At 37.6% G+C, this 502,390-nt stretch overlaps 7 protein-coding genes across 13 annotated transcripts; 3 read left to right on the forward strand and 4 right to left on the reverse strand.

Moving 5' to 3' along the window:
* Window positions 1–9,205: 9,205 nt before the first annotated feature.
* Window positions 9,206–13,262, reverse strand: LSM5 (LSM5 homolog, U6 small nuclear RNA and mRNA degradation associated). The gene is made up of 5 exons (XM_084283145.1): window positions 13,188–13,262; window positions 12,167–12,262; window positions 11,913–11,940; window positions 11,200–11,272; window positions 9,206–9,455 (listed from the first exon to the last, which is right to left on the reverse strand). Exons 1-5 carry the CDS (start codon window positions 13,231–13,233, stop codon window positions 9,423–9,425), a joined length of 276 nt encoding a protein of 91 aa, XP_084139271.1. The 5' UTR covers window positions 13,234–13,262; the 3' UTR covers window positions 9,206–9,422.
* A 2,332-nt stretch (window positions 13,263–15,594) lies between these two features.
* On the forward strand, window positions 15,595–59,006 carry AVL9 (AVL9 cell migration associated). Of its 2 annotated transcripts, XR_014618259.1 has the most exons (17): window positions 15,595–15,851; window positions 33,087–33,207; window positions 35,488–35,573; window positions 36,895–36,966; window positions 37,733–37,822; window positions 38,171–38,237; window positions 38,865–38,905; window positions 39,982–40,020; window positions 43,177–43,246; window positions 43,802–44,334; window positions 47,111–47,245; window positions 47,973–48,192; window positions 49,598–49,715; window positions 50,707–50,760; window positions 52,635–52,723; window positions 53,811–56,970; window positions 58,836–59,006. XR_014618259.1 is itself a non-coding variant. In XM_084283208.1 (16 exons), the coding sequence occupies exons 1-16, from the start codon at window positions 15,768–15,770 to the stop codon at window positions 53,903–53,905; spliced, it is 1,914 nt and encodes a 637-aa protein (XP_084139334.1). In that variant the 5' UTR covers window positions 15,595–15,767; the 3' UTR covers window positions 53,906–58,142. The 2 variants fall into 2 exon arrangements, 1 of the variants encoding a protein (XP_084139334.1); XM_084283208.1 differs by lacking the exon at window positions 58,836–59,006 and having other exon boundaries at window positions 53,811–58,142.
* A 2,354-nt stretch (window positions 59,007–61,360) lies between these two features.
* KBTBD2 (kelch repeat and BTB domain containing 2) lies at window positions 61,361–73,966 on the reverse strand. Of its 2 annotated transcripts, XM_084281524.1 has the most exons (5): window positions 73,734–73,966; window positions 68,053–68,175; window positions 67,628–67,929; window positions 64,592–64,757; window positions 61,361–64,144 (listed from the first exon to the last, which is right to left on the reverse strand). In XM_084281524.1, the coding sequence occupies exons 3-5, from the start codon at window positions 67,795–67,797 to the stop codon at window positions 62,609–62,611; spliced, it is 1,872 nt and encodes a 623-aa protein (XP_084137650.1). In that variant the 5' UTR covers window positions 67,798–67,929; window positions 68,053–68,175; window positions 73,734–73,966; the 3' UTR covers window positions 61,361–62,608. The 2 variants fall into 2 exon arrangements, with proteins under 2 accessions (XP_084137650.1, XP_084137649.1); XM_084281523.1 differs by having other exon boundaries at window positions 67,628–68,175.
* Window positions 73,967–88,029: 14,063 nt separating this feature from the next.
* RP9 (RP9 pre-mRNA splicing factor) lies at window positions 88,030–95,174 on the reverse strand. Its single transcript, XM_084282963.1, has 6 exons — window positions 94,967–95,174; window positions 93,182–93,212; window positions 92,254–92,383; window positions 91,838–91,929; window positions 90,346–90,407; window positions 88,030–89,247 (listed from the first exon to the last, which is right to left on the reverse strand). The coding sequence occupies exons 1-6, from the start codon at window positions 95,158–95,160 to the stop codon at window positions 89,019–89,021; spliced, it is 738 nt and encodes a 245-aa protein (XP_084139089.1). The 5' UTR covers window positions 95,161–95,174; the 3' UTR covers window positions 88,030–89,018.
* A 14,664-nt stretch (window positions 95,175–109,838) lies between these two features.
* On the forward strand, window positions 109,839–125,736 carry FKBP9 (FKBP prolyl isomerase 9). The gene is made up of 10 exons (XM_084282697.1): window positions 109,839–110,162; window positions 113,618–113,763; window positions 113,955–114,144; window positions 114,840–114,985; window positions 116,124–116,313; window positions 118,510–118,655; window positions 119,941–120,127; window positions 121,996–122,141; window positions 123,718–123,881; window positions 124,112–125,736. The coding sequence occupies exons 1-10, from the start codon at window positions 109,906–109,908 to the stop codon at window positions 124,292–124,294; spliced, it is 1,755 nt and encodes a 584-aa protein (XP_084138823.1). The 5' UTR covers window positions 109,839–109,905; the 3' UTR covers window positions 124,295–125,736.
* A 6,971-nt stretch (window positions 125,737–132,707) lies between these two features.
* NT5C3A (5'-nucleotidase, cytosolic IIIA) lies at window positions 132,708–161,072 on the reverse strand (the record flags this gene model as incomplete). 5 transcript variants are annotated; one of them, XM_084282167.1, is made up of 10 exons in its annotated part: window positions 132,708–133,069; window positions 133,697–133,897; window positions 134,346–134,508; window positions 135,708–135,797; window positions 136,075–136,160; window positions 136,570–136,616; window positions 137,329–137,398; window positions 137,837–137,935; window positions 144,841–144,947; window positions 160,915–161,072. In XM_084282167.1, the coding sequence occupies 10 exons, from the start codon at window positions 161,024–161,026 to the stop codon at window positions 132,968–132,970; spliced, it is 1,077 nt and encodes a 358-aa protein (XP_084138293.1). In that variant the 3' UTR covers window positions 132,708–132,967. The 5 variants fall into 5 exon arrangements, with proteins under 5 accessions (XP_084138293.1, XP_084138291.1, XP_084138289.1 ...); XM_084282165.1 differs by having other exon boundaries at window positions 160,889–161,021; XM_084282163.1 differs by lacking the exon at window positions 160,915–161,072 and adding an exon at window positions 145,305–145,455.
* Window positions 161,073–161,373: 301 nt separating this feature from the next.
* On the forward strand, window positions 161,374–485,866 carry BBS9 (Bardet-Biedl syndrome 9). Its single transcript, XM_084282162.1, has 23 exons — window positions 161,374–161,476; window positions 162,305–162,419; window positions 165,296–165,446; window positions 166,585–166,649; window positions 169,347–169,460; window positions 192,063–192,237; window positions 197,998–198,082; window positions 199,666–199,849; window positions 200,919–201,048; window positions 218,602–218,783; window positions 222,412–222,488; window positions 225,658–225,711; window positions 229,805–229,907; window positions 230,881–230,985; window positions 233,154–233,168; window positions 242,258–242,398; window positions 244,545–244,640; window positions 249,531–249,703; window positions 252,000–252,152; window positions 309,089–309,271; window positions 328,282–328,504; window positions 359,916–360,026; window positions 485,389–485,866. Exons 2-23 carry the CDS (start codon window positions 162,314–162,316, stop codon window positions 485,427–485,429), a joined length of 2,667 nt encoding a protein of 888 aa, XP_084138288.1. The 5' UTR covers window positions 161,374–161,476; window positions 162,305–162,313; the 3' UTR covers window positions 485,430–485,866.
* The last annotated feature ends 16,524 nt before the right edge of the window (window positions 485,867–502,390 follow it).

Raw genomic sequence — 502,390 nt, forward strand, 5'->3', positions numbered from 1 at the left:
TTAATAATTTTAGTGTGTGGACTAGGTGATCTTGGACGTCTCTTCCAACCTAGATTCTGTGATTCTGTAAGACATTAAAATGTTTAGAAGATTTTGGGGAACTGACAGTAGAGAGGTAAACAGCCAAAGAGGTTCAAACATACCATATATGCACATACGTTTTGTCATTGTATGCACATATGTTTTGCCATTGTATGTTTTCCTCCAGCCATGTATATTTTAGAATAAAGTTTTTTATATTTTTATCTTCCTGAGCTTCTAGGTCTTCGTGGAATATCTATGAAAACCATGAAGTGTCATCTTAATCTTACACTATAACATTAAAAGAAAATGACATAAGACAACATTCTGATTAGACGGCACTGGTAATATTAGTGGATTTGAAAATGGAAAAGCAGTATTTCAAGATGGTAGGCCTTTTCTGCAAGTTCAGAATGTCAGCACTAATCATTTCTCCAAACATTTACAGCATCCAGCATCATGTCATCTGAAGTTCTGCACAAGCAGGCTCAAACAATACTAATAACTAGCTAAGTGAGTGGATAATGATATACACATATATGAATATGTATCCAGTATGAGTAGAACATAGAAACTCAGCTACTTTTCTGTACTTTTACAGCCAAAACATACTTTTGTTCATCTCTAATAATGTCCAGAATAAATAACAATGGTACTAAGCTTGACTTAACAATTACTTGGAAAAAAAAAAAAAATTATCTTGCCTTAAAGCCCACTAACATGTCGATTTCATGATTGCCCGATTACTTGATTTTTTTCCTATGTAAGTTTGATGAGGGCTGGGACGAGGAAAGTAGCAATACAAGAGAGGCTTAATTAAACCAGCAGACCTATCCACTTTGTCATTTGGGACTATTGCCATAGCAAAAGGCTTTTTATAGGCACCAGAAGCCTAACAAACACATGCCAATTATTTGAATTAATGTGGATACAGTGTGCCTGAGTGCTCGTGATACCATCCCATCCTTTGGGAGGCTCCAGCATGTCAGAAAAGTAAATAGACAAATGGAGAAAAGAAACATTATAAAATCAGTAGCAAGAAGTGTGTCATCTCATTTGTTAAGCAGAAACACAGATTAAAACTTTTTTTTTTTTTTTTTTTTTTAGCCAAGCAGCCATTATAAAGAGGTTGGAATTAATTTTCCAAGATCTTCTAAGCTTCTAAGTGAAATAATTACTCTCAGTGTAGCTTACAGATCTGGAAGAGAAATATTTTGGTATCATAACCAAAACAGTCCTTTCCTCTGTGAGCCAGAACAGAATCCATACTTCCAAACCCATTCTCTTATCTCATTCAACATTTCCTTGTAGGTATTTCAAGAAATTCTTTCATAGTCTATCTCATACAATGAGAAATAAATTATTACAGAAGAGCTCCTAACATAAAAAAATAATGGATTAGACTGGCCTCAATAAAAATAAGTAAATAATGATACATCTATATTGAGATTACGACTAATTGTTTAGTTGTTTACAATTATTAGGATTTCCCTGACTATTAAAGCATTGGCTATCTGCAGCAATATAGGAAACTAACCACAGGGCACATTCACCCTTTATGAAGTTAAACAGACTTCTCAAATCACAGAAGGATTTGTCTGTTTGTATGTTTAAATTGTACATAACAGTAACCAAAAAATCATGAGATCATGTCTCTCATACTTGGGTTTTGCTTCATATCAGAACAATCTCAGCTTGCAAAGCAGATCATTTTTTTTCTATAACGTATTCAACTTGGGCTGATGCAGTCAGACTTCTCCCTTGGAAGGCCATGGAAAGAATCATGGAGGGATCAAGTGAATATCTTCTGCTTAAACATGTACTCGCAGACAGCTATTTTACCTCACTTTAAAGTGCTGAGAAAATTACTTCTTCTGTAAAGCTGCGTTCCATTTATTATTTTAAAATGTTTTCTGAAAACAACATAATTTCATAGCCTAATCCTTAAAGCATTTCTTTTATGGTATGATTTTTTTTCCAAGTATCAACACAGGAAGATTCTAAATTGCTTTAGCAATGTGTTTGCTACAGTTGCATATGACCAACATGCCTTGTTTATTTATTTTTATTTTTTTTTCCCTTGAAACAAGTAAACAATGCAACTAGTACTTTCTTTCAAATGCTATACAGAAGGAAAAAGTACAGACTCTGCTCTGTTAATATGCTAATAAATAAGTGAAGGAGGCTGCTACAGATGTGGAAACTATATAGGCTTTGCTATGCTAATTTTAAAATGGAAAAAAAATAAAAAAAAGCTCTTATTGTTTCAACACTTAGCTCCACTTTTTCCTCATTTGCAAAGCAGATCCTTAGCTCTGAGAGACTGACTAGAATTACCTAGAACAAGCATCATTTTAGCATATGACCTGTTTGTTAGATGGTAAAAAGGTCGCTATATCTTGATTAATGTTATATAGCACTACACGATAGGATTCATAAACACATTTCTGTCCCAAGGGGCTCAGTTCTATTTTATTTTCCAGTGACACATTCCTAACAGCAGCTTTTACTTAGAGATGAGCAGCCTACAACTTCTTCAGTGGGTACTTATCCTAGGAAGTCAATAAATCTCTTTTCCATAGTCACAAGCAGTTTTCAAAGATGTGACATTTTGGTCCAGTTATTAACTGACCCTAAGCAAGGATGAAAATGCAGGACGATCAATAAATGTGAGAAAGACCTTTGGTGTTAAGGAACCCAGACAAACTAGTGCAGCTTTCTTTCCTACTGACTTCAAAAAAACACTGCTGATCATACTGATAATCCCTCCAGTATTTACAGTTTACAGGAAGTGCTCAATCTACAAGAGCCTGACCTCAAAGTATAACTTGAAAAATAGCTGCTTAACCTAGAAAGGGCAAGACTGAAGAGAAATAACAATGTTTAAATATCTACTAAGCAGCTATAAAAACAAGCTTTAGTGTACATCCACTACACATGGAATAATGACCTTAAATTATCTTGCACTTTACAAACTGAAAAAGCAATACAGGAAAATTTTTAAGAATTATACAACCATTTGTCAAGAATGATACAGAAAGTCAATTGTTCACCTTTAGACTATGAAACACTAGATTATCTTTAAATGTTCTCACCCTATTGCCATCGCTTTGTGTATTTCTATGATCATCACACAAAAGCATCATCCCCAGCTGTGTGCTTATAACTATGTATGCATATGCACATGTGCACATGCAAATTCATTTCTTTATTATGCACAGTTGAAGATTACTCATAGGTAAGCCAATTAACATAAACAGCATTCAAATTAAACCTTAGTTACTTGAAAAACATTAGCCCAATGGATCACTGTAATCAGTATGTAAATTCTTTTTTCAAAATTCTGTTCTCATAAATCACAATAAAACCATTTCTTTTACAGAGCCTAGGCCATCTACTTTCCAATATTCACCTTCTCTGTCATCAGGTATTTAATAGTAAAACAACTGACAGAGGCCAAGCACTGTAACTAGCATAACAGCTTACCTCCACACCAGCTGCATTTTAATCTAAATAAGTATTATGGTTTAGAAAGTATACATGCAAATACACTTTTGCAATTACACAAGATTTAGAAGGAGTAATGTGCAACTGGATAGACCAAGGACTCCACAGTAGCATGCTACCTCAGATCAACATACCGTCTAGAAGGAAGGGAAGTACAGAAACATTCATCCAGATAATACATGTAATAATAATAATAATAATAATAATAATATAATGCAGTAGTAGGAAAAGGTGGTTTGTTTGTTTTTTTTTTTTTTTTTTAAATAGACCGCATGTTAGTTGCAATCCATTGAAACAATATATGCAACAACAGTTAAAACACTGGCACAGTGTCCTGAAATGAGCATTCACTGTCTGTTGCCAGATGCTGCCAGCAAACAAAGGCAGTAGGATCAGCAGAAGAGTGTAATACACTGGAACTGAAATTTTAAAATACATCACAAACATAGATAGCCATTCTCAGCACGGTCTACAGAGTTGTATAGTTATTTTGTAACTTGCAAGAATGAGACTCCAGAATTTGCCTCGGGTTATGTTAGATTTTAAATTACATTTTTTAAATTGTTTCAGAAATATAAGAACCTTGGTACAGTGACTCTCATAGACTGCATAAACACAACTGGTCTTTCTCCCATTGTGAGAGGAATAGAAAAATATTCCTATCCTCATGTTAGCGTAACTGAGGTCACAGGAGGATCTGTACTTTTCCACTGACTGAAAGGAACAGACCAGGTTCTTGTGCCTCCTGCATAGCTGAAGCGTTCAGTTGCCTGGTAACTTGTTCTAAGCTATTGCGTATGAATGACACATACATGTAGGAACACAAAGCTGCCCGTTAGGTTTATGAGCCAAAATAGTTTACAGCAACACAATGGTTTACAGCAATTCAGAAAGTTTAACCTAAATTCCACAGAATTCGGTGTATGTGCTTACATGGTTTGATGAACAAAACTTTGTGTCCTTTTCTTTTTATATAAAAGTTATTTGTAAGTTAATTTGGAACATAGACAAGGCATAGTATTAAAAACCAAATGTATCAATTAATAGAAAAAAATACCTTTTCATATTGTTTCATATTGTTTTCACTTAAACATATTTTAATTCTAATAAAAACAAACAAAAAAACACATTTCTAAATTTTCTCTTGTAAAACTGGAATGTCTCCAATTGTACCGTTCAATTTGTATATAAGATAGAAAGTTGGGCAAATAAGAAGCAACTTTAATCAGTCCTCACACTCAGTTACAAACCAGTCCTCGTATTACTTCTTAGAACGGATCAGGTTGGAAGGGACCTTAAGGATGATGTAACTCCATACCCCCTGCCATAGGCAGGGATGCCACCCACTAGATCAGGTTGGCCAAGGCCCCATCGAGCCTGCTCTTGAAACCGGACTCATTCTCACAGGTCCACATTTTTCTTGTGCTGGGGGCTCCAGACCTGGACACAGTACTCCAGGTCCAGGTGGGGCCTCACAAGGACAGAGCAGAAGTGAACAATCACCCACCTCCCTCGACCTGCTGGTCACACCTCTGTTGATGTAGCCCAAGACGCAGTTGGCCTTCTGGGCTGCTTCACACACCGCTGGCTAATGTTGAGCCTTTCATCCACCAGAACCCCCAAACTCTCCATGGGGCTCTTCTCAGTAATTTCTTTTCCCAGTCTGTCCTCATGTCTGGGACTGTCCCGACCCAGCTGCAGCACCCTGCACTTGTTGAACCTCATGCAGTTCACATGGGCCCACTTCTCCAGCTTGTCCAGGTCCCTCTGAATGCACCTCTACCTTCTGTTGTATGTACTGCACCACTCAGCTCTGTGTCATCTGCGAACTTGCTGAGGGTGCACTCAATCCCATCGTCTATGTCACTGATGAAGATATTGAAAAACAACAGTCCCAAGACAGACTCCTGAGAAACACCACTTGTCGTCACCGGCCTCCACCTGAACATTGACTCCCACTCTCTGGGTGCAGCCATCAAGCCAATTCCTTATCCACTGGATGGTCCACCCTTCAAATCCATATCTGTCCAATCTAGAGATTAACGTGTCATGTTGGACATGTCAAAAGCCTTACAGCAGTCCAAATACATGACATAAGTCTGTCTTCCCTTGTCAACTGAGGCAGTCACTCCATCATAGGAGGCCACCAGACTGGTCATGCACAATTTGTCCTTGGTGAAGCCATGCTGGCTGTCTCCGATCACCTCGTCTTGGATGTGCCTTAACATTGCCTCCAGGAGGATCTGTTCCATAATCTTTCCAGGCACAGAGGGGAGGGTCACCGGTCGTTAGTAATGATCTGTCAATTTATGCTTGCTGAGTCTGAGAGATCATGTGATGTCTTATGAAAAGGTATTTTCTTCTATTAATTGATACATTTGGTTTTTAATACTATGCCTTGCCTATGTTCCAAATTGACTTACAAATAACTTTTATATAAAAAGAAAAGGACACAAAGTTTTGTTCATCAAACCATGTAAGCACATACACCGAATTCTGTGGAATTTAGGTTAAACTTTCTGAATTGCTGTAAACCATTGTGTTGCTGTAAACTATTTTGGCTCATAAACCTAACGGGCAGCTTTGTGTTCCTACATGTATGTGTCATCCATACGCAATATGAGGTTGGTCATACCAAATCTTCCTTCAGATTAATCTTTCAGTTTTAGATTTCATGCAAGAGCAGACATCAAGTCTCCTTAACCACTGAAACCAGTGCCAATTTGTCAATGAACAGCATCAGAAATTGTCCTTGAGCATCTTTCTTCAAAATTTTTCTTTTTAGAATGTTAATATTGCTGCACCACAGACTTTCACTCGTAGTCACACATTCTTCTTTAGACTCTAAGGCAACTTAATACTTTAAAACCACAACATCAGTGTACTTGATACAGCTTTTCCACTCTAAATTTTGATGACTGTGAAAAGCTGCAAGTATTTTAAAAAATAACTTGCTTGTTCTTGCTAAAGAAATAAAAAGATGAAGCGTTATTAAGGACTAGTGCAAACCTGTAAGTATCCATAAAGCTATGAATAGGAAATGTATAATTTGTTAACATCACTATTTGAACACAGGCATGCAAAACATTCATCAGTTGAATTCTGAAGCCTATAGCTGAAGTGATGGGCAGTTCCCCCAAGGATAAAACATACACCAAAAGCCACCAGTAAGCTAGGAATCTCTTTAACTTTCATGTAGTTAAAAAAAAAAAAAAAAAAATCTTTTAAATAAATAAATAAATAAATAAATAAATGGGGAAATCCCAAATAGTCATAGGGAAAATAGTAAACATTTAGGGCTTTAATTTCTTTTTACATTTCTTTTTATGTTTATTGTTTAATCAGGACAGAGAAACATAGAACATTCGCAACAGCAATATTCAGGTCAGTTTGAGATCTTGGTATCACTGAAATATATGTCAGCGAAATCTAAAGATGTGGGGATGGCACTTTAGGACTAATTTATGTTCATACATACATATATACCCACTTCCCAACTCCCCATTGCTATCTTAACTATGTCTGCAACTAAACTAAAATAGAAGGCAAAAACCAAGACAACCATGCAGCAAAACTGAAGATCACTGCAACCAGTGCTGTCTTAAAGATGGGAAAAAAAGTGCTGAAAGGTACCATAGCTATACTCGTTGTAAGCATAAACTTATTTTAACCAAATGATCCCTCCTTAATTTAATCTTTAAGCATTATTAAGGTTTACGTATTCTTAAAGCCTAAGATATTATTTTTGAACAACCTACTTGCAGTGACAAACTAATTGGCATTCTGGAGAATGCGAGTGTCCAAAAACTTCTACAGGACAATAGAGTATCAACACATTAAAAAACTCTAGATGAGCGAAGAAAAAACACTCATTTATTCACACTGAAAAATCTTACTTGCTCTTTCTAAACAACAGGCTACAGGAATATTGAATGCAAAGTAAAGCAGACTAGTCTGGAATACTTTGAATTTTCTGCTCGACATTACAAATCTTTCTTTTCATATTATAAATCATTAAGAGCATGTGAGCAGTAAAGAAATTGTCACTAGAGTGGTCTGCAGACATCAAAAGTCACGATGAAGATGTCTACCTAGGAGATAAGTCTTACCACTTCCTCTGAAGTGAGTGAACAAACAACCAAGGGAGGAATCGAGGCAATAGAAAATTATTCCAAAGATAAAACCCTGAGAACGTAAAATATTTGTGCTGTCTGAATAAAACCCCCAAAAGAAACAAAATAGTTTATCTTTCCCTTTGAAAAGTTGCTTTTTCTCTCTCAAGCATGAAGATACCCTTCAGTTCAGGAATGTCTGCAAAATAGTGAGCGAAGTACATACACTGGAATATGTAGAACTTACTTCAAAAAGTACTGCACCTCCTAGAAATCTTTTAGGTGCACCAAAGAAAAGATTTAATTTATCTCTAGGAAATAACAAAACTAACAGATGATACTCCAATCAAATTAAGGGGATTTTGTTTTTTAAAAGATGTTTTATTTATATATTTTAAAAAGGCTGGAGGAAGTGGGAACGGAAATGAAAAACCAGGGAGTCACTAGTATAGATTGCAATGTCCAGATTCACTGGTGACAACAGCTGAACCCATGTTCAGAGCAAGTGGGTCTGAATGTAGCATGTTCCCTAGGGGAAGGGAGAGCCTCTTTCCCCCTTAAAAGGAAAATGCAAAAAGTTATCAATGTATTTCAAGCTAAGTTTCAGCTTTCAGAAGGCAGTTCTACAGTTATATAAAGCAAAAGGAAGCAAAAGGATTTTGCAGTCTCCTGGTCCTGAACCCCTTCCTTCAACTCTTCTTTCCTCTTCTTGTGATTGGAAAGCAATGTGCTTCCTGCCTCTGGGAGTTCATACTTTACCCTACGTATGTTATACCCTACTACTTCAACAGCAGACAGGCACCAGCAATTCTCCTCCAAAGAGATTTAAACATAGGAATCAGTTGAATAGTGTATTATGAAAGTATAAGCTGCACTGAACAGTATTTAGAGTCAGGTTCCCCACCCTAGTGATAAAACAAATATATCATTGCCTTACTTTATAGAAATTCTTATGAAGTTGTAGTTACCCCTGTATATATATCTATGTTTAGATCACAGGTGAGCAGAATCAACCAGGACTGTGTTTACTCTAAAATGAGTACTCTGAACTATGCAAGCACGCATGGGCAGCTCCTAGTTTAATTAAGCATACACAGCACCACTTAGTGGTGAAGATGAAGTCTCCACTGCCACAAATAAAAAAGTTTTGGCAGTCTTTTTTTCCCTAAACATTAAATCTGGCCTGTGTGTTCTTATTTGCCAAAGGCCATTACAGTGCCTTTAAGGAAGAGTATCTACCAAGCCAAGGAGGTCCAAAACTGCTGAACCTCAAAACCAGCAAAACCAAAGTCTGCAGAGTATCAAATAGATGCATCCACTTCACAAAAGTTTCCAGAGTTGTCCAGCATTCTGCCAGTTTCTGGTGACACAAGTGATTTTTTGGCCTGTATGTCAATGAAGAGCAACACCTGTGTTTTACATAGGCTTGTGTCACAAATGAATGCAACAGATACAGAAAAAATTAGGCTGACAGCAACTGACACAATTTTGAAAAATAATTCTCAGTCATGCACTTAGGTAACAAAATACAATACTTAACCAAAAAAAAAAAAAAAAGCCTTTTATTCAGAACAAATTAGTACGTCTTTACAAGAAAGTCATGATTTCAACTTACAAAGTCAGCATTAGCAACACACCTTTCCTGAAGAGGAAATATTTGTCTTTTATCAAATGTCAAGTGATGCAAATAAAAAAAAAAAAAAAAAAAAAACACCCATACCCCCAAAAAGCTCTATTTAGATTATATATAACATGTCTTCATAGATGACAACCGTATTAAATTTATACTTCAGGTCCTTCTCCTCCAGGAACCAGCTATAAAAGAATAAGAATTTTGTGTTAGTGCCATGGATCCAAGTTTTACAAACCTGTATGTGACAGTTCTTCCTTTAAAAGATTCTAGCAAATAGAGTCTTCATGGTAGACCACAAAAGTGGTTTTTAGATTCATTATTGTCTTCCCCTCTCAGAAGAGGAAACCAGTTACTGCCAGAAAGGGACATGTCAAAAAGAAAGTCCAAAATACAAAGAATATTTGACACTCAACACAAAAGGAGTTCCTAGATAATGCATAGTATGTTTTTTTCTTTATTATTTAGTTCAAGAAAATGATTCTGTCTTGAAATGCTACAGTTCATTTTTAAAATAACAAAGAATATGCTTCCTTTCAAGAAGTATTTCTCCGATTGCCGATTCTCCTCCACACTTTTGCTATACTGGGAAGTTGGTTTTCCTCTTCCCAGCTTTCATGGCTAATCAAAGCTTGAAAAACTTGTAAAGAGTCTAAACCCTTCTACAGACAGCGTGAAATAAGTCAGCATAGCAATTTCCCATGAATACAGTAAAGAACTCAATAGAAGAGTAAATTCATATGGAAAAATATGAATAAGGGTAGAGGGGGAAAAAATCTAACATTCATTTTACTTTGATTTTCTTAATAACCAGCTGAGCCCTTCTAAAATACAAAGACCTTTGGTGTTTTGTGGACAGAAGTAAGAAGCTTAAAGCACCGGTTTTCTTGACAGAAGACGTGCCCTTAAAAGAGGCACAAGAGCCCTCATACAGAAATATGTTTGGACCTTGCTGAATATGTGCACACTAAGAATCACAAGCTTCTGCTTCAAGGGCAATATACCACCAGATCAACTGGTTGGTAATTATTCCTCCCCATACAAGAGGTCAGAATATGCACAGCACTCTAAGGATGCAGAACAACAACAATTTCTAAGTCTTTTTTTTTTACTTTGAAATTAAGATAGCATTTGCTCAGACACACTAAGAAGGTGTGAGGCAGGTAGGACAACAATATGGATATTATTCCCCACTCATACAGAGCAGACAGACTCAAGTCTGTCTTTCTCTACCCTCAAAATTAGGAATGCCCTCATGTAAGAAGTCCAGATTTGATAAGTTATCAATGCATGTAAGCAAAAAAACACCATGGGTTTGCTTTTGTTGTAAAGTATCTATGAAGCTGCAGAATTCAGTTAGTAATGCATAATCACAATATTCCTATTTTAGTACTGATTTACACACATCAGCAAGTGATGAACAAAAAACAGCACTTCTGATTTGGTATAGTCCAGCAAACCTGCAGATTACTTTTTTTTTTCCCGGAGCGTATTAAGGTACAGTTCTCTGGGCATCACAACGGCCAACTGACTTAGCAAGCTTTTAAGTATCTGAACTGCTGCAAAGACGTTACCTTACAGACAAAATAATGGATGAGATGTAGATGTATCCCATCCCACATACTTATGGAGGTAGACACTCATGGTTTAGAAGTCACTGTGGCAACCAGCTTATTCCAAAGCCAAAGTGATCCCACACCAAAAGACCAGAAAAGAATTGACCAAAATAAAATTACGGTCACGCTCCTCCTTCCATCCATTTTAAACTGTAAAATGTACAAAGTATGACAACGCGATCACTTCTCCATCATCATTCACATACATAAATGCTCTGGAAGCTACCTGAAGTAGCTCAAGTAGTTGACTTCAATCACTGATGAACAGGAACAGAAAAGAGACACACGCAGCGCTTTTACAACGAAAACTTACCATTGTTATGTTATTTCCATTTAGCAAAATCTGGTCTAGTTTTGTGATTCTTCTGCCCTCAGGTGTAATCTCACTGAAATAACAACAGAAGCAGTAAACAAGAGAATATTATTAAGAGTGACAACAGTTTTGATTAGAGTAATGGCACAAATCTACACATTAAGGTGGCATTTACTGGAAGCAACAAATAAGCTATTTGTTCCTCAGTGTTATCTTGATAAACTGACCACCTAGACAGAGAAAGCTACCAGACAACTAAATAGATCTGTTGAACTTCTCTGCTCAGCACAAAAACCATACAGTTTTACCCTCTAAACCTTGGCAAATTCTTCAATACCACTGATACTCAAAATAGGTTTCAAACAGCAACACTGCGTGACATCTGCTAACTTTTAAAATCTTTAGACATTAAGGAAATGCAAAAACAAACAAGCAAATAAACTGCTAGAGAGATCAACATAGAACCTATGCTAAATTAATGCTACAAATTACGAACTTGATTAGAAGCATCCACTGCGATAAATCATGTAAAAACTGCTCTATGACATAGCTGTCCTGAAAAGGTCACCCTCTACAGTTCAAGTCTGAGATATAAACTTCTCAGTTTGCAAATCTTCATGAAATATGAATACTCAGTTCACAGATCTTATACCATATTTTTTCCTCATGAAACCAAAGTTTTAATAGCAACAAGACATAAAAATAATACTTACAATTCTGTAACATCTTCTAACACCATATCTGAAGGTCCAGTTTCAAGGAAAATAAGGCACAAAATTTTTAAGTCAACATACTTAATTATTTTCATTTTACAGTAAACTATAAATTTTAATCCGGAAAATAGAATATCAGAATACACTTAATCCATACAAAAGGGTTCTACTCAACAAACTCAATACTTCCAAAGACAATAAATGAATTGAGCTTAAGCATATAGTTGATGGTTTTAAACATATCCAAAGGATACTGACAAAATCATCAAATCCTAGAAGCGTTCCAACGATTTCTTTATCACTCTTCATCACGATGTGAATGCGAGAGCCTATACATTTATCCACAAGTTCTGTAAATTAAAAAAGAAGAAATGCAGAGAGCTTAAGCAAACTTTTAAGACAAAAATCCTACCATCATGATGGCCAAAAGCTAGTTCACAGGGACGCTAATAAAATATATTCACACAGAAAAATATGCATATAAAGTGGAAAAACAAAAAAAAAAAAAGCTATTTCCTTGCACACATTACTACTATTGCATAAATAAATTTTTAAGTTGATAGACTGGAATAATGCACATACATTCACATTAGTGAAGACACTTTATTGTTACTGGTGTATATTTAACTAGGTCCTAGAATCATGACTCTATCATTAGGGTTGGTAAAGACCCCCAAGACCATCTGGTCCAACCATACCCCTACTACTAGTGTCACCCACCAAACCACGCCCCCAAGCACCACGTCCAGCCTTTCCTTGAACACCCCCAGGGACGGTGACGCCACCACCTCCCTGGGCAACCCGTCCCAGTGCCTGACTGCTCTTTCTGAGAAGAAATGTCCCCTCATTTCCAACCTGAACTTCCCCTGGCACAACTTGAGGCCATTCCCTCTAGTCCTATTGCTGGTGAGAAGAGGCCGACCCTCAGCTCCCCACACCTTCCCTTCAGATAGCTGCAGAGAGCAATGAGATCTCCCCTGAGCCTCCTCTTCTCCAGACGCAATAACCCCAGCCGCCCCTCGCAGTGCCCCAGCCCCTTCCCTGGGCCCGCTCCAGGTCCCCGCCGCCCTTCTGGCCCCGAGGCGCCCTCCCGCCAACCGCCCCCGCCGCATTCAAACCTCCCGCCCAGCAGCGCAACAGCGGCCCCCGCCTCCCCGCGGAGGGCACAAGAGCCGCCGCCGCCGCCCCCGCCCCGCCGGCATCAGGGGCACGGAGCAGCAGCCCGAGAGCAGCCCGGGGGCGGCACAGCAGCGCCGTGCCGGCGGCCGGGCTCACCGAGCGGCAGGAGCTGCGACGGGTTGGTGGTGGCGTTGGCCGCCATCTTGCCGCCAGGCCCGCCCAATCGCTGCCGGCCTCCCGCGCGGAAGTGCAGGGTTCACCCAGGGCGGGCCGCTCGCTCGGGGCCAGCCGCCAGGCGAGAGCAGCCGCTGGCGGAGCCGTCGTTCGCGGCCCCAAAGCTCGTCGCTCTGCTAATTGGCGTTTGTCTCAATTAGCGCCGTGGTCACGCGCTGCTGTGCGTAAGGAAGGCGGATGGCGCGTCACGCTGAGGTGTTTTTTTTTTTCGTCACGCGTTTCACAAAGTGGAAAAGATCGCTTCGGCTTTCATTCTCTTGTTGTTTAATCACAGAATCACAATTAATGGGTATTTCCCCCTATTTTTGCATTCCTAAGGCTTCTACTTTTGTAAATACCACCTAGATTCTTAAATTTTGAGACAGTCATCGTATCTCTGTCCAATTGTTACTTCCCTGTTTCTCCCTGTTTATTTTGCAGAAGTTTCCAAGCAGGAAATCCTGATCCCACCCAGTGCCATGATCACTGCCTTCTCCAACTCCATTTTCCTAACATAAAAAAAAAAAATCTTCCAAACAGGAAGTGAGATTGCAATCTGCAAGAAATCAGTTACAAGCCTCAATCCCAAATCAATGATTCATTTATGCTTTTCTCACACAGAAATTTGAAAATATTTATTATTTTTTTACTCACAAGCTCATCTCCACAAATTCACAATTTCTTTCTTCAGGAAGCTGGGCTATAGCTAAAAAGCACAGTGGATCTCCCAGCTGCCACAGGCACTGCTCAGGCCTGATGCTGCTTCTGGACATAAAACACACCGCCCGTGTGAACCTTGTTCACTTCAAGAAGCTGACGACTCCTTGTTACTGTTATGAAATTCAGAAATTCATATTTCATTCAAATTCTGATTATTGTACTAATGTTGGTTAAAGCTGGTGGTTGTAAAGTAAATATTACCGAGTGAAAAGAACAATGTGTATGGTTGAGTTTCTATTGATGTTTGTTGGAAATGCATTTCTAAGAGCGTCTGTGTCACCGCAGTTCTCTCTTCCTTTCTTTATCATAAATACACGCTGTGAGCTGTGAAAAAGACATCAGTCTTCCTGAAACAAGCCGATGTTTTCAGTCCAATGTTTAACATTTTTATGGCCTTGGTGAGAAAGAAAATTTCAAGCAGTGGGAAAAAAAAAAAAAATCTAATAATATATTCAGAGAAGCAATAAGCCATGATTACTCAGCAGTATCATTGAGATGCCTCTAGAATGAAAAATCCATAGCTGTGAGAGTGATGCCAGACTGCCCTTTCTTTCTTCAATGAACCAAGTAGGAGCTATAGTACCCCCATGCATCTTTTTTGGTACATCTCATTACTGCAGGAGATAATGGCTAGTATTTAATACTTTTTTTTTTTTTTTTTTTTTTTTAAGTATACTAAACATCATGAAAATAAGTTACAGAATAAAACCCAGTAAGAAATCATTTGCTTGCCAGTGCTGGATTGTTCCTTGTAGTTTATCCTTTGTTCCTTAAAGTATGTTTTATATAATGGAACTGCTACCAAACCTGAGGAACAATACGTAATTACATGCTTTATTGTTATAATTTGAGCCTCTGGGTATTGTGTTAGCGATGAGATATTCTTTGAGCACTCTTCTTTTATACTTCCTTCAAAAAGGATATCTTCCTCTGATTTCCACGGAGAATCTTAATTACTAAGGGCACCATCTCTACCGAACGGTTTGAATAAACAGAGCTGAATCATAAGAAAGGTTAATGAGGGAGTGCGGCCTGGGTGCAGTGAGATAAAGATTTTTCATTTTTCTCTCACACTGCATTTGCATGTGCTCCTGGACAAGTCTTTGAAGCATCTCCCTCGGGATCCAGCAATAAATGTTTAGGGGCAGCACAGCTCTAACAGCAGAAATGTCCCTTTTGCTCATTTCCAACCTTCAGCAGCCGAGCTGACCTAGGCGGATTAAACCCTGCTCAGCCACCATTTCGCCCTGCCCTTAATCTGCACGGCTTCAACTTGAAGCGATGGAGGCCGAGGATACACCGCGCTCTGCACTTTCAAGGGGGTTTTAAGGAAAAAAAAAATAAATAAATGAGAGGAGCTGGACCCTGCTGGCGGGGGAGCTGGGGGCTCCTCAGGGGGCTGACTGAGAGGAGAGGGGAGCCAGAGAGAGGTATTGGGGGCCAGAGAAGGGCTGGGAGAAATGCTTAACTTTCAATAAGCTGAAATAAAATTTTAATGAAGTGGTATTTTAACGGAATTAAGCTGTTTCTCCTCCGCGTCTTCGAGGGAGCCGGCGGGCTCCGTGGGGCCGCCTCCTGAAGTGTGGCGGTGCCCGCCCCCTCCCGCCGCCCGGGGGCGGCCATGGCGCGGGGGGCCGAGGGCGGCGCCGCTCCGCCTTCCCCGGCCGGGCGCTGCGGAAGCGAAGGCGGCCGGGGCCGGGTCCCGGTCCCCGTCCCCGTCCCTGCCGGTCCCCGGGAGCCGGGAGGCGGAGCGGAGAGCCCGGCCTGGGCGGCAGCCTGCGGGGCGGCCATCTCCGGGGCTCCATGGAGAAGCGGGGCGCCCTGCCGCCGCGGGGCCCGGTGCTGCACATCGTGGTGGTGGGCTTCCACCACAAGAAGGGCTGCCAGGTGAGGGGGGGGGGGGGGGGCGCCGCTGCCTTCAGCCATGCTTTGGGGTCGGGTTTTGGGGTGGTTCTTCAGCCTCTGCCTCGGGGCCGTTGGCGCTGGGGGAGCCGCCTGCGTGACTCTGCTTAATGCCCGAGCCAGGCGTGGGGCAGGGTGAGGGCCGGCAAGGGGAAGTCCTACAACTCTCCCCACACACACCCTACATAGCCCCATACACACCCTACATCGCCGCATACACACCCCACACCGCCCCAGGAGGCCCAGAGGACCGGGCCGGGCAGGGGGCTGCAGGGCCACCCGGCCCCTCAGCCGGCAGGTTGGGGCTTCCACCTGCTTTCTTCAATTATTTTTATTGTTTTTCATGCTAAATAGTTGCGCTAATTTCATGTGAAGGCTCGGAGGGGGTTGGAATTGTGATACCTACTGCAAATCATACCCGTTTAATGCATTGTCAAGTGTCTAAAACGTTAAAAAAAAAAAAGTTCCCTCCCTCCTTTTGCTGGCAGTCCAGGCTTGTGGTACCGTTTTGAGCTGGTAGAGTAAAACAATTCTATATAAACTTCTATGTAAGCCTGATGTGCCCGGGTTACAGATCCGTACTTAATTTAAATAAGTTTTTTTTGCCTGTCTCATCACCATTTTTCTTAAATATTTGACTGCTTCATCTGGAAAGTAAGGTAGCAAAAAATTAAGTCAGGTAGAAGAATGCCCTATATTTCATAGCTGTTTTATGCTCTTGATTTTTTTTTTTTTTTAATTATTTGTTCTCTGAAAGAAAAATCTTAGCAGGAAGGTTTTTTTTTTTGGGGGGGGGGGTCATGTATATAGAATTGTATTTCAGACTAAATAACAGGTATTCAAACACTTGTAAAATGTTATATGAAGAAATCTGGTGTTTAAGCTTCTAGAGTCATTACATATTTTATGATGGGACAGTCAGTGTTTTATGACTCTGGAAGCCTGAATAAATCCTGCACTCTGCTTAGGGAAATAGTGGTATGTTAAGAAATTCACATAGCTTTAAAATGATGAATAACTGTTCTGGTCATGTGGCTGCTGGTTTGTTTCTTAAATGTGGTTAAGTTCCAAGGTAACTTTGAACACTTGGACTTTCCGTTTCTTAAGTGACAAATAACCCTTGAAATCGGGTTTGTTACCAGCTAGGTCTCCAAACATAGCTGCTTTGTTATTAGCATAGCAGATAGAGAGGATGGTGGACTTGCCTTGCTGAGAGTTGGCGAGCCTAGCAGCCTTTCTCCTAAGCAGATAGCATATGAAGTGGCAGCCAGCATTGTTGGAGTGACCGAAAATGAATTTTGTATTTTGAGTTTCTGACTTACATTAGGAAATGTTAATCTGAATCTGTTTAACATATATAAATATATTATTTCCCCTTGTATTTCCATCCCCTTTCTTTTTTCTCATTAGCTAAGCCTTAAAGATTGTGTTTCAGTGGGGATGGCTCCCCACTAGGATTTTTCTTGTGGCTTTCTTGAATGGTGGTTTTTGAAATGGTTTGATACATTTCAGCTGTTGGAGAACCAAATGAACTGGTTTAGATAGCACTGCTACAGCAGCAACATATTTCAGCATTCCTCAAAGCTCTTTTGAAAGTGGGAGAGGGCAGACCAGTCTTTTTCTTGGAGCATTCTGTCTTTACAAAACTTGCAAAAATTATTGCACGTTGTTCTATCTGCTGGTTGTTGTCTGAGAACTTGGCTTGACCTGAAGTCATTTTGTACAAGGTACCAAAGGGTTAAAGTAGTGTTTGTTAATGCGTTAGTAAATTAAACAAGCTCAGGATAGTAACATGTAAAACAAATGATCATACCACAGAGCCTGAAGCTTAAGTGCAATAAATCTGGTTTTCTGAGAGTCTGCATGGTTTTGTAATGCATCCATTTTTCTCAGGGCACCCAGAGGTTGTTTGCATGTGGATGTTTGCAGGATCACTTTCTAGATATAATTAGATCGTCTTAGTTGCAAGGTTTACAATATTTATCAAGTCACTTTCTTGTCAGAGACTGTTAGGAATTGAACATTAGTTGGGGGTCTGTAGGAGGAAGCACGTTTATGCCCACATCTTGTTGGCCGGTTAAAAAAAAAAAACAACATAGGTTGGAGAAAAAAGTACATGTGGCTTTTGTTGCTTCTGTTTTTCTTCTGGAGTCTGTATTTCTTTTCTTGTAATATTATGCGGGGTTGATACAACAGCAAACCCATAAATTGATAACACTGAATTTTACCATGATGCCAGTAAAAAGGTTTTAGAAGTAAGTTTTCAGGTGTTGTCAGAAATTGGATGGGAAGATCTTTGAGCCAAAGTCGTTTTTTAAAACTATCTCAAGAAAGCAATTGGGGAATTTGCAGAGGAGGATCGCTGTGGGGAGGGGAAAGGGGAAGCTGGCACAGGGGTAAGAACCACAGCAATGTAGAGAAAATTGTTAGGACCACAAACAGCCAAACTGTGTGAAGGAAATCCAACTGCAGCAGTCTTCAGTCACCTAACCATAAAAAGAAGTGGGTGAGGGAGGTCAGTATGCAGAAGGAAGATTTATTTTTTTGAATCATGTGGATTACCTTCAAATAAATCCTTTGTCTCCATTTCCAGTAGTAGTAATGATACCAAGCATGAAAGTGAAGATGGGATGAGGAAGCAAAGACTTAAATTCTGTTGGGTTGAGTGAAGGAATCAGATCACTTGTTCCAGAATTTAGGAAGAACTGATCCAAGAAACTGGAGCCCTAAGAGCAAGACTTAAATATCTGCTACCTCTGACTTGGCAGATTTGTTACTGAAATAAAGAAAACATGTCCTAAAAGAACAGGAGGCAGGGAGCTGCGCAGCTATACCCTGATGAGCTTCATCAGTAGTATGCAAGACTCTGGAGAATTTGCAGAGGAAAGAATTTAATTAACAGTATGAAAATAAGTGGAATTAGCCCTGTGTGGATTCACTAAAGATAGATCATGGCTAGCTGACCCGCATCTTTTATAAGAATTAATGATCGAATTACTTTTCTCTGTAAAAAAAATAAATTAAAAATAAATAAATAAATATATATGGTTTAATCTGCCTGGAATTTGATAGCATATCGCACAAAATAAATCATTTTTTTAAGGTGGAGATGCTGGAGAACTAGTACAAGAGCTAGAACTTGTGTAAGGATCAGTATGAAGAAGAGGAAGCAGCAACAGATTTGTCAGAAGAGGAACTGCTGATGTGAAAGGTGCTTGCAAGTGGTGTTTCTCAAGACCAACTTTGGGGCATCATGAGTGGCTGTGGCAGCACATACACAGTAAAATCTAACAGTGATGACCAAATTTGAAGAATCGTGCAAGAACTGGATGATGTTGGATGCTGGTGTGGCAGAAATGGGGTGACATGAAAGCATGCAGTAGGAATGAATAATGACCATGTATGCTTGGGAATCAGCATTAGGAGACCTCTGGAAGAGGAAAGAAAACTGCGTATGATCAAGGATAAGCCCCAAAAGTGAGATGATTTGGAAGAAAGGGTACGATGAAAGTAGTTCTGTAATGTATTAATTATTATACGTCAATAAATGCATTCTGATTCATCTTTCAGAAGAATGGATTCTGATTCTGTCACTTCAGGAATGGGTGCAATAGTCCTTGGGTGATCTGTTTCAGAGAAGGGTGATTTGGAGGAGCCTGGCTGGGTAGGCTGATGGAAAGTGTTTTTGAGACTGCAGTCTGATGGACGGTATCAGCCGCCTCTCACCTGCCAGCCTGTTCTCCCCTTTCCACCACTCCCAGCTGCAAAGGAGAGGCAGTTCTGCGGTGAACTGAAACGGGGAACTGCCGTGACAAAAAAAAAAAAAAAAAAAAAAAAGTAAGCTTTGTTTCGGTAGCTCGTTTGTGTTCTGGTTGGTTCACTGATCTGTTTAGAGTTTGCATCTGCAGAAGACAGCTACGCTGGCACAAGAGAAGACAACATGGGGAAGTATTCATTGAACCACCGCGTTACATGCTGCGATATTCCAAGAGCATGTCAGAAAGCGGAAAAAAATCTGAAAAAAAAAAAAAGCGTTGGCACAAGAGCAATTGGATGAAAGCTGTCTGAGGACACAATATAGATTGGATATGAGAGCAAAAAAAAGAGCAAAGTTAGAAAGCAACTTTCAAATGAGAGTAATTCAGACTGTGTTTCTATCTGTGTTCTCTCAACAGTTTTACCAATAAATGCCTGTAGAGTTAGGTGTTCTGGCAGGTTTCTTGATCACAGTTGTTTTCATCAGCTGACTCCCCCTCTGACAGTGTCTTTGGGAATGAGGGCGATAAAAATACAAATGTGGTGTAAAGCTGGTGTGCATCTAGGTGTATAGCTTAAAAATGAGTATTTTAACTTTGGCATTTTAGATTCTCTGCATGCGATTGCCTATAATAATGAAAGTAATTATGATTCTGATGCATTCTTAGACAAGTGCTGTTCTGGTTAGACTTTGATCGTCTGAAGTGTATAAATGTACCTGTTGTTCAATTTAAAGCTAAGTATAAGAAATGATTAAGCTATACAGCAAATCATTTTATGTGCACTTTGGAAATATATAGGGACATCCTTTTTCTTGTACGGACTTGAAAAAAATCCAGATGCATTCGTTTACAAAAAGCGAAATTCAAGGGATCAGTCCATTTCTGTGTGCCTTTTGATTCATAGCGTGAGTGTGATGATGGTTGTTGTGTGCACTTTCCCGTTAGGCTGTGGGTCCTTTTTCCATGTGAAGTAGCATTTTGTAAGGAAAAAGTTAAGACTTGCTGTGCTTGTGTGGTTCAGTCTGAGGACAGTTTCCCCTGTAGCTGGTATGAACTTAGAGATGCTGCTCACTGTGAAGATGGCTTTATGCTGTGTGAAAGTAATGTGCTGCTTTTTCAAAGTAAATGTATGTTTTTTTTTTTTTAAGGAGTTTTCTCTAGCAAAGTACTGAGTAAGCTTTCAGGGAAGTTGTATTCTTTTGTCTGTTTATGCTAGCAGGTCCCTAACCTGCTTATTTGCTTTTATTAGCTATTGAATTATGTTGTGATAGCAATGAAGTACTCAAAAAATTGATCTCTGTTTGATCATTGGAACAGGCTGCCCAGGGAAGTGGTGGAGTCACCATCCCTGGAAGTCTTCAAAAGACGTTTAGATGTAGAGCTTAGGGATATGGTTTAGTGGAGGGCTGTTAGCGTTAGGTTGGAGGTTGGACTCGATGACCTTGAGGTCTCTTCCAACCTAGAAATTCTGTGATTCTGTGATTCTGTGATCTCGCTCTTTGTCAAAGAGAAGATGGAGTTACAGCACTGTGCTGATGGAAGGGGAGGAGAAGCTTGGCTGGAAAGCAGATCCATCTAGTATTTGACGTGCTCTCAACCAGCCCATTAAGGAAAGGAATGATAATTTGCTTGAAGCATGCATTGTGATGAGTTTCTTTCCTTTGAATGTACAGGCTGACTTTATGGGAACCTTTGTAAGTGCTTAATTAAATGAAATAGCAGAAATCTTGACATGTGCAGAGATCTTGGGTAGTATTCATTCAATCACGATCTTCATTCATCTGAAATGAAATGACTAAAACACTTAATAAATAGTCAAAAAAAAGTTGCTTTTTTGATACCTGTTTGGTATCAAAGAGGAGAAGTGGCCTAAATAGAAATGAATAGCAAGCATAGCCCTTCATCATATGTAGTTGCTTATCATGTCCATTAATGAAAAACATACTATTTTAATTTGGTAGCCATGTCTATAAGCTTCTCTTGTACAGGATACAAGTTAGCTGAATCCTGTGGAGGAAAATTTTGCTTGCTTTAAACAAACTCTGGGTACCGATTCACTGTGATCCCACAAAAAAGTGCTAACCACAATTATTTCTTTTCTTCTTAGCCTTTCATGCCTTACAAGGCTCTAACTGAATAGTAGCTAGTTCTTGATTAGATCAGTTTAGTTTCTCTACTATTTTATCTTAAAAAATCAGGGAAAAATGAAATTCTTTAAAGATACAGTAAAAAGAAATGAAATACTAAAAACATTCATGTAAGTAAATAATTAAATCCAGAGCCAGAAATTGTGAAATCAGTAACTAGGCCAAAAAAAAAAAAAAAAGCTTACGGGCATAACATGTCTGATTTTAGCTTAAATTCCTAATTTGTCTGCTCAGGTCATCAGCTTTGCTTCTCTCTGCTCCTCACTGCCCAACACATATCCTTCCTTTGTGGGAATAATACACTTTCTAGTTATAAAAACACAGAGTTCAGGTTAAAGAAAAAGTTTCTTCTATGCCATAGTAAACTAGCATGTCTCAAGAGGATTTACAGAAAAAGCCACACAGACAGAAGTGCTTCCACAGTATTTTGTTGGCTTTATACCGTCCCAGCTGTAATAGCTGCAGCCCACAGTAATGTAATGCTTCTTAGACCTTCCAATAGAGGGTTTGCTGCTAATGTAGACTTGGGAGAAGTACTTTCAGGGTATTGCATTCCTTACTTAATTGGGAATGCTCTGCATAGTCCTGTGATGGAAAAAATTGCTTTAAATGACCTGTGAAATTTGAAAGTAAACAGAGGTAAATGGGGGGAAACGAGTTGTGTGAGAGAAATTCTTAAAATCGGTCGTTTGGGCATAAACTGGTTATAGAAGAGCCAGCCACAGACACAGTGTGAGCTGTTTCAGATTATCTGTAGCTGGTTGGTTCATTAGATACTGCTGCAGGTTTCTGGTCCACATCACTCTTAGTTCGGGTAGGGCTGTAAGATGTGGATTTCAGGGCTGTTTGTGCTGCTTTTCTGGAGCTGCTGGTACTGAATTTCATGGTAGTTTTCAGGAGCTGAAGTGGTAAGTGGCTATTGATTTCAGAGCAAATAAAGGAAAAGGGTCTTCTTTCAGAACCATGTAATGCTTCTTCTCATTACAGGTGAAAGATAAAGAACTTGATTTGCCTTTACACTTGGCTTTTAATTTTTGAAAGCAACAAATAGTGTGAAATTCGTATTTGTCATATGATAGAGGTCTTTTGCAAAAATCTAATCTGAACAGAGACTGACTGCTAGATGCATATTGTGTTGAAAAATGGATGCAGAAGTAGATGATCGCTTTGTGTAAGACTGAATCATGAGGTATAATTCCCCCCTGAACATCCTGCGTGCTAGCATCCTCAGGCAATTTGAGCTCTCAGTATCTGAGTTTTATTTACATATTGCAAGGCAGAGAGATAAGACTGACAATGTGGGAAGGCTTAAAATATGCTGACTACTCCAAAAAAAAGTACTTCTTGAAATAAAATTAAAGTGAGAACTGATTCCCTTCAAAAGTAGAGGGGAAAAATGATTTCAGCAAAGCTGGAGAAACTTGCAAGAAAGTTGCACAGGAGTTACTGTTAGTCCATTGACTTGTTCTTAAGGATTACATGGCCCCTTTGCTACTGCACTACCTATTGTGCAACTTGCATGTCTGAGTATGTTTCTGTGTGGACTGTGCTTGAAGATCAGTCCTCCTGCCTTGACTGATTGTGTATTCTGTTCCTAGCATACAAGTAAATCTTAAGAGAAGTGATGAAGCAACTGATGACACGGTTTTTAGAAAAGGTCCTGAGTATGTTTTGATATTTTAGAGAAAGAATGCACTTTGAGAGGTCTTACCTTCTTGAATTATATATGTTCTCATCCTGTAATTTGAGAGTTTCAAGTACTTTAGCTACTGAAGATAATTACACAGAATCACACAGAATTTCTAGGTTGGAAGAGACCTCAAGATCATCGAGTCCAACCTCTGACCTAACGCTAACAGTCCCCACTAAACCATATCCCTAAGCTCTACATCTAAACGTCTTTTAAAGACTTCCAGGGATGGTGACTCCACCACTTCCCTGGGCAGTCTGTTCCAATGCCTCACAACCCTTTCGGTAAAGAAGTTCTTCCTAAGATCTAACCTAAAACTCCCCTGGCTCAACTTAAGCCCATTCCCCCTCGTCCTGTCACCAGGCACGTGGGAGAACAGACCAACCCCCACCTCGCTACAGCCTCCTTTGAGGTACCTATAGAGAGCGATAAGGTCGCCCCTGAGCCTCCTCTTCTCCAGGCTGAACAAGCCCAGCTCCCTCAGCCGCTCCTCGTAGGACTTGTTCTCCAGGCCCCTCACCAGCTTCGTCGCCCTTCTCTGCACCCGCTCAAGCACCTCGATGTCCTTCTTGTAGCGAGGGGCCCAAAACTGAACACAGCACTCGAGGTGCGGCCTCACCAGAGCCAAGTACAGGGGACAATCACTTCCCTCGCCCTGCTGGCCACACTGCTTCTTACGCAAGCCAGGATGCTGTTGGCCTTCTTGGCCACCTGAGCACACTGCTGGCTCATATTCAGCCGACTATCCACCATCACTCCCAGGTCCTTCTCTGCCTGGCAGCTCTCCAACCATTCCTCTCCCAGCCTGTAGCTCTGCTTGGGGTTATTGCGCCCCAGGTGCAGGACCTGGCACTTGGCCTTGTTGAACTTCATGCAGTTGACCTCAGCCCATCGGTGCAGCCTATCCAGATCCTCCTGCAGAGCCTTCCTACCCTCAAGCAGATCGACACACGCACCTAACTTGGTGTCGTCTGCAAACTTACTGAGGGTGCACTCGATGCCCTTGTCCAGATCATTGATGAAGATATTAAAGAGGACCGGCCCCAGCACCGAGCCCTGGGGGACGCCACTAGTGACTGGCCTCCAACTGGACTTGGCTCCATTCACCACGACTCTTTGGGCCCGGCTATCCAGCCAGTTTCTAACCCAGCGAAGCGTGCGCCAGTCCAAGCCAAGAGCAGCCAGTTTCTTGAGGAGAATGCTGTGGGAGACGGTGTCAAAAGCCTTGCTGAAGTCAAGGTAGACCACATCCACAGCCTTTCCCTCGTCCACCCAGCGCGTCACTTTGTCATAGAAGGAGATCAGGTTCGTCAAGTAGGACCTGCCTTTCATAAACCCATGCTGACTGGGCCTGATCGCCTGCTTGCCCTGCAAGCCCTGCAAGCAGGCGACCAGGCGATTCTTGTTGAGATCTGCAGAAATTGGCACTTACAACAGCCTGATCAATCAGTGCACATGGCCTATTTTTATTTGTACCTGGAGAGCAGCTGAGAGCTAAGGAGATTATCTTCAGAGTTTTACAAGTTACACTTGAGTTTGTTTGCAGAATTAGGAGTTGTCTAAGGCATGAGCAAGTTAAGCCTACTGTTTCTATGAACTGCTTGGAGCACTGCCTGTATTTTCAGGTTTTTGCATCCTCTGTTGTAGCGCGTTTCCAAAGGGGAAAGGAAGCACTGAAGTCAGCCTTCCAAATAGGTTCCACATACAGAATTTCTGGGCACATCTTTCTGTTCCTCAGTGAAGGGAATGCTTCTAACCTGTCTCGGTTTGTCTGCTGCCTTTCTTCCAAAACTCTGTGCTTCATTGGAGAATTGCTTCTTTTTTCTTTTTTGATCTTTCCAACCCAGCAGTTACTGTGCTGTGCCTGATAGATTTGCTTGATGCTGTCTTAACAGTGTAAGTGCAGTGTATGCCCTGTCTTTAAAGTCCTCGTGTCTTTTGTTTTGGGGTGGGGGGCAGTGCAGTAGGCAGATACTATGCAATAGGTAATCTTCTCTAGTGATTAAATAAGAGCCTTTTAAAGGAACAACAGAAAAAATACCTGGAAAAGGATCTAGGCTGGAATCTACTCAAAGGGTTTTGTTCCCAACTCTATTGACGATAACCTGTAAACACAAACACAACTCCTTTGTTTCTGCTCCTGGCTTGTAATAATAATATTTAAACACTTAAGGGAGTGTCACAAGCATGCCATCTCTTACTGGTGTTAATTGCAATAGAATCAGGTATGAAATTTAGCCTATAACCTTTTGAGCATTAAATGGAAGTATATAGGTGAGTTTATTTTCAACACATGGAAATTCTAACAGAAGATTTTAGCTTTTATTAGAAAGGCTACTCAAATTTGCGTGGGATGTTAATCATTTTAAGTACACAATGCATTGCTGAGTACACTCTAATTGGTATCTGACGCTTCACTTCTGTAAACAGTGCCACAGATTCTAATCTCTTATATAGTATTAATGGTGGGTTCCACTCTTTGCATGCCTATATAATCCACATATTTAGTATTTTGTGGTGTTCGAGAAAAATTCCTGGGTATGGTGGGGTTTATTTTTTGTTTGTTTGTTTCTTTGCTTAATTTTTTCAAGCTTTAAAGAGATCTGTGCTTCGATATTCTTGCAATTGTTTCTTTGAAGTCCCACCCAGCAGATAAAGCGTTTCGTCCAAGGGCTCTGTACTGAGTATTTTCTCCATAGTTGCCCTGATGTGAGTTGAGGAGGTTCCTAAATACTTCTTGGCATTTATATAACACCTGCCATCGTCGTCATCATCAGCTTTCATCTTCTGATCTGTCAGTTCTCTGTAGATGTCACGACATCCCGCCAGTTATGTAAGTGGCACTCTGCCAGGAATCTTGGCTTCTCTGTGGAATAAGTGAGCGAATGCTAAATTGGCAAACGGTGTGTTTCCCTACCTCTGTGGCACCTTGTGTCTGTTTCACAATGCTTTTAAATAATAAGAGCTTGGCCTCTCGGCACTTTTACAAGGTTGATAATGTGATTTTTATACAGACATAATAGTTCCCTGTCCTAATACTGCCGTATTTTGTGGTTTGGGTATAATTTTGGTAATCCATCTCACGGTGTGTATGTGGAGCCAAAGTGTTATGCCTAGGCAGGCATGTTGCTTGTAAAAGCTCTCTCAAAGTTGTGCGTACAAAAACTGAAAGCAAGTTATTTGCCTGCTATAATATGCTGGGGAATGGGGTACGGGGCTGCCTGGTTTTAGGATTCCCTAGAGCAGAGCATGTTCTGTGCTTCGTGGTGTTGCAGTGTTCCTGTACCTCCTCAGCCTTGTGCTTGCTGAGGAGCTGAATTTGTCCACACTCAGGTTTAAGTTGAGTGCCGAAACTCATAAGTAAGGAGCAAGTTAACCAAGAGCTGTTCAGCGCCCATCAGACGTCCTGTGGTAAAGACCCCAAATGCTTGTTGGCTCATACGACAGGCTGATCGCTCACCTGGATAGCGTGGTTTCAGCAGCGTGTGCCATATGAATTAGATGCAGTGTCTGCTTCTACACGGCAGAGTACGTGTGCTTTGAAGCATGCCGACAGGACTGGTGCCCCCGTTTTCCCACTGGGAACCAGGGCATGCAGCAGAGCTGAGGAAGGGATGCACATCGGGGTCTTGTGTGGTGGGAGGGAGGAATTGCCACCAGCCTGTGGAGCTGGGGACATCCTCCCAGAGTCGATGGGTGCAGCAGGTTGTGTGGATGGAAAACTGGCTGCTGCTGACCCTGCTGTAAAGCAGCTGCTCCACTGGGCAGAGGTAGCTGAGGAATACTGAAACCAAATGGTAACACACAGCTGTAAGGGAGCTGCCTTCTGGGGTACCTTGTGCTCGTCACCAACAATATGAAGTTTAACAGGAGCAAGTGCTGGGTTGGAGGGGCAGGCGCTGAGCTCTGCTCTCTGGGGACAGCGACAGGACCCGAGGGGACAGCATGGAGCTGGGACAGGGGAGGGTCGGGCTGGGGGTTAGGGAAAGGGTCTGCACCCAGAGGGTGGTTGGGCACTGGGACAATCTCCCCAGGGCTGTGGGCACAGCACTGAGCTGCCAGAGTTCAAACCCTGTGTGTGAGAGTGTTGTCCAAATGCTTCTTTATTTTGGGGTGGTCCTGTGTGGAGCCAGTTGAATTGAACTCAATGATCCTTATAGGTCCCTTCCAACTCAGGAGATACTGTGATTCCATGATCAGCTTAAGAGGTCATCCTGTATGAATTGTAGTTTATTTTCTGTAAGACCACAAAGACTTTTCTTGAGGACACAGAGCTCCCTAGAAAGTCCCCAAGGCTGAAATGGCTGCAGTAATACTATGCACCTCTCTTGGTAGGAGCATGAGTACTCAGGTTTACATTTTATTTTTTCTGTTTATTCTATGTTTCAAGAACCTTATAGTAAAAATTGTACTAACCTAGTTAGTTTTTGAAGCAACCATTGATAGTTTTCTTGTGCACATGTAGCGCTGCAAGTGGTGTACTTGGAGCTTGTGTTGCTCTATAGCTTTGTGATGGGGGAACATGAAGAAGTTTTAGGAACTGGAAGGATAGAAAATACAGTGCCCTATCTCTTTCTGATACATTGATTGCCCTTCGCTTTTTTCATGTGTGTGTGTAAAATACTCTTTTAATATGTGTGTATACATAAATACATGAAAATGTTGTTAGAGGTCATTATATCTCTATTTTAATATTACAGCATAGGTGGTATTGTTTTACAGGTTGTCTAATTGACCTGTAGATCCTGATCTGTTGGTTCTGTCATACATACGAGGAAAATATGTCATTTAAATCTGGCTAAATTGTGATTTAAGTTGTTCTCAATGCTGCAAGACAAACTATGTGCTTAGAGTTTCATTTGGCTGAATGGTGCAGTTGTTATGGTGCCTCAGATAAAATCATTGGTGTACTGTTTTTCTCTGTTTCTGTCTGTGCTAGGACTAAGATATCAGAAAAACTTCCTTCAAAAATACCAGCTTTCAAATACTGGCTTATTTGAAACGAGGGATCAATTCTTATGTGTCATTTTAATTTGTTGTTTTGTTGTGTGTGGTTGGTTTTGTTTGTTTTTGTCACTCCTGGTTAGCAGTATCCTCAATATTCAACATCCTTTTACTTTTCTTGCTCTTTTTCTGCTTAAGTGAGATCTGAAGAGCTGCAGTCCTAGACATGAATTGAAATTATTTATGACTGTAATTAGTCTTTTTGCCAGTCTCCTTCTCTTCGTATGAAACAATTGTTCTACCTGTTGACGCAGTACAAGCAATGGAGAGATCATCAAAGCAATTTTTTTCCTAGAAAGGAGTAGGTTCACTCACTGTAAATTTAAGTTCTGCAACTCAGCAAAAGCATTTTTTCGTTTAGTTTTCGTTGCATTTTTTCATTTCGCACTACCGTTTAAAATATTTCAGATTTTTGTGGAGATACGAACTTAAATCTTCTCCCTCTTGAAGTAATGGAAAAACTTGGCAGAACCACAGAATGGCCGAGGTTGGAAGGGACCTCTGAAGATTATCTGGTCCAATGCCCCTGCTGAGCAGGATCACCTACAGAACATTGTGCAGGATGGCATCCAGGCGGGTTTTGAGTATTTCCATGGAACGAGACTCCACAACCTCTCTGGGCAACCTGTGCCAGTGCTCTGTCACCCTCACAGTAAAGACGTGCTCCCTCGTATTGAGCCAGAACCACCTGTTCTTCGGTTTGTGCCTTTTGCCTCTCGTCCTGTCGCTGGGCACTACTGAAAAGAGACCGGCTCCATCCCTCTTCACTCTTCCCTCAGATACTTGTACACATTGATGAGGTCTCCCCTCAGCCTTCTCTTTTCCAGGCTGAACAGGCCCAGCTCTCTCAGCCTGTCCTTGTACAACAGCTGCTCCAGTCCCAGGATACCCTTGGCCTTCTTGGCCACAAGAGCACGTTGCTGACTCATACAACGTGAAAACTTATTAGGGATCAGGATTTTCTCATTTGTAGCCCCAAGAGAGATCTTTCAAAATGTCTCCTTTGAAGAGGGGAACGCGTATTGTGGCAGTGAGTAGGAAGGGTTACCTTGTAAATGGAGCGGCCCAAACATGGAACAGCAGTCTGACTGGAGAGCATGGGAAGTCTGCAGTTTGTGGTGACTTACCAGCGCTTTGAGTTATTGCTGGTTAATGTTCACTGAAGATATAACTCATGCTGTTATTGCTAACACTTAACACTCTTTGCAGGGAGGGAAAACAACCTGACTTGAATATAAAGTTCACTGAAAACCAGCGGAGGCTACCTCGCTAATGTCTGAGTGTAACAGGTGGACGTGTGGTTATGTTTTGGAAATTCCTCTTTTATCACACTCAAATTTTAGCCTCTCTTCTGACTGTGTACTCATAATCTAGTACAAGACGATATCAGTGCATTTGTTCAAAGAAAAACTCATCTTAGTTTCTAAACATAAGAACAGAAATACAATTTGCCTTCCCTGCGCTTATCTATTATTTCCATGAATAATGCAAGATAGTGAATATGTAGTGAATTTAAAGAGGGGGAACCAAAACAGATTGCCTAGTCTTTTTTTTTTTCTTCTGTGTTCCCCAAACAAGAAAAGATTATCTATTTGCATCCAAACTGTTAGATACAATACAAACTACATAGAAAAGGTTAATTAAGGTAGCAGAATTATAGAAAGATACAAATGTCACTTCCAGAAACTTGATTGTCCTTCAGGTTAGGTTTTTCTTGTATTTTATTTTAGCTTGGTAATCCACAGAAGCTGAAATACTTTGCTTAGTGCAGTTATTTATTTCTCCACTCAATCATGACACAGTATAATGTATTGATTTTTGTTCTGAAATCCATCGTTGGCAGTCTGCATACAGAAGATGACAATTGGAGCAGGCGGAAAGCATTGCCATCAAAACCCCCTGGCAGGCATAATCAATATTTCCAGCTGTAATGAAGACCCCTGACACTTGGAAGAGTGAAGAAATGAGTAGAGATTTGGGTTCATGTTTTATATTGCTTCTTCTGAAGTCTCTGAGGAGTTCAAATTTTTATACAAATTTAACTTTGAGGAGACTTTCAATTCACTTGAGGGGATAAAAGCCTGTAAAATCTTCTCAGGCCATCAACTCAAAAAACTCGCGTATGTATTTGTGCCTATTGAATACGGAGCTTTATTACAAAGACTTTTTCTCTTATTTGCAGGCAAATCTTGTAATGCATCTATGTATTGATGCCAACCAGGGAAATTGAGTGCTTGTTTATGCATATACCTGTAGGTAGATTTAGCTAGAGCTTTGCTGTTTTAATTAAATGAAAAATGAGCTCATCTGTCTTCATTCCGTGAAGGGAGGAAAGAACTGTGAGAAAGGTCCCTTCTGTGGTCCTGTCCCACCCCCACCATGGTTGTTCTTGGGTTTAAAGTGGAAGAAGTGATGAAAAATAACTGTTCTGGGTTTTGTGTAGTCACTGTAGCTACAAATTCTGTATCAAGCAGTTTACACGCACAGGCTGAGAAAGCATTTTAGTGAGGTTTCAGTTCAAAAATTCAGAAGTGGTAGAACTGATTTGTGTGATTTTAATGCAAAATAAAATAAAAAATCCTAACCTGAGCTGATGCCGTTCTGTAAATTGAGCCATAGAAGTCAAGCAGGATGTCTAGGTGATAAGGAAGAGTTAGGGTGATTTTCATCTGCATTAATTCGGTCATCTGCAAGTTAGACCTCTAAGTCTGAGCCATCTCTCTTTGGAGCTGATGGAAAGAAACAGATCAGATGAATCACCCTCAGCAGGTGTCTGTTTTCTTTGTGTGGAGCGCTTAGGAAAGCTGGCTTGGAGTTCTTGCTGTTTGATATGTAGTTAGATGACATGAATCCCACCTGCAGTGACTACTAGCGAAAAAGTTTGACTTAACAGCTTTGAAATGAACCCACTGGGAACTCTGAAGCTGGTAGGAAGAAGTTCTCCAGGGTACCGTCTTTGTTGTCGGATTGTCATTTTTCTTCTTACAGCCATCTGCCTCTGCTTCTTGCACCCTCTCAGCCTCTGTGGCAAGAAGCAGTGCTTCTGCAAGCTGCTAAACTACACAGATGGGATCCCTCCTTACGAAGGGGGTACTCCCTATGTGGGTCCTTTTGGGGAGGGAGAGGAGCAGTACATCATAGAAACAAGATCTATCATAACATCTCTATATAAAATAGACAATTTAAAGGTGCTTAAGCGATCTTAAATACACTTTGTCTGAGTCTTGTGATCCCCTCTCACCTATACCCACGTTAATATAGAAATCACTCCATTAAAACGCAGAAGAAGCAGACTGATGTAAACCAAGGTTATCGCTGGTCTCATTAATGCCTGTTCAGTTTGGAGCTGTCAGAGCCTGCAGAAATCCCCGCTGCTGGGAGTACCTGATAGCACCTGAGGTGATGACAGCATGCTGCGAGCTAGATCAAACGGGAGAAAGTAGTTTTTCAGCTAATTTCATGCTGTCAAAAGGACACGGGAGCCAGTTGGCAACGATTGTAGAAAGAGTGACACCGTGTGGTAAGGTGAAAAATTTCACTTTTCTTGATTTGTTTCCCATTTCTTCAGTACCCGCATCCTATACGCTATTCATAAATCATAATAAATAAATAAATAATAATAATAATATCATCATCCAATGTTAAGATTTTGTGTGTTTGTCTTGGCATGCTTTTTATTTCCTATTAGTTAAAAATTTCTACTTATGCATTCTAGAGCCAACTAGTTTTTAGCCAAATGTCTTCCAAGAGGAGTTGTATCCTGCTGCAGTTTCTTCTGATAAATTTGTGCCTCAACTTGTGTTCAGTGATTTAAGAAATGTATGTCTGGAAAAAGAGACTTGTTGAAAGTGTCTGGAAACCCAGAAGTTTACCTAGAGGGAAAGAAAATGAAAGGATGATAGTGAAGATGCTGGTTTTCAGGATCTGTGGCAGATAAATATTATGGTGCAAGTAACAGAGAATTTCTGAGAAAACAAGGTAAAAGGTAGACAACTGAAAGGTGAAATTGAGAGGCAGGATTTCTTGGAAAGAAAAAAGATGTGCTTGTAGTAAATGCATAGAACTTGCTGCATGATTACAGTCAAGGGCGTAAAAATATTTAAAAGCAGTCTTTTGCTGTCGGTATAGCTTCTGAGGTTAATTCAGTATCCACTAGTGTAAAACACAGGCTTGCATGTGCTAGAGCATTGCCTAGCCATGAGCACTTGGGGCGGCGAGAAGCCAGATCTGATCTGAGAACGTGTGCACCCCAGCAATGACCTCTGCTGGTACCGCAGGTGCAGCCTTGCGCTGCTGGCTGTGTGCAGAGGGGAGAAGGTAGGCAGCTGCTGGGGTGACATCTTCTGCTTGAACATCTGCTCTGTATTTCTCCTGAGGAAAAGGCACTGGGCTGGATAGAGAGCTGTGGGAGCCAAATCTGCCCCAGGCCTGTCAGTTAGACTGCACATGAGTCAGTCCAAGGGTGCTTGGAAGGAAGAGGAGGAATGCTAGTAGGAAGAAAAGCTGTTTCATGCCATTGCTAAAGAGAAAAAATGCCAGGCTGAACTACAGAGGCTTGCTTGTTTGGTAACAGTAATCTGTTCTCTCTTTGCTTCCTATTTTGTTCGGTTTGTTTGTTTAGGTTGAATTCTCCTACCCTCCTCTAATGCCTGGAGAAGGGCATGACAGCCACGGCTTACCAGAGGAGTGGAAATACTTGCCATTTCTTGCCTTGCCAGATGGCGCTCACAACTACCAGGAAGGTAAGAAATTTGAGAGGAAGTTGCATGTGCAAAAGCCTCCTACCTGCTTCTACTGCAGGCAAATAAAAATGCAAATATCTGGACAGTTCATCAACTATTCTTTTTGCTATTAGATTTCTTGCACTACTTGTTTACGGTGCAAAATGATTGATAAATATGATCGATTTTTCTCTTTAAATTCTGAAGAAACATAAAATTTTATCTTCTACGTCAATAAATCAGACGTCAAAAATTCAGTTTAAAGGTTACGTGTCAGTTGTGTGTAGTCCTAACACAAAACAAGGCTACCAGCTTTCCGTAAAGAAGCCACCTGAGTCAGGAATTAGGCCTCGAGTAAAATCTAATCCAGTTTTGAGCTAAGGGAAGATTGAAATTCTAAAATTCAGCTTTCTAATGTATCTGCTCATTATTTATTTTTTTTTATTTCTGCTAACATTCAGTGATTCTTAGAAGGACCTACAAGCCGTTCATTGTCTGTAGCAAGGCATATTTTGAAAACTAGCAAATATAAAAGGCAGAACCTTCAGTGGATTTGTCAGCAGAATAGAAAGATAAAACATCTCTTTCACCATGTAGTTACCAGCAAGGTCACTGCAGGTGTTTTTTTTTCCTTTTTTTTTTTTTCTGTTTTATTGCATTATTTGTTTATTATTGTATTTATTTGTTTATTTGACAGCAGTTAGTTCATCGCTTTGACACTTATTTGCTTGTTGTTTCCATATTCTTTCTCCACAACAGCAAACAAGGAAGTCACTTAAAACAGCAAAATAACAGACCCTTTAATGTTACTTTTAATATTGTTTTTTTTTTTTTTTAACTTGATGTAGTTAGCTTTCTAATCCTCCAGCTTCCAGAGGCCTTTGGAAAAGGAGGCCTCATGTCAAAAGAATCTCCTTCCCAGCAGCAACAGGAGTATCTCTGACTCTGCTCTGAGTCATGATTTTTCTTCTTCTTCTGCATTGCTAAGTATGTAATGAGCAGTAGGCTATGTTCAAAACCAGGAAAATTGTATGTAGCCTCACTTACCTGTTCCCTCTTTGCACAGCACTGTCCAAGTTAATGCTCAACTTGGGCCAGTTTCATTGTTGCACTAAAACTTTATCAATGTGTGGGTTTTGGTAAGGGGAAGAAAAACAGAGGTGACAACAAAATCGTTGTAAAGCCTGGTGTTTTGTAGGCAAGGATACACATGAACTTGAAATTGGCAAATATGATTCAGGTAAAATTGCAGTAAACATAATTGTTAATAACTCTCTTTCCTTCTGAGTTTTCAATTAACTCCCACTGGCAGTTATATTTTTGCAATGAGCATGGCGTGCTGCAAGAAATGTATTAAAGTTTTAGTAAGACTCCATGTGAGCTCCATAATGCAATTATACTTATTCAAGGGAGTATTTTTTCATATATAACCCTTCTTTCCAATGCACGTGTGATCGTTTATTCTGCATTTACTACAGACTGGGTAAAATGTTTTTATTTTCCTTCAAAAAAGATTTAATTCTACATTTTGAAAGGCAAACAATCATAATGTGTATTTTTAATTATGACGTAGCGACATTTTTTGTCACTAGAAGCAAGTGTGTATGTATATATATCTCAAGCTGTAACGCTCACTTGTGCCATATTTTACAGGGATTTTTTTTTTGTTTATGTCACACTTGCCCAGGGGAAACAAATTTATGTGAGGCTAGAGTTCACAAATCATTTTTGCTACTATGGTGGTGCTGTACATGAATATCTACCTTGGCAGGGTTAGGGGTGTCAGCAGCTCTAACCTTTCAGCTGTATATGTCTTCCTTAATTGCAATGAAGATAGAAAGAAAAAAAAATCAGCTTCCTGATGTCATCACATGCCTGCTGTGCCACCCAGTCCCACCAGTTCTGTGGGTCCTGTCTTACAGTGCCCTGCCTTTGCTCTTACATACCGAATTGGAAAAGCAGCATACCTGTTGGTTTCAGTGGTGCATCTGTGCTGTTAATATCTGCTTCTGAACATCTGTCTGTGGGCTGATAAAGAAGCTTAGGCTAAAGGTGAGGCTGTTGTCAGAATATCCATATTAGCACAGCTGGAGCTTCTTACATGAAGAATTGTGCTATTTAGAAACTCTAATTTGGGTGTAGGCATAGCTTTATAGATGACTTTTTTCCTTTTTTTTGAAATCTCAGAAAATGCATGTACCAGTATATTCAGCAATAACCCTTTTATAAATAAGTGATGCTGAGAACAAAGATAATGAGCACTTCACAGTGACTTACGAAACTTTTTTTTTTTTTCCATAGATACTGTGTTTTTCCATTTACCACCAAGATGTGGGGATCGAACTACAGTATATGGTGTCTCTTGCTATAGGCAGATTGAAGCAAAGGTAACTTTCCAATCTGAATAATTTCACTGCAGATATGCAGATCTGTAACTGCTTACTGATACTGAACTTTTAGCAGGAAGCTGGAAAAACTGGTAAGAGAGCTATAGTGTATATCTGATCACACTTTGAAGAAAGATGTGTTTGAACTACTGAAGTGTACCCACATTTTCAAAAGCAGCAGCAGTAATATTACCTATGTAATTACAATTGTGTTACTACAGATTTCTTTAAAACAACAAAAGCACTCCTTTTCCAGTGAAATGCCAAGAACCTGGAATGTCATGTGGCTTTGAGCTCTGAATGAGTCTTGCATTCAGAAGATGCAAATTTTGTACTCTGTCTCAAGTGCACCTTGATTACATTTGAAGTTTCTCTTTATGCTATAGGAGACGTTTTCCATGTGCAGGTTTTAGTTCTGTTTCTTTTGACCATAATCCACGTTGATTTGAGTTCACTCACTGTCTTTACAGCCAGTCCTCACTGTATTCTGTGGTTGAAGTCTTGCTCTATTTAACTATACAATTATTTTAAACTTGGCTTTTTTGTGTTCTTGATTCCAGTTTATACTGTTTGCTAACTGATTTAGATAAATTAGATGTTTAAATTGAACCCCTTGGAACAAGTAGAATATAAAACAATGTGTGTTTCATATAACAGCTCCAGCGCTCTTTCCATCTGGCTTTCTGATGTGTGGGCTGCAGTCCGCACACTTGCTGTTTTGTGCGGTTGAGTGAATCACTTGGCTGTATTTCTGCCCTCACCCTTTATAGTTGTGCTGTTGAGTACTAGGACCATTTGGTCTGGCTGAGAATGGAGTTTGTTCTACCTCTTTTATTTTACGGATGGCTCAAAGAAAAGTATTGAGTGTAGAGCAAACTGCTTCCAGGCCTGACTGACAGACTTTTCAGCCTGATCCATTTTCACTGATAATATTAGAGAAGAGTTAAGTGGTGTACTGTGGCTGCTTCTGTTCTGTTACATTACCCTGAGTTAAAAATGCCATTGCCTTTTCCAGGGCTACTGCTGGGCTATTCTAGGGCTGTTTATTTAGTGTCTTTTAAGCAGTCCTCTGCCTATCATCACAGCTGTGTTGGCATCTGTGCTGTGCACAGTGGGATGAGATCACAACTCTGACAAGTCAGTGCTTTGACCGTTTGTAAAAGGTAAAGACACTGTTACGTCATTCGGATATTCCACTGCTGAAGGCAGTCAGTTTTAGGATTTTGTTTAAAAAAGGGGCTATATGTCAACTAGACCGGTGAAAGAGTTCTTCTTGAAGTTGCGTGGGGGGTAATAATACTCTAATACTTCTATTTCTTAGGCATTAAAAGTACGGCAAGCAGACATCACACGAGAAACAGTGCAGAAAAGTGTCTGTGTTCTCAGTCAGCTGGTAAGAATGTTTGATTAACTCTCAAAACACTTCTAAATACCATAGTAAAATCGTTTGGTTCCCATATTCTTGTTTGGAACTTCCAGCTCTAAACATATGATTTTTTAAATCATTGCAGAGGATAACAAAATGGTGAAGTAAAATTTAATCAGAAGGCTTTGGCATTTGAATGAGCTGCCTTGAATTGGTACCCCCTTGTAAGAGAAATTATAAAAGTGGCTGCCTGTTGTCAGGGACTGGGATATCTGTTTGCACTTCTGCTGATTAAGTGCTACTAATTCTTCCTTTAATATGTATATTTATATATATGATTTCAGGGTTAGATCATTGTTATAACTGAAGGGGGTGGCTGTTGACAACTGTGAAAGATAGTCACAGATATACTTTTGTTTTGAGGGCCCACCTTGTACTTCTACTTAGCAAAAGCTACCACTCTCCAGGCAGAGCATAAAAGTTCTTTCTGCAATTAGAGGTGAAGAAAAAGCTACTATTACAGCTGCATAAGCAATATATAAAGCAGGAAAGTACTTTTCCAGAAATACGCTCAGTGATGGTATAGTATGTGCAAATGGAAATAAAATAGTTATTTAAAACGAGCACAGGAGAAAGATGTTGCAACTAAGGAGTTGGATCCTTCCATGCTCCCCCCCCGATGAACTGTGTGTAGTAGTTGACTGTATTGTAGGATGTGAATTGGAGAAAACTTAAGTTCTAAACAAGTGGACTACATTTTTTTTCACGTACTTTTGTTTGTTTTTCTTTCAAGCCGTTGTATGGGTTACTTCAGGCAAAGCTGCAGCTCATTACCCATGCGTATTTTGAGGAGAAAGACTTCTCGCAAATTTCAATTCTAAAGGTAACTTTTAAATACTGCCCATTTTGAGCAAGGCCTAAAGTACATGGCTAAAAACTTCAGCGTTTTGAACTAGTGGTTTGCTCGGATATTGTTTTCATAGGTTATTCGGCTATTCAGCTCCTGCAATAAATTACAGGAACAACATGACCCTCAACTTTCTGATTTGTATTGAAATACAAGAACAAGCATGACAGTCAGCCTGTGTCTCCATTGACTCCATTAATAATATTTGACGTTCTTTCTGGAGTAAGACTTGAATAAGATTTTTTTTATTCTGGATTTTGTGCCAGAATGACTAATAACTTCCATTTTGTTTGTTTGTTTGGCTTCTTTTTTTAATTTTTCCAGGAACTTTATGATCATATGAATAGTTCCTTGGGAGGGACTTCACTAGAAGGGTCACAAGTTTATCTTGGTAAGTGGTTTTCCTGTACAAGTAGCAGAGATAATGTTACCCTAATCAACATATTCCCTTCCTGAGCTAATTTGCTTATGTGCATTAACAGATTAAGCATAAAGGTCAGTGTGCCTGCACAGTATTCTGTTATGCTTTTCTTTATTAATGGATTTAAATAAATGTCAAATAAAGGCAGTTTTGCTTTCATAATGGACGTTAGTTGTGAGTTGTGTCTTGACCTGACAGTCTGACAAGTAACTGCTCATCTGCTTTTGAGACACGGTACTTAATTTTTTTAGATAATGTTTTGGAGTACTTGACGTTTTGTCTGCTTGTTATTTGGGAAAGCTTCTATTTGATTCTGACTCTTACCTGTGTTTTCTGAATATACAACGTAGGATTTACTTCAGTGTTTCTATAACACTGCATTGCAGCCAACAGTAGCAGCTCATTGTGACTGTTCATTTTGTTACTGATCCTGCACAAAGGAGAGAATGTGGTATGAGTTCTGCTATTAAATAACCACATTCATGTAGAATGCATAATGAGTGTATCCTCTCCCCCCACAAAATGGTGACAAAAAGTAAAGTTAATATCTTTATTAGCCATGGAACTGGAATAATTGCTGTCTCTTTGGTATCCCAGGTCTGTCTCCTCGGGATCTTGTTCTTCATTTTAGACACAAGGTAGGCTTTCTCTGCTAGATTTATAAAATTTAAAAATAGAGCACTTATTTTGAGAGTAAAATGCTTTGTGAGGGAATGAAAAATAAACGTGTCTAGACATACCTGAGCTAGAAGTAAGAAGTTTGTTCCCTAAGTATTTCTGCTTACAGCCTCCTGATTTTTCTTCCCCTTCCACCTACAGACATTCAGTAAAAGTAAGTTCCAGACTGAGAAGTTTTGTCTGTCTTCTGTATTTCCGGGAGAGTTTTAGGTTTCTGTTACACTTCTTTAGTTATGTCCCAAAGTGGTATCTCAATTATGGTCTTGTTTCTATTTCCTGTTCCTTGTCGAATGAATGTGATGGAAGAATACTGTTAAAGTCATTGCAGGCACTTGGAGCGTTTTTCCTGTTACCGTGTAATTTTTGCATCTCCTGGCACCACACATCCTGAAAGTAATTGAACCCCTCTTTTTTGTTAATAACTGTTGAAATGGAGTTTGTAGCTAAGTTAAAAATAGCATTTAAAATCTTTAACTGAGAAGCATCAAGGAAACAAACATGAGATTCTGGATTTAGTGGTTAATTTGTGCATTCTTAGTAGACTCTTGTTTCTCTTTAGATGTCTTCAAGTCATGCCCCAAAATGCCTTTTTTTTTTCCTTGGGTATAAAAAGCCTAGACAGCCACCTCTGATCTAGATGTCTTGTCTGTAGATGTCTAAAATTAGATAAAGTGAATGCTATTCTTGGTATTTGGCTCAATTAATTGCTGTGATTCTGTGAAGTAACTCTTCTGTGTTTATGTGATTTACTGCTCTTTAAAATTCTGGAATGATACAGTATGTTCTTTCTTTATAAACCTTATATGATTCAAATTACAATTCCTGTTTGTGCTTCTCAGATGCCATTTTAAAGAGTGCTCAGGTGGAGAAAAACAGTGTTCTGATACTCATTGACTGGTCAGATATATCTGATCATTTGATAGTTAGGAAGTGAATAACATGAAATTTTGAACAGGATTAAGCTTGCACAGTAATTTTGGTAAATGGTACAGCTTCATTTACCATGTTTTTCCTTTGTGTTTTTTTTTTTTTCCAGGTCTTGATCCTTTTTAAATTGATTCTTCTAGAGAAAAAGGTATAATTTTTATCTGAAGCAGATAGTTGAATTGGAAATGTAGTTGAATATCTTTTAAAAATAAATATCTTTTTGAAAACATGTGGAATGTACCGGTGAAAAATAAAGTTAAATTAAACTAAAGTATCTGGAGTTGTACCAGCAATTTTGCATACAAGAGTAAATTAGGAAAATATGTTCGAAGTAACTGTTGTGTGTTTATGTATAAATTTGCCTCTGCTATTGTTATATCCATACTCTTAATATCTGTGAAGTAAAATATTAAATGTGAGCAGAGTAACTTAACGTATTATAAAGATAAGAAGGGAAACACAGAGTGTAAATAGGTATTTATGTGAAGGAGCAGATGGAAGTGTTGAGACCTAAAAAAGAGCACACAGCTTTACAGATTTCACTAAGTAGAATTTTTGATTCAGGCCTTTAAATAGGCATACCAAAAAAAACTAGTGCAAGGAGTGTCTTTCAAACCTGAATTGCACGGACAGTGAGGAGTCATTTTTGTCACGTCATGCTGAGTAAAGTCAGAGCATGTATTGCTATAAACTGTTGAATTCTGCGCTCAGTGTTTTCTTTGGGGTCTCTTGCTGCCTCAGAAACGATGCCACTTTAGCAAGTTAAGTGTAATCTACAAAATGTACAAGCAGATCTGAAATAGTACACACATTTGTTTTCTTGTCTTGGGGTATTAACAGAAGACGAACTTTTAGTGATAAGAACATGTATCAATTCCCAGACATTTATGAAGATTTTTTTTGTCTTGTTCTTTAAATTTTACTTTCAGTTCTCCAAATTTCACTTTTTTTTCAGTGAACCCACTGAAGAAACCCAGCTTCTCTATTGATCTGTTTAAAAGCTTAAGCTGTTATTTTGTGACAGTTCAGAACTTGGCCATACATAAGCAAAATACTTCACTGAGCTACAATTTTCTGATTTGAAAATCAGTTCTACTGAGCTATTTTCTGAAGCTTAAGCAACAAGTCATAAATGCACAGAAAGAGCAGAGGAGGGAGGCTTTCCCAAGCATGTTCATGTGACTCAAACATGAAATTGTTTTGAAAATAAGTGGATGCTTACTGAATAAACCTGTGAGATTTTTGTGGGGGTTGTTGTTTTTTTCTTTCCTCCCTAAGCTCCAACAGCAAGACAACACTTCCAAGTTCAAAAGGAAGAGTTTGGGTTTTCTGTTGCTGCCTGTTTTCTGGCAGATATTAAGGTTCAAGAATAACTGTGGAAATCTGTACGTTCAAAGACCTTGAATATAATACGCAAGAAGCCACAAGTAATCAAGTAATGCCAATTTTCCTTGAGCTGAAAAATGCCTCACTGCCACAGACTGATTTTCTTTAATCCCTAGCAATTTAGTTGATGCTTTTACACAGACTAAAGGGATTTTTTTTTTTCACCTCTCAGCTGTTATGAGGCTGGAAGACTACTTCCAGATGGTGATTGTTTGATTTTTCTGCTGCCAGGACCACACAGTTTGCCGATGTAAATGTTGTAGGCCATATAACGTAGGAGAAGTAAGAAAGTGTGCACCCATGCAGATGGAAAGATGGCAGGGGGACTGCTTGGTGGAACAAATACACGAAAGTGCTTGGCTTAAGTAAGCAGTCCAACCCGAACTAAAAGCTAAATTTTGAATAGGTTTCTTGAAAACAAAGTACTTCTTTATAGACTTAGCAAAACCTACTTTTAAGCTTACAGAAATAACGAGGAATACATGGTATGTGAGAATCTAAAAGTACAAGAGGTATTGTGGAGGTCCTGTTCCCTGCTATTGCATCCCGTATTTTTTGGACTGACCAGCATCTTAAAAGAATTTAGACTTCATTCCTACTGGTATCAGCAGAAATTCTTTCCGCAGCTGATCTGCTTGTTCTTCGCATCATGCTTTTTTCTGTGGTTGTTGGAATTTGAGTTCACCTCTCTTGAACACGGAGGGTGGAGAGAAATGGTTGTACAGGGTAATACACGTAATCTGTTTCCAGCTGAGGGACCATTGACATTTGGTATGTGTTTAGGACTGCACAGGTCTTTTAATTTGTTCCATCAATCAGTAGCTTGTAGATGTGCACGTGCATCTTAAGTTACTCATCAGTCACTTCTGAAGTGACTTCTGAGCTTACAGCAGAAGTCTTTTATTAATGCTAAGTCCACAAACTTGCACTTTTAATTTCATTATGTACCTACAAAAGTGGCCTGCAAATTCCTTCCAATGCTTATATGTTTGCTTTACTTGTTCTCCTTTTTCACTGAAAGTGTAAAAATGTCATTATTAAGCAAGACCCATTTGTTTATTCTTCCCTTTTTTTTTTTTTTTTTTTTTTTTTTTTTTTTTTTGTTCCTCCCTTGGAGGAACTTCAGTAGTACCATTCAGTCAGCCATGTGTTTCTTCTTTCACTGCTAGCCTTTTACACCCCCCATTTGAATTCTTCACTAATTTACTCTTCCCAGTCTCTGTAATTTAATTAAGGAGATTGGTACTACCTTCAGTAAAGCACTTAAGGCATAACATGGAAAAACAATCATGTTTTCTGTTTCCATAAACTCATTTTTTTATCATAGGAAAATATCTCTAATAATGTATGCTGCGTTTATCCTGCTTTCTGCTTATCTGCGTATCTTTAATATATTTTCTTAGAAGGGATTTTTTTTTCCAGTGTAGATTTTTGTCAGAATTCTGGAATGGAGATTATTTGGTCTCTTTGATTTATAACAGAGACACTTTAATGTACTACAAATTAACAACAACTGATGCAGAGTGCTGGGAATAACTTCTTCTCAGTTGTTTAGTCAGATTTTTCCTTTCTTGTAAAATTGATCCAATCCACATGCTGGATCCAAAAAAGCATTCAATCAAAAAAAATCTTGACTGAATGACTAGTGATACATATTATGCACACAGGCACATATATATAACATGTATTTTGTAGTATAAAAAAACACTATACATATTTAAATATTAAATATGAACAGTTGTAAGAGCTTTTGTGGGTGAGCAGACTCCCTTTTTAAAATAAATAAATTCTTTGACCAGTTTGCAGCTGTTCTTTGTCATACTTAAGTGTAATTTTTTATTTTAATTTTTATTTTCCTCCCTACTTCCCTTCTCCTCTCTTGCTCTCTTCTCCTGTTTTTTCCTTCTTGCCTTCCCAGGTGCTGTTTTATATTTCTCCAGTAAATAGATTGGTGGGAGCTCTGATGACGGTCTTGTCGCTATTTCCTGGTAAGGAGAGAAATTTGGACTTCTCAGTTACCACCAGAAACCATATTAAAAAGTTGCCTGTAGTGTTTCTTGTGGGAACAACTTATGCAGCAATAGTTACATTGATAAATTGACTGAAAAATGTCTTAACTTGTATGCATGTGCATGTATTGTGGGCATGTATCCTAACATTATATGCACTCTGTGGATTACCTATTGGAGCTACTGGATCTTCTGTACTGCCTGTGAGTAACATAAATGGGACTCTGAATTAGTTATACATTCCTGCAAGTTCCTTAAAAATCAAAAATTCCTTCTGCATGTGCGTCTGAAAACAAAACAGACAACCCCTTAACTAATTCTTACTAATTCTTAACTTGTAACCAGTCTTCTCAAAGCAAAAAGTTGGGGTTGCTTCTTTTGGGGAGAAAGGTTGGTTGGTTGTTTTTTCAACTACTATTGTAAAATACATTATTTCCACTATGCATACAAGGGCACTTTTCTTCATTTTCTTCAACAAAAAATATTTAATTTTATATTGAAATGCTAATTTCCATGGGTCCGGTCACTTTCCAGGTATGATTGAACATGGTCTTACTGACTGCTCACAGTATAGACCAAGAAAGAGCATATCGGAGGATGCTGTCTTGCAAGAAATTACACCACGGTTAGATGACTCTGTGTCTGCTGCTGCTACAAACTTGGGAGTGGGCAAGGGAGGCAGGAAGATGGCAGGAAACCATTCGCTGGGAGGTCAAAACACAAACGTGCCTTTCTCCCAGTCAGAGAAGATTTGCAACGGAGCTCAGTCCTCCAATGGTACTGTGCAGCACTTGAAAGTTCCTTCCCGCACTTCTCCAGAGTCCTCTGAAAGTGAATGGGAGACCTTAGATCCCAGCATTTTGGAGGAGTCTAATTTGAAAGAAGGAGTATGCGAAAATGCAGCATCAGAACAGGCTGAAAGTCTGCCAAGTGAATGCAGGAGTCCAGAAACCCTTCCAATCACTGTGCAGCCCCAGGCAAATTCAGGACACGCGGTGCTTGTTCCAGGACTCGTATCTGGGTTGGAAGAGGACCAGTATGGTATGCCGTTGGCTATTTTTACAAAGGTAAACAGGTTGTTTATAATACCAGGTAACTCATAAAGACTTCTGTTTTTCAGAAGTGGCTAATAATTTTGGTTACCCAGCTCCAAATGGACAGTAGGGTACTATAAAACACGTAAGTACGGCCTCTGACAGGTGACTGTGTTTGTAGGCAGATGGAAAGAGCTCTTGTGTGTCTGAGGGGTATGCACACATGCACATACATTTCCCTTTCATACATATACTTCTGTACTGTTTGCAGTTCTGTGTGATGGTAACCTCTAGACCCAGCATGGTTAATGAACGGTATCTATCAGTAACTGCTGTTTTCTTTTACTCTGAAGAATTGTTGATCTAATCTGAATGGGTCAAGATCAGAGCACTTAAGTATTTAAATACCTTAATCCAAACTAAGTTTCTGAAAGCTGTCTTAGCTCCCATCTAAGCCCGTTTTTCTTCTCTCATGTATATATATTTTTCCCCCCTTTCTTATATAACACTACCTGGTTGTCTGTGACTTTTTCCCTGTGCATAGTGCTGAGCTGCTCAGCTTCAAGCTTTTACTAAAAAATGCCTAACTGAACTCCACGTATCCCAGAGTTCCTGTACAGGCTTTGATGGGCATTGTTCAATAACAAGCAATGTATCTACCAGAGCTGGTTCTCTGTATAAAATGGAGAAAATGCCTCCCTTTTAAAGATGGTTTCCTCAGCAAAAGAGGTGATATGATACCTTTTTTTTTTTTTTTTTTTTTTTTTTTTAATGTAATAACCCTTTAGGTGAGCACTTGCCCAGAAAGCAGAAGATTCAGATCTATTTCCTGGAGGTTGTGAGGTTCAAAGTGGCATTTCTTCCTTTGTAGATGCTTATTGCAGAATGTTGTATTTGACAATGATATTTGAGCTTCTTGAAATACCTTTCGTTGGAAAGAGTACACTAAATGGGTCCGAGTGAGCGGCTCAAACGTCATCTTCCCTGTCACTGTTAGAAATAGTTTTTTAGCACAGATGTACAGTCTGGTGTTTGTCTTCATGGTCTGTCTAATCAAAAGAATAGCCTGTAATTTGTATTTAGTTTAGGCCTGTTGAAGAACGAGATTGAAAGCAAGAATCAAATAATTGATAAAGAGGCCTAAGTGTGCAAACTTAGCTTGCTACTAAGCTCATAAAATGGAAAAGTAAATGACCTTAAAGAAGTTGTCGGTTTACCTTCTATTTCACAGAGGCACTTTTCATCTGAGTTCATTCAGAGTAATTCTGTTTAGAAGTGGCTCTAAAGAAGTCACAGAAGTGACTTCTGTTTAGAAGTGGCTCTACATCTCAAAATTACCAGAAAAATATGATTATAAGTTATAGTTTAACCACTTACTGAAACGCTTGAATCTCTTTTGGAGCTCTCATCTCATTCAAAACAAATTTGAATAGGAGGAAACTTTGCCAGATGATGCAATAACATATCCAAATGCACCAGAGCATAGGGAAAAATAGGTTGTGATACTTGTTTCTTCAGTAGCAGTTCTGTAAGAATTAAAACTCATTTCAATTTTTTTATTTAAAATAAAAAGAAAAAGAACAAGGGCACAGAAATAAACATTGTTAGATCTACAGAGAAATGGGAGTTTTGGGAAATTACACTTGATCTTTAAAATAGTGACATTTTCAACACTTTGCTACTTACATATCCAACAATTAGCCCTTCCTTTACCAGCTTAAGCTGTGTTTTTCTGTTTTGGTTTTTTTTTTTTCTATTTAAGGTTGGTGATTCCATCTCAAAGCACTGTTGTTCCTTTGACACAGGCTGCTTTTGCTTTCAGCCAATAAGTGCTTGTCATCTGGAAAGCCATCCCTGTGTTCAATATGACAAAAGGGAATAGTGCTCCTTTCTTCCATATGTGTCCAATTACTATGCACTGTGTGATAAATAAAGTACATGTGCTCTTTGTTTCTTTCCAGTATGCCATTTGCTTTTCTGGGCTTCTGTTAGTGAATGAACTGTGGTGTGCTTTATGCAAATGAACAGCTGGAATTAGGCTTGAGTATTAGTCTTACTGTTATGCTGTTCCTATATTTAAAACTAAAATTACAATAAGTACTGCTGTTTCTCAGTGCTCATCAAATACCTTACCTCAAAGCCTTATGATACTCCTTTCAAAATGTGTTGTGGTTTCGTGTTGTTTTTTTTTGATTGGAGTGTGGGATGCTAGATTAATGTAAGCATGGAGTGTTTGAGGAGCACAGTGCATTGCTTTCTGTACTACTCTCTTTTAAAGCATGCATATGCTCATAAGAAAGTGATTGCTATCTCTAGAACTTGGAAATGTCCATCTACCAAATGTGGATATCAGTCCTGTATTTTTCTAGCTCTCCTGCATTGTAAACTTGAGGCATGTCAAAAGACCTCATGGTGTGCAAATGGAGAGATGCATCTTCATCTCTGCTGACTCACTGTCTCTGAACTGCCCTGAGAACTCACTATTGATGCGTATTACTTATTCTGTTACCTTATAAACACTTGATTTTTGTGAATTCACATTGTATTTCAGTCCTGACGCTGGAAGGCAACACAACCTCTTGGAACTCCCAATTTATGTAGAATTTGGTTCTTTTGCTTTGCAGATAAAACACAGCAAAACAACAAATAACTGCAACTGAAATTGTAGTAACCAGAGTAACCAGTGTTGTTCATTCTGTGTGAAACGTGCTAACTTTTGGTAGGGACAAAACTCTGAATACAGTGTTTTGTTTTGTTTTTTAGAGGAGAGGGGGCTTATGTTAATCCTCTAACATCTCTGTTGCTTTAGGGATACCTTTGCTTGCCATACATGGCGCTGCAGCAGCATCATCTCCTGTCGGATGTAACAGTCCGCGGCTTCGTTGCGGGAGCCACCAACATCCTGTTCCGTCAGCAAAAACACCTGAGTGACGCAATTGTGGAAGTATGAATCTTTGCATTTGAACTTCGTGGACTGGAAGGGAGGGGAAAAAGAGGTTGCATTTTGAATGTATAGTTTTGGGTTCATCACTGAAATTTTTAATTACTTCTCCATGAAATAAATTCTTAAATGCAGAAGCGTATTCCGTTTGCATCAGTTTTTGGGGTAGGACAAAGCTTTAAGCTGTAATTAAGGTGTAATTTTACTTGTCATGTCACAAGCTTTTTCATCTTTTTCATGGCTTTGGATTAAGGTCTTCAAAAATGAGTGCTTTCAGCTGAGAAACATACAGTTGGAGAATAAAGCATGTTAATGATGACTTCCTCGTGATATAATTGACATGTTAAAAACAGTGTCTCAGAAAGCACTCTGTTCTAGTAAGCGTGTACAGCTATATAATCAGCCTAAGATAGCTACATATTGGTAGTGAACTTCATAAATTGAAGTGAAAGTCCAAAAGAGCCTCTTAGAAAACGCACTTGAACACCAATTTTCTCTTTCCAAATCCTTTCAAATGCGCAGCTTTTAACTCTGCCTGGTTGATGATGAGGTTCTGGTTGTGTCAGAGTAGTAGCTGACACTGAGAACTTTTCACTCAGGATTTCTTTTTGATATTTCTTGAGACTGTTGCATTCAGATTTAGGTAGCTGCTTGTCAGTAGCAATATGCAGTAGTACATTTGAGCAGTTTTATTTAGATGAATTTTTACCCTTGGAATTATTTCATACAGATAGAAGATGCTCATGTACAAATCCATGATCCAGAGCTCCGTAAGATCCTGAACCCTACAACGGCTGACCTAAGATTTGCAGATTACTTGGTGAAGCATGTAACTGAGAACAGAGATGATGTTTTCCTTGATGGCACTGGATGGGAAGGAGGAGATGAGTGGATCAGGGCTCAGTTCAGTGCTTATCTTCACGCGCTGCTTGCTGCTGTGCTGCAACCAGGTAGAACAGATACCCTAGACAAGACCTTGTCTAGGAATTGAGATGAGGGTGGGTGTAAAAAAGTGTTCTGTTGCCTTACATGTGTGGCCTGTCATTGGATCTTCCTCTGCCTAAAGTTTCATTTTATGCTACCTTTTTTTGGTTGTCCTTGTCTATCGTTGGTATTCCTTAACAAGCTTATTACTCATTCCTCACAGTCTTACAGACCTGTTTCTTCTCCAACTGTTTCTCCTTGATTTATTTAAGCTTTCATTATAAGTAGAAGTTCCTGAAACCCTGTATATGATGAGACTTTTACAGACTTGAGTGTCCTACAGAGTTGTTTGAGACCTGAAGTTCAGTTTGGGGAATTAATTGGATTCAAGGAGGCATGAAGTTAAGTGTCTCTTTTTGGGAGGTTTTACTACTGTATCTCATCTCTTTTCCATTCCTGCTATGGTCTTAAGTAGGGATTCACTTAAGTGTCAGCTAGGGGTTTTACCAGCTTGTGTTTTCTGGAGCTCAACGTTTTTTGCCTTAACTCAGAGGGAGTACTCTGGGTTGCAGCCTTTTGTGCATGAATGCAGCCAAAAGAATCAGTGGCTTATTTGTGGAAGTTTGCCAACCACTAAACCCTCTTAACTTCAGCCTCTTTATGATTATTCTCCTTTCACACCAATAAAGTAACTCAGTGTCTGTTCTGTGGTGTTTCTGAGAAGCAATGAGATCAAAAGTGTGATTTTTAAAGTCTCGAAGATGAAAAGTTCTTTGTCTGACAACATTAATATTTTAAGATGATTAGTAGTTTGATAATGAAATGTCAGGCTTTTCATGAAATTCATGCTACTTCACTGTCTGGTTCTAAAATGATTTCCCACAATCTTCTGTATTTTAAATGGGTTGTTATTATAAGTTGATTCCACAGTAGCTCATACTGTGGTTTTGGAGTGGATTTGAAATTTACTTTATTTGAATGAGCATTAACATAGTACAGCAAATCCTAGTGTATCTGACCAAAATCAATGTAAATGATGTTTTTGTTCTCAGTTACTGTGTGGCCTTTCTCTGCCCTTCCTGTCTTTGCCCAGAGAGCAAGTCAAGAGGTCTATGTTAGTGTGACTTTCTTTTTCCACTTGAGCTCTTCACTTAGAACTTTACAAATGAATTAAAAAAAAAAAAAAAAAAAAAAAAAAAGACCAGGCTTTTCTTATTTTTAAGTGTTTTGTTTTCTTGGCTTTTTGTATTTGGGACACTTTAAAATAATAAAAAATTTTTTTTGAAATGTCAGGTTTCTAGTACTAACATTTGACTTTGATTTGATGAGAGTCTGGAAAATTTCAGTTTTTCTTTAAAATGCAAGTCATTTTTCTTGTATTATATCTGTAATGAATTGCTACAAGTTCACATCTTTATTTTAATTTCTCAGACAATGAGAAGACGTTGTCAGACTTTGGAACACCATTTGTAGTAGCCTGGAAAAATACTCACAACTACAGAGTGTGGAATAGCAATAAGCATCCAGCTCTTGCAGAAGTAAATTCTAGGTAAGGAACGGATTTTTGGCACTTCATATGGAATGCTCCACTTATGAGCAGCTATGCACACACCATTCTGTAGGATTAGTGCCCCTCTAGCTCCTATTATAAAGCCTTGAGGGTGCAAATTTAGGATCCCATGCAGTAAAGAATCTGTGAGCACAGAAATACTCTTCACTGAAGATTCCTGTTCTTCAATACCTTACTTTAATTCTGGGATATAAAATTATGAAGAAAACTATATCCAGAGTCAGAACTGAAACTTGTTCAAGTCAATTGATGTCTGTCCTGAGCTGTAGAGAGTTTGTTATTCCTCAGAATTGCCCTCAGATGTTTCTCCTTTCCGTTAGTTGCTTCCAGGTACACAAAGAATAGCCGTGTCTGGGGTGGAGGGGAGCTGGCTGAGTTATGCTGCATCTGCTGTAGTTTGAGTTGTTTTAAGTGCATTTTTGTTCCTAGATTAGATGATGCCAGGCTTGTTAATACTATAGGCTGTGCATGTGTTTTGTTTAGCACACGCTTGTACCGTATTGCAGGGAGTTTTGCTAGCTTTTGTTCTTGCTTTGGCAGCTGCTGTTGTCTGAAGAAGGCTGTTGTTCTTCAGACTTGCAAAGCTCTTTTGGTCTACTTAAGGGTTTTTGTTTTGTTTTCTTGGCATGCTTTGTCTTGTTAGGAGAAGGTGTCTCTGCCTTAGTGTGAAGAGAAGGTTCTTAATATCTGATATGTAAATGGAAGGCACCTTACATGTTAGTTCATAAGAAACCTGAGACCAAATAGTATGACCTAGCTTTCTATGAAGTGATACAATGCTGTGCCTACAGTAAGGGGATTTTTTTTATTTATTTATTGTAAACTATGAAGAGGAATATAACAAGGAATTGAAGTTGTTGTGATGCGGATTAATAGTGGAAATTTATTTAATGGAAAATTAATTTAATGCTTTTAATGTGTGGAAAAGTATTTAATGCTTTTTCTCATTTTTTTTTTTCTCCTCTTCTAGCCACCCATTCCAGGGACAATACTCTGTATCAGATGTTAAGTTAAGATTGTCACAGTACGTATATAGTAGCTTATGTGTTTTTTGTCTAATATTAATAACTGCACAACTGTTGCTATCATGAACTAAACAAAATAATGGTTTAAATCAGCCATGTGCATGAAACTGTATTCAAGGTTCTGCAAAAATGTCATATCTAAAGATGGACAGTTTGTCTGAAATAGAGAAAAACAGTGCTCATACACTATTTTGTGCTGGACTTAATGTAATAGAGGTCTGATTTTTGTATTACAATTATAAGTCCTTGGTGTCTTAATAGCTTTAGTTTACAATTTAAAAATAAGCCTTCATTGCTGCTTTCCTATATGTTGTCTTTAGGTTCAGTTATTTGGAGAAAATGGTTTTTTTAATCATATATAAGACTGTTCAGTTTCTTCAAGATAAAAGTTTAAAATGAGTTTTACACAACCTCTTATTGCACCAAATTAATCTGAACTTTGAGGTGGTGTTAGCTCTTGCTGTCTAAAACTCAGTAGTGCTTGTTATTTCTGTAGCAGTTTGGCTCCAACAAAAGTCTCAGTCTTGCAGTTAACTATCTCTTATTTATGCACCAAGCAAGACAGAGAGCAAGTTTTCTCACTTAACTATGTTGACCACAAAACATCAGAGACTTGTTCTGTAAGACATCTGCAAATCAGCAGTGCATACATGCTGCTAATTCTGCACCTGTCTTGACCATAGACTATTACTTTCAGTATACTGTGAGGAGACCTAAACCAAACGCTAACATAGAGCAACAACACAAGCAATAAAAAGGGTTCAGACTTCAGCCCAACAAATCTTCCTGTTGCTTTTGTTGGCTAGTGGCAGATGAAATTTCTGTGATGACAATTGAGAATTGCAAACGAATCAAGATTTGTAACAAGAAAATTGCCTTCAATAAGCTGTCTGCTGATAGCAGCTCTTACTTTTAATGACTGGCCTGTGTAGAAAGACCTGAAAAATCTGAAAGGTGTAGAAGCATCTACAATCTTTGACGTGCCCTAATTTTGTTTTTGAAAGGAGAGACTCCTCTACTATTCTGAGTAGTCTTAAGTGAGTGTAAAAGGTTCTGTAGTTCGTAATTTCTCTAGTTATAAAAAATATTTGAAAATAATATATTTTGCAAATTGAGTCTAAACTTGTTCTTGATCTACTCTGTTCTTTCTGCTTTTTTCATTTACACTGAAGGTTTTGAAAGTATTCAAGTTAATAAAACAAAGTTGTGAATAGGGACAAGAATGTAACAACACAGCACGTCACTAAGTTCAACATAAATAAGTTTGCAAAGTCTGAAATGCGGACTTGAATGTTATGATTTAAGCAAATTTTATTTTCAAGTCATCGCACTCATGCAATGGAACTGATTGCTTTTGTGCTCTCCTTTCCAAGTGTCTTTATCCTTTCATAGTGTCTTTATTCTTTTCACATTTTTAATCAAATGTATGAGAGTGAACTAGACTTCATCAAAAATTTGATGTTAGGGCAAGATACAAAGTACATTCTACATGGAAAAAAGAATAACAATTGTTCAGTAACACTATTTTGTTTGAAGCTAATAGTTAGGGCTAGAACTTTACAAAGCAGGATTTTCAGTAGTTTTGGAATGTGGAACAAATATGTATTTTGGTAAACGGTAGGAAAGATACTAGCACGTTCTATAAAAATGAAATGTTGGGTATTTTGATTCCTGTCTTGCTGGCTGTGTCTCATCTTCCTCAGAGAAGCTTGCCCAACTGGGTAAGATGTATGCAACCTATACAGGAATTATGGACTTGATACTGCTATATAGATCTGTGTGTGTATAGATAGTTATTTTAACTATACACTTCATGTATGTACACCTGGAATTAATGTCAGTTGACTAAGTCTTCAGTATCTCTCTTGTTTAGCTCTGTGCAAAACAGTGAACGTGGAAAGAAGATTGGAAACGTGATGGTTTCCACTAGCCGAAATGTTGTGCAAACAGGAAAAGCTGTAGGTAAGAAACTTATTTTGAACCAGCTTGGATCTAAAAACATGAAACTGCAACAGGGGAAGTTCAGCCTGGATGTTAAAAAAAAGTTTCTTCACTGAGAGGGTGGTTGGGAGCTGCAACAGGCTCCCTAGGGAAGTGGTCATAGCAGCAAGCCTGCTGGAGTTCAAGAAGCAATTGGACAACACTTAGACATGGGGTTTGATTTTGGGGTGGTCCTATGTGGAGCCAGGAGTTGGACTTGATGATCCTTGTGGCTCCCTTCCAGCTGAGGAGATTTTATGATTCTAGTTCATTTTTTAAAGAAGCATCCTATATCTCAGTTTTATTTCCTTTTAAGCCAAGTGTACTTTATAATGTACATACAAAACAGAGCAACATTTTGAGGGCCAAAGGTGTTGACAGGGGCCCTGTATATTGCATAATAGTAGGAAGAGAAGCAGCTAGGCCAAAAAAAATAGTGTTAATTCCTCCTCCAGCATGGGCTGGAGATGGACATAGGAAGAGAGATGTTCAGGTAAAAGCTTTTTATGTAATGTAGGAGTGCTTAGACCACAACACTGTCTTCTGCATTGAGCTGTTCTCGCTTTTATATCACTTTGAAACTATACAGGGCTGACTGAACTCCTAGGAATAACTTGTGGCAGTTTCTGCAGGTTTTTGCAATAGGCTGTAATTTTCTGGGAAGGTATTTGTTGCGCTTGAACAGGGGCACCTTCATCACGTTATCCTCCAGTGGAAGAAAACGTGAGTTCGCCAGTGGGAGAGATAAGAGTGCTATAGTTGTTCTATAGTTGCTTTGCCAAAAGTTGTTCAGCCTGTTGTTTTTTTTTAACTCCATTGATGTCTTGCTACTTTCTTTGCTGCGTTCTCTGGCAAGGAGAGCTTTTCAGTTAGTATGTCTAGCAAGCCGTCCAGGGCAAAGGACAATGGAGGCCATTTCTGCTGAGCTAGTGCACTGAAGTTCTTTGAATGTTTTCTGACACATAATTTGAGTTTGGGTTTTAAATTCCAAATTGGAGAACTGGTTGTTTGGTGCATTTAATTATTTATTTATTTGACTATGAACCCTTTCTTTTGTTTTACAACGCAGGTCAGTCGGTTGGAGGAGCCTTCACAAGTGCAAAGTCAGCCATGTCATCATGGTTTTCCACTTTTACACAGTCAACCCAAAGCCTTGGTGACTAGGTGATTGTTTTGCACAGTGCTGCTGAATGTTTCAGGTGCAATGGTTTCTCTGAGCTGTAAACAGACTGCTCCAAAACATAGGAGTGGAGACTAACTATCCAGGACCAAAACAAGGCACATGTTGCTTGCAAGCAGATGTGGAATGTTATCATTCACTTTCACTAGAAGTATAGAATGGTGAGTGTCTGCATACGATGGGATGGCATTTGCTGTGTATTGGTTGTGTTTAAAATGACTACTTTTCTTTAAATCTGAGCCTTTATAAAGATATTAGCAAACAGGGCTTGTTGCAAGCCAAATGTGTTTGACTTTAGATTTGTACATTTTCTTGGATGTTGAAGATATTTATGTAAAGTAGTTATATTTTTCAATCCAAGTAGCCCAATGTTTGTGAACTCTTATAAATAAGCAGAGTATGATTACTGATTCATCTTCAGGTTGGTTTAGAGGATGTCTGCAAAAAGTATAGGTGCAGAAGCCTTTAAAGGGTTCAAAGCTAGGTAGCACTTTTTTGGTCCCGCCTACAAACTGGAATCAGCCGGATGCAGAGGAAGACTGTGGCTGACTAAAGGGTGTTTCTCCTTTCTCATCTGTAGCCATACACATTAATCTGTTTCCAGCTCTCTTTGTGTCTGCAAATCTGTACAACAATTGTAAAATCAGTATTTTCCTGATGTTATGTGGTGGGCCTTCATAACTTTGCTTATGTTTTGGCTGTGTTTTACCCTGGGGTATGATCAGGATTCCAGTTGGAGAGATCTCTTCAAGAAAAGTATTAGAAAACAATTGGCCAAAATTGGGATTGAACCATAGAGCAAGACCTCACAAAACTGTTAGGATATAATTAACACCATTAATGCAATTACATGCATATGAATACAAAGTATTAAAATTACTTAAACTAGCACAGTAGCAAACTCTGCATATTTTTTTGTTGCCAGTAAAGTTATGAAGACTCTTCCAAACAAAAATCAACTATACAGATTTTTCTTTGTCTACTCAGGGAATGTTCTATTTGGATAACTACTTTTTTCATAAGGAAAGAAACACCAGAACTGAGGGAGCAACTGAAACAGCTCAGTTCTTATCCTTGAATGAAAGAATATAATAGTTTATTTGAAAAGATGTGGTATAATGCTGTATTTCATATGGAATGTGCACGTGGTGTCTTCTGTATGCAAACATATTCCACATCCTACATTTTGTGCTCCCGAGACAGATTATTTCCTGTTCCTTGCAACATGAATGTGTCTATGCCTTCTAACATCCCCACGTGATAGCTGTTAACATTTCCTACATTACATCATCAAGTATTCCAACCTTCCAGTATTGGAAGGCTCTCTGTTTATTCCCTCATCAGTATTTATTAGTGTTCTGCAATTTTCTTTTCCAGGGCCAAGATTTCAAGTCAAAGTTATTTCTTCTATTCCTCAAATAAAATAGCTGTACAAGAGATAAATAAATAAGAAGGTTCTAATGTAATTTCTTTTAAGAAGTTCTTATTTCTTCAGGTGCATTTGGAAAGCTAATAGGAAAGTCAAACTTGCATCACGTAGTTCCATCTCCAACAATGTAAATTTCAGTTTTAGTGCTTCAAGTAGTGATTCAAAAAGACAAGATCTTTTTTAAAGTGTTAATTAATTTTTTCCAGGACAAGCTAGATAGAACAGCCATGGAAAACCTGAAAGTACACGGCTGATTTGAGTAGCTTCATTTGAAAAGGGCAAAAAGTACACCTAAAGCTCTACTTAATCTACTGCTTCTGACATAAAAGTAAAAGTATCTGCAGAACCTTATATATTGCTCCTGGTCTGTGTATATGTATATCTCCTAAAATTTCTGATATTCTTCTCTGTTCTATTCCACAACTCTGTAATAGTCAATTATATCTTTTTAAAGATTAAGAAATACTTGTAGGAAGACCTCTGGTGCAATAAGACTAGGGATGTGGTTATTCACAATGATTCTAGAGCTTTCTGATTCAGCTTGCAGACAAGAAAATAATCACTTGCTGTTATGAAATCGCTATCGTTACCTGTTGTCTGGGTTTTAAGTGGTCAGGCTTCATGTTGTAGTGAAGACTGAATATGATCTGAAACATTTAAGCAACTACAAAATTAACTTCAGCAACTTAATTTAAACTTAGGAGCTCACAGTAGGGCCAGACAAGTGGTTAACACATGTACAAGTTATAGAAACAGGACCTTACTGGGTCCTTTTTAATAGCCTTGCCTCTGTCACCTCTTCACCTCAGCTGTTCTGTAGAATTCTCCTTTGCCCCAGATTTGTACAGCTGATTTGTTAGTTCTCTGCATTTCCCTCACTCCCACAAACTCCCTTGCTGATCCAGGGAGTGGATCTGAGTGGCTTTTTTTTCTTTTTCCATTTTTGATTAATCTGAGGAAAGGCAGAATGAGGTGCCCTCTGCATTGCAAAGCTGATGGCTGCTTGCTGCTCTGTGTAGGGCCAGTACTACAATGCTTCACCATTCTCTTATGGATAGTAAAGAAGATTTGACAGATCTCTTTCCCCATCTGTGGAGTCAAAACATGCAACTTGATCAAAAGTATTTTCCTTTATGTTTCACCACAAGGTTGGAATAAGAAACCTGTATTCATTTTTACATTTTAAGAATCACCGTCCTGCTAGCAAGTTGGACAGTGATTTAAACTCATGCAGTGGGTAGAGATGAAACTATCATCATAATAAGTTGTCTTCATTAATGTGTATGCTTGCTCTTTGACATTTGCTTAAACTTGCTTTTGGTCTGTAGGAGGGATAGCAGCTACTGAGTTTCATCTGAATTCACGTAGTCATCTTTATTTAATGGTTGTGACCTCTTCAGGTAAATCCAGTATGAATGCAAGTTACTTTCTTCCTCTCTGTTTTAAAATTTCCAATACAAGTATTATTACTTTTTCAAAGGGATTTAAGCAGCCAACTTTCATTTCAAAGACATCTGTTTCTGCACAGCAAGAAGTACAAAGTACTAAAGGTGGCAGCGCCTCTTGTGAGTAAACCATGAAGGCATTGTTACATCTCAGCCATAATGTTATGTTGCAAAGGTAATTCTGATCATTAATGTACAGTGTGAACTGATTTACAGATAATACGATAATACTTTTCTCAGCTTTCTGGCGTCAAAGCATCAACCTCCACTGTTTGTAGGTACCAACATTTGAGGAACTTCCTGTTGAGTATACACAGCTACAAGTCCCCAAAATAACACAAAATTAAGTATAATTGACCTAATACTTCATTTGACTAAGATGTTCAGCATTTTTCATTGTTGTCATGTCATAACCTTAATTCATGTGCATATCTGACAGCTTTTTCCTCAAATGTAGCAATGTAATAATCATTTTTAGATCACTCTCCTAGTACATTGCATTTGTTTGACTTTGTACATCTGTTTTAAGCACCTTTGTAATTAAATTTAGTATTTTGTTGAAACAAGCTTCTTACTTCCATAAAAATTATTACTAAGCAGAGAAGCGAATGTGGCTGTATTTAATTGTAAAAATGGAGGTGTGAATGCAGTTTTTAAACATAGAAACTGTTACTTGATAATTGAAAATACAAGTAATGTATTTGATTTTCCTTGTGCTGCTTGAAAATAAATACACCCAGCCTATTTAAAGCTCTGTCTGTTCGAAAAGCTATATTAATTTGAGAAGTTAATCCCATTAGAAGACACTAGCAGGCATGTGTTTTTGGTATTGATAGCTGCTTGTAAGACACTATCAGTCTTTTTGAACCTTGTCTTGTACTTAAACTGATTATGGAAGTTGCTTTTGCAAATTTGGGGTGAGACTATCATCTAGTGTGAAGTTTTATTCCCTTCTGGGTTCTGCTTGTTGTGAATCAAGTTAAAGTCTTTAGTAGGTCGCCGGCATCTCTCACACCAGTAAGAACTTTAGGTAGGACTGTAAAATTTTAAACTGGGTTTAGTTTCAAAATAATGCATAGTTGACGTGGATTGCAGTATCTAGTCAAAATCAGGATGCTGAATAAATTAATTGCTGTACGTTCATCTCTCTGCAATCGTCAGGTATTCGTTGAAGGTTTATCTTAGAGCTTGAAAACTTCTACCGGAACTACCAAATCATGGTTGGCTAGGCACAGGGGCAAATTACTGGTTGCAGTAGGATGAAACTAATGGCCTTGAAGAACACTTAGTAGACAAAGCATATGTCTGAAAAAATGTTGTAATTCTCTAAAACTGTTTATAAATAAATCTGACCATATGCAAGTAGTTGTTCAAAGACAGCAAAAAATAAACTCACATCATGTTCACGCAGTGCAATTGTACTTCATTTAGTTATTACTAGAAAGCATTATGAAGAGCCTTTATAAAAGGTGGAAACATTACATTATAGTAATGCAGTTAAAGATTTATGAAGAATTCCTTCACCGTTTTTACTTTTTAATACTGTAGTAGAGGAGAGGTGGAAGGAGGTGCAGAGCTTTAATTGTGTGATGTTTCTGTTCTTGACGCTGTTCTTTATCACACACTAGAAGTACCATTTAGGTTTATATATAATACATTTGGAGATGGATCACTTCTGTTAGGGTCAGTGAAGTGGTAAACTTGCTCTCCTTATTTTGTTCCCCGTAAGGAGACACGATGCATGTGTGTGACATCTGCACAGACAGCTAGACTTCCAAGTCTTACTACAGCCAAGATTAAGCTATCTTGTTGAGTCCTTTATTTCTGTAAGGTTTCAAAGTTTCCTAATTATAGACAATTGATAGATTTTTGTTGTTGTTATGTAGCCTAAATTTACTAATATTGATGAAAGCATAATTACTCTTTTCCTCAGTAGTAGCAAAGAACTACAGAATCATAGAATATCCTAAATTAGAAGGGACCCACAAGGATCATCGAGTACAAACACCTACAAAATCCTCTTTTCTTGTCTTTTTCTAGATCACTGAGGAGGTAGGAGTGGTTTCTAGATGAGGTGAACATTAAGAAAATCAAGAACGTTTAGACTGAATGAAGAACGCTTACCTAATGTGAAGGCAGATACAGAGTTGTTTTTTTGTCATAAGAACCTTGTGGGGATAGTACCACTTGATACTACCGGAAACAGATGGAAAATACCTAAGAAGCAAACCCAGTTGCTCTCTTATCTCTAAATTCAAAGACTTTACAAAATGCACACAGAAACACGGTGCAGGACTTGAAAAGCAGAGGTGTATCAGGAAGTGGCAGAAAAGGCTGAGGTGAATGTCTAATACCAGATGTGGTTATAGACCTTTGCTGCTCTTGATAAATTGCATATATGAGTTTTGTAATGCTGTGCCCCAAAAAATAAGTATGTCCGCTTAACTGGTGGAAATCCTTTCTCAATTTTTTCCCTTTGATAAGAACACGTGCTCAGAATTAAATTAGCTAGCAATACCTCCTGCGCTTCCTAAATAAAATTTCAGCATGAAGATTTAGCTTGATGTCTAGCATTTATTTTGAATTGACTAGAATATCTACGTTACATCACTATCTTTTTAGCACTTTTAAAAAATTTTTGTCCTGCTTTCTGGATCTTGACGCATAGTGATGCATTAGAGGTGCCAAGGAATGCATGTCTGTATTCAGTACACTGTTTAACATTTTAGGGAATTAAGTCACTTAATGCTTCAGGTGAGCAGTCATACTCCAGCAATGGTGTATCTACAGCGCTTGGACAGCTTTGCTGCACCAACAGAAAGGTTTAGTTTAAGGGCAAACCTGCTCCAGAGCCTGCCCAAGGTAAAGCTCCTTTCCTGTAGGAATCCAGATCCAAAAGGAGAAAATTCCAGAAGGTAGCTGTACCTGGAAGCAGAGCAGGAGCAGCACTGTCCTGCTGCTGCTAAGTTGTGTCCACGGGTGTTACTCAGCACTACTGCAATGTGGAGGGAGCTAGTGCAGCTTTTCAGAAGCATTGAGAAGTAGAAGGAGAAATGATATGAAGTACCAGGTAGTGCTTTAAAACTTTTTAATTACCTTTAAAGTTTTATCAAGTCATTGTTCCTAAAAGTTAACTTACCCATCTTCTGTTCTCCATCACCTTGACACAATCAACTGCCCTAATTTTGACTATTCCCCCTAGAACAAAAATTAAACTTGCAATTCAGGTACATAGTTAAACTGTAAAAATGAGTGGATGCACTAAAAATATTAGCAGAAGCCAGATCCTCTTTTTATTACTTCAGGTAGGGGGAACTTTACAGAGGACTTTAAAGTATTTCTACCAGAAAAGAAACAAACTCCTTGCGAACATAGCAAAGCTTGAGGACATGTGAAGCTGTCATTAAAACCTGTATGTAAATGGACTTCAAAGTCAAGTACAGGTTGAATAGGCTAGCATTAGGCGGAAGCTTTGTAGTGAGATACTATTTTAGAAGTCTTTGAAGGCTTTAATCATCTTTGCTCTATTTATAAAATGAGAACTGCATTTTTTCAGCTGTCGTCTTTGTTCTCACAGAAGTTTTTCTCTAATTTACCACTAGTGGCCATTTCCCGGCACATGACAATGCGTAGCCTGCAGAGTTTCCTTCTCAAATGATGAAAGGAAGGAATTCAGACTTCAGACTAGCATTTGCCAGCTGTTTTCCTTTGGGGTCAAATACTGACTGCAGCAGCTAGTTGTGTAAGTGAACTAATAGTATGTCTTACACAAAGTCACTAGAGCCCTCTTAGACACTTGGCAAGTCTTGTCCTCAAGTACTGTATTATTACAGTTAATTTTACATAAGGTACTACACTACATGGCCTTACACCAGCAAACTGTTCTAAACAGTATAAAATGCAGAGTAACAGGAAGTCATGTAGATCTTCTATATTTTACACTTTGTTTTCAGATGTATACAATGAAGGATAGCTCTTCCAGGTACTATCAAGCAGCTGTGACTTAGGAAGTAGTTGAGTAAAGAGCAGTTTGGGTTTTACCTCACTTGTTTTTGTAAGAAATCATGTACAAGCTTTTAAACTCAAGGTGAAAGTTCTCAGTAACAGAACACACCCTTCAGTAGCTGTAGATCATCTGCACTTGAATTTAGGCGTGTTGTAAAGCCTGACCTTTTGTGGTACAGCTTGATAAAGTAGGCCTATAGGAGAACAATCTCCAGCATTAATGGCTGGAGTTGCCAAGATCCCCCCAGTACTGGTGCCTGAAGTAGGTGATTCGCAAACCTGCACAACAAAGCAGTACCCTGTTCTAATCACAGGCCAGGGTTACAGGAAAGCAACATCAGCAGGATCCTGAGTTGCTTCTCCCCTCTTAACTAAGCAATTCAGCTATCAAAACAAGTTGATGTAAATGCAGACATGTTGCCATCTTTGTAGTTCAAGTTCTGTGTCATGCTCAGAGTGACTTGCATACCTACATGTAATTTCCACAATAATGAGTTAACATATACACCTCCAAGTTTTCCACAGCTTAACTATTTGACATTGCCTTCAATAAATAACATGCTGCTGTTTAGGGGCACAACTGTATCAGCTTCAAGCAGAAAACACACCCAAACTCAGTTGGATTCAGTCTTTTTTAATAAATTAATGTCATTCAAAATACAGTGCCAGAACATGATGCAGCTGAACATGCTAGTAAGGTCTGTCATGAAGCACCTGTGTTCATGTTAGGCTGGCGGTGCCCCGCTACTGCTAGTGGTTCCTGGGATTAATGCCAGAGCAGCACTAGTCTCTGCTCTCCTGCACGCCGAGCACAGGAAATTCCTGAACTGTTGCTTCCCCCCCTCCCCGCAAAGTAAAAAACCTGATAGCTAAGGGATATCTATACACAATCACACTACAGTAATGCTTGTTATTAAATTAACAGAAAATAAAGACCTGGTTAATCCACACTAAAACTTTGTTTTACAATGGAAAAATACATCAGCAGCAGGAAGTAATATACATGAGCCAATGTTACTGTAATACAGAATGTGGAGGCATTTAGTGATTAAAGCTCCACATAGACCCGCACTATGAGGGCTGACAATTCCTATTGCAAGCCCAGCAACTTAAGTCCACACCTGGTAAACTACCAGCTGCTTGGAAGACCTGTATTCTAAACAGACAGGTATAAGTTAGTGAAAATAAGAGTACATGCACCTAATAGTACAGCTTGACTGAACCTGCAGTCATTTCGCCCTGCATGTTACCATACAATGGAAGATCTACCCTTCCTACCACAGGTAGATCCATGGGATTTGCTTCTTTTTGTTTTCTTTTCTTTAATGGCATTACTATACCAACATGGATATTAGTATTAAGTGCAGCACAGTCCTTTAATTAGGCCACACTGACAATTATATAACTAGCACTTAAGTAGAATATCCAGAAGTAGTTCAAATATAACTGGAAGATACTTTCAAAACAGTTGTGACATCATCCTAGAAATAGTAACTACTCTTTTTCTGAAGCTAATTTTCCTGAACCAAGACTTTATAGAACTAGAAATTAATTCTTTAGACAAGTCAGATGCTTAAGCTCATGATATACATATACGTTTCTCAATTATTGGATAATAGTATTTCAGATAATGGAAGCATATCTGCTCATTTCACTGATTCATACTCAATTGCTGCAACTGTTAGGTAGGGCATAAAAATACAATTCATGAAGGACAGGTTTGACATTTCTCTTTCCAGACCTGTTCTTTCACAATCATTTATTTCAAGGTAACTGCGCAGAATCAGTTGTGCAGTCTAAGTGGGGAGCTATACAGGCGGAAAAGTAACCATCTCCCCATCCAGCTCAAATTCGTCTGCTCCATCAGGTGAAAAGAGATACGTCGGAGGTTTCCACGGGGACTCTTCAAGGCAAGACGGGTACAGCTTTCCTACAGTGCACCGGAAGTCCTTCCCCAGGTCCCACAGCACACGTTCGGATATGTGCTGTCTCAGAAACCAGCGGTCGAGTTCCAGGTCATACTGATAAGTGGCATACTTGGCTCGCTCATTCATGTGGGTTTCTCGTATGAAGACACACAAAGAATTAGAGATGACAACAGCTCTAACGCACGGGTCGGAATAGCGCTTCGCAGGGATATTAGCTGCCATTCTCCACTCATTTTTATTCACATCGTAGATTTCCACAGTTACGGAAGACCCATCTACAGTACTACTGGGGAGCCTTATACCAGAATTGCTGGCAATATGCAGTCCTCCAATGTAGAATATTTTGTCGCCAAAAGCAGCAGCTGAAGCAAAACATCTACTTGTCTGTCGCATAGCCATTTCTACCCAAGCATCTGACCTGGGAAAATAACAGTACATCAAGTTGTGTGCCATTACGTAAATGCAGTTGTGAACTGCTACTGCTGTGCTCCACTGCCACGCACAAGGCAACGGGCTTACCATGGTCCATTCATCTTTTTCAGTGTCATATCTTTCTACAGTTCTCCTGTTGAGCTCTCCGCCGACACTGTCGCCTCCAATTGCATAGATGTATCCTTCACAACAGACCAGGGATGGCTTTATACGAACAAAGAGCATCGGTGTCTTTGGGAACCACGTGTTTTGCTGTGCATCAAACCAGTAAAAGCAATTCACAGTTCTGAAGGCAGCCTGGAGTTTGCTGCTTTTACTATGATTGGTTTTCGTGCTTTTCAGAGGAACTTGCCCCCCTGCTATATAGATATCATTGTCGGGAGTTACGAGCGTGCCAACCTTATGCAAGTCAGCAGGAGGGTTGCAGAGTTTGTAAACTTTTTCTGCCTGTGGGCTGTAACAGACAGAAGAATAAAGACTACCAGGGTTTTCAGCAGCAGCTTCAATGAATATCATCATCTCCTCTTTTGTCATACCGAGTCTGGGCTTGAAAAACTTGGGCATAGATTTGTACAATCCTTGCACCACCACTGATTTATCATTGGGTGGTAAGCCTTGAAACCAGGCTCTCTGCGTTACTTCTGAAAGTGCATCGATACGGATTTGGCTAAGAACAGAGGACAAATACTGCGATCGCGATTCCGTGTTGTACTCCAGCCATAACATAGCAGCTTCACGAACTGTCTCCTCCTTTTCCACGTTTAAATTGTCACTGCTTAAAATATCTATCAGTAGATCATGTGACAGTTGCATGAAAGCTTCCTGGTGGTACACAGCTGTGAACTTGTGCTCTACCATTCTTTTAGCACTCTGTTTTAACTCCTCGCAGCTGAAGAGATCAGCAAAACTTAACAGACGCACACAATTTTCTGCATTAATTTTTTTGATTAAGTATTCCCTACACCGCTGTAGCACATCGTCTACCTGTAATGCAAAGAGAAAAGACACTGAGTACTGCCACATACACTCTATGCCTTCACTTACCAGCAGCAGGTTAAAGTACCTGTATTTAAACAGGAGAGTTTAGGCCTGGAATATTCTGTGTGTACACACACAGGCATGCACAAAAATACAGCAGTGACTTAAGAGATTCATGCAGATTCAGGAAATTGCATTATGATGGCTGCTTGAGAAACTAATGATATAAACATGGTTAAGTGCACCGCTTCACTTCCACCCTCCACAGGGCCATAAAGGAAAGAGGGATGTGTACATGAAATTCATCTTGCAGGCAACTACTCTCTGTACTAAGGAAATTGAATGTGAATATTTTGAAATGACTAAACAGAAAGGATTATCTAACAAGTTAAAGAAAAAAATGGTTCAGAGATGAGAAGCAGTTATTCCCCACTCAGAGGAAAACACTCCTACCTGTAAGAAGCAGGCAGTCTCATAAAGCTGTTCCACCGTGCTGTCACTTATTGCCAAGTTACCCGTGTATGCGTAAGCTATGATAATTTGTAGCGTGGCTGCATCCACATTCCTCAGGTGTACGTGCGTTTGTTTACTTTCACTTAGCCCGCTCATGAACATGGCTCTGAAGAAAAATATACATATTAACAATAAGTACTGGTGGTTCTTATCTTAAGCAGTCACTTTATCACTTTTAAGACTTCAGTGATTATACACCAAAAGGTAAACAGTCCTTTTGGTCATCTTTTTACATGTATTTAGTATTTTCCTTAGGCTACCATCAGGTAATAAAGATAAAGCACTTGTACCAAACATTCAAAAAGGAACACAGTGCCTTCTATAGAAGAACTTTACATATATGCAAACTATTTTGCGTTAATCAGCAGAGAATTCTAATTCTGAAATTTTAAACTTCTCTGTTAGGCAACAAGAGGGAAGAAATATCCTTCAGAAAAGGCTATTTATACATATAAAGATAGGTTTGATTCTAAAATGAAAAGAAACAGATCTATGGAATGGACTGAGCTAAGTCACATTAAAAAGCATGCTTCTCTGGAAGAAAGAGAAAGCTCAGAAAATGGAGCAAGCACTGGCACTCCATGAAATATTTCTTATATACTATTCACATTATGCAGTAAACTTCAAGTTTGTAGAAAAAAAATCAATGGCAGATTGTATCAGATCTGGTCTGAGAAAAATAGTAATCCCTTCAGTATCTCTATTACACCTTCCTGAAAAACACAGAAAGGCATTTTAAAGAAAAGGTTATTACTTCCCTAATGCTTTATATACCTATGTCCCATTATGTTGCCTTTTTTTGTTTGTTTTTAAAGTTGTAACACAGTTAAGTAATCGAACTCTGGTACTATGAACCAGGTACGTGCTCATTTTCTTAAAATGGCTGAAATCCCTTTTAAGACCTTTATATTAATTCAAGTTTGGTAGTAGTGGTGATATGGCAAATTCAGCTTAAGCTCCTTTAAATGTGGAGCTTTTTGGGAAACCAGACCTGAGAGAAACCTGTCCCTTTGGAGGGACAGCGAGCGCACCCTGTAGTTCTGCCTGCGGGCACAGAGGTGAAGGCACCATGGAGATGCACTTGATGAGCAAAGCCATTCCACAAATACCTGAAAGACGGCGCCCCACCACCACTCCTCCTGCCCCAACTCCATCTCTGTCCTCTTCCAAGCTCCTTAACTCAGACAACCTGCATTTTGGGGGGGGGGCGAAATCACTGGCTAAGTGAGTGCCTCAACTTGCCAGGCAGGTTGTTAAAGGTAAACAAGACACTAAGCATACCAGAAAGGCTCCTCTTCGTGGAAATTAAGGGGGAGCTGTAACAGAATGTGGCTGTAGCGCATGCCTGCACACAGCTGAGCAGCATGTGCCAAAGCTGGCCTGTTTCTAGCAGTGCTCAAGCACAGATTTGGAAGGTAAGCTGCCTACAGTTGTAAACAACGACTGGATCACTAAGAGATGCTTTTCTGTTCTTCCCCCTCTCCCCACAGCCGCCTTCAGGGCTATCAATTTTTCATAATAAGGCTAAATTTAGGAAACTGAGCATCTTTATAAAAACCAAACTAGAGAAGAAAAAAACAGAATATGACAAAACCACAAGCTTGATACTACTTTTAGCCAGTGCCAAAACCTCATTCCATAAATAATAAACGCACATCTGAATAAGAGATTTGACTGCATATTCTAACGCTTCACACTGCATGGACTCATGACAGCTTTCCAACCTTATGATTAGCCACCCACACTAAATCTGGCCACATTTCCAGGGGCTGTTATTTTACAGACTGTTGGAACAGTGTCATCTGCAGCAGGCCAACAGCAATAATCATTATCTAGCGATCACACAATACTTGTTGCTAAAAATTGTACCAGATTCATCTGAGATGAAAAAAGGAACAAAAACAATAGCAGTGAGAAAAACTTATGTGAAAGGAACTCATCTTGCAGTAGTTTCTCACGTTAAGTTACACACTAATACAAGCAAACAGACAGAATACATGCAACATTTTAAAAGTGTTCTGTATAGGGAGACCAACCCATCAGGAAAACAATTTGTAAGCCTCCTGATGAAATGGGAAAGAAAAGTTAGAATCACTGCACAGTGCATCAGGAAGACAGAATATGCACGGATGTCCCCAAGACTAGTTTCAAACTTCAAAATTCCTTCCAGGTAAGCAGATTAATTGTACTGTTACTAACAAAGAATGATCAATCACTGCAGAAAAATGCATGGTGTCCCATCTAGGGCTTACTATAAAAGAATCTACAAAAGCAGTAGCACTTCTCAGATCTTATTAGCAAAAAGTTTTGAAAAGACAAAAAGCAAGACATCCAGGGAGCAGAAGCCACTGGATTAAGAACTCCAACAACATCTCAGTGAGGGGTAAAAAAAAAAAGTGTGTTGTGTTACAGCAAGACTCAGGCAAGATTAGAGTGTCTGGCTTCTTTGCTGAGCAGAGAAAAAAAACAGATGATTCAGAAAAGGAAGCCACAAGCTCGCACAGCACTCCCTACTTTCAGCAGAGGCTTCTACTAAGAAAGTACCGATAATAAATGCAACAATGAGACTACCACATCCAGCTCTCAATAATCTCTAGTTACCTTACCTTGGAAGGATGGGGGAAGGAGGGGAGAACAAACATCTTTTTAATCTTTTCTAAGTATGAAAAATAAGAAATTTACTAATTATACAGATTTGATTAACACCCCAGAGAACAGTAACCATCACAAGTGTGACTTTCCTTTTGCACTTACTATAGAAAACTACAGTATCTATCCTGAGTAAGTCACAAGATGCTGGAAAATGTATTTTACTCTTTTGATGTTGGAAAGTAATGACAGTTTGTGACTTGCTTGCTACACTGTTCTCTACAATGCTCTGCAACACATTATTTGTTAATCAATTAAGTAATACCACACTCAAAACCAGATACCATAGATTTCCTTGAATTAACAGCTCCTGCTTTGAATACTTACCTGAAATACGAGCTGCACGTTGCAAGAACCATCTTATGGCAGGGAAATTCGGTGCCCTCAACAATCAATACTATGTCAGTCAGCAACTGCTGCTCATAAAAGAATTTTAACTGCTCCAGCAAGGACACAGCATATTCACTATTTATCTGCCTCTCGTCCTGGGTAGACATGACTGTATTCCATTAATACTTCCAGGACCAGAGTGAAAAGTCAAGACCTTTTTGCCAGAGAAAGGTCAGCTGAATATTTCTGAAGTAACCAGGGAAGAAACTGCAGGAGATCTGTAGCCTTCAGAGGTGATACTGATTAAAAAAAAAAAAAAAAAAAAAAGGCAGTGTTATCTTGAACTGCTGAATCAATGTTTCAGACTTTGACCTACATTAGGTCATCATTCTTTGATTCAATGTCACAATCTGTTCAGAGACTTTCAAGAGTATCTGCAGGGCTCCTGTTGATATTTATAATGACGCAGCAAACCAACGACCAAAAGCGAATTCTGAGGTAGGTTCCGTGGTAGCATCTCATGATTGGTGGCTGCACTTGAGTGACTGAAAGCAGGAAAATAAAATTGACATTAGCACTTGTCCAAGAAACAGTTTTTCCTTTTAAGCTACCCCTTAAAAGTAACTAACAACCTTATTTCTAAATAAGTACATATTACTTGCACAAAAATTCTCATAGAAAGAACATTTAAACAACAACAATATCAAAAGAGAAAAGCAGAAGAGTTTGCATATTCTCATTCTTGATTCTCATCAAGATCTAGGCCCATAAACTAAGATAATTTGTCCATACAGCTTCTAAGGCTGGAGAGAAAAACAAGGTTCAGGAAGACTAATCCTCTTCCAAGAGATAGCCAGTTCTCCCCACTGAGTATACCTGCATATTTCCTTCAACCAAGGCAAAGAGCTGCTTAATACAAACATGAAAAAAGTGACTTTTTTTCCTGTTGGTATGGTTTTGTCTACTCAAGTCCTATCAATACCAGGCCTACTAAGAATATTAATGCTGTTTCTTCAGTATCCCATCATTTTCCAACTAAAGTCAACATCATAGTCAATCCACTTGTTTCACCTTTGACACTCAACTATAGAACAAGCAGAAACAGAGCTTAAGAGTTTGAAATCCTAACAACCTATATTTGCAATGCTTATTTGATTCATCGTCTCCATGCAGAGGGGCTTCATGTATTGACATTCCCCATGCCATTTTTCCCCCCTTCTAAGCCATTTCAATACAGCCAGGTAAACATGACCACTGCTGACAGGGAAATAGAAAAATAAGGTAAAAGTAGCAAAGGGATGCTGGAATAGCATAAGTCAAAAAAACTTGGAGTCATTATAAAAGCAATGACCACAGGTTGCCCAAGTCTGTTTTCTTGTTTGGACATTTCTACTTGTCTTAAAAAGGGTTCAGGTTCCACACCACCCCCATCTTCATAATTAAGAATGGGAGAGTTACGACAGTAAAATTGTCGCCATAAAGGCCCATCAGAATACCGTATCTATCAAATGCTTCCACGTTAATTGAGTATTGCACTGTTCTCTTACATTCCAAAACTGAGTAGTAACCAGTAACACACTTGTCAAATGTCTAAGACATAGCTATCACTGCAGTTCGTGAAGAACGGTGAATGCAGAAATACACTTTTACCTGAAATTACACACTTGAAATTCCACACAAACTTCCAAGATTTAGTGCAAGGTGAAGCTGAATCCCTGCCAGCCATATCAAAGATATGTTTCAGCAGAGCCCTGCCCGTAGCACAGTTTAAAAACAGCTGTCTAACATTCACTCAAGCGGATATGGTTAATTAATACCACTTTAATTAATTCTAATTTAATGTCACTGATCTATTTCTTTTTCAGTGAATACGCACAACTAGTGATCTCAAGCTCTTGTGTTTAACTGGTTATATAACTGGAAAAATAAAAAAATGAAATAAAAAAAATCAAAGCCCACGTTCACAACAAGCCAGTTAAATAAGTAGAAAAGATGTTAATATTTGGAAGAGAACAGGAAGACTGCTATGTGCTGTAATAACAGATATTCGCATGAATTCTTGACTTTGTACCTTCAAGTTTCAGGTGCACTTAAATGCTGAAGTCAATAAACCAGATGTCTATCAAGAAATTTGCTTATCCAAAGCAAGGACTTGCCACAAGTCACGTCAACTTTTCACCAGATGAGTACACCCCCTATCTGTACGTTTACTGACCACTATCCTGGTCATCTGATAATAGCTTAATGTGCAACCTAATCTATTGACAGATTTTACACTGAACTTTATATGGCTACGGAGACACGCAGACTTCCTAAGTGCATTAGACCCACAGAAATAAATAGCTGTTGGCTCTCCTGGTATCCAGGGTCTCTCTACAGCATTGTTTTTCCTGGCTTAGGAGTAAAGTTTCAACAATACAAGCTGGTGCACTGCACTTGGTTCAGGCAAAACATCAGTATTACTAAGCTATGGTAACAATGACTTCTTTTATTAAAGCTTCCCATTCTGATGTAATTTTAAAGACTACAAATCTTCAGGAACAGGAAAAAAAGAGCAAAACTTCAGTATACACTGTTCTAGTCATCAAGTAACAGAACCAATTCAAGGGTCCCATAGAGAAATTGATGTACACCGGCTAGTAAGATTAAATACATTTTTGGCAATTTGGCTGACAGTCAATGACTGAAAAAGCAGACCTGTTCAACAGAAGACAAGTTGAAACTGTGAAATTAATTACTATAAATAGCCAGAACATTTGAGTATGACTCCTGGTGGCAGAAAAGATTGAGGAGATGACAGGAGTCTTGTTGCAGAACATTTATGTGATGTGAACCACCTTTAAACTGTAAATTCACAAAGCTGGACTCTGGTGTACAGCTGATCTGGCACACTCTCATGCATGACGTGTACCGGGGGTCTTCTGTTGGTAGGAACATGCAATGCACTGAACTCCTGCTGCCCATATCCACACTGCATTTTGTTGCCAATGATAACCATTTGCTAAAGAAGAGAATTTTGTATTTGTCACAAAATCCCAAAGTTGCATCCCACTCCCTTCTAGTGGAACCATACTAAATTCTTAGGAGAACAGTTCATCAGGAATCTCTAATAAGTGAATTTTTGTCCTGGGTAACTTCTTTGAAGTCAGCTGTCTAAAACAGGATGGTAGATTGTAGCTGCTGGAAGGTCATAGTGGTACTGGACTGCTAACTAAGTCAAGACGTTACCCAGCAATCCAAACTAACTCCGTATCAAGCTGGAGAGGAACATGAAGTAACAGGTGGATAAGAAGGTTTGTTTTTAAGTAATTATACTTTTTAGCTGAAGTAATTTTAATGAGGTGGCTTTAACTCTCGTTCAAGTGCTTCAAAATCTGTATCAGATCATTACAAAAGTTAGTCAAACGTTACTGAGTTAAGGGAAAACCTATTAATTGTTTTCCTTGAACCTGTTTGTCTTCTGAGGTCAGGGGAAGATTAACAAATGGAGATACATCCTGTACTACAAGCATGGAAGTGTTGCTCTACATCATCTCTACAATATAAGTTGAACTATTATCTACTATTTCCAACATAAATGGAAAATAGTGAGAAATATAGATATATTTCTCAACTAGACTAATTTGTCTTTATCTTTTTTATTTAAAACCAAGAAACAGCTTTTTTTTTTTTTCCTCCAAACTGCAAAAAGGGCAAAACAGATGTTTCGTTGTTAACATCTATGTTTTCATACTAGGAAAAGTGTGAAAAAAGTATACGAAAAAAAGAAAAAAGAAAAAGTATACTTTCTTCTGAAAATGCCATTGAGAAGTCTGCCAGATTGCATGCCTAACTTCCAGTGAAGTTCATGGAAATGCACAGAGACCTATGAAATCCTCACCAGGTTCCTATCTGCATCTTCAACCATCTAAGCATCTCTTGAACTAACTTCACCAGCTACAACCAACACTTCAATAAACCTGCACGTTTGGGGAAAAAAAACAACACGCACCTTATTTCCCTGGACATTCAACCTTTCTAACCTTGTTTTAACTAATAAGAAGCTTTAAATACTACTTTTGTGCACTTTTAATCGAATTCCAATTCCCATCCAAGTGCAGCTTCACAAAAATCACAAGTAAAAACATGTCTAAAGAAGTGAGTCATTCACTATTTTTAACATAATGAAATGTCAGAATTAAGAACCAAACAACCCTAAGCCAAACTACACAGCAAGTGTGTAGAGAGCGCAATGAAAGTACCAAGTTTAGGTACTTTGATACACAGTTACCATGAACAACATGCTGCTACAAATCAACATGTTTTCAAAGTGATTACACCAACTAATGGCAAGGGGAATAGAAGTACTAAAAACGATTAAAATCAATTATTTAAATCAATAGACCTAGCCAACTAATCTCAAAGATAGTAAAGAGAGAAGAAAAAGGAGTTGGAAGCTCTGGATTCCTGAGTAATGTATCAAATTTGCATCCTTGGCAGCAAAAATGAAATAGGTAATTGATGAAGCAATTCCAGACTTGAAAGTTTTCCTCTCTTCTAAAGCCATCAAAGGTATCTTTGATATCACTGTAGTGCAGAAACCTGAGGACACTGAGGAGATTCTAATGAGGCAAGACCTTGAACTCTCATAAAAGCTAAGGATGGATTTATTCCTACAATGGTTTTATCTCAAAAACTACTGTTCACTTGGAAACTAATAGTATTTTCCATATGTATCGTGACTGGAAGCAAGTTACAACTTTAAGGTAGGTAAACTTTCTGGAACCAGACAGAAGCTAGAGACTGGAAGTGCCAGACTCCACGCCAACAACGTGTTTGGTCGCAATGCACTCCTCAGTACCAGTTTCTTTCCTGTTTTTCTGCTCCTAAAGGAAGTTATACACTAAAGGAAATACCTGCTCAGAAATAAAATTAGCACTAGATAAACCAGCAACTTAACTTGGCAACTGGCCTTCTGTGTTGAGCAGAGGTAGTTTCCATCCCCAAGGGCATTTCTGTTTTGTTGAAAGACCTGACCTGTCTTGGAAAATTAACCTTTGAAAATAAGTGGGCCACAAATGTCTCTAACAAGATCCAGCCACATATCCTGCATGTATAGAAAAGTGTTTTCTTTCTCTGAACTCTAGTATGTTAATGAAGGTAGACAGCTTTCTTTAAGAACTTAAACTGCACTGTACAAGTATGCATCATTCCCACAAATATCATCATATCTCAGTGATTATTTAACTATAAATTTAAGTATTTCTACATTAAGAAATTAGACAAATAATTAATGCAGTTTAACTAACCATAAATTACTTCCTGAAATGTTAGAGACTTAAAATGGATACCTTGTTTATCCTTGTAAAGTTTATTCTCCTAGTGCAACAGCTACTAAATTAAGGAAGAGACATTTTTGGATTTGCACCAATTATGGTCTGTTTCACAATCACATGACCAAAATCAAAACATCTGCCTAAAAAAAAAAAAAAAAACACAATCAAACATGCTAAGCAGCAACATCCTTCTTTCTGTTCCTGCACGATGCTAGGTATGCAGCACAAAGTATAACCGGATCCTTTCACTGAGGCTAAACATATCCTTGGAATAATTTAAGGTGTGACACCTGTACCCAAATTGTGAGACTATACAACTTCCATATTGGAGTATATTAAAATATTGAACTTTCAAGGGTTTCTAAAATACATCATCTTAACAGAACTCACGCAGACGTTGCCCTAGATGAGCTCGCAACAGAACACAGCATTTCAGGTCCCCAACGATCACAACAAGGTGACGTAGAAAGCCAAGATTTGGCTTTGCGGGGAAACCTCAAAACGCAGACGCTAAACACAGCGACAACCCATCCCTAAATCATTGTTCAACTCATTTCACAAGCAACAAGACGCCTACCCTGCTCGTAGCAGCAACAACAACCACTGGAACATCTCCGGCACGCAGCCGGCTGATTCTAAAGCTATTTTACGACCCTTTACTCCGCGCTTCGCCTACAAAACCCCACACCAAGAGGGGGCCACCTCTACAAGCCCACACACAACCACCGCAGCCCTCCCACGGCCGCTCGCGCAACCCCTCCCGGAGGCCCCCTCCCGCCCGGCCCTACCTGCTGCCGCTCGGCCTCACAGGGCTGGAAGAGAGCAGGAAGGGGCCCGGGTTAGGGCTGGGGGGGGGGGGGGGGGGTTGTAGCCGCTCCCTCACCTCCAGCGCCAGCCCCTGCCAGGGCCCGGCCCGGCCCGGTCCGGCCCTGCCCCTTTCCTCAGCCCCCAGCCCGGCCCAGACCGGTGGGACCGACCTCCCAGCGTGTCCCCTGCCGCCTCAGCGTCCCCGGGGCGGGCGGGCAGCGAGCGGGGCGAGAAGAAGAAGGAGGAGGAGGAGGAGGAGGAGGAGGAGGAGGAGGAGGAGGCGGGGGGGGGCGGCGGGGGCGGTGGATCCGGTCCCGCCCGTGCTGCGGGGGCGGCGCCCGGCACGGCGCAGGCGCGCTCCGCACCCCCCCTCCCGCCTCACCTCGCCTCGCCTCGCACCGTGGCCGTTACGCGGCGCCGCGCACGCGCGGAGTTGGGGAGGGGGGGGTAATGGCGGCGCGCCCCCGTTTCCCGTTCCTCTCCCCTGCCCCGCCCCGCCCACTGCTGCTCGCGCGCCGGCCGTTGGGGCGAGGCCGCGCCCGCTCCCTTCAGCGCCGCCCCGCCTCGGCCCAACGGCTCTCGGGCTAAGGGAGGAGGAGGGGGGCGAGGGGGCAGACCCACAGCCCGCGATCCGGCCCCGATCGAGCCCAGTTTGTGCCTCAGGGCGCAGGGCAAGGCACGCTGAGTGTCACAGATAACACGGAGAGGGCAGGAGAGCCTCCCAGCCTCAGTGCAGGCCGTCTGCCAGCGTCCACACCTCGCTGCTCCTCCAGGCACTCGCCCACCCCTGTACCATGTTCCTTGTGCCTGCTGACACCTCGCCCAGCTGTGGCGGCCACTCTGCTGCTGCCTCACGCAGAGATGGGGACCCGTGGTCACTGTAGTGCTCCCTCATGAAGAGATGGGGACCTCTGGTGTCTATAGTGTTCCCTCATGCAAGGATGGAGACCTGTGGCCACTGCCACAGTGGCCACATGCAGGGACTTCCCTCATGCACAGATGGGGACCTGCACGGCTGCCCTTCTGATCCCCATCTCCTGTAAGGCCAGGACAGGGTCAAATTATAATGACACGTTTGATAAAGTGCTATTATACACAGTGCAGTACGCTCTATATGGCAATAAATGCTTCCCACTTATTGCCGTATTGCACAGAAATAATGTTGTATTTGTCAGTCTACTCGGCTGCGCTGGGAGGGCAGATCGCTACTCCCTTAGTCAGCTCTCAGCAGCTGACAAACCTTGCAAACAAATGTAAACTTTTTCATGTGTTTTCTGACTTTTTCCCCACGAAACCCTCTTTAACAGTAGTTCTTAAGGAGATCAGTAATACACTTTTAACACCTCTATTTTTTCCTCTTGTAACATTATAAAGGGGATATATGAGAGTGACTTTGGGTTGTAATGTAAACACCCGAAAGATGAGACTGCGGGCTCTCTTCACACAAGATAAGGTTCTTACTGCGCTTCCTATCTTTGTGTTTTGGTTCTCCCTCCCACGTATCGCTGGGAAAGGGCCCCCACATCTCAGTTAAACGAGCTGCAGGTGGAAGAAGGAGTGGACAAGCGGCAGCTGCCTCCCATAAAGATGGTGAGTGGAGCAGGGTGAGGAGCTTCTTGCTGGGCTGTAAGCAACAGCAGCAGCAGCAGCAGCATGGACCTTAGCTTTGAGGGGCTTTAATGGGGGAGGAATAAATAGTTTAGCTTTTTGTAGTTGTTTTTTTTTTTTTTTTTCTTATTTCTATTTTTTTTTTCCTCTTACATCTTTCTTCCTTAAAGGCCAAAATCATTTGGGGAGCTTTGGCCTAACTGAGAGGAGGCTGTGGGTTTTGGGTGCATGCAAGAGCAGGGCTGGTAGTTCTAAATGGAAACTGGAGAGGGCTCCAGCGTTCCTGAAAGCTTCCTGCAACTCCTTTGGGCCTGAGCTTGGAACAGGTGAGATTTTTTTTTTCTCTTTACCTTCAGAGTATTTAAGTTCTATGAATACTTCAGTAGGTATCTCTGACTGTGTAGCCACTACAACTGTGCCCTCAAACTTCTTATATCTTTGCTTATAAGCTGTGTGTGATTGTGCTTATACTATTTGCATGGGTTGGTGGAGGCTAAACAGTGTATTAATTAACTAAGGAAATACTTAACTATGGGAGCTCTGTTCTGTGAACATCATATGGCTCTGGGTGGGGACTTATGCACAAGGATTTGTTGTTGTTGCCTATCATTTTGCTTATGCATGGGATATGTTAACTACTAGTGTTAAGTGTATTTTAATGTAAAAACCCTAAATAAATTGAGTTCTTACTCTGATCTCAAATACAGTGGTAGCACCTAGAAATGTTCTATTTATAAAGTAAATCTAATTGCATGGAGTCTTCTATTGCTCTGTTCTTATTTATTTGTGTTCTTGAACCCTCTTGCTCAAACCTAATAAACCAAAAGCTAGTGTTTTTTTAACTGGTTGAAAAACTACTAACACGAATGTATGTATGCATGTAAGACCACATCAAAGTTACTGGTCTGGTGGCTTTACATTTTGATGTGAGATTAACTTGAAGGAGTAATATTGCGTATTGTATATAAAAACTTACTTAACAAAGGGTAACTGAAATCTCTGACACTAGCAGTAATGACTTTGATAGTAATATTTTCCTGTTTTATATTTGGTAGATGGTATTTTTCTTCAGAGAACCTGATTTCACTGGGTTAGAAGTAAGGCTATGAAGAGAAGTGTCTGCTGAATTCTGACATCATAAAAATCATCAAGCCTTTAGAGGTTTTGAAGTGGTTAATCCTGATCACTTTATTTTCTTTTTTTAGTGTTAAAAAAAAAAAAAATGAATACTGCTCCTGCTTCAGAAAGTGGATCATGTTCCACAAACCATGCGAGGCCCTTTTTTTATGCACAACCAACAGCACAACAGCCTTTTCCAAATCCATGGTACCTCAGCCATACATACAATCCATACTGCGTACCTGCACTAGGTAAGGCATATGAGAGCTATCTGGCATCATTCAGCTTAATAAATCACTCCTAGATTAGAGGAAAAGAATGTGTGTGTTAACAAGCTGTTTGAGAGTTGAAGTGGAATTATTGTGATGTTTTAGTTGTCAAAGATTTGATTTATGAAGTGTTAGTTAATCATGACTTATGTGTGCAGGAAAGCATCTGTTTCTGGAGAATGGAAGCTATGCAGGATAATATTTATTATCCTGCAGATACAGAGCTCTAGAGTATGTGTAAGAATTAATGTGTATGAGCTCTGTGCATATGTTATATGTATATATAAACTGAAAAAAGTGTATTAAGTACATTTCACAAATAGTACATTTACATTAATTTTCCGTCTAGAGCTGTGTTACCAAAATTGATACTGTAGTACAGTGGATGAAAGAAGTAGGAAAAAATAAATACAGAAAGCTAAGTGGTGCATACTCTAGGGAATAAAATCAAGTTCTGATTTGAAGTGTAGCTGTCCAGATAAGCTGGGTTTCTGTACAAGGTTTGTTGATGGTTAGTGTCTTACTTGTCAACCTGTCTGATCTTGTAGTAGTCCCTGTGTATGTGAGCAGCTGTTAACCAAAGAGGAAATGTTAATCAGAATGATTTATTTCAGAAAAACGGTATTTCTTTACTCTTTTTTTTTTTTTCCATCCCTATTTCCTAGGCTTCCGAAGTGGGCATCCATATTTTCCATTTTATTCTGTGGCACTCCATGAGTACCCTGGATTCCTTGTTCCACAGCATCCAGTGCATGCAAGAATCAACAGAAGGTCTTATTTTAATACTCCCTCACCCTCTCCTATGTTTTATCATGCAACCCGATTTAGACACTACAGTACCCCTGGGAAAAAAACGGAGACAAAAGAAACACAGACTGATCCTAGACAGCCTGAAAACAAGCAAAAAAAGCATCAAGATACCCGCACAGAAACGAAAGGTTGTGATGCAGGAAATATGGCCTGTGTTTCTTCTGGCATAGGTACGGAGACTGAAAGTACTTCAGAGAAGCAAGATTCATCTGGATCTTCCATTGTGGTAGACAGGGAATTTCATAATAGTCCTTCCAGCTCTACACAGTATAGAAATCTTCCTACTGGAAGCTATGCCTTTGAGAAGGAAGAGGTGAGAATAGAATATGGAAATGGCTCTCCAGCTATTCAACTGTGGAAGTCCTTTAAGGAAACTATTCCTTTGTATGATGTGTCAAGTGGTAAACCAGTCCCAGAGAACATAGTGCAGCGTGACTTATTTTCTGTTAGCTCATGTGAAGGGATGATATACGGCCCTCATGAAGGGGAGAAATTGGTGCCAGGAACTTACCTAGATGAGAGAAAAGCTGTTCTCTCTTCAAAACAGGGTGTTGAAACCATGCAAGAAAAAGAGGTCCAAAATAATGAAGTGAAGCTGGATGTGGAGAAGCAGGTGACCACAAGTCAGCGGGCAAAATCTCCTCCAGGCGAAGCCATGGCAGTGCAAATAGCAGAACTGGCAAGATCTGTTAGCCTAGATCAACCAGTGGTAAGACAGGATGTGTTAGTAACTAAGAAATCTAGCTCTAAAAGATCCACAGGCTCGAAAACTTCTCAGGAGGAGCCCAGTCTTACTCAACAAGCAGGACTACTTCCATCTAGTATGGAGGTAATGAGCGACCTGAGTTTTCAGCAGAAGAAACTGAATCTGAGCCACAGTGCAACCAATGAAAGTCAAACTGATAGAAGTGTTTGGTGTGAAGAATCAGTGGAGAAGTATGTTCCCTCTAACAGTTGGCTGGCTTGTCTGGATAATATGGACACAAACTACAACTACGATGTGTGTTTGCCACAAAGAAAACGTCAAAGCATACTCAGTCTTTCTTCTGATGACATGTCCTCTAGAGAGGATGGCTCATCCATTGATAATGCCCCGGTGTCTTATTTTGTACCTGACTATGTGCTTCAGAAAAGCACGTATACTTTCCAGAAAAGTACAGAGGGCTTGGAGAAAGAGAAAATTAAAAGTGGGGGGTCCCTCAATGAAGATGAAGTGGTAGGAAGGGAGCAGATGAACAATTTGGATGGCCAAGATGTCAAAAACTCAACTATGAAGATTAAAGAGCCTTCTGGTATAGGTAAAAGGCTGGGAGCCCTTCCTAGATCTTCTAGTCGGAAAAAAATCTGTTCTCTTGAGAAAAAAGCTGCTAAGAGTTTATCAGAAGTGGAGGACTCAGAATACTCTGTGCAGGGAGAAGAGGAAGATGAAGAGGATGAGGATGATGATGAGGATGATGACATGGATGAAATAGAATATTTCTTTCAAGAAGCTGCTCCTTATGGAATCTTGACGGCGAGTAAAGGAAACCTCTACCGACAAGTTGGCCAGAGGGTGCTTTGGAAACCACCTAAAAACGCTATTCCAGCTCACTTAATTGGCTGGCCTGCTCAGGAGAAAATAAAAAGTAGGAGCAGGCTTGGTGAAAACATTGGTTTAGTTTACAAGCCAAAGGAGAAACAAGATGAAACTGTATATAGTGACTACCGGCATCATGGAAGAAAGAGGCCAATGGCAAGAAGAGAAGGGCTTGAACATAAGCAAACGCTACATAAAGTGTTGGGAGGTAAGCTAGTTGCTGAGGAAAAGGTGCTTGTAAATTGCAAGTGTAAAGAACACAATTGTGACTGCAAACTGTATCTTGAACCAGTAAGAAAACCAGAGAATGTTACAGCTTCAGGTTTGGCTTAGCCAGAGATTTCAGGATTATTTTTGAGGCAAAAGAGGGGTTTGCTGTAGTTTTCTGCTGTTTGAAGATACAAAATCATAATGTGATCAGTAGAGAATTCATTAGTAACCTCTCTTGATTTAGTCTAATATATTTTTCTTTCTGACTTCAGTGGTGACTTGCTTATTTGGAAAGCTTAAGGTCACTTTAACAATGCTTGTTTACTGCTGCTTTAACTAAATCTTTAGATTCTGTAAAAAGCATCCTGTAATTCTTGTGGTCTTCAGAAAGTTATATTTCTATTTCTCAGCCACTGAATCTAATTTTGAGAGTCTAGCTTTGCATTCTGGCCAATCCTTTGCCTTGTGGATCAGAGTATGTTGTTAGCATGTGCAAAGCTCAGTACTGACATTACATCAACTTTTTCTATTAGGAAGACTGTTAAGGGAAAGCATGGTGATACCACCTGAAGAATTTTGGATTAGAAGCGGTGCTAAACCCAAAGTTATTGGCCGAATACATGGTAGTCTCTCACCCCAAGCCATGAGTAAAGAACAAGGTACACCTTATTTTATAGATGTTTGTTTTAAGGAATATTCAAAAGGATATAATATGAAACACTGTAAAGTTGCTGTTTTGGTGAGACTTGAAGATAAAACCAGTTCTCATTTTTCTGATACTGAAGAAATGGCCTGTCAATCCAGTACATCTCAGGTTCCATATCCTTCTCAAACTCATACATGGGAAAGGGTGCAGTATAGCAACCTTTTTTTTTCCTTCAAGGCACTGTGGGAAATCATTAAATGTTATGATGTGGCCAGGTGAAGTCCTTATTTATGGGAAGCTTCTGCTCCTGTAAACCACAGTATTAATTCTTCACCTTGATAATGCTTTTCTCAAGTTCATGCTCAGCAGTAACTCCTAATCTTGGTGAGTAAAACATATAGAGGAAGTCATGTGTGATAGCTATGTTGGTTAATCTTCAGGAAAAAGTAGTATTGAGCAATAATTGTTCTGCTACCTCTAAAGGAAGTGTAAGTGCAAACTATCTGATGTGGTTCAGGAAAAGATGAACAGGTCAAAGTTACTATAACAAAGAAAAAGCTGTACTTCTGATGTTCCTCTCCTCCAGTTGAATGTTTTCCTTTGCAATTAAGGTCTATGTAGAGCTTCTAGAAACTCAGCTCTTCAAGGGTAGTTCTTAGAGTTGTTCCAACAGCACTTACACTAGAAATTACGTAAGAGTATTACTACTCTTAAGTTTGTTGTGATTCCTTAAATTGAATTAAAGCAGAATTAGCAATCTCTCACTGGGCTCTTCTCTGGCATATTAATACCTATCCAAATTGTTACCCAAAAAATAATGTTCTGAATCATGGTTAGTGATTAAATATTTCAGACATACAAGATTTGTTGCTTGACAGATGTCACTTTTATCTGCCAATGAAATGGGGAACAGACTAGTGTGTACAGGGAGGGGGGGGAAAGAGGAGCCCTAGTGGCTGGTGGGGAAAGCTGAGGTTAAATGTGCTTTAACGTGACTTAGCAAGATACAACTGGTGTTGTTTCTCTATATAGAGTGCCTGCCTATGGTTAAACCCAAGAAGAAAAGAATAGGCAAGCCCCCATTAAAACGCAAAGACACAAGATATGAGATGGAAGAAGTGGAAGTGTGGGAGATTCCTAAAAGCAGTGTACGCAAAGGTTGGTATATGGCTACAAGCTCCAAAAATGAATCTTGCAAGCATTTGGTCATTACTTAGTGGTTGGTTTGTGAACTGGGAGGATATTGGATTATTGGTGAAATAATAACTATGTTCAACAGTTGCTTTTAATATTGCATACATGACATCAGCTCAGCTATGAATACTATTTTAACACTGACCAGGCTGGGTTCCTTAATTCTAAGGAAAAAGGAATGCTACTTTGGTCTAGTTGCTTTTCCAAGTGTTTTACTATTTTTAACTATTGGGTCCTGTATCACTTCTTGCAGTATATCCTTTTCTCAAGCTACAGGCCTGTCTCAGCTAAAATATGCAACTAGATGCAACACAAATGCATCTAGATGATTCTTAAGAACTTAAACTTAAGTAGGAACTTGTTGCTATTTTGGAGGAAGATGAGGAAAAATAATGGAAGGGTGAATCATGTTAAAACGTTTGATAACAAATAAGCTCTTGTGCATTTGTGGGAGTATCCAGAAACATAAATTGAGATGGATCAGTACATACAGGAAGCTACCTATAGGATCAGATTCCCTTCTGGGAAAGAACAATTTGGTGTAGTAAAACTACCTTGAATATTCAGTGGGGGAATACATTAATTAAAGACCCTGTTTTCTCAAAGTAAACGCAATATTAAACATGATTACAATTCATGATATTTGCGGTGTCAGTAAGCTTCACTGAAGTGTCCTGTTACTCAAAATTGGTGTCAGTTCTGAAGTCTGTGTGCTTAAACATCAATGTTTAACCTTTAGTTGTTGACACTTTTTGGAAAGAGCACTTAAACTTTGTAGTCCCAAATTAGCTCTTACGTATGTCCCAGCAATAGTTGGTGCTTCTTGGATGTCTTCAACTTATGCCACAGTCAACTTATGACTGTGTTCTTATAAGCTTGATGTGAGACACTTATCTGTTATACTGGAGTATTTTGCAGTTCAGCATCATTTTTGCAGAATATACCCTTGCTGGGAATTTGAGTATATGGTTTTAACCTTAATCTCAATCACCAATGTCTTCTGCAATAAGAAAAGAAAAAGAAAACCTTCCTTTTGAAGTAAATTGACCTATGTTACTTAGTATGTGTTGCTTAATTCTTTTCTTCTCTTTAGGGCGTGGAACAAGAAGGTCCCTCTATAAGAGAAAATAACCCCAAATACTGGGGCAGAAGGGGAAGCAAATGTATTGGAGGTTTGCATAAACATAACTCATAACTCTATTGTATATTTTGTAAGTTGCTGTACACTCTTGAAGGGTAAGAACTACCATACATCTTACGGTGCTGCTATTAAAATGGAATGAAGTATTTAACACTAAACTGTCACCTTTTGTAACTAACATCCACTGTTTAAATAATAAATTTAATAGAAGTGCATTTTGAGGCTTGTATTCCATCTATACATGGAAACAAAACCTTTTGATAGGGATATGTGCATGTCAGTTATTGCTGCCCTGTTAAGCTTTGTAGGATTGTCATCTCATTGCATAGTCAGTTTGTCTGTATGATGTGGAAATAGCTGCAAGACTCACTTCCATCACCTGGATTTTTGGCTGGATTTCTTTTTGGAAGTGTAAAGAATGTAGTTAAAGCTATATCAAGTCAAGCACTGACTTGATCCTCAGATCTTACTCTTTAAAGGTATGATTGGAGGACTAAAACTAAAGCACTGAGCTGATGTGATGCTTCCCCCTGCTTCTCTTCTTTTTCTGTGGGTCTCTGTGGAGACCCTTATGAGCTCCCTGTGGAGGCCCTGACCTGGAGAGATGGACTTCGGAGGTGAAACAGGAGTCATTCCTAACAAGTCAAGGAATAGGACACACCATTGTGATTTAAAAAAAATAAAAATAAAAAAGGCACCTTACTACACAAATGTCTCTATAGAACCAAAATAATGAAACTAGGTCTCTTGTTGACCTATCTGTTCATAACCAAAATAGGCTGATCATAGCACAAAAACACCGGGGCTTCTTTCACAGCTATGGAAGTTAGTAGCACCATGTGAAAAGAAACATGACTGCCATTTTTGTAAAATTACCAAATGATAATTACTAGTAAATGGAATTACCAGTGACATTGTGAGTAAAGAAGATGAGAAAAATGTATGAACAAGGGGGAAAGGGGAGGAGAGAATGGGTGAATAAGACTTGCCTTTTGCTTTTTCTCCCCATGCTCTTACTTGATTTGTGCCTTAAAATTACCTGCAGAGATGAAGTAGTGTCTCCTGTGATGACATTCAAGTTCTGTGCATGCCTGTTACCAGTCTGATCTGTACAAGGTGACACTGGTTCACCCCGGTGAGGAGTACTGATGTGTCCCTCTCCTACTCAATTGACCCTTGATTGTTGTTTCTAGTAGTACCTGTAGGAACGTATTAAAGAGCTACTGTAATTATAACCTTTACCTCAAGCTATTACTGAAAGGATCTGTATTAGCACTGTAGTTTTTTTCTCTGCCTTAAGTATTGTAAGAAAATAAGGAATACAAACTCATATTTAGCTCTTACAGTGCCCATAAAGTCTATTTGTATCAATGTCAAAGAGTAAATGGAGGGACAGAATTTCTTCAGGCAAGGAGCTTTTTAATACTACTCCTGCTCTGAAAAATGTAGGACTTCTCTTAGATACCTAACAGAGGAATCTACAGCTCTTGGAGAGGATACATTATTCTGGTGGGAGGAGTGAGGAGTAGCCTCCAAGTGAAAGGCTAAGTGACAACATAGGAGTAATCCTCAGCTGTAGCTGAGAACTTTTAGGTAAGGCCTGACACTTGTCCCTGAACTTGAGCCCACCTTTGGGGTTGAATACTAAGTTACTTCTGCTGACAGACTTAACTCTTCTTTTTGCCTGGTAGTAAAATACTCATGACCTGACAGGTAGAAGGCATTCTTTTCACCTGGAGTATTGTGTCCAGTTCTGGGCTCCCCGGTACAAAAAAAGACAGGGATCTCGTGGAAAGAATCCAGCAGAGGGCCACAAAGATGATACAGGGCCTGGAGCATCTCGCCTATGAAGGAAGGCTGAGAGACCTGGGTCTGTTCAGCCTGGAGAAAAGAGGACTGAGAGGGGATCTCATCAATGTGTATAAATACCTGAGGTGTGGGAGACAGAGAGATCTGGCCAACCTCTTTTCAGTAGTTTGTGGGGACAGGACAAGAGGCAATGGCCACAAGATGGAGCACAGGAAGTTCCACACTAACATGCAAAAGAACTTCATGGTGAGGGTGACAGAGCACTGAACAGGCTGCCCAGGGAGGTTGTGGAGTCTCCTTCTCTGGAGATATTCAAGGCCCATCTGGATGCCTACCTGTGCAGCCTGCTCTCAGGAACCTGTGTTGGCAGGGGGGCTGGACCTGATGATCTTTCGAGGTCCCTTACAATCCCTTCAATTCTGTGAGTCTTTTTTTGGAGTGGCTAATATTTCAGAAGCACTCCAAAAAGTTATGCTAGTCCATCCTTTCACAGGTCTTGCACCAGTCAGTGTGTTTTCTACCCAGGTATAAGCCTCAGTTTAGGGCTGGGTGATGCTAGATCCCAGAAAGATGTGAGGGAGTAGCAGTAGGGAAAGTTTAGAGCAGTTTGATCTGAAAGTGCTATTAGTTTTTCTGAAGCTTGGTGTGCTCTACTCTGCCAGTACTAGTACTTTGGCCTTAAAACTGTATCTCCTGCTTGACCTTTTATTCACTCAGCAGACTGCGGACTGCATCTGAAGTCAGCTGGCTTATGGCTATTTAATATTCCAGTGGGTAAGATGGCCATGATTTAGAAAGGTTGCAAACTATGAACTGTACTTTAAAAGGCTGGCAATTAAAGTCCAGGCTCTTCTAGTTCAGCCAAGTGACTATCCTGTGATGTGAGATTTCACTTTTGGTTATAGTTGCACATACATGTCAGTTTTTTTTTTCTTGTTCCCTATGAAGTTGGATTGCCCAGTGATGAGTAACTGCAGTGCTGGCAGTATCATATTGCCTTTAAAGTTTTCAAATGTGTTCTGCAACATCTGCTGTAGGAACAGATAAAGAATCTATTTACTTCTTGGCAAAGCAGTGACAAACAGTAGGGGCCTCTGAAACTGCCGTACTGTTTTGTTGGACAGACTGACTGTGACTCAGAATTTCTAAATCATTATTTGCAGCTACCTAGAACTTCTGTTGCAAAGTGGGTGGATTGTAACGCTCAGGTGGTGCCCATGGTTATGTTAGCTTATCAGACTTCAATTCTGTATTTTAATTTTAGACTTTGTAGCATGTGTGGCATAAAGCATTCCTTCTTAGTGTCCTGTCTTCTGCCTTATGTTCAAGAAGATTAATTACAGGTCTCTCTACTAAAACAAAACAATGTAAGACTGGCAAGAACTAATGGCAAAAATAGTCATTGCACGCTAACTGTAAGCATACCAAGGAAAAACAAATTACTGTTTTTAAAAAAACAGACAAAACAAACATAAGTCCTCAGATTCCCTGAGTGACTCAGTGTCATTGGCCATCTCAGTCGAGACTATAAAACCTAAGTTATTTCATGGCCAAAAAAAAACCCACACGTATATTCTTGAAGTTCATTCTGAAATTAAGAATTTGGAGTATTAAGATAATCAGACCTAGATGCTGGAAACAGTCGGTTGCAACTGTATTGCCAGCAAGGTATGTTGTAGCTGCACTTCACCTTTGTTTAGATTCATGGGATTATAGTTATGCTACTGTTACCACTGAAACTTCAGCATAAACTTCAACTAGAAACATATTTCTACAAAGAAAGCAATCACCAGGAGCTTTCACTCTTTGAACAAACTAAATAGTTGAGTGGTTAAGATTTAAAACATAAGTCTAATCAGTCTTTCAAGAGTATAGCTTTCTATTCTGCTTTCTGGGAATGCTTCTGCATAGAATCACTTTCCATTAATAAAAACGGGTGTTGGAATCTCTCTAGCCTACATATTTCTTAAAGACCTGGAGTCTCTTACATGCTAGCTTTGGCACAGCTTAAAATGTTAAGTGGTTAAATGAATCATGTTTCTCAGTATTCTCATTGGGGTTGCTAGTCACTGCTATTAGAAAGCTTACAGTATTGAGACTGTGCTAACTTTTTAACTTTGAAACTGCCTCTACTTTTATGAGTTTGAGTAGAGACCTACTAAAATTCTTAGGTATGGGATATTCCAGATCTTCAAAACTGAGAATGATGTGGGGGAAAATGAACAGGAATCAGTTATTCACATATTCTTCAGTATAAGAACTAGAGGGCATGAAATGAAACTAGTAGGGAACAGCTCAAAAGCAAGTAACGTTTCTTTGCGAATTAATACTTAACCTGCATATCTAATCTGTAGAGGTTTCTTGCTGAAGGAAACAGTTTTAACAAGTGTCTGGATGTAAAAGAAACTAGGCTACTAAATAAAATATAGTTTATGATTGAAAGTACCCATGCTACAAGCAATAGAGGCTTTTTTTGTGTGTGTGAAATAAATACCAGTCCTGTTTGCCCTGCTATGTTGCTTAAGCATCTGCTATTGACCATGAGTGGAGGAAGATACTAGGTTAAACAGATGTTAAGTCTGCAGAACACTGATTTGGTATCTCAAACCTTTAAATTGCACTTAATATGTGCTAAAGAAGGGTTGTCTTGCATTATTTTTCTTGATTGTTCAAATAGATTGTTCAAATACCTAGTAGGTAAAATCCTGTTGAACAGACCAAGGTGAGAGACCCCTTTAGCCTGTCATCCCTCTGCTTGGGAATGGAAGCTGAATTAGTTTAATTGAACTAGGTTTTAGAAGCATCTTAGATGACAAAAGCTAATGTAACTGAAGAGACTTTTATGTTACTCTGCTCTATTCAAACGTGAGTGAGGATTCTCTAGAACGCATCAGAGTAAGCCTTTACACAGTGCAGCCTCCAGCATCTGTCCAGCAATTACCAGTGCTATAAATGTATGGATTTCCTTAGCATCACATGTAGGTCTGTGCATGCTATTTCAGCTGTTCAGTTTTCTTTCTGGTTAAGGAACCAGGAGCTTTCAATTAATTCTCTGTATCAGCATAATCATTAACTAGCAGGAGTCATCAGTATATCACACTGGAGAGATGTAGTAAATAATACTAGAGGATAAAAGAACTCCAAAACACTTGAGCTCTGGGAATAAGAAACTATTAAGTAGTTTCACCAAAAGCTACTGTTCTTCATAAGGTCACTAGGAGATAGTGATATTTAAGTTGCACACCATTCAACTGCTTTATCAATGAACAGGTTTTTGCCCTTTTTTTGGCTTATTGAAAATGTGGAGTCTCAAATGTGATGAGGTAAAGAATCTTTTTTTTCTAAATAGGCATTGTCTACCGTGTTTTATTCCAGAGCAAAATGACTCAAAAAAAAAAAAAAAGACATTTCAACTAAGTGACTTAGAAATGTAGAATCAAAAAAAAAAAAAAAAAAATTAATGTATGCTTTCCCTGTCTTCCAAGGCACTCAGGGGGAAACAACTTAAAATGCATTTGTGTCTCTGGTTCCTTGATTTCACCATCAATGGCTACTGATGTTAGAGCTTTATTATGCTTTGCTTAATATAATAACAAGCACAGAGACTAAGTGCTGAATGAGATCAAATATGACCTAGTCCTTTCAAAGCAAATCTGTTTTTTTTCCCTTTTGGAAAGCACCAATAAACCTCTAGGTCCTCAAGTCACAGCTTTGCACTGCTATAGCTTTATCTGTTGATCTTTCAAAAAGATGCTTACTCTAAAGCAGTGTATTGACATCTCTATCTTTCCAGTTAAGTTTGCCTTGGAGCATTAGTGACCTTGTAGACTGGCCAAGGTTGTTGGTTTTTTTAAAGTAGAGTACATATCTTTCCCTTCTTCCTGCTTACGTGTTCTTCGCTGCTGTTCTGCAACTTACAAGCATGTATTTGAAAACCATACTGAAACCCTTAGACATTTATGTTCTTGTGGGATGATTCACAAAATACTATGTGAAATAATTCTAGTAAATATACAAAATAAGTTGGAATTTACTTCCCCAGGCCTTTTTAAAAGGAAAAAAATCAAATGTATCAAAACAACTGATACTAAAATGTATGTAGAAATGTATCTTTTTCATTTCCAACATGAACCACCCCTTTTTTAAATAACTAAACTTATATCTTTATAATAAAATTGAACATCTAATATCATTACACCTGGCTCCTAATACTCTGGTTTGGGGAACACTTCAGGTATTATAGAACTGTACCTATTATTGTTGATCACACTGAGATTTTGCTACAAAAAAAAATCAATTCTTGCCGATACTGTGATTTTGTCTTAAATTCCCGTGATGAACTCTTCCCCTTCAGCAGTGTTCTTTATTTCCCCCAGCTGCCAGTGCTAGGGTAAGTAAACTTCAGCGCACAGGCAGTATGCAGGAAAAAATACCACATAACATGGTAAGGACTGTAAGGGAACTGGCAGATCTGCGTATGGTGCAAACTGCAGTCCCCTTGCACTGAAGCTTTGTATGTAATTAACTGATAGTATGGTAAATACTTCAATAGGTAATCTGCTGAATTCTGCCTTGGTAGTTATGGCTTTCTGTGGGCAGTTACAGAGCAATGCAGAGGCCTAATCTGACCCCATTGGATGGCCCTTAGCTCGGGTTTTAGGGTTTAAAGATACGAATGGTTGAGTATAGTTTAATGCAGCACTCCCTTTCCTGGCTGCAGCACTCCAGAGGGGTAGGAAAGAAGAGCCGTGTAGGCTGCTATATGTCTCCATCTGTATGATCTCAGTTTATTAAAGCCCGTTCTGGTGGTTTCTTCCTCATTCTTTGGATCGTTCCTTGCAGTTCACAAGTAAGGGTCCTTGAGCGTGTAGCAGGTGACTACTGTCAGTCAGCTTCTAACTTCTCATTAGATTTAGATGACTTATGCTTTCTCTTTTTCTTCTTCTTCTTTTCTTTTTTTTTCTTTTCTTTCTTTCTCTTTCTTTTCTTGTGTTTATCTCTACATTCTGAGGAAGTGGAGCTGCTACTATCTTCGTCATCCTCATCACTGTCGTCACTGCTGTCATTATCCTCTGAGGTGGAGTCTTCCAAGAGCTGTTTCAGTTGCTGTATCCTGAGTTTAAAAAATGTGAATGAGAATACTTTCTAGCTCTCTCAGTAATTTATGCTAGCTTTCATCTGATCTGTTTTCTTCCTAGCTTGAGAAATGGAAACTTCATGCAAAGGATTGGGGAATGCTTCCTATTCTGCTGAATTACAACTCCCATTACAATTTTCATACTGATAACAACCCCTTCTGAGACAAGCATCTGTTTTGTTCTGAAGGACTTCCCATCCCCTAGATTATCGCACACAAGCGTATTGGCTAATTTGTAATTTATGTTTTCAAAACAGAGGTAAAAGCAATTGCCAGACCACCAATGGAAGTTCTATTACACAGGTGCACATGGGGATTACAATATTATGAAAAGAATTGCCCTGCTGATATAGAGATGATATCAGTGAAGCTGAGTAGATTTTATTTCAGACTTAGAGGTGTCTTTGACAGGCACTCTTCTTGTGAGCTTTCATGGATCCCTGGCAAATGGGGAGAGACTACTTGCTTATTCTAGTGTTTTCAACATCCTTGTGGAGATTTTGCTTTAAAAAAAAAAAAAAAAAAAAGTGCAACATACCTGTACTAGCAGTACTAATCTACTCACTACCTACAGTTCAATAATCTCACTGATACAGTTCAAATAAGAAAGCATGAAAGTCTCCTGATTTATACATTGAATAATGACTTCACATAAAGAACAGTATCAGGTGCCTAGACCTAGCTTTCTAAAATCCATCCCTTCATGTCTACTGAAAGCACTTTGATACAAAAGCACCTCAGTGAAGCCAGTGCAAAAAATGACTTTTTTATTAGACCTAAAACAGAATGAGACCCAGGGACCCAAATATTATGGCATCAATGAATGACTCTCCTTTAAATTTTTGTTTTGGAACAGATGCATAAATTAATAGAATTAAAGAGGTAGAAAGTACACTGAGTGATTACTGAGAAAGTAGAAATGCATTAATCTCAGTTTACAGAAAGAAACCGCCATCAAAAGTGTTCTGAGTTGGTGAGGGTAACATTAAAGTTTCAACTACAAACTCTAAATTGCTATCATGTTATCAAGATTAAAAACAGACTGAAAATGCATTTTACTACGGAGACACATACCTCATTTCTTTTTCATGACGTTTAGTTTCCCTTATTATATCATACATGGGATCTTCATGTGCCTTTAAAATGGAAAACAAAACCCAGTGTTAGTAAAGCAAATGATATATCACTGACTTTTTTAAAAGAGAAAACAAAAGCCACTGTGTTATCAAAAAGATTAAATACACTTAATGAGCTCTTAATTCACAAGTATACTATCAGACTTTGAATATCATTCATCTGGACTGATTTTTTATTTTATCTGGTTACATCACTGGAGTGGGCTCTCCTTAGGTATATTACCTCTGTCCCTTTCCAGTCACAGTTAACTAAGAGCTCCCCACACACATACTACAGCAGTAGCTAGACATAGAAGGAATGTTGAGGTTTAAAATACTAAGATTTGTGCCCTTGCACATTTTAAAAACCTGGATACAAACACACAGGAATACAGGAACAAGAATAATAAGACAAATGGATAATGAAGTTGGAGCTGTCCTTGCATGCTATGCATTAATGTTATTGCTTCTTAAATCAGTTATTTTTAAATTGAATAAGCATTGCAGAAAAAGATAGTTGGGAAGGAAGGTAGTAAATAAACTGTGCAGATATTTAAGGCAAATTCATGCCAAGAAAGAATTCAGCAAGAACAAGGTGATCATTTCTGTTGGAAGATTCAGTGCACAAATCAACAGAGAAATGGTATCAGATGCTGACCAAAGGTGGGAATTAAAATTTCAGTAGCAAATGAAAGATGTTGGGAATGCACCATGAGGGGCCTGGACATAAACTAAGAGTTTGATGCAACAGTGAAGCCTAAGAAAAAATTAAGAATTAAGGCAATCTGGTCATGGGTATGGGCTAAAAGTCCCTTTTGCAGTTGTGTTCCTGTTGGACTTAAATGAGTCCAGATTGCATTTTTCAAGGATAGAAAGACCTAAGATACAACGTGATGACAGCCTGAAATATAGTTTAACAATGCAGAGCAACAGAAAAAGTTAAAGAGGTCATACAGAAAGAATCTGCAAAACTGAAATGTAGTCTCGTGTAGCAAGAGACCTGAATTTTAGACAATGGCTGGATTACAGACCTAGACATCAGGTTTCATGATATGGTTGTTCACAATGAGAGCAGAAGGCTTGAAGCAGCTGTAATGTGGGCAGCTCAAGCTTGACTAAGCATTTTTTGTTACGTTGACATTTTATCACAAAAAATTGTGCTGTTAAAGTTGATTGGATATAATGGTTGAAATAGGTTCTTGAAGATTTCCAATTTAAATATAAATATTATTTTTTTTCCACTTGAATAGCAGATTTTCTGTAAAGTAGCCAAACATCCAACCACATCTATAGCTTTTTCTTTATGAGGAGATTTTCAGCATCTATATTATACTAGAGACAGCGGAAAAGTCCTTAATAGAGCATCATCTGACAGGCTTTTCTTCACTTGCAATATTATCCATCATCAACATAAATAATACAAGCAATAATACTACAGTATATGTACTCACTACTCTAAATTGTTCCAATTTCTGATTGCCTTTAATAAAGAATGGGCATTCTTTATCTCCTGTTCTGTGTCCATAACGCTTACACCTCCAACCTTTAAAAAAAGAAGCAGCAGTGAATTGCATCTGAGCCAGATCAGAGTACAGAAAAAAAAAAAGAAAAAAAAAACTTATTTATGGAAAATATTAAAATATTTTCAATTTTAGGAAAAAATGAGATACAAAAGTGTTACGTTGATACATTAACTTCCATATAATAGAAAGCTATCACAGCCTTCAAGATACTGGTAGTTTTTATATCAATATGATGCCAATCTACCTGGATCTCGTCATCTGTCCACCAGACATCCTGCCCTCCCCCAGAGTAAAAAGATGGCTATATGAAGGTCCAATGACATCTGGAACATTTTCAGCCTTACACTGCATAACTTTGACTTCTTTTCCCAAAGGCATCCAAAGCCCTTTTGTTGGGGCATGGGCCAGGAATTCTCGTGCGCTTTCATTGCCTGGTACATCAGGGATGCAGTCTTCTGGTTTTGTTTCATTTTCCTGCAGAAAAAGATACAGAAAATAAAATCACTTTTTTTTTTTTCCTTTTTTTTTCTTTTTTTAGTTTTATAAGTATCAATACTCCAAGCATACAGGCCTTCATTTAACAGGGAACCTGGTTTCTCTGTAACAAATAAATATGATCCAAAATCCTTAAGTCATCTTCTTTCTCCCTTGCCCTTGACTTTTCTGGTTCAGACACTTTCTTGATATATTACTTCCACTCCTGTCCATTTATTCTAGTAATTTATTTCAATAAATAATAGTAACGAAAAATTATCAGATAAGCTGATATTTCTTCTTCCTCTCCATTATAACAAAGCATAATGAACAGAAACAGCCTTTACAACACAAAGCAGCATTTTTTAGGTTAAAAGCACTAGCTTATGGCTTACATCAATTTGGCAATAGCAATGATCATTATGAAAGTATTTTTACACAAGTATTTTGAGCATAAACAGTGGGGAAGAATGCTGAAAAGATGTCACACAAACTGAAAGTCTGCTTTACCATAAATGATTTCCCTGTGTCTACACTGTTAAATACTACATTAATTTTGTGCGCTAAGAGATCACAAAAGAACTGGTATCAACATACCTGATTCTGGGCATTTCTCTTTGCACCTAGTAAGTCAAAGAGGTTGGCTTGTAACTGAGGAGCTCTCAACTGTCCTCTGGACTTTACTTACTTCTCTCTGTAATTTATATAGGTAACCTAGACACTTAAGATAAATGGCTAAAAGACAGTCTCTGAAAATCCCTTGTAATACTAAAAATGTACTGCAGTATATTTACCTACCTTAATTAGTCCTGGGGGAGGTTTCTCATAGCTGAAAAGCAATATAAATATTTTTACTCTGTAGCTTTGCATAAACAAATAAATTGAGAAAACACTGTATTTCAATAGTATAGAGTCAAAACTTTCACCTCACATTTTCCCTTAAATTTTACATAATCAATAATTGCCAATGGTAGCTGAACATGGATACCTGGGTGCAAGCAGGCTGACAAAGTGCTTCCAAACCCACATGCTTGCCTATAAAGATACGCATCTCTTGTTAACATTCTTCAGATTCATATGTTTTGGGGGGAACAGCTATTTTCATCACCCTGCTTTACAAGGAGGTGCAGTACACCCAGTTCAGCTTGAACCACCATAAACACACAATTCTCTCACCTTTCGCTGTAGCACCCTGCTCCAAGATCTCACTGATCCAAATTTCTTTACTCCATCACTGCTGAATCACAGACATACCCAGCTGAAAATGTCAAGTCAGACCGTTCCTCACTTCTAGCTTTGCCACCCATATATAATGTAAAATAACAACTTTGTCATCTTCTGAATATTAAACGTAAGGATGTAATGTTACTGACAGAAGTACCACCTGCAGGATTTCCTGCGGTATTTCTGCAGAAGACAAAATTCACTAAAATCCAAATAGCAAGCAGGTGCTCTGTAGAACACAGTAACAGAGAAAGTGCATGTACATACTTAGGAGCTAAATGCCAAAACAGAATGGGATAATCTTTAACAACTTTTTGAGTGCTGATTAGTTTTAGTTGTCATAACAAACAAATTTTGACTTTCACTTGAGAGAGAAAAAATTACATTCCAGTCAACCTTCTGATCTTTCTATTACATTAAAACCCTTTTCAATAAAACAGCCTAAGTGCTTCATAGCACTGTGGAGTACAGATGGAGTCATCAGGCATCTCTCAAACCGGTTTATCTTTTTTTTTTATTTGAATCCACTGTAGTGGAAACCAGCTGAACAACTTCTGATTCTATGCTCCAACTCCCAGACTTCTAGGAATCACTTGTAAGAAGAGACCCAGTTTTCCTCAACAAACCAGTATAAAGTCATGAAGCAGCTTTGCAAACGTCACTGCAATGCAAGTGCTACAGTAATACTGTAACACACCAGTAGCCTTGGTGACAGGCACAGAGACAATGGAGACACTGACTGCCCTGCCTGAACTAAAATTTTGGCTAGGCAGGGCAGGCAAACAAATGAAACACAGACCTATTTATGTGCAAAAAGGGCAATGTTTGGGAAAGATATTATGAATATCCCCAGTTAAGATCTACAGACAGGCTGCACACTTCTCCTCCGTTTTGAATCTTTGTGACCTGAGTGGATCCACTGCTGGTGGCGATGGAGTCCTCCTGACATCCCTGACACCTAACACTTGGTAGGAACAAGGCCCTGCGTGTCGCCCAGCTAGGCAAGCGGGAGCACGGTGGACCCGACTGCTGTGGAAAGATAACTCCTCATGACCTGCTTTTGTCCCTTGACACTGCTGAGGGCAGGAGGTTTTCGGTATGAAAGCAGGGAAACGCTGGGCTTACAGGGCGCAGTGGCCAACAGCCCCGGGATGTACCCCAAAAGCCCAGTGCTTCGGCGCGGGGGCCGGGGAGGCATATTTACAAGCACATTTACAGCTATTTGCACAAAGACACCAATCACGGCACCCTCCCTGCGCTGCAAAACGAGCCCCAAAACCCCGCCGGGCCGGCTCCCAGCAGAGGCAGCCCGGGCAGGGGAGGGAGCCCGGGGGCGGCCTCCCCTTCCCCGTTGCTTACAAGGACTCCAGGTGCTGGAGCTTCTGGAGCTGCTGCGCCTCCTGCTTCTTCCTTTTCCTCTCATGCCGGCCCTGGCTCCTGCCACCGCCGCTCGCCGCCGGCTCCTGCGGGCTCCTGCGCCGCGCCTGGCTGCCCCTCGCCTCCTCTTCCTCCTCCCCCTCCTCCTCCCGGCCCCTTCTCTCCCTGCGGGACATAGGCGCGGGCGAAAGGCAGCGGAGCGCTGCGAGGCCGCGGCGCCGCCCCGCTCCGTCCCTCTCTCCCTCCCTCCCCACCCTCCACGCTGCGCATTTCGGTTTCACTTCCCCTGCCGGCCGCCGACTTCCTCCGGTGGCAGCCACGGCCCCCGCTCGGCTCCCCCCTGCCCGCCGCCGGGCTGAGGTGGGGCGGCGCGGGATGGTGGCCGCCCGCCCTGCCCGCAGCCTTCGCCTAAACACAGCGTGCTGTGGGGCGTTGCGCCCGCAGAGCACCGCTAGGAGGAAATAAATAATCATAATAATGATAAATAATGGCGCTGTCCTTGTCTACACTCTGAGGGGGGTCAAGGAAAATGGTGACCCAAGGAAAAAGGGTGACCGGGGGGAGTTGGTGTCCAGGAGAACATGGCGCCCAGGGGAGATGGCACCAGAGGAAGATGGTGCCCGAAGGAAGATGGTGCCCAGGGGAGATGGCACCAGGTGTAAATGTTGGTTACAGGGCAGGCCATGGGCCCAGGGGGGCCTGTTCGTGGCAGGCACCAATACAGAGAGCTCGCCCTGTTACAAAGCTACCAACGTCTTCTCCATGACCCTTCCAAGAAGAGGGAGAGTGGCCTGTCAATAATATTGGCCAGCTCCCTCAACACCTGTGGGTGCATTCCATCAGGGCCCACGGATTTGTAGATGTCAAGTTTGCTTAAATGATCTCTGACTTCATCCTCCTCGACCAAGGGAAAGCCCTCCTTTCTCTGGACTTCTTTTGTCTCCAGGTTCCGAAATTCCTGAGGGCTGGTCTTAGCAGTAAAGACACAAAAAATGCATTCAGCACCTCTGCCTTCTCCATATCCTTTGTCACCAGGACACCTGCTGCATTCAGCAGTGGGCCGACATTTTCCCTAGTCTTCTTTTTTTCTACTGATATACATGTATTTGAAGAAACCCTTCTTGTTGTCCTTGACATCCCTTTGTCGTGTCAAATCCCTTGACATGTCAAATCGCAATCAATCCCTTCAAGCAACAAATGAAGAAGGAGAAATACTTCCTGGCACCAAAATTGTATTTAAAATGTCTGAAAAAACTTCAATGAGACAGTATCAATGTTTCACTCTATTTAGAGAAGTGGCAATAGTTACTAAAAAGTTACGTACCAGCTGGACTGATGCCTACTAAACAGAGACTTTATTTTGGCAGCAAACTCAAGTGGTACAATAGACGTGTGGGCCCCCTTTCATTCCAATGTTGTTTTGCTAGTTTCAAATGCCTATTACTTCATATTCTCTAACCAACGGAGTAATCAAGCTCTGGAGCAGCTTTCCGGTGCTTTAGGACAGTGACAGAAAAGCAAATTAATTCTATGATGGAGTGTTTCCAGTTTATGAATGGTATTCCAGGGGAGGGATGTGTACAATAGCTAAAGAGAGAGGAGATGTCAGGAAACCATACCAGTCTTATTGTCAAATACCCTTGACTGACCTGTTGTAGCTGATGTAAACAGGGCTCTGCCAATTTGGAGGAGGTAGGGGCCTGGCTTAGATGACCATGGTAATTTGTCATGGTTTCAATGACTTCAGCCTCAATACAGAAATTGATGCAAATTCAGAGACAAAAGGCATTGTGTGGCAGTCTCAACAGCAGTGGATGGTTGCAAGCAGAGGCAAAAGGACAGGCCACAATATATTGTACTCTTTCTACTGTTAAATTAGCAAGAGCTAGGCTGCATTCTTTGCTTCCTGGTGGCTTGTATAACCAGGCTCTAATTTCTGAGAAAATCAGGGTATTTCTGTAATACTCTTTACCACAGTAACTTAATGGGGCAGACAGCAGGTAGCTAGGTACCTAATTCTTCTCAGCCACAGTGATTTAGACTTGTGCTTTCTTTGGTTTGATACAAATAATTTTCTAGTTGATTTCGTCATCTGTCTTAGAAATGAATTGTATCACAAGTACCCAGCACAAAAGTACCTAGCTGAAAGGTGAGACTTTTTTTTCCCACCATTTTAATAGAAGATAATTCAACACCTCACTTGTAGATAAGTCCATCGTTTCTCGTTCCTTCTTTGCTGAGAAAAGCCCTAAATTCCTGTGACTGTTGCAAAGTAACCCAAAGGGCTAATTGCTTTAGTATCAGTCCTTAGAGAGAAGATCAAAACATAATGAATGGTGAAGAAGGAGGGAATAGAAAAAATGAAAAGGTTATTTTCAGTTCTGTTTATTCTGGAGCAAAGACCCTCAATACCTGTATTTTTTTTTATTTTTTTTTAAGGATTTATATTAGCTTAGGATCTAGTTTCATGTACTTAGCAGGATTTTTCGTTATTTGACTATAGTGCTTCAGACATTTTAAGAAGTTAATTTGGGGGGAAATGTTGTCTTACCATAAAACAGCTGACTGTCATGGCATTCTAATTCCAGCCTCACCAAAACGTCTAACCAGAAACATTTCATGTGCTATTGCAATTTGAACTATCTGAAAGGCCTGTATGTTTCATAATATATACCACAATTTCATTTTCGTTATAAATAACTGAATGTTTCAACTACAAACAACAATACAGGGGCCAAATTAATTTGCATCTATGTCATCCCATAGGCATCACTGTGCCTATGAGAGTGTAACTCTGGTGGAATGTCAGCCAAACCGTTTTTCTCCATTTTTGGCTGACTAGAGCTTTGGGCCTGGATCTGTTTCTGATTATGTGTCAGATATTACGCACAGGAGAGGAATCCAGAACCCGTGTTCAACTCCATGGGAACTTAAGCACCTCATAATGGGATCCAGAACATGCAGCGGCCTGAGCAGAACACAGTCTAAACCCAGTGTGGCTGGCCTGCGGCTGCCTAAAACTAGCTGATAGGAAATGTTCAGCGTAGAGTGTCCCCAGTACCTCGGCTGGTTCTGACCTCAGAACTTCCAATACTGGAAACTGTACTTTTTACTGTAAAATACAAAATCAATGCTATGAGCAAGGGCCAGAGCGCAGTTCCCTCTCAATTAGCACCATTACACTAGATGTAGTACCACTACACTAACTGACAATATCATGCTCCAACTTCAGCTGTGAAAAGTGATCCTACACAGCTGAACCTTTGCTGTGGTGCTCACTGCCGTGATCACTACATAAAGGGAGTGAGGGAGCAAATGTCTGAAAGAACATGATGGTCAGAGCTGCGTTTTGTACAGGCAGGTGTGATCCTGTCCATGTTCAGGACTCTGTAAATATTTACAGGGGCAAGCCTTTTGGAAAATTGGGCAGAAAAACATTGAAGTTTTGCATACCAACCAAGCGCAGATATGAATTAGGCACTGAGTTGTTTGCTTCTGTAAAGACCAGGTTTCTAGGGGTATTCAAAAACAGGCACTTGCAGGAAAGCTTAATAGATAAGCAAGGAAAGGTCTTTGGAAATTAGGGTTGGACAGCAGCTGCGTGTAGTTATATGAACTGAAGTTTTTAGGTTAAAGTCCCTTTATAAGACTACATCCCATTTTAAACACTGAAGTCTTTTTATTGAATCTATTCCAAAGATAGGTAAGAAGATACTTCAAAGGGGAATGAATTAATTCTGTCCTCCAGCCCTCTGGTAGTTGACTGTATGGATGAACTCCCTCCATCTTTCTGTGGAGATACTATCGTATGGATTACCTGGAGTTCGTAGCAGTAATACAAAGTTCCATCAGCACTGTAATTAATGCTCACTGTCTCTTCAAGACACCACTTAGTGAAAACAATCTGATCTTTCTTCAGTATTTTATTTCACTTAAAACTTTAGGGACACAAAGTCACTGGGTAAGTTGCTCTTTTTTTTTTTTTTTTTGGTGTGTGTGTGAGTTTATGCCCTTTGTTTTCTGGTCTTTACAAATAAATACAAATAACTGTATATGTTCCAAGCCATTTTGTGTTAAGTACCATTGCCATTTTTTCCAAGAGTGAGGCTTTGTTTGATGGGGATATAAGTTTTATACTGATGGAAAGCCCCAAATGTGTCATTTCTGAAGCAGAGTTTCATTTAGTCTTCAATGGAGTTTGCCTCAGTAAGGACTAAGCATGATTGGAAACCGTGTGTGTAGTAGGAACACTCAGATGCTAATGGCACATTGTATAACGGGAGTGGGGAAGGGAAATTTTGGCTGACAACTCTTGGACAGTCTCCCACGTTCTTATAAAATGTACCGTCATTTGTGAGATTGCTGGTGCCCAAGCTGAGTGGGTAGGACTTTGGTTTTGAAAAAAACAGCCAGATGCAAAGAAATCCATAATTCTCTGTTTATCTGTTTCTGACAGATGAGAGGTTAAGTAAGGATTGCTGCAATTTGAACCCATTATTAGAGGGATGATAATTATTCCAGATTGGATGTTTCTCATGTATTAAATCTATATATACTGCTGCTTAGCCCCCAGTGAGTATAGTCTTACTGTAATCAAAATTAGCATGAGTTTTGCTACTGACTTTAGGAGGGGTTGAGGCCAGATTCTTTGCCTGGTATGCCTGGTAGACACGTCTTTTCTTTTCTTACTTTTTTTTTTTTTTCCTTTTTCCTCAGTTGCAGGAAATTCCTCCTTCTGAGCTTTGGCAATATTCTAAATCAGTAATCGATTTATAAGAACTTTTCCCTTGCAAAAGCAGATTCCTTTCCTGAATTTTGCTTGCTGAAATTCCATAATATGCTGACTGGTAAAACAGTTCCTGTTTTTATGATGCCCAGTGCATCAAGTAAAGTAGGCAAGTTCAGCTCCAGTGCCAGCATCTGCCCTTGGTATGTCCCCTCTGAGCTGCCAACTTTCCAGTGGAACATTGGTTGAGTCGCCTGAAAAGGCTCCAGTGGTTTTGAATGGGTCACAGAAACTACAGAAATAAAGTGATTAAAAATACAATCTAAAAAGTTTAAGGCAAAGCTTCTTCGTTGAGCTTGTCACCTCTTTTAAAAAGGAAGATGACTTTCTCTTCCTAAAATTGCTGATCAGTTAGTTCCATGTGCAACAGCTGTACTCATTTAAACCCTGGGTGTTTTTTTATTTTTCCCAAAACTATCCAAAGTTCGCAGCTCTTTAAGCTTAAGACACTTGCCATATATCAAGTTACCAGCAGCTTCTTTCTAGGTAAATGAAAAGAAATAAATGGAAAATCACTGTTCTTCACCTTCTTCTCTCCCTGCGCTGTCAAGAAGGTAATGCAGAAAGCCTAGAGTAGCAGGAATGAAGTAGTGAAGCAAGTGTCTCATTGACCCATGACTGCCCCTGAAGAGAAGGGGAATGAGAAAGGAATTCTGGTATTGAAGTGTTGAATTCATGCCAAACACACAAAAATAATATTTTATTTTTTTTCCTGTGGCTTGCTAGTTTTGCAACAAATGCTATCCAGAAACACTCACTCATGGTTACCTTTACTTGAAGGTTACTGTCATCTGTAACCATACAGATATAGAAATGAAAGGATAGGTGTATCGTTACAGACACAGAAAACATATTCTTTTCTAGACCAGTCTGCATCTAAGCAGATTTGCGCCTGTCCCATGCTCCTGTATGTCACTTGTGTAGCGTGCAAAAAATTCGATTTAGCATCCTCTAATGGGGCTTTCTCCTGACAGCCTTGTGCTTTTTGCTCATGCTTGAATAAACTCAGAAAGGAGAGGTGTTCTGCCCAGTAATGAAGTAATTTTAGTAATGTACCAGGGATATTGACAAAATAAGTAGATGTTGGCTACAGGTGGTTGTCTGTGTTAATAAAACATTAAAACAAGTTATTTGGAAACAACAGTTACAAAGCTGTGGGGAAAAAAAAAAAAAAAAAAAAAAAAAAAAGAAAAAGAAAGAGAAAAAGAAAGAGAAAAAGCAAAAGCAAAAGCAAAAGCAAAAGCAAAAGAAAAAGAAAAAGAAAAAGAAAGAGAAAGAGAAAAAGAAAGAAAAAGGTACATTTGGGGCCTCCCTAAATACAAGATAACAGTGGAGGCCTTGGAAAATTCAAGCACGGGACAATAAGAGAGGCCGCAGGACTACAGATGTAAACTGTCAACTACAGGCCACTGAAGGAATGAGGTCTTGCAAGTGGAGTAAATATATTTTGGGAGATAGCGAAGAGAGCAAAGAACATGTCTGCACTGTAGGTAGAGTGTCTAGCAAGTACTAAACTGCGATGTAGCATGGAATTGCAAACCAATGAAGAAGGAATAAGCTAACAGAACTTGTTAGCAGACATACGAAAATGACCCCAAGCAGACCTAAAGTTAGGAGGAGGAAATGCACAACATCAACATCCTCCTTCTGGCAAGGAGGAAGAAATCATAAATATTAACACTGTAATCACGGCAAAGAATTTCAGATGCTGAAAACTTACTGTAGCCAACTGGTGTTATTGACTTTTGAACCCACAGGGACAGTGGAGAGATGAGCATGATACCAGGGAAAGGCATAGGTAGTGGGAAGGTTGCATACAGTAATTGTAGTGTGCCTCATAGGATGGTGAGGCCCTGGCACAGGCAGCCCAGAGAAGCTGTGGATGCCCCATCCCTGGAGGTGCTCAAGGCCAGGCTGGATGGGGCTTTGGGCAGCCTGGGCTGGTGGGAGGTGTCCCTTCCCACGGCAGGGGGGTTGGAACTGTGTGGGCTTTAAGGTCCCTTCCAACCCAAACCAATCTATGATTGTAACTGAACTAATATTAACACTTTCATTTGCCAAGTCTTTTAATTCTGGGTTTTATATTTATGGAATGTTTCTCTATGTGACAGGGAAGGCTTGTCTGGACCCTGCTCGTAAAGACAGGCCAATAAAACTTCGCTGCAACAATTGGTGGAGAATGCAGGCAAGAAAGACTGTGACTTGTGGAGCAACAGCCCTGCAGAACACGAACGGGATCGGAGAGCACTCAGCACTCAGTATGATCTTACCAGCTGTATGCAAACACTGAGGTTTGGTTGTGAGCTGAAAGCACACAATTTTGTAAGTCTGGGCCTAAAACCATCATCTTTAATACATAGATGAGATGCCTGAAAGAGGTTACTGGAATATCACACTACTATCGTCCAAGACATGGGCTCTTTTCTGTCAGAAACAAGTGCAGAAATGCATTTAATATCCTGTGAATCTATTTCTGAAATAATGTTGAAATATTTAGTGGAAATGAAATGTTAAGACTTGACATCTAAATACGTGACTTTTCTCTCTTAAGATGCAAAAAGTAAATACAAAGCCATGCAAGAGTCAAGAAATGCTTACTAACTAGCAGAGATGATTGCAGTGATCTTGCACTGGAACTCCAACAAGCACCTGGTTTTAGGCCTACACACACTGATAAGAACCAGTGAGCACCATTCTGTAACACCTCAGTTACACCTCTGTAACTCAGGCTGTTGTGAATCCCAGGGAATTCACAAATGAGTCTCAATGTAGGAGGGGAAGAATAACAAGATGTCTTGTTTCCAGTTTGCTTAGGCAGTGGCCACTTGCAGCTGTGATGCAGAGAAGTGATTGACCTGACCTGCCTCTTTTGCATCACCCCTGCAAATAATCCTTTCATCCACGACAGGCAAAACAAGCTTGTAATGCACCCATTTCAAAATGCAGGCTGGGAGAAGAGATACCCGTACATTTCAGGAAAGTTTGCATAATTCACCTTCTGCCAAGCTGTTTGCACAGGAACTGCTCCCTCTTCTCCTCCCAAGACATGCAGCTTCCAAAAGGCTTTTTTTTTTTTTTTTTTTTACACAAAATGCTATGGGAAGGGGATGAGGGTGGGATGGTGACTGAAAATTTCCTGCGCAAGGGTTCTGTCTTTCAGGCTGGGAGTCGTAGTCCACATCTAATTTACAAACCAACTTTATTAAGGCAGCTTTGTTGAGAAGAATGCTGGAACAAAACATGACTATTTTTAATTGCAGAGGCATAACAGTTCTAGCAGACGGAGTACAGATAGGGTGTGATAAAACTTTGGCATGTTAGTTACCCAACTGGGACCAGTTGTTTTCCAGACCTTAGTGCCTCTGCTGCTTCTTGGGAAGCTGTTTAGTCTTCACACAAATGCATGTTTCTGCCCTCCCTTTTCATTAGTTGAAAACAATAGGCAGACTATCCAGTTATTTTTTGACTATGTTTGTCTTTAATACATTTAAGAAAAACAGTGGGATCCTTGGTTGCAGGAACCACTCATTCCCACAGCTTGAGCAAAACAGTTGTGAGATTGTGCGTGCTGCTTATGAAAGGTTCACTGTTTTCCAAATTTTGTATGGCATAAGGCTGATGTTTAGCTCATTGATTTTCTGCTTTTTTTTTTTTTCTTTTTTCTTTAGATGCAACCCACTCATCTAGGGGAATTTAGGCCAGCATACAGCAGGCTTCCTTACTTCTTGCACAGGAGGAGCAGGAGGAGCCTATAAAATCCACAGACCATAGGATGAAAATCACAGAATCACAGAATTTCTAGGTTGGAAGAGACCTCAAGATCATCGAGTCCAACCTCTGACCTAACGCTAGCAGTCCCCACTAAACCATATCCCTAAGCTCTACATCTAAACGTCTTTTGAAGACTTCCAGGGATGGTGACTCCACCACTTCCCTGGGCAGCCTGTTCCAATGCCTCACAACCCTTTCAGTGAAGAAGTTCTTCCTAACATCTAACCTAAAACTCCCCTGGCTCAACTTAAGCCCATTCCCCCTCGTCCTGTCACCAGGCACGTGGGAGAACAGACCAACCCCCACCTCGCTACAGCCTCCCTTGAGGTACCCATAGAGAGCGATAAGGTCGCCCCTGAGCCTCCTCTTCCCCAGGCTGAACAAGCCCAGCTCCCTCAGCCGCTCCTCGTAGGACTTGTTCTCCAGGCCCCTCACCAGCTTCGTCGCCCTTCTCTGCACCCGCTCAAGCACCTCGATGTCCTTCTTGTAGCGAGGGGCCCAAAACTGAACACAGTACTCGAGGTGCGGCCTCACCAGAGCTGAGTACAGGGGGACGATCACCTCCCTAGCCTTGCTGGTCACACTGTTCCTGATACAAGCCAGGATGCCGTTGGCCTTCTTGGCCACCTGAGCACACTGCTGGCTCATATTCAGCCGACTATCCACCATCACTCCCAGGTCCTTCTCTGCCTGGCAGCTCTCCAACCATTCCTCTCCCAGCCTGTAGCTCTGCTTGGGGTTATTGCGCCCCAGGTGGAGGACCCGGCACTTGGCCTTGTTGAACTTCATGCAGTTGACCTCAGCCCATCGATGCAGCCTATCCAGATCCTCCTGCAGAGCTTTCCTACCCTCAAGCAGATCGACACACGCCTAACTTGGTGTCATCTGCGAACTTACTGAGGGTGCACTCGATGCCCTCGTCCAGATCATCAATGAAGATATTAAAGAGGACCGGCCCCAGCACCGAGCTCTGGGGGACGCCACTAGTGACTGGCCTCCAACTGGACTTGACTCCATTCACCATGACTCTTTGGGCCCGGCTATCCAGCCAGTTTCTAACCCAACGAAGCGTGCGCCAGTCCAAGCCAAGAGCAGCCAGTTTCTTGAGGAGAATGCTGTGGGAGACGGTGTCAAAAGCCTTGCTGAAGTCAAGGTAGACCACATCCACAGCCTTTCCCTCGTCCACCCAGCGCATCACTTTGTCATAGAAGGAGATCAGGTTCGTCAAGCAGGACCTGCCTTTCATAAACCCATGCTGACTGGGCCTGATCGCCTGCTTGCCCTGCAAGTGCCGTGTGATGACTCTCAGGAGGATCTGCTCCATGAGCTTCCCTGGCACTGAGGTCAAACTGACAGGCCTGTAGTTTCCCGGGTCTGCCCTCCGGCCCTTCTTGTAGATGGGCGTCACATTTGCTAGCCGCCAGTCAACTGGGACCTCCCCCGATAGCCAGGACTGCTGAAAACCTGCAGCTTAAGCACACACATCCTTTGTTATGAATAGCCAAGTCTTTCTGCAGCTTAATATAACCACTACATAGTTTCAAAACCATGCTCTGACTTTGTGGATACCTGCAATGTATTTAGAATAGGCTTTTGTTTATATGAGTTTTATTGGTTTGTTATCTGGCATGTTTCCCATTTTGTCTCCAGCTTTCTGTGTCAAGTTAGGTAACTTATGAGCGGATTGTCAGAAATTTTGCCCCTACGGAGATGAACTTTTCTGAATATCTGGTAACTCATTTTAGTACTTCTGATGAAACTTCAGCTTTCCTGAAAAAGCGAGTTTTAAACCTCTGGTCTCTATTTCCAATGATATTTAGGTTTGTGTTTCATTGAGTCAGTTTCCTTTTTGTGAAACACGAATAGTGGCATTTTCATTTTTAACACACACACACACATATTATATATACTGCGCTTGATAAATGCATGAACACTGAATGGAAATTGATAGCATTTAAATACCTAGCTGCAAGAAACAGTAGAAAAACTCTCTTGGCTGTGGATGCATAGAGTAGTTTTTCCACAGTTTTGCACTGGCACATCTACACTGAGGCAAACACAATTGCTCCAGTGTAATTAGAAATTACTTTGGCCCAGGGTTGGTGTGCTATAATTGTATGTTTGCTTCTAGTAGTAGATAAACTGTAATAGTTGTGATCCAAATGCAAAGGAAGGCATGACTGATGCCTCAAAAGTGTGCAGTCTAGGCTTATGCTTTCGGCAGTCTTTTACCTTACAAACAGCAGCGAGACTTGGTGGAAGACAACAGTTGGCTATCCTTGTGTTGGTCTGCTGGAAGCCACTGCCTCAGTGGAGATTTGCAAGTGCTGTCTACCCTGTGTCAGTAACAATGATACAGATTTGCTAAATCATTTGGATAATAATTTGGTGTGGCAGATTTTCAACACCTGGCTGATACACACTAATTAAAACAGCTCCGTCTGTCTATCTCGTTATGCTGTGACCTCCAACACGGGAGTTACTGAGTACCTGAGGGCAAGTCAGACTTTCTTTGGCACTGTAAAGGTTCTGGAAGAGGACAGTGGTTCGCTGCGTTACCTGCTACTTGTTTGACTTTCCTTATAATATCTATAGAGAGTGAACTGAAGAGTGTAAGCAGATAAACTGAAGATAAATCAGACTAAGTGATATTTATCTGCAGTATCAGCTATTTGAAGTGTACCCATTTCTCCCATGCTCTGAGCACTGCTGCATTTATTACTGCTGCCAGTTCAGTAGTAGAAAACAATTGGTAGAAAATCTGTGTGTTAAATAGCCTGTGGAGGTGGCTGATCAATCCAGCCTGACTCTGACGAGGAAAGAGCCCTGTGTCACAGCATTTCTTAGGGACCAGCAAGGCCCCTAAGATATATATACATATATATATATTTGTTGTTGTTGTTTGTTTTCTTGAAAGTCAGCTCAGCAGGGAGAGCGCTGTGGTTCTTTCACACCAGTTGTAACCCAAAGCTATTCTCTAAACAGCTTCTTCAGAGTTTTATAGAGCATATATACTCAGAAGAACAGTTGTGGAAAACTGCAGAACAGAATAATTCAGAGTCCCTTCACACAGTCCCTGTGTAGTTTGTACAGCCCCAAACAATATTACACCGTGAGCTCTCTGAATATTACTTATTGATTAAAAGCAGAGACATTTTTTAAGCTGGATTTGATATCAGTTCAAGCTGTTTCCCATTGCTCTCACTTTTGTACTTCCAGTATCTGAGTTCTCTCTAAATTTGCATACCATCATTTAAAGATATCTGCAATCTCCAATGTGTGACATAATCTTTCTAAGAAAAAAGGGACTACCTCTGTTATTCTTGTTCTATATTTGATCGAGTATTTAGAAAACATTGTAAATCCACTCTATATTTTTCTATCTCTGTACGTTACCTTTTTAGAAAACCTCCATATCAAAACACTGTACATACTTCAGGCATCCAGGGACCGAATCTTCAGGCCTGTAATCTTAGCTCTACGCTAGGTAATTAAGTGGTTAGGTACTGGTTAGATCCAAAGGCTACGCAGCAGAATACTTCTCTAGTCACTACCTCTCCTATATTTATGTGAGTGCATGTATTCCAAACCTTTTAATTTACATTAGGCCCACCATCTCATAACCGCCGTGCACTTGGCTGCAAGCACATTCCAAGTAACAGAGAAGGATCTCGAGTTACACACAGGCAGCTTCTTGCCTACCTCAGATTCAAGCTAAGACTTTATTTCCTTTTCCCATGTTACCATAAATTATTCTTTATGTGAAATGACTTATCAGCATGCTCCTCAGCTCTCTTCAGTGGTCCTGAGACATGATTCATCCCAGCAGTGTGTGAAGGAATTTTCTTTTCTACCTTCTTGCCACTTGAGCTCTTGGATTTCTCCTCCTCCATGTGACAAGCTCTAATAGTAGTGCTGCTGTGATACACAGGCAGAGAATCAGCATTGGCATTTTACTTCCTTGCCCTTCAAACAACTTGGAAACAGCACTGAATCCTTGAGTTACATTTTAATTTGACGTAGTGAAGCCCAAACCTAGAACTGCAGCCCCTTGAACATTACATGAGGCACACCACATCCCACAAAAGGCGATGGAGTGCAAAGGCATAAATCCCAGCTCTTTAATCCTCATTTTATGTCTAACCTGTGACATTCCTGAAAGCTGAGTTTTCAGAGAGAGAATGGACATTAGCTGTACTGTGTTTTTAAGTCTGGGAAGCATAATCCTCCCTGTCAGAGCAGGAGCTTCAGGCATGCTTGTGCTTATCCCCCCTGCTCACCCTGGATTAGTCAGGGCTGTGTGTCAGGCTGACTGAAGGACAGGCAATCTGATAGGGATCGGCATCCCCCAGAATGCCTGCAGGGAAGCTGGGTTCGTGTTCAAACAAATTGGCATACAAATAAGACTTCCTTTTGTGCGTGTGTATGCTTTGAAAAAGAGTGAATTGTTGGGAATGCCATTTCCAGGAGAAACACAGGGCATCTTTGGCATTCAGCTTCCTCTGTGCTGCCTGAATAAAATAAGGAGGACAGAAAACATTCACATCAACCTGTCTGAACACTATCTGGGTCTCTCCATGTGCTATAAGGTGCATTGGCTACAGAGAGAACGGAGCTGAGGCACGAAACCTGCTGTTTCTGTAACACAGAACTGACACGTGGCTCTTTTTGGGGTCAGTATACACCAGTGTAACCTACAGCAGTTTGAGGCAGTGGTAATTACAACAGAAGTGGGGAACAGTTATTGACACATATGATGAGTAATGAGTACAAAACGCCATATAAATTGAGTCCAAGGGGAATTGCTTTAAAATCATTGAACTTAAATAAATGGGAACAGAGAAAGGAAGCGTTGCCAGCTGGCAAAAAGAATGGCCAAATGCAGTGGAAGCTTTATCTTCATGTTGGTTGTGTCAACATGCTCCAGTGGTGAGCTATGAGTTGTCCTTGAGAAAATAATGCGTGCCTATACAAAACAACATCAAAAAGGGCAATTTAAATCAAGGCAACTGCCAGACAATTGAAACAGCTTGTTTAAAGGATATTTTACAAGGCTGATTTGGAACTTGCAGCCTGATTATTGTTGGAAGGAGGATGTGATTTGTAACCACAAATCTGGTTATCTTTAAAGAGCTGCATGAGGTGTTAGCTTTTTTCACGGGTTACATCACCTAACGGCAGCCATTTCCTGGCAATATGTTAATATTATACAAGAGTTTTTGAAAGCACTCTAAAAACATTTGATTTGGCTGCATCCCTTCCAGTGCTGGGGTGAAACAGCTGTGTGTCAGATGCACTGGATTGGAGAGTTGGGCCCATGAACTCTCGTCCTGCCGACCGAGGCACTCAAGCATTTGTCGCCACAGTGGCGTGCCTGACTTTAGTGGTTTCTGTTCTCCATCAGTCCATCCAAATGTGAGCAGTGCTTGTTTGTCATTACCATGGCTTGCAAGAGCAAGAAGATACGAAAAATGTGCAGTTGCCTGCCACCAGCATTGATTGCTCCTGGCTTGTACCAGGAATAGCGTAGCCAGCAGGAGCAGGGAGGTGATTATCCCCCCGTATTCTGCTCTGGTGAGGCCACACCTCGAGTGCTGTGTTCAGTTTTGGGCCCTGCTCTACCGGAAGGACATTGAGGCCTTGGAGTATGTCTAGTGAAGGGCTATGAAGCTGGTGAAGGGCCTGGAGCACAAGTCCTGTGAGGAGCAGCTGAGGGAATGGAGGTTGTTTAGGCTGGAGAAGAGAAGGCTCAAGGGGAAACCTTATTGCGCTCTACAACCACCTGAAAGGAAGCTGTGGGGAGCTGGGTATCGGCCTCTTCTCACAGATAACTAGTGATAGGACAAGAGGGAATGGCCTCAAGTGGCACCAGGAGAGGTTCAGGTTGGGAATGAAGAGACATTTCTGTCAGAAAGAGCAGTTGGGCACTGGGACGGGTTGCCCAGGGAGGTGGTGGCGTCACCATCCCTGGGGGTGTTCAAGGAAAGGTTGGACGTGGTGCTTGGGGACATGGTTTAGCGGGTGACACTGGTGGTAGAGGTGCGGTTGGATCAGACGGTCCTGGCGGTCCTTCCCACCCTTCCCACTCCGACACGCCGTGAGGCGAGGGGCTCCCTCCGCCATTCCCCACGCCGCCACGTCGCACCGGGGCCACCGTCCCCGCAGCGTGGCCGCCCCTCGGCTGCTCCTCCCCCGCCGCGGGTGCGAGCATTGTGGGGGAAAGGGGCCGGCGGCATCCACGTCTGCGAGGAGGAGGAAGAGGAGGAGGAGGAGGAGGAGGAGGAGGAGGAGGAGGAGCGGAGCCTTCCCCTGGCGGCCGTGTGCGCGCTGTGCCCCGCTTCCCCCCCACCCCTCGCCGCCCTCCATGGCGGGGCCGGCGGCGCGGCGGGGCCCGGGCTGCGGCTCGCTACTGCTGCTGCTGCCGGCGCTGCTGGTGAGCTGGGCGGCCTGCCAGGCTCCGCCGGTGCCCGGCGCCGCCGCCGAGCCGCCCTGGGACGGGGCCGATGTCAGCGTTGAGCGGCGCTTCGTGCCCGAGCGCTGCCTGCGGGCGGTGCGGCGGGGGGACTTCGTGCGCTACCACTACCTGGGCGCCTTCCCCGACGGCACCCGCTTCGACTCCAGGTGCGAGGGGCGCCGGGGACGGGACGGAGCCGGGGACGGGGACGGGAACAAGCGAGGCAGGTGTCCGAGGGGCGGCTGGGGCCGGAGAGACGGGCCCGAGCCACCAGGCAGCGGGGCGGGGAGCCCCGGAGGTCGCCACCGTGGTGGTGTCGAGGCTTATTGCTGCTGGAGGGAAGGAGACCGCCGGGGGGTCCGGGCAGGATGGAGAACAGGAGGCTGCATCCCGACACCGAGATACCGAGCCCAGCGCTGTCCTGCCTCGTGCCTTTTGCTGCGACCCGTCACGGAGCCACTGCATGCAGCGATACCTGCCCGCTTCCTACTGCCACGTCCCGTCACCGAACGCCTTCGTGCAGCGCCATCCTGCCCCTTTCCTGCTGCTACGTCCTGTAATGGAGCTGCCCGCTTCCTTCCACGCCTCCCCTGTGGCCTTTCGAGGCTCAAACCTACCACACTGCAACAAACGAGGAGTCTTTACCCGAAATGAGAGAGTCCTTCAGCAGTTCTTACTAAGGAGTAGTTGTCTATGTTGCCTGTAAATGAGTGTGACCCGTCTGCAGTGGAATGTCCTGCTGCCTTCCTCCTGTTATTTTGGGGTCAGGAAGCCCAAACAGTGGGATCGGGAGATTGTGAGGGATGCTGGCACCGCTCACTGCTTGTTTGTTTTCTCGTTCACTGCCGGTGATCAAAGTGTTGCTTGCAAAGGGAAAGCAAACTAGATTTTCCGTAATCCTGATAATCTTTCATGCACTGCAAGGGAAATCTCCAGTCTTAGGGAAATAGCTGTCCACAGAGTAAAGCCAGCGCTTCCCTTTGGGCTGGCCCAGCTGCAGCGTGCCGGTAGCACCACTTCAGCAGCGCAGCTCCACACCAGGAGCAGGGCACCGCAGCTGGTGGCTCCGCTGGCATTGGTGCTGTCCCAGGGAAGAAGCCCGGTAAGGACAGAGCACTCCTTGGCAGCCCACAGTCTTGGAAAATCAGCCTTGGGTGCAGAACGGAGGAGGCAGAAAGGCAGCGTGCTCACTGCTCATTTAAAAAATATGTGACAGTCTGGAAACCGGCCCCGTGTGCAGAAATGTGTTTCTGATTTGTACAAGCGTGCACTGAGCCACCCTCACTGGTGTGCTGAGTTGTGCCAGCAAAGTTCTGCACTGGGGCAGGACACCTGACGGGGCTTGGGTTTAATTCTGCACCCCTGGTAATTAGGCTGTGAATTATTTGGGTAGGGAATGGGCTGTGCAGAGCTGTACGTTTGTCACTTCGGGTCCTCTAAATGTCAGTGCTGCCAACTAGATGATAACCATGGCAGTCCAATCTAACCTGAGTACTTGCATGGCCATCTTCGTTTCAAAAGGCTGTAAAAATCAGCTGTGGCCAGCTTGTAACTTTTTTCCTAGATGGCAGCTCATGTTGACAGACGGTTTTGTTATTCTGTACCTGTGGGACTCTTTTTGGACTGATGACAGTGGTCTGTTGTTTTAGGAGCTACTGGAAAATTTGGAGTTCTTGTGTTCTGGAGGTCAACTGAAGGAATCTTTTGGAATATTTGTCTTAAATTCTTTATCACTTACAGCATACAAGTTAAAGATGTTCAATTTATACCTGAAATCAGCCTATTAGAAAACCCATTTTTTACCAGTTGTATTTGTTACTTGCTTTTTAAGTTTATGAAGGTGCTTCCCAGCATCAGTGTAGTTGAACACTGCTGTGAAACTGGCCTTGAAAATACTTCAGGCGTTGAAGTGAGGGCAGGTTTACTCTGTTTCTTCTTCGACTGCTGAAAGTGTTCTTGAGGCTTAAACTTTCCTTTCTCTACAGGTAGTTCCAAGCAGAAAGTAGTAATGCTGCTCTTCTTGTTAACGGGCTGCTTACAAAGTCTTACTGATCACAACTGTTTCACGTAATTAACTAACGTCCTTCTTCATTAATTTCTTTTTATCAGTGTGTATTTTTTTATTTCCATAGCCACAAAATCATTTGAATTTCGAAGTCTGAATCTTATTGCCTATGCATCTGCTGTTAATGTGGTAAATCCTGCTAATAGGAACGAACTGTGCTCAGCTTTAAGGAATCTGCAAAGTCAGTTGGTCAAAGCCTCAGGGTCCATTCACTGCTTTGTTCAGTTCTATGCTTAGCATCAACAATTTTTTAAAATTTAGGTTTATTTTTAGAAAAAAAAAAGAGTACTTTTTTGTTTTATGATCATCCCAGACGTAGTGCCAAGCTTTGTCAATTGCTACAAAATTCCACTTTTGAGGGTTTTGTAGAATGTTATTAATCTTAACATCTTGATTATGTTTTTATATGCACAGCAGAATTTTTCAGCAGCTTATTTAAATATTTTCCATCCTTGCCTGGGGGCGGGAATACTGGTGCAACAGAAAGTGACTGCTGTGTATAGAGGGTTGTCTATTTTAAGGAAAATGTTTTCCAGAAGAAAATCATAGAGTAAACAGAGAGATCCCTCAGTGAAATATTTGAGGGATTTGGAGGCTCTGGGACTGTTAGGAGGCTCAGTGTGTTGTGGAAATGATGTGCACAGTCTTGGAAGTAAAGTTTGACATCATTTCCCTAGTGATATCTAGCCACTGGCTGCTTTCCAGAGTGTTTCAGCAGGCAGAGGCAGAAGCCTTTTCTTTCTTTTTTCTTCAATGTTGCCTTTTATCAGAAAAAAGTCCTTTACATTGTAACAAGAATTTGAGAAAGTGGAAGCAGTGAAAGCTTAGAAATAGGCAGCTTCTGAAATGCATCCTGACTTATGTTTATACATTTTTCTGGGCAATGAGTAGCAGCAGTAACTCAGGTACAGCAGAGCGGGGTCATTGTGTGGCTTGAGGCAGTCAGAGGAACCGCTTATGCCAACGCTGGTGTTATGTTGTGCTAGCACTGCTGCTTTCGGTGCTCTGTAGAAAACTTTCATTAGCATTTACGAATGGTTTATTTTACCTTTCAAATGGGTTATCGAAGTAGAAGATTGTTTGATTGGATATGCTGGTTTTTGATCTGGCAAACCTGCTGTTTAAAGCACGCCTCTATTTTTTGGTGTTTAGCTAAGTCTTAGTGAAATGAGAGCTGGAAATGTAGAGGAGAAAGTAGTTAACCAGTTGGCAAATCTCACAGCTGTGACTCACAAAGGCACCTTTTCCCTTTCCTCTTCTTGCATAAATTAAGCGTAAATTAACCACGTGTAGTTAAGGGCTGTGGATGTCTGCAGGATGGATCCCTGTTGCACACCACTACATCACATTTTGGGTATATGGTGGGCAGTGGACCGAAGGAGGGCTGGCTTGGAGTTTCAGAAACACTTGGATTCAACCATTCCCCTGGCAGCTGCCTTTGGATAGAGTTATGCTAACAGGGCAGGGAGGAGATGGAGTACAGTTAAGCTCTCAATAGCAGAAGCCATAAATCAATAAATGAGCCACTAACCTTTCTGCTTGCTTCTCCCTCCTTAGCTATGACAGGGGATCCACGTTCAACGTGTTTGTGGGGAAAGGCCAGCTCATTGCTGGGATGGACAAAGCCCTGGTTGGCATGTGCGTGAACGAGCGGCGGTTCGTGAAAATTCCCCCCAAGCTCGCCTATGGGAACGAAGGCGTGTGTAAGTACAGCACCAGGCACCTGAATAGCTTCTTGTGCGGGTGACTGATGGACATACAGAGGGTTATAAACACAAAAAGGATGGAGCCGTATCCCGTGGGTTGCTTTAGGGAATACACAGATTGGTTCACTTATTGCTGATGTCCGATAGAGCAAAGGAAGCAAACTCCCTTGTGTTGTTTTGCTTTTCAGCTGGTGTGATACCCCCCAATGCCGTGCTCCATTTTGATGTGCTTCTGATCGATCTGTGGAATTCGGAGGACGAAGTGCAGGTTCAGACTTACTTCAAACCCGAGAAGTGCACTCGGACAGTGCAGGTGTCTGACTTCGTGCGATACCATTACAATGGGACATTCTTAGATGGGACCCTCTTTGATTCGAGGTGCGCAGCTGAGCTGTGTGTGTGCTTGTCTATTTTAGCAGGTGTCTGATTCACCTGAAACTGTCTTTTCCTCTCCCCTCTACAGTTATGGCAATTAGTGCTAATTGACCAGAAACAGACAATTTTCGGAGGAAATTAAAGCTAGCATCATATAAAAATCAGTAATTTATTCAGACATTATGAGACAGCAGTACTGACTCAAACCAATAAGTTATTTCTAGGTGGGTATTAGCAGCCCAGATCTTATTTTTTTAGTAGTATTTCATTCCCTGTATTTGTATTACTGTCTATAATTAGTCAGCTAATAGTTTTTGTAACCACTGCAGCGCAGCTATTCAATTCAGATACAAGCTTTATAAATTAAGCAGGCAGAGTTCTTAGAGACATTGAGCTATTAACACTTTAATATTGAGATATTAAGTTTATAGCCTGTGTATTTCATTGAAGTTCTGTGGAAAATAATGCTTTAATAACAGCTGCCATTATGTTTGTGAGTGATGTTATTAAAACCCATGTAAGGTTTCTGAAATAGCTAAGCACTCTGGAAAATGCTACTCAGCAAGACCTTGGCAAATCAATGAACCCGTATGTTGGGAGCAGCAAGTTGTGACATATCTTGTGCATAGTATGTGACTTTTGAGGATTATTGTTGTTCCTGCCTACGGCTTTACATTGCTTTTTTTGCTTGTTTTTAGCCATAATCGGATGAGAACTTACGATACCTATGTGGGAATTGGATGGCTGATTCCTGGTATGGACCAGGGTCTCTTGGGAATGTGTGTGGGAGAGAAGCGCATCATCACAATACCACCTTTCCTGGCATATGGAGAAGAAGGAGATGGTAAAAATTACTCCTTTTTTATCCAGTACATCCAAATTCTAAAACAAACCTGACCCTTGTGTATTTTAAATTCTTGGGCAACATTACTGCCAATTTCAGACAAATGGACCAAGAGAGGAAAGAGATGTTACAACTACTGGAAAGAGAGGTTAAAAATGTATTATGGATGGGATGTGACTGATCATAAAATACCTTTTTAAAAATAATATGAGCACTAAGTTGCTTAGTTGACATATTGTTGAAAAAAATAAAATGTAGTTTCATTCAGAGAGTATCACCTGTGGTTAATAATGTCTCCAAAAAGTGGAAGTCACGTGACTGTATAATTCTTCCAGTGACTGCCATGGAGACCTGAAAACTTACATATAAAATTTAGTTCTACTTTTGTTCCTTTTTTTGCAAAGAATGCCCCAGTAATGGCTACAAGATGGGTTAGTAGTCATATGAGACTGCCTTCAGGTCTCATATAGAGGTTCCCATGTTAAATGAGGGGGTAGTTACGTATAGTTTGGAATTCTTCCTTGCTTAAATTCTTGCTCTGCTCTAATGTTTAAGGATGTCTTGATTATGTACGAAGTTTCACATCCCTTCATTACCATTTATTGTGATAAATCCACAAAGCTTTGTTACCTACAGAGGTGGTTGTTTTAAAAATTTGACAAGTTCTTGAGCTCATTGGTTCTCAGACAAAGCAATCCATATGATAATTTGTGTGTCAATGGAGAAGTATTTCTTCACTAAGGTACTTAATTTACCCTTCTTCAGCTTCTATCATGTGGTCTCTGGTTTTGGACAGGATAGGAAGAGCAGATATACAACATTTGTATACTGATGGATGTTTTATGTACTTTAATGAATGTGTTGGTAAACTAAACCTTGCAGCTCAGGTGGACCTGGTGTACATTGACTAAGGTGGGCGTTACTGAAGAGGCTTGTTTTTGATGAGGTAATGGCATCACAATAGGCACAGAATGAAATAATTGAATGGGAGAATTAAATGACAAACCCGCACGTAAAATAACTGACTAGAAAGAGATTACACTAATTTGTTTTTCTTTTAGTTTGTTCAGCAAAAATGTTTAAGCTTTTTTTAGAACATGGTCTATTGTAACCAGCTTCTGCTCTGACACTCTTGTAGGTAAGGAGATCCCTGGCCAAGCTTCACTAGTCTTCGATGTGGTTTTGCTAGATCTCCATAACCCCAAGGACGGTATTACTATTGAGAACCAGCAGGTACCTGAATCTTGTGAGCGGAGAAGCCAAACAGGAGACTTCCTCCGATACCATTACAATGGCACACTTTTGGATGGCACGTTGTTTGATTCCAGGTAACCAAACTGTTCAGTACTGCAGATGCCATTTCTAGTTTGTCTTGTCTGTCTGGTTCATAATATACCTAAATATAATTCTTTGCTACTCCTTTTTTGTGAGTGGAGCTGGCGTCTTCTCTTAATAAAAAATTTACAAATCTTTTCAATACGGGAAGGAAGATAAAGGCCTATTTTGTTTTTTGACAGTGTCAGAGTCGCCATCTAGGGGTCATGATCCACCCGATGAAGCTGTCTATGCTTTAGACGTGTGCTTGAATAGTCTTTGCCCCGTTGTTTATCTGCCAAATAGGTGAAACTACTGAAGGGACAGAACATAAATACGATTCCCATTTTACATCCTGAGAATTGTGGGTCACAATTCAGCAACAGGGTTTCTGTGATAAAGGAAGAAGGTTCACTGTCACTTCATATTCAAAGTGCTCTGGTACATTAGCGCCATGTGCAGAATTACATGAGGAATAATGCCATTGTAGCTTTCTGACATTTTTTTTTTTGCTTTTCAGTGAGAAATACTTTACTACACCTGCTTTCAGAAAAGCTGTTATGAGTAGCTAACAAGAATTGGAAATGAGACACTGTAAAATGTTTTGCAAACTAAACTCAAAGCAGATTGTTTCATACTTCTACAGCTGCTTGAAGGTCAGGATCAGTTTGCAAACATCAGCTGAGTAGTATGCCATGTGTAAAACTTTCTGTGAGGAGGAGTCAGGGAATTGTATCTCAAATAATTGAACTGAGATGCAGGAAGGTTCATGGTCAACCTTGTTCTCCCCATTCAGTTGCCCAGCTTCGTGGGAGGGTAGAAAGCAGGAGGCCAGCCATCAGTGCAGATCTTAACTTACAGCTTATAAAAAATGTAAGTGAAGCACTTCTGGCTTATCCACAGTGCACCTGGACAGAATGTTTCTGTTTTTGAGAAGCAAATGGATGTTGTCTTTTCTGTTGTGATTAAAAAATTCTTGAAAGTGACACGGTTGTATTTATATTAGGGTTGTTGTCAGTAAACAGTAATAAATGCTTTGTGGACAGTAGCCTCTTCATCATCCTAAAGAGCTGACGGTTGTTATGAGGTTTATTCCTTAGAGTGTCATGTCCCGGCTTCCTGCAGAATTTCCAAGAAAGGCCCGTGTCTAACAAGCCTGTGAAGAAATAGAGCAGCTAACAATAGTTATTGAAAGCCTTGGAGCTGACCAAGAAAAAAAAATGTCACTACTACAGGGAGCATGCCAAAAGCACAGCTAATGGCTGGAGTCAAGAGCTCTAATAATCTTTTCTTTCATTTCTTTCTCTGCAATATTCAGCTGCAGAACAGATCCTGGGCAGCTCAGCCAGGGCTGTCTGGACTTAGACCAGTTCAGCAAGCCTCTGAATTAACTAAGGTTCAGTGCTGGTGTCATTCATTCCAAGAGCTACCTTGTAAAGATGAATTAAAACCTTACCTTGTAAAGATGAATTAAAACCTTTCTGCCTTCCTTTCTTTGTGCTGTACCTTCATGTAACATGCCTTGAAGAAAGGCAGAAGGCAGACACATCCTTCTAATAAACGTCATCTGTTGTTGCAGGCTTGTTTTATTCTTACCATAGGTGTTGAAGCAGATCCTTCAACCAACGTTTTAAGTGATTGACATGGTTAAGAAGGGAGGGATAGTGTTGATACTGGTTTGTAGTCATGACTCATTTTAATGATCTGCATCCCAGTAGAGCTTATTTATCCCACCTCCAGCTTGTAGCAGTTCAGCTACATAGCTGTGGTTGCAAAATGAGATAGGCGTCTCACAAAAATTAACCTAAACTATATCTAGGTGATAAGCACTTATTAAAATAGAGCTAGGGCAGGGGAAAATTTAAAGGAGAAAACTGATTTTGTCAGCTGCTTAAACTCAACAGAAATCATGCTGTAATAAAGTGCAGAAATAGGTGAGATTGTTTTGTCAGTATGAAGTAGAAATGCATTTGCAAATAAGCTGTTCCCTAGCAAGGGTCCAGAATTGGTTGGTAAATGATGCATATGCATCACGGACTGATGAAACGTGGTGGCCTAGATTCATCGAACATAGTGATTGCATTGTGTCTCTCTGGTGACAGTTAATGATCATGTGCTTGACCTTAACTGGTTTAGGAATTGTGTTGCAAGATTGCAAACTTCTGTACTTTCTGGAGCACCACTGCTAAAAAGAAAATATTTTTCCACAGCTACTCACGAAATCGTACATATGACACCTATGTCGGGAAGGGTTACGTGATCGCTGGGATGGATGAAGGTTTGCTAGGTGTGTGCACTGGTGAGAAGAGAAGAATAATAATTCCTCCTCATCTTGGGTATGGAGAAGAAGGAAGAGGTGAGGTTGACTTTTCATTCAAGACTCCAGCAATTAATGATGTTTCCTTTGCTGTTCAGTGCAGTTGTATGTAGTTAAAATACATAATGTATTTACTCCACTTTTTTGGCATTTGAAAGGCCTATGAATTAGTTCATTATTTTGTGGGCACACAACTAACAGGATTATACCCAGAATGTGCAAAATTATTTTAATTAGCTAATAGGCAAGACAATAGGACTGCAGGACAGTTTCTCATGTAATTGGTGACCTGAAATCATTTGGATAATTAGTATTTCAGGCAGACTGGTACTTGATGACCTGAAATCATTTGGATAATCAGTGTTGCAGACGGACTGGTACTTGGATGCCAGGAACTCTGTGGTGTGGCATTCCTTCCTGTGTGTCTTAACAAGTGCTGTATGCTAAAGGAATTTATTGTGTTAAGTTTTCTTCCCCGTTCCTTCCACAGCCACAGGTTTTGTGGACTCCTAAGCCGCCTCTGTAAACAGTGGATGCATGTAACAGCAAAGTGTCTGTGTATGTATAACATACAATTAAAATTCCTTTGGGAAGACTCATTAATACCTAAAAAGATTGCAATGAGTGGTTGAAATATGGTAACAGTTCTAGCCAATCACAGTTTTGTGGCTGGTGTTTCCAAAGGTACCTCCGGGGTTGTTATTTGGAAAAAGTGACTTAGAAGAGAAGCCTCTCTTCTGTGGATGCAAATTCTGTGCTGTTGATTTGGGAATTAAGACTTCTCTACCAACAAAACCCATTGCTGTATTTGGATGTGTCTGGCATTGCTGGTAATGCAATTGCACATTATCCTGGGAAGTGGGGGGAAGAAGTTGCTTGCTATCAGGACATATTAGGAACATGTAACTTTTAATACACAATGGCATTCGTTGAAGCACGAGAAGAGCTAAAGAATTCTGACAATCGATAATGAATTGGTACGTGAAACAAAAGCCAGTCATTTAGGGTGGTCACAGGAAATACATGCTTATTGCTTCATTTCTGCCTAATTCTCCAATTCAGAATAATGGAATTCTTTCCTCCACTATGGAACTGAGTGCATGTTCAATGCTTTTCCACTAGTTCTCTGTCCTACACTGGATGCAGCTTGCAGCAGTTCCATATAGCAGAGATGTAGTCCTTTAGTTCTGAAAAAGAAGAGCAAGATGATTCAGTAGAGGACATAGTGGGAATTTATATTCCTACTGGGTACAGTATGTGGTCATCGTAAGCCCTTTTGGGTACCATTTCTTTTTCTACTTGTCCTAATTTGCTTCCTGTTTAGGAAAGATTCCAGGATCTGCAGTGCTGGTCTTTGACATACACGTGGTTGACTTCCACAACCCCTCAGACTCGGTCAGCATTACTGTCAACTACAAACCTTCCAACTGCACTGTGTTGAGTAAGAAAGGAGATTACCTGAAGTATCACTACAACGCTTCACTCCTGGATGGTACTTTGCTAGACTCAACGTAAGTCTGTTATGTGTTAAAGAAAATGTCCCCTGCAGCTGTGAAGGCAGAATGAATAGCATGCAAAGCAGGCTGGAAGAGAAAAAAAAAAAAATTAAAAAACGGAGCATTTATTTAGAATGTGATTTTCTTTTTATGTCTGTCTGTCTGTCTAAGATGTGTAGTAGGAAGAGGAAAAGAAAGACCGCTTCTCTTAGAGAGAGAACCAGAAACAAAGAGGTTGTAGGAATGTGTTGGAAAAGAACATAAACACTACAAGCAGAGTGATGAAACAGGTTGTCTGCGTGGCATTTTGTTTAAATGGGCTAATTCAGGAATCTGGGCAGTCATAACAGACCGACACACAGGGCTCTGTGAATGAACTAATTATGTTCAGTTTCATGGGTAGGATTTGCAGCCTGCTGATGCAGTGCTCCTGAGAGAGGTCTGAGAAGCACTCAGTGTGGTCTTGCTAAAGCCAGCTTGAGTGCGTTGTACAGTAAGTGGTCGCCATCAGGCAACCCACACATGGGCGCTGATTTCCCTGTCCTGTCCTGTTGCAATAAGTGGCAGCATGGAGAAATAATCAGGTTGGTTATGCCTGTGATGATAATGTTCCTCTTCCTCCTTTCTGTTGACAGTAGGTTTATGAGGAAGTCAGAGACTGCTCTGGTCTGTCTCATATCCAACTAAAGCAAAACCACAGCACTGATTGCTGCAGCTACAAGAATACTTTTGCTAGCTTGTTTTTCTGCTTTCATATTTTGCATAGCATTAGTCATCTAAATAATATTTTATTTATGGAATGGCAGTTGGAGAAAGCTATTTTTAAACAGGTTATAATTAATATAGGAAGCAGCTAGATTTTCACAGTGCACACAATAGCTTGCAGAACTGAAAAGCTGGCTTACGTTGAAGCACATGATGTTATGCTGTAGTCAGGTATGTATACAAGTAATGCGTTCAGCTTCAAAACACCTTTTATATGGCAGAAATGCTCAATTCTCATTTTGTAGAAGGAACCAAGGGATACTGAGGCTGTCTTATCGAAAGCAGTTTAGAGAGCACCAAAGATAATGAATCCTGTACGTCTAATTTTCAGGCTGGTTTCCTATCCACTGAATTGTTTTCTTTGCAAATAATACCCTGTTGTACAGGCACGTCCTGCAGTGGTACAGCCAAGCCAAATAACCAATGACAGGAGGCTGACAGAAGAAAAGGTCCTGCTGTTGTGGTGCATACCACATACTGAGTCTTAACATAGCACTGTTCTTTTAGAGTCACAAATATGCTTAACTTCTGGATTTTTAACTTTTGATAATTTATAATTTTAGAAATGAGCTACCAGCAGCAAGGTATCATTCAAAAAATAACATGGTTAAGTAGCAGTGATATTCTTCCCAGCTGTCGTGATAATTCACTCATCATAGTGAATGATTAACATTAAAGGAATGGCTGATCCATGTGAATGCATCCAAATCCTCATAGGTTTGTAGTTCTGGGACATCTGGAGTTTTTAGATCTGCTAAAAATCCCAACTTGGTTGAGTTGAAAATACTTGAAATGCAAAAGCTCTTGTTTAGACATAAACTGCTTTGGGGATTTAATTGGCATGATTAATGATTCTAAGTGGATTTCATCCAAGTAACATATAATTAATACAAGATGACTTGTCAACAGTAGGGACACTTCTGTTTGGTGTTGTCTGTATCCTGCTACCTTGAGAACAACTTCAGGTAACTGCTTGGTAGAACATTGGGCATGAAGTTGATTCTGGTTGATTCTGGGCAATGACAGAACGCTAACTAGAACTGCTACTTATGTGGTAATTTTGAGCAACAGAAACTCTCTGTAGTATGTTGAGTTTGTTTTTTTTTTTACTCTTTCAGACACAGTCTAGGCAAGACCTACAATATAGTCCTGGGATCTGGACAGGTGGTGGTGGGGATGGACATGGGCCTTCAAGATATGTGTGTCGGAGAACGACGCACCGTCGTTATTCCACCTCACCTTGGGTATGGGGAAGATGGAGTGGGTAAGTAAGTTCAGGAACTTGCTGCACATCCACTTAGCATCTCTGGAGCAGCTGACGTGCATGTATGCAGGTTGTGTTATTTGCTGTGCATTAGAATATAAGGCGAGGATCTCTTATCTGATTGAATATTATTTTTAGAGCTTGTTCATTTCATTATTTTAGACAGTCCTCCCATTCCCCAGTGCAATGAACATACTGTCTGTGTTGCATTTTAAGTCATATTACTGCTGTGGCCAGTGTAAAGACTTACCCAGTACAAAAGGGAACACATGCCCCAGTGATGCCATGTTGTCAAAGCGGAAAGCTCCAGGCACTCTGGTGTTGCAGAGGGATGTAAACACTGTTCTTGATAGTAGGGAATGGGGTGCTCACTCGTGGACACACAGTATGTTTTGCAGGAAACAAAACTGAATGGAACGGTTCAGCACTAATGTGTTGGAAAATTCAGGGAACACTCAAAATTTATAAACTACATTTTTCTGTTTACCAGTGCAGTTGAAACCCCAGCAATAGTACATTCAAGACAGCTTGGGAATCCCTGTTTCAGAGTGTTGAAGCTTATCAATTTTTAATGACAAGGGTAACAGTAATTAAAAAGAACAATATAAAAGTGACAAGAACTTTCATATCCCAGTATATATAGTTGTTGTTGGCCTTCTGAGTTAAAGACTGGAGGGGAAGGAGTCTATCGTGAGATCACCAAAATCAATAAGCTCTGGTTTAATATGGAAATGGTTGCATAAGTTGTAAGCTTCAATACCCCCAGAGCAGTTTGTATTTGACAAAGACTGTCAGACATCACACATCAAATGTAATGGAGAATTAATTTGTGAAAAGAGATAAAAAGCAATTTCACTTGTACCTGGTTTCCAAAATAATTATGAAGAAAAATTATGAGCATTAGGAATATGCAGCATTTTACACCGTTGTACAAAAACACATGATTATAAATAATAAATTGAAAATCATCATAAAATGGGAAAAAACGTTATGTCAAAAAAAAACATTATGAATATACCAGTGATAGGTATTTGGGATCATACAACTTGCAGTTGATATCCATGGTGTGAAACATTACATGATTGTTATTGGTTTGGTATATACACACAAATCTGAAGACTTTGATTGTTTCTTTGCTGCTGGACAGAAGTTAGAGGTGACCTCTATTCAACTTTTTCAAGTATAAATTAAACTCCTTCTGTGGTTTCATTGAAGTAATATACCCAGCAGTTACAATACCGCTGAGTCTGTCAGTACCACCTGGATATACAGTGTATTGTCAAGATAAAGGAAAATTAATTAATTCGCACAGTTTTTGCTTTACAAGTTAAAAAAAAAAAAAAAAAGATGCAGTTTTATTATGAACTCTTCCTTTATGTTATGTTCACCTCTGCTGAAGGGAACAGAAAGGTTTGGTGGGCTTGGAATCCCAGGGCCTGGGGATCATAGTAGAGAAACAGCCATTGGAGCTGGAAGAGAAATATTATTTTGGACTTAAAGAAAATGTACTCTTCAATGTAAGAAAGGATGAATACCATAGAATCATAGAATTTCTCTTTGCCGTTTTTTGTGACAGAAGGAGAAGTGCCTGGTAGTGCCGTGTTAGTTTTTGATATTGAACTGCTGGAGCTGGTGTCTGGCTTGCCTGAAGGATACATGTTTGTATGGAACGGTGAAGTGTCTCCCAATCTGTTTGAAGAAATAGACCAGAATCACGATGGAGAGGTTCTTTTAGAGGAGGTAAGCTAAGTGAAAACACTTCCAGTGGTTTTCTCCTTATTGCCATCACCAAGGTAGTCAGGTATTGAAGAATTCAGTCTGTCTTTGCTTTGCTTCCTGTCGAGCTCCACATAGTGTGATTTAACCTCATGTGTCTGTGCTAATTAGCCTAAATTAAGTTGTAATAATTCTCTCTTCAGTTCTAAATGTCTGTTGCGTTGTGAGCTGATTTCTCCTTCTTTCCCTTGCAGTTTTCAGAATACATTCAAGCTCAAGTTGATTCCGGCAAAGGAAAACTAGCTCCTGGTTTTGATTTTGAAAAAATTGTTAAAAATATGTTCACCAATCAGGACCGAGATGGAAATGGTAAAGTTACTGCTGAAGAATTCAAGTTGAAAGACCAGGAGGCCAAAGAGGAACATGATGAACTGTAAAGCTATGAAGAGCAAAGAGCACTGAGCTGACCTACTCCTAGGATGCGTGTACTGGAAAGGGTTTAAGCAAGCATGTTTCTGAAAGGTTAGCACTCAGCCTGTGTGTGCCCATGCACATATGCTGGGTAGACTGTTAAAACAGGAAGAGATTTTCAGTTGGAATTGTCAGGTGTATTTAAAAATAAAAAGCAGTGGTAAGTGCCTTAAGACAGGATGCATGAACTGGTAGAGAGTGTACTGCCAGACACGGCATCATGAAGCATGTGGTCTGTTTTTGTACTAAAGATCAGAAGTCATCATTGAACACTACGCAGTCACTTGGATGGGTGGCAGGGAGAAAACTACAGAGTGCTTTTAAAAGAGTTTTAAGAAACCTTCTGTATCTGAAGTATTTCTGCAGCAGAACAAACCAGAAAATATCCCCCATGAAAATAACCTGTCAAAATTGTCAGCAGTTGATCCCAGTTCCTTTCAGAAGGCATGAGCACTCTTTCCAGTAATGGAAATTTTTGAGGAATATTTGCCAGCAGGAACCCTTGATTTACAAATAGCAGAATGTGTAAATGATAGCCATGCCATTGCAAAATTACCATAAGCTGTGAATTAAACAGGCCTGGAATTGTAACCATGTATGCGTTGGATTTTTACTTTATGAAATGAGTTTGCTACCATCTGTATATATTCAATTAGTAACCTTGACTCTTGCTGGCCTGTTAAAACAGTGTTTTTTTAGATCAGTGATTCCCAAACCTTTATAGTTGCTACCTTATTTATAGTTTTCTTAGACTTTACATATTAATATTACAGGGTCCAAATACTGTCATAAATACTGGATGCAATTGATTTTACATTGGGCTTCTGTCTCCTATTTTGGGAATTGTTAGACTAAGGAGCTACTTGGAGCTTATGCAGCAAAGCAGTCTGGCATGGTGAACAAACAAAAAGACAGTGATAAAATCAAGAAGCAGACCCAGCTGTTTACACCTGCGAATGTTCTGGCATATCCCTCAATACAAAATGAGTCCTGGGAGTGCTGTTTAGATTACGTGAACTCTTGATAAAATCACCCATTAAATCTATAAATGTAGCAAGCTGTTTAATAGAAAAATATGCTAAATAGACATGTTTCTGTAAAGCTGTATGTTCCCCCCTCAGTACACTACATGTAAAGAGCACAAATACGCATAGAGCAACACTGTCAAAGACAAATAGAAAGGGAGTTGTGTTTCCTTATACGCTTTGTGTCTAGTTTCTTGCTTTCCTTCATCTGTACATGTGGGTTGTAAACTCCCTGAGATGCTCTTTAAAAACTGATACTTCAGCTGAGTGAAAACATTTTGTACTGGTTTTTAATACAGTTGTTATAGAAAATGCAGAAAACTATTTTTTGGGTTTGATACCATTAAGTGTTGGATAACTGATCTTTTTGTTAAATAAAATGTTGATCAATTACATTTTCTTCTTGGCATTTTGATGGGTGGGAAACAGAGTAGAAGCATATACCCTTCATGCAGCATTTTTCTTGTGCACACAAGTCCTTTTATGTTCAAATCACTATTAACCTTTGAGAAAAAAATAAAACATTTTAAATTAAAATTATTTGATTCAAAACAATTGAAAATAATAAATCACAAGAAGAGTTTGGTTTTGTGCTTCACACAAGTGAAGTTAAATCAGTTCTTCATCCTTACAGGGACTTCCCTAAATTAACCATCCCGTACTGCCAGCATCACTTTTGAGAGCTGGGCAGGTGATCTTTCTCTAGGCTGGGGACTCTTGAGTTTCTCATCTAATGAAGTTGGCTTACATACATGAGGAACAACAACGCTTCATTCCTCAGGCTTGTGAAAGCAAATTCACTGCACTTTGTATCCAAGGTTTGATGTTTTCACTTCTATAGCTCCAGAACCACATGTATTGCACGTAAAATGCTGGAAGCCTGATCTGCGTTGGAACTAGCATCAGCCCTTCATACAACATGAAAACACTGTGGAAATTAGTGGATGGCAATGGAAATCCAAGTATTTATTACCTCCTTAGAAATGTTGACATCTTGTGAAAGCAGATTTCTTGGAAGACTTGAATAAAATGCTCCCCTTCATTTAAATCTGAAGTAGGCTGCTCACTTGTTGCTGTAGCTCAGATGTATTGCTTCTGCACGTTTATGGAGTTGATGGGGCTGGAAGCAAGTTCTGATTGCTGCTAGAAGCAGTTCCCAACAATGTGGAAATAACCTCTCATTCTGTTCTCATACATACCCTGAACAGACAAGCATCTGTTCTGAGTGTGAAAAATTGTTTTACTGCAGAAAATCTTAGTGACTGGGTCTTTCTGCATTAGAGGATCATTGCAGATGCTTCCTTGGAGGTGATCTGAAGCGTTCCTAGTGAACCAGGACAGCAGATCCGTCCTGCAGGGCAGACAGAGAACAAAGAGCAGCACTACACAGAAGTACAGTCAGCTGGTAATCCCTAAAGTTGCTGCACTGGTTTTCTTCAGAAACACTCAGCAGTGATGGTGTAACAGGTCTGACTTCACTGCCTCTGGGTAGGGCAAATCTGAGGAGAGAAATTCTCATTCCATTGTTTCTTAGGCTTTCATAAACATGGTTTGTGATCTGCCTCAATAATGTTTTTTTTTGTCAAGAGGAGTTTTTTTTGTTAACATCCCTCTCCACACAACAATCCCACCAAGGCTGGAGGCTGCCATTTCAGAAATTAGAATACAGCTTTGGGGAGAAATGAGGATAAATGGACAAACTTACTGCAAAATAATTATACCACATATTTACTTGCCTAAATAAAGCCAACGTAAGGTAGGACCACCTGGTTGCATTAGGCTAAACTGCATAAAATCCAGAAATTATGATTATTTCCATAAACCCTCTGAAGCCTTTCTGTTAGCAGCTGTTGGCGCCCACCTTAAGGGCAAGCTTAGAACCATTTTCCTTGTCAGGAAATAGTTTTACTTAAGCTAAATGCCTCTACCCCTGGCTCTCAGTGTGTGGTGGCCCTTCAAAAGCACAGGTACATCAGCATGGACCTTTCCTGGTCCCTCGCCCTGCAGCACTGGCCTTTGGGTTTTGTTGCCTCCTGCCCTTGATGTGCTGCAGCTTGGGCTGGAGTCCCAAATGGGAGTCCTATTCTTTTCTGCAGAGAAAAAAAAAACATTTTCAGATCTTGAGAGACCCGTGGGAACTTGAAGATACCAAGAGAGGGATAGAAGCACTCATCATGCAGCTGGTGGAGGACAACCAGCAAGTTGCCACCAACAGATCCTGGAGGTAAGGAGGGCTGGCTGGGAAGTTAAATTGTGCTGGTGTTGACTTGGAGAATTTAAAACAGCCCCTAGCTCCATCAATAAATAAATCCCTCTACATTACCATCTTGGTAGAGGGGGTGACCTGTGGTAGATAAAGAAAAACTAAGAAAGGAAATATTTTCTACCTCAAAAATATATAATTTTTTTTTAAATGGTAAGTAACTAGATACTTCATAATGTACCTAACTAAGATAACTGATCTTGGAAAAATAGATAACGCTTTAAACATCATTAGTAACTGGATGAAAATGGTCTTGTTTAGCTAAAGTGAGACTCTCCAGAAGATAGGCTGCTGCTGTTCCCCTCTTAGAACAGCCAGGTGCTATTCTCAGAGCCTGGCAGCTGGCTCCTATTAGGCAGCTTGTGGATGAGAAGAAGCTGTCTGCAATCAAGGCTGATAATTACCTACTGGATTGTAGCAGGAAGAGGAAAGAAATACAAGTGTGTACCCAGAAAAATCTAGGTTTTCATAAATATTTTTTTCCTGCTGTCATTTGACAGAGATATTTTCTGCATTATAACTACATGTTTTAAGTATATTCACAAATTAAATCAGAATTTTGCATTTATTGAACTCAAATGTTGTACTTTTCTGTGTGAATAAGCATTCAGTTTTTCTTTAAGTTGAAAAAATGCATCTTTAGTTGTAAGGTCATCATTGTTACATAAGTTAGTGTAAGGTTTTTGGCTCAGTTCAGGACTATAAGTGTGTGTTTGACAGTAAGAGGACATTTGAGCTGGCTGCAACACCACTGAGAAACGTTTTTAGCTAGGTAAAGATCCCAGACACTTGACCTTGGACATCTGCTACAGACAGAACAGATATTGAGGTATGGAAGGAAAAATTAAGTTGTAAATTCACTCAACACTGTTGGTGGTTCTTGCTTTAAGCTTTAGAAATGTGCTTTTGGTTATGGGAAAATGGTTTCGGAAATGCATGATATCTTCCTTTCCAAATTGAATTATAAATGAAGTGTATGATTAGGGCTGTAAAACATCTCTGGTTAGAAAATTGATTTAGAAAGACATGCTGTGAACAGTAGGCCTGCTGGAGAAGGATTGTTTAACTTGTAGGTGCTGTGTTAATTTTATTTGCAGTAAATGCAATGTGCTGTTTGCTCATGTTTTTGGAGAGGTGGCTGATAGTATCAATTCTTGCTTTTTGCCAACATACCAGGGACAAAAAGTTGGGATTTTGAAAATGTGAAGGGTGTACCTAAAAATGCATCTTATGCTTTCTCTTAATTACCATGTAGCTAGCAGCAGAACATAAGATGAAGAAAGGATATTGGTAGTCTGTCCAGCAGTATGTAGGTTCTTAAAATGAGACCTCCTGGTTCAGGATGAGAATGTAAACAACTTTTTTTTTTTCTTCCCTCCCCTAGAAAGCTGTACACGTGGCATTTCAAGTAGATTATTTGGCTTGCAGACACCCTTTCCCTGGGAGATGGGCTCTGCCAGAGAGCTCTGTTGCATCAACAAGCCTCAGATGCTCTTACGTCCCAGCAAGAAGCTGGGCAGGCTCAGTGCTCCTCTGGCAGACCCTTAACACAGAATCAGAGACTGGTATCACCTTGTGATAGGAAAAGAAAGTGTGCTGGAAATACTAACTTACCTGCCTACTTACGGAAGGGTGGTGAAAATCCTTTTCTCTTAAGTGACTGTCATTGTGGACTGAGTGCTTGGTGAATGACAGACAGCTCATTGTCCATCTGCTTGGAGGTGAGAGTGGTGAGTCTTGCTTGACGTCATGCTTGAGAGATGGTTGCCGGATCCAAAATCCTTTCCTGAGGCAGAGCTTTCAGTTACCTGCATGGATACTGAAAACAATCAAGTGCTTTGCCAAAACCATCTGGTGCTTCTAATACTGCCTAGGCTCTAGCAGGCTTATACTAATGTGAGTAACTTGAACTAAGATGTAGTTGGAGATCCGCTGTGGTAATTGGTTTTAAAGCCTAATGCTCTTATTTTTATTGTGGCTGGATTGGATGACAGGATTCTCATCAGGCTGAAGGAGTGATGGTTTGCTTCCCCTGGGGTTGGGTGAGGTTGAGGTGAAGGATGAATGAGTTCATATGAAATCTTGAGACAAGTTGGACATGAATGTAGGACAGTCCTGCCTCTCAGAAACATGACACAAAGAAACTTCACTGATAGCTGGATTACCAGAGTGATCCTGTGCCAGTGCGTGTTGCTGACTCATCAAATGCCGTGGAGCTGTGGCTATCTATCGGCTCCTTTTACATACTCCACATTTTTAACTGTTATCTGTGTTCCAAAGGTAACTTGCCTGTAAATGGAAAAACTTGTCCCAGTGTAAACTATTGGAGTAATGCCTGGTAATTAGCCCCTTGCACCTGGAGACTGGTTGAGTAAGCAGTGCATCCAAACACCTTGGCGTTTTTCAGGAGGCCTTTGCCTTTTGGACTTCTACTTGGCAGCTATGACAAAAAACCCATCCAGCATGATAACTTGTTTTTAAAAACAACACCCAAACAAAGAAATACCAAAAACCTGCCCTCCCCCCCTCTGATGTTAGCTCAGCTAATATATAAATCGAGTGCCTAAATAATATAAATATGGGTGCCTAAACCCGAACCCAATACATGGACCGTTGCAGAAATTGTCTGCTGACCTTTCCTGTAGATGCTGTGGCATTCCCTAAAAGTCCGGCGATGCCCAGGGTACTGCAGATAGCACTGCTGAGCAGGCACCTCAGGCTGAGGTCCTGGGGGATTCATACATAGCATCACCCTGCTCTTCTTGCCTGGAGTGCTGAAGTTGTAGCGCTGGCAGAAGATGACAGCACAGAAGGATGCTTTCTTCCTTCAAGTTTGGCATGAGACCATCCTGCCTTTCTCTCTGGCCTGGGTGAATGGGCTGGGGAGGGAGAGGCCGCATGGACTGTGTGTGAAGCTTGGTTTGATGGCACATCCAAGCAGGAGAGGAAAGGGAGAAAATGCAAACCATTGTGCAGTGAGGAATGTCCTTCGATTCCTGCTGTGTGTTAGGGGTGCCTGCAGGCCTGTCCTGTCCCAGTATTGTTGATGTCTTACAGTAGACTTCCTCCTGTTCTTCTGTAACTACTTGCACAAAGCTGCTCTGTGCCAGGCTGCTCCAAGGCACTCTGCTACACCCCAAACTGCCGCCCTGGCCTGTGCCTTCCTCCACCCCATGCAGCTGCAGCAGCTCCCCTGCTCAGCCTCACTTCTGCAAGTCATTCTCACCTTCAGCTCTCCCTGCACTGTATCTCCCACCTGGGCAGTCTTTGCTCCTGTCAGTAACCATCAGCTGCAGCACCTGTTGCTGCTGGGCTCTCGGCCTTGTGTGTATGGGAGAGAGCAGTGGCTCTGCTGATGCTGCAGCTGTTGCTGCTGCTTTCAAGCCCTCCCTGTTGCCTGGCTCTGGCTGATGGGCTCCTGGCAGGCCAAAGCTGAGGCAGCTGCTCCTGTCTCCTGGTGTCACTGGCACCGCCAGGGCGCTTTCAGCTCTCCCAGTCTGCTGCTGCCTTAGTCGTGACTCAAGTGGAAGGCAGCCAAGACCCTATCCTCTCTTCAGGCATCTTCTGGTTTAAATGTTTTTCTGCCCAAATAGATGGCTTCTAAGGCTCCTGCTTTTGGGGATGCAGCTGGCCCTAGCGTCAGGAGGAGGGAACAACATGACTAGATTGTATACAAGGAGTCCCGTGTAATTGAGGACATCATGTGAGATGTGATTATGAAAGGACGCTCACGCTACTTTGGACTGTGTATCAAGACTCTGCCATCCATTCAAAATGTGTGGATGATTTAATTTCAATTACTGCAGTGGATGCAGAGTTGGGGTAAGCAAACAACACTATCTAGCCTTCTTGGAAAAGTTCTAGCAGGTGTACTGACAGAAATTTTCTGGCTTTGGGGAAAAGAAAAACCAACACAAACAACTGGTGCTACTTAGCACTTAGGCTGAACAGGAATGAGTACATTTTTTGAGATGTGTATGACTTGCTAGTGGGAGAGAAAGCAGATCTAGGCTCTCCTGTGTTTTCACTTCAATTCCTCAGGGAATGGAAGGTGGCACCATTCCTGCTGGATGTAGAAGAAAGCAAAGGGGGAAGAATCCCTATACCGCATGTTAGGGAAAGTTGTCTGATTGCCACTGTTTTACTAAAGAGTAGAGCTAATACAGCTGAGACCCCTTAGGACCAAGGTCTCAACGCCATCCTTACCTTCTCCGCAATGTATCTACCAGAGTAAGCTTTACAAGCTGTGGTTACATCAAGCTGCATCATTCTGTAGATGATGCTGAGAGGTACTGTAACATGTTCAATACCAAGGAAATACTTTCTGAAGATTCAGTAGATGTTTAAAAAGAGGATTTGGATAATAAAGCTAGAGCAGCTAGATGCCGTACTGATGCCCCTGCTTACAGTTTGTGAAGAGTGGAACTGTAACTTAAAGCCAGCCTAAGGTTTGGAAAGGTGGTCCTTAACTGCTCCTGAGGCATAGAGCTGGTTGTAAGAAAACCTGATTTTTTAAGACGGCTAAATCAGCTTTTAAAATGCAAGATTAAGATCTAGCTTTGCCTTGATTTTCTGTTTGGAGCAGCTCACTGAGAACTGCAAGAGAGATTACTTTAGACAAGTCATGCTAGCTTTGACGTGAAACAGCAGGCTGGAATTGGAGCAGTAGAGAGAATAAGATCTGAAAAGATGTAAGAGCTGGTATGTAAAAGCTACCTACAAGGGTGAGAAACTTTCAGGTATACTGACTTATAACAGTATTATTCTCCCATTCCACAGAGATTAAAGAAACAGTAAGGATATAAAATATTTTGTAATTATACACAAATCTGTTAATAGGGAACACTTTGTCTGAACTGGGTGAATGAAGCATTTGTACTGAAGAAAACATGTATGAAAAAATTCTGTGACAGTCTGTAGCATATGAGTATAGCTGATACCAAGATATTTTCTTTGAAAGAAGAAAAGGCAAAACAAACCTGTGTACACTGCTTATTCACAGAATGTTTACATCTTCAGTTTTACAAAATAGTCACATTTGCTAAAATGCTCTTCTGAAATGCCTGATTAAAAAGACAGTGAGCCACAGTATCCCATCAGGAGCAGTTTATCACATCTATAAATCCAATTTAAATCAGTCGTAACAGGAGTGTGAGACAAAGAACAGCATAACAGCAGTAAAAGGAGCTTCTAGTTGACAATGGGCACCATATATACGTCAAAATACCAAAATGAAGATAAAAGTTTTAAATTAAACAGTTCTGTCAATGAGTAATAGACACTTAAGATAGCATGTGTGCTCTTCTGTCCAGTTGCCTTCTGGAAGGAATGGAGTGTCCTGAGACTGCAATTTACAGGATTTTCTGTAGGATAGAGTTGGCAACTTCCAGGGATTCATCTTTCACCAAGACAATATCATAAGAATCCATATATTTTTCCAAAAGTTCATCTACCTAATGGCAGAAGGGATAAAGAGAAAGATGCACTTAGTTGTAGAATATTAAAAGATATTTTTGTCTTAAAATACTGCCAATCTTTCCACCAAGTTCAGGAAATGAGCCATGTAAATAGGTATCATTCATATAAGGATGACAGAGAGTAGGAGTAATGTGACATTAACTGTGTTCATGTTTCAGGATTAACCTCACATTTATTCTAGGTTCTCACATGTACAGATACCAGGAAAAACAAACAAACTAACAACCCACCCCTCTGCCCAGTGCTTTCTCATTTTCCCAAAAGGCAGAGAAGAAAAAGAAAACAAGAGTTTTCTCTCCTGAATGCGAATGTATGTGCATTATCACTTGCCAAACACCCATTTCTCTGTCTCCAAAGAAAATAAAATAAATGTCATGGACTGAATTTGTTATTTGGAAGACTACAGTTTTGCTCAATTATCAATCCGGTATTGAAAGGCAGGAGTGGCGTGGAACCATAAATATGAAATCCACGAAAAACGTTGAGATTCCAAAACAAGTATGGGTCAAACACTTGTTTTGATATTTGACGCTTATTACAATGAACCTGTTGCTAGTTCACAATATTTCACTCAAAGCTTACAAGTATGTCAGGTTACTTACTTTATCATTGAGATATCCGATTTTAAGAATGTGCTCAACATTTGCTACTCCATCTGCCATGCTCAAGTCTCCTTGGGAATCACCCAGCAGTATTATATTACTGTTGTCTTTTAGCTGTTTGAAATACTCTGTATTCTTCAAGGCACCATCATGCTTGTTGTAAACATGAATCAATTCTCCTTTAAATCCTCTTAATATTCCCTATAAAACAAATAAACAAACACTGAAGTTATTTCTAGTATTATGCAGACAAAATAGCATCTAGAATTAAATAGGTATTACTTTTGAAATATGTTTAATCTTTAATTATGAAAAAGATAAATTACTGTTAAACAATGGAATGACTGTAATAGCACTTTTAAGACTAAAAAGTCAGTGATCCTCCCTGCTTGGAGGAGCAGTAAAGGTGTACTGGGCTGAGTGTGAGGCTATCGTTAAAGGCAATGAATGGTATGGTATCTGAGTCACACCACGCTAACAGTGTTTGAACTATTATTCTCTGTTTGACTGTTCACTTGGGAGTGTGCTGAGTAAGCAATTCTCATTTCATATAAAGCAGGGCAGATGGCTACAACTGTTGTATTAAAATGTTCATCTTGTAGTATATAAAAATAGCCCTTAAATCCTGCAGATAGTCATGCATACATACATTTTCATCAAAATCCATAAAATTGGAAACCACTTTGACATTAGAATGGTAGACTCCAGCCTGGTGGATAACTTCCTCAAGAATGTCCCCAATCCCGGCAGAAAATATGAACACGGGGATATTATGTTCACTGAGTTTATCAAAGAAGTTCTCATATCCTTCTCTGCAAAAAAGGATGTAAATATAAGTCAAATCTCCAAGAAAAAAAAGCCAAGAAAGGTCCCAGTTTGCACAAAACATTACATCATATTTAGAAAACAGTATAGTTTTCACGGAGAATTTGTCTTCGTTTCCTTTGCCTCACCTCTTTAGGTTAGCAAGAACCATCAACCTAACACAAAGCATGTAGTTTTAGGAAGAAATTGCTGTTTCAAAATGTTTGGTTTTGGTCAGCATAATCTGCCCCCTCACACCCTCAACCATCTTAATCAAGCCTGTAGTGGAACTCTTTCTAGCTATCATCAGGCTGCACATCTCCTTTTCATCTTTACTGCTTAAATGTTTGACTTGCTAGCGGAGTCATTAACAAAAAAAAAATAAATAATAATAAATATAAAGCTAGGATTTTGGAGTTTGTTGGTTTAAAATCCTGAAAACATTCTTGTCAACTCTTTCCTGAAAACTTTTTAGTTTTCATTACCCAAATCAAAACTATGTACAGTATTCCAAGAATAAGATAGTATCTCTTTACACTTCTCTGCATACACTGAATGGTAGAATTTTTTTATTATTATTATGAAGGTTCTTGAGGAAATTTTAGCTTGTGAATGAAGATTCAATCCACATGGACTTAGACTTTCACGTAGCTGCAGACTGTGTGCTTGCTTACTAGTTTTGCAAAGGAGAAAAATTCAGTCAGCATGGTGAACAATTTCACAAGCTAAGTTTTAATATCCCATTCCACTATTCAAAAATTCACAGATTAGAGAACTTTAAAAGAGATAGAAGCCACAGCACAGAGCACGTTTCAAGCAAGTATTTTGCTGGCATTTAAAATTGCCTTTAACCATTGAGGAAGTACATTATTTAATAACATCAAGAAAAATGTTCCTCAAGTCCCTGCATTTTTATCTCATATAAAATTACTACAGGTAATATTTTTTTTTAAAGGAATAAAGTTGAATTCTACATTCCCCTTTAAGAAAAAAATAAAAAGACACCAGTGCAATTTCAAGAGGATGAAATATATGCTGTCATCATCACAGGCATTTATCTACAAAATATAAATAAGGGGGAGCATGAAGCACTCACTATGTCCAAGAATAATGTATTGCATTCTCATTTTTTTCACTGTCCAAACACACAGTAAAAATCTACGTAAAATGTTTCTAAACAGTATTGTTCAAATCAATAGGAACTTACTTCAGCATAACATCAGATTCCCTCACAATTTCTGCAAACTTATCCTTTTCTAAGCCTTGTTCAATGAGTAATGCATGAGATTTATTGTACCTAGAACATAAACAAAAAATATGTTGGACAACTTATGAAAATTCACCGGTCATTAAATCTTGTGATTAAAAAGCATCCTGTGTTTAATTCTTGCTCATTCAAGTTAACAGCAAAAAAAAACAAAACAACAACAACAAAAAAACAACAGCTATTGTGTAACACTCAGAGATTAATTCAGTTAATGCATTAGCTAAAGCTACATACTGCCATTAATCTGTTTTTAAAAAGGTATTAAATATAATTTTAGTACAACTTGAAGATGGGAAATGTCTCTTACCATTCTACCATATATGGGTATTTTTCTTCAATAGTGAGGGCTGGGTCAATTTCAATAGCATAATATGTTTCTTTCAGCTGCAGTAACTGAAGAGAAAAAAACCAACACAGATGTTTAATGTATCTTTACAACATAACACTTCATATTTGGTCTAACCAATCAAAATAACTTAATTTTATTCCAGTTACATTATTTAGATAAAATGAAATCTGAAATACTCTTTGTACAGACAAAAGGTTAAATTGTTAATATATGTAAGGAGAAAAAACTGATTCTGTTAAACTAAACTATATGCTACTATCAAGAACAGAAGTATTTCTGTTCACTTCTGTTAGTGATTGGATACCTTACAGTCAGCAAGAAAGCTCTCAGAGCTTCAAGGATTTGAAAGGATGACTCGTCCTGTAGTACTGTGTAAATCAACATGCGGTACAGCCAGGGAATAAAACCAGTTCTCTGTACAACAAACAAGCAGCTTGTATGTTTTCTATTTACCTTTTTCCGACATTCCTCTGTGATGAGTTTAGAGTTATCAATGATGTCTGGAGGGGTGGAAAAAAAAGTGGTAAACAAAACATTGTATTTCTTTTCCTTTAGTACTGCAATACACTGTAAATGACTGCAATAATACATAGAATATGGTGTTTGACAGCATACTACTGTTTCCTCAGAACTTTTCTTACCAATAACCAGTAAAAGGAACATTTTTCTTCACAAGCATGATGATATCACAATCCTTCCCTCATATTAGAAAGTAAATTACAAGCCTATTATTTATTGAGAAGTAATTGTTACTGAAATCATTATCAGACATCCTATATATTTTAGGATCCCCTATTTATTAGTAAATATATAATTTACAAGTATTCTAAAAGGGTACAGGATAAAAACATCAAGCATTCCAAGTAGTCTACTAACTGATTCTCAGAGGTGTTGGGACTGTTACTGGCTCTTTAACAATATAAGTCAACCCTACCATATCTAGCCATTAATAACTCATAGTTTAGAACTTAGTTTATAATTGTGAATGACAGCTTATCTGATTTTAGTTCACACTGACTGTGATTAAAATATATATATATGCATAAAGCCACACAGGCACTGTAATACTTTATTAGGATGTACAGCCTTTGTAACAGGTCAATATAAGATCTCATATATTAGGGAATAAGTTGTATAGAAAATTAAATTCTAGGGAAAACTGAAAGGAGTAACAACCAATCCATATTAAAAAAAAAAAAAAAAAGTACTCACTATGACAAGTTGGACATCTTTTTCCATTGTAGGAAAATCTACTTAAAGTCATATCAAAATCTGTAATAATCTATTTAAGGAAAGAAAAAGCAAAACTGTCTTACAACACGGAGGGACAAAATAAAGAATGGATAGAAATTCTGAATGATCAACAACAGATGCAGCTGAGTAGCATATCTGTCACAGAAATCTCTGTTTTACTGTAAGGTAAGCTAGAATATCCCATAATTTTTTCCAAGAAAGTTGTTTTTCTAATTTCTTTGGTCAGAGTATTTCCTGAAATTACTAATCTTATATGTTTATACCATTTACTTAACTATCATCTGGATGAATTACAGTTGAATCAGCAAGGTCTATTAACAGAGTTAACAGATGTCTAAGTTTTGAAGATAACTTGAAAGATTACTTGTTTTATATGCAAATATATATATATTAGAATTTTTGGTGCACAGCAAAAGTCATATGATTACTTTCATTCTGAACACATTACAGCTGTTATTATTTTTACCTGAAGTTTTGCAGCTCCACCTTTGATGAGGCCACAGATAATCTCTTCTACTCTCCCTGGGTCCTTAATGTGGACAGTCTTCTTCTGAAATTCTGGCATCTGTGAAGAGTAAGAACAAAGACAGAAATATACCTACAGAAGAAAACTTAATAGGCAATACCTGCTAGCCATCAGACTGGAAGATCTGCATCTATAAACCGTTTCATGTGACACTATGACATACTCAGGATAGGAAGGCAAGTTAGAATGAGAAGAAATGGAAAATTCTCTGGAATTGATTACTGCATATAGTTTTTGTTTGTTTTCAACATGTGTTTTTGTTCCTTTTCCTAATATCAGATTACGCAATAAACTGACACTCACGGAACAGACGATTGTATTTGTAGGATGTAACAGACATGGATAGAAATGGGATGCATGGAATCAACTTGTGGTTGAATTAGATCACTGAGAGATGGCACATATTAAAACTACCTCTTTGTGCGATTAATATACCCTTAAGCTTCCAATACAGAAAAGGAGACAGGCTGATTTTAGAGACTCATTCTATTGTTAAGAATGCTGCGTAAGGTTTCAACCACGTACTCCAGTGCAACAAGGTCACAGTAATTCTTGGTCACTAGCCAGTCTATCAACTGTTTTCCGTTACCTATTTTAATGCATAGTTCTGAACATAGTATCACACTACATATGCCTTTTGAACTTTGCCTGAATACTCTAATAAATGGTAAATTTGGCTTAAACAAACAACCCTCCTCCCCCAAAACAAAACCTGCTTTTTGCTTTAGAAGTTTGTCTTCAACCTTGCAGAAATGGTAATAGACAACTTACTAACAGAAATTTCCAAATTTAGTATGTATTTCCTTCCTTTATAATCTTATGGACTGTTTCTACAGCAAAGGCTTCAGACACTTGCAAGCTCTGTATGCAGGTATTTATGAGTAGTAAATTTTATTTTCTGTCTGTAGAACTTCAGAGATAATGACATAGATGAATTACATTTTTCACGTTCTGGTCATTCGAATTTTCTTTTTCTTTCTTCCTTTTTTTTTTTTTTTTTTTTTTTTTTTTAATAAAAGTATGTAGTCTTTCTTAAGCTATAATCTCCTGACATATTTCTGGAACTACCAGAGTTCATATGAGAATATGACCAATTATTTTTACGTCACACAACACTATTTCTTCCTGCTCTTGATGCTACTAAGCCTATTGTTCACAAGTAACCAACTCACATTCAAACTGCAGTTAGGTTGTCCTCTAGGAAAAAGATGACATTTTAGTCTCTTAAAAGTCTTGTAAACACATGCCTTTGTAATGGCAAACATCCTTATGTGTCGGGAAAAGGAGCTGGTGGTATTGTTAAATATTGTCTCACTCCGCTCTGCCCTCAGTGAGGAGCAAACTATTCCAGCCATATCATTCTCAGCAGATATTTTTCTAATGCATTTCTCAAAACCTCCGCTCACATATTTCTTACTTCCCCCAACAACATATTTTTGTGCTCAACTATCTTTACATTCAGTAAAGTTTGCTTAATCTATGTCTAACCATTCTTCCTGTAATTTTAGCTCATTCAACTTGGAGAAAAGTACTCTTTTTCACAGGCTCTCACTTGGATATTTTTCTCTCCTTCCTGACCTAAAGAACCTCAGTTGCTTCAGTCTTCTTTTACAGAGCACATTTTTCCACAACTCAGGCAATTCTTGACGTTGTCCTGGCCCATCCATTTGAACCATACTGTTCTTGAATAGCATCCCTAACTGGTACCATTCTGCTCTGAAATGGCCTCAGCTGAAGGGCTACATTGGCCTGTGTCTTTCAGATAATTCCTTTGCCAGACATAGCATGGTAATCACCAACTGAATTTGAATCACTATCACCAAATATCCTTCTCAAAATTACACCGAGGTAGAAACAGATAGTTGCACAAAGTGTTGAATTTTACATTTAATTTTGCTGAATTGTACATTTTCTTCCACATCAATGCTCCTATTTGTAAAATATAACAAATATTTCTAATTCCTTGTATGCTTATGGTCACTTTCTGTCTGATAACCACAGAGACATTAACGAAAACAGAGATCCTTCTAAAATCCTAATAATGAGTCTCTGACAATTTTTCAAGGTTTTCTACTACCCATCCAAGAAGTTTTCCTCATACCAGAGTACTTGACAAAAATTCTACAGTCATGGCAGGGTATTTACTACCTCTTCTGTCTTATAAGCCTCATAAAGAAAGAAACCACATTTCTTTTATTTAGTTTGGAAGATTTAAGTTTGTCCTTGTTTTCCATAGATGTGAGAAATATCCTAAGGCAAAGACCCTTTCTGTAGTAGTGGTGCCTTCTAATCCAAGATAATTGTTTTCTTCTGTGTGTCTGCCGTGCCTTGTTACTTTCATTATTGGCACAGCAAATTCAAAAAAGGTACACCTTGGTTAGCCTCCAGCTGTCAGCTACATCCCAGATTGGGAATCACTGAGAAAGCTAATAACCATAAAATATCTTCCTGATAGACACCTATTAAAGAATGCCCTCATCCGTTAAGATACATGTCTGCAAAGCATTTATAGATGTTAACTCACAGTTATCAGCAGAAGTATGTCAATGGATCTAGTCACATTAGAGAAAGCATTAACAACCTGCAACTCTTTAAAGGTATGTTACAGTATTTCTTTTGTATTTTGTATAGTGCTGGTAAACAAAACAAACCATGCTAGTTATTTGGTGGGTATACAGTGCTTGTTTTCTGTAATGAAAGATAAAGTAATTTGACTGTTTTGTAATTCTTGACTAATGTGAATTGACTAATCTAATTCCTTTGACTTTTGGGAGGCAAATTGTATATATGTTTTTAGACTTGGAATGCAAAAATCAAACAAAGTGAAATCTAAATGTGTCCTTTTGTAAGAAGTAGTTCAAACATTACTTGTTTTACTTAGAAACTAAGCAACAGACTTCATAATGTAACTGATTTAAACTGAACAGATGTTGGTGGTGATGAAGAGATCAGAGGGAGAGCCTGTATGAGGAAAGCTGGATTGCTTGCTAGTGTTTTGCTTCAGACTGAGACCTTTTGTAAGTTTTTGTAGTAACGTTACAAAAACCACCCTTCGTAAAGAATTCAGTAGATGATGTTCAACAAGATATTGCTTAAGATTTTGAATATTAAGAAAGTTTCCTGCTTTGATGTTGTAAACCGATAATCCTACTCAAAATCAGTTTTTGTAGTGTATTTATTTGCTAACACTTTTTTTCATTTCTACACAAGAACTTAAGTCAGTTGGAGAGCATGTTATTTTAACTTGCTCTCCAAAAAAAAAAAAGTCTTCTGCAATGAGTATAACCCATGAAATGTCAGTTCCAGAGGCACTTTCACAAGTTTTCACTATGGATATGGCATCTGATAAACACCCAGACAAATATAGTTAGATGAAACAGCTGCTGTCCTGGTCCCTACTTGCTTGTATTCACATCTGCAACAAAACATTAGGAGCAATTATTTTACTTGGGCTTTATCATATTAAAAATAAATGAAACTACCTAATAAGCAATCACCAATTTTCTAACAAACTGTCTTATCCAATGTCTTATACTTCTGCCCAATCTAGCTGTTGTTTTTTGTTCCATATTTGCCATTCTTTAAAGTTGAAATAGACAAGCAGATTCATATTGGAAAGAACTGATAAAACAGATAAAAGAACAATGAGTGAAATAAAGCTAATAAGAGATCTACAGGTAATGTAATAAAATTTGTGTTTCTATTAGTTGCTCAATAAAGCTCTAGGAGTCAACTCAATATATACAGAATGCCAACAGTTCTGATGAATCAGTTGACTGTGAAGAACATATATGGAGAACAACCAAATGAAGAAATTCCACATCACTTAGCAAAGGCAAGAAAGCTTTTAGGAAGAAAGAGCTTCTACATACAGGACTAAAACTATATAAGCACAGGAAAAGGAATTCATACTTCACTGTGACATCTGAAAGTATACCACATGGAAGCACTTAAAGTGACCCTATTTATAAAGGTGCGAGAAGAGTTTTGATTTCATACTAAGGACATCTATATATTACTGAAATAGCTCACAGAGACAGGTATCTTTCTGAAATGCACGTTAGAAGATGACAAATCCCAAAGATAATTTGTGGCTGGTATAACAATGGCTACAAAAACATTTAAGTTTCTAGTCTCTGAGGTTTTTAAGGAGTTTTCAAAGAGAAGCAAGGAAGATAAAACTGAAGATTATTTTAAAGGTTGAGCTTAGTTTGATTTATGAAAAGGATAAAAAAAGATGGGACTGTTTGTGACAGCGGGTAACTGCACTAAGGACGTAGGAAATTCTTTTTGTAGTTAACAATGTTATAGTCATACCTTGACGAATGAACAGTAATGGATTCACGCTGGTGTGGAAATCCCCCAGTCCTATAAACCACAGAATGGTCATTTACAACAATGCCAGTTATGAGTATAACATTTAGTACATGAAACATAAACCTATGTAGCTGGGTTAAATAAAGAGGAAAGGTATTTACTGTAAGACCATTTTTAATTTTTGTTTTGGAAACAAGTTTCTTATATACAATTGGGTAGCAAGCCTGTTAACAGAGCTGCTTTTATGTTGTATTTGGGTGCTGCTTATATACATAATTTTATTAGTATTTGAGACAGTGAAATGTATACAACATCAGTCAGACTGCTAAACAAGAGTTGTTGATCATCCCTAAAATGAAATCCAGCTATCTCAATGAATTCAGAGTTTACAGCTGCCCTAGCAGGTGTTTCTGTTTAAGTATCTTAGGTAATTACTAACTCATTCTGTGCATAAGGTATAACTTCATATTCTGTGAGTTGAGACTGTGTTGCATTTTTGAACCTACTGAGCACTGAAGGTAGGAGTTACTTCCCTCCCTCTACCCAGTAAGAACAAAAATAAGTCCCTGTGATTAAAAGAAATTAAAGAAATAACAGTCTTTAAAACAGTAACTGATAAAAAGAAACTTCATATGAAGGACAACTGTGGGACCTTGTGTAGTTTGTACTACCTGTAATTTTAAGTAGGGAAGGACAAGATGATGAATGACTTGCTAGCTTAACCACACGGAGATATGGCCTATTTCACAACAAAATCTAGATACACAGCCTGAAATATTACTTGTAATAACTACAAATACAAAAAAGTCTTCTAAGTAATGCTTTGAACAAGGACATATAAAAGGGGGCAAAGTATTTTTATACTGATATCCCTGTATCCTATGCCTATGATACTTGGCATATACAAAGTTTTTTCTTACTTTACAAAGAATAATCTACTATAGATGCCTCCCAAAAAGCACTGCTACGAAAACACCCTGGATCACAACTGGATAAAAAATTAAGGGAGCTTCTCTACAAATCTCAATGATTAATAGAGGACTTTGCTAGTTTTCAGTACCATGTCTAGATTCTTAATCATAATAAAAAGGAATGTTCTCACATTCAAAAATGTATTAAAAATATCCTATTTAAGATATTAAAAATAAAAATTTCAATTATTACACAATTTGTTTTTAAACTTTGTTGGTAAACCTGCCTCAGACTAGACTTAGACAGTATGTTCCAAATCTATTCACTTATGATACAGAGGACACATAAGGGTGAGCTGGCAAGGGGGGGGAACTATTAATGTTATTTCTGAACAAGAAAAATACTAATCAAAGTGATAAAATGATAGGACTCTATTTTTTAATTTTAATTCTAGCCTATGGTGACAACTTCGCTGTAAAATACTATAAACCAAGAATAAATTATGTTTATTTTGGGAACCCAAATGCCCAATTCCAAGGTCTGAGACTAGCTATCATATATACTTACTTATGGACATGTACCAAAAAAAGGCAGGGTATGGCAGCAGTGATAGCTGTGAAATTTGATACTGTGGCAAGGTGCAGAAAATTGGATCTCTGTTCTTGGTGACAGCAAGAGTTTGGTGAAATTATTAGGAAAAAGGGAACGTTCCTTAATTTACATATATGACTTATTTTCCAATCCCCTTTTCCCTTTGACATTATTACTGAAGATTCTTTTCATTTGCTTACTCTAAAAAACAAAGTTTATTAAAAACCTTTGAAATGGCACAAGCTACCAAAACGTAACTTCTGCTGTTTGCAAGATATGAAATGCAAGAAGCCAGGCTGGGGCCGTAGCAAAAGCCACAGTAAAGGAGTGTGTATGTATCTTTTCTTCCATCTGTATGTGTTCAAATAGAGCTTCATGTGCTCATATATGCATCAATCAATGTCTTTATTCAGACAACTTGAATTTTGATCCTTGAGTGCAAGTTTTCTCTCAGCAACCCCACCTATCGTTTAGGCAGATACATTAAAAGCTACTGCAAGAGAGCACAGTCACATCCATCACTCCATTACGCACAGCTAGTCACAACTGCACTAGTGATCATGCAGTCTGCTAGCACAACGTGAACTCAGGACAGGCGTTTTTGGCTTTCTGTTTACCAAAACCAAGAACATACTACAGTTTATGATCATATGATGTAAACTCAAATATGGTAAGAAATCTCCAGCAAGTAGTAATTATGAAGTTACATTATTGGTAGTTTTGCCAAGAAATAGCCTTAGGACAACTTACCTAAAAAGTAATCAAGTAAATTTTATTATGGAATTGAAACAACAGAACATTGCATATCTTCACAGTTGCTTAAAAATATCCTGCAAAACTAGAGATCCAGCACTGGCTATGTGAAATAACTGGAAATGCCTTCACTACCTAAGCTATTTTAAGAAGTGAAGTAGGATGCATACTAAAAGTAATTTTTGTTTTATTTAATTATTTGCATCTTCTTTTTTTTTTTTTTTTTTTTTCCTCCACTTAGTACAGTGGATTCTGATATTTAGTTTGGAAAAAAAAAAAAAAAAACAAAAAACAAAACATAAAAATCTGAGGAGAGCGTTCACAGTAAACATGACAACAGTGTTTTCTCTTGTGCTTTTAAAGGAGAGTACCTGTGCGTTGAGCTTAGGGCACTCCTGATTCTTCTGTGCTTGATTTTGTCCTACTGCAACAGCATAGGTGGCAAGCAGAGTCCAGAGACGCAGGGCTTGCATACAGGCTGCCAACAAAAATCAACCAAATCCTTTTAAGAATTGGTCTGCTATATGTTTGCTATTCCTGCTGTATAGAAATAAAAGCAGACATGCATGGTACATTGCTCCGAAAACACTCACACTTAAGACTACTCTAATACATATTTAAAAGTAGAGGAATGTGCAAGTCAAATTAACCTATTCAATAAAAAATGGTAAATATATTCACTACTTAGATCTTGTTGTCAACTCTATGCTATCAAATTTATATTTTAAAAATACAGTTTGTCACAATAAACAACCATATGTAATGCCTCATCTCATAATGCTGGCTAAAATACAGAACAGAGTCCCTCCTGTTGACAGAAGCTGTGCACACTTACCAGAGGGTTTAGCGGGAGCAGCTGCAGAAGCAAAAGAAAATTCCTCTTGCTTGAGAAACACTAATATAGCAGCACAGGGTGCAGTTGAGGGCGTTTCCAAATACAGCCTGACTAATCCCCATGCAAAACCCCAGGGTGCTGTGACGCACATCAGCAATGCACAGCAGTTTGTTATGCTCAGCAGTGCAGCCTGATGGGCACAGCTGATCAGCTGGTACACCAACAACAAAACCTTTGACCTTCACTGAATGAGCAACTTTCATGGATGCAGCAGGCAAATTTGGACTGCTCCAACAAAGGAAGGCATTTGTTTTTTCAAAGCATTAGTTTACTAATTAGTTTACTTTGTTACTTAACCGTTTTACAGAATATTCCCAAATATTTTAGAATTTCCTGTTGCAGAGTACCAGAAATTGCTTTCGGCTTCTTGATATGGTCTCACTACTATTTACAAGGCAGCATGCATTTATTTATGTAGAAACATCAAATCGATTACTTAATCTTTGCTTTGACTTCAATTATCCATGCAATACTGGAACAGGAAATCAAGGAGGCTTGTTTGTCAGGATTTTTGGGTGACAAGGCAACTCAGCATGCTTTCAGAAATTTGTCATAAGGCATATTGCCAGATCAAAGACAGTAACTAGGTGATACAGAGTATGCATTTAAAATGAATCTTTTTTATTTTTTTTAAGAGATGAAGGAGGTATTTTCTAGTATCATTTATGCTTTAAAGTCGTGTGAATATGCTTGGAAGTGTTGGGCGATGTTAACTCTACTGCTGTAGCAACAGCACAAGCTTCCCTATGTTATATCACAACTCATGTTCAACTTTATGATTTATGATCACTATTTCAGGCCGTTAGAACAAACCACAAACATCAGGCCAGTTTATATGTGGTCATGAATGTGACCAGTGCAACTGCTGGTACTGAGGCAGGGCCAGCTTAGTAGTGTAGCAAATACAAAATCCCTTAAGCTATGAAAAAAGCCAACACCCTGTCAAACAAAACACATTATCAGGATCCTAGAAATACGTTAGTTATGGAAATTTCCTTTTAAGCAAGATATGCTGTTTTTCTACATTTAAAAAATCAAAACAAAACAAAAAAAGCACAAAAAAAGAAAGCAAAACAACAAAAAGGGCTTTTTTCTCAATGGTACAGTGGGATCCATTTATGTTGTGTGTCCACATTCCAGCTGTAGGCTGGTATGTACTGTTGGGTTTCCTCAGACTGACTGACACAAAGTACTTAAGTTTTTTCAGTCATGTGCTGTATTTTGGCCCAATGAGACAGCTAATGAATACTTCAGCTGATACACACAACTTTCTTCTTTAAGTTGAAAAAGATTGCCCCAAACATGTGTGTTAAGGTCTGCTGTATTCTGTTCCTTTATTTGTCTTTTGTTTCTAAATTTGCATGAGATTTAAGACTGAAGGAAAGAGTTGCAGAAATTATATCCAACTTCTATGGACTAATTTTCAGTAAACCAGACTAATTAGACAGCATTTTAAATGTACTAATGGGATATCAGTGAAAGAGCTAGAAAATGACGTAAACAAAATTTCTGTAAACATTAATATAGCCAACACCTAATTCTCAGAAAAACATCTACACTATCTCTAATAACAATATACTTTCACTTTAATGAAAATGCAGCATCTGAAACTTCTCATAGACCAAACAAGGACTGTCTCTGTACCTGTAAGAAACCTTTGTGTTGACTGCTTTACTTAACTTACTGAGAGAGGACAAGTGGCTACAATTGACCATGTTCTGCTACCACTGAGTTGAGTCAGTTCAGCATTTGATTTACCGTGTTTAACTTATGGTAAGAGATGAATTAGAGTTAGCACTTCTTTTTCAAAGAGAGGAAAACAACTTTCAGCATGACATTTCTACTCCCTCAATACTGAAGGTCATTTAAATATATTTTAAGAGCCACAGATGAAAGAGAAGGTATTGCTATTTCAACAGATAGCTTCTATTTTAACCTTCTCCCTTTGGCTATGGGCCAAATGAATACAAATTGCAGAATATTGTAAGCAGAAAAAGAGATTAAAAACAAAAAGAGCAACACATTGGACAATTTGTCACCCAAATAAGACTGTGAAAAGGTTCTACTTTATATGGTGGTGTTAGGTGAACTTGGTTTGTACAGAGTCAGGATGTTCTCAAAGAGTGTGAGGTACTGGAAGTTTTTAGTCTAATGCAAAGTAAAACTGTTTTTACCTGTCCTTCCTCTGCCCTGAGTTTCACCAGTTTCCTTGGGGAAAGAAATGAATGCAGCACAGATAAGGTTATAAGCAATCAGCCAAACTTTAAGAGTTCAATACTTCAAATAACATTAGTTTTGAGAGATCAAGAAAAGTTGGATTTAAGAGTAATTTCTGTTCACTGGAGTATTTGCTATAGAAACTAGAGGTGACTGAATGCCATCTACAGTACAAACTCGAGCTTTTCATGAGCTTACTACCTTTTAATCTTGTCTAGTGAGTCTAGTACAACTGAACAACTTGAAATACACCTGTGGATATTTAGCATATTGCCCAACTTCAGCAAAACCTTGTTCTATTGCAGAATCACTTTTAAACATTAAGAATCTGTTTTCTAATTTTTGCTCTTTTAGTAAGTTTACCTGGTATGTATTTTTCAAATTAAACTACTTGATAAAATTTCCACAAGACAGGGTAAACTAACTGAACCTTAGCACTCAAGTACCAAAACCAAGCAGAAGAAAGGAACCAAGAGAAAGGAACTGAATTCAAATGGGATTTTTAGTCATGTCCTATTAAGCTGAGCTGAAGAGCAACATCCTGGTTCCAGCAGTAGCCTTTTATATTTGTAAATGACAACTGTAAGGTAAATAAATAATAGAATCACAGAATCTCCTGAGTTGGAAGGGACCCACAAGGGTCATTAAGTCCCACTCCTGGCCCCACATAGCACCACCCCAAAATCAAACCCTATGTATGAGAATATCGTCCAAATGCTTCTTGAACTCCAGCGCAGGCTTGATGCTGTGACCAATTACCTGGAGAGCCTGTCCCAGTACCCGACCACCCTCTTGGTGAACCTTTCCTGATTTCCCACCCGAACCTCCCCTGTCAGAGCTTCATGTTGATCCCTTCGATCCCCTTGCTGGTCACTGCAGAGAAGAGATCAGCACTTTCCTCTCTGTTCCTCCTTATGAGGAAAATGTTCAGTTTAATGAAGCTGGGGTAAATGAAGCTTTAGAACGATGCCATGCAGGAATCTTAGATAAAACTTATTTTTCTGGCAGAGGTTTGGTGTAAAAAATGCTAGCCATACTCAGAGCTGGTATAACACAATACAAAAACAATGTATGTATATGATAGTGTGTGTGTATTGTAGAGTTAACTCACAAGAAATACAGATGTGTAAGGGATTGTTGAAACAGGAAGAGCACAAATAACAGTTGCTAGGAAAAAGTGCTCTAAAAGGGATTTTGTTCTGGACTCCTACAGAATATATAAAATGACAGCAAGAGTGTTGCCTTCAGAATAACAAATACTTGAACATATCAAAGTCTGAATTCATTAAATGGTAGTAAATTCAGAGGAGACACATGCTGAGAAGGCGAGGGTCAGCAAAATCTTAACCTGAACAGTTTTAAGATTCAGAGGTACCATTTGAGGTGAGAACGTGTTTTGGCTTTTCAACTATTATATTTTTAAAAAGGCAAAAATAACACATGCACAGAACAGATTTGAGAAGGTAAACACTGTATATCACATTACATATTTGATAGAGATTACATATTCAACAGATTTTTCTAGACCTCAAATATCAACCCTTATTTATGACACAAGAGAAAATATGATCTTTTATAGACCAACTATTTATGACTATTGAACTACAGAAAGTTATTAGTGCTGTTCTACTCCACTCACACATGCAATCCAAGGTGCAAGGGACAGCTAAACTTCTGAACTCTTTATTCTCATTATGTTTAATGTCATTTACTCATTATGATGTTGCATGCCACAAAAAGTTTTACTTCAATAAAATCACTGTCATTCATTAAAAAAGTAAGGCTATATAAAGACACTTTAATTCAGCAAAAAAAAAAAGAATTTATTCATATTGAAGCATGAGTTTCATTAGGACTTAGTACAGCTTTTAAGCAGTGAACATGAACAATGATAAGCTTACATTAGAGTTATTCTAACCTCATTGTCTCACTACATAAGGTGTTTGTTTTACTAATTTCTGCAGTTCTGGAAGTCTAAAATGAATAGAGGCTTGGCATCTATTTAAAACCTATAGGATGCCATGACTTGCAATTCTATATCGAATTGATTGTTGAGATGAGAGAATAAAAGATACTGCAGCATCAGTGTCCCTAAGGCACCTTCCTCTTTTGTTTACAAAATCACTAAAAGCAGAGATTTCTGCTGGTGATAAATCAAGAGACACTTTAAATCTTTCAAGTAGGAATCAACACAACAAACACGCTGCTAACCTGGTATCTTGAAGCCTTGATAACAGAACATAGGGGCAAGAGGTTCTGATGGATGTGCACATCAATAAAGACACAGGTCTTGAACATGGAGGTGTTACAATTTCTAAAACTCAGAAGGAACTGCAGCAACTGTGACAATAAAAGTTGACACTTTATACAGTATTTGAATCCTCTACAGAAATCTAAGTAGAACTAATACTAAACAGGCTGGGAGATGAGTGGTTGGAGAGCTGCCAGGCAGAGAAGGACCTGGGAGTGATGGTGGATAGTCGGCTGAATATGAGCCAGCAGTGTGCTCAGGTGGCCAAGAAGGCCAACGGCATCCTGGCTTGTATCAGGAACAGCGTGACCAGCAGGGCTAGGGAGGTGATCGTCCCCCTGTACTCAGCTCTGGTGAGGCCGCACCTCGAGTACTGTGTTCAGTTTTGGGCCCCTCGCTACAAGAAGGACATGGAGGTGCTTGAGCGGGTGCAGAGAAGGGCGACGAAGCTGGTGAGGGGCCTGGAGAACAAGTCCTACGAGGAGCGGCTGAGGGAGCTGGGCTTGTTCAGCCTGGAGAAGAGGAGGCTCAGGGGCGACCTTATCGCTCTCTATAGGTACCTCAAAGGAGGCTGTAGCGAGGTGGGGGTTGGTCTGTTCTCCCACGTGCCTGGTGACAGGACGAGGGGGAATGGGCTTAAGTTGAGCCAGGGGAGTTTTAGGTTAGATGTTAGGAAGAACTTCTTTACTGAAAGGGTTGTGAGGCATTGGAACAGGCTGCCCAGGGAAGTGGTGGAGTCACCATCCCTGGAAGTCTTCAAAAGACGTTTAGATGTAGAGCTTAGGGATATGGTTTAGTGGGGACTGTTAGTGTTAGGTCAGAGGTTGGACTCGATGATCTTGAGGTCTCTTCCAACCTAGAAATTCTGTGATTCTGTGATTCTGTAAACAAGTCGTGAATTTTCAGTATTCGACGTGATCTCATCCTGTCTCCTAATGCACTCCAGGCAAAAATGTAGTCTCACTCTGAGACAATCTATGGGGTTCAAACCATACAGAACCAGGTCTGAAGATTCTGGAATTCCATGAATACAGCTCAAGGAAGGAACCTTTTGTGTCTATTGGGGGAAATATTTCATCTCCACGCTTTGCTTTTACTTATTTTTAGAATTAGCCTTTGAAATAGGTATTTTTCTTGTAGAAAAACGTAAGTAATGCATTATTTACTAATCACAAAATGATCTTCAATCAGAAACTACATATCTTGGAAATATTGTTCTACAAATGGCATCCTACCCAAGCCAGAATTTCATCCGATGTTCTTTTCTAACAGTTCTTCCCTTACCCAGTCCAAAAACAGAGACCTGGAACTACAAAAACATTGTTCTAAATGTAAGCATTCTCAGGTCAATATTAAGAAGTCATATAATGCTTAAATTTTACAAATAGCTTCTAAAGCAGTACAACTGAAAGAGAAAATCAATGTTCTGACACTCAATTTAGGGAAGAAGAGAACAGAGCCTTTTTTCTTAGCCATCATATTTACATTTCACTGGTGCCTACTCTTACCAGTGCTTTTTGGATAGCCTCCTTATAAATCTATAATGCACTTGCAACTGAAATAACAAAAGCAGTTCCAGTCTCCCTCTTACAGGAAATACAGCAGAACTGAAAAGAGTGCTGTGAAGGGCAGTAGGGATGAGTGATGATATGAAGAGCTTCCATACAATGATACACTAAAATTCTTCAGCCTGGAAAAGAAATGACAGGATGGCAGAGAAAAGGTTAATAAGGAAAGACTGTTCACTATATAGGTCACACAATTACATAAAGCAGTAAGATGTGGAATTCCTTTCTAGTGATACTGTAAGTTTACACAGCCTTAAAAAGGCACTGGATGAAGTCATGAAAAAAGCTCATCTTAAATTACAGACACTCGCTCAAACATAAGCAGCCAGAGGCTAGACGATCATTCTGGGGGAAAAAAAAATCTTGACGATTTGCCCCTTCTTAAGCTTTCCCTGGGCCTCTGCTTTAGACCACAGCTACCTATCTGTATCAGGTGAGACTTTTCATGAGAAGTAAGATATTAATTGTCTTTCCATCCTTCCTTCTCCCTATTGATTCTCCTTCGGAGAGCACAGATACAAAAAAGTCACTTCTGGCAAAACTCAAATTTCGGAATTTGAGTGGTACTTATATGTTCTTTAACATTGCTATGATAACAGAATGGATGCTGAAGCCTGGCTGCTTGAAAGATCCAATTCCCTCTCCTGCTACACAGCATCTAATGCTTTATGGAAGATGAGGCTGTTGGTACAACTAATTCTTTTACAAGATACCGTCAAACAGTATCCAATTCTAAGCACCAACAGTACGTAGATATTGTGGTATATTTATAAATTCTTAATTAGCTATCAGATGTGCAAAAGCTCACCTTGCACAATAATATCATTTTGACGAATTGTACTTTTATTTTTCAAACTGTTTGCATGCATATTTTTTAAAAATGAAATATTTTGTATTTGTTTGTGTGCATGTACATTGAAAGAGCTTAAAAACAAGTGCTTGGCTCCTTAGAAGTGTCCCATGTAACATTACCTAGAATGGAATTTGCATTAAGCCCAAGGCCTGGAACGAAGTAGTTGCTGCTGATTCTCCCCTTATCTCCTTGTAAGAAGAAGAAAAAAATAAAAATGCAAACTACAAACCACTGCTTAGATTCACTAAGTCTAAGAATGCTGTATCTAGATCAAATAAACTCTGACCCTTGAATGGTGGAGTTGCAGGACCCAGTTTGAAAGCAAAGTCAGCAGGACAAAGTTTAATCCAGAATGCATTGCCTGACACTAAGATTCTGATGAAAGAATGTAAGTGTTAACACAATACTGCAGTTAAAGTTACACAGCGGGACCAATTAATTTGTTTTCAACAGCTATAGTCTCTCAAAGTACAGACTCTTATTTAAACTTCTTAAAAAATAATCTGTTAATTCTAAAGATGAAATTCAGCTACTATACACTCATTACGTTACCACTCATCTGCTAACAGACAGCATAATGTCTTGAAGTTTAATGGATGGTTTTGCCTCTGTGTCTTGGCGTTCCATGGGTGTTTCTGGCTATTGGATCCATTCAAAGGTACAACCAGATGTTCTTTATTTCTTTTACCTCTATGCATTTGCTCTCTGGAAGTGCTACAGGACATGTTCAAAACACTTTGTACTAACACTACCACTACTGTACCGCATCTATGCTTTGTACTGTACTACTACTGCTAATGTACCAATATTATTACTACTTTGTACTAAACCCTGCCCTTCAGTTTCAAGTACATTGTTTCCGTGGTAAGAAATGCAGACCAGAATAAAGCTTTCCCATTAACGGATTTATGTTGCAAAGACAAGTGCAATCCAGGAAAATAACTCTTAAGTTGATTGATAACTGCCAAGTGTAAAAACTATACTTTTCTGATAACTAAGATATCTGATATCAGACTGATAACTAGGCTGGTAACTAATAAGTTTCCACTAAAGAGGGAGAGCTTTGAAGTAGCAGGGTAAGTAGTACATTTCAGTGGTACTCATTCTGTCTGAGCAATAGAGTCAAAAACCATAAAATCTTACGTAGAAACAAAAGCTCCAATAAATTTGGATTATTTCAGTGATCCAACTTACAAAGCAGGCAAACAGTTCTTGATACAAGAGAGCATGAAGGAAGCTATAGGTAACAAGTGAGGAAGCAAGTTAGAACAAGTAAGTTAGACCAGGAATCTTTCTTGGTGGGAAAACCATCTCAAGAAATCTGAAACTGTGTATTCAGACACTGCATGACTTCTCAGTGTCCAAGTCTGGCCCTTGCCCTGCTACCTTTTAAAAAAACAATAATGAAAATCAGAATAATTACAAATTAAGTGCATTAACTTTGTTTCTTTAAGTTACCATAGATAAAAGCAGAAGCCACATTTCCTTCTACCACTGTGCATAATTTACACAGTTTACATAAATGTTACTAAAAAACTTTTTGTATTTACTATCTGAATTTACTTGGTGCAATTCTGTCTTCTTTTGTGGCAGTACTGAACAGAAAGAATACAGTTACATTAGTATTTAAACACAGGTGGTATCTTGTTTGACCTGTGTACTGCAAGCTTAAGCATACAACCACTTGTATAGAAAAATGCCTCATTCTTTTTAACATTCAAGTAAAACAGTCTTGATAAATGAATGGGGTAATCAAATTAGGAAAATCCGGTGGACTTTTAATAAGCGATAAATATATATATATATTTATATATATTATATATATATTTAAACAGCCAGAAACCCCACCAATGATAGAGGTGATCACCACAACAGCTGCAGAAGCTGTAGATACCAAGTTAATGGCAGTGCCAGTCAAACTGCTTCATGATTGACATGGGACTAAAAACTGCCTATAAAAGCCACTGTAAGTTCTCTGATGTTTTAAAGCAGTGGTTGCTTTTGGGTGAGAGAAACCAACTGATTGATGTCCAGCAACTTGTGTAACTACTCTATGAAGACCTCTCTCCCAGGATCTCACTACAGAAAACTGCTGCAGTGACTTGACTGGAAGGCAGACAGAAGAAAAGGTAGGATGTCCTAACTTTTGTCCTTCACACCCTCAACTACAGCAAACTTAGCAAATGCTTTTGCCCATTCTTATCTGGCCTTATATCTCTCTGCATGCTGGTTACAAAAGAAGGCCTGGGAAAGCAGTTGAGAGCTATTTCTGCCACTTGGCTGCAATTAGCACATGATGGGATCAGCCAAGTTTTAGTGCTGAGCATCTGAGAGGCAGTAGGGACACAGCTGCTGCTCCAGGCTCCCCACATGCAGGAGCGGTTCAGTTGGATGTGGCAGACCTGGAGTCAGATAGCGGCCAAGGAATGCCAGTCGCTGCTGGACAGGATTTCTTAAATGACATGGTACTTACAAAACTGCGTCCATCCATCTACAGCGAGCCCCATGAAAACTGACAGGCGATTCACACCAGTGCCACCTGCTGTTCTGCGCTGTCTACTGCAGATAAACTTGCTAAAATTTCCAGCTTGAAAATTAAGCACCGTCTGACAAATGCACCAAATTACAGCAATAAAATCTTGACAGGCTGCTTCTCGCAGGATATTTTTCCTTAAACTCTCTCCAAGACTTACCCTTCACAGGCTGTCACTTACACAAAATACGCTTATGTATGCATGGAGGAAGGAAAGGGGAGTTGAGGTTGAAGGCTATTAACATGAAGTAGACTAGACTACACAGAAAAACAAAAGCATATTTTGCATTATGCAACTCATTCCAATGATACTAATAATTAAGAGACAGCTCTTCTAGTTTATTGAAGCAAGACACTTCAAAAGTTAAGGTATTTGGAAACATTTACCAGACCTATACAAATCGTGACTTGTTTACATCTACAGGTATATTAAAAATTGCTATTGAATTTCCAGCTAATATTCTCCTGCCCATAAATGCATGGATCCATACCTTGTCTTTCTTCACTACTTTTATTGATCAATCTAGTGCTTTTATTAAATATAAAAGTTGGAAGCTTTTGATAACTTGAAATTGATTGTTGGACTGCTATTAAACTTTAATTCATGATCTGAACAAATTTGCACTGATGCATGTATTCAGACATTTAAAAATCTGTTCATGTTATTTGACAGTTTAGAGTAACATGTTTAATACTTGCAATATTTGTTACTGGCCTTAATCTGTAAAAGGGGTTTAATGGAACAGATACTGTTGGAGCTCAACCAATAATTGACAGTTACTGCAAATAGGAGAAAAATCACTTGACAACATAACTTAACACATACCGGGAACTTAGGAAAGGGCAAACATGTTTTTTTTTTTTTACATCTTAACAGAGTAAAATAATTAAAGATTGTTTTGCAGTCTTGGAGAAACACTTTATACAACAGACAAAATAAAACAGCAAACAAGATTATACCTGCAATGTATTAGCGTATTCTGACATTTATTTAAATTTACTACTTGCAGGTCAGTTTTCAGGTGTAGTTTATCATCATATTTTGATAACTGTTATGACTAGAATGAAAATGAAAAGCTATGTCAGTAGTGAAGATTTCATTGATATTGCCATAACCATTCATTGTAAAAATATGTTTCAATACCTACAGATTGGGGGGGAAAAAAAGGCAGTGGCTATTTCAGAAAATTAAGACCTACTTCTGAAATAGATGGTTAAGTTTTAGCATCAGTATATTGTGCTAAATAAAGTCAAATATTACTAGTAAGCACAAAATCTGCAGAGAAGATTTTTTTAAATTTGTAACCTATTTTAGAAGAAAACATTGACATTTTGAGTCAATTTCTCTTCTTTGATCCAAATTGTTAAGATTTCCAACCAAATTAATTTATAGCAAGAACAAAAAGCTATTACTAGTATCTTAAGTTTTATCAACGTGACTTACGTTTAAAGTGTTTTTCCTGGCCTGTATAAAGTTGCTTTACAAATGACATTCTAAGTTATTTTACATTATGATTATCTGTACAAAAAGCCTACAGGCAATGCAAGCCTCTTTTAGAAATGCTGGTGTTTATCACTCTGCCAATGTGATTTTTCTATTGGGAACATAGTCTAAACAACAACAACAAAAGTTCTACAGAAATAATTATATGTCATATCAATTTTACTATAGTTTAAAAAGTTTAACAACGCTTTAAAAATTATTCTACTACTCTAGTCCCTAGTGATTTAAGGACTCCTAGCCAAATGTGACTAGGTAGGGGCAGCATTATTTCTCATAAGTTCTTTTACTTTTCATTACTTAAGTTGGTATCACAGCACATTCTTCTGGAACAGCATTATTGCCACATGGATCATGTTACTGGATAGCTTTCAAAGCCATGACATTTTAAATATTGTCACCGCAATACATGTAAAGTGACAAGGTCCTATATGATACCTAGAGTGAATCCATGTTCCTTCCATTCTCCTTTTTGATTCCAATTTGCGTAGGCTCAAACTCTTAATTTTTGTAGAGGAAAAAGTACATATTTACCTGACTATTTAGATACTTGAAGGATAGTGTCACATATATGTTACATATTATACACTCCTTGATTTTATTCGCCATTTGGAGGGCATGGGTGTCTGGAAGCTGTGTGACTTCAGTCACTGACCGTAACAACTAGTTACTAGCAGCAAAGAGGAAAGTGGAGTGGTACCTTATCTCTGCCAACTGTAAAGGTTTGTATCCTTTGTCTGTGGTACAAATGCTCTGACCCCCTGTGAAACAAGAGGCCAGTCTTGCCAGAGACTGACAAGTGAAAGAAAATAGTAATAAGAAAATCTCCCCACACAACCCCTATGACAGTTATGCTCACGGAATACATTCCTTTATTTCTTCAGAAAGGAGATAAATAACAGCTACCTTACTTATTTGTTTGCTTATTTCTCTCCAGGTAAATTCTAAAGCAACAGAGTCATCCACTTCTCTCTTGCAATTTACTAGAAAGGAAACTGGCTAGAAACATTTAACAACGGCTGGTTAAAATGTTTCCTTAAAAAGAAGAAACTTTTAAAAGTTGATTTTTAATTTATCATTGTTGAAATTCAATACAAATTCTGCTTTACAGGTAACTAGACCTAACTTCAGGAACAGAGTGGAGAAATAGTAAATGTAAATAAAAGTTTGCCCAGTTTCCTGAAAACAAACCAAACCAACAAAAACAAACAAACAAACAACAAACCAACCCAACCCAACCAAAGAACCAACCAACCCTCCAGAGCTTTAAGAGGAAGGGGGGAAGAAAAAAAAAAAAAAAAAGCAGTTGCTGAAAAAAGACCACAGTTCTAACCTAACCGTTTATGAAGTAGTCAAACAACAAAAAACCCTGTTACTTCATTAAGCAATATTTCTTACGTTTACTCCATATTCTAGTTAGCATGGGCTACCCCTTAAAGAGGAACTTTTTCGTAAGACTTAAGAAATGCTTTTCACTCTAGCTTGTGAACATGTTTTCTGGCAAGTTTACACAGACTTCGCAAAGACTTAGTAAAAAAAAACAGCGTACTGTAAGTTCAATTTATTTGCTATATCAGGATACACAAACTCATTGCAAACCTGCCTGGGACCTGAAAAACTCCAAAGATTTGAGTGTTACTGTAATACTGTAAAGTTTAACTTATTTTTACAGTAGCTATCAAACATTATTAAAGTTGCTTTAAGAGTCCAACTAATTATTAACCTTCTCTTTAAATTAAAGTTAGCAACCTTGCAGCTAATATTTACATACACCTGACCACAGGAATACTTTTACAGTTTCACAGAGATGGCATTGTGGCTGTGTAAAGTAATACCTCCCCAGTCTTTCAGAAATAGTTGTTTTCTTAACACTTGTTTCTTAACTTCATGCCTGGCTATATATTTACTATTAATGCCTCTTACTTCAAAAATGGAGCTAAAGTAACTCTGTTTACATTTATCAGTGCTTAAGATAAAATATATACTTGCAAATTTTAGGCAGTCGATAGAGATGTTGCATTAATACTTTAATTCCAAACTCAAACTTTTGCTTCTGAATAAAATACGGTAATTTTACACTGTGTTTATCAAGCTTAAATTTGTGTATGAGGCTAATTCCTGTGCTAAAGAATTAACCTACTGAAATGGGAGATAGATATTTAAGAATTTCATTACTGATATTATTCAAAAAGGAAATGTGGCTACCCTTATATTTAGATCTATGCTTGAGAATCCCTTCTACTTTTTTCCCATTAAAAATTCTTGCCATTATAACCCCTGACAATAGCTTGTCCAATCTATATTCTATTTGATTTGTAAAGGTCACTGTCTTTTTAGCATTTACATACTGCTATAACTCAGCTTTTTACTTGGATTTCGATCTTATATTTATCTGATTTTAACCAGGAAAAAAATATTGCTGTAGTTAATTATAATTAAAGACTAATACATTGCTGAGAATGAAAGTCACATAACTAAGGTGCAAATAGGCCTGATCCCCACTGATTTTGGTAACAGCTATAAATCAAGGTACCTCTGAGTCTAAAAAAAAGTGTAATCTTCCTTAAAGAAAAATTGAATGGAAGAAATCTACCAAAAAGGTATCAACATTCATGAAATTTTAGATCGGATAATCTAATGTAGAAGACCAGCCTGACATAGTAACTCACATGTTAGAAAAATATATATTTCAACGAAGCAGTATTGCTCCTCCCCAGCATCCTAACTTACACCAAGTTACAGACTTAAAATCTCTATGTACGAATGCATTCTGCCATATAAGTACATTTTTTTTATATACATATGTATATATATATATAAACTCTACAGTTTATGTATAAACACCCAGCTCAGGAGATCAAACTAGCTACAGATCACAGTGCACTGGACAGCATCATGCCCAGAGAGTGATGAGGCCCGCAGGTGCATCCAGGCACCTTTTCCCCAAAGCTCAAAGGAAGGTATATCCCCTGATAAAATACTACAGATACAGTGTCTTGTAAATGACAAATGTTGACTCAAATCTGTACTGGTAGATAAAATTATTTCAGGAAGTTCTCCAGAATGCAAAATATTCAAGTAAAAGAAACACTTATATGCATTTTCACCCTTATTTGAGACATTAAAATCCATGGTATGATGTTTACGTAGCTATTTCCTTATTTTGAAGTAAGAGAAATTTCACAGCCTGATTATGTGTTCACTCCTTGAGGAAGGAAGAAGACTTGCAGCTGATGAACTAAAGGTGTCAGCTGAGGAAGATGCCAACTCAAACATCAGATGAAATGACAGCTCTGCAAGTGAGCACGCTGTATTAATGTGTTGAATCTAATTGGTAAAATATTTCCGTGTGAGAACGCTGACATGCTCTGAACAAGCTTTACTTTTCCCTTGTAATTTACAGTTGAAAAAAGCTCTGATCCTAAAAGAAGAATTTTCAGAAGTATCTATTTAGGATCACAGGTCGGTGTCCAAGAATATAGTTCTGAAAAACCTATCTGAAATGCTTACCAAAGAGATTCATTTACCAGAAATTGATTTGTTATTGACACAATACTTTTTTCCTAGCAAAGGCAAAATCTTTACAACGAAGGTAAAGAGTTGAAGTCCTCCCAGCATCATGCATCATTTAAACACTGCAGAGAAAGTTAATGCAGACACAACCATAGCAATTATTACGCATTTTTTGACCTACAACTCAACTGCGATATTGAGAATTGGAGTTGGTGAAAACTATTTCATCTGCCTTTTGATATATGATCAGGCTTTTAGATTTTGTCATTTTAGTGTCCACAATAAACGTAGATTCTAGCATTATCAGTATTAGCAATAAAAAAGAGTAACTTATAGTTGCAAACTAGTTGCAAACTTTTCAACTGAGGCCATTCTATGACTATGATTCTACAGTTAATCAGTATTGTTCTACAGTATGTTTTAAAAAATCCTACTTTAGAATCCATTTTTTTTTTTTAAAGAAATAGGTCTAAAAGCTATCCAAATGGGGGCAACCCAAAGTTCCTGCTCTCCCACATGTTGTAAGAGAGCTCCTGGAAAGCAGAAAGGAAACCACTGAATGAACCATGCGACTGGTAACTACAAATACCATGTAAGTCCTTCTTCCAGCAGCAAGTAAGAGGGCTGCACCAGGTGAAGGATGCTCACCGGAATAACGCTCGGGAGCCACAAAAAGTGCCCCATGTGACTGACACTGCTAAGTGCTGGGGTCGATAGGCAAGTGGGACATTTCTGAGTCTGCACACACACGCTTAGTTGTTCTTGGGAAAGTCTCTCTGAGTCTGCATACGCAGATGTAGTTGTTTTAGGATAGTCTGGGTTTTCAGGTATAGATAAGCCAATAAATAAAGAATCCGGGCTTTTTGCAAGGCTTTGTAGGGGAGGCACTGACGGATACCAAGGGCCGGGACGGGCCGGTTTCTGCCCAGCTCCCCGGCGCAGCGCTGCCCAGGCGACAAACTCGGGTTTGTTTTGGAAGGGTTTCAGCGCCACCGCCGTGCCCCGGCTGAGCCCCTCTCGCCCGTCCTTGCTCCCGTCCTGTGCCCCTCTCGCCCGTCCTTGCCCCCGCGGCGCCCCTAACCACGCACCATCTCGATGATCTTCGTCTTCCTGCCCGTCCTCTTCTTGATGGTGAAGATGTACTGGGCCAGCACCACGCCGCCCACCAGGGCGCAGAGGCTGGCGCTGGCCACCGCCCCCATCTTGGCCACGGCGGCACGGTCCATGGCGGCCGCCGCCAAGCGCCCGTCCCCGCCGCCCGGCAACGGCCGCACCGCCTCAGGCCCGGCCGTACCAAGTCTCAGGGAAAGGGGGAGGGAGAGGGGGGAAAAAAGGGGGAAACGCAGCCGTTGAAAAAGGAAAGAAGGTTGGTGAGAGAGGGTGTGGAAAGGGAAAATACCCACCGGGAGCTGGATGGTCCTCTGGAGTGCGAGTGATGTTCTGTTTCCCCGCTCACCCCCCTCCCTGGGCAGAAGTGGGAGGACCCAACCGTCTCCCCCTCCACTTTGCCAAGCGCCGCTTCCGCCGGCACCGAACTACATTTCCCAGCGCCGCCCGCGGCGGCGGTTGCCAAGGCGCCCTGACAACGGCGCCTAAAATGGCGGCGGGGAAGGGACCGTAACGGCGCCGGCCTCCAGCTCCCGGCCTCGGGTGGGGGCCGCGCTGCTGGTCCCCCGGTAAGGGCCGCCTCCGGAGGGGGCAGGCGGACTGTGGGCTTCTGGAGGGATGGGGAGGCTGGATGGGGAGGCTGGATGGGGCTTTGGGCAGCCTGGGCTGGTGGGAGGTGTCCCTGCCCATGGCAGGGGGGTGGAACTGTGTGGGCTTTAAGGTCCCTTCCAACCCAAACCATTCTGTGATTTTCTGGAGGTGCAGCTGGCACAAAACACGGGCCAGGAGCTGTGAGTTTTGAACTGGGATAGTGTTATTAGCGAGCCGCGGGCAGAAGGATTAGTCGTGTTTGCTGGTTCTTAAAATAGCAGCAGGTAAGGAGCAGGAAAGCTGATTTGTGCCCTGTCTGGTCAAGTTCTTTGGTTGCGTCACTAGGGCACCTTCAAGGCGATTAATCAGTAGAGGTTTGGATGCTATTTATATCTTCGTTCGCTTCTCTAAAATAAACTATTTTATGGAGGACCAACATCAGAAACCATATTTTTGCTGGTTTTCCTTGGTGAGCAAGAGAACCTCAGCTCTGTGACTTTAAAAACTTTTAAACGACTGGTTTTAGTGCTTCTTACAAAAGACTTAATAGCTTTAAAAAATTGCAACTCTCTTGCTTTTTTATCTTTTAATGTTAATCCATCACAATTAGTCTGTGAATTCATGGCAAGATTTTTTTTAAAGTACATGACCAGAAACGTCTGAAATTGACATGTATTTGGCTTCCACTAGAGCAATGTGAAACTAACAGATGGAATATACGTAGTTGTTACCAATGAAAAAGGATGTTTGTTTGGACTGATGTATATGTTAGAATAGATTGTAACAACAGTTTGTTTCCTTCCCAGTGAAAAAGAATGTCCTTGTTTAAAGCTCGAGACTGGTGGTCCACAACGCTTGGAGAAAAGGAAGAATTTGATCAAGGCTGTCTGTGTGTTGCTGATGTTGATAACAGTGGCCAAGGTAAAATTACAATTAGCTGACTGGTTACTCCTAAACTATGCAGGTACAGGTTTACTTTTATCAAATCAACATATACTGAAAACTTGTTAGCCAGACTAATTAGTTTGTCTGCTTTTTTTAATGTGTCCGTATAGAATTAATAAGACACATACAGTACCATTTGTCTGGTATGTATCTGGGTTTCTAACCATCTAAATTCTTTCTTGTGTTCAGTAGTAGTTTCTCTCATGTTTTATTCTCTCAGTGGTAGGTATCTTTAAAACAAAACTTTTTTAGTTTGTCATGGATGCAACTATATCAGTTATTAAAAGAACTTACAGGTGAAAGAGTTTAAAAAGGAGGGTGAGAATTAACAAGCTAAGAAGATATTTACAATCAGAAAACAGCCATTTGTGTGTGGAAAATATGAGGACATTGAAATAAGTAACTCTCCATAAACCCTGCCTTTTTACATAGTCATTAATAATATGAAAGCGAAGTCTGGAACTGAAACGATGCCTCTTTGAGGGAATATTTACACCAGTCATGATCTTTCCTGTCAGGGAGAGTTCTTGTGTATATATTTAAATACTTGAGGCATTCTATATTAGACTGTTGTGCCTATCTCACATCTTTGTTCTTGCTTAGTAGAGATTCTTGAGTTTGATTTCACCATTGCTAGACTTCTTTTCAGGAGAATTTCAACAAAGTTGAGTTATGTTTCTGTTTAACTTTTTCAAATGGAATTGAACTGAGGGTGTTAGAGGTAGAATCCTTTCTTAATGGAAAAATGTAACTGATATAAAAGCAGAGCTTAAATAGCATTGTAGGAGTAGCAGTCTTTTAATTAGTAACAATAAAATGTTTATTTACACTTCTAGTAAACTAATAAATAAACACTTGTAACAAATTCCTTTGTAATAAACAGAATCACAGAATTTCTAGGTTGGAAGAGACCTCAAGATCATCGAGTCCAACCTCTGACCTAACACTAACAGTCCCCACTAAACCATATCCTTAAGCTCTATATCTAAACGTCTTTTAAAGACTTCCAGGGATGGTGACTCCACCACTTCCCTGGGCAGCCTGTTCCAATGCCTCACAACCCTTTCAGTAAAGAAGTTCTTCCTAAGATCTAACCTAAAACTCCCCTGGCTCAACTTAAGCCCATTCCCCCTCGTCCTGTCACCAGGCACGTGGGAGAACAGACCAACCCCCACCTCGCTACAGCCTCCCTTGAGGTACCCATAGAGAGCGATAAGGTCGCCCCTGAGCCTCCTCTTCCCCAGGCTGAACAAGCCCAGCTCCCTCAGCCGCTCCTCGTAGGACTTGTTCTCCAGGCCCCTCACCAGCTTCGTCGCCCTTCTCTGCACCCGCTCAAGCACCTCCATGTCCTTCTTGTAGCGAGGGGCCCAAAACTGAACACAGTACTCGAGGTGCGGCCTCACCAGAGCTGAGTACAGGGGGACGATCACCTCCCTAGCCCTGCTGGTCACGCTGTTCCTGATACAAGCCAGGATGCCGTTGGCCTTCTTGGCCACCTGAGCACACTGCTGGCTCATATTCAGCCGACTATCCACCATCACTCCCAGGTCCTTCTCTGCCTGGCAGCTCTCCAACCATTCCTCTCCCAGCCTGTAGCTCTGCTTGGGGTTATTGCGCCCCAGGTGCAGGACCCGGCACTTGGCCTTGTTGAACTTCATGCAGTTGTAACACTTTATGTTTTATGTTGTAACATTGTAACACTTTATCTTTTAAAACTAGGCTTCTTTTTGTCTGGAGTTCAGAACCAAAAGTGAATGCAGCTAGTTGCAGTAGCCAAGCAATAGGGCAAAATATCCTTATGTAGATAAGTATTTTTAATAAATTCTAAAATAGGTTTAATCATACAGGTTATACCATTCTTAATTTACTGCTGTTGGAATACTTGTTACGGAGCTGAGGAAAAGATGAGTGGAGGAAGTGGACAATATTCTATGAATAAGGGACTCGTGGGTGCAAGTTTTTTTTTTTTTGTGGTTAGAGAAGAGAGGACACGGGTAGCTGTTCTGAACTATTGACTTGAGGTCCTGTGGAACTATGCCAAACCTTTAGAGACTGGTGAACTTGGTTTGGGAGCATTAGTCAATTGTCCTTACTTACAGACAAATTCTATTGGATTTGATCTTCGTTGATAAAGTTGCCCTATATATAACTGAAGGAAATAAGTCCCAGCTACACCGTTAGGTTGTTAGCAGTTATCATGGGAGGCAGTTCTTTTTTTTTTTTTTTTTAATTAATTTTGTTGTTAGTCTCTTGGTTGTTAGCAAATGCATGCTTGTTTAAAATACTGATCCCAGAATAAACCTAGTGTGACTATTGTACTTCAATTTGGGGTAAGCAAACTGTATCAAGATCAGGTGGTCTCAAGGCCTTGCTTTCTTGTTTTAATCTGTTGACCGGATGTAGTAATTACCTGTATCTAGTTTGGAACTGCTGACACTTGCACAAATCCAATCTTAAATTTTAGCAGTTCTGCTGGTACGATACATATAAACACAAATCCTAGTTGTTGAAGCTAAAAGTTTGAATTACTATCAAAAAACAGAAAGTGATGTTTTTCCTAACAAGTGTGAACGTCAGTTTAGAATTATAGTGGTAACAAAGGTCAGTGCTACCACCATTATGACTGCTATTTTGAACCCTTTGCTGACAGGCTTACATTGGTGAGGAAAAAAACTCATTTCTGTTAACCTAATTACTAATTGCTCTGTCTAGAAGACAGAACATAATCAGTGTTAGTTGAATCATGGAAATGTTCTTTCATTTTAGGGTATTCTTTGGAGCATTTCTGCACTAAATCTAGTTCTACACGTGTTATTGTATTTTGTAATCTCATTTGGTTATTTTTTTTATAGATAAAATTATTGTGGGCAGTTATATGGGATATCTCCGAATCTTTCATCCACATCCTGTGAAACCTGGGGATGACATGCAAGCTGAAGACTTGCTCTTGGAAGTGCAGTTACAAGAACCAATACTGCAGGTGGAAGTGGGAAAATTTGTTTCGTAAGTGAACAACAGCGCGTGTTGCTGATCATTATTTAAGGCTTAGATATTTTACTTTCATTGTTTTGGGTGGTGGGGAGTGGCTTCAGTTTCCTTATTGATGCTGATTGATTGCATCTGTGAATACCATAGTACGCATTTGGTCTGCTTGTTGAACCGTCTTCATAGGAGAGATTTTTTGCTTAATGTCTAACTGAAGGAAAATCTTTCAGGTACTTGTATTTTTTTTTTTTTGAAGTATATAGGACAGGAAAAAAAATTACATTTTTTAGGTGTTAACAGAAAATTTCAGTAACTTGCGGTGTTTTAAGATGTAACATTGGTCAGTTTGGGGATGTTTGATAGAAGATTGAAGATCGTAGATACTAAGGAATTTAATGGAAATAAGCCTCCAGATAGAGGAGAAATACTATGGCCCTAAGGAAAAGACTCTATATTTAATTAGATATAAGAGAATCTACATCGGAGGAAATATCATTCTAAACTATGAGTCAAGCCTGTACTTACCATGGGAAGATTTCCTTAAATTTTTTTCAAGACAAAAGGCCTATGTCTGTTGGATTTTGTTCTTTAAGTACTCATGGACTGGCCTCGTGCAGAAATGATAATGCTTTGGCTTGTGAAGAGATCTAAAACTTATTCTTTAATTTTAGCGCAAGAGCCTGCTCAATTGAAAGTGCTACATAATTTTTGGGCAAGAGGAAGGTGAATAGTTTAATTGATTTAGTTTTGCAAGTAGTACAAAACCGAATTTTAAAAACAATGTATGTGGCTGCTGAATAGTACTTGTCTCAAATAATGATCTTCCCATCCATTTAGTTTTTTGAAGAGTTGAGAAGTTGAGAGAAAACAGCATCTTGTTTGGAATGTTTTGCAAGCTAAACTGGGGAAATAGTTGACCTGCCTTTCATACTTAAATCTGAAAAAATGTTCTGTAAGGATTCATTTTAATTTTGAAAGTAGCTTTAAATTTTGGAAGATTAGTTCTCGGTTGTTTTATGTTCACATCTAATATTCTTAAACCTGGCCAACACCTGAAAGTAATGTTGACATTTTGACAGTGATTTTGAATTTTTTATCTCATGCATTTTACTTGAAATTTATCTTAACTGTTTTTTCCTACTCCCTTTTTTTACAGTGGTACTGAAGGACTTCATCTGGCTGTGTTGCATTGCCGAAAACTCTGTGTATATGCTGTTTCAGGTTAGTTTACAGATGCAAACTATCTTGTGGTTTTAGGATCATACTAAAGTTGGATCAGGTTAAATGCTTAACTTGGAATATACAGAGTGTTTGCTCATCATCCCTGTAGAGCTGCAGTCATAATGTTCTAGCACTCACTCATGTAAGAAGAAGAAATGTTAGTAATTATATCCAAATATCTCCCAGTGGCTAATGACCTGGTGATCTGCTTGGTGCTTGAGATACTGTGATGTGTGTCTGCAATTGGCAGTGCTGGAGTCCTACTTTTTTTTTTTTTTTTCTTGTGTTGTTCTACTTGCTCTCCCACAGGAAGATGGAGTTGATCTGATAACGACGACTTCTTACAGAAGTCATGGCATTGCTTACAAAGATTAGCTATGAGTCTTAGCTGGTGCAGTGTCTGCATGTTATGAAGGATTTGTCTGAATGTACATAGGCGTATGGTAAAACTTCTGCTTTTGAATAACTAGTGCTTGTTACAGTTCTAAAAGTAACTTACTATTTAGCATGCTAATGGACAAATGGTTGTTTAATGACAGTTTACCTATTTTTTTTTAAGTACGAAAAAATTATAGTTACTTCTTAACTCAAAAATCTGAACTTCCTAGAAAGCCAGAAGATTGGTAATGCAGCCCAGGTGAAGATAAGAGGTTAACATTGGTAAAAAGGTGAAATTACTATGGTTTTTCTTTAAATCCTTTCTTTTTCCTATTTCCTTTGTCTGGAAATCTAAGTGTTCTGTTCATGCAGTATATAAAGAGACAAGTCACAAAAGACTCTGCATTGAATTCTTTCTAGTACATGTGCAAAGCACATATGTAAGAGTTCTACTGACTATCCTTGTCTTCAAAATTCAGTAGACAACCACATATTGTTCACCTCTGTGCAGTGACAGCTGGGGTTGCTCCCACTGTGAAAGCATAGTTTACTTCTAGGAGCAGCTTGCTTCCTGTTCATAGCTCAGTGGGCAGATAGAATCTGAAAGGACAGCATGTCTTCATAACCAAACTGTCTACTAGTTATCTTGCATGGAGACACCTGTAAAGTTGGTTTTTGTTGAGGGGTAATACTTTGAGATATAATGCCACTTCCATACTTGTGCTTCTCTGTAAAGGTACTTAAGTTTTACAGTTGTTGCCTGCCAGTATAACTTATTAAAACAATTTAATACTTCCATTAACAGCATACAACAAACAGGTCAGTTTAGAACTCTTTCTAATTATAACTTGCTGTCTATGTGGCTTAAACACCAAAGTAATACTGTTTTACAGTCCTTCAATAGATACTTCATGCTAATTGGTAAGCATTCATGCTGTGATAGTAACTTTATCAGAACTCTTCAAACTCTTGAAACAGCTCCTTCAAAAACCAAATCACTATTTCTTTATGCTTCCGCAGCAAATTTCGGTGTCATAAAGTGGAATTTTACATGTTTTATACACATCACAAGGTGTTTGTTATTCATAATAAGGCAAATCTATGCTGTTTCTCCTGTATGAATGAAAGCATCCTTCAAGGCTAACTAAAGAATGGCCTGGATCTTGTATTACCATTAGTGTGCACAGACTGATTACCTTCTTGATTGTTTTTCCTCTGATATTGCTCTTTAGGTAGATACTCATCCAGCCAGGGCTTTCCTCTATGTCTGTTCCGATCTTCTCTTGAATGTGGGCCTACCTTCATGGTAACAGCTTAAGAGCTGTAGTGGATTTTAGTTGGAGCAGTTCCCTAAAAGGTTAGCGTGAGTTACAAGTCTTTCATGGCATGTTGTTAAGATGAGTGTTGAAGTAATCTTTGCATATCTCAAGTTGTGATAGGCTTGGTTTAGATCTCATTTGCTCAAGAGATTTTTTTTTTTTTCCTATGCTGATGTAACTATTCTCAAATTCTTTTTTGTTGTTATTTTTTCTTGTTTTCTGATATGATTCCTAAAGTGTTACTCTATACGATGAAGAACTGAGTATTTTTTTTTGTGGGCAGGCAGAAAATATTCTTGATTATTAAAAGGGGAGCTGTACCTTCAGTTTCTTTAGAAAGGCTTCTTGAATTTCTGCTAGTTCTGTGAAGGGTTCAGGAAACTAGTTTATGCAGATGCTTTTGAGAATGTGATATGTATGATAAAATTATTGCTGTCACTGTATGTGTGTGTCTCTCTTTGCACTCTTAAATCACTGCATTGAATTTCAGACTGGGTAAAGGCAAGTGAGATAAATGTACCCTAAACATAGCTTTTTTTTTTTTAAAAAAAAAACAAAACAAAAAACAAAACAAACAAAAAAACAAAAAACACAACAACTTAACTGGCTACAGCTCAATTTGAGGCAAAGACGTTTACAACTCAGCCTGTGTTGTTGGATATAGTATATCCACTGAATAAAAGCGAGAATTTTAAGAATTCTGCCTTTTTGAGTAGACTTTTTCTGATCTTAAAGGTGTGTCTAACATGAAGAAAACTATTGAACAATAAAACTTCAGCATCTTGCTAAATCTTTATACAGTAGTTAGTATATTGGGACCTTAGTTGTGGTTCTGGCCTTTGAGAATTCTTTTTTCTTTTAAGAAAACAGCAATTTCAGCCCTCGTATCTAAGTCATTAGGAATAAGTTACAGCTTTTCAGGTTGCTCTTTAAACTGATACTCCTTCTTCCAAATTGCATGGATAAATGATGTGAAATATATACTTTTTTTTTTGGGTAGGAACTCAGGGGAATGTTGAACATGGGAACCAGTATCAGATTAAACTGATGTATGAACATAATCTTCAGAGAACTGCTTGCAATATGACTTATGGACCATTTGGTGGTGTAAAAGGTAAGCTCCTTGCTGCATACTCTTTATTTGTTTACCTGTGAATAGTTGAGGGTTAACTTAAATCTTGAAAGGCTGCAGGCTACTGTTATCTAGAGGGGAGACCATCTTTCTCAATGATAATGTCTTTTATCTGATGTAGGGGGATGGGAGGAGTTAAAATGAGGCAAAGAATATTAAACACAAAATAGTTGTTTTCTTACATATTGAACAAGATATGAACTTATAAGGATAATACTGATTTTTTTTTTTAAATAATATTTTAACATCCAAAGTAATTATTTTCTTCCATGCTTTAATTCCATTTTGCTTTTCTGTAGCTTTCTTATCCCAGGTGAAGGAATAAGTCAACACTTCCATTCTCTGAACCTAAACTACTGAGTCTCTTTAGAGATGCGTAATACGGACTGAAAAAAATAAATAAAACTATGATTGGAAAAACATAATGGTGGAAAGTAATGCTTATGGTGTATTTGTAGTTTTGAATGTTTAATAGATTTCAGTCTTTGAACTTGTGACACAATTATGAATGCTATTTTATATTCTGATCTGGAATCATTTAGATTTGTTCTACATAACAGCAATTTCTCTTCAGAAGACAAGCTTCACTGGCAATAATAGGGGATCTGCACAAGTAATGTGACCAAGCTTTTCACAAAATAATATTACTTTACTGAGGCAAAAAGTCTTCTGAGTATATGATAAATATATGCGTATGACCCCACAGTTCTGGAGCTGTGATAATGCACTGTAAGATTATTACTAGAAGATTAACCCTAAACTCAGGCTTGTCTCTGGGCTTGAATTAAGCTATCCACAATTCATACTGATTAAAGTGGCTTTCATCTACTAATTTTGTACGAGCACCTTAGAGAAATTGACTCTTAAGTCATGTGGATGAGAAAATGAGAAATGCCATGAACAGCTTGAGGGGGTGAGTGTATAGTTCATGGGCTTATTTGTGCTAACTTTAAAAAGAAGATACAGAGTTTCTCAAAAAATGAGAAGAGGTAATAGTGTGATTCCTGCCATGCTGCAATGGGATTGCAGTAATGGATATATCAAAGGATCATAAACTAAGAATTATTAGTGTGTCTGGAGTGGTGGATGGATAAGACAAAATGCCTTTTTACCACCATTGCATGTGCAGAATAAACTCTGGATTTCCATGGAGATTCTGGATAGAGATCTAACCACCAGCTCAGTATTGATACTAGATGTATCTACAGATATCTTATCAAAACCTGTGTGGAATGCAAGTCACAAAATGAAGAGAACCTCTTTGCAGGCTAGAAGAAAGGGTAATATTTACTTCAGAACCTATTTGGCTAGCCAAACGCTTCTCGACACCTAGGACAGTCAAATCATGAGCCAGTCCTGACAGACAAAGCAGCAGAAACAGCAAAGGGAACTCTGGCAAGTTCTGTTTCTCCTGATTCCTAGTAGTGCTTCTGTCCCAGCATGTCAGACTGCTCTCCTTTTCCTTTCTTCCTCATGTTCCAGTTTGCAATAGTTTGTTGATTGCTGTGGGAAAAGAGTGGCCTCAAATCTTGTTTTGAGATTGCGAGAATGTTAATAAACAATGACGAAAGATTTATAAATAATCCCCATTCCTATCATAAGATAAAAAAGCTTTTTATTTAAGACCTAAATATGGGAAAATTATGTAGCTTGCTATCAGCAGCTTGATCATTCACTAAGGCAAGCATTGAAGCATCAGAGAAATAGGCAAAGTGGACACGAGAAAATCATCTGAATTTTGTGTGGTTTTCTTACGGCTTTTCTGAATTGAATATCCATCTTTGTGTCTTTTCTGGAGTGTCTTACTAGATCTCTTGTCAAGGCTATACTTTTAGTCTTGTCCCTAGTCTTTTGCCATGATTTTTAAGTACCATCTCATCTTCTTCTTGAGGGTTATAAATGATAATGTGGATATTTTCCATCTTGCAAGACCAGTCAGTGATCTGGAAAGAAGGTCTAAAGGCTGTTAACTTCAGTAAAACAGATACCTGTCCTAGTCTGGTCTGTTGTGCTATCTGTGTGTTTCTTTGGCAGATCTTCTGTGCTGCAATTGACAGCTAACAGTCTGTAAATAAATATTTCATTTGACTATGTGACTTCCTGACTTCTAGAATCCTGGCCAGGCATCTGCAAAGTCTCTCACCTCAGTGGAGGTTAATTTATAACGGTGTAAGTGTGCAGGAGTAAGCTTGCTTTGCTAGCAGTCTGACCTCTACACCATAATCTAGAAGTGGACTAACAAAATGCAGGGAGGGTTTTTATATTTATAGCCTTCTCCGTTACTGCTGTGACTAATATGTGTCTCTTTCTTATTGCTGTATTCAAGCATCCTTGAAACAATGAGAAGGTGAAAGAGGCACTTCAGAGGTCATGTTTACAGAGCTACTGGAGCAGACACAGGAGAATGGCAGTTGAACAGGAGTACAAGGAAAGCATGCTGTGTGAGTGTCAGGGAAGGAAAGGGAATGTAAATCCCCCAGGAATATAATCTTTCATCTGAGGAAGCAAAGAAGAATGCTGCAGGAGTCCACAGGGCACTTGATCTATGAAATTGCTCAGTCTTAGACTTCTCTTGTTGAAGATAATGCTGGATTTTTTTGTTTCTTTATATGGAGCTCCTAATCCTATACCTTTAGTGGTAAAGGAACTCATTCTCCACAGGCATACCAGTTGATACCAGTAAAAGAAAAAATAGAATTTGAATTTTTGTACACTTGCTTATACTGGTGTCCAATGACATTTTTGAGGGTTTTCTGTCCTTTCTTGGGACTAGGAGTTCTTTGGGTTCTAGTTACTACTCTGTATTTCATTTGTTCTTTCTTATTGAACTGCTTCCAAACAGCTGCCTGTCAGTTTAATGGAAACTGAAGAAAATGACCACTTCACTGCTTGCCCTTACCTCAAATAAAATACATCTTGGCATTCAGACTTATTCTGTAGTCACTTGTAATATGATTTCTACCCACATGCAGTTGGAGTCTGCTGTCAAGCAGGCCACTGTAGCTGTGGCCTTAACTGGGATGCAAAGTGCTTTGTTAGTCTCTTGATGCTATAAGGTTGCATAGTCAGTTTTGAAAATCTGGATGTAAAGCCAGCACACAACTCCCATCTACTGTTCCGGAGTTAGCACATCCACATGGACCTTGGTGAGTGGTTTGTTTTCAGCTGCTTATTCCTTTGGAAATTCCTTTTGAGAAAGTAAACAGTGAAGGTGGGTGAGATTTACCTATTCCTGACTTCTCTTCCCCACTTTATAAAGAACCTGGAGGGGAAAGAGCTTGAGCATACTCCATAGTCCTCAAGAACCTTCTCAGTTCCACCTACTCCATCCTGCGCTGTAAAGATGTCATAAAACAAGCTGGTACACAAGTCAGAATATGTGACTGGTATGAAAATGAGGCAACAGTTAGGTAACCCTGCATCAAGGTATGGAGAAGAACTCAGTTTCAATTCAATGTTTTTTTTGACTTTCTGAACTGCTGAAAATCCCATAAGACCCTTACAAAAGCTGAAGAGGAAGAGGTTTGTTCAGACCAAGCTTGCAATTTTCATTATTTTTTTTTCAGATTATATTGGAGTGAAGCCTGTTTTTCTAGCTTAAAAAGCAGCTTATCTTCTGGAGAAACTGCCTGAGGTCTCTCCTGAATGTTGGCTGACCTGGAGACCTATCAGAGGTTTTCAGAATCTAAACAGAATAGAGCTTTTAGAAACAAGTGCTCTGCTACTGCTTTATGGTTCAACTGGGTTATGAAGGTTCACCAGCTTTTCTTCATCTGTATTTAAATGTGCAATTACATAAACCTCTCCCTGTGCCTACTCTACCCTTGGCAGCTTCATTAGGGAGGAGGGTTTCTCACAGCTTCTATTAATGTGGTAGCTGGGGAAGGGTGTCTCTGCGGTTGTTTGAAATGTTCAGTAAAGACTTAGAGTCCAGTCACTAGTTATGTATTGCATGATTTTCAGTCAGCTTTCTCCAATGTAAGCTTTGCTCTCCTGTCCCTGCTAGTTTGCATCAATGTACTTATGCCCTTGTTATGTTATGATTTGGTCTGTTAACCTGCTAGTCTGTTTAGGTGAGATGTGATGGAGATGTAAAACATACAAAGTAAACTGTTATTTCTTGACTGATGATTTTGGTCTCCTGTATTTATTAAGGAAGATGGTATTGGAGATCTCCTTGCTGAAGAGAGATATGTGAGCTAAATAGAAACCTACTTACTAGGCCACCTCCTAGCAACTTCATTCATGGCAGCATTTTCAAATCGAAAACTTGATGCTGTGAGCAGCTTCCATATATACAGAACTGGCGTTGTTATTTTTAGAACAGGAACGTGTTGATGAAAATCAACAAATCCATTCACGTAGTCTGAGCACACAAAGCTGAAATCTAAATATAATACATTATTGAAGTTATAAACTAAAGACAGACCAAAACTGAACAAATATGCCCATCTACTTGAAGAGAATGCGTGCTTTCCTTCTAAAAGTGCATGGGATGTAGTTAAGTCACCACTAGATGGTCCCCTCACTACATGTTTTCATTAGTGCACTGCCTCTCCAACTGCTTTGATACTTGAACTGATTCTACAGGTGTATTTACTGCAAGACTTGATGAAAATACAATAGCACTTTCTGAAAACCTGATAAAAAGTGTTTTATTGATTAAAATAAAATGTATTTCGCTGGCTGTAGCCTTGTAGCAAAAAGGCAAAATGAACTTAACCGTTTTGCTGAAAGTAAAAGTCAAAGGGCCAGGGAAGTGGGAAATGGAAACAGGAAATCTCTTGTGTGTTTAACTAGACTTCCAAACAAAGCTAATGGAAAGCTTTAAAAAAGTGAACGGGGGTAAGAAACAACCTGCAAGGCCTGAAGTATAATTCAGGCTCATTGTAGGCATAATTAGTTGTCAGTTACTTAGAATGTGGAAAAACCTCTGGCAAAGAGAATGACTATTATAGAACTTCTTTGGTGCTTTAACTTTACTTTTGTTTCCTGATTTCTCTGTACACTGAAACTAAAATAAAAACATGAAAGCTATCAGGAAGTGATGTCAGAAGTATATAATTACATACTTAGAATTCTTGATCTTGAGCACAGGTTTTCAAAAATTGAACTTAATTTTTAATTCATTATATTTATTATGTAGAATGTCTGCATATATCAGGATTTCATAATTCTAAATTTTTTGTTGTCATCTTAGGGCTGTAAATTGAGTTTCTTTTGCAAGACCATTATTCTAGCATATGGATCCTTTTAGAAAGGATGATTCATGGTAAAATCATGTAAGCTAGTAGTGCTGAACACTTTTTTTTTTTTTTTTTCAACCAAGTGAACTCTTAACCTAGCTACAAAATGTCACAGCCCTTAAGTAATGAACAGATTGTACACAGTCTGTGTTTTATTTCAAATGTAAAATTTCAAGAACTTAAGGTGACTCTATGTCCTGGTTTCAGTTAGAACAGAATTAATTTTCTTCCTAGTAGCTGGTGGAATGCTGTGTTTTGGCTTAGGATGAGAAGAGTGCTGATAACACCCCGATGTTTTAATTGTTGCAGAGCAGTGCTTATACCAAGCCAAGGACATCTCAGCCTTTTGCTCTGTCCTGCCAACAGGCGGGCTGGGGGTGCAGTAAGAGCTGGAAGGGGACAGAGCCAGGACAGGTGACCCAAACTAGCCAAAGGGGTATTCCATACCATCTGACGTCATGCTAAACAATATATAGGGGTGGCTAGCCGGGGGGAGGGGGCCAGACTGCTCGGGGTTAGGCTGGGCATCGGTCAGTGGGTGGTGAGCAATTGCATTGTGCATCACTTGTTTGTATATATTATTATTACTTTCCCATTATCACCATTGTATTATTATTATTATTGTTATTATTATTTTTGTTATTATTTTTTTCCTGTCTTATTAAACTGTCTTTATCTCAACTCATGGGCTTCACTTTCCATTTCTCTCCCCCGTCCCAGAGAGGGAGGGGGAGGGTGAGCAAATGGCTGCGTGGTGTTTAGCTGCTGGCCGGGTTAAACCACGACACTCTACTGTAAGCTCTTTCCTGAAGATACTGAAAAAGTGGCGTACATTTCTGTGATTAGTAGAGGACTCCTAATTTTGTAGACTGGAGTCTACAAAAATTGTACTTTATATAATCTATTTAATCACACAACATAGCCTCATCTTATGTAAAATTATTATGGCGTCATGGAATTATGTTCCCCAGATTGCTGTGTTAACAATTCAACTTTCGTTAGACGAAGTGATGTTTGCTGATAGAAAGCACTTTCCAAGATGATGTAAGCTGTTTTTATGTCTAGTGTGCCATTCCGTGTCTTTACATTTGAATCAAGCATCTTATAACATTATCAGGTAAGATTATATTGAAGAACCTGATCATTGTTTGTAACAGCATGAGGTTATTTTGCATAGGTCTGTCTTATGTAAGTTCTGTCTTACATATTTGGGAGAGAAGTGAGAATTTTAGAGTTTTTAGGCACGTGAACAATCTTTGGTCACCCAAATGCAAAGCTCTGTCCCTATTACCCTGTCCATCAAAGATCTGAGTTGAAGAGTTTATCTACTGTGAGGAAGGATGTGCTTACACTTCTGTGGTTGCTCTGTGGTGAGGAGACACTCATGTGAGTTTTAAAACAGTGCACACACTTGGACGCAGCACGAGGATTGCTGGTTTAGAACTTTTATATTGGAGAGTACCTATGAAATGTCTTCAGTAATATACTAAGATTTTTAAAGACAAGTAAATACAGTAGCTTAAAACGTTTTACTGGGCTGGTAATGCTGAATGTTCAAACTCTATATGGCTGAACTGAAAGTCATCGCTTCACCTGAAAGTATCTGAATATTCATACTAAAAAAAAATGGGAAAAGCTTCATTCTTTGTGGCAGAACGTTCTGATGAATGAGTTGCGAATTTGAGATTATTAAAAGAATGGAATGAAAGAAGCAAGTGAATTGGATACAATATTGCTTTAGTTGAGAATTCCTTTTCTTCATTATTCTTTATGCAGTAGTGTACCTCCCATTCAGTTCTTAAGGAAGGCATAAATCTGGTATTATCTAGGAATAGTCAAGTCTTGTTAAGCAATATTCTAAATATTGTTTAATCTTAGTTGAAATTAAAACCGTGTTTATCAAAGTAGTGAGAGTAGATTTTTTCTCTACATAAGTACAGAGTGATTAGATTATAAGCCAGTTGTTACATTTTGTAATTGATATAGTTTGATCATGTTTTTTTTTCCATTCTTAGATTCTTTTTTTGTTTGCAATTTCAGCAAAATTTTTTGTGTTGGAACTTTCATATCTTATTTCTAGTTCTTTTAATTAAAATAATGCAAAAATTTTGGTTAATCAATTTACTGGTGTTTGCTTTTATTTTTTATGTAATTGAAGCCATGAACTACCCTCATGTGGTAATAATAAAACTTTGTATAGATGGGTAATCAGTTAACAAGAATTAAAAACTGCTTATTTATAAATTTGATGAATTTGCATACTGGTACAGTAGAGAATTTGCAGGATATCAGCATTAAAACCAAATTTTAACTCAGCAAAGAAATGTTATGTTACTGTATTATCAGTTTTTATAACTTCTTTCTAATGTGTTGTTTGCATAATTAGTGCTGCAGGCATCTTAATAATATACCTACAATATACAGAAATTCTCTGTGCTGTGTCTTGACTCTCTTCTCATTGAGGGTATTTAGATGTAATATGTAGTCTTGCCCTTAGAGAAATCTGAGAAAGACACTGTGACTTGGAAAATCACCCTTATTCCTATGTTTCTAGTTTCTGTTGGATGGATTATAGTTCATCTAGTTTATAGCCATTAACCTTAGTCTTTCTACAACTTGAGAAAGAGTCAATATGCTACTCATACACTCTTGATAAAAAGTGAGACTTACCAATATATAGCCTGCTTCTTCCTACTTATAAGAAATTGTATTCTCTTGTGCAGGAGAAGAAGTGGCCTTACTAGTGCTTTGAATAAGTGTGCAGACCACTCCACAATTTTATTCTTTGCCTTGTATGTCTTGAGTCAGCTATGTGACTTACACTTGAGGAGAGTTTAAGTAAGAGATTTTTTTTTGAAGTTGTATAAGGAACAAAAAAGCATTTTACAAGAGAAAGAACTAGTTGAAGCTTAGGTAGCTCTATGGATTATCTCATAAATTTCATGTGCTCAGGTATGCATTAGTGAATGGGGGGACCAGATAGTAATTAAGGTATGAAGCAACAGTAGTGCATAAAGAGCAAATACCAAATTCTGCACTCTGAAGACTGATGCATGAAGTGTAGGATTCCTGAGCTAAAGCACTTAAGAAGTGTGAATGATCAGAAGTAATCAGCTGTAATCAGAAGATGACCTTTCCCAGGTGAAATCTAAGTTCTATGATTATTCTTTGGGACATAAGTTATATGTTCAGGTGGGAGTATGAACACTTTCAACCCTTCTATTTTTTTTGTTTATGCTGTGGAGACAGATGTTACCTTCCACATAAGAACTAAAGAAAGAGTATACTGATAGCTTGTGTGTCCCACTGGTGAGCTATTGGATTAGTCTTTAACAGAACAGAATACTAATTTTATCTGGTGGCAGAGAGAGAGAGCATAGTTTAATAACCTTGCATTCTTAGTTGCTGAATTATTTTTGAATGGTGTTCATTTATAAATAGTAACTTCCATTGCAAAAACAGTATTACCATTTTGTATGATTCCACAAAATATGATGGCATCATCTAATACACTTAAATAATCAGTGAATTTGTCCTGTTCTTATATTGTCTCTTCAAATGAGTTGATAAATGATTTAGAATTGGATATCCTAATAATACACAGGTCTTGGATTTTTTTTTAATCTGAAACCTCAATACCTTAAGTTGGTTTAGAATTGTTCAGATTTACTTAAAGCTATTTAGTGGATACTGTACCAATAAAAAGAAATAATAAAACAATAGCAAAGGGAACAGGGGGAAAAAGGGAAATAGAACTCTGACATGAATAAGTTACAAGGAAAAAAAAAGTGTGAAAATACCTTGAACCTATCTTTTTCTCAGCAAATGGTCTTGAATTCATTTTACTTTTATTGCAGCACTGGCCTAGGGGCAAAGTATGTTTGAGTGTTGCAACAAAGAGGGTGCTATACGGAGGAATTTTTTTAATAATAAAATACAATATATGTGTAAACCATGCAACCTTGTAACAAGAAACTTTATAAGAAGGGTAGACTGTGCTTAACTTTTCCACAATTCTGCAAGAATGAATTTTATGAGGTGTTAGTCAAAAAAAAAAAAATAAAATTATCAGCTGAGTTTTATTCTGTAAGGTTAAATGATTCTTATGACTATGTTTAAATACAGCAGCAGTATAAATTTGGACTTTGATTTACTGGCTAGTTCTCTTAAGGAGCAGAGTGCTTAACTATTAACTTTCTGTTAAATTGCTTCTGGATGAAGAGATTATTTGAAAGGCTTGTTCTTCAGGAGTTTTGTTCATGAAATAAATCTACTGATCAGTAATTCTAAATGCTTCCTCACATAACTTTTGAACCCTGTTAGTGCCTTTTTTTTTTTCTCCAAATAATGGAGTTAGAGCCTCTTCTCTAAATTAAATGTGTGAATGGAAAAATAATCAAGGAAAATTCCCTGGAATCTTTTACCCTACGGTTCCTTTCACCTTCCTCAACAGTACTAAATAAGATCATAATCTAACTGAAGTAAAAAAATCCCATTGCTTCAGTACGCTGCAGTACGCCAGAACTTTGCTTCAATTACAAATTGCTGAATATATCACTTAATCTGTATTTCCTTTAAGCAGAGCACTATAATTAAAATGGAGTAAAACCAACTGTAGAAATACCTAACCTGGGGAGCAGTTGTGTGTGTAAGTGAAAGACCACATCCTTCTTGTTTTCTCAAAAGTTTTATAGATTTTTATACTATGCTTTTTCTAATTTCTTTTGTTAAAATGTGGTACCCAAATGTGTGCAGTCATTGTACATTGGTAGTATAAAATGTTTTGTATCTTGCATGTGGGGTTATGGCTTCTGCAGTACTGCCAAGAATCATCCAGTGCCAAGCAGAACAATAATTACCTCATATGTTTTTAATAGCGCATGTATATTAATAATGACCCATTCTTGCATTTGTCTTTTTGGTGACATATTGTTGACTCATATTTAATTCATCATCCTACTCTAATCCCCAGATTCTTCTTTTTAGTGCTATTGCCTGCCATTCTCTGGTTTCCTGTGAGACAATTGTCTGAGATCATATCAGATGTTTTACTTAAGTTTAGAGATGCTGTCTCTAAAGTTTAAAAATATAGGATATATTATTACCCTGTCTAATAAATAGTTTGGCATGATGAATTTTCTGTTACTTCAAATATTTTATGTACAGCTTTATTATTTACATATGTACTTTCTTATTAAATGTTCCAACATTTTGTGTAGATACATTCGTCTATATCAGATTCATTTGTTGCCCTGTGTTTTTTCATCCAAAAGAATGCAATTTTATTTTCTAAGTACTCAGTCTTTCATCTTCTCAAAGGATCTTTCAGGAATGTGTATACACAGCTTTTGTTTATTTTTTCTAGTGTTCATTTGTGACTGTTCACATAACAAAAAGAAAAATCTTTGTAACTTATAGAACTTTATTTGGAAGGTCACCAAACCCTTGTTAGTTGAGTTTTTTTTATTTATCTATAGAAGAGGTGAAACATATCTTGTACAGGCTATGATGCTTTCTGCTAATTGCACTTTGAAAGTTGTTTGGGAGTTGTTCAGAATTATTTGTACCAATAAACCTATTAGAAATCACTCTACTTGGTCATTCAAGAGAGAGTTTCTTTACTTGGAGATCTTGGGTGGTGGTGAGTTAGGTCTATCTTCCAGGTAGAAAAGAACATGCAAAACAAAAACATTGTTGACCTGTATCAAAAGTGAGAGGGATCAGGCTAGCAAGAGGAGGTAAACAATGAAAAATATGACAAGGTGATTTTATTTCAGATTCATAAGGAAAATTCTAATTTTTCAGTATCCGATTGGTTCTGATCATGGGGTGTTCCCCCTCATGGTGACAAGCTGTTCTGGTCCTTGTTGATAGGTGATGGGAATTGTAGAAAACTGTTTGTGCGGAGAATAACAAGACTTTTAAAACATGTCCAAAGTGACCAGAAATTCAAGAAGTTGAAGAACTGAAATTTTGGTAGACTTAATTTCTATACTTTTTTTTTTAGGGGGCTGCCATGTTTTCCCCTGGCTGGAAATGCAAATCGTGGTTGAGTTAATCAGAGTTCTTGCTGAGTAGCTACACAATGCTGAGGTGCCATGCAATGCTGTCATTTCGAGTTCCAAAAATTTTAAATTTTAGGTAAAATTGGAGATTCCTGAGGAGTTTGAAGAAGCAGTCCAACAGAAAATATAGATTAGTAGACCAAAAAGAATTTTTTCTAAGCTATTGGATTTTCTTTTATTAAAATTAAAGTTCTGTAACTTCAATATGAAGTGCTGTGCTTTCTGCCTGTTCAGTTATCCCTTGTATAAAGTCACATCAGATGAAAGCATTCATAACTGAAAGAAATAATGATGCAGCCTTGCTCGATTTTCACGTTTCTTTAACACATCTGAGTTTATTAATGAGCCTGGCTAAACAAATAGGGGTAAATATGAATAACCCACAGAAATTTATTTGGTGACTACAGAGAATAAAAAGGACAAGGAAGATTGTCAGAAATAAAATGTATTCTGCACATTAGTATGACGACTGGTTTTCAAATATTTCACTGTGTGATTCACGTGAAAACACTTGAAAACATCATCTGTTTTTTTAAAGAAAACACAAAACACCACCAACAAAAACATAAAACAAAACCACCACCAGCAAACAAAACATCAAACTTATGAAAGTAATACATTGCAAGGCTAGTGGTAAGATAATAAAATCATGTAGCTATTTGTAGTATACTTCTAGCAGTTTTAAAATACAAGAAAAATGAAACAAACGGTGATTTTTTTTTTTCCTTTTAGAAATATAATACACAGAAGACCACAAAATAAGATTAGTCCTTTCCGTGTGTCGGTTATTACTGGTCTAGGATATGTATAGACAAATGATCTGAATATGAAAAGTGGCTATATTTTATTGGAAGTTTTTGAAGATATTTATTTGATCCAGTTAAAATTAGAAACAAATGGCTATTTGAAACTTCTTGAAGAGGTATAGAAGTTCCACCTAAACTTATGTAAAAATAAATTCCTAGGTTTGCATTTTAAGCTTCAGGATGTTAACTTCGTTATAAATTATCATAATTATCTTCAATGAGTTCTGTGAATGTGACTTCCCTTACTGGGGACATTCCCATTCTCTGGGAAGTATTTTCATTAAATCTTTATCTTAAAAAAGTAGTAGGGAATCAGTGCTTTGTGAAGTGCTTAGGAATATTCAAGTTGCTTACTTAAGGGGAGAATAGAAATGGAGAAATAGAAAGGATAAGGAACTTTCCTGGGTTTCATTGGTGGAGTTCTGCTGTATTACTTGGTTCTAATTCTACATGTCTGTGTCTTAGATAAAATTTTTGAAGATGAATTTGTGTCACGTTAAGATCCTACTGATATTTTTTGATCCTACTGATAATTTTGCATCAAATGTTGCAAAATAAGGCCTGTATTCAACTTTATTGAGCTCAATGAAAGGTCTGCTATTGATTTGTGATTCATTTAAAAAAAAAATCCATGTACATTAAACGCATTCAGTTAAAGCCTATTGATATGGAAGGGCTAACTGCTGACAGTATTTGTCTTTATTCCATTTTTTTCTTTGTGGTGGACTTACTAATTCAGGAAGATGTTGCATAGTGTAAATATGATGTTTAATATGTGTATAACTTCAGAGGATGGCAGCTTCTCACATTGGAGAGTTTCACAGCTGAAAATTTGTTTCCCTCCCCCCCCCCTTTTTTTTTCTTAAGAAAAAAGCCTATAACGCGATAAAAGCCTATAACCTAATAACATATTGCAACATCTTTATGAATGGAGGCACTTCAAAGTAAACATCTGTAGTTGTCTGGCCTTGAAAAGTAGTTTTATTCAACAAGTTAAGGCAAGAAACTGAATTTAAAGAAAGATCTTTACCATCCCTTCATAGATGCAGCCTGAGTAACGATGATCCGTACATACACCCATTCTCCCATACACAGCTAATGTTCTCTTCAAGACCCACTCTATACTGTTTGTAGTTAACGCGCTTGAACTGGTTATGTAGTTATAATTGATCTGTTGTACTGAAAAAGAAGCAACTTTCTGTGATGCTGCTTTCACAACTGTCTGAACATTTTTTTTTTAAGACTACTTGCACTAGGGTTAGAAATGTTCATTCTTGAACGCACTTTTTTCTCTTAATATGAGGCTTGTAATAAATCTTAGCACTAGAATCTGTTTAGGGGAGGACACCATCTCTCATGTCTAAACAGTGCCAAATACCAGGTTTCTTTCAGTAGCAATGAACATGCTGGATGTTGCATCTATGATGTTTCTGGATGTCTATATTGCATGCCAGTCTTTTGTGCTCCTATGAACCATACTAGTGTTTTTCCTAAAGGTCCTTACACCACCTCAGGTCAGTATGAGCTTTAAAGGGATCAGTCCCATGCTGCATTTTCTGTACAACTTGTCTCTGTCATCTTCTATGGTAAAAGTCAGATCAAGAATAAAGGAGTGTATTACAGGTCTCTAGAATGTGATTATGTGAGTGAGGTTTGAGTTACCTGATTTGGCCTTTGGAGAAATTGTAATAGTTCAAGATTCACTTTGCATCTAGAATTCACTGTATGGCAGTCAGAAATCCGAAGGGGTTAGGTAAAGAGAATACAACGTAATGATTGAGAGAAGTAAAAATTCAATTCCTTACAGCAGCTTGGACTACATATTTTATTGTGCTTTAACCAGGGAGACTTCATGCAGGCTGGGCTGTTGCAGAGAACATCTCTTATGTTAGGACTTCTGAATGCATTTTACTGCGATACCTTAATATCTGGAAGGGATTAGAAAGTAATTAAAGCTAGCATCAGTAGAATAAGGATTTAGTATTTTCTATACAATTTCTCTTAAATTCCTGTCAACTTCTCTGTTTTTACTTTCTTCCTGTTTAAGCAATTTTAAATTCCAGCAGAAAAGCACTTAGTCAATCTCAGCTGGGACACAGGTACCCTTCTTGCATGTATCCATCCCAAAAGATGTATCATCACTGAGTGATGCAAGGCAGTTTTCCTTTTCCTCTTTATGTCTATGCAGGGTATTGCACTGCCTTGGCAGTGCTGTCAGAAGCTCTGGTCTAGAATGAACAGTTGCAGCTGAAGTCCTGAACTTTGATCCTTTCTGTAGTAATGCAGTGAGCAGCCACCAGACCACCAAGCTAGTCAATTCAGGGTTCTTTCTGAATGTATGTTGACATGTGCTTCCTGCTTTGGGTTAGGGAAGTAACCTAAGACTTGCCTTTTACTAGGCATACGTTGTTTTAAGAACTGCCCAACATATTTTCAAATGGTTTTTCCATTAGTCAGAAGCTATTCCTGAAGTGCTTTTCTCACAGTTGACCCAAATCTGTTTTGTTTCAGGAGCTATGTTCAGCAACAAGCTGAGTTCTCCAAATGGATTTGAACTGGAGTAGACTTTGTTCTCTATGCTGGGAGAAATGTTGGGGGGTAAATTTCAACAATGAAGGAAAATCAAAAAGTATTTGCTTGTGTCAGGTCAGAGCAGTGATTTCTATTCCAGTGTGTGTGAGTATAGTTTGTGTGCATCTCTTCACTGGTCAACGTGCTGTGTATTTATCTTTTCTTCAATTAAAAAAGCATTTCCCATGTATCATTAAAGGACAAGCTTTTGGCTTATGGGTGCCTTATAAATGCCAATTTCTTTTCATTTTATTTTTATTGACACTTCCTTCCATGCTAGGGTTTTGACTGAAGTTTATGATTACCATTGAAGGCAGTAAAATTATCTCTGCTGACGTCTCTTTAAAAGTTGTAGCTTTATGAAGCTTGTTCTGACTTCTAATTTATCCCGTTTGATGCTGTAGTTTTCATTGCATGATTTCACATGGTGCTCAGACTTAGTGATTACATAATGTACATTTTATGAAATTGACTTGGTGCCAGAGGGGAGGCTCATAGCAGAGGAAATCATTAACATGCAAAATCTTAGCTCCAAAATCGCTTTAATTAGAAGCTTATTTCAAAGAGCTGCCACCTGCCTCTCATTTTGGCTTTGCAATAGCTCTAAAAATACACTGGTTTCAAAAAAAAAGTGTGACGTAAATGTATTCATATCACGCTAGAATAACGAAAGTACAAAACAACAGTAGCTGGACTTGTGCTTAAAAGTAACGCTTGCTGGCTGAAGGACATTCCTTCAAGGACAAGCTGCTGAAACTATGTAGAGTACACTAAGTGATTCCATCTGATCTGCAGAAAACACTATGGGTTATATTTTCACTTTATAAATATGTCACTGGCAAAGCCAACTGGCTGCAATAAGCTTTTTTGAAATGGACATTTCTGGCTGAGTTTTTGGAAGACTGCATTTCTTGAAGTAAAACATAAAAACCTTATTCACTAGCTACACATTAAAAACAAATGGCCAAAGGAAATAAGATGACCTATAAAAAGTTGGAAAATTAAAGGTTCATACACAATTTATTTTTCTTTAATTATAGTTTACGTGTAATGTTCAGGTAATTGGAGTTTGATTTTAATTAAAATCCAAGTATAAAAATTAGTGAGTAGAAACAACATAAATATGAACAACAAAATGGTAGGTATATTAAAAAATAATGCTGTACTCTTAAAGGCAATGGGAGGTTTTTTCTTTTTAGTTAGCTAAAAGTATGTTTTCAGTGCCTGCCATGTATTTGTTTCTTCAGACAGTATGGTTCAGTACTACAGTATGCTTGTAGATCATTGGAATGCTCTAAAAAACTTGTACTGCTATGTCATATCATTCAGTCATATCACTACTGTTAAAATAAGGTATTTTAACAACATGTGTGATTAGGGATTCATTATGAATGCTAAAGATGAATATTTCCATGTATGATGTATAGCTTCATATATATTACAAGAAGATGCTATACTTTTATTTCTACTGTTCTACTGATGCAACAAAATTAGTAAGAGTAATTTAGATATCTCTTAATATACATGAGAGCAGAAGCTATTACTACTCATTTCATAAGCAGTGACACCTCTATTGACCTTTATTTTTTATCTGTTATTGGAATTGTAATATGTCTGCTAGATTATCACTGCTGCACATGTATTATAATATCTGCTCTAATATATTTGGATCTTAAATGTCATCAGAAGAACAGATGCTAACAACTAAACTTCTCAAAACCAAGCTTCTCAAGCCAAGCTTCTCAAAACCTGAAGCTTCTTAAGCCTGGTTGCAAACCAGTCTAAAGATTTTCTTGCTACCATTAGTATAAACAGAAGCACCAGAAAACGAATGCTAACTACTAAGAAAGGTATAATACAAGACTTTTGTACTAGTAAGGGCATTTGCTTCAGAATTGAGTATCTTTTACATTTCTAATCTCACAATTAAACATCTTAATTTCATGCTTATACATTTTTAATTTCATGAGGCTCAATTCTAGGGCCAGTTCAGTTTTGTTGAACCTTCCCCAATAATCTGGATGCAGGAGTGGAATGCGTCCTTGGCAAGTTCACTGATGATACTAAACTGGGAGGTGCTGTTGACTCTCTTGGAGGGCTGAGGTCCTTCCACAGGCATCTAGATAGACTGGAGCACTGGGTAATCATCAATGACGTGAACTTCAACAAAGGCGATCTGGATTGTGCACGTGGGACAGAGTAATACCATATACAGGTACAGACTGGGAGAGCAGTGGCTCAAGAGCAGCCCTGCAGAAATTAACCCTGGGGTGCTGGTGACAGCAGGCTCAGTGTGAGCCAGCAGCGTGCCCTGGCAGCCAGGAGGGCAAACTGCATGGTGGGGTGTGTTAAACACGGCATACCCAACCAGTCCAAAGAGGTGATTCTCCTGATGTATTTAGCACTGGTGCAGCCTCACCTTGAATATTGTGTGCAGTTTGGGGATCCATAATACTAAAAAGGATGGTCCTTGAATGCCTGCAGAGGAGGGCAATGAAACTGGTAGAACTGGAAGGCTTGTCTTGTGAGAAGCTGAAATGTCCTTGGCTTGGTGTAAGCACTGCTCTACAACAATTAAAACATCAGCATGTTATCAGCACTCTTCTCATCCTAAGCCAAAACATAGCACCCTACCAGCTACTAGGAGGAAAATTAACTCTGTCCTAGCTGAAACCAGGACATATATCCATCCCTTATTGCATACAATTTATGTCATGCTCACCTTACACCCTTTCCAATACATTCTAATTAATCTCCATTTTTGTCTATGGTCTACACAACGTTCACTGAGTTCACATAGCTGGCCCTTTATAGCTTGATGGCATTACAGTACACTGTGCACCGGTGTCTACCAAAGCCTTATAATTCTGTGCATCTGACGTGCCAAGCCATTGAATCTACACAGTCCAATAAACTCAATTGTCCCTTTCTTTCCCCTGGGTGGAGGCAGGGCCCCTCTAATCCTGGTCAGAATCCTAATTTCTGTGTCCGAAGGACTGCCTGATGGAAGTTGGAGCAGCAAGCTTCTCAGAGAACCCCTTTTTCCTGATTGTTTTTCTTTGCAACTCATGTACCTGTGCTTTTAGGGTTGACGTAGATTTTCCATCCCATTTTCTCATGTCCTCTCCATGGTCACATAGATAAAACCACAGGTTGGCACAGGGTGTGTACTGACCATATCGTCTTTCTTGCACAGATGGATGCTTACCCTGATAGCTGAGACACTGGTTTGTACAGGTGGGAAGGAAAATAATCTCTCTTCGAGTTGGTAGACCTTTTCAGAAAGTTTCTCCAAAGTTTTCTCTTAGTTGATGGACATTTTCAGAAAGTTTCTCTCCAGCCAAGACGCAGGCCTGTATGGAAGAGGAGATACTTTCCTCGTACTGCTGGAGTTGTGTAGTCAATTCATCCACTGTGGGTTCCTCATGTTCTTTCCCGGCCATTACTGCCAATGAGCTTGAATATGATGATGGTGCAGTCCGTACACACTTCCGCCACATGGGTCATGTACACTTGACTTCATCTGGATCTGTGGGTATTTGTTTGTTGTCTAGGTCCCTATAAATCACATCCCGTACAGCTAATTCCCTCAGGTACAGGATTCCCTTCTCCATAGTTGTCCACTTGCCTGGTAGACATACAAATTCTTCCTTGAAGAGATACCTTTCCTTCACAGCTGACAGGAGATGCCTTCAAAAGCTGTAAGGTGGTACTCCATATCCAATTGCTTTGTCAGTGCCTGCATCTCTAGCTGCTAGGAGGAAAATTAACTCTATCCTAGCTGAAACCAGGACAAACAGCTGTGAGAGAAAAGAGTAAGAAACAACCATGCAGCCACAAAGGTTAGTGAAGAAGGAGGGAGAGAAGGTACTACAAGCCCACAAAGAAGACCACGGACTGTCCACCTGAAGCCCATGGAGGACCCCATGCACGTGAATATGCCTTGACTGGAGCTAGCTACCACTCAGGGAGACTCCACACAGGAACAGACTCCTGGCAGGAGATGTGGCCCACTGAAGAGGAGCTCATGCATTGGCAAATTTTCTGGTAGGACCTGTGACCTGTGGTGGATCAATGCTGGAGCAGTCTGTTCTTGAAGGCCTACATTCAAACAACCAATTGCTGGAGCAATTTTTGAAGAACTGCAGCCCAGAGGAAGGACTCAACATCGCAGCAGTCTGTGAAGGACTGCATTCTGTGTAAGGGATCCCACACTGGAAGAGAGGAAGAGTATGAGGAAGAAGTGGCATTTAGAGTGTTTACAAACCAACTGCATCCCCTGTTCCCCATAGCTTTTGCACTGATCAGGATCAGAGAAAGTAGAAGAGTTGGGAGTGAAGTTGAGCCTGGGAAGAAGGGGTGTGTATGGGGAAATGTATTTTTACGTTTGTTTCTTATTGTCCTAGCTCATTTTGAGTTGGTAATAAAATTAGTCTTCCCCAAATTGAGTCTGTTGTGCCTATGATGGTAATTGGTGAGTGATCTCCCTGACCTTATCTCAACCCATGAGCTTTTTCATTTTACGTTTTCCCCATTTTGCTGAAGTGGGGGAGTGAGAGACCAGCTTGGCCTGGCAGCTAGGTGTGTTAACCTACAACACCTCTGTTTCCTGAGCAGCCTGGATGCATCTATCTTAGCACTCCAGTCACATGAGCTATCACTCTGTCTCCTTGATCTTAGCCTTGTAACTGCATTCAGATTTCCAATTCCTTCTGTTTGTTCCTTATGATGTGTGTAGTAATTCAGAAACATCTCAGAGAGATACCTGAAAAGAGCATGGAAACTTTCACTGTTTTCCTTTTCAGCCCTGTTCTGCTGATTTGTTATGTCCCTTCTATTCACATCACCTCAGAGCCCCTTGATGGCCTACTGCATCCACCACTTCCTCATTCAAGTGTTGTGGAATCTCTACCCCCTGTTATTCCTAGTTTAAGGCTGCTCTTATGAGGTTGGCAAATATACTTTTTACATATTTAGTCAGGTGCATCCCATCTCTTCAAAACAGCTGTCAGTCCTCAAAGAGAGTCCCATAGTACTAGAAACCAAACTCAAAACAGGTCCCGACACCTGCAGTGCAACTGATTGTTGGCCCACAGGATCTACTCAGTCTTCCTCATGCCCTTACCCTTCCTCACAGGATAAAGGAGTGTGCCCTGAACTGCAGTTCTCAGAGTTACATCACGGAGCTTTCCAGGTCATGCCTGGCAGTTGCTAAGCTTAGATAGATTTATTTATGCAGAGTGATGATTTAATATAAATTTTACTATAAATTCTGGAAGGTGTTCTATTCTTATTTTAGAGCAGTCAGGTAAGTAACCAGGCCTGGTCTGGGAATGAGGAGGAATTACATAACTTGAGAAAGGGGAATTGGAAACTTGGAGGGATGGAGGTGAGTAGGACTGTTCCTTGTAGTATTAGCAGAGCATTAGATTGGCTTTGCCCATTTGCCTCTTCACAGCCTTACTGAGCCTTACTGAAACTCAAGTGATACTCTAAGCATGTATAGTTACTACAGTTCTCTTATAAATACATTTTTTTATTTATGCTAATAATATTTAATATTGTCATCTGTTAATGTGACAAAAAGGATGTTAAGAATTTTTTGAACCCTAATACTAAATAATCTTCATCTTTGTGTATGCATTTTGCTTTATTTTAATTGAAACATATATAAGGTACTTACTTAAATCCTTTTCACTGACTAATTTCTGAATTGCGTTAGTAAAATGATTGCAGTGCTCTTGGCTAGTACTTCAGAGACAGTATAAGGAGCAAACCAAATGTTTGTTCTGACTATGATCAGTAGTTGTTTTAACCTCTTGAGTACCACATATTTCAGCTGCAGAACGTTGGCTACAAGTTGTGAATAAATCAAGTAATTCTGGAATCTGTCCTGTGAATAATACTTAAGAGGGGAAATGATTTTTAAAGACTTTTAATAAGGCTGCTTTTACAAATTTCAGAGGAAGCATACTAGCTAGTCACATTTAAGAGGTGTGTGTATGTATGCATAGCTAATGTGTATGTATAATGTAGAATATGTTTCTAATTTAATAAACAATAAATTCTAAGACTGAACAGAAGCCATAGACTGTGCTTTATAATTTAAAAAGTCTGTGTAGAAAACCCTAGGAAAATCGTAGCTCTAAAACAATCGGTCTGTTTAGAAAATGCTTTTAGGGGATCTGTATGTCAAACCCATAATTCTCTTAAAATGATTGCATTTAGTCACAGGAAACATTTCTTCATTGACTTTATGCTGTTAACAGAGGTAAAGAGTTTGCATTTCCTAGAAGGATGTATGACTTTAATCTGCACATAGCGGTACACTTTAAATGTTTTCTCTTTTATTTGGAAACTTGAAACAAACTTCAAAATGTTATAGATCAAACTTTGAGACTTAATCATCGTATTGAAGTTGCTAGTGACAAGTGGCCAATGGTTTAAAGAGCTGCTATAAAGATGATATATTTACATTTTCTCACTTGCACTAGTAGAAAAAAGTCAACAAACAGATGTACTAACTGGCTGACATCAATAGTAGGCAAAATCTCGGTATAAGTACTTTTGATCAGTACCTCAATGGTTTCCACGTTGAATTGCTTTTGTTGACATGTTTGTTCATTAGTACAGATCCAGACGTGATTCAATGTAGGAAAGCAAGCTTTCACTGTTTTCTCAGGTAAATTTTTTTTTCTAAGGCACCAAAGATTGTTGATTAATGGAGTACTTCACTCTCATGCTTAACATGGAATATTGGATTTTTGAATAGAATGTTGAATAAAATTCTCTTCTCTTCTTTGATTTATGAATTCATCAAATGAAAATGCTATTTCTACCTTGCTAAAGTATGATTTAAGCGTTTGAAGTTGGCAGCTGATGTTATCCTTCCAAGTGTATTCACTTAAGGAGTTTTCAAGCAGACAAACCAACAAAACTCAGTTAAATGGGAATGACCTCTAAGGTTTTCAGAAGAGGTCTGTGTAGAACATTAGGCAAGAAACAGGTGTTATGTTTAGCATTTCAACCATGTACAAGCACTTGTGAAATCAAATTCTTGAAACTGTTTTACTCTATCTATAAAGTGTTGAGAAAAGTCAAAGTATTTTTACTAGCAACTGAGAGATTGAACAGCTTCCACCACGTGAACAACATGAATTACATTGTCGAATGTCCTTCCTTGTCTTTGAATTCAGGAGAGACACTTCATTCAGCTGTTCCAAGGTGTTAGTCTTACTGGTATGGCTTTCTCTTTAAACACATGGAAAATATTATTTGCTTGAATTACTGCAGTTAGTTATGAAACATAAAACCCATAATCAGCCTCTGATCTCAGAAGGCTTAAAAATGAAACTTTTGAATTTAGCTTGGTGTACTTGAGATATGGTAAGTCATGTCTTGGGGTTGTTGGCTAAAGGCTTGGTTAAAGGCTTGGACTTGTTTGCTCCAAGCCGATTTTTTCACTTCAATTTTAGTGTTGTTTGCACCAAATGGAGTGGATCTGTTTGTTTCTACTTTCCTTGAAGAGAAGGAAAAAAAAAAGTAGAGTGTGGAAAACATTACTATCATACTGTTTGTACATATCTGTAGAACTTGTGTTGTTCTAACTACTTTTGAAAGAATAGAATTGGTTATTTATTTTCGACCCACAGTTGCTACCACAGTTTGTAAGATATAGAGTTTTTGTAGGAGTATTGAAACATTTCTTTAAACTGAAAATATAACACCAGAAATTGTGATTTGAAATTAAATAATCTTTTAAAGTTAATACTGTGTAAATTAAAATTTGTCTTGTTAAAATTGCACTGATAAATATATTGTTTTTTAAACAATTTCAGAATCAAAGCTATATCATTAATGATGTTTTCTTTCCTTTGCTCTTCTTTCCTTTCTTAGGTCGAGATTTGATATGCATACAGTCCATGGATGGGATGCTAATGTTATTTGAACAGGAAAGCTACGCTTTTGGGCGTTTTTTACCTGGTTTTCTTCTGCCTGGTCCATTGACTTACAGCTCTCGGACAGATTCTTTCATTACGGTGTCTTCCTGTCGACAGGTTGAGAGTTACAAGTATGTGTTCGTATTCAGTAATTATTGCATATTTTGGTGCTGTCATTTAGTATGTAAACAAATAAAAGTAGTCATGTTTGATTTTTATTGCCTTTACTGTAAAAAGCAAACTGTGTCCTGTGGAGTTTATGGTCACATTACATATTTACACAATTAAAATAAGTTTGCTAGCTTTTCAAGGGTAGATTATGCTGTCCTGAAAGTATCAGGCTCTTCCCTGCTTTGGTTCAGTCTAATCTGTTCTTTCGGTTTTGTCTGTACTGTACTGCTAGAGCAAGATAATATTCCCTCCAGTAGTTTCAATGTGATGTTTATTTTGATGCAAATAGGTGTTAGTCTGAAGAACCTGCTCCATTTTCTGAAGATATTTGGAACATGGGTTTGTTCATGGGATCCTCCTATAGGAATGAGGGCTGATGTGGAGAGATGGAGTCCACCTGCCGAAGTGGCAGTAGAATCTTGTTAACCTCATTGAGCCCTAGATTGGGGGATAGGTGCTAAGTCTTGCAACTGAATGATGGAACAGGGATTAATTGTCAAGTGCACAAAGGAGGATGACTTAATAATCTCTTAAAGGAAGTTCAATGAGTGGAGGCCCATCTGAAATGTGTATCCACAAGCACCTGCAGCCTGGACAGCAGGGGAGGAACTGGAAGTCAGATGTGCAGTTGCAGAGCTAAGATGTCACTGCAGTTAGAGATGTGGTACCTTGGTCCTGCAAAGCTACCTTGTCACATTTGATGACTTCAGGCTCTTAAGAAAAGACAGACAGAGAAGGATTTGTGTTCACCACAGAGGAACAGCTTGAATACACATGGCTCTCTCATGAAACCAGCATGCTGAGTTTATTGTTCAAATTCAGATGAATGCTAAATGCCAGGGATGTTGTGGAAAACATCTGCTATAGAGCCTTTTTTTAAACAAATAGAAGTTTCCTATTGCCTCCTAATGGAGGACTGCTGGGAGGGCAACACAATGGACTTCAGCATCTTGGAGTGTTGCTGGGGTTCATCAGGGAAAACTTTTTTGATACAGGTGCTAGACATGCTGGGTAGGTAAGAAGCTTTGCTGAATTCATAGCTCAGAAATAAGAAATAAATGCTTGGAGAAGTAATAGACAATGGCAGACATTGGCTGCAGTGACCATGAGATGATATGGATTAAGATCCTGATAGATGTGAGGAAGATATTCAGTGGAAATGAAGACTACATTTCAGGAGAACAGATGGCCCTGTTCAATGAACTGTTAGGCGGGATCCTCTGAAAGACAGTCCTAAAGGGCAACAGTGCTCTGGAGAGCTATTGAATCTTTGTGGATAACCTCCAAGACCAAGGACAATTCACATTGGTGTTCAAGAAACAGCAGTAAGCGGCTTGACTGAACAAGTAGATACTAATGAAGTTCAAATGGAAAAAGAAAATATATGGGAGATGGAAGTTAAGATGGACTACCAAGGAAAGATACAGAAATATCAAGTGGGCATGCAGGGGATGTAACCAGGATGATATAAGCTTGGTTAAAACTTCTACTAGCAGAGAATCTGAAGGACAAGAAAGACCCTCACAAATACATCAGACATAAAAGGAAAATCATATGCCAACTACTGACCAAAATTATGTGCCAAAGCATAAGAAGATGAAGGAGATAAACACATGCTTTGCCTCATCTTTTCTCTATTAAAAATGATAAGGTCTGCTTTTAGGCCTTCTGGATCTTTGTGCCTAACAATAAATCTGTGGGTATGGAGGCATTACCCATGATTTAAAAAAAAAAATAAAAAATCAAGAATTACAAGATGGATGGAAGAAGTGGCAAAGTGGCAGAGCTGTCAGGCTTTTAGAGTAGTGGTTGATGGTGATTCAAACTGGCAGACATAAATAAGTGATATTCCTCAGGAGCTGATATTGGAACCAATATTTCTTTAACACTGTCATCAAAGAGCTGGACCATAAGAGAGAATAAATATCCTGAAAATCAAGGATGATGCCAAACTGTAGGAAGTGACAAATACAAAGAAGTTAGGGCTGCCATCTTGTCAAGCTGGAGGAATGGGCTGACAAGTACAATATGGATTTGCAAAAAAGCTTATTTACAACCATAAGAAGGAATGTAAAAAATAAATATAATAATTTCATTGGTTGTTTATTTATTTTTTGAATTTTAGTCTTCAAGCAATCAAACCATATTTAGAAGGAAATATGCTGTCCCTCCTGCTTCCCTCTGATGTCTTGATCTTGTGGTCTGTTTAAGATTGAAATAGATATTCTTAGAAGTGTGAGAAGCAATATTGTATTATCCCAAGAGTTCTTGTATTTCAGTTCAGGATTTACTTTATTTTTTTATTATTATTGTTTTTTTTTTGTATATATACCACTGAGTATGATTTCCTTTGCCATACAGCTATCATGCAACGTCTTTCTGAACTGTTAGTATGGGCGGCTACCAAAGAATCAAGTAGGCAGAAACCTTTCAAACTTATAAAAAAAAAAGTGATCTCAGCAGAAGCTATGTTGTTTGTCAAATTCAGAACTAACTCTGTTTAGTGCAGATGACTGACCATCAACAATACTACTGTTAGTATATATTTAAATGTGTTTTTGAAAGATGGATTGGTTCTGCATATTTTAGGACTGCAAACAAGTCAAGAGATACTGTGAAGTTTGGGAGTTTGCAAATAATGCTTTTGCAATAGAAATATTTTAGCACCATTATTTTAATTAACAACGTAGATAAGTTGTTGCTGTCACTTTTCAACAACCAGCCTTTTCACATGAATATATTGCATATTTCTATACTGAAATGTCACTTTTTGCCTACTGTAGCTTTTGAAGAGCATTCCATTTAAAATAAGAAACTATCTGCATTCCTGGTCATAACTGTGGAAATAACAGTTCTGTCTTTTTAAAAATTTCACTACAATACCTGTTTGGAAAATTATGTCAAATGCCATCTCGTTCTTATTTTTTATTCATGAAGAAAGCAATGGATGATGCTGTTCTTTGATTTGATCAAATTTGATTTGTATCCTCACTAAATGTTGAAACACTATTATGTTGCTTGAATAAACAAGAAGCTAGGCTCCAGTACTGACCCCTGGGGTATAATACTTGTGTACCTAAGTCTCCCTCTGGACTTGGTGACACTGACCACAACCTTCTGAACCTGCCAGTTCAACCAGTCTTCAGTCTACATCATTGACTTATGTAGCTTGTACATCATCAGCTTATGTATGAGGATGTTACAAAATACAGAATCAAAAGTGCATCTGAAATGAATTGTACTGTCAACATTAGCTTGGAATTGTATTTATTCTTTGGACTTCTGTAGTCTTCTGGGTATGGTAAATATTTTGAGATCAATTTTCTTTGGGAGATATCTTCAGTTAAAAACTACTGCTAACGCTGGTAGCTCCTCTCTGCAGTTAAGCAGTAGAGAACTTGGGAAGCACCAATAGTGCTGAACTGAGGTTTTCTTCATCTTAAAATGAGTCTTTCAATGTCTTTTCCCCAAGTCATACCTACAGGCTACTTTGCTTGACCTCCACAGCTTTTTCCCTGAAGCTGCAGAAATCTCACCTACACAGGCTCTTATGATTTCTGGTTTTAGATATACTCAAACACTCCACTGCACAACAGATGCTACCAAAAAATTTTAGGGAGGGATCAAAAATGTTGTCATGCAACCACCTTAGGTGTCTCTGTGAAAGAATGATTAAATGAATGTGGAAAAAGAATTTCTTCTTTGTTTTGTGAATAAGTTTGATTATAGTTGTCACTGATATTTTCCTCCTGGATGTACATTACTTTGCTCCTAGTAATGAGAGCGTGAAGTGTAATGCTCAATCTTTGTTACCCACGATGGTTCTTTTATTTCTTTCAGTTTTTATTTTAACACTGATCACAACTATTATTACTAATTATATACCTACAAGTCATTAGTTCACTTATACAGATCAGAATGTGGTTTCTGTGGTGGGACTTGGCCTTGATTACAGACATAATGTAAAGCATTTAAAAAATCATTATAGTACCTTGTTTAGAAGGGTTTTAATATATGTGAAGTGTAGCTTCCTGAAAATACATGGAAACATCATATCTTTAAACTTTATTTTCTCACTGAAATAAAAATGCCATTTTCCTGATTTTCTTTTATCTGAAAGTTTCTTGGTATTGATGTACTTCGGGTGAGAGAGGGTAAAGGTGTGCTGAAATATCAAAGAAAATAAAAATACAACTTTAAATTTTTTTTTTTTTTATAAATCATGTTTCAAGAATCTAATCTGGAAAATGTAAATCTAACACAGTGCTTTATTGTGATACTGTATGTTATCCTGCTTTATCACTCGATTTTCTCAAGCAATACTCTTTTAATTATGGTGCTTAAACTTGGTGAAACATTCCTAGATTCTAGATATTGCCCAAGAAGTTTATAGACATTGTGTTATTAATATGGGAGACAATATATATACTGCAAGTAATAGAATATTAATATTAAAAAGAAACTAGAGTGTATTAAAATTTATAATGAATAAATTTTTTTTTCTTAAAAATAAAACACTTTTTCATCGCGTTTAGAGTCTTGGCTCACTGCTCCAACAAATGTGGGTTAAATCATTCTTTGTCATTAATTCACAAATGTGCTGTTTCTATTGTAGGAAGGTGTTGTTTTAAAGGAATTTGCCTCGGATTCTGAGTAGTGCTCTCTGTTATTGTCCAATCTTAAGACACTGTGTTACTAATCTTTAGCATGCCTCTGAACTATTAGGACATTAGATTAAAGTTAGTTAATACTTCTACAGTGAAGGAAATAGACATAGTAAGGAGAGAAGTTGTTGTATTTATGGTTGTATTAATCAAATATATATTTTTATATTTCAGTAATGAAAAAATATACAATTTTTTATTTCCTGTGTTGATTCAGAATTTTTTTCAAGGTCTAAAAGCAAAATGAGTTTTATAGTTAAATGATTGTATATTTGATGTGATAGCTGAATGGGAAGTTTTTCTGTTGGTCACCTGTGATTTGATTTTTTTTGTGACGAGGAACTTGTGTTTGTTTAGGTGGTACTTAAACACCGGTCCATAAACATTAATGCATATTACTGCTCAGTGGGAATTTGGTTTGAGAACTATGAATTAACCCACAATTAGTTAACAAAATGGTAATATTCTAGCCCAGTTTATTGCTAAAATATGTTTAAAATAGAAATGTTTCTTAGGTCAGAATCTGCGGAGTGTACTAATTTACTGTTATTTCTTAGATTGGAATGATTTAATTCATTCAATGGATGCTTAACTATGAGCTTGAAAGTGTAACTATTATATATAACAGATTGTACTATGTATTTCATGGTAGTTTAAGAATTTTAAACCTTATTAAGTGGAAAGAATGTTTATTGCAATCCTAATTTCACGAATTGAAAATATCTTGATTTCTTGCCTCTATCTCACTTGTAATCTGTATTTCTATCCTTTAATTTAGTTAGCTGTTCAATTATATTAACACAAGGAAATCTGAGTAGAATACTTTTTTGAAATCTGCCTTACACTTAGCTTTTATTCTGCAATGTTATTTAACATCTTTGCTGATAGGTGCATTGCATCTGACAATCCTTTTTAGGTTCTGCTTCTACTGTGTATGTATACTCATAACATGATAATTATATATATATTTATTTTTCTTTTTTACCTAAAGGTATTAACAACAAAGATTTTTTTTTAAACTTTTTTTTTTTTTTTTTTTTAATCTTCCTATAACAGATATCAAGTGCTGGTATTTGCAACAGATGCTGAGGCAAGACAAGAAACAGTACAGAAAAAACTTAGTTCTGGAAAAAGACTTGCGGTAAAATCTGTTAATTACATATATCCTGTATGGTGCATTGCATATATTTTAGAAAGACCAATGCTAAGTAACAAGTGGAAACGTTATCTGCTGACAGAGGACCTTATCCAATTACTGTGGAAGGCAATGGAAAGACTCCACTAAATTTCTGTTAGGATTTCGTTGTGCCATAGGTTGGGCCTTAAAACTTGCTGCTGTTCTAAGAAAAACAAACAGAAAAAAGAATTGTATAATGAACATAGCTACTTCCAAGACAATCTTTGTAATGCAAAATCTAAACTGTAATAAAACAAAGATACCTGAAGTATCACTAATTTAAGTCTTTTTTTTTTTTTTTTTTTTTTTTTCTGAATTTGTATTCAACTTACAAAATCAACCTCATTGTACCTGATTAGTCCTTTGTACTTTAACAGAAAACTTGGCACTGAAAATTGTTTCCATAAATAGTCAGTATCCTGAACTCTTGTTCTCAGAAAAAAACCAGTGAAATCAATGGTCTTCAGGAGTGCCCTCTGGATAATAAATTGTTTAATATTTGAGCTGCCTCTTATTAAAAGGTGGGGAATTTGTCTCTGGTCTTACGTTAGAATTGCTTGTCCACTAACCACACTGTCTAAAATGATGGATTCAGCATATTTCAGGTATGAGAGTAAAATACGGGGAGAACACTTTCCTTACTCTCATTAATAATGTATATTTTTTTCACACACTATGTTAGTCAGAATCCTACACTTTGAATTAGAAGACATCATAAGAAATTTGAAAGTTTCTTCAGACAAGCTGCAAAAAAAAAAAAACAAAACATTTTTAAATGTAAGTTGAGAAGCATACATGGAGGCAAAATAAGCTTGCCTTATTCTCCTCTGACTTTTAAGATGGCACTTCCACTTTTTTATGTCAGATATGTTTACTAACGTATTCTGTTTTTTAAGCAAAAGGATTGATCATGTAGGAAGTCATGACAGCTGAATATTTTTTTGACTTCATAAATTCTTCATTTGTTTAACCAATTCGGCAGTAGTCAAGAGCACTCTTAGCATGTGTGAATTAGTTGAAGTTTCTGAGACGAGCTGAAATAAACTGATGAAATGTATCAATAAGCTTAAAGATGTATTGCTTAAAGATGTAAGGATATAGGCAAGACAGGATTTCTAAGAAGTCATTTATTGTATTAATGTACATAGTTGGAAAAGTAGACAAGCTTTCATATACACAATCATTCTTCAAATGGAAGGGTGTACATGAGTGACTGCAAGCATGAATGTTGGCCTAAGAACCTTAAATTTTGTTTTTCCAATTGCATACAGTGTTGGAATAAGTTACCACCTTTGCTCTGTGATGTTGCCTTTAAAATATAAGGATGGGGCAGTTTTAAACAATTCTATTACTTTGTTCTTGGAGGGTTTAATAGAGTGTAAGGCAATGCCATCTAAAATGGCACAAGTATCTTAAAATTTAGTTGTATCTGTAAAGTATCTTGATGAACACTTCTTTATAAGTGTTTCTGTTTGTTTTTAAATACACAGTTGTCAACTGATCTCTGAAACATGTTATTTATTTATTTATTTATTTATTTATTAAAGGTGGATTGGGTTCTAAACATTGGAGAGCAAGCACTGGATATATGCATTGTCTCCTTTAATCAGGCAGTTTCCTCTGTTTTTGTGCTTGGTGAGAGAAACCTCTTCTGCCTTAAGGATAATGGACAACTTCGTTTCATGAAAAAGCTTGATTACAGTCCAAGTTGCTTCCTTCCTTATTGTTCAGGTTTGTAAAAGTAAAATTCAACCTGCGACCTTTAACTTGGTTACTTCTCCAGTGATGGTTTTTTCCTCCACTGAATAAATACATTCTTCTGAATATGCTGTTGATTTGTGAATATCTAAACAATCAGATCTTTTTTTTTTTTTTTTTTTTTTAAACAAAGCAAATTTATTTTCCAATATTGTTTAGAGCAAAGTGTCATGACTTGTGGAAAATAAATATGTATTTTCTCATCACCAAATATGAGGTACTTCAGTAGTGTTTGAGTAAATTTGCTCAGTCTACCAAGGCAAAAAACAAGAAAGATTTTGGAAAAGTAAATTAGCATTTGAGGATCTTCTGTCACTTACTGGTAGGGTTTTGGAAACATTAGTATGGAATAGAGTATGTTAATAGGTTCTTAATATCTATAAGTACTATAGTGGTTCCACATTCAAGTTGCTTCAACTCAGCGTAGTAAGTTTTAAATTTTAAAAAGTCAAATATTAAAAAGTTCATCATTGGGAGATGAAGCTATCTGATAAATTTTTGCAACCAGGCCTTATTTTAGACTTAGAATCTCATTTTAGACTTTGTAAATATGATCTTAATATTCTTCAAGTATTTTTCATACTTTCTGATAAAAGTTATAAATAAAACATAAGTTTATACTTCTTTAATTGGTTTTCAGAGGTCAGTGAAATATTAGAGTATAAGTAGCTGATTTTATTTAACTAATGTGTATTTTATTATATCTATTCTGGCATGCCATCCTTTTAATTATGATGAGTCTTTCTTAGCCATATTTTATGTTAGCAAACAGGATAGCAAGGTTCTAGCTAGAACCTTGGAAAGTTTTGGCATGTGTGTTGCATATTTTATAATTGGTACTGATATAATTAATCACATATATCCTTGGTTATTGTAAATGTAACTTTAATAATTTTGACACTTTAAAATTCTATGAAAATATTTATAACAAGTAATGGCTTAAAAGAAAATGAATAAATAGTGTAATAATAAAAGCCTAAAAAAAAAAGACTGGGTTATGAAAATATCTTTCATGCTAAAATAATTTTTATATCTTTAACAGTGAAAGAAGGAACAATAAACACTCTAGTTGGAAACCATAGTAACGTGTTGAATATTTATCAGGATGTTACACTGAAATGGGCTGCTCAACTTCCCCATGTCCCTGTATCAGTAAAAGTAGCAAACATACAGTAAGTAACTTATTTACTTATTCAGATTAATTTCCAGTAGTGAAAATTTACTTGTAGATCCTAACAAGTGGTTCTGAGGTATGTAACAAATAATGTACCTTGGAAAAGGTAAATTCAAAATGTTTTTTGTCTGTTGTAGAAAATAATACTTTCCTTAATTGCCTTTCTGTTAATTCCAGAATAATATTGAAGTTCTGTCCTGTGCTTTAGACTTTGTTTTTCATGAGTGAAGATAGAAATTGGTCTCTTGTACCTCTAAGGAAGCAGTTTCTTCTTTAAACGAATGAGAAATGAAGCGTTGGTGTCCGTTAAGATCCTTCCCTAAGACAGGAAAATAAGGATTCTCACTGCAAACCTGTTCTTCATTAAACATTTAAGAGCATTTGAATTCCAGACATGATTTGTTGGAACAGATTATTGAGCTCCCATGTTAAACTATGGAAATTAATTTAAGGGGCTGTTTAAAGTGGTTAGGATTGCACTGCACCAGACTTTGTGTAAAATACGTGTAAGGTGGACAGGTCAGGGAAAAACCTGTCTGGTGCAGGATGCAATGCAGAAAAAATATGACAGCGTTAATTATTTGTGCTGAGTCTGTCATTGAAATGAGAAGCAATCTACAGAAAAGTTCAGCTAGTACTTTTAGAGTCCAGCTTATGCCTGTACTATGTGAACATATCAGAGCCATGTTTGTGCTGGCTGCCTGTTTCCTGAGACCACAAGGACATGCAGTAGGAGTGTCCTCTTAGGACAGATTACCTCTGATCCCAGCAGGCTTATGGCTGGTGTGCCAACGTACTCTGTATTGTTGAATACTTACTCGGTCATTAGTTGTCTGTTTTATCCCAAAGTCTCATAATAAATGAAAATGCAACATCTGACTAACTAGCTTTATTGATTTATGTAGAGTAGAAATCTGTGAGGGATGTTTGTGTTTTCTGTTTGGTGCTAATGATTACCAAATGATTTTTAAGTAATTTATAGTTTAAAATTCTAATTATTTTGGAGATTCTCTGAAGAGAGTTCTGCTGGCGTTCATCCAACAGGTCTTACATGTAAAATGTAACAAATCATCTCAGTGATCCAGTTAGTAAAGAAAAAAAGCTAATTTAATTATGCAGAATAAGACAGTATACCTTTTGTAGTTTGAAAAAAATAGTCAGTGTCATTAGAAAAATTTGAAAAAGTATTATTTTTTTTTTCAACAGCATATTGTACAGACATTTGTATATTGCATTATTTAGTAATGCATACCATCAAATACTTGTTCTAATTAAACCATTAAGAAGTTTATGGATTTTGCCCATTATGTGTAACCTTTAACACTCTGTTGTTTGATCTTAATGAGAATTTTGAGAGCCTGCTAATTTGTCCTAGATCATTTTGCTAGCTAGATGCAAAATTTCCACAGACCTACTGATGCTAGTTTTTTTTTTTTTTTTCTTTTCTTCTCTCTGTGAGGTTAGAGACATCGGTCTAGTTATGCAAACCTCTTTTTATATAGGTTCTGGCAAATGAAGGATTGTGTGTCTGTCTGTGTAGACCCAATGGCGTGAAAGACAGGGAGAAGTATTGGGCATATGTATTTCAGTGCTATGCTGCTGGCTTTGTGTTTAAACATATGTGCTATGCTTGTACTTCTTTCTGATGTTCAAAATAAAGATGTGCTAAACAGCAAAAACTGCAGTAGAGCTTACAGAGGTAATAATTTGGTTTAAACAAAAGATATGTTAAAAAAACAAAAAACAAAAAACAAAAAAACTTGAAAGGGAATTCTCATTTTATGTGAGTAAATGTGATAATGACTTTCTTATACTTACTCCACTCAAGAGAGGCCTCAGTCTCAGTTGGAGCCTCTGAGCACTACTGTAACATAAATAATATTAACTACTTTAATAACCATAGAGTTGTTAATCCTATACTGCTGAGAGATGGAAGTGCCTTAAATATGACCTATGTCAAAGAATTATTTTCACATGCTTTCCATTTTTATTGCAATACTTGAAAAGTAAATGGAGCATTCTGAAAGCAGTTATCTTTACAGATCATGTATGTTCATCTGTATTTTTTTTTTTTTTTTGCATATAACATCTATTACAGCTCTAAGGTGTGGCTCTGGGTTTCTGGGTAAGAAAAACATTATTAGAAGCTATTTTATGTAAATTCCCTTGGGGAAGGGGTAATGATTGCCTTCATAATGGCAGTCACAGAATCACAGAATCACAGAATCACAGAATTTCTAGGTTGGAAGAGACCTCAAGATCATCGAGTCCAACCTCTGACCTAACGCTAGCAGTCCCCACTAAACCATATCCCTAAGCTCTACATCTAAACGTCTTTTGAAGACTTCTAGGGATGGTGACTCCACCACTTCCCTGGGCAGCCTGTTCCAATGCCTCACAACCCTTTCAGTGAAGAAGTTCTTCCTAACATCTAACCTAAAACTCCCCTGGCTCAACTTAAGCCCATTCCCCCTCGTCCTGTCACCAGGCACGTGGGAGAACAAACCAACCCCCACCTCGCTACAGCCTCCCTTGAGGTACCTATAGAGAGCGATAAGGTCGCCCCTGAGCCTCCTCTTCTCCAGGCTGAACAAGCCCAGCTCCCTCAGCCGCTCCTCGTAGGACTTGTTCTCCAGGCCCCTCACCAGCTTCGTCGCCCTTCTCTGCACCCGCTCAGTCATATACTTTATCCTGTTATCTTGATAGTCTGCTTCTAAGATCAGCCCTTCAAGTGCTTCAGAGAATTTCAACTGACTAAGTAACTTGTGTTTTTAGTGTGCTCTTCCTTACTTGTTATGATTTTATTTTTCCTCTCACAATAATGTGAAATGCAGTATTTCCCTATTGCAATACCAGTTTGTAAATAATGATAATAACACATTACAACCTTTGGGATTAAACTCAAAGATAAATTGCTTGGTTTCCATGACACCACTTTCAGAATCATACAAGGAAAAGGTAGAATCAAAAATAACCAGTAACATTTTTAGTACGGTGTGTCTGTAATGTAAAAATGATGTATTTTTAAGCTGTTGAACTAGACATTTTGCTTTTCTTCTGTTGTAAAAACATTAATGTTGTCTGTCAGGGAGTTGAAAAGCAAGTTTTCCTATAATAACTTTTGATCAGAAACTTGAACTACAAGCAAAAATTTGAGATTTTATGTTACTCTGGGTTTTACCTGAAGATCTCTATAACTATTGTCACTGAACTGAAAGTTCAGTTCTAATCACTGTTTTAAAAGTTTGTCCCTTATTTTGTTAGAGGTTTATATTCTGGTTCTATTAATGTGTAATACTTAATAACAATGTTGATGACATTGTTTTAATGTCAGGGGGAGTCCTAAATGCTTAATGCTGCCTGGATTGTTTCAATGGCGTAACCACTCGCCTTGAAAATTTGGATTAATTTAAACTGCTAGGTCATAGCACACATTCAGCTTCTAACTGAAAAGTCCTGGGTCGTTATCCTTAAAGCTCTAACTGTACAAAAGCATTCTCTCTGAGGCTGAAATTCTTCAAGATGGTCTAGGTGTTCTGCCTGAGTTCATTTAAAACAAACGAAAGACCTCCCTCCACCCCCCCCCCCCCCCCCAACAAACAAACAAACCCACATTAAAAACAAAACAAAACAAAAATCAACAAACAAAAACCCCACACCCTTCTAGAGTACTTTGAAGAGAAGCTGTCCATATGATGCAGTTAAAACCGCTGGAATTTGGGAAGTTACACAAAGCAGTTGGAAGAATACCTATTCCACCTCATTTTTCAATGTTGTAACAGTAACTGTGAGCACCAATATGTGCTTGCTGCCCCACATAGTTACATACATCTTCTCTGCATTGACTTCAACTGCTATTCCCTTTTGTCTTATCCTTTAATTTAGATTTCTCTCTTTCACTGGAGAGACCTCTTTGCCAAGACCTTCACTGCACCTCAGCATCTCTTTTGCAAAGGAAATTTCATGAGCAATATATTTTTATGTTCAAAGATTTGATGCAGTCACTTTTTGGTGCTTCGTATTAGATGTATTAGATTTTCCTCTCACCCTCTCCCATTATTCAGGTAATTGTGTGAGGACTAGGTCTATAAGAATGTGCTTCTGACAAGGTTGTTTAAAGTTCCTGTTGGCTCAAATGCCTTATATGAAAGGCATTCTTTACCTATTGCCAGGGATTTGAGCCTGTAAAGTCAAGTGACTTAATCCTTTCCCCATCACAAAGGTGGGTTATGTTTGTCTGAATCATCTGAAATAACTTTTTGAGAAAGTAGCAAAAGCCACTTTTTAAGGGCCTATTAGAGGTCATATTTGTTTTTCTGTGCCTGAATTATCCTGTCTCTGTACGCTTGACCATAAAAGGCCCTTGGAGTGGATTAAAATGCTTAGACCATCCACTTTTCTATTTATTTGACACTAATTCACTTGGCAAAGCTGTTCCTAAGAGTACCATGTTTTAATGGCGGATTGATTGCACTAAGTATTACTCTGACCTGGCTGGCCTGAAACTAGAACATTATGTTAAGGTGCATTCAGTCTGAAGCAAAATAGCTCATGTTGTTAGCCTCAGGGATGTTTCCATCACAAACATCTGAAATGCCACTGTGTGTTGAGTTAAAACCACATAGATACAACATTATAGCTTGGATGTAGTCTGAGGAAAGGGATTTCTGTTTTGATCGCTTCCAAGTTAGAAATCTGTTTTTGCAACAGGAAAGCATGAACACTCTAAGTCTAGGACTTTGTTTTTCTGAACTTTTTTTTTTTGTTTTTTGTTTTTTTTTTTTAATTATTATTATTTTTTTAAGCTGGCTAGTCTTAATTTTACTACTTGGTTTTGATTGTACATGTCCTTCGTGTTTGATCTGAAAACCTTCCGAATACTAAAAAGGTAGCCTATTTTTTTTTACTTGTAAACTGGCATAGATTTTCTCAAATACACTTTCTCCCCAGCTCCCCCAGGTGGTATTGAATGTTGCCCTAGTTTTCATTCATTGTGCTCTGGGCTATCCATCAAGAAATGAAGTCTGCTAGTACATGTATAGGGGAAAAGGGGAAAATTATCTACAGACACATGATTCTAACAGTAAACCAGCCCTCTCTCAGGGTTCAGGGGATGTGTTTTAGGAAAAATATTTTTTTCCTTCTATGTTTAATCTACTGTGGACTCCTTTAGGAACCAGTTTATCAGTGAACGTTATATTTAAATGAGGGATATTTTCACCTTCAGCTTCACTGGAATTTAATTAGAAATGCCCCAAAGAAAAAACCTTATTTTATTGATTTAAAGATGATTTGCATATGTGGTGCCTCGTTTTTAGGATCTGCACCTGGAAATGAAAACATGGAAACCAACATTATCTTTTGTAAGCTTCTATATTTATTGTGTCTGTGAGCAAAAAGACTATAATTTATAGAAGAAAGATTGCTGAAGCAAATAACCTGCAAAATGATACATATGATATATACCTTGTAAAACTTGGGGTTCCTTTTATTATGAAGGGTTGACAGGTATGAACAAGTTCGTGAAAGTTACTAGAATACTGCTTTTACTTTCATTTACTTGTAAGGTAAATATCATTTTACTTGGTTATGGAGCAGTATGTTCTCTGAGGAACAAATATAAGGTAGTCTGGAAAAGTGTGGTGCTGGTGTTTTTATTTTTATTTTTTATTGTTGTAGTTCAGGAATAATTTATCACCTTTAAAGAATAAAAATTTCAGAGCTTCTTAAAAATATTAAAAGTTCCAGAAGCCAACATTTTAGCTTGAGTTAAACTTGTAAATATACTTCCATTATTTGGGGTGGAGAGTAGAAATTAATATATATATATATATATACACACAGACACATATATATTCATATTTTTTTTTAAACAAAAGTAACTATTGAAAAGTCAGGAAATACTTTTTTTTAACAAAAACACAAAACAAGAAAAAAATAAGACAAAAAGTACAAAAGGAAAACAAAAAAAAAGATAAGAACTCTACAAAATGTTCCGAATGGCAAGCAAGGTTACTTAGTAAGCTTTATCTACACTTCAGTTCTTTATGAACTTGAAATTTTACCAATGTTTATACTGAGGAATGACCATGTAAAAATATCACAGGGTTCCATGTTTTCATCACTGTTTCTGTATTTTGCTCAGTTTGCAATCAGAAAGCTGTTTTCTGCTAAGTGCTATATCTACAACTGACATTTGAAAATGAAAATTTGAAATTTTGTCTTTTTTTAGTTGTTCTTACTACATGTATGATTGCTGTAGGCTTGACTATGTAGCGGTCACATCTGAACTCCTAACATTAGTTTGTGCATGTCTGAATACTGTGCATGTATTGTTCCATGTGGTGACTATGTGAGTACAGTTAGTGCAGGTACATAGTAAGCAAAAAGAAATTAAACAAAATTTGAAATTATTTTAAAATGTCAGTTGTGATATAGCTTAGGGAAAGAACAGTGATGAAACAGTGTTGAACATTAACTGTATATGAAGAATAGTCTCTAGCTATGGGCTAAGTTATAATTTTACTTCTAGCTGCCTTCTTTCCTTTGAACCATCAATGTTATTTTTCTTGGCCTTGGCTCTTTTAGGATCTTAAGAACAGCAAGGAGTGCCTGCAAAAAAATTTTTGATGCTTGCACCCTGGCTTCAAAAGAATGTGTAAGGAGGGGTTGGGCGATGATGATGATTATTATTATTTTCTGGCTTAGCAGTTTACTGTGTATTCCACTAGTTTGTTTCTATTTGGTCTCTCCCCGTGAGTCTGCAGCTTGACATGTGAGGCTGAGAAATACTGCTCTGGTGACTCTGATGACCGGTAGGGATTGCCGCTATATTGCCTCCAGTAGACTTTAAACATATCCAACTGATAAGTGCTGCTGCACTTCAGACTGCATTAGGGATACTAGGGTTTGCATTTTGAAGAGGAATGCAAAACTGAACAATATATTTATTGCATTTAAAAACAATCTCATCTTTAGCCCAAAAGAAAATAAAAAATAATTTTAGAGTTATTTGAGTGTGTGTCCATGAAGAGAATTACTTTTTTTTTTTTTTTTTTTTTTTCTAGAAAAACATTTAATCCAATACACGTTTTGGATTTTCTGATTTGATAGTATTTCATAATATTAAAATGACTTGGGAGGAGATACATAGTTTGTATACCTATTTGTCTAATGAAGCATAAATTCACAGTTCCCTAGTGACTGTTGTTCACTGGTAGACTGGAGGACTTATCTTCCATATATGAGTAATAACTTGCGCCTGACATGGCTAACATACTTGTAACTTTATGGTATGTTATCTGAAAAAAGTTTATATGCAAGTCTCTGCTTCAACAACCTGTCTCCACAAAGAAGAGAGCATGCAGTAGTGCTTAAATTCTTCAATGTTTTGTTTATTTCCCAGATTTGGAATCACATGTAGCCTAACAGACTGAACAGTTTGAAATACATCAATCAAAAGACAGGCATTCAGGAGCCTGGTATATAACCACTGCTTGAAAATATGCATTATTTTATGAAGTTTTAGCTTCCAATATTATTTTTTAAAGAAAATTAAAATCTGAAATCAATTTGCAAGTGAGAAACTATCAGTCTGGTCCAAATATGAACTTGAAATTAAAACTCATTCTCTGGCACAGAGTCATAGTATATTGGGTGGTTAGGTGAATGCACTTTGTGTAGCTGGGCTCTCCAAACAGTGGAAAGGCAACAGGAACTGAATTTAACTGGGTAAAATACGAAGAAATATTGTAGTTACATAAAGTATATAAGGTGTAAAAGTGCAATCATGTATAGGGTAATAGTGCGTGGAGTCAAAATAAAACCTGTCTGATTGAATTTTCTTAGCTATCCACATGGTAGAAAATACTTTGTTCTTCATTCCAGCCCATCTGTTATTCCTTATTATAACTGACATCACCACAGCTACCACAACTGTTAAAGAATCAGCATATAAAAATGGCAAAACTTACATATAAAAACAACAAAACTTAGCACTTATTACATGGTTTTATGGAAAGAAAACTGCAGGAATCAAACTTTATAGTTTGCTGAAAGATTTTTCCTTTTTCTGTATAGTAGTACTGTAATAGAAGCGGTGCCAGTTATGACGCACAGTATGAACTGTTCAGTTATATGTGTGTATATATATAAATTTTTATTTGAGTGTTCTGTAAAAATATGTTGCCTGATTTGAGAAGTTAAATGCAGAAACTTCTACAGTCTTTTTACTTAAGCATAATTGCATTTTAAAGATATGTTTTTAGGAAAAAAGAAAATGATTGCATCTGTTTTTCATCTCTGAATTACCACTGCCTTTGTCAAGAGACAGCAGTACAAAATATTGCAATTTTTAAGTCTTTCAAGGAGATAATTTTAATGTGTGTAGTTTACACAGCCACAAAATGTGGATTTGATTGTTTTGTTTTTACCTTAGCAGGATTCTGATCCTGCAAAAAAGCATAGATATGCCAAGTACTATGTCCAGTGTATCCCGATTCATGACTGAGGTTTTCTAGCAAGTTAAAGTTTCAAATTGTATATATGTGGTATAATATTAATCACATACCCGTGTTGCCAGTTCTCCTAATTTTACTGCATGTCACCTATTTGCTTTTTAAAAAAGCCTAGTTTTTATAGTCATGTGGTTTTGTAAGGGTTTTGGCTTTCTTTATAATAACAGGTAAAATATTCCTACCCTCATAGTTCTAGAGAAAGCCTTAAAAGTGGAAATTCGAACTGCTCAAGAACAAGAAGGTAAATAATTCTCCCCTCTTATTCTTTAATATATAGTCATTATTAATATTATATAAGTATTAATATGTAATAAATATCAATATATTTAATATAAAATACAACATTAAAAACTTTAATATTTGCTTTAACAAAAATACTGTGTGGGATGGGCTTTTTTTTTGTTAGCCTGCAATTTCTCTGCTTCTTCATGTTACCATAGAGTGGAACATAACTATCAGATTTTGAACTTGATGTTAGAGTTCAGTATTTAGCAGTGGGCTGGAGTTACGGATATATTGCGACATTCGCTCTGCCAAGGAAGGTGCAGGGCTTGTTTGAGAAACAGTCATTATGAACAGTCTAGGGCTGCTGATTTTGAGAGTCTTGAGTATTATGCTATTAACATGAATGATTTTCTTTTTTTTTTTTTCCATGTGAGGACTAGCAGCTGGGATATACATGTTAAGCTATGAAGGCAAGAGCCATCTAGCAGTGCAGAGTGACAGATTTCCTTTTAAAGAGCAGTATTGCCCTTTATAAGGCAGGGTAAGGGGACAATGATAAGTGTAGTTAAAAATAATCGCATATGGATTTTTTCCAGCCTGAAATGCTGGTGTATTTTTAAGTTTGCAGGCACATCCATATAAAAGCGTGAAGAGCTGAAGAGGAAAATGTAGAAATTAATTTCTGGAGTTCAGTGTTTCTAAAGTTATGTAACTATTCAATCTTTTTAGAGTAAATTTTCTGCTGTAAAGATATTTGTTTGCTATACTTACATTCCTTAAACACCCTAAAACTCACAAAACTTATTTGAATCTGTGGGGCATATATGAAACCAGTGGCAGAAGTTCAGATGCTAGTGATTTTCTTTGCTCCACAGGGAGTGATTTGCTGTTGCCCTGAGGGAAGAGCATTAGAAAGAGAGCTGAATCTGACTGAGTGCACAGAATTTAAGGGGCCACCAAAAGTGGAAAAAGGTGCAACCCCCCCCCCCCCCCCCCCCCTTCAGATTTGATTAACTTGGAAGTCCAAGCGAGGTGGGGGTTGGTCTGTTCTCCCATGTGCCTGGTGACAGGACGAGGGGGAATGGGCTTAAGTTGAGTCAGGGGAGTTTTAGGTTAGATGTTAGGAAGAACTTCTTTACTGAAAGGGTTGTGAGACATTGGAACAGGCTGCCCAGGGAAGTGGTGGAGTCACCATCCCTAGAAGTCTTCAAAAGACGTTTAGATGTAGAGCTTAGGGATATGGTTTAGTGGGGACTGCTAGCGTTAGGTCAGAGGTTGGACTCGATGATCTTGAGGTCTCTTCCAACCTAGAAATTCTGTGATTCTGTGATTCCAAGGGTCTCTGCAATAGACTGGCATTTTTAGAAATGATTGTATGCGATGATGCTGGTTAGGAGGCAGTATGCAGTACAAAAACAAACAAACAAAAAAAAAACACCACACTGTTGAAACATGATGGGTTAGAATACTAGTTAGAATGCTAATGTAACGTAGTAATCACTAAACAGTGGTTTTGATTGTAAGATGTGTAGCTTTGTTTGTATTAAGCTCATGCGTCTTATGGAATATGACTAAAACAAACCTCACAAATGGTTTCTTGAAATGCAGTTTTATGATGCTTAAAAATACATGTCCATAGCCGTGGACATCTTCCAAAACTTGTGATACCTGTCATTATGGTTAGTCTTATTATCTATCCTCTTTGTACTCTGTAGGTAGCTGTCTAATTTTCCCCACATATAGTCTAATATTAAAGAGCTTATATGAAGTCCATGGTTAAGAATAAGTTTTTACTGAAACAATAAACTCTTCAGAGTGTAGATTTTGTCAGTACAACCCTTTGCATTTCTTACCTGTCCTTAGAAACAGATGCTAGGGACAGCTCCAGCTTGCCTGGAGTGTAATGGACTTAACCACTACCTGGAACTAGGAAAAGATGAAGTTATATGGGTTAGATGAAGGGTAAACTTTTGAGGACCCCAAGTACTATATTCACAGTGTTGTAGCTGCCACCTTTTGGTATAGTCTTTAATGAGCTTTTGGAAGCTGCAGTGTACCTGTCTGCCGCTGACCTGTGTGGTGCCAGTTGGACTCAATGATCCTTGTAGGTCCCTTCCAACTTGGGATATTCTATCATTCTATGAGGGAGCTTGGCCTTGAGACATATTTTAAACTTCAGGAGAAAGAGTACAAATGGAAAACAACAACAACAACAACAAAACAACAGTTTTTGTTTTAGATCTAAGAGGGAATCAAGTGTAGGAATGCTTGTTAGCTGTCAGTTGTTTGTAATTTCTCTATCACTCCTAGCATTGGTACTGCCATAAATGAAATCACAATTTAATTTCTCTTAGAGGTCTGACTTAGAGGCTGCATTCTTATTTAAAGGCATCAGATTTTCTTACCAGTCTTTATTTTTAATTTTAATTCAGATACTGTCACTCAATGTCTTAGATATTGAACAGTGAGTGATAGTTTGAAATGAAATATAGAAGTTAGGAACTTTTCTTTGGATCTTATACTTCAGAACTCTTTATGTTTTTGCCTAAAGCAAGATCATGTATTTTTAGAGGCCTGTGGCATCACTTTGAATATTCTACTTTTATTCTTTTCTGTGATGAATGATAATTTTAAATCTGTATTGTTCCATAGCAGGCTACTTGAGTTTTTATTAAATACCTTGACTGCTTTTGAAATACTGTTTTGATTTGTTTTAAACAAAATGATGTTACATTTCTTAGTCCATTAGAAAAGATAAATTTCATATATGTAATTTGTAGCATGAGCTTAAATTGTGTGTCTAACTGGGCAGCACCAGCACCTTAAGGAACCAGGTAAAGATGATTAGCATGGAAATCTGTGACTGCGTTCATTAAGCTGTTGTTTCATACAGTGACCCCTTACATTTAAACTGTCAGGCTAGTACACTATCCCTGTTAAACAAATAAATAACTCCGTGTTTCATTTAATGCGACACGATAGCTAGCTTTCAGGGCTCTTTCATGAGAAGGCAATGCCACCTGGTTTGTCCGTGCAAGCCTTGTGGAAGCACGTTGTGCTGGCCCGCAGGTGGCAGCAGCGGTCTGGCTGAAAAGACCCCTGACCCAAACTTATGTGTAATGAGACCCAAACTTATGTGTCTTATGAGTAATGGTGTTTATTTTATTTTATTTTATTTTATTTTATTTTATTTTATTTTATTTTATTTTATTTTATTTTATTTTATTTTATTTTATTTTATTTTATTTTATTTTATTTATTTTGTCATCAGACAGCATATCAGTTTAGGCAAAGAGTCTCTTGCAAATGGAAAACTAAACCAGCTCAACAACTGTCTGAACTTGTCTTCCAGTAAGTTGCTGGTTTGCATGTATGCTGCATGATGTTACTGTGTAAAGGTGCTGAAGTTATGTGGCTAGTGAAAATATCTCCACTCCTAGAGAGTGAGAGTACTGCATAAGTGCTAGGACCTGAGAATCCTGCAAACATTTAAAATGGCAACATTCTGCCCAAATTCAAGTTTTTTCACTAACTATCCGTGCTTGTAATAAAGGATATGTTTTGACCTGGTGGCTTAGTCGTAACATTTTTTTAAACTGCTTTTCCACAGGTTATCATGATGAAATCATGTTTCATTTCACCTTTCCTCTTGCATGCATTTCTATATATATATTTTTAAACTGGATTTGTCTGACATTCTGATAAAATCACCAATCCAAAATTAGGTCATAAATAGGAAGGACAAAGAATAATTTTCTTTACAGGTAGAGCACTTAATTATGCTCATTATGATACGTATTAGTAAATAATTACAATTGAATACATACTTACATTATCTTTAAATACCCTCTTTAGAGTGTGTAAATCATGTTAAATATGTAATATAAATAGCCTTGAAAGAATTCTAACTTCTGAGAACAAACAGATTCTTAGCAATATGGTAAAGTCATACACATTCAAATATTACCTTTTCTATGTAAAATTGAATAGGTTTTTAGTGAGGAAAGGATTTTCAGAGGAGTGTAAGGGAGATCCAGAGATACCCAGTTACAGTTAAAGATTGGTTGTAGCTGTGAGTAATTGCCTCAGTGATACTTTGAACATTCAGCTCCTCGAGGGTTCGATTTCAGATTATATGTTAAATAACAGAGTAAGATGGGCTTTTGACCTTTACTTGCATTAGTTCATGTTAGAAAGTTCTTAGTTTATTAAAAGTAGTCTGGTCTTCCCTCAGCATTTTATCAAATACTTCATGCAGTTATGACTGAAATGATGTCAAAATGGTAGAGAGATGTAAAATAACTGTTTTTCCAAAAGCACTAAGCAAAAAGGTGAAATTGTAGTTTTGCTGTTGCATGTAATTATTTCAGAGGGTGATAAAATGAGAAGAGAATGAGGTTTACAATATTGGAGCACAATTCAGGATTTATTTTCTGAATTCAGTTGTTTATAAATAATTCATTATCAATAAGTGACTAAAAGTAGCGCTGCAGAGATTTTGTTTGATAAAATTATGGATGTGAGTAATACCAATTGCAAAGACTGCTTCTGAAATTGAGGTAGAAGTTTTATTTGGTACTATAAACATAAATAATTAAAACTGTAAATATTGTCAATAATCAGACCTTGTCCAAGGCTTAGCTTTCTCTTCAAGTAGAACTCAGAAGTTCAATATGTAATTCTAAGTCAGTTGTTTGACTGATCAATGTGGTGTTATATAACTGGAAACATGCAAAGCATTTTAATTTCTTTAAGAAATGTTGTGAGCAATTTGTTTAGTAAGAGAAGACCTACAGAAAGCATATGCCACTATTATTACCCAGAATCCAATAAAAGATTTTTTTTCAAATTATTACCATATGTGAGTAGGAGTTGCTTTGTACTGTAAAGTTATTTTAGATACCAGAATAATTTATTTCATACTTCAAGTTCCTTACTATTAAAGTGTCCCCTTGGATTTGCTATTACTTTGACTATTGTGTGATATATATTTAAAAAAAAAAGGGGGGGGGGGGAGTTTACAATAAAAGAAATTTAACAAGTAATTGAAATTCCAGATTGTGTGTAGAATGTGCCAAATGAAGTAATGGCATTTGCAGGGATATTGCATGAATGCAGTAGCTGTGGGGAAACTACTATAAAAATGTTAAATACACTCCCCCTCCCCCTTGCTGTCTTTAACCACTGTTAGAAAAGCTTGAGAAATAAGGCAGTCTTGACTGGCTGACAAATGCTTCAACAGAGAAATTAATGTGTTATAAATCATATGTTACAACTTGATAGCCATATTTCTCTTATTGTTTCTGTTAATATACAAATTCACAGACAGCATTAACAAGGGATGATCACTAAAACAAAACAAAAAAAAAACAAAAACATTTTTTAAAAAACATTTGTATATGTTTCATATTGAAAAGTCTTTTTTAGGACGTAACAGAATGCTAACTGAAGCAAAGGAAAAGTGTCATTTCTTATGCTGCTTTCTTAAACCAATGCTTTTGTCTCTGAATTAGTGAAAAATTAAAGAATGTCATGGCTGAAAGGAAAGTTGGTCAAAGTGAGTTTATTTTATGGTGGAGTTTTTGAATGTTCATTCTGTAATATAAACTTTTTGCTGACAAACTTCAAGTCATTAAGAAAACCATCATTTTTACAGGGAAATCACCTCATTGATTTGATTTGATTTCATTTGATAGAGTAATTTATCTGCAGATGACTGTCAATTTTAAAGATATATAGGGAAGGACTATATTTACAAACCATTTTTGAATCTTATACTTTAGTAGTATATCATCAAAGATTTATTACTAACATTGTAGCTAGATTTTTTTCATCTCCTTTGATTCACATTCAGACGTCTTCATGGAGCTTTCCTTTTTAGCTTAATGGATTCATAGCCTCAGGAAAGAAATTTTAAAATTGTGTTGTGTTCAGGAGTCATTTTTTTCTTTACTTATGGAACAAGGTCATATGGAACTTTTTAGTAGTTATTATAATAATTTAGACATTATTTATTGTAACTAAATAGCAAATAGTGAGAGTGTATTTGGAAGCATGGAAGTTTCAACTTCCCTTTATCTGCCTCAACAATATCCCTTCTTATGGACTTTTCTTCACCTATGGCCAATATGGCACAGTTCTTTGCAAAAGCTTGGCAGTCATTAGGCGAAATCCCGTGCATTAAATGTTACTTGCATACCTTATAAAGACTGAGTTATGGCCCAAGTGTTGGCAAGTCTCTCTCCTTGCATTGTTCCCGTGCAGGTCTCCAAGTTAGCCCAATGTGTTTGTTACATGTGCTATCTCAAGATTCTGAAAATGTATCCCAGGTATGTGTTGTAGAGAGCTTTTTGGACATAAGAAAACTTGGATGAACAGAGCCCTACCTGGTCAGTCCCGCATGTATACCCAGCAATAGACCCAGTCCTGAGCAAAACAACCAACTATATGGAGTGCAATGAAAATTCAAATGGCCAGAGAGACCAACGCTTGTACTCAGTTCATCTTCATCTCACTCTGGGACAGAGAACTTCTAACTTGTCAGAAAAAATTTATGCAAGCCCCAAAGCTTGCACGTCACAAATAGGCCATCACATTTGCAGGATGGCTGCTAACATAGGTACCGGATAGGTAAATTGAAAGTCAGTTAAGTCTCCTTTGTTTTCTTAAAGTATTTGTTGGAGTTGACCTTACATCCTCAGTGTTATGCTGCTCACAAAGACAAGCTCTTCTTACAGTTTGCTTATTTTTTTGTAGTGAATGTTAATATTTAAAAACTAAAAATTGAGGAGGTTGCTGGAAGTATTTCTGTGGCAGTAGGAACAGTACTTTTGAAAGACAAGACTGTTTAAGAGGAACATATCTGATAGAGAAGAGGAATGGTGTGTTTACAGTTTTTACTATGTTCCAGAAGGCACTTTAGTTTTGTGTGTTCCATCTGCAGAAAAAGACAAAGGTACTTATTGTCAAAACAAACAAACAACCCCCACCTCCCCTCGCCCCCCCTCAAGATTTCCAGAGATACATACATCTTCTGGTTGAACTATTTCATTCACTGAGTAAAAAATACTGTCTGTGGAAAGAGAAAGCTCCAGCTCACCTGTGGCAATTGCTTGTCTGTATAGTGCTTAGCCCAATGGGGTCATCATTTCTGTATGAGATTCAAACTGTACAGAGTTCACATGATTTCAACTACAACAGACCTTTTTTCCAGAATGCTTGATTAGAATACAGAAACCAACACTTGGATACTGGCCTTAGCATTCTGTGTTTAAAAAAATATATATTCTGAACGTACAATTAAACCATCACTTGACAAAATTAATCAGTGCCACCTGTTGACTTCATAATTACCTCACCCTGGAAAATTTTGGAATGAATTTTCCAATGCGTGTACTAGAGCCCCATGGTACAGGACATTGTAGGAAACCAGACTGAATACTTTTTAAAAATATCTACCTGTTTTTTCAACAAAGATTGAACTAGTTGGGCTTCTTCAATGGCATCAATGTATAAAGGGTAAAATATTTTTTATTTCTTTACAAACTGTAGCTGAACATTTATATAAGAAACATTTTATGTGCATCTGATTAGTGGGATAATGCATTATACTTTCTTATCAAAATTAAGTTCTATGCATCTAGGAATTAAACATACAATTCAACATATATTTAATTAATACAAGGACATTTGTATTTGACACAGAGGCTGTCTGCTCTAAGACATTCTAAGTATGAAATAAGAGCAAATTATTGGCATGAATATGATTTTTTTTTGTGATTATGAAAATAAATATAAACTTATTTAATTAAGAGTGCTTTAAAAATAAAGTGTGAGTTAGGTTTCTCCTAGTTTTTGCTGTTACCATCCATGCTCGTCTTTACTGTTTAGTTCCTCTTCTATTTTTGAATAGCCTTCAAGTTAAGCAAAATATGGCAGTAGTCTCATCAGTCCCATAATTTATTAAATACCTTCCTAGGTATTTTATATGCATGGTACATGATCATATAAACAAAGTATGATTGGGATTTTTGGAGGTTTAGGTTTATCAAAATACTGTTCCCTGCAGAGAAAATAGACTGGAGCATAGCTAGTAAAACACTCATTTGTATTGATCCAGAGTAATGTAAGGGAATCTTCTGGATCCATGTGGACTCTTTACAGACAGGCACTGCAGGGAAGAGCCAGCCAGGGCTTGAAGCCAGCACAGTTGTAGCAGCAGACAAAAAATAAGTAGGGGCTACTGATACCATCAAAGCCCTTAGTACTGTCTTCACTGTGAACCTTTTCCATTGATTATGAACCTTTTCTATTGATTAGTGATGTGTTCTAATGCATCCTTTCCCTTCCCTTACTTGGTTTTCTGTTTAGCTACTTCCTCTTCCTGCATACCAACCTGAATATCCATACTTATCCATACAAGTAATTATCCATACAAGTAACAATTTGTGAAAAAAATGGCTACATCAACAGTACTGTCTACTTAGCTTGTTTTGGCTTGTTTGTTCTGGTCCTTTCCTTTGCTTGTCTTATTTAAACAGATTCTGAAATATTTGGATGATATTTAAGTAATCTTCTAGCACAAAGTGGTCCGTAGGTGCAATTGGAATAAACAGGTGTAATATAAATAAATGCATCTGAATTGAAGAATATTGTAGTTTTCTCTTGGTCAAATAATCTCTTAAAAACAGGAAGTTCTATTAGATTTGTAGGTGGACCAATAGAAACATAAATTCAATGTTATAATCACTCCCATGACTATTTACAATTTCTAAAACATTTTTTTTTTTTTTTTTTTTTTTAATATGCAGGAATCTGAAAGGTGTTATAGTTACTCTGAGTGAAAATGGACATCTGCAGTGTTCCTACCTTGGAACTGATCCTTCATTCTTCCAGGCTCCTAGAATTGAGTCTAAAGAAGTAAACTATGAAGAATTCAATGCTGAAATGAAAGAGCTACAGAAAATTATCAGGGAAGCTATGAAAACACAAGGTATATTACTCTCATTTATATAAAAGTACTCATGTTTAACCAACTGGGTTTCATTTGTTTGTATGTACAGTTTATATTTATTTTTTCATAATGCCTATTGGAACTTTCAAGATATTTACGCTTGATTGCAGATAATTCTCATTAATGCAAGGACTTTGACGATAAAAATGACATTGCATATACTATCCAACAGCAAGAAAATTTCAGTAATTTCACAGCAACAGCCTGCTATATCTCTCAGGCTTCAGAGAGAGCAGAAATATTGTCAAATTCTCTGCATTGTTATTACAAATTTTCTTAAACATCATGCAGTTAATAAAGAATGACTTGTGTTAAAAACAACTTTTCTGTTGCTTCTTTCAAATGCAATTGTATTTGAAAAACATACTAAGAGATACAAAAAGCCAATTAAATTAACATGGTAAACTGGAATTTACCCACAGTGCACACACTGGGCACTGGAACAGGCTTCATGCTCTGGAACAGGCTTCTCAGGGAAGTGGTGACAGTACCAAGCCTGTCAGAGTTCAAAAAGTGTTTGGACAACGCTCTCAGATACATGGTTTGTTTTTTAGGTAGTCTTGTGTGGAGCCAGGAGTTGGACTCAATGATCCTTGTGGGTCCCTTCCAACTCAGGATATTCTTTGATTCTCATAATTTGCATTGAGTTAGTTAAGTATCAGCACATGATTTCTACAAAAATCATGCAAAACTTGTATTTTCATAACTGAGTTTTTAAACAGTGGATCTAACTCTCGCAGGGAATTGGAAGCATATGATTCTACAGAAAACTGTCTTAGACAAATAGAAAGAACCAATTAAAATCTCTTCTTGCTGATAGTTAGCATGTTCTTAAAATGCATTAAAGAAATAGTTGTGGTTTTCTTTGCTGAAAATTCCTAGAAAATGAGAAGAGATTTGTAAACTACATTTGTAAGCTTGATTCTACAGTGCAAAGATTTTTTTTTTTGTAATTAAATATAACTTTGTCAATTATTGTTATAATAGACTAATTTAGGTTGTTTGTTTAATTTAACAAACCCAGTAATTGGTTATTTAAACATATATGCATGGGTGTAAAATTTTGTTGCTTTTACCACAGCCCTTCTTATAAGTATTTGAATGCTTTGTCTGGCTATCATAACCAAAGGAAAGAATAGCATGATGGAAGGAATAAATCCCTTCATGAAGTGAATAAATGTTTGTGTATTTATCGTAACACATTGTATGGAAGATATTTAGAGTAAGAAGACGTCCTTTGTAACTTTTCTAGTAAAAATGTGATAGTGTAAGACTGACATATTTTCTGTGAGTATTGATGACCTTTTAACTTTACTCACTTGTTTTTAATTTGTTGTTGTTTGCTTGCTTGCTTGTTTGTTTTTGTCTTCCTCAAGATCTTTCTAATCTGATTTAAGGTATTGCAGTGGTGGTTTCAGATGTGTTTTTATGAATGTTTATTGTGGAGATATGCTCTAATGAAATTTTTTTACTGGTTTAACTGGATGTAAAGCTTGTCGGAAAACTTTTCACTTAGTTATAAAGAATGCCTTTCAGTTTAGGATGTTTTGGCTGTGTTTCATTTTGGCTTTTTTTAGATCTTTTAACTACGTCTTAAAATAACTGTTAATCATGGCTGGTTGAATACAAAATACCTTTGAGTGCTGGTCACCATTCAGTTACTCTAAACATGATCTTTAAAATGAACCATTGATTTTTCTGTCTTGTGATTTCACATGTATGCAGTAAGAGCTGGTGTTATTTTGAAAACATATACCCTTACATGGAAATAATTTTTCTTTGTTTCACTTTGACTTCCAAAAATGGAAAGCATTTAGAATTAGGTCATCATATAAAAAACTTAGAGCAGTTATTTCCATAAATAAGTCATGTATTTCTGTTCAGTGCTGACCATTAAACTGTTGAACTGTAGTTGTTTTATACATTTTTGAGAAGTTTTTATATTACAAACTGATGAAATATTTTTAAATACCTAACTGCTAAGGTAACATAACTCTAATGTTACTTGCATCAGTCTGGATGACATAAGCAATTAACCATAGGTATTTGACTCAGTTTAATATCAAGAAAAAAATGGAAGCTTACGTGTGGTAAGGCACACGCACAGTTTGCCAGAGAAGCTGTGGATGCCCCATCCCTGGAAGTGTTCAAGGCAAGGTTGGATGGGGCCTTGGGCAGCCTGGTCTAATAGAAAGTGCCCCTGCCCATGGCAGAGGGGTTGGAATTAGATGGTCTTTAAGGTCCCTTCCAACCCAAACCATTCTAGGATCTACGTAAACATTGGTCTGTGTCCTATTTCTAACAGAGAGATGATAGCACAACAGAAGTTGCATCATACTTTGCTTGAAAAAACATCCTGAAGGAGAAATGGTTAAATAGGGCTAGAAAAGGAAGATATTTTCTTATCCATACATGTGCAATGGATTGTGTTGAGTCTTATGCAATTGTCAGAACCAGTTGTGTGGTCATGGCACTATGAAACAGACTTAGGCTTCTTCAGTAGGTGATCTTGGAGGAAGTAAAAATTTTCTTTGAGCACAAGAAAATGAAATCCTAATTTCTCTGTTTATCTTAATAGTTTTTTTCCAGTGACTCTCTTATTAGAAAGAGACATAATGTGCTTCTTACTAGTTGTGGGTTGTTTTCAGGACCCTATTATACAATACAATTCTTGCAGCTTTCTGAATGTGCTCATGCAGTCATTTTTCCAATGAAAATGTTAATTTCATCTTTCATTAAGTTTTTTACTGTTTGTTACTTTAGGAACTATGAATTTCCTGCCTTTTTTGTTTGTTTGTTTGTTTTTCCCTGACACATTTGGTTTTGAGAGATAGAAGTGCATTGCAGAAAGACACAAATACCACAGAGCTAGACCTTTTTCTTTCTCTTTCCTCTTCTTTCTCTGCCTTCAAAATGATTATATAATTTGTTATGGTATTTAAATGCCTTGCTTTTAATCCTTGTGATATTTTTTGCATATGTGAATCTGTATAAGGTTTCATATCATGCATATAAGTGAGTTCATGGCATTCTTTACCTTGTGTGTTAACATTCCTGGAAATAATCAGGTAACATATTGTAACCAAGCCCTATATAACATAAAACACTCTTAAACCTTTAAAAATCTGTTTTAGTTACGCTACAGATGTTATGTTCTATGTTAGGCAGAACATTTCTGTCAGGCTTATTATCAAATTATTTAGATGAAAGTGCACCAAATGAGACCTGTGCTGTGTATTTTGGAGATGGTTGTTTACTATAGGTGTACTATTATATTCACATGTGGAAATAAGTTTAAACAAAACAAAAACTTTCTCATATTTTTCCTGGGACTGGATCATGAGTAGTATATGTAAAATCATGTTGTAGAATGCATCTAAAACTTTTTTTTTTTTTTTTTTTCATGCACAAATCAGGTTTAGGCTGTCTATAGAAATTGTACAAAACTCAGAACTTCCTTTGTTCAAAGAGCATATGCATTTTTTTTTCATTAGAGTAATAGGTGTAATTATGTAAAAGTCTGGAAATTGATGCTCTTGGAATTGTATTTAGGAATGTAGATGCACAATTGAAGGAGAGATGAATGATTTTTCTTGTTTTCTTTCAGATATTTTACCCCAGTCTGAAAAACGGAGAGATCTAATTGTCACTGCAGAAGTTTCACCAGATTTGGATGCAGAATCTGTATGTACATGTATAAAACGAAATAGCAAACCTTTTTGAAAGTCGTAGTAGCCCCTTTTTGCAAGCAGTGCCAAATCTTAGGTGCAGTGTTCAGATCTGCCTCGGGTGGACCAAGCCATGTTCAGCGTGGGTGCCAGGTTTTATGCAAAGCAGCTAACAGTCCAAATTCATTGTATTTCAGATATCTGCTGTCCCCATGTGCATAATTTACAACTGTGTACTGTGACCACTTCTTGGTCCTGCTCTTACTTAGTGCTATTTGCCTCCATGGCTTTTCATATGGTCCTGGGACTTCAGGGACTTTCAGACAAATAAGCGAACAGACCGTCTCATATCTACTGCTACCTGACATGTTGCTCTCCATCATGCAATTGTGCTGTTAATAACCACTAACTTGCTATTATCATTATAGCATATGTTTAGAGACTACATTCTAATGCTTTAGAGTTTTGACAGGCTTTCGTCTGTCTTTAACAGTTCAGATCACTGGGAGAGGGAATTAGAAATAAATTGAAAATTAGTCAATAACTATACCTTTAGTAATTTAGTTATATAAAATACTGCACAATACTGAGTTATTAAAGTTCACTGCTGCCTGTTGGGTAAGTGGATGTAAGTTGTGTACTTGAGCTTTTTAGATTTGAAAACAGCAATGAAATATGAGGTATTTTTGTAAGAGAAATGTACATACCATAGCTCTAATGATTATAAAATTAACAACTTGCAATGCATAAGTAAGCATATGCTATTTTTTTTTTTTATGAGCAATATTTAAGGCTGCTTGCAGTCATATTTACTGTTTGAGGTAATGTTGTCTTGTGCACTTTTCTGGCCTATTGCTCAGTTTGTAATAAGCCTTATTCTCATAATGATAGTTGAAACATCTGAAATAGTGACTTCTATTTGTTTATATTTGTGGGACTGAGTTTCTGCATAGCACCCACTTGTCCATCAATTAAAACACGTTTTTGTTAATCATTTTAACTTGAGTAAATAAAATTGCTTCGTATCTTTTTTTTTTTTTTTTTTTTTTTTTTTCTGGGGACCTTTTCAATTCTTGGCTAAGCAAAAGTAAGTGAAGAAACTTTCTTAGGATCTGGGATAACTTTGTAATAATGTGAATTGTTAAAGCAGTTACTAATGTGGGGGGAAACAGAAGTGTAGTCCTGTGGATCTTTTAAAGATAGAATGTACTAATCACTCAATGATGCATTGTAATGAGTAATCTTCGGCAAGGTATCGTTCAATATTATCTGGCATAGCGGCCTAGATAGAGTTTTTTGCTCTTATTTGCATATGTAACTTATGAAAAACAGTTCAAATTAACGTTTAGGTGACCTTATATTGTTGCTTAAAGGTTTTTCATGTGAGACTTTCAGAAACACGGTCGTTGTAACATAACATCTGTAATTAGTCGTATCTAGCCATTGATTTCTACAAACCTAATTTTTCATGACTAATGTTTTAAAAATACACAAAACTGCTTTTAAATACTTTTATACGTCTATTTGATAACTTTATTTGAGTCTATTTTTATTACTGCTGCTGCTGATACTAGTTGATGAAGAGACCTTTTTATAATATGGCCTAGCACTTGCCTACAGAAAAGACTAGTTGATGGTAAAAAAAAAAAAAAAAAAAAAAGAAAGGACAGTGACATGATCTTGGCTAATTGTAATAATCTGCTCACATCAATTAAATTGTTAGACCTGTAGAATGCTCTAATCTTGTACTCATTTGCTCAGTCTTCCACTTGTAGATGGTCTGCTTTGGATATAAGTAACTCAATATACCAAATGAATCATGGCCTTGAATCTTTATTGCCCAAGGCCATCCATATATTTTAGTTTCCTGAGACGTAGAATTTCCTAGATGTTCCTTCAGTATCTATCTAGGAAGGAAATGTATAGTAAGATACTTAATGAATTAGGATCAATAAAGCAGATGTGAGAATAATTTTAGGGCTTCTACAGGTTTGTGAATACTACTTCTGCTCATTTGAAGAGATTTAAATTGTGATGTGTGGTAGGAGCAGAGTATAAAGATATATTAGAATGGATTAGATAATCAAATGGAGGACCATTATGGTTATTTGACACCACCTCCTAAGTACAGCCTCTGATTCAGGAACTCCCAGCTGATTTCTGAAAGCTGAATATAGTAGACCAGGGCAAGAATCAGTCTCTTTGCAGCCATGTTATGTCTTCAGGATCATCCACTAGTCACTGTCAGAGTCAGTGTACTTGACAAGCCAATCATCTAATCCAGTATGAAAGACCCTATGTTTTTATACTGTGAAAAGGTATACAGTAGTTGAATGAAAGTCCTACTTCTAGAGAGAGCCTACCAACTTCCTGACTTCTTAGGAGCTTTGCATATGTGAACTTCATGGTGGCATGCTGGGATGAAAAAGAGTGGGGATAGAGCACAGCGGATTGTTTTAAATTTACTCTTATAATGAGAAGGTACACATTCATGTGAGGAATTTAGTATTACGGCAGTAGTGAAGTATTCCTTTAAAATAAACTGGTTCAAACATATTGGAACACTTCTTAAACTGTTGAGACAACCTTGATGCAAAATGAAATCTGAGCATATAACAAGATATTAAAACAGGCTGTAGTGCCAAGATGAATTTTTCATTAGATGGAATTGCATCTTGAAATAGATGTAAGCGGGAATAAAAAAATGCCTGCCATAATATTCTTTTGAAGTTCAAAATATATTTCTGATTAGAAGATTGTGTGCAATGAGTTTGTAGTACATGCTAAGATGTGTATATAATACATTGGCAGATTGGAGGTCACCTTTCCCTACTGAGTAACAGGAGGAGTTTCCAAAATTGAAATAAATATACAGTAGGAAGAAGCATGCCAAGCAAAACAGTTTCAAATATTCATATATACATCAAAGTGTATTAGTTCCTTATATACACAACATTCATGACCTTTTGCTATCCTTTTTGCAGGCAATTTCAAACAGAGGATTTACATTTTCAGGAGCTCAGAAATGTATTTTGTGTATTTTAATCTGTCATCAGAATGATAAGTCCTTTACAGTTAATTCCCTATTTACCAAACTGATGTTAGGAGAGTAATATTACATTCATTGTGTTCATTCATTCATGTGTAATATTGAATTTACTCTGTTTTCATCTTTTTCTTCACAGAAAGCCATTGACAGTGAGGTAAAAGCAGAGGTAGTACCATCAGTAACAGTAAAGGTACTGTGCCTTACTCAAACCATAGCAAACAGTGATGACAAATTTTAGAAAACCTGTAATATTTTCTGTGTATTTCACTTGGATTATGAAAATGAATAGAATTTGAAATGCTGTTATATACTTTTTTTTTCCTTCATATAACAGGTGTTTATCTTGCATGCCTTCTGTTTAAGTGGTTAGAATCTTATTTCTGTGATGTTTATCAAGAAACAAACAAACAAACAAAATAGGGTGGAGGGAAGTTGTTCTTGAAGTTTAAGAATATTTTTCCAACACTTTTCAAAGGGAATAAATATTTACTCAAAATTTGAAGGTGATCTCTAGCTGCCTTTTCAGTTGTCAATAAGTAAAAATAGACTTTCTCGTGTAAAAACAATCTCACAGTTTTTGTTAGTACAAAAAAGCCAGGAAATTTTAATTTGAAAACTCAGAATATTGCAGCCCTCCGTGAAGACTGTTACCTCTGATTCTAAAGAAAGTATAAATGTGCATATGTGCGTACATGTGTGCAAGTGTAGTTTCTCCTCAATATTGTGTAATATATATATATATATATATTTTTTTTTTTTTTTGAATTTGAGAGGCTTATGTAGCAGTTCAGGTGGAGCAAAATTAGGGCCTTGTTTCTGAGAGCCTTGCAAATTCTGCCTCTGTCTTGAGTGACAGAGCCTGACTGGACTATTAATTGAAATGAATTCCCTTATATTACTGTAACTTAGTTGTATTTAGCTCAGCATTTTTCTCCACACTTTAAAATGAAGTGACCTATTACAAGGGAAAGTATTATATATACAACTACCAAATTCCATTTTTGTAGAGAAGCAATGATTTCAATATCAGGAACATGAATAACTCCCATCATTCTCTCTCATCTGCTTATTACTGTAAGGCAAATTAGAAACGTTTAAAATATGTATGTATGTATTTAAACACTTGATAAGCTTTTTAATGGGAAGACTTTGCTTTCCCCTCCTGTTTACTTGTTTACGCATTTTACGTGTTTTAATGAATCAAAAAGTAGTAAACCTAGTTTTCATTCATGCAATTATTTCCACCTTTTTAATTCCTGTGATGTTAATTTAACTGATCTTCATATATGTCTCCATTCAAAATAATAGCACTTGATGGAAAACTCATTATAGTTAATGGATTCATTTATTTAGTATTTGAAAAGTTATAACTGTTTTTTTTATTCAAGTAAGAAATAATTGCATGTAAGGTTTGCATGGTATGATGCTTGTCAGGCTAATTTGAACTGGAACGCTGAATTAGGACAAGTTAATGACAACTTAACATTTTATAAAAATCCAAATCAAAATTAAGTATTTTCTTGAGTGATAGAACTACAAACAGTTATATACATACATATAAACTTGTAACTTTTCTGCAAAGTAGGTATTGCTACTAATTAATGTTCTTTGGTCATTGTAATAGAGGCCATTGTACCCACAAAAATCTTCAGACAATACATTATGCATTAAAAAATTTCCAACACTTGTGACACTTAATATAAAATCTTTTTTTTTTTTTTATACTTTTTAAAATTTTATACAAACCAGAGGCCTGTCAGAAAAAGTTTTAATAAAACTAGACTCTTGACAAAAGTTACAGTATAAGAGGATCCCTCTCATTCCATATGTAAGCTCAGGCTTACATACAGCAGAAAGCCAAACATAACCGAGCAAGTTCTCTACAACTGCAGTTGAGTGCAGAAAATGCTTAAAAACATCCTTGACTCACCTGGTTTGGAGGGCTGGGCTTCAGGCTGGAATGCATGCATGCAGGATGTTGGCAGCTCTAAGTGGTTTACAGCCCTTTCATACCTTAGAGACTGTTGAAGATTTGAGTTTGTAAAGTAACCTGATAAATTACGCAGTTGGTGCTTCCACTGGAAAATGTGTAGATGTTGCCTAAATTAGATCTGAAGTGACCTATTTGGGTATAGTAGCTGTTTTAGAAAGATGATAAATAGATAATTGGTTTGCACCAAACTTTTTTGTGGTTGTAGTCAGCAGATCTGTCAGTGCCCAGCTGGTTGGCTTAAAGATAATGCAAGTGGGTTTACATAGCTCCATTCATTGAACTACATTGGACCTGAAACAGTTCAAGGCTGAGGGCAAAAATGACTTTTTAGAATTGTGTGCCCTTCTTTTGGGGCTGGGGCATGGAACAGATTGTCTCCAAAAGTAATTTGTGAAAAACATTGTTTTGCTTTTGAAGAAATGCTCTGAATAAAGTTTAGCAGTGACTTCAAATGTCTCTGTCTTGACTATAAATTTTCTGAGGTGTGTATTCTCATATCTGTATGTTTTTACCTGACTTAATTAGCTTAATAAATGTAAGTGCATTGATTTCTTCTTCACTGTTTCTTTTATGGAAATTCTGGCTTCAGAGAATGAGGCTCTTTACCTGATGTATGTACATAGCTGGATATGATCCTTCCTGTGGATGGATGACGTGACGCCTGTTTGTAGCTCAGATGTATTGTTGTTAAACCAAAGTAAACGTTGCTCTTAATTCATTTAAAGTAGTCTGGCTTCCTAACACTTCAATCATTCTATAACATGTAGTATTTTCCTAAAATGATTTTACCTGTCCATAGTGAGCTACTTGGTAGACCAGCAATACAAAACAGATGATATTGGCAGATAGTGTCCGTGTGTATACAGACCATAGAATCATTTACGTTGGGAAAGACCTCTATGGTCACCAAGTCCAACCATTAACCTAGCACTGCCAAGTCTACCATTAAACTATGTCCATAAGCACCGTATCTACTTATTTTTTGAACGCTTCTAGGGGTGGTGACTCAAGCGCTTCCCTGAGCTTTCTATTCCAATGCTTCACAACCCTTTCAGTGAACAATTTTTTCCTAATATCCAATGTTAACCTCCCCTGGCACAAGTGGAGGCCATTTCCTCTTGTCCTATCACTTGGTGCTTGGGAGAAGAGACCTATCCCTATCCCTATCACTACAACCTCCTTTGAGGTAGTTGTAGAGAGAAATGAGGTCTCCCCTGAGACTCCTTTTCTCTAGGCTAAACAACCCCAGCTCCCTCAGCTGCTCCCCATAAGGCTTTTCCCTAGACCCTTTACCAGCTTTGTTGCCTTTCTCTGGACACTCTCAAGCACCTCGACTTCCTTCTTGTACTGAGGGGCCCAAAACTGAGCACAACTCTTGAGGTGCGGCCTCACCAGAACTGAGTACAGAGGTACAATCACTTCCCTGGTCCTGCTGGCCACACTATTTCTGATAAAAGCCAGGATGCTCTTGGCCTTCCTGGCCATACTGCTGGCTCATATTCAACCAATGCCCCAAGTCCCATTCCACTGGGCAGCTTTCCAGACACTCTTCCCCCAGACTGTAGTGTTGCATGGGGTTGCTGTGCACCAAGTGTAGGACCATGTTCAGATGTAGGTCACAACAGTACTTTCTTTTTAGACCTGACTTAAGGACATTATTTTGATAACCATTGTTTTTGTAGCCTGTTCTTTCTGCAATAGAAGCAGCTGTTCCAGCTTTATAGTTAGGTCAGCTCTTGTAATCTAGAGATTTAGTTGTGCTGGGTATCCTGTATATGGAGTTTTAGAATTTGTTTCTGTAAAAAAATTTAATAGAACTTAATTCTAAAGTTATTCAAAAGACCGTGAATTGTTCTTTGCAGTTAGAGGAAATAACTTAGGTTAGCTTTGTTCTCATTTATTTATTTATTTATTTTGCTTTAGTTATCTAAAAAAGGCAATATTTTTATTTTTATCACATTGAAAGAAATGCACATGACATTTGGAAAATATTTTAATATGTTAACTAGCAGTTTAGCATTAGGTTGCCTTTGCTTAAGGTTACAAAGAATGTGAGAAGTCACGTCTTTTTTTTTTTGTTGCATTTTAAATTGTTACTTCATACCATTGTAGGTAAATAAAAATTGTAAAAGGAAAATATTATTTTTGCAGTTGAAATTTGAAGTTCTTAAACACAGTCACTGAATGCTCTTTGCAGATTTTTGTTTTTGCTTTTTATTTTCTAATCATTTGCTATACATAAATTAAATTATTCCTTTATTTAAGTACTTCTGTGTGTCAATTTCTTTAGGTAACAGTACAAAGCAGGGTGACTGCACAGAAACCAAACCTGTCAGTATGTGTACAAGCTCCATTAGCAGTGACCTGTGACCAGTTCATCTTCAATGATTTAGGTAAATTTTTATAGCACCGTTACAGATATTTTATCATATTACTTTTTCTGAAGATGTTTGAGAGATATCATACAGCCTCTATCAAGTGCATAGTTGGAGGTACTGCAGTGCAAGTAGTTACAAATGTGCCCTATGTACACTCTGCAGCTTTTATTTTCTGTTTGTTGAAGAAGACAAAAATAATTATATAGGAATGGAGTTGCTTCCTTGGTTACAGTGTGACACATGGCAGGTGAGAAGAGACAGGGTGAGAGTTTCATGATGGAGAAAGAAAATCAGTTATTGTTTGGTGCTTTCACTGGGGTGTTTTGTTTTGCTGGCAGTTCTATTTATGTAGAATGGCACTGGTGTTCTAAAAGGAGGGACAGGAAACTTGACCTGTGGCCAGTCTAGTGATGTTCCCAACTTAGTATTAACTGTGGAATGATCATAGCCTTCTTCCAATAAGGTCACAGGTAGGATCGCCTTGAAAGTTGTAAATGTTTTCCGAGAAGTAGAGAAGTGTGTCCTGCTGCCTCAGCTGGAACTGTAGACTACTTATGCTCTGAAATGCTCAGTACTGGACCCTGTTGAAACAGAGCTTTACCTGACTGCTGCTCTGATCTTAAAGGACAGTTCTTGTGTTTCTTCAACAGGTGAAAGGAACAAAGGGCTGATGGCTTTGTGGAATATTAAAATTGTCATGTAAAATTACATTTGTTTTTGAGGTTTTTTGTGTTAGGTGTGCTGAATTGCTTCACTGGATATGCCTTATGCTAGTTTCTACTCAGAAAGAGTAATTTGTCATTTTCTAATTACATATTTCAAGAAAAAAAGCTTCCACCTCCCCCCAAATAAGCATGTTCAGGGATTTGATAAAGGTGAATGAACAGAAATGACTATCCTAATTTCATAGAATATTTCCTGAAGTACAGGATTTTTTTTTTCCATTTGGATGCTCTTATTACTGGATTTAATTTTGTATTATTTTTAGAACCAGATTCATCTGAAACCGTGGTCCTGTCTGTCTTTTTGAAGGGGAATTTTCCTCCATCAGAACTAGAAGGAAATTGTGTGGTTTCATGTAGTGCACCAACAGGTGAGCCACTGAAGATTTCAAATTACACTGAAAATTTCAAATTTACATTTTTAAGGTATTTCTTTACATGTTTCTTTGTCATCTTTCTTTTGAAAAAAAAAAAAAAGGCAGTTAGTAATTGAAGAAGTAATAATGTATATTAGAATCTAGTCTTTACTTGTTTTAGTTAATATTTTATGTAACATCATCAAATTATATAATCAGTTTTAAAGAGGTAAAATCACATGCTTGTGGCTTGGGAAGCAGCTATACCAGCTTTCCCACCCTGCCCAATCAATTTGCTTCTGTTCTGCTCTTTAAGGAACCACCTCTTGGAGCGAGAAGTTAATCACATCTTTATGACTATTCAGCCTTCTGGGTCTGCCAACAAATGTGACAATAACTGCCTCCATACAGAGGAAGAGGACTTGAATAAGCTTTGGGAGTGATTATTCCTCACTTCCCCTTAACAGCTGAATGTATTCATTCTAAACAAATAAATTGACCCAAAAGAATAGAAATTAAGTAGTTCTATTTTATAGACCCCTAATGACGCTATTAATAGAATATGCAAATTTACCCTGCAATCCATAACTGAAGGCTAATTCACTTAGTTTTCTACACACAGCCTTGGGAATACGCATCAAGCTACATGAGAAACTGTACTTAGACAGGGCTTCCATGTTAAGTTAAATGCAGCATAAACCAGTTTAAGCAATCTGTTCATTCTTCACTTCTCACTGCTTGGCTTTACTTCTGCACCTCCTCCCCTGTTGTGCTCACACAATCGGCAGTTATTTCTTAACCAGATTTGCTGATTTGGTTCATTGTGCAAACACAGAGAGCTGTGCCAGCACAAAAGGAAGGGTGATACGAAGTGGGCTAGCATCAAAGAAATGCATGTGGAGCTAGAGCTTCTGAGGGGTGGTGATCTTGAGTACATTATCCTCTAAAAGTGCATGTATGCACTTTTATTTAAGCATTTAATTCACATCACATCTCACTTGAAACAGAGTATTTATGATGATAGTCTAGGTTGTGTGTTGATTGTTAAAATATTTATCTACTTCTAGACAAAAGTGAAACTCATGTTTTTTGAAGAACTTAATCTTACCCTTGTTAGACTAGGCTTGAAGATATGTACAGAGGAAGGGAAGGAAAAGGATATTCATCACTTTTTTTTTTTTTGAAAGCCTGCACAAACATCTGGTACAACTTCAGTCCTCCTGTATGGTGACCCTCAAACTATTTATTCCTTGTGAATGAATTTCTGTAACTTCCTAAGCATCCAGTTTAAAGTGATGTGGATTTAGACAGCTTGTGTAATGTGACTATAGGTAGTATACTTTTGAGTGCCTTGGATCCTCTGATTCTGAAAGCATGCTTTATCTTTTGCTGGCTTTGCTTCTGTAATTTTGCTTTGAAAGATTAAAATATCAAATTTAAATTATATTTCTCATATTCAAATGAATTTATTATTATTTCATTCAGGTGATATTAGCTAAACTTATATTTTTAATTATTAAGTTGAGTTTTGCAAGGTTAGGAAAGCAAAGTATCTTGTATCTTGAATATGTTTGCTTATATACACTAAAAAAAAATCCCCGGAAGATGACATCTAATAAAATCTGTAAGGTGTAGCAGAACTTTCTATCATTTAAGTTTTTTTTTTTTTTTAATTTGCAAGACTTCTCAGTAAAAGAATATAAATTTGAATATCTTACTAAATTTTGGATATTAATTAAAATTATTAAGCTGGGATAATTCTGTTCAATTACATACTGATACCAGTGCATATGCTGCTTGTACAAGGCAATTAAATCCTTAAGTAATGTCCTAGCACACAAAAATTAACTGCCTTTCTGACTTCACTTTAGATAAATAGAGACCTTTTCCTCTTTTGTTTTTAAGATACTGTGTTTGTGACCAAATCAGTCTTCAGTGTATCTCTGTGGGATTCATACTGTGGAAGGTTAATGAGTCACTCAGTTGGATAGGATTGTGCTATTGATGAATGTGGTCTTATGTCTGTTTCTTGGCTAGTATTAGGTTTTTATGTATTGTCTACTTAACAAACATGGCTTAAGTTTTTTAAAACCTGTTACCACATTTTCCTTTTTCTCTTATTTAAGTAGCATCTTATGTTTTATTCTTTTTTCCCTTTTGTGCCATTGCTGGTTATACCATAGAGCTCAATCCTGAAGGTAAGTGAATGCAAAAAAATGCAGATTTTAATGATCTCATGAACAAGAGTATATACCAAATAAAAGCATATTTGGAAGTGAGCTGTTACTTTACCTATTATTTCTATACACTTTGTTACTTTTCTAGGTTAGATGGTGCTATGAAGACATGAGTATTTGAGGAATTTGAAAGTGAATGAGGCTTAGAAATAAGAAAAATAAAGTCCATGGGGAGAATAGGAAAGTAGTAAAGACATTTGCTGAAGTATGCCACACTTCAACATATGTACCATAGAATTCTTATAATTTAGTAAGTGCCTTGAATATTGAGATTAGAAATGGAAAACACAATTTTATGCTCTTTCACTACCGTATTTTTGTCAATTTTTCCAAGTTTCAGTAAGAACTCATCAGGTGGTTAAATTAACTGACATGCAACTACTTAACTAATGGCAACTGAAACAACTACTAAGGATTTGTAGCTAATGTTATGCTGTTTGGACAAAGTAGCACTAAGAAGGATGTCACTAACATCTATTCATTCCAATTTCTGTTGGAAACATCTTATTCAAGGCTAGAAGGCATCTTTACAACTGAGAATAATACCTGTGCCAAACTTTGCCAGTGGTAGATGTGATATTTACAAAAGGTACAATTAAAAGACAGAACAGGCCTAGAAAAGTAGCTAAATAAGCTAAAAAGAGGGAAAGATTGTTTTGCAATGTAGTTGTGTACGTGTGTTGGAAAGATACAGTATCTGTAAGAGATATTTAGCTAACTTAAAGAAATATGTTTTAAATACAAATTCGTCAACATCTGGGGGGAAATAAAATTGCTTGTCCTGGATTTAGAGATCAACTGCAAGGATTTCTTAAGTGTGCAGTTTCCATCTAAACAGAACTACATTTTGGATGCAAGTATACTTGAGTCTTGTTTTTCAATATTTATGCTCTTATGAGCATATTAAGAGAAGTGAAAAAGTAGATAACTCTGTTAATGGTTCCCTTCCTTCTTCTGGTTTCTGCATATTTCAGGGGTTCTTGAGATGCTGTACAGGAAATAGGTGCTTGAACCGTCTCAGCAAAATACTGCTCTTGGCAAGAATATTTATTTCCCTGTGGCAGGTTTTTAACGTCCACAAAGTTTAAAAAATACTATAACTATAATAATTTAAATATGTAAAATAAGTGTATATAATTGAAAAGCGTGACATTCTAAAACTGAGGATTTGGATTTTCTGTTTTAAGAAGTTTGTACTCAATACTGAAACCTGTTGATGCTTAAGAGAGTACTGTGGCACACAGTGAATTCTCCCTGGCAAAATTTGTTTTGGGTTACTCTAAGATGCACTAAACTAGATATATTCATACCATCAATACCAGAGAAGGTTTGAATTCTCTAAATTTTTCCTATCCTAAATTAAAGATCCTAATTGAATGTTTTTTTTTATGTGCATCAGATGTTGTAATTGACATGATTAAGATGAATGAATCACGGAATCATCTAGGTTGGAAGACACCTCCAAGATCACCTAGTCCAACCTCTGACCTAACACTAACAAGTCCTCCACTAAACCATATCACTGAGCTCTACATCTAAACGTCTTTTAAAGACCTCCAGGGATGGTGACTCCACCCCTTCCCTGGGCAGCCTGTTCCAATGCCTAACAACCCTTTCGGTAAAGAAGTTTTTCCTAATATATGACCTAAACCTCCCCTGGCGCAACTTTAGGCCATTCCCTCTCATCCTGTCACTGGGCATGTGGGAGAATAGACCAATCCCCACCTTGCTACAGCTTCCTTTAAGGTACCTGTAGAGAGCAATAAGGTCGCCCCTGAGCCTCCTCTTCTCCAGGCTGAACAAACCCAGCTCCCTCAGAACAAGTGGGACTTGTTCTCTCGACTCCTCACCAGCTTCATTGTCATTCTCTGGACACGCTTGAGCACCTCCATGTCTTTCTTGTAGTGAGGGGCCCAAAACTGAACATAGTACTCGAGGTGCGGCCTCACCAGAGCTGAGTACAGGGGGTACAATCGCTTCCCTAGCCCTGCTGGCCACGCTGTTTCTTATGCAAGCTAGGATGCTGTTGGCCTTCTTGGCCACCTGAGCACACTGCTGGCTCATATTCAGCCGACTATCAACCATCACTCCCAGGTCCTTCTCTGCAAGGCAGCTTTCCAACCATTCCTCTCCCAGTCTGGAGCTCTGCTTGGGGTTGTTCTGCCCCATGTGCAGGACCCGGCACTTGGCCTTGTTGAACTTCATACAGTTGACCTCAGCCCATCGGTGCAGCCTATCCAGATCCTCCTGCAGAACCTTCCTACCCTTGAGCAGATCGACACACGCACCTAACTTGGTGTCATCTGCAAACTTGCTGAGGGTGCACTTAATCCCCTCATCCAGATCATCGATAAAGATAGTAAAGAGAACTGGCCCTAGTACTGAGCCCTGGAGGACCCCACTAGTGACTGGCCTCCAACTGGATTTAACTCCATTCACCACGACTCTTTGGGCCCAGCTATCCAGCCAGTTTTTAACCCAATGAAGCATGTGCCAGTCCAAGCCATGAGCATTCAGCTTCTTGAGGAGAATGCTGTGGGAAATGGTGTCAAAAGCCTTACTGAAGTCAAGGTAGACCACATCCACAGCCTTTCTCTCATCCACCCAGCGTGTCACTTTGTCATAGAAGGAGATCAGGTTTGTCAAGCAGGACCTGCCTTTCATAAACCCGTGCTGACTGGGCCTGATCGCCTGCTTGCCCTGCAAGTGCTGCATAATGACACTCAAGAGGATCTGCTCCATGAGCTTCCCTGGTACTGAGGTCAAACTAACAGGCCTATAGTTTCCCAGGTCCACCCTCCGGCCTCTCTTGAGGATGGATGTTGCATTTGTTAGCTGCCAGTCGACTGGGACCTCCCCTGATAGCCAGGACTGTTGATAAATGATGGAAAGCGGCTTGGCCAGTTCTTCCACCAGTTCTCTCAGTACCCTCAGGTGGATCCCATCTGGCCCCATCGACTTGCGTACATCCAAGTGCTGTAGCACGTCGCTAAACATTTCCTCGTGGATTGTGAGCGCCACATTCTGATTCCCTTCCCCTTCCACCACTTCAGGGTACCCAGAGAACAACTGATTTTGCTGCTAAAGACTGAGGCAAAGAAGGCATTAATCACCTCAGCCTTTTCCTCACCTCTCATCACTAAGTTTCCCCCTGCATCCAGTAAAGGATGGAGATTCTCCTTAGTCCTCCTTTTCGTGTTAATGTATTTATAAAAACAACAATCTTTAACAGCAGTAGCCAGATTGAGCTCCAGATGAGCTTTGGCCTTTCTAATTTTGTCCCTGCACATCCTTACATCCTTATAGTCCTCTTGTTAGAAATGGCTCAGTTTTCAAAATAGGATTAAATAAAAAATAGGATTTATTAAAAGAATAGAGGTAAGCAAACAACGCTGGGTGCACTGGGAGTCTCTGCTCCACCAGGACGCACCCCAGTTACATCAAGTAGCTGATTTTTATGCTCCTAGACTAATACATATTCATTACTACTTCTAAAAAAAACAGGTTATTATAATTAGCTTCCAGGGTCCAGTCCCTCCTACTGGAGCATGCGCATCAGTCTCCGGTGGTCCCTCTGGGGGTCTCTAGGTGTCTTTCATGCTGAAGGCTCGTAGTCTTCCTCTCCAAGTTTTTTTCTCGTCCTTCCCCTTTGTACTCCCTTGGCACCGTATCAAGTTTATAGAACATCCCCTGCAGGTCTTGTCTCCCAGCCGTCCTTCAGCTTCTTTTTTTCTTCTTCTTAATCTCTTGGCCACCTGGCCAGATATCAGAGGCCTGCATAGTATCCCATAACAGTCACTAGTTGTTATCAGTTGTTCTGAAACCCCCAGACATCAAAGACTTCATACAAACACAAATAGCTTTCTTATTGACACTTAATGAGTAATTAAAACATTCTTCACCAGCCATTCACAGGGACAGTCACACCTATAACAGTGTTAAGTTAATCTCGAAGAAGACAGAAAAAAGGCTGTAACTGTTAGAAATAGAAGTCCGGAATAACAAAAGCAAACAGGTTCATTAATTTGAGGAGTATTTTCTGAAGACTTGATAAATTGACTAGAATGAGGGGGAGACTGGGACACACTGCATCTGTGGTTCAAGAATTAAATTGCCATTGCAGGGCCCAGAGGCAGACAGGACTGTTCTTTATGGACACAAATTGTTAAAACATTCCTAACACTCTTGAGTGGCCTGCCCTTTTTTCTAAAGGTCATAAATCCTCTTTTTCTTTCCACACTCTAGCCACAGTTATCTGTTCAGCCAGGCTGGTCTTCTTCCACATTGGTTTGTCTTTGGGCATGTGGGGACAGACTGCTCCTGAGCCATTAACGTTTCCTTCTTGAGGAGTGCCCAACCTTCCCAGACTCCTCTGCCCTTCAGAACTGTCTCCCAAGGGACTCTTCCAACCAGTGTCCTGAACAGCTCAAAGTCTGCCCTCCTTAAGTCCCAGACAGCAGTTCTACTGATCCTCCTTCTGACTTCGCCAAGAATAGAGAACTCTACCATTTTGTGGTCACTCTTCCCAAGACAGCTCCTGACCACCACATCTCCCACCAGTCCTTCTCTGTTTGTGAACAAAAGGTCACCACCCTCAGGACACCTCCCCTGGTAGGCTCACTAACCAGCTGCATCAGGAAGCTATCTTCCACGATCTCCAGGAACCTCCTAGACTGCTTCCTCTGAGCTGTGTTGTATTTCCAGCAAATATCTAGGAAGTTGAAGTCCCCCATGAGGACAAATGCTGGATATTGTGCAACTTCTGCCAGCTGCTTGTAGAACACCTCATCCGTCTCCTCATCCTGGTTTGGCGGTCTATAACTGACTCCCACCAGGATGCCTGCCTTGTTGGCCTTCCCACTGATCCTAACCCATAGGGACTCAACCTTATCATTCCCAGCCTCAAGTTCCACAACATCAAAACACTCTCTAATATGGAGAACCACCCCATCTGTGCTCCCTTCTGAAGAGCCTACTATTCATTGCAGTACTCCAGTCATGGGATTGATCCCACCACATTTCAGTGATGGCAACCACATCATAGCTTGACTGCTGCACCATGGGTTCCTGTCCCCTGAAGTCCTGTTTGATAGCCTTCAGGCTTCTCTCTGCGATTTCATCGCTGCCAGCCTGGACTGTCAATAGAGGATAATAGTCAGAGGGGCGAACCAGGTTAGGAAACTTTCTGGCAGTGTCCCTGACCCAGGCCTGAGGGAGGCAGCAGACTTCTCTACAGGTAGGGTCAGGCCAACATATAGGGCCCTCTGTTCTCCTGAGAAGGGAGTCACCTACAACCATCACCCTTCTTTCTTTCTTGGTGGAGGCAGTCTTGAGGTGTGGAGTCGACTTCCTCGCCCTAGGCAACCTCCTGGGTGGGATTTCGACCACATCCTCACCCACGGGTCTCTCAAGCTCCAAGGCCTCAAACCTGTTGTGTATGGGCACCTGGGGAGGCGAGGCCAGTAGGGAGGGGGGTTGTCTGTGATGCCAAGCAGGGACTTGTTTCCATTCCTCCTCATCTCCTAGGTCCCCTCCCTCTGCTTGACAGGGCAGGGGGTCCACTCCGGTTTGGGGTGTCTTATTCCGGTGCCATTCTTTCAGACCGTGCAGGGAGTTGCTCCACCAGTCTGTCTCGTGCTCACACTCCCTGATGGCCCTCAACCTCTCCACCTCCTCCTTGAGCTCTGCCACCAGGCTGAGCAGGCCATCCACCTGCTCACACCTCAGATACACGGTGGCCCTGCTGCCCTCAGATAGCAGCAACAGCCTCAGGCACTCCGTGCATCCAGAGACCTGAACTACTGCATGGTTGAGTGGGCACTCTGCCTGGGTCACCACAGACTTTGTAGAGAGAACTTTCTGCCTACTGCAGACCGTGGCAGTTTAGCTATAGGTAGACAGCCAGTAGATGAGCTGTTCTCCTGAGTGGGGAGGGATGCTCTGCTCTGTCTGAGCCCATACTGCCAGTGCAAACTGCAGCCCCATGCCCTGTTCCCCCATCCTGGTTGTTGCACTCCCTAGGGGCTGCCTCTGTACAGCCGGGGAGCAAACACTGCTGGCTCCTCCTGGCCTGGTCAGCCTACGTCGTGAGGGCTGACAGGTGCTGGCGGCTCCCTCATCTGCCTTGAGTGGCCTCGATGCTGGAAATAAAGCTCTGACCACCTTGATACCCTGCTCCGCTGCAGAAAGCCTCTGCCCTGGGGCTGATCACCTAAGTAATTTAGAAATAAAATTGTAACAACAGTGTGTGTATTTTGTTACTTTTGTAAGGTAAGTACATAGTATGTCTGTCTTCAAATAATACTGTTATTATGAGGTAACCTGTTACAAAATTTGTGTTGAATTTCATACTAGAATTTTTATTTCTATATATGGCAAAGAGAATCTGAAGAGTTTTTTCACATTTTTTTCATTACTACAGTGCTGAAACTGTATCTTGAAACTGTATCAAGCGCATCACGGCTCTAGATGAAATAAGATCTATAACACGAAAGGATTGAGGAAGTTCCGGCTCCCACACTTTGTTACTCTTTTGGGCTTCCATACTACCATTTAAAATTACTCTAGCAGACCTAACAAAACATTCTAAAAGTATTTCCCAATAAGAATATTGGGAATCCCAATATTTTCACTGCAGTGGTAAATATTGCTGGAGCTTTTTGGTTTGGCTTTCTTAGGTATACAGTTTTTTTGGACTCATCAACTAGAAATCTCCATAGCCAGATATTATTTGATTTAATTTTGATTCCAATTTTCTCTGAAATAATGAAAAACTTTGTTTATGATGTGGCAGATTTAGAACAGGTTGTCTAGGAAAAGTTGCTTTGAAATGAGAAGAACTTCATCTTGTTTTAAAAATAAAAATGTTTCAAAATCTTTTGGGCTAGTTTTGTTACTAATATTTTCCTGTTGACAACAATTTTCCTGTTGACAGTCTCTAAGATGTTTGTATTATATTGTCATCAGTAAAATATTTTAATTAATTTTTCCATCAGACTGTGAAGATATGTTTGAATGAATCATTCTGAAAGGTCATGGATTTACTGTCAAGTATTTTTTAAGGAATTTTCCTTGGAACCCATAGATATTCTAATCTGGGGGCCTGTTTTGAGTTTTCTGCTGGCTTTACACTGATTTTTTTTTTTTTTTTTAAATTGTTTTAAGCTGGTGCAGAATAGCTACTTGGAAGTATTATTAGACAGCCAAAAGAATTAATGAATTGACAACTACAAAGATGAATCTGAGATTTCTAGTAACAACCCCTCTCCAACCCAAGACAAGTCTTTGGAATTTTTTTTTTTTTTGCAAGAGATCTGTGAAGCAGCAAGCCAATAAAGAATGTTAGCAAAAAGGTTTTAGATGACTATAAATGGTTGAGCATTGTTTTTATACTAAACTTCTCAGCTTACATGACTGACATTTGCATAGCTGTCAGTTTTATGACTTTTCTGCCTTTGTGTGATCTGTATGATCTTACTTTATTCACTCTGAAAACGTATTTTAAATTCTGTTGGAGTGAGTGTTGGGGTTAGTGTTTGAATTTCATGTTTTCTGGGGGAAAGAATGACTGATTGCTGCTATGACCTTAATGCTATTCTCAGTAAAGTGAGTATTGGTACCTCTAATGATGTCTGTTCCTGAAGAAAACAATGTTTGTTAGCTGCTTTATCAAAAAATCCCCCTCACAAAAGGAAAGAAAGAAAGAAAAAAAAAAAACACAAACACAAAAACCATATAAACTGGCTGCTCAGAAGAGCAAGCATTCCATATTTCATAGTCCCTAGCATTTTCATCTTTCACATAGAACCTACTGTGCAATTTCTTACAAGCCAACCACTTTAAATAATGCTTATATTTTTGCAAATTAGAAATATTCTGATGAATGTGTTTTTGTTAGTGTTAAAACTTCCTCTTTTCTCTTGCACTATTCTGATAAATTACATGCATTATGTTATTGTATGGTGAATAGAAAGATAAAATTTAATATACCTCTGGATTATAACTGAGTATTTTAGCAAATAGAACTTACCCAATTCTTTAGGAGCATTATTCATTAAAACCGGATAACCAGATCTATTCTTCTGTAGCTGAGCCTCATTTGAAAGAAAGGTACTGTTCGGCAATTTTTGGATTTCACATTTTTGCCATGAAGGCTGTTAACTGGAGTTGTGATTCCCCTTAACATGCTGTTGGGATTCAGTTATATGAGTGGATACCACTATTTAGCAATGTTTGTGCAATGTCAGTTTTAAATGTATTATTATCAAATTGATCACAAGTGAGTATCCTGATTAAATAAACAAACAAGCAAAAAATATTTTTTTCCAAAGAAATAGGATGAGATGTTATTAAAATTAGAAAATGTACCCATGCAGGATATGCAATAACAATTTCTAATTACCGCAATTCATTCTGCAGATCAGGTTCATTAATTTATTCCATCCTTGTAATATTCTTCAGACTCATAGTTTGGTTAGGGATTTTTAAGGTGTGAATGTGCACCTTTGTCTTTTTGTCAGAAAGAAGGTGTCATATAAAAATAGCTTTTGATACCTGTCTATGAAGAACAGGTGCAGTTTTCATATAAAAATAACAAAAAATAATGTGTGTGTTTTTAAGGTAGTTTTGGTAGTGTTCCTGATGAAAAATGTATTTCAATACATTTGATACTTTGTGTTCAAAGTATCAGGAGCAATCATGGAGCTTTCTTCTATGTTAAAATAGAATTATTTGTCTAGAGGGTTAAAAAAATGTTGCCAATCTTTATTGCATGTTAATTGGTGTGAACACAGGTATGCAGTGGATTTGGCTAATAATGTTTGCCTTTTACATTTACTTGAAAATGTTTACTGGAAGAGGTAATTGAAAATATTCAAATGTAAAGGTATTTGAGATGGAAAGTTAACAAAAGATTACATGGCTTGGGTTTTAGGCTATTCTTTAACTGCATTATAGATACCATGTTATACCTCTTTCAGGACAGCAGTGTAAATCATCTTGTATTCAGAAGACAGATAGGAAAGATGATTCTTTGTGTTCTTTCATTTTAGGAATACCAAAAGTTGCCCAGTGTAAATTCAAGCTGCCTTTGCGATTAATCTGCTTTCCAGCTCAACCTTCAAAATCAGCAAATCACAAGATAACTATTGATACCAATAAACCTCCCATCAGTTTTCTCACCATTTTTCCAGGTAAGTTTTAAAAAATTTCTATAATAGGAGATTTGTTAGGAACTCAGACAGGAGGAATAAATAAATAATTAACAAAGCATTATTAACAGTATTAACAATAATTATTAACATAATTAACAATATGAGGATGTTTAAAAAGTATGGCTTGAGAGAAATGATGGAAAACATTTCAAGTTAGATAATTCACCTGGGCTAATATATCTGTCTCTGGTAAAACTTTAGATTTTTTTTTTTTTTTTTTTTTTTAACGCAGCGGGTATTACAATATCAGTGTTGTAATGGGGAGAGACATGGGCATTCATTTTATGGAGTGGGGAGGGTGGTGTTCAGTGGGTATGAAATGTGAATACAGGAAGCAGGGTAGAGTAAAAGTGGTAAATGTTCTATGAAAGGGGTGTGATTTCTTTGGAGGAAGATTTGTGAGGTCCTTGATGTATCAGTCTTGAGCTGATCCTATTAAATAATTTCATTAGTATTTTGGACCAAAAAGACAGGTGCTTTAGCAATATTTTCTGATAAGCAAAACTGAATTATGTTTCATATTCAAAAGAGTATTAAAGTAGCAGAAAGAAGGAATTAGGTGTCATATAGATCTAGAAAAACATGAATGAAATTAAGTATTGTAAATTATAACATTATGAAAAAAAAATCTGCTGTACTTATGTGCTCATAATTTGGCAGTGATAGAGAAGGTGGAAATTACCACAGGAATACTCTGTGGTACAATGTGGCACAATCATAAAAAAACCAAACAGATAAGAACCTAGGCTGTATTAGACAAAATGCTTTGAGGCCAGAAACTAGTAAGGTACTGTGTACTGTCATACAGTACTGACTGCTGGTTGCTGATACTAAAGGTGAATTAAAACTCAATTTTAGAATTGTACTGTAAAAAAAGGCTGTGAAAATTACCTAGGGATTTGAAAAACAGAATTAAAAGAAAAGTATTGATTTAACTTAGTATAACACAGGCAAAAAAAAAAAGGGGGAGGGTGATGAATAAACAGGGATTATAAAGGGCTTGTGAGTAAGTTTGATCTGGCAATGATTAAAGTTCTGAACTTCGGAGGACTAAGGTTCTGCAATAGTTTTCTGATGAGAGTGGTATGGGCTGACAACTTGAGAGCAGTATTTTTAAGGTGGAGCTACTACATCTGTTTTTGGAAAGATATAGTACATTTGTCTTAGACAGCATTGGAGGAGGCATGTGGGTAGTTTTTTGTTTGTTTTTTAGTAGCATGAATTTCATAACTTTGATGATAAATATACTTCAAATTTGTGTGCTGTATAACACTGTTACCTGAAACATAAATCAAAATAGATTTTCAAAATAGTGAATAAATAAATTTTATTTTAAACCCAGGGATGTGTTGAAATCATAACAAGGAGTATATGTAATGTGATTCAGAAGAAGGTATTAAAATGTTTTGATTTCTGTTCATCCTGTTTTCAGTGATGGAAAAGAAATAAAGCATGCTGTTTATGATATCATCTGTGAAGAAACTTTGGATTTTTGGTGTACTCCTTAATAACAATTGTATCTGGTCTACTTCCTGCTTTACCTTATTTTTAGGCGAAATTTGGGAGGAGAGGTGTATCGGAATAATTTTTAAAATACAGTCATCTAAAAATAAGCCTTTCAAGTTGGTACGGTCTAAACATGAAAGAAAGCTTGGCATGCTTTTATTTTCTAAGTAGATAATTCCACTAAGATGTTTGTTGTGCTGTGTGCTGAAAGCTAAAACAGAGGGTGCTCAAACATGATCATAATAATTTTTGCATAGATGTCTGAATTAATGGAGACATGCAGTGCTGTTCCCAGTATAGGTGACAGTCTTTTCGGGCTATACAGCATTCACAGTTCTTTTTAGATGATACAGACTGAACCTCCGAGAAAGCTACCTTTTGTCTACCAAGCTTAGGCAATTTCATATAACAACTGAATGTGGCTCAGCTTAAACCTGTGAACAGAGGGACTGAATACCAAGCTACTCCTAATATCCTCTATGCCTCAAAAAAGGGGGAGCAATCTTATTGAGATTGCATAAATATAAGCAAAGCAAAGTTGATGTAGTCCTGGATACAGCTTCAAATTTGTTGTATGTGAAAACTGAATTTTAGAAAACTATTTACTTCTCTTTTTCAGACTTTGCTGATCCATCTGAGGATGACCAAGCTAATGTTCTGGGTTTTCAGTTCCTAACGGGTTCAAAAATCACTCTTCTTGCTTCAAAAACATCACGTAAGTGGTATTAAAACGTAAAAGATAATAGGCCTGAAAATGTAGGATCATCAGTTAGTAGGTGTAGAAAATGAGAATGTGGGTTCTACAAATAAGGTAGGTATACAAATTTGTAGGGTGAGAGTTTATATAGGAGTTTCAAAGCATTAACTGATCATGTTTAAACTGCCCCTCTCAAGTAACTAATAATACTTCTAGGGAAGTTGCAAAATTTTAAAATGGAGCAAGAAAGATACTCAAACTATGCTACACTACAGTGACAATTGTCTAGAGAATCACACACAGAATCACAGAATTTCTAGGTTGGAAGAGACCTCAAGATCATCGAGTCCAACCTCTGACCTAACACTAACAGTCCCCACTAAACCATATCCCTAAGCTCTACATCTAAACGTCTTTTAAAGATTTCCAGGGATGAAATTGCTTTTTCTTAGAATTTTTATTTTGGCAATGTTTTTAATTAGGTGTTAATACTATCACTGTAATCACATGAAGAAAAAAAAAAAAGACCAAAAAAATCCCACTTCTTTTTCTCAAAAGTATTTCAACTGACCTGTGTTTGGAAGTAATCTGTTATGTTTATTATAATTTGTGAAAAGGACTAAAAAGCAAGTTTGTAACTCTTCACAGTCTTTCAGTAATGTTTGACTCTGATTAGTATCTGACCCTATGTAGGTGCTTCTTTGCATCTAAGTAAATTCCCGTATCTTTGGATTCCTGTATATCTCTGATTATAGGACTATGAATTCTATCATGTTGAATACTATACTTATTGTATAGTATTCATGCCATGAACACGCTAACGTGTATGAACATACATGTAGATGTGCTGTTACCTGGTCCAGCATCTCTTGGCCAGGGCAGCTTGTGAATTAAGCAGTCATGTTTCAAACACCTGTGTGTTTGTGCTCTTAGAAACATAAAATAAATCAACTCTCTTAATTTTGGAGAGTTTGGGAGTTTGGGGTCTTGCTAGGCTATTCAACTAATTAAACTTCCTTGGCACATGCAGTGGAACTGAATTTATTCAATTGTGTTTAGCCAGCAAAGCACAAAGTCTTCATTTAATACAGCACACCAAGAAACTGAAAAGCTAAAATACCTGTTGCTCATTGCTAAGAGTTCAAAGGGAACTTGCTTAAGAAATCAAAGGGAACACTTTATGAATGCTCTATGAAAACTATTTTGAGTAAGTGAGAAATCAGAATCTAGTTTAATGTGAAATTCTTTCAAAACAAAAATAATCTGCCTCACTGTGTTTTCAAAATAAAGTATTTGTGATGGTTAATATAAATACCAATGGCGTCAGCTGTAAGCTATGAGATAATATTTAATATTTTTTCTAATATAATCAAATGTGTTAAAAACAGAAACCATCTGGAGTGTAATTATTGAAGAACATCCATTGTACCAAGAATCACTTTACATTTCTAAGGTTCAAATCCATTTGTATTAGTTTGTATGCACTATTTGCATGCTGTTTTATTATGAGTTTGTTTTTAATATTTGTTTAAATAGACAGTAGATTTTAAACAGCTTGAACTAGCTAGACGTGCAATTATAGTTTCTAGAAACTAAAGAATTTAAAGGATTTATAAATAACTTTTATGGATTACAGTTTAAATCTTTTATTTGAATAGTTGCTAAACCTGATGATGCTTTGTAAGGGACAAATTTATGTCTGTGAATTAGACACAATGAATATATTTTAACTTTTAGTAAAGCTATAACTTTTAGTTCCCCTACCCAAACCATCAAGTTCTTCCTATCAGGTTTGTTTATTCACTGGCTAGGAATGACGCTTGCAGTCTTACTGTAAACTTTCCCACACTGCTTTATTTGTGAAGTTCACTTAACAAAGGAGATTCTAATAACTATTTTTTTTTCTTAGTGTGACTATTCATTTCTCTTGTCTGGGAATCCTTACTTTAGGAAACAAAGGAGTTGTTTGATGCCTTCTTCCTTGTAGTGGCCTGTTTCCAGCATCTATCACATGTGTTGGATTGGGGTGGCTGTAGAATTTCTCGGGGTTGTGTGTGTGTGGGGGTCACTAAGTAAACGCACAGTTTTAGAAAATTATTTGTAGAAGTTGTGATACACAAGGATAATTAAGAGGATTTTTTTATGAACAGAGATTGTCCATAATACAAAAGCATTGTTTGGTACAATTTCATGGTGTTAGAATTATTTTGCTTGAGTGGACGTCTTATATGGACATAATTAACGCAGATAAAGTTTTGTATTATTTGGGAAGTTCTGTTATTTTGCTACCATTTTTTTAAACACTGAGCTTTTACTTTGTATAAATACTTACAAAGCATGATCACTGGAGAAAGTTTCTTCATAAAGAAAATTGTATATGTAGACAAATAGTAATGAAAAAAATAATCATTGTGACCAATCAATCCTTGTTCCTTGTTTCCCATGAAAAGTTGGTCTTGGACAATGGACACATTTTTCCCAAATTCCATTTTGAATGGACTTTAAGTTCTTAATAGGAAGGATTGTATATACGAGTGAAAATCTCCAAGTTCAGTTGGGTTTCACTGCTGAAGCTGCAGACAAAAATGACATCTGTTTTCACATTTGTTTTTAATTACATTAGCTAATCCATTTTAAACAGTATAGTAATTGAAGATGTTACTTCAGCCTGTCAAGAAGACTGCTGCAAAGAAGCCCAGCCTGAAGTTCATTTTCACAGTTAGTATACATTAAAACAAAGCTTGCTTAATGTAGATTAAAGTTGTAACTCTTTTTGAACTTTTTCTATTTCTTTTTTTTAAACTATCTTTAATCAAAGTTTAAGGAAGGCTTGACTACTAGTTGTGGTTGTTTTTTCTTGTGATAAGGGCTTTTTAGCTAAGAAGTGAACTGAATCTCCCAGACTTCCTTCAGATAAGCTACAGTCAGGGCAACGAATCATTCTTATTGCAGATTGTTTAAGCCTTGTAACCTGCTAGAGCTCCTCTGGGTCTCCTGATTTTCTGTTTGAGAATGTTTCTGAAAATAATTGTAATTTTTCTGTAAGAGAGCTTATTTTAACAAAAAGCTAATGTAAATTGATTAGCTATTATAAAAGCACAAGAACAGAATCCCAGATCCATATTTTTTCCACTTTTTTTTTTTTTTTTTTCGTGTAAAGCATGTATTTATTATAACTAAGGATTCTCACTTTCCTACAGTTTGTAAATCTAATTTATCTTTGTTTTTGAGAGCTGAAAGATCATATAAAGCAAATGAGTGCAATGCTCTCTACTCAAGCCATGGTAAAATTAGATTGTGTTTGTATTGACCAACAAACAATGTATGGAAACTAAATATGCATTTTGGAGGAAATTAGTTTTATCCATTTTAAACCATTAATGTATTAGACATGTCAATTATAAATGGAATGACTGTTGATTTGGCCTGAAAACATCTGAGCTAATTTCCCTTAAGGAAAAATCACTTAAAGCAAAGTATGATGATACATCCAACTAAGTCCAGCCATTACACTGTGAGTATTTAAAAAATGGGTATTAGGTTGAATGTTATCTTTAGCAGATGGTGTTCTTTTCTTTAACAGACATGTTTTTAAATAAAACTTGCTTCTTTCCTCTTACACTGTAAACAGAATTTGTCATTCTCTATTCAGTGAAATGTGTATCCTGGGAATGATGCCAGTGGTAATGTCAAACAGTCTTGAATTAATAACGTTAAGGAAATTTTAAATAGTACATTCAAGTTCTAAAGAATTTGGCTTTATTTGATTTACTGTGAAGCTTATTAACAAGGATGGAAAAAAAAAAAAAAAGAAATATTTTGCATCAAAAAAACCCAACAACTCTTTTTGCATCATAGCTGCATTTCTGTCTTTCCCTTTGGATAAAGTATTGATAGATGAATAATGCCAAGAAGTAGGGCATTGTTGTTTGAAACAGTATCAGAACAAAATAAGTGCTGATACAATTGTCCACAATGTTTTCCCTTCAACATTTAGTAAATTCTCATTTCCTGGAAACTGAAGAGAGAAATATACAAATATGGACTAGAAACAGAACAGAAAAAAGATCTCATCCAATTAGCTTGATAATTTGAAATTCGCTAAAATGTGATAAGTTGAGTCAACTTGTTGGGACAGAGAACAGAGGCTAACTGAACTTTTTGTTTTCACTTCAATTTATATTAACGTTTTCATCTCTCTACTACTGCATTGGAGTTAAGTATAGAAATAACAAAACTGAATATTGTTGTCTATGACTACTGAATGAGTAATGATTTCCTATTGAAAGATATCCTAAGAGGTAGAGATATAATAAAAATTATATTAGTGACTGTATTGTCTGAGAAGACAATAACTGTGTTTTCAAAAGGCATTCAAGCTTTTATTTGAAGTAAATTTGGTTTGTTACAACTATTATCTGCTGCTCAGGATGCTGTGCTTCTCCTATGGTCCAAAGTGAATTGAACCTGACTTTGCCTTAAGCCCACAGCAAAACTTGTTCAGACTGTGCTATGGAAGAGAATGAAGACAACCTGTTATTATAGCTTAATATCATCCAGTAATTCTTGTTTCCCTATTGTGGTAATTCTTCATAGTTATTTGCACTTTATAAACATAGTGCACCAACACTCTGGAGTAAGTAGTCCTGAAGCTATGTACTCATTCTGTGCTACAAAATTGCCTGTTAAAGTTAGCATAAAGTAGAGGGTATTTAGGACCGACACCAATAAAATAAAAGTATTTATTTAATGCTAATGAGCATGTATCTCCTACTAAAATCTCTAATACAAACTTTGAATGTATTGATAATGTTAGTTAAATTCCCATGTATTTTCGATGTTGTGTAGTGGATGTATACAGCTTAAATGTGTTCATTATTAGTCTTGTATTTGTTCTTGTTTTCAAAGAACGATATAGGATCCAGAGTGATCAGTTAGAAGACCTTTGGCTAATAACAAAAGAGCTCACTCTTCGACTGGAAGAACATTTCAAAAAGCAAAATTGCAAAGACTTTGCGTATACCTTTTCAGGTTCAATTCCCCTGCAAGAATACTTTGAACTAATTGATCGACATTTTGAGGTATGTTACATAGTGTGTGATTCTACTAGTTCAAAATTATTTGTGTGCTGGTACTAAGAATAATCAGTTTAAAACTGTATAATGATCACAGGTGCACAGCCATTTGTCTTTCAGAAAATATAATGCATTTAAGCATAGTGCTGGAAAAAGTGTTGTTGTACATTTTTTAACATGTGGATATATGGGCATATACCTTGCCTCTGAAGCAGCCCTTGTGATTGGGAGAGTATATGTAGCTACTGTGTAGTCTGCAAATTGTACAAATTATGGAACTAGTATTTGCCCTTCTGTTCACTAGCTGTACAGGAGCCATGGGTTCTTTATTGACTAACATCCTGTTAATTGTAAAGCTATTTTTGAAACTTGTCCTTAGTTTTAGGCTATTCTATGATAATGAACCCATGAGCATCTATTTTGGCTGAATCATCCCTGTAATTATGCAGAAAGTCCCTGCACACACACACACACACACACACCAAAACAAAAATAAAACAACAGCAACTAGAAAAACAAGAACAAAACATACAAGAAACAAAAAACCCTGACTGCCCTTGTGGAAGTAGAAGGCTTTAAGAGGTTTACCAGACCAGATACAACATATACATAATTATTTTCTCCTGTCTGTTTGGTCATGCAGATGACAGCAAAAACATTCTAATAGTTAACTTGTAGAAATAGTTGATAATGTATATGCGCTCTTTCCCTTCTGTTCTGCCTTCTTTCCAGTAACAAAAGGAAACAGTTATTTGAAAATTTCTATTAGTTTAAACTCATGTAATGGGCAAAAGTATAAATATATGTATGTAAGAGTGAGAAACACTGTTCAGTGTTCTTTCATGCTGCCACTTCTGTGAGGTGGAGCCATCATTATACAGACATGGTTGTTTTGGATAGATGTAGAGATTTTTAATGAAACAATCTAGGCCCAGGCTTGTCTCTCAGGCTTATGAGTAGTTCTCATGTTCTGAGTTTCAAATTCTATGAAAGAATAGAGTTGGCTTTATTTTATGCATTTTTTTATTGTTTACTTTTTCTAATGGCTGGTATTGTAGTAATACCTTAACTATATATAATCAGAACATAGGCTTCATTAGATTGTGTCACATGCATAGATATATTGTGGGTTGGAATATTGGTGTGATCACTGTAGTGGTAAGTTAGGATCTAATTAGTTTGCAACTGGCTATTTTGAAGTTTCTGAAATTTTAAAATAATTATATTCTGAAAATTTTATACTCCAAGAAAAATGGTCTGTTAAGGGGATCCTGATGTTCCATCCCTTTTTTGGCAAGCTTGGAACAGTATTACCTGAGATGTCCCCTTTTTCCTTCTCCTTCTAGAAGAGCTGCAGTTCTTTTAGCTTGCCTGGAAGTCCTTTGTAATCATGTACTGATGGAATAGTATATTTGCTTATTTTTAAACAAAATCTGTTTTCTAAATTTAGGAGATTTCTAATTTGGAGACACTATAAAATAAATACGTCACAATGTATCTTGAAAGCTGCATGTCTTGAAATGTTTTTTTCTGATAATTTTTGCCAGTTACAGCATGTACAGAGGATATTACCTTGAGGACTCAGCTTTCTGAAAGAAACCCACTTTTATTAGTGATTTTTGTCTTAAAGGTATATAGCAGAAAATAGATGGTTATAAAGATAAAATAGGAATTTTATTATCTGGGCACTTGATATATGATATTGCTCAAAGTTTTGTGAACATTTTAATAAAGTTAGTTGCTGTACCTGATCAATATATATATATAAAATTAATAAGAATTTCACTTTAGATATAGAAGTCATTCAGTCAGTGAAGAATTTAGTGCTTTTATTCATGCTTAAGGGAATAACCATTTACATTCTACAGCAATGAGTAACAAGTCTAATATGCCATGTGTATGAGCCACAGTGCATGAAATTGAGGAGAAAACCTGAGATACTGGTGTTGAAATTTCATTCTTTTTTGGTAGTCTTTTTGATGAGATACTTAGGCATTAACACACCTTGTTATTTCTTTTGGCAATTATTTTTGACTTCAGTGGCAAATGATGATTCCTGAAAATGTTAAAAAGTTTTATGATGAATATGAAATTAACCACATCAATATGAAATTGGTATAAACAACATATTAATACTTGAATAAATATACACACTATCAAGAATTTTACTATCATTCATATTCATATCTGAGAAAATACACACACTCAAGAATTTTACTCTCATTCTCTCATTTCATATGGAATGGGCAGATACGATGTATATGACCTGTAATCTGAATTCTTGAAAACCATTAAATTGCAGCTGCGCTTGAATGCAGAAAAATTCCGTGAGCTGTTATCTGAGAGGGCTGTACAATTTAGAGCTATTGAGAGACGATTGCTGACACGATTCAAAGACAAAACTCCTGCTCCTCTTCAACATCTGGACACCTTGCTAGAAGGAACATTCAGAGAGGTCAGTACAGTTTGATTATGAACCTAACCTTTCTTTATGATGTTGGTAAAACTTAGCTTCAAGCATATAAGCTATGCTTTCCTGGTTACATTTATCTTCCAAAGACCAGGAAGCAGTAATTTGTTTAACCTGATATTCCCTGTAAGTTTCCAGATGATATGAAATAGTTTTATTTAATCTGTGACCACAAAATTTTTACTCCTAGGTCACACCAGCTTGACAGCACATCATTCTTTCCTAACTGATGTTGATAGTGTAAATATTTTATAGTTCATGTGAAAATATTTTATAGTTCATAGCTTATGTAAATATTTTATGGTACACTGTAAACTGGTGGAACGGTTTGGCTGGTGTAATATTCACAACAAAATTGTCTGAGGCTAAGTCCTTTCTTAGATGTTACTTTGTGCATTTTTTACTTTTCTGTTAGACAGTCCAATTTTTACTTTTTAACATGCCTTGTTAGAGGAGCTGAGACACAATTAGATTGCTAGCTAGAAATGAGATTTACGCACTGTGGTGTATCAGGACAATTCAAAAATTAAGACAGGAAAAATATTTTTACTGTTTGGTTTATGAAAACCTCTCTGTAAATTACAGAAAACTTCATTTCCATTTATGGTTAGACATAAGAGAAATATGCCTTCTTTTATATATTCAAGGCCAGGTTAGTTGATGCTTTGAGCAACCTGGTCTAGTGGGTTGGAATAAGATGATCTTTAAGGTTATTTCAAACCCAAACCCTTCTATGATTCTGTCTTTAATGAGTCAACTATGAGATGGTGTAAGTTTGAGAGTGTTTTTTAATTTTTATTTTTTTACTTTAAAAAATACTAGGTGTTGTTAACACATAGATGGTTAACACTTTAAAATGGCACAACTAAGTAATCCCTAAAGATCAACAAAAGTGGGTCTCTTGAGCCTGCTTTTGCTATGCAGAACTGTTACCTTTAAACTTAAATCAACCAAGATGTTCTTGACAATTTCTTGAATTAAAGATTGGTTCTAGGAATATGACAAAAATCAGGTAGTTAAAATGCATATTTTGGGAGTATATCTGAAAGGTCCTTCAAACCAAAATTAGATGGGTCATCTTTTTAAAAATTACCTTTTTTTTTTTTTTTTTTTTTTTGTAGTTGAATGAGAAAGAGGGAAAAGATTTATTTCTAGAGGATAAATGTTTATATTTTTCAATATTAGTTAAAATTTGATTTTAGGCAAGCTCAGATTTTTCTTGGTAGATTCCTTTTGTTATTTTGTTTTGTTCTTGAATTCCCTTGTAACAAAGAAATGTTATTACAAACAAAAGTGTAGTAAAATAGTAATTACCATAGGGATCCCAACATTGTATACATTGCTTTGGAAGTGAGCACTGTGGTAGGACTTAATATTGTCTCTTTGCTGCTTGGGCGAAATGAAATTGCTTGGTAATTTCCTGTGTTAGAAAAGACCTTGTTTTCTTTTTTAAAAGTCTTTAGCATCTTCTGTCTTTGCTTGAACAAGTATTTCTAATGCAAATATTTGAAGTATTCAAAATATGGAACATCTTTTTTCACTAAAGAAGGTATAATGAGGCTGGATAAATATAAACAGTATAAAGTCTCACTCCAAAAATTATTTAAGTTGTAGTCTTTTTGATATAGAAATTACTATTGTTGTATTTTTGAGGCTACTGCTTTTCATAGGAATTGTTAGAAAAAAAAATCATCTGTTTTTCTTTTGGGAAAGTTGTCTGATATGAGGACCATAGTTCTGTTCTTTAGTTTTTTCGATGGAGAATGTATTCAGTGAAGAAATGATCCATACCCCACGGAAGTAAGTAGCATGGCTCCTGTTTGCTTCAGAGGAATTTGGATTGAACTCTGAATGTAAGTGGTGTCAAAGTTTTAGGGGCATTGTAATAAAATTGGTATGATAAGTCCTACAATTAAATACTTTCAGTGTTGGAATAAAACTTGGTTCCTTTTCCATCTAACACCACTGTCTGAGAACATCATGCCTTATGCCAAAAACTTTTATAATGAGGAGAAAAAAAAAAAAAAAAGCATATTTTTTCACTGAAGTAATTGTTTTGTACAAAAGAAAGGTATTTTCTACATTGGGTTTTGCGGTCAGAAAGAAAATGTGCATGTTTTGCTTTTATAGCATACTCCAAACCTTGTCGTCTAGAGCAGGAAAGAATTTCCAGTTAACATGAATATCTGTTTGTTTCACTCAGTCTCCAGGACTTGGGTTCTATGAGTTGCATTCTTGATCAAATAATTACTATAATTTATATATATTTCTTTTAAATGAAGCTGTAATGATATAACCTCTCCTAATTCAACCTGATGTAAAGATGTCTCATACTGCTTCCCTTATTTCCTTTCATCAGAACAGTTATACTGAAGTTATAACCTTTGTGTGAACAGGCTTTTTAACACAAATCTAACAATCACAAATGTTCAACTCATGTAGCTTCACTGCCTGTTTGATACCTATTTAAAATGTATTCTGTGTAGTTCTTTCTTTGCCAAACTACAAATTTTTATAATGAATTGCTGAACTCATTTGAATTTTATAGCTGTAGTTGACTGTAAATGTTAGTTTTCAGATTTTCAACTCAATCAAGTATAAATTGTTTGCGTGGTATGTGAGTAGAGATACAAGTCAAAGCCATTGATGCCGAGGCCAAGAAAATAAATCAAGCTGCATTTATTTCTCTTGTAAAAATAATTTCTATTTGCAAACTATTTTTTTTTATATATCTTCTTGTACATGACCAAGAAAGCAGGATGTATTCAGTGCTACAATAAAGTTGCAAATGTATTGTAAGGAAACTGTAGCCTTACTTTTAATCTTCACAGTAAAGGAGAAACAGGCATTGATGTGTGCAGTGATGAAAGACTTCTTTTGTTTTTATACTCCTTTTCAGTATTTTCTTCTAGAACTCATCTTTATGAATTAACCGTATATGTCAATATAGATTTGAGTTTTACAGCAGTTAACAAATAGTGACATATGGTGTTCTGTTTTGGAAGGAAAAAAAAAGCTATTTTATATATAGTAACTGTGTATATTGGTAAAAGGAAATGTCATTACTGTGATGTTTGAGTGATTTGTAGGAAGAACCTATCAACATAGCGGAAAATAAGTTTTCGATAGATGCTATTTGTGTGACTATGTACTACAATTTCTTGAGCTTTGGTTTAAAAAACAACAACAACATAAAACAAGGCAACTGGATGTTCTGCTAGCTCTTGTTCTAAAAATGAGATGAATTTACAAATGAACAGTAGTTGAGGTTACATAGGCTTTTTCAGTTTAAAGGACTTGGAATATAAAATAAGATTGCAGCAAATTGCATGGTAGCTGCTGTAAACAGTATGTACTTTATACAATGTTCTCTTAGTAGAGACATGTTATTGCTTGAAAGTGTAAGTTAATGGTCTTTAATCTCTACAGTGTGTTTTCTGTCATATTATAGAATCATAGTTTGGCAGCTGCTGCAGGTGCTTGCCTTGAAATTATAATTTTCATGCATTGACTCTTGACATACATTATTGGGGTTTCCAGGTACAATTTGGAATTTACAATAGGGGTCATAAGAATCACTCTATTTCAACCCATGTAGATTATAACCTAGTGAATCGAAGCAGTACCAGGCATGTTTAGTTGTAAAGCATTTAAACCAGTTACTATGTTTAGAAGATAAGTGCAGTTATATTCCTCTTAGAGAAAGAAGAGAAGGGATGGATTTGAAATGTGGGGCGGAGTTCTCCTAGGGCACTGTTGCTTAGCCAATTTTAAGTTCTTGAACTGTTCAATCTTGTCTCAGATTCATGTTTTAAGTTTTTTAAAAAATATGTAATGACTGAGCAAGCTCCTATATATTGTGTTATACTACAATAAAATGTAGGAAGATTAAGACAAATGACGAAGCAAATAGGTTTGTCCTATATTCCCAAACTTGTAGTAAACCTAGGTCCCTTCCTGTTCTTTGATGCAACTGTTGCACAATACCTTAGGTCTTCCCATGTTCTAAGGCTTCTTTGTCACACCCCCTTAAAACTGCTAACCCTTTTGTGTTTTCTAATACTGAAATCTCAACTATTATCCATGGCCCCAGCAGCCCAGCACCACCAGCTGCTATTTGTGTGCAAGTTGTCAAGCCAATGCACTATTGTTGACTGGCAGTAGCCATACAGAGAAGATAGATAATGTGAAGATTCTTGACCTTGTCTCAGTGGAACTATTAATAGTGTTTGCACTCCCAGTCTGCTAAATAAATAAATAAATAAATAAATATAGGAACTTAATGATTTCTGGGTCTTTGTTTCATTGTAAAATTTATTAGTGGACATTGCAAAAAACAGTTGCTAGGAGTGGGCAGACAGAACAAGTTTGACATAAGCGGTCAGCACAGTTACATAACCTTAGAAAACAAGGCTTTATAACCAGCTGGTTCCTTATTTTTTGATTGGTGACACATTTCAGCTTTTCTTTAAGGCACTTCATCATTTGAGTATGTCTTGCCATTAATAAAGAGGGCCTAACATGCTTTTCAATACAGATCTGCTAGTACTAATTGAAGCTACAATTTTCTTCCCTTTTTTCTTGTAATTCATCTATTGTGTCGTGATCATGTTATTTATATTATTACTGAAAAGCTTGTCTCACAGAAATACCTGGCTGCAAGCAGCAATAATATGGCTTTCAACGCAGTTCTCAGATACTGCTCCATAAACAATTAGTTGTCCAGTTCATTCTGCTTTCTTTGGTATATAGCCTGTGTCTGTCTTGGCTGGTCTTGGTCTTGTATCTTAAGTCTGCATATGAATTGCAGCTTGAAGAAATTAATGCATATAGGAATTTTTCATTTAAAAATTCTTGCTTGAAATAAGGGAACAAAGTATTCAGTGTCCTTCCATTTTTGGAGAGGTGGTTGTATGTTTGTGTTTACAGGGAAAACGAAGAATTATCTTATTTTACAGTTGTGAGGAGTTTTCGTCCTGCTGCTGCTGATCATGCATGTTGGATTCTCTTCATTCTGGTTGTGATCCAACAGGAATGTTGAAATCTTGTTAAACAGTATCTAAACTATTAAAATACTATGTGCCAGTTCTTGTCCATTTTATAATATTTTTTGATAACTATCAGGTGAAAATTAGTTTTGGGTGTAAATCATTATGACATCAGAAATAACCAGTTGAATCTGAATTGTATCTTCTGAATTGTATGATTTTCTCCTTGAAATTTTGGTACTTCAAGTGAAAACGAGTATTCCAGTTAATAGTTGACGAATATGCACATGTAAGCATGTTATGTCCTTCTTGTCCAACACATTTGATCAGTTTTCAGAAAAGACAGCCGATTTAAACCAATATTATTACAGCGAGCCTGATTTATAAGACATGGGATTTTGCCTCGATATTTAAGGGCTTGCCTTTGTGAGTGGGGACCCAGTGATATGTATTTGATTCACCGGAATTCCACGTGAGCTACATATGAATGAAATGACACGGGTACAAAGCTCCCAGATGGCAAAGTTGAGCAAAAATTGTACTAATACACCTACAGCACAACACTAATATAGTTATGTGGCTCCCAGATTGGAGATGATTCATGAGTTCCCATTTTAGAACAGGAGTGGAACAGCTTTTGAACTCTCCACACCCTTTTCTGCAGACATGCTTAGACATTGAGCTTAGTGATATGGTTTAGTGAAGGACTTGTTAGTTTTACGTTAGAAGCTGGGCTAGGTGATCTTGGAGGTCTCTTCCAACCTAGACGATTCTGTGATTCTGTGCTCTTTTTCTGAGCTGTTGGGTGTTCTAACAGAATTGTCGATGCTCTCTCTTTCTTTAGGCACATGTCTCTAGGCACATGCTTTAGGTTCAATCCCAGAAACTCATGCTCAGAGGTTTCCAGAATTGACTTACCTCAAACTTGTGTCAGCATTTCCAGCTTTGCCCAGGTGCACGTACTTAGTTTCCCCACTGTTGAAGGTATGTATATTTGATACTTAAGGAAATCAAAATTAAATTCCGTGGATGAGTTTTTAAATGTGCATGTGTACACACATGCATTTTGTTGTATGGTAACATGAAACATACAAATATGTGAAAAACAGTGCAATCCTAAATGGAAGTTTCTGACTTATTTTCATCTCTTCAGTGAGAGGTTTTGATCTTGTCACTGCTTTTTGAAAGGAAACATCAATCTCCCCTCTTTGTCTTCATTCTATTAGCTTCTTTCCTTTTCTTTTTCCACTCTTGGAAATAAGATTTCCCTCAGCTACCAAAGGACTCCTCCTTTTGACTTTAGGTCTGTTATTCTTGGGACTTGATTCCAGACTCACCTTATTGAACTGACTCCCTATAATCAGTCTTTTTTTTTTTTTTTTTAATTATTTTGTTTTGTTTTGTTTTGTTTTAGGGAACTGGAGGTCCTCCAGGTTAGTGATCCTTGATGGTTTCAGGCTGTTAGCTGCCTGTTAGATGCAGTAATTTCTTTAGATATTTCCACAGTGATTTCGGCACAAAGATGTGGAGTATATCGAAGGCTAATACCTACATCTAGGAGGGCAGTAGAAAATTTATAGGCAGTAATACAAAAATGATACGTTTGTGTACGTGTCTGTACATACATATATATGTGTACATATGCATAATTTGTCAAACCTTTAGTCTTCAGAATTGTTCCTGAATGTATTTTCAGCATTGCATATCATAAATAAAAGCTAACATTTTGCTTCCATGATAGGTGAACCAACAGTTCTAGCACTTAATATACTAAAAAAATAAACAAACATCTTCCCATTTTTCTCTTTACCTCACATCCATCTACTGATTTAGGAAGCTATGCTCTTAATTTCTGTTCTCTGATCTGCTACAGAGGTGTACTACCAATTAAGTATGGGCATTATTTTGGGCATTTTTATGGACAAAAAATAGGAATTTGTGTTTACTCAAATATATATTTGTACATATATTTGAGTAAACATACATACATAAATACATACATATATTTGAGTAAACACAATTTCCTATTTTTTTAAAACCATGAGTGCTGTTCATTGCAGTATTTTAACACTTGCAGTGCATAGAGCACTTCAGTTGTTGGTGATTTGTGGTTAGTAGCAACTAAAACTCATTATGCTCTATTCACTAAAACACACTTAGAGTGTCATTAAAGGTCCATTAACTCTTTGTTCAAGCCTCTTAGCTCCTTTCCTTGCTTATTAATCAGTTGATAAAAATCTCAAAACTGATCATTAGTGATTGAGTATTCACTCAAGAGTTGCACTTCTGACACACATGGCCTCAGGAACTCGACATTTTGGAAATGATTCATTGCTTGATTAGTAAGGACTTTTACCTCAAAGCAAAACCATTAGGGTTTATCATGCATGACTCAAAGGCTATATATCACACCCGCTCCTGTAATAGTCATTTTCCCCAGATAATGTCAGTGAGAACTACACCCATAGTATAAATTAGTTCTTTTTGGCTTAAATAAATATGCTGTTCTTTGGAGGAGTTATATTTAACTTCTCGTTTTATTGCTGTTTCTGCTAAATGTAGGTGGTTGTAGTTGGCTCTCCTCTCCTCTCCTCTCCTCTCCTCTCCTCTCCTCTCCTCTCCTCTCCTCTCCTCTCCTCTCCTCTCCTCTCCTCTCCTCTCCTCTCCTCTCCTCTCCTCTCCTCTCCTCTCCTCTCCTCTCCTCTCCTCTCCTCTCCTCTCCTCTCCTCTCCTCTCCTCTCCTCTCCTCTCCTCTCCTCTCCTCTCCTCTCCTCTCCATAGCCACTAAAAGTAACTTATTGGCTATTACTTATAATACAAATTCTCTATTTTACTTATTTATCTTTAATATTGGAATACTTACAAGGTCATCAAAGCCCCTTTTTATTTGAAGATGTATTCCAAAACTGTCTGAACGTAGTTAGCTTGGGAAGCATATATTGAGATTGCTGGCACAACTCTTCTGTATGAGTCTACTTGCTCCAGCGAGGGATAGTCTTCTCTTAAGATCAACCAATTTGTGGGACAAACAGGTAAAACTGATGCTCGTATCTTTAGCAATGCATAATGCATGAGGGATCTCTGTAGGGACTAAAATAACTTGTGGGTCTTTGAGTGAAAATGGAACAGTTTGGCTGCAATTCCCAGAGAAAGGAATAGTGATACGTCTTATTAATTTGAAAGAAATCTTTCTCATCTTTTCTTCTGAAATACAGTGTATCAGATACCTGTACTGAAGCTTAAATTATTGCTAGGCTCTCATAGGGAAAAATGTTCTCCATAGACAAGAGAGAAAATGATAAGCAGTAGCGGAAACAAAACTAGAATAATTAAAAAAAAAACAAACCACACATACAGTGTTCATAGAAGGATGGAAAACCCTACTATTTCATGCTCCTTAGAAAGTTTTTCTGGGTCAGCCCTGTAATTATGCAGTATAACAGCAATATAGTTGAGAACAACTAGGGAGTGTAGGTGATGAAAGATATGATGGCTTTGCAGTTTGCATACATGATCTTTGTGAAATAGCCCATTACAGTTTGGTGACCCAGATGTGATTAACTGTTAGGCAAATACCAAACTATTATCAGTTTTGGTTAATTTCTGCGCACAGTACTAAGAATGCTTTTGGCAGCTTCTGATATATTTTTTACAGTTTTATTTTGAATGACTATTATACTTGTGTTTACCAGCATGTGCACAGGTGCTGTGCCTTCAGGTAGCTGAAATAACATATCAAACTAGATCATCTTCTGGTGTAGCTCGCAATGAGTTATACTTATTCTGTTATAATAAGTTATTCTTATTCTATACTGATACTGATTTCTTTGAATTATGGAATATGATAATTGTGCATTGTGGTTGGATGACAAGTATATGTTGCTTTAAAATTCATGCCAAGTAAATATTTCAGAAACTTTAATACTCTGATGTAGTGAAATATCAGAGTTCTTTATGCTTCATCATATCAATTTATATGTTTGTTATTACTAATGATTGACTACTCAAAAGAGGGAGGGATACAGAAGTACTGTGTAATTTAATAGCATTTTACTCCAAATTCTGACTTAAACACACACAGGCACACTACCAATAACAGGAAAAACAAACAGCAAAACCTCCTAAAGAAAGCTGGGAGTTAATTGGTTGGTAGCTGATCTGACTACTGTATATACTCATCTAATGCTTGAAGATCTTGGTGTGGGTTAAGTATTGAACTGGAGTTGGTTGCTGTCCTATATTTTAGTGCAAACCCAGGAAGACTAAGTTGTTTTGTCTGTGAACTGATTCTGAAATCACTTTACATCAAGCCCTACAACCACTTATTCCTACTAACACGAAGAAACTGAGCATCTAAATCACAGTTCTGTTGATCTTGGGCACTCTTAAAGGTGTAACATTTAACTTAGCCACTGATGATAGCTGGCCCAAAATGACTTGTATGAGTCACCTGATGGGCTGATGTCTGAGCTTGGAGTAGACACATGACACTGTGTCATGACGACTTGCTCATCACAGTTCTTGGCTCTGTCTGGTGCATCTAATGCTGCTTATGTGTTCATTGCACTCTCCTGATCAGTTGAGGTAGCATTCTGACTGGTGTCACTTACCAGAGGAAGTATAGTAGTGGGCTTTGGGTTATTGGAGAAAAAAATAATAATTCTAATTGTAAATATATATATATAAATAATTAAAAATCTAATTTGTATAAACACTTTATTAAAACAAAAATGTTCTGTTTCTTTGTCTTGGATATTCCTTTCAGTCAGCACAATCTCAGCTCAGCTGCTGCTCTAGTTACCACCTCTGTGAGGAAAAATGTAACTTGTGTGGTCATTTTCCCAATTTAGATCTTCTTAGTAAAAGGTAAAGTTTATATTGGAGCTGAAGTGCTGGTTAAATCTGTAAATTGACAAAAACAAAGGGGAATAGAACTCTTTTCTCTATATATTCTTGCCAGTTGGCATCTCAGATCTGTTTTATGTTTCAGTTGTGCTTAGCTACTACCTTCCAGTTAGTATTTAGTTAGTATTTATACATTGTGAGGCCTTTAATTATTCTATTGTGGATAATTTAAACCAGTATGGAAAAGGTGGTTAATGCAAGAAAAGTTGGTGTAATGAGCTGAGAAGGTCAGAAGTCAGGAAGCAAGAGGATAGCAATGATAAGTATCATTACTTTGTAGTTACTATTTTAAGGTTTTTGTGAAATGAAATGCTCCATCCCTTCTGCTTACCTTGAGTTCTTTGAAGTTTTGTGGTTGCCAGTTTCTCGGTATAGTATTGGTAATGTAGAGTGGATACAGCGTTGGAGTTACTTAGATGTAAAGTTAAATATCTGCTTGAGCCCATTGTTGGATGGAGGGTGAGTGCGTTCAGATCTTGAGGTAGTAGGCTTTGACTGCAAATTCTTCTATATCTTTTTTTTTTTTTCTTCTTCCCAAAAAGCCTTCTGGTCAACCTAGAGAATATTATGCATGAGTACTGAAGACTGTGCTTGCCAGTTCAAATTCCTATGACATGGGATGGAAAGGTGGAAAAAAAGACATTATGTTTCAAAGAAACTGGATGTCTTAAAGTGTATTTTTAAAAGGATTGTTCCTTTTCCCTTTGGGAAATTTGAAAGCATTTGGTATGGATAACATTTTTATCTTGTTCGTTGTTTATACTCTTTATGCCAATTGACTTAGAAAAAGGAACACCTATTAAAGGCCTCTGAGTTTGTAGTCTTTCATGTTACAATGCGTCTATTTACTGCTGTCAGTAGGCTCGTAATATATTTAGCTTGAAGAGGTTAACAAGCATACCTTGGAGTGTTACTTTTATTTTCTGTTCTGTGACACTTAGCAAAATCCCATTATACAATTGAGTAGTATTATAATGTTAAAATGTTAATTTGTTCTGCATTCCGTTAAAATTGGATTTTTTTTCTTGTGCATTGGCCCATGCGTTTTGTATAAAACCTATAATTTAAACACTGCACCATAGAAATGTCCTAAATTAGTAACCTTTTGCCTTTGCTACCTTAATTACATCTCATTATTTAGTACTTAAAGAGCAACCTCTAGCTATTGGTTAAATATTTGCTAGCTAATTAGATTTGTCATGTTAAAGAAAACAGTAGCCTTTGCCTCTGTCCTAATTTGAATGGGGCTTCAGAGTTTTGAGAAAACTTTCTTCCATACTTTTCTGGAGGAAAAATTAACTTTTTGCATTTTCCTTTTTTTTTTTTTTTTTCTTTCTTTCTTTTTTATTTTCCCCATTTCTTTTTAACGACCATGTAATCATCCATTATCTGTCTATTACATTTCAGTAGACAATTGCCAGTCTGTCTTAAGATATATATTTTAGAAAAGGTTGTTCTGTCTCAGTATATTATTGTATGTCTTCTAGGTACATTTATTCCTTTCAGCTTTTATGAGTATCGGATACACTCAATTTCTTTTCTTTTTATTGTAGAAACAAATATGAAGCAGATTAGTTGCTGGCTACTAATAGCTGTCTTTCAGACTTTTTTTATACCTCTTCCCAGAAACAAGTCTGTGATGTTTGAGCAAATTCATAAGGAATATGATTCATTAAAACATCTGCTAAACCGTGTTTTCTGATAAATGTAAGGATTGTCTTTCTCTCTCTCTCTCTCTCTTTTTTTTTTTAATTTTATATGGACATTCTATGCTACAGAAGTTATGAACAGTTTATAGCTTGACTTAATCTTCAATGTTTTATCCAAATGTACTGGCTTGTATTATTTTTGCATTTTATTTTACTTTTTTCATTTTCTCCTTTGTATAAAAGCATGTGAATGGATTGTGGTTCATAATTGCAACTAGTAAGAATTCTGTGATGTGAAATTACCTCTAATTTGCAAAAGATATCTTGCATCATTTCCTGCCTTTCTTTTCTTCTGAGATCCACAGTAGTGGAAACTTGTCTACAATAGTTTTTCTGTCTGACTCGACTCCTAGCCAGTCATTCACATCAGTACGTAACTACTGTTCCCCTTGTATAGTTCTCAATCTGTTGCCTCACACTCTCCATTTGCTTTTGGAAGCCTAGTGTCTCCAATTAGTTTGTTCACCTATTCTTCATATATATATTTTGTTACACTTCAGATTAAAAAAGAGTGGCATGGTTGCAAACTGAAGTACAACTCTCCATTTGTATTTATTGTTGTAACATCACCGACCTTTTATTTTTAAAAAAACATTGGAGACAAATGGAGAAAAATGTGTTAATACAAGTTTTCAACTTGCTCATGTATTTTTCTTCTGTCGGAAGAACAGAGAAACATTTGGTCTCTAGTGTATTAACTTGGTTACTATGAAAAATAATGTCATTTTGAAATCTTTTTTTTTTTTTTTTTCTTCTTCTTTTTTATTTCTCCCATTGGAAGTGTAGGGGGGAAGAAGGATGTAGTGGCAGGGAATGCCAACAGTGCAATTCCAGAGAAACAGGTTGGCCTGACCAGTTTTGGGCTAAGTACATTAACCTTTGAAGTAGTTAGTTTCTCTAAAAACTTTTTTCATGTTTTCTGTTTCCTTTGTCACTGTATAGATTCTATATTGCTGGAAGCTTTGAAGCCATTAATTTACTATTCATGTGAGGGTATTGACTGTATTTGTTCTTATTTTCAAATTCAACAAGGCAATCTGTAAAGGTAATGATTATCCAAGAGGCCCTGTTGTTCTTCGGGAAAAAAAATAATCTATGGAAACCTTTTCCTGAGAGGAGTTCTTGAGATTTATGTGGATTACAGAGTATTAAGAAGGGTCATTCCTTAATTTTCTTTCCAAGCTAAAATGCCAAGACACAATTTTAGCAGGTATTAGTAAAAATTGAAAAGTATGTTTTGTGTTCTGGGACTGGTGCCAACATCTGTATTTGCAATTCCCAAGACAGGTCTAAGAGTGAAAGCTTTTCCTCATTGCCCTCAGAAGACTTCTAGAAACAAGCCTGTGACATTTCTGTTCCACTGCATCTGTGTTATTTACTTCCCCTTTAAATTATTTTCTTTAGAAGTTTATGGTCAATCCAAAGAGTGGGGAAAAATGTCACAACCCTTTGTTTTGATCACAGGTGCATTTTTCTAGTAGGAAGGTGCGTTTAATTTGACATGTGGGATGTTTGGGTGATTCTGCAGCAGATCCTGAGCCAGAATAAATTATCACAGGAGTTAATAGTTTTGACTCTGGGGTCTGTTCTTTAGCCTGGGTAAGTTTCTTCAGGTTCTTCTAGTGAAAGAAATGAGGCTGCAAATTTTTCAATTTCATACGTGCAGCAAATTGTCAGGATTTTTTTTTTTTTCTGAAGGGACCCAGTCTCGTCTTACTTTAGGCAGGTGTTATAACAATTTACATTGTCTTTTGACTTTTTACTATTATTTTGAACAGAGTGATCAAATGGAGGGAATAAAGTTTCTAGGCATATGTTGCTTTTTAAAAAATAATGTCCTTATCAGGTGTAGAATTTTTAAAATGAAGGAGAAAGATTTTCCAGTCTGTGTTCTAGAAGCCTCCTCAGTGCCTTACTGAGATCTTAATTTGTTGTAGTTTTATTATGAGCAGTAGTGAGCACTCTGTAATCCTGTTTGATGTAGGACTGTTGCAGGTGCTCTTTTAAAATGGGACACTTATCGGAACAACAAAATATGGGTTTAAATATGTAAACACTGTTTTTAAAAATCTGAAGTGGCAGTGTGTGCTCCAAAACAGTGTATTTTTACAAGAAATAATATTTCTTTTTAGGCTTTTTTGTTAACATTTGTATTACATATGGGACAATGTTTCTTTCAGTTTAAAAATGGATTGTTCCAGCAGAGTGCAGCAAAAGACAAATATTGTAAATATGTTTACTCCTGTCAAGAGTTGGTATGCCAAAAAGTGTGTGTGTGTGTGTGTGTGTGTAGAACTTAGATAAAAGGAGCTCATAATTTATAAAATACCAAATAAAATGTGGAGAATCTGCATAAGCAGATTGCACTTAAGTAAGTTATTTCTGCAGGTTTTTCCTTCTGCAACTCTTCGGTAGAGTTTGCTAGGAAAATAGTTAAAGAAGTGTTAATATATAGTGAATTATATATAATGTCTATAAACATTTTTCAAACAGTGATAAATAGAAGCAGAAATTTGAATTGTAGATAGCTAAATGTTGTTGGTTAGTAATTTTTCTGAGGCTGGACTGCAAGCACGTGGAAGAATTGAGATTACAATTCAGGCGTTTTTCCTTTCTTCCCCATACTTGGGCAATTAGACTGCTCTGCCTTTCATGATTTTAGCTACTGTATTTTTTTCCCCTACTTAACTGCTTGGAATTTAGTGAGTCTTATTTTTGGCCTTTGTTTCACCATAACATGCAAAAAATTCCTTTAGAGTTTTGAAGCCTTACTTTAAATTACACAGTTAAGAAAAGATTATATAGTTACCTTCTCCCCCAGAAATGTAAATAAGAGTAAGTGTGAGAATATTTGGTTCTGGATAATATACACAATTTGAATCAGCCTTCTAGTTTATTGTTGGGAAAAATTTCCAGTGATACAAAAGGATTCTTGCATGTTCCTTAAACATCTGCACGTCTAAAGTCACTTTAAGCTATTTTTTCTTTATGTAGGCATAGCTCTGTTAGATATTAGCAATTAAAGAATACTGAAGAGACCACTGAGAAGTATAGTTATTTTTATTATAATGCTAAAGCCCATAGTAATTTTCAGAAGCTGAAAAGAGAATACCTAGTCTTTAAAGCATGTGTTAATGTATGAGATACTTAGCAAAGAAAAGGTTAATAGAAGTACATATCAAAATTCAGATTAAAAATTGTTTATGTAAAATATTTCTTAAGAAATCTCAAAAGAATGAAATTTTCCTTAATACATCTGTTAAAATTCATATAATTTGAATCAAGCCATACATTTTTACTGATAGTTTCTAATGTTATTTACATGTCATAATCTGGATTTAAAGCCCTAAGTATGCTTATCATAGAATCATAGAACCATAGAATATCCTGAGTTGGAAGGGACCCTTAAGGATCATCAAGTCCAACTCTTGACACCGCACAGGTCTACCCAAAAGTTCAGACCATGAACTTATGTTTTCACTCTTTGCATTGCAGCCTGATCCTGGGTTTCAAAATGCCTTGCACTGCCAAAGTTGAAGGGAAGTGTTCCCAGGCGAGTTCGTTCTCAGCTCATTAATCAACATGAACAGGTCAAATGTGAGACTGAGGGTGTGCAACACTGGGAACGCTTGTATGCACTGTTGTATCCCCACAACATGTCCTCCCATCCTTCAGCAGGTCCCCTTCCCCTCTGGCCAAGATGGGTCCTTTCCCTGGTGCCACTGCTTGCTGCTCTAGCCCATTCCTCCTCCTCCCTGCTGGTCAGATATGAACAGTTCTCTAGGGCACTAACATTGCCATGCTGAAGGGAAAGGGATGCTGGTTTGGAGAGTAATCACCCTAGGCCTTGTAGGAGGCTATTTTAGCATTTTAGTCTGATAAAACCAACAGCTCTCCAATTTTCCACATGCTCTTGGTTCTAGAAGCTGTTGGTAATAGCCTCTGGTATATGTTGAATGAGGATTTTCTTCTACTGTGACCTGAACTCTCTCAGATGGCAATAAATAAAGCTCCTTTTTTTAGGTTGAAAATACCACTGTTTGGTTCTGATCAGAATCTATAATACACAGTGAAGTAGCTCGAAATTTCTGGAGTACCTTTAGACTCCAGTTAGGATCTAGGCACCCTGTGTATTGGATGCTATGTCAATTGAAAATAAGCCTTTTCTTCTCCCTCCTTCTTCCCTCCCCCCCCCCCCATTTTTTTTTCCACCTGAAGTTCTTGCCATTTCAGTACACCAAATCTGAACCAAGATTTCAATTTAACTTGTCTGACCTAAGAATGAAGGTCAGAGTGATGAGGACATAGGAATCTTTAGAGATGCGGTTACACAATATGATGATTCTGGGTTCATCTCTTGAGTTTTCTGATATTGTTTATTTTGTTTAAATTATTGGATCTGTCTCAGTCTGTAGTCTGCAGGGAATTAGTTACATTTACCATATCAGAAAATCTTAACAGAGCCAGAGCTGTGTTAAGCTCATCTAATAGTTTTGTTGTTTTCCTCCTTGCCTCGGTTTTGTAAAGACTTTATTTGCAAGAATACAAAGGGGAATACTCACTAATCACTCACTAATGAGAAAATGTGATTATTGGAGTAGTCATTATTCTTGTGAAAGTGATGCTTAGTTTTACAGAGCACATTATTAGTGTTGATGAACTAAAGAGATCAACGAATATAGGCTATAATGATCATGAAGAAGAGTTTAAAACTCTCTCCAATTATTGTTGAACATGTGACAGTGACTAATTTTAGGGCTGCAGTATTAATTATCTAAACATTCCTTTGTGGTAGCACATACATATAGACATATATCTGCCAGCTGAGTGGGATTGCTGTGTATGTGGGTTTTATCCATATTTTTTTACCGGCCAATTGCTTCATGTTTGCTGCTAGCAAGACCACGCTAGCTCTGAAAAGAGCTTGAAAGTCTCGCAGAGTATACTTATGGCTGAGAGGAAAGGAGGTGAGATTGCAGATATTTAATAGTAATAATAAAATAAAAAACAACAACAACAACAGCAAAAAAACACTGAACCTCAAGGTAGAATCATAAAAGCTCTTTGGGTTGAGGAGACTTTGAGTTGATGATTAAGCCTTGATTATTATCTTGCTGAGAGTCCATAGCTTGGTCCTGCAATTTTTATATGAAGAAGTCATTAGCCTGAGAAGCACTTTGTGTAAGTAGTACAATGAAGGTTTAAAAATTCAGCAAGGGGAAAGAATGTGAAGACAGTGGCTACAAAGAGTACGTTCACTGTTTTCTGAGATCAGGAAAAAGAGAAGATGGAGTGATAACTTGAAAAGAATATGTTGTACTAATTTTATTTATATATATATAATATATATATATATACATATACATATTATTTAATGATGGCACAAACTTATATGCTCCTGGATTGACTATAGCACATGAACTATGTACAGAGAAAGAGGACAGATTTGGGGCACTGGAATACAGAGCTGTCTTTGTTATTGTAGTACCAGACCCGTTGCAGTCTTCATTTTTACTTTTGCAGGCACTGCAACTAGTAGGGGTTATTTATGGTCTGCACAGTGTGACTGTTTGTGGTGGTTGTGAGGCAATAGGAAAGGAGGGGAGATCTGAGTCTTGGGTGCATTTGTTAAGCCTAGAAGAGAGGTGGGTGCAGGCTATTTTTAGGTAAGATATTGCAGAGGATAGCATTCAGCAATAGTGAGTCATATTTTAGCTGAAGGGAGATAAAAGTGTTTGAGCAGTTATTGATTTTGGATAAAAGGAGGAGAGTTTAGGAAGACTGAGGGCTACAGAAAAATGGTAGAGGTTGTATTCAGATGAAAAAATAAGTAAGATGAGAAAGTGAAGAATGGAGGAGAATTTGGAATTTTCAGATAAAAATAAAATACATATTTTTATACATACTACTTTTTTTTTTTTTAATCCAAATAATCAATTTATAGAGGCCTAGAAAGGATTTAAAAAGGGAGTGGGAATTTAGATTTTGCATGTCCTGACTGGGAGAAGAGAGATGGGATAGGGAAGGATAGAGGGGAAGAAAACCCAGAAAGTACAGAAGCTAGTCATGCTTCAAAGCAATAGTAAATATTTTGTAAAGATAAAGGAACATTTATGCTGCTTTTACACTCTTTTGTCACATTTGATTCTTTTCATCTAGTAAAAGTAATAAATAAATAATCATAAAATATTTGTGTTTGAAAGTTCTTCTTTGGTTTTCATGAAGAGTATTTATTTTCCATCAGTCCATTACAGTGTAACATTGATCGGTGCATGTAATGTATTATTCATACTGTTCTAATTTCATTCCATTAGCAATGCCAACATTATGTGGAGTTCTGCAGTGGTAATGTTGTGTGAAGAGTCTTTGTACAGCAACTTGCACCGTGGTTCAGATCCTATTTCACATTTAGTGACAAGACAGAGTGAACAACAACACCTTATTGATAGTACTCAGACTTTGTTCCCCCTTCCTCCCCCTAAATGCAATGAGCGTCGTAAATGTACTGTAGAGCTATAAACCAAATTGCAAAAGGCAGAATGTGTGTATCAGAACTAGTTTATTTTTAGTTCCTGTATTATATCTTTGTCTTCCCAATGGCTAGAGTCATCAGAACAGACAAATAACTAAAACCATCAGTTGACAAAAATAGCAAGAAAAGAATTAAAAGCAGCCTTCAAATAAAATAGTCTGACGTTTTGGTCCACATATATGATCCTTTGGGTATACTTTTTGATCATGTAAATTAAGCCGTGCCTAGAATTGATTTAAGTACATACTAAAGCCAACTGCACAGTATGGTTAAGATTACTGAAGGTCTGCCTAATGCTAGTACAACAACAAAAAAGAACATTTTCATTTGAATAACAACTTAGGTTTGATGGCAGCAGGCTTCTTTATGCTGCATTGTGCGTGGGAACTTTTTGCATGTGCCGTAGGCCCAGCCTACTGTGATGTGATATCCATCAAATTCAGTGATAATCAGTTCATTGACTGATTGGTTAGGGTGTGGCCTTGTTGCCTGAATGCTTAGTTCCATTTCCCCCCCCCCCAAAAAAAAATGTTTTTCTTCCCAATTCTCTCAGTCCACAAAAAATGCAAAATCTCTAAACAAGTAAATGAATATTAAAATCATAATTAACAAAACAAAACACCCCACAATGGAATTTCTGAATACTTAGTTTATGGAATTACAAGGAAATAAAAATGAAAGTTTGAAGTTTTTGTTGTTGTTGTTGTTGTTGTTTTTGTTTTGCAGATACTCTAATTTTTTTAACAGCTGTGTTAACAATGAAATAATCTCTTCCTGGCATGGACACTTGAACAACAACAACAAAAAACACCACAACAAAACACCACAACCCCCCCCCCTTTTTTTTTTTTTAAGGTGGATGTGTTATGAAAGAAAAATGTCTGATATCTCAAACATTTTTTAAATTTTATCTTTGGAGACAGGGAGAGCCTAAGCAAAGTCAGGAAGGATGTGAGAAATGGGAAGCTTAGAAATTGAAAAAAAGATTCAAAAGGCTCTGAAAAAATGAGATGAGGGGTGTCAAACACTCTAGAGACTTTAAGGGGATCAATAAGAGAACTGAGGGGATGGACAGCTTGAGGTATGAAAGGAGTAGATTTGATAGTCAAGGAAGAATATACCAAAGCAATTAGAAAACAAAGGTTTGAAAGCAAAATGATGGTGAGCGAGGGTGAGTATTTTTGTTTTTAAGTGTAAGCTTAGTCCAAGAAATATAGTTGTACTTTGGTATCTGTTAAGATTGGGGTAAAGATTTGCTCAGCCTTTTGGAGAATAAGGAGCTTGGCAGTCTTTAGTAGGCTCTGGATGTTTTAAGAGTTACTTAGTTGTATATATACAGAATTTTTTCTTTCTCTGACAAGGAAACTTACATGCAGCAACTTATGTCAATAAAACACTATTTCAGAGCTAAAATGAGGTGGAGAAAAAACATTTATTTATAGCAATGTTATATCTTCATTGTAATGAAATTTTATCTGTAATGTTGTGAGTAGAATTCACTATAGAAAGTATGGGTAAGTTACTATTTTCAGTAAACATTATGTTTTCAGGTTTTCTTTGCTTTTACATTAGTTTTAATTAATATTTTGGTATGTTGACTAATGTTTTTGTATGTTTTCCAGAAACAGCTTTGAGTGCTGTAGATTATTTATAATAGTTCATCTTCATGAATTACAGCATGCATATAAGTAATGTGAGATAATTATAACAAATTATTTTGTAATGATCAAAATTCTAATTAAAACAGTACAAGATTAACCTCTTTGCTTGCAAAAACAGTAAAGATGCTCCACCCAAATGGTCCCAAAATGCATAAAACCCCATGGATTTCCTACCTTCTCCTTCACCTAGTGATTTCCAGCATGAGGGAAAAAATTAAAAAAAAAAAAAAATAATAAAAAAAGTTTTTACAGTGTCTTGTGTGATTTTTGCCCTTCATAGGAGTAGTTGTATCTTCACAGAATCACAGAATCACAGAATTTCTAGGTTGGAAGAGACCTCAAGATCATCGAGTCCAACCTCTGACCTAACGCTAACAGTCCCCACTAAACCATATCCCTAAGCTCTACATCTAAACGTCTTTTGAAGACTTCCAGGGATGGTGACTCCACCACTTCCCTGGGCAGCCTGTTCCAATGTCTAACAACCCTTTCAGTAAAGAAGTGCTTCCTAACATCTAACCTAAAACTCCCCTGGTGCAACTTTAGCCCATTCCCCCTCGTCCTGTCACCAGGCACGTGGGAGAACAGACCAACCCCCATCTCGCTACAGCTTCCTTTAAGGTATCTGTAAAGAGCAATAAGGTCACCCCTGAGCCTCCTTTTCTCCAGGCTGAACAAGCCCAGCTCCCTGAGCCGCTCCTTGTAGGACTTGTTCTCCCAGCCCCTCACCAGCTTCATCGCCCTTCTCTGCACCCGCTCAAGCACCTCCATGTCCTTCTTGTAGCGAGGGGCCCAAAACTGAACACAGTACTCGAGGTGCGGCCTCACCAGAGCTGAGTACAGGGGGACGATCACCTCCCTAGCCCTGCTGGTCACACTGTTTCTGACACAATCCAGGATGCCGTTGGCCTTCTTGGCCACCTGAGCACACTGCTGGCTCATATTCAGCCGATTATCCACCATCACTCCCAGGTCCTTCTCTGCCTGGTAGCTCTCCAACCACTCATCTCCCAGCCTGTAGCTCTGCTTGGGGTTATTGCGCCCCAGGTGGAGGACCCGGCACTTGGCCTTGTTGAACCTCATACAGTTGACCTCAGCCCATCGGTGCAGCCTATCCAGATCCTCCTGCAGAGCTTTCCTACCCTTGAGCAGATCAACACACGCGCATAGGTTGGTGTCATCTGCAAACTTACTGAGGGTGCACTCAATGCCCTCGTCCAGATCATTGATGAAGATATTAAAGAGGACCGGCCCCAGCACCGAGCCCTGGGGAACGCCACTAGTGACTGGCCTCCAACTGGACTTGACTCCATTTACCATGACTCTTTGGGCCCGGCTATCCAGCCAGTTTCTAACCCAATGCGCCAGTCCAAGTCAAGAGCAGCCAGTTTCTTGAAGAGAATGCTGTGGGAGACGGTGTCAAAAGCCTTGCTGAAGTCAAGGTAGACCACATCCACAGCCTTTCCCTCGTCCACCCAGCGCGTCACTTTGTCATAGAAGGAGATCAGGTTCGTCAGGCAGGACCTGCCTTTCATAAAGCCATGCTGACTGGGCCTGATCGCCTGCTTGCCCTGCAAGTGCTGCGTGATGACTCTCAGGATGATCTGCTCCATGAGTTTCCCTGGCACTGAGGTCAAACTGACAGGCCTGTAGTTTCCCGGGTCTGCCCTCCGGCCCTTCTTGTAGATGGGCGTCACATTTGCTGGCCACCAGTCAACTGGGACCTCCCCCGATAGCCAGGACTGCTGATAAATGATGGATAGTGGCTTGGCCAGCTCTTCTGCCAGTTCTCTCAGTACCCTTGGGTGGATCCCATCCGGCCCCATCGACTTGTGCACATCTAAGTGCCGTACCAGGTCACCAAACAGTTCTTCGTGGATAGTGAGGGCCACATCCTGCTCCCCATTCCCTTCCACCAGCAAGGATATATTGATATATTCCAGATATGTTCTAAGACAGAGTTAGGGGGAAAGAATTTACTCTGGCCAGGGTAGGATATGGCATAGCCAAATAACACAGAAGATTATATGAAAGATTTCTTCTCAATGGCTTGATTTTTTTTTTTTTTCCCGTCTTCCTCCTAACCTTATGAATTTTGAATTCTCAGTTTGGGCCCAGCTTTGACTGGAGGAGGCACATCTCTAGTGGATACCAGGAACTACTGTAGAGAGCCCCAGGCTACTACTACAGACTTAGCAGCTGCAGTGTTGAGAAGTCAGCAGTAGAATAAGTGCACATGGGCATGAGATGTTTTGCACCAGGAGAATCTAGTCTCTTAGGCTTTCAGTAAGAAAGGCACTCAGACTCTGCTAGGTATCATTCACAACACTACATATTAAACACTGACACTATAAGAAGAGAACAGTGTAGATAATCTTATGTCCCTTTAGATGCTAGGAACGACAGGTGGAGTAGTATTGAATGGGTCTCTGATCCACATCCAGCAAGCTAGGCAGACCCTGTATGAAGAAGAGATTCTCCCTCATTTGAGCTATTGTAGTGTATTATATTTATCATTTCTACAGTCAAACAGAAATTGTGTTTTTATGAAAACTTCTTGCTGCACTTTTAGGTAAAGCAAGGCCATGTAATCATAACTGCTGTTACTGGGTGGGAGCTACCTTCAGGCTCTTCTTTTACAGGGTCTGGGTGTTTGTCCTGTGGCCAAGGGATTTGTGCAGGAAAACAGCCTGAAAGACAGACTGAACATGTGGTGCAGCACTGGCCTGTGCAGATGTGGTGCAGGCCAACTGACGGTGTGGCCAGCTGATGGTGTGGACTCCTCGGTGTGCAGTGATTTTGCAACCGGGATTACCGCAAATGTGAAATTCCAATGTAGAGGAGTACAGTAAATGAGATTACTTTCAGATACTCTTCAACTCAGAATGAAAGTTATTGTTTAGTTTTAAACGTATGATCATTATATATATCACTGTGGTGTTATGTCATGTACAAATTATTAAAAATAGGGCAGGTGGCAAGAAATATCAATTATTCCCAGCTCCAGGAATGTGCAGATGTATTAATTTGAGAAACATGAACTAGATGAAGATAAATTGTATCAATATGTTTTTTGCAGATACTGAATAACAGGAAGGGATGTTTCCAGCAAGTGTATAATTGTGGGTCAATTCTATAAAACTTCCTTTTTTTTTTAAAGTTTTAATACAGCTAAAGGTCTTATTTTCTTTGCTTACTTCAGACTGATAACTTAATGGAGTCATTGAAAACAATTAGCTTCAGCAAGCTGTCTCTGTTGCATAGATGTTTGGGATTTATATGTTGCAAATGTAACTACTTGCACCAGGGAAAATGTGATCCAGTGAATATAGTTTGAGATCTGGTACTGGAAGATCTGGATGTCTTTTCAGTTTTTCTATGACAGTTTATACAATCTTGAGTAACTTGCTACATTTTAATGTGTAAATGGCACTGTGTGTGTACAAAAAGTGCAACATGAGGGATAAATGCCTTTTGCAAATAAGGTGTGATGAGAAGACATTTTTAAAGACATGACATTCTCAATCTTTATTCATACTAAGATGTAGATTTTTTTCTTTGATTTTCTTTCTCCACATCTACATTTCATTCCCTTTTCAATTTTTCAACCATCTGTTCCTATTAAAACATAATTATGTAAGTTTTGTGAACTGTGATCCATATCCGTGTTTGTGAAATATTTTTTAAGTGTCTTTTATTGCTCTGATAAATTTGTTGGACTTGATCATTCTGTTTGAGGTCTTTGTCCAGATAGTCTTTATGATTTTGCAATTATCCTGAGCTATATTCATCTTGAAAACTCGAATAATCTCAACAACAATAATAAGAATAATAAAAATAGTGGAAAAAAAAAACACACACAAAACAACACAACAAAAAACAAACAACAACAAAACACAAAACCAAACCAGTGAGAGGGACAGATATTGTTTTGGCATCAAAATTTTGCTGTATAATTTGGTGTGTTTCAACTGTCATGTTTCTACCAGGTTGGCTTGCTAAATTTGGCTACTTAAGCATTGTAAGTCAAAATTGAAGGCTTACATCTTTACTAAGAAAAATAACAGATCAATGGATTTATTTGTGAAATTCACCCCCTAAATATAAAAACATAAGATGTTTTGGTTTTATATTTTTATATATATATTTAACATAAAGTTTTATGGGATGCTCTTTTCCAGCAGCATTGAGCATTGCTTCAAGCATAGCTTAAGTTTAGCACGAGGCTCCTACTGTTTCATCATCCAGTTAATCCACTGCTTGACTGTAGTGGTGAAGTCATAAGCGTGTAATCATGCTACAGTGGAATTTCCAGTATCTTCACAGATGTCATGTTACAAGCTTGTCATGTCACAAGTCTCATCTTACAATTAACAAGCTTGTCAGGTTACAGTCTTTCACTACAGGATTGTTAATAAATTATGCAGAAGTGGTGCTAGAAGAATTGAATCAAGTTGCCTCATGAGGAGATTTAGGAGTATCTGTGTTTTGATGGAGATTTCTTACAATTTGTTCCTTTTTTTTTTTTTTTTTTCTTAGTGTCTGAAATGTAGGTATACAGAGACTTGTATAGAGTCTCATTCCTGTGGACGAAATAGGAAGCTATACTTGAAAAAGTTTTTCAAGCTATACTTGAAAAAGTTTTAAAACTGTTGCTACTGCCATATTGGATTTTTTTTTTCTTTTCCCTCCAGCTCATTATTATCGATATATTGAAAACATAGTGATACCGTTCAGTGATTTCATAGCACAGGTTGTCATCTGAGGAAAATAGTTATTAAAATATCTGGAGTCTGAATTGGAAGCTATCCTATTACTTTAATTATATTTTCTTTTACAACTTTATTTCAATCCAGTCTTTTTCTTAATATATCAGCTATCTAGAAGCCACTTTTTTCCTGGCATCCTAAGTGTCTTCTGTAGATATGACTGCCTGTTATCTTGCTTTTGCTTTTCTGCTTTCTTTTATTTCACTGCACTTAATTGTCTCTTGCTTTTTCATTTTCTCTAAACATATAGCATTATCAATTATTCTGGAGTTCATTATTTATCTTTATTTATCTATATATGTAGCTATTTAGAATTTATATGGACAAAATACATTTTTATAGGAAAATGCTTACTCACTAAAATTAGATTGTTTACTTGTTAGTTTCCAGGTTTTCAAAGTTATTTTTACTTGTCATAATGTTCTATTCAAATATTTTATATATAGAGCACTTACCTTTCATAAGCCTAGATTTCATTTTTGTTTTGAAAATTCAATTTGTATTTCCATAAGACTAAAAAAAAAATGGAAAGGTTTTAAAATTAAGATAAACGGATATTTCATTTGAATTATTTTCCATTCTTTATATTCTTGTTCTTTAAGTTATTTCATATTTTGTCCTTATTTAGCGTATGACAATTTCAAAACCCAAACCCACAACATTTAATGGCTGGAAAATTGAATAACTTTGAAAATTCTACTGGAAAACTTCAGTACTCTGTGTCTGCACTAAGATTTTAAGCTGCCAGATGTTCTGCAAAATGGATGTTAATCTGCACTTTTCAGTTAATTATATTTTTCGGGCTGTTGCATTAGAAACATTTTTATATTCATTACAGAGATACAAAAAATATGTAAGAAGTTATTTCTTGCATTAGAAATATCTTTGAATCCTTGTTCCCAATCCACTATTCTCAACATAACACTCCTTTCCCAGATAAATTCTAAAGGGAATCCAGATGTTTATTTAAATATTCATAACACAACTACAGTTGGAGCTGGGAGGATCATAGATACCTGTGTTCATTTCACACTGCATTCATCTTGTAGTTAAAAAATGCAGTATTCATTGCAGTGCTAGCAGATGAGCTCTTTGACAGGAACATGGATTTTTTTCTTCTTTACAAGTAAGGCATTATGGAAAGGAGGCTGTAGAGCTGTCTCAGAAAATGTAATGTATTGACTATTGACCACAGCCCCACAGAAGAAGCTTTGTGTACTGTATATTGTATTCTTGAAGAATTCTGAATTTATTTGCACTTGTCCTAACACTGGATATATCTAAAAAGGGGATAAAACTTTTAAAGGAGACAGTTACAACTTTGCAGTTAATATTGAGCTGAATTTCACATTTAAGATAGATTTTATTTCATTGTGGAAAAGCCAGGAGAGCTTACCATCTTGCTGACATTCAGTGAAGCAGGGAGGAAAAAAAAAGGAGCTGGAAAATCTTCATTAAGTTGTGAACCATCTGAAAAAGACAATTTATTTGGCAATGTTTGCTGACAAACTTTGCAAAGAAGAGCTATGATCAAAATCTTAAATTTTAAACATACGCTACCTATTAAAAGTGATATCATAGTTCATGTAAAATGTTTAGATTAGGCCTGCTTTATCTCTTAAGATATTTGTCCATGAGTATAAACTGGTAAGTGGGTAGACATTGCTGTATTGCACATACCTTTTATTCTGGAATCTGCACAAGGGAATGCGTGCAGTGAAGAGAAGTTCGTGCAGGAAAGTATGAAAGTCAAGAGGCAGGGAATTTGGGGTATGTGTTCAGAAAGTTATAGGAAAACACAAGCAGCAGTGGGAATTTGTAAGGTGAAAGAAAGAAGAATGTACTTGCTAGCTATTCTGAAGAAATAAAGTGTCTGCCAGCCTTTCCAAACTGGTATGGTATGCTTCTGCTTTTCATCTTATTACTGAAAATTAGTCAAAGTCCCGGAGAATCTGGTCTTAAAAGCTTTAAAAGAAAAGTAAAAGTAAAGAAGTTTGATAGATAGTACTAGAATATAAAATGATTTGTTCATAGTCAGCAAAGATTATGTAGATTGTTCTATCAAATCAGTAAAGTCCTGACACCACTCTATTTTAACTCATTTAAAGATGTACTCCTATACATTTCACTACTTATTTTGATAGATTATGTATTTAAGAATCTAAAATGAGAAATGTTAGCAAATGAGAGCAAGAACATTAGATGAAAGTAATGACGTGTGGACATGACTTGTATGGGAGTGCTAGAATAAGCAGGTAGTCTCAGTTCCATGGAAGAGTAGGTACCAGTGCTGCTTTTTGTTTTTTCTCTCCAGGTATTTTCTTCCTTCCTTACTCATGCATTCCTTTCCCAATATGGTACGTATCTAGGTGTACCTATTAACATTTGAGGGTTTTCCACCCAGATTTGGATACTAATGAATGATAAAATATCCTTGCACTCTCAGCTCATGGTAGTGACTTCTTTAAAACACTGTAACAATGGATTTTGTAAGTATGAGTTGCTCTCTGTATGTCTGACTTTATTCAGAAGATTAGTAATTCATTCTTGCAGGCAAGCAATATACATGTATTCCATTATTGTATCTAAAAGAGCTAAACAGAGGTTTGAAAATATTAGTCTTTTATTCCTTTCAAGACAATGGGAAAATAGTTGAATTAGTGCACATGGTGTTTGTACACTACATACTAGTTTCTGGTTTTACCAGAGTAAATAAATGATACATGTAGGAAAACTGAACAATAAGGGATTAGAACTGAAGAGCTGACTTCATTTAATTCTTTACGTGAATTTTTGTAGTCATTCTTTCATGCTTTTATGACATTGAGTGTCATAAGGTAAATTACACTTCTTTGACTAAGGTTGTCAATTTAATTGAAATCTCTGGAGTCTGAGGACCTAGGATCTGCAAATATGGGAATATCACAATCACATGGGGTAAGCTTCCATATAGCTGTAAGGCTTGTGGAGGCACATTAGGAATAAGATTCACGGGCATGAAAGAATTTCAGTCTCATCAGGTACCACATCAGAGAGCTGGCCTCTGGGACAATGCAGTCCCAGAAACCTGTGCTGCTCAGCAGCTGCAGTGCTACATTTTGTGTGATTTGAAACTTGCTTTCTAGTGTCTGTGCAGTGAATGATGATAATGGGAAATACTGGTCAGCAGGGATAACTATTAAATCAGCCTTCGGGCATCCTGCCATGTTTTCTGATGTTTGGGCTATCTTATATGTAAACCCAAAAGAGTTTAGTAATTATTAGAAGAAAGCGTAATTAATTTATAGAGTTCTAGTTATTTTGCTGAGTACTGTCACTGGAAGTACAATGAAGCCTTTAAGTAAGGTCTAGTTGCTGTATAAAGCTGTCTTGTGGCTGCTAAACTTTCACATTATACTGAAGTTGGATATAAACACTCCTTTTATAACTTGTATGTCACTGAAGTATGCAGATGTCTTGGCTCTGAAAGCACGTTTATGAAACAAGTACAGCACTGGAGTTATGCCAAGATTGAGACTCAGTAGTTTGAGGAGGAGTCCTAATACCTCTCAGGATGGGAGGTCAGCTAAATAAGTGGGCCTCCCTTGTTCTGGCAGCAGAATACTAGCCCTAAGAGAGAGTACTCTATGCATATTAGTTTCATTATGCAACAGTTCGTTCTGAAAAATCTGTATCGTAACACAACTTTGGTCCTCACGGAAAAGAGCCACTTCTGTTTAGTATAGGTGGTATGCCCTGCTAAATAGGAAAATCAGGAGAAAATCTCAGGAAAACTAATGTAAATTTTGATTAGTATAAATTTCATGACAATTTTTTTTTGAAAGTGTGTAGGAAATGCATAGTTTTCTCATACCTATTAAAGGTACTTACTTTGTGTAGCAGAAATGCGGAGGTACATCTAATGTATGTAGTATGTTACATATTTAGTGTGTGCAAGAACATCCTTATTAGTGTATATACCCATATGTATATAAGAATCCAGAGGGTTTAAAGACAACTGTAGCGTACCTCTAGCAGCATAAATTGTCTGATTTCTAGAATATTTCAGATGTTTCACATATGAATGAATAAGGTGTTCATAGTAAAACAGGTGGGACAGCCATGTCTCCATAGATGAGTTGGATATTGTACCTTCTTTTGTTCAGACCAAATATATTAGGTAATTTGGAAAAAATAGTATGCAGTGGAGTTCTTTTGATAATTTGCATTGCCATTTTAATCTGTCATTTGAGACTGAGGTGTGAGATTTTATTCTAGTTTTTTAGCTCATGAAGAATTAATGGCAGAGAGTTGTGTGTTTTTCAACACTGAGGTACTTTCTTCCCCCAGTAATAATGATGAGATGTGAGTTAAAATTAAGATTACAATCATATATCTTACATTTCAACATTGCAGCTGTTGGGCAAGATTCTTGGCTTGGCAACGATACTGTCTCAGCTTAAGAAATGGTCTTCTGAGAATTCTGCTTTAGGTAGGTTGTATTACAGACAGATGTAAGTTCATTCTGGCTGTGCTGCGATCCTGAAGTCGTGGTGAGAAGCTCAGTGCCCAAGCTACCAGGTCCCAGTGAGAGTGTGGGTAAGCACAATGCCAAAAGCATCTAGGTAAAATTTCTGGGCAAGGGCTGTTTTGTGTCTGACCGTCCTGTTTATGTAGTGGATAGTGACTCTCGTGCCATCTGTACTTATATTTTTGGTTTTGTTTTTCTAAGATCCTCTTCTAAGGATATAGAGATACCAGTTACGCATGAGAACCTTATAAAGGGTGATGCTCAGAGTATCTGTGGAACTAGATAAATCAGGGCTAGCTATGTGGTTCCTGTGACTACAGATGTAGTCTTTGTAGCTAAGTTCAATTCTGTTGAAATCTGGGACTACCCCAAGAGCTGTGCTGCTGGAAGACAGCATGAGCACCAAGTGCACAGGGCTCAGGCACATTGGAGAGCACAACTACTTATTTCTTTTGCTTTATTCCAAGGTATAAGTATTTTGTTTTAATTAAAAAGTGGTTTAAATATTTGTGCTACTTACTGGCAAATAGTAAGACAAAATGTTTTGTTTTAAACTGTTTTTTTTTGCACAACATCCATTTCAGAAGTACTTGGTGTAACTCTTGGTTACAGATAGCAAAATTATTTTTCTGTCTGGCTATTGTAATACTTCACAGTTAAATTGTGCAAGCAAAGAATTTAACACACACACCCACACACCATTATTAATCTAAAACTCTAACATGTATTCTACCTATCTCATTTTTGCAGGTAACTTTGCCTAATCTACAGCACAGCAAATTAGACATAGATGTCAAGAAAAATCTAGAGGGAAAAGCTTGGCATTGCATGGAAATGATTAGTGTCAGTGAACCAAGTCTTTCATTTTAATATTTAGTCCTTTCATGGTAACTTATTTCCAGCAGAGCAGAACAATGCTTTCATTTTTTTTAAACTAAAGGATTTATTTCATGTGTGGATATATGCGCACAATCAGTGTTTATATGTTGCACTTTTTTTTTTTTATTTTCTCCTACAACAGCAAAATACTGTTGAATTGCCTTCGGGTTTGCTACTAGCCCTAGACTTATCACCCCTATATTACACAGTTAATTATTTCTACCTAAATGCAATACTTGATTTTCTTTGCTTCTGTTGAATAGCAAACTTTAAGCTATTCCTTCAATTCTTCAAAATTATTTCAGAGTTTAATCTTGTTCTTTGACGCCTTATGATGTGGTATACTGCATTGCTCTCTGGTTATATTTTATATTTCATGCTCTAGGTGACAAATGAAAATGTGAAATGTAATATTCAGGACAGAACCTTGTAGTTTCCCACTGTATCCAATCTTACATTTACACAATGATTCACTGCTAAACTCTCAGAACACACTTCCAAACAGCATTTCTTACATTTCCTACTGCAATTTTATGTCCCCAGTGGTACACTCCTTGAGGTTCATTAATTTCCACAGATTCTGAAAGTGGGGTTATCGTTTAATTAATTAGAACTACCAAGACAAAATCAGTTGCAAGTGGCTTTCCCCTTCATTTTTATATTATTGAGTAGTTAAAGAAACAAAAAACAAGCTGGCATTTTTTCCCTAAGATATACCTAAGATACTCAGGTTAGAAGTGCAGGAGGGAAATGGTATGGTTCAGATGGCCAGTACTGGAGTGAAGTTCAATGATTTCAACAGCTTGAATAGGTCTTGTGTGAAGAATCCATGTCCTTGCTATAGTACTCAACCTTCATTTCAAAGGACAGTAGTGATAGACATCTGTGTTTAATAAATTTATAAGACTTGTCTAATAATGTAAAATAATTCTAAGAATTCAGCAAAGAATCTTCAGTCTGTAGTTTTTAAATAAACATATTTTCTGAAATGAAATAGTGAAAGATCACTCTCTCCCTTTTCCACAGCTTTCAATTTTGTATGCAGAGGTAGTCTAAGAGGAATTAATGTATGGATCTATGCTGCAGTGGTAGCTATACTTACACGAAAAGTTACTACTCTCAGGCTGCTCTTTACATGTATTACTTCTGGTTTTCAATACGTTCAGTCCTAATCTACAAAGAAAAGTTATTTTAATACACACAATTTTGGACTGAAGAGTTATATTTTACATTGTAATGTACTAGGTACTCTTGCGTAATCAGCTATAGCCTCTCTTTTCAAAACAGTGGTGACTTTCTGCCAATGGACTATAACTAGGTTAAGAGGATATAGTCACTTCAGGTATATATGCTGTTTCTTCTCAGAGTAAGGGAGGCTTTTCTTATGTGCTTTAGAGCAAGGGGAATAAGCAAACTTAATAATACTGTCCCCAAAAACTCTCCTGGCCTTGACGTAGTTTAGCTCATTTCTAAAGCTCAGCTTTAGGACAGGTGGGTCAGCCTCAATGATCTTTAAATAAGAAAGTGAATGTCTAGTTGTTAATTTGATTCAGGTAGACATCTTTTGAAATTTACCCCTCTTAAGTTGTGAGTTGAGATTAATTATCTGACTTTAAGCAGGCTTCAGCAGCAATCAGGCTTCTGTGTCAAGGCTTCTAGAGTGATGAGATAATCCAAGCTGCCTGCGTGACTGATGAATTGGTTATGTCAGTATTTCAGGGAAACTGGTAATTGGCCATTATCATCAAATAAGAGGAATATCTGAAATAACGAGCAAGAAAAGACCTCATTAATATAATACTTTACTGTAGTTTTGATAAATGTGCTTCCTATTGGTAATAGGAGATAATTTGGAGGTAACATGGCCAAACTTTCAAGTCACCCTTATTTTCTTCTGAAATACAAATCATAAATTGTCTAGTATGGCTACGGTGGAGAGGGGATCTGAAGTTACAGAATGGCAATCTTTTGAAATAAACATTTATGGAATTATATGAATTATGTTAACAGAAGTATCCTTTCTTTGATAGTCTCATAACTCAAGCAATAATTTTTCATTATAGGGGTAATATAAAGTAAATATTTCCCTAATTTGACTATTATTCTAAAATATTCTTGAATCATACAGAACTCTTATGTATATATTATTGAGAATATATTTTAAAATGAATTCACTTTCACGCTTTTGATGGCTTGTTTTATTGGGTGCATTTAAAAAATGGCCTTGCACTACTTTTCTCAGTTTTAAAAAGTGTTTTTATATTTCCATTAGTAATTTAAAATTACTAATTAGTTTTATTATTAATTTAGGTAGGCATAAATTAATAGATCAATATAATGTCTTAATAGTCAAATTATTGAGTGTGCAATCTTTGTCTCTTTTTGGACTTGCATAAAGCGTGAGGGAAAAAAGGACAGAATCACAGAATCACAGAATCACAGAATTTCTAGGTTGGAAGAGACCTCAAGATCATCGAGTCCAACCTCTGACCTAACGCTAACAGTCCCCACTAAACCATATCCCTAAGCTCTACATCTAAACGTCTTTTAAAGACTTCCAGGGATGGTGACTCCACCACTTCCCTGGGCAGCCTGTTCCAATGTCTAACAACCCTTTCAGTGAAGAAGTTCTTCCTAACATCCAACCTAAAACTCCCCTGGTGCAACTTAAGCCCATTCCCCCTCGTCCTGTCACCAGGCACGTGGGAGAATAGACCAACCCCCACCTCACTACAGCCTCCTTTAAGGTATCTGTAAAGAGCAATAAGGTCACCCCTGAGCGTCCTCTTCTCCAGGCTGAACAAGCCCAGCTCCCTCAGCCGCTCCTCATAGGACTTGTTCTCCAGGCCCCTCACCAGCTTCGTCGCCCTTCTCTGCACCCGCTCAAGCACCTCCATGTCCTTCTTGTAGCGAGGGGCCCAAAACTGAACACAGTACTCGAGGTGTGGCCTCACCAGAGCCGAGTACAGGGGGACGATCACCTCCCTAGCCCTGCTGGTCACACTGTTCCTGATACAAGCCAGGATGCCGTTGGCCTTCTTGGCCACCTGAGCACACTGCTGGCTCATATTCAGCCGACTATCCACCATCACTCCCAGGTCCTTCTCTGCCTGGCAGCTCTCCAACCATTCCTCTCCCAGCCTGTAGCTCTGCTTGGGGTTATTGCGCCCCAGGTGGAGGACCCGGCACTTGGCCTTGTTGAACTTCATACAGTTGACCTCAGCCCATCGGTGCAGCCTATCCAGATCCTCCTGCAGAGCTTCCCTACCCTCAAGCAGATCGATACACGTGCATAGGTTGGTGTCACCTGCAAACTTACTGAGGGTGCACTCAATGCCCTTGTCCAGAGGGCATTTCACAACACAGACAGCATTAGCTAGGACATATATCATCTCTTAAAGTCTAGAACCATAAAAAGGAGCAGTCTAGCCTGTCTAGCCTGTTTAGAGATGTTTGGGGAAGACTGTGCTTTCTGTATGGCTTTCATGGGCTTTGAAGAGAGTTTTGTTTCACTTAAATTACTCGAGAACTGCTATGCTTGAGGTGGAGCATGAAGGCATGTCACATACCCTGTTTACATATTGCCTTTACAGATGCTCCAGAGCTCCCTCAAAAATAGTTTCTGGTGATGACATGACAGCATGGGCTCCCCACTGTCCTCAACAGCACATTGAGCTGCTGGCAGCTGGGACTATCTGCAGGCATTGCATGCTGTGAAGCAGCTCGCAGGCTCTATGGGGCACTAGCAGAGCATGCTGTGCTTGCCAGGACAGTAGAGACCAATTGGGTAGAGTGGTAGGGAAGTTTACAGGCACAGAGCTGGCTTCTGTGCTTTGAAGTCACAGATTCTGGAGCAAGTAATGTAGGAAGTAACCCCATTCTGGCTTAGATGGTATGCAGTTTATGTTATCAGAAGGCAAACATCTGCCTAGAAACCAGGATGTGGTCACTACAGCTAAAACATGGTATGTGTTTATAATGTCCTATCATTTTTTACAGTGTTAGTGCTAACCACTGTTATCTACAGTTATACAGAACAATTGAAAGAAGAGATGACTGATAGGAATAATAGAAATGAGAATGTATGGTAATAAATGTGATTATTTTTTTTTTTATACTTAAAGTACCAGTCTGGGTGCTTTCTAATTTACATGTTCTACTGTAGGTTCCTATAAGTCACTTAAATACTCAAAATAACAATAAACTTTTGGCTGCTTAGAGTGTTCATATCCTCTAGTTGAAATTATTGGAAAATACTTGGTACATTTGAATATCAGTCTATGGTACTTAATAAGCCTAGATATTAATGACATAAGTTTCTGATTTTGCACGTTTTTTAAAGGTCGTGTTCAAAGAAATAGATGTGTTGCCACTTTTAAGTTTTACTTTTTAAGTATTTCTTGGAGTTGGTTAAGTATGATTTCCAGCAAAACCTAGAGAATGTAGATTTCTGTTCCAAGAAATGTGCATACCTGAATCTGGCAAAAATGCTGTTGATGACTCGAGGCTTTTTTCAGTCCTTCTAGTAATGTTTCAGTGTGGAATGTTTTCTGTACTCTGTGCTGACAAGTTTACCATTCAGTATTTTAGAAAGGTTTTAGTTTCTCTATAAATTTGCATGACATCATCAATGTAAATAAGAAGTGCTGTATACTTCATGAGTTCGTAACTTGCTTCATTCATTTGTAGGTTTTTGAAGGTGTGTATGTGTGTTAACTAGGTTGGTTGCACCATTTCTTTTGGTGGGAAATCTGAAAGCTGTTTGTCTCTTTCCTTGTTTTCAGGCACTGTTTTAAGCACCATAGATAAAGAGTCCAGAGGAAGGTTGCAATTAATTGTCCAGAACATGGGAATGGAATGCTGGTCTGGCATAACCCAAATGAGTTGCACTGAATTTGGCATAGAGCATTAAAAGAAGGTGAAGTCACTTTTAATGATATGTCCCAATTCGTAAACAGGTGTTTGCCCAAGGGGAACACACCAGAGTTACTTTGCAGGCATTATGGAAGAGTGAATCACTGGAATATGTGAACATTTCTAACCCTACCCCTCCCCCAAAATATATTATGTCAATCCTTTTAGCAATTTGTGTTCAGCGAGGTATTGCTTGCAGCACTGAAAGAGATTGGATTCCAGAAATTGTGGCACTCTTTTTATCTATTAGCTATTTAATGAATGGTGTTTTAAAATTTGATTGGCAGCTTCTTTTCCTATCTTAATTAAATTGCTCCTTCACCCAAGTGTCTTTGAAGGATGGAACCTTTGTTAAAGATGTTAAGTTAGTCTTTTATTTTTTGCTTCCATGGGGAGCAGGGTTTGTTGACATGCTAAGATAAAAGTGTGGATTCAAGAATATACTTGTTAAAATACTCACTAAAACTATCTTAATACTACTAACCAGAACAAAGAAGAAAATGTCCCAGTGACGTTATTTTTTTCCACTTGAGATGTGAAGAGCTCATAATGTTTCTGCTAAATCAAATTCTTTACCTAAGTTAAGGTTTAGAAATACAGTAAAAGTTATGCTGAAGGCACGAATGCACCTAAATAAAAAAAGAATTCAGTCAAAAATTATTATGTTTCTGAGGGTTGCCCCCGTACTACCAAAATTTCTATTGAAGGGAAAATATTACAAAATCAACACTACAGAAGGACAGCATGGGTGTTATGAGAAAATTTGTTGATAGGGGAAAACGGTTGATAAAGAGTCTGAGTATTAAAGTACTTGGTTTTAAATTAAGTGGGGATTAGACACAAATTATTTTAAGGTCACTAGGTGTGAGTTGTTAGACTAATCTCATGCAATTCACATTTTAATATGCACCAATGAAAATTGCTTTCTTGAATTACTTCAAGGTTTTTTATTAGCATGCACATTCAGTTTAAGAGGTTGAATTGCACAATGTACCATTTGAAGTTCACTGACAGTTCCCATATGGCTGTGTTCACAATCATCAGAACAAAGTGGCAGTAAAAAGTTAGAGTTTGAGTTAGAATTTTCACTGGCTTGGAGACATGGAAACCATATTAGAAAGAATAAAGGTCATTTTATTCTGATGATTGGTTATGAAATTGTCCTTTATGATCTTTAGACAATAGTTTTTCTAAGGAGTTGTATGTTTTCTGACTTCTTTTCATAAATATTACTTGCGTTGCACATACAGAAAAAAAATCTGATAGTCGTACTTTAGTACAGCCTTTAGTCATATATGATATAGGTTATATGTTTTATGCTTTCTATACATTTTGTATTTTCATTTTAAATCAAGCCATCCTTTCTTTGCAATTGATTTAGTTAAACTTGTATGCCAAATTTTTTATAAGGAACTGATAGCACTTATCATGCAAATGAAGTCATAAAACTTCTCTTAAGTCTTGGTGCTACATTGTATGATAGTTAAGTGAGCTTAAGGAAAACTGGGTATCTTACCTTTATTAAATGAAGAACTTTATTTACTATTTACAAAATATAATAAACCAGAATAAAAATTAGCTGCATTACTTATTCAGATTCAAGACCATTCAACTCATACACTGTAAAGCAATTACAAATTGAATTAGAATGAGACCAAGTTCAGGCTACAATGTTAGGCTAACAAATGAAAAAAGTGACCCATATGAAAAAAGGGACCCATAAGGATCATCAAGTCCAACTCCTGGCACCGCACAGGTCTACCCAAAAGTTTAGACCATGTGACTAAGTGCACAGTCCAATCGCTTCTTAAATTCCGACAGGCTTGGTGCAGTGACTACTTCACTGGGGAGCTTGTTCCAGTGTGCGACCACCCTTTTGGTGAAGAACATCTTCCTGATGTCCAGCCTAAACCTCCCCTGCCACAGCTTGACACCATTCCCGCGGGTCCTATCACTGGTGATTAAGTTGGCGCCTGCCCCTCCACTCCCCCTTGCGAGGAAGCTGTAGACTGCAATGAGGTTTCCCCTCAGCCTCCTCTTTTCCAGGCTGAACAGGCCCAGTGACCTCAGCTGCTCCTCGTATGTCTTCCCCTCTAGACCCTTCACCATCTTCATAGCCCTCCTCTGGACACTCTCCAACAGTTTTATATCCTTTTTGTACTGTGGTGCCCAGAGCTGCACACAGTATTCGAGGTGAGGCCACACCAGCACAGAGTAGAGCGGGACAGTCACCTCCCTCTTAGTTTTCTGTTAGTTCTTCAACTAAAACAATACAAAATTCCTTAATCTATATTATGGAAAAAGATTAAAGAATTCAGTTTGTTTTGAAAATAGGGCATTTCTACATTAAAATGACTTCATGGGTTGCCAAACAATCAGATTAAGGTTGAATAGACAGTGGTGAAGACATTACAAAAGCATATGCTTTTCTTGCTACCCATATAATACATGGTACTGTGTATTAATGTATTGGCTTTTCAAATATAGGGATCTAATTCAAGTCATATGTGGGAAGTATTTGTTTTGACAAGTATATTGGTGCCTATTGTCAGATCACCAAGTACTTGAATGTGAACAGAAGTAGTTGTAATGGGATATAGAAAAAAGCTCCTTTCTTGTTTGACTCCTAAAAATGACTAGGAATAGGACCAGACAGAAAAGTCCCATGTTTTGCCTGACAATTGCTCAAATTAAATGCTAATTTCTTTCTCAAGAGAGCAGTTTTCAGCAGAAATGTCCCTAAAAAAAAAAAAAAAGGCAACAACAACAAAAAATCCCTAAAAATATCTTATTCTATATTCTATGTATTCTATATAGAATATACATATTTTCTGTCTATAGAATTATCCAATTCTATAAATATTCTATTCTATAAATACCCTATCCAGTATTGTCCCTAGATGTGGATAATAGAATCCAGGAATCCTTAGTGGTTGAATCCAGAAAATCTTAACTTTCATGACAAGTCCTGCCAATTTAGAGAGCCACACATTATAAACAAATCTGATCCTTACTGAGACGCAAACAGCTATTGAGTGATGCTGTATTGCTGTGGAACATCAAACATGCCTGTGTGCTTCCAGTTTACATGAAACTTTCAAAATATAATCAGGAGCTTGAAGAGTGTAAAATATAGTGGAAGGTTTAATTGCAGCCACACAAGACCTTGTTTGATAGTACAACAATCTTGAAGCAAATTTACAAGCATCACCATTATAGTCATAAAAAATCCAATGATGCTTTTAAATGCATCTCACAGTGTGTTTACATGCTAAAATAAGTACTAAGATAGTTTTCTCACTACACGACATCTAGAAACACACTGCTAGTAAAATCTGTTTTCTGTGTATGTAAACCGAACTTTTTAAAAAATGAGTTGTAAATTACTGTTAGTTTGGGTTAATTATTCAGATTCAAGACCATTCAACTAATACGCCGTAAAGAAATTAAAAATGGGCTGATATTTTGCTTATTGAACTTGCAGCATCAGATGTTTTTGAAGCAGAGAGGAATGGAAGGAAATGGAAACTATAATATTTACAAGTTATTTCTGTTGTCATAATTAATTTTGTGACGCAGGTTGAAGGAAAAGCTCTAAGCATAAGATTAGTGCAGGTGTGAGTTTTCTTTCCTGCAGAGGTCTTTATGTGTCTTGAAGCAGCATCAGTCAGACTGAGAGCAGAAGATAGGGATAAAAGATCACAGCACAATAGAGCAGAAACCTGCTTGATCCCCTGACTAATTTAAGCTAATTAGTCAATAGCATATTTTTCCTCTAGCTTTATTTGATGGGTTTTGAAATGCATTTTTAAGAGTCAAAATGAGGACCCATTTCCAATCACCTGAGATGACTGTATTCATTTTGGACACTTCTTTCCATTAGAAGTGTTGCTTTAATATCCTTTTTTTTTTTTTTTTTCTAACTGTGACATAATGTAGTAACTTCAAGAAGCAGAAATATTGAATATGTGTTCTTCATGGTTCTAAAGGGAAAAGTTGTGTTCCTATCAAATGATGTAATAGGTTTCCAGTAGTCACTAAGGAGAGCATTAAACATTGTGAAAAACCTCTAAAACTCCTCAGTTTAGGTTATACATAGAAATTTTAAACGTTTGGGCAAACAATTTCCTATACAAGGAAGGTTAATAAGGTGTGTCAAAGGAAAGGGGTTCCAGAGAACTGGATAAAGCTGATGTTCAGATGAATTAAAGGAAGACTGAGGTAAGTGTAAGAATGTTGCCCTGATGTTAATTCTGGGTAAGATAATGGAATGGCTGAAATAGAATTGTGTTGAAAGTTATGTAGGAGTATAACATAATTAATAGCAATCGATATGAATTGATGGAAAGATACAAGATCTCAGTTTATATTCCTTTCATTCTATGTTTACTCAAAAATATTTTGTTTAATTATTGTATGCTATTGAATTTTTATTATGCAGTGATTAAGGAAAAAAAACAAAAAACTGTATGTTCAGAATTCTCTTTTATAACTACCCCAGTTGTCAATTCTGCATAGTTTGCCTCCCGTTTCTACCCTTTTAGCTATAGATAGTATTTTGCAAAATCACCACTAAATGAGAGGAAAGATACAGGTTACTTGAAGATAAATGAGACAGCTAAAGCTACACTGTTTTGCAAAGAGCTATGAATGGATTACAGATTCGAGTAATACCTTTACATAAAATCTGTTAATTTGTTATACATGAAACATGAACATAAATAATAATAAGGAGAAGAATATCTTGACATCCTGCTATACATCATGTGTACTCCTAACCCCTTTACCGTTAGCAGATGTATCAAATGACCAAAGAAAAAGAAAAACATTTGCAAATTTTTCAAGATTGGAAACAAAGAAATTAAGAAGTAGGCAGTTGAAACACGTTGAAAATTGGAAGAGATTTGAAAAGAAAACAAGTGATTATGGAGCGGTAAGACTTTGAAATGAAGTAGCAGGTGAACTGAGAGAGGCACTGGCTGATAGCACATAAAGAAAAACAGATAAGAGGAGCACTCACTTAGAAAAGACTAAATGAAAGAGGGCAGTTTCCAATTAGTAGGGATAATTACTGACAGAAGTACCTCCTTGCCATTTTGAAAGGGATTTTGTCTATCAGTACTCTGATAATAACTCCTGATAATGGTAGTGATGTTCAAATGTTGAAAAAGCTGAATATTAACTTGGTGTGCGTGTGTGTGTTAATAGGCAGCTATTTTTTATCAAGTGAAGCATCACATCAGGGTGACTCTGCTAAAGTTCAGGTTTGTTTTAGTTTTCCTCTGTGTCATTTTTTATGAGTATATTTTAATCACACACAGAAAACAGCAATTTAAGAATAACTAGAATTATACACTGGTGGAAACATATCTTACTAGTTTACATTTTTCACTTCATTTTTCCTTGTGTAAAATCTCAGATCTTGTGAAGTCAATGACAAAGCTTTCTTTGACTTTAATAAAATCAGAATTTTTCCTTATGCACAGCCATTTTCTTTAATAGTTGGCCAATATTAAATTTTCACGGATGATTTATTATAGAAAAACTGTGGACTAAACCCCAGTGTTTTAAATTTCTGAAAAAAAAAAAAAAAGTGAATATGAAGTTTAATCTATGTATATTGCATTTAAGAAACTTATTTAAAGTTAATTAATTTTACAGTGCTCACGACATACCAGAAAATATGACTGCAGGATACAGTGATATTTTTTTCCCCAAACTTGTTTTCTATTCTACTCTAATGGTAACCACATCAGTAAGACTTTCTGAAGCAATAACTGTAATTAACATGTAAGCCTTTTTATGTGTAACACAGTACATAAGTGCTATGAGTTTTAGTTGCTAGAAGCTGTAAGACATGTCCTAAGCAGAAGTTTTTAAGTCTTTCTTGATAATACTTCTGTAAGACGTACAGATGCATGTCTTAGTTGTCTACCATGTATGGTGTACTCTTTCAAATGTTGATTGCTATTTGAACCCAGTGTACTGTTGCCTGTGATAAAACTTCTAGTTTAAGCAGAATAATAATTTTTACAACATTCTAAAATCACTTGTCACAAAATACTGTTTAACTGTAGCTTTTTAATACTAGGAATATATGTCTTGTATGAGGCAAGGAAAATAAAACAACAGGATAGTATGGTGTTTGTATATTGTCTGTTTTCACAAGTCATTTGAAGTAACCACCTGCTCCCCTATTTAAAGGGTATTTATTTATCTTTTTTTTTTTTATATATATATAAATTTGTATTTTACATAAAAGCGTATAAAGACTACAGTTTGCTTGTTTCAATGGGAAGAGAAATTTTCTTGGAACTTCCTAGGTAAAGCTTTCATTTATAGCCAGAACTATTTAACTTTTAAGCAGTATAGATCACAAATCCAAAACTAAATATACTAAAATTTTGTTCTTAAGGGAATTAAAATGGCTGTAGTTAATTTAGATTGGACCAGTTTCTTGGCCGCTTTTGCAAATTTAAATATCTTGCTGTTCACAGAAAGGGAAAGTGCTGCAGATTTTGTGTCTTTAATAATGTGCTACTATGTGGAAGAAATAAAGTTGTGGTGCATGCCAGTATGTAACAAACTTTTAACTGTTATTTTATTCCTATTACTCATTTTCCATCTTACTCTGGATGTCATGCTTTTGCTTGCAAAATCTTGACCCTGAGAACTCAGGCCTCGATGTTTACGCACCTCAAAAGGCAGCTATTGTCTTTCAAGAGAAGTGGTTAAAGGGAGGAAGGGTCTGCAGTCATTTACAAGGAGACATTACAAGGATAGAGATTCTGCTGGAGTTGTGGAAGATGGAACTAACTGTATTGTGGATAGCTTTGTATTTGATCTTAAGGAATTATATGATATATGCATGCAACACACAGAACAAATTTGGGGAAGGGTGATTAGCATGGTGTGGTTATTCTGGTGCTGTATTCTGTTGTTTTATGTGGCTTAGTCACAAATTAGTGCTAAGTAGCTTGACATCCTTGGGGTTAGTTTTATCTTCTACTGCAGAATAAAGCTGCATTCTGGATGCATACTTTTGAAGGAAAGGGAGATTTTTGATGCATGTGACTTAAGAATGCAAATTAGCAATGTGTGATTGTTATTTTTTATTTTTTAAACCCCTTCACCTAGCATGTGACTTTGTTGACATTTCAGTGATTCTACTTAAATGAGGAATGCTAATCCAGCAAATAACATGCTGATTGTAATGAACAGTTTTCTCTATTGCTGTAAAGTGCTGGTTAAAGCTTTGCCAACTGGCTGTATACTGAAAAGGGCAAACTGCTAGTTGAGAAACCTCAGTGTGCTTATAGCTATTCTTGTTACAGTAAAGTCTATGATATGAGAAAGAACCTGTGCCTCTAACTGAAGCACTTCCATGCAAGAAGTAATGGAGATAATTCCAAATAAAAAAAGAAAGCTGGAGGAAGTGCTCCTTGCACGGGATTAACAGTGTGTGTGTGTGTGTGTAGGAAATTACCAATATGTAAATTACTATGCGTAGTTGATTTGTAAATATAAAAAGTTGAAACAAGATCCTCTAATAATTACTGAAGTGTTAAGTTACTATTTTTCAAAAATCTCCATTGAATTCAGTACTTCTGTTTTAATGGAAATCTGAAAAATCATTCTAATTACATGGAATTGGATGTTCTTTACGCTTGGCTTTTGTCTTGAGGTATTGTGAACACTGGATAAAAAGACATTCATAAGCCAATGTATTGCAAAAATTTTGCTCTTGGCCTGTCTCATTAGTATTTAAAGAACACATGCACACAAATGCTGTACTGACTAAGGATCAGCTGATATGACCAAAAACAAACAAACAAACAAACAAAAAACTTGTAATGCCCTCCAATTGTTATAGCTGCTTTTAAGGAAGAGAAAGGGTAAACATTGTAGAGGAGGGAGAAATTTTGAGTCCTGATATACCGTATGGAGAGATGCAAGAATACATCTAACTTGGAGTACTCCAGCATATGGCAACATCTTGCTTGAATTTTGTTGTTCAACAGCTTATGTCAATAAAATTAAGGTGAAAGCCTTTATTTCTTGTTAATGGAGATTGACTGTAATGTGATGAAAAGATCCTTTGACGCTGTTTCTCATACAATATGTTTTATTACAATATTTACTGTTAAAAATCATCTAAATATATCTATTGAATAGGTGGTTTTTGATTTGTTGTGCTGTGGATGAGCAAAGCATAAGCTAACTGCAAACGCGATTTTCTTCTATAGCTGTTAGAGTTCCTTTTCTCTCCAATAACTACAGAGGATCTTCATGAGGAAAAGGCAGTGAAAGTTATGTATCTTGCCCAGAGGAGGGGGGGGGTGGAGAGGGGGGGGGGGGGGCGGGAAAAAGCTGTGGTCTCTCCAGAGATTACAGAGAAAAATAAAGGAGGCTAACCCCTCATTTTACAGGATCCTAAGGTCTTTGTGGATCTGTCACTCTGTTTTTGAATAGCTTTGTTTCCATATTTGTTCCAAAAGAAAGCAAGGCTTCATATTTTTTCTGGTTCTTCATAGTTTCTTTGTCTCATGAGAGTAGCAAGCATTTCTTCCTTTAGTTCCTTTAAGGGCAAGCTTTGCAATGGAGTAATTTCCTTTGGGAAATTGTTTTTCTTTTATATTTACCCTTAGGTTTTTCCATTTAAAGAAGAGTGTAATGTTTGGTTCATATTCTCATTACACATTGGGTTTTCTTTAGTACTTCTTCCCACAGGAATGGTGCTTAGTAATTCTCTCCAGTCCTATCATTTAACAAAGTACCAGCTGTCTGCTTTCTTACGTGGTATATTGAGCTCATTAAGGTTTTTTTTTTTTTTTTTTTTTTTTTTTTTTTTTTTTTTTATTTTTTTCTGCACCTGATACAAAGATTTATCTACTTATATATTTCATCATTTATTAATTTTTGACACGTTGATCAGCATTGCTATGAGGGCATTGGTTATGGAGAACCCATCCGTGCAATTTGACTTCTGCTGTGGACATCCACAGTGTGAGTCTTGAATACCATCCTTCTCTACAGTCCCCTAATTAGACTCCAATGCAGTTTTGGTAAAGGTGGAGGCAAGCACTGGAGATTATCCTGAAAAAGTTATGAATAGGAGCTGAAATAGGGAAATGTTTTTCCTCAGGTACCTACCATTTCATTCACTTTAAATTCTGCAGTCACTCCCAAGGAATGCTTCTCTTTTTTTTCTCAGCAGACACTAAAGGAAGAGAGTGTTGCTACTCTTTCAGAGGATGTAACTGTATCTTTTAGGTCATGTTTCTGAGCTCCACTAACTTGAAACATCAGAGTGAATTTGTTCTGAACTTTGGCCAATTTATGTAGTCATCCCTCCAGACAAAACGTTTATCTAGATTTTTGGTCTGCAGTGTGGCTAGAATATATGCTACCCAGATGTGTTTTCCTAACTTTATGCAATAGAATAAAGCAAACATAAATATCCTTTTGAATACATCTTGTTATGACCAGTAATGGATGAAACTAAGTTAAAACTATTAGATTTGACCGAACCAGAGCATGAACTTCAGCTGTATTACATCAGGGGAAAAAGATAAGTGTTTAAATTGAGCTTTTTTTTTTTTTTTTTTTTTTTTTTTTGAAAGGAAAATCTTATCAGGAAGGCTATCTTGGCCAAAATCAGTAAGACCATTTGTTGCTAATTTAGTGGGGTGTATTTGCGTGTGGTTATATATTAGCCTTGAAAAATGATCTCTTTCCTCTTCTACATAATTGAGGGTACTATTGGTTAATCCAAATATTATGCATTAGAACTTTTTCTTGTAAAGTGAGGAGACTGTTTTTTTGCCTAGATTTAAAACAGAGAAGAATGCAAGGTCAATCATCACATTTCAGATACTGAAGCACACCCACCTGACACTCGCTCTTTCCTTTGCTCTCTTACTTCTATCAACCCCAGTGGGAATCTTAGTCTAGGTCTGTAGGATTTTAAAATGCCCTTATGCATCTTTTATTCCACCTTTTGTTCCCTGATAGACTTAGTTGCCTGTTAGAGTAAAGGAGAAGTCAAGGACTGAGAAATTTGCATCTGGAAGGTTGCAATATTAAATGTGTTAATTTCAGTGCGTTTTATGGTAGGCTGTTTTATGCTTTTTTTTTTTTTCTTCTTCCTCCAAAGAAATCTCTCTTTTCTAGGAAGTAGTGCTGAATTAAACTTTAAACCTTTCTGAGGTAGCTCGAAATCTCTTTTGAAGGTGAGAGAGATTGTTCCCCCTTTTAAGACCTAGGTGACCTGAACTGTCTTGCTTTTCTGTAGCATACCAGGGTACGTAGATAGTGAGGCTAGGTAAACAATGTTTTTATCTCCAAAAGTGGCAAGTTTGTCAAACAGGTGTTCTTTCAGTGGAGGATTGGCCCTAAACTGGTATTGGAATGAATTTCCTTTATCTGTTTGTAAGCTCTTCTATTTTTGACCTATTTTAAGGAAAAGAGGAAGAACATAGGATATGAGTAGAGTTAGATGATGTTCTGCTGAAAATACATGTAGTCATATTTCCAAAAACCTGGGGGAAAGATGCTTGCTTGTACTATCAACTTGAAACAGTTAATAACATTTCTCAAAGATTAAGAGATTATAAATGTCATTAAATACTGTATTGGGAACTGAATATTAGGGTTCCATATACCTTAAATATATTTAGAGGTGCAATGGGGGAACGATGTCAAAATGGTATGATGAATTATAAAGCTCTAGTCCTGTAAATATGTATATGCATATATAATGCTGACACTTTTTTTGTTGGACACCAATCTATAGCCTGTGGTGAGACATTCCATTAGAATAATACTGTTGTAAAGTCACTTTACATATTAAAATAATTACTAGCTTTTCAGCTTGTCTTAATTTGAATGCGAGATAAGCCAATTCAGGGGATGAGCTTTTGCTTGTTTTATTTATTTATTTATTTATTTTGTAACTCCTAGATTTCAGTGGCACTGTTTAATGTGTGGCTAGAGGCAGGTGTGCATATAAAGAAAAATGATTCTCTTCCTGTAGGCTTTTTCCTCAGAATTAGCAGGGTATTTCAGGTGGGAATGTTCTTAATTTCTCAGTTTGAGAAGAGAATGTGCAGTTCCAGGTGTGCAGAAGAATGGGCACCATTTGATTGGCCATTATCCGCAGCACAATGAATTCGGTGACCTAAAACTATTTTGACAAACACCTGGACAGGTGATATTGAATGGACCGTAATGTTACTTCACAAGGTTCTTTTTTTTTCTCTTTTATTTCTTTTCTTATGTAGATGGAGGATTCTAGGGATATGATAACCACTTTGTTTCTTTGTTACTCATCCAAGTAACTACTGTCTGTTTGGCCTGACAGTAAGGTACATTTGGTCCACTGATGCTCGTTCCCAGTCTTGATACCTGAAAATGAAATCTGTATCACTAAAAGTTATTGCACGTTTATGGAAATAACTACTGGCATAGGACTCATATGTTGTATAAAATGGGATGCCTCTCAGAAGATCATAGAAGTTATTTTCTGGGTATTGTGGAGCAAGCATTATTGTGGTCTGTGCTATGCTTCATCTGTGGAGGAATGTAAGAATCTGGTGTGTCTGAAGCTTACTATTTCGGCACGTTGCATACAATAAATTTTTGCTTTCACTAAAAGTCTGTTTTGAAATTATATTTTTTTATTTTTATTTTTATTTATTTCTAGTAAATGATTCCAGTCCTATTGAATTCTGTTTAATACAGATTGTTCTTTGGCCTGAGTTTTAAAAAGCACGAATTTCATTGTAACATTCCCGTGTTTTGAAATGGTTGTGCTTCTTTCAGAACAACAACAAAAAATATAATAAATTACAGAAAATTTCTAATTCAAAGACAAGGTATTCAGACAAGCAATTCACATGTTTTGGGACATGTGAATGCGCTTTGACTTGAGAAGCTTGTTTTATCTCCAAACGTTCTATGTGGCACATGTTGTCAAGATTGTGCTAAAAGAGAAATCCTATAAAGTGTCTCAAAATAGAAAATAACTTGTGTTATTGAACAATGTCATGAAATTAGTGTTGTAGTTAAGAGTTTGAGCTTCTAATTAGCCCACCATCCTTTTCCTTTGATTGTTTAGAATATTTAATGTTTGAATGTTTAGAGTTGATTTCCAGTGTAGTCTTATATTTTAATCATTCTGAGTCTTACTGTTACTTCTAGACACTGTGATAGCAATTGCAATATTTTCTGATCACTTAAAATTATATGTGAGCCTACCTGGATGGGGAATTTCGGAAACTTCCTCAGGTTCTTCAGTATAAAGCAGAAGTGCCAAAATCAGAAGTAGGAGTGGGTAGGGAAAATATCATGTATTGGAATTTAGCTTAGTATTTCACTGTCTTGACAGGCTTGATGATTTGTTTGCCATTAATGCTTTTATCTTAAAAGCTGTTGGGAACATAATTTTCTGGAATTGCTTTGTGTTTATTTATACAAATAGAAGAATATCTGTATTATGTGTTAATTGGATTTGTTTTTATTAATCTTTCTAAGATTTGTCAACAGCAGGTTTATTGTTTTTAATTTTTACAATAAAACATGAACGTGAGGCAAGCCTGATTTAGGAAAGAGATACTTGATTTACTGTGTAGCTTCTGGGAAGCAATGACAAAAGCTTTGGATTTATTCAAAATTATTATATTATCTAGGTTTCTAAAACTACATTGATATCTAACATTCTGCATACTTTTTTTCCTCTGGGTGTATGTGGCTAATCATGTTGAGAAGCAGTCCCCTTTAAAAGGATGAAATCCTGCCCTTACTAGATCAATGCAGCATTCCCACTAGTCTTATTAAGCTTTGATTTTTGTCCACTGAGCTTCAGTGTATGTGAATTTTTGCAGAACTAGGACCTAATGGGTCTCTCTTGATTTCCTGGCCATCCACAGGTCCCGTTGGGCTGAAATAAAATGAAAAACTTGCAGGAAGAAGCCCTTGTTAGTTTTTTAAACCATTTGCTTTGGTTCACAGCTTATTTTTAATATACTAAATATGAGGTTTTGCTTGTTTTTTTCTTTATTGTAAAATATATATATTTTTTATCTTTCCTTAATATCATATATTTGGTGATACAAACCAAGCTCTTCATCTCTCTGTCTCCATTTAGCTAATGCTTAGCTGTATTTTTTTTTTTTTATACACTGCTGCCAGTTCAACCACAGCTTCTCAGTGAAACTCTCTTCTATGTTCATTGACTATCAGTGATTCTTTGACATATCTGTGTGTTATTTGGCACATTGCTATGCTTAAATGGAACTTTTGTTTTGAAGGGGTAAGTGAAAGATGCATTGTAACTCATTGGCTTCTTGGGTTTTTGAGTAATTTGTACCAGATGCTATTTTGCTCAGATAAGCTACTATTTTTATAACTCCCCTTCTAAATTTGGATTTAGAGTGTAGAATTGGCTTCTAAATGTGTTGGAAAGTATCATATATATTTTGGAATATGCTATGTTTATAGCATTCCTTCATGAAAGATTTTTTTTTCTCCATCTGAAAAAATGGGCTGCAATATTTACCTGTAGATAGACTATCAGGAACAGGTGAGGTGTTAGGTATTTTAATAGTTTTTTTTCTGTGTGTTCTTATAAACCATACTACTTTATCTGGCTTTTAAAGCACTAAACCCCTTTAAAAAAAAAACAAAGAGATAAAAATCAAGTAATCAAGTTTAAATACTTTAGTAATTAAACTTAATTTAGACAGAAGAAATATTGGAATTCTTCTTTTCTGTTCCTGTGGATTTAACAAAGGAAGCTTAGATAATGATGGGCAGCGGTATAAAATGCTAAGAAGTGTTTAAATAAAACCAGTAAACTCTCAAAAGTGATGCAACAAAGTGATGTATTGTTAATATAGAAATTTTTTCAACATTATTTTTTATATGAGGAGCAACATGTTTAGACCCAGGGGAATATGAATATGCTCAATTTAATTAGGTTGTAACCTTCTCTAATGTAGAGGTAACCAAGTCTTTCTTCATGCTTGGATTTTGCTAGCAATGCTTGGCTAGTTACTTTATTCAGTAAAAACAGAGATTTCTTGTGGAGTAAGGTGTTATTGATTCATTAGGGTTTTAATTTGTTTTTAAACATATTAACAATCAAGTATCTTTTTTTTTTTTTACTGTACTCAGGTAGCTGGGGTTGTGAATCCACCAAATATTTTGCAATAAACTTCAAAAAACTTCCTGGTAAAAATGGAGTATACAGGTACAGATAAAACCTGGGGAAATATAAACTTGTGAAGACAAAATTATAGCCTGTCTTTCTGAGTTTTCTGAAGAGGAAAAAGAGAATGTTGAAGTTTTTTTCCTATTTTGAATTGTCCATAGTCATACAATTATGTCTTTGCATAGTTGAAAAGATAGCTACTTTTATCTGGAAAGAAGTCGTTATTAACATCATTGTCACCAATTTCTAAAATGAGGTATTATATCTCAGCTTTATTATATGTGAAGACTGAAAAGAGGACCCTGAATATAAACAGTACATGCATCTGGCTTTCAAAGAATGTTTGAGTTGTCTGCTGTCGTAATCTGTAACCTGTGTTGTGCTTGTAGATGATACTGCTACTTGGCAGGTTCCAGCTAAGAAAAGGGTTCAGTAGAGTTGTTAGTAATAACTTTGTTGGGGATTTAACATAGAAGGAAACAACAAACACACACAAACAACAACAACACAACTTCCCCTGCAGCCTTGAGTATTTAATTAATGTGAATTATAGTTTCCAGATCACTGTAGTAACTATTTGTGATGATCAGTAATTTCATGCTCATTTTGCAGGGTAGCTGAGTGCATCCAGAAAACTAGCCATGGCTCATAATGTACCTCTTTCATCTCTCTGCTCTCTTTGCAGATCAGGGTTGTTGGGCTTCACTTGGAAGTCCAATATTTGGTGCCTATGTGAATTGATGCTTTGTTGTCGTCATGTTGGGGCTAAACCACAGTTTAAAAAAACTTGGTCATGGTTAGTGATAGCAGGGACATTCATATCTGTGTGGGATAATTGTGGTCTGAGGTACTCAATCCCAATGCACACTCTGACATACAAACTGTGGTGCTGTGGGAATGCTGCAGTAGTAAAGTGCTCCCTTGTGGGAGTGACACGATTATTCCTTCTGGTGACAGAGTGCTTGATAAAGATCACTTTCTGACATGGATATCTTTGTCTGCATTCCATCAAGCTTTGGTCACTTGTCAAAAGCTGTGTGCACAATGCTCATTGAGTGAGATGGTCTGCTAATCAGCATTTGGTTACTTTGTAAACTGCTTTGAGAATTGCCTGCAAGAAAATAGTTTTCTCCCAGAATAAGGGATATTCAGGATTTTATTAATTAAAATGATGTGATTGCTATCACGTTGTCATATCCATTCTAAAGGTTTGCTTTGCTGGTGCCGTAGCTTTAGTGTATGACTGCATAACATCTGGTAACAAAAGGCCTTGTAAGAGGAGGGAAAAAAAAATGGACTTTAATGCTGGCTTGTTCCATCTGAACTAAGGTATGTGATGGAGACCTTAAAACCACAGGACAAATATTCTGTTAGGACTTGTTTTAGTTTTAGCTGATGGATTTTTTTTTTTTTAATTTCCTTTCCTTTTTTTTTTTTTTTTTTTTTTTTTAATAAATGTATATAGAAAACAGTGTAGTAGAATAGTACTAAGTGTCCAGTTACAATGTGAATACCCAAGTAGTCATCTTGGGAAATAAGCTTTGGTTTTTATGCTTTATGTGCATTAAAGTCTTATTTTATGAGGATCTACTTTCTTTTATTTAAAAAATAGTCGGAAGGGGTTGGATCAATTATGTATCTTATAATAAATAAATTCATATTAAATTTAAAACAATTGTCAGAAGAAACCTGTGAGCTTGTGATCACTGTTTTTGCTTGAATAACTCTTCCTTACTACAAAATAACCTTCTTCTAATAGAAGCTTTAATATAGTTATGAATTAGTTTACTACGTAATAAATGTGTTGATAATTCATCACCCCTGTGTCAGTTTCAAAATAATTACACTTCTGGTGCTATTTTTCCTATTTTACCAAATTTGGTAGAGAAGACCCTCCTCAATATGATGTATGAAATGTAAAGATATCCTGTTTTCCTTAAATGCCAAATCTCTGCTGTCTTCAAACCTGATTTCTGCTGAAAATGAAGATGCTTCAAATTTGCTAGAAGCTGTGAGATAGAAATAAATGAGAATAAGAACAGTTGGCTAAAGCTTCACCAGTGGTGAACAGTTATGTTTTTCTTGGCAGTTTTCAAAAAGAAAAACAAATTGTCAGTCATATTTCCTGTTCTCCATTTTGAAATCTGGCATAAAACCTGTGAGAGTCTTCAGTCCCTATGGTGTTCAGGTCTCCAAGAAAATATACTACCCACCTACCCACTCAAAAGAAAATTGTGTGAAACGTCATGCTCATTTCTTGCCCTTTACTTTTTTTTTTTTTTTTAAGTTTTCTTAAATTTCATAGCCAGCTAATAAGGCCTTTTGTATTTTTTTCATATTATTTGAATGCTTGTGGGAGAGTTATGTTCATTATTGCTTTAACAAACTTGTCTGTATATAAACGAGTGGGTATGTTGCAAGACTTTTTCAAATGGGATTACTAATTTTGAAGAGTTACTGCTGGATGTTAAACACTGCACTAATATTGGATTAATTTATTTATTTTAAAAACTTGAATCACCATTCACTTTAAGTTAAACTTTGCGAATGCTTTGTTGTCTTAAAAGATTGTCTTAGCAATGAAATAAGAATGGAAAAAAGTCCTTCTGCTTGAGCACTTTATGCTGAAAACATGAGAAATGCTCTGTACTTGGAAGCAACTGTAATTGAATCTTGCTAATAGCGTTGATGGGTGAAGTTCTCAAGAACTCATAGAAAGGCTTCTGGATTTCAGGCTTACCTTTTGCCAACTGTGAATATGAAATTTAATAAAAATATTTTAAAAGTATGATGTTAATGTAGGGTCTAGTTCTTCTCTAGTTCTCTCTTTCCATTTCACAGCATACTTCCATTAATAACTTTTTAACTGTCCTTTGCTGATGGTTGTATTGAAACAGTGAGAATTTGGTAAGAAAAATTTAAGCAAAAAAAGCTGCAAATGAAAACCAACTTTTGATCAGTTGTAAAGATATATATTAAATACTGTACTTTCAAGACATTTCTATACATCTTATTATTTTTTTTTTTTAGCCACCTTTCATTTTTAGCTTTCTTTTTGTTTGACAACTTTGTGTTTTTAAGAAAAAAGGAAAAGGAAAAAGTCTATTAAGCAATGATAGGGCTTATGCAATATAGACAGACTTGCTACTTGATAATTTTTAGTTGGACTAAAATCTTTGCTGTTAAACTACGCTTAGGACCACCAATTGCAATATATTTTTCTACCTAACCCTTGAAGAAGTGAGAGACATGGGGAGAGATTTCCTTTCCCCTTTCCCTTTCTTTCTTTTCTCTTTTTCTTCTTAATAGATCTGTTTACAAAGATAATAAAATAAATGTTACCTAAACAGATTGAACTGTAAAAATTAATGCCAAAGATATTTTTTGACAGTTGTTCTTTCTGGTGTGTATGTTTTTTTTGTTTGTTTGTTTGTTTGTTTGTTTATGAAGTTGCTTTGAAAACAACCTAAAGGTTTTTTTTGGTATTAGGTGTTGTTTGGAAGTACTGGGACATATTTGTTTTATAGCCCATCAAAAGGTGAGCATCTCCTTTGCTTATAATTACTAAAATAGAAAGAAAGCATATTCTGAAGACTTCTTGAAATGAAGCACCGTGTAGTAACTTTTTTTTTATGTTCTGAGGTATACAGTACAATATAAGTTTTAAGTGTAGGACAGCGTGAGAGATGATCTGGGAATTCATGAGTGACTCAGTCTAGGTGTCCTTTTCCTCTTGTGTTAGCAGTGTTCAGGTAGTTGTCACACAAACACAATGGTATTTGCCTGCTTCTTCAGCCTTACTGATATTAGCTGAGTTTTATCCAAAAGGAGGATACATTTAACTTGCCTTTATTCCAAATTCCAGGAATTCTGAATATATTGTACAGAGAACTTGTCTGTTCTTGCTGTTTGTCTTCTGTGAAAGATGGAGCTGATTATTGCACACAATTAATGGTTACAGTGATCAGTTACAACTTGATGTAAGGTACTGTGCAGTGGTGCATTTGGCACATGGCTTTGTCACCCTTAACTGCTGAAAAGCAAGCATACTGTGGAACTGCACTGCACCTCATGTAGAACATGAGGTAGACAGAGCACCAGGTTTTTCATCTGAGCAAGTGTAATGCAGTCATGTTTGCATCAGGTGATTCATGGCTGTGATACTATTGCTTTCCTCCAAGCGATGTATGTTACATGTTTTTTCACTGTTAGGGGTTAATTTAACACTTCTCCTTAGTATGGTTAGGTGGTATTTTGTTTTGCCTTCTTGTTACTCAGCTCTGATTTATGTAGTGTTTGGATTCATAAGTGTCCTGTGGGTTCTCCATTTTATTTGGAAATGCTACGTTTTACAATCCAAAACAAAAGCTATCAACACATTTTGTTTGAAATGCCTCATATTTATAGTTCCCTGAAATTCTCTGTTGCCTTTATCTTCCCAGTCACATGGGAACTTTGAGGGAACACACACATCTCTAATGCCAGTGTTGCAGATTTAAAAATAGTTTTCCTCCACCAAATGCTAACAGCTGGTTGGCTTCGTTTCCAGGCTGAAATTGCATTGTATAGTATTTTCATTTTCCTATTGTTGCCAAATGTTAATGGATCCAGCTCTGCAAATTTTACTATGTAAATTCTGTTGTAATACTAATTAAAATTTAACTGCATTTATGAGGCCTTTCACAACTCCAGTCAAGCACATACTACTTCATTTTGCAGATAAATAAAAAGGGGAAAGTGGTTCAGGGGAAGTGTTTTGTGTTGATTTAAATGACAGTGAAGATGATGTGTATTGCTGTTAGCCATTATTTGGGCAATGCTAAGATCTGGTGTCATTCAAGAGAACAGGTCTTTTAAGTTGTGCTCCAACTCTAGGACAAGCCACTAACCTTTGTTCCTTTCCTTTAGTTGAAGTAATTCAGTGCAAGTACCCCAGAAAATCCATTGCTGATATATTGAAATTATAGCAATTGAATATTGAAATCACTTTCGTCTTTGCTTTTCACTAGTGACAAAAATGTCTAGCCGCTGTGCTTCAAGAAAGAAGGGATTCTTAGCAATATGTTTCCAAAACGTCCTTTTTCACCCCTAAGAGTGGGAAATTAGAGAAGGGGGGCAGGAAACCTGTGTGGATGAGCAAGGAGCACATCAACAAGATCAAAAGGAAGAGGAAGGTCTATGAAATGTGGAAAAAGGGCCTGTCCTCTTGGGAGAATATGGAAGTGTTGTCAGGGCCTGCAGGGATGCAATGAGGAAGGGCTAAAGCCCACCTAGAGATGAGGCTTGCAAAAGAGATAAAGGATAATAAGGTTTTTTTAAAGTATGTAAACAGTAAAAGGAAGACTAGGGATAATGTGGGTCCCTTGCTGAATGAGTGGGGTGTCCTGGTAATGGGAGACACCGAGAAGGTGGAGATACTGAATGCTTTCTTTGCTTCAGTGTTTGCTTCAAGGACTCCGCCCTAGGACTCTGGGACCCTGGAGGGAGGAGAAAGGGTCTGGGAAATGGAAAGCTCCCCCCTGGTTGATGAGGGAGTGGTTTGGGAGCATCTGAGTGGGATCAACGCACACAAATCCATGGGTCCCGATGGGATCCATCCACGTGTGCTAAGGGAGTTGGCAGAGGTGATCGCCGAACCACTCTCTATCATCTTTGAAAGGTCCTGGAGAACAGGAGAGGTGCCTGAAAACTGGAGGATAGCCAATATCACTCCGGTCTTCAAGAAGGGCAAGAAAGAGGATCTGGGAAACTACAGGCCAGTCAGTCTCATCTCTGTCCCTGGAAAGGTGATGGAACAGCTTGTTCTGGATGCCATCTCCAAGCAATTGGAAGAGAAGAAGGTTATGAGGAGTAGTCAGCATGGATTCATCAAGGGGAAGTCATGCTCGACCAACCTTGTTGCCTTCTATGATGGCATCATCAGCTAGGTAGATGAGGGGAGAGCGGTGGATGTCATCTACCTTGACTTTAGCAAGGCTTTTGATACTGTCTCCCATGACATCCTATTAGCAAAGCTGTGAAAGTGTGGGATAGATGAGTAGACAGTGAGGTAGGTTGAGAACTGGCTGACTGGCTGAGCTCAGAGGGTGGTGATCAGCGGCGCAGAGTCTGGCTGGAGACGTGTGACTAGTGGTGTTCCCCAGGGGTCAGTGCTGGGTCTGATGCCGTTCAACATCTTCAACAACCTTGACGAGGGAATAGTGTCTGCCTTCAGCAAGTACGCCGATGACACAAAGCTGGGAGGAGTGGCTGACACACCAGAAGGCTGTGCTGCCATTCAGCGAGACCTGGACTGGCTGGAGAGATGGGTAGGAAACCAAATGAGGTTAAACAAGAGCAAGTGTAGAGTCCTGCACCTGGGAAGAAACAATTGGATGTATCAGTACAGGCTGGGGGATGACCTGCTGGAGAGGAGCTCTGCGGAGAAGGACCTGGGGGTCCTGGTGGATGACAGGTTAACCATGAGCCAGCAGTGTGCCCTGGTGGCCAAGAGGGCTAATGGGATCCTGGCGTGCATTAAAAGGAGCGTGGCCAGCAGGTCAAGGGAGGTGATCCTCCCCCTCTACTCTGCCCTGGTCAGGCCTCACCTGGAGTACTGTGTCCACTTCTGGGCTCCCCAGTACAAGAAAGACAGGGATCTCCTGCAAAGAGTCCAGTGGAGGGCCACAAAGATGATACAGGGCCTGGAGCATCTTCCTTACGAGGAAAGGCTGAGACACCTGGGTCTGTTCAGCCTGGAGAAAAGAAGACTGAGAGGGGATCTTATCAATGTTTATAAATACCTGAGGTGTGGGAGACAGAGGGATTTGGCCAATCTCTTTTCAGTGGTTTGTGGGGACAGTGGCCACAAAATAGAGCACAGGAAGTTCCGTACCAACATGTGAAAGAACTTCTTCACGGTGAGGGTGACGAAGCACTGGAACAGGCTGCCTAGGGAGGTTGTGGAGTCTCCTTCACTGGAGATATTCAAGGCCTGTCTGGACGCCTACCTGGGCAGCCTGCTCTAAGGAACCTGCTTTGGCACAAGGGTTGGACCCAATGATCTCTCAAGGTCCCTTCCAACCCCTAAAATTCTGTGATTCATAGTGCTGTGAGTGGACAATATTATCTACAATGACATGTTATTTCTGAAATGAGTAAAATGTATTATAATAGCTTTTCTGCTTTTCCCACCACCTTGAAGTACTCAGTCAAACTATCCTACCATCTTACAAGAGATGAATCTGCCATTTTACTTTATTTTAAAAATTCTTTCAATATCTATGACAGTTATGTTAAAGCAATATTGCTGTCAGAAACATGATCCATAATGTTTACTTTTTGGCATAAATGCTGTAACAACTAGTGCAAAACAGAGAGAGATCTGGGAATTAATAAAGTTACAGATGGCTATCATGTGGAAATAATAATATATTGCATTTTTAGTGGAATAAAATCAATGTATTGCTTTTGATTAATACAGTAGGCTTGCTGGTCATACAGGGATTAGCGTTGTGTGGTATAAACCTGAAAGTTAGTTGGTTATCCTGTATTATGTGTCATGATGAGGATCAATTTCAGGAATGCCTTAAGAATACACACTAAACAGAATAATTCCTACATTGCTTGCAGTACTAGATAGATTAATTATATTGCCATCTGTACTTGAAATTATCTTGGGTATGCAAAGGAAAAATCTAGATAAATGATAACTCACTTAATACTCTGTGGTTTTTGTTTATGGAAGACAGAATTCCTCAGGATATTCTACAGAAAAAACAAGAGTGTGCCAAATGTAATTTCAGTGTTGAGTGTTCATGGATGGTAAAAATTATACTTAACAGAAGTTTGTAATTTTTGCAGGTAATAGCTCTAGCAGATGCAGCAGAAGAAAACCAAGCCAACATGTTCCAGGCATTCACAAAGTTGAAAAGTGCCACCCATCTGGTGATTATGCTGATCAGTCTGTGGCAGAAACTCAACGCTGACCAAATTGCTATTATGGAAGCTGCATTTTTGCCATTAGCAGAAGATACACAAGAGCTGGTAAGAATCTTTAAGAATTACTTGAAAAATGCTATTTAGAAGAGTTTAAGAACTTAAATTTACATGTTTGTCTGTGCTCTTTGTTGGAGATGATTCTTTGAAGCGATCAAGTAGGTGTGTAATGCAACCTGTATGGTTTCACAGTGAATTAGAAAAGTAGGACTAAGTAACAGAACGGTTCATGAGAAGATAGTTTAGAATCATAGAACATCTTGCTTAATGATGCAGTCACAGCCACGCCACAGATGCTTGCGCTTGCTGATGTCCCTGGCCAGCCATAAAACATCTGTTGCTTTCTGAACACGCCCATTCAGCTTGCAACCTCATGTCCTAGCCTCACATATCACTGTCATGTTGCAGCCTCATTGTTGCTGCCTCATCTCACAGCCTCAAGTACCAACATCATATCCCAGCATCTGTTTTGGGTTTGTGTGGCAACATTTTGGTAGTCTGGGAGCCGTGTGGGTGACTTCTGTGGTAAGAGACCAAGAGCTGCCCCATTTCAGAGAAGATCCAGTTCCAGGTGGCTCCAAAAGGGAACCTCTGCTGGCTGAGGCTGGTACTTCCATAAAGTGCCACAATGGTGGCACTTCTGTGCTAACATATTTAAGAAAGACTCCAAAACGCTGCACACAGCATATGGATGACAGGACTGAGGAAATGTGAGAGAGACAGCCTTGCAGACACCAAGTTCAGTGAAGGAGGAGGCAGGAGACGCTCCAGGTGCCAGAGCAGAAGTTCCACTACTGGCTATGGAGAGGAACATGGTGAAGTAGGCTGTCCACTTGTAGCTTGTGTTATATGTTGGAGCGGATCTCCAAGTTGCAGCCTGTTGAGGACCAACGCAAGAGCAAGAGGATGTGGCCTGAAGGAGGCTGCAGCATGTGGGGAGCACATGCAGGATCTGAATTACAGCTGGAAGTGCAGTCCATGAAGACCAGTCCATGCTGGAGCAGTCTGCTCCTGAAGGACTGCGCCCTGTGGTACAGCTCCTGGGCTAGCACTTCTCAGGCTGCCAGGAATTCGTTTCTGCCCCAGGTTCAGGAGAATTCTTCTGTCAGCTTTTTTCCTGCTAGGGCATGGTCACCCTTATGGCTGCTGCCCTCATCCAGTTACCCAATGCCATGATAATTTCCCATCCCCCAAATGACTTCCAACTCAGTTGCTTTTTAGGATTTATTTATTCTTTCTTAAATGCCAGGCCCAGCCTGGCAGCCTGCATGTTCACCAGCCCCTGGCTCCTCCTGCCGGGCCCTGCACAGCCACGATGGATCCTCAGGGTTGATGTTCAGTGGGGACTGGGGCCACCTGCGCCCGTCCTGCTCCCAGTGCCAGGAGAAGCTGCGGACGAGCTGGCGTGGCACGGCGGGGCTGCGATCCCTGTGCCTGGGCGAGACACTGTGGGACCGGTAGCTGGAGGGGCTCCGCCATCACTGCTGCTGCCGCCGCCACCCCAGCCCCGCGTTGCGCTGGAACCTTCCCCAGGGCTGGTGGGCCGAGGCGTCCTGCACGGGGTGTGGCACCAGCCTCACGATGGTGATGATGGGCTGGCGGCAGAGTGGGCTGGTGGCTCTGTGGGTGGCCCGGGGCTGGATGCGCTCCCTGCAGAAACAGTGCCTGCAGGGGTCCAGTCGTGCTGCGTCAGCCAGCGGGCCCAGGCAGATGGTGCAGCTCTCTTCTACTGGGGCCTCTGATTGCAGCTCCTGGTGTGGCTGGCTCATTGTCCCCGTGGCCACTCTAGCGTGGAGATGCTTGTTGTTCCCGGGACACTGCTCTGATGTCGAAGGAGCTGATTGTCAAGAGGAAATGGGCCCAGTAAAGTGGGAACGTGCATGAGAACTCAAGAGTTGTTTGAAGAATATCAGGAACATCGTTAGCTCTTGACTGCACCAGGAGGGTGGTAGAAATGAACAGCATCTGTTGGTTACCTGAAGTCATGGTGTCCTATGCTTTCTTAGGCATAACAGTTAAAAATGGTATAAAACAGCCCTGATTTTTACCTAAAACAGAGCTCCTTTTGTCTAAGAAACTTCCTGTGCTGCTCCGTGGAGAGGGGAGCCAATGCTGGAGCAGTCCGCTCCTGAAGGACTGTACCCTGTGGGCTGGCAGCTCTCAGGCTGGCAGGCATTTTCTTCTGCCCCAGGTTCAGGAGACCTTCTGTCAGCCTTTTTCCCATTAAGGCATAGTTACCTTTATGGCTTCTCCCATTACCCAGGCTTTTCCATGCCCATGATGATTTCTTGACCCTCAAATGACTTCCCATCCTTGAGTATCCCACATGTGCCCACCACCTCTGTCCTCTCTTGGTTACCTGAAGTTACTCTTATGTCTCATCGGTATAAAAAGAGCCTGATTTTTACACTAAATGTAGCTTCTTTCCTTTGAGATGCTTCCTGTACTGCGTGTGATTCTCTTTTCCTAGTGTTCGCGTTGTCTTTTACTGTTATTTAGTTATTTTTTCCTCCTAAAAGGGGTTGGAGCTTTGCTCCAATGTCACATTAACTGATTTTTACTATCATGATGTATATTTCCACTACTTGTAATCACTACTACTGTCAGTTATTGCTATAATCTTAGCATATACTACAGTGATGAATTTTCTTTCTGGTAGTATCTATATCTACATAGATGGTAGTATAGGTAGTATCTGTGGTTGCTTAGTTTCCATCTTCACATCACAAAGTCCTGGAATCTTACAGTATCCTGAGTTAGAATGGACACACAAGTATCATTGATTTCAGCTTCCTGGCTCCACACAGGGCCTCCTAAAATTCAAACCCTATGTCTGAAAGTATTCTCCAAACACTTCTAGAACTTTGACAGACTCAGAGCCGTTACTGCTTCCCTGGGGAGCCTGTCCTAGTGCCCAACCACCCTCTCAGTGCAGAACCTTTCCCTAATAGCGAGCCTGAGCCTCCCCTGTCACAGCTCCAGGCCATACCCTGTTTGCTGTTCCCAGACAGGAGAGCTCAGTGCCTGTCCCTCCATAGTAGACTATCTTTACAGCTCTGTGTAGGGTTTTTGCAATGTACAGTGATTTAAGATTTAAATCTTGAAAACTTAAAGTGGTTTACTGCCATTTGGAAAGTCTGTGCAAAGCTCTAAGTGAACTTCACATCATCTACAGTTTCAACTGTGAAAAAAGTATGTTTTGGTACTTTACATGATGTTGACCCATAGCAGGCAAAGCAAAACAGTTTTGATCAGATTTACTTTGGACTTTTGGCTCATTTAGACCTGTAAATCAAGCTGCACAACTGAGGTGTATGTATTCTTATGAATAGAATTGTAGGAAGATTCACATCAATTTCATAAAAGCCCAAACAGCCATTATTTGCATGACTCCCTTTTATTTTGCCATCAGACATCACATTGCCTTTGACACATGTTTTGATAAATCATGGGGAAATCTGTAGTGTATCATATAATACGAGATATCACTTTAATATATAACTCAATGTGGTTTCAGTATAGTAGTTCACAATATTCCATGTTAAAGCTGTAAGACCCCACATAAATATTGTTAAGATGTGCATCCTGCAGAGCAGCCAGGATGAAAAATGTAAACCAGCAATGACTGGAGGTGGAAATGGGTAATGAAACCTTTACAAAATATTGAAATACATGCCATATTGAAGTTGTTATGGAACGACAGAAATCTGAATGTAATTAAGGAGAAGTAGAATTAAGCAGGGGAGGGAAGAGGGGAATCTGACATAACAGTATTTATGGACAGAAGCTCCTAGCTAGTGTTCATGTTTCCTTGCAAGCAGTTGAGTGGAACTGTAGTGAAAGAAAGTACCCTGAAGGATTTTTTGTTTACTCAAACAATTCTGCACAATAGCTTGCTGTATTTTTATTTGGATGGAATGTGTTAGAAGATAGTTTGGATGCAGTGTACCTCTCCAGAATATTTTCTGCTTCGTTAACAGTAAGCTATGAGAATGTTGTATTTTTTTTTTTTTTTTTAACCAAAGGGAAAGGTTTAGAATATACTTTTACTGTAAAAAGAAATGCTTCTCTGACCATAACATCAACATTATTCTCACACATGCTGTTCCTTTTAGAAAAGATTGCATCTTGTTTTCTAGACCTTTTGGCCACTCCAGTTAGATACTTAGCAAATAAAAAGAGGTATTTTGAGTTCTCATTGTCACTATTTTAAAATAAATTTTCTGTTGCTATAAACTTTTAAGAACATGTGAAATCTCATTTTCTTGTCTACAAAGGTAAAGCAAATACTACAAGCTTTCAAAATAGTTGTTTAAAATGAAATCTTGGTCTTTTGATGATAAGGTCCTTAGGGTTCTGAAAATACCTTTCTTTTTCCCTTTTTCTTGCATTTTCTAATAGCTTAAATGTAAATTCTGTAAGTAACAGATATTTAGCATCATAGATTTTATTTCCAGCAATAAATTTCTAATTAACATCTAAATAGTATTTCTTTGTTTAAACTGACTAAAAGTATTGCATTTGTTTTGTACGGGAAATATGAGGACGTTCCCTGTTTCCAGTGATTCTTCCATGAATTTTATGGAGTCTGAGAAGCATAACATCAGAAATTGCATGAGGTTTCTTGGGTTTTTGCTGTTCTCCAATGAGATAAATAAGGAGCTAATCTGTCAAGGAATTTAGCTGTAGTTTTGTTCCGATCTACTTTGTTACTATTGCAGGACTTATTTTGACACATTCAAAATAGAAATGTATATTGTCAGTTTCAGAGCATAGCGTTACAATTCTGTGCAAACTACACTTTAAAAAGTATACTAATTTAGAGTCTATATGTTGTTTTTATTATCTATTGAAATGTCTGACAAAATTGTTTTGGAGACGAAAGAAGCCATGATCACTCTAATAATATTAATGATTTATCAGAGATTTTATTGTACAATTCATTTTTCTTAGGAAAGTTGCTGACTGTTTTCCAAGACTAGCATATTTGCCATTAACTTAAATTAGGCATTGGCAACTATTGGATTACTAATATTGGATGTTTTTCAGTCATTACCCTTTTACCAAGCTCTGTTATATTGAGGGAGTTTTCAAAAATTAGTTTGTGATAGAGTATATGTTTACAATCAATAATCATTTTTGGAAGGGAAGGAATTTATCCAGACTAACTTAAAGGGTTCAAGGAGTTCATGCTACATGATAGTTTTGATATAATAGTTGCATGGTGTTTGGATTGACTGGCTCAGATGTCTGATTATTAAACTATTAATACTTTCTTTGTTTAACATGTTACAAGGAGAGAAAATGTCTGTCAATATTAACATTCTAATTTTAGGACTGATGGAGGGTCCTCAGCAGTATAATCATCAATATAGCTATCAACTTCACTCAAGAACAAATATTTTCATAGTTCTCGTGGTATTACCAAGTAATATCATAAATGCTTTTCATTGCTCAGAGTCATCCCTTTCTTGTTATACTTACATTTGTGATGCTATAGTTAATAATAACTATAAACTATCATCGAAGTACACTTTCATCTGCTTTTATTTAGTCTTGGCTTGAGAGCAACCAAGTAAACATCTGTATTCTATCTTAATTTCCTACTGAAGTTGTAAATTGGGCAGGAAAAAACATGCCTGTGGGTAAAATGTGTGTATTTAAGTGACTCTGTGATCTAAGTATAATAATCTTAAGTTAATGAGTCCACATTTACTTTTTTACAGTGTTGATAGATAAAGTAGAAAAGTACACTTACAGGCAATGATGATAAAGAGAAGGTGTCATAAGAAAATCACAGAGCACCTTGGAGGAGTCATCAGAGTTAGTATTAAAAGCCTCTGTGCTTTCTGTATGAAGATGATATGAGCTTAAACCACTAGAAAAAGAAAAGATTGGTAATGTGGAAAAGCTAGGTAGTCTGCTAGGTTTTATGCATGGTAGTAGATAGGTTTTATTGTAGAGTTCTCAAGAAAATTTCAATTTGGGGAAATAATCCTTTATTGATTGAAAGTTTTCAAGATTAAATAAAAAATTAATTCTGTAGTTCTAAGAGGTTTAATTCTGTCAAAACTAATGGTATCCAACTTTTTTTCTTGAAATTGTTAATTAATGGTTAGAACTATTGAAGCTTTGAGCTGATAATTACTTTGTTGGGGAGAGTGGTTTTCATGAGATCTAATTTTTAGAATTTCTATTAAAGTGTTTCTTTTCAATAATTTTTGTAATTAAAGTATAAACCAAACTGGGTCTTAATCATGGTAGAATACACCTGGAATATATATTTTTTTATGTAACTCATATTTTCTGTACTCTCCTTGTTCTTTTTAGCCATATTTGGAATTCAAATCTTCAGCTATGTAACAAAAATATCTTAAAGTAGGCTGAAATATTTTTAATTATATTGTTTACAATGTGCTAGCACGCCTTATCATTTGTAAATACTTTGTAAATACTTTTTCTGCTTCTCTTAAACAAAAAAACAACCCTTCCTCCCACCCAAAAAAGACACAATCAAACCAAACCAAAAACAACCAACAAAACAAAAAACAGCAGAAACAAAACACAAGGTGTTAGGCAGTGACAAGTGGTAATTTGGAACTAGATTCCTGTATAGTTGTATCAATTTTTTTGAACAGACAAATTTATAGCAGATGCCCTTTTCTCCCCTTCTTCTGTACAGAAACTAAATGGTTAATGCATCTGAAAATAAGTAGTTTCAGGGGGATAAGCAAGTGAAATTTATTTCCTTTCTTTCCAGATTGGAAAAATGCATTAAATGATGTCTATCTATCATTTAAAAAAAAAAAAATCAAAATTAATAAATAAGTCTTTTACTTACTGAAATAAAGCCACTTAACAGTATTATTCAAAAAGACTGTTCAAATATGGTCAAGCATCTAAGTCCAGTATAAGTGGAAACAAAATGCTAGTGGCTTTTCAACCTGTAATCACCAAAATAAATGGAAGGAACTTCAAGGTTTTCTTGCTAAAAATCATAATTTTCAGTAGATAAAAAGAAAGTCAAACTGTCTGAAGCTTAATTTTGGTTGAGGGCAACATAAGAGTCTCAAGTGAGGGAAAGATGAAGGAATGAGATTTCTCACTCCTCCATGGGCAGGAAAGGTACAGTACAGGGGTTAAAAATGGAGTCATAGTGCCTGGATCCTGTCAATGTCTTTTGCTCAGGTATTTATGTGTGGCTCAATTTAGAGAATAAAAGAAGTAAGGGAATGGATCCTCTTCCAGCCCTCTTTGTTTTTGTGTTTTCACTTGGGAGTTAGAGCACTGAGCAGACCACTGCTTTCAGGGGGACCAGGCTACATCAGAGACAGTTAGAGTAGGTGGAGGGAAGGTCATGGGGTTGTAAAGCCACTAAAGTAGTGCAATTTGTTGGGTAACCATTTTTACTTTGCTTTTATTTGTGGTCCCTTAAAAGCAGGCTTTCAAATGGATTGATTACTTGTGAAATTTATAAGGTCTAGAAACAAAAGATCAAATATTTGTGATAAGTAATTTAAGGGAAAGAGATAATTTGAAGAGTGAGGTGGTAGTCTCAACATTTTTTTTAAGCACTATCACAATTCCTCTAGATGTTTGTGTATTATTTGGTTCCTGCAGTTAATTTTATTTAGTAAGAAAATTGCGTTACGGCAAACAGCAAATCGCTCTTCATTGGAGGCAAGGCATGCAATGGACTCTTGACTGTAGCTGAGTTTATTTTTCACAGTGAATTCTGTGGGTAGAATAGAAAAAGTGCAAAGGTTTTGTTGGTTTTGGAAAGAAAGGTTTAGTGTGATCAGTTAAGTCTATTTATGTGTTAAAAAAATCAACGCATCCTTGCTTTACACCTCAAAGGACTAGCAGCTACGTTTAATTGTATTTCCAAATCTTATTTTGTCACTTCTAGATTTTGCAAGAAGGGGACGTAAGCTTTTTATTCTTGATTTTTTTTAAAAAAAGCTTTCTTCTAAAGAGCATAGTTTCTAAACACCAAAAAAACCAACAACCTAGATGGCACAAAATTAAAGGATTGTTCAGATACAGGATTTCATATGCGTTATGAATTGTAAACTTTTTAAGGACAGAAAGGATCACTGTATTCTTGTCTTGTTTAATTATATTCCCTTGTATCAAACCTCAGAACAAGCATTTTTGCTAGGTATAAACCTTACATTAATGGAGAATCTGACATATCTGTTAGATGTATTATGAAAAATAAAGTTCGCTTTTAGAATTAATTTACCAAACTTGATCTATCACTGTCTTTGTTCTGCTGTATTTCAGAGATATTGAAGTTAAACTTCAGTGGGCTTATCTTATACTAAGCCAAGGACGTCTCAGCTTCTTGCTCTGTCCTGCCAACGGGCAGGCTGGGGGTGCAGCAAGAGCTGGGAGGGGACAGACCCGGGAAAGGTGACCCAAACTAGCCAAAGGGGTATTCCATACCATCTGACGTCATGCTAAACAATATATAGGGGTGGCTAGCTGGGGGGAGGGGGCCGGACTGCTCGGGATTAGGCTGGGCATCGGTCAGCAGGTGGTGAGCAATTGCATTGTGCATCACTTGTTTGTACACATTATTAGTAGTAGTACTATTATCATCATTGTACTATTATTATTATTGTTGTTATTATTATTGTTATTATTATTTTCCTGTCTTATTAAATTGTCTTGATCTCAACTCAGGGGCTTCACTTTCCATTTCTCTCCCCCATCCCAGAGAGGGAGGGGGGAGGGTGAGTGAACAGCTGTGTGGTGTTTAGCTGCCGGCTGGATTAAACCACGACATATTATAATACCTGAATTAAAAAAAAAAAAAAAAAAAAAGCTAGCAGTGTATCATATCACTTTCTGAGAAAATAAGATGGAGATACTCCCAATAATCTTATAAAGCTCTAGATTTATATTGAACATATGCCATAACGATATGCAGCTGAATACATTATTTTCCTCGGATATCTGACAGTCACAAATGTTAATAAGAAGGTATATCAAGACCTAATCATTGAACCATCCTATCTTTAATGCACTGTGATTGTGAATTAAAACCAAGAACACCCATCAACAACTTCAGAACCAAAAGCAGTAATATCTAACTATGTATCCCCCCCCCGATATTTTGTGAGCATTATTAGATAACCTTTATATATATATTTTTTTTTTCCACATTTTCATGTTGTGTAATCTGTCTTCTTGAATTATCAAAGATATTACTAGGTAGTGTGAGAAGATATGTCATGCAAATCTTACATATGTTAAAACATCCCAGAAAAAAATCTGTGCCTTTTTTTTTTTGTTGTTGTTTTACTATGATTTACAAATTAGCAGATGGAAGTATTTTCCTTCAGTTAATGATAAGGTTCTATGTCTCAGTTTCCTAGATTAACAGATTTCTTTCAGAACTAAAATATATGAGAGGCTGTGCTTTTGTATTTCATATCTTTCAGGACTCATTAGTCAGGCTTCTAAAGCATATTACAGTGACAACCCATTAAAAGATACTATAGTATGAGAAGAAAAAGAATCTCCTCCCCAGGGATATCACTAATACAAAAATAAAAGACTTGGTGAGATACAATAACACTTTAGCGTCTTTCTGTAACTTTTTTTTTTTTTTTTTATCCAGAGCAAGAATAACAAAATTCAATTTCTCTTCCCTGTATCAAAAATTATCTTGCAGAATCTCACTGAGGTTGTAGACTTCATATATGGCAGACTTATTGTTGGGTGTATAGAATATTTCTGGAAGATGCATGACTTCTTGTGTGTTTGCATGCCTACAGACAGCTTTGGCAGCATCTGCAAAAACCAGAACAGCACTTTGGTTTATCTAGGTAACTGGTGAAAAGTTTTTAAGGAAAGGAAAGATGACGTGTTAGATGATTTCAGTGCTAAAAAGCAAAACAACATACTTCTGAAGCTGGGTACAAGGAAGCCAAACCACTCCATTCATGCATTTTACAAATAACAGTTTCTTTCATCAGTTGCCAGAAAAGGACCAATAGTTATAAACTATTAGTTTATAAAATAATATATTAATAGTTAAAGTTTGAAAACAGAAGACTGTGAACACACACATATACACACGCAGAAAACCCTAAAAAAAATCATGATTTTGGGGATTTAGGAATGGCTTCTACAGAAACCCATGATGTGTGTGAACATTCATGATTCCAAATGTGATGTATTTGTGTTATGACAAATTACCATTACTAGAGAAATAACTGTGTAACTAGATGGTAAGAATTTATACGTTGGAAAACATACCCTCTTTGCTTTTACAAACACCTGCTCTGCCTTAAAGATCTTCATAATTTTCACTGTTGTCTAAAGATAAAATAATAGTAAGAAGATTTTAGTATACACTCTGTATTGTTCTGTTTTTATGAGATGTGGGACAGTTTCAGGCAATGAGGATGGTCTTGGAGGTGAATCATCTCTCCAACAAAGACAGGCTGAGGGAGTTGGGGTTCAGCTTGGAGAGTCTCTGGGGAGACCTTATAGCAGCCTTCCAGTACCTAAAGGAAAGCTGGGGAGGGGAGATAAAAAGCTGGGAGATAAATACTGACCTAATCCCATTCTTACTCTGACCTAATTCTGAGGTTATTTTGGAAGTCTTTCTGCATGAGTGAAGAACATCCTATTCTAAAGGATGCAGTTTTGTCAGTATAGTAAAATTCTACAGCTGGTAATAATCATAATTTGCTTCTGTAAACAGGACTTTCTTCAGGATTGTACTTGAAAAATATTTTAAAATTACTTGATTCATAGTCATGATTGAATGCAGCTTTCAGAACCTTTGTTGAGTAACCCTCAGTTTGCTAGATTCCTGAAACATTCACTCCTTTAATACTTCTGATTTTCTGCATTATATTTCCAGAAGATCCTTGATAAAATGTTCATTTAGGACCACCAATCTTAAAAGCCAAATACTGCATATGCTCTAAGATAGCTTCAGAAATACTGTTTAAATTTCCAAGTCTTCAGCTTGGAAAAAAGTGTTTCAGCTTTCCTTCCATACCTGAAGAAGATATTATGGAAAGAGATTTTAATAAATCCAGATTTAAGATGAAAATAATAATAATAAAAAATCCATACAATAGAATTTTCCCCAAACTCTTAGTCTTTAGTTTTGTGCAGAAGAGTTCAGTAGTTTTTGGATTGTGCTACAGAGGCCAAAAATACCAGAGGAGTAATGAACTTTTAAACAGAAAGTGTACTTTTCAGGAAAGAATCTATCATACAGATTTATGTACTCTGTATTTTCAGGTGAAGTTGCCATAGGATATCAATATGCATTTACCAAGCAGAACTCAAAATGAGCAGTTCTTGTAGAGAGTTGTTCATGCTGCGGGAATTTCTATTAAGTAAATACTCTGACACTGAACAGGTAAAGGCCCTGTTCCTGCTATCACTTGCTATTACAGCACAGTAGTGAAGAAATGACGAAGGTATATATGATAGACTGCAAAAACAAACAAAAAACCCAAGCCAAACAACAATAAAAAATACTCCAAACCTATTTATTCACAAAGAATTTTAAAAAAAGTCCATTGTAACTGCAGTCTAATTCAGTTTGGTATTACTATTTGAATTAGGAGCTGATAGTGGCTATCACAAATAGTCGTTAATATGGCATTTAATAGCTCTGCACAGACCTGTTGTGCTATAATAAAAAACTTAGACTAGTTTAATAAATTTTAAGAGGTCTCTCATACAGTTTCATGTATTATTTGATTTCTTTCCAAACTTTTCTATCTGTCATTCTTCATAGGTTCTTTAATTTTTTATACCTTAAATATCCGATGCATCATGATCCCTACAGAGATTGATTATTCAGGAGATGATATCTTGTGGTCAGAGGTATTCAGATGTTAACCTTGTATATTCCCAGTTTTTGCATGTCTTTTATTCATTGTGTTTTTAGTAATATATATATATATATTAAAGTAGGGATTATTTCTTTGTATGATGTGTCCAAATCCTTAGTAAGGTTTATGTATTTATAATGCATCTCTTCACAGTAAGTTAAAATGCCAGAATAACTATATGACAAATAAGGATGCTTTTCTGCTTAAAATTATCTTCCCTTGAATTAAAATGAAAGTCACCTGCTGTTTGTAACTTCTTCTAGAATTTAAGTGTCTTTTAAAGTTTATTCATTTTTTTTCTGTTTTGGATGTTCAGCTATATCCTCACCTTGATATTACTTTCAGAATTCTGGAAATTCCTATTAGAATGTAATTATTTTTTATGCCGATAAAAATCAAATTAGTAAATAACCTTATGGATATTAAGTATAATATTTGATCAAAGGAGGGTATGACTAAAGAGAGCAGAATAAATACAAGAACTTTGGTTGCTTCTTTTTCTACTGTGTGTTAACCACAAATGTTCCTCTTATGTGTTTAATAGGTTTGGAATGTATTTAAGCTTGAGTCATTTGTCTGGATTTTCATTAGATTTGAAAAATCCCAATAGTCTGTAGGATTTTAGTATTTCCTTGCTTTTACATATTCTAGTGGTGTTTGTTGTTGTATAGTATAATAAGTATAAGAAGTATAATTTTTTTGTCCATATGTTATTTTTTAACAAAAGTAAATTCTAGCCAATTCTAGTATAAACTTTGAATGTCATTTTAAATGCACAATGTTGAAGAAGAAAACTGCTTTTATATTACATGGATAATTCTTTAACCAATTTATATGGATCTTAAAAAATGCATTGTCCCATGAGACTGTGCCTTCAAAGTTAATATGTTAAGATTTCAGTAATATTCTTCATGCATTTTTTTTCCAGAAGTGACATAGGTATAGTCTTTTCCAGTTACATGCACAAGGAAACATCTTGTTAGCTCTTGTTCTGGCAGAACAGGCACATGTTACATGCCATCTTTCTGAATGCTGTAGCTGTTATCTGCTGTTAAAGAAACAAATAGGCACATTTGAAATGGTAGGATATGCTTAAAGGGTGTGAGATAGGATGACATGGAAAATTCCTGGCAAAAGCTGCTGATGGCCTATGTCAGAGAGTTCCAGTTCAGTAGCCCTGGATTAGTGATTTGTCAAGTTTGTGTGTGTAACGCTAAGGTAACTTTCTAAATCACTGTGAAATCAAAATGTTGAGAGAGATATGGCTAGTGTTTCTTGTGAATTAGAATAAAGGACTGATATATTAAGACTTCCAGGTTTGCAAGACTGACTTTTACTATTTAGATATGCATAAATGCCAAGGTTTTCTTTCATTTATTAAGGTGAGTTTCCAAGTATTCTAACGTTTTTGAAAGCTGATGAAATCATTATTGTGACTAAAATCAAAAAGTAAGATGTAGCCAGACAAATCTCTGAGTTAACAGCTGTAAGAATTCCTATAATTTGACTTGCAACAGTTTTGCATAGTTTTTGTGGTATTTTACCTTGCATTTGCATTCTTTTCAGTACTGTCTTGGCTATCACTCTAGGATAAATTAATAGATAATCTGAAAATGGCTCTTACCTTAGAAATAATAATAACATTAATAGTGATAAAGACTTTCAAGGTAAAGTCTGGCTACTGAGGACACCTATGAGCAGGCTTACTCATGGTTGGCTGATGTGCCATTAGAATGATTTATTTACACTTAAGGCAGCTAGTATTAATTTATAAGTGTCTCAATTTTCCCAGTCCCCGAGTTCTGTTAATTCCATAAAGCAGTTGCTCTTCTTGAATTAATCTCCCAACAGACACTTTTTTATTTTTATTTTTTTCCCCTCCTGAGCACATTGTCCTCTAGATCCTTTCCCTGGAATGTCCTCAGCCCTACACTATTTCTGAACTCTTACAGCAGCCACTTCCTTCTGCTTACATCTCAAGCTCTGCTCCATGTAGTGCACTCTGCTTCCCCATCCAGAAACCCTGTCCAGGTTATTTTCAGGTTGGAGAAACTGTGCTCTAACCAGTATTATTATTTATTTTGATCTGTTCTTCCTACAATGATGCTGCACTTTCCTGTCTAAAATGTTTTCTGTTGAGAGTTTTGAGTGAGTTTTATTTGACTTTAGACTTATGAAGGGATTTAGCAGCAAGCTCTGCTGAAAAAAAAAGTTTCTGTATATAGGACAAGTAGCTATGAAAATGACTATATCTAACCTTTTAGAAAAATATGACTATTTTTAGTCATAGTGGGCTTTCAGTATCTGCAAGCATTCTTTGAGGTGCTGCTGCTCTTCTGTATTACCTAGCATAAGAATGGAACTGGCTCTGAAAGTCTTTGTTGTTAGACTTCTGGGCAAACAATTCTGCTTGAAATTGTTTGTAAATTTCAGAGTAAAAGGCACAACAAAGATTCCAGTAACTTCCCATCCTATCTATGTATTTGTTGAAATAAGCAGACTTCTAGGACAAAACATTCACCTCACAACCACAGCAAAACCTATCTTTGGTTTGTACTGTTTTCTAAACATTCCCCTACCAAAAATCTTGTGGCAATTAGAACAATGTTTCTTTCTTTTGCAGGCTAAATCATTAACTCATTAACCTCATATCCTTTCAAACCTTGTACGTATCATCTCCAATCTAAATACTTTTATAGGGGGTGGTATTTACATATTTACTTTATGTTGCCTTTTGTTTTGCTTTCATATAAGAAGGATGTTTCCATCAGTCTAATTTTGAGTGGTAAAATAGTTGATTATGTTGACCTATTATTTACATTTCCTATATCAAGCATCACAAAATGAACTAGCATTTGCAAAGAGAACCACTTGCTTGTCTCTTACGTCTAGAGAAGAAAAACACTTGAAGACTAATAACTGGGCAAAACTGAATTCCATGGTTATCTATGTTAAAATAGAGGAAAAGTTACTGTGGACATTGCATTGGAGTTAATTACGAATATCAATTATCCTTGTTGGTTGTGTAATGATGCAATGTAACAAACTAGTTGGTTTCCAACTTCACAGCACAAACCCCCCATCTGTTCAAGTTTCTGTGTTTTGGTCTACACACCAGTCTTGAGTAGTTTGTGTTCAGAGCCTTTGGGGATTTAAGCTTTGGTATGTTAACTGAATTTATTTACAACAATTTCAGAATAGTAAAGAAGAGTAAAAGCTGTTTCATATAAAATCTGAGCATTCGTTCGCAACACACCCCAGGGCTCCTTCTCATCCTCTAGTTGAATTTTTTCTTTGCTTATGTGTGTGTGTTCTCTTTAGAGCTTGAGAATTACTGTTGAATTAAAAATAAATCTAGGTATTTACATCTATTATGGGTTTTCATTACAGGGCAAGAGACTGCTGGAGCAAAAGTCTTCTGTACAACTACATTGTCAATGTAATGATGATTTTTAACTTTTCAGAACAGGGATTTAACTAAAAGTACTTATTGGGCTGCTTGTGCAAAGCTACATATCTGTATGAGTAGTTGCTATAATCTGGTCCAGATAAAACTTCATTTGCAAAACTAGTTGTAATTTCAAAAGGCTTGGTAATCTAAAGAAAATGTGGTTTTATCCACTCAAAACATATTTAAGACAGTCCTGTAAGCTATCTTTGCAACTCATTGATTTGACTGCCCCCTATTTCACAATGTTTAGTCAAATCAATTTCTATTACTAGAGAGATCATCAGCTAGAGGAGGCCTAGCTTGGCTGCTTAGATGCTTGTTCACAACTCACTAAAACAGTCTTTTTGTGTTAAAACCTTCAGTGTGTATCAAAAAATATTTTAATAATGTCTAATGTCATTCAGTGTTGAGAAAAGTAGATAAACTAAGAGTTTACCTAAGAGCTGCTTAAAATTTGGTAAAACTTTTTGAATGATTTTGGTTAAAAGCAACAAATGCTTTTATTTTTCACAGGAAGTGTACATGGTGAAACTTGTAGGTAAATAATATTTTTTGTTTATTTGTTTGCTTGTTTCAAAGTGACATGTCAGGTTGTACAATATTATTATCTACTCAGGTCCTTCAAATATTTACTAAATCTTGTCTGTGCTGGAAGTGGCTCATCCATGTTATGAGGGAAAATGAGGCAAAAACACTGCACTGATTTGGTCTTCAGATTCTAGCAGTGTATGTGATTTGGTTAAAAGACGGTGCAAAGACTCTACTTAACTATTACTTATAAGAGAAAAATAAGGTACCTATGCAAAAAATGAAGCTGAGGTTTTTCCCAATTAAAAAGTTAATTTAATGAATTAAGTAATTTTCATATCTATTTCAGATGATACAATCAATATGATGAATTTGCATGGTTTACTAATATTTCTTCCTGTGAACATTGACTCAGTTCTGTTGTGGCAGCTGTGAAAAAGCTTGCTGCTTTTGATGATGGATTTCTGGTGTCACACCTGTATTGATGGTGTTCCTTTAGCCCCTAAATACACAGAATGATAAACAAAAAGCCATTAGTGAATTTTACAACCATGACTGTAGAAACACTCTTCAGTGTGGGTTTTAGAGTAGACCACTTGCACACCTTCAAATGTTTTTTAGCTTTTTAAAGTATATGGAGTGAAGAAGTTGGTTTTATTTTTTTTTGGCAGTCTTATTTGAGGCCATTAATTAGTAGTTGTATAAAATCCTTTCAACAAGATTTCCATTGTCGTCATCTTTTTTTTTTTTTTCATACAGAAGTAACTTTTGTGTACTCTTTTACTAATTATAAAGACTGCTTTGGATTTGCCTGGACTTACTAGGTCAACAGTCCTTGAATTGGTGAATTTTATGGTCTGCTGAAAAAAGTTTAACATGGAAATTAAATACAAAAATGAAGGTTCAAAATGGTAAGGCTATCGTACAAAGTAAAACACACCTGTGTGTCCTGAGCCAAGGACAGGATACTAGCCACTTTGGATTTCATGACTTTCATTAGTTTGTATTTCATTCTTTTTATTTAAATGCTTCTTTCTCATGCATTTTTGTAATTCATTTGGAGAAATACATGTATATTGGCCTGCTTCTAAGCTACTGTTTGCCGACACCAGTTAACCATGTGTTTCTTTGTCTTCTAGTGAAACTCAAGATTCTTATGTTTATGTTGACTTACTTTTTGTGGCTTGTATTATAATTAGGAGAGCCTAGCCTGACTGTTTTTTATGCTTTGTACATATTAAGTTTCATTGCCCAGTATGTGGGAATGTAGACAGTATTTACCAGCTCATTAACCTCCTTAAATTGACTGCAGAATGGATTATTTCCTGTCACAATCACAGGTCAGTGGATGGATTACACTCCAGTGGACTCTTTCTAGAATATTTGAAAAATGTTAAACTAACACTGCATTGACTAACTGGCATGATTCTGCTAATTTGCATTTTTTGGGGGGGTGGAAGTATCCAGATTAGACAATAGGTTAATGTTGGCATTGTTCTGAAGTTAGGAAAGGCAGTTGTGGACTAAGAAACTTCACTAGTTGATCCAGTTCCTCTGCAAAATGTAAATGTTTTATACAAATATAGCACATTTTCAGGACCCTGTTTATGAAGACTAGTGTATGTTTGGACAAAGATGAAGTATGTATGACTATGTAGTCTCACCAATGTACCTGGCAACAAATAAGTATTTGTCTTGGACCTATTCTTAAGAAGCAACAAATTCAGGAAAGATGGCCTTTGCATCTCTCAGCATCAAAATTAGTACCCTACCTTCCACAAAAGTCATGTATATCTAAGAGAAAAAATTCACAGACCTTATTTATTTAACGCTGGACTCTGACAGGGTTCACACCATTGCTATTTAATATTTAGACCAGTGATGTTATACTTGCTGAATCAGGGAATTTTGGATAGACTGGTGATTTTTGTTGTTCAGCTGGTCATTTTCACTCAAGACTAATGCATCATGAGAAAGAGCTTAAACTAGAAGACTCTCTGGTTAAATTATCCACAGCTGGATCTTCAGAGAGCTCTCTTTTTGTTCTGAGTAATCACCATGCAATAAACTACCTCTGTGTTGTGTTCAATTAGGTTAGCAGCAGATTCAGCTGGGTTGTTCCAACCTGTAGCCTCAAGGCTTCTGAAGTCTATAAAAATTCTTGCTAAAATAAGCCTTAGCCAATCAGGGCTGTTACAAGAGTTGATTCTATATTGCACACTGCATAAATGAGATAATGTGTAAAATCTATGTGATATTTAATAACCTTGTTGCAAGGTTATGTTGCAAGGTTAAAGACTTCTGCCATCCAGGATTCTTACTGGAAGGGATATCTTTTATTTGTTTGTGTCTCTGAAAACCAGAGTAAAAACTTGAACCTAACTTTTAAAGGTGCTTTTCACGGCATTTTTGGGAAAGAAACTTACTTTTTTACTGGGTGTTATTTGCAGGAGTAAACACTTTATTTTGTGGAAGTATTTATATCAAATATAAATAGCTTTTCCAAAGGTAACTGCTTGTTTTAATTACACTGGTGACTAAGCTGCTCTTCTCCTAAGTGTTTGCAGCTTCACGTTATGTTAGAAATCTAGGTCCCAGTTCACGAGAGCACTAATACACCCATGCTATTGCTGTGGGTATCATACCTTAATTAAAGTTAATTGGCCTGATAAATATATACTGAATGTAATAATTTCAGATTGCATGATGTTCTGTGATACTAATGTGTTGTCAGAATTCTAGATGGGGATTCCAAAGAACATATCATTAGATACCTTTTTTTTTTCTTGCTTTGACATGTCTTCAGTATGATGTTACATACAACATGTTATAATGCTTGTATTTATATTTTAATTATGTTCTGAATTCCAGATGTTGCATGCAGGAATTTCTGTTTTTCCATTGTATTAATACAACTGCCGAATTTAACCATTATTTGTCTCATACTGTCCATGTATTATTATTTAAATTTTATTTCTCTCTGAATAATGTTAGAAATAGTTATCCACTCCCTTCTCCCTCCCCTCTTTGATTTGCTAGAAATTTAAGGGCTGTATGCTTATGCCTTTTATTAATTCCTTAATTATATTTTATGTATCAGTATTGCTTGAAAATTTTTAGTCCTTTGTTTGTTACTTTGTATATTATATGCTATATGATATTACAGTTCACCTTATTTTATTTTTTGTCTATTTTCTTTAATACAGGGTTGGGAAGAAACTGTGGATTCTGCCATTTCTTCCTTACTAAGAACTTGCTTGTCCAAGAGCTCTAAGGAACAGGCACTGACTCTTGGTGGCCAGTTGAGCATGCCCAAAGATACCAGCAGACTTAAGAAGAATATCAGCCTGTTCTGCGATAGACTGGCCAAAGGTGGTCGCCTTTCCTTAAGTACAGAATCAGCCACTCAGCAAGTTGCTGCTGTGCCAGGTAAGACATGAACTTTATGTTCATAATTCAAAGCATATAGTTGCATATAAAAATTAAAAATGATGTGCTTGGAGCTTGTTTTTTCACTGGTTGTGGAAGCCAGATGCTACTTGTGCTGTTAACTAATAGGACGTGTTAGTTAATATAATGTTAAATCAAAGTTGTAGCTCAGTTTGATCATTTATTACTCACCCTAGAGCATACGAATAGTTATGGAGCAAATGTACCCTGTATGGTCATCCAAATACTCTAACAACTTAATTATTAAGCAATTCTAATACTCTGAAAGCTCACTGATTTTTTGCACTTTCCAATTATATTTATGTTGTGCATTTCTAACATACTTGATAGAAAAGTGAGGGGTGGGAATTTCCACTTTCTTGATAAATCCTAATTTATTGATTGAGAAATTACTGTAGTTTTATTATCAGCTCTATGATATGCATATGACTAATCGTAATGCAGTGATAACACTGAATACAAAAGTCTGCAACCTTAGAAAGTTCAAGTTGGGTAGATGATGCATGAAATTAATGATCAAACTAATTTATACAGGTCTTGAAGGACATTTCTCATTTAGAAAAGGAACTTAGAGAAGATGCTGCACAATTCAGTGCTGCACAGTGATTGAATTGAAAATCATGGAATCAAAACTTTTTAAAGAAATGTTATTCATGCTTTTTTCTGTATTCATACTTGACAGTGGGAGCAAAACTACACCTCTCTAGAAGATTCTGAAGGTTAGCATCTTTGTTCTGATGCAAGACATTTTCTTCCTGCTTTTTTTCTCTAGTTGGTAGAAGGGATCTTAATAAACATCACAAATTCCTGCTGACTTGGTACACTGTGTTTTTACAGCTACCAGCTGTTTAGGTAGGAAGCTCATTCAGCTTCATAGTGTTCTAACCAACATCATCTCTGTATGGTCTTAGGCCCATATGACCTTCTTTACCTAGAGCAGTCTTCACAAATGTAGGGAAAAGTATATATTGTATGTATACTTCATGCTTAAAATTGAATTTAGTATTTTGTCTTCATGGGTGTTGTTTTTGATCAATATTGGAATTGTTAGGGCAGTATCTTGATTTCCTATCTTTTGTTTTATTACCTCACAAAGTATAATTTAATTCCTCTTTAATGCAATCTGAATGGCTTGTGCAATGTTCTGGCAATTAATTTAGATGTCCTTGTAATTATTATGTGCAATCCTTTTTTGCATGTGGTAATCCAGATGCTTTGGTAAAACGACCAGAGACTGTGCAATGCCAGAAACTATTCTAATTAATTTCTCCTTAGTGTTATGCTGTGCCCATGTCTAGAAGTGGACTGATAATCACATGAAGTGAAGAAGCGATCCAGGATAAATATCAAATTAGTTTTACATATTTTTTCAGTAATTCTTCGAAAGGTTGAAGTATACATTAAGTGGATTTCATTTGTTGAACTTTATATAATATTATGTAAGTATTGTTCCATTGTTTCTCCTTCTAAGAATTTTGAAAAGGCTTAAATAGCTGCCACTCATCTTTTTCTGGCTAAACTAAGGATGAAATGATTTAATGCAGAAATTGACTTCTGCCTGTTCAATTTACCAGTCTTACTGAGATCAGGGGACTGTTCTCATGGTCATGACTCATTACTCTTTTAGGAAAAGAGTAAATTTTCTAGAGACTGTATACAAATTAGCAGAAACTTTAGTCTTCATGAAGGACCTTGAGAAAGCAGTCTGATCATGCCCGCCCCATTGCATGCACAACAATTAAAATTAAAAAATGCTGAACTTATTCTTTTCTATTGCAGGAGGCCAAAAACCAAGAAATCATAAGTGAAAAGTACTAGAATAATTTTTCCCATTGTGGTACAGGTAGACAGTTATACTACCTCTCAAATAAAAATAGTGTAAGGAAGAAGCACCTTCCAAGCAAAATACAAGAAATTTGACTGTGGGTTGTTAACCATGTACTGATGGTATCAGGATTGGATCAGGATATATGGATCAGGATTAATGTTTCACATGATTAATAGTGAAAAACTAAGTACCTGTAAGTGGCTGGTTGAGACCTCATATAGCAATGTCTCACCCAACATAAACTATAACCTATACATGAAATGCCCTTTGGTCATGATTTATGTTAAAAGGAATTAAAATCTGTAATCCAAATATAGATTCCAAAATTGCTGACTCTAGTATGTAGTGATTTTGAATATCAAATTACCTAATAACGAATCAAAATTATGACCTAATTAGGCTAACACTTGAGAAGGTCAAAAGAAGGTATCAATTAGAGAAATTATTATAAAACCAAATTTAACTTTTTCACTGAGAGTTCAGCATGGAGCCCAGAGAAGAGGTTCTATATATTTATGTATTTAATTTTTAACTATGGAGACTATATGGGTTTTGGAAAACCTTGGAAGAGCTTATGTCAAAGTTATGTTATACTTCAAAATAGAGAATTTCACCTTAATTTTTAAGACAGTCTCATTAGGGAGAAATTATTCTGCCATGTGCTTATAGTAGCAGAGTATTTAAGTAACTAATTTCTAACAGAATGTGTTGTATGCTCTGAAGCAGTGTGAATGCTTGATTGCCTTTGGACAGCGACTGAAGAAAAGTTTTTTTTTTTTTTTTTAATTTTTGTTTGGGGGAGGGGAGAGGATAAGATGTTTCTGAGGCTTTTAAAACATGCTTTTTGTCTTGTGTCACCTGTTGTAGTTTTCTGTGGCTTTCTCTACATTAGCAACTAGTGTGGTCCAAGCAGATTTACAGAGGGCAGTAACTGAAGCTGGCAACAGGACTTGTATGCATTTCAGAGGGGATTTCTCTGAACTAGCTCTGTTCCTGTTGAATGTACCGATCCTCCTCCAGTAACAAAGTGGTTTGGGTGCATTCCTGGCATTCATCTTTTAGATTCACCTAAAATAAGTGAGTTTGTGTACCCAAGCTTCAGACCAGGCTAGACCAAAAGATAGTCCCATAATCGCTCAGTAATGTAGCAGTCATTGGCTTAAGGATGTTGTTCAATGCCACTTTTTCTTAAGCTCATTCTTTTTCTTAACGTTGGAAACTCCTTTTTCTATTGCAACTTTTTTTTTTTTTTCTTTTAGTGTTTTAAAAATGCCTAGGACCCTTCAAACATTGCAACACTCTACGAGTAAACTGGATTTTTAAAGGTTATACATAGTATGTTCAAGATGATGTGCCCTGAAATCTAGGGGAAATGTGTGAAAGCCATGTTAAAAAACTGATACCTACCTTTAAGTGTGCAACTAGTTGAAAGATGCATTCAGAAAGTAGTTACCAATATTTGTAGTCAGTTCAGAAATATATATGCTAGAGGTATGATATGGTCCCTGATGTATCTGGTTTTCTTCATCATTTTCATTAATGACTTCAGTGATGGAACAGTGAGCATAATTCATATGATAAATTTGTGGTTTTGCGACAAGCTAAAAGTAGTTTCAAGCACGTTAAAAGAGCAATAATTCAGAATGATCTCGATTAATTATACGAAAGATCTGAAATCGGTAAGATGAAATTCAGTGGACACAAGTGCAAAGATTCTAGCAAATAAAAGTCAGACAAATGAATTCAAAATTGAGAAACAATTCCTTATGCACTGCTGGAATAAGAGAGAATCAGGGGGTTATAGTGGACCAGATGCTGCATGGAAGTCAGTAACATGATCCTATTAAATCAAATTCCAACTTCAGAATGTAGTGATATAACTTTAATGAAGAGAGTTAATTATTTATTTCTGTTCTTCATGAGGATGATTCAATTGAAATGATTTGGTAACACAGTTTAAGAAAAGCTTAGATTAATAGAATTCAGAGAAGAGCATAAAATATAATTAATTGAAACAATATGATTTTTATTTCTTCTGAGGGTAGTAAGAAAGAGAAGGTTGAGAAGGGATATGATAGTTTTCCAGTATTTTTCTGTATTTATATATATGATGTTGCTTTCCCAAGTGTGATGATAGATACTTGACTTCACTTTTCATCTTCATAACATTTTTTTTTGATTTATTGATCAGATTATAATTTTATTCTGCAAAGAGCTTGTAAGTCTTCTGTTTGGTGCTACCCGCTTTGTGTAATCATGAATTTATCATTCAGATTATGAATGGGTAAATGCAAACATTAAATACACTTTTTTAATCATTGTATGTGTACATATGCACCCAGAATGTATTTCAAGGGAAGAGAAGAGCAATGTTAATTTTTTTATATATATTGAAAACATGAATATTGATGTTAAATTCTTAGTACACAGAGTTGTACTATAAAGAAAGACTAACATTTTTGTCAATTCTAAAAGAAAATAGGATTTTGTTGTTGAAAACTTGTCTCTTACTGTGTTAATTAGAAATTCCTTCATTGGTGTCATCAGGAGAAAGGAAAAAGCAGTATTACTTGGGTATTCTCAAACTTTATGGTGTGGACTAACAGAGAATACCTTGTGAAATGTAGTGCGTGTTGTTTCTACTCAGAGGTTCCCAGCTCCTGGCTGTAACATTGTTACCTCAGTAGCAACTGCATTATTATTATTATTATTATTATTATTATTATTATTATTATTATTATTATTATTATTATTATTATTATTATTATTATCATCATCATCATCATCATCATCATCATCATCATCATCATCCCAGGGGAGTTATAATCAGTAAGTTTAAAAAATATTGAAAAGTAATTTAGCAGCCTGAAGAGGACAGGGAAAAGATGGCCCAGAGGACTAGTCCATTTTTTTGAACTACCAGTAGATATACACTAAATCAACAGAGGCCGATCACAGTTGGAAAACTTTTCCTGTAACTTAATTATTGTGAGCCTGAGATCATAGTGCATTGACAGCTTTGTATAGCACTCTGTGTTGGGTGCAGAGTAGTGTATAAAAAGTGCCAAGTTATTAATCCTCATGGACGTGACACAAATCCAGTGCTGTTTATCTCTACAGAAGACCACAGTCCATTATGAAATGTGATTCTTAAAATGTTTTCCATGTTTTCTGTAGCAATACCATACAAAACTACATTTTTTTGTAACCCTTCAAAATAATGCTTTTTTCGTGATTTGTCCTAAATTAGTTTAAATGTATCCTATTTTTTTTTTTTTAACAATACTCATTAAATCTGTGTAAAGAAAAGTGAAAGTAAAGTTTTATTCAGAGTGTTTGTTCTGTGCTGCAAATACTGCAAGGGTTTTATACACCTGAAGATTGGTCAGTGATGATTGATGGAACTAGTAGTCCACTGAGGTCAGTGGAAACTTTGTCATTGAACAGATTAGATCCAGCACTTTACTCATAATTTTGATAGTACTCTCTGCCTGTTTCCACTATTTCATGAGACAGTGTAACCAAAGTGCCTTGGGAGTGATCTAGGAAATATTTTTATCTATCTGAGATCTTGGGAGTCTAACCTCTAATAGAAGTGCCTGTTTTTCATTGAAATTCATTTTGAGGACTTCTTTCCCTTAAATGTACCCAGAGATTTTACAGGCACACTTATAAATCACTACATGCCTATCCATTCCTATTATTTGTTTGATCAAGCCCTTAATTGTGAAATTGACATTAACTCATTTTAACCGTTGCAATGAAAACTCTGACTCATCTTTTCTACCTTCCTTAAAATCATATAGGTTGCTCAATTAAATAACTTTGAAGGCTGATTACCCCAGGAAGTGGGTGATTTATTAAGAGTGAAAAATAAAAATAAAAGATTACAGATGAGATTATCTTTAAATTAAAAATTCATATTTTTTTTTTTAACAGTGGAAGTACATTTCTTACGTTTCCTGGGTATATTAACTTTTTTTTTTTTTTTTTTTTTGATTTAAATAAATATCTGAACTATAGTGATAAATCACTAAAATATCACATTCATTAGTCTTCACTCTCTGAAGTTCTCAAACCTCTCATAGGCATGCTTACCTGATCCAAAAATAAATGTATGCCTGCATTTTAATTATAACAATAACAATTAATGTACGCCTGCATTTTAACAATTAGATACTTTTGCTCTTTTGCCCATAGAACCTGGGGTTCCCATACCCAGGCAAAGTTTTCTCTGTGGGAAGAAACTCTGTATTGGAACAGTTCTACAAGTGTTTGCTTCTCTCCTTGCCAAAGATCATCTACTTGTGTTGAAACCAACCCAGAACAGTCATCACCATATTAGTTTTTCAAACTTCTCTTCCCTTACTTTCATTACCCCCAAAAAGCTATCATAAACATTTCGTTAAAGTGTACTTTTTATCTGTTCTCTATTTTTCCTTCTAGTAAGGTTCCTTTTTAGCAGTATAGCTCTGTTTTGTTCAGGCTTCTCCATTTTTCCTATTATTTCCATTTATTCTCTCTGTGTTATGGTTGTTTCCTTCTCTTTACTTTGCCCATTGATATGCACAGTTCTTTCACTATGTCAGTTAAGGCAAGTAACTTTACTTACTCAGGTGGCTTGTAATAAATGTCTCTGACTGTGAGAGGTAGCAATAAAATGATAGGAAGACCATTTTCCTGGTCAGCTGTCAATCTGGGTGTCCTAAAGCAGTTACTGTAGAGAAAACCCTGACGTACTGAAGTGGATCTATCAAGCAATGAGATTCTGGGAAGGTTTGACAAAGATGTAACAGACTAAATTAATAAACAGCATGGCCATTGTGTGCTTCTGTATTCAATTTGTGCAGCTCTGTGCAATTTGTGCAGTTCAATCACAGTTGAACTGTTGAGCCTATAACTTTCTGCTTGCCATCTAATTGCAGATAATAATCACATAAGAATGATAAAAAGAACAAGGTTGCCATAAGTCTTACAGCACCTAGAATTGCTGTGCACTTCTGCTGTGTTTTCTCATGCCAGTTAATAATGAGACATGATGTGGTATAACATACAACCTAATAGAGTGGTGCAACTTAAGTGTGACTTCTAGTTCTTCATATTTAAAATATTCTCACAGAAATTTATCAGCTGTTCATGATGAACAGTTCTATCTTAATTTAAAAGCCTAAAAATAAGCAAGTAGTAATGTATCAGACATTATAAACAAATATTTTTGGGATCTATTTTTGAAACTTAAATATGTCTATTGCCCCATAAAGCTAATTTAGTGAAAAGGAAAGGGAGTAGCAAATCATTAAGGAGAATTTTGGGAGTGCTTACACCAACAAGATTTTCCGGTTGCTCAAGAAAAGCTTAAGAGCAGCTTGGTGGAGCCAGAAACACTGATTGTTTGGCTCTCTGATGTGGATCATTACTCCCTGTAACTTATTTCCATTGTAACGTTACTCTTTAAAACTTTTATTTCCATTGTTTTAGTAGTTTTGGTATTTTAATTCTGTGAAATGGAAAATTGAACTATACAGAAGTGATGTACCCAAGATCCCACCACGAGCCAATAACACCTGTATGAATAGAATTTAAGTATAATGCCTTACAGTCTCGTGCTGTAGTTCCCACCTACCGTAGGTTTTAGGTGTTCTATTTTTAAGACAGGTTACAGATTACTAGATACTGATGAACCAGCTTGCTTTACAGCTTATTCTTATATCATTCTGTATGATTCAGGTGAACACATTTTGAAAATAGAAAACTGAACATCAGACAAGGGAAGAGAATGAGGAAGAATGTCTGAAGTGGTCTTTAATGTTCATTAATTTAGTCAAATTTAATCATGCTGCTGGACTAGGATTGTAGCTTTCTTAAAGTTGTTAATTTTCAAGAATTTCAAAAAAATGGTAAATCGTTGGAATCATTTTTTAAAAAATTATTTATCTTAGAATGTGAAAAGCAAAACAAGGTAGAAGGGTATAAAGACATGTTTTTGCATGCAGGGTTATGAAAAGGTTTTTATTATGTAGTTGAGAAAATCTCCCCTCCTCAATTGATATTACAGCTGGCAAAAACCACAGAGTGGAGTGCAAAGGTTAAGAAGGCTAAAGCAATAACATTAAAAAAAATAATGAATAATTTAAAGAGGAAAATGTCATGCATAATGAATAAAAAGAAATCCCGCTTGAGATTTGGGATTCATTCATTTGTTATACTATGAAATTTAGTTGGCAATGTTGCAATTACAGCTTGTCTCATCTAAGTACAGTTCGGATCAGCGCATTAGTGCCTTGGTGCATATAGTCCTATTGCTGACTCTTTGCCTTGAAATCCATTAAATTTTAATTCATTCTACTTAACTCTAACTGGTCACAGAAGATTCATAATTTTGAGGTAAGCTTTTGGTGAAAATAATTGTGAGTTGAAAGAATTTTCCCTCATGATTGTGTTTGTCATTGTGCCCTATATTCTGTATTCTTTGTCCCTTAAAGACCATAAGCAGAAATAAACTTCTAAAATCTGCACTAAATAGTTAATTGCTCAAAGCTACAGAAAAGTGGTGTGTGGCTAAAGTAGGAAGAGTACAGCCTCTGGACTTCCATTTCAGATGATTCAAAAGTAGAAAGTAAAACAAATACACAAACAAAACAAAACAAAACAAAAAAAACAAACAAAACACAACTAGACAGTTATTTGAAAAGGCCATAACATGATGTAATCTACTATTAAATAAAGCCAAACTTTAATAATATAACATAATCCTTTCATTTAATGTGTAGTACTAATGAGGAGGAGTCTGTCTTGTACATCCAGTCATACTATGGATTTCCACCTAACAGGTTTCCATTGGTTCATTTAGGTTTTGGTTTCCTGTGATGTTTTGAGAATCTGTATGACGGACTGCCTTATTATTTGCACAAGAGCTGTGGGTATTTGAAGAGCATGATCATCTCTGCTGTTTAAATGATATTACTTCTCTTCAGTTTCTATATAGACCACCATAAAATTATAGTACTTGTAAGTTTTTGGCAAGTACAGGTGTGACAAAGCAGATTCTTCCACAAAAAGGTACTGGGGAGGAGATATAACAGGGGGATGAGGCAGAGCAAATATCTCTCAGGTCACCCCTCCTCTCTTAAAATGTTGAAAAAAGGTTCTTCAGGAACCTGTAGTGGTATTTTGCTTGGTTGTTGTGTGTGTGCAACAATTCTCTTAAGTTGACTAAATATTTCATTTTGCATTGTATATAACTCAAGCCACAATATGTCAAGGTTAATTGCTTATTCATTTTCTTCTGATTGGAAGTGACATTCTTTAGTTAGCAAAGATGCAAGTATTTACATGTCAGATGATGCTGTAGCTGTTATCTGAGGCACCACAACTCATTCATTTAGCATTTGCTACTTGTTTTCTGACACATTTAGGTTGAGTAAACCTGATTCTTCTCCTATGCTGTCATGAATTAGATAAATATTAACTGAAATTGGTGGTATTACATAAGTCTAAGCTGTTCAGAGCAAGTGTTCCCAGAATGAGATAATTTGTTATTTGCATGTGTTTTTTGTGTGTTATCACTGAACTTGGCCTACAGTTTTTGAAAGGAAACTCTTACTCCGTATTTTGCTTGGTCCTGAATTTAACAAATCACTTGAGCTATGATGGTATTAATGTTTTTCATCAGTATTCAGGTGTTTTTAAAATGAAGTTTTATCTTCATTTGTTTGTGTGTATGATTGATTTCATCGATTTTTATCATGCAGGGAGTGTACCATGTACAAGGCTGTGGAAGTCTGTGGTGAATTAGTAGTGCAAAATTATATATCCCTAACATCCATTATAATGTATTTGCAATTCTACAATACTATGAAGGAGTCTAACAAATGTAAACCTAGTGAAAATTACATATTTTGTACATGCAGAACTGATTTTTCAATTACTTCAGACTTTTTTAGGTCCTAATCCAAATCCTGATTAAATCTATGGGAGTTTTTCCATAGACTTCAGTAAGCTTTGGCTCAGACCCCCAGTTTTCATATTTTTCAAATAGATTTGCCAAAAATCTGCAGAGAGCCAGGCACTTGGAAAGTTTTCACTTGCAAAGTACAGCTGGTTTTGAGTTGCATACAGAAAAGTTCCCAATGCTTTTCTGAAACATAAAAAACAGTTTTAAGGTCTTACAACTTTAGTAGGTAGAAGATTGGCCTTAACATTTAAAGCAGAAATTGCCTTGAGTCTTAGTGAAAGGTTGACAATTTCCATACTGGAAGGATTATTTTCAAAATGTATAAATACAGGATAACAAAGCTTAAGATGATGATCTTATTGTAAGTTCAGCTACAGCTTTCTTGTGTTGTGAGTTTCAGAGAGCCAGGACTGTCTGTCCTAGAAAATGGTATTTTTCTGTTACAGCAGAAAACTACATTGCAATTAAAGAAAAATTCCCTGGGGTTAACTACACCAATTTGAGAGAGAACTCTTGAACTTGAGGGAACATAGAATGCAGCCAGATCCATCTGGTGATGCAGGGTGGTTTTCACTGCCTCTGGGTGGTTGGATCAGTGTACTTGGCAGTAGATGTGGTTGGACAGGCTGGGTTTTAGAGAGCACGGGGCACAGCCTGTGCCTCTGCAAGCATAGCTCATACCCTTTCATATCAACCTAAAATGAAAATCAAGCTAAGATGAAAAGAGTGGCATGTTAAGTTAGAGTCTTGTGTTGTGGATGACACTCAGTGAAGTATAGAATCTCTCTCAATTTCCCTTTTAATTTTTGAGTGATCACCTCCAGTACAGATAGGGTGCAGACCTGGCTGCTGTAAAGCTCTTCAGACATTGTGAATTGCACCCCAAGGCCTTGATGGCTTTTTCTCAAAGAGAAAAGAGGTGACCTCTTCCTGAATCCAAATGCACAACGGTGTTACAAAGTTGTGCATCGTTAGTATTGAACTTGGATTTCTTTTTCTTAATTTTTAAAGAAGTGTCTTTGAAGACCAGTTAAGTTTGTGACTGTATCACTTTGCTTTGTGAGCAGTCAACTGGTAGTCTGCTCATGAGATTGGTATGGATGGTTCAGCCAGTGTTTGTGGGGTAAGCCAAGGTTCATAAATTCATGTTTCCCTTGCCCCTGTGTTTATTCAGATTCATGTAGCTCTAACACTTTCATCTTGTATTTCAGCTGGAAAATGTAATAAAATCAAACATAAGGTGCTTCATAATGCTGGCAAATGTGAAAATTCTTTAAATAATTCTCTTTCTCAAATTGTATCACTGGGTGAACCACAAACAGCAGTGGTAAGGGAGTAAGCAAAAATGAAAAACTGTTTAAACTTAAATTGCAAAGATTATTTTGATTCAGTTATACTTTCAAACAAAGATTTAGCTCACCCTCAGCTCTTTAGAATGATGATAAAAAAAAACTAATAAAAATAATGCTTAGTTAAGTAAATAATGCACAGTTAGTTTCTTGTAGAGCTATATAAACCTCCAAAAAAAAAATGGTCAAAAAAAAATTAAACAACAACAACAAAAAAAATGCAGGCTCGATGAGTTTCATGTGAATAATGTAGTAAGATGCATCTCTGTTGCATGTCTACCATGTATTTTAAGTACAAATACCACAGCAGAGTGCATTTCCAGTGTCTCTGTCTTTTGATGAAAAATGTACTTTATTAATTTTGACTTTCACCAAAGTCTGTCTATTTTTCCACTTGAAGAAAACTAGTTAACTGTAAATTAGAGATATCACTGAAAGTGGTATTACCTCAAAGTTGGGATATGATTAGGGGGATGTTCCACTGTATTAACTGACTTTCCATTTTAATGACATACTGTCTTCTATGTAACAATAAGCAGCTGTGTCACACTGTGCGTTTCAAAGAACATTTACTCAGCCCTTAAATTTACCATTAAAGATCAAAGAGAGGATCTTATGTATATGGATGATGAAGGATGCCTCAATTCAAATGGATGGCTGAACAGAAATATTGGAACTAGAGGGTAATAAATATTGTGAACAACCTTTCTTTAATGCAAGTTATCTGGTGCTGAACTATATTAAATTTTATAGCTGTACTGAGAAATATTTCATTACTATCTTAAAACTGCATCAGAGTACTGATAAACATGTGTCTCTTCTAGCGCTTTAAAAATAAACTTTTCAGTCAAAAAGGATTTTTTTTTTTCCTAGTAAAAAAAAAATTGCTGGTGACATTCTTAAAAACAGCTTAGAAATAAATGGATTCTTGAATTACATATAGGAATTTGTGGAGGACGTTTCAGAGTAAAGTCTGGCTAAATGATCGGGGTGTTCCTTCTGATCTTAATATCTATTTAAATACGTATGAATTAGTCTCTTTGGTTTTTATCTTCTCTAAAATGCAGAGGATTTTTCATAACCAAAATAGCCATTAGGGGTATTAGGTGGCTGTTCAAGGATACTTAAATGGAATTACGAGATTATCATATGAATCAAGTGATTGATAAAGCAGGCAATAATGTGACAGTTAGGAGTTGAGCAGGAAATTAATGTCAATGGAGTAAATTGTTAGATATCCTGGGTCTGATTACTTTCTACTGTAAACAGCTGAGAAGAAGGAAATTCTATGGAGTAATATAAGGTGGAGTCAAACCACAATCTTATAATAAAGTAATTAGATGTTCAAACCTAGCAAAGGCCACGTTATATGTTATAGATAGAAGGATCACAGGAACATAAAAAAAAATCCAGTGGACTTTGATCTAAAAGTCCTTCTAAAAGCAAGACAGGTTCTTATGGTGCATGTGGCAATAACCAACTGACATTTTCCTACAAAGGCACTATATTGACCAAATTAAATACTTTGCAATACAATCCATGTCTGAGGAGTGCAAATTAATGAGCTCAGATTGATTATTTCATATAATTAGTTATTGAGGGAAAAGTGCTTGTTTTACAATCTTCTTAAAACAAATTTCCCTTATATTTTAGAATAAAAAATACAGGTATCTTTCTGCCAAAAAGAACCTTAATTTTAGATCATCCTTGTAGCACATTAAAAGCAGAGTTGTATTCTAGTGTAGTGTAAAATTGATTCTCATGTGGCTAACTTGATTCTCTTTGGCTATTGAATTGCATATCCACGAGATCATTTTGTTTAGTGTAGTTACAGTATGTATTACAAGCTCTGTGTAGAAATTAGGAGGTGTTTAGTTATACTGTTCATGGTTAGGCTATTCTTAATGCAAGTTCATGCTATGTAGAAGATATTCCTTCAGGTATGTGCTTTGTGGTTCACTGAAAAGTAGGAAGCTTTCTGCAACATCACTATGCCATAACAATAACACTGCAGTTCTTGGATCAAACTTTTAATTTCTTAATGCAGGCTGGCCACTTCAGCAGGTATGAACATCAGTGATTGGTTAAGAATGGTAAGGGAGCAGTAATTATTCATTTGCACATTAGAAGTAAGGTTATATACAGGAGAGCTTTGGTCCATCTGACTCATTGCTAAGATGAAAGAAAGATCTTGGTTGTGTGTGCTGTTTGCTTGTGTTGTAATATTTTTGGCAAGTCAATGGTTTACCTTGGTAGAATGAAAAAGGAATAGTTATAAAGTTATATACAATCGAGACACTACATAATAGGTTGTATTAATAAATTCTCATCTGGCTCAGCAGTCTTATCCTTCTGAACAGTGAACTAATTGCTTTGATCAACAAGATAAGGGTGAAATCTTGGCCCCATTGAAATCACTGGGAGTTTTTCCATTGACTTACTTTAGCCAAGATTTCTCTCATTTATTTGATGGTAGTGTATGTTATTGTTTTAACTATTTTCATTTAGTGGGTGGTAACCTACTCACTTATCAGAATGCATGGGAAAACTGAAATAAACTTTAAAAAGTACATTCAGAGTTGGAATTCACTTCTTCAGGTAGGACTTCCTTCAGTGTTTGGATAAAAAGGAAGATACAGGAGTTGTTTGTAGCTCATTAGAGATTTGGTGTTAGTAAACATGGTAATACAAATACTGAATTAAATTCTGGGAGAATAAAGAAATACAAATTTAGGGTACTATAAAAAGCCTCTTTTTTTTCCCCTACAACTTTGGCACAATGATGGGAATGCTATTGTCTTGTCTTCATGACAAGTACAGAGATAAAGGTGTAAAGAAAATATTAAAATTACATTAATTCATTCATGTTTATTCCCACTGAGCACTAAGTAGGAAATATGTGACATGTAGTATTAATAGCTCTACCAAACCTTTTGCAAAGGCTGACTTTAGCAGCTGCCACAAAATGTGAAATTGAAATATATTTCCCCTACTAGTTATTTTTGTTTGAATTCTTCAAATGAGAAGAAGCTAAGAATCATGGAGAAGAGGAAAAATTCGAAGAATTTGAACATAATTTAATTACAGTTGTAATTGTACATTACAGCTGCATTTAATGCAACTCAAATACAAATAATCTAATGATAACTTTATTGCTACAACATAAGCTGCTACAGAGAGGGGTTTGTCGTGTAATCAGTGCTTAACAAATTCTGCCATTTAGCTGGTGCACAAAATAAGCCACAAGTGTTAGAGAGTTCACTGGATAAAATGAATGGTCTGCTGTAAGTACCATTTCATGTTTGAGAAAGTGCAGATGCTGCTGCAAGACATATTATATTTCCATAATCAGTGATAGATAACAAGAATTGTTTAACAATCCATATCCTTATGTGTGCACTTAAGCTATGGGCAGATCAATAAAAAAACATTAAGCTTGGTGCCAGCTAAAGATATTACACCTACAGGCAATTTGACTACACAACGGAAACTAAATCTGGATTTCGGTACCTCCATTTAGACAAATCATTATCTAGACAATGTCTTTTCCAATTCCTCGTTTAGTTCTGGATCATTTGGAATGGGAAAACCTATACTCAGTCAATGGATTTTCTTGTTTAGTATTTTTAACTTTTTTTTCCTGTTTACAAAGGAAGTATAGTGTGTTAATGTAAATGCTGTAGAGCTCCATAATAACAATAATTTAATCATTTTATTTTTTTTTTTTTATTTAAGATTACTACCACCTGAGGTACTTCTGTGAAATGATGGTTGGTATACATAAAATATTGTGTCAGTGCATGGGAGTATTCCCAAGTAATTGGCAAGATAACACTGTATTGGCCTTTCTGGGATAATTTCATTAACAGAGTTTAGAAGTTTGCCATGCTATAACTGTTCTGTTCACTAAAGAAGGGTGGGGCACAACTGGGGCATTTCAGGTGCTGGTATTCTTTGTTAGTTCTCTTTATGCTTTACATTAACGGTGACATAAGAACATAGCAGACGAGAAGCCAGAACGGAAATAATGTCTTCTCACCCTTTACGCCCATGTAAATTTTTTTGCAATCTTCTGTTGCAAAACAGGATAAAACTGAACACTTCCAGGATCCCATATGTGCTTTTCTGAAACTGGGTTTAAAGGAAGTCCACCGGTAGCAAAAAAATATTTCAGTTGAGTCATGCATTGTTTTAGTTTTGCTTTGGGTGCGTGTGCTTCATAAGCATATGTTGAAATAACTGTTTAGTTAAAATAAGCTTTCTCAAGGCTCTCTAATCCTGTAACATATTGTCATGGACTTGTAGAGTGTTGAAGGATCTTTTGCATTTTAGATGCTGGTCTGCTTGCATAAATATTACAGAAGGAGGAAAGAATGCATTGCCCTGTAGGGAGCTGTTTGTTGAATATGAAATCATGAACAAAATTTTTGAAGTTTCAGATCAGGCCAGAATAGTAACCTTTGAAACGAGCACTGAATCCTTAATGTAAACTTTTTCAGTCTCAACATAGGTTGGTACTGCTCTGCTTTACTTTAGATTGTAGGCATGACCAAATTAAAGCAAAGCAACAGAGAACACTTTTTTGACAGTGATATGTATTCTTGGCCTTCGGTCACTCAATGTGAGAAGTTAATAAGCAGAGCTATATATGGAAGTTAAAAAATAAAATAATAATAATAAAAAAAAGCCAAGAAAATTTCCAGTGTGTTTGTTTCAGTCATTTTGAGTAAGCAGAAGAATTAGAATGCAACAGACCTTCAGTAAGCTTTGTTACATTTTTTAATGCAAAGAAATTAGGCAGCATGATGTTTAGTTTTTTCTATTTTGGAAGTTGTCTCCCATCAAACTATTCCTTGCAATGAAGGAACTCAGGTCTTACTGAGTTCCGGATGAATTTTGGTGCTGTCTCTGAGAGTAAAAGTTGATCTTGAGTGAGACAAAAGTAAAATATCAGCCAAAAACGTGCCACTGAATTTTCAAATGAAATATTTCTGATATCTAAAGATATAAAGAAGATAATATTTACTAGTGTTTTTAGTCAATTTGATTCTAAAATGTTTAGAATATCTTTAAATATTGTGCACCTTGTAGGGAATAAGAAATTGTTCATGATGTTATGAAACTGTTTTCTTAAAACATCCTGTCAAAAGAAGTCAGTATAAAAAGTCAGAGGTTTGACGGTGGCAAGATACAGTTGAATGACCTTTGGCTTACCTTTCAGATTTTTTATTTGGACTTAATTAGTTTCCTTGAAATAATGTACAAGTAGAGAAGTATACGCAATAAGTTAGTGCTGTGGCTAAAGATTAAAGAAAGAAGAGTATGGGGAGGAACACTAATAGCACTATTTTAATCAGGAACTTCATAGGGAAAAGTTCACTGAATAGCTTAAAGCATATCCACACTTACAAATAAATAGCTTGGTTTGAGAATGGATTTAGAAAGTAAAAGTCAATTTTAAGTCATGGGTAAGGTATTAATATAATTTATAAATGAAAATGGTTGCAGTACCTAGGAATAAAATAAATGTTCAGCGTTACAAATAAGGAAAGGTTTATTTTTCTGTATTACACATTAGAAAATAATAGCATATTCGAGATAAATTGAAGATCAGGTATGTTGTTAATCAAATATAGAAAGACTTGTCTTCAGAAGTGCTGTTGTGTATAAATGCTAAATTCAAACTATGATAGTGACAACATTAGTTTTTAAGTGACAGGTTCTTATACATAAATCTCATAAATTATTTGCATTGCAATCATATAGGGAACATTGAAACCGAGATCCAGTGGTTGTTTTTCCATGTACATAAACTGATGCATTATGAAGCATGTGTATATTAAGTGATAAGATTATTGACAAGAATGTAGTTGTGACTCCACTTAGAGAAGGTACAATGCAACAATGCAAGCCTGTGAATAAAACTGTGCTGTGTCAGATAAATGAGGAAAAAATCCCAACACTTTTTGACACTTCCATTCCTTCCCAGCATTACTTCATTTTGAAGTTATGAAATGCTCTTAAAGACCCTTTGGTAAGGCCCACCCTTCCCTGGCTGTATGCCCAAGAACTTTTTCTGGCTACCATATTCACCGGAAGACATTCTTTCACGAAATCCTGCATCAACAGCTTTCTCACCAGCACAAAAGCAAAGTATGTGAAATCTGTGTCTCTTATCTGTGTCTCTTTACATATGCCATATAATATACACTTGGTTGTAGTTATTGCAGAAGCATTCAAGTCACACACTTATATGGAATGGAGTGTGTCCTCCTCACTATACACATCTTAAGCTTACATGTAGGTTGTGTTACTGCAGTTATTTTTGAACTTGTGGTATGTTTAAGAACAGAGGTCTTGTTAAAGGAAGTCTTAGATGGGGCTTGAATCTTCTTGAAGGTAAGGAGCATGATCTTAGTAGGAAAGGCAGTGGATGGAAGTAAGAACACTAGGAATTCATGTTAGTTATAAGATGGTAAAATATTCTTTGTTATGTCAAATACTGGAATGTCCAGACAGGTTCCTGAATTTTCATTTTGGAGACAAAGTAAATTTGGTAAGTCTCTGAGCAACCTGGTCTAGCTGGACCTGATGTGATCAAAGATTTGGACTAAGTGGCCTCCAGAGCTCCCTTGCAACAAATTATTTGTGCATTTTACTGTTGGGTTAATTTTGAGCTAGGTGAGTTCCCAGATCTGAAACATCACACAGCTTCAAGTATACCTTTGTGCCTGCATAGGGGAGGGTAATGAGGACCAAAAAATGGAATGGTAAACTGAGCTTCCTGCTTTATTGAAGACTTGGATGACTCTAGACTTGCTTCTTCTGTCCTTTTTTTCTTGAGTGCTGTGATTATGCAATGTAATCTGTAAAATTCAGTCACTTCAATTCATGCTTCTCTTCAGTTTCAGGTTTTGTCTAATATTTTTATTCACAGTTAGCCACAGTTTCTTATGGCTACCTTGAAGGCAAGGTACAGATTTCTAAATTGTTTCATTTAATTTATGCATTACAAGATTTATGTTTAGTTTGCCATAGACTTTGTTTAGCATGTACTAATGTTGTACAAATAAAACAAAAACTTGTTTTTTTTTTTTTTTTGTTTTTTTTTTTTGTTTTTTTTTTTGAGAGAGAGAGGAAAGGGGTTGGGGTTACACTTATCATAGAACTGTCACTTTGTACTTTAACAGAATTCAGGGTATCCTATCACAGTTACAGAAATGATTTTTAAAATCCCTTGTCCCTGTCAGGCTAAAACATGATCCTTAAAACCCGGAGAGTCGATTTAGAGAACTAAGTAAGCATAAGACATTAAAATAGCTGATTGAGAACATCTCTGTATTCCACTTGCTCTGTCACTCTATTTATCATGTTGGACAGTAGCACAAATGTCAACCTTTTTAGAAGATGAAACAGATGTTATCCTGTGCCTTCACATATAAAAATCCACTTTATTTCAGACACAGCCTTTTGTTTTAAAAACAGACCTTGCTTTCACTAAAAAGAGGAGGTTGGATTTGAACATAGTTCTTCCTAAATATTTATTATATTATAGTGAATGTAATTCATTTGATGACATTAACCAAGTGGAGTCTTTCCTTCCTCTCTGAAAAGTTCAGTGCCAAGATTCTCCTGAGTTATTTGAGACTTTTAGGAGCATGGTTTCTCATATCTTTAAATACCATGTATTTGTTAGAAAGGTACTTAGCAGTTTTGTAAAGTCAGTTCTCTTTGGGGTGCTTCACAAAAGGAGACAAAGTTGCCTTTTTGTTTCAGAAATATGAAACTTGTGTGATGATGGTCATTCCCATTTTTATTTCCTGTGTGTCCCATTTTTATTTCCTATGTGTCAGTCTTAGATGTGCCAATAATGATTGCTTCAGGCTGTTGCACAGCAGTGAAGTACTCAGATTGTGTCTCAATATGGTGATACTAGGAATAAATTCATTTTAAAAATCAATCTCAGAGTTTTTAACATTATATATGGTTGAACTAGCATAAGATAACACTGATTTGGTCAGTGGAGTATATGGTAAATAATATGTCATGGATATTTCTTATTCCAATATTGGACCAAAGATAGTTTATTCTGTGATTCTGTGATTTCACAGAATCACAGAATTTCTAGGTTGGAAGAGACCTCAAGATCATCGAGTCCAACCTCTGACCTAACGCTAGCAGTCCCCACTAAACCATTTCCCTAAGCTCTACATCTAAACGTCTTTTGAAGACTTCCAGGGATGGTGACTCCACCACTTCCCTGGGCAGCCTGTTCCAATGCCTCACAACCCTTTCAGTGAAGAAGTTCTTCCTAACATCTAACCTAAAACTCCCCTGGCTCAACTTAAGCCCATTCCCCCTCGTCCTGTCACCAGGCACGTGGGAGAACAGACCAACCCCCACCTCGCTACAGCCTCCCTTGAGGTACCTATAAAGAGCGATAAGGTCGCCCCTGAGCCTCCTCTTCTCCAGGCTGAACAAGCCCAGCTCCCTCAGCCGCTCCTCGTAGGACTTGTTCTCCAGGCCCCTCACCAGCTTCGTCGCCCTTCTCTGCACCCGCTCGAGCACCTCCATGTCCTTCTTGTAGCGAGGGGCCCAAAACTGAACACAGTACTTGAGGTGCGGCCTCACCAGAGCTGAGTACAGGGGGACGATCACCTCCCTAGCCCTGCTGGTCACACTGTTCCTGATACAAGCCAGGATGCTGTTGGCCTTCTTGGCCACCTGAGCACACTGCTGGCTCATATTCAGCCGACTATCAACCATCACTCCCAGGTCCTTCTCTGCCTGGCAGCTCTCCAACCATTCCTCTCCCAGCCTGTAGCTCTGCTTGGGGTTATTGCGCCCCAGGTGGAGGACCCGGCACTTGGCCTTGTTGAACTTCATGCAGTTGACCTCAGCCCATCGGTGCAGCCTATCCAGATCCTCCTGCAGAGCCTTCCTACCCTCAAGCAGATCGACACACGCACCTAACTTGGTGTCATCTGCAAACTTACTGAGGATGCACTCGATGCCCTCGTCCAGATCATCAGTGAAGATATTAAAGAGGACCGGCCCCAGCACCGAGCCCTGGAGGACGCCACTAGTGACTGGCCTCCAACTGGACTTGACTCCATTCACCACGACTCTTTGGGCCCGGCTATCCAGCCAGTTTCTAACCCAACGAAGCGTGCGCCAGTCCAAGCCAAGAGCAGCCAGTTTCTTGAGGAGAATGCTGTGGGAGACGGTGTCAAAAGCCTTGCTGAAGTCAAGGTAGACCACATCCACAGCCTTTCCCTCGTCCACCCAGCGCGTCACTTTGTCATAGAAGGAGATCAGGTTCGTCAAGCAGGATCTGCCTTTCATAAATCCATGCTGACTGGGCCTGATCGCCTGCTTGCCCTGCAAGTGCTGCGTGATGACTCTCAGGAGGATCTGCTCCATGAGCTTCCCTGGCACTGAGGTCAAACTGACAGGCCTGTAATTTCCCGGGTCTGCCCTCCGGCCCTTCTTGTAGATGGGCGTCACATTTGCTAGCCGCCAGTCAACTGGGACCTCCCCCGATAGCCAGGACTGCTGATAAATGATGGATAGTGGCTTGGCCAGCTCCTCTGCCAGTTCTCTCAGTACCCTTGGGTGGATCCCATCCGGCCTCATCGACTTGTGCACATCTAAGTGCCGTAGCAGGTCACCAACCAGTTCTTCATGGATAGTGAGGGCCACATCCTGCTCTCCATCCCCTTCCACCAGCTCAGGGTACTGAGTATCCAGAGAACAACCGGTATTGCCGCTAAAGACTGAGGCAAAGAAGGCATTGAGCACCTCCGCCTTTTTCTCATCTCTTGTAACTAAGTTTCCCCCCGCATCCAGTAAAGGATGGAGATTGTCCTTAGTCCTCCTTTTTGTGTTGATGTATTTATAGAAACGTTTTTTGTTATCTTTAACGGCAGAAGCCAGATTGAGCTCCAGATGAGCTTTGGCCTTCCTAATTTTGTCCCTGCACAGCCTCGCTACATCCTTAAAGTCCTCCCTAGTGGCCTGCCCACTTTTCCAAAGCTTATAAACCCTCTTTTTTCTCCTAAGCTCAAGCCACAATTCTCTGTTGAGCCAGGCTGGTCTTCTTCCCCGCCAGCTCGTCTTTGGGCACGTGGGGACAGACCGTTCCTGCGCCATTAAGATTTCCCTCTTGAAGAGCGCCCAGCCTTCCTGGACCCCTCTGCCCTTCAGAACCGCCTCCCAAGGGACTCCACCAACTAGTGTCCTGAGCAGCTCAAAGTCAGCCCTCCGAAAGTCCAATACAGCGGTTTTACTGGTCCCCTTCCTGGCCTCGCCAAGAATAGTGAACTCCACCATTTCGTGGTCACTCTGCCCAAGACAGCTCCTGACAATCACATCCTCCACCAGTCCTTCTCTGTTTGTGAAGAGAAGGTCTAGCGGGGCACCACCCCTGGTAGGTTCACTAACCAGCTGCGTCAGGAAGCTATCTTCCACGCTCTCCAGAAACCTCCTAGACTGCTTTCTCAGGGCTGTGTTGTGCTTCCAGGATTTGATTCATTCTTAGCTCATAGTACAATTAAAAATCATAGAGTTGATCAGTAAGTAAAAATGAAACTTCTGCTAGACTAAACAAATAGAATGTAACTCAGATCTTGCATGTCATTGACAAATCCGGTATTTCGGTACTGTAGATGAGAAAGTAGAAATTTACAAAACCAATGTGCTGTCTTTGATATATCTGAAAGAAATATAAGCATTTACAGCAAAGTTTGCATTTCAAGTATGGAAGGAAACCTTTTCATTATAAAAAGAACTCTATTTTTCTCTTTTTTAATGCTTTGAGCACTTATGAAGAAGTCTAGGAAATCAAAGGATCCATATGCTGTTTAGCTTGGCTAAAGAGATGTTTACTGGGTTCATTTCAAATAGTACTGAAGGATGATGCTTGTATTGATGTTTATTTCATTGAGTTGCTTATTTCCAAGTAATATTGGCGATGCAGAAAAAGAGGCTATCTCATTAGTCTCTTAAAAATGCATTTGATCACTTGTATTTAATTTCTGTAGTTGGCATTTTTGTATTTTATGGTCAGATGTCTCTCCAAATGTAAATTTAGTAAGTTTGCTTGCCAAATACTTTTGGGAACCAAATTGTCAGAACTAGAGTTTTTAAGTGTCTTGCAATATCGCTGCTGTGTTCTTAATTAAGTAGTTACAGATAGTAGGATAATTTCAGGTTTATCTATTAGTATTCTAAACCTATTTTGTCCAGTATTCCCTGTAGCTTCTATTTGGAGGGAGTTGGGGGAAGGACAGGAAAGAAATTCCCAGTTCACAAGCTCCATTTCTGCGTTACGATAAAGTAATTAAAGTTCATTCATAAATGCAGTAATTTTCCCCCACTGTTTCTGTTTAGAGGCTGTTCAAAACTCTTGCTCTCTTGGTAGTCAGAAACTTTCTAATTTGAAGTCAAAATTAATTTATGATCATTTCCCTCTTGTTTCAAGAGTGTCTTTTATTTCACCAGACACTAAGGATTTCTGTCCAATTGTATTAATGGTAAAGATCAGTCCGTTCCATTTTCAGTCCTCTTAGCTAAGCAAGACTGATCCTGTGCTCTTCATGTCTAAAAGGTAATTTATTCCTATATGATCTTAGTAACTTTCAACTGACTTTTTGCAGGTTTATTAAAGCTTTCATGAATATGGTAACGAGAATTGAGCCCAGAAAGTAGCACTACTACTTTCTCAATCTTTCTTTGGAACATTCTCTCTCAGGTGGATCTCAGCATTGCATTCATCTTTTTCAAGGTTATCACACTAGAGCCTCTTTTTCTTTCTCTTGTAATCCTGTGATTACTCCGGTGGCTATCATAGCTTCTTTCATTTCCATGGCATCACCATTTCTGATAATATCAATTCTTCTCATAATATTAAAACAACTGCAGTTGGTGTTGAGATCTGATCCTGCTGGTCTGTAATTATTTTGAAGGTTTGTCTCTTAAACTACTTTACAATCCTTTTCCAAATCGACCAATTCTACAAACTACTCTTTCAGTATTCCATCACATTACTGCTGTGAAGTATTACTCTGCCACTTTAATTGTTCCTTTCTGAGTAACATATATCCTTCAGCACCCACATTTGAGTCACAATTATTATTCCATTGTCTTCTGTTATTCGCAGTATGTATATCTCTTATCAGTAAATTTTGTTCCTGTATTTTTGCTGAAATCCATGTATTGATATACGTCTCAAATACTGTTTCTTTGATTTCACTCAGTGAAATCCTAATCTGGATTAGGAATAAGACCCTCATTAACTGTTTCAAAATGATTACTGTTCAATCAAGGCTGTCAAAAATGTCCAAAATACTGTGTAGTCAGGAAACTGCTAATAATTTCATACTCATAGTTGGGGCAAAAATCCCATTCTCGCTAACCTGCATCTTCCCCATTATAAATGTGTAAACAGTGCTTTTCTTAGGTCAATATGTCTGTGTGCTTACTTGAAAGGACATGGTTGTCTGTTGCTCCAAACCTGTCTCAGAAACCTTGAAGGTCTTGTAGTATGGTTGTATCACAGAATGCTTGGAAACACTCTGAACTTACAAAACTGCAAACAAACCATAAAGACACAAAGCTGTCCAACTGAAAAGGACCTGGGGGTATTCATCAATAGCCAGCTGAATATAAGACAGCCTAAGAAGGCCAACAGTTTCCTGTCTTGTATCAGAAACAGTGTGGCCAGAAGGATCAGGGAGGTGTTTGTCCCTCTGTACTCAGCTCTGGTGAGGCTGCACCTTGAGTACTGTGTTCAGTTTTAGGCCCCTCACTACAGGAGGGACATCAAAGCCCTGGAGCGTATCCAGAGAAGGCCATGAAGCTGGTGAAGGGTCTAGAGAAAAAGTCTTATAAGGAGCATCTGAGGGAGCTGGAGTTATTTAGCCTAGAGAAAAGGAGGCTTGAGGAGACCTTATTGCTCTCTATAAGTATCTCAAAGGAGGTTGTAGTTGGGTGGGGATAGGTTTCCTCTCCCAAGCACCAAGTGATAGGACAAGAGGAAATGGCCTCCACTTATGCCAGGGGAGGTTAACATTGGATAGTAGGAAAAAATTGTTCACTGAAAAGGTTGTGAAGCATTGGAAAAGGCTGCCCGGGGAAGTGGTTGAGTCACCAGCCCTGGAAGAGTTCAAAAGATATGTAGATGTGTTTAGGGTCATGGTTTAGTGGTAGACTTGGCAGTGCTAGGTTAATGGTTGGACTTGATGACCATAGAAGTCTTTTCCAACCTAAATGATTCTGTGATTTACTCTCTTCAACTTCTGCCTGTGGGGAATGAGGATATGCTCTTCCCTCACTAATAAGACCAAATTTTGTATGTGCTTATACTTATGCGTGCAAATATATAACGTTTATGTATGCATCTGCATGCATCTTCACCGTAGAGAATGTTTCCTATATGTATTTCAGGAAAAACAGAAGTGTTTCAACTGTTAATAGGATTAAAAAGTCTAAACTGTTTAGAATTCTGAGTACTGGTAGGGTTTGATATCAAGATTACAACAGTCAAATCTAGCCTGCCTGTTTACATACACTGAAGAAAGGACAGAGACTCTATAAAGACAATATTGTGGACATTTTTACAACAAATGTGCTCTGGAGTTCCCAGTTGCTGTTTTCAGCAACTGTGCAAACATTGACTTTCAGGAGTTCTCTTGGGATGTAGAAACCAGAATTGAAAGTAGAAATTAATTAAAATACACTTTAAGAAAAAAGAAAATAAGTAAAGTGTTTATGAAAGGGAACATTACCTATTCATTTTTTTTGAGGTAAGTTAGTTTAAAAACAAAAAGACTAAATGCCTAGCAACTACCTTACCACTGTGCATTACTGAAACATGAATAAAAGCTCTTCAGAGCTAGAAAAATGTCTTATTGAGAACAAAATATTTCGCACATATATATACCTTCTTGTATGTATATATAATTATGTATTTATATGCCCCAAATGAATTTATATATGTATTAAGAACAAACAAACAAAAAACCAAACAGTAATAACAAAACCCTTGCATATTCCTTCTCTTGCTCCCAGAAAAGGTAGTGTGAAATATTGTTTATTACTGAATGAAGAATGTTGTGCCCTGAAAATACGTTGGAGACAGTACATTATGTAACTCCTGCTACTACAGTATTTAAGCATTTTGAAAAAACAAACAGAACTGTATTGTTGTGCTGAATGGAAGCTGCAGTTAACAGCACACTAAATATGTGGAAAAGGACATGAGCACAAGTCAGAAACAAAATACCAGGTGTTATGTCAGGCAGTACACTCCTAAAAAATACAATGATTTTTATTGTTATAGTGTTTGTCAGGAGTGAGTCTTCCCCTTGAATAATTCTTGTTACAAGCTGATTTTTTATGCTGTTATATAAAGGCAGATGGAAATTCTTCAAGCACCACACTACTCAGTAATAATTACCTCTTCCAGCACACACCGGAACATAGAGCATATTTTTCAGCTGGTCCATGCTCATCAGATGAATAGGTAGTTGGAAGGAACAGCAGATTTGTGTGATTGAACTACAACTGCTACCATTTATCCTTTGTTCGTATTGAGAAACAGATGACTTCTGGTAGATGTTGATTGGCCTTACATAGTTTAGTGTTATTGCATTCTCCATCCTGTGTAAGAAAAGGTACTACTGAATATTGATTTTGAACGTGTTCCTGGCTGAATGTCCAGTAACGTTTCTTTAATGAAAAAGGCTGTTAGATCTGTTTTTAGCAATGTGTTTCCCAATGCTGTTCATATGACTTGCATACCGCATGCCCTGAACCTCATTCTGGAATTATGGCCAATACAATTTGGCCATTTAAACAGCGTAGTTGTTCCCATAAAAGGGTTGTACTGCCAAAGTATCCTGAAGTTACTAAGTAAAGATTTTACGAATTCAGGTGTGTTCAAAATATTTGAACACGCTATGAGCTCAAGTAGAAGCCACACATGATCGGTGTAAATTATTAATGTAGTATTTCTGCATTGTTCTCAATGCAAATAGTAGCAATTACAATAGCAATGCAACATATCATAGGATAAACTATTGAATTTATAATCTCAAAGTCTCATTAAGAAACATTTCAGTAACACAAGGGTGGAGCAGAACATCAGACTGGTATCTTTCTTTGTACTCCCATTGAAAATATATTTTTGTGACCTACAGTGATCTTGGGTACATCCTCAGTAACGAAAAATTTTAATTAAATTATTGTTTTACTGGAATGTAATACAGAAATGTTTCATCATTTTGTTGATTCTTGCTAAGTCAAATCAGGCACAAAGAACAACAAAGTTTTGTTGTCCATGCTATTGGGCTTGAATGCTATCTTCTGAAATCTGTAGCTGAACTAGTGAATTAGTGACTATGTTTTACCAGGAAATTCTTGAACTAAAACTGGGATGTTCTGTGAAGTGTTGTTGTGTCTTCATTTTCAGTGAGAACCATTTAAAAAAAAATCCTATCTCCTTGCATGCTGCAGGGGAAATATGCTTGCATTTCACTATTCAAATGAAGGATTCTAACAGACCCAGTCCGTGAATGGGTGTTCCCTGAACCTCATCATACTCCCAAATATGTTGTAGTGTTTTCTTCTATAGATATAGTTTTACACTCCTTCTGAGAATAAGTAGTAGAATTGATAGAAGTAATAGAACAACTGTTTTACAACTAACAATCTCTAATGTCTTGGACAGAGAAACACAACTGAGTATGGTTTTGTGTATAGTTTTGGAGTCACTATGAAACAATTTTGCTGTTTAGGTTATTTCCATTGTTACGGAGGAATTACATGGATGAAAACATTACATGTTACATGAATGAAAAAACTTATTTACAGAACTTCTGTGTTTTCTGCTCACATTTTGAATCTCTTGCTGCCAAAGACTACTCAGGAAGCATTTTTTTCTTCTTTCTGTAGCCTCTTGTAAGAGAGTTAATTTCAGAGGAAAATGGAAACTTTATGAATAGTTTAGATTGTGACAGACTGGAAGAGAAAGAGGAAACCCAAATGGTCTTTCCCTCAAAGTGCCTTTTCATTCTTTAGATGTATACTACTTTTGTTTCCTGTTTTTAAACTTTTCGAGCCATATTAAAATGTGTAAAAACACGGTGATAGGAACCTGTAGGAAAACTGTCAGTACTTAATTTTTTTTCGGTGTGTATTATGTTTATATTTCCTTTGGGTGTGGGTGTCTTTTTCCAACTTAAGAACCAAATGTGTTACAAAAACAGATGTAGTGAAAATAAACAAGAGAAGTCTCATTTCCTTTGGTGAACAAAGTTCACAATTAGCTTGAGTGTAATTTTATGCATGTTGTACCCTATCAAACAGTTCTGCTGACCACAGCTTGCTTCTTGGATTTATCACAACTGATAAAATATCTGTGATGTCTGAGAATAATTTAGCTACACAGAAAGGAGGGAAAGAGTGGGTCAAATGTAATAACATATTCTACATGTTATTCCTGCCAACAATTAATGGGGAAATTCATTTTATGAAGCACTGTTTACAGACTGACATCTGGAGAACTTCTCAACTTGGATCTTTTCCAGTCTGTAGATTTATTCCTGCCTCTTTTTTCCTTAAATATTTTACTTTTCTGCTTTGTACCATTCACTTACTTATCAATGAATATGAATGATTCTGTTGTTGTGACTTCTAGGACTCTAGATGGGTAAAAATTTTAAATGCTTTCTAAAATAGACATTTGGTGGATACCTTCTGAAATTTATACAAAGATATAAATTCAAAGATTTTTTTTTTTTCTGATTTAAATTAAGAATTCTGTTAAACTCTAACCAGAGAAGGTAGAAGAGATACCCACAGTAGAACCCCTGCAGTATGATGTTAGAAAAAGCTTAGAGTCTAAAGAAAAGAGTTTCTTTTCAGGCTATTGTTATGTATCAATCTGAATTATAAAGTATTTTTGAATTACAAAATCCTGGACTACTGTGATGTAAATCTTATATTTGCTGGAGCATATTTGTTCCTTATTCAGTTTCCTTTCTAGCCTAGTGAAAGTTTACCACTTTCTTTAGTGAAAGTTTTGGCTCTTACAGCGTTGCGATTGTCCTATTATGGTTCCCACCCCTCCTTTCCTTTGGGAAATCATAGCATGTTGTGAAGGGTGTCCATTTTTATCATGTGGGTGGGTTACCTGTGTTGACTGGAACAAGACAATGGAATTCACCATTGGTTACATTGGAAGAAGCAGATACCACTTACAATTTTTTCTACAGGTTGATGTGGATGAGAGTCCAGACATTCTACCTCACCTTAGGTATGGGAGCAATCTAAGGGATGTAGTTCAGCAGATTCAGTTCTTTCTTCAGTAAGAAAGTAATGCTGGTATTGGAAGATAAAGACAACAAAAGGAGTGGCATGGCAGTCTCGATCATGTAAACAACATTGCCTCGAAACAGTAAAAACATAACTATTGTATTGCTTTCTTGTTTGGTCATTCATGTAAATAATTTTTGGAGTGAGAGTTCTGTGTAAAATCCAGATCCACTGAGAACATCGTGCTCAGCATATTGACTAAAGCTCTGAAACATCAGCATTTTAAAAACAATTAACATGTAACAGTTATACGTATCCTTGCATAAATAAGAAATAATTGCTACTCATAATATTGAAATGATGATAGTTCTGCTCTGTGTATTCTGTGTGGACTTTCTTTTTATGTGAAATAGTTTATCACTGGTAATGTTTCACTCCTGACTATTCTCTGTCAAGAAATTAAAGTTATGGAAAAAATGAATTTTGCTTTTAACCTTAGTACATTCTGATAGTATCTGTTGACATGATTTACTTGTAACAAATCTCTCACATCAAAATTAAGAGCAGGAAGTTTTGCTTCCTTTCAGCAAGCAGTGTGTTGTAACTAAGGGCAAACAGACCTTTTCCGACTCTTACTCAGTTACTATCAGCATTGATGACTAATGAAATATTTTGGCATCAAAAGCCATCAATTCTCAAGGCTGTATATGTTACAGAATTTCAGGCTTTAGAATGAACCTTGTAAAAAATTTTATTTCCACAATATCAATTTGGTAGATGCTGACTAACTGGGTGAGTTTTCACTCATAGTGTTAGAAAATGTTATAAGACCTTTTAAAATCTATGGTACTATTCTTAATAGTTCTTTTGTGCAAGAAACCTTAATTCTGTATCCTGTCTTTAGATATTTCTGTTTAATAGGGTAGATTTTATCTGAGGAATAAGAATGAAAAAAGACTTTTAAAGCAGTGGTTTCCATTTCATCAGATCTCAGTTTACATTTTACTCACAATTTGCAAATTGGAGCAGAAGTATTAGTTTGCTAATATTTATTTTCATTTAGGGTGTAGGTTTGTTTATATTTAATGCAATGTCAGACATTGCTCCGACGTTGAAGTATTTTAATATGAAGACATTTTCCTCATTTCCCATTTTCTCCTTCAGTTTCAATAGCAGGAACCCTAAATATCTGAAGTTGTCGTGGGTCGTATGAATCTGCACATTGTTGACACATTCACTCCTAACATTCCTTTCTAACAGAAAAGATTTGCTTTCTCTAAATCAAACACAAACCCTTAATATATATTATACTTTCTGTCAGAGTGTATCTGGAATATAGTTATATATATATACACACACAACATATATATTAGTGTATATATGATATATATATATGCTGCAGCTCTCCTACTTGAGGAAGCAATATCATTTTTTTCCAAATGTTTTATAATGTACTTTTTAAGGAGAGAACAGCCTATGCTGCTGCAAATTGGATACACTGGTTATGGGGCTTGGAGTATAACACTTCTTTTCAAAATTTCAATATTTTCAACATTTCTTTTCAAAAACTGTGACACGAAGGAGAAAAGTCTGTGTTCTCCATTGGAACTTTATGCTGTTTGTAAACGTGCTTTCGGAATACGGTAGATAAGTACATGTGCTTGTTTGCTTGAGAGTGGTGATCCGGGGAGGACTGTGAAAAAGATATGCCAGCTTAGGTCCTGGACCAAATAAATATTTAAATAAGAGCTAAATTTGAAAGCAGGTGAACCTTTCCCTGTAGTCAAGAACCTAGCGTCTAGTGCACTCTATTGAGTTTCTGATCAAGTGTTAATTTGAAATAACTGGGCAGCATTTCAGGCTTTAGCAAGAACTGCCCAGAATAGTAAAAGAAAAGATCTAGAAACATGAATTATTTGGTAAACATATTGGGTGAAAAAGGTAACATACAAGCAGGACTAAAAAGCTAGTGTTTTAAAATGTTCCTCCCTGCTTTGAAATCTTAGATCTGACAAAAGCTACTAATTGTTAGCCACTGAAAAGCTTACAAATGTGACAAGCTTAGCATTCAAACTGTGTAATACATTATATTGTTAGCAATACAGTCATTGTAAGGCAATGGCTTTTGCTGTGGAACAGGGGCACTTTCTCCCAAGTCCTGGTCACAGCCCTTTTGAAATATTATTTATTAATCTACTCCATTGCACACTACTGCAGCTGTCTTAGAGTGGTGCTACTACTAGATTGTCCCCCTTTCCATATTTTAAACATAAATGTTTAAACATGCTTGAAGAGAATGCTCCTAGTCATTGTGTTCTCTAGTGAAGTAAAAAAAGCAATATAGAAAATACAAAGAATCCATTATACCATGTATCCTAAGATCACATGAAGGTAAGGCATTGCCAGTACAGTGAAAGTGTCCATGTTTGCCTATCTCTAGCACTAATTAAAAATACTGTATTTAATTATCCATCCAAAAAATATCATCATATGTCATTCTCTGTGTCAAGCTAACGGTCTTCATAAGGTTTGTTGACTTTGTACAGTTATTTCATTCACATGTAGCTACTTTTATTACAAATCTAGTTCCCTGTAATCTGATCTTTAACACAAACCATGCTATTTCCAGTTTTTATGTGTAACCAGTTTTAAATATTCTATGGGCTAGATACACTGAAACTTTTTTTAAACCAAAGTAGGTAGTAGAAAGAAGTCATTAAGGCATAGTCAGAGTTCTGAACAATGCTAACAGTTTTCTTTCACTTCACTGATTTTTTATTTTTTTATTTTTTTTAATATTATTTTTAAATTGAGGTTATTTGGGTTTTATATGTTCTTGGGATTTCATGTCAGTTAGTCTATCACCTCTTTTCCTTAATTGTGCGTTAGTGAATTCGTTTTGTTACATAAACACCACATTATGGCTCTTCCCTTTTCTGCTAGGTGGCTGTTCTACAATTCCAGAGTCTGACTTGGAGGAAAGAGTAGTTGTACCGGGCTCCACAGCAACATTTACCAATCACAAGCATGCTGCAAAGCAGAAATCCAAGCCTGGTAAGAAAAGGAAAATTACTTTGTTTTACTTGGATGATGCATAGCTCTTTTCAGAATGCTTGTGGACCTGTGAAACAAACAGCATACATTTCAGGCTTTCTTAGTATCACTTTCAAATTTTCTCATCTTAATACTAAAATATATAGGATCTGATTTTATTCGGCTACTTCTGTCAAGAGGTAAATTGTAGAAATCAGTCTTGGAATTAAAACGCTATACAGTTGAAAGGTTTTGTGTCATATAATGAATGAGACTCTTGAAAATTTTATTCACAACCTCTTCCACATGAGCAGAATGAAATTGAGGAATGTTTTCTGCAATAAAAGGATTTTTTTTTTCTGCAGTATGGCAGGTTAGACTTTGTGCCAACTGATTAAAATATAGTCATTACTTATCTTTTGTGGGAAGACCTCCTAGAATTTCAGGAAAATATTATTGGATATAATAAAATAAAATTATACTGGCTGTAAAATATGCTGCATATGGTGACGACACATTTTCTGGAAAGACTTCATGCTGCCGGGAACTGTGATATAGTGTTAACATATTTAAAAGCAATACTGTGAAGTAGTGCATTACAATTTAATAAAGTGCCTGGTAAGCTCTCAGACTTGAGACAATGTCCCATTCTGTTTACTAAGTTGTACCTTAACTTCCCCCCCCCCCCTTCATTGTTTATTATGTCTTTATCAAATATTTAATTTTAAACATATTTCAATGTTCATATATCAGATATGTTCACTATAGATGGGTTTTGAAGTCAGGCTAAGAAGAATAGAAGAAATATAGAGGTTGTAACCATCAATATTCAGAAATAGAAGGTTAAAAAGTCCTGACACATCTGCAGAAAGCCGTTAATTATTTGTTTGTAAGCCATCCAACTTCTTGTTTGCCTGGCCAACTCTTACACAGACAGTCATAGAGTGCGAACGTATAGTTAATTGCAATAGCAGAATTTGTCTTAGTGAATTTTAATAGTGGCCAGGGAAGAAAGATACATATTAGAGCAATGTGTAACAATTGTCACAATTTAACTTGAAACTCCAAAGTGAGCATCTGCTCACTAAAACAATGTGAAAAATCCACTGAAGCCCTACAGCTTGGACTTTTCCCAAGTGCTTATTACTTGCACTCCGCAGGGACTTTAGGTCAGAATAAGAAGGGAATCTGTCAAAGTTGACATAAGTATTGTTTAACTTTTGTCATATAGATGTATTAAGTGCCCTCCTAGTAAGTATATCGTCTCCCTTATGTAGGATACAATACTGATAAAATTCCAGCTTCTGGCAACTGTACCGATAAATCAGGAGCATGTAGCAGGCAATCCCCTTGTTTGATGCTCCATTCTTCTGATCAAGCATGTGGTTGGTAATTTAGAGAATGCATTTCAGTGTTCTTCAGGAGATAATACTCTGCGTGTAAATAACCTGATGGCTGAAAAATCTATAATGAGAGGAAAAGTGCAAAGATATATGAATGAATTCCAGAAACAGAGGCATTGGGAGGGATTGCATATCCTACTATTAATTTTAGCCCATGTAAGTCTTAGTCTCAGAAAATTGAGACTTGCATCACATAACTGGCTGTTGTTGCTTTGTAGCTTTCTATAAATGGCAGAATGAAAAATTCTGAAAACTTTAAATAAGTCTTTAGGTTTATAGACGTGTTATACCAATGAATTTAATTCATTCACAGTAAAAATTGACTGCCATCTGCCAGTTAGTGCTGCAATACAGAGAGAGCCTAGAATATCTGCCACTGAGCTGTCTGGAAATTCTAATTGCTACAAGTTTAAGAGCCAAGGGAGCTACTTAAACCATAAGGTAACACCAGGCATGAAATCACAGCATTTCAGTGTTTTTTGTACATGATATTTTTGGCCTGAGTTCTTGTTCAGAGAACACTAGCAACTGCAGCAAGAGCATGGTGAGTATGCTGAGCCCTCAAAGGATATTTGTTATCTTCTGTATTTTTGTTTTTATTTTTATTTTTGACTTTGCATTTAATTTAGCTATGCCAAATCCACAAGAGAAAAGCAAAAGGGAGAAAGTAGACTTAAAATTCTTTTTTTTTTTTTTCTTCATAGATCTTCCTTCATTTTCTGAGGGAGTTCAGATTTTATAAAATTATGTGTTATTTATTAAATATTTATAAAATTATTTATTATTTGTTATAAAATGAGAGGTTTTGTTTTCTTTTTGTAGATGGTATTTGATACTCATACCTCTCGCTATAGAGGTAGTTTAACTGCAGTGAAGAATTAATACTGGCTTCAGACAGATTTCTGCATTTAGCTGATGTTTTCCATAGGGCCATGTCAGGTCAACTGATATGCTATGTGTGGATGTGGGCACAATGGTTGATACCCCTGAGTAGGGAACATGAAAAGAAACATATCTAAGTAACGGGCTTGCATTCACAGAGGAAGATGGAAATCAAAGGAATAAAATGAGCTAATTATTAGAATATTCCAAAGAATATTCTAATAGTGGACTTCCATCTATCAAAACAGTGAAAAGTGTAGTTATGTACTTGCGCCATGTGCTGCCAGACCAAATCGTAGCAACAGTGTTTTGTACAGGTTAAAGTCCATTTATAGTTATATACAATGTAGTGCAAAAAAAGCAGTAGTGTAGTTACTATAATAGGATCACTTCTACATCAGAAAAAGGGATAAACTCTGTTTTTCCCACTGATATAGAATTCTAGATTATGGCAAATGGAAACAGTTCTCTGTAGCAGTAGAAGAAAACAGAACAAAGCATATTATCTACTGAAAAGAACCATAACATTTGACTTGCAAATATCTCAGCAGGAAGCTCTGGGAGTGCTTCATAGAGAAAAGGAGAAACAAGAATTCTCCCTGAGGTGCGTGCTGTACTAGGACTTCTTGGTTACAGTTAAATTGCTTGTGAGTTTAAATCTGCTGAAGAGAAGTGCTATTAAGGAGGTTGGAACACAGGAAAAATGTGCTAAAGAGAAAGCATCAAGAGCAAGAGGAGTCCTGAATTATAGGCCAGACTGTGGGCTCCCTATCAGTATATTTACATTATTACTGCTGTGATGTCTGCTTGCCTGGACAATGTTTGTCTAGTCTTGAGCTAGCTAACTCCATTGTTGCTAGCAAACTGCCCATGATAGTATGGCATTGAACCCTGGCCGTAGAACTTAACAAAACTCTAAATAAATACCCTTATATAATACACCATTTAGTTTGCATTGAACTCTTGCTGCTAATAAATACTTGAGCTTGCCAATCTGTTGCTAAAGAGATTGTGTATGGTGTACAGAGATGGGTGCCAGTCACTGCATTGAATGCTAGTATGCTCTTTGGACATGCTGAGAATTTTTAAAAACATTTTTAATTTTATGAAACAATGTAGACCTAGCAAAGAGGTCACAGCCTTAAATGTGTTGTGAGAGCTATTTAAAGATCTTTAGGGACTAAGACCTCGAAGACCATGCTGTGTTATGAGTATGCCGTAGGGTAGCATTTGGTCACAGATTTGCATGTCATCTAGTACAAAATATTACATTGAGACTTTCCATGCAACTGCTATACATGTCAATGAGTTGGAATGGATACCTAGGACAGCCAAAGATGAAATCTAGCAGTCATGATGCAAGTCTTTGCAAGGATAGAATGAATGATTCTGGCCAATCATGGAATCTCTTTGGAGAGGAAATTAATGGCAGTATGGTGTTTCATTTTTACTGCTGACATAGTTCATGCTGATTTCTATTTTTTTTTTCCTAATCCACGTGTGTTGTGACTCCATACTAAAGAATGGGATCAGGTTTATAATATTTGGGAATGAGTACTATTATTACAGTTGTAAGAGCAGATTCTTTTAAATAGCTTTTGCTTTGAGTGTGTACAAAAATACTCCCTTGAACGCTCTCCATCCCAATGAATGGAACATAACTCTTCTTCCCTCATACCCCCTCAAGGCACTGTGTCTGTGTGAATTACATTTGGAGGAGTAACTTTAGCATGATAAATCTACTCCTGCTAACTTTAATCTGGGTGTTTTGGTTAGTGTGAGGACAGAGCAGCACAGATTTCATCAGGCTGGTAGAGAGCTTGAGTATGATTTTAAGTTCTGAGTCCACTTTGAAGTCTCTGTTGTTTCATCATTACTTTCTTCCATGAGTTTACAGCTACAATACCGATACAGATATGATGACCTCTACTGCAATCAGAAGTACAAATACAGTGATTGTAGACTATCTTTCGTGCAGGTCCTGTGGGTTTCCTTTCTGTTTGTTATGCCGTTCCTGCTGTCTTCCATTTTCTTCTTTACAAGTTACAGGTTCATACTGAAGTTGCAGTTATCTTGGTAGAGTGAGTAGTTTTGTTTCAATGAGAAGTTTTCATATGCTTTAGAATGTAACAGTTAAGCAGAATTCAGAAAATCTCTTTCTCAGGTTCTTAAATATTTCTGAGAGAGATGGAAACGTAGCTTGTAGGAAATAAGGAAGTTCTTGTATGTGACAGCTTTTTAGAGGCTCTCTAGTGCATGTGGTGAACATGCTAAAAAATATTTTTTTTTTTTATCCCTGAGAAATTAAACTGTTAGATGGCGATCTTTTGGATGAAATAAGTGCAATTGTATTTATCAGGATGTATCCATTAAATTAAGTGTTCTGTATTCCTCGTATGCTACTGCTGCCCGCTACTTAGTATGTAAGAATTACCATATTTTTTTAACCTATATTACTAGTCAATATTTTAGGCATAATGGATCCAGTTGCACTTTTATGAGTAAGGAGTTTCATGCTGGTAAATCATGAGTACCTCTACCTCCACTAAGTTGTAGGAAAATGAGATGAACAATTAGTATGAATCAGAGACTGGGGTGATTTTTATTTTTATTTATTTACTTTTTTTTTTTTTTTTTTGCGGACCAATAGCTCAGATTGCTTTGCAGTTTACTTAGTTGTTCAGGATTTTACAACACTGGGAGTCAGATTTGTCAAGTTTCATGTCATGCAGCTGTTGGAATTTTCACAACATGTAAGACTTGATTTTCCTGGCAGAATTTTTCACCATGATCCTGTAAATCTATCCTGCCAATGATCTATCTAAACTAAGAAAGTTTTAAATATTTATGGGAAATATTTGCCTAACTTTGCCATGGTAATTCACAATAATGATTGGCTTTCTGAGAAAGCAACAAAGACCATGGGCTGGTATTTATATTTATTGTTTAAATACAAATATTTCAGAGAAGCTATTCATGAGACCAAAGCTTTGGCATTTGCACTCGCTACTGTGCTACCACTGTTTTCAGTTAAATTCTTTGTATTTTGGTGTCATGCAAATATTTAGATGACTTAAAGATTAAATTTCAAAGTACTCTTCTTGTATGATTATATTTAGTAAAGTAAATATACTTTCATATTTTAATACTCATTGCATCTAAGACCCAAAACGCCTCAGCATTTTTAGTTATATATTGTAATAGATTTTAACTGTCTTTAATTTAAAGCATCTGGCTTATTGCTTTAGATTAAATACACAGACAGCTATACAGAAATGATTGTGAGGTTGAGCTATAAACTCCAGTAAAACCACATACTGAGCCAAATTTTCAAAACATCCTCCAAAGTTTCACCCAGACATTGCACAGCTGCACATCTTTTCCTACAAGTTTTATTTATTGTATTTTATTTGTTATTTTATATGTTACTTTATCTAGATAGCTGTATGACAATGTTTATGTAGATGCTGTGAGTGCAGTTTAAGAGGATCTTTCAATGTTAGCTTTCTAATCAAAGATTGCTGACATTATTGTGCCTAGACAATTTCAGGAACTGTTAGATGATTCCAGCCCACGAAGATAGATAGTTACTACAACCTTGTATAAAAAAAAAAAATCTTTTTAGTAAAGAAGATTGGAAACATTTTTCTTTAAAGGGTACAGTGGCACATTTAAAATTTAGGTATATGCTTAATTTTTTCTTATAAATCATGATTTATATGAATACACAAGTGTGTGAAACTGCAATATACAGAGTAACTCGTCACAAAATAATGTAATTATAAGATAAAGTGTTACGATAGGGTTTCCTTTGTTTGATTTTAGAAAGGAATATTCTTAAACATTTGGCTTAGCACAAACAACTAAAAAGCTTTTGGATAAAATTTGTTGCCAACTTCTACTGAGTCTTTCTATTTTTATATTGTACCTTTCTTATTATTGTTGTTTACCTACACAAACAAGCAGAGAGACATCCTTGAATTTGTTTTGGAAGGTGTTGAAGTGTTGTAAAAAAATCTATAAGAAGAGGTTTATTAAAATTTCTATTTGCTCTAGATCAGACATTGATACATAGAACTACTAACTACAGTAAATTTTCAAAGTACACAAGTAAGATCCAGGTGGCCTTACTACTGTTATTGCAATTATCATCAAGTTTGCTACACTGGTAGTTGTTTGGATACTGATATTCCTGCCAACTACCACAAAAGTGTTTTCAATGTAATGTAGCCAAGCAATTAACTTTTTCAGGTTACACAGTATAATAGGACAGAAATCAATCGTATTTTTAATGGTAACATGCATCAGAAGAGAAATGTTTAAATTAAGCTAAAGATTATTTTGGGAAAATGTACATGCTGTCTGGAATAGAATGTCATACCTATAACGAACTTTCAAAACTGAGTGTATGAATCAGAATTATTCTCAATGCAGATTTCTCAGCTCTCCATGGCTACAGTTTTGAATCAACATTTTCTGAAGCTTGGCTACTCTGGACTTATGACAAAATTAGTAAGAACAGGTTTGATTTCAGAAGTTTTTTTTTTTTTTTTTTTTAATTGTTGAAGGACCAACTAGTGGGATTTATCTGAAGTTAGAAGGAGTAACTGTGCCTTTGACAGTTTGAGTTTGGTTTCAAGCCTTTTGGCAGTTGAGTTGCAACACAATATTTTGTCCTTGAGCTAATAAAAAGTCTCGAGTCAGAAACAAATCTGGCATAAAATACTGAACCTTATGATGGCTGCAGGTTAAGTGAAAGCTTCTTCAAGACCTAACCTTATTAGAAGTCCACTTATGTATTTCCCACTGATATACTGTGGTACTGTGAGACTAGATCCTTTGTTTCTTTCTTTATGACATTATCATCTGAAATAAAAGATACTAGTAGCCTGCAGCTGGGCCCATCTAATACTTTAAAACTGCTAAGCTAATTGTTTCCACAAGAAAAGGTGCAAAGAAAATGACTGGGCTACAAAAAGCCTATTTTCCTGGAAAGAGTTGAAGAGATTTATGGAAGTTTTCTTTTCCACAGAGTCTGTTTTTCTAAAGAGCACTACAGTTCAAGAGATTAATGTGAGAATTCCTTCATTAAGTCAATACCAAATGAAGTGCCGTTTCCCCTTTAGTAGTAGATTGTATATACATCTTTTGTGAAATGTGATATAATACATGGGAAAGTAACAAGTCTTTATGTTCTAATATTTGCAGATTCAAATACACTATATCAGGTATTATCCATATTTCTGCAGTGGGTAAAAAGATCATCTCTAAGGTTGTGGTAGTGTTTTACAAAACATTTCCTTTCAAAGGTTTACAAAAAAGACTGACTAATTCCAGTTTGTTTCATGACTGTCAATGAAACAAAGAACCAAGGGGTACCTTATACTTTGTTTCGTGGGATGTCCCAGAAATTGCTGAGATCACAGTACACTTTTATGATTTGAGAACTCCAATACATTCTTAGAATTACTAGCAAACAGTTGCTATTGCTGCAGTTAAGGGAGCGGGAGTGATACGGTACTGTATCCTCAGCTTTTTGGGAGTCTATGAAAAGACTTTCCTTATTTTTATTAGGTTCTGAACATGAGAATTACTGATGCACAGTAGAAGGTAAGGAACATGTAACAAAACATAGGTTTATAAGAAAGGGTGGGCTAAATATGGAAAATGAAAACTATAACCAAATACATTGTTAAGAGTTCTGAATGGATCTTATATCTAAGAAAAATGAATCATAGCACAGTGGAAGAAATTAAAACAAGAGAACTTTAAAAGCTTTTTATATGACTAAATGGTGTTCTTTATACTTCTTGGCAGTTATCCTAAATGACTAAGCTTAAGAGAAGTAGGTGCTTGTCTGTCACCAGGATTCATTCACTCTGTCTTCCTCTGCCATTGAAGATGGGCAGGACAGGAAAGCAGTCTCATCACTCTTTTCTGTTTGTTACTGCTTACTTTTCCTCAGTAGTGGTGAAAGTTAATGGTCTGTTTTCCTTGCTGATATTTACAAGATTTCTTGTAATGTTTTTGTTTCTCCATGCCAGTTATTTTCTCCATCATATCAAGTGCACAGTGCAAATACGTCCAGCACTTTTGTTTCTGGTAGGTATGAACCGCTGGCTGTTGTTTTCTCTAATCTACCAGTATGGTGAGATCTTTTCACCGAATACTCAGTAAAATTTGTTTCTCAAGGCATCTATTTTCTCACATAATGCTTTAATGACTCTTATAAACAATTTTTTGGATCTATTTTTTTTTAAACTGAAAAATCATCATTTTGCTCAGAACAGGCATAACTTTGCATTGTGTATGTTGTTTAGTTTAGTCTATTATTCCACACTTTAGTTCTTTTATCAGATCGTTATTGGCTGGCAAGATTGTACGTAGGTATCTATGCCACTTTCTTTACATTGTAGAGGTGTCTATAAAAATTAGTTTGCTAATGATTATTTACATTTGTATTTGATGTTAATGGTATTACTCTTTGAGAAATATAAAAAATCCAAGCTGTTCTGGTTTCTAACAAGGTATCATATAAAAAAAAAAAAAAAAAAAGAATAAAAGGACAGAGAAACATTATTCAAATGCCCACTCAACATTCCCAGCCAAGAAAGATTTAGTGACTGTGAGGTATTTTTATTAAATTCATTTCAGCTTTTCATGGCCCTGGACAACAAGGTTGGCAGGCAGAAGAGACTACAGACACTTCTTGCTTCCACCATCCATCTTCATTTACAAAAAGTAATTGAAAGGAACATGTTCAATAGCACAAAACAAAGACAAGCAATCCATTTTGACCCTTTGTGCTTCTGAAAAACTGTACCAAAGTTTTTAGTAAATTCTGAAATATTGTTGGGACCTCCAAGGATTTTTTTTATCTGATGCATAAACTTCAAGTTATAGTTGTATGGTTCATGTTATCTATGTCAGACTACAGAACAAAAGTTACTTCTGTCCTCAAACTTTGAGTTTCACTACCCTTCTCAGAATTTTAAAGTTAGTACTAATGTAATGTTTGACGTATCATATGAGTATTAGTTAAATGCAGAATGAGGCTGTAAAATGGTTTTCCAGGTGTCTTTTTCCAGGTTATACAAAATGCCAAGACTCGCTTTGCAGCTTGTCAACATTGGCCGCCAAAGGGAGATTAGGTCTAGGTCTGCAGGAACTATTGCTGGAAAAACAAACAAACAAACAACAACAACAACAGACGACATTGTGGAGGTGTTAGAGGTTATTTTCCAAAATACGTTCTTATAGAAGTAATGTTAGTGTTTCAGCCTCATCCCCGCTCCCCTCCCCCCAAATTCCAAAAGGCAGCCATCCACATTATGAGCTAAAGGATTAAACTTTCTTTCGAAAAAGAAAAAAGACTTTTGAGGTACAGGATTGCACAAAAGTACCTGGAACTGCTAGTATCAGTTCTCTTTGGAGTGCTGACTCTGCAACCTCTTGAAAAATAAAGGATTTGAATAGAAACATTGACTCTTTTAAAGAACTGGTGATATGTCTGAAATGATGGAGCACAATCCCACGTACTTTTTGCTGGAGATAGTTACTGGAATTGCAAATAGGTTTTCATGTCATTCTGCGGAAATTATCAGTGCCATTATAAGCCACTTGGAGCATTGGTAGAGCTTTGTGATGCATCATCAAGGAATGGACACTAGCGGTAATACAGTTGATGTATGATGCCAGAGCATATCTTAGTTATACAATATTAAAAATAGTACAGGAACATTTCCAGAGTTGGTAAGTCTGGATTTTTTTCTCTTGATTATAAGAGTGAAATATTCTCAAAGTTGCTGTACCAATGAGGTTCTACAGTACAAAGCTGTCTGTAAAGGTAATACAATTATCATGTTCATACAGGTAGGTGATGCTGTGATACTGGTGTATACTGGTGTTAACATGTCTCAAAAGAGGCTTATACCCCCAATCCTGATAGTCTATTGTGGCTCAAAGTTGCACAGTAACTTTTAAGACAGAGACAGTTCTTATTTTGATATGCTGGAGCGGTACACATTTCAGTCATTCTGGCCGTAGCTTTTAAAACCAGTCATTTTACTGAAAATGTATGATAAAATTCTTATTTTCAATTTGTATGCTATAGTGTTAGTTCTTCCATAGTTCTTTGAAAGCTTGGTGGCACAGTTACATGTTGTGAATGTATGCCTAGTTCACAGAAGATCACATTTTATTTTTAATAGTAATGTCTTTTGGGGCCTCACCTCCATCTTGATGTGCTGTCACAACTATCGTGGCTGATGGCTTTTCACAAACTCCTTGATTCTCTGTTTGGTTCTAATTATCTGTGACTGTGAGATGCAATGCATGTGACCATGTTGCTCCCAGTGCTTAAATGTGTCCTGTATTTGAAACTTCACTGGGAAATTCAAATGTAGTAGTTTATGATGCTGTAAGTTTGACTATAGTTAATGCTTAAGGTTAAGGTTGTCTGACCCATTCTGGTCAAGGGACACATCAACTACAATAACTGAATTCAAAATATTAGGCTCTAAGAACTGATGTGAGTTCACTGCAATCACAGAAAGGTTGGGAGAGGGTGATTGGAGGACTATTGGATGCTATTCCTAAAGGATAGCAGTGTACCTTGGGACCAAACAATATCACATTTTCGGAAGATTTTCACAAAAGGCACAGGCAGCAGTATAATAGTAGCCTTTATTAAAATCACCAGTTCCAACAATGAAGTTTTATTACTTTCCCTGTGGTAGTCTGGTTTTAGTCAGTCTTATCAAATAACAGCTATCTCTACTAAACACATTCTAATTCTGCGTTACTCTGTATTGTCCACAGAGTATCCTCACATTTACTTTTTCACCTGTTCCAGTATTTCCCTTCCTGAGGTTGCTGTGTCCCCCCCTTGCCAATTTAGTGTTAAGCATACTGTTGTGTTTCCAAAAGTAGACTATGAGGCTGAAGTAAAGGGAATGAAAAACAGTTTAAGTGTTGTATTTTGTAATAGCTACTGGAGCATATGACTAGCAAAACTCTGAGCTGAGCAATGCTAGTGCACCCTACCATCCCTTGATTGCATGGAGTAAATCTATGCCCATGCTTTAGTGCTTTTGAGTAGTATGCCAATGTATAAGGCTAATCGAGTTTAGATCTTCAGTTACAGTGGGGGGGGGGAAGGGGTTGGATTGGGATAAAAACATGTTCCAAAATATTTGGGAACACAGAGGATGTGCTATCTGGAGTGATGTTACAACAAGGTCTGTTTCTTTTCCTGCCATCCTCAGAACAACTGTACTATACTACATAATGAAGATATATTTGCTTTAGTTAGTTACATACTATTTACAGACTATGCTGCCTGACAGACCAAGGTGAAACACAACAGAAACCTCATATTTCTTAGCTTGCTACATTTCCTGAATAAGTAGAGTCAAATTGTTGTGACACCAGTCAGGCCAGGCTTGTTTTTTTTAAGCTCAGTTTATAGCTCCTATTTAGTAAAACAGCAAATAAAATACTATTTAATCAAAACTGAACGCTTAATTTAATTTTCTTTAAAATACCTCTGTAAAGTTTAACCTTACCTTCACCTTAATAATGAATTGAATGTGTGATTTTTCTGTTTTTTTGAGTCACAGATAATTGTCATATAGATTTCTTCACTAAGTCTAGTACCCTTAGTATAATGGACAGAGTGATGGACTGTGTAACACAGTGCAGTACCATAGCTATGTATTAGCATCCTGGAGAATATGTAAAAATGAGAAGCTGAGCTTTTATGCAGTTAAAGTTAGAGCCTTCCTGTGGCTCTGTTTATCATGAAAATATTGTTCTTGTTTAGCTTTATTCTTTAATATTCCAGAATATGTGGTCACATTTTTTTTTCATGTGCGTGAGTACTAACAACTTGTTGCTTTGAGATTGGCAACCACTAGAAATTTAATACCACAACTATTTGAGAGTTCCCACTGTAGGCTGGAAAGTGAAAGAGAAGAAAGGTAAGAAAGGACAGGAAAACATAGCACAGTAGAAAATGAGAAAAACAGAAAACACACCAAATGTTCCACATCAAACAGGTATTAGTTCTCTTCTCTATGGCCACAATGCAGCAAAGTTTTTAGTTGTGAAAAGTAAGATTAAAAGCTTGTGGATGCTATCATAGAATCATAGAGTGGTTTGGGTTGGAAGGGACCCTTAAGGATGATCTAGTTCCAACACTGTGCTATGGCAGGGACACTTTAGACTAGATTGCTCAAAGCCCCATTCAAAACTGACTGTGAACCCTTCCAGGGATGGGACATCCACAGCTTCTCTAGGCAATCTGTGCCAGTGCCTCACCACTCTCACTGAATAGATATAAGGAATAAACTATTTTCTAAATCTCCCCTCTTTTAGTTTAAAGCCATTATCCCTTGTCCTATCAGTATAATCCTTGATGAAGAGTGCCCCTCCAGCTTTTCTGTAGGTTCCCTTTTGATATTGCAAGGCCAATGTAAGGTCTCCCCAGAGCCTTCTCTTCTCCAGACCAAATGACCCCAACTCCCTCCACCTCTCTTCATAGTAGAGGTGCTCAATCCCTCTGGTCATCCTCATGGTCATCCTCTGGACTTGCTCTAACACAGCCACATCCTTCTTCTGCTGGGGGCCCCACAGCTGAACACAGCACTCCAGGTGGGGTCTCATGAGAACAGTGCAGAGGAGGACAATCACTTCTCTTGACCTTCTGGCCATGCTTCTGTTGATTCAGCCCTGGATACTATTGACTTTCTGGGCTGCAAGCTCACATTGCTGGCTCATGTTGAGCTTCCCATCAACCAACACCCCCAGGTCCTTCTCATCAGGGAGAAGGCCTGCTCTGCTAGAAGCATCTAGCACCTAGCCTGCATTGCTAGCAACGTTAAGCAGTCACTACAACTATTCTTCAGTGCTTGCTGCAAAATGTATCTGAAAAGATAACTTTTGCATAGCTAGGCTTCTCGCAGTACCTAGGTTATCTAACATTAAACCATGTTGGTTATATCTGAAAGAGCTATGCCAAAATCAGGGCTGCTGCTACTTTGCCTTTTCTTCCTTCCAGCAACCAAGTGTTGGTGAGAGGAAGAGAAGATAAAGCAGTGACAGCTTCCCTTCTCACTTTGCTGGTGCCAGTGCTGCTGTTAATATGACAAAGCAGCCTCAGGGAGCTGAACTGGTTGAAACCTTGCCCCAAATGCCATTCAAGCTGCGTTTTTTACCTTACTCTTCATCCGTTATAGTTAGACCACCAATAGGAAAGATTATTGTTTCATGGGGATGGTGAGATGTGTCTTGGTCTACAGATGCAAAGCTGATAGCTCTGCTATAGCAGAGGTTGGTATGTGCATCATGGTGCATGGAGAAGAACACAATTATCCATTTTGGCAGTAGGCCATAGGTATATCAAGATAAGTGTAATATGAAATTACATCTTAGCTTTTGACTTGATCAGCTCCCTGGATCTTTCACTACACGAATGCAGTAGCATGAATGCTGCTTCAAGGTTAGAGAGGGGAATAGGGAAAGCTTACATTAGCTTATGCCACTATGTGACTTGCAACCAGAATAGCTGAAGCATATTAACAACCCTTAATGGGAGCACTGAGAGAAGAAGTCAGCATGTTATTCAAATTTTTAAAATTGTGTGCTATGCCTAATTAAGTGGAAGTGTAAAGTTATTCTCAGTTGTGTTGCATAATGAGCCACTGCTGGAAATACTAGTTTATTTTTATGCCACCACGGACAGTGGTTTGCGTATGATGGTGAGCCTGTTTATTCTTGTGTTCAGTCCATTGTGCCAGAACTCATTTATGTTCTTTCCTGGCAATTTTCTCACAGCTCTAAAATTGTGGACATAGGACCTAATCCAAAAATGTTCTTAAGCACATACACTGTTAAGTATATGTAGTCTCACTGGATTCACGAAGAAGCATAGTAGACAAAGTGAAAACACTCTCCAGTCTTTATCAACTATATTTGGTCTTTCTTAGAGTAGAATTGGTTGTAAGCATGAAAGAAATGTCACATTAGGACAGCTGCTTCTCCAATCCTCGTTAGCATTTTGTTGGTTTCATCAAATGGAGAATAGGTCAAGGCTCCATCGTGAACATGAAGCTAAGCCAACACATAAATATCCTTGAGCAGCAGTTTTAACATTTTAGAATATTTATAGCCAACAGCTAAAGTTTAGGGTAATAAACTGTTCATGGGCTGTATTAGTTCATTTTCCCTAAAATACAGTTTTTATTCTGGCTGAATTCCAGACATCTGAGCATGGACTAGAAATCAAGCTGGAGTGCTCTAAAATTAAATTACAATTCATTCTTTTCTTTCTTTTCCCTTTGTTAAAAGGATTTTTCAGAGGAGTTGTCAGAAACTCAAAGTGTAATACATTAATGTAACTAGACTAAAAAAAATAATGACACAACATGAACCCCTGTTAAATTTTGTTTGATTTCTGATGTACTGTTCTGACAATTATAGACTGAATTAAAGTAATGTGTCACATCCAGTATATCAAAATTTCTTTTCTGAATCCTCAATATTTGATATTTATAGTAATGTAATACATCATGACCTGTGTTGTGTATTTGAATGCATAGGCAAACTAGAAAACATATGCTATTTAGCCAAATATGATTTCTTTTTCCAGTAACTGCATCCAGCTGTCCTGTGGTAACCCATCAGATCTGTATTTCAGATTTATTTTTCCTGTTGATCATCTTTGTTTTGAATTGATTCCCCTTCTGTTCCCAGTTTCTCCTTTTATTCTCAAACCTTGACTCAAACTCTACATTCTTTCTGTAGAATAACGAATTTCTTTCAGTGCTCTCCTTGTGCTACTTGGTAGTAGTGCAGAAGGTATTAATGGTTATTTACACTTTACACTTATGAAGGCAAAGGTGATTGGAGACTGCCGTACGTCCTGCCCAGATATCAGGGTTGCCTTGCATATTCAGTTCTGAGATTTTGCAGTCTGAATTTCATTCGGTAACCATTTCTCAAAGTATAGGATGTTCCTGAATTTATACAAATATATCACATTTAATTTACTATATTACACATAGAGAAGGGTCATTGAATTAAATGCATTATTACATTAATTCAGTTAACGATTAGTGTGTATTTTCCCCCAAATGAAACTTGCCTTATTCATATTTACCATCCCTTTGTTTCTTCTTGGAAATTCAGGATAACTTCTACAAGAGTTGAGATCAACATCTATCAAGGTTACCATTCCCTCCAGAGCCTAGCATTGCCTCTCAGTTACCAGAAAGAGTGGTATGCCAAAAGTGTTGATAGAAGCAGGAGGTCTCACATGGGCATCCACGTGTTAGGCATCAGCTAAATCTGTTGAAGGTGTTGTAGAAGCACACCTCAGGTTTGTGCATGAAGGTGATTTTGCTTGCTTATTCTCTTACAGTCAGGTGTCACAGTTCAGGGATCATTCGTAGAATCACAGAAGAGAAGCAATAACATTAGCTAATGCAATTGTAAAGAAATAACCAAAATGTAGCAAGCTGAAATTTTAAGTATGCATGTTGCTCACAGTGTAGAGAATTTCAAAGTGTGCTCAGACTTGTTTCTAAAGAAGAGTGGGAATATATTTGTGGAAAAGCAGACAAAAGTTTATTAAAATTCATATAGGATAAACATGTTCTAATTCTCAGTCTTCCACTTAAATTGCTGTATTTCAAACACAGATTTTATATATACAAATATATGTATATTTTGCCTACAATTATTTGACCTCTGAATTATCTGTGGTTTCACTCCTAAAGTTTTTCTTCCTTCACATTTTCCCTGTTGAGGGCCCTGTAGTTCTGGGTGAGAAGACCACCCTTAGCCCTTCCCCCCCCTCCCCCCTTTTTTAAATTATTTTAAAATTATTTTAAATTATTTTAAAAAAGCATCGTGAGTGCAAATGTTTGTAATTTCTTCTCTGCCAGCTCTTAGAAGTACTAAGTTTCTGTCTCAGAAAAGAGGATGGAGGGAGCTTTCCTTCTGCATTCTTAAATTGCAAAATATTCAGCTTGCTCTCTGAAAGTGGATGTTTCAAGTGTGCTTGCTCATCATTATCTGTTACCACAGAAAAATAGAGGTTGTTTGAATTCTTGAGATGTGCTTTTAGAGTCATTTGAGATCTGTGGGCTAATTTTGCTAGATATATGTTGCCCTCAGTGTAGAATCATGGTGATGTGCTTTGTTCTAAAATACAAAGAAAACCTTTGTTTTTACAGCAAACAGGACGGGTTTTAAAATCTGCAATGTACATTAAGTAATGTGTATTGCCTGATTTTGTCATAAGTAAAAGTTTCAGGGGAGACTGTTCTTGACAAGCACTATTGAAGTAGAATTAGCAGGCTTATGATGAGAGACATCCCAAGAGGCTTGCTGTCTTTGTGCAGATATATAAAATAACCCACAGAACTTTCCACAGGATTATCTTGATAGACAAGATGCACTCCCTTGTTTTGTGGTTCTTCTTTCTCACCAAAAAAAAAAAAATAAAAAAAATAAAATCTGTCTGTCATTCCTAACTGTTCCATTTGTCCAGTGATATTTGACACCTCTTTCTACTTGCCATCCCAGTAGAAACTGGAGTCAGTATTTTTAGAGTTCTTCCAGTACAAAGAAATTTGTCACATATTGGGCTGAACTTGAGAAATTTGTAAAAATTTTACATTGTTTTCCAATATAGGTTTATGACTGGTAGAAAACATCTTGGTAATTGATTCACATTTACTAAAGGAACAGAAGAAAACTGATACTGCAACTGATAAATAATCTCATTTATCAGGTCTTTTGATGATCAGTGTCATAGAAACACTGGCACTGGCAAGGTAGTGGTATAGGCTCTGCCCATCTTTTCTTTTGCCTAGATTGTGATGGCAAAACCTTATTCATTTTTTTAAAGTTAGTATCAGTCTAAGTGAGGTTAGAATCAGTCTCTTGTGTTTGGTTAGAGGAGCCCTTGATATATGTCATCCTGCTGATAAGCAGTGCTTTAAAATTAAATTTGAAAAATCTTATGATCAGTTTGTACAGAGATAAACTGTATTGAACACTTACGAAGTTCATTTCTGTAGAGGCTAAATATTAACAGACTCTGAATGGATTTTCAATGCATTTCAGTGTGTGTTAAGGAAGATTATAAAATTTTTACCATGCTGTCTCAAATCATTGCCCTGCTTTTAGAACAGTGTATTAGAAACTGTGTATTTAACAGAGATAGGAAAAATGGTGACAGACAGGCTTGATAGGAGTGGAAATTGCCGACACTGGCAACACAATACCAAACACAAGAAGTACAGTTTTGTTAATGAGCGTAACTGATCGGTCTGATTCAAGAGGATAGTTGTGTGAATAGGAAAGTTTGAGTTATACTGACCTTGGAGGATCTGCAGAGATCTGTAGTATGGTTAAGTGGTATATTTGGAACTTGAATATGTGTTTAGCCAAATATATACAGTGTAATGAAAACTGTGCTAACCATATTCATAAGGTACTTATAATTCTCATGGTTACGTGAGTTGAAATACATGTCCCCACAGAATCACAGAATTTCTAGGTTGGAAGAGACCTCAAGGTCATCGAGTCCAACCTCCAACCTAACGCTAACAGCCCTCCACTAAACCATATCCCTAAGCTCTACATCTAAACGTCTTTTGAAGACTTCCAGGGATGGTGACTCCACCACTTCCCTGGGCAGCCTGTTCCAATGTCTAACAACCCTTTCAGTGAAGAAGTTCTTCCTAACATCTAACCTAAAACTCCCCTGGCTCAACTTAAGCCCATTCCCCCTCGTCCTGTCACCAGGCACATGGGAGAACAGGCCAACCCCCACCTCGCTACAGCCTCCCTTGAGGTACCTAAAAAGAGCGATAAGGTCACCCCTGAGCCTCCTCTTCTCCAGGCTGAACAAGCCCAGCTCCCTCAGCCGCTCCTCGTAGGACTTGTTCTCCAGGCCCCTCACCAGCTTCGTCGCCCTTCTCTGCACCCGCTCAAGCACCTCGATGTCCTTCTTGTAGCGAGGGGCCCAAAACTGAACACAGTACTCGAGGTGCGGCCTCACCAGAGCTGAGTACAGGGGGATGATCACCTCCCTCGCCCTGCTGGTCACGCTGTTCCTGATACAAGCCAGGATGCCGTTGGCCTTCTTGGCCACCTGAGCACACTGCTGGCTCATATTCAGCCGACTATCCACCATCACTCCCAGGTCCTTCTCTGCCTGGCAGCTCTCCAACCATTCCTCTCCCAGTCTGTAGCTCTGCTTGGGGTTATTGCGCCCCAGGTGCAGGACCCGGCACTTGGCCTTGTTGAACTTCATGCAGTTGACCTCAGCCCATCGGTGCAGCCTATCCAGATCCTCCTGCAGAGCTTTCCTACCCTCGAGCAGATCGACACACGCACCTAACTTGGTGTCATCTGCGAACTTACTGAGGGTGCACTCGATGCCCTCGTCCAGATCATCGATGAAGATATTAAAGAGGACCGGCCCCAGCACCGAGCCCTGGGGGACGCCACTAGTGACTGGCCTCCAACTGGACTTGGCTCCATTCACCACGAATGTCCCCCCACCTCTGTCCATTTAATTCCACTGATCTCACAGCAGTGGAACGAGGCAAAGCTGCCAGTATCTTACATTTCATTCATTAAACCTTTAAACAAAAATGTCTTATTAAGTTATGAACATTTTAAATCTCGTCTGGAATGATCTTCTGAGTTATTTTAGACATAATTTATTATTTGGAAGTTTGTGCCCTGTATAGCTTTGAATTCCCTATCTAGATCCTTATGAGATTTATTTAGAACTACTGATCCATAATTGGAATGCTTATCAAGATAGCCAGGTTATTGACCCAGTCTATTAGAATTAGAAAGAAGCAGACTTTTGCCTTTTCCAAATGTCAACACTACCAGATTCCTAGCATGTATAAAAAAGAGAAGAAGGGAAGACAATTTTCTACTGGCTCCAGTGATTCCAAATGTCAGACTTCTATTCCCCGACCTCACAATTCAGTACAGAGAAAGTAGATGACATCTTTCCTCAAACTAATTTGATTACTTTTGGCTACTCTATCTTAACATAGTAGTATATGGATATATACAATATATTCAAGGCCATTAATACCACTGATAGGCTTTCTTTTTGAATTAAATGCAATTTGGGTCAAGCATGATGAGCTGTATTTTGACTGCATACTTTAGGCACCTAACGAAGTATTCCGGTATTTAAAAAAAAAAGTGAACATTTGTTTCAAGCTTCAACTTAAATTAGAATCCTAAGCTTCTGGATGGTTAGTGAAAAAAGCGAATTCCTCTGAAGAATTAACTGAAAGGCTGATTAAGATACCTGTATCTTTCTACATATTGTTTTGCAGCTCACCCTGATGCCTGCATATGACAGTTCAGTGCCTCTGCATTTTGTGCAGGGAGCCACATGTAGCTGGGAGAGGACTCTAGGCTCAGGCATTCATGACTGAATGTGCCTTTGCTTTGGGACTTACCATACCATGCTCGCATAATCAGCTAGTTTAACATCAAGCTATTCTCTGAGCCCCTCACACAGCTGCAAAAATGTTTGAGCCAGTCCTGGAAAGGTAAAAGACAAGGGCTGGAAAAGTGCAGTTGACTGTCTGAGGATCAATATTGCTTATGCAGTTTTCTATGTTTTTGGAAATGTGGAATCAGCAGATTATCTCTGTCCTCTTTGTACTCAGGAGACAAAACACTGTGTTAAGCTTAAAAGCCAAAGAGCAGGGCGAAGTAACAGGAAGTTCTCTGTGCTATTTATACATTTTATTCAGCAATAGTTCAATGGAAGTGCATATGACAGTAGGCATAACTTACGTGGTCTAAATAGCAATTGTAATGTATATCCACACAGTGCAGAGCAGAAAAAAAAATCTGTGGAAGGAGACTTTGTGGAGAGCTTGATACTCACACTATCTATATTTCAGGATGTTTTATATCCGACTCTCTCTAATCTGCTCCAATGGACTCCATTAGTGGTTGAAGTATATTTTCTAGTGTTGCTTCATCTAAAAGGAGTATCATCTTTATTGTTTGAGAATGTTCTGTGATATGAATCAAAGTACAGAAAATAGGGATAACCTCAAATTAAAATTGTAATGTAGGTGCACCCAGTATATGTATAAGATAGTGGTAACAGAGTTAACAAAACATGCTGTTTAATTTTAACTCATGGTTCTGAGTAAAACATTTAGCATTTCTGTAATTGATTTCTGCTTATTCAAATATTAAAATTCTGCCAATGCTGTTTTGCTTTAAATTGAATGTAGTCTTATAGTAAAAAGCCTTGCAGATGCAATTGTTTTCATCTAGAATATTTCATCTTACAGTTCTGTTGGATATTTCCAGTTAAATGAGATCGTTACAGATCATTAAAGTACAAAATGTATTTGTATGCTCCCACACTCAAGTAAAACTCAAAAAGTATATTTTCATCTCAAACCTCATTATTGATCTTACCCACACACCTACATAGTAGTTTCTTTTTCCTTTTTTCTTTTTTTTCCCCCTTTTGGAATAGGAAATGTTGCTACATTATGATGCTTAAGGGAAATGTTTTTTGTATGTTTATCAGTACTTTACATTGCTTTATCATAGGTGTATTTTTTATTTTTTAGAGATTTGGATCAATTTGAGTTTAAAAAGATTTAATTCTTCTATGATAAATGCTATGTTACTGTGTGAGTGGCTGGCAAAAATAGTCTTCATCAGTGAAATGAAATGTAAGATGAATTTGTAAGATGTATCTGCAGTATGAGCCATGATCAGCTTTTGCAAAACCAGAGATGTGTCATCTTGATAAAAGTTATTTCTGCCTGTCCTTGGTACTGTATTAATTTACCTTTTACTACTCTCTATGACTTCTCTCATATATGGCTATAAATAAATAGATTATTGGTCTATAAACAAAACAACAGATTTAGCAAATACTGATCAACATTTTATTTTGTGGATACCTAGCTGCATTTTGACATTCAGATTGAGTTGGCTTTTGTGCAACAGTTATGTTTACATTTGTTGTTTAGTGGAAGAATCTTTGATACAAACACAGCAAAAAACAATGAGGACACATATTGCATCATCTTGTCAAAGCATAGACCTGTGTATATATCTATAGATAACAAAATTCAGGAAATGATTAAATTTAGGAATTGTTGTTGTCTGGAAGTTTAGTCAAATACAAGGACAAATCTTGAAAGCCTCACTTATATATAATTTTAAATTTAGGTTCTTATTTTGTTGCTCAGGTGAAAAATCATTTTACACTTTTCTGTCGAAGAAATTAACTTTATTTAAATGCTCTATGTACTTCAGGAGCCATGTACTGTTCTTAAAGAGTGGATTACTCAATAGTTGCCAAATGCCTAGAATGCTGATCTGGTATTGCAAAACTTTTCTATCCGATTTGGATTTTTCAAGGGATCTCATTAGGAAAAAAAAAATAATTTAATTCCTGTCAGAAAGTTTTTTAGGGATGTTGTTTTTCTTAGCAGCCCTAATTTAGATCTGACTGGAACCCATGTATCATTTATATAAAAGCTTCCCTTGCCTGTGTTTCATTCATTGGCTTTTCAGAGCCTCTTCTCCTTTCCTCAAAGGTTGAGGAGTGAGATTTGTCAAGTCTCCGTGTAGCTGTACAGGTATAGATATGACATCTATACACAAAGCAATCATCATCAGTTCAGGTAGGGAAGGACCGTACTTCTTGATATCTGTGGCTGCAACGTTGCATCAAATTTCTTTGTTTTTTAATCCCACTTTTTGCCTGATTTTTTTCTGTGGGCCCTTCATGCTTCTGGTGTTCTAGCAAGGCGAGTAACCACTTAAGAGGTTAGTCATCTGTTTCCTGAGTAACATCTACCTGTTTTGTGATATGGTAATTAGTAGAGAAAGTTGGTCTAAAATGCATTCATCATAACTCCTTTTATTCTCCTTTCTGTCTTTTAGACTTTTAACTATTGTTTTCTCAGTCTGATTTAAACTTATTTATTTGGAGAAGGAAAAAGTACAGCTGTGTCTTATTAGGTTTATGTAAAAGCCACTCATTCAAACAAGTTTTATTTTCTCTAAACAGAAATTATCTTGGGAAAAAATGCTTCTTTAAGGGCACTCTCCATTAGACATTCATCTGATAATCAAAGCCTTTTCTCAAAAGAATGATGTCTTGTCACCACAAAGGCTGAATATTCTTTAACTATTTTTTCTCTTATCTGAATTTTTTTATTCTCTCATCTTGTTCTGCACAATAATAATAAAAAAAAGTAAGCTAAAATGTATATGTATACTAAAAACCAAAACAAAACAAAAAAAAACTTTGAAGACTCAAAATTCTATCTTTCTGGATCAATTATTTATATGTAGCCACTTCTAGTTTAACCATTTATATGCATGTTTTTCATATCAAAACCAGGATTTTTAAACAGTGTAGCATAATTATACTTATTTTGGCCCCCGATCATACAATTATGACAATAACTTAGTGTATAAGCAATGGTACTATTCACAGACAGGTGGTTTGCAGAAACGAGGCCTGAGCTAGTGCTGTTCTTTTAGTTTTTCAGTAAATATTTATTCTTTTCTTTTGCTTTAAACATGGAAGTGTTTTAAGCCAAAACCCTTGACTATCACTGGAGAGCTGTTTTTAAGCAATGTTGTTTTAACCATTCTGATCTGCAATCCTCATATATGCTCTTATACAACATGCTATAAATTTGTGGTTTTCTCTTATGTTTTGGTGAAGTACATAAAACTATTTTTTAAATTAAACATAAAGACAAAATGAGAGTAAGACAAAGAAATATTTGTGTAGTTTAATTTTCCTTTTCACAAAAAAATGAAAAACTTCATTTTAAGCTTGAGGTGGTCAGTTGTGTTACATTTTATATATTATATATATATATATAATTATATATATTATATTATAAATATAAAATAATATATATAATATAATAATATATGTATCAATATATAAATATATAATTATATATATTATATATATATATATAAATCTCCTCTCTACATAAAATCTCTTGTATATGTTTCCTCTTTACCACATTCAGTTATCTTAATGAGTGCTGTAAATGACACTGATTCACAGGCTTAGCGTGGGCAGAAGTTCAAAGACCTATATCAAGAAAAGATCTAGAAAGGAAGAATAGCCAAATAGACTCCATAGTTAGCCTCCCCATATAACTTATATAACTTCAGAGTTCTGATCTAACTGAGATTTGGGGATGGCTGTTTTTTTTTTTTTTTTCTTTTTGTGGGTGGGGCTCCTGCTCAACTTCAGGTTGGATGGCAGCACATGTTTGAACTTGCCCAGAGACTTCTAGAAACATTCATAGTTTTATAAATCCGCTGTCTTAAAAGGCAAGCATATTACATCTGAGCTGGTATAGGAGAAATTAATTTAATAATTTGATCCAAAGAGCAGAGAGTAGAAACCTCAATTAAAGTTTTCCTTTAATCAAGTTTATGGATTAATCAGCCTCACTTGGATCAGATCTATCTAATTATAAAGCTACACAGCAGATTAAAGGGAATTGAAAAAATCATACCTGTTACTAATGTATCTCCCACAAGTTGTTTTCATTTTTAATTATTTTATTTGTTTGGTTCAAATTTCTTTTGAACAGAAAAGCCTCCTGGCCATGAAATATAAGGATCTCTTATTTTGCAAGACAAGGTCCTGCTTTTGAAAGATGATTTCTAATTTTGTAGGTACAAATTTATGTCTGCTATTTAATTGCACAGCTGTACTTTAGGATTTAGCCTCTTGATTGCACCTGCCTTGTAGGTAGTTAGACGACTTAAACTACCTTAATTTGGTCCTCCAATTAACTGCAAAAAGAATGAAATAAAAATAGTACTTGTTTTTTTGAAGCTTAGTTTAAGGTTGTTTACCAGGGTTTTATTGCTGTCTCCACTGGATTTAGCCTTGATGAAATATAACTTTATTAGTAGATTTTACTGACATTATAATTTTTGACATTTCTTATTTTGGCTGATAATGTTGTATGAAAAGGTCTCTGTGTGTGGTATACTTAACTGTGGTAAAATTTTACTTTCCATTTGTATTCACATATTTTTGTTTTCTGTCATACAGGTGGTACGTTAAGTGGAATAAATGGTTGCAGTGATATTTTCAAAGCTGCAGTCACTATTTTACTGGCGTGTTTAATACATGTTGGAAATACGTCTTTTTGAACAGAGAATAGCTTCTTGTCTTCAGTGCTCCTGATTCATAACCCATTATGTCCTGTCCTAAACATAGCATTTCTCATCTATGCTGATCTTGTTCCAGGAATGTGTTGTGTAACATCTGGCACTGGACAGCCAGAGGCCTGATCCTGAGTGCTTGAAAATTATTTCGGCAGAAGCTGAGGTCTTTTAGTATTTCACACACAGTGTTTGGGGCTGCACAATGTAAAGCACCTTCTGGCTTCCCATTTCATATCATGGCACTTTCCCACCACCCAGAAGTATGGTGTTGAGCCAAAATTTCAAGTGTTTCTTGTTCTTACTGTTGTTTGTGCATGTCTGTTGCTGTTAGTGAAGCAAGCGAGAAAGCAGTTTTCTCCTGAGGTACAGAAGTGGGTTGCCAACAACAAACCCTGTATCCTCAGCTTTCTGTTGGATTTACTTTTTCCCTATTGTCTTTCTCAGTATTCTTCCTTTCTGAAACTGTACAGCAGATTATTATTCATCAGGCTGCATTATTGCCAATTGCTGACTTGTTTCACGTTGGCAATACCATGAACAGTAAAGAGGGGACTGCAGTTACAGATAAATGTTAGTTGAGATACCACAGAGAATTTCTTACTGAGGCAAGCTGTTGTTTCTCTTTTTCCTTCTTCCATTTTCTCCTTCTTTCTTTCTCTTTCTCTCTGAGTCTGATTTTTTTGTTGTTGTACATTTGATACTCTCTGATGAAGCCAGCATTTATTTTTTTTTTAACAAGAAACCCAGCTTTATGATCTCTTTTCCTTACACAATTTGGTATCTTTACCAAATGTCTTTAATTTATAAATGGTTTTTCTCATTGCTGACAACATAAAATTACACATTAGACTAATTATTTTCCAGGAGAAAGCTAGGTATTTATTTTTAAATTAAGATATACAGCAATTTATCTGTTTATTGGATCATACATATTTTGTGATGCTGTACTGTACTGGATATGAGATTACTTTCACAGTGTCTCTTTTCTAAAGGCAGGATTTGAGACACCAGTTTTTGTGTTTAAAATGGGTCTTAGAAGGAACAGACAGATATCATAAGAAAACAATTGAGAGTTGTTCCTCTGCTTTAGCTGTACAGATGCCTTAAATACACTAAGTGATGTCTGTTGGACTAAAAGTTCTCCTTGGCTTCACTGAGTCAAGGGGGATGTGCTTGAAAACTAACTGAATCCCTTGCAGACCCTGGTACTTTGGGCATTCCTACAATATTACTAAAATACACTTGCACTTCTTCAGAGGAAACCTTGGGCATGACAGCTATGCATATTCAAAAACACAGGGAGGAGAAGGGACACCTTGTTTTACTAAGAGAGAACCCTGTTTATTAATGGGCCCATCTTCAGCGGAGACTTCTGTCTTCAATCCCATCCAACTGGATGCAGACATTCAGTAGGGAGTCACGCTTTTGACAGAGAAGGAGATGAAGTTCCAACAGATGAAAAATAACATATTTCCTACTGACTTCTACCAGGTGCTTTCCACACAGCTTTTTAAAAACTATTTATTATTTATTTATTTTATTTATTATTTATTTTATTTATTATTTATTTATCTTTGGGAAGGATCTGAATGAGAAGCAAATGGGTAATCAGCCCTAAGGGAGAGAAAGGGAGGGAGTCACATCTTTGAGTTCTATACTGAAGGTGGCGTGAATACAAGAGAGGGAGGGAAAGTCTCTTTGGGGCACAGAAAGGAACAGTGAGGGCAGCAGGATCTGTCTGGGAAAAATGTGAAAAGATGGAAACCCATATGGACTTCTTTTAGTTTCTTTTCCATTGCTCAGCTCTGCCTTGTTTTAGTTCATAATGATTTTCCAAGTACAACATACTTAAAAATAAATCAGTGTTTTCATCAGAGTTTATGCACTTGCAATTGTGATCCTGTTTTTAAAATGCAGCTGTTGAGAATCACTCAAGATTGCTTACATTTTTGTGTGTTTTTCCCTGATAAGTTATAGCTATTTTTTTTTGCCAGATAGTTTTCACAACAATTTCAGAATTAGACTCGTAAATACTATTAAAATGTAGTTGACAAGCAGAACTAATAATTCTTGTGGTTTTGAACTTGATTTTTTGTGTGTGTACATTTTGTTTTGATCATATTTTAGACTCAGATTTAGGCTGACTAATCTTCTCTGTGTAGGCCTATGGACTTAGACACAAAGCACGAAGAGTATCTGTGGTTATATACAATATTGTCCTATGGGGAAACAATAACTATTGCGGAGGATAAACAAAAAATCAATTGGAAAAACAGTTATTTTTTCATAACCACTCTTGAAGCAGCATAAATTAGCTTGAAGACAATTTTCCTGCTTGTGCAAGCCAATTGAAAATTTTTTTTTTTTTTTTCTTTTGTCTCTGCTAAAGCTCTATACTTTTTGGTGCATTGAGCACACAATAAAAACTTTGCTCTAGTTCTAGACAGTATTACTTTGACTTGTTCTCATTATCCTAGATGCATGTGATACACTACTGAATGGATGCTCTAAGTAGAATATATATGTATATAAAGATATAAATTTCTAATTAATCCTCTTTCATCTGTTGCTAAGCTATATCATCATCAACATTTCTGGATTTATAGTCTTATATCAGGAAAAGGTCTTTTGTTCCTGTATATTCAAGAAATGCTATATAGTCAAAACATTCCTCACCACTGTAGCCTTTTGCAAGAAGCCACGTGGTTGAGGTTTGAATGTAACATCCATATGTTTCTTGACAATTATATTACTATAACAGCCTTTATGATAAAAATGAAAAAATCATAATTTTTCTTTAAATTTGCTCTGCATAAATAACTAAAAACTACTAAGATAAATTACTTTAAAAAACAAACAAACAAAAAAATGTTGGTGCTAGATTTGTATTGTATTGTCCTGACTTTAAATTTGAGGAACTGATTATATCTTTCTGACTGAGCAAACATAAATTGGGCTGATATAATTTTAGCTTCCCATCAATGATGGGAATGATCTCTTTTCTGATTTTAAAGACATTTATTCAACCAGCCATCCTGCACTTCCTGTGCGTCTAAGGAGCTTAAATGGTAAACCATGTGAAATTCCATGTTTAAGCAAAAGATTAAAAAGATAGTATTGGATTGTTAGTTAGAAGAAACTGAAGCAAATAGAGAGGTGAATCAAGTCCTTGAGTTACTTGAATAGATCCTGAGATGCAACAACAACAAAAAAAGAGATTTATTTATTTATTTATTTATTTATTTATTTTGAACGGTATGGGAAGAAGCAGATGACCACTTTACTCATAGAGATGTGTCCATTCTCCAATAGCTATGGATATTAGAGACATCTACAGATTTACTAAAACTGTTTATGCTTTCCTTCATATTTGATTATGACAGTTTGAAGTATGCATGAACTTGAAACAAAAAGAATTCTCTGTATGCAAGAAAAATACTAAGGCTTTCATCCCCTTGTCTCACAACTTTAGTGTTTTTTGATAAAGTAGAATACAGTAGAAGAAGCTTACTTCTAATCTTATCTGATTGTTAACTCATCATGCTTCATAAATTAAGCACAGGTTTTGGTCAGGTTAATAATTTGTTTTACCAAATTATAACAATTGCCAGATGCCAATAAATCAGATATTCCTGAGTAGAATCAAAGGAGATACTCCTGAATTGACTGATTTTTTGACATTTGTATGATTGTGTAAGCCTCATTGACACATATTCCTAAAATTATGATAGTGATCTAGTATTTCCTTCTGCAGTTGGAATTTATTTATTTATTTACTTTCAACTATTACTTCAGATGTTGCAAACAGCAGCAGCCAATAAAAGAGAGTATAAGTACCTTTTAAGAGCTATCAATGATGAGAAAATCCCATTTTGTAGTCTAATGTTTATTATGTACATGAATGGGGAACAGATTTTTCAGCAATCCATCTTCATTTGTCATATCCATCTTCATAATGTCATTTAAACCTCTGAATCTGTTGGGATACATTTTGTGATGGAGTGGCATGAGGATCCAATTCATCAGTAATCCATTTTGATTGTGATATTCAGGCTGCTGAAGTCAATGAGGTTCCAGAATGTGTTTTAGTATCAGTAGACTGCTGTACTGGGTAGGAATGGATATATGCATATATGCATGTGACTATTTCATGCACCCAGTTGGAATTTAAGGCTGGAACAGTCTTTTTTGGATGTGCAGGCCATCTGTATCTTTTTTGCCATTGTAATATGAATGCTAAATATGTTCTTACATAGTCGCACTATTGATTATATTGATACCTGGAATTATTGGCTTCAGAACAGGAAAACAACAACAACAAAAAAAGGTAAAGTTATTTGACAATAAGCTTTGTGTTAGATTGTTTTTCTGTTGTCCAGAGTGTCCTGGTTTCCTCAGTTCCTCTGATCTCTAATATTAAATATTTGAAACAATAAACATGTCAGAAAACAGCAGGAATTCATGCAGACCGAAAAGATGAGAATTTATGTGGAGCTGGTTTTTCTTCTGTTGATCGGTAACCTGATATCATCCAACACTCAGTCTCTCACAAAGGCTTGGTGACAGCTTCCTGTCGGAGTTCCAGCCCATTTGCCTGTTTATGATTTTCCTGTGTTAGCATTGTAAACTTTCATAGAAAAATACTTAAAGCAGGGAAGTCCTTTAATGGAAACTTAACGTGAATCATGACAACACTGTCTGCTTAAATGTCATGAGTGAGGGATTAGGAGATTTACACTGGCTGTTGCTTTTCACTCAATGGTCAAAATAGAACTAGTTCAAGAAGGGTGGCAGGAAAAGCAGTTAAGCCACCTGTTAAAGTCATTGCTTGGACTGGAACATGCAAGGCAGCTTCTCAGAATTCACTGCATACTTTCATAAATGATACTGTGTTGACATTCAGTTTCTCAGAAGTTCCAAATGTTCCTTGGCTTTGTTTTGGGCCTCACTGCTATTTGCAGCTCCTGCAGAACTTTAAAAGCTTGCTGTAAGGACTCGATATGTACAGTTTATGCTTACAAGTCAGACTGCGAACCTTCTCTGCATACTTTAATCACACTGCAAATTTCATTTCTAATGTAAGGCTACTTGAATTCTTTTTTTTTTTTTTTTTTTTTTCCTCACCCCTCTGAGTCTTAATGTAGAATTGCAGCCCCATGGCACAGTACTAGCAATGAAAAATTTTTGCATTCTGAAGCTCATTTTGAAAGGAAAGGTCTAGAGAACTAGTCCATCAAATTACATTGTGAAACTTATGACTGTTGTTTCAACAAAGACATTTTTTGACAAAATGGCTAAAAGTTCATTCTTTACTTTTTCTAGTATTTAATTATAAACAACCCAGGGCTCTTTTTCCGAATTACTTCAGTTGATGACAATTTTCATCAATACTGAACAGATCATACATTGAAGATCATCTGATGATCAAGGGTCATCTGCTAGAAGGACAATAACTTTAGAAAGATAGCTTTTTACCAGGTAGCTTAGAGAGCAGGAAGAACCCAGATCAACATGGTTTATAGGAAAAGAAAGGAGAACATGGATACACTATAGAGATCTCATTTGTATCCACTGAATTCTCAGAAATTGCAGGAGATAGAGGCTGGAAAAGGTAATTTATTGATTACTTGGATATGTAAATTTCTACTAAATAATGTTTTTCTAGGTCCTTTTGTTTTTAAAAAAATATTTTATTTTTATTTAAATGCTGTAACAGTTTGAAGAGTGTACTTAGGCAGCTACTGTATTATTGAAGGCAGAAAAATTGTTTTGCAGATCTGTGGATCTGAATTAAAAGGCTTTAATTCTTTAAGGGGTAACAAATATGTCAGCTCTAGAAATATACCAGAGGACAACAAAGAAAAAACAGAGAATAAAGGAATGTTAAAAGCATTTGGGTCCAGTGATGGTTCCTCTGTGAACTTCTTGGGAGACCTGGGTGTCTGACTTAAGATAGGTCTGCTTCTGTTTCTTACAAACACACCTTTGGCTTACCCTGGCAATGGCCTGGGAGCACTGCCTGAAATATAGTTTAGATAAAAATGCTTTCAGCAAAACATAGAATGATAGTTTTTAATCAAATATACTTTTGTATTCTAGTATCTATGTCCCTGATTTCAGATCATGCTAGAGTTTTAAGGCAGTAATTCTTACTTCTATTGCACTTTCTTTTTGGTACTCTCTTTGTGTGACCAGATACTGCATTTGATAGTGGCAGTCTCTAAATAAAGTAGATACTAGTGGTTTCAAAGTATAATGTACAGTAAAAGAGATGCCTGAAACAAACCTACCATTTTATCCAACAGCTCCACTATATAATGAAGCTTTAGTTTTCCTTTGGACTTCATAGGGTTTGGATGTTATTTTTAGATCTACATTCACGATTAGGGTATGCCTCATACATTTTGCTTGTTTTAAAGTGAGATACAACTTTTGTAAAAAATGCTGTGTGTTTTTTTTTGTTGTTTTGTTTTTTTTTTTTTTTTTTTTTCTCCTTTTGTGTAACACACAAAATGTGTCACAGGAAGTTGCAATTGGCTTTTTTTTTTCTTCTTCTTAGAACTCACAATAATCTATAGATGGAGTTATTAACTTGTAAATTTAGAGGAGCTATATTTTGAATTCATTATTTTCAATTCCAACATCTTAAAAGCTGCTTTTGCCTTTTTTTTTTTTTTTTGGTCAAATTTGTTTTTTTGGCAGTACTTTACCTTTAAGGGGTTGCTGGTTACTTTTTGTAACAATATTTTGATTAAAAAGGCATTTATATACATCCTTAGTTGCAATTTATTGCCATGTTAAACAACAAAACAAACCCCACCAAACTAACCAAAACAACAACAGAAAAAATACCTGTCTTGATACTGGGTGCATGGCAATTTGCTCCTGTCCTGTTGTGACAAGTCTAATTAGTCATTCAGTTTATTTACTGCTAATGCAGCACTTCAGTCAACAAACACTTAAAATTCTCATTTTTGGTCTCCCAATCTACTGATTTTAGCAGGAAATAGTGTATTTCCTTCATAGCACATCTACATTTGATTATTAAATACATCAACATATGAATTGATATAACCCGATGCAGATAGATTGTTACTTTCTAGCTCAGTATCATTCTTTTTATCACTTCTTCCCAAGATATATTAATTTTTAAGTCAGTCACTGCCTTGCTGTCTTCCAAACTCAGTGATATTTTTAAACAACTTGCAAATAGAGTTCATTAGGCATTTGTTACTTTTGAGATGAATCTTGGTAACTTACGAAATTGTCACTTTCAACACCAAAGAACAGATCAGATTAATAACAGGAAAATTTCTTTCATTTATGCTGTAAGGAAAAGATTCTAAACTGGCTACTTTTCCTTTCTAGTAACTATTGTTGTATCTTTTCAGTCTTTTCTATTTGCAAGTGGGTAATAATTGTGTGCAGTCAGTTGCAGTCAATAAGTACAGTAATCTCAACAGCACATCATTCTTGATGTGGTGTCATTGAAGTCAGTGTAAATCTTTTTTTTTTTTTTTTTTTTTTTTTCAGAAATGAATTTGCAAATAGCACCCTGGATGCTGTAGATTTCTATGAAGTTTAACAGGGTGGCTACTATAGGTATTTACAGCTTAAAACAATATTTTACTTTTTAGTCCTGCCTGTTGGATTGGAAATCTGAACCTGTGTTTGCAATGAGTTGAAAAGCCCCAATGTAAGGAAGGAAGAACTGATTTTGTAGTAACCTCTGAGTAGCTTATAAACTAAAGCTGAGAGCACCTCAGCACTAGTGTCAGCATACCACCCACAGGAATTCAGATTGTCTAATGTAAGCATACCTATGTAAGACTGTGAGAAACTACTAAATCAGGGGTGCATTAAGGTAAATAGATAAAATTATGCAACTCATAATTTAACATGGCTGATTTGTAAGGCACAGGCATGCTTCTATTGCCTTTATACTTCTGACAGAGGTGATGTGGTCATTAATCAATAATTCTCTTGCTGGATTTAAAGGTAAAGGGTGGCCCTAACAACATTAAGTGAGAGCCTGTGGTACATATCTGCTTTAATAAATAACAAGAGTTTGCACTTACGTTGCAAAATGCCTTTCATCTAAGCAGCATGAAGATTTACAGAGATGGGTAAGTTATGCTATGTTCATTTTAGTACAGGAGGAGCTGAGATATATTGAGTCTGAAATTCACCCAAGGTCATCCAGAAAGTCAGAATCAGAATTAAGTTTTAGAGTCCAAATAATTTTTGTAAAATTTTACTTCATGCCAAACAAACACAGTTATTTTTCCTTGGGAATCAAGAAGAGCTTTTTGACTAGTTTCTACCAGTCTTGCTGCTGTTGCATAATTGCTGACCAGTGGAACTACTTGTGGAGTAATCCTTCACACCAGGGCTCAAAGCTTCCTTCCTTGAAGTATTTTGGAATAGTTCCCCCTTGACTGCAATCTATCTAGGATCTCACCCAAATGAGAACATGGTTAGAATAAGCTATCTGCTCTGTGGTCTTTGGAAGCTGCTGCTCAGTTTTTTAAGCTGAAGATAAGATTATAAAGCTTATCCCTTGAAAAGAGAAAAATTGTTTCCAGGACCATGATAACCATTTATTTTCCATGATGCCGATGAAACTTTCTCTGCACAGTGCATGAACAGTGATTGTGATTTGCCATTCTGGTGGATTTTGTTTCTCAATTAGAAAAACAAAACATTAAAGAAAATACAAATTTACTGTTTCTACAATAAATTTAAATTACCTCCATTTATATTGCAAAAGCACATAAATGCTGTATCTTAGAATGGTTTTGCAAATGATGAATTGTATTTTAAAGCAGATTGTGCTAAGAACTGGCTATATGTTGCAAGATCACTTAAATTTTTGGAGAGAAATTCTAAAGGCATCAGTATAATTTTGCTTTCAAGTTCTTATTACTTTTGATCCTCCCTACCCCCCCCCCCCCAAAAAAAAAAAAAAAAAAAAAAAAGGCATTGTGCTTTAGGAACCTAAGCAGCTGAAAATATAGTACAATAGGGATTGAGTTTTTCTAATGCAAAAAGTCTGCACACACCAAAAATAATGAACTATGGGATGTTTGGCATGATCTTCTTGCTAAAAGATCACATCACACCATAAAGCGCATGTTCTATTAAGTCATTTTATTATCATCTGCGGAAAAAGAAAAGTCATTTAAAATGGTTCCAGACGATGAATTCCTGATTTTTGAGGTTTTCTTCTGACCTGATGGATGCTTTTGTAATCAAAGGCATTTGCATTAGCATGGCTAGTCATTCAGTTCAGCTGGCTATCTACAGAGCAAGTACAAAACAGAGGATAAAGTCCAAGTTTCAACAAAGTTCTTCATTTGGAATTAGTGTCAATTGATAAACACCACGCTAAGAACATTGGCTGTGGCTACAGGGTCTTCTACTACTTTATTCTTTTGAGAAAAAGTTTCTGGTCCTAAAAGTAGACATTTGATGAAATATAGGTAGCTGGAGTTCTGAGAAGTGCAGTTGCTTTTGGATTATTATTATTTATTCTTTTTTTTATGTGTACTGAGTTCACATTTCTTTCTTTTTTTTTTTTCTTTCTTTTTTGTTTTTTTGTTCTCACCTCTTTTTTTTTTTTTTTTTTTTTTTTTTTTCTGCTCAAGGTGAAAATTCTAAGCTTTAACAAACTTGCCTAGATATAATCTTCTAAAGTTTCTGAGTAGTAGTGCTCTCTCCCTCCTTTGTCTCTCTTTTTTTTTTTCTTTTTTTTTTTTTTTCTTTTCTATAACAATATTTGGAGGCTGTATACCGGTGCTGGTTTCTTTTAGAATCATTGAAAATATGCTCATTTTTCATTTATTTCATCATATCTTTCAGAGGAGTCCCATTCAGAAATATGTTCTGTTATGACTTATTTGTTCATTATTGGTGTTATTGTTTTGCTTTTTTTTTTTTTTTTCAATTCGTCATATTTTTGGCTTAATTCTAACCATGGAGCATGGGCATATTTGGGTTTATTTGTTGAGGAAATTTCCATGAAAACACACATTTGCAAATTATAGTCTACAATATTAATGTCTCTGCTGTCCAGCATCTCTGTACTTCAGAGCTAGAAAGAGTAAATGGATGCAGAGGATCTAAAAGGATTTTAAACAGGCATTCACTGAAGCTGATTTCTAATTCTAATTTAAAGAAGCTAAACCCAGTTAGGAGATTATATTACTCTTCTCCATTACTACTCCATTCATTTCTTTCTCTCTGGCTGCTATTTTCCTTATGTGAGGTCTGACTCAATAAAAACTTCTGTGCATCTTTCCTTTGTTTATGCATTACACTCAAGATGGTGTTTTAAGGAGGATTTATAAACATATGCTTAAATGCATTCAATACTAATCTCTGAGTGAGAGCCCTGAGAGAACTTTTATCTATTTTCGTGAAAACCTTGACTCTGACATAAGCTCTGAAGAGCTTATAGCCAATGCCTGGCTATAAGCTCTTCAGAAGGGACAGGCAGCATAGAAGGGGTGGTGGTGTGGCTCTCTATATTAGAGAGTCTTTCGAGGTTGTAGAACTCAAGGTTGGGAATGACAAGGTCGAGTCCCTTTGGGTTAGGATTGGCAGGGACAACAAGGCTAGTGTCCTGGTTGGGGTCTGCTATAGACCGCCGAACCAGGATGAGGAGACGGATGAGGAGTTCTACAGGCAACTGACAGAAGTTGTGAAATCTTCAGCACTTGTACTCGTGGGTGACTTCAACTTCCCTGACATATCCTGGAAGCACAACACAGCCCTGAGAAAGCAGTCTAGGAGGTTTCTGGAGAGCGTGGAAGATAGCTTCCTGACGCAGCTGGTTAGTGAACCTGCTAGACCTTCTCTTCACAAACAGAGAAGGACTGGTGGAGGATGTGATTGTTGGGAGCTGTCTTGGGCAGAGTGACCACGCAATGGTGGAGTTCACTATTCTTGGCAAGGCCAGGAAGGGGACCAGTAAAACCGCTGTATTGGACTTCCGGAGGGCTGACTTTGAGCTGCTCAGGACACTGGTTGGTGGAGTCCCTTGGGAGGCGGTTCTGAAGGGCAGAGGGGTCCAGGAAGGCTGGGTGCTCTTCAAGAGGGAAATCTTAATGGCGCAGGAACGGTCTGTCCCCACGTGCCCAAAGACGAGCTGGCGGGGAAGAAGACCAGCCTGGCTCAACAGAGAATTGTGGCTTGAGCTTAGGAGAAAAAAGAGGGTTTATAATCTTTGGAAAAGTGGGTAGGCCACTAGGGAGGACTAATAAGGATGTTGTGAGGCTATGCAGGGACAAAATTAGGAAGGCCAAAGCTCATCTGGAGCTCAATCTGGCTACTGCTGTTAAAGATAACAAAAAACGTTTCTATAAATACATCAACACAAAGAGGACTAAGGAGAATCTCCATCCTTTACTGGATGCGGGGGGAAACTTAGTTACAAGAGATGAGAAAAAGGCGGAGGTGCTCAATGCCTTCTTTGCCTCAGTCTTTAGCAGCAATAACGGTTGTTCTCTGGATACCCAGTACCCTGAGCTGGTGGAAGGGGATGGGGAGCAGGATGTGGCCCTCACTATCCACGAAGAACTGGTTGGTGACCTGGTACGGCACTTGGATGTGCACAAGTCAATGGGGCTGGATGGGATCCACCCAAGGGTACTGAGAGAACTGGCAGAGGAGCTGGCCAAGCCACTATCCATCATTTATCAGCAGTCCTGGCTATCGGGGGAGGTCCCAGTTGACTGGCGGCTAGCAAATGTGACGCCCATCTACAAGAAGGGCCGGAGGGCAGACCCGGGAAATTACAGGCCTGTCAGTTTGACCTCAGTGCCAGGGAAGCTCATGGAGCAGATCCTCCTGAGAGTCATCATGCAGCACTTGCAGGGCAAGCAGGCGATCAGGCCCAGTCAGCATGGCTTTATGAAAGGCAGGTCCTGCCTGACGAACCTGATCTCCTTCTATGACAAAGTGACGCGCTGGGTGGACGAGGGAAAGGCTGTGGATGTGGTCTACCTTGACTTCAGCAAGGCTTTTGACACCGTCTCCCACAGCATTCTCCTCAAGAAACTGGCTGCTCTTGGCTTGGACTGGCGCACGCTTCGTTGGGTTAGAAACTGGCTGGATAGCCGGGCCCAAAGAGTCGTGGTGAATGGAGCCAAGTCCAGTTGGAGGCCAGTCACTAGTGGTGTTCCCCAGGGCTCGGTGCTGGGGCTGGTCCTCTTTAATATCTTCATCGATTATCTGGACAAAGGCATCGAGTGCACCCTCAGTAAGTTTGCAGATGACACCAAGCTATGCGCGTGTGTCAATCTGCTTGAGGGTAGGAAGGCTCTGCAGGAGGATCTGGGTAGGCTGCACCGATGGGCTGAGGTCAACTGCATGAAGTTCAACAAGGCCAAGTGCCGGGTCCTCCACCTGGGGCGCAATAACCCCAAGCAGAGCTACAGGCTGGGAGATGAGTGGTTGGAGAGCTGCCAGGCAGAGAAGGACCTGGGAGTGATGGTTGATAGTCGGCTGAATATGAGCCAGCAGTGTGCTCAGGTGGCCAAGAAGGCCAACGGCATCCTGGCTTGCATAAGAAACAGTGTGGCCAGCAGGGCTAGGGAGGTGATCGTCCCCCTGTACTCAGCTCTGGTGAGGCCACACCTCGAGTACTGTGTTCAGTTTTGGGCCCCTCGCTACAAGAAGGACATGGAGGTGCTTGAGCGGGTGCAGAGAAGGGCGATGAAGCTGGTGAGGGGCCTGGAGAACAAGTCCTACGAGGAGCAACTGAGGGAGCTGGGCTTGTTCAGCCTGGAGAAGAGGAGGCTCAGGGGTAACCTTATTGCTCTCTACAGGTACCTCAAAGGAGGCTGTAGTGAGGTGGGGGTTGGTCTATTCTCCCACGTGCCTGGTGACAGGACGAGGGGGAATGGGCTTAAGTTGCACCAGGGGAGTTTTAGGATGGATGTTAGGAAGAACTTCTTCACTGAAAGGGTTGTTAGACATTGGAACAGTCTGCCCAGGGAAGTGGTGGAGTCACCATCCCTGGAGGTCTTTAAAAGACGTTTAGATGTAGAGCTTAGGGAAATGGTTTAGTGGGGACTGTTAGCGTTAGGTCAGAGGTTGGACTCGATGATCTTGAGGTCTCTTCCAACCTAGAAATTCTGTGATTCTGTGACATTTTATCTAATAGGAGCTTTGCTTTAAGTTATTAACATGTATGGGATAGGATCAATGGTCATATGTATGTATTTGCCTATACAATTCCAGAGTCCTAAGCAAGCCTGAGGTATTGGTTTTCCTTCTTTCTCACCATTTTTCCATACTATGCCATAGACTCTAAAGCTACTTCTATGTTTTTTCCTTAGATTAGTTGCATCATTTCACTGTTGTGCAGTCACTCCATGTTATTCCTGTATTTGTAGAAATATTTTTAACATACTTCTAAAAATTATTTTCTAACATTAATAAAGTGCCAGAATAGATCGGATCTTTTACATTATTTGCAAAGAGTATGCCACAAGCAAGGGTTTAAAAGCCCTGTAGGAACCTGTAGATGTGAGATTATATTAATTAAATGTATGTTTTGGAATAACACTTTCCTCAGGGAATAAGACCGGGGACCGATCTCACTGAGTTACACTAGGGATTAATTTGACCTACTGTCTTTGATGTTAAGAAACTGGGAACAAACTCTTTTCTTTGGTATCTGCTTTGAAGAAGAAAATGTTTAAGGGTGAGGCAGCAAATTTACATATAATCAGATAATGTGTGGATGCAGTTCTGAAACAGTCTGCTGACACAGTATTAAGTTTCTAGTCATGTTCTGTGAATGAAAGCAGTGAATATTTATGATTACGTTTTTTCACATATATTTCTCTAAGTGATACAGAGTGGGCAATGTTTCAAAATGAACAGGATTATGAAAAAAAAAAAAAACAACAAACAAGTAAATTAGCAGAGATCTAAAATTAAAGTCAGCAGGACTGGCCAAACTTCTGGGGAAGAGTGAAGCTATTGGGACAAGCAAAGGGAAACTCTGAAACTGGAAAATAGCTGTATTCCTGTGGCAAAGTTTTATTGATAAAGGGTTAACCAAAGTGCCCTCTTGGTGATAATGAAAATCCTTGTAAAATTTGCTTGTTGATCTGTAACCTTACTCCCTTTACAGACAACAGCCCTCCACACAAACTTTTATGTTCCTCATGAAATCTTCCACAATAGACATTGTAAAGCAATTATGTAATGCTGTAGTGTTTTCTTTCAGGGAGGAAAAAAAAAAAAAGGGGGTGGGGGGGATGGTGGTTGTAAATAGTTTAGCCTTCAGTGATTTTCAACTACTTAGACCTCTGATGGACACAGTGTGTGCATAGTGACAGCTTAATTAGCTACAATTAAGCTGTGTATATGGATCATATAGGAGATGTAGAAGGCATCTTTTTGATAATATATTGAAAAGTGATTGTCCTTGTGTCATGTTTACATTCAATCTCTAAATATTTTTATCCAAAATCAGTCTTTCCTGTAGATTTTCCCAATAAATAGAAAGATGTCAGTTTAACAAGAGAAGTAATATTTTGAGTCATTATTAAGCAAAAGATACCAATTAAAATTGACGTTTTGCAGAAAATGCCATGTGCATCTTGTGCATTAACAGTCAAACTGCGAAACAACTTTTATAGGAAGACTTGTATTCTTTGTATGGCTTGTGTTTCTCTTTGTACTGTTAAAAAGTTGAAATGAGGAAAGTGGTTAAGTAGAAACAGACTTGTTAACATTACTTGTTTTTATGCTGAAATGCTGCTTTGCTGCACAATTAAGATTGCAAAATGTGAAGGAAGTTGATATAAAGCATTTTGCATCAGTTTACTTTGCTGTTTTTTTTTCCCTTTTTTATTGATAAGGTTTTGTTTGCAAGCTGCTCAATAAGAACAAATGATGTACACTTGCATAATATTTATGATAGCAATGTTAAAAAGCACAAATAACTTAAATAGGTCAAGAACATGAGTATCCACCAATACTACTACTGTGTTTTTAAGAAATTCAGTGTTTTACGTAACTTCAGCTTGAAAAATGAATCAGAGACAGTAAAAGAACTACTCACTTGATCTCTGAAAACCTGTCAGCTGCCTTATGCTTTAGTGAATGATTGTATAATGTCTTCAGAACAACAAAAACACAAAAAAAACACCACCACTAAAACAAACAAACAAACAAACAAAAAAACAAACAAAAAACACTTGTTAGGATAAAATTGTATTTTATTTAAATATGACTATGCTTAGGATAACATAGATTTTGAAAAATCTACTTGGAAAGATGTTTATCTGCATTTGTAGGTTAAACATAGGGTAACTGTGGTCATCAGAAATGAGATTTTCAAGTTTGCCTTTATGTCATCTTGTTTATCATGCCTACTTTACCTGTTCTGACTATGTAGGAAAGAAAAAATTGAACTACATATATATCAGGTTTGTTCATAGAATTCTGTCCTAGCAAAAATATTATATTTTCTGCTTGATAAGTCTGAGACAGTTCAATAAAAAAAAAAAATAAAAAGATAAAAATGCATTAAAATGAAAAGTGCACCTCACGTTTGCTAGTTCTCTTTCTATTAATTTTGATGATTTCAATTGCTGAATCTCTAAATCTTTCTATCAAAGGCACACAATCAAACCAGACTTTTTTGATGAGAAGGACATCAGCTGTAAAAGATGTATAGCCATCTAGAGCATTTGCATAAGACAATGGAACTGTAGTTTTATTCTCTTGATCACTTATTATGAGGAAGAACCCTGACTGACAGTTTGACCAAACTAGAAAAGATTTAAGTTCTTCGGTTATGTTAACCATATAGAGCTACTTTCCTATTAAAGTACATGAACGCATTCATTTTGTTTTTCCCCTCTATAAAAAATGGGTGATATACCTGATATTTAAGTGGTGTTATTTGATGTTCATATTCATTCTACTTTGAGGTTAATGACAGACAATGAGCATTCTTGCTATTTTTATTTTATTTTATTTTTATTTTTTACTATGACAATTGGCAAAGAAAGAGCAGTGAGATTTTTATAGGCTACTAGAAATATGTTACTGCCTTTTCACATTAAAAAAAATAAAATTACATTCAGAGAAACAGTTTTAATTTTGTAATCACGAAGTTTTGAATTTGAACAACACAGTAGATTCCTGCTTGTAATTCAGCTGAATGGCTCTTGGGTACAGGTCTGATGTGTTGCCGTAGCAATTCTAACTTTAACTGCAGTAGATACTTTTCCAAAATCCACATGAGGGATCAGTATTAACTACTGCATTTGATATTAATTCACATTGTTTAACATCAATAAATATAATAAATTAGTTCCTCAATATGGCAGTCTATTAAATAATAAATAGTTATGGAATTTTCATTTCTGAGAAGACATAATAAATAGTATGAGATCCTATATCCAGTGGATTTTTTTTTCCTTAGGGTGAGATGAACTATGATTGATGAGTCACACTGGATGGGCTCATAAGTTGAATGTGCTTTACTTGTATTGGAGGTTACATTTGTATAATGCTCATGAACTGTCCTATAGAAGTCTTCTCTCTGTAAAGAAAAATCCTGTATTTGCTATGGAATTTATAACCTCATTCCAAATATTTACTATTTTATTTTCTGAGAATTCAGTGAGTTGCTAGAGTAGTTGCTTTAGAACCCTCATTATTACTTCATCATCTTTTTACTTGTGTATTTATTCTAAAGAAAAGGAAAGTCAGACACAGCAGTGTTATAGATGTATCATGCCATGTCATCATGGCTTGTCTGTCCTTAAATTAAATCAGAACAAGTAAAGATATTTTAATTTTTCACATCTGAGATTGTCAGTATGTTTACTGTTATTCAGGTTCCTAATGCAAACTTCTATAAAACTTAATAACAATTATGGCCTAAAATTTCCAGAGATTTAAGTAAGTTTCTGTGTTGTAAACTTCTTTGAAGACATTCATAGGTATCAGCATCTAATTTGAATCTTCCTATAGAAATCTGTGAGAAGTACAATTAAATATCTAATTAAATATGATAAAATGTTAAAAAGCTCGGTGAATTCTGTACCTTTTAATGGTGTTGAATTCTTGTCCAGTGATACATTGAGGATCCTTATGCTAGTGGTATTGAATATTATCACATGTGAAATAGATCTTGAATTATTACAATTTTATTCTTAATTTACTTAAGGTTAATGACATCTTGAAGTATAGGAAGCTATATGTAAATGTTCTTACATTTTTTCCGTGAATCTAGTAAGACTATCAGATGTGTCTGACATTTTCATTTCTGTAGTAGTAATAGCATAACTAACATTCTGAAGCAGTTGAGTTAATATTTTTGGCTCTTAGATGCTAACAAGGAAGCAAATGCCTGACATTTCATGATTTTTTGTATCCAAGTCACTTTCCCAGTGGAGCTTTTATGTAGAAGTGCAATTTATATATAGATAGATAGATAGATAGATATAGATATAGATATATAGATATATAAAGACTATATATAGTATTGTAATATCTTGGTCAGTACTTCCTTTCATTGTTTAAGAAACTTAGTCAATTACTTTTGAAAACTATGGAATAGGTCTTCGCACATATGTCTTCTTGGAGCTAAAATGATAAATTTGTTATGGTTGACCTCAAGAAGTGGGTTTTTATGTTGAATTTTTTTCAAGGAAAAGAATGACTTACCATGGGAACTATGCTCAGGGAAAAAGACTGCTACCACAGTGAGGAGTAGACATTTCTTTTCCTAGCTTGTTTTCTCTGTAACTTCTGGACAGACCTACCACAGGCAAAGAGGAAATGCCAAAATGTAGTAAGTTAGCTGGAAAAAAAGGTGGACATAAGTTTGTTTCTGGATTTGTAATGCATAAATATTGTTACAAGCAATGTGGAATCCAGTAAACTGCGTTAATAAATTTACCAATGGAGTTCATTAACAGCTCCTGTCCAAAACAATACCTATTTTTGTTCATGAATCACACATATATATATAAATTTGTTTATATTAATATGTATAAATTGCAGTAACAATTAGGAGAAATTTCTCAATTAGTGATTTTAAGAAGTGGGGATTAGATTGTTTGAAAGAGCTAAGAGTCCTTAAATATCATCTTTTCCCCACCTGCACTGATGATGGGTTATTTATTGTAGGCAAATTGTTTTGTGCTGTCTAACAACCTCATCTGTCAATCATTTTAGGCTGATCTGATTCCTACTGAAATCAATAAATGGTTTTCCTTGGGAACAAGATCCAGCTCTTAAATTGTTTTCCAAGTAGAAACTACGCATTCCTCTGCTTACATGAGTAGCATATAAACAGTTTAATTTTATTTTAATTTTATTTAACCTCACTCATAATTGTTCTAAATTGTGAGTAATTTATATTAACAAAGAATAAGGTTGAGGTGCTATTGATAGCTCATTAATATTTTCACAGCATGTATCTTCAAACTTATAATAAATATCAATCTAACTTGACATTTAAGATTTATATTTTATCAATATAATTTTTTTCATCATATTGAAAGTCATTTGGACACAAGTTAAATTAATCATCAGATTAATTTAGCATGTAAGATAAGCCTATATATGCTGTGGTATTTACAGTGGTAGCTTAGCATTTAGTGTGATAATTTAGCAATAATCTATATAAGGCAATCCAAGGTTTGCAAGGTGAAGTAGTCAACCTCAAACCAAGTATATTGGTTTTTAAAAGGATGAGAGATGATTCCTACTCATTATGTGGAGAAGCTGTTTGTTCTATAAAATTAACAAATAGTACCTCTAAAAAGAAGGAACAGGGTGAAGAAACATTTTCTGTTGCTAGCTTTGTTTTCCAGAAGAGTGTTTGTTATACAGTCTCCTTTATGAAAAAATACAAAATACAAAAAATCTATAGCTGCATATACTTTGAAGTTGCATGAGCTAGTGGAAGTGATCCTGTTGATGTTTGTGGCTCAAGATTCAGACCTTATGTTATTTTTCCACTTCTTCTTCAGTTCTTGCCTCTTAAAGAAGTGTTTCTCTGCCACTATAGAAAGAGGATGACAGTTATTTTGGTGTAACACCATTACTTACAGTAAGTCATTGTACTGCGGAGTAGTGGCATAAAAGCTAACAGAAAAGTAAAATATCAGGATTCATCTTCATGAAAGAGGCATTGTATATAAGATATTTATGATCAAGTATTAAGCCTAATGCTGTCTCTAAAAGATATTGAGTCTTCTACAGGCTCTTTGTTTTTCTTGTGGCCATTCATTTGTTTGAATTTTATTGGTTCTTAATGTTTTTGTTTCTTGGAATTTTTGTACAAACATATTCAAATAAAACCTAATAAATCTGACAGAAAAATATTGCATAACAGTTCCATTTAGATGGTGAGGACTCTCCCATTAAAGACTCCTATGGCTTTTTTTATGACTTTTTAAAAAATGTTTGGTTCCTAGCTTCCATAAATTATGCATACTGGCTTTTCATTAACATAGAAGGCAAACATAATTCATTGAGAAGAATTCTTTGGTCACACATGATTGAGAAGTTCAGAAAGATCAAAACGACTTAGCTCTGTGGTAGGAACAAAACTCTATTTCATATAAAGGCTCCAGTTCCCTGAATTTTAATATTGAATTTTATTTTTTTTTCTAGCTCCACAAAAAATCAGGAATGTTGATACATTACATGAAGACATTCTATAACTGCTGGAGCTCTATAAGTAATCCCACAGGGTGGTGTTACCTATTCCTAACAAATGAAATAATTATTCAATTTATTGCATTGTTCTTGAAGGAACAATGTAATTTTCCTTCTGTAGGAAATTTTTCCTTCCTGTAGGGAAAATTGCAGTAATTTTCCTTACAAAAAGATTTAAGGCAATTTTTATAATTCAAATGTCTTATTTGTAAATTGATGGAGAAGATTGAGGATAGTAATAAATATAAGTTCAAGATAACACCAAAAAAGGCAAGCTTTCTTACTGCAGGGCAACTGGGGCTTTATGCTTTTTTGATGTTTGATAAAAAAAAATTATATTCATAAGACTTCCAATGAAAAATGTAATATGAGAAAATGGTGTCTGAGAGAGATATGAAGAGATATGATCACTCTTGCTTTCTAAAACAAGGCAATGGAGAGGGATTGGATTTCATATGGTATTAGTGCAGGAAGAGAGTTTTATGTGAATATAAGAAGGCACTAAGTATAGCATGAGCTTGGTAGATGGAAAAATATCATGTTGACAAAAGGGAAAAACACACCTAGTGTGCATGGGCCTACAAGAACAGTTTTGGTACTTCATGTTTGAACAGAATAATATAGGTGATGGAATAATTAGTCTATGAACATGACAAACTAGATGAGAATGATAAACTATGAAAGGAATTTAATACCTACTTCAGAGTTTTTTTTTCTTTTACAGCTAAAGTACAAAGAAAACATTCTTGTTCTGTATATGCAGAATACCTAGTATTTCTAAACCGTATCTGATTTCTGAACAATTGTAAATAAGAAAACAATATTTTTTTCTCTTACAAAACCAATATTCTTTCCTAATTATTCACAACAGTAAAAGGATGCAGGTTATCAGGTGTTATGTAACTCATAGTAAGCCTTTCTGATGTCCTTTATATTAATGTTTTTGGTCAATAGCAGGATTTAGATTATTATTATAATTTGGGCAAAAATTTTCAGTTACATTAAACAAACAAACAAACAAAAACAACAAACAAAAAACACCTGCACATAGGCAATGTTGTGTCCAGTTTCGGTCTTCTCCAGTACAAGAAAAATATTGACTTGGGTGAGTTAAGTGGATGGCCATGAAGTTGAGATCTGGAGCACATCTCCCCTGAGGAGAAGCTGAGGGAATGGGACTTGTTTAGCCTGGAGAAGAGGATGCTGAGAGCAGCCTGACAGTACTAAGGAGGAGATTTTGAGGTGGGAGAACCAGGCTTTTCACTGGGCTGCAAGGCAGGAGGAGAGAGGAAGACATTGGTCATAAATTGAAACAAGGGAGGTTCAAAACTGTTGTAAGTGGTTGTGTGTGTGTTTGAGAGAGAGAGAGAGAGAAACAAAATACATTTCATGAAGACAGTAAAGTTTTAAAACAGGCTGCCCAGAGAGGGCGTGGCATCTCCTTCCTTGGAGGTCTCAAGATCAGATAGACTAGAGAAAACACTGAGCAGCACAGTCTAAATTCAGCGTTGATGCTGTCTTGAGCAGGGCCAATAGGCAATAGACTGGTAATTGTATCCAGAATCGTTCTATCAATCTAAACAATAAGAAAGTATCGCACTGTGTTGCTATTTACTGGCTTTGTAATTTAAATATGATTAATTTGCCACTATATGAAAGAGGTGTAAAAGGTATTAAATGACTGTAACATAATTAGAGAGTGTAAAATAGCTGGAGATACTACCTTGCATGTTTCTGTTAGTTTTTGTATTTAATGTGCCTACACGTAGATTTCACTTCATAGGCAATTGGTGCACACTTTCTACAACTATGTTTGTTCCAGAGTCATCAATTTCTGTTTATGCCCTTTTCTTGCTGAATTCAGATCTCTACAGATTGTAATCTCAAGTTTTATAATAGGTTTTTATCCAGTTTATTTTATTATTGTGTAACTGCAATTAAGATCTTAGTAGAAGTAGTAATCTTATCTTGAATAAAAAATTATTACTATTCCTAATTCTCAGAAGCACATCTTAAATATGTCCTTCAAATGATATACCCAAAAGCATATTTATAATTTTAATTGAACTGAGTTCATATGCCCTGAGTGCAAGCCTAGTGTCAAAACCACAGGAGAACTTTGTTCTCATGCTTGATCTAGGTATTCTCCTCTATAAAAATTAGAGTTAGAGTTTTATGTATTCAATATTTGGGATCAAACACATAATTCCAAAACATTTACACTAGTGATGAATTTAACATATGATCCATGATTGACATATTTGGAATGTAATCTTGTGAATTCTTTTGTCCTTTAAAACTCTTTTCTGAATAATACCATGACTTCCATCATCAAAATTCAGTGCATTAATAGTTAGCAGTTAAATAGTATTCTTTTACCAGTAGCTGTAGTAGAACACCTTAACCTTAAAATACCAGAAGTTGAAATAAATCATGATATTCATTCTTGTTAACGATTTATAGCAGCCAAACATTAAATGCTTTGTAAATGCTCCTAAGGCTACCCTCAGCAAATTGCCATCTTGTTTAAGGATGAGTATTGGTTGTTGGTTTTACAGTGGTTTCATTGTCTACAAAAAAGACAATTAGTGAAAGTATGATATAAAGGATCACCTTTGGTCATCCTTTCACAATAAGCAGAACAAAATCTGCTCTGTAAATCCAGGTTATTTCCAACAACATTGCAGCACAAGATTAATTTAAACATGATTAGAAATGTTGCCAAATACTGATTTTGTTCCCACATCGTGAAAAGTGGTCAGAACATATTACTGTGAAGAAAGGCAAGCTGCATGATTCATACTGGCAAGTAATAACCCTACCAAGTGTTAGATAGATGAAATACCCATGCCTTCTAAAAAAAATCGATGTTGGGAAAAGGGAGTTATCGAGTCAAGAGTGAAATGCAATGCACGTGATGCCTTTTGCAATAGCTGGCTGTGCATATTGACCTATTACAATTTTCTTCTTTGAGTATCTTATGCCCTGTAAAATTAATAAAATGTTAATAGTTAAGATGGCCCTAAGAAGTCCCTCAAATTCCATAAAAGATGATAAATGAGTGGTATTGGCGAATCAGAGTGATATATCCATCATTTGTCACATTTAAATCTCAGCAGTATTGGGAAATAATGCTTGGCAGGGTCATTCTCCCATCCAGAAGGAAGGAAGTCAAAATACTTCTTCAGTGCAAATCATTGAATTGTATTCACAACCAATGTAAATTGGCAGAACTCTTTTGGCTTCATATTGATCTAAATTATCTGAGTCTAATAAAAAATTGGGCTATGTTATATTGCAAGACTTTTTTGTTGTTGTTTATTATTATTATTATTTCACCACCTGTATTTTCTGAACAAAAGTTAATTTCTCAGAGTCTAATTCTAGCTGATTCATAGAAGCTTGAGTAAGGAAGGCAGACAGATAAACGTTTCTTTCTGCTTAGAAAAAGGGGGGTTTCATGAAGCTACATAATAAGGTGAGTGCTCTGCCTATGGTGCTGCTATACATTTAGATGCTTCAGAATATATTTATGGGTTATGACAGTTTTCATAGTTAAAATTAAGGAACTGTTCCAGTGAAAACATTATTGGTGTTATCTTGTTCACTGGTTATTATTGACAGCTTTTTGATGTTGAATAATATAATGATGATAGCCATTGTATGAGTAAGGATCTTAGATCTGCAAAATGTTACAGAAAGTCAGTCTATCCCCAGCAGTTCACATGATTTTTGACAAAAAACCTATTTCTTAACTGCAGTGTCTTATATATATCTTAATTTAACCTTCTTGTGAGAAACAACTGAAATTGATAATTGTAAAGTGGTAACTTGGAACAATGTTGTGTGTGTTCCTAGAATGCTTTTAACTGCAAACATGCAGGCAGAATACTGTGGCTGCAGTTATTTGTGTGTATTTATACCAAAAATGTTAGCTCAAACTGAACCGTTTAACATGCCTAATCCATAGCAGCTGTAATGGTCAGTGAAACTATTTTTGTAAACCACTTCTATTGGCTTTCTGAGCTTCCTTTAGTATTGATTTAATTTTAGTCAACCACTCAAACTTTAACCAGAATGAGCTGGTGCCAGATTATGCATCAATGACATATGTATTCTGTATTCTTTGGAAACCTCACACAATTGCAGATTTCTCTTGCCTATACAACCACTTTGTAGCTAATTAGACCAGACGTGGCACTAAAGAGAAACCACAAACACAGCAGTATGCCCTGATAGATATTAATACAGTCCAGTCTCTTAACAAAGTGAACAATTGCTCAAATAATGATTTCCTGCTGTGGACTTTTTATGCTTTGTTTGTTAAATCCTATTTTCCTTCCTACTTTCCTGTTGACTGCAGCAGAATTGAATTTTATTCAACTCAACTCTCACTGGGTCAGCAAAACTCTTCACCTTTGTGCAAGAAAAGTTAACTCATTAAAGGCTGTCTGTTTTTTTGAAACCTTATCAGCGCACTGAGCTCCCACCCACAACCAAAGGGAAGGGGTTAATAGAGCGCTTTATGAAATGTGGGAGAAATGAGGCAGTGAGGTACATATTTGCTAATGTGTTTAAAGCAAAGTCAGAGTTCACTGGACCATGGTTTGGTTTGTTTTCATTTTCTAGCTATTCATTCTTTTCTTTCCTTAGTATTTTCTAATTGCCTTGGTGATGTGGCAAAAATTTGTGCTAAACATATTTAATATAATGTTAACAGTAATTGCTAACAGTAACATCACTACAAAAAGTGAAGGTATAGTGGAAATTAATCCTGTGGAATATCATGTCACTTAAGAGAATGACAACATCTTCTCTTCACATTCATTCATCTGGTAGCATGGGGATACTGGAAAAAAAGGTAATTTACAACATAATTTACACGATTATATGTCTAAATATGTAATGATGTGCAGAAAACTTTGCTGTTGCTGCTGGGCAGAAGAGGAGTAATTTACTATCATTTTAGCATTTGTAAACAATATAATTACATGCAAATGTCAAGTAGGTATATTGTTAGCACTGCTTGCTATTTTTACAGTTGGAAAAATAAACAGTCCAGTACTCTTTAGGAGCTTTAAGCATTTCAAAGATTAAAAAAAAAAAAAAAAAAAAGTTTGTATGGAATAACTTTCTTGCAAGTACAGGAAAAGGAAAGGTCAGAGGGGTACACTTTTATCAAGAAGGCTTAGTGAAATCTTGATAATTTCTCGTGACCTTCCTCTTTCATAATGAGATCCATAGGCTAGTTTTTCTAATAGGCTGACAAATTCTACAGACCTCCTCATTCAGTTTAATACTATGAAAATATTAGTCCCATACTAAGGCAAATGGTACTAACTTTGTCAGAATTAGCAGCAGCAGGAAAAAAAAAAAGTTACTTTGGTGCTAATGTATTATTTTATGTTGGCATTTTCTTCTTTGATTTGCCCTCTATAAAATATGTTGTATAAATATATTATAATTGGTGAAGCATAAAGATTCCATACTCTTAAATTAAACCTTTAACTATCACAAAGGTTTTGTATTTAAACTTAGTTCTTCACCAGGGTAGGAAATTGTTACTGTCATAGATTGAAAACACTACATCTAAAGTATTGAAAAATTGTTGAAAGTTGCATTTTCTTTGGGAGAAAGAGTTTCACTGTGTGGCTGTGATCTTGAAAACTACCCAAAGCATCTAGATCACATTCGTGTTTTCTCCCTTTTTGCTGTCTTTTATTTTTTTTTAGTACTTTCATCCATTTAGGTGGTATTGTTTGAATGCTCTTAATCTCCTGATAGGAAAAACGGTTGAGAGGCACAACAAAGGAAAGCTTATTGATAATGTAGAAGAAAGTCTAAAGTTAAACCTCCCAAAATTGCTTTCAATATAGTGATAGCTGCAGAAGTCACTGAACTGGCAATAGCAGTTTGGCTGTTCTTGTTTAAGGGTGTCTGCCAAATGCAGATGGCCAGTCCATTTTGATATCTCTGCTTTGTACAGGCAATCAGACCTGGTTATATTGTATTGCTATTAGGCTTTATGGAAGTGTCAGTGAATCTTCCCCTGCCCCTCCCCCCCCCACCCCCCCAACTGTTGTCAGATTTATGCAGTAAAGAAGTTAGCAAATTCTGATTAATTTTCTGTAATGCATCTGTAATTTCTCTGCCTTACTTCCTGTCCCAGGAATGATACTAACTCCTTGATGCATAATGTCAAACCAAGGTTTGACAGTATTTTGCAAGAGGTAGCTGTGTAAATTAATCAGGATTTCAGGGGGCTAGAGAGGAGTAGTTCCACCCATCCATGAAAGGCACAATCATTTTGCAGAACTGTGCATAATCATTTCATAGATTCATTAGCACAACAGCACTGTGACACTGGTAATGATTATTAGATCTCCATACACAAAGAGAAATTAAAGCAGACACATTACACGAACTGAAAAAGTTTGAGGAAGCATTAAGGACTAAAATATAGAATTTCCTTGTCTTGAATCCCATTTTTAGTTTGTTAGACCATAGTATTATTATTTTAAGTGTTACATTTTACAGCAGTCAAAGTCACTAGTTACAAGGACATACTGGAGATTTACATGTAATATGAATCACTTTCCTGACTGTGTAAAGCCGTGGTTTATCAAACACTGAAGGTGGCTGATGGCTCTAATTTCTCTTCAAATTAAGCTCAAAGGAAGAGAAAGAAGCTAAGCGATTGATAATAATTCTGAATAAAATCATTTGATGCCACCCTATGAATCACTTGACTTTTTTTTTTTTTTTTTTTTTTTTTTTTGGTTCATCAACCAGTTTTTATTTTAAGAGCTTGCTTTACTGTTACAGAAATTCTCTACTTTTGAGAATCTGCTATCAGTGTAAGTCAGCTTCTGTATTGGAATAAATGTTTTTTTGTTTGTTTTGTTTTGTTTGTTTTTAAGAGATTCAGTCCAGTATTCTACCTCAAGCTGTTCTATTTCCAGCTACATGGTACGCTACTTTTCAGGGTTTCTAGAAAAGTGAGTTCAGTATCTAGTCAAAACATTTTCAGTTCAGTCTCTGGACCAATTCTTTCTTATTAGGGAACTCACAAGGAATTTATTTAGAGAGATGGCTATTGTAGATCCAATATGAAGGTCACACCTAACAGGTCTGCTCTGTAGGGTAGGGAAAAATTCATTGCACCTGAAAGATAAATTGTTAGTGTTTTCATGTGGATGCAAATAATTAAAAAGAATGTGGGACTTGAGCTTTTTCATCATGCTTCTGTTAATCACATTTGGTTCGAGCCAAAATTTGACTCTGTCTCAGTGCTGTGATACAGTTGGCCTGTTTGGTTAAAATGCAGCACCCAAATCCCCGCACCATCTATGAGGTAAAATTTTACTGCTGTAAGTACCATTTGTGTAAAATGACAGCATCAGTTTACCACTATTATCATAATGTTAACAAAAGAGATCTCAGTCCAAAGTTTTGATGTGCAAATGGGTTTAGGAAATGGAAATTATTGAGTCACTAAAAGGTCTGATTTAGAAATTATTGAGTCACTAAAAGTCAGCAAAAGGTCCAGGGATGCAGTGAGGCAGACATTTAAACATGATTGCATTTCCTGCTCTGAGGTGTAGAACTGGCACGAGTTGTCTCCAGTAATCCTGGCTGGAACCACCTGATGCTATCACCACTCTACCTTAAGGACACACTGAGATCCCAAATCATATATTTGCTTTTTCTTTAAATTCACTATCTCCAGTTCTCAGTAGCTGGTAAGTTGTACAGTATTTTTCCTGGCAGAAAATGCTGACTCAGTCCTGCATTGTTTTCTGTATGGTTATATAATTATGTTGCTTCTTGTGAGATGGAGCAAAATATTTTGCATGACTGTAGTCTCGAAATGATACTGTGAATGGCTCTATCCTATAACACTTATTGGTTTATTTGTGTTAAAGAAATACCTGTGTTATATTTTGAAGGAAGTTGCTTGTTTTGCAAAGAAACAAGACCTTATTGAATCTCAGCTACAGGTAGAACTCAAATATTATAATACAGAAGCTCCTCAGTGTTTCCCTGGCATATATTAAAACAGTTTTCCTGTCCATATTAAAAACTTAGAAAGAGCTTTGTGAAGTCTTGGCAATCTTTACTGAGGCCATGGTTGAGGCAAATTAGCTGAGACACATATGACCTGTATCCAGAAAGAATAGAAGCAAAATAAGTCCCATTTCCTATTTAGATACTGTAAACACATAAACAAGTGTGAAAATTTTTTCCTTTAAAATGTGGTTGAATTTATGATCTTCACATTTCTAAAAGCCCATTTTGTATCTTTATTGTTTCTTTGATGGATGCAAATAAGGAAACTATTCTACATTTGAATATGGCATAAATGTTTGAAGTGGGAAACTAGGACTTGCTTCTTAACTTAATTCTGCCAACAAGAAGACAGGAAGATGACCTGAGCTTCAAATTTAATTATCCACAATGGAAATATGCTTATTTTTTTTATTTTTTTCTTTGATTGTCAAAAGGAAGCTGGTGAGTGTTATGTGTGATTCTGTATTTCTTCTATTTTCCTTTTTGTTGGTGAACTGTTATTGTTCCCTTCTGCCCTTGCAAATAAAACAAGTTCCGTGGTCAGCAGACATGTGCAAATAGATGGCTGAGGAATGAAAAATAGTTCTACATTTCATTTTTCTTTATCATTGGCTTTTTTGATGTGCATATTGCAGTGAAACAGATAAAAATTTTCTAAAAGCCACTCTGATACTAGGTGCCAAAATTGGGAAGTAACAAACTTTTTGGTACAATATTAAGTTGATTTTTGGAACTGCTAAACATCATTTATTCTTATTTATTCACTGGGAGCAGTGAGAGCTAGGAGTATTTTAGTCAACTGTGGCATTAAGATTCAAAGATGCTTTCTTAAAATCTTGCTGCTAACCTTGGTTGTTTCTATTTCTGATATAAGAATATGAATGTTTACCAGTATTGTAAATCATGCTGGTATTGCTTGGTCAAAAGCTCTGAACAAGGTCTAAATAGCATTGATACCTGTCTAGAGATCGGTTCTTTTCCTGAAGTACAATAGAGTGTTCAAAAGTGACAAGCCACAGCCAGAGAAGGAATTTAGTAACCTACAAGGCCGTGAAGATTATACCTTTCTTCAGGACTTTCTGTGGCATTTACATGCAGCTTTACTGGCAAGCAACAAGTTGGTTACGTCTCTCTTGTCTGGACATGTTTCTTCGGGTTGTCTAACAAGAAGTTATTTCCTTGCCTGCTATTTCCCTAACACATTCCAAGAAAACCTTTGCAGGATGAACTTGCATTGAAAATAATTCCAATATTTGAGCAATTATAACTGACCACAGAAGACAGGCTTATTTTTGTTGTTTCCTTGTGGAGCTAGAATTGGACTACCAGTTTATGCCAACAGCAAACAATGTCAAAAAGGATATTTTTTCCTTTTCTCCTTCTTCTCTCTCTCTCTTTTTTTTTTTTTTTTTTTTTTTTTTTTTTGTGTGTGTGTGTGTGTTTGTAGGTGGAATTTCCACATTTCTGTACACCCACTGGGGTGGGGGGAAAGAGTGGAAAGGCCTTACTAACCTGCTAGCAGCGACATTTAGAGATGAAAGTATTCCATGCCAGCAAGAACCAGGCATGATCACTGCAGTGAACCACTTTATTAAGCTCACTTCTGAGTCCAGCTGGCGTGGCTAGCAGTGACTAAACTTCTCCCTGAGGCAGGCACATCAGCATGCACTTGCTGCCTGCCACCTTCGCTGGCTTGGGCGGTCACATAAAATGGCTCCTTGCGGACCTGATTTGAGGCCTGTAGCATGTTTTAATGGCCTGACAGAAGGCACAAGCAACTCAGTGTGTCTGGCACTGTTACTAAGACATCAGGGTCTATATTCAGACTTCACAGAAGCACAACTGTAGTGTAATGTAAGTCAAGATCAGCTGCCTGGCTTGGTCCAACTAAAAGCTATCTGCAGTGGTCCTGGTTTGAACAGAATCACAGAATGGCTTGGGCTGGAAGGGATGTTAAAGACCATCTAGTTCCAACCCTTCTGCCATGAGATCGCCCACTAGATCAGGTTGTCTAGTTCAAAACCATCCCCCTTTGTCCTGTCACTATCTGGTTGTGTAAAAAGTCACTCTCCATTGTTTTTATAACCCCCCTTTAGGTACTGAAAGGACACAGTGAGGTCTCCTTGGAGACTTTTCTTCACCAGGCTGAACAGCCCCAACTCTCTCAGTCTTTCTTCATAGTAGAGGCGCTGCAGCCCTCTGATCATCTTCGTGGCCCTCCTCTGGACCCCCTCTGGGGGCTCTCTGGGGCTCTCTGGCCCTCTCCTCTGGCCCTCTATGGGGGCTCCAGACCAGGAAGCAGTACTCCAAGTGGGGCCTCACAAGGGCACTATTCCCCTCACAAGAGGCACAATCACCTCTCTTGCCCTGATGGCCACCCCTCTGTTGATGCAGCCCAGGACACAGTTGGCCTTCTGGGCTGCAAGCGTGCACTGCTAGCTCACGTTGAGCTTTTCCTCTGCCAGAACCCCCAGGTCTCTCTCTGCAAGGCTGCTCCCAATGAGTTCTTCTCCCAGTCCATACTCATGCCTGGGATTGCCCCAACCCAGGTGCAACACCTTGCACTTGGACTTGTTGAACCTCTTTAAGTCCATGTGGGACCACTTCTCAAGCTTGTCCAGGTCCCTCTGAATGCATCCCTTCCTTCTGTTGTATTTGCTGCACCACTCAGCTTGATGTCACCTGCAAATTTGCTGAGGGTGTACTTGATCCCACTGTCTATACCATTGACAAAGATATTAAACAGCACTAGTCCCTTTTCTTCAGTCCTGAAGTATGTTTTTGACAAATTCTGAATACATCAAAGACAGGAAAAATAGACAAAAATCATAATGGCATCATACTCATTACGTCATGTTCAATCAGATGATACCTTGATGTGCAGCTACTTGTGCAGATCACTTCTTCCTTTCAGATTCCCACTTTCAGATTCCCACAATCTCTGGAATCACATGGAAAATCAAACCTCCCTGAAAGTCTGTGAGGTTTGCTCATTAAAAAGTGGAAGCGTATTGTTGGGTAGGTGGCATGGATTTTATTTATTTATTTATTTTGAGTCCATGACCTGACATCCTATTCCTTACATAAAAATCATTTTCACCAGGTATTTAAAGCTGTGCTTGCATGCTTGCAAACTTAAGTAAAAGTGGTGGTGGGGACATAGCTAAAAGTAATGTAGCATACATTTCTCAATTCAGATTAAAAAAAAAAAAAAAGTAGATTGTTGTTGTAAAAATTGTACACATTTGAGGGGTGTGTATTTGAGGTTATCATGTCTCTCCGTCTATTTGCCAGTACAATCAAGAGGATTTTTGTTTGTTTGTTTTTATTTTTAAGTCATAATGTTATTGTTATGACTACCTGTAGTTTGTAGTAAAGGTGGGCTAAAAGAGATACATGGTTTATACATAATATACATAATGTACATAATTTTATACAGTATGTGAAATTTTGATGTAACTACTCTATAAAAATAGGAGGAAGATAAAGATATTGTTAATTATAGTATTTGTCATATGTATGTGTAATAAAAGAACTGTTAAGAATGGTTATAAACTTTTGAAATAATCCTGCTTTGCTCTGTATTCTCTGCTTTTATATTTGTACTCAGCTGTATAACTGTAGGACTCTAAGTTGCATATCAGTTGTTATAATGAGGAAAAGGGGAAAGTAGGTTGAAGTTCCCTGTTGCTGCTGCAAAGTGGTAAAGTCTACTTCTGGTTCACTGTTGCTGTCAACAGTGTTTATGCTAAAATACAGGGTAGGATGCCATGGTTATCAGGAAATTCCATCACTTCTCTCAGTTCTCCATTTCCCATGGAGGTTACAAGGAACCTTAAATTATTAATGTCCTGACTAAGCTGTAGCAACCATCTACTGTTGAGAAAATCTTGTATATGCCAGTGAGGTCCTGCAGACTCCATCCATTCCTGTCTCATGGCTGAAATATATGGTATAATTTTGACAATAATAAAAAAGCAAAGATGAATAGGCTGTAACCTTCTCTCATCATCTCCACCTGCCTATCTAAGGTATGTACAATGTCAAGGTACAAGGGAGAAACTTCACTAAGTGTTCTGGCATCCAGCTGATAGATACTTTCTTCCACAGAATGGAGACTTCAGGTAAACATATGCATCAAGTCAGACACTCACAACTGGAGTGTTTATGAGGAGGGTGAGGTTGGTGTGGATAAAGGGGCAGACAGTATTATAAATTGTTCTGTTGAAGCAATTTTGCAGCAGCAGCGCATCTACTTGTGAAGTGTTTTGCATAAGTAAAGCGGAATTTCAATAATTTGCACTAATAGCCATCTAATTCACTGTGGAAAACTGACTTTAATAAATCAGTAAGAAAAACTGCTTAAGATGCAATTGGGAACTATGCATCACCAAAATATACTCAGTTAATTTGCTCTGACAGGCCTGATGGTGGTTTACAATGTTGTAGTGCATTGGGATTCATTTCACAGGCCATGACCCTGTGATAGTAGGCGCTGTACATATTGAGAGCAGGAAGGGATACTGTGCCTGAGCTTTCAATCAGAGTATGAAACAGGAGGAAGTGGAAGGAAGATAATGCAGTACAAGATGACAGTGTTAGTGTGCATGCAATGTAGTAATTTTAGCATGCTTGAAGTCTTGCTATTCTGCAGCCGAATCTCTACTTCTCTCAGTGGGAGGGCAAAAGCTACAAACTGATAGTACTTCTGGGAAGATTTTTATTTTATAAATAGTGACTATCTAATGCAAATTGCCCAACATGCTCGAGAGGGGAAGGTTCTCAGATGAAAATTGTTAGCAGCCTGGCAGTGGAATATTCTGAGAGGAGCACAGCATGTTTTTGATTCCAGCTAAAAAAGGAACTCATTCCTGTCTCCTACTTCCATAAAAGTGATGTAACCTCTAGTCTGGGACTGGAGAAGGCACACATGTGCCTTGCTCCTTTATATATGCTGCAAAATCCTAGTAGTTGGTTGCGCTAGCTGTTAATACAAGCTTCTGTTCTTTATGTAAACTCTTCTAGTTACACTTTGGAGAAATTTGACTCTGTCGCCTCAATAGATGCTTAATTACTTAAGTCTCTTCTTGGGGACCAACAACAAATATAGGTAACCTAAATTCTACCTAACACATCTCTACCTTGTGCTTTATGTTGTCCAGGTGTTTCTGAAGGTTTATGACACAGGTTGTGGCATAGGAACAGAAGTAGAATTTAGGCTGTCTGGACTGAGGCCATAATTTTTAAGTGGTATACCTCCTAAGATAGCTATTTGACCTTTTAAGCCTTACAAATTGGAGAACTGAGAATTTCTGTTTTCTCCATTGGAAAATATGAATACTGAAGTTCTGTCTGCTCCTGCTGTGCACAAAAAGCACAAGGATCAGGTTTGACATCTGTTGAACTTAGGTGTTGATTATCTTCAGTGTTGAACCCAGGGCAGCTCAGTGAGATCCCTGTAAAGGAAACTTTGAGGACATCCTATACTCACTAATCTGCCACATGGAAAGCTAGGCATGCTGCCTGGCCCAGGGGCTTGTTAATCTTGCCTGCCCTTAAAATGTTGTCATTAGACTGGTGATTAGGAAGGAGGGCTGGCAGGAGCTTGACCTCATTGCTGCTGGACAGGCAAGGTGTGTGGGTAGCCTGAACTCAAACAGTGAAATAGGAATACCAAATGGTGGGTCTTGAAGACAGCCATTGCTTCAGGATACTGCAGAACCTCCCACCTCAGGAGAACACAAACTACAGGCAAAAAGAATTTTAAAGGCTTGTCCAAATCACTGAGGAGGCTTATGGGCAGGAATGAATTAAATGTGTTTAAGATTCTGTTCTGTAAAGGGATGATCTTCTTGTACAAATGCATTAGTTTATTAATTAGTACTGTGAATTCTGTACATTGCCCTACATAATATCATAAAATATTTTGTCTTAGCAGGAAGCAGTCTCTTACTGGTAAAACTCTGCTGAGGTGAGCCTGTTTCTTTCTGAGTGCTTAGGGAGGCAGGATGCTTGGAATTAGTCAAGTGTTGGTTTAATTGATGGGGTATTTAAGGAATATCATCAAATTTACCTTTCTGAAGCCCTTTGATGTATTAGTAGTGTGTTCACTGTGATGTGAAAGATATTTATTCCAGAGAAATACGATGAAAAATGCTGTTGTCTCACAGATTGAAAAAAAAAATATCATAAATCAATTGGTTGCAATGCAAGGGTTTTGTTCTCTAATTAAATAATCTTTTCTCATGTTTTTACGTAAATATTTTAATTTTCATTCAATGAGGAGATTTACGTCTTTGGCACCCCGTACTGATGGTGTAGCAGCTCTGAGATGTTAATCGTTAGGCTCAAAGTATTACAATAATTATGTGGCTTTTTCAGTCTCCATATATAATTTTCTGTCAAAGATTTACAGCCATGCACCCCATGAATTTTCATATTAATAAATTGTCTCGTCTGCGAAAAACAGATATAAATTAATCCCCTGGCTATTTCTCCATAGTTCCAATGCTGTACACAGCTTGCATATGGCCAGCACACAAGAATATTCATTCCTATTGATGTATGTGCAAAGTCAAGTTATTGCCACTGTTTGTAAAAGTGTACTTTCTCTAGGTTTTAGGATAGTGTTATTCTTATTTCATATTGTCCTTTAATATGTGTTAGAAAGCTATGAAAAACAGATAAGATACATGTTGAAGAAATGTAGTAGAAAGTGCTCAGCTTTGTTCTCTCAGAAAGCCAAGATCTTTGTCAAGTGTACTCAATTTGAATATATTTTTTTTAACAGTCATCTTCAATGGACACCATATGTTGACTATAGATGCTGAATAAGTTGAATTTCAAAACCCCGTGGGACTTATTGATGAAAAGCTAGTTTAAATTTAAAATAATAGAAAAAGAGTTTCCTTAAAGACTTTTTTTTTTTTTTTTTTTTTTTTTTTTGTACTTTAGAATATAACAGTAATATCATCGGTAGGTTTTAGGACTTTTAGAATGAAAAATTGTAAATCAGACATGATTTTATTTTTTTTAACTATAAAAAAGGAAGTGAATCACTGATTTTGTAAATTTTGGCTCAGCAAACTCAGGCTGTCATAAGAAAATATCAGATAAGTTTCTTACCATCTTATGTGCCATCCATGTACACGCATGTAGAATCTGTGGTTGGAATTAGCTGCTATTATTCTCTCTTTGACATTTTTTAGATGTGCAAATCTGGATCTTTTTCTGCCCAAGCTACAGAGAATTGAAAAATCTGAAAATTCTAAAATTATTGATGAAATTTAAAATAACTTTTCTGGGTTTGTTTCATTATGCCAAAACACTATTTCCCTACTTTGTCTAGTATGAGTTAAAGCTCCCTATGCATTAACGAGTTTTGTTTTCCTGTGAAAGTCATTTAGCAAAAAACAAAAACAAACAACAACAGCAACAAAAAAACACACCACCAACTATGTTTAATTCACAAATATGATAACAATTTCTGTGGCCTCTATTTTTCTAGAATGCAGGTTGCAATAGTTATTAATATTTTTGCAATCCAGTGTTCAGTGTTTCTTTGACACCTTCATAGAAGCACTTCGGCTCTTTTTTGGTCATGTTAATGGACACAAAATGAGAAACCCAAATACAGCACTGTATTATGATCTCCGTAAGAAGCTGTATCACCAGTCTAACTGTGAAGGTGGTCAGCATTGTTCTAGAAATTAAATTTGAGTCGAAATTGTCTTTTTAATCACTGGTTATATTAATGATGGGATAGCAAGTTGACTTTTAAAAGGTCCAAGTCATAATGTAGTGCTGGGGTACTGGTTACAATTAATAATAATAAAAAATCATATTTTCCATAAGTTCATATCCATATATTTCCAATTATAAAATCAGATTAGTTATGCTGTTTCATAGTACGATGCATGATATAATAACGTAGAAGTGCTGTAGTTAAAAAACACCTTTCACATTCTTCATTGTTTTTATCACACATCCACACATCATTCATTGGTCTTTCCCAGATTCATAAGAATTAGAAAGTCATTTCCTTAGTAGTTTTTTTCCTTTTTTTTTTTTTTTTTTTTTTTTTACTTCCCCTTTGCTTTCCTAACAGTTGTCTAATTATAAAATAAGGATGTTGTTATTGCTTTAAATTATTCTTATAAGGGAATTATCTCTGTTTTGTTTGAACTGTGTTCAAGGTGATACAAATTCTTAATTAATGGTATAAAGTTAATGGTTTTGGTTTCTTCAAAACAGGCAAAGATACTTGATCTTACTGTTTTTTTGCAATTACTTTTCACTGTTAACCATGCATTACAAGTTGCCTTCAGATCCATGTAAAAGCATCTCTTATGTCCTTTTGGGAAGGAAAACTGTTTGCTATTGCTCTGCTTAAATCCTTAAAGTCCCATGCACATACCAGGAAGGGGAAAAAAGGAAAAAAAAAAAGTCTAGACACCAAGGAGACACTATATATTGTAGTTATTATTATTATTTTTAATTTGATTGCTTAAAAAGATAAGTGGCTGAGAGAGAGTCAAGTGTTGTTTCTCTATAAATTGTGTGCCAGCAGGTTTATCACTAAACATTGTAGATTATGTTGAGTGGAATAATCAGGAGGAGGAAAGGGAGGCTAAAATAACAGAGTGGTAGGACTATTTTGACTCCACAATCAAACTCTCCTTGACTTTTGCCCTTTGGGTGGAAAGTGCTTATGTTACAAAACAACATGAGGTCAGCCTCTAGGTTTTGCTGTCAGTTTCTTTCTTGCTGATCTAAACGAGGGAGTATAGATTTGTTTTCTTCATTTTTGTGTTAAATGCTGCATGCTGTCACTGTATGGGTGATAAGAATGGCAATTGCTTTTCCTACAAAGTGTAAGAAGAATCACACGCTTCAAGAATGGAAAAACTGCTTAGATGGGATTAAAGAACCATGCCTAGGGACAGCAGAAAGATATCCTGGAAAACATGTGAGCCTCCACTTTTCAAATATCTTTCAGAGAAAATGTAGAGTCTCAGACTATTTTTACTGTTACAAAGTCAGTATATTAAAAATAATAAAAAAATAATAATATTTTGGGTGTACCCAATTGATTTAATTTGAAAATTCTCCCAAATCCTTTTGAAAGGATACCTCTCCTGGTTTTCAGTTTTTTTTTCTGAACTCTTATCCTAGGATTACAATTGCTTGGTTAGTGATCCAGTGCTAGGCCTGTGATGCGGAAGAGGTGTAGGAGCCTGAGTGCATTATTTAATGGCTGTGGTACAGTGGAGGAGGCCACTGACAGGAAGCAATAAAGTAGTTATTAGGTAATGACTGTGGAGGCACTGTGTATAAAGTTAAATTGATATATGTAAATCACTGACTTTAAGATGCTCAAGCTGCCTCTTGGCACCCATCTTTCTTTACACAAGTGGGTATCAAATAGTTACTGTTTTGATAAATGGTATGTAGCTAACCTACATTAGAGACCTTAAGGGAGTTGAGCTCTTAAATTCCTTTGAAATGTAATGGAATTTGGGCGCCTAGTGCTGTTTCTTTTACAAATGTCACTGGCTCATTTGTTTTTATTAAACTGGCTTTTGAAAGTAGTGTAAAAGTTTTGATATATTCTATCACAGTATGAAAGGCACGGGGTATACATGCAAACCAGCACATCTGACTTGAAACACATGTTGGCAATGGCAGAAACCAGTGCAAACCAATTATAAGATGAACTTTTGATGACTTTCTGCATCTGTGTCTAACAGTTGTGGTGCATAATACTGATAACATATTTTGGATGTTTCTGCACAGGATGTATGGGCTAATTTGAACAGAAATGTTCCATGTTGGCTTGTTACTTGGTGTACATAATTACTTAAAATAATATATTATGAAAATGGAAAAAAAAATGTATTGTTTTTGGAGGTCAGACTCCTGCCAGGTATGCAATCCCTAAATCAGCCGAGTATATATGAACATGCCTAAGTAACTTTTACTTGTTTACGTATTTTTTCTTCTATACAACTGTATCTTAAGAAAATACCTATATTCAGCAAAGCTGTTATGCATGATACAAAGAATCTAGTGTGATTATGATCATTACCCAAATACAGAATAGATCAAGAGTTAGGATACCTATGAACATTTATACTACTGTTAGTACATAAAAGTGGATATATTTGTATGTAAGATAGATATAAACAAGAATTTACAGGGCTTTGTTAGGCGCAACCTCACAAACCAGACCTGAGGTTTTTGAGGAACCAATCTTCGTTTCTACTTTTGAGGCATGAAGTGACTTTTCTTGCTTGTAAAAATCAACATTTTGCATTGCCTGTGTATGGAGTCTATTTATAGGAATTAAACTCAACGTGCTTCTATACTACCTGTGAATTTCCTTTCCTCAGATTAGGGCTACTGGGGGGCTGCAGTTTGGTTTTCTGTCATTTTCATGTGGCAGTGCTGCAAGATAAATAACAACTCGTGTTATGTGGGAAACTCATGTATTTTTTATTTTACTTTTTTTTTTTTTTTTTTCCATCTGAGTTTGCAGATTCAAATGCAGCTCATCCTAATCTAGAATTACAAAACAAATCTTAATTGTGTTTCCTTCCAAAAATATTTGTAAAATAAAGTGACTTTGTTAGATTGCAATCTGAAACATTTGCCTTTCGTTTGCAGCGAAAGAAGTTTTTTTTATGGCCACACCCAGGACTCCTCAGAGTCAATCATATAAACATTAAAAGCAAAAACCCAAGCCCATAGACATCTGTAAGGCTTCACAAAAGAAATTGAGTTTCTTTGAGTGGTAGTTTTCATGCAGAACTGTACCTACTCTGAGAATTTATTCTCTTATGCTAAGAATGATTAAAGAATAAAATGTACTATTCATATTGCTTGCCTGTGCTTGCAAACTGTGCAGCATGGTAACAACAAATGAGTAAAATTTAAAATAAATGCAATCAGCTTTTCTTAAAAGATATTTAGGATTAGGCCTCTGCACAGGTTTGGATTTAATCTTAGGTACTTTACTACTATAATGGGCGATCACCAGGGGAACAGACATGCTTTTATTTGTGAATAAATCCACAGTAGATTGTTACATGAAAATGTGTTTTCATGCAATTATGCAAAGGAAATTAAAACAACTCAGAAGTAAATTTTTGCTAATTTAATTTCTTAGCTGTGAGTGCAAATTCTGCAAGTGTTACATTGACATGTAAATTTGAAGGTCCACTTGTAAAGTTAAGACAGGAGAAGTATCCTAATCAGAGTTACACAAACCCATCTAATTAGCATGAAAATATTTCTGGGCTGCCACATGTGATGTATCATTGCTTTGCTGTGCAAATACAATTAAAGAGAGCCTTGGGGACTTCCTCATAAAGAGATTAAACAGGAAAACAAGATCAGCAATTCTAACAGCTTGTATCTGAAGACTTAACCAATCAGACAAGTTTTCATTTCCAAAGATTTCTATTCCCTCATGTATGCATTCTAATTCACAAGTACGATTGTCTAATACTTGTAGGTCACAGACATCCACAATCTTTTACGTTCTGCTGTGTTAGGAGAAGAAATAACAATCTGTAACCCTTTCAAAGGTGCATGTCATTTTTCTCTCCTGCTTCTCATTTTTTCCCATCAGAGATTAACAACAGTTTAGGCTCATGAGTGGAACTACTTGTTGAATGCTGCCTAAACTGCTTCAGTCAAAATGATCTTGCTTAACAAGCACCTACCTACCATTTAAAATTCTTTCTTAAGTTAACCTCACTTGTTTTGTCTGGAATAGGTTAAGGAAGTGGATCATAGGCAAGTCTGGAGAGGTGGGTATTTCTGGTGAGGAGGTTTGAAATGAGTAGCTACAAGTACTTCAGGGGGCAAAAACTTCCTTTGCTGAAATAGTAACTAGAAGAGCATGTATGAAATATACCACCCATTTAGCACAGAAGTTGAAAATAACCTCTTAACTCAGATAATTTTTTATAGTTATTTAGGTGATTCTAATGCAATCTAATTCTGACTAATATGCTAGAATTAATAGTTTTGAATGACAAGCACCCTATTTCTCATGCATTTTAAAATGATACATCAAATGCTCTAGGAAATTTTATTGACTTTTTGAAATTCATTAGAAATGAAACTGAAACTTGCAGAATAGCAATTTTCAGTTTTATATAATTCATTAAAATATAAACACATTAAACTAGTTCAATTCAACCTCTTTTGTGATGCTGTGAAATAAATAATTTAAATTAACATTTGAAACCATTGTTAATTACAAGTAGTTTAGTGTGTATTTAGTATGCTCCGAACTTTGATTTTCTAGTAGTTTGTCACAACAAAATTAGCTCAAAATCAAAAAAGCATTTTTTGTGCTATCTTGTGGAAGAAAATAATTCATCTAGCTAACTTGCTCAGTTCTGATGCAGGCTGTTTTTAGATTATAAAACTCTCTTCCAAAAATTCCAGATGACTGATTTTTTTTTTTTCTTAAAGGAAAACTACTTTTTGGCTTGAATTATTTTAATTGTCATCTTTATATCACAGCAAAAATGTTGAGCAAAAAAATTCCATTCACGTGCCAAATACTAGAATGCATGCTGTAGCATACTGTTCAAAGTCATTATGTTGGATTTATTATCATGAGCAGAAGGGAAAAGTCACCTTCTCATTAGGGTTTTTGGGTCTCCAAAATTAGCCCCTCTTTTGTTTGATCTTGCTTCTAATCTTGAGACAGTCAATGACACTGGAATAATTTGAGATTTGCATATTTCTGGGGAGAAGCTTATGTTTTTATATATCTGTCATGTTTACAACAGACCCCATCCTCTTTGTCTTTATGGTGGTCATACACAGCTACTCTTGAAGAACCTTCTTTTCTGTGATTTTCATATTTCATGTCCAAGCAACTGGAAACAAAGTTTTTTTTTTTTTTTTTTTTTTTTAACAATCCAGTCACTAAAATGGACTCTGGATAAGTATAGGATCTAACTAATCTTATAAATAAACTGTTGATTTAACCAAGAGCACTCACAGCTCTGCAGTTAACTTTTTTTCCTTCTCTAGACTGCACTTGATCTGCAGTGATTCTCTAAAGCAAGTTTTATTAACAATTCATCTGTCCTCCAATCCAGAGATTTCCTTCAAAGCAATAAAATTTCTGGTTGACTCATCCAAATGAGTACACAAAGGGTCCAAAGTCATAACTGGTAGGATGTGAACATTGTCTAGTGTCAGAAATGGAGTCTAAAATTTTTTAAAATTAAATCAAAATGATTAAAACAATTACAGGCTTATAAGAGTGAAAGGTCTATTCAAGAGTATAGGAGCTAGAGGTGCTGACATTAAAAACTTATTCTTTCACTGTTCCTCAGACGCAGTGCAGATGATAGGAATTGGTGAGTTAAAACTGTAAGGCCTGAACTAAAATGAAAGTTTGAAAAGAAAAATATACAGACATGGTATGTATTTACCTATTTGATTCCGGAAAAGAAACATTAATTCTGAAATATTGTACTGTTAGAGCTGAAGCCTTCACCAGCACTGCAAAGTGATGAAATGTTTAAGATTTTTGCTAACTGTCCAGGAATATTCAGTAGCTAAAAAATAAATAGCAAATGGTAAGGGAAGGAAATGGATTTTTAAGCCCCATTTAAAATTAAACCTTGTGTTTATTAGTATCAATCCATAATAGTAATACTTGTATTTGAATATAGTGTTACCAACAGGGAACATTTGGTCTGTTTGGGACGTGCTGTGAGATCTAGGCAGCTGCGGTGGCTTAGCCATTTTTAAATACTTAATAAACTGGCACTCCTAAACCTCACTTATTTATTATTATGGACATAAAATCCCTCAAAAGAAAGCCAGATGTTTAGAGAAAACAGTTTGGTTTCAGGGTTTTGAGCTGTGTATCATGCTTTTCATTATATGATTTCCTCTTCCTTCTGTCAGTATTTGTATTTTTTTAAAATATATTCTGGTAAGGCTACTAAAGCCCCTTGCAGTTCATCCATTCCCCACATACATGGGTTAAATGGTAATCATAGAGAAATAAAATGTAGTATGTATGTAGTTAAAATGTTTACTTCAGGAAATTGTTTTTGAGACTTTTTGTTGTTCAGCAAGAGCAGAGTTGCTTTTAAGTACTACTAAGGTCATAGTCAGATATGACTTACTCCAAAAGCAAACCCTGCAGAGTTTCTATCTTAAGTGCACCGTTGCAAATCATATGCCCTGTAACAAAATCTATGCCTTGTGACAGAGCTGTGTGACTTTTCTCACTTTCTGTACCCAGTACTAACATTGTTCTCTTTGTCTCACCAACCTCAGTTTCACAGAATCACAGAATTTTCTAGGTTGGAAGAGACCTCAAGATCATCGAGTCCAACCTCTGACCTAACGCTAACAGTCCCCACTAAACCATTTCCCTAAGCTCTACATCTAAACGTCTTTTAAAGACTTCCAGGGATGGTGACTCCACCACTTCCCTGGGCAGCCTGTTCCAGTGCCTCACAACCCTTTCAGTGAAGAAGTTCTTCCTAACATCTAACCTAAAACTCCCCTGGTGCAACTTAAGCCCATTCCCCCTCGTCCTGTCACCAGGCACGTGGGAGAACAGGCCAACCGCCACCTCGCTACAGCCTCCCTTGAGGTACCCATAGAGAGCGATAAGGTCGCCCCTGAGCCTCCTCTTCTCCAGGCTGAACAAGCCCAGCTCCCTCAGCCGCTCCTCGTAGGACTTGTTCTCCAGGCCCCTCACCAGCTTTGTTGCCCTTCTCTGCACCCGCTCAAGCACCTCCATGTCCTTCTTGTAGCGAGGGGCCCAAAACTGAACACAGTACTCGAGGTGCAGCCTCACCAGAGCTGAGTACAGGGGGACGATCACCTCCCTAGCCCTGCTGGTCACACTGTTCCTGATACAAGCCAGGATGCCGTTGGCCTTCTTGGCCACCTGAGCACACTGCTGGCTCATATTCAGCCGACTATCCACCATCACTCCCAGGTCCTTCTCTGCCTGGCAGTTCTCCAACCATTCCTCTCCCAGCCTGTAGCTCTGCTTGGGGTTATTGCGCCCCAGGTGCAGGACCCGGCACTTGGCCTTGTTGAACTTCATGCAGTTGACCTCAGCCCATCGGTGCAGCCTATCCAGATCCTCCTGCAGAGCTTTCCTACCCTCAAGCAGATCGACACACGCACCTAACTTGGTGTCATCTGCGAACTTACTGAGGGTGCACTCGATGCCCTCGTCCAGATCATCGATGAAGATATTAAAGAGGACCGGCCCCAGCACCGAGCCCTGGGGGATGCCACTAGTGACTGGCCTCCAACTGGACTTGGCTCCATTCACCACGACTCTTTGGGCCCGGCTATCCAGCCAGTTTCTAACCCAACGAAGCGTGCGCCAGTCCAAGCCAAGAGCAGCCAGTTTCTTGAGGAGAATGCTGTGGGAGACGGTGTCAAAAGCCTTGCTGAAGTCAAGGTAGACCACATCCACAGCCTTTCCCTCGTCCACCCAGCGCGTCACTTTGTCATAGAAGGAGATCAGGTTCGTCAGGCAGGACCTGCCTTTCATAAAGCCATGCTGACTGGGCCTGATCGCCTGCTTGCCCTGCAAGTGCTGCATGATGACTCTCAGGAGGATCTGCTCCATGAGCTTTCCTGGCACTGAGGTCAAACTGACAGGCCTGTAGTTTCCCGGGTCTGCCCTCCGGCCCTTCTTGTAGATGGGCGTCACATTTGCTAGCCGCCAGTCAACTGGGACCTCCCCCGATAGCCAGGACTGCTGATAAATGATGGATAGTGGCTTGGCCAGCTCCTCTGCCAGTTCCCTCAGTACCCTTGGGTGGATCCCATCTGGCCCCATCGACTTGTGCACATCTAAGTGCCGTAGCAGGTCACCAACCAGTTCTTCATGGATAATGAGGGCCACATCCTGCTCCCCATCCCCTTCCACCAGCTCAGGGTACTGAGTATCCAGAGAACATCCGGTATTGCCGCTAAAGACTGAGGCAAAGAAGGCACTGAGCACCTCCGCCTTTTCCTCATCTCTTGTAACTAAGTTTCCCCCCGCATCCAGTAAAGGATGGAGATTCTCCTTAGTCCTCCTTTTTGTGTTGATGTATTTATAGAAACATTTTTTGTTATCTTTAACGGCAGAAGCCAGATTGAGCTCCAGATGAGCTTTGGCCTTCCTAATTTTGTCCCTGCACAGCCTCGCTACTTCTTTAAAGTCCTCCTTAGTGGCCTACCCACTTTTCCAAAGCTTATAAACCCTCTTTTTCCTCCTAAGCTCAAGCCACAATTCTCTGTTGAGCCAGGCCGGTCTTCTTCCCCGCCAGCTCGTCTTTGGGCATGTGGGGACAGACCGTTCCTGCGCCATTAAGACTTCCCTCTTGAAGAGCGCCCAGCCTTCCTGGACCCCTCTGCCCTTCAGAACCGCCTCCCAAGGGACTCCACCAACCAGTGTCCTGAGCAGCTCAAAGTCAGCCCTCCGGAAGTCCAATACAGCGGTTTTACTGGTCCCCTTCCTGGCCTTGCCAAGAATAGTGAACTCCACCATTGCGTGGTCACTCTGCCCAAGACAGCTCCTGACAATCACGTCCTCCACCAGTCCTTCTCTGTTTGTGAAGAGAAGGTCTAGCGGGGCACCACCCCTGGTAGGTTCACTAACCAGCTGCGTCAGGAAGCTATCTTCCACGCTCTCCAGAAACCTCCTAGACTGCTTTCTCAGGGCTGTGTTGTGCTTCCAGGATATGTCAGGGAAGTTGAAGTCCCCCAAGAGTACAAGAGCTGACGATTTTGCAACCTCTGTCAGCTGCCTGTAGAATTCCTCATCCGTCTCCTCATCCTGGTTCGGCAGTCTATAGCAGACCCCGACCAGGACACTAGCCTTGTTGTCCCTGCCGATCCTAACCCAAAGGGACTCGACCTTGTCATTCCCAACCTCGAGTTCTACAACCTCGAAAGACTCTCTAATATAGAGAGCCACACCACCACCCCTTCTATGCTGCCTGTCCCTTCTATAGAGCTTATAGCCAGGCATTGCAGCACTCCAGTCATGAGACTGGTCCCACCACGTCTCCGTGATGGCAACCAAGTCGTAGCCTGCCTGCCGCACGATGGCTTCCTGCTCCTCCTGTTTGTTACCCATGCTGCGTGCATTGGTGTAGATGCACTTCAGCTGGGCCATTGCCTTATCCTCCGGCCTTGCCATTGTTCCCCCTGGCACAGCCCCAACAATCCTAGCCTCAGCCCCATCCCCCTTCCTACCTAGTTTAAAGCCCTCTCAATGAGCCCTGCCAGCTCCTGGCCCAGGATCCTTTTTCCCCTAAAAGATAGGGACCCGTCTGCGGCCATCAGGCCAGGTGCTGAGTAAAGTGCCCCATGATCAAAAAACCCAAGATTTCTGCGTTGGCACCAGTCCCGGAGCCACGTGTTTAACAGGTGGGCTTTCCGTGTCCTCTCTGAACCCCTCCCTGCCACCGTAGGGATGGACGAAAACACCACCTGCACTCCCGCTCCATCCACTAACCGACCCAGTCCCCTAAAGTCCCTTTTGCATAAGTCCAGTTTGCATATGTTTCTCTCATATATATCATCTTCTCCTCACTGGCAGTGTTTAATGCCTTCATCTTTGTTCCTCCTTTGAAATCTCTTGTCTTCGAAGTTTTGTATGTGTGTAAGTTGGATCCCAAATTCTTTTTTGATTTCTGCATAGAAACTTACAGCACCACGGTCACCATGTGTGAATCACAAGACTGGTCGTTCATCTTGGGCATCATATGTGCCCAAACTGGGTTTCGTTAGAAGGAATTTTATAATATTTGAAATGTGTATCTGTTTTTATGTAACATTTCAGGTATCCACATGCAAAATGGAAGTAAGCACCTCTGATTGCTTAATGGTAGGCATTCAGTGGTCTTAAAATAGATCTATCTCATCAGAAAAGACAGTTGCCAGAACTGTCAGAGATTTGTTGTTCATGTATACCGTTTCAATAAAATTTCTGTGTGGTATTTCTGTGTGGTATTCTAAATAAATGGCACTTACTAAAAAAAAATTATCTTCATTTAGTGTTAGTTTTTTTTTTTTTTTTTTGGTATTTAGATTTTTTTTTTTTTTTTGTCCTAAGTCTTTATCTTCAAGGTTTATATTGTAGGTTTATGTCCTAGGTTTAGGTATAAAGCATATCAAGTATATTTATTATAGATAGAGGTATAGATGACAAATATATCAGTCTATAACATTGATTATACTACAGGTACATCTCATTAAATGTGACTCTTTGTACCATTCATGCCTGTTGATTAGAAAAAATACTACTAGTAAAATTAAGTATCAGTGATTGCTTCTGAAAGAAACAGCTGCTGAGAGACTCAGACTCAGACTTCACACCTTCCATAACACCTTCCAATCTCAATCAAATGTTTGTTTCGAGAAGAGAACTGGTGTACAGACTCTGGCTAGAGCAGGTGTAAATAGAAAGCAGATTTCTAAGTTATGAGCCCCACAGCTAACAGCTTCCTGGCATAGCTGCTCATGCATTCAAGTATAGGACTTCCACTTCTTCATGTATACTTGTGGTAAAGCAAGACAAGGACAGCTACTTAGGTGATAGTTTAAAATGAATCTTAAGTATTGTACTGACGTTGTGAAGTGGTGCATAGTACCAAATTGGCACATAGCAGTACCTAACTGGTTGCTCATCTTTGCTGGGAATGGGCATGTGTCATAGGGACAAACATAAATATGATGTGCTGCATTAATATATTTCCAGTACTACGCAAATGTAGTTTGCTTTCAGATACATGATTAAAAATGCTCCAAGTCTAACAAGATCTAAAAAGAGGTTCTCTAGGATTTCAGGAGGTGTCTGAAGTTCCTAGCCAATTCTGTTGAGCACAGTGCAGTTAAACCCACCTCACAGTGGAGCAGGAAATAGAAGCTTCAATGCACCACTGCACCCAAATCTGATTTTATTCACAATCATAATATGTACTTTCACTGAAAGCAAATACTTACAGGCACAATTTTTCCCTTCTCATAAGAATTCTTTCTTTTGGGTATAGTTCTTTTTGTACTCTCGAGGTCTTTGTTATATGAAGGCTTTTTCCTTTGGACCTCAATGTTTACACTTTGCTTAGTTGCTATCAGCCAAAATTTGAATGTCCTCAGGCACAAAGAAATTTGGCACTACATTGTTTGGATCAGATTGTCTAATTAGTTGCAGTAAAATGTCCAGTGCTTTTGACTGAAGATGAGCCTGCACTATAGAATTCTGATTTTGGATTTATAATCACAACTTTTAAGTTCAGAAATGTTCAGAGGTCACCTACAAACAAATCTGGATACAAAAGCAGAAGTGATTTATGGTCAAAATATAATGTAAATTATGTGTGAGTTAATGTTTCAAAGATAATGTTGTTACTATGCTATTATGTGGTCTATATTAAAATACAGAGAAAAGGGGTTTGCAACTCTTAGTTAGATTAATATGTTTTTCACTAGGATATCAATAAAACCCTAATGCCAGCCTTGTCTGTGAATAAAATACCTATAAACACAGTATATAACACGTTTTTACATAGTTGACCTATTGAACATTTCCACATGTTTTTCATTTATGTGGAATTGTTCTCTCTTACTAGACTCTGTTCATTTCTTTAAAACTTGATTTAAATGGAACAGACACCTTAAATATCTTAACAAGCATAGCTGACCTTTTTGGGGAATTCTCTAAAAAGGGTTGTATGCAGCTGCTGCCCAAGGTGTGCTTAGATCTGGTTTGTGGAATGAATATGGTAAAAGCATCCTCAGAAGAGTTTTTACAAGTGCACTGTAAAAGCTAGACACAAGGGAAATATTGGCACTGGTCAAAGAAGTGTATTAGTGATGCATATAATTTTCCCACAGTTGTGCTGTGGTGTGCTCACATGCACGATATATTGGTTAATTGGTAATAGGAAGCCATTGTTTTCTTTAGAGATCAGAAACATGATGTTCTGGCATGTCATATGAACACGTGCATAATGTAATAACTTAAACATATGTCACTTATAAGGTAGGTGTGAAACAAGGATATTCAAGTTGAAAGATCATAGAGTCAGCTATAGAGTCAAGAGGAAACACAGGAGGATGCATGCTCTGGGAACAAACAAAAATGTTTTCAGAGGTTGCTTTCATTCTATCATGTGCAAAAATTAAAATCTACAATTCATACTTATTCAATCCCTCTCACTCTTTCTTTCCTCTCTTTTTTTCTTTTTTTTTTTTTTTTTTCTTGGTCTTTTTTCTTCCATCTCATCCCCCCTTCATTTTTATTTAATTATCTATTATTATTAATCTATTATTATTATTTTTTTTTCATTCTGGAGTATTGGTGGGTGGGTTTTAGTGGATGAGAGAGAAGTTACCTTTGGATACATTTTTATTATTCTTGGTTTTCATCAGTAATAAAAGCATTTCATAGTTTTTCATGTTGCATGATACACCTATATTAGAGAAAAAAAATACAACTTTACGTTTCATCTCAAAAGGAAACATTTGTGTCATATCTGAGACAGAGAAGAATTTTTATTTATTTATTTATTAATAGTAATTCTATTATATTTAGTGGTTCAAAATGTTTGAGAATATTTGTCATGTTGTATTACTTTACTAGCCTTTGTTATATGTCATTGCTTAGTTCTGGCTACTGAAAACACCACCTCTCAGCCTGATGACAGTTGGTGCTCTAAATGTTCTTAGTCACTTCAAGGTGTATGCTCATTCCCTTCTGGAAATGGGACAAAACTTCTTTGCCTCATAAACCCCTAAGCAGCTTTAGTATAAAAATAAAGCTGAAGAGTGATTTAGCCGTATTGTAACCTTGCTGTTCTTTGGATTCTATGCCCTTCTTGTAGCTAAGAACTTTCAGTACAAAAGATGTTTCAAATGTACATGTACAACACTAGAGTTTAAATATGAGCAAACATAATGGCTAAATCACTGATATGGGGCTCTGTAAACTGCCTCCGTCCTAAAGAAGTAATATTCATAATCACTGTGGTATATAAAAAAAAAAAAAAAAAAAAAAAAAGTCTAGTGGTATGTTAAAATTTCCTCCATCACAAAGGAAAATATTCATATGGAGGTTGTATCTGTTTTGAAATCATTTGTTTGCAGATCAGGATAATCTGCAAAAGCCATACACTTTTTCAGTGAGCAGCCTGACTACATGTGTTTTTCCTCTTTATGTTTACTTTTTTTTTTTTTTTTTTTTTTAGTTTTAACAGAATTATAACTAGGAAGTCAGAGCTGAAACTTGCAAACTTTATGTAGAAATGACTCTATCTACAAAATCCTGACCAGTTGGAAGGAAGAGTAAGTTTTCATCTGCCATTGAAACTCAAAGACTTCTCTTTGCTGTGCAAATCGCAAATCTGTAGAATTATTAATTTTTTTTTAGCTCTCGAATATGCAGTGTTTGTGAGAGAGAAAAAAGCAAGAGACAAAACTGTTTTCAAATTACAAAACTGAGGACTTGAAGTCAAGGTGGTTCTTACTTCCACCTGTTTGTGAGTTGGCAATATAATGGTTCTGTGGAGTATTCTTCTTCTCCTCAGCTGTTAACAGCAGTAGGGATAGATATTAGGTCTCATCCCTTATGAACTATTATTTGTGTCTTTAAAATAAGGTCTTATTGTGGCTGTAACTGCTGTGAATGGTTTGTAAAACCATGATGCAAAGGAAGTCAGCAGAAAGTTTGCCATTGACTACAAGAGTCTTTGGATCAGGCCCTGGGCTTTTATGTCTGTAACTGTCATGGAAAATAAATACTGTACTTTAAGGAGCAAGCTCCAGGGGCTCCTAAAAGTGGCTTAAATAGCTAAGAGAGGAGCAGTATAATAACTTCAGCTTTCATATAGTAGTTTCTCACTAGTTTCATATCCCAGTGATACTGTTGGGACTCCCAAATCGCTGGTCAACAGTGTAATGATACATGGCAAATTACCTAGGTAATGGCAGTAGGATAAATCAGCTCCAGCCAGTGCTGGTTAGCCAAAGAGGAGTATGCTATGTATTAACTGGAACCTATTCCCCAAAGACAAAATCAAAGGAAAAACAGACTTGAGATTTTTTTTTTATTATTATTATTTTTTTTAACCCAATATGATGATTAGTGGTCATTAGTGAAGATGATTTATTTTTCCTTGTGGAAAGGCTAGTGAGTGACTTTAGAAAAGCAAATGTGAATGTGTAACTTTTTACAGAAATTGCTGGAAGGGATCAGAGATTTCACAGCAGTTTTCACCTTTAAGACAGAATTTCTGTTTGTATTCTTCAAATAAGGAAAAGTTTTTGGTAACATCCAGTGCTGTGAAATATAGTTGATGACTTGACATTATCACTTTCATGAGAGAGAAAGGAGATAAACAGCAACTACTCCCAAACCTCCTAAATGTTTTGCTGGGGTGACATGAAGATGAAGGTCAAAGCGCTGTCAACTCAACTCAGTAGGAATTGAAAGTGCTGAGTATGTTATAGGATCCTGGCAAACGAAAGTGCTGTAATTAGTCTTAGCCAGAGCACAAACCAGAAAGTCAATTAAAGAAAGTCACAGAAAAGTGTAATTTTTTTTTTCATACTTCTACCCAGAAATGTGTGACATTTAAGTCACATCTGATGCTCACCGGTAGCTGTGGGAAAAGTAAATGTAGTTTAAGCTGATGCCAATTACAATAATAATAATTTGAAGTCTTATAATGTTACAAGATATTCTTTCTGACATTAACGAATCATGTGCTAGTGAACTGAGCAGTTAAAGGAAGGTGTTAATGGAATAGTGGTACATTGACTAGCATTAAGCACATCCTGTGTTAGGCAGTGATGTATGAGTCCATGATGGTATTTTTGGAACTTCCTTTGTGGAGCATTGTTGAGTGTTAGAATTATCACCTCTTTATGAAAGGGGGGAAGGGGGTAAATGACTTATCCATCTCTGTTGCAGAGTTCAAATTATAACTCCTCTGTTTTCTGTCTGGGTGTGTGGACACAAGCCATAGAAACTCTCATCTTCTTTTATTGATCGTATTGCTGTTTTTATGCTGTTGTTGCTTTAGTGTATGTAAGTGTATCTATGCAGGATTTTTCAAATGTTTCAATTTGAATAACTGTGATGGCTTACAGACTTTATTTGTATGTAGGATTCCAGCTGAGGTTTACAATGATTGTTATACTACATTCAAACCCCTTTGACTTAGAATCAGTATTTATACTTTCTCAAAAAAGCTTGTTTTCCTATTGTGACCTGCCAAAAAAAAACACAACAGTGTGTGTGTATATATATATATACATATATATATATATATCCAAGACTCCTAATGCTGTGACTTGCATTTCTGACTAATCTTTTTTCCTAGCAACCTGAATACAATGTTGTAAGAGAGAAGAAGTTCTGATTTATCATCTACCATAAAGTATGGCCAAATCATACCTGAGTTCTAAAGATGAGTAGAATGACAAAAGATTAGACTGAAGCAGTCATGCTAGCAGCAGAATACAAAAAAAAGACTAACCTAGTGTTTGATCAAAGGAGACTTTACCTTTTCAGTAGCTATTCACATGATTAATCCAAACAATGAATCCTAATCTTCATATGATTTTCAACATTTAGATTACAGGCAGACCAGAAAATTCTGGAAAATCTGTTGAACTTACACTTGTGACAGTGAATTCAATAGGCAAGTTATATTAATAAAATGATTTGAAACCCATATTGATGTTTGTAGTTAAGAGTAACAATTTCTTGGTTTGTTGGCTGAATACTGTCCAAGTGCTGTAGAGCATTAGGTAGATTTTTCTTAACTCTGTGGCTGGGAAAGAAAGAATAATAATATCAATTGAATCTTGTTTCCATCTCAGGTAACAGTTGTATCTGGGGTAGATCTCTGATAGTCTTGAAAGGTTTTGAGTGCTTTAATGTCCTTTATTTTTGCTGGGATTTCAGTTGGTCCTGACAGACAGAGCTGCATTTAAAATCTGTCCTCTAAACATCTTTACTTTTATTTCTGTACTGAAGAATCAGTTAAGGAGAGGAGTTTGCGTTTTCTCTTCTGAAAAGGTTTTCTTTGTGCCTGGATAAGAAACCGTGGCTTCTGCGTTTTACAGACCTTATGTTGACTAAAACTAATTGTTTTACAAAGGTGGCCCTTCTCTCTCACAAGGGATAATCAGGGATGCTATTTCTTTTCCCGGGAATTTGTTTTCTTGTGACCCTACTTCTAGTTCCAGCCAACTCTCATTTATCTCAGAGTGACCTATGTAGCCTCCTGACTTTTCTCCTGTGTCTCCCTTGTAATATGCTCTTTTTGCAGAACCACCAGAAAGCTAATAATTTTCTGGATAATGTTTCTGAATTCGGTTTAGTCACTGGTGGGATCCAAGAACCTCCTAACCCTCCTAACATCATTCTCTCCTTTTTTTTTTTTTTTTTAAATTTGATTTTCTTGTCAGAGTCTGAGTGAAAGTACCACCCAAATACTTGTATAACAAAGAAAATGCAATTTTTTTTCAATCAGATATAAAGTATAAATATCTATTTAATCATTTAACCATATTTCAAGTTACGACAGAAAGAAGGTAGTCACTCTCTGAAACCAAGAAGGCAGTCAAATGTTTAAATTTGCCAAACAAATCTGATTATTATTGTTATTATTATTATTGTACTTGGAGCCTTACACCATTGTGAATAGCATAGTGACTGAGTCAAGTACAAAAATAAAGGTCATATTTTCATGATGATAAAATTATAATATGTTTAGTATGGCTGATTAAAAAGGTTGAAGCTACACTCTCAACAAGTGGAACAACTACTGTTTGTAGTGCTAACTGTCTCTGCCAAAGTTTGCAACAGGATCCAAATGTCCATTGTTTGATAATGTTAACTTTTCCAAGACATCTCATCAACCACGGTTTTTCCTTGCCTGTACATAGAAACAAGAATATTATTATTATTTTTTTGCATCCTAGTTTGATGATTTCACCAACTACATTTTTATTTCATTAATGAGAACACACTTTCTAGTCTTATAAAGGTTTTCATGGAAACTAAGAAAGTAGAGCTTTCAAAGCAATTTGGATTATGTAATCAAAAGAATGTCTAAGATACAATCACAAGGCTTTAAGATTCCAGATATAGCCATTAAGTCATTGATAACCTTCCAAAGTCTGAAAGAAATGTCATCTTTAATAATTTAAACTGGGAAAAAAAAAGGAAAACTGAAGTCTCTTGTTGACAATATAAAGTAGAATACATTATGTTGCACTTTGGGGTTCTTTACAAGCTGGAAGTTTCCCCTTAAATAAGACATTTATTGAAAATTTGTTTGTTTGCATGATACTAATACTACAGTTTTGCTGAAAAAGAAACAAAGCAAATTTGCAAGTCGTGTAAACTGAAAGGAAATCATGGCCTAAAAATTACAAACATTTTTTTGGACAAAATCTCAAAAAAAAAAAAAAAAAAGAGATGCATGACTTGTTACAATTCTACCTATCAATCCAGACAGTTGTCAAAGTATCAAAAATATATAGCCTAAATTTGAGGAACCAAGTTATGCTGCTGCTAGAGTGGCAGACTTTGTAACCAAACTGAGGTGGGAAGAAAGTATGAGCTACATGTACTTAATTGCAATGGTCATCTTTTAAATTTGGCATGGCACAAGAGGATAATATGACCTAAACTATAAAAATGAAAAAGAATAAAGGAAATCGAAGAAATACCCTAAAAGCATAAATTTATTATCCAAATGAGGTATCATATTTCAGCATATAAATTCTGATGTGTATCAGTAAGTCCACTAACAGAATAAATTCTGTAAAGAAGTTTTGGCTTCCTTATCTTAAGTCTCCTTTACTCCATTCACAGTTTGTGAGCTATAAAGAATAAAATAAAAGATTTTACATGAAAACACAGCTCTACTTTGTAACAACAAAAAGAATGGTAAATCAAAGTAGGGGCCTTGTGGTCTGGGGTGGGGGACAGGTAGCTGAGAAAATGACTGCTTTGGTGGTTGGGCTTAGGGGGTAGTAGTTAGTGTGGGTCATATCCTACCTAGAGGTCAGCCACAAAAGTTGTCTGTCTGGGACCCGTGCTGTTGAACATATCTATCATTGAGCTGGAAGAGATGATGGAGTGCACTCATCATGCATGCACGACATGAAATCGGGGATTCTATATCCTCAAGCATTCGATATCCTCAAGAGAAGGGCTGCCATTCAGGGGTGGGCAGAGAGCCTTGAGGAAAGGATCAATGGGCACATTATTAAATACAGCAAGGAAAAATACAAAGTCCTGTAGCTGGGAAAGATTGACCTGTTAAAGCGATACTGGGGAGAAGCTCTTCTGGAAAGGTCTGGGGACTGGTGTGCAGGAAGCTGAGCACAATCTCTGAGTGTGCAGTGATAGAGGCTGGGAATATCCAGAAGGGGCTATGTCCCCCTAGTCAGCACTGTTAGGCCACATGTGCATACTGCATCCAGTTTGGGCTCTCCATTACATACAGGATATTGGAGAACTGGAGTGACTTCTGGAGAAGCCCCAGCGTGGCTGGGGCTGGACTCCTGCCCCTTAGGCAGAGATTCAGGGACAGGGATAGCTCACCCACACAAAATCAAGGTATGTCTGCTTTATTAAACATTTTCAGTATATTCTAATAATGCTATTTATTGAAATATCATCCCACTCTGTGATGGGTATCTTGTATAAGGCAGTGGATTACTCTCTAGTTGTGAATTCCTTTCTCTGTGATCTGTCAGAGGAGTTTATTTTAGTGTCTCAAAGTTGATACCTTATTTTTGCACTGTTGCCATAGGTGAAATAGATCTACTGTTTTGTTTGTTTTTTTCCCCCCTGCTGACGTGTCAAAGACAACTGATGGGTAAAAGCAAAACTGATAACAAATTAAATTCTTATTATTGTGTTTTCTATTACAGCTTTGAAAGAAATATTGCTTGTACTGAAAAGCCAAAAGCTCATTGAATGTAAAATCTGTGTCATTTTACTGAAGTGAATGAACTTGTGCCAATTTATGTGAAATGAAGATCTGGCCTTTGTGGCCAGATAGTGGGGAGGGCTTTTCCTATTTACCTTTTACTTTATTAGTGTCTTAAATATACGTATCACTACCATATATTTGTGTCTCAAAAATACATGGTACTTACATATATTTGCATGTCAGTCACTATTTAGAATTGGTTTTCATTAGAGTTGCCCAGGAAGCACATAAAGGGTTTGATAATTAGTTATCGTTTGACCCAAAAATAACAAAATAAACACAAAGTAGTTCTTGCCAACAGAGTAATTGGCAGGAAACTAAAACACTTAGCTCTAATATATATCTCAAATAAAACTTGACATGTAACTATGAAATGTATAGACAAGTATGTTTTAGTAATACTGTACTAGCATAACAGAGGGCAAAGTTCTGCTCTCCAATAAAGGAGATTCAATTTCCTGACATCATTAATGTGAAAGGTGAATTTGGCCTCCATCTTCTTAAGCCACCCTGTCTCTGTTATTGATAAAGCTACTGGTTTTCTTGGTCCATTGTACTGGTCCAGACTTCAGGCTTGAGCATGAAGAAGGGAAGCTTTCTCAAGAATCAGATAGCATAGTAGGTCAGTGCTGTTCAGTTGATCCATATTTGCTAGCATTAGAAAATATGATGGATTGCACTGAAACGAAACCATCAGGCTCTTAAACTGAATGGTTCCTTTTTTGAGTTCAAGAAAAAGTTTAAACCACTGGATAAAATTATGGGCCAATTATGTATAAACTTCTTTACCACTAGAATAAAGGAAGCCATAATTCTGTAGACTTACATTTTATTGAATTCATCTGTTTTCATTTATAAATAGAACGTAAGAGAAGAAGAAATCTATACTGGTGGACAGTGATATAATGCGGCTTCTGTGCACTTGCATTGAAATCAACCAGAACACTTGGTTTCTTTCTTTGACAGGTTAAAAGAAGACTCAGAAAAGGCAAAACTACTTTAAGAATGTCAGTCTTGAACATTGTAGTTGTTAATGTCAATCTTGAATGTTATAGTTAATAAATCAGCATATTCAAGTTCCTGCTTGGATAGAGGAAATTTGGAAGGAAGAAATTTTTTAACTTTTCAAAGAATACATGTAAATTAGACCAAGCCTATAAAACTCCATATTTATGCCATAATTCAGAAAAACAAAGCAAAGCAACAACAACAAAAAATCACTTTTTAATTGCCTTAGAAATTCTTAAGCATCTAATTTCACTATTCAGAATGTTTAGACTTGTCCTTCTGTGTTGAGCCGTTCAAAATTAAATAAATTTAAATCTAAAAAACAGGGACAGATGGGGTATTCATTATACAAAAAAAAAAAAAAAAAAAAAAAAAAAAGCTGGGACGATGAACTAAAAGATCCAAAAAGTACCATCATTAAAATTCTGCTGCTGGATGTCACTTGGGCAATCACTGTCTGGAAAAGTGTACGATTTTTTAATTTAAGATAGTTACAGTTGTTGATATTAACTTCTTGAGAATTATATATAAACTGTTAAATCTCTCTTCTATTTGCTACTCAACAGTTATCTTACATTACATAAAAGTCTTAACATTAATCTCAGGAATAAATCATAATTAGGGTAGCAGCTGTTACAAACAGGAATGAAGTATTTAGTACACCTGTCACTAATGAAGAATTTCTGTAAAGTATATTAATCTAAGTATGAACCATATAGCTTGCTAATTGAATTTATAGTATATTGAGTAAAAGATGAACATATTCAAAAGTACCCCTTAGATCCCTGTAGGAATAATTAGGACTGTAAGTATAGCCTCATAGTGTTTTCATAGCATCATTAAAATGAAATGGTTAGTTAAGTAGCATTATAGCAGAGCTGAACTGCAGGGGTAGTGTTAGCTGAAAAAGGGATTTTTTCTACTTGAAAGAGTTAGTAAATCAGTGATCAAAATATTGATTTTATGCATGCGTATGGATATGTTACTTCTGTGAAATCTGAAAAAAATACTGTACTGTATTAGAAATCAAAACTAAATAGTCTTCATTTAAAATTATATATATAATAACATATAATATATAATATATATTCCAGAATATATATTTCTGAAACTATCACTTAATTTTTCATTCTGACACCGTGATTATGTTGCACTGTAAGATTCTGTTTAGAGTAAGAAGTGGCAAAACTTCACTATAATCAACTGGGAAAGCAGAAAATGCTGTTTCTAGGTGAAATACAGTTGTATTTTACTACTTTGATTTGAGTCACAGCAAAGCATGTGTGGGCTGAAAGGTCCAAGCAAGTAAGTGAATGCTAATGTAACACAGGAAGCTTTACTCTAGTATTGGTAGCCCCAGCAGTGGCAATGGGGTGGCACAAACTAGCGGTCCCCATGTGTACTGAGAAACCTTGTCAGGCCTGTAGCCTTTCCTTATTTCCACATTGTCGTTATTACTGCCATTCAGCTACCTTCACAGAGATGCCCTTCACGTTTCATGGTAACCCTTCCTCGTCTCTGTATGTAAAAAGGCAGAAAGATGTAACAAACTGAGCCTGTGGACAATGGTGGGACACAAAATTCTGAAAATGTGCCTTCAGAAGAAAGCAAAGCAAGAGCTAAGATGGGGCTCAATCATGAGTGAAAGGCAAATAACCTTGTTAATGAAAAGCTGCTTCAAAGAAATAAGTAACTTTCTCATCATTTTCTCTTTGCAGTAGAAATACCCTAAAGATGAAAATTTTGCTTCTCACTCTGGCCAAAAAGTAGTAATGCTACTTAGGCAAGACTCCCAAAAGATGCGTCCAATAAAAATTTATTAATTTCTTGGATTGCTTTTCACTGACTTAACAGATTTAGATGACCTAAAATACATGAGCAGTATAGTTCTGTTTGCTTGTCTGTAGAGTTCAAAATCATTCTTCTAATAGCTGTCATAAATTGCATGTTCAGTGCCCAAAGGACTGTCTAGCAACAAGAGTCTATTCAGAGTAAGGGCTACTCCAGTTATTTCTCCTTTTTCCTTACCTCATGACCAGCAGATGGGATGTAAGAAAATATAGAAATCATTATCCATGCCCTTGAACACTTGAGAGCTCCTTTACAAAGGTGAGCCATCTGTTTACTACAGAAAATAATTTTTAATGATTGTTTTTCAACACCAGAGTACCAAAGAGCAACTTTTTAAAAGGTCAGAATGATTGCCTATGTTTGACTGCCATGGGAAATCCATCAGGCAATAATTTAACCTATATGTCCCTGCACATGCATATGCAAGTCCCATATTGTATTACAAATCTGTCATCCACTTTGTATTTCCCCAAACAGTCTTTTTGACTCATAAACTGTGTTTTGCTTAAAACTGTGGTCTGTGTAATTCTCTGTGGAGACATGGGAGAGGAAAAGGATTGCAGTGAATTGTTTCCAGAGTGCCTGTGAACATAGGGATACTTAAGAACACGAAAGTGAATTTATTTAATGTTGAAATCCAAAATATGTAAGGCAAAATTGGATGGATGTCATTGCAGAGGGTCTCTTTCTGGAATTAAGATAGTCATAGCATGTGCCACCAGGGTTCTAAAAATACTCCCCTCACAAAATGTAGGAAATGTTATTCATGTATTTATCTTCCCCTCACCCCCCCCCTTTTTTTTTTTCCCTGAATCACTCTAAGTTCCCTGAATAAACCCAGCTGCATACAGCTAATCCAATCGGTGGATCACTGCTCTGCTTCTCTGCCAGTTGTGTGAGGTTTACTTGAGGCTTAATTTCATCATGCGGACAGAATAGTCAGAGTTTTTTTTTTATTATTATTATTTTATTTGAATGGAAAACAACAACAGCAACCTTTTACTCAAAAACTTAAAGTGGCATATGAATACAGTTATGCTACTTTCATAGTCACTCTGTTAAATATATGTGGTACTCTGTAGCACTTAGATTTGCTTGTTTAGGGTTCTGCAATCTCAGCGTTATTCTCATAGTGCATTTGTAAAAATACTGTGAGAAAGTCTGGTCTCTTACTAAATGAAATGTCATTCATGAGAAACTATCCTAGGAAACATTCCAGGAAACATAAAATGTAAAATGGATCTTCCTCCCTTCCTTCCTCCCTCATTTCCTCCCTTCCTCCCTCCCTCCCTTCCTTTTTTTTTTTTTTTTTAAAATAAGCTGTGTTTAAGTAATCTCAGTGTGTGTCCACCTTTAAAGGATTTTTTATAGATAATTTTTTTTTTTTTTTTACTGTACTATCCCATTTTGAGTTACTGAAAAAATAACTCCACAAAAATATGGATGGTTTTCTGCTTTATATTCTGAAACAATTGGTAAAGCTGGAGAGAAAACCTAGAAATAGTAGTTGCTGATTTAAAAAAATTGGTGTACTGTGGCTAAAATGTAATAACAGTTTCTAATGATTTGGTCTTGAGGCAGTTGTTTCTTAATTTGTGATAACTTTCTTACTCCTAATTTAGGGTAGTCTAAATTCTATGGGATTACAACCTCATTAATAGGAAAACTGAAAATAAACAATAGATATTAGAAGACTGTGTTTTTTTTTTCTGTTCATCTCATGAGCATTCTTCTGTTTTTTAAATGCCATCTTTAAAATCTTATCATAAAGTTCATATCCAAGTCATTTTATCAAACCCTGCTTTTACTTACAAATTTGATTTGGTTAAGCCGGAGGAAACACAGCATCAGGATGACAGGGTTATTGCTCTAAAAGCAAGCACTATGTTGCTTCAAAATTTGCAGCTTACTCTGTCTTTATGTATGTAACGAAAACTGAGTAACAGACTACAAAACTATGTAATTTTACACTGTCCAGACAACATGATCTTATCAGCCTGTGATTCCCTACTGTCAAGATTGTGGATAGTAGCTGTATTTTCCTGTGAAAAACTGGAAGGGATACTTTGTTCATAAAAGCATCTTGTGTATTCATTTTCAAAATGAATGGTATACGTTTCAAATAAACCATTTAATTCACATTCTGCTTAATAACAATGATTTCTATTGTTGCCATTTTCAAACAAGGTTAATTCTCAAGAAAGAAAATTGATTGCGTGACTGCACAGACATCGGAAAAGGTGTTTCTAGTGTTGTCATCACCAAAGATTACATACAGATGGGTACATCAAGTCACATTGATTTTTTTCCTTTCCTTCAAAAGTGAAGATATATTGTAAAAATTATTTAGGATATACATAGTTTGCAGATTCTTGAAGAACTTGTCATTTTAAGGTTTACTATAAACTTATCTGAATCTGCAGAAGTTTTTTCTATTATACTAATATAGTTGTTATCAAAGATTAATCCATTTGAAAATAATACTTTCCTTGTTCTGAGGCAATCTTTGCTACACAAAGGGAGAATGCCAGTACCCTATCCTGTACGCCGCAATAGCTCAAGTTATTAGTATTCACTACATGCATTATGTTAAATATTTCTTCCTTGTCCTTTACATTAGGTTTTAGTGTCCCTCTCCACTTTCTGCATATAATGTTCATTCTTGTCTAAGTACAGGAAGAAGCAATTATTGTTACAGTATTTCAGTTAGGTGAAATGCTATATCAAGATATATTAAGCATTTAGGAAATGCCACAGGTAGATGTTTGACGGCTTGCCTCCTCTGGCATTTCATTCTTCCAGACCATAGACAACCTGGCCACCTTTACTTATTCCTGTGATCTTTGGGACTTTGGGAAAGCTTGTATCTTTAGTCCAGATATGGCTATGTTTTTCAAAGATATTTCAGACAGGACAAAGATCTGTTTGATGCAGATTTTTCAGATACCTTTGCCTTTATGTTCTCTGTTCAAATAATAGAATAATAGTTTTCTCACTTATATAAGGACTAAGCCAGAGACGTTTATGGCTTCATTAGTACAAGTGCTTTTTAAACTGCTTTGATTTGCAAACTAATATATCTATTATTTATTTATTTTTTCCCCAGAAGAGCTGCAGAACTGTAACAAAAATTTGATTTTCTTTTTTCTAGGCCTTTGGAAGTAGACTTCTGTTTACAAGTTTAAGACACTTATTTTCAAGTGTTATTAATTGTCCTTTCCTAAGTGACCATTAATAGAATTGCCATTACACTCTTCATGTGCAAATCTCACACTTCTAATGTGTGGGTTTGTTCCCTCCCCCCCTCTCCCCCTCATCCTTTCTGATATTTATATTCTGCCATTTCAATCTGGTATTTATAAAATCTGTTCTTTATGGCATCATCTACATCAATTAAACTGTTATTCAGCCTGGTCATTCACTACCTTGACTGTTATAATCACTTCACCATGGTTTCCTTTCCATCATCTCTCCTGATTACAAATTATACCCATATCTTTTTCTAAGATATTTTTTTCTTCCATGACTCTGACCATTTTTATTCTCCTGTCTACCACCACATCACATTCATCTTTTTGGTCCTTAGCTGTCAAGAGTTCAATTGATTTGTTTCTGTCTTTAAGGCTGCTGTCACTTTCTGATGGGGAGGAATAAGGGAGTGTAAAAGAAAAATGCTGGTATTTGCATTACTTTTTATACAGGGATTGCAAGTTCTGGCTATAGATTTTGACTGGATTGTCTCATTTATAATATAAAGGAGGGGGTGGATCCTCCATCCTTTATCTATGGAATCAGAGAAAATGCTTTGCAACCCCACACTTGCTAAGGATATTTTATTTCTCTGAAAAATCTCAGAGGAGTGAGAGCATCCAGACTGTCTGTGCCAGGTACAGAGTTATCCTGGTCAGTATGTGACAAGACATACTTATGCAGCCTATGGGCCCTAGTAAGTTAGCATCTCTGGCTGTTGTATCAAAATAGTTCTGAAACTTTTGAAAATTTCCCCTTTGATAGGCAAGATTTCTGGCCTAAAGTATTAGCTAGACTAGTTTCTTTCAGTTAGCATGTCAGCTTTTAACATGCAAAACCAACTGTCTTCATTCAAACATTTATCACAATCATAAAAAGGTTATGCTGTATTAAAAACTTCATTGAAGTGGATGTCTAGCTCGTGATATCAAGGACTGTAATTCACAATCCAATTTAGAAAATGAGAAATTGTGCTGCAATAAACAGTGCTTTGTTCATATGAAGTTTTAAGCTTACTATGTTTTTTATGAATATATGTTCTCTTGAGTCTATGTGTATAACCCTTTTTTAACCTCTAAATATAATACAACGGTAACACAGAGCATTTTATCCAGGGTACAAGTAATCTAGCAACAAAAATTCCTGTGTTACTAGGTTTGAGTTCAAATGTTCAAGGGTAGAATTGGCTGTAATGGTATATCTGTGAAAAAAATAAGCCTGTGGTGAAGTTGGAACCCTAGTGCCAAAGCACAACATATAATTGGGCCTAATTTTTTCCATATGTATCAACAAAAACAGTCTTTGCTTCCATGAGAGATGAAAGCTTCCCTTTCTGTCATATTTTTATTTTGTATATAATTCCTAGTTCTTTATAATTTCATAGGCTTTTTAAAAAAACATGCCTAGATTTAGGGAGAGATGAGCTGTCACCCTGGATTCAAGTTTATATTTCTAATAGAAAAGCCTTTTTTGGTGGGGAAGGGAAAACACGATTATTTCCCCTCCCCTGCCAAAAGGGCTACTATGTTAAAATCCTTGTACAGTGCCTGTGAACTATCCAAGTTGGCATGGAACAATCCATTTGTGAATTGATTTAAATACCTCATTTAAAATAAATAATCTAGTGGAATTAGTGTCATAAATCTTCATAGAATAAGCTTACTATTTATACAAGATTGAAGAAGTGTTAAATACATTTCTGTTCTGTCGACAATATGTGGTGTTGTTTTTCCCTTCTTTCAGTTTTATGTGAAGTCCCAAATAGAAGATGCATATTTTCTTATGCATTTTTCTGTTGCTTGATGTGGTATATTTTTGAATACTCTCTTTTTTCTTCCTATTTGTAATTTCAGCTAATATGTATCTGAATTCTGTTAAGACTGATTGTACAAATTATTTTTCACCAATATATTAGGCTATGTAGCTCTTGCAAAATGTTTAAATGTTTACACTTTCAGTGAAGGGTTAAGAAAAGTTTTGCTACCTATCCCTAACTCGTGTGTACTCATAGATAGACACACAGACACAAAGACATTTGATTGCCTTCTGATACAGTGTAGAACTAATCACAGAATCATCTAGGTTGGAAGAGACCTCCAAGATCACCTAGTCCAACCTCTGACCTAACACTAACAAGTCCTCCACTAAACCATGTCATTAAGCTCTACATCTAAACATCTTTTAAAGACCTCCAGGGATGGTGACTCAACCACTTCCCTGGGCAGCCCATTCCAATGCCTACCAACCCCTTCAGTAAAGAAGTTTTTCCTAATATGCTCCTCGTAGGACTTGTTCTCCAGGCCCCTCACCAGCTTCGTTGCCCTTCTCTGGACTCACTCGAGCACCTTGCTGCCCTTCTTGTAGCGAGGGGCCCAAAACTGAACACAGTACTCAAGGTGCGGCCTCACCAGAGCTGAGAGCAGGGGGACAATCACTTCCCTAGACCTTCTGGCCACACTGTTTCTTATGCAAGCCAGGATGCTGTTGGCCTTCTTGGTCACCTGAGCACACTGCTGGCTCATATTCAGCCGACTATCCACCATCACTCCCAGGTCCTTCTCTGCCAGGCAGCTTTCCAACCATTCCTCTCCCAGCCTGTAGCACTGCTTGGGGTTGTTGTGCCCCAGGTGCAGGACCCGGCACTTGGCCTTGTTGAACTTCATGCAGTTGACCTCAGCCCATCGGTGCAGCCTATCCAGATCCTCCTGCAGAGCCTTCCTACACTCCAGCAGATCAACACATGCACCTAACTTGGTGTCATCTGTGAACTTACTGTGTGCACTTGATCCCCTCATCCAGATCATCGATAAAGATATTAAAGAGAACTGGCCCCAGTACCGAGCCCTGGAGGACTAATCAAATTGCCAAGCAGAGTATCCCAAATATCTTGCAGGAGAAACAGATGTAGTGGCTGCTAGGTCTAACTGCTTTGTCTTTTCTTCCTGTTTTTGTAAGGGCAGCCTGTAAGAAGCCAAATCTTAGAATCATAGAATATCCTGAGTTGGAAGGGACCCTTAAGGATCATCAAGTCCAACTCTTGACACCACACAGGTCTACCCAAAAGTTCAGACCATGTGACTAAGTGCACAGTCCAATCTCTTCTTAAATTCAGACAGGCTCGGTGCAGTGACCACTTCCCTGGGGAGCCTGTTCCAGTGTGCAACCACCCTCTCTGTGAAGAACCCCCTCCTGACGTCCAGCCTAAATTTCCCCTGCCTCAGCTTAACCCCGTTCCCGCGGGTCCTGTCACTAGTGTTAATGGAGAAAAGGTCTCCTGCCTCTCGACACCCCTTTACGAGGAAGTTGTAGACTGTGATGAGGTCTCCCCTCAGCCTCCTCTTCTCCAGGCTGAACAGGCCCAGTGACTTCAGCTGTTCTTCGTACGTCTTCCCCTCCAGGCCTTTCACCATCTTCGTAGCCCTCCTCTGGACACTCTCCAACAGTTTCATGTCCTTTTTATACTGTGGTGCCCAGAACTGCACACAGTACTCGAGGTGAGGCCGCACCAGCGCAGAGTAGAGCGGGACAATCACCTCCCTTGACCTACTAGCGATGCCGTGCTTGATGCACCCCAGGACACGGTTGGCCCTCCTGGCTGCAAGGGCACACTGCTGGCTCATATTCAACTTGCTGTCTACCACGACCCCCAGATCCCTCTCTTCTAGGCTGCTCTCCAGCATCTCATCGCCCAGTCTGTACGTGCAGCCAGGGTTTCCCCGTCCCAGGTGCAGGACCCGGCACTTGCTCTTATTGAACTTCATGCGGTTGGTGATCGCCCAGCTCTCCAACCTATCCAGATCCCTCTGCAAGGCCTTTCCACCCTCATTCGAGTCCACAACTCCCCCAAGTTTGGTGTCATCAGCAAACTTGCTCAAAATACCTTCTATTCCTACATCCAGATCGTTTATAAAAATATTGAAAAGTACCGGCCCTAAAATGGAGCCTTGAGGGACCCCACTGGTGACTGCCTGCCAGCCTGACGCAGCCCCATTTACCATAACCCTTTGGGCCCTGCCCGTTAGCCAATTGCTCACCCATCGTATGATGTTTTTATTTAGCTTTATGGTGGACATTTTGTCCAGTAGGATCCTATGGGAAACCGTGTCAAAAGCCTTGCTGAAGTCCAAAAAAATCACATCAGCTGGTTTCCCTTGGTCCACCATACGGGTGATCTTATCATAAAAGGAAATCAGGTTAGTTAGGCAGGACCTACCCTTCACAAACCCATGCTGGCTGGGACCAATGACTGCTTTGTCCCCCAGGTGCGCCTCAATAAGTTCGAGAACCATCTTCTCCATGATTTTACCAGGCACTGATGTGAGACTGACAGGCCTGTAATTGCTAGGGTCTTCTTTCTGACCCTTCTTGAAAATCGGCACAACATTTGCCAGCTTCCAGTCTACCGGGACCTCTCCAAATTCCCAGGATCGTTGAAAAATAATTGAGAGAGGTTCCGCGATGATGTCCGCCAGCTCTTTCAGCACCTGGGGATGAATCCCATCCGGACCCATGGACTTGTAGGGATCCAGGTGGAGTAGCAAATCCCGCACACGTTCAGGGTCGGTTGGGAGTTTGTCATCCCCACCGTCCCGGTCCTCCAGCTCAGAGCACCCTGGGTCCCGAAGCCCATCATTGGCATTGAAGACAGAGGCAAAGAAGGCATTAAGCGTCTCTGCTTTGCCTATGTCATTGTCTGTGAGGAGACCTTCCCTATCAAGGAGTGACCCTATGTATTCTTTAGTTCTCCTTTTTCCATTCACATATCTAAAAAAACCCTTTTTATTTTCTCTCACAGACACAGCCAGCTTCAACTCTAGGTGTGCTTTGGCCACACGAATTTTCTCCCTACAAACACGAACAGCATCCCTGTATTCTTTCCATGACACCTGGCCCTCCTTCCAGTAGCGAAACACTCTCTGTTTCTGCCTAATCTCCATTAGAATGTTCCTGGTCAGCCATGCCGGCCTCCTGCCCCGCCTGCCTGACTTGCGATATTTAGGAATTGCCTGATCTTGTGCTTCTAGGAGGCATCGCTTAAAGAATGACCAGCACTGGTGGACATCGAGGCCTTCAAGAGCAGTTTCTCAGGGGACCTTGCTGACTAGTTCCCTGAGCAGCCTGAAGTCCGCTTTCCCCATATCTAGGGATGAGGTTTTGGTGGCACTTTTCCTTCTGTCACCGTAAATTTTGAACTCAACCACTTCATGGTCGCTATGACCAAGGCGGCCACCAATCACCACATCATCCACCAGACCCTCTCTGTTTTCTAGCAACAGGTCTAGGAGGGCACCTTTCCTAGTTGGCTCCGTTAGCACCTGCACCAAGAAGTTATCATCTAGGTGCTTCATGAACCTCCTGGACTTGCTCGTGTCAGCCGTGTGGCACTCCCAGTTAACGTCTGGCAAGTTGAAGTCCCCCATAAGGACAAGGGGAGTTAATCTCGAGGCCTCTCTTAGTTCTGTAAAGAATAATTTATCGGCGCTATCGTCCTGGCCAGGCGGTCTGTAATAGACTCCCACAACGACATCCCCTTTATTCGTTCGTCCCTTGATCCTTACCCAGAGGCTCTCAACTTTGCCATTGCCGACCTGAAGTTCCACACAGTCCAGCCCCTGCTTCACATACATCGCCACCCCACCACCTCGCCTACCCTGCCTGTCCCTCCTGAAGAGCCTGTAACCATCTATTGCAACACCCCAGTCACAGGACTCATCCCACCAGGTTTCACTTATGCCGATGATGTCGTAGTTGCGGGACTGGGCCAGGACTTCTATGTTTGACCATGTTCAGAAGAAGGTTGTTAGTTAGAGTTCTGTATGCTGGTTTGCTGGTTAAATAGCCTTTCTGTGTGCCTTCTGAAGAAAAACGAACAAACAAATAAAAACCAGTAGACTTCATAGAAATGTCTTGCAGGATGCCAGCTATACCTCTTTAGTTTACTACTTCACCTCACTTCAACTCCGGTTACATCTAGAATTTGTTTTGTAATTTATCCCTTTCCTGACTGATCCAGTGGAAGTGAAGGCATTTTTCCCTGGCTTTGCATCTATACAGAATTTCAAACATTTTTCTCTAGACGTGGTTATTTTGCTAGGGCCAGAGTTGAAAACTGAACTAAAAATGGAAGCAGTTATCATTCAAGGGGCTTTTGAGTTCCCCATATTAACAGCTGTGCAGAACTTACATGGATTTGGTTGTAAGCTAAAGCCACCTTGGAGGCTATTTGTCATGGGCTGTTATATGTCAGAGAGAGAGAGAACATGCATAGTGTGGTGCACCTTACCCAAATGAAACTACCTGATTATATTCTAGTTTACTGTTTGTTAGATGAAAAAAAATATATATATAAAAATGAAAGAGAAGAGGAGGGTAGAAGAAAGCAGGGTGTCGTGGTTTAACCCAGCTGGCAGCTAAACACCATGCAGCTGTTTGCTCACCCTCCCCCCTCCCTCTCTGGGACGGGGGAGAGAAATGGAAAGTGAAGCCCGTGAGTTGAGATAAAGACAGTTTAATAAGACAGGAAAATAATAATAATAATAATAATAATAATAATAATAATAATAATAATAATAATAATAATAATACAATGATAATAGTAGTACTACTACTAATAATGTGTACAAACAAGTGATGCACAATGCAATTGCTCACCACCCGCTGACCGATGCCCAGCCTAACCCCGAGCAGTCTGGCCCCCTCCCCCGGCTAGCCACCCCTATATATTGTTTAGCATGACGTCAGATGGTATGGAATACCCCTTTGGCTAGTTTGGGTCACCTGTCCTGGGTCTGTCCCCTCCCAGCTCTTGCTGTACCCCCAGCCTGCCTGTTGGCAAGACAGAGCAAGAAGCTGAGATGTCCTTGGTTTGGTATAAGCACTGCTCTGCAACAATTAAAACATCGGGGTGTTATCAGCACTCTTCTCATTCTAAGCCAAAACATAGCATTCTACTAGCTACTAGGAAGAAAATTAACTCTGTTCTAACTGAAACCAGGACACAGGGACTCAAGAGTAAGAAGCATTCTTCCTTTTCTAATGCAGCTCAAAAATATCTAGCTAAAATCAAGGGAGGTCGTCAAAATCCTGGTCGTGATAACCTGTTTCTGTCGATTCCCAGTGATGAATCCTTGCAGTATTGAACTTACACATTTTTTCTTCTGTTAAGAGACTCCAAGAAGCAGCAGCCAGCTCAGTAGAATGAAACAAAGAAAGCTTTCTGCCATGTTCTCATTCCAGATCAGCCAGAGAAGCATTCCCCTGGACCCTAGGAAACCCCAAATTTGGTAGCAATCGAATCTGTCTGTGAATCAGCCATGACAGATGCAGGAGTTGCTAGTTATGGTGTTCACAGCCTCAAGGTACAAGCCTTCTTCAGTAATCTGCTGCTTGATTTTTCAAGCAATGACCGGCACTAAGGGCTGGTTCCTCCTACCTTTACTGCATCTGTTCCCTGTGTGTGCTATGCAGACCTCAAAAATCCCTTAAAGTGTCAGGATATCAGAAATGAGGAGTCTGGGCCATATTCTCTCTTCAGATTCTGATCAAACACACAACCCACCTGCTTATATAGGATCTTTCTAGAACTCCCTGCTAGTCAAGGACCCCTTATGACAACTAAAAACTGTATTCCTCCCACTTTCTTACGTCTAATGAAATCACTGCAAGCTAAATATATCCCTTCTATCACTTCCTTTATTGACTAACACTGGTTTTATTTGCCTTCATTAATGACCATCTCCTGCCCGAATCACTTACATTTGTCCTCTTACTTCATTGCTTTCATACTGTCCTTTTAGACTTTCAGCTCTAAATGTGCCTTTTCTGCAGCATTTCCTCTCTAAGTTCTCTCTCTCTCTAATCTTCCTATTTTGGCAGCATGTTTTTATTCCAACCTCTGACCCTTCTCTTCATAAACTCCATCATTTTGGACTCCTTTTACCTTTTCAAAAAGGATGTCTTAAGCCAAAATTTTTGGAATGTAATTCTGGCTCTACTCAAGTCAACTGGCTGAAGACTTTTCCCTCTATCTTTTTACACTTTTTTTTTTTTTTCCCCATGCCTTTGGGCACTATTTGCATATATAAAAGTTGCATTTGAATCTGTCTCATTAAAGAAAAATAAGCTGCAGTTGCTCCAGTCTCTGTGTAGTCAGATAATTGATATATGACCAGTATAGACTAACAAAAAGAACATTCTCCAATGTGCATATTGCTTTGATTACTGAGGTTTTTAGAATGTCCAAACGCTGTACAAAATGAATAACAAACATCAGATGTCTGAAAAGTTAACTCAATAGAAGTCAAGGAAATAATGCTTAGTAGCAACTTGTTACAAAGAGTTCATATTTTTCTATTAATGGAAAATGACACAAAGATGCCCTTAGGCCAGCTCAGTATTTGTATTAGTAAGTGACCAAAACTGTGTGTCAAGGCATTCACACACATACTAATCACTTGCATTTGTAACTGCTTCCTCTGTCTTCCTGGCAAAATATCAGCATTAGGAAATCGTGACTAATGGTAAGAAGAAAGAACATTGAAACACTTATCTTAATAGGCACTATATCAGTACAATCTTTGTAGGTGCCAAAGAAAAAATAAAATACAATTTGGTTAACCTAAATAAGATAGAGTGTGAATGAAGCAGGCAGTTCCTTTGAAATGTAAGTGAAAGTGAAAAAAAAAAAAAAGCTCCCAAGAGTTTGCTTTTATTTCTTATTATTTTTATTACATTTGTTAGGAACACGAACAGTGTGTATACTCATTCCTTCAACACGGAATCAGTTTTATGCACATACAGGCGCACACACACACACACACACAAAAAAAAAAAAGAAAGTCTGCAGTGTTCATCTGTTTTGATTTTTGGATATTTTTACTCCCTTTAAAATCTAATATTTCTGGATAAAATTTACATCCTTTGTTCCCTTGTTTAAAAATAATGGATGGGGTGGTGGTGGTTTGTTTTTGTTTTGAATAATTAGTTATGGCGTCTGATTGTATAAGAATTGCTCTATTGTTTGGACAGTATGACAGTCTCTTGTGTTTTAAGGATTATTTTTTTTCAGGCAAATGGCTTTTGAGAATGGCAGCATTTCAAGATTATGAAACTGCTGCTGATGGTAATGGTTCTGAGATAATTAAACTGTCCACAGTCTTTTTTTTTTTTTTTTGTGAAACTGAGACAAGGGTAGTTGTGATTTCATCAAAGGCTTTGTTTGAGCTCTGGCAGCTGGCAATGCAGAGCCTTCTGCTAGCAGACTGAGTACCATCCTGAAAAGTTTTCACTATGCATTTCCTTCATCAGCTGCATATTCATCACATTTCATCTTTGACCATCTTGTAACAAGACTGGTTGTCTTCTTGGTGTTTTTTGTTGACAGGATGGCCAATTTGTTCTCGTAGTAGTAATGCCTTAAAATTGGCTTTTGGAAGCTTCTTAACCAACTGTCAAAAGGAATGAAAGGTCCCAAAGATAGGGACTACATTCTCCTTGGGACTTTCTTTCTTTCTTTGAGTGTAAGAAACTGTGGTAAACCAAATGTGTCCCAGTAATGAAAAGAAGTCCTAAAATTGTGAAATATATTCTATCCTTGCACTGAAAATAAGGATGACTGCTTTTCTTATTTTAAAGAAATATACAATTTGTTCTCTGATCAGGCCTGCAAATATGTCTATGCAATCGTATAGTTCTCTTTAATTCTTTAGGCTGAAGCAAAGCTGAGGGTCTTTCATTAATACTTTTGTGTGTATGTTTTTGCCATATAGGCAATAGATAATGTACTGTTTCCTAGAGAAGCACTGCTGTAAATTGAGTCTGATTCACGAAAGCAGAGCTATAGCATGATGCTTAAACTTTGTTCAAATCAGCGGGGCATACTGCTGTTGAGACAGGACATCTGTTTACTGCTTAGCTGGCACTCTTGCTCACAATAATAGCATTGGACTTTTGGACACTCAGAACCATGCTGGATCAGATTTTTCTCCTGAGAATATTGATGAGCTCCTGTTCTCTGCCTTTTTATATGGTTTTGCATCCAACATTATCTATTAAGACAGTCTAGTTACATAAGAATATAAGATGGAGTGCCAATAGACAGAAGGTGAAATCCAGATCAAAACTTACGTTGTGATTTTTTGTAAAACGCTTGATTATGGAGGTAAATGCTAGATTATGACAGTTCTCTGTGACACTGAATTTAACAGTCAGTAGCTGTATTGTCTCTGTTGATTTGTATGTTTCAAGCTGTGGGGATAGGATTCTGTTTCCTGCAAGTTAAGGCCAGTGGTACAGTTACTGCCCATTATTGGATTTGGAGAGAGGTGGCCCTTCTTTCCTGGTGGAGAAAACAAACTGAATCTGTTGAGAGTTAACGGGGGAAGGCTGGCAATTCAGGGTTATGTTAATGAAAGACATGGTCATAAGTGGAAAGTTTAGTGAAGAAAAAGTTAAAAGGAGGACAACGTTTGTAATGTAAGAAAAGTTTTGAAGAATTTGGGTGAAAGGTAAAACAGTTTAGGAAGATGAAGGGGATTAGTGCACAGAGAACAGTGTGATTCAGAGTTCAGGTAACGGGGGAATATGGGAGTCACTGAACACTCAGTGGAGCTTTATAGGTGAGTTGAAAGATATTAAGAGATAAGAGATTGAGAAAGAAAATAGGAAGTCAGCAAATACTGGCAAACAATGAGCAAGACTTTAAGATTTAAGGTCTTTAAGGCTGTTGAGATAAAGGTCCAAAGTGTTTGCAAGCACAGCACTACATGAGTAGTAAGTATTTGTGGGTTAATTCTCACAACTCAGTAACTGTGACTGTTACAGAATTCATATAGTGGAGAGTTATATGAGATAACTTTGCTGGTCTAAGGGGTCACTCCTTGCTGGAACGAGGAGATATTTCTCCTTTCCTGCTCCAGCTTCCCGGCTCTGGAGCCCTTGTCTTGCCTATGAATCAGCACTTTGTTAAGCTGACTCAATTAATTAAACCACCAGGGAAAGAAAAAAAAAGTATACAGAATCACAGAATCACAGAATCACAGAATTTCTAGGTTGGAAGAGACCTCAAGATCATCGAGTCCAACCTCTGACCTAACGCTAACAGTCCCCACTAAACCATTTCCCTAAGCTCTACATCTAAACGTCTTTTAAAGACCTCCAGGGATGGTGACTCCACCACTTCCCTGGGCAGCCTGTTCCAATGCCTCACAACCCTTTCAGTGAAGAAGTTCTTCCTAAGATCTAACCTAAAACTCCCCTGGCTCAACTTAAGCCCATTCCCCCTCGTCCTGTCACCAGGCACGTGGGAGAACAGACCAACCCCCACCTCGCTACAGCCTCCCTTGAGGTACCTGTAGAGAGCAATAAGGTCGCCCCTGAGCCTCCTTTTCTCCAGGCTGAACAAGCCCAGCTCCCTCAGCCGCTCCTCGTAGGACTTGTTCTCCAGGCCCCTCACCAGCTTCGTCGCCCTTCTCTGGACCCGCTCAAGCACCTCGATGTCCTTCTTGTAGCGAGGGGCCCAAAACTGAACACAGTACTCAGGGTGCGGCCTCACCAGAGCTGAGTACAGGGGGACGATCACCTCCCTAGCCCTGCTGGTCACACTGTTCCTGATACAAGCCAGGATGCCGTTGGCCTTCTTGTCCACCTGAGCACACTGCTGGCTCATATTCAGCCGACTATCCACCATCACTCCCAGGTCCTTCTCTGCCTGGCAGTTCTCCAACCATTCCTCTCCCAGCCTGTAGCTCTGCTTGGGGTTATTGCGCCCCAGGTGGAGGACCCGGCACTTGACCTTGTTGAACTTCATGCAGTTTACCTCAGCCCATCGGTGCAGCCTATCCAGATCCTCCTGCAGAGCTTTCCTACCCTCAAGCAGATCGACACACGCACCTAACTTGGTGTCATCTGCAAACTTACTGAGGGTGCACTCAATGCCCTTGTCCAGATCATCAATGAAGATACATTTTTTGCTGGTTTAGCTTTCTGAGGGGTAACGTGTTGATTCAGTTGTGCAGTTGGATGTGCCTTAGCATCAGCACAAGGGACAAGAAGCTGGAATAAGAGACAAGAGATAAGACAGAAGTAAAGCAGGTGAGCAAAACTTGAGACCGTTGTGTATTAGTGACTCCTTAGAGCAAATGTTTTACCTATCTCTAATTTATGGCTGCAGTTTTACAATGATCCAAACCATGTTTAAGTTAAAGGTAGTGTTGGAAGGAGTGGGAGCTATGCTGTTTCCCTGCCTTGTGATGACACCACCAGTAAGTGCCTGTGTGGTGGCATGATCCGCTGAACTAAGGGATAGTTCCAGCTGAAAAGCAAAAGAGAAGATGTTTATTTTCATCTGGATCCATCCCCTGATTTGGCAAGTGGCATGGCTATGGGAGCCCTGTTTGTAGGGACACACAATGAGGGAGGAGAAAGCAGGGTGCGCCTTCCTTCTGAGCAGCCCATACACAGATCAGATTCAGCCAAGGGTGAAGCCATGCCCATCATCTTTGTGATCACCACTGTCTCAGATTCTGCTTTTGTAACATGGGTATAATCTTGCCCAGCGGGAAGAAAGTTGTAAATAAAGAGGGGTTTCATGGAGATACGGTAAAATTTAACTTAAAGTGTTGAGTTCTTTAAGTTTTTTTTTTTTTTGGATGAAAGGCGTTGTATAAATACTGTTTGTATTAAACTGCAAAAAAACTCTGTTTAAAATTTCAGGAATAGCTGTGGGAAATAATTTTAGGTCTGTGTAAGGAATGCATGTTATTTTAAAAGTGGGAAAATGCAGGAAGAAAAGTTACAGCAGAACTAAGGACAGTTAGAATAATGCAGTAATTCAAGGGTTTCAGTTACACAAAATAACTAGGTCTGTGTTCTTTAGGAAAGAAGAGGATCCTGCTGAGGTAAGAGGGATTCCACTCGATATGTGTGTAATTTTTAAGAGAATTGAAAGAATGGGTCTTTAAAGGCTTTTTGAACCTGTCTAGGGCAGAAAACAAGGAGTTGTGAGCAAGATATGAGAAGTGGCATGTATGAAAAGAATTGAGGAGGAATTGCTTCTATGCAATTGGTTCTTAATATGAAACAGTTTCCAGAGCGAAGACAACAGAGAAGTAAGTGTTATAAATAGTGTTTGGATAGATATTTGAAAGAAAATACATAATGAACATGAGTGGAGTTAAATGAGGGGAATGTCCTAAATGAGTGTTTAGCTTGTATGATCAAATGGAAATCTCTGTACAAATAGTTCTCAGTCCTTGGCGGTAGGCAACACAGGAAAGGAAAACATGCGCCGAACTCTCACAGAGCCAGTTTACTGTGGAAGCTATGGCATGTCCTTTTTTGATGTACATGTATTTGTTCTAATACAATGACCAGATTATACCTTTGTGGTTGCATTTAAAGAGAATGTATTTTATTTTTGATAAGTCACTAGGCTGGTGTGTGTTTATTTGCTTGCTGAACTGCAGTTTTATATTTGGGCAACATTTGATGCATTATACTCTGGCTTCATGCAGGGTATTATTTTGGTTGATGTTACTGTGTTCTGTCAGAAGAACACACATACATTCAGTTAAACCAAGCAAATATTTTTATACACAGATGGCAATTACAGTGAACATATATAGGGCAGAGACTGGGATTTTCTTTTTTCAACCAGGAAAGTCTTTGCTGTTCCTGTGTAGTTAGCTCATAGCACAGAAGTAGTCATAAGCAATCATTTATACTTGAGAATAAAAATAGTTTCTCACAGTAGTATTATACAACCACTAACTAAATGCCAAGTCCCCAAAGTATACCAATCAATAAAATTTCCTTTTGGTCTGCACTGAATAGAGTGATACTGAAGAGAAGTGTCTATACCATTTAATGTACCCTCATCCCTTGGTGCTCTCCTGCAGGTGACCAAGTTGCAGATTTCCTTTGCTCAGCTCCAAACTGTAAAGGAAATAAATAGCAAAGGACAAATCTCAAAAGACTTGAAAGTGCCATTCCTGCATTTTTTGTGTTTAAGGATATTCATTCATATTGTTTTAATTTGGAAGCTAAGCTGGGAATTTCATGAGAACAAGCATTTTCATGGGATTTCTGGGATTTAATTACCTTCTGTTTGATATGTTTTACATGTTGTAACATGATTTTAATAATGCTCTGTGTTTACAGAGAAATGCATTTTTTATATAGTCTTCAGTTACATGTCATGCAAAAGACTGCCCTCTGTTTGCATGCTGACAAAGTACTTTGATTATAATCTTTTGAAATTCCTTTTTTTTTAAAAAAAATTCTCTAAAACGTCCCAGTTGTGATATACAAAAAGTTGTACTATTCCAAAGCCAGTCACTGAGACTAAGGAGAAAATCCTGTTTCTCAAAGCTAATATTTCTTCTGGTCCAACAGCTCTTTTTTTTTCTGTCTGTAGAATCAAGATGATGGCGCTTACAGTTTCATTTTAGCTTTTGTTTGTTTGTTTACTTTTCAATGTATTTAGAGACTGGAGCTAACTCTCCATACCTGCTGATTGCTCTGCTAATTCTGTAACTGTAGATTGACTGAAGGTCCAAGACCTGATTATTTTTTTTCTAATAAAGTTGTGCATGTAATGGATCACAGATACAAAGATGGCAATGATCTTTTGAAAGCAGTGTGATTTGAAATATTGAGAGAGCCATTATGAGCAGAGGTTAAGTTAAGAGGGTGAAAATGAATGAGACAGTAGTATGCTTTGTCTTGTGTAAAATGGTTATTCCAAGTGAAAGTGAAGTCAGGAATTGTAAAGATATTAAAATCAAAACAAAAACAACAACAACAAAGAAGTTAATTGAAGTTGCAAAAAGTTTTGCTTTGAGGAAAGATTTATGTATGTTTAGTTTATCCAAATTGCTTTACCTATCCTTAGAAACACTAATAGTACTTTGGATTTCTACAGCACCTTTCATTTGAGAACCTCAAAGTACGTTACAGGCATTAATTTAATTAAGTTTCACAATACTCTTAATGTTTGAATAAGGATCACTTCACCCAGCACTGAAACGGAACCACCCCTGGGGTGGAATGCAGTAAGTATTTAATAGTACATAGCAACACTATGCAACAGTTCAGGAGAGAGCATGAAGAAAATACCATATCCCACTGAGACTGCAGGGTGAATCTTGTTAGATGGCATGCCAATTTGTTTGTTACTTTTCCTTAACTGTAGATTAAATTCCACCACCTTTCTGATGAGTGAAAAGGGGCTAGGAACATGGGTTTAGGCCCTCAGTTTTAGGTCCTCACAAATGATCTTTGCCTAACCATAACATAACTCACAGCGCCATGATGCCCAATTCTATGAGTTATCTCCTCTAATAAACACAGCCTCTGGTACTTTTCATGTCTTGATGATTGGATACTGATTTTTTAAAGAGTATGCCATCTTCTTTGTTATCAATTGTGGACTGTCAGCAGCTTTTCTTCCTTGGATGTTTACTGTTCAGGTACCACAGTGACCCATCCCAGATGAGTTTATAAGACCATAGCACAAGGTACTACTACTCTTACCAATTATGTAATGTTCCCAAAAAAGATAGAACGTCTTTTCTGATAGCTTATTCAGCTTTTCCATTCACACTTGAGCTAATGCTTTTAGTGTTTGTATCAACTTCCACTAAAATCTTAGATAACAAATCATTTTTGAATAGTTACTTTTTAATTAATGTAGAATACAAACATATCTGCTTGCAACTATTTTGCTTTGAAGAGTAGCAGTTCATGGAGTTTTACCTCTGGACATACCCAGCATGACTTTTATCCGGATGAGAAAACATAACTGAGGTGGAGAGAGGGAAAAGGATTCAAGCCAGTGGCTGCTCTGGGAACCTGAGCTGGGACATTCATAGATTAGGATTACACCAGTTACTGAAAGCAGAAGGAGTTTCTTTCATACTGTCTACAAGGATGACATTATCTTGAGATGAAAAAAAATTGCTGCATAACTCTTCCTTTCTGTTTTTGCCTTTTCCATCACATTTTGCATCCCCTTTGTATATATTTTGTTTTAATAACCCATCAACACCAAATGGTTGGTGGGTTAGTAAACCAATGGTACACCAAATGGGTGTACCATTTAAAAAGTATTCTTTTTTTTTTTTTTTTTTTTTTTTAAACATGCTTCATACACACATATTCTTTCAAACCACCTTTTCCTTTTTTAACATGGCATTGAAAATCTCTCTCTCTCTCTCAAGAATTATAAAGGGAATATAATGAAAAATTCTGTTCTGTCATAACCAAGGGGCAGGTGGTTTCCATTACAAGCTCAGCTGGAGCTTCCTCCAGTGCCAGCAGCTTCCCACAACTAAATTACTCTACTCATCTCTGCCCTCTTTGGTGGGGAATGTGCAAAGGAAGTGGAACACAGACCTGACAGACAAGGGATAATTCAAATGTTTTTTGTCACAGTTTAGGGATTAGGTTCAGTTATGAATACAATTAATTCTGTTATTCCTGTTTGTACTTGTGACAGTCATGAATGAGGACATTCTGTTGGCAAGAATTTGACACCTGAGGAGTGATGGTGAAGGCATGGTGTCTGGAAGGGTACAAGAAAGCAATCTCATGATCTTGGTTTCAAATGTCCCTCACCTGCTTGAACAATGGGGCCTTTTGCAAACAAAAGTGTTATCCATACATATGCTCTCTCCTCCTTCTGGGGGAGGGAGGAGTACATGACTGGAAGTCTTTTTGAGAGTCCAACTGGAAATAAAAACTAGTTTTCTCCAGATGTGGCCACTTAACCAAAGAGGTATACATTCCTATTCTTAGTAGGAGAATGGTGTGCAGAGGCAGTAGACTTGTGAAGACACAATACCTGTTAAAAAAATGGTGTGCAGAGATGCAGGTTGTGGTCCATGTGAATAATAGTGACAAAGAAAGGGGAGGAAGCAGATCCAAGGGTAAAGTTTAAACTAAAGACCAGATCTTCACGGTAGCCTCTTCTACAACAGAAGAGATGAATGAGGCATAATGCGATATGATAGAGACAGAAAATCGTAGACGTCATGGAGGATGTCAGGAAGGATTGTTCAGTGGTTTTCAACATACTAAAATTAAAGCCACTGGATGAAATATCAGGAAATCAGATTAAAAAATAAATAAATAACAGCGTACCCTTCTATGTGACTGTAAACTGTAGAATGTCGTCCAACAGAGTGTTGTAGAAACCCCAAGTACAAATGGGTTCAATGATTAGAAGAATTTATGAAATAAAAGTCATCTGAAAACTACTAGTGAGTTATAAAACTGATCTATAGTTCAGGAAACATTCTGGCTGCAGCATGCTAGAACATGGAGTTGCTTTGTATTTGCCTTCTGTTTTATGTACTACCCAAACATCTACTTCAGGTCACTGTGTAAAGGTGGCTATTGGGCTATAAGTTTGGTCCAATATATGCCATTCCTGTCCTTTAATGTAAGTATTTTTTGAAAGATTTTTCCTTAAAGGTAACTTTAAACTTGTGAGTATTGCCACAGAAATACATGAGAATACATGTATGCTAAAGCATAAGTTTCAATGAAAGTTCTTCCCTGGTTTAGTGCCATGGTATCTGGCAACATACAAATATGTACAACTGCAACTTAACCAATTTGGTTTTGTTTGTTTGTTTAATTTTCATACTATTCAACAGGAAAATAAGTGTAGTCCTTGTCACAGAATAGATTTTCTATGTGTATTGGCAAAATGGGAATTGAAATCAATAGACGGGGAACCAGATGTGCAGCAGGTATGGGACATAAGAAAATATGAAGGTGGTCAACAGAAATGTTTCTTCCTCTTCTCACCCCATCCTACTGCTATCAGTGAGCAATAATTGCACAGTTTGCAAGGTAAATTAAATATACTTGCTATATGCTTTTTGGAGATAGTAAGTGTCTATTTGTTTCTTTTCAGGCTTTCATCACCATGCTGAAAAAGTACTAAGGAACTTGATTATCGAAATTCAGTAAAATGTGTGTGTCCCTGAACTTATTGGTGTTGTCATTCAGTGCTTGTTAGAAAACTTGTATTTTTATGCAAACATGCTATGTGAGCAACTTTAAGCAGGCATTTGGAATACAGATTCTATTTAAAGCCTGAAGCTTAATTGTGTCAGAAGAACTAATCCCAGAGTTAATTCAAAGTGGATAAATTAAAATTATAATGTCTATGTTATCCATACAATGTTACAAAGGATGGGACTGTCTTACTTACAAAATATTTACAATTTTACATTATTATATACAATTATAAGCAGTAAAATATTACCGTATTATTTACTAGGAAGAAAATAGGTACCTCAGCTTTTTAATTCATCAATTGCCTTTTAGAGTTAACAACGAAATAAAAAATAAGTTACATCTACAGCAAAACCTCATAAAAAAATCAGTTCGTTCTTTAATTTTTATATTTTGGGGCCATTTTGATTCCTGTGTATACTTTCATGTTGAAGGAAAACAGTACAATTATAGCTTCAAACTTTAGGACCACTTCCCAGGTCAATTTTCTTTATATTCCAGAAATAACTGGCCTCTGGGTAACTGGTTTTGAATGAACTTCCTCTTTATTTACACAGCCGTCCTTAAATTTGGTTTTCTATTTCAGTGATGGAAAAAATCTTTCTTATTGCTTGAGAGACTTCGGCAAATGCTTCAAACCAGAAATACTGGCTTAGCTGGCGACCAACCTGACCTGTGGCTTAGGTACCAGAGAATGTATTGCCTCAGCTCCTAGCCTCTTTGGTCACAAACTGCATACTGTGCAATATTCTTGCTGTGACTTGGGGGAGATTGTTTATTTTTATTTTTGTAAATCAAATACAAACCAGGTGGTTTTCACTAAATGATAGTCAGGAAGTGGTTAGAAACAAAGCACCAGTAGCCTGTTGATTTTCAGACAGATGACCTGATCGGGGGACCTGGTTCCAGTGTCTATGCATTTCTCAATTATGAAGCTGCTGTCTTTATTAATATTAACTTCTGCAGAGCAGCTGCCAGGAATGGTTTTAGGGCTTGAGGCTTTAGTAAAAGGTGACATGGGTGTGGAATAACTGTGTTCCTGGTGTTGTTCTTAGTTTGTTGATTAATTATATTTTTCTGAAATTTTACATTTACACTATGAATTCAGCTACCTCAGTTTAGCCAGAGCACAGAGAGCTCTGTTTCGTCTTGCATTGCTCTGCTCTTGTATGCCATTTCAGCTCTCAAACCTGGTTGAGGTTTTCACAACCAGACATGATCTTTGGTCAACATCCTCCATCAGAGGTGACAGAGACCCTCCTGTTGTTCAGAAACAGCATAAAACTGTGCTCTTCCCTTTCCATCTTACACCATTGCAACTTTGTGCAACTAGGTTCCCATACTGCATGTTTTCCTACCTCGTGAGCTGAAAGGGCATTTTTAGGATACTGAAGAAATGCCCAGTTTTTCCTCATCTCTCTACGTACTGGCTTTCTGAGCTACACCATTTCTTTATTGAGAGAGAATTAATCTTTCATAACAAGAAGATTGTTCCACTCTTGTTAGTATGTTATGACACTAACGCTGAGGGCTTTATCTGCCAGTGCCTTCCAGTGAAGAAAACACCGATCTTTAATAACTAGTGACCTTTCCATTATAAAGTTCCAATGTGCAGAGCACAGGTTTCCAGTTTATAAAACCCAGAATCACTTTGCTGAGACCCTCAGTATCTTTACTCTCTTCTTCCAGTGACTGACGCATAGCACATAACTGAGTTCCTATTCCATAGTCATGGCCAGAGAAGAATTAGTTTTCAAAAATATAAAATATTTATATATTTATATATACATAATGCATATTGTATTTATAAAATATAAAATATAAATATAAATATAACATATAAAATATGTAAATATAAATTTTATATAATTATAAATATATAACATAAATATAAGCATAAATATAAAAAATGAAATATAAAAAATATAAAATATAAAATGCATAACCACATCTTCCTTTCCCCACTGCACCGCCAAAGCCTTGCTTTGCTTGGTGCAATCTAGGGATGTGTGGTAGCAGTGTAAAGAATCCTACTCTCATGTTTGTGAAGATGAGGCTTCTCGTTCAGTGTTTCATCCAGAACTATACATTAAAAATAAAATAAAATAAAATAAAATAAAATAAAATAAAATAAAATAAAATAAAATAAAATAAAATAAAATAAAATAAAATAAAATAAAATAAAATAAAATAAAATAAAATAAACCTGATTACTTCCTCTTGAAAATGAACATCTGTTTTTGCAAGCCTTTACTGCAAAGTGCTCAATCTATGGGCTCCTGTTCTTTCCATTATTCAGTCCCTTCTTGTTGTAGGGAAGTGTTGGCTCTTTGCTCATTCCCTGCTGCCAGCAAAAGTTTCTTCCACTGGGCAAGATTATTCTTGTTGTTCCAGCCTATAAGTCTTGAAGTAGTAACTCCAGGTTGCAACTAAGGAATATTTCCTTAAGTGCAGGTGTGGCAGAAAAATCGTTCAAGCCTTGCTTCAAGGTCTGATGTTTGGAAAAGAGGAGATAATCTAGCACAAGAACTAAAGTAATTGCAGCTGGAGCAGCCGACAGAAATCATCTTCCACAAGTTCTGCAGAAATCCTAGGCCCTCAGAGAGGCCCAGGCCCAGAAGGCCCGAGTGGGGCTATAGCTCTTCTAGTTACCTAGGAGGGTAGAGCTGTGCTGGGGACGTGTGGTGGAGACCCCTTTGATGGTACTGAGGTTGTGGGAGTGTGCAAAGGATCCTCTGGGATCTTGCCAGTCTGTTCACTACATCTGGTTGAGACAGAGCTTGCTCTGTTCCTCAGAAACCTCAGTCAAAGTCTCTGAGAGAGAGAGGGATAGCATGCAGGAAGCCAAGCTGAAAATACATGTATTTTCTACTCGACATAAAGCAACTGGACAAACTGAAATAGGACATTTGGATTTTCTGAACTAGAATCTCCCAAAATTATAACTTTAAAATGTCCAATTACTTCATATTTAAGAAAAATGCCTTTCATTTTTTAACCTACTTTGAAACTCTGTGTAATCATAACATTTGCCTGTTCTCACTCCACCTTTGTTTAACCCCCATGGCCAATTTTTGATGCATTTAAAAGAGAGATAGACATCTTGAATAATTTCATAAAAAAATTCACAGAAGTTGTCAGGGGGTTGTAAAGGAAAGGTTCATATTACTAGGGGGAAAGCTCAAACATGATTTTAACACTTATCTGTTGTGTTTGATGTGATCTTAAGTAAGCACAACCTTACCTCAAAACCAGCCTAATTTGTAGGTCCTGCTTTGGAGAAAATTACTAGACATGAAGGGCAGCTGAGGGTATTGTGAGGTGAGAGTAGAGGGGACATAGGTGGGTTTAGCTGGGGAAACTGTGGAAGAGGGAGTATGTAAATATCTGACAGAAATACGTAGGAAACCAGACTTTGTTGTTTCTGTTCTTCGTAACCACAATTCATTTTATAATGACATTGCCAATTTAAAACTTTTAAAACTTTTTTTATTTTATTTTATTTTTTTTTTGGGGGGGGGGGGGTAGCTTCTGTATTTTGATATAGCTAAGAATGAAAATGTATGGCAAAGACCAACATTTCCTATAAAGCAAAATTTCCACTTTCAAAACTGAGTTGCAATCACAGACCTCAGCACAGTTCAGAGCATATATTTCTCCAGTGCAAGACAACCAGACTTAAAACAAACAAACAAAAGAAAAAACACACCCAATTTCATTATTGCAGCCTCTTGGTCCTTCAAAGTTATATAAGGATTTCAGAAGGGCTGCTTCTGCAGGCTTGGGTGACAGTTTAACTCCTTGGCAAGCCAGATTTCAAAGAAAACAGCTATTCGTACTCTCACTCCTTAGTCCTTAATACCAGCCAGGATCCAAATTAAAAAAAAAAAAGTTTATGAAAGTAGATAATGTAAGAAGGAAGGAATGAAAGATTCCAGAAAGTTAACTGATCTTTTTAATACTTCAAACTATTTCAAACTGATTTATAGTTTTTATTTTATCTGAACAAGTTCAGCTATCAGTAGATTTACCATGTAAACTCCCACTTTATCTTTGTTTTACTTTCTCACTGTTACAATTCAACATAATGAGATGCAAGTTACCCTTTTATCTTCTTCTTACTTTTAAGTTAGCAAAAAATGAATGTGGTAAAGGTTTTATTAGCAACTTGTTAATCTTTAATGTGTATAAAGGATGATACTATCTACTGTTTACAGTTTTAAAGAAAGCGGTCTAAGGAATGTCTTCCAGCTATCAGATCAAATATGAACAATAGTGACAGTGCAGAATTTGGCAGAGTGACTATACATAAGTATGCACATGATTAACTAATTATATACTATCATGTGGGTGTTTTTATATCATGGTGATAACGTTCGTTTTAAGTTTTAATCTCGAGTATAGTAACCTTTAAGATTTCACCAAGAATATAAGAAATTAGAAACAGTGCTGACTTTAGAAAGTTTTTAATTCCCTTTCCTTATATTCTGCTTGTAATGTAGAAATCATACAAGTACAGCACAGTTCACTAGGAAAATGAGCTTAGTGTTCTCAGTTTAGTCCAAGTTGGACAACATATTATTTGGCACAATTGACTGGCCTTGCTTTACAAAAAGGACAAGACTGAATAAGCATAGAAGCTTTATTATTTGTGAGTGAGCTGAACTATATGCTTAGAATGATGAGAAACCTCTGTTCTGTGTCCCACCTGCTTTCAATTGCACTGTCTTTATAAGCATTGGATTTACAGTAGAAACATCTCCTAGACAAATGATATTCATATCATGCTATGCAATGATAATTCATATTGTGCATAGATGAAGGGCTATTTCTGTCTTTCACCTGCTATAATTGAGTAGACAAAAGTTGGGTATGTTTTATAGAAACATTGATAAAAATATTAATGCTTTCATTAAATATTCTCTTAGTATCTTAAAGATAACTCATTAAGAAAATAAATGTGAGATGTTTTCTCTTCAGTAGATAAAGTCATTGTGCCCCCAGGCATGCTGGTATTCAAGAAGAGTTTGGACAATGTTCTTAGATACATGGTGAAACTCCTGTGTGGAGTCAGGAGTTGTACTCAGTGATCATTGTGGGTCCCTTCCAACTCAATATTCTGTGATTCTATGATTCTAAAATAATTTGTTATGTTGTATATTACTCATGTGCCTTCTCTATTGAACAAAACCAAAATCTACTTTTAAAGGGAAGTATCCTTTCCTTTTTCTAACCTTAATGATTGCATGATAAAATGTTGACTTTTGGGATATTGGAAGTATTAAGTTATGCATTCGGTTACTGTGAATTAGAATGTTATGAAGAATTAAATTCATATGTTAAGAGGTCATTCCAGTCCATGGAAAGTATTATTTTCATTGAATAATATGAGCAGATATACTGCCAATGATGAGCTTTCTATTCTGAAGGTATACAGAAAGGGGCTTGGTTACCAGTTGGAAAGTAGTAGCTCAAAGACTAGATTTAGTGAAGATATAACCATAAATCCTGAGTCTGATATGTCTGACAGTCTGCTTAAAGATGGTGAACATGGGAAGCTGATTTTGATGGCTTTGAAGTTGACAGAGAGTTTGAAGACCTGCCAGATTTCGTCTCATGTTCTGCATGCAGTTCTGTCTTGAACTAAAAATTGCAATGCACTGGGCATTTTAAATGGCTTCAGCCTGATCTGAAGTTAAAGAAGAAATTGTGCAGTTAAGTGCTGTTATCAAATACTCAGTCAAACAAAAACCAAGGCCTTCTTTTTCATATGTTCTTGGCCTATTCAGATGTGCCAAAGAAGGAACTTCAGTATTAAGGGCAATGAAAATAGCTCGTAAAGCAGAAGCTGATGCTAATAAACAGTTTTGGATGTGCTGTGGCTGGTTTGAGCATAGTCTGGATTATTGCTATTACTGTGTTAAATCACAGCAATCGAATAGCCAAGGATCACTTTAAACAATTAAGTACAATGGCTGTCCATGAAAAACTTCAGGCTCTATTGCAGACACAGGGATGGGTGTGGTTGTGGTCAGCTCTCCCAAACATTACTTTGGATGCTGTTACACATACAGAGCAGGGTGTTACATGATATTTTCAGAATCTGGCAGATTTTAGTTTGGTTTGGATATTTTTTATATACTTTGGCAGGCATACACAAACCTGCAGTATTGTCATACGGCAATCTGTAATAATGGCTGAAGTGAAACACCTACTGGAGAATCAACCAGCTACAGGCTGCTGTTGATTTATGACTTCAGTTGACTCATAATCCCATTGAGCTTTGTGGGTCACTTTCTGCTCCCACCCTGAAGCCACTGCCAGTACCTGTAATGATTTGAACACCCATTGATTAAGAAAGTAGAAAATGTGCTTTGTGGACAAATGAGCACATGCATTTGAGGAAGATATGGTAGAGCCTTGTATTATTTCCATTAGCTAATCAAAATACTTAAAATTATTTATTCACATTTATAGAAATTGCTATCCAAAGTTTTAGACAGATTGCACTATCTACAGCTCAGTATGCCAAAAGGGCACAGAAAGACCTCACAAAGATAAATGATTTATTTAAAGCTTTATTTAGACTTTATCATTCTCCTTCTTGTATCTCCGTCTCTTGTGAAAGAGCACGGCGCAACATACGAGGCTTGAAATGTGCTGGATTTGGGTACAGGCACATGAAGGTGGCATCACATGCTGGATAAAGAGATTTGTAGATCAGTTTTAAAAGAAAGAATAAAGGCAGAGAACATTTTGATTCTAGAATTTGGAAGGTAAAGAAGTGTTAGAAGCATTTCTAGGAAGTTCTTTGAAACAGCATTGGCTTGAATAGGAAGTGGTGTTGCAGCATCTCAGAAGATAGGTACCTCAGTAGGATCCAGCTTAGATTTACAAGCATTAAGTCATTTAATTTTTCATCCCATGCATGATGTGTGATAGATATGAGAGTAACTCATTCTTTTTTTAAATCTGTAATTTAAAAATGAGTAGACATCATCCTTTTCCAAGCTACTGCACAGGGATTCAGTCTGGTAGCACATATGGAATCCTTCAGGCAAACAGCATTTTTAACAGCAGAACTTGATTTCTTCTTTTTGGTGGAGAAGATCTGTCCATGTTATATGTGAGCCAGCGGGCTATTCCACCATGTTTAAAGGAACTGTCTTTCCTAAGCTACTTGGTAGTTTTACAGCAACACATTAAGTGAGTTGCTAATACCTGGACCTATTTCAAAAGTGCTGCCGTCTTACTTACATTCCTAAAGGCATGAGAGGAGAGTAGATACTACCTTAAAATAGCATATTTGAAACTTTGGTCCACTTTTTGTTGTTGCTGTTCGCATGTTTTAGTGTTTTCTTGTTCATCATCTGCAATTTAATACTGCTAAAACAACAATTTGATCCTTTTCTTTTCATCTTCATGCACCATTGAACTACTAGTTTTCACTTTCACAGTCATGGATTTCTGCTGGCCCATTTCTTGCAGATGAACATATCTTTGCACCTCTAGCTGAAGATGCTGCAAGGGTTATGTTTATTTTCCTGTCTGATGTAGTTTCATGGGCTGCAGACTGTGACTTCACGGATGACAGATTGCAAAACAGTTACAAAGCATTCCAAGTAAGGGTTAAAAGGCAGAAATAATCTATAACTTAACTCACAGCTCCTCTCAAAACATTTTACATGTGATATATATTGCCTTTCTTGCAACAAAAGCCCTCATTACAGAAACAAGACCAGCAACTGCAAACACACTGGGAGAGAAGCAATAGCATGAAATATGTTGCAAGATCCCAGCAACAAGCAATGTGGGACTACCTCTGTCTACATTTTGATAAAATCTTTGTCTACTGCATTTAGTTTTCAGTTTTGCTGCAACAGAATCTGTCTCAGTAACATTTCTCTCTACTTCTCTACTTTATTTATTTATTTATTTATTTATTTATTTTCCCCACAAGCTATCACCTTGAGAGTCTCCAATGGAGGTTTTGGAGCTCTGTGTGACCTTTGTAAAGCTCTCCCACAGTGAGAGATCAGAAATGACGTGTGTAGAAGTAGGGACTAATCTGAGATTATTTTGGAAACAGAAAAGCATCCATTTCCTAAGAAAGAAAGCTTTAAGCAAAATTGTATTGAGTTAAAAGTAATATATGATTTAGGTATTTCCTTGGGTGATGTAACCAGGTTTCTAGATTTAAAAAATAACAATAAAAAGCCATAACTACATTACTTGTAAGTCACACATTCACAGTTAAATGAAAAGGATTCAAAAATATCTTCTTTTGTTGTTGTTACTGTATGTGCATTATTCATTAACATTTATATTTTATTCAGAACAAAAATTTATTTTTTAATTTTTTTTTTGTTCTGTCTGCTTCACTGCAGTTCTTTTATACTAGGGTTTCAGAGATCATCTGCAAAATCTAGGAGGAAGGGAGAGGAAAAACAATGAAAGAATGATACACAAACCCACTGTCACATTTCAAAGATTTTTCCAAAGTCAGTATACTAGCAAGTTTAAATTTGTGAAATAATATTGAAATGCACACATAAGGATATTGATATCACCACTGATAGAATATATGTTGAAATATTGTGTTATAGTATCAGAGAAGTTTCATCAATGATTTAGGAAAGCATTTAAAGCTGAACTTGGATTCTTTTAGGAAAGTGCTTGGGCATACACCCAAATCATACCAACAAATTGAACACGTACCTGGTTTGTTTAGTTCTGCTGATCTCACTTGATCATACTCTTAAGTGTTTGGAGGAACCTTTCTGAACTGGAATTGCAGATGATTATGTATCGTGCATTAGTAGTTCACTATTCTCCCAACAAGTAAACCTTAAACTTCTGTCCTATCAGGTGTTAAGTAGGAACAGATTTGTGTTGAGGAAGACTTCCTCTGACTTCAAAGTGGATATTGAAAACCTGGATCTCCTCCTTCTTGGGGAGGCATACATTATTGCTTACATAAATAAGAATAGAGAACAGTGGCCTAGATGCTGTCTTCATGCATAGGTTTGTGTGTCTTACCAGCTTTGGTATGAAAGAAGTGTTGAATATGCAGAGATCTGTGAGTTTCCTTGCCAGGTAGGATAACTTCAAGTTTGACTGAACCATCTTTAGGCTGTCTTGGGTAGACGAGCAGCTAAACAGAGGTAAAGCAGCTCTAAAGGCAGCTCCTTCTCTGTTATGTAGATACAACTGCTGAATCTGGGAAATTCGAGACATCTTTCTGTGTCATTAATTGATAGTACTCAATTGAGCGTGGACGATAGCTTCCTGATGCAGCTGGTTAGTGAACCTACCAGGAGTGGCGCCCCGCTAGACCTTCTCTTCACAAACAGAGAAGGACTGGTGGAGGATGTGATTGTTGGGAGCTGTCTTGGGCAGAGTGACCACGAAATGGTGGAGTTCACTATTCTTGGCAAGGCCAGGAAGGGGACCAGTAAAACCGCTGTATTGGACTTTCGGAGGGCTGACTTTGAGCTGCTCAGGACACTGGTTGGTAGAGTCCCTTGGGAGGCGGTTCTGAAGGGCAGAGGGGTCCAGGAAGGCTGGGCGCTCTTCAAGAGGGAAATCTTAATGGCGCAGGAACGGTCTGTCCCCACGTGCCCAAAGACGAGCTGGCGGGGAAGAAGACCAGCCTGGCTCAACAGAGAATTGTGGCTTGAGCTTAGGAGAAAAAAGAGGGTTTATAATCTTTGGAAAAGTGGACAGGCCACTAGGGAGGACTTTAAGGATGTTGCGAGGCTGTGCAGGGACAAAATTAGAAAGGCCAAAGCTCATCTGGAGCTCAATCTGGCTACTGCCGTTAAAGATAACAAAAAATGTTTTTATAAATACATCAACACAAAAAGGAGGACTAAGGAGAATCTCCATCCTTTACTGGATGCGGGGGGAAACTTAGTTACAAGAGATGAGGATAAGGTGGAGGTGCTTAATGCCTTCTTAGCCTCAGTCTTTAGCAGCAATACCGGTTGTTCTCTGGATACCCAGTACCCTGAGCTGGTGGAAGGGGATGGGGAGCAGGATGTGGCCCTCACAATCCACGAAGAACTGGTTGGTGACCTGGTACGGCACTTGGATGTGCACAAGTTGATGGGGCCGGATGGGATCCACCCAAGGGTACTGAGAGAACTGGCAGAGGAGCTGGCCAAGCCACTATCCATCATTTATCAGCAGTCCTGGCTATCGGGGGAGGTCCCAGTTGACTGGCGGCTAGCAAATGTGACGCCCATCTACAAGGAGGGCCGGAGGGCAGACCCGGGAAATTACAGGCCTGTCAGTTTGACCTCAGTGCCAGGGAAGCTCATGGAGCAGATTCTATTGAGAGTCATCACGCAGCACTTGCAGGGCAAGCAGGCGATCAGGCCCAGTCAGCATGGCTTTATGAAAGGCAGGTCCTGCTTGACGAACCTGATCTCCTTCTATGACAAAGTGACGCGCTGGGTGGACGAGGGAAAGGCTGTGGATGTGGTCTACCTTGACTTCAGCAAGGCTTTTGACACCGTCTCCCACAGCATTCTCCTCAAGAAACTGGCTGCTCTTGGCTTGGACTGGCGCATGCTTCGTTGGGTTAGAAACTGGCTGGATAGCCGGCATCCTGGCTTGTATCAGAAACAGTGTGACCAGCAGGGCTAGGGAGGTGATCATCCCCCTGTACTCGGCTCTGGTGAGGCCACACCTCGAGTACTGTGTTCAGTTTTGGGCCCCTCGCTACAAGAAGGACGTTGAGGTGCTTGAGCGGGTGCAGAGAAGGGCGACGAAGCTGGTGAGGGGCCTGGAGAACAAGTCCTACGAGGAGCGGCTGAGGGAGCTGGGCTTGTTCAGCCTGGAGAAAGGAGGCTCAGGGGTGACCTTATTGCTCTCTACAGATACCTTAAAGGAGGCTGTAGTGAGGTGGGGGTTGGTCTATTCTCCCACGTGTCTGGTGACAGGACGAGGGGGAACGGGCTTAAGTTGCACCAGGGGAGTTTTAGGTTAGATGTTAGGAAGAACTTCTTCACTGAAAGGGTTGTTAGACATTGGAACAGGCTGCCCAGGGAAGTGGTGGAGTCACCATCCCTGGAAGTCTTTAAAAGATGTTTAGATGTAGAGCTTAGGGATATGGTTTAGTGGGGACTGTTAGTGTTAGGCCAGAGGTTGGACTCGATGATCTTGAGGTCTCTTCCAACCTAGAAATTCTGTGATTCTGTGATTCTGTAATTGATAACGTTATACTGCTCGTATCAGGATATATAGAAAATCAGCTACCATCTTAAAAACTTTGTGTGACAATTAGACTGTACTTCTGCAGGCATTTACATGGTTGAGAATTCCCATAGGATTCCTTAAGTTCAGTGGAGTTATTTGTGTATAACTACAGCAAGTGTTTGTAGTACCTGATCTTAAATTAATTATTTGTTTGCTTTTAAATGACTATTTGCAGCATGATGCTTTGACTATGTTGGGATTTGGCAATTTATTTCTAAATGTTCTAAGCTTCTGTTATTTAAACTGGAGTTGGACTTGGTGATCCTTGTGGATCCGTTCCAATTTAGGACATTCTATGATTCTAAACTTCAAGTTGGAAAGAACTGCAATGTGATTGATGAATTAAAACATTGCACAACAAAAGATCTCCTCCTCACTATATTTGAATGTGTTTTGTGGCAATTGTTTACTACATTATATCTTTCCTTTCCCCTTTTACCTTAAAATAAATTTGTTTGAGTTCTTAGCTTTGTTCAAACACTCCACCTTATTAATCAATGAGTAAATAATCTTAACATTACATAACCACCAGAATGAAATTGTTTGCTCTTCCTTGCATTACTAATGTCCAGTTCAAGAAGAAGCCTGCGATCTAAGACAGGTAGTTGCGTTGCACCATAAACAAACCAAATCATTTACATGAGGCCACATTTCTTATTTTGAACAGTGTCTTTGCAGAAAACAGTAATTCAGATATAAACTGAGTCTATTGTGGAATTCCCATAGCAGTTTTCTTAAAATTTGTAATACTGAATTGCCTGTCTATAAAAGTTGAGCTTGTTTTCCCTAAAGTCACTGAGAATGGTGAAAGCTATATTGCTCTCCTACAGTCTGACTATACTTAGTTTTTATTGCTTCCTGAGACTATGAGAAAATCCATACAACATTTAAAACTGTTATTTTCATCATTCCAAGCCTTAGATGCAGGCGTGTTGGCTTCCACCAGTCTTTCTTGAAGTGCTAAAAGGCTCAGGCCTACAAAGTGCTGCCCTCCGTCTGGCTCTGCTGATTTTGGTGTTAGGATGGAGGGCCCAGAAATTTCTAGTCATTGCTCAGAAATGCAGAGACTTTGGCCTTAGGGAATCCTTAAATGGGTCATCAAATCTGAGTAGCTTTACAATTTTCATTGCAAGTGATGAAATTGCCATTCTAGCTACTACTACCAAGATATGCCTGGAAACAGCCAGGAACATAACAGGGGATGGAACTACTTCCATCTGTAAGAGACAAGACCATTATCAGTGGAAAGGTAATAGAAATAAGGGGAATTAGAACACAGTTCTTTGATATAATAGTAGCTGTTAAGACTGTTAAGAATAGTTATCAGAAGAAAATTACAAACTATATTACATGACACCTCTACCTCCTAATCATTCTTTGCATTTGTAAAGGTATGATTTTGGCTAAATGTATGAAACAAGCAGATACAGATTTTTGATGAAAGAGAAGCTTAATAAGTGTCCAGTTAAACAAAACATCATCTGTTACTTTAATATAGACTTTTTTTTTTTAATTTCTTTCCTTTGCTTTTCAGCCAACACAAAGACTTATCAAAAGATTGCATGTGGAAAAAAACTCTTAGAGCATTTTTCTCATATAGTGCAGCTTAAAAGGAATGTGTGAAATTCAAGATTGGAAAGTATTACACAAAAGTATTCCTTTTCCTTTGTTTCCCTCCCTCCCTCCCTCCCTCCCTTCCTTCCTTCCTTCCTTCCTTCCTTCCTTCCTTCCTTCCTTCTTTCCTTCCTTCCTTCCTTCCTTCCTTTCTTTTCCAAACATATTTTCCCTCAAACCTTCCTCCCTACCAAGCCCTTTTTCCCACAAGACTCTAAAGGAAAAATGACATCAAATGGTAAAGTCCTGCAGTATGTTATTTCCAGAGGAATCCGTGGAAATCTTGAATATGATTTTATCATTTGCACTGTAATGTTCCATTGTTAAAAGGAACAACATACTGAAGAGTATTCAGTTGCTGAATGTTTGATGGTAAGCAAAATCTGATGTTTCTGTGAATATTACAAAACACTTAGGAATCTGTAGCACCTCAGATTTGTTGTATGATAATAGGAATTAGAAATGGAAACCTGCTGTTATATCAGCTTGACCATCTCTCCAACACTGCCAGATAGTTGTCTTCATTGCAGTACTTGGTCTAATTTGCAAATGTCATAAGCCATGTGGCTTCCACCATTTCCCTTGGGAGAATACATGGCATTAAAGCAGGATGAATATTCCTTTCCTTGAATTCATCTTCTTGATCCTCTTTTTGTATCTCTTCATTGCACTAAACAATTGTTAATGTCACTTTGCTTTTAGCTATTTTCTCTCCCCTCCCTCTTTTATGTTTTCCACAAAATCACAATATTATTTGCACAGTTCTTTTGGCTTTTCTTCTGTTTTGTTGTATCTTTCTGGTACTCAGGAGTCAAGGGCTAACTTTCTAGAGGTTATAAAGAAAGTATAGTAAGTCTCTACTGGAGAAAGAGGAGACTATGTAATTTCTGTGGCCACTGATGTTATATTTGTAAAAGAAGCACAGCATAGGTTCTAAATACATGTCTATATCAGACTTATGCATTAAAAAAAATAATAAAAAATTCATTGTAAATCTAAAATACTACTAATTCCATGTTTTGCTGAGGCTGATGTTGCATAATGTACTTGGCGTGTATATATTGTAGTTAAATTTGTTGAAAGCTTCATTCTGACATTTATATCATGCAAAAGAGATAATTGCACTAGTTTGACTTATTTAAGACACAAGTACACTAACAAGGGTAGAGCTCTGTGAATAACTGTGTTTTTTGTGTTTTTGTTTTTAATTTTGAAAAAGATTATGAATATTATATGACAACCAACAATGATTCTTTTAAGTTTCTCTTTTTCTCAAGGAGTGAAGTATTCCACCTAGATATGGGATCTGTTATTATTATTATTATTTTTAATAAATAAATTTGAGGCAGTATATTTATGATACTTCAGTGTGAAGTGATAATCCAGAAGATTTTGAAAGTATCAAAAAGCTTTAAGAACTTTTATTTTTACAGTCACATTGATCTGAAATATTCAGCAGGAATTTGACAAATGGTTTGTTTGACCTGCATCTGCATTTTTCAAAGAAAAATTATCTCAGCTGAAAAGTTTGCTCAGTATTAGCTGAAATTACAAAGGTAGTTGATGAATGTTTGAAAATATTAACAGCAGCCAGCATATAGGAGTAGAAAATGTAGCATATGTATGTGTGTATATATACATATTATTTATATATTTCATATCTTTGAAGGATCTTAGATCATCCTGCAGGCAGACACTGGGTGGCTGTCTCCAGGAGCAGGATCCCCTACCATTCATATGAAAATGGTGGAAAATCTTGCCCTAAAGCTAGCCTACCCCTGGAGTTTTTCCTATCTGTCATGATGAACACTTGTCTGGGAAGAAAAAGGTTTTCTTAATGGTCAACTGGCAAATCTTTCTGTCTGAGAAGTCAAAAGCACGTCACAGTGAAGCAAGTAGGTGGAAGACCAACTACTGTGGCATTAGTTCTCTCCAGGAAAAAGCAAAGAATTGCATCTATGCCAAGACTCTCTTTTTAATACAGTAGCAGAGTATCTGTCTAATCTGAATGTCCATGGCTCAAATATCTTTTTTCTAGGAGTAAGTTATTAAAGAGCCATTTCTGAAATGCATAGTAGGATTTTCAGTTGCACTGAATGAGATGTAGGCTTGATGAAAAATAACTTGAACCATTGACATTTGTGTGGCCATAGTTAAGTATTAGATTTGTATTGTGCTTATTTGCTTTAGAATTTGCTGAATTAGTTTACTGCTCTACAAAAGGAGCTAGTAAGAAACTACAGGAGCTAATAAGAAACTGGCCACTGAGGAGCAAACTCAGTTTTAGGGATTCACTTCCTGGTAGGAAGTACCTGTTCAAGCTGAAATGTAAATGTCATTTGTAACTTTTCCTTGTGATCATCTCCAAATGAAAACAAATATTTCTCAAAAAATAAAAAATTTGCAAGTTTTCCTAGAAGACTGTCTAGCACTTGATAGCTGTTTGTGGTAAGCCAAGTGTAATGACTAATTTCTTTATTTCATGTTAGGTAACTGCTTTTTATGCAGTTCGTCTTCGTGCAAGCATATTCGGTTTCCTTTGTAATCATCTTTGGATTTTTTTGATTTTTTTTTTTTTGTTTCTCTGCATTTTTTCAAACTAACCATGATCCCATTCCTTTTGTTTTTCTCTCCATATTGGTATCTAAGAATGCAAGCTAGATTTATTTATTTATTTATTTATTTTATAATTCTTCATTTATTCTAAAAAGTACTTATTCACAATTTTATATATATATTATATTATTATATATTATGTATAAATAAATAAAATCACTATGATCATTAGAAGAAGCAACTTTGCTCCTTGGGAATTTTTGGTCATATCTCTGTTTGTTTTTCCTGATGTTCAATTTTTTTTTAATTTTGCATTGGATAAAATAAATTTGTCTTAGGCTTTCTTCAAATATAAAGCAGAAGGACATAAATAAATAAATAAATAAATAAATAAATAAATAGTAACTTTGCAACATTATAAGTGTAGGAGTCTGATCTCTTACCATTTACAGGTTGAGTACTTGAATAGTCCTAAGATCTGTGAACTGGTGCATACCTCCTTACCTTTCCCAAAACAGATGAGCAGTAATTCAGTCTACTTGTTCGTTCCTTGGTTCCATTGTTGGCAGCTCTAATTCTTTTTTAGGTGGTGCAGTTTTCAATAAAAAATTCTGTATTAGGGGTTTGTTATGGGTATATGTGTATGTACAAAATCTGATGTAATGAAAATTAAAGACAACAGTATTATACAATACAAGCACACCACAGTTTGTTATCAGAATAAAATAATTGAAAGGAATATTTATTTGCTATGCTTTGCAAAACAAAGGAACATAAAGATATTACCTGGGAAGGAACTTTGTCACTTTTCCTAACATGTCCCTTTTCACATTCAACCTGAGTTGCTATATGCCCATATCTATAGTATAGATTCTCCATTGATGGCTACTGCCAAGTGGCATGAATACACGAGAACTTTGTAAAGCATTTAAAATTTGGTTTAAAAAAAATAATCTGTGGACAGCTGTCAAATGTTTCTGTTGTTCTTACATGTTACCTCCTCATTACTTGTTATCTCCTGTGTGTTATACTGCTATTACATGTTAATATTAAGTCAGAATGACAAAGGAAAGCTTTTAGCAAGGTTTATAAAATTTTGTGTGAGTAGGCCCCTGATAAACTCAGGGTAAGGGCTGCCCTGCTATTTTTCATCAGTTTAGAAACTGAGCTGTTGCTAGCTTCATGTAGCTTGGACTTGTATTGCAGTTAGTAGAGGACATATTTAAAAATGAGTGATGGAAACTGTTGTTTCACATTATCCATTCTGTGATGTATATAGCCCCTTAGGACAAAGAGGAGTTCACTGAATGAACTCTTTGCTCTCAGTCACACTTCCTAAATGAAAAGCAAGTTTCTTTTACTTGCACAATTCTTTAATGAATGATTCAGTTCATGCTTCCCACTCATTTGTCTACCATCACTCCCCCTTCAGATACAGAAGTCCGATAATTTTTAAATTAAGTATGCTGTGATCAGTGACTCACTGGTGGCTTGGGAGGGAATGGTAAAGCTCACTCTCAGTTTATTATTCCACAGAAAGTGGTACTGAATACTGATCAAATCCAGTTTCTCCTGTTAAAGCCCACTGTAGGAAAGTTTGTAGCTTGTCCATCACGATGATCAATCTTCACCACCACATTAGAGTCAATGATTTCACACTAATCCCTTTGCATTCCAAGCTAAACTGGGATAAGCAAGATATTGTTACTTTCTCAAACCTTTTGAAAAACACTTTGGATAGTGTCCATGGAATAATGATTATATGCTAAGAAAAGGGAAGCTATATATACTTCCTCAAGAAGTTTATAATGATAATCAAAATTATTAGCAGTGAAAAGATGGAGTTCTTAAAAAGAACATTATCATGATTTCCAGAAATATGACTTGAAGGTGATGGGAAAAATCTGTCTTCTTTTGTTAACAAAAAAGCAAAAAGAGCTATTAACTTTGATCATTTGTAACATTTAGTTTTGCATCCAAAATTTTATTAAGAACTTTCTTTAAATCTGTAGTTTGTTCTAAGGTTGTTTTATGTCTGATCTAGAAATAGCAATTATAACCAGCAGGCCATGAGACGGGGTGTTTTTTTCCTCTTTTCTTTTAGGTGGGAAGAGCTGAAGAAAGTGGTGCCTCCCTTCTCTAGCTTAATCTGAACTCAAAATAACTTCTAGTTCACTTGTTATAACAGCCCTTTTTCTGAGTCACAGTATGAAACAGAGACTGGGAAGTGTTGAATATTGCAGATTAAACACTTCAAAGCCAACTTTGACTTAGTTTTATGCATGCTTCAGAGTAGACTAATGTACAATAGTATCCAAGAAACTCAGCCAGTAATTCATGAGAGTCCAAAATGTTCTCCTTAGGATGAGTCATAGCAGCATAAATGATATGACTGGAGAAGATCCCTTAGGTCATCCAGTTGAAAGCCTTTGTATCTTCCTCTTCACTAATCCCCTCTAGGATTTCTTCTACCCTGTCTTGACAAACCTCTCATATCCTTGACTCAGCCACCTCCCTGGTAGTTTCTTCCATTGCCTAACAATTTGACCTGAACATCTTTAAACCTTACACCATAATGCTTAGTATGGACAATTTATGACTACAGAAAACAATCCTTTCTCCTCCCTTCTGCCATCATACTCAAATATCATCCTTCCCTCTAAATGTTCTTTATTTTTCCCCTCTAGCTGCATGAATAATAACTCCAGTAAAGTGTTTTGTTTTGCTTTTTCTTCAGCAGTCTTTGGTGTTTGTGTCACTGTAACTGTTTTTCTAAGATCTTTCTCTCAGTTTTCAAGGCTCAAAAATACATTTTGTTCTACAAATGAACTTTCTGTGACTCAGCAATATGTGTGCATTAATCATGCTTTTCTAAAGGTGAATTGGCACAACTGAAATATTCCATGGCTTTGTTTATAGAAGTTGCTTTCATAAGGGTGCTAATGTGCTCTGATTGATAAATACAGAAAAAAAATAATAATATGAGGGATTTAAGTGGATGAAAGTGTAATGTATTTTTAGTTTCAGATACGTGTAATCTCATGTTGCTAATCAGGATATTAATTCAATCATGTACTTTAACTTAATTTTGAAAACTTTTCTCCAAAAACTCTTCGGGTTTCCTACTGCAGAACGGTTAGTTTATCATGGTTATTGCCAAAAGCACAGTTTCCCAATTTATAACTGTGTTGATAGAGATATTATCCCTTTAATACACATTTGTCAAAGTGTGTGTGTATGTTCATACTAGTATTATTCTGGTAGAATTTTTGCATGGTCTATAAAATGAAACACTGAGAATTTCCTAATGGAAATTATGGGGGCATAAGAACATACGAAAGTGTTTTTTTTGTTTGTTTGTTTTTTTGTTTCTTTTGAAATGAGGTACAGGGGCCTTAATCTACAAAATTCTTAATTTTATACCAAGTATTTCTTAGGATCTGCCTAAGCTTGTCGGAATATACTGATAATAAACCTCTCTTAGTCATATGACCTTCTATAATTTAGCATATGCCTGTTAGATCAGTGCAAAATTTATGTTGTTCTCTTAGTTGACTAATAAATATGGCATGTTGAAAAATACAGGGTAGAGGTGGGGAGGCTCATTATTGCAAGCTATGTTTTCATATTGCCTCCCATTTTAGAGTTACACAATAAAAATAGCTGCAGTCTATACCTTGTGTCAGCTCACCGCTCCCACAGTTTACTCATGTGGTAGTTCTTTGATCCATGCAGAAGTATTACCAGGTTACCTGAAGTTTTGTATAGTGCTGTCAGATACTATAAAAAAAAGCTGTGTGAAATTGAGGTAAATCCTGCCCTAAGTTTCAGTTCTGCCAGCCCATAATTACAACTAACACATTAGGTTTAGTTGATCCACTGTGTTTCATGAGCTTGCAAACAGCCATTCACATTGACCATTTTGGCATAGCAATTTACAGAAATAGACACAGGAATTACATGTATTTTTAAGAAGTCCATCTCATGGAAATGCCAGTTTTTGAAAAGAGTATCTTGGGCACTATTTTACATCTCCAATAACTATTTTTGCTTTACAATTTTATAGCTAAATTTTATTTTTTAATATGTTACAGCTTCAGCCTACTAAAGGAAAAGGTCCATGTCCCACCCCTCGCCCCCTCCCCTATTTTTTTTTTCTAAATCTTTCCTTCCTTAATTTCCAGCTGTTAAGATTCTCAGATGTCCTCTTGCAAGTCCTCAAATGTAGTTGCATTGATATTGAGGGCACTGTGCAGTAGCAGTGTTGCACATCTTGAAGTGTGCAACTCAGTGGCCAATGCTAATGCACAGGTAAGTGTCTCTTCGTCTGGTAAATCTCTGCCTATCCTCTTCAGAGGCAAACTGCTGATGTAAGCATGCTGCCCTTTTCTGTTTCTTATTTGTGTGTCTGTCCAGCTTTTAGGAAGTGTGTGCAGAAAGCTGTTTCCAAACTCTTGCAAACTCTCTTCCCTGATTGTGGTGGGAAAGTAAGGCATTCTCCAATGTCTTTTTTAAGGAGTACAGAGAACTGTAAACAGCTGCAGATGTGATTTCAATAAAGCTGTATAGTCAGGAGCAGTATTCACTGTGGGCTCTGCAGTGGCTTCTGTGGTTCTACAGTACGTTGAGCTACGTGGCCTATTTCACGGCAAATGCCTGTCTTCTGCAGCTCTTTCCACTGTGCTACTTCTGTAGGGCTTTTCTCAGCAACCATCTGTTTAAGATTATTCTCATGATGTATTTCATATGGTATCTTATGCATCTTCTCTCAGCATTGTTAATCTCTTAGGTCCTGGAGCAATAATTATTTCTCCTCTCCAGCATTTGTAGCTCATCTGGGTTTCTTATAATCCACACATTTCATTATCGTGCTACCTACCTCTTTCCTCTAGATCATTAATGAAACAAGATGGGACCTGCTGCTGGTCCCTTTGGCATCCCAGCATGTGCTATGCAGTAAGATTTTTGAACAAAGGAACTACCATTTCAGGGCTGACCTTTGTAAACCCATGTCAGCTCTTAACATGGTATTTTTAATTGTCCTTTGGGGGCCTTAGGCTTCCAGCTGTTACTGAAATTTTATTGCTTTAGTCTTTTGTATCTTGGCAATTTTATCCTTGATCTGCTCTCTGTTGGCCTCTCTGTTAGCCTCTCTTTATTTCAATTTCAAGACTTGAGGTAAAATTTGTTTAACTTATTACCAGCAGTCATGAAAACCATTCATGCACATACTGATATCCACAAGCACCAGAAGACAATGATGGTGCAAAAAACCCCTGACAAATAAAACAAACAAGCAAACAAAAAAAAAATGTTTTTATGTTTTTATTCATGTGAAATTGCATGGATCTAAATTAACACTTCCCTTCCCCACTCCCCCCCTTTTAATGATGTAAATTGTTGGTGCTAAATTCTGTGTGAACATGATTACGAAGGCAATTGGGCCTTCAGTCAGTGAACTATCCTGGGTTTAGAAGACCTGGACAGTCAGATTTAATTCTCCTGCTGACCTGATGGGTGATTTCACTTCACTGTGTGTGTAGAGATTTCAGCCTTCTTCCGAGATGTCTCATTAGAAAAAATACTACATAAAATTGTGTGTTACTCATACATGTTATTTTGTTATACTGCCAATTTATTTTGGATTGCTTTATGTTCATTTGAAAAGGATTTAAGTTAAATCATCTTCAGCATAAAACAATAGCAAACATATAGGAAACCAGTGGGTTAAATAATCACTTTTAATTAATCTATGCAAGTATGTGCATATAAAAATTTATGTGATTACCCACTGCTCCTTTTCTCCATAAATATTTCAAGCAACTTTTTTATGACTTTCTACCTAAATTTTTGATTTTATCAGGTTCATTATTGCCAAGATTAATATCCAGTCAAAGATGGATTAACCTTTGCACAGATATTTGAAGATGGGAAACTCATATGTTTCTGGTTTAAAGTAGAAGTTACCTTCTGTACAGGGGTTTTGCTATTTTCCCCTTGCCCATAGTGTTAGTCTAATATTAAAACAAAATAAAATAAAATAAAATAAATCCTTATTAATTAGCTTATGGAGCCTAATTTTCTATTGTTTTGCAATTTGTATTGCCAGTTCTACCTGGAAAAAGGTGAAGGTAAAATCAAGTGGAGAACGATGTGTCAGATCATATGTCCGATTATTCTCTACCGTTTTTCTTCACATTTAAGAGTAGTCCAGAATTTAAAACTTAAAGATTGCATCATCTGTCATATACATAAAGGAGCTGATATGAAATTGTCTTTATCGTCTTAATTTGTGTATTTCCTAAACTTGTGAGTGCTTGAATTTGCAACTTACGCATTCTTGTTCTATGTTGCATGTAATAAATTGTTTCTTCCAGCTATAACCAAAGCTTTTACAAACAAGTAAAATCAACAATATAGTGCATGCAGTTGCTAAGTACACTGAATTTTTAAGCATCTTTTTCTCCTTTATAGGTTTGTCTGAGGATGCAGCAGAGGAAGCAGAAAAGCCATGAAACATGAAGATAACCCTCAGGAGGAATTTCTATCTGATATCAAATGCATTTATAAGACAGCAGTACCAATCCTTTTTATTCTGACCTGATTGCAGCCTCCAGAAAGAGAGGACTGTGCTAATTTATATGAAAAAGTTCCATTCTAGTCATTTTGGTTGGGTCTTCCTGCCAACTGCTAGCATCCTTTTCTGTGAGCAAAGCTTATGCACTTACTCAACTGTGGTAGGGATGTTGTGTTATGTTTTGTGATACATCAGTCCTTCTAAGGCTTCTGTTGATTGATCAAAGACTGTTTACAGATAGTTAAAAGCAACATTTGTTTCGGGATATGTTTTATCTGTTTTTTAAGATATTCTGAACTATACATTTGTTATATCACAGCTTTGACAAAAGATAACTATCTCCTTTCCTCCTGTACTAACATTCACAATTCCAGACAGCTGAATTCACCACAAGTAGAAAAACTGGTAATCCATCAACTACCCACCCTCCCCACCCTGTGCCCTGTCTCTCATTGCTTATACAGACTCCTGCTCTCAAGAGATACAGAGTAAAATATGGTTACTGGACATAAAGGGCAAACCCTTTTGCCATTAACTATGTCACTATGAACATGAATAAAGTTTACACTGTAAGTACCCTGAGCACAGCAACAGATGGATCTTTTTATGATTACCTGTGATTTCTGTTTTTCCTGTCAGTCAGCCTGTTCTGGTTATGGGTAAGATTTTCAAAAGTAACTAGCAATTTTTGAGTGCCTTACTTTTTACAAATCCAGTTGGAGGGGCTTAGATGGTTCAGTTTTTAGAAAGTGCTGAATATTTACAGTCTGAAAGTCAGGTCCACCCAAGGTGCCTGTGATGAGACAACAACTGAGACAACCCAAACACCTTGGCAAACCATGGCCTAGGGTTTGGAAGTGTCAAGATTATGTCTGAGTTTGTAAGAGTGAGCTGAGTGTAGTATCAGTAAAATATATTTGAAACTGAAGATAACTGATACATGGGTCAAGAGTAAAGACAGCTGAACAAGGTCTCTCTTGGTTGTTGTTGTTTCATAAAAAATTAGGAGCATTTTTTTTGTTTTTTGGATTGCAAATACAGAAAATATAGTGCACCCCAGCATAATTTCTCGGGGATGCAATTGGATGAACTACATGTATCTGCACATCCCAATTTCATCTTGGTTTCACCAACTTCTGTTCTAGCCATAGTAAAGGTCCCTCCAACTCACATTTGTGCTCTTTTGGCAGGGTTGTTGACAGTTTCTGTGGTCTGTGCCAGACTTGATCTGTAGATAAAAAGGAGACATTTTTCAGGATCTCTTAAGCCAACAACTTTCATCAGCTCCATGTTTACTTTCAAACTTTGTATCCACCCCCAAAAACTAAACTGGTTTGCACCAATTGTGCATCTGCTTCTTAGCCCTTTGATCCTGCTCTGGTTCAGTAAACTTGATATAATCATGTTTCACGGAGCCCTTTTCAACATTAAATGGAGCCAAGTGGCCAGGGAACTGGGTATGGCTTCTGATACCTCTAGGTCTGAAGTGAGCAGGGGTTGCCGATAAAAATGACTCTGTCCCCCAGGAGACCTCAGATATCTGTAAACTGTGGTGCACAAAATCTTGTCTCTTTCCCAGGAAGGAAAAATCCTACCCCCTGCTTGTTATGGAGGGATTCTGCTGGCTGAGTTTTCTTCACTCTGATCCCTCCCCCATGGTTTTTGTCAGGAGGGCAGTAACCAACCCATTGTAAATGTATCCTGCTGTGTTGTGAAAATTACACAATAAAATAATCTCCTGTAGTTTCTGTACACACCTCAATGACCAAGGAAAATCCATGGAGAATTAATCAATTACTGTAGCTATTAGGCTTAAACTTTAACTATATATCTCAAATCTTCTTTTGTTCTCTTGTCAGTGGCTACTAGGTAATCTAGAAAAATCCACTGCTACTTTTTTTTTTTTTTTCCCATGCCATAGAAGTGCCATTATGTTGTAGAATCCTGGACCAAAGAATCCTAAGCTATATGTGTATAATATTAGCTGGAGAACACACTACTGTGAGACTTTTGTGAAATATATTACTCTGTCATAATTATTATTATTGAATGTGATCCCAATGCTTAGAGTTGCCTGGCTTCATTGGGAGCTTAGGGTAAACAAATAGGCACTCAGGTCAATTATTTGATATGCTTTTATTTATTTTTTACCATTTTAATATGTAAGGCCCAGAAACACTCTTATTTGTCTTTTCTGCTCCATGCTTTGTAAAAGGAGGTCTCATGAGACTCCTTCCACAGAAAAGGGAAAACATGGTGGTAATAAAGAAAAAAAAAGCTAGAACTGTCTATAATAGTAATGTGACCTCTTTGTATATTGTACTAAATTGTGATATTTGATAGTATCATCAGGATTTAAGAGAGCAATACAGTTGCTTTGAGTAAAAATTACTTGGTTTCCCCACATGCCAAATAGTCCAGCTAATTCAGAGGAAGGAAACCATTGAAATGTAGTCATTTACACAGCAGGCTAAGAGAAAATATTGTAAAGTAATTCATAGCAGATCTCAAATGTAGTTTGAATTTTAAAGAAAGTTCTTTTTGGCTGGAAAAAAAAAATCAGGCCAGTTACAGGAAGTTTTGGAGTTAGAGAATTGACCAGCCGAAAGGTGTCAGGAAACATTGCTTAGGTGAGGAGGACAAAATGTTGGGTTCTCATTGACAACATTTCTGTGGCCAAGAAAGACATTGCTGAGTAGCCAAATGATTCTGAACAGGATTTTAGCATATGCCTGATCAGATGTTCTGTTAATTATAAGACTACAATGTTTTCAAATGAGGTGGAGTCATTAATATAAATGTCATATCTCGAAACTTAGTGATTTATTCTGCAAAAAGATTACTCATATAAGAACTGTATCTTTCTGAGCTTAAATATGCAGTCTGCTAGAATAAATAATTATTTGAGTAGAATTTATATTTTTAGTTGGCTCACGGATAAAAAATTTTAAACGATCATTTTATAAAAATCAATTTTGGATGCTTATATCTAAAGTGAATTTTGTAACATTTTGAAAAACATACTGAGGGTCATGGCAGCTTTTTTATTGTACTTGTGCTGTAGCATTTTGAAATGCATTTTCTAAAGTAAGTCATAACATAAAATATATGCATTTTATTTCTGTTAAACAGGTATTTTTTTTTTTGTATTATTGTATTATTTTCTGATTGTTATTGTCCAAGGGCTTTTTTTTTTTTTTTTTTTTGTGCTGTAGAAAAACAGATTAAAACAGTTACTACTCTGATGACAAAAATCTGGAGATTTGGTCTCTGAGGATCTTTTGGGCTTTGAACACAATGCTGAGTTCAAACCAGGGCTTTTCTTTCCAGCTTCAGATTGATTCTTCTGTCCAACTGTTATTAAACTATGACAGAAAAACAGCATTTCTTTATTTTCCAGGGGTTGAATTTTGCTTTATAATGTCTTCTTTTCTCTTCTTCAGGATTTACTATGCACAGAGTTTTAGAGATAAGTTTCAATATTCTGTTGCTTATAAATAGTAATTTACTGCCGTAAAACAAAATTTGCTGAGCAGAGATTTTATTTCTATGTCAAGTGCATTCAGCGTAAAAACTACAAGTTATATATTATACTGAATAAGCATTTTTATTTCTTATCAGAATATCCTGTTTATAAATACTCTTTTCAAAATACTGTTCTGACAGTACTGCAAAATATATAACATACTTCTGAAAGCAAGCTTCTGTATTACTTCCTTGAAATTAACACTTAGTTTTCCATAGCTTTCTAGTCACCCTTTGACATAATGCTGCTTAGTTCATGCACTGCCTTGTAGCATAGGATTCCTCCAGTATTTATGTATCTTCATATGCTCTTTGCAGCTGACTTGGTTCTTCCTCCACAACTCAAAGGATGTTTAAGTTTAGATACTTGAATGTTTAAGTTCACATAGCTTCTCATTTGTATGTGAGCCATAATCCTCTTGAGGTAAGTGAATGCCCTCAGGTCCTGATGAAACAAGCAGGAGGTCAAGGCATGTGGTGTTCTACAGGGCTGGGCTTAAAATTAACAAAAGTGACCCAAATTAGAAGTGCTATTGAATGCATTGTTTCTATGAGAATTTATTCTATTACCTCAGTGGACCAAATTCAATACAAGGATTATATTCATATAAAGATTAGAAAATATTGTTTGGTTTAGAGTCTGAAACTCTTCTCTACTTGTTCAATTCTTACAGTGGTCAATAGTATCAGGAATGATTATTTCTGTCCTCCTTTGCAAGATGACTAGCTTTTTTCTGCACAGAAGCTGCTAGTTTTGGGGGAATATACAGGAGATCAGCAGATCACAGCAGAGACACTTTGCAGTTTTATTAGCATTAAATGTATAGCAAGTGATTTGATTAATTTGAGGATGAAAGCCTAAGACAGTTAATTGTTTTGTTCATGTATTTTCTGACAACATGTCCTGGTTGCCATAACTTCATATCTGCTGTAGCAAGGAGTACAAAGAAAATGCAACATGTAAGCAGTTTTAAATAAATATATTTGTTATTTTAAATTACTGTGGTATTTTCCAAGAATTTCATGTTGTCAAAAGCAGGAAAGGGAGTAAAACTATTTATTCTTAGGTACTCATTGTAGGTTGATACTTCATTCACATGAACTGTCACCTGCTTAGATTTACTATGTGTGTATGGGGCATGCATGTTTGCAGATTAATCTGCTGTGTTGAAGATTTCATTATTCATCCTCATTCTTAAATTGAAAACATTGAGCAAAATTATGTTTTTAATAACAGAAAAAAAACCTACAAAACTAACCAGGAGCCCTGAAATAGATCCACACCCTCAGGCTACAGGATGTAATTGATGTTAACTCTAGTGAGAGTGTTTTCTACTTGATATAGCATGAGCACATTGCATTATTCACTTGTTTGCTACTTTACCACTTCAACACTACACTCATCATAAAAAATATTTCATTTTGGAAATTATTTTTGGCAAAAGCAGTTAAGACTCCAGAGGAAAATGATAACAATGTTTGATAAGGTATTTTGATTCATCTTTATGAGCAGAATAGAGATTTGGAGTGCTTTGTAAGTGGGAATGATCATTGCACATCACAGCTCACCCTCCACCACAGCTCCAGCTGGGTGCAGACTGACAGCACATTCAGCTGCAGAAACAAGATAAAAGCTCTGTCTGATTATGTAAGCTGTTGCCTGATCAGTAATCTTGAAGGAAGGTCAGTCGTCCTGAGTCATTACCGTAAACTGATTAGATGCCCAGATCTACCTTCATTTAATTCTACTGAGTATTTTGCCATAGATTTGAATGGGAGAACATCCATACTCCTCTACTGGAGGCCACATGACTCTATAAGATGACATATAAGCACAATTTACTTTTAGCTAGATGATGTAATAAATTATGAAGATTGCTCAGAAAGGTATTATTCCCCAAATACAATATCTGTGAGGGTTAGCTAGTCAGTATTTATTAAACAACTTCTGCATTCCACCCTAGAAGTGATTGCTTCTCTGTAGACAGTGATGCTACATGTTAAATAGGCCCTTTCAAACTGAATAGAATCTCAAAGCACTTTATGCAGGTTACTTCAGCCACTTCTGAGATGAAGTCATTCTCAGGATGATGTATAGCAGCTTTTTGACAACACAAGCAGCAATGTTAAATAGTTTAGGAAACCAAGCAACGAGCAGCATGCCCCTCTTCTGCTCCCTGGCCAAGAGAGTATGGGAGGGAAGTATTTCCAGGACGTGTTCTGTTAGGAAGAATGCACTTACTTAATTTGGCATCTAATCAACAGAAATCTTGGCCCTCTATCTGTTAAAAAGTTGCCTTGTTTTTTTTTTTTTTTTCTTTTTTTTTCTAAACTGGTGTTATTGTTACTATTTCCTCAATTTCATGTACTATTCAAAAATTGGCACCTCTGGTCTCCTCTGATTATACTGAGACATTTTATCATTGTTAATGAATGTAGCATAGGTGCCATTCTTAAAAACTTCAGGAAACAACACCAAGGTTTTTGATCCAAGGACAGATTGGATCTCATAAATCTCATAAGACTATATCCCAAAGTCTACAATGTGTTTGGGGGAATAAGATTTTTACTATGTTGATTTTATTACTTTATTCATTTTAAAGGATAGAGAAATTCTGCAGAATTTCTGAAGTGTCAGAGAATATATGAAGAAATTGGTCTTTCACAGATAATAATTCATTATGAAGCAAGCATTCAATAATTAATAATTACTTCAAGTGCCCACAATATATTATAATCATGGTTGGATTCAATTACAGGAGACATAAAAGAGATAATTGTACTTTTTCTTCCCCTGATGACATAATGAAGTGGAGGCAGTTGGGATCCATAAATATTGAACAGTCAAGTTGTAATATATGTATGTTACATATTTATATATATATAAAATGAACTGCCTTTTCCAGCTGCCTGACCGTAGTGTCTTCCCTCTGTATGAGCCATGATTGTAATTGGGAACCAGTGAGAATACAACTTGGATAACATGGTGTGATTTCATCTGATCCAGTAGAAACAAAAAGAGTTTGTCTTGGCAGCATACAGCGTTAGCTAAGTATCTCATGGTGGCATGACATGTATCTTTCATCACAAAACTCAACAGTTGCTTTGTAGACTTCAGGGTTTAAGTCCCAAGATCAGCTGCATCCAGAGAGGTACCTGAGGTCTGTTACTTGCGTTGGGAATGTTTTGCTTGTTGCTCCAGGCAACTGTATTCCCACTGTAAGGATTTGCCCCTTATGGCAGTGATTGGAGAGCCTGGGAGGACAGAAGAACCACCAAGGAGCTTCAGAGTGCACCTAGCTCCTGCATACCCAAGAGGATCATGTCCTAAAGCTTCAATGCCAGCTGCCACAGAGAAATGTATCCTCCCTAAGTGGAGAGGGATACTGGCTCATAGAGGTAAGACTGTCCCCAAGGACTGGTACATTCAAGCACTTGGCGGCCAAGCAGCAGGAAATGGATGCAGTGATACCAACCAGCTTGGTATCGGTAAGAGAAGACTGAAAATGAAGGTGTTTGTGTGCCAAACAACCAAAGAAAAACATGGGCAAAAAAGGACTGACCTTTCAGATCAACTAATGATTTATCATTGCTGTACTGGTTGTACCTATTTAGTCCCACACCACTGTAAATCAAGAGTCATAGGAAAACAAGTCCTAGCAGAGGTGGATTCTAATTTCTTACTGCAGGATTGGAGAAGGTCAAGCGTAATCTTCCATGAAATTACTACAGGTAAGGTTAGCAAAAACAAGGTGGAAGAAAGAAGTTGTGGATGGTACACAGTATATTAAGAACTGATTTTATTTTTCTATTTCTCTCTCTCTCTCTTTTTTTTTTTTTTTTTTTTTTTTTTAAACCAGATCATTCCACATTCAGTATTCATTAGCTCATCTCATGGGGAGAGGAGTCCTTCTCGTCATCCACATTTTTGTAGATAGCAGTCACTTTTGCAATTGTGTAATTCATTTCTTTATCTTCTTGCTTCTTTTTCTCTTCTTTTTATACCCAGTCCCACTGACCATAAATTGATGATTTCTCCCAGCACTAGCAGCCACTTTGTACATGTGTTTTAAAATCCTTAAAGAAAGAAGGACAACTTGGAGCAAAATGAGTGTTTTGGTTAAACCTTTGAAAAATACAATGTAGCTGTTCTTCTCTGGGACGAATACCATTCCTTTCAGCATCAGAAAAATAATGAATGGAAAACCAAATGTGCTCTAAAGAAGTTTAAGCTTTTTTTTTTTTTTTTTTTTTTTTTAAGGGCTACTGCCCAAGTATGTCATCCAATGGAGGAAAGTTGGTAGCTGCATTGTTTGTAAGACAGCTACCCAGACGGTGATGTGATACCTTTTATTGGGCTAACCAAAGCTAAAATTAGAACTGAGCAAATAAATCCCAATGAGTAACAGAGTTGGTACATTTTAACTTTCCTTGCCTCTCATTAGATGAACTTTTCCAAACCTGGCCACTGATTTTTGGCTTCCAGTTTTACAGCATGTTGAGAGAGGACCTGATTGCTAAGCCTGGTGAGTTTCTTACCTTCAACATATCAGTGTAGTACCTGATCACACAATATCTAGTAGGCACAAAATATAGTCTGGTCCTACTGGTTGAGGATTTTCACACTGACCAGAAAAACAATTCCCACAAATGCTCATCCACCGCTCTGTCATTGCAGATATCCAGCATACAAATCTGGACCCCAAACATCTAGTTGAGCTAGGCTTTAGGTCTCAAACCAGTGGGCACATCCATCTCTCTGTGGCTAAGAGAGGAAGTGAATTCTGGCATTTGTCTATACATGTATGTTTATTTAGGTTGCTATAGTACAGCTTTGTGATAACATTTATGAAAAACTGCACACACTAAGACTTTTTGTATAGGAGATTGTTACCAAATTACTTCTGTGTTGACTTCTGATTGAAACTCCTTCTTCTATTTCTCTCTGGTCATTGTCCTCACCACTGTAAATTTTTAGGTGTTCCCAGTCACAAAAGTTAAAGACCTTCTCCATATTCCTTCTCCATATCTCATTTACCCTTTCAGTAGCTACATCTTCTTCAAAGCCAGACACGTGCTACCGCAGGTGAAGGTGAAAAGATCAGACCGCCTGTAAGCAGTGAAGTTGTGTAACTCTTACTGATTCACCTCCAAAGGGGTGTGGCAGAGCAGTTTCCAAATCGGTGAACTTACTCACCAGAGCAGCCAGAGGACATTTTTGTTAAGAAAAAGATAGCCAGGGGGTATAAGTGAAAGAAGCACCCTTCCCCTTCTTAATTTCTTATGTCTACTTCACAGTTACCTGGGGCTAGTCTGTTAGTCATGGGGCTGCTGCGGTGGGCAGATCATGGTTTTTTTTCTCAGCAAGGGTACAGCAAACCTGGGGCTAGTGTGCCCAGGCAGTCCAGGAGCAAAGTGCTGGCCCTTTCCCCTCTCCCCTCACATGCACAGGCTCCTCTGTGCTCCTGAGCAGGGCCAAGCAGAAGCAAGGAATGCTTCGTTTTACTTCCAAAGGGTAAAGCTGTCGCAGCAAGCAGCTTCAGCAGTGGCCGCATCCTGCAGTCTGGCTGTGCCAGAATCCCTCAAGACTCTCTGCAGGTTCCCCCGGCTCTGTGCCTCTGCCTGGCTCATGTCAGAGGTATCATCTGGCCCCTCTTTATGTAATTTTCCACCCTTTGTAAACTGTAGCACCAGGCAGTGCTTTGAACACACTTGTAAACTGGTGTAAGAGTTTTTAGTTGCAGAGGATTGCCTCTCCCTACAGGCTCCCATGTTGCTCTTCATCCTCACCGTGTGCCCACGGGGATGGCTTTGTGTTGACGTGCCGCACGTCGGCTCTGTTAAGTTTGGCTCCGTCCCTGTCCCTCCCTTGCAAAGGCCCACATTATCAAAGCCAAGTGATAATTTTGATTGCCCTCATTTTTTTAGTTACCCCAATTAAGCTCAAGGCCTGAGGCTCAGTCTGGGAATCCAGAAAATGAGACTCCAGATTTTGAGAATTTGGTTGCGGGTGAATAGAGCTATTGTTTGGCTGCTCCCATACTCATACCTTTGCAATCTGACTGGATTCTGTTAGCTGTGAAAAAAAAATATACTTTGCACTACACCTCTTTTAGGAGAAAATAAAATATAGCTTTCAGAACCATCTTTTCTTGCTTGCTTCTTCTAGTTTGTATCATGTAAATTAAATCTGTCTTTTCTTAATCCTTTTCTGTATTTGGGCCAGCAGCTGAAAGCCTGCAAAAATATGTGCATTTTATCCTCTGTGCATTCTGTAGGAACAGCTTTACAAACCACAGAGACTATTTTAAAATAAATGGCCATTTTTTGAAATCCTATAATTACAAAGCTGAGAGTTGATTGTTGTTCTCTGAATGTTTCATAACAGCAAAATTCCTGCATTTTGGGAATTTCACTGTCTATTTATCCAGATGGAATGGATCCAAAAGCAAAGCATGGAACTGTTGCTAGCACTAACTAGTCACTGAATGTTACTTTCTGTAATAGATGGCTTGCATTGTCATTTTGCGGAATGCTCAAAAGTCAATTAATCATCATTAGGGCAGTGGGGAAGATTTTTATTTTATTTTTATTTTTATTTTTTTTAATAGAGATGTACAGGAATAATCTTTAAGTACAACTACTTTCATTGCTTCTGGCACAACAGAGCTGAAAGCAGCTCCATCGTGAGGTGGTGAAGCCCTCAGTTCTGTGATTTATTATTTGATGTTTTTCTTTTGGAATATGAAAATTTAGAAAGATAAACAGGTGCCTCAGAGCAAGTCTATCTAAGAAAGTAATTGTGAAAGTGAATAAACACCATCCTGGATGATCTGGTATGTAAAGGTTTGGGTCTCCATCCTGCAGGTGCTTCACACCATGTGTGCCACCCCCCACATCCAAATCTTGCTGGAAGGCAGCAAAGGCACGTAGCTGGGTCTCATGCCACCAGGGCAGCCCCTCACCTTTTCTCTGAAGGATTCTGGCTTTACTTTTGGGTTTCTATCTTTCTAGTTTCCATGATGCCACCGCTTCCTAAGCACAGCCTAGGAGAACCTAGACACTGACAGCTGCTTAGCTGAGTTGGTGGATTGGTGTAGGTCCAGTGCCAATTTGATCGTGACAGCTAACTAAATGGGTCGCAACTGGGTGGGCTGCCCTTGGCTTGCCCTGTGACTGCAGTCATATCCCTGGGCCTGAAGGTGCAGAGGTTTCTGTGCACAGAGCTCAGTGCTGCATTGCTCCTGGAGGGTCAGGGACCTGAAGCCCACCTCCCAGCCACAGGGACGCATCCCCATTGGAGCAGAGCCTGTTCCTTGGGTGACCCAGCACTCAGTGAAGCTGAACATATGGCCACCCTGATGCTATGGCCACACCTCTCTTGTATGGAGTTATCCTGGTTTGCTTAAGGAACCTGCTTCCACAAATGCTTGCAGAAGTGCCTTTCTGCCCACTGTGTGATTATTCTTATTGAACTCATCTGGGCTAATCCAATGTGTGAACATTTCCTGGGGAAGGCTCTAAATTACATGATCTACTAGCAGGGTGAGCAGTTTCCAAAGTATTTCCAGAATGCTAATATCCTTTCTGTTTAATAATAGCAATTTTATTTATTACCTAGCTTCCATACTTATACAAACTAGGCTACAGCCATGCAGACTGACATCAAATTAATTGAAATGTAAAAATATGAACGCCAGTTAGAGCTTTAAGTAACTTGAAAAAAGTTAGTTCTGTGTTCTTCAAACTAGTTTAGTTAAAACTGAAAGCAAAACAAGCCCCCAAAGCCACAAGTTCTGTTCTGAAAATAGTTCATCACCAAACAGCCTCTAAACAGAAATCATTTTGTGTCAGAATACCTGCCAGCCTTTACCTTGAGACTTCAGTCTGCATTTAAAGATAGCTGAAATTAATGGTGTACACCATGTAAATATAAATTTAAAATTCCATGAAGCCTTTAAACTGTTGATTAATTGTTTTCTTTGGTCACGAGTAATTCAGACTCTTGTTTAATCTGCTAATATATACGAGACATGTGACTAATACTTTACCAAAGTAAATACTTTTCCCTCTCTCTGTTCACCTTGTGCTTCTCAACAACCTATTTAATGATATGCTGCTGTCAGAGAAGTAGAGGCTTTGGCTGAAAACCCCTGCAGATCTGTGTAATGACACCAAAAGCCCACCTCTGGCACACTTAATGATCCTTTCCTCTCCTCCTGACAGAGTCACAGACAGCTGAGAGGCAGGCAGATGAATTGCACTCCCTCCTGGAAGTACATTTTTCTCTGGCTCAAGTGGCTGTCTGTTTTCTTTTTGGTGAAGACTAATCTCCAACAGTAATCTGACCCATGTGAATCAGTAGTAAAATTAGATGGGTTTTTAATAAATTTCTTCTTGTTGCTGCTAGTGTGTTTGTTCATTTCTACATTTTCTTTTTATTTTTATTTGTTTGTGTACTCTTTTATTCCTAGAGAGTAGACAAGAGGCTACTTTTGATCTCAAGCACATGCAGAATATCCAGGGTTGAATTATCCAATTACATTAGTGAGCAGTTCAGCATGACTGTAAAATTTTGTAACATTGCTTCTTTAATAATGGCTCTATAACTTATTATGAAACTCCATAACTAGCAGAATTTGCAACAGACTGGTGCAGTATTACCCTGATTTGTTCACATATACTGATGAAAAAGGCTGCTTGAGATTGTCAGTTTATTGCTCTATAAGTGTGGTACAATTAGTAGGATAGATCATGTATTTTGGTAAATGCATGTACTTAAATCAGAAACCAAGAAGAAAAAAAAGGGAGAATTTCTTACTTACAGCAGCTGTGACGTTGCACAGACAGTTTTCTTAAAAGAAAAGAAAAAGTAATTCTTAAATTGCTTAAGCATTGTATCTGGAAAATAACTATGATGAAGGGTTCTTTGTAATGCTCTTTTGTTTTGCTTCCAGATGGAATAAGGTATGTTGTACTAGTTGCAGGGACAGTAAAAGCGAATGCCCTGTGCATCCAACTCCAGATGGATGTACATTCTGAGAACAACCCAAGAGAGCGTTTCACTCGTGTAGGAGCAAGATATTAGCACATATGGATTAGATCGCTGTAAACAGATCTGTGGTTCAGGTTAGTTGTGGAAGCTGCTCCATCTCGTCCCTGCTCTGCGTCTGCACGCTGCGGAGATCTGCTCTCCCAACACTGCCATCTGCCAGCAATCCCCCCACACAACAGCTTGCCTTTTGCCTGCCATTGTCGACAAGCTATAACCTTTTTATTATAGATGACTTAAAATTAATGGCTCTTAGTCTTCTCTCACTCATATGAGTGTGAATCAGGACACCCCCGTGAACAAGAGGAGGCTCTGACTTGACATCTTACGTTCACTCCTCAAGTGTCACCTCCGAGTTTTGTCATTTTTTTGTCATTTAGAAAAGCCCAGGGAGAAATTCTGCCACAAAACAAGAACAGCAGCAGGAAGAGCTGAGCAACATGAAAGCTCCCTTGGGAGGGTTTTATTGGGAGAAGTGATGAACTTACAGGATACATGCAGTTGGAAACTTGGCTTTTGGCAAAAATACGAACCTTTGCCTTTCTGTGTTTGGTAGAGGCCGCTGTTTTTGAACTGGATTCTGGCTGGAGGGAAAAACCTTATGTAAGAATAAGCAAGCCTTTTTTTATGTGTTGGGGGGTGGGACCAAGGGTTTTGGAGCATGCAGGGTGGCTGTCTGTAGTGTACGGAAGCTCCATCTTCATCTGCAGTCACCACTCTGCCATTGTACGTGTTTCATGAGTGCTCATTTCTTGCAGTCATGAGCTAGGAAAGTAGCTGGGCAAAACACAGGTTTTCATTTCTCTCACATTCAAAGCAAAAGAATACCACATGCATGTCACTCTATGTGATTTCATTAGCTCTTATCCTTTATCAGGCACAGCAGATGTTCAAGGGTAACCTAACAGGAAAACACATAAGTCACACAAAATATTTTTTTATTATCTCTGGAAGACAAACTGTATTTACATCAGTGAAGTAACAAAAAGGCATGAAAGCATGTGCCAGTTTATTCTGTTTGCTTGGCCTATAGCCTATTTAATAGCTTCTGCTGGGTCTTCCATAGTTAAGACTACATCACCATTTCTGTCATCATGTACTTTTTGGGTTTGTTTTTAGCATACTTGATAAAAGACTACAATGACCTATTTTCTCCATATTAGAGTGATATTTTCTTCTCTGTGTAGCAATCAAGGATTTTTTTTTCTTTAAGTTTTGTTGTTGTTGTTTATGGTTTGATGTACTGGTGGCATTTATATCCAGTTTAATTTGTGCTCTGTTCATTCGGTTTGCATTCCTACAAGTGCAGATGATGAGGATGATTTTGAAGACTTTTGTAATTAGAAACTCCTTTTTGTAAGGCTAACTTTTTCTGTTCTTAGAAAACATAAGTTAAACAATAGAAGTATGCAAGTTTGACCATGCCAGGACATTCTATGTTAATAAACTTTTAAAATGTTAGTCATTATCTTTATCTTGCCACAAATAAATTAAATGCTTTGCATGTTCCAGGAGTTTATGGAAAACTGTCAAAATGATGGGTTGTTTGATAAAATTTATAAACATTTATTCAAGTAAGTCTCACTGTAACTTTTAGATACTTTCTTGTAGTTTTCTTTTATTTAAGGACTTTGGCCATATGTCATTTTTAATCCGGTCACAGTTTTAAAATCTCTTAGTGTGGTCTCCAGCCCTCATTTACATCCATTTTGGTTTCTGATTATTTTGCAGTAAGGGGGCTTGTCAGGAACACCTCTTTAGTATACTTAGGCCAGTCTCAAGTTTTATTATCTTGTGGAGGAGAAGTGGCTATGTAAGAAATAATGTTTGTTCACACTGGTAGATACTCTTAACTTTAAAAATGATTAAGCACAGAAATGAATGACCAATAGCATGAGCATTTGAAAGGCAGTAGTGAAGACAACTGGATGGTGAACAGTAGAGTAACTCCCCTCCATTCTCCCACATGAAAGGGTAACATCCACATTGTGATTCTTTGAGTTACTACCAAGATTCCCAGTTGCTGTGTGTTGATGCACCATGGTAATAAAATACTTCCCCAAATTAAAGGTCTCTCAGCAAGAATTGGTAGGGTTGAACCTTATCACTTCCACAGCTCCATTTACAGCAAATGTGTGTGCCCTTCTTTTTGATAGTGTAAATTATTGGGTCGAGAATACTTATGTTTAGTAAGAGTATAGTAACAACAGAAAGGGGTAAACTCAATATGATGTGCAAACCACCTTCACTGTGTATGCATTGCCTTACAAACACAGATATTCAGTGTAGACTTCAATATAGCATTTTTCAGAGGTGAAAAATACTATATTTTGAGAAGTCTCATAGATACTAAGAAATTGCATCAAAATAATGCATAACAACATAAAAATAATAAAAAGGGACATTACCTGTACCAAAATATACACATTCCTATGTAGCATGTTTATTGCATACTTTCTTGCATGGGAAGGGACCCTTAGGACCACCTAAGCTCAAGACCTAGAACAGTGAATTTCCTGAGCAAAAGAAAATATTTGTGAATTCTAATGATTCAGTGCATCCCCTCAGTTCTGGAAGAGTTCTCTAGTTAATAAATAATGGGTCTTCTAGCTATTTTGATTTGCCAGTAAAACAGATGATCATGAAGAAAGACATGAATGAGATTGCTGTCTTCTTCACTGTTATTAACTGTAGATATTTTTTTTCTTTATTTTTTTTTTCTTTCTTCATTTTAGGTGGGTGCTAAGTTGAACTTTTATTATCATCAGCTAATGGCTAACATTATTAACCATGGAAAGTGTCACTGGAGAAAGAGCCAAATGACATATGAACTAGATATTTATGGACATCAAACACCCCATCAAGCTGAATGAAGCCAGGCTAGCCAGTAAACAAAGGAATGAACATACCCCCTCAATAAGAAGCAATACTATGTGATGCTTACGCAAAGGAGGTAAGATTTTCAATGACACAATTTTATTTTATGCTCACAGTTATAACAGAAGTCTCTGTGCATATCCAATAGCAGGACACAGCTTTCAGTGTGACCCCCTGGTTTTGCTAAAAGTTACCACAGCTCTGAATATACATATATATATATATGTATATAAGTACTCATTCAAACAGGGATGCAAAAGGAAATAAAAAACAAACCCTTGAAACTTTACTTAATGCAGCATTATGACCAGAAAGGATTCAGACCTCTGGTAAGACAGACTTTTCAGAAAGGTTAAGGGAGAGGTAAAGAGCTGAGACAAAGCCTGTACCTGTAGCCCTGAATGGGTGACGCTAAGGTGGGAGGATTGCAAGGCCATGTTTCCCTTCCCTGCTGGGGTTCACCTTATGAGAGATTTCAACTAGAGAGTGATTTTTCCAGAGGTGTGTCACCATTCTCAACACCAGGGAGAACCAGAGGTTGTTCCTAACTGTGAGCATTTCCCCTCTCCTCTAGTTAGAGGGGGAGATGGGGAACCAAGGCTCCAAGAGACTCAGAGGCAGCATGAGTCCTCAGCAGGCTCTTCTGCTGGGCACCCAACAGCATGTGAAGTGTCGTATAGACATGGTATGTCACAGCTTAGGCTGCCATTTCAGCAGGTGTTCCAAGCAATGAAGAAAAGGGCAAATTCCTCCCCCAGATACTGATGCAAGCCCAAAGAATGGCAGTGAGCTCACCCCATGGAGCACTCACCATACTTTCATCTCACAGATGTTGTTTCAGAGGTAAGTTTTAGGCTGAATCAGTGCATTGGAGATGCTGTAGCAGATCTGTGTGCATTGCTTTGTAACTGCCCTGCCTTTGGTATTGTTTCATTACATGCTCTTGTTAACTGGTGAGTTATAGCATGATTTGAGTGTGCAGTTCAGTTGCTGTCACCTCTTATCTTTATTTGCTAAAAGAGATTAAACTTCTTGTGTTTGCAGAGTATTTTAGCAAGTTCCCTGCTGTTATTTGGAAGCCTGAATTGTTATTTGATGCCCTCATGATTTATATGTTTCTCACACCGGGTGACATTAATATTTAATGAATTTTAGACCATCACAAAGAGAAGACTCGATGCACACAATGATATAAGTACTTTCCTGTGGTAGTTGTCACTTCAGAAATTATTAGGGTAGCAAAGGCTGTTGCTCTAGGAGGTCTGTGGGTGCACTGGAATTACAAAAGGGAAATGTAACCACTGATTACAGACAGAGAAGCAAGAAAAGGCCAGTTTGCCAATAGATTCAGTACATCTTTTCCAATAGTGAAAAAAACAAACAAACTAAAAACATGTGAACAAGTGAAAATCCCGTCTGCAGCAGAGTGTAATATGTACCTCCAC

The sequence above is a fragment of the Netta rufina genome, assembly GCF_964035555.1.
Source record: "Netta rufina genome assembly, chromosome: 2".
In the NCBI taxonomy this organism is placed as follows: Eukaryota; Metazoa; Chordata; class Aves; order Anseriformes; family Anatidae; genus Netta; species Netta rufina.

Excerpts from the sequence above, each read along its gene's own strand:
- FKBP9 (XM_084282697.1), top strand. The coding sequence starts at position 109,906 with ATGGCGGGGCCGGCGGCGCGGCGGGGCCCGGGCTGCGGCTCGCTACTG. Across the intron at positions 114,145-114,839 it reads GGGACCCTCTTTGATTCGAG|CCATAATCGGATGAGAACTT; the intron begins GTGCGCAGCTGA and ends GCTTGTTTTTAG. Across the intron at positions 118,656-119,940 it reads GTATGGAGAAGAAGGAAGAG|GAAAGATTCCAGGATCTGCA; the intron begins GTGAGGTTGACT and ends CTTCCTGTTTAG.
- KBTBD2 (XM_084281524.1), bottom strand. The coding sequence starts at position 67,797 with ATGTCTACCCAGGACGAGAGGCAGATAAATAGTGAATATGCTGTGTCC. Across the intron at positions 64,758-67,627 it reads ACGTGCAGCTCGTATTTCAG|AGCCATGTTCATGAGCGGGC; the intron begins GTAAGTATTCAA and ends ATTTTTCTTCAG. Across the intron at positions 64,145-64,591 it reads AGACTGCCTGCTTCTTACAG|GTAGACGATGTGCTACAGCG; the intron begins GTAGGAGTGTTT and ends TTTGCATTACAG.
- RP9 (XM_084282963.1), bottom strand. The coding sequence starts at position 95,160 with ATGTCCCGCAGGGAGAGAAGGGGCCGGGAGGAGGAGGGGGAGGAGGAA. Across the intron at positions 93,213-94,966 it reads CTCCAGCACCTGGAGTCCTT|CTATGAGAAACCTCCCCCAG; the intron begins GTAAGCAACGGG and ends ATTGCTTTTCAG. Across the intron at positions 92,384-93,181 it reads CTCCCCCAGGACTAATTAAG|GAAAATGAAACAAAACCAGA; the intron begins GTAGGTAAATAT and ends CTTTTTCTGCAG.
- AVL9 (XM_084283208.1), top strand. The coding sequence starts at position 15,768 with ATGGAGAAGCGGGGCGCCCTGCCGCCGCGGGGCCCGGTGCTGCACATC. Across the intron at positions 40,021-43,176 it reads TGATTCTTCTAGAGAAAAAG|GTGCTGTTTTATATTTCTCC; the intron begins GTATAATTTTTA and ends TTGCCTTCCCAG. Across the intron at positions 47,246-47,972 it reads TGAGTGACGCAATTGTGGAA|ATAGAAGATGCTCATGTACA; the intron begins GTATGAATCTTT and ends TATTTCATACAG.
- LSM5 (XM_084283145.1), bottom strand. The coding sequence starts at position 13,233 with ATGGCGGCCAACGCCACCACCAACCCGTCGCAGCTCCTGCCGCTCG. Across the intron at positions 12,263-13,187 it reads GTCGCAGCTCCTGCCGCTCG|AACTTGTGGATAAATGTATA; the intron begins GTGAGCCCGGCC and ends TTTAATTTACAG. Across the intron at positions 11,273-11,912 it reads TTAGAAGATGTTACAGAATT|TGAGATTACACCTGAGGGCA; the intron begins GTAAGTATTATT and ends TTGTTATTTCAG.
- BBS9 (XM_084282162.1), top strand. The coding sequence starts at position 162,314 with ATGTCCTTGTTTAAAGCTCGAGACTGGTGGTCCACAACGCTTGGAGAA. Across the intron at positions 169,461-192,062 it reads ACCATTTGGTGGTGTAAAAG|GTCGAGATTTGATATGCATA; the intron begins GTAAGCTCCTTG and ends TTCCTTTCTTAG. Across the intron at positions 360,027-485,388 it reads AAAGCAGAAATCCAAGCCTG|GTTTGTCTGAGGATGCAGCA; the intron begins GTAAGAAAAGGA and ends TCTCCTTTATAG.